The sequence below is a fragment of the Heliconius melpomene genome, chromosome 21, assembly GCF_056956725.1.
Source record: "Heliconius melpomene rosina isolate 202511_hmr_F chromosome 21, ASM5695672v1, whole genome shotgun sequence".
Taxonomy (NCBI): domain Eukaryota; kingdom Metazoa; phylum Arthropoda; class Insecta; order Lepidoptera; family Nymphalidae; genus Heliconius; species Heliconius melpomene.
This window is the reverse complement of record NC_140409.1, coordinates 12,896,526-13,473,241: the sequence shown is the minus strand read 5'-3', so window position 1 is coordinate 13,473,241 and position 576,716 is coordinate 12,896,526. Positions and strand designations below refer to the sequence as shown.

At 34.0% G+C, this 576,716-nt stretch overlaps 18 protein-coding genes and 4 long non-coding RNA genes across 32 annotated transcripts; 11 read left to right on the top strand and 11 right to left on the bottom strand.

Annotated features, from left to right (window-relative positions):
• Positions 1–87,656: 87,656 nt before the first annotated feature.
• Evi5 (ecotropic viral integration site 5) lies at positions 87,657–134,808 on the top strand. Of its 3 annotated transcripts, none has more exons than XM_085206189.1 (18): positions 87,657–87,775; positions 97,134–97,191; positions 107,456–107,580; positions 108,883–109,047; positions 116,717–116,949; positions 118,871–119,062; positions 119,404–119,568; positions 119,978–120,172; positions 120,623–120,781; positions 121,379–121,612; positions 122,414–122,632; positions 122,957–123,064; positions 124,239–124,427; positions 124,777–124,944; positions 125,511–125,606; positions 126,301–126,402; positions 128,565–128,586; positions 130,056–134,808. In XM_085206189.1, exons 3-17 carry the CDS (start codon positions 107,493–107,495, stop codon positions 128,580–128,582), a joined length of 2,331 nt encoding a protein of 776 aa, XP_085062315.1. In that variant the 5' UTR covers positions 87,657–87,775; positions 97,134–97,191; positions 107,456–107,492; the 3' UTR covers positions 128,583–128,586; positions 130,056–134,808. The 3 variants fall into 3 exon arrangements, with proteins under 3 accessions (XP_085062315.1, XP_085062314.1, XP_085062313.1); XM_085206188.1 differs by lacking the exon at positions 128,565–128,586 and adding an exon at positions 127,796–127,842; XM_085206187.1 differs by lacking the exon at positions 128,565–128,586.
• Positions 134,809–146,348: 11,540 nt separating this feature from the next.
• Positions 146,349–187,265, bottom strand: fax (failed axon connections). The gene is made up of 6 exons (XM_085206186.1): positions 186,811–187,265; positions 154,331–154,466; positions 152,685–152,887; positions 151,602–151,739; positions 149,899–150,162; positions 146,349–149,808 (listed from the first exon to the last, which is right to left on the bottom strand). Exons 1-6 carry the CDS (start codon positions 187,111–187,113, stop codon positions 149,707–149,709), a joined length of 1,146 nt encoding a protein of 381 aa, XP_085062312.1. The 5' UTR covers positions 187,114–187,265; the 3' UTR covers positions 146,349–149,706.
• A 7,078-nt stretch (positions 187,266–194,343) lies between these two features.
• MED23 (mediator complex subunit 23) lies at positions 194,344–214,259 on the bottom strand. Its single transcript, XM_085206183.1, has 17 exons — positions 214,074–214,259; positions 213,761–214,005; positions 211,980–212,112; positions 211,359–211,541; positions 209,922–210,691; positions 208,936–209,336; positions 208,140–208,314; positions 203,579–203,748; positions 201,787–201,905; positions 200,519–200,706; positions 200,044–200,224; positions 198,636–198,781; positions 197,129–197,352; positions 196,559–196,795; positions 195,568–196,012; positions 194,976–195,182; positions 194,344–194,629 (listed from the first exon to the last, which is right to left on the bottom strand). Exons 1-17 carry the CDS (start codon positions 214,113–214,115, stop codon positions 194,491–194,493), a joined length of 4,005 nt encoding a protein of 1,334 aa, XP_085062309.1. The 5' UTR covers positions 214,116–214,259; the 3' UTR covers positions 194,344–194,490.
• Positions 203,786–205,813, bottom strand: LOC146527349 (uncharacterized). Its single transcript, XM_085206235.1, has one exon. It carries the CDS (start codon positions 204,987–204,989, stop codon positions 204,123–204,125), a length of 867 nt encoding a protein of 288 aa, XP_085062361.1. The 5' UTR covers positions 204,990–205,813; the 3' UTR covers positions 203,786–204,122.
• A 305-nt stretch (positions 214,260–214,564) lies between the features above and the next one.
• On the top strand, positions 214,565–216,577 carry LOC146527347 (uncharacterized). Its single transcript, XR_014879291.1, has 2 exons — positions 214,565–214,706; positions 216,374–216,577. It is a non-coding gene; the product is annotated as an uncharacterized LOC146527347 (long non-coding RNA).
• A 636-nt stretch (positions 216,578–217,213) lies between these two features.
• Positions 217,214–236,941, bottom strand: LOC146527346 (serine/threonine-protein kinase polo-like). Of its 2 annotated transcripts, none has more exons than XM_085206184.1 (11): positions 236,696–236,941; positions 223,904–224,012; positions 223,264–223,488; positions 222,844–223,048; positions 222,197–222,389; positions 220,980–221,206; positions 220,334–220,461; positions 219,767–219,948; positions 219,456–219,589; positions 218,429–218,541; positions 217,214–218,281 (listed from the first exon to the last, which is right to left on the bottom strand). In XM_085206184.1, the coding sequence occupies exons 2-11, from the start codon at positions 224,000–224,002 to the stop codon at positions 218,096–218,098; spliced, it is 1,692 nt and encodes a 563-aa protein (XP_085062310.1). In that variant the 5' UTR covers positions 224,003–224,012; positions 236,696–236,941; the 3' UTR covers positions 217,214–218,095. The 2 variants fall into 2 exon arrangements, with proteins under 2 accessions (XP_085062310.1, XP_085062311.1); XM_085206185.1 differs by having other exon boundaries at positions 220,986–221,206.
• Positions 236,942–240,395: 3,454 nt separating this feature from the next.
• On the bottom strand, positions 240,396–243,204 carry LOC146527345 (uncharacterized). The gene is made up of 2 exons (XM_085206835.1): positions 243,070–243,204; positions 240,396–241,585 (listed from the first exon to the last, which is right to left on the bottom strand). Exon 2 carries the CDS (start codon positions 241,521–241,523, stop codon positions 240,615–240,617), a length of 909 nt encoding a protein of 302 aa, XP_085062961.1. The 5' UTR covers positions 241,524–241,585; positions 243,070–243,204; the 3' UTR covers positions 240,396–240,614.
• A 1,292-nt stretch (positions 243,205–244,496) lies between these two features.
• LOC146527344 (serine/threonine-protein kinase polo-like) lies at positions 244,497–260,006 on the bottom strand. Of its 2 annotated transcripts, none has more exons than XM_085206833.1 (11): positions 259,623–260,006; positions 251,198–251,306; positions 250,558–250,782; positions 250,138–250,342; positions 249,491–249,683; positions 248,274–248,500; positions 247,628–247,755; positions 247,061–247,242; positions 246,750–246,883; positions 245,725–245,837; positions 244,497–245,577 (listed from the first exon to the last, which is right to left on the bottom strand). In XM_085206833.1, exons 2-11 carry the CDS (start codon positions 251,294–251,296, stop codon positions 245,392–245,394), a joined length of 1,692 nt encoding a protein of 563 aa, XP_085062959.1. In that variant the 5' UTR covers positions 251,297–251,306; positions 259,623–260,006; the 3' UTR covers positions 244,497–245,391. The 2 variants fall into 2 exon arrangements, with proteins under 2 accessions (XP_085062959.1, XP_085062960.1); XM_085206834.1 differs by having other exon boundaries at positions 248,280–248,500.
• A 3,240-nt stretch (positions 260,007–263,246) lies between these two features.
• LOC146527343 (uncharacterized) lies at positions 263,247–266,196 on the bottom strand. Its single transcript, XM_085206628.1, has 2 exons — positions 265,908–266,196; positions 263,247–264,436 (listed from the first exon to the last, which is right to left on the bottom strand). The coding sequence occupies exon 2, from the start codon at positions 264,372–264,374 to the stop codon at positions 263,466–263,468; it is 909 nt and encodes a 302-aa protein (XP_085062754.1). The 5' UTR covers positions 264,375–264,436; positions 265,908–266,196; the 3' UTR covers positions 263,247–263,465.
• A 391-nt stretch (positions 266,197–266,587) lies between these two features.
• LOC146527342 (uncharacterized) lies at positions 266,588–346,963 on the top strand. Of its 2 annotated transcripts, XM_085205997.1 has the most exons (7): positions 266,588–266,876; positions 275,343–275,492; positions 276,278–277,555; positions 280,802–280,967; positions 291,699–291,897; positions 320,199–320,331; positions 346,823–346,963. In XM_085205997.1, exons 1-6 carry the CDS (start codon positions 266,748–266,750, stop codon positions 320,314–320,316), a joined length of 2,040 nt encoding a protein of 679 aa, XP_085062123.1. In that variant the 5' UTR covers positions 266,588–266,747; the 3' UTR covers positions 320,317–320,331; positions 346,823–346,963. The 2 variants fall into 2 exon arrangements, with proteins under 2 accessions (XP_085062123.1, XP_085062122.1); XM_085205996.1 differs by lacking the exon at positions 346,823–346,963 and having other exon boundaries at positions 320,199–321,425.
• A 17,336-nt stretch (positions 346,964–364,299) lies between these two features.
• LOC146527341 (photoreceptor-specific nuclear receptor-like) lies at positions 364,300–382,760 on the top strand. Of its 2 annotated transcripts, none has more exons than XM_085205994.1 (8): positions 364,300–364,914; positions 365,272–365,417; positions 369,317–369,432; positions 377,636–378,052; positions 378,272–378,427; positions 379,398–379,769; positions 381,110–381,256; positions 381,893–382,760. In XM_085205994.1, the coding sequence occupies exons 2-8, from the start codon at positions 365,275–365,277 to the stop codon at positions 382,123–382,125; spliced, it is 1,584 nt and encodes a 527-aa protein (XP_085062120.1). In that variant the 5' UTR covers positions 364,300–364,914; positions 365,272–365,274; the 3' UTR covers positions 382,126–382,760. The 2 variants fall into 2 exon arrangements, with proteins under 2 accessions (XP_085062120.1, XP_085062121.1); XM_085205995.1 differs by having other exon boundaries at positions 364,301–364,914; positions 365,272–365,390; positions 381,893–382,759.
• Positions 382,761–383,170: 410 nt separating this feature from the next.
• Positions 383,171–385,642, bottom strand: LOC146527340 (uncharacterized). 2 transcript variants are annotated; one of them, XR_014879272.1, is made up of 3 exons: positions 385,149–385,642; positions 383,562–383,919; positions 383,171–383,291 (listed from the first exon to the last, which is right to left on the bottom strand). It is a non-coding gene; the product is annotated as an uncharacterized LOC146527340 (long non-coding RNA). The 2 variants fall into 2 exon arrangements; XR_014879271.1 differs by having other exon boundaries at positions 383,177–383,291; positions 383,780–383,919; positions 385,149–385,640.
• Positions 385,643–385,977: 335 nt separating this feature from the next.
• LOC146527339 (lysosomal proton-coupled steroid conjugate and bile acid symporter SLC46A3) lies at positions 385,978–400,401 on the top strand. Its single transcript, XM_085205992.1, has 9 exons — positions 385,978–386,175; positions 386,843–387,037; positions 390,868–391,042; positions 392,169–392,354; positions 394,905–395,195; positions 396,028–396,182; positions 396,927–397,095; positions 398,100–398,259; positions 399,991–400,401. Exons 1-9 carry the CDS (start codon positions 386,140–386,142, stop codon positions 400,073–400,075), a joined length of 1,452 nt encoding a protein of 483 aa, XP_085062118.1. The 5' UTR covers positions 385,978–386,139; the 3' UTR covers positions 400,076–400,401.
• A 254-nt stretch (positions 400,402–400,655) lies between these two features.
• On the top strand, positions 400,656–402,997 carry LOC146527338 (uncharacterized). The gene is made up of 2 exons (XR_014879270.1): positions 400,656–402,097; positions 402,523–402,997. It is a non-coding gene; the product is annotated as an uncharacterized LOC146527338 (long non-coding RNA).
• A 6,279-nt stretch (positions 402,998–409,276) lies between these two features.
• On the bottom strand, positions 409,277–429,115 carry LOC146527337 (putative serine protease K12H4.7). Its single transcript, XM_085205991.1, has 9 exons — positions 428,746–429,115; positions 428,413–428,600; positions 425,912–426,147; positions 425,049–425,184; positions 423,617–423,764; positions 421,789–421,945; positions 420,371–420,503; positions 414,775–414,944; positions 409,277–414,281 (listed from the first exon to the last, which is right to left on the bottom strand). The coding sequence occupies exons 1-9, from the start codon at positions 428,941–428,943 to the stop codon at positions 414,169–414,171; spliced, it is 1,479 nt and encodes a 492-aa protein (XP_085062117.1). The 5' UTR covers positions 428,944–429,115; the 3' UTR covers positions 409,277–414,168.
• Positions 429,116–429,921: 806 nt separating this feature from the next.
• On the top strand, positions 429,922–452,552 carry kdn (citrate synthase). The gene is made up of 9 exons (XM_085206600.1): positions 429,922–430,082; positions 436,332–436,493; positions 437,459–437,688; positions 437,992–438,148; positions 439,958–440,157; positions 447,600–447,732; positions 449,940–450,085; positions 450,581–450,743; positions 451,120–452,552. The coding sequence occupies exons 1-9, from the start codon at positions 430,038–430,040 to the stop codon at positions 451,279–451,281; spliced, it is 1,398 nt and encodes a 465-aa protein (XP_085062726.1). The 5' UTR covers positions 429,922–430,037; the 3' UTR covers positions 451,282–452,552.
• Positions 452,553–454,358: 1,806 nt separating this feature from the next.
• LOC146527335 (uncharacterized) lies at positions 454,359–456,562 on the bottom strand. Its single transcript, XR_014879263.1, has 2 exons — positions 456,114–456,562; positions 454,359–455,279 (listed from the first exon to the last, which is right to left on the bottom strand). It is a non-coding gene; the product is annotated as an uncharacterized LOC146527335 (long non-coding RNA).
• A 670-nt stretch (positions 456,563–457,232) lies between these two features.
• Positions 457,233–469,152, top strand: LOC146527334 (peptidoglycan-recognition protein LE-like). Of its 2 annotated transcripts, XM_085205944.1 has the most exons (5): positions 457,240–457,736; positions 459,572–459,724; positions 460,581–460,769; positions 461,725–461,876; positions 463,598–469,152. In XM_085205944.1, exons 1-5 carry the CDS (start codon positions 457,358–457,360, stop codon positions 464,006–464,008), a joined length of 1,284 nt encoding a protein of 427 aa, XP_085062070.1. In that variant the 5' UTR covers positions 457,240–457,357; the 3' UTR covers positions 464,009–469,152. The 2 variants fall into 2 exon arrangements, with proteins under 2 accessions (XP_085062072.1, XP_085062070.1); XM_085205946.1 differs by lacking the exon at positions 460,581–460,769 and having other exon boundaries at positions 457,233–457,736.
• A 3,011-nt stretch (positions 469,153–472,163) lies between these two features.
• Positions 472,164–507,745, top strand: LOC146527333 (sodium channel protein Nach-like). Its single transcript, XM_085206160.1, has 12 exons — positions 472,164–472,438; positions 474,666–474,762; positions 478,764–478,873; positions 481,489–481,654; positions 482,940–483,091; positions 483,614–483,743; positions 485,849–486,013; positions 495,305–495,416; positions 495,850–495,903; positions 496,571–496,733; positions 499,365–499,471; positions 507,431–507,745. Exons 1-12 carry the CDS (start codon positions 472,257–472,259, stop codon positions 507,664–507,666), a joined length of 1,674 nt encoding a protein of 557 aa, XP_085062286.1. The 5' UTR covers positions 472,164–472,256; the 3' UTR covers positions 507,667–507,745.
• Positions 507,746–525,416: 17,671 nt separating this feature from the next.
• On the top strand, positions 525,417–548,349 carry LOC146527332 (sodium/potassium/calcium exchanger 4-like). Of its 3 annotated transcripts, none has more exons than XM_085205990.1 (10): positions 525,417–525,536; positions 531,041–531,160; positions 532,008–532,223; positions 533,675–533,811; positions 535,535–535,705; positions 536,942–537,164; positions 537,517–537,633; positions 539,356–539,580; positions 541,127–541,228; positions 547,529–548,349. In XM_085205990.1, the coding sequence occupies exons 2-10, from the start codon at positions 531,082–531,084 to the stop codon at positions 547,852–547,854; spliced, it is 1,596 nt and encodes a 531-aa protein (XP_085062116.1). In that variant the 5' UTR covers positions 525,417–525,536; positions 531,041–531,081; the 3' UTR covers positions 547,855–548,349. The 3 variants fall into 3 exon arrangements, with proteins under 3 accessions (XP_085062116.1, XP_085062115.1, XP_085062114.1); XM_085205989.1 differs by having other exon boundaries at positions 525,417–525,544; XM_085205988.1 differs by having other exon boundaries at positions 525,528–525,665.
• A 1,331-nt stretch (positions 548,350–549,680) lies between these two features.
• On the bottom strand, positions 549,681–558,394 carry LOC146527331 (calcitonin receptor-like). Its single transcript, XM_085206544.1, has 10 exons — positions 558,267–558,394; positions 557,658–557,748; positions 557,222–557,313; positions 556,057–556,183; positions 555,795–555,910; positions 554,959–555,032; positions 554,447–554,553; positions 553,941–554,048; positions 553,621–553,720; positions 549,681–550,026 (listed from the first exon to the last, which is right to left on the bottom strand). Exons 1-10 carry the CDS (start codon positions 558,389–558,391, stop codon positions 549,983–549,985), a joined length of 984 nt encoding a protein of 327 aa, XP_085062670.1. The 5' UTR covers positions 558,392–558,394; the 3' UTR covers positions 549,681–549,982.
• Positions 558,395–567,728: 9,334 nt separating this feature from the next.
• On the top strand, positions 567,729–575,788 carry LOC146527330 (calaxin-like). Its single transcript, XM_085206832.1, has 5 exons — positions 567,729–567,849; positions 568,183–568,252; positions 568,690–568,870; positions 569,095–569,205; positions 575,603–575,788. Exons 1-5 carry the CDS (start codon positions 567,729–567,731, stop codon positions 575,786–575,788), a joined length of 669 nt encoding a protein of 222 aa, XP_085062958.1.
• The last annotated feature ends 928 nt before the right edge of the window (positions 575,789–576,716 follow it).

The window sequence follows — 576,716 nt, the reverse complement described above, 5'->3', positions numbered from 1 at the left end:
GGCACAGCAACTTAACTCTCGACGTAAATAAACCTTTGAATATAAACGATTGGACATATTCTAAGACTAGTTTATAATTAATTATTTATTCATACAAGTACATTTTCTATAAGCTTAAGTTTATAGTACTGTAAGTGTATAAAGAGATCCTTATACTTGATAGGGCAGAGGGAAACTGGGGATAGGGAAAATTCTCCGTTCCCCATTTTCTTCAGAATCCTGCAGGCTTTCGCATGTTTAGTATTGGAACTCTACGTCGCGCTTTACCTCGTTGTCAGAGCGAGGAAATGAAATGATATTAAATATTTCAATTCCTCAAGTGGAAATTGAACCCACAACCTGTCGCCTTTACAATCACTCGCTTGTGCCTCTGCGCCACAAATGTCTAAAAAGATCTTATAAGGTTTTTTTTTAGGTTTCTTTTAGCTACATCCTTTATCCCTAACGGGGTACGTCTAACCTGAAGATTCTCCGCTCTCCACGTCCCACCTATATTGAGACATTGCCTGTTGAGTGTTGGAACTAAACGCCGCGGTTTGCCTAGTCACCAGAGCGAGGAAATGAAAATATTAAATAATTTTTCTAATTATTTGTACCACACAGAGTGAAAAAGATGCGTGAAAATATAAACTTTGAATGATTAAATATCAGGTAAATTATAGCGCAATAGCGTTAAACGTTTTTAATTTTGCCTTGTCACGCGATATTATATGTATTTAGAGAATGTTAAAATTAAAAAAAAAAAACTTTTTCAGAATCTTCAGAAGATTGCTTGTGATGGCATCAATTTGAATTTGTTTTTTTTTTCAGCTTCGACCTATACGGCGTATAGCAGAACATCCAAAGGGTATCTAGTGTTACGACACTCTTTCATCACTTTACACTGAATTTTCGAAATTTCTCGTGTTGACTGGCAGATCTCAACGCCACGCTTTGCCAAAGCGACGCAATACGAGTGTCGCGTTTGCAGCCAGATACTGCGGATGCACCGCTGTGCCATTTAGCATTTTGAAATTAACTTAAAATTAAATTCGATTAATAAATAAAATTTAACATTTTATTTTTAACTCAAGAAAATATATGTATATAAATATTATTATCAAATACTTCATATAAGCCCAGCGTTAAGTTACGTCCCTAAATACACGAAGGCTCAAGTAAGGGCAGAAAGGGGACAGAGTATTTTGACGTTTATCACTCTCTAACCCTGGTGTGCGGGATACAGCGTGAAGCAAAAGCAAATCTTAACCGCAACTCTATTTATCTGAACCAAATGCATTCTCCACATCCACTTGTGGTTGCGGAAAATTGAACTGTACATAACCTTGGCCCGCTGTCATCGGGGGTTTATTCAGTTAATATCGATCAGTTAGAAATAGATGTTAGAATTATACATGAATAACTTCAAAGACAAGTCTCTTGGAAGAAGGGTGGGACAGTTGTACAGCAACTGAGGGTTCGAATTCCATTCAAAAGAATAGAATAGAATTTTGTTTTTATTCTCATTTGCATTGTTTTTAAACTCATTTTGTTATTTTCTCAAAGAAATGAAACACTAAATTTAAATATTTCCTTTCCTCGAGTGGGGTTCGAACCCACAACCAGTCGATTTTGCAGCACACTTTGTGCCCCTGCGCCACGACTGGCCTCAAGTTGTTTAAAAAATATGCAGAATCTGAGAAATAAGCTGTGGTAAGTAGGGAACAAGATAATATTAACACCAAATTTAATTACTAGAAATATTTAAAACAATTTTAACTATTACTTCTCAAACAACAAACAGTAGGTAATAAAGGTTTAGTAACCCTCGGAGGAGCAGCAGTGGACATACACAAGGCGTGGACGATAAAAAGTGCCTATTACTTTCACGCTGTATCCAGCACTCAGTTCTCATTAAGTCACTTTTGTCCCTGACGTGTTAGACGCCTATTAATTTTGATCTAAAAATTAAATACTTTTATAACATCTCAACACGCAATCCTTTAAATATTTGCAGAAGGAGGAGAACGGAGTGTCTTAAAATTAAGTTCTCTATGCCGAACCCGCTGTATGCGGGATGCAGCGTGAAGCTAACAAAGTACCTTTTTTTTTTCTACGAAAATACAAAAATAGTGCCGCGAGATATGCAACCGTATCCGGCGACCTGATCTACAGACAGAGCACTTATACCAAATTAAACATTACAAAAATACTCACCAAGCACTCAGGTGCTACCAAAACTAAAGAGTTACGAATAAATAAATTTAAAAAGGCATACAAATATAGAAATGTATGTGTGTATATTGTAAATCGAATGTACGTCTGCCAAAACCGCAAACCTCCGGAACTACTTCTGTGATTACTTTGAAATTTTGATATCAAAGGAGGACATCGTGGCGCAGTTGTAAAATTTGAGTGTATGTACAGTGGTTGATGGTTCGATCGTCTTTTCTATATGCTTATACTTTTTTCATATTTGGTTTGGATAATTACCTTAACAAGGTACCTGTAAAGTGGAGTAAAAGTAAGCAATAAAACAAGTTGATTTTAGCACTAGTTTCTAGTATTTTACGCTCACCGCCAATTGAAGAAAATACTTTAAAAAAAAATTTAATTATCAATTCAAATTACGTTGTAATAATTAGCTTCACACTGTATCTCGCACATAGCAGGGTAGGCAGAGGAAACCTAGTACGAAGCGTGGCATTGAGTTCAGCCAGAGCCAAGAAAATGAAAATAATAAATACTTTATTTCCTCGAGTGGCAATCGAACCCACAACCTATCTCAGTCTCACACCTGCGCCACGACTGGCCTAAATTTTATATTTATAAATACTAAAGCTGCCGATCTAAGCTTCAGAACATTATACGAAAATTAACGTAGATACAGGCACAGCAGTAGGAGACGCAAAGTATAAATTAAATATTCAAATTGGAATAGGATTGATGTAAGTCAGAGAATAACAAATTTAGGCAGAGCTTTTAACAATACAATCTCGTTGGCTGTTTAAATTTGTTTTGTTTTAATTTTGTATAGATGTATGAGGACAAAGTTTTTAAAATCCTGTTTTATTCTGTATCTAAATTTAAGGCAGTCCGTTCCAATTAAGACACTTCTATTTTCCACTTTGCATCATTCCATCTTTCAAGATATTGCCTGTTGATTGGCGGTTCTCAACACTTTCGCCCTCAAATGAATATAGTGGGAACTAAACCCATAACCGTCGCGTTTACAATCAGACATTTGTGTCATTTGGCAGATTTGTGGCGTACCACAAACCTGCCTCAACCAGAGAGATAAAATAAAAATTATCCTAAATAAGAATCGAACCCATAACCGTCGTATACAATCGTTCAAAAGCTATAGCTGAATAATATACTGTTTTACTTTTGTATTAACTTATTCAGATGTCCTCGTACTTGCGGCGAAGTGACAAAATTGCCGACGTACGAATTGTTTGATCTTCTTGTACGAGTATGTCGCGAAAACAGTCTAAAACCAATAGAATAAACCCTTACTATTACTATTCAATAGTAGGTTGGCTTATTTTATAAATTTATATTTACTTCTTTTAAATAAAATCTTTATTTTGGATCTTTGGTTTATAGAGCCATAGAGGGTAAAAAGGGTGTGTGGATATTAGTTTTACTACAATCTTTGTGAGGCTGACTAATATTGATCAATGGAACAGTAATAAGTTTAAGATGTTTTTACTTAGGCAAAGTGCGGCGTTGAGTTCCGCTTTTCAACACATAATATCATGAACGTTGTCGTTTCATATTTTTTTATATTTTTAATATGTTATTCCACACTTAGGGAACAAAAATAGTTATTTAGAAAACATACGAAGAATACAAAGACTTTAACTATTTAGGAAACTCAAGGCTGCGCTTCATATTGTTCCCACAGAAAATAAAATACTTATTTCCCCTTAATAGAAATCGATCCCAATACCGTCGCCTTTACAATCAAACGCAGAACCGTTCCCACTATTATAGGTTATACAAAATATCCTTTTCGTGTCATTGTTGTAACATTTTTAATTGTCTCATATAAAAGCGGGAAAATTATGTTCGTGGCCCACGCTATACAATTAAACTATCTAATCTAAATAACTTTTACCCAACTTATAGTTTAGCATAACATTACCTTTGTTTAGGAACACCTAATAAAATTGTTGGGGTTATATGGAAATGTAATGGATATTTTGTGAATATGCCACTCATGAGAAAATAAAATATTTAATTTCCCGGCTTTGGAGGCAAAGTGTGGTGTTAAATTGCAATCAACATGCAAAGCCTTCACCATTCGGTGGGAAGTGAGAAATGGATGTATTTGTATATTCCTTGTACCTACCATGCTAGTCGAGAAAAAAAGGGGGAGCTGCTTTTATTTAAATGACTCCAATTTTCTTCCCGAAACAAAATTTAGTGTAAACATAAACATTTACATAATAATATTTAATCATAGAGCATTTATTGCTGAAACTTCTCTACCGAAGTTTCTACTTTGGCAAGTGTCGTTACAGCAATTCACGCCATCGTGAAAGTAAATTTGACAACCGTTGAAGCATGAATATATTATAATATAATACTTATTTAGTTTACTGAATGTGATTTTTATGGTGGCGGGTTTGATTCTCAGGGGAAATCAATCATTTTTATTTATTCGCTCTAGTAACAAAATGCAGCGCGGCGTTAAGTTCCGCCACTCTATTAAAGTGTCAAAGTGAAAGTCTGTCAAAGTGAAATCAAATTTCTTAGAACAATTTTAAGTCATGAAAAACAAACATTTCACAACTACGTCCTCTTTTATTCCTTATTCATACTTTTTTACTACTTTTTTATTCTTCTTTCTACTACATATATTACGTTTGTTTTTATACACTTACAGTTTCAACTATATCTATATATATAAAAGGACTTGTCCTCACTGACTGAGGTAAGACGCACGCACAGCCGTAACCGCTGTGCGTAGAAACGTGGAATTTGGACAGATGTTTACTTTTGTAATCTGGACATCCACTAAGAAGGGATTTTGAAAAATTTTAACCCTAAAGGGGTGAAATAGGGGTTCAAAGTTTGTATGGAAAAAAATTTAAATCGGCACCGATTTTTATAAAATTTGAAATTTAGATTTTTAAAAGTATTTAATTGAATACGTGTTTCATCGTTTTCTAGAATTCTCCCCCTATGGGTGCAAATAAGGGGTTGAAAGTTTGTATAGGTTTTTTTTAAATCGTCACCAATTTTTATAAAATTTGAAATTCAGACTCTTAAACGTATATAATTAAAAACATGTTTCATGGTTTTCTAGAATTCACCTCCTAGGGGTGCAAATAAGGGGTTGAAAGTTTGTATGGGAAAATTCTTAAGTGGCCACCGATTTTTATAAAACTTTAAATTTAGACTCTTAAAAATATTTCATTGAACACATGTTTCATGGGTTATTAGATTATTCACCCTTAAATACGCAAGCGAAGCTGCGCGCGTCCGCTAGTTTTTCATATACTCTTAGCCGAAATACTTTTATATAGATTTAAAGAAAGTAACGTCAAACGGTTCGTAGAAACTTAAGGTGTTCTGCGGATACTTGAACTAGGGTACAAAAGAGAAATAGCATACTTGAGTCCTGCCAGAGCAAACACGGTGATAGTTTACTCCTTCAAATGGGAATCAAACCCATAATTATAGGGCAGACAGAGGGAACCTAAGTTTAAGGTACTCACACAGAGGTTCCCCACTCAACCACGTTCTTCAGTTTCCCCTAAATTTGGGAGCCTTTGCCCCTCGAATGGCTGAATTAATGAAAATATTAATAAATAATAATTCAATCCCCCTTGTGAAAATCAAACCCACAATCGTCGCCTATAAAGTCACGCTTGTACCATTGCTCCAGTATATTACATACCATTTTATTTCTTCCACAAATTTTTACAGAGGAAAAATATTTTTAGCTTTTAAAATATTTTATTTTCTCCTGCGAATTTTTATTAAGCACCTCATAAATGTCGAGTTGATTGTGTAATTAGATAACTCTTTTCAACGCTTTCTCCTTATTAATATTGTTTGTATAAGATTTAATATAAGTACCCGTGAAATTTTAAATGTACGTTTTTATGAAAATAAATATTATCAACAATGTAATTTAGAATATTTAATATAGATATATATATATATTCTTTGGTTTAACTAATAAGATACTAAGTAAAGTATGTGTGTACATATACACACACGGCCACTATATATATATATCTATATAGAGAGGCCGTCTGTGTCCGTGATGTAGTGGCAAAAGTGTGTGAATATAAACACGACGGTTGTGGGTTCGGTTCTCACTCGGAGGAACAAAATATTTAATATCTCATTGTCTCGTTCTGGCAACTAGGCAAAGCGCAGTATTGAGTTCCGCCGCTCAACACGCATTGTCTCAAGAATTCACTGTAAAATATAGAATGGACACTACTAGGAACACTAGGTTGCCTCTTCCTATACAATCCTATATAAATAAACCTTTTACGTTACTAAGTGACTGTCAGACAACAAGTAAGGATCTCTCACAATTCCCAAGGGAAATGGAAAAAACAGTATTTTTATATTTTATATCTTAAAGTCCACAGAAACAAAGTTGTCTTCACCGAGTCACAATTTTCAAAAAAATCGAATTGAAGAAACCGAAAGAGGTCATCTTTCGGTTTCTTCGTCAGTGAAAAATATTTTCATAATAAACAGTGAGAAAAGGTACATTCAACATGCATAATATAGTATATATGTAGGTAAGTACGCTAAATTGTAGTGAGATGCATATCTCAGGTGAATTTGAATTTTTCTTTCATTTTATATGCAACCGGAAACGCAAAGGAAGTAATCTTAGAAAGTGTTTTAGACTGTGTATAATGTAAATATATATTTAAAGCTGTCGTGGCGCAGAGGCCCAAGCGTGTGTCTGTGAACGCGACAATTGCGGGTTCGATTCCCACTTAGTCATAAAATATTTAATATTTTCAATTCCTTGCTTTGGTAATGACGTAAAGGACGGCGGTGGGTTTCGCCACTCAACGCGCAGTGCAATGGAAAGTAGGGAAGGAAGTATTTTAATAATATTATATTTTTTTAATCTTATCACTAGGTTCCTGCTATGAGCGGGTACAGCGTGGAGCTAAAAAAATTTGTGTATATTCGTCAATCTGGTAAGTATTTACGCTAAGTTACGTTTTTAATATTACCCTAATCCTCCGATCCAAATCGCACCTATAACTGTCGCCTTCACAGAAGAAATATTTTAAAGATACGTCATATATCTGCGTGTACACGTCATACAGGGTGAAGCTATCTATTTATTAATTAAATAACAAAACAATTCGCTTTAAACATGATCATTTAAAATATTTACACTGTCACAACTCACCTACCGTACTATACTTACGAGTAATACGATTTCATAGACGCAAGTATGAAATTCACACTGTTCAAACAACTTAAGTAAATATGAACACGAAGAAGGGGTAAGTAATTTACTGACGCGATACTAACTTTGGCAAGACGAATATATTATATACAAGTTACCTTGACACTGTCGTAGAATGGGGCTTTGATTATATTGGCTAGTTGTAGGTTCGATTTAGGGAGGTGGATATACTTAAAAAAGCTATTATTTTTTTCATCTAGCTTGATAGAGAGCTGTGTTACGTGATTAACACATAATATTTTTGAATTTCTAAAATTGCCGGAGTTTAGCGCCGTAACTTTTAAGTGAAAATCAAGCCAATTCATTTCCCAGAGCTTAGAATCGAACCTACTATCGTTTACAGTCAATCGCTCTCCGTAGTCTATTTTAATCTAATTAAAGTAAGTCACCAAGTAACAATATACTGAAATATATATTTTAACTTGTGGTTGTAACGAAACTATCGTTACAACATTGCTTAAGTAACACTTGTAACTAGCTAATGTGGTTATAAAAATATTATTTTTTTCTTATCTCTTCACGCAGTATGCCGCTCATGGCTGGGAACCTGGTACTTAGATGCTTGCCATTATGCCATATCCATTTCCCACTTTCCAACGAAATTTGAAGTCTTTGCCTCGTTACCAGGAAATGAAAATGAAAGTGGGAATAAAACCTATCGTTAAAGTCATCCTTATGTTAAACCTCTCCGTTATCCTTTCTTTACCTATTTTATGAAACATGACGGAAAGGAAATGGGAAAAATAAAAAAAAAAATTACGCTTGCACCACATTCAACGCAAAAAACTACTGAACTAATTTAGATGAAACGTTATCATAATATAGGTTATTAAATGGAATAACACATGCTACAATTTATGTAAAAAACGTTGTATAATTTGGCTACAATATAAATAAGAACAAGTTTAAGCGGGCGAAGCCGCGTGATCAATGTAAACATATCCTCGAGAGATCGAATTCACATACACTGTTAGACACCTAACCACAATTCCACAATAGATCTAAAATATAATACAAATTTTATAGAAATCTCATTTGGCCAATTTAATTTAATGTTAAAACAAGCTAACCATTTCGTTTTAACCGAGTGAGTAAACACTACTGGAGCTAGCGAAAGGATTACTGTTTTATATTATCTAAAGGGTAAATTTAAATAACATGAACGAGATTTTATTTATTTATTTTTCGCATATTATATGTGACAGTTAGAATTTGGTTTAATGTTTTGAAAATAAAATAAATAAATCAGCTTCACACTGTATCCCGCACACAACAGGGTAGGCAGACGTTACCTAGTGTTAAGACACTCCGTTCCCCAGTTTCTGCTGAATTCTGTTGGCATTGCGTGTTGAGTGGCAGAACTCAACGCCGCGCTCTACTTCGACACCAGGTATTTTTATTTTTTTTTATTTTTAAAAAACTACATCCACGGGCGCATAGTTGCCCGTGCCTTTTTTATTTTAAGAAAGTTCTTTTAATGTGGCGTACTTAATTTTGGGACAATTTAAACTGTACTTATATCTAGAGCTTATACTAGAGGGGTTGAATGAGACCCCTACCGACAATTTTTTTTTTTTTTTTACATATATTATTATATAATTATTATGTATATAGGTGTGGAATTTTAGATTTGGCCTGGCTTTTGCAGAACGCCTTCCTTAAGTTTTTGGATCAGTGCCTCTATCACCCTATCGTCTCTTTGTGACATTCGACACCAGGTATTATAAACGTAAATAAATATTTCACTTCTTCGAGTGGGGATCGAACCCACAATCACACACCCTTGTGCCGCTGCGCCACTACGGCCTCAGTGTTTTAATATATATTTTTGTGTATTACATATTTATTATGGTTACCTTAGTTGTTACCTTGTTTTAAGTTCAGTTTGATAAAAAGCGGCGTTAGGTTATACTATCTAGTAAAGCATTGTATGCCTGAATAATTAAATAATAATTGAAAGAATGATTCACGCTGTATCCCGCACATGGCAAAGTAGGCAAAGAGAATCTGGGGACCTTGTGGTAAGACTCTCCGTTATCATTAAGACATTTCCATCCCCCATTTCCTGGCGAAATCTGTACGCATTTCGTGTTGAGTGGTGGAACTCAACACTTGTGTAACAGAGCGAGGAGATGATAACATTAAATATTTAATTTTCTCGAGTGGGAACCGAACCCATAACCTAGCGTTTCTGGTCGTATGCTTGTGCCTTTGTGCTCTATCGGCCTCAAATAATAAAAACTAATTTCCTTAAATAAGTTTTTCCGTTACAACAAAGGCATTATATAGATAATACTTTTATCTATTATTTCTTGTTAGCATTTTTTAATTTGAAACGAAACAACAAACATTTGTAATATTAAACTTCGTATTCAAAGGAAAACTTTCAGCGGCACTCAGAGTGACCGATTAGCATAACACTGATATTAAATCTTAATGTTTACTTTTATAGTAATTTAATGTCAATTAAACAGTACTTGATGTGTTATATTAACTTCTATTATATTAATTTCTTAAATAATAAACAAGATTATATCTATAATAATATTAAAAAGTGCAAGAGTTCGTTTAGTTGAACGAGCTAATCTCAGAAACTACTGGTTTCAATTGTAACATATTTTTTGTTTTGGATAGTAATTGATGGATTGGAAAAGTATAGAAAAAAATTAAATAAGAAAAACTTGTTTTGTAATATTTTTGTATTGTACCACTGGCAGTATCTTTCATTCCATTTCGATATAATAATCATGTACCTATTACACAAATAAGCCATACTTTTGAATTACTCTATTCGTGAAAACTACATTAAAATATATTCAGTTATATCATTGAGCCGTACTTTGTTTTATACTATATTAGCGGCCCGCTCGCGGTTTCACCCGCGTGAACTATGTTATTATTAATTTCTGTCTCCATGGCTACGTCCTAGTGACGTCTATGCAAAATTTGTGACTTCTAGCATTTGTAGTAACGAAGTTTCATACAAACTTTCGACCCCAAAAACAACCCCTCAGAAATTGAATATTGCAAATTCCCGTCTTAGCGCGCACCTACGTCCTATAAGTGACTCCTATGCAAAATTTGAGAATCCTAGCACTTGTAGTTTGTGAGATTTCGTGATGAGTGAGTGACCTTTCGATTTTATATATATAGATAAAGGATTCATGTGAGGTCAGTCGTGGAGCACAGGGATCGGCAGGGTTGGGTTCTATTCCCATTCGAGGAAATAATTTATTATTTCAATTTCTTCGCTCTAATGTCGAGGCAAAGTTTTGTTTAAAATAACTAAAAATATAAATATATTAGGTATTATAAACAACATTTTTGTCTTTACTAGATTTGAATCTACTATCTATCTTGTACTGCTCTACAGTTAATTTTCTCATGAAATGTAATATATTTGTTCATTAATTTTATTCATATCTCATTTCCCATTTTTGAAGTTACATTAGCAAGGGAATATTTTCTTTTATGATAATGTTGACTTTTGTTTCGGTCAGGTTTATGTAACACGTTGCTTCACTCGTTTTCCTGCAAACACGCTCAAAAGGAAGCTAGATTTAAGAAAATTTTGAGACATTGCATGTTGAGTGTTGAGATTTTTCCAGAGGTGGAAAATGATAATATACACATAATGCTTCTCAAAAATGTTATATATTTTGTTATTTTAGTTGATAATTTGAATTACGATGTTTTTTTATTTTAAGTAATTTATTTTTGGAACGAAGTTCCTTACGGCAGGCTTGGAAGGGATAGGGATTTCGCTGCGTGACCGAACTAAAAAAAATGTGATAGTAAAACCGTAAGAAAAATGCGTGGAATAAAACCGTTAAATGAGACGTGCGCAGGCGCGACAGTCGCATACACAGACGAGTAGTGTATAATACCTTTCTCTTTCTCCCTCTTTCTATATATTTATTATTTCCTAAAATACTGAATTTCCTAAATACTTTCTTGTACTTAAATAAAAACTAATCAGCAAAATTTAAGAGAAAAATCAAGAAAACCTACATAAAATTGAGCACGAGTTTTTTTGCAATTTGTGTCGATTCTACATTAGCCGAAGGAACTTCGTTCCTACCTGGTGTCCCACGACACCACATTTTAATATTTTTTTTATTAAATTGATTACATACCTTTATCAATTATCTAATTTTAACAATTACTTAATTTATCGATTATTATTTATGACTAAATTTGTTTATTGGAAGTACATCGGAATGACGACATTAATACAGATTTTTTTCATGATTCACCTTAGTGATTATTCACCAAGGTGCCTTTTCTCAACGCCACTTTTAGATGCGGCGTTGAGTTCTGCAATTCAACATGGAATGTTTCAAAAATAAAACGGAGAATCTTAACACTATGTTTAATTTGTACCTGCCCTGCTATATGCGGAAAAAAAATAAAATAGTAAAAAAAAACTAATTTTATTTAATGTTGAAGTAACATTTCTAGATTTGTTTCCCTGGAACGGACGCTACGTTCGTACTCTGCGGTATATTACGTAGTACAGGATGCGGAGGAAATAATAAATAGCGTTGAAATTTTACTTTCACCTTTTATTTAGAGAAGTGCTTGTTTACGAGATAAGTGTATGTACGTACCTACATTGTAATTCAAATGATTTTTGTAGTTTGTAGGGACATTTTTTTATAGTAAGCGGCGAGGATAATGATAATATAATTTTTGTTTAAGTAAATTATATAATGTTATAGCTATCCATTATTAAAGAGGCTGTCGGTCCGTTTAGGACAGCGTCTGGATGTAAACGCGATAGTAAGTTTATGTAAAGTGAGAAACAACACTAGGTTCCCTTTGATCATCACATCATATGGTTCCCGCGTAGCAAAGGGAAATCGATGAGGTTGCTTTTTGTATTATTATAGTAGGTACGATTAGAAATAAGATTGTTGAACATCGGATAACTGTTAAGTTATCCGATGTTCAACAACCGTACTTCCAGCTCATAGCTATATTAACAGAATAATTAGACATACACAAAATTATATATTTCAAATCAATATATTTTCTTTTTTTATTATTCATAGGAATTAATAACGAATATTCGGATAACGCGTATAATTTATACCAGATTCCCAAAATTTTGAAGTAATCCATAATCAATTATCATTTAGGGGAAGGTTGACCAGCCAAATATTTCGAAAACTAAGCACGTTAGAACATGTCGAGTAGTTTCGTAGGCATCGATTTTGAATCGGGTGAGTGTTTCTCAAACCTCAATAACGTCGAGCCGCTTGCCGTTTGTGTGACAATACAAACATCTAAGTAAGTATTGTAATATTTTTGATTAATGAAAATTAAAAAAAAAATCTATATAAAGTGTCTATGCTTTTCGGAAAACGCTATTCACGATCTTCATCTGTGGGTAATGCCACAGATGGTCTATCCAAAACGGGTGTCTAGTTTATGAGTTCATAGTAAATGATGAAGAAACCAGATCTTGTTGCCAAAGCGAGAAAAAGTAAATACTAAATATGTATTTCAAAGAAAATACTAAATTCCTCAAATGAGAATCGAACCCCAAATCTATCACGATGAGCCTGACGAAGCTTTTGGACTTTTTATTTAACATTGACAACAAAACGACCGCCATTTCAAATCAATGTCCAAATATAAACTAAGGGACTAAATTCAACCATCTCTTCGACCCAAAGTGAGAATCCAAGTTAGTATTTCTCGGCATTTACCAGCTCGGACGGTTGATTTGCATGCTGTCCCCCGACCTAATATTATTACTGACGGCGTGAACTAAATTCAAAAGCTCTTTGGTATTGGAGTATTCAGAAATGTTTGACATTTTTATTATTGGATATCTCTTTTTTTTTATAAGTTTTAATTCCTTATAAAAATACGGCTGTGGTCATTTTATCTTTTAATTTTTTAAATGGACAACTGAGTGCCTTAACACTAATTGTTCTCTGTGTGCCCTATTTGCAGAATACAATGTGAAGCGTAAAATCACTTATAACACTTTGTTTACTTTAATTTACGTAAGAAAATCAAAATCTAAATATATTTCATTCAAATAAGGCGTTTACAAGCACTTCTGTTCAAGAGAGCCGAAATTAAAATATAATTTACAACACTCATTAGCTTCCCGAATGAACATCAACAGCACTTATATAAATTTTATAAAAAAAAGCGCGGCGTTGAGTTCCGCCACATAGCACACGGGATACAACGTGAAACTAAATAATTTAATAAGTCATTGTTTTTAATTTTATATAAATCTATATTTATTAGAGACTGTCGTTAGGCAGCGGTACGGTGACTGATTGTAAACGCGTCAATTTTCGATTTTTCAGTAAAAAAAGACGGCGTTAAGTTCCGCCATTCAACACGGAATGTATCGAAAATTGGATATAAAGTGGAGTAAGCCTGCTTGCTCTACATTATCCTTTATAATATAACGCCTATTGAAATTACAATATTCCCTCAATAGTATTCGAATCTGCTACCACTTTTTTCATCATTCTATGACCAAATCGAACTAAAATAGCCTTAATAATAGTTTCTTTTCAACATCTAAAGGCGCCGAGTTCTAAGTAAGTCTAAATTTTCTATTTTTATCCTTTGTACGAGTAAAATCTGAGTGTAAAGAATGAAAGTAATAGTCCATTTATGTAGGTTCTGCTTCAAGGTGAACTCTTTTATGTTAAGAAAGTTACAGGCTATTATATGGAATCTATTATATATCTATTATTGTTATATGTATTCATATATCCGTAGACCTAACTAGATGGTTAAGACTTTTTTTAGTTTCACGCATTATCCTGCATTTAGCAGAACAGGCGGGGAGCCTAGTGTTGAGACTCTCCGCTCTTCACTTTCCACCGAATTTTCGAGGTATTGCTGGTTGAGTGGCAGAACTCGACGTTGCGTTTTGCCTCGATATGTGAGCGAAGAAATGAAAAATATTAAATATTTCATTTCCTCGAGTGGGAATCGAACCCACAACCAATCGCGATTACAGTCACACTCTTACTACCATACTGTACGCGGGAAAAAGCGTGAAGCTCTCAAAATAAAATATCTGAATAATAACAGCAGTTGTATGTCATTTGAAGAATGAAACTAAAAAACGAAAATGTGATTCATACATTTTTTAAATAAAATATCGCATGGATATTTGCAACATAAAAAAAATGGTCTATATATTTTTATAGTGACAATACAATTCTCACCTGGGTGAAAAAAACTCTTGAAGTCGTACTAATACCGAGTAATATTTTTTTATAACTATATATATCTGTTTTCAGCTTCACGCTGTATCCCGCATAAAGCAGGGTAGGGAGAGGGAATTTAGTGTAAAGACATTGTCACCACTTCTGAATTTTTGAGACATTGCGTGATTAATTTCCTTGAACGGAATCGAACCCACGATCTTCGCGTTCACAGTTACGGCCTAATATAGCAGTATCAATATCTAATGAATGTTATACTAGCCGATGTTAGAAAAGATAAAAGGATGGACCCTTTCATACTAAAGTACCTACCAATTGAACCCTTGTCAATTAAATACCTGTTTTAGCAGAAGATAAACAATGCTTTTAATCTTCAGTATGTCTTGTTTACTTTTCATTATTTTTTCAATTGTGCCGAGATCGGTTTTTTTTTATATTTTTTAGCCTTCCGCTCCACATATAGCAGGTTAGGCAGAGGGAGACTAGTGTTAAGGTACTCCGTTCCTTTTTCACCGACTTTTCGAACCATTACAAGTTGAGTGGCGAAACTCAACGCCACTGTTGTGTTATTATCACAGTGAGAAAATGAAAATATCCAATGATTGAAAATATTATATTTTATAAAGATTTTTTTAATACTTTTATCTCATGTAAAATAAAATTCAGATCGACTAATATACACAAAATATATAAAAGAAAAATAAGTATTGGCACAGATTTTTTGTATTTAAAATTGAAATTTAAAACTGCAATTGTCATGTTTAAAGTTAAGTAATGCTGCATCTTCCTTTATAAATTTGATAAAATGCAATATACTTATGTAACTCTGCGTTTATTTGCGTTTTTAGTTTCACGATATAGCAGAATAGGCAAAGGGAACACTCCGTTCTCCACTTTTCGCCGAATTTTCGAGGCGTTTGAGGGGCCGCACTCAACGCCGCACTTGGCCTTATTACCAGAAGGAGTGGAAATAAATTATTCTCTCAACAATCGAACCCGTAACCCTCATGCTTACAGTCACACTCTGTACCACTACGCCATGACGGTGTTATGTTTATTATTCTTACAATATTCCCAATGTGTACTGGAAACACTTTGTTTATCTGAGTGCCATAATTAAGTTTTCCTTCAAGTTAGATGGCGAAAGGTCAAATTGTATTAAGAGTACAGTTCAATTTAAACTTATTTGAGCTTCCCAATTTTTTTATCTAATTATATAGATTACCTTTTTTAGGGTCCCATAGGCAAAGGGCGGACCCTACTAAGATTTCGCTGTCTGTCTGTCCATCTGTCATTAGGCTGTATCTCATGAACCGTGATTTTTTTGCAATTGTTACAAAAATTTAAAAAACAGAATAAAACAAATATTAAAGTGATTCTGGTAAAACAAATGTGATTATTTTGGCGGTTTTTTATATAACGTACGGAACACTTCGTGCGGGAGTCCGACTCACGTTTATTCAGTTTTTGAAACATATTATTTAGCAATACACAAGTTATAAAGTTATTGAAGAAAAAAGTCTTGTAAAATGTATGTAGGACAAACTCCAAATAAAAATTAATCACATTTACATTGATTTTCTTTTTGATACTTTTTATTTTCATTTATACATAATATTCCAAATCAAAAAAGAATTTTGCAAAAATAATAACATTTAAGGACATTGTGTATTCTGATATAGGAATTGTTAGCAGTTTGTTTTTTTTTATCTGCTGCGCAACAGAATTTGATTTATATTTTACAAATGTTATAAAAATTTAAAACTGGACGAGGCGAAAGTGGTATGTAGAGACCGTAGCGTTGGGCACTCCGTTCTTTCTGACTACCCCGCTAGGGATAAAGCGTGAAGTTAAGTTTATTTAAAAGTGAGGGAAAACTACATAAAAATATACAAAATTCGCTATACATATATAGTAAATTTAACAAAACAATTATCACATTAAATTTGAACAGGTTATTTACAAAGAAAAATTTAAAATAAATCAATTAAAATTTTTTTAAGAAAAAATAAATGAAAATGCCTTAAAAGTAACATAATCAAACCTAGGGATTACCAACTAACGCCCAGCAGCAACGCTCTTACAACAACCGAAAAACTTCGCAAAATTTTTGCCATCAGAAAACTAAATCGCCCCGGCAATTGTATTAAAAAAAACTACTCACCATTTATTAATCAACAAACACATTTCGCACTTTTATCATTGAAATATTTTATAGCGTTTATAAACTTTCAAAGGCATTTTACTCAACGCGAAACAGGTCTTGCCGGCAGGACGGCTGAACCGATACTGGCAGTACTTCCCATCGTTCGGTCGCTTGAACTACAGTACCCCTTGCTGTGGGTCCAACCCTCTGTAGGGGTAATATCAAGGGGTAAGGGGTAAGGGCGAAAGGGCCCTGCATAGGGGGTCTAAATGCAGTTTTGCAATGACAAAATTTGAACTCTGTACCACCGTGGCTTTGGAGTGGTTATCAATTGAATGGTTTATCCTCTCGTAATATTTCTAGTGTATGTATATTGATATGGAGTTAAAAAGTAACTAGTTGTAACATGTTGGACATTTTACTACAGCCTGTCTCTTGCATCCGTTTTAATTTTTAGCGTGGGCCTTGTTTAATTAATATGATTGATAGGAGAGGTCTAGCTAGCTTTTTGGTTGATTTTTTTATAAAAATAAGTAATTTCCTGCTTAGTGTTAATTTTGTGTTAGAAAATGCGTAATTATATGTTTATTTTAATTTTATAGATAATATAATGCTTCTTTATTTGAAACTTATAAAGAACTCGTTTAATTCTTTTCTTTGAATATGTATAATATTATTTAAATATGAATGCCTTTATGCGTTTACTGTTTAACGCGATAGTTGTGGGTTCAATTTTCATTCGCGGTAATAAAATATGATAATTTCTAAGAAGAAAAAGTGCGGCGTTGAGGTCTGCCACTTTTCGACAGTGTGGCAGTTCGTGGAGAATGAAGACTAGGTTCTCTCCACCTGTTTTGTTATACCGCATAAAATTATTATTTTTTGTTCTATACTGTATCCTGCACATAGCTGGTAAGACAGTAGGGGACCTGGGAACCTAGTGCTAAGCGCGCTTTGCCTCGTTACCAGACCGACTAAATGAAAATATTAAATACTTAATTTCCTCAAATGGGAATCGAACCCTGAACCTGTCGTGTTTATAGTCCCACGATTGTGCCCCTGCTCCTCTCATCAAATATTTCGATTATCTCCATAATATACCTTAAATTTAAACGAAACCTTCACTTCAACGATTTTGTCAAAGTAATAGCTGTAAAAGACAGAAGTAATTTACTTTTTAATAACAATCTCTAACTAACTTGTCGTCAACATTGGGTGAAAACAATCATGGACGAAACAAGTTATCTTTATAAATTTAAGTAAAACAATTAAAATATAATAAATATGTATTCGTTGTTTTATATATTAAAAAAAGCCAATGATTTGAGCGGCACTCGAGGGGACGAATTATTTGAAATACCTCGTGAAAGAACTAAAGAACAAAAGACAAAGCGTGGCGTTAAGTTTCGCCACTCTACATGCAATGTCTTCAAAAAGTAGTTGGGAGGTACGTAACGGAGTGTCATAACACTAGATTTCTTTTGCCTATTTACATATATGTGAGATACATGCGCCTTGTCTGTCAGTTTCAGTTGTCAGCACGGTTTATAATTAATGCTAAAAAATACTTTTGGGTGTTCGTGTTCCGCATACAGCGGCGTAGGCAGGGGGAACTAGGGAACCTAGTATTAAGATTCCATTTTCTATTTACCGCTCAATTTTCGAGGCGTGTTAAGTGGCGTAGCTAAACGCTGCGCTCTAGAGAAACCAAACGAAATTAGATTATCCCTCTAGGTGGAATTCGAACTGGTTCACATTTTCACTGTGCCACTGAAAATTATAAATTAAATATCTAAATATTTTCTATCTAAGAATTTTCCACACTCATATAACATATCGTTTATGAGAATATTTTTCTTAAACTTCAAACGCGAGATGAAATTCAAACAGTTGGCTCACTTTAAAAAACTTAGAGCTTTGATTCGTAAAATTCTCAAGCACCCACTCGAGAGTGAGTGAAGTTAAATTTAACTAAATATTTCATATGAGAACTCTGCTTTTACTTTCATTTGTGACTTATAATCTTGCGATTTGCTTATAATATAGGATATATATAGAGACCAGTCTGTCTGGTGTGCCTATTAACGCGACTGGTTGTGGGTTCAATCCCCACTAAGAGAAAATGAAATATTTATTTAAATTTATATTTCCATTTCTTTGCTCTGGTGTCGAGACAAAGCGCGGCGTTCAGTTCCGCCACTCAGTCAATTCGGCGGAAATGCTGTGTGCGGGGTACTATGTGAAGCTAAAAAAAGATTATTTTAATACCAGTGAATATTATAACTTTCTTATAAATCAATAGGGATATATAACGGGATATAGGTAAAAAATATTTAAGTTTGATAAGCGTTCGGTGCTGTCGGCGCTATTGATATAATGGAGTATTAAAATAATTAATCATCTTACTATTATTATTTATTATATTTTATACATAAATAACAATAATCAATTGACATATTTCACTATAAATTAATATTTCCGAGCTATACCGGTTTTTTTATTACAATATATTCTTTATATTGATTCCTCACTCGGGGAATTGAACTAATTTTATTAACTTCTGTTATTTTTAGTGATCTTTGAATACGGCGTTCTAAGTGTCCCACATGAGCACAAATCACTTCGCTAATTTTAATTTTCTTTCCTAATAACATAACAAACCGCGGCGTTCCATTCTGACCTATACTGGATGTGAACTCGAGACATAGTGATGTTCCGACAGCACACTTGTTAGCTGCGTTTTGTTTTGCTAGAGCGGGGGAATTAAAATAAACAATTAACACGAGTGGGAATTGAACTTACTATCATCGTGTATATAAATCTCTACTGATCCACTGCGCCACGGTGTAATATAATTCTAAGTCAGTTTATCCTATCCTATAAAACAAAGTATCTTATAAAACAAAGTCGCTTTTCGTGTCTGTCTGTTGTTTCTAACTCTTCTTCTTCTAAACCACCCAATGGATTTTGATGCGGTCTTCGCCATTAAGTCGGGTGTAGAAGGTTTATATATAGTTTATTATTTGTAGATTCTTATGTAAATTAACATAAACACGATAAATGTGTATAAAGTCCTACCCGTTGAGACACTTACGCGCATGCGCTGCTCTAATGGTAAGTAGTACATGAAAAAAATGTACTGGAGTATTGTTCCTTTTAATAAGATCTACAAAAAAGTCCGCGAGAGCATATTCGTATCTTTTAAGAATAACGTGTAGTGACCATTTTTCTGTCTAAAAATAATAATTTCAATATATTTTTTATTGTGAGGGATATTTTTCCATAATGGTATTAATCCTTATCCTTTAAAATACTTTATTAAATTTCTACGTTAAACGAAGATAAAATTAGCTTTTTACAATATTTCGAAATTGCGAATAGATTTACAGAAAAACGCATTTAATTGTTGACTCATCCCGCCGTTGACACATCAGCTGTATGTTACTCAAGTTTCACTTATCCCTTACTCTCAGCATATAAATAAGTACATTAGTTACGTTGGCCATTTAATGTAGATCAAAACTGTCTTTTACGGTTTTTCATTTTAATAAGTACTTTAGAAGTTGTTACAACATCAAAAAAAATCCTTGCTGCGAAACGGCTCGCCACTCGCCATGCGTCCGCCGCGCCCGCCTGCCTTACACGCATCGGTGGTTCAGTGGTAGAATGCTCGCCTGCCACGCGGGCGGCCCGGGTTCGATTCCCAGCCCATGCATTCTATTTAATTTTCCTCACAGGCAGCCACGTAGTGCTTGCTTTTCATCAGGGACAGAATACCCCCTTCAGCTTTAACCACAAGCTCGAAAAAAAAACCCGCCTGCCTTTATAGCAACGAAAATTTAGTTAGATGCTTTTGCACGTATTGGATAATTGGAGTTGAATGTACTATTTAAGCGCGATATATTTGGTTTCACATTTTTTGTAGTATTTATTAGTAGGTAGGTTTTTGTTTATAATTTCTTCCGTTAAAATAGTCATTTAACTATCTAAAAATAGTCATTAAAATATATTTTAATAAGTACTTGAAAAGATTAGTAGCACAGATTTAAAATTACGGTACCTACTAAAAATTCCTTGCTGTGTAAAACAATTGGAAAATCCTTATTGAGACTACAAAAATGCGGTTTGCATTAGGGTTTAATTAATTTTCACATTATCTTAAGTGCTTTGCAAACATACATTACATGAATAATCCAGTAGTTAAAGCGGGCGAAGCCGCAAGAGGGTCGCTAGTTAAAGTATAAAGTAATTTGTCAATTTTGAATTTACAAATAAATAAAAATATAAAATAAATTTAAATATATGAATTTTTTAATTGCATTTTTAATATGGCACAGATTTTAATTGTGAAAAATAATAATTTTAATGAAAGAATAAAATAACCATTTCAATTTTAAATATGATAACTCATATACTAATGGAAAGCGGATAACGGAGTGTCTTAGCACCAGGTTCCCAGGTTCCCTCTGCCTACCCTGTTATGTGCGGAATATAGCATGAAGCAAAAAAACAACGTAGTTGTATACATACACATATACACTGAAAACTTTGTAATAACGTTACTAAATACGCTTCACTTTCAACTAACAGTTGTCCTGTTCCAGATACTAACTTTAGTTACAATAAAATTATGAAGTCCTTGTTCCTGATATTTCTAATTAGTTTTCTTAGCCAGTGTCACGGCACTCCGTTTCTTACTAGCCGTCTTATTGAGTGGAGGAATTCAAAACCACGCTTTGTCGACCAAAGCAGCAAATTAGATTATGTATAATCAATCCTAATATTAAATATTTACATTTCCTCGCTTTGGCAATTCCTCTAGAATTCAGCGGAAATTGGGAAACGAAAGTTTTTTTTACTTCACGCTGCATCTATGGTAGGTGGAAAGAGCACTTAAAAGGAACCTAAAGTTAAGACATTGTTGAGCGTTGCGGGCGTTGATTGTTGAGCAGCGAATTTTAACGCCGCGCTTTGCCTCATTACGAAAGCTTGGCAATGGAAATATTAAATATTTCATTTCCTCGAGTAGGAATCGAACACCTATTGCGTTTACAGTAGCACACGTGTCCTCCCTTCGCTAGGTGGCCTCATTGTCATACAATAACTTTCATATATTTTATTACTAAAAAATAAAATAGTAACTCATTCGTCCACAACTATACCTACAGACAACGTTAAATTTTGTTTGTATATTCCAAAAACAATCACTCGATGGCACCTATTCTAGACATCCAATCTTTACCTCCCAAAGCTCCCTAGAAACTTCCAAAAGCTGTATTCAGTTTTGAATGAAATAATAACGTTCAATTAATATTTAACCTAGACCCATTAGTTTTACGAAACTAGATTTAAAACGGTTTCGAACTAAAGTTATAATAACTAACGAGGTCTCGCTCCGAACTGATTGGGTCGAAAATTAATGTTGAAAACTACTATTTTTTAAAGTTTTTTGGCGATTTTGCATTGCATTTTGTATGAAATGAGAACGATAATTGGAAGTTGTAATCAATTTATTAAATGAGATACAATTTGTTCATTGCAGTTTTCGTCGTTTAAATATCTGAATGTAATACATTCATTATTTTATTACTTAAAAAAATATTTAATTATTAAGAATGCTTATGTAAAACCAACGGTTGTGGATTCATTTTTAATATTTCGTCGCTCTGGTAACGAGGCTTAGCGAAGCGTTGAATTCCGTCACTCAATACGCAATGCCTGAATTTTACAGAAAGTGGGGAACAGAAGTGATTAAATGAAAACCGAATGTCTTAACTTTAGGTTCCCAGGTTCCCTCTGCCTATTCTGATATACAGAATACAGCGTGAAGCTAAAACAAGTAACATACTCCATATTTCAAAATCCTATTCAAAACATAATCTCCTTATGTAATATGACTTATATTATCGTTAGATTCTTTTACTATAGCTTCGCAAGCTCTACCGTGGATCGAATGATTGGTCACAGAAATCCGTGGACATTGGGCTCTCCTATTGTGGCCACTGTTAATAGAATTGTAGTACATTTCATGGCCATTGTTAGAATATTAGTCAGAGATATTCGTATCTTGTAGATAAGTGCAGAAAATTATAATAAAATTTTGCATATAAAAGCCAGTTTGAGATACAAGTTGTGCGGTGTTAAGTTCCGCAACACGCTCTAGGCTGGACAGTATGATTGGTCACAGTAATCCGTTTACTAATACACTCTACGTCTCGCCTACTGGGGCCTCTGTTAATAGAACATTTCATGTCAATTCTTCGAATATTAGTAAGAAATATATATATGTACTCGTATAAATAAGTATTTTATAAGTAAGTTCAGAGATTTACAATCAATTTTTCCATATAAGAGCTGTAGTAGCCTGTTTGAGATAGAAGTTGTTTTATTTAAGTTGTATGCCTGACTAAACTTAAATTACCAACTTCCCATACCCTATTTTATTCTAAGTCTTTTACTATGAAATCTGCAATTCTTTGGAATGAACTTCCTACAGAAGTTCGACATTCCAAATCTCTATACAGTTTTAAAAATCGTCTAAAAGAGTACTTATTTAATTTAGTATAATAGTTTATCTTTATTTTATTTTTTTTTTATATTATGTATATATTTTTGAACACGCTTTATGTATGTATGTATGTATGTATGTGTAAAGTATATAAACATTAAACACATTTTATGTAAGTTTATTTTATATTATTGACTTAGTTTATTATATATTATATAATATTTAATTATATTTTATAAAATTTGCACTGAGACGTTGTCCCCTTTCTCCTTCCTCATTACAATTTATCCGTAATGTTTCAAAGGTTGTCTGGTGGAGATTGCTTAAAGCAATAAGACCGCCTTTGCATACGTGTTTTTCTTTAAATTTTATTTGTGTTGTTCTTTCTATATATTTCTTTTATGTGTGCAATAAAGTATATTCTATTCTATTCTATTCTATTCTATTCTAAACTGACGTATAAAGAAATACAGGGCGGCGTTAAGTTCCACTACTCTAATCACGTCTTATTTAACCATAAATACAGAAAGTGAAGAATAAAGTGTTTTAAAACTATATTTTCTCTATCCAATAGCAACAAATACGTGAAATATAGTATTGGTTATTGTGCCAATTAATTTTTGTAATTATTTAATTTTGTGTATATTTTCATAAGTTTCAATATAAAATTCGGAATCGAGCTCGGGGAATCATTTATTTTTATTTTGTCACCTTTACAAAAAAAGAAGCGACGTGGGATAGAACACATAGAATTTAAAAATGATACTTTCCTAGGCAGAGGAAACCTGACAACCTAATGTTAAGAAGACATTCCGTTCCCATTGAGACACTTTCGTTCCCCACTTACCGCTGAATTACAAAGGTGTGTTAAGTTAAGTAATCATAATATCTATAATTCATACAAAAAACGTAAAAGAGCTGCACTGTGTCACCAGACAGGCAATGCGATACTCCCTCATTATATATTAACGAATGTACGAGTATAGTGGAAATGCAAAACTACTGTAGTCTCAGTTCATTCTTAGAAAATAGAAACGTTATTTCCGTGACATTTTAACAGAAATTTTTATATTTTTTTTTAACTTTATATTTTATCCCTATGGAACTATTCGCTGGTTTAAATTTTAAATAATAATAATAATATAAGGTATGAGCGAAAGTGTCTGAAAACCTGTCTACTTGAAGAGTTTTTGCCTTTTTTAGTATATATTTTTATATCTTTCCTTATTATAGTATAGTTAAATAAATAAACCAATACATGTGATTGTATTTTTAAACAAATCTTTTGGACATCTTTAACTTTTGGCACAAACCAACATTCTTTCTAAAATAAAGACAACTGGAAAAGGAGGCCTTATAACACTAGATCGCCCTCCACTTCTCCCTCTGATAAAATAATATTATTTTTCTATCTGAATCAAATATATGTCTTTTTAAAGACATACTACTATACAAATTTGTAAGAACTGCCCCGAAGGAATTCTTTGAATAAAAGGCAAGATGAATGGTGAGCGTCCTCTGGAGTAATAATTGTATGAACCTCGATCTAAATCCATGCAATAGGTTTTACAAACTAAAAAGTCTTCCGTTCTATTCAATTTTTTGGATCAAATTGAATACTAAAAAAATCATTTGTATTTCCCTGCTATGCTGGGAGGCATGAAGTATAGGCTGTATAAGATATCTAATGTTAATACGCTCCTTTTCTCATTTTCCGCCCAATTTTAAATATATAGCTACCGAAAGAGGGAAAAGAAAATAATTTAAATATAATCATTCCCCCGAGCGAGCATCGAACCCAAATCCATCGCGATTACGGCCAGACACTGTCTCACTACAGCGCTGGCCTCAAAAATTGAATAAGTTAAGACACGTCGTTGCTCTTGAGACATTCTTTCTTCACATCGATAGAGCCTCGAGGCTTTGCGTGTTGATTGGCAGAACTCAAACTCACTCGGCGCCGAATATTGGGTGGTGATTACGAAACGGAGTATCTAAACATACGGTCGCCTAAATAGCTTGAACCTCAAAAAATTAAAATGTAAAATTTCTAATGCATAATTCGTGAAAACAAAAAAAAATCACCATTTTCTTTTTAAATCATTCTCTTCTTATCCATGTTTTTTGACAAAACCATGGCTCACACAAGGCTGAAACAAAACTATTATAAAAAATAATAAAATATAGATTTCACGTTTCCCGGGCACCGGCACCGGTCGTAGACAGTGTAATTGGATACGTCGTTAGAGTCGAGGAGTTAGATTGGTTGAAATATAGTTATTTACAACTAGAACTAGCATGCAAAACGTTGTGAAACAAAGTTTGTACTTTTTTGTTTTTTAACTTCATGGTGTATGTCGTATATAGCAGGGTTGGCAGAGGGAACCTAATATTAAGGTACTTCTGTTCCCCACTTTTCACTGAATCCTTAAGGAATTGCGTGTGAATTGTCGGAACTCACTAGAGAGAAGGAATGAAAACATTAAATATTTAATTTCCTCGATTGGGAATTAAATACACAACCGTCGAATCCGTCTGTGGCCCTCCGTGGCGGTAAACGTAAGCGTGTGACTGTAAACACAACAGATTGTGGGTACGATTCCAATCTAGGAAATGAATTATTTAATATTATCATTTCTTCAGACTGGTGTCAAGGTAAAAGCACGGCGTTAAGTTCCACCACTCAACACGCAATGCCTTCAGTATTCGGCGGAAAGTGGGGAGTGGAGTGTCGTAACACTAGGTTCCATTGTGAAGCGTAAACCTAAACAAAAATTGTTATTGTATTAAAAAACTTACCATAAATGTGGTTTATAAAAAATGAAATCAAATCAGCTTCACGCTGTATCCCGCTCACAGCAGGATATGCAGAAGGAACCTAGTGTTAAGACACTCCGTTCCCCACTTTCTACAGAAATCTGGAGGCATTGCGTGTTGAGTGGCAGCACTCAACGCCGCGCTATACCTCGACATCAGAGCTAAGAATTGGAAATATAAAAAACGTAAATTAATATTTCACTTCCTCGAGTGGAGATTTAACCCACAACCGTCGCGTTACAGCCACACCCTAGAGCCGCTGCGCCAGGACGGCCTCGGATTTTATATAATTTCAATAATCTAAATATATTTTTCTGGCTTTACTCTGTACGCCGCACGTAGCAGAGTAGGCTTATGGAACCTTATATTATGTGGTGGCATGGGGAATGAAATGTCACTTCATTCAGTCACTTCATTCTATACAAGCCTAATTTTTGATACATTACAGTTCAGTGGCAAAACTCAACACTACTATAAAATTTCACGCCAACAAATTAAACCAAAGTGCAGACTTTACCAGTCCTTTTACAGTCTTGCAGTAGAAATTTAAGGATTTTCTCGCTATGCACTTAGAAACTTATAAAATATTTGAAACTAACAAAAATCCAATGTAATAATTAAGAAATAGAAAATGGACACTAACTCAATGTTCCCAATCGGGTAAGGCAACTATCTCAGAAATCACTTTGAAACAGTCTCCACCATATACTCGTATGTAGTAACGTAAAGCTAAACACGGCGAAGGTGTTCAACATACAGAACTTTGTGACCAAACTTTGTTGGGTATTTGTTCTGAAATGAGGGCAACTGTGTTCGAAGCAATAGAATAAGCTACGTATCTACATACGTATCTACATACGTATCTACACACGTATCTACATACATATGTATGTATGGGCAATAGTCAATACTTGTCTTGAGAAGCCTGTGTGTGAGATTGTTTCTGAATTTCAGTTTGCGTTGAATGTGGTTTCATTTTTGTTTTGCAATAAAACTTAGTTTAAAAACACGCCATTCTTCCCCATTTTATACAGAATGGTATAGGAACTGCCCGTTGGGTGGCGGAACTCAACGCCGTGATTTGAATCGACTCCAGAGCGAAGAAATGAAAATAAGAAATTTTGTTAAATTGATCATTTCAATTCACTAGAACTATTTTCTCCACAATTGGTTCTGAAAATCCAAATATATTGTAGAATATATTCCTCTATGAAACGTTTCACTTTTTATATCCAAGGAACCTTCGAAAACTAAATATAATTTACTTTTAGCGGAAAGAGGCTGTATCACGTCGATCGGAAATTGAGAAGCACTCCAATTACCTAAGTTTCAAGCGCCAAGATAAACGAAGTAAGGTATAAATAGCACTTCTGAAAAAAAAGTAAAAGAATATCAAGGAAATCTTGTTTGGTTCCTTTTTTAGCTTTACGCACCTTTCGATTTTAGCAGGGTAATTTTTGAGGGCGCGTGTGCTGAGACACTGTCACTGTCTGTCACTGTCATGTTAAGACACTTCTTTCCCTAATTTCCACTATTCTATAATTGTGTATATTTATCTTTTTTATTACCGGTCAATTTCCTTCGTGTGTTTTCCATACAACGTGACATTGGCGAAATGAATTGTGCTCAACTGGCACGCTCGAAACGCCATATATCGAGAAATCAATCAATCAATCTAATTTCCACCCAATTTTCAACACATTTCGTATTGAGTGGTGGAACACAAAGCTTAATTTTGTCTTGTAACCAAAACGATATAATAATAAAAATGCATCACCCCGAATGGGAGTAGAACCCAGAACCTTTGCGTTTACTGTTAATTAACTTATATTCATGTAAATTGACAAAATGATGATGTACAAAAAGAAATATAATAAATATGGTTTTCACATCATTTAAAAAAAGAAAACTATATAGCAAAGAAACCAGAGAAAACCTAGTGTTAAGACACTTCGTTCCTCAAGGACCGCCCAAATATTTTAAATATTAACTATTAAGGGGCGGAACTTAACGCCGCGCTTCATGCCAAATATTACATGAACAAAATATTCTAAAGCGCCGACATTTCTATAGTTCTTTTACAGAAGGATGTTTACTAATGCATCACTGAAAGTGCCGACGTACATGTAGTTGAGTTTTACGTTGAAATTAGTTAAAGCTCTGGGAACTAAAAACGGACGATTGCTTGTTCTTATATAATAAAGATGTCTGTAAAAGAAGCTTAAGGCGATGTCTACTCGTTTCTTATTTTATTTCAATAAATATTTCTTCCAATATAATAATAAACGTTATTAAAAACTGATTGAGGCTATAGTGGCGCAGCGTAACGGCATTTGGTTATAAACGATGGTGGTGGGTTCGAATCCAACTCGCAACTTGAATGAATAATTGGACTAGTATGGACATACATAAAGAGTCATATAAGTCTAGTGTAAAGTAAAGACTTAAGTAATTATATACGTCGTAGATTATGTTATTAAAAGCACTTAACCTAGCAGGAAAGAAACCTAATGTTAAATCACTCCGTTCCACTTTTTTAGTTCTTAAAACGGAGAAATGTGAATAATTCATCCCTTCCAATGGAAATCGAATCTACATCCGTCACATTTACTATAAGATGCTGTGACAGAACGAGGTCAGCCTATAACTTAATATAATATAATAATTCTCCGCCCAAAAATCATTAAAAATATTACACACCTTAACCAAAAGACCATAAAAATCAATGGATTCCATATAAGAAAATCCAAGGAAAGCCATAAAACAAACAATATACTGTGAGAACAACCTGTATTTATTTTTCATTCATTCCTATACCGACCCCTACAGCTCAATGGTCATTGTTTATTTAAGTTCCAAGGGCTGTTACTACAGAAATCACCGCTGCTATTTGATATCCAATAAAAAAAGTTACTTATGTATCTGTCGACTTTTATTAGTTATAATTTTCGTTTATCTTTTTTTCCTATACTTTTAATATTTTAGTTGAAGTTTTTAGTCGTCGTGGTGAAGTGGGATATTATCTGATGGCTGTGGGTTCGATCCCCACGCGGAGACATGTTTATATTTCTATTATTTTAATTTAGCCGCTCCGGTAGACAAAACGTAGCGTAAAGCTCCGTTATTCAACATACAATGTCTCAAAAAAATAGACGATAAGTGGGGAACCTAATGTTTTATCAGTAGGCTCCTTCTAATTTAGGTAGATAGACCTTAAAGCGGGGCAGGCACAGATAAATTAATAAAAAAAAATTAGCTTTCCTCGAATATCTAAAAAATCAAGACGTTAGACGCAGCAGAGAGCAGAGAAAAGAAAATATTGAACTTTTCGGAATGATAATCGAACTCACAACAGTCAATCAATAATATAACCATAGTTTAGTTACCATACCATCATACAATGCGGTTATTCCTAGCGTGAATTTTGTATGGAAACCATTTATTAGAGCGGATCACGTCACTATATCTGCGATATAGTTAATGAAAGTGTATCACGAATAGCATTTAACTATTGTCGTACTTTGATTCGATTTTAATTATAGTATTTTATATCGATACTTACTAATGTAAAACAATTAAGAGTTTGTTCATTTAGCCTTTCTTCGGGCTATAAGCTATATTACACGGCTTTAATCGTTTCCACCTATAGTATATCAGCTTTCTGCTGCTGTACCTCATATAGTAGAGTAGGCATTGGGATCCTAGTGTCAAGACACTCCTTTAACTTTAAGTTTAACTTGGTGCCAGAGCGAAGAAATTAAAATATAAAAATATTAAAATGTGGTGTCGTGGGACACCAGGTAGGAACGAAGTTCCTTCGGCTAATGTAGAATCGACACAAATTGCAAAAAAATGTCGTGCTCAATTTTATGTAGGTTTTCTTGATTTTTCTCTTAAATTTTGCTGATTAGTTTTTATTTAAGTACAAGAAAGTATTTAGGAAATTCAGTATTTTAGGAAATAATAAATTACTTAAAATAAAAAAACATCGTAATTCAAATTATCAACTAAAATAACAAAATTATAAGCAAAAAATCATTTTTAGAAAAAGCTTTTATTTAAACGCTTTAAAAAGGAGAAAATAAAATTTGTCTTTTAAATTTTAACTATCAACTCATAACCTCATTGTACACAATTTATATGATCATAAAAGCTTGTCGCGCTATTTACTTGTGTAAATTAACTAGTACTAATTTAATTATGTAAAATCTGCTAAGTTTTAATTTTTAAGGTTTCAATTTAATTAAATATTGATTAACGCGACAAGCTTTTATAATCATATAAATTGTGTACAATGAGGTTATGAGTTGATAGTTAAAATTTAAAAGACAAATTTTATTTTCTCCTTTTTAAAGCGTTTAAATAAAAGCTTTTTCTAAAAATGATTTTTTGCTTATAATTTATTTTTTACTTTTTAGTAACCACTGGCTGGGTTTCTCACACTAGAGACATGTACCACGATTCCGCTTCTATGGTTAGGAATGCTGTTGGCGACACTAGACCCTTCCCGATTACAGTGGGGGTTCACCAGGGCTCGACTCTTAGTCCGTTCTTATTCAATGTAGTGCAGCCTCCATGGCTGATGATGTATGCCGACGACATAGCACTCATTGACGAGAACCGACTGACACTGGAGCGTAAAGTGAACCTCTGGAAGGGTACGCTTGAGAGCGGCAGTCTTAAACTAAATGTGTCGAAGACCGAGTACATGGCTTGCGGGAGCCCGTACTTGAGCACGATCCTTATAGGTCTGATATACAAGAGCATCATACGACCGGTTCTTTTATACGGCAGCGAATGTTGGCCAGCACTATCTCGGCACACTCAGGAGCTTCACGTCACGGAAATGAAGATGCTGAGGTGGATGTGCGGCGTAACGCGGTCTGACCGCATACGCAACACATTCGTTCGAGGTAGTCTTGGGGTCCGTGACGTAGCGGATAAGCTCCAAGAGCGCCGCCTGAGATGGTTTGGCCACGTTACGCGCCGGTCTAAGAACTATGTTGGATGCAAGTGCCTTGCTATATCAGTTCCTGGAGTGAGACCTGGACGCCCAAGGAAGCGCAGGTTGGATGTCGTGATGCCGGATATGAGAGCCAATAGTCTAACCACCGACGACTTAAAAGACCGCGCAAAGTGGAGTAGGTTGAGTAGGAAGGCAGACCCTGGCAATAACCGGGATTAATGCCAGGAGGAAGAAGGTTTCTCACACTAGATGTCATTATTTTTCTAATTATTCTCGGCAAGCCCTTTCATTTGATACCCGTATTGCAGATGTGCATAAATAATAACTATTCCGCCATCTTAGATGTTCCGCCATATTGGATTTAGAAAAACGTCACATTTTTCGAGTTACTCTCAATGAGCCCTTTCAATAGATATCCATATTGTAGAAGTAGACTAAAATTAACTATTCGGCTATCTTGGATGGTCCGCCATATTGGATTTAGAATGACGTTAGATTATTTTTCGAGTTGCTCTCAATGAGCCCTTTCATTTGATATCCATGTTGCAGAATTGCAAAAATAATAACTATTCGTTCATCTTGGATGGTCCCCCATATTGGATTTAGAATGATGTCACATTATTTCCCAAATTGCTCTTAAGAAGCCCTTTCATTTGGTACCCATATTATAGAAGTGCATTAAATATAACTATTCCGCCATCATGGATGATCCGCTTTATTAGATTTAGAATGACGTCACATCATTTTTCAAGTTGCTCTTAAGAAGCCCTTTCATTTGATACCCGTAATGTATAAATGCATCAAAAATAACTATTCTGTTACTTTGGATGGTTCGCTATATTGGATTTAGAATGACGTTACACTATTTTTCCAGTTACTCTCAACAAGCCCTTTCATTTGATACCCATATTATAGAAATTCATGAAATATAACTATTCCGCCATCCTGGATGGTTCGCCATATTATATTTAGAATAAAGTCACGAACCTTATCGTGCATTGTCATCCAAACCAAACGTGTATACAAAATTTCAGCTCAATCGTACGAACATACCTTTCACTATATGAAAGCACAAAAAACTTCAATCGTGTCAATTCTATTGGATTTCAAGTGATGTCACATTATTTTTCTAATTGTTCTCGGCAAGATCTTTCATTTAATACCCATATTGCAGAAGTGCATAAATAATAACTATTCCGCCATCTTAGATGTTCCGCCATATTGGATTTAGTATAACGTCACATTATTTTTAGAGTTACGGTCAACGACTCATTTCATTTAATATCTATATTGTAGAAGTAGACCAAATAGATACTCGGCTATCTTCAATATCCTTCTTATGGGATTTAGAGTGACGTCACATTATTTTTCGAGTTGCTCTCAACGAGTCCTTTCATTTGATACCCATATTGTAGAAGTACTTTAAAAAAAACCATTCCGCCATCTTGCACGGTCCGCCATATTACATTTAGAATGACGTCACATATTTTATCGTGCATTGTCATCCAAAGTAAACGTGTATACAAAATTTCAGCTCAATCGGTTGAAGATATCTACTTCAAAATTGAGCTCTAAGATTTCACCCGAACCCACATACATACATTGCAAGTTAAATAAAAGCTTTTAAAATATGTTTCTTTATTTTTGTTTGACAACATAAAATTACATAGAAATAGAATAGAAAAATAGAAATAAAAATAATTTTAACTCTCATCCCTTCTCTTTCTATTACCACTCCACCCCAAAAGAAAGAGGGAGACAGAGAAAGGTATTATACACTACTCGTCTGTGTATGAGACTGTCGCGCCTGCGCACGTCTCATTTAACGGTTTTATTCCACGCATTTTCCTTACGGTTTTACTATCACATTTTTTTCAGTTCGGTCACGCAGCGAAATCCCTATCCCTTCCAAGCCTGCCGTAAGGAACTTCGTTCCAATAAGTATATTATATAAATAAATATATTATATAATATTGAATAAATTATATAATAATAATTATAATAATTATTATTATTATAATTATATAATTCATTACCACGAGTGGGGACCTACAACCACGCCACTATGACCACAAATTTTCCCCCTTAACAATACTAAAATAAACTTTAAATGATATTTTAAGTTTAATTTCTATCTTTCATCTTTATTTCAGGTAACATGACCTCCACAGTGCCTCGCCTAAGGCGCTCGAAGTAGTTCTGCTAGACTCGACTCGCTAAGTTTTGATTAAATAAAAATATATTATACTTCATCTTGAGCTTGTTTTATTCGATTTAATATTACGCATATATTCTTTTTTACAAAAAAAACAACTTTGTTAGGTGTTTACTTCACTACATTATTTTCTCCGCGTTTGTGGCGGAATTAAACACCGTATGTTTTTAGCGGGAAATGAAAATAAATAATTCCCCCGAGTAAGAATCGAACTCGCAATGATCCCACACAGTATCCCACTTTGTCATAATGACCTATTAAAAATATTAACATCCTTATAGATAAATTAGTCTAAGTTTGTTAAAAATTAGTTAACTAATTAGGTTTCGTTGCCATACCAACCATTAAAAAAAGCGGTTCGTGTATTGTTTTATTGGCTTCCACGCTTTATCGCTCATATTACGGTGAAAGCAGATAGAATTTATGGTACACACTGTTCACAGTTTGAATTCAAGATTTTTTTATATAATCACGTTGTATCCTTCATAGCAGGGTAGACAGAGGGATCCAGGGAATCTAGTGTTAAGATACTCCATTTTCATCAATATTTGTTTCACTTTCCGCCGAATTGCGTATTAGGTGCTTTCAACTCCTCCTCCTCCAAAATTTATCGGAAACTGGGGAAAAGAAGTGTCTCCATGGAAACACAGTGTCTTACCTAACCTAGTATAGTAACCTAGCTAAAAAAATATCTTAGCAATCCATATCAATGTCTCAGTAAATCCACAATGAATTCTACAATAACATTACAATATTCCAGCAACAGTCCGTAAAGAATATACGATATAAATAAATCCTAAAGTCCTTTATCCTTTTGAGAAAACTGTACCTCGTGTATTTTATTTCATAAGAAAATGGATTTGCTTTAGTATATTAAGTCTTCTTGTTATAGATATTTTTGTATAGATACATAAGTACAATTTCAATTAAGTAATTTATTTCACCTAGGCTTGGTACACAGTACTAGCGTGTGACTGTAAACGCAACAGGTAATGGGTTCGATTCCCACTCGAGAAAATGAAATATTTAATATTTTAATTTTTTCGCTCTGGTCGAGTCGAGGTAAAGCGCGGCGTCGAGTTCCGCTACTCAACAATCAACTCCACCAGACTTCGGCACGAAATGGGAAACGGAGTGTGCTAATACTCTGCTGTGTGTATCCCGTAAACAAAAAAAAAACAAAAACAAAATGCTATAAATGAAATAAAAATTATTATTTTAACAAGAATAGGAAAGTAAAGTTTAAAAAAAGTTTAAAATGATTCATTTACTAGCTCGAGTTTCCCGAAACTCAACTCGTCTCGAAAACTGAGCAATGACTGGGGACCAGAGTGTTTTAACACTAAACTCCTATTGTCTACTCCGTTATTATACGTAGGATATCAAAAAAGCAAAATCAATATATTCTTTATTCAATTAAGGTATTACAACCACTTTTGAATCATCAAGTTTCATAGAAATACTAGAAGTGTCAGACCTACAGTACCACCTGCTTCCACCTGGGTACCACCTGCTCGGAAGACAGTTCTGCTAAGAAGAGTACAGAGTGAAGCTACCATTAAATAAATACAAACTTTGGTTACAGGAAAGAAACAAAGGGTCAACTATAAAATATAAGAAAAAATAACCAAATACAATGAAGTTATTAAGGAAATAACCTCACCGAGTTTTCAATATTCAATATACCTTCTATATACATATAAACGGAATGGACTTCGATAATAACGTTCCAACGGATCCACAGGGAAGCTTATTAATTGAGTAGCTTTTTGTAATGTTGCTACAATACTATTTTCTTACGAATAAAATTTATTACTGACTTTTATTCGTTGTGTCGAGTCCTTTTTTTGTTTTCTATGTTAATTGTGTTTGTAGTTTACTGCTAACTGGCAGTGTGTGTAAGTTTGGTCGGTTGGATGATTGTTTTTAGGGTTCTGTATCTTTTAAGGAAACCTTATACGATCACTTTGTTGTCCGTCCGTGCGTCTGTCTATCAAGAGCCTTTATTTCAAGAACGCTTAGAGATATCTAGTTGAAATTCAAATCATATACTCAGATCTACAGTATCACTTTATAAAACAAAAAACGCGTACTTCGACACTATAAAGGGAATCAAAATTAATAGAATTATTAAAAATTTTACAAATAATATCTTTAAGAGGAAAAAAAAAATTGGTATTAAAGCCGCTAGTTCAAGAGAGGTATCATACGAAAGGGCTCTGGCTAAACTATGCGTGAATTTCAGAAAAAACTTGAGACCTCCAATTTTAATGCGGAACCCTCAGTGAGCGAACCCTACTCACGCTTGTCCGATTTTTTTTCCGCGTATTGGCAGAGAAGACAGGGAACCTAAAAGTGTTGAAATAGTCCGATTGCCACGCACCGAAAAATTGTCGGGACATTGCATGTTCTTCATGCTTTTCTTTATTACTATAGCGTGTAAATAAAAATAATTAATTGCCTCAAGTAGGAATCGAACCCATAGGATCCATAGGAAGGCAGTCATTGATCTATATATTCCCCACTTTGCCTGTTGAATGGCGTAACTCAACGCTTCGCTTTTCATAGATAAACTACATTTTGACTTGCATTTTGTGTGGATAAAGAGATTGTCTCCTCAAAATTATATATTTTAACAGGAATTTAAACGTGGAGAGATAACTACAAGATTTTATTTTAAATTCTCAATCTGATCATCTTAAAGCTGCAACATTTCTTTAGAACAGCGAGTTATTTGTTAAGCAACATAAGCTTCTTTCACAAGCACGTAATCCGTGAATGAAAAGAACTTTTCCTCAACTATTTTTAAAATATTAGTATTTACTTTAATATAGTGGCATATACTAAGATGAAAACAGTGTAAATGAATGAAAAATTAAAACTGAGGCCAGTCGTGGTACAGTGGCACAAGCGTGACTGTACACGCGTCAGATTGTGGGTTCGATCCCCACTCGATGATAAATATATTTAGTTATATGTAGTTACAATTTTTTAAAAAAGTAAGTTTAAATATTTAATATTATCATTTCTTCGCTCTGATATCGACGTAAAACACGGCGTTGAGTTTCGCCACTCAACACGCAATGCCTTCAGAATTATCTGCCTATATATATATATATATATATATATATATATATATATATATATATATATATTGATATAATTGAATTGTATTAACAGCATTGAGTTTCGCCATTCAACACACAATATCTCGATTCGTCGGAATATCGGGATCGGAAGTTTCTTAATGGGAACGTCCTAATATAAAGTTCCTAGGTTCCATCTATCTACCCTACTATGACATATAGGGTGAAGCTAAAACAAAAAAATACTAAAATAAAGCAATAAAAGCAAGTCTATATAGAAAAATCTCTCCACTTTACAGTCTATTATCTATAGTAAGAAAGTAAAAAGTTTACCACAATCTTCCACCAATAAAGACAACAGAAACCTTTTAGTAAAATAATTCCTTAAAAGCCTCCAATTCAGTTCAGTCTCGGAGATTGTAGCTCTAAAATAACTAGATACCTAGATCAATAACTAACTAGATCTATTCAAAGATATAGGACATAAACTATTCAGAGACACTTGCCTGGTTAATTATTTTCACAAGCATTCCTCGACATCACCGTAATTTGATTTAAGTTTAAAAATGACATGTTTTTTTTAAAGTTTTAATAGTATAGTACTATAGCAGAGTCAAGAGAGACGGGTTGGAGTTCGAGAACATAGTATGGATAAACGTGGAATCGCTGACATAGTATCATCCATACTGGACGGTCAAGACATCAAGCATGAGAAAGAGGAAGATATTCGACATCCTACTTAAAGATTATATGGTGAAGGAGTGCGGAAATGTATTATTTTTTGTTAATTAGTATATACTGAAAATTGCTTTAAAACCTACACTTCTACATGCTTGACAATATTCACTTTGTATAAAGTGGCAACGCGTTTTGTACAAATTAATTCGTTTTCTAATAACTAATAATAGTTACATATAGCAGTAGCGATCTACACGCGGTTTTGCCCGCTTAAATTCTTTTTATATAGTAGCTAAATTATACAAAATACTGTCATGATTGCAGCCAGTGTATTCTTGTGAAGTTTCATATAAATCAGCAGTTTTTGTTTGAAAGTGAAACAAACATCCATCCTCACAAACTTTTACATTTATAATACTAGTAGGAAACATTTAAAATATCCGATACTTTAGTATAGAATAAAAATGTCGACTAAAAGTTCCTGCCTACACTAAATCACGGACGGTATCAGGAAAGCTCAATTACATATCAAATGTACAAAAAGGTTGAAATGCGGTAGAAATAAAAGGTAAAAGGTGGACCCTTCCGTTTCTACCACTGACGTCTTATTCCTAAATGTGGGTGTGAAATATAACTTTTACAAGTTTTAGATATTTTTACGATATTGCGACGTCGAGTTCCCCCCCTCAACACGTAATGACTCCAGATTTAAATAGAAAGCGGAGAATGGAAGTGTGTTAATGGGAACGGAGTGTTTTAATACTCTGCCTACCTTGCAGTATGCGGGGTACAGGGTAAAGCTCAAAAATAAATATTTTTACAAGAAATTCAGTACTCTTTGCTTATCTTTCATTATATATATCTAAGTAATGGCTTGACTATCTTCGCCGATAAAGCGACGTGTGTTCTTTAAATTTACACCATCGAAGACCACTTATGTGATTAGTGATTAACTGATGATGGTTGTAAGTTTGCGCCGGTTCTTCTGAGGCACTTTAGTGAACTGGTGGTAGATTGTTTGGCGTTAAAAAATGAAGCATGTAAGTTCTTTTATTTCACTTTGACTTTACAATCATACCGCCCGTACCTTTGCTCCACGACTGGCCACAATATGAACAATATGAGTAGATAATTTTCTTAATCGCATTTTATGAAATGATCACTCCAAATTGAGCAATCAGAGGAAAGTAATATCAAAATCAAAAAATCACAAGCTGCAATTACACTTATTGCCTATAGGGATATCAAAAGTAGGTTTTTAGGTTAAGCAGGTATAGGTACCTACTTCATGTTTTTTTTTTTGTTGGTCCATAATGGATTTTCCTAGTAACCTCTCGATTTCATGAGGTACCCTCAATATCCTGCAATACTTAGGGCTGACGTTAAGTACATATTGGCTGTATCGTCTTTCATAAGTTTCGGTGATATTTATCAATACTTTTAAAGCAATATCGAGGATCGATAGAATTTAATTAAGAGGATCGAGGTGCAGTGGAAAGTCATCCATTGTGAAAGATTAAAATTTTATTGTTTTTATTTCCTCGGTCGAGTACATATCAGATACGGCGTTCAGCTCCACCACTTAGAATAGAGTGCCTTTTTTTTAGTTCTTTATTGCACAACATTTAATACTTTAAAAAAATATAATAAGTGTGGCTAATGCTAAAAAGTGCCCTAAAATTAAATTCTAAAATTAAAAAAGAATAAAAAAATTCTAGTAGTTTTCACCTGCGGCGTTGCCTCGCGATCAAATAAAAGTGACGGAGAGTTATATATGACAAATTCTAAGTATCCGACATAACAAAAAACGATTTAGGTTATGTAATATAGCCTATAGAGCCTTCTTCGGTAAATATACTATCCACAAAAGAAGAATTTTTGAGTTTGCACCCGTAGTTTCTGAGATTTGTGTATTCAACTAAACAAACTAGGACGGGCGAAGCAAGTGATGAGTGAAAAAGCGCGTGAACCATATTTTAACAAAATGAAATATTACTGTCATCATTCAACGGCTGTTGGCCAATATAAGTTAACTGTGTTAAATGAAATAATATGAAATAATAACTGAATCAAACCAAAAACTTTACATTATAATAAATAGTACTACTATAGAATTTCGAAGAAAACACTCGTCATGACGCAATTGGGAAATGCTTTTCTCTACAGGTTGGTTAGGAGTTCAAATTTTACTTGAAAGAAGCTTAGTATCAAGTTTTATGATAATAAGTGATCTAATAAAAAAAACTTGTAAAAAATAAATAGTGACCCATAAAGCTCATCAAGCAATCAAGCTTAAGACACTCCGCTCCCCACTTTCCTCACAAATTTGGATTTATGTCTAAATTCATCACCGCGTCCGGCGTTGAGTTCCGCCATAAGGCATAACAAGGCATATTACATAAGATATAGTAAATTTTAATTTTTCAAAACTTATGTAATAATCGTTTAGAAGAGCACAGTTCTTGTTTGGACTTCATTTTATGTTAGTTTCAAAGTGCTTTGGTGTCAATAAAATAGTTTATTCCAGCGGATATCTCTTACGGTCTGTGTACAGTTTTGGAATTATACAATATGGAATTTGTATGTACTACTTTCATTTTATAGCATGCGATGAAGAAATTTATAGTGTTTACTCTATCTTTGCTTTCCTCAGACATATCTCTTACGTTTTTTAATGACTGAATAGGACATGGTGATAAGGTTCTCTCTACCTGCTATGAAGCTTGAAGCTAATCAAAGTGTAAGCTCGAATAGTAGAGGTGAGAGGAATGCACAATTAAAGGCATCCTTTAAACTTACATTTCCTCATCTTGAAACGCTATGGGCATTCGCACAGTAAATCTATGTCTCTTTTTATTCTCATTCTCCTTATACAACATATCAACTTTGAAGCATATAAAACAAAACTCTAATTATGATCATTTTTAGGCAACCGTATATTAAGAGAGAAGAGAATTCCTATTCCTCAGACTCGTCTAAATGCTTACATTTTCTCTCCACTTATTATATAAAAGCAACTTTACGCTTTTCCCCGTATAACAAGAAATCTAGAAGGAAGCTAGTGTTAAGACATTTTATTTCCCACGCACCACAAAATGTTCGAGAAATTGCTTCGAGCACATTCATAAATGTAGAAAAGAGTGTTATAGTTTTTTTTTTGTCTTATTTTACATTAGACTTAGCCGGTTATTATACTTAGCCGGTGACCGGGTGACCGCTATCCCGCAAAGCAAGGTAGGATACTTATTGTCAAGACACACCCTTCTACTCTTCAATCACTCATCACATTGTCTGCTTTAAATCAGATTCGAACCTGTTAGCCAGATCTAATTGTTATACAAAGCATTTCCACGACTACTGAGTATGAACAGTTTTATCGTTTCTACATATTGACTGACTGAAGTAAGTGCAAGCAACTTAGAAATTTGAAATTTAACCATATAAATAGATTAGGCCGCTGGTTCGATCCCTATTCGAGGAAAAGAACTCAACACGCAATGCCTACAGAAGTTGGCGGAAAATGAGGAACGGAGTGTCTTAACCATGGACACAACCCATGGTTAAGACCTACGCATCAGTGTGCAGGATACAGCGTGAGGGTTTCTTAAAATTCCTGCGGCATCGGGAAGAACGGGTTATACATTTTACATGTAATTAAAAATACGAATCTTTCATATTATATTTTACTATGTGAAAACGAAAGTTCTTTAAAATGACACCTGATTTTTTTAGAATATTTTTAGCACACACAATTATGCATTGAAGCTTTTCAAGTGAACAAAATGTCAACGAACGAAAGAACTGTTCAAAAATTGTATAGAATTTATTTGATGTAAGTATTTTAAAATTTATTTGAGGCTGTCATGGCGCAGTGGATGAAAGTGCGATGGTTGTAGTTTCGATTCCCATTTGGAAATATGAATTACTTTAACTTCTTACTTTCAAAAAAGACAAAGCGTGGCTTTGACGCTATGTTTCAAAAACTAAGTTTATTTAAACTTTTCGATCATTTAAAGACATTGTAAACTTAACTGCTTTTCTTGCAATTTCTTATACATATCAAGTAAAAATAAAAAATAATAAATAAAAGTAGAATTTTGTAGCCACAAAAACTTTTATCTAAAAGAAACCAGCGCGAAAGATAATAAAAATATTTCCAACACAAAATTCATAAAGAATTTCCATAAAAATATTATATTCAAGAGGGAACTGATAATGCAATTAGTTTTCCAATAAGTATGAAAATTGAATAGAGTGAGCTCTTTAATGAAGTTGTCATCTAGATTTTAATAGTTTTACTTGTTAGTGCTGTCGATGTTCGTTCGAGCGAACATTAATTATACAAAAATATTCTTCGAGACCAGTCGGTGCGTCCAGCGTATGGTGAAGAAATTAAATATTTAATATCTCCATTTTCTTCGCTCTGGTGTCGAGGCAAAGTGCGGCGTTAAGTTCCGCCGTGAGGCCTGCAGTTAAGGCCGTCGTGGCCCAGGGGCACAACTGTGTGACTGTAACGCGGCGGTTGTTGGTACGATCCCCACTCGAGGAAATGAAATATTTATCTAAATGTATATTTCCATTTCTTCGCTCTAGTTTCGAGGCAAAGAGTTCCACAACTCAAGGAGTATCTTAACACTAGGTTCCCTTTACCCTGCTGTGTGCGGGATATAGCGTGAAGCTGATTCGAGTGATTAATATCTTGATTAAACACTACCTAGTTCTTCCACTTGCCTTCTACACAGCCCTGTATAATATAAGGAATGATTTTTATGTTTTATTTTCCGAAAAAAAATGAATTTTATTCTTTTACTTTTTGTTAACTTCACGCTGTATCCCGCATATAGATCAGAGGATACACAGAGAACTAAGTGTTCAGATACTCCACTCCCTACACATATTTTAATTTTTCGAATAATTGTAAGTTAAGCGATGAAGCTCAACGCAGAGCTTTGTCTTCTTATCAGAGTCTCCCAAGGGTGGGAATCGTACCCACAACCACCACATTTACAAATTGTACGCGTTCTCACTGCACCACGACGGCCCCAAACGTATGATAAAAACAAATCGTCATACACAAGATAGAAATCCAGCACATAGCGTTAGCAGACTTGTGTAGAAATCCTTTAAAACACAACAAAGGCTATTCCTGGATCATAGGTGACTATAAAAAACGCAGTCAAAAGCTTTTACGCATTACTACCCATGTTGGTATTCCGATATCTGGTTTACGGGTTATCACGTAAATGGAATAGAACCTGTGTCCCTCTGTCATCTATAGAGAGTCGATAAAGGAAAACTGCCTTTGATGTAGCCTGTATAGTGGAAATTATGTCTGCAGAGTTTTAGGAATGAATGGGGGAGTCAATGTGGAAATATAAAATTAAGAATTGTTTTAAAGTAAAAATTATAATTATTGATTAAAAATACGTTTTAAGGCGTAAATTAAATTTATAACAATATATTGTTGTAGGTTCAATTGATACCTGAGCGAGGAAGTTTTGTCTATTGCCTCAAGTAAGAATCGAATTCACAACCGTTATTTTCATTTCCTTCCTCTGGTGTCACTTAACACGCAATGCCTCCAGAATTCAGCGAAAAGTGGGTAACGGAAGTGTCTTAACACTAGGTTCCCAGATTTCCTCTGCCTACCGTCTATAAACGGGAAAGCTGCTAATTCAAGTGAGGTATCAGATGAAAGGGTTTGGTGTGCATATTCCAATACATATTTTATTAATGGTTTATGATGCACTAATTGTACGGGCCCGGACTGGACCCTATGTGAGCGAGCCCGACTCGCGCTTGTCCGGTTTTTTCTCCTCTTATTGAGGAGCGGGCGAATTATTATAAATTTTTATTATATTACATGTTGTATGGTAAAATTTAACGCCGCGTTTTGTCTTACAAGACCGAAGAAATGGTTCTTTTTAATAAATGGTTAATCTCCGCTTTCCGCCCTAATTCGCGTGATTTGCGTCTATCGAGAATTCTGAAAGAAATCGAACCCACCACCTTAATCTACATATGAACAATCAAACGTATTCCCACAGGTTTTCAATGGCTTAAAAAATTTTGTATTATTAAAAATCTAGATACATTTAGGGTGCCTACCGTTTGTTACTGATACACTCGTATACAAAAGAATGAAGGGTGATATTGACCTTGGACTTGCAACGGGAATTAAACCTGGGGCCCTCGTTGGAGGGTCCTTTTTATAACCTATAAACATGTGCAGCTTGTTCAGTGTGTTGTCATAGATTATAAATAATACAGATTATGTATTTTTAAAAAGTTTTTTTAGTATTCTACTAATATTATACATAGAAAGGATGATTGGTTTTTTTTTCCACATTCAGGCAAAAACTAAGGACTATATGACTATGGATTATATGAATCTATACAGTAATATAGCTTATATATAAGAATGACACAAATGCTACAATTTAAGTTAAGATTTTATCATATTTATAATTTGACAAGGCGCTGTTTGGTCGCTACATTTTAATAATTTTAATGGACATATTTAAATAATTTAATTGATCAACTCATGTATTTTTGAGATACACGTTCAAATCTCGATAGGTACATATTGTATATTTTTACAAAGGTTTTTGCAGATTTTTGAATATTTTAAATTCTATTTAGAAGGAATAGTTCCTTCTAAATGCAACGTGTTGTGGCCTCGACTCCCACCGTGAGAAACGAACTACTGCCATTACCTTGCTGGTAATTAGACAAAGGGATGGAGTGTCTTAACACTACACTAATATGGGGAATGCAGCGTGAGCCTATATTTTTTATGATTTTTCTTTATTCTTTGAAAAAAATATCAAAATAAGCTTATTTTGACAAAGATAAAATTGTACTTTAACCCAGCCATTATTCCAATTGTGACCAAAAATTTAAATAGGCTGGCTATAGGCATTGAACAATAACCCCTTTATTTGACTGTGAATACAGTACGGTCGAAAAGTCGTGGACGCCCTGAAGTTAGTTTTAGAGCAAAAGGAAGTAAGAAAAAATTAAAAATTTACCAATAAGTAGGTTTCATTTTAATTTTTTTCTTACTCTTAAATCCTTTTTTCAAGATTGAACGATGCCCAAAAGTTCTGAAAACTTAACTTCTGGGTGGCCACGACTCCTCAACCCTACTGTATCAATGGAAGACCTTGAAATACTTGTTTTAGGGTTTAACTTGACAGGATTCAGATTTCATATAATGTAATAGTATATAAATTGTAGTGCTTTTGATAAAGTTACACGTGTATGTCGAATTTTGTATGGAAATTAACCGTTTGTATGGGAGAGATTTTTCTTTTTATTGCTTTATATTGTGTTATCGTTAGTATATAAATCCATGTGTGGATCTAAATACTATAGAATAATAGGGTAAGGTCTGGGTTTTATTGATCAAATGACCTAGGGTCCTTTTGTTATGGTACCTTATATGTATGGTATCTATATAGGTATTATACGTGGGGATTGTCGATACCTTTGTTTTGATTTGGTTTGTTTCTTAATGACACACCGTTACAACGCAAAGGTTGTGAGTTCGATGCCCAGTAGAGGAAAATAATTATTTTCATTTTTTACTCGTTCTGGTAACGAGTAAGAAAGAAAGTGCGGCGTTGAGTTTCGCCTTTAAAAACGTAATGTCGTGGAAGTTGAGAGAAAAGTGCAAACTTTACACAAGATTCCCTTTGCCTACCTTCTGTTATATGCGGGATCTTATCTTTAGCATGATATTCTTGATTTTTTATACATTATTGCTTTAACTATACTAATTAATATTACGTTTACATATGAAGTAGAGTAAAATTTTTTAATTAATAATTATTACTTTTACTTAAAAACCAATAAAATTGACGTACAGTACCTAGTCCTTTGAAGTACAAAGAGCGACCCGTGTCGTTGGCTTTAGTGTGAATATTGGCTCTAGAGGGGTTGAACATGAAAGGAATGTTTTTAGAAAATGAATAAAAATTTAAACGTAGCGGGACTCGAACTTGTCCCTTTTGAAATGTTTGTTTTTTATTGCATTTCCAACGTAAGCTAGGTAGGAAACCCAATGTCAAGACACTCCGTTCTCCGCTTTACGTCGGGAGGAGAACGGAATAATTTACTATTACCAATAAAATCAACAAACGGTTTTCTGTATGTACCTACTGATTAGACGGCACTTATATTATTGCATGCAAGTAAAGTAATATTATACAAAAAACTAGCGACCCCCTTGCGGCTTCGCCCGCTTTTACTACTGGATTATTCATATAATGTATGTTTGCAAAGCACTTAAGATAGTGTGAAAATTAATTAAACTAATGCAACCCGCATTTTCGTAGTTTCAATAAGGATTTTCCAATTGTTTTACACAGCAAGGATTTTTTAGTAGGTACCGTAATTTTAAATCTGTGCTACTAATCTTTTTAAGTACTTATTAAAATATATTTAAACTAGCGGACGCGCGCAACTTCGCTTGCGTATTTAGGGGTGAATTCTAAAAAACCACGAAACATGTGTTCAATGAAATATTTTTAAGTCTAAATTTCAAATTTTATAAAAATCGGTGGCGATTTTTAAGATTTCTCCATACAAACTTTCAAACCCTTATTTGCACCCTTAGGGGGTGAATTCTAAAAAACCATGAAACATGTGTTTAATTATATACGTTTAAGAGTCTGAATTTCAAATTTTATAAAAATTGGTGACGATTTAAAAAAAACCTATACTAACTTTCAACCCCTTATTTGCACCCGTAGGGGGAGAATTCTAGAAAACGATGAAACACGTGTTCAATTAAATACTTTTAAAAATCTAAATTTCAAATCTTTTAAAAATCCGTGCCGATTTAATTTTTTTTCCATACAAACTTTCAACCCCTATCTCACCCCTTTAGGGTTAAAATTTTTCAAAATCCCTTCTTAGTGGATGTCCAGATTAAGAAAGTAAACATCTGGCCAAATTTCACGTTTCTACGCATAGCGGTTACAGCTGTGCGCGCGTCTTACCTCAGTCAGTGAGGACAAGTCCTTTTATATATATAGATGACTATTTTTAGATAGTTAAATGACTATTTTTAAACGGAAGAAATTATAAACAAAAGCCTACCTACTAATAACTACAACAAAAAATATAAAACCAAATATATCGCGCTGAAATAATACATTCAACTCCAATTATCCAATACGTGCAAACGCATTTAAATCTTTGTTGCTATGTCCCTATAGCGGGCGGTTTTTTTTTCGAGCTTGTGGTTAATGTTGAAGAGGGTATTCTGTCCCTGATGAAAAGCAAGCACTACGTGGCTGCCTGTGAGGAAAATTAAATAGAATGCATTGGCCGGGAATCGAACCCGGGCTGCCCGCGTGGCAGGCGAGCATTCTACCACTGAACCACCGATGACTGCTCATGACTCGCTTCTATAAGCATAACGTCGCGAGGCGCGTTTCGCAGCAAGGATGTTTTGATATTGTAACAACTTCTAAAGTACTTATTAAAATGAAAAAACAGTAAAAGACAGTTTTGATCTACATAAAATGGCCAACGTAACTAACATACTTATTTATATGTTGAGAGTAAAGGATAAGTGAAACTTGAGTAACATACAGCTGATGTGTCAACGGCGGGATGTGTCAACAATTAAATGCGTTTTTCTCTAAAACTATTCGCAATTTCGAAATAGTGTAAAAAGCAAATTTTATCTTCATTTACCGTAGAAAATTAATAAAGTATTTTAAAGGATAAGGATTAATACCATTATGGAAAAATATCCCTCACAATAAAAAATATATTGAAATTACTATTTTTAGACCGAAATATGATCACTACACGTTATCCTTAAAAGATAAAAATATGCTGTCGCGGACTTTTTTGTAGATCTTTTTAAGAGGAATAATACTCCAGTACATTATTTTCATGTAGTACTTGCCATTAAAGCAGCGCATGCGCGAAAGTGTCTCAACGGGTAGGACTTTATACACATTTATCGTATTTATGTTAATTTACATAAGAATATACAAATATTAAACTATATATAAACCTTCCCTGAGAAATACTCGACCTAATGGTGAAAACCGCATAAAAATCCGTTGAGTGGTTTAGAAGAAGAAGAGTTAGAAAGTTCAGACAGACACGAAAAGCGACTTTGTTTTATAAGATATAGGATAGGATATTAGAATTACGATTTTATTTTATTTTTAGAGTTCATTGGTAGAGACGTTAAAAATAACGTATAAAAGAAAATAATAAAATTAAAACCGATTTCAAAACTATACTAACGAGTAAGTATGTGCAAACTTACTGTACTTAATTATTTCATAGTGAAGGAAATTGAAAAACATTAAATAAAATCACTGATACATTTACTATTTAAAATAATAACCTTCTAGTTTTTGGAGTCTAAAAAAAAAAAGGTCTACTAGACAAACAAGCACAACTAATATTTAATATTTTTATATGCTTTTGATCTATGTATTTAATAGTTATCTCTTAATGTTATTTTTTTTTGGCTTGATAACAATGGTTAAAAAATTATTTAGATTTACAACCCGTCACGACCAGGCAACTCACATTGAATGTTTTTAACGATACAGAGTTGACAGTTTTCCAATTTTTTCTAACTTTCAATTTGTATCGTCAAAATATGTCAATAGTAAAATTTTTACAAATTAAAAGTTTTTACAATTCTAGTAAAAAAATAAATCAAAGGCAGTCTAGTGCTAAGACACTACTTTCCCCATTTTCCGCCGAATTTTTCAAGGTATTGTGAGTTAAGTGGCAGAACTCCACGCCGGGCTTTACCTTGGTACCAGAGCGAAGAAATGAAAATATTAACAAATAATAATTCATTCTCTTGAGTGGTGATCGAACCCACAACCGCCGTGTTACACCCTTGTGACCCTACGTTACGACGGCCTCATTGTCTACATTTTTCTTTAGTAATTTATATCAAAGTAATCACCTTAGTTTAAATTCAAATCATTTGATTAGAAGTTCACTAGAGTTACTGCCTCAGATTTAAGGAGAATCAGCGCAAAAAACTCGGAACTTTATTTAAAAACAATTATTAAGTATCAAATAATATAATAGAGTGGGTGTATCACACTTATTTATTAGTGATAATGATACCTTTGATTTCGTTCCCTAGCTCTGTGAACATTTATAAAGTCATTAATGATAGCAGTAACAGGGTAGTAGCGCCTATACAAAAAAGGAAAATTAAAACTAAAAAAAACTTAAATGACTCAAATTAATGTAATTTTATATTGCTGTTAATATTTCCTTTAATTATAATATTTATCTATGTTTTATTTTATAATACCTTTCATAGAATTATTCTTTTGAGCGACCATTAAAATCATTTTTATTGAATAAGCCAATCATAATTTAATTAATTTACATATATTTTTAAAGTACCACTTTTTAATTATAGTAATTTATTTACAGTGTTTTAGTACTAATGATTTTTGATAAGGTAAAAAATGGAAAGGGTTAAATAAAAAATCTATTCAGCTCTACAAAATTTTATTGACTAAAAGCAAAATTCATGGAAATGAGCAATCGAAATGTGAAATTGTACCAGAGGGTAATATTTAATTAAATGTTTGATGTACTTTGTTTATTTGTAGTTTAGCGAATAAGAAGACTAGAAGATTAAATTTAAACTGATTTATATATGAATTTGCAAATTAATAAATAAATTTATATATCTAGTCTTCATATGAAATATAAATCTATGATTCAAAGTCTTAGCTGTGGTGGATGAATTCTTAGAATTAATGAATAAACGCGATTAAATGCGACTAAATACGATTAAATGTGATTAAATGCGATTAAATAAGAAGATACAAAAAGGTCCAAAGTGTTCGAATAGAATAGTATAAGGTGTAAGTTATACGTTCAAAATGGTGTCATATTTAGGTAGTGACTAAATCTAGGTAGTATCTTAAATATAGGCAATATTGTTAATTTTAACAATCTAAAGTATATGAATCTTAAGTTAGCTTTAAATCTAAATACAATTTTTTTCCTCAGAAATGTCAGAAGATGTTACAGAGAAGATTACAATAAATTAATGGTTAAATTTTCAAACATTTTGTGAAATTAGTAACAGAATTACATAGCAAGACAGAAAGTCCCAAGAAAGTAACGACAATTATTCAAAATTTTCAGGTCAATTCGCTGTTACAATTGATTAAAGTATCACTGACACTAGACTACGTAAGAAATTTCGCTGAGCGCCGCCGAGCACACTTGGACTGGAATACAGGTATCAGTCATGACGATCTTGATTTTACCTCATATTTCGTTTTTCTGAGGAAGCCTGTCTGGAAACAGTCGGAAGTCTGAATGAAATTCTTTTGCTGTCCCTTTATAGATGCTGTTTTCATGGTTGATTTAATGTGATATAAGATTAGCTTCGGTATTTCTATTTTTCATGGTTCGATTGTATTGATGACCAATTCTTTGAGATTTTCATAAATTTTGGAATCCTGGCTGTTATTGTCGTTTCACCCGACGTTTCTCAATTTCTTGGCGATGTATACGCTGCTTATCAGTTGATGTCTGATGTAGTGGATCTTCCATCGAGAAGGGGCCGTGGCAGCCATTGTCCAGGTAAACCGTCCTGCCACGGCCCCAACGTGCAATCTTGGTGGATGTCGACGATAGAATGAGACGTAACACAACAAATCGCCCTTTTATACTGTCTACCAGCTGCGTATTCACCACCCCTATTCAACCCCCTACCCATCGTCCCCAACTGAAACCTAGCAACACCCTAGGTACAGGGACCCAGACAAATTGGTCCAGACATTCTCGGTGCGTTGTTTACATAATATCTATATTCTAACGTGGGCCCCCCCACTTAGTACTTTGATGATATTATTTAGAGATTAATTCGGACTATATAGACAAGTTATATAAGGGTGGTGCCAAATACTAGTCCTTCAAAGAGAGTTATGTTTATAGAGGGATCTATAATTAAATCTGTCAGGTACACTTCGGATCCAATACAGTCCGAAATAGAATATTTCGTACGGCATATAACTACAACCCAACCGATAATTATTATGTGTTTAATGATTTTATCGTATGTATATTATTGCGGTTACATTAGAAGGGTCGGTGTGGATTCTAACTAAAAATACCTTTGCAAAGTGCTTTTCGAATATATTGTATGTAATAATAATTTTATTCAGCTGTTTATACATCTCGATGTGTTCACTAAGTCAATAGACTTATATAAAGCTTCACTGTGTAGGGGCACATAGTAGGGTAGGCAGAGAGAACCTAGTGTTAATACACTCACTCCCCATTTTCCACCGAATTCTCGAGGTATTACTTGTTCAGTGGTGGAACTTAACGCCGTGCTTTATACTTATTAGAACCTCTTACTAAAACAAATGAAAGCTTTCCACAAATAAGCTTTGTCAAGCTATATAAAACAAATTATCTTTCTATATTTATTATAAAAAAAATGTTTATTATAAAAAATAGTTAGTTTTTATGGGATACCGTCAAAGGAATATGCGCTAAAAGTTAAAGCCATTATAAAACTGTTGTTTCATCAGTACGCATCTGTTGTCCTCTTATATTATTCATACGTTTCATTAAAACTAACCAGCATTTTACACTTAATGTAAGTTAAATTGGATTTTAAATTGTACTGAAAAGTTTGTGGGTTGAAAACGCTTGGAACATCGAATTTTGTTTCATAATAAAGGAAAGGATGACAATTATATAGAATACTCTCTATTAAAGTAACAAGATTTGTAAATATAAAATAAAATTTCTTTTATTTTTCAGCTTTATGCTGCATCCAACTTTCACATCGAACCTGAGACAATGCGTGTTATGTGGTGAAACTCAACGCCGCATTCTGTCTTGACAGAGCGGGGGGGGGGGATATTAAATTATCCCCCCTCCCCCTCCCCTTTTCGTTAGGAATCTATGAAGTTAAATTGAAGTTGTTTAAACTAAAAAGGATTATGTTAAACTAAAAGCATACAAAAGTACAATACTTATATTCAAAATAACATATAAGGGTTCTATCTACTCTTCGAAATGTTGTTGAAATGTTTGTATGTAAAGTAATTTTCAAATACATCTTTTTTAACTTCAAATGTTTATATATATGCCGCATATAGCATGATAGAGGGAACGTAGTGTTAAAATATTCCGTTCCCCACGCACCATCATATTTTTGAGACTGCGCGTTCAGTAGTGGAACTACAAGCATTCAATTCAAATTCTTTCGTTCGTTTTATATATATTATATATAAAAAAATTAATGTACAAATTAAATAACCTATATTTTTATCCCAGAGGTTAGGCAGTGTGAACCTGGGAACCTAGCTCTAAGATACCGAATTCTTAAGTCAATAGCGGAAATTAACACATCCTGCCCTTGTTACTAGAGCGAGGAAATAAAAATATTTAATATTTCCAAAGTGGGAATCGAATCCACAACCGACGCACGCTTGTGCCCTTTTGAAAATGTAATGACTCTTAAAATTCATGTTTTATTAATAAATTAAATTGATCTAAGTTATAGTTATAATTATTTTTTCTTGTTAGGTATTGATTTTTGTTTTTTTTTTTTCGAGTTAAACGCCATTATATGCACTATTCTACTTTGTAATTTCAATTATATTGGAACTCCTGGGGCGTGTCTAGATTTTTATTCTCTGAAGTTTAGCTTCACAATAAAGCCCTCGATTCAAAGAGTAGAAGTGATTGACAGACGTCTCATTAAATATTACGGTTGACGTAAAATTGTTCGCTATTATGAACTGATACACTTATCTATTTTTCTTAAATATAATAAATTATTTTTTTTAGATAAGAAAATATATATATATAACTAGAGATTGAGGATTAAAAATTAATTAGTTCCTTTGTTATATAACAAGGGTGGGAAAAACTAGTGATAAATTTTCCGTTCTCCTGGAGTACTGATGGACTACTAATATGAGTCCATTCATTGATGTTTAATTAAATTTTTAATAAATTACTAGCGACCCTCTTGCGGCTTCGCCCGCTTTTACTACTGGATTATTCATGTAATGTATGTTTTTTGCAATGCACTTAAGATAATGCGAAAATTAATTAAACCCTAATGCAACCCGCATTTTCGTAGTTTCAATAAGGATTTTCCAATTGTTTTACACAGCAAGGATTTTTTAGTAAGTACCGTAATTTTAAATCTGTGCTACTAATCTTTTCAAGTACTTATTAAAATATATTTAAGTAACTATTTTTAGATAGTTAAATGACTATTTTTAAACGGAAGAAATTATAAACAAAAACCTACCTACTAATAACTACTATAAAAAATATGAAACCAAATATATCGCGCTGAAATAATACATTCAACTCCAATTATCCAATACGTGCAAACGCATCTAAATCTTCGTTGCTATAAAGGCAAGTGGGTTTTTTTTTCGAGCTTGAGGGTATTCTATCCCTGATGAAAAGCAAGCAGTACGTGGCTGCCTGTGAGGACAATTAAATAGAATGCATCGGCCGGGAATCGAACCCGGGCCGCCCGCGTGGCAGGCGAGCATTCTACCACTGAACCACCGATGCGTGTAAGGCAGGCAGGCACGGCGGGCGCATGGCGAGTGGCGAGACGTTTCGCAGCAAGGATTTTTTGATATTGTAACAACTTCTAAAGTACTTATTAAAATGAAAAACAGAAAAGACAGTTTTGATCTACATTAAATGGCCAACGTAACTAATATACTTATTTATATGCTGAGAGTAAGGGATAAGTGAAACTTGAGTAACATACAGCTGATGTGTGTGTGTATGACTTTAGACACATTTATCGTATTTATGTTAATTTACATAAGAATGTACAAATAATAAACTATATATAAACCTTCTACGAAAAACACCCGACTTAATGGTGAAGACCGCATCAAAATCCGTTGGGTGGTTTAGAAGAAGAAGAGTTAGAAAGTTCAGACAGACACAAAAAGCGACTTTGTTTTATAAGATATAGGATAGGATAGGATAATTAGATCAGTTATTATATGATTAAAAAAATGTTATAAAAAAAGCTTCACGTTGCATCCCCCTCGCTGTATACACTTCGGATTCGCGATAATGAAATATTTAGTACTTTCGATTTATTCGCTCTGTTAACCAGATAAAGCGAGTCGCTGAAGTGAGGAACGGAAGTGTCTTAATGGGAACGGAGTGTCTTAACACTAAGTTTCCTTGTACATAGTAGGATTCACGCTGTATCCCGCACATAGCTCTACTATGTGAAGCTAAAAAAAGAATCTTTATTTTTTATTAGATAAACTTATTTTTGATTCAAAAGCTAATTGAAGCAAAGCTAATTCCTAATCCCTATGGTTAATATCTCACACGTGGTTGATACGCCACACGTGGCTTGCAAACCTATAGAATGAATCTTTAAAAACATTCGGGTTTTCAATTGAAACGAGTTTTAACAACGATTTGAACTGGTTACCCGTAAGTGCGCATATGTAGTTTTAATTTATGAAATTCATTTTTTATCCCGCATATAGCAGGATACGCAGTAAGAAAAAAAGTCGAGATACTTTGTTTAAAGTTTTTATTTGTTATTCCAATCGTGTTTTATTTTATTTGTGTTACAATAAGAAAATATATCCACTCTATCAAAGACGGACTGTCTTCGCCTTTTCTCCGTCCAAATTTCGAGGGGTTGATTTATTAGTTTGTTACTAGAGTAAGGAAACGAAAATAATTAATTCTCATGTATAGGAATCGAATCCTGAACCGTCGCGTGAGAACAGAGGCACAGTGAACTTCAACAACAACAAACTCTGTTACGTTTCACAATTACATTAACACACCACCGACTGTGTTTTATAATTGAAGAGGGGACTACCTTAGGCATAGACTATATACTACAGGCTAGTACAGTACGGCCGACGAATCTTGGCTACTCTAAGATTAGACTTTCTGAACTATGCGCATTGTTCACTCGTGAAAATGATAATCAAAAGTAGGAAATATCCTAAAAATTAATTTTCGTAGTTATCAACAGCATATTTCAAGGCGGCCACGACTTGCTGACCGGACTATATAGGCTACATGATTTTTGTTTTATTACATTTTCTAATATGGGCGCGTATACCCGCGGGGCACAAATTTACTACGCAATACCTACCAATATATTTTTGCAATATTTATTCAAATGTCCCCTTACATTTGAAAGAAACGTATATTCTTTTATTTTATTTTTTTTAGCTTCACGCTGTATTCAGCGCATAGCAGAGGGAACCTAGGAACCTAATGTTAAGACAGTGTGTTAATCAATGTTAAGGCAGAAAATGGGAAAGGAAGTGTCCTTGCCCATTTTCTGCTAAACTTAAACTTAACGCCCTGCCTCATTACCGAAGCGAGGAAATGAAAGTATTAAATATTTCATTTTCTCGAGTTGGAATCGAACCCACAACAGCGTCGTGTTAACAGTCGTGCGCTTGTACCCCTGCGCCACGACTGGCCTTCAATTAAGATATAAAAATATTACCTGCTTACATTTAATAGCGTACTTACTTTTAAAATTTGAAACTATATCAAAATTTTATTATATTTTTTATAGCTTTACGTTGTAGCTCGCACAGTGTAGGGTAGGCAAAGGGAACATAGTGTTAAAACACTCTCCATTTCCCGCCATATTATATTGAATTTATTATTAACTATCTCTCTAAGCTATTAATTAATATTTCAAGGTTCAAGCTAAGCTAGCTATTAATTAATTATTTACAGGACCATTCTAATCATGAAACTAAAATACAACAGCTTACAAAGATATTCTAAAAGAATTTGTGTCTCTCTTAAGTACTTAGTATAATCAAGTATTAATAACAATATTTATTAAGAAAACGTATAAAAATTTGAAGGTAGCTCTTTGGAAACCGTCCAAGAGGCACGAGTTAAAATCTCGCTTTCTTATTAAGAATTTTTCTTTCCTAAGTGTAATCTAGAATAACACTTTAAAAATGTTAAAAAAAAAAGATTTTCCGTTAAAAAAAAATAGTTTAAAAGGGTCCAAGAGCACGCAGCTCCACATCTGGCTACATACAAAGATGTAAAATTACAATACTTAATAAATACCGTGGTATCACCACAAATGTTTCTGGTAAGCTATATTCAAAAGATATAAAAAAATCACGTTTTTTATATATAATAATTCATTATGCTCTCCTTATCAAATCCAAGTCCAAGGCCGCCTATTTGGACTTTAGAGGGGATCTTTGAATTAACAAACAAAAATACTCGTTATTATTAAAAGTCATGACAGCCGTGGCCTGGCAGTAAACACGATGGTTGTAGGTTCCGATCCGATTCCAGGGAATTATTTACATTTTACTCTGGTAATATATCAAATAAATAGCGGACAGTGAGCTACGGTGTGTATTTACGAGTACTATAGTTTTTCTCTGCCTTTCCTGCTATGTGCGGGATACAAAGTTCCAAGGCCGCTTAGCTTATTCTCAGGGGGGATTAAAACATGAATTATACAAAAAAATATACAAGTTATGAAAAGATTTCATCGTATAATATAAACATAATGTAATTAAATAGGTCACTTTTTATATGAAACCAGTTGCTTTGACCATGTGAGGGTATTTATAAATACTGTAGGGGGCACGGTACTGGATGTCGCATTAGTAAGTTTATAAGTACTTGGATGTTTCTATGTATTCTGTATATGAAAGAGATCGTGGCGGCGTAGTACTGTAAACCCTACGGTCGTGGGTTTGATTTTCACTCAAGGGATTCAATTATTTTCATTTCATAGCTGTCGTAACGACACAAGGCGTCGCATTGGGCAATATCTCGAAAATTGGGTGATGTGTTCGGAGTGAGTGAGAACGGAGTGTCCGAGCACTAGTGTACTTGCTTTTAAAAAATATTATAATACACACAATTTAACTTTGTTTTTAAGCTTCTGTTAATTAAATCAATCTATAAACAAATACATTGTAATAGTTTACACCTTTTTAACTTCGCGTCGATTCGATTCGCTTAACCTAAAATGTTAATCCAACAGTATATTTTCAACAATCAAAACAATATGAAAATGCACAGTGAAACTCCATTTAGCGCTCACAAACAAAACCAGTAAAAATCTCTTGCAATTTGATGACAGTCAATCATATTTTTTCTCTATTAAAGTCCACAGTGCTCGGCCGCCCAGCAGTCCGCGATTGCTTTCGGCGATTCGATGGACACTACACACGAATAACTATGAAAATTCTATACACCGGTATATATTTGTAACAACGTTTCAGTTTCACTTTATCGAGTACTCGTTCAATTATGTAATTTGAGCCTGAGGCGTTAAAAGCGTCGATTTGCTATGGACAGGCCCGAAGCAAATGGTCCATCGAATTTCGGCGTTCTTATAAATTAAATTGTACCTGTATTTCTTTTTCTCCTTTTAGCTTCACGCTGTATCTCGCTAACAGAAGAGAAGGCAGAAGGAACCTGCATATTATTAAGATATTCCGTTCCCATTAAAACACTTCCTTTCTCCACTTTCTGCCGGTTTCTGGAGGCATTGCGTGTTGAGAGACGATGTTCATTGCCGCACTTAAATTCATTCAGGCACAACGGTGCCCCTGGGCTACGTACCTGCTTTTATAAGCTTAATTGATGTCAGCATCCCCTAATTGGTATATATTCCATTACGGACTAGTCCACCCTCTAAAATTGATCTTCTGTGTGCATACAGTTTGCATGATAATTAGCTTTTCCCTTGTTAATGCCGGTTTGATCTTTAATCTTCTCTCCCAGTCTGATACGTACGTGGTGATAAATGATAATTTGTAAAACATACTAATATTATAAATGTGTATGTAAGCTTGTCTGTTACCCTTTACCTTTACTTAACCGATTATCAAAAAATATATTAATTACCCTTTGGTTGTAATATAAAAATAAGTTGAAGCAAACGAAGTTTGTGTTTGTGTATGTAGTATAGAATAATTCTTCAGAATCTTTTGCTTGTTAAACTAATAATAATCATAGATATTATTAAAATAAGTACTTTATCTATATATATATATATATATATATATATATATATATATATATATATACTAGCGGACGCGCGCAGCTTCGCTTGAGTTTTTAGGGGTGAATTCTAAAGAACCACGAAACATGTGTTCAATTAAATATTTTTAAAAGTGTAAATTTCAAATTTTATAATTTTTTTTCCATACAAACTTTCAACCCCTATCTCATCCCTATCATCTTTAGGGTTAAAATTTTTCAAAATTCCTTCTTAGTGGATGTCCAGATAACGAAAGTAAACATCTGTCCAAATTTCACGTTTCTACGCACAGCGGTTACGGCTGTGCGTGCGTCTTACCTCAGTCAGTGAGGACAAGTCCTTTTATATATATAGATAAAAGGACAATCTCCCACTGACTGAGGTAAGACGTACGCAAAGCCGTAGCCGCTGACGATAGAAACGTGAAATTTGGACATATGTTTCTTTTTGTAATCTGGACATCCATTAAGAAGGAAGATATTTTGAAAAAATAAATTTAGACTCTTAAAATTATTTGATTGAACGCTTGTTTCATGGTTTTTTTAGAATTCAGCCCTAACGGTGCAAATAAGCATGCGAAGCTGCGCGTGTCCACTAGTTTAGTTATAAATCTTTCTGATTATGTTTAAGATAAAGATTCACGATCTATAAGTAACAACTGTATAACGTATTTTATTTTATTTAAGAGAAGAAATTCCTATTTTTTAATTTATACGATAGGCCATGCAAAAATGTATAATATATTTTATCTAAAAGCATAACTATCTTTTTCGATAATAAAATATAACGTTTAATTATCACTCTTAACGTGCCTTAAAAGAGGAGGCTATCAGCTTGACATATATGTCATTGATAATGTTGGAATCGGACAATATTTGAGTATGATAGTAAATTTAAGCTATAGTAATTTTTAAATACTTGTACTTAATTTCATAATAGTATCTATATATGTCTGTATATTCGTACGTTTGTTCACAATTTGTCAGATAAAAAAATTCATGTCGACATTATCATTTAAGGGAACACTTCCGTTTGAAGTATGAGTATGTTCTTACTTCTAATAGGGATATATACGAATACATAAACAAAAAAAATAGATATTTGGTTACTTGACAAGCGTTCAAAGTTTATATATATATATATATATATATATATTTTATTTAACAAATAATATAAGCTTATAAAACAACACCCTTACACCACCAGGACAAAACATAAATGAATACAGCCTATCGGCTGTCCTGCACCGCCCTGCACCGCCCTCGGTCTCTTCAAAGGATCTAAGCTAAATTGAATATGTGAATGCGAGTCACATGAAATTCTAATACAGCTTGTGAATACTGGCCCACCCTGTAGTTGTACTTAGCCGTAACCGCTGTGCGTAGAAACGTGAAATTTGGACAGATGTTTACTATCGTAATCTGGACATCCACTAAGAAGGGATTTTGAAAAACTTTAACTCTAAAGGGGTGAAACAAATATTTCATGGAATACATATTTCGTGGTTTATTTTATTTCATCCCCTAAGGGTGCAAATAAGGGTTTGAAATTTTGTATGGAAAAATGTTTAAATCGCCACCAATTTTTTTTAAATTTGAAATTTAGACTCTTAAGACTATTTCATTGATCACATGTTTCATGGTTTATTAGAATTCATAAAAAGAGTAAAGGTGTATAAGCATGCGAAGCAGCACGCGTCCGCTAGTAGTAGTATAAGATTAGTTCCGCCACTCATAAGCAATGTCTCGAAAATTCAGTGGAAAGTGGGCAACGGAGTTTCAGGACATTAGATTCCCTCAACATACGGTAGAGGGGCGTTTTTGTTTTACTTCCAGTGAAAAAGAAATATATTTTAATCTCATGTTGGGCTCCATTATCTGTTGATGAGCTTTTAAAATTTTAAGCTTAAGAATATGCTTTTATAGACTACATGCAATATAATATACGTACATATTTTTTTTCTTCACTTCCTTATTTATGTAGATAACCAGAACGAAACAAGTTAAAACAACTCCTTTCTCACTTCCCATCCATTAAACTTTTATAGTGAGGCCCCATTACGTAAAAATTGTAAGCACTATCAGAAGTTTTCAAATTTAAAGTATACAGTTTTCTAGAAAACCAACAAAAAAGGAGGTAGTGTCTTGACACTATCTTATCTATGTGGAGAATCTTGATACTCCGTTCTCCGCTTTCCATCGAAATTTGTGATATTGCGTATCAAGTGCTGAAATTTAAGCGTTTTGTCTCTCTAGAGTAAGAAAATTAAAATTATTCATCTCCCCAAGCGAATCCGTAATCTTCGTGTATACGATAGCTTGATTAATTATACGAGGCTGTAGTGGCAAAGGGGCACAAGCATTCGACGGTAAACGTAACGGATATGGGTTCAATTCCCGGTTAGGGAAAAAAACTATTACTATTTAATATTTTCGCTTTCTCTACCAACAAGGCAAAGCGCGACATTTAACATGTCTTGTGGTATTGACAAGATTTCAACGGAAAATGGGGATTGGAAGCGTTGATGGGAACATAATGTCCTATGTTTTAACATTAGGTTCCCAGGTTCCTTCTTCCTACCCTGCTATGTACAGCGTGAAGCTAGCTAGCTAGCTAGCTAAAAATTACAAGATAAATAATAGATAGATCCTACATATGTAATTAAAGATCTTAATATATGAAAAAACGCACATACATTTTCCGACATACATATGTCTTATACCAATGGAAGCTTAAATAGGCTACGAAGCTTTTACGAAGAGACTTTTGGTTGAAAAGCGAAATGTGACTGAAAAACTTAATAATAGTTGCATTTTAGGCCAGAGAACGTTGTCCGTTTCTCATAAAATTATTACCATTTCTATTTTAATTTGTGATATTTCTATTTTAGCTCGCATATATTGATTGGAGGAGGGAATCTAGTGTTTTGACTCTCCGTTGTGCAATTTGCACTATTTTCGAAACATTGCGCAATGAATAATGGAACTCTACGCTGCACTTTATTTACCATAACGGGAAAATGTAATTTGGAAATCCTACCTGCTTCTATCCTCCTTATTTACTTTAAAAAAGTGTTTATATTTGACAACGTTACAAAACTAAATCAATATTTGTTGCTTGTAGCATCCCAGACCACAGGCCACACGTTCACGCTTCGATTAAAATTACAAAACGAAAAAAATCTTGTCTGTCCAGCTCATGCTAAAGCAATTTTAGTGAGCAAATTATAACCCTTGTGGTTCAGTAGAATGTTTGATTGTATGCACATTAATTGTAGGTTCGATTCTCACTTTACCAATGTTTCCTAAAATGTTTTATTTTCTGAGAGGATGAATTATTTTTGTTTCCACGCTTTTAAAAAGCAATGTGCGGCGTTGAGTTTCACCGTTCAACACTGCCTTATCACTGCCTTACCCAGCTTAACTATATAAAGCTTGAAAATGGAAAATATATCTATATTCTATAATTTATAAGTGCAACGTTTAGTTTCGCCTAAATATCATATTTTAGCACTCAACCAGTGATCACACTGTCAAATCCTAGATCTATATAGATAAATGAGATTTATTGATTCTATCTATTAAATGCTTCACTGGACCGACTAATAAAAGTTTTCATATAATCCTAGACAGGGTTCATTTTAGATGCAATTTTTTCAATCTGTCTCCTGCAATCCATTTATTTTGTAGACATCGATACTAATATTATAGAGCTGAGGAGTTTGTTCTATTGAATGCGTTCATCTCAGAAACTACTGATTTAGAAAAAATATATTTGTGTTGGGTAGTCAAATTACTTAGGAAGGCGGGTCTAAAAATGGTAAAACAATTTCTCATATTTTTATATATAAACCATTGGATAGATAGAGTTGATAGTAGTTGCTCAGTTGTTGATATTTTACACGAATGAATTTCTCCAAGTGATCTTTGAAACAAAATATTTTAATATTTTTAGATGTCGATATAAATATTCTTTTATTAGATAGTAAAGACTCAGGAACGGAATGTTTCAAAACTAGGATCTACATTTAGGCGGAATGTCCTGAAAATAGCCCCTATATAGTGTTGAGTGTCGGAACTCAACACCGTGCTTTGTCTTAATAAAATAGCGAGAAAATGAAAATAATTTGTTCTCCGAAGTGGGAGTCGAACCCGCATCCGCCGTGTCACACGCTAGGCAGCAAGGCAAAACAATTATGAAAACTGCCTTTCACTAAACAGACGAGCGCTGGAAGCTCCAGTATTTTGCATTATATACCACAAAGATCCACTGAATAATATTTACAGCACGATCTCGTCTGATGCATTGGTTTATATCTATTTATAAAGATAAAGAATTATTTATTTAAAAATCTCCTTAGGGCGTTATTCGGTTTGTGGGAAATTAAGAATTTTGTTTATGTTTGGGGGTATCATTAGGAATGTTTTTTAATGAACTTGCTAGAGCAATAAGACTTAAGTCTTATGCGGCGTTTAGTTCTGCTGCTCAGCACACAACTTCTAAATGTTGCGGAATATGGGGAACAAAGTGCCTTAGAACTAGGTTAACCGACTTCAAAAAAAGTAAGTAATCATTCTGTTGGAAAAATTTATTAGGGCTTTCTAGTTTAATTATATATTTATAATATTTTTATGTTTGTATATTTGTCCACAATCTTCTCAAAAATTAAAAGTTATATCGAGTTGAACATACAATATCCCAGAACCTGCAAGTTTATGGTTAGGCGCGGTCCCAGTGTGCCATGACAGCCTCAATTATAGTTGAGAACAACTGAGGCCAATCGTAGCGGCTGTATACGGTGGTTGTGGCTTCGATCCCCATTCGCGGAGATGAAATATTGAATATTTTCATTTATTCGCTGCGGTGTCGTGGCAAAGCACGGCGTTGAGTTGCGCAACTCAACACGCAATGCCATCAGAATTCGATGGAAACCGGGGAACAAAATGTGTACTACTAGTGTCTTTCCAGTTCCCCTCTGCCTAACCATCTGTGTGCAGGATACACCGTGAAATTACAATATGATTCAACAAATATGAACATTATATGACTGATTAGCAACAAACATAGAATATAGCAACATCCTGTATATATTCATCAAACATTGTAACGAACGTAAACTAATAATTACAAACTTATTATACAAATATATCTACTGTTAGTTAATGAACGGGTAATCAGATACTGAAACTGGATTATATTAGATTTAATATATTATTTAAATAAAGGCAGATCTACATTATATTTTTAGGATTCACTCGGTGTATATAGCAGGGTAAACATAGTGAACCTAGTGCTGAGACACTCCGTTCCCGACTTTCAGCCAAATTTTCCAGTCGCAGAACTCAACGCCGTCCGCCATATACCGCATATACAACCCTACAAAAAAAATTATAATATCACTACACTTCCAAATCCTAACAACCAAAGATCAATAGAGTTGTTATCTAATACTAAGAAAATAAACGTGACAGATACCCGTTTCCTCTCATCCTATAAACACAAAGTGTTGAACACCAACGGATTATTGTAAAGTAACGGGATATTATTTAAACAAAATCATGATCTGGTCAGATCTGGTCGAGGACACGGAGGGCTGGAGTATTGGGTATTATATACTAAGAATGAAAGGGCACGTTGTGAATATTTCGAATTATTTTTTTTTTGTAATTCATGCGAATAGAATGGTGTAAGTATTGGTGTCTTTAATTGGTAAGGTGAGCATTTGATTAATTTCTTAAATTGTTTTTGATACGTTTTTATTAGGTCGAGGTGTAAATGTGTAATAAAATGTAAAAACCAGATTTTGAACCACATTTTGTAACCAGAATTTGAATATTAAAACTCTTGAAAGGTTACTAGTAAGTTAGTAATTAATCGAGTTAGGCTCATACAATTTAAAGCTCCTACATCCTATCCTGCCACATGCAGGATACAGCGTAAAACTAAAACGAAAAATATTGATGAATGCTTATTTAAGATTAAAAATACATTACGATATTTTGTTAAAAAGTTGAAAGCAGGAATCGAATCCAAAACATCTTATTGAAAACCAGACGCCGCGCTGCTACGCCATGACGCCTCACCACTTTTTGTTTTAATATATTATTCAAGCTAGCTCCCTTTAGTAAGTGTCAGCACCGAGTGACTTCACAAATCATTGGCACCACACTACAGTTACACTAAAATGGAGGAGGAGGAATTTGTCAGTGAGGGACACCAAGCCTGTATATATTTTAAAACATATAATTACATTGAAAGGCAGTTTCGGACGTAAATAAAAAAAAAACATCTTGGTGAAATGGAACAACCATTGAATATAAACGCAATGGTTATGTATTCAATCTTCATTTGGGGGAACAAGCTATTTTCATTTTCTTACTATGGCAAAACATAACGGAGTTAAGTTCCACCCCTTAACATGCAATATCTAGGATTGAAACTTAATGTCATACATTTTACTTAATAGTAAGTGAAGATTGGAGACATTTAAAAATTAAATAACCATATCTACCTACGCAGTCTTTCTTATTTCTTTTTTAAGCTTGACCCTTTTTTCCCACAGGATAGACAGAAAAAATTTAGAATTTAAACACTCCGTTACCACTTTCCGTCGAATTTTCGGGACATTGTGCGATGAGTCGCGGAATTTGACGACTCTCTTTGCCTACCAGAGCGGAAAATTTAAAATAAATTGAATATACTATCTCGAGTGTGGATCGAACCTACTACCGCCCCGTTTAGACGGTGTCCCACACCACGGCGCCTTACCTACCTACACAGATAAGTAGTTATAAGTATACTTATAGCACAAATATTGAGTATATTTGTTTACCTATAATATGCGGAAATGTAAATTGTTATAACAAGCATATTATCGTAATTGTTAATAGTAATGTAACCGCTGTCGCATTCGCTGCAACGCTATAGTTAGTTTATTAGGTCAAATATATACGTAACTAACAAGGTATCTCTATACTAGCGTACCCGCCTGGCTTCGCCCGCTTGAGTTATTTATTTTTTTACATTTTTAAGTGTTACTAATTAAAATATTTTTAAGTGGCGAGATTTGAACCCGCGCTTGTTACTTACGTTTTATAAAAAAGTATTATTAGTATATACCTATGTATATATAGTAGAAGAGGATTATTTATTTAATAATCTGAATTCCTGTCCTAATAATATATTTAGGTGTCGAGGCAAAGCGCGGCGTTGAGTTTTGCCACTCAACACGCAATGCCTCCAGAAATCGGCAGGAAGTTGGGAACGGAATGTCTTTACACTAGGTTCCCTGCTGTGTGCGGGATACAGCGTGTAGCTGAATAATTTATTTTTTAAAAATAAACAATACAACTAAATTACCTTATTTCGGGGTCTATACGACATGGGTATACCAAAAAGTGTACCTACTTCGACCATAAAGCAGGTAGTATGCCTCCTCAACGAAACCTAGTTCCTCTGGTGTCACACGGGCTACTGTGTGGTATATGGTATTGCCATCAGGTTATCCGTCCACTTGTCCTATTTTTTCCATAAGAATAATAAATATATTCTTTAGAGTTTGTGACAATGGCAGTTTATATTTTACTAGGCTAAAATTTGATATACCAGAAATACGTCGTATAATATTAAATGTCAATTAGGTGATTGAATTGTAATTTTGGATTTTTTTTTTCTGGATCCTCAAAAAAGGAAGCTAGAATAAAGGCACTCCGGTCCCCACGCATCGCATGTTGAGACATTATTCAAAACAGCGGTAGTTGTGGGTTCTATTTCCACTCGAGATAATGAACTTTATAATTTCGCCAATATGATAATGTTATTGCGGCTCTGACTTCTCGCCATGCAATATGAATTATCTAGATTTCATATGAAAAGTGTTCTAAGACTAGTTTCCGTCTTCCTACCCTGCCTGAAAGATTACAGATAAGCTAGGAAACGGAAGTGTCTTGAGAACAGGGTATCTTAAAGCTAAGTTCCTAGGTTCACTTGGCCTACCGTGCTGTAAACGGAATAAATCATAACAGGTTACAGATAAACTGGGGGGTTTTTTATCAGTAGGTTGCAGTGCGGGATACAGCGTGATTGATACCTTTACGAAGGAAAGATTACACATATATAAGCTACAGATAGCACCAAAACAGATGCTATACAGGAAATACATTGTATATCTATTATATCGAATGTAAATTAGGATATTCCAATTTTGAATGTTACCAAGGTACCTACTTAGTAGTTTAGTTTATAACTTTAGTTCTTTATTTTTAAGCTTCACGTCTTATCTCGTACTCTCTCTCTCGCTCTCTACGTTATAATAGCAGACAGAGAGATCGTCGAAAACACGTCTGAAAAAACATAGAATTTTATAAGAAACAAGCAATACAACTTAACATTTAATCAACAATTACAATATTATTTTGGGATTGCATCTTCGCATTTAGACATTTTTTACACGACGATTGTGGGTTCGATTCCTACATGGGAGCATGAATTATTTTCATTCGCTTGTCCTGGTAACAAGATAAACCGCGACGTTAATTTCTGCCACATAACACGATATCTTGAAAATTAGCGGGTACGAGGGGAACGGAGTGTCTTAACTAGGTTCCCAATGCCTACCCTGCTGTATCGGGAATATAAAAAAAAAATATTTTACTAAATTATAATACTAGCGTCAACCCTATGACTCGCTCGCTACACCGGGAATTGCATTGAATAATACCTAATATCAATAAAGACAATGTAAATTTGATTGTTCTCATTAAGTTTGTATATTAATTATCTGTTTATTTTCTAATGTTAGGAAAAAGAGCAGAGTGTCTTGTTATTTGGCTCTTATACGCCTTTGTTAAGATGAAATAAAAAAAAAATGGTTATTTATAAAATTAAGCAAGCCTGAGGCCGTCGTGTTGCATCCGTATGGCGTCTGACTGTAAACACGGCGGTTGGGAATTCGAGTCCTACTAGGGGAGTTATTTATTTTTGTTTAAATCTGATAACGAAATAAAGAGCGGCTTATATGTGTGAAGGACCACTCAATTAAATTAGGAAACGGAATGTTATCTATATATATAAAAGGACTTGTCCTCACTGACTGAGGTAAGACGCACGCACAGCCGTAACCGCTGTGCGTAGAAACCTGAAATTTGGACAGATGTTTACTTTTGTAATCTGGACATCCACTAAGAAGGGATTTTGAAAAATTTTAACCCTAAAGGGGTGAGATAGGGGTTGAAAGTTTGTATGGAAAAAAAATTAAATCTTAATCTAAAATTAATAGATTTTTATAAAATTTGAAACTTATATTTTTAAAAGTATTTAATTGAACACGTGTTTCATCGTTTTCTAGAATTCTCCCCCTAAGGGTGCAAATAAGGGGTTGAAAGTTTGTATGGAAAAATCTTTAAAACGCCACGGATTATTATAAAATGTTAAATTTAGACTCTTAAAAATATTTAATTGAACATGTGTTTCATGGTTTGCTAGAATTCACCCCCTAAGGGTGCAAATAAGGGGTTGAAAGTTTGTATGGAAAAATCTTTAAATCGCCACCGATTTTTATAAAATTTGAAATATAGACTCTTAAAAATATTTCATTGAACACATGTTTCGTGGTTTTTTAGAATTCACCCCTAAATACGCAAGCGAAGCTGCGCGCGTCCGCTAGTCTTAAATACAGATCCTCTTTAACTATGTTATGTGCAAGCTACGTGGTGAAAAAATATATTTTTTTTTTTGAGCTATACGCTGTATCCCGCACACAGCAGGGTAGGCAGAGGGAACCTAATATTAAAACACGCCGTCCCCCACTTTCCACCCAATTCTGGAGGCGTTTCGTCTGAACGCATTGCTCGACACCTGACTGAAGAAATAAAAAGATTTAAATATTTCATTTCATCGAGGGGAAATCCATCCGATCGAAATAAACGCCTATTTAAAAAAAAAAATATGTTGAATATAGATAAAGATAAGATAAGTTGTAGATAAGATAATAATAAGAGAAACACGGCTCCATCACGGGAAGCATCACTCCACCGGAAATGCATATAGTAATACCAAACACCAATTAAGTGGATGTGACAGTAGGTAGGTACAGTTGTGTATAAATTACTGGGGTTTGCCTTCGACTGAGGAACATGTCGACATTTTCATTAAATTTGGAATTTTCAGAAATTTAAACCATAAAATGATAGTACTCAAATATTGATGTTAGTCACCCACGCGCCAGCTTGGCTACATGCATGTGAGTGTAAACGTGATAAATTGTGGGTTCAAATATATAATATTTTCATTTTCACGCTCTGGTAACGAAGCCCGCGGCGGTAAGCTCCGCCACCCAACTTCCAATGCCTCCAGAATTCAGCGGAAAGCGGAGGACTAGTAAGGAAATGTCTCAATGAAAACGGAGTGTCTTACAGTCTCTAATACTAAGTTCCCAGGTCCCACCGGCCTACCCTGCTATGTGCGGGATACCGCGTGAAGCTGAAAAAATTGACTATAGGTACGTCGTTTTAGTTGGATTCCCATAGAGAGGTAAGAGTTCTTTTTCCCCAGTCCTACTAGAACAAAGCTCGCCATGTAGAAGGAAATGTCTTCACACAAAATTACATTAAGTTACAATTAACAACTAGTAATTTATAAATACGCAGTTTTTATTACTTTAGAAATCTAAAGAGATCTAGTAATATTTATATAACTAGTCCCCCAATTTAAAACCCAATCTAACCAACCCTTCCGGCTACGAGCGTCTTACCAGAAAATATTGAGTTTCCCTTAAAAAAGCCAAACCTGCACTAACTTCCTTACATTCAAATTATCTACCCATTATAAATTCAAATAACCGTCAGGCTCATCCCGTAACTACACATCTGTCAGTTCAAATCTGAATAATCTACCAATTAACATATAACGCAATTCAATAAGCGTGTAATTCATTCTTGTGAGCATTTCAATTTGGTAGCATTATTTTGATATTACTATAATTTGATGTTTGGGTTGAACGTGCTGAGAATTATTATTGGAAATCTTCTGGAGTAGAATTATAAATATGGTGTAAGTGCGTTGACTTAGCAGTTATATTTTGTTCTATCCTCTGAGGAACTGTAAACTGTAGTATTTCATATTAATTTCAGCTTGCCACTTCTCCAGACAGACAAATAAATAAGTGAAACTACAAGGTTTTCTTTCTTTTCAAGTACGGAACCCTAAGAATAAAAATAATTGATTTATTTGTAAAAAAAAGTTAATTTTAATATTTATTATATATTTATAAAAACAACATAATTTTCTACTCTGTTGAGTCAAGGTTTTTTTTCTTCATCTTATTTTTTATAGAAAACTAGTTGAGTCCATTATGGCATAGAGCGACATAGTCTGACGATTAATGAATATATAACGAATACGAAGTGTTTTAACACTATACTCCCTCCACCTACGTTACTATCCACGAGAAAATGCGGGAAAATGCATGATATGCATGCGCTAAAGAACCTAACCTCTTGTAGTAATATTATTTATTACTATCACTTCTACCTTCACCATTTATGCTTATCAAATTTCCAGACTTCAGAGAATGTTTCGTGAAGCAACTCGGAGGAAATGTTAATTTCCCCTTCGTTAGTTTCAAAGCCACGAACGAGCTCTTAGACCGATGTTAGAAGTGAAGGAATATATTAACAAAATTACTTATGTACTTAACAATTTCCTTATAAATATACTACAACAACAACTACAAATACTGAATATTCAGTAATGTTTGAAATGAAAATTACTACTATTAATTTGGAGGGCCCTCGTGGCGCGTTCGGACAGGGTCGTGACTGTAAACGTTATGGTTCTAGGTTCGATTCCTCAGGTGTGACTATGATATCATTATTTTCATTTCCTTGCTCCGTTGGGTCAAATGTGATGTTCAATTCCACCACTCGATATAGAGTATCTGGAATTTTAACGGAAAGCGAAGAATGTAGCGTCTTCACTCTAGGTTCTCTATGCCTTCTCTGCTAAATACATATTCAAATATAAATTAAATATATACTTAAATATGAAGTAATGTCAGCTTCACACTGCATTCCGCATATAGCAGAGAACTTAGTGTTATGACACTCCCTCCCTCACTTTCCAACGAATTGCCAAATCGTTGCGTGTTGAGTGGCGGAACTCAAAACCACGCTATGTTTTTTTACCAGAGTGAATAAACGAAAATATTCATAATTAATAATTCATTTCTCTGAGTAGGAATCGAACCCACAACCTTCGAAGTTACCACTGAATCACGATGGCCCCAATTTTTAATAAGAATTACTATCGATGTTCCTAGTTTCCCATATATCAATACTACAGTAGTATGAAATGAATTGTTTATACCTGTGCGTCAGCATGTTACCTAATATCTCATAGAATGCATTCGTAACAAAGCATTCAGATAGTATTGAAATGTATTTTGACTTGTGAATGCAGTAATCTTATTATTGAAATATCTAATATCTAGATTTATACCTATATGGAATAGATAGATACTAATTATTTTCTCTGTATTTAGCAGCTTCACGATATTTCCCAAATAGTAAGGTCCGTAGAGGGAACCTAATGTTCAGACATTCCTTTAATCACATTCCAAAGTGGGGAACGGAGTGTCTTAACACTAAGTTCCCTCTGCCTACCCTGTTGTGAGCGGGATACAGCGTGAAGCTGATTTAATTAAAAATTAAAAATTGATATAAATATGCCCTAGACTAAAATATTTCTACAATTTCATATATAGCAAAATCTATAATCGGTGAACGGAAACGAAACAAGTGACATTCTATTTTCAAAGGTTTTCGCACGTCGCAGTGAAACGTCACTCATTGTCGGCTGCCGAGTACAGCAGAAAATATTGTTTATACGAAAAAAACATACTGCTCTGAAAACAATCGCCAAAGCATGGAAAATGGCAGGTACAAAATTGGTTTAAAATACCGCTTTTGTAGATACGTTTGTACATATATAATAGAGTTCCTTTACTGAGCTGTGTTCTGTACTGAGTAAACAGAGTTCCTATTAACACACTACACTTAGCGAAGAACTCTCAAGGCATTGTATGTTCACTATTATATTTAATACTAAAAGTTATTCCAAAAAAGATTAAATTTAGGTAATAATATCACTGAAGCTGCTCATCTATTGAAATCTTCTACTACAAGTACTTGTTTGGGTTCCGCAACAAAATATGGAACTCTTATAGATTTATCATACATTTTATATTTGCCAAAGCATTTAAAGATAACAGTTTAATAATTCCAACGGTAATAAAAACCTTAATTCCTTACAACACTAGTACGGAGCGGGGTTGAAATTTGAACTTTTAAAGCTCAATAATAATTAAAACTTAGTTCAGTAAAGCTTTTTAAACAATGGAAGTAAAACAACGTCTAGTAAAGTAATTCACACAGCACAATAGAATAGAAGTCTCGAGACTACTTCAGAGTATTTCAAGAAGGCTTTATTTAGTATTTGATGGTACGAATTGCGTTTTGTAGTATATGTTTATTTTGTTTGTATTTTTAGCTTTTCACTGTTTTCCGCACATAGCAGGGTAGGCAGAGGGAACCTGGGTACCTAATGTAGAGCGCTCCGTTCCCATTAAGACACTTCTGTTCACTACTTTTCGCCGGATTGTCTGAGTGGCGGAATTTAACTTAATTGCCTCGTCACCAGAACGAACCATATATAAAATATTAAATATTTCACTTTTCCAGGTGGAATTTGAACCCACAGCCTCCTCTATTATATATCTGTTATATTTAAATATCTCTTACAGCCTAGTCTATACTGATAGTACGTACATGAAATGATCAGTAAATCAACTTCTAATGTTAACGAGATGGTTGGCGCTTGTTACTAGCTCAAAGTAAAAAAATATTTTCATTCATCACTCTGGTGACACCTGCTGCTGTACTGTGTTGAGTGTTGCCACTCCCATAATCTCTTGGATTGGGGCGGAGAGTGAAGAACGGAATATCTTAACACTAGGATCTCCTGCTTTCTACAATTCAAAAAATGTTATGGCACAATTAAAATAAATTAATTTTTAACAAAAACAAAAACCGACTTCTAACAACGAACTAAAAAGTGAAAAATAATTTTACAAAGATTTTATAATTTTGAAGTCGGTGTCGAGCTAATGCTACAACACCTTAACTACAATATCTAATTACTAAGCCTGTTTGTTCTACTAAGCACCGACTTCAAAATTATAAAATCTTTGTAAAATTATTTTTCACTTTTTAGTTCGTTGTTAGAAGTCGGTTTTTGTTTTTGTTAAAAATTAATTTATTTTACGATTTTAAGTGATGGGTAGATCTTAAAATGATGCTTCTTGAACGAGTGGTGATGGTGGTGGTAGTGGATGTCAACGAGTGGTTGTGGTTGTCCCATGTAAAACTTCATTTAATTAGGTATTATTTTTGCGCAAAGTAACATTTTGGTATATTGACAAGAACATACATAAAAAGTATTCGGGCGAATTGGGAATCTCTCTTTTTTGAAGTTGGTTGAAAATGAGAACATCCTCTTTTTTGAGGTTGGTTGAAAAGAAATGTAACGATCAGGAATCTCACTTCTGGCATCGAGTTAAAAAGTTTTTGCTTGTAACTATTACAGTATAATCAATTTTTTATCAAAAAAAACAAACTTTCTCAATTTCCACCGGATTCCATAATCGGAACCTAGTTAAACTTTCACCAAATTATCCTTGAAGTATATCCTTTCAAATAAAAAAAGAATCATCAAAATCGGTTGGCGCAACATTGAGTTATTCGGCTATTAGACACGCACATGCCTAATGTAAATTTAAGATTTATGTGATTTTCTCATGGATACCATTGTCAGATATGGACCAAAAAAAAATGGGACCATTCGGGAAGCTTCACCTTTCAAATAAAAAAAAAAATATCAAAATCGGTTCACCCAGTCAAAAGTTATGAGGTAACAAACATAAAAAAAAAAAAAAAAAAAAAATACAGTCGAATTGATAACCTCCTTTTCTTACAGAAGTCGGTTAAAAAAAGCGCTCTTTATCCTACATCACATACCAGTAATATCTTCAATGAGAACATATTGACATTTTTCTTATAAAAATAGATATTATCTCCATATTATTATTTATTGAGGAGGACACGATATTAAGTTAATTTCCTGTTCCTTGTTACGCCGAATGTGGGGGGAGAGGATAGTGTATCACTTATTTATATTAAATTCCTTGGATGTTTTCTATATGATGAAACTGTTTGTCTGTCTGAGATGTAATAACATCTTAATTACATATTTATTATTATTATAAGAAAAATAATAATTATATGCGTTTTTTATGTTACGGTCTCTAAGAATAGAATCTTATATATATTTTGTGTACTTCACTAGAATAGGATAAAAATGATTGTATTAAATATTAAATATTTCATATCTTCGATTCGGAATGGAATCCACAACCTGTCTGTCGTGTTCAACAATCGCACAGTCCCCATACGCCACGCCTCAGGCGTACTTTATGCCTTTCAGTTTTTTGTTGGTGATTTTTATAAAAAAATTGAAAGTCCATTTATTTTTAAAATTATTTTGTTTAATATGCATTTATTATACATATAGAAACATAATAAATGCATATTAAACAGAGAGCTTAGAGAAATACTGATTGAAATATATTGCGTATTTTTAAGCACTAAACAGCATGTTAGTGGGAATTAAGACACTCCGCACTTCACTTTCCGCCCGCACTGCCGTAGTGAGGAAATGAAAATAAATATAATCATTTAATGGGTGTGAAGCGATTTTATTTTATAAACACATAAAAACACTTTGTTTATTCTTTTGAATATAAATTAATTGTACTTATTCTACATGAACGGCCATAATTAAGCCTTAGTGACTGAGGGAAGGGGTGACGCTTGTGCGAAAATGAGGAGAACGTTTTAATTAAGATTTTTCGTAATGTTTATTTAAATGGTTTGTTACTTTGATTATAAAAAAAATAAAAAGTAAAAATTTTATATTTTTTTATATTTATAAAATTATAAAATATATAACGACCCTCCTAATAGTCAATTGGTAACGGCCATCTTGTTGAATATCTGTCAAATTAGTCACCATTCATTTAGCCTGTTCTGCTTACACCATGAATCACACCCATAGCCATGATTGGATTTGCCAGAACCCTCAGTGGGCGATTCCGACTCACACTTGACTTTAATTGTATTATGTACCGAAGGAAACCCTCTATCCAACGCCTTATTTTTTCATGGGAGTACAGGAGTATACTCCAATGAAAAAACAAAGAGTGATATGCCATCTTATTTGGTACTTTGATACCACAACGGAAAGCACAACTTAAAAAAGTTAACAGATGTAAGTCCGCTGGCGTAAGCATTCGTTTTGTATGAATTTAGGAACTATAAATATTAGTTTGAAATGATTTTTTAAGATATACATGAAAAATATGTTTTTGGAATTTTTTCCATTGTTTGTATTGTAAGTAGTAGAGATCCAATCCATGGTCCGCTCAATTTTTATATAAATGATATTGACAAAAGAACAAAAAAGTGATGCTAAAACGGTTGCTTTTTCCCTTTGGGATACCTAAAAAATACAAAACCTAATTAATTTTTAACAAAAAGAAGAACCGACTTCTAACAACGAACTAAAAAGTGAAAAATAATTTTACAAAGATTTTATAATTTTGAAGTCGGTGTCAAACTAATGCTACAATACCTTTACTACAATATCTAATAACTAAGCCTGTTTGTTCTACTGAGCACCGACTTCAAAATTATAAAATCTTTGTAAAATTATTTTTCACTTTTTAGTTTGTTGTTAGAAGTCGGTTTTTCTTTTTGTTAAAAATTAATTTATTTTATGATTTTAAGTGATGGGTAGATCTTAAAATGATGCTTCTTAAACGAGTGGTGATGGTGGTGGTAGTGGCTCTCAACGAGTGGTTGTGATTGTCCTATGTAAAACTTCATTTAATTAGGTATTATTTTTGTGCAAAGTTACATTTTGGTATATTAACAAGAACATACATAAAGTATTCGGGCGAATTGGGAATCACCCTTCTTTGAAGTTGGTTGAAAATGAGAACATCCTCTTTTTTGAGTTTGGTTGAAAAGAAATGCAACCATCAGGAATCTCACTTCTGACATCAATTTAAAAAGATTTTGCTTGTAACTATTACAGTATAATCAATTTTTTACCAAAAAAAACAAACTTTCTCAATTTTCTCCGGATTTCATAATCGAAACCTAACCAAACTTTCACCAAATTATCCTTGAAGTGTATCCTTTCAAATAATAAAAGAATCATCAAAATCCGTTGGCGCGACACTGACTTATTCGGCTATTAGTCGCGCACATGCCTAATGCAAATTTAAGACTTATGTGATTTTCTCATGGATACCATTGTCAGACATGGACCAAAAAAAAATGGGACCATTCGGGAAGCTGTACCTTTCAAATAAAAAAAAAATATCAAAATCGGTTCACCCAGTTAAAAGTTATGAGGTAACAAACATAAAAAAAAAATTAAAAAAAAAAATACAGTCGAATTGATAACCTCCTTTTCTTACAGAAGTCGGTTAAAAAATGAACAAAACCACAAAAACATTGAAAATTGCTAATTCCATTTAGCTAAAAGTTCAAAATTCGTCATACTAAAATCCAACATAAAAAGCGCGAGTGGCTCAGACATTGAGTGACTTCAACGAGGGCGGTAATTAAGGACACGAAGACGGTAGAGAGTTTACAATTTGCATCCAGCTCAATGGACGTCACGCGGGACAAAGGAATGTACTAGGACCTAATGTATACTACTAATATTATAAATGTGCAAGTTTGTGAGGATGGATGTTTGTTTGAATTTCACACAAAACCTACCGAACGTATTTGGATGTTATTTTGCGTATTCATCAGACAAACAAATCGACTATAATTTAAGGAAAAATTTTGCATAATTTGGCTATAAAATAACAATAAGTTTAAGTATATATTACTAGCGACCCGTGCGGAGCTTCACTATGCCATTATTGTAAAAAGATGTTTTTATTGTAAAGTTTTACCTAAATCCGTTCAGTAGTTTTTGATGAACGAACATCAAACATTCATCCTCACAAACTCTGAGAACATGATAGCGTAGAGCCGTAATAATGTCGTACTTTGTCTTGTTACAAGAGCGAGGAAATAAACGTAATTCATTACCCCGAGTGAGAATCGAACCCGCAACCGTCATGTTTAGTTTCTGACTCAAAATAAGTAGGAAACGGAGAATACAGTGATTGTTTTTTTCTTGCAAAATATGTAAAAACTAAAGTTTTAACTACAATAAATCCCAAAACAGACAAACTGTTAGTAAATTTAATATTATTATCCATCCACAATATTTCATAAACTAACAAATGTACTTTACATTAATATATTCAGAAATAATATAACAGTTACATTATGGTTAATAGATATTACTGCAAATATTTAAATTATCCTTTGTGTAGATGAAATGGTTATGATACAGACGTGAATGGCTAACAGATAATTATTAAATGTAAAGCAATAATGGACGATCGAATTTGGATTACAATAATATATTTATGTACTTTTGAATAGGAAGAAACTAGTGTCAAGACACTACGTCTCCATTTTGGCATGGATGAACTTAAAGATTAATTTGAAAAAATATCCTGCTGAGTTTCTTGCGTCGCTTCTTCTCAGGTCTGAGGCAGAGTAACTTTAGTGAGCTTGTAGTAAATTTTTTGACTTAAACGCTGCTCTTTGTCTTCAGAATGAAAATATTGACTGCCTCGTGTGGTACCTCCAACTACTACCTTTATAGTCAGAAATCAGTTTACAGTCAGAATTGAAGATTTTCGCCGCATTTACGTGACCGCCTTAATAGATCAAAAAAAATCAGCTCCACGCTGTAGCCCGCACACAACAGGATAGGAAGAGGGAACCTAGTGTTAAGACACTCCGTTCCCCACTTTCCGCCGATGTCTGGACGCATTGCGAAATGAGTGGTGGAACTCAACGCCGCCCTTTGCCTCGACACCAGAGAGTGAAATGGAAAAATAAATTTTAAATAAATATTTTTTCCTCGAGTGGAGATCGGACTCACAACCAGTTGGTTTACAGTCACACTTTGTTCATCTTCGCCACGACTGGCCTTAATAGATAGATACATATACTCGTATATTTGTTATATCTCTACAGCGTCACCAAGTTTAGTGCGGGGCCGAGCTCGAGCCGAGGAAGAACCTTGACTTGGTCACCTTTTAACGAGTGCCAATAAGGAATTTCTATATAGATACAAGGTCGTCTTCTGTCGCAAGACAGGAGCCTCTTCATGCGTACTTCGTTCGTAAGGGAGGGCTTTCTTCGCTCAAGCGGAACTCAACATACCGGGTAGGACTGTGGAAACCCTGTCGGAAAATAGGGTTTCCACTCTCCCGCTTGGCCACGCCTAGGCACGCTTGGCCTGTAGCTGGAACGTCTTCTTCACCGGTATTAGAACTGCAGGTATACTGGGTTACACTGAAACGCTATTCGTGATAATATAGCTTGTAGCCTTTCTCGATAAATGGACTATTCAACAATTGGAACCATTAGTTCCTGATATTAGCATGTCCAACCAAACAACAGGTCTACTTAAAATTTTACCTTACTAAGCTAAAAGTTTAAGTTTGTACAGATATAGATTATATTGACATCTAAAATAATTATTCTAAATCATTTTTCAAAAGGACCTAAGCAACCATAATAACCATACCCAAGAAGATATTTAACCAAACCGCATAGAGCCTCCAAAAAGACAAAAGTTACATGAAAATGTTAAAAGTAAACAATGATACGCCCTCAAAGATATCGCTAATTAAAGAGAGGGCGCTAACGAGTGACGGAATGAAAGTCGATTCCTAATTTGCATTCGAATTGGAAGTTTCGTTGAGTGCATTTTTGACGGAAGATATTTTTTTAAATGTGGAATTGTGGAAAGATTGGAATGGAAGTATTATCATTTGTTTAGTTTTACGCTGTATCTCGCATGTCACTGAGTAGGGAGGGGGAAGGTAGTGTTAAGACACTCCCTGCCCAGAGGCCACAGAGAGAGAGCCATTGGGCGAAATGAGGGCAGACCCTCATTTCGCCCAATTTTAACCCTAGTTCAGAGTGGCGGCACTCCACGCCGCACTTTATCATGTTTTGAGAACAAAGAAGATTCTTTATTTCTTTCTTATAGATCGTTTATTTATTTCTCCAAATGGGAATCGAACTTACAACTTACAAAGGAGGTCTTGAAACTTATAGTTTTTTTAGATTCACGCTGTATCCCGTATATAGCAGGCTAGGCAGAGGGATTGTTAAGATACTTCGTTTCTCAATAAGACACTTCCGTTCCCCATTCTTCGCCGAACTCTGGGGACATTGCGTGTTGAGTGGCAGAACTCGTTACCAGAGCGAGGAAATAAAAATATTAAATAATCATTCCTCCAAGCAAGATTCGAACTTGCAACCATCGCCGTCTGCACTACTAAGGCCTCAAATTTTCTAGTCAATCCATTTCAACCAGATTGAATGTTAAATTTATATCAAAATATTTTCTATTCGATTTCACGCTTGCATGCATCGAATGCTTAAATTACTAAACTCTCTGATCTTTTCAGTGGCATTGCTTCAAAAGCTCCTTTGAACTAAACTATTACTATACAGCCATAGAAGGAGTTGCTAAAACTTATAGAACTGTCCTTACGTCTTTTATGGGAAACGTGTGAAATAAAATTATTTAAATTGATTTATTTTTTCTTTCCTTTTTTTTCGACTTTCCACTGAATTCTGGAGGTTTTGTGTGTTGAGTGGCGGAACTCAACGCTGCGATTTGCCTCGACATCAGAGCGAAGAAATGGAAATATAAATTTATATAAATATTTCAGTTCCTCGAGTGCGGATCGAACCCACAACCAATCGCGTTTACAGTCACACTGCCCCTGCACCACGACTAGACTCAATAAATCCTCTTTAAATTATTCATTGAATATTATAGTACTTTATACATAGTGAGCTATAACCCATCACTTCGTTTGGATTTTAAGATTATACTGTATTCATTTCTATTTTGTTCTAGTATCGACTGTAATATTTAGAATCCTGGCCTTGTCGGTTCCCTTAAGAATATGTTCTCAAGAAATATATTCCAAGTACTTCTCGGTGCTTCTCAAGGAACGTACATACTTACTAAATTCTTACATTTTAGGTCCAATTCCATTCCCAAAGTCCATTTTTTTTAACTCTACACTTTTACATAGCAGGCGGCTAGGTAGAGCGAATCTAGGAACCTAGTATTAAGACATTCCGTTCCTATTAAAACATTTCCGTTCCTCAGTTTCCACTTAATTCTGGAGGCATTGCGTTTAGAGTAGCGGAACTCAATGCCGTGCTTAGCCTCGTTAAGAGCAAGGAAATGAAACACACAATATCTGGAAAATTGTGCAGAAAGTCAGGAATGATTGACACTAGGTTCCTTTTGCATATACTGACATATGCATAAGCATAAAAACTTAAAACTGTTTTCTTAATACCTGAATAATCTCACAATTGTGTCTAAATACAATATTTTGATCTTATATATATTATAAATATTAATACAAGTAATTACCATACAGATTAGTTATGTTATAACATACCTAAATATATCGATGTCCACACGATTGCACATGAATTTCTTAATCATCTAATAAATAAACATGAACTTTGATCTCAAATTTGTTTTCATACATGGTTTCCCAAAGTCCCAAAGAGGCTTGGTCGAATAGAAATGGATGGTAAAATCCCTAGGAATCCTAGAAAGCTATTCTATATACCTGGAATACCGGGAAAATGCAGCGGAGATACTTCACTGAATTCTTTGTGGACCTCACAATCAATGTGTACCTACTAGATAAGACATTTTCTCAAATATATTATATAACCTCGTTCGAGCGTTCCGTACGAATTGGTTAATGGAGGATTTTGTTGAATATATATTTTGAAGTTGGTTTCCCTTTTTTTTTATTCGTTTTTTTTGTAAGTATATTGGATTTTTGAGTTGTTACGTTTATTTTCGTTATCAGAATTTGGCATAGGTTAATTTAGACGAATATTTGAGATTTTTGTCAATAAGAAATAAGTAAATTCTACAAGAAAAATTAAATAATTTTTACTTCCTCGCTCTATCAAAGTAGGGCTTTAAAATCCGAAACAAACTGTTTCGAAAATTAGGCACTACATGAGGAACTGAGTGTTTTATCACTAATACTGTGGGTATCCTGCTATTTGCGGAATACAGTTGAAGTTAAAAAAAAAATAGATATATTTATTATATGTAAATAATAGAAATACGTATACGCGAACAAAATAAAATAAAATGCGAACCTTTCATAATGCAGCATTTTACAGTACACTACAGTCTACAGGTAGCAAACCCGTGTTTTAAGAATGAAGTCTACTTTTATTTCAGTATTCTGCAACAAATATTTTAGCGCGAAGCTCTGTTCCACGGTTGTATTTAATATGAAATAAATAAAAATATATTGTAGGTAGATTTGATTTTTGAAATGAAAATTTATATTTTTGAAAAGTCGCTAATTTTTAAGAAATAGTCGTATAAATTAACCTATTATTTTTTTTTAGCTTTTATGATTATCTTGTCATTATAATCTAAATAAAACTGTTCCTTACTGGACTTAGAAAGTGTAATGTTGGTATGTAGTAAGGCTAATAAGAATTGTAGCGGAGCGCTAAGAGAGAATTCCTCGAAATTCCTACCAGAACTAGATAAATGAGATTTTTCATCTTCCAAGTCAACGCAAACAAAGTTCCAACAAACAAGCCGACTAGTACAATATACTATTTACCCATTTATATCAATTCGAATATTGAAAAAAAAGTACTTCCGCAAATTATTAGTATGTATTTTGCAAAGCGCGGCGTTGAGCTCCGCCACTCAATGCTTTAAGAATCTTAACACTAGATTGGCAGGTTCCCTCTGTCTACTCTGCTGGTTACAGCGTGAAGTTAATTTTAATAATAGTAATTTTATTAGTAGTTAATAATATTCTGGACTGCATTATGATAATAAGTTCAATACTTTCAATCCGATTAATATTCAAGTCGATGTACTTTACTATCTATAAATATGACTAAAGAGCTCTAGAATATTTATATTAGAAAAAATATATCGACAACTGTCTTACGTCCCACAGTTTTTAAGCGAAGCAAGAGAATTATTTTTCATTTAATTATTTCTAGATAGATACCTCTCACGGTAAAAGGATTACGTAGAAAAATGTTAAGAGTCAAGAAAGTTTGTCTTTTAAAATCTGCTTAAAGTATCCTTTTTCATTTTATAGTAACAAGGACTTTACATTTACTTATAATCTGAATAATATATATTTTTTTTTTCAAAACGGCTAAAATCCTGATCACCTAGAATGGTCTCCAAAGCGTCACTGGGCGGGAAACCTGCATAAAATTTCGATAGCTATATTTATTCTTAAAATAGAACCTTTAGAAAATGTATGTTTAAATTTTTATTACAACACGTGCCTTCCATCCCTCATCCTCTTAGTAAAGATGAAGAAGAGATCCTGTCGAATATTGTTAAATTATGCCTAAAGTTCAAACAAAACAATGGCCCGTCTCTTCGGCCGTCGTTTTCCTGAGACCTCGCTCGTTCCTTGTAGAAGTGAATTGAAATCTCTGAAATTCAATAGTAGTATGGTATCTATGGATCGCGCCGCAAATGCAGGTAGCGCAGAGTTGTGGAATAAATGTATTTTATTTATTTTTTTAGCTTGTATGTTATTTCCTGCACGTAGCACGTGTATCACGCACGAGTAGGCAGAGGGAACCTGGGGTCACCTGTGGGGACAACCTGTGTCAAAAGACAGTTCTTCACTCTTTGGCCGAATACAGATATTGTATGATAATTGGCGTAATTCGACGTCACGCGTTGGCATAGGCACGCTTTTTATTTGTACCCACCACAACTATCACTAAGAGGGGAAACATATCTACATCACATGTGCAGAGTCATCGAAGAAGTTAATTACAATTACCAAAATTAAACTTGTCTCCATTACCTTGCATTGCATTAATCAATGCATTCTCTGAAAATATAATTAATGAATGTTAAATATGAACTCGTTAATAATTAAATTTAAATGATCTCTTTGTGTTTCGTCCTCCTGCCATTTCAATTGTACCAACAGTTCTTGTCGTAAATCTTCGTAAATCTTTAACGGATGAATAATAGCAAGAAAATATTGTTATATGAAAATCAATTAATCCCCGAAGCGGATTTCGAACCCGCAACCGTCGCATTTACAATCACGCTCAATCACGCTGTGCCATAATAGCTTAAAGTTATTTAAACGTGAACGTGAGACAATACTGTCTTTCAAAACTATTTAAATGCTTAGTGTGTCTTCAAGGCACTGTGGAACGCATTACGATGCGGTCTAAGGAAATTCTTGGCATAGTAACTATTATATTACTTTCAAGATATATGTATGTAGATGTTTACGCTGGGTAGGTAGAGGGAGGTAGTGATAAGACACTCCCCACTTCACGCCGAATTCACGTTGGAGGCATTGTATGCCATCACCAGAGGGAGCAAATGAAAATAATTAGTTCGATCGATAATGAGTTCGATTCCCACTCGAAGTAATAGAATATTTGATTCTTATTATCTCGCTCTGGTAACGAGACAAAGCGTTGAGCGACGTGCAATGTCTCCAGAATTAGGCGGAAAAATAGGAACAGAGGAGTTAGGTTCTCAGGTTCCCACTGCTTACTCTCTAAAAATTAACAAGACACCAATCAAAGAAATTTGAAGTCATTTTTATTTCACAGTTTTCAATTGTAATCCCACACTTATTAAGAAACGTAAATCTAATAATCTAAATTTTTAAATAAATTAATATTCTTATTCTTACATTCTTATTTCATGGAAAGCGTCCAACATATATAAGTGTTTAAGAATTTCGACGTGGTCAGTTTCCAACAGGCAATAATAATATTTACTATCTATACTAATATAATAAAGCGGAAGAGTTTGTTTGTTTGTTTGTTTGTTTGTTTGTTTGTTTGTTTGTTTGTTTGTTTGTTTGTTTGTTTGTTTGTTTGTTTGATTGTTTGTTTGTTTGTTTGTTTGTTTGTTTGTTTGAACGCTAAGATCTCTGGATCTACTGGTCCGATTTTCATTGTTTTTGTTTTGTATGAAAGCTGCATTCTTCAGAAGTGCTATAGGCTATATAACATTACATTACACATATAAACTAATATATTTTAAAGTACTTTCTAATTTGACATGCAATTTATTCTGCCATGTTAATAACAACCGTCGCGTCGCTACGCAACCGTTACCGCGACATTTTGATATTCATCCTTATGAAAATAAATATAATAGTCACTATTAACATTTTATCTAGATTGAAATTATAGTTTACTGTACAACATTGTAATAAATAATTAAGGAGATGTCACTGATTCGAAATGACCTAGCCACCTAGCGGGCGGCACAGTATGACCGACGCGAACCGGCAGATGACGTTGACGGTTTTATAAATTTTCATACATTTTCGAACTATTGTAAATGTTTATGTAATTATTTGCTGTTTATAATTAATTTAAGCTACACTTTGGTTCTCTTCTTATTTTATTTGATATTGCCCGCTAAAATTATCCTGCTTAATAGAGAGAAATGTTTAGTTATTTCATAGAGTCGATATCTATGTACGCACGCAAGGAAAACTTTAGGTACTTTTTCTAATATTAAGAATATCTATCCTTTAGTTACTTTTAATCCTTTTGTTGGTTAATTTCAGTAACTCAGATATTTTTTTCTAATAATGTGTATCTACTTATTATTCTTTTTGATTATTTAAGCTTATATTTTCTTACTAATTCTATTGAAAATTGAAAATAATTTAATGAATATATTTAATAAATATTCTTATAGTTGAAGCAGGCGTAGCCGCGTCCGGGTCCACTAGTAATTATAATATTATAATATTTACGGGAATATGAATTTCAAACCCGCGGGATAATGCAAATAAATCAATGAATTAACCAATATAGCTCCATGGCAGAAGTAAAACATTTAACAATTAATTCATAGAGTATTTTTTTTTCTTTATGAATCAAAGGTAAAGTAAGATATAAATTACATTTCAAAACATTTTTATTAGCGTGCTTCCCGCAAATCCGACCGATCCCCGAACCTTAATCCCGCAACTCACTTCCTTTGAAAAATGGTAAGGGGAATACCGAGATACGTTCTGAGATTGGAAGCACAGGTTCAAATCCCGCTACGATCAAATTTTCTAAACGTTTTTTTTTTAAAATGTTCAACCCAAGTTCATCCACAAAACAAAGTCCGAACCTCCAATAAAATCGGTGTTTGTACAAAAATGTATAGTAATTGCGACGTTGGCAGTCGCAAGCGGAATCGCCGAGTGAATATAAATCAAAATTTAACGCTTTGCTGATAAACCAGGCCCAGTCGACTGTATCCTAACACCCTGATGACCTGGTCTTAGCTTTTCAGTTCTGGATATTAAAACCATTTTTGGTACAAATCTCTCACTATAATATTCAACGGTTAGCGTATTACAGTGAATTTAAATTAAACTTTAATTATTTAGGAGATTTCGTGAAGCGTTGCTGGGGTTTTTGATTGTTTATTTTTATTTTTCGTTGGCAATCTGGGTTGGGGTGTAAAAAATTTAAGATGTTATTTAATATTTGCGGCATAGTTTATTTTATAGCTTTTATTTTAATACTAGCTTTTGCCCGTGGCTTCGGCTTTGGTTTGTGGATATATTAAAAAAAAAGTAAAAAAAAAATTTTAAGTTAAACGGTTTTATATTGCAGATAAATGTACTAAAAGATAAAAAATAATTTCATGGAAATTATGATTACTAAAATAAAATCGTGAAATTGTTACGGAACCTTCGGTGGAGAGTCCCACTCGCACTTGACCGGTATTTAATATAAAAATTGAAAAAAAAAAAACAGAAAAATGCCTTAAATAAAATAATTATAAGAAACGAAGAGAAAACAAGCTCAACACCACCTCCATCACGTCGCACAGTCGGTTAAAAATAAGAAATAATTAGAAGAAAAAGAAACGATATAAAACCACAAGCACATCTCAACGTTTTACCTACACAGTATAAAAACTTAATAAAATAATAACGCAGCTAGAATAAGACCTCGTTACGGTAAGATCAAGCTCAGTGGAGCTTTCTTCTTTTAAAAGTAAATGGCTCGTTAAAAATATTTAACCATTAACGTTGGAAACTTTTAAAATATTTATTGCAGTGAATGTCCGTTGAAATACGAGTATAGGTGGGTATTTAGAAAGAATGAAAGACCGTCGTGGCGTAGAGGCACAACCGTGTAGCTGTAAATGCGGCGGTTATAGGTTCAATTTCCATTCGGGAGAGTGAAATATTTAATATTTTCATATTCTCACTCTGGTAAGGAGGCAAACCGCGGCGTTTGTCCACTGAACACACAATGCTTCAAGCATTCGGCGGAAAGTGCGAAATGGAAGTATTGTAATGGGAACTCTCTGGATGGAGTCTCTTAATACTTGGTTCCCAGGTTCCCTCTGCCTACCCTTTTAGCTTCACGCTGTACCTCGCACATAGCAATATGTGCATCACAAAGTGAACCTAAAAATTAAAAAAATATTAAATTATAGGAAATATAAAATAAATTATTTTAAAGATAATCATTTTTACTTTATGTCATGTTTTTGTAAATTTCACGCAGCATTAAGCGTTTAGGGTAAGTAGAGGGAACCTAATATTAAGATACTTCGTTCTGGTCACACCGTATTTTTTGAACGGCACAATCTAAAGCAGGGCTTTGTCTTGTCACCATAGAAAATGAAAATAGTTTTTTTCTTCACGCACCACCCATTTCGAGTATGATAATTATAACACTACGGATTATTTAACTATGCCTAATATATATTTTATGCCTCAACCTCTGTCCCGCATATAGAGGGTGGGCAGAGAGAACCTAGCGTAAATACTCCAGTCTCCGTTTTCCACCCAAGCTCAAGACGCTGTGAATTGAGTGGCAGAATCCAGCACACTTATTCTCGTGTAAATGGAAACTATTCATTCCAAATTGGAATCAAACCCACTAACATCGCAAGCAACACATTGTCCCAATACACCAGGAAGACCACTAATTGACAGACAAATCAAAACTCGAAGACCATCAACAGATATCAAAGTAGTTTAAATAATCACAAGTATACAAGTTTGGCCATCTTGACCGGAGATAAAGCTTAATTAATTTACATGTTCATAAACTAACTAACTGGCGCTGTGTAATTAAGTTGCCGACTTGCCTACTATCGGTCGTCGCTTCGGTCGGTTTCGGGGTAAACTTGTCGTCAACTTGACAAAATTAATGGCACTTATCTTAAATTGACTTGTTCATCCCCTAAATGTGGTGGGATGGGAAAAAATTGAATTGGAATTTGAATAAAGTGATGTCGGGTGTGGGTTTGATTTCTTCGGGGAATTACCCTGTACAGTTCTAGCCAAAAGGTATTAATAAGGATCTATACTAGATAGTTGATACTTTTACGGAACAAGAATTTTCGATTAACGCATTTCTTTTATTTCACATGATAAACAAAAAGATTTTATGGCAGGTACATTAGTTTGTCCTTAAGTTAATACTTATAACCCTTTTATAGTAGGTACACAGTACTATCGCGATTTATTTAAAAAAGCCAAGATAAAGAACTTTAATATAAACCATAATTTGTAATAGCTATTAGCCTATTATATTTTTTCCTTTAGCTTTAAGCTGTGTGCTGCAGAATAGGACAACCAGAATAAACTAAGTGTTAAAACACTATTCTCCACTTCTTGCCCGAGTTTGAGATATTGCATATTGAGTGGCGGTACCAATGCTGCGTTTTGTCTGTGAAGAACCCATAATTTTGTTTAATATGACCATATTATATGAAAAAAAAATTACGTAATATTTCATAAATAAATATAAATATTATATTGTATTTGTAATGGCAGTAAATAGTAATTTAATTCATTTCAAAATACGCGTTTGAGGTTGACATGCTTCAAATTTCAATGTACGATTGTCCTTTGTTTATAAAATAATTATATCATTGTATTAAAATAACAATTTATTATAGTGCTGTTAATAAATAAGCTGTAATAAAATAATATTAAATATTTACACTTTTGGAAATTATTTTTTTTTGCTTTACATTGGGAGAACCTGAACCTGAACATAAGCTAACCAAGTTAAAATACTCCTTACCTATTATCCCACTTCCGTTTCCCCTATCCGCCGAGTTCTGGAGTCAGTGCCTGTTGAGTGGTAGAACTTAACTTCCGCGCTTTGTCTCGTTACCAGAGGAAAGAAAAGAAAATGTTAAATATTTAATTTCCGCAAGCCACGACCTACAGTCCCCCATTTCAAATCGCACGCTTGTTCCCACGAGCACGACTGACGTGTTGCCTGCGTCTTTAAAATATAATTTATGATAACAAAACTTATATTTATTTCGTTGAGTTCCGAAACTCAATGCCTCCAGCATTTAGCAGAAAGTGGGGAACGGAAGTGAACACTAGATTCCCAAGTTCCCTCTGCCTACCCTGTTATGTGTGGAATACAGCGTGATATTAAAAATATTTTAAAATAAAAAGAACATCCAAACCATTGCTTGTTAAATGTTACAATACAAAGCTTCAACGTGCTCTAATTACTATAGTTTAAAAATACACGAATTTTGATTGCTAAATATTTGTCGTTTATAACACCACCGACTGATAGTATTCTGTGCAATCACTATTTGTGACATGACATTGTTGTACCTAGAATAAATAAAATGAAATATTTAATAAAAAATGTATTTTCTTATATAAATATAATTTAATTTTTTATTCTCATTGAAATTATAGTAGGCAAGAGTATTAGATCTTCGTCTTCATTTTAACATTAAATGTATGTGGTATATATTATATTTATAGTCTTTGTGTAGTTTACATCTTTTAATACTAATTAAGAAAAAAAATACTTTAAAAGTAAAGAAACAATAAAATAAAATTTATTTTATTGTTAAATTATATTAGTTAGAATAATCGCTAGATTTTAATAACGTTAAAAAATTATACTGCTAGCGCCACCTGTGGAAGAGATTACTACTCACATGATGTCTAATACTTAACAAATATGTAAAGGAAGTCTTTGCTTCACTAGATGCCGCTTTAAAGTTAGTCGATTTGCAACATAATAAGTAAATACTTAATTTAATTTATCTTTTCATTAACAAATCAATACAAAATATTTAAGAGCATAGAAAATTTCATATATTTTAAAATAATTATTTTACCATCAAAATATCTTTTATATCCAAATTATATTTCTAAACGAAAATGCACTTTATAAAATGTCATTGTATAATCTGTGCCTGTTTTCTGGCTGTGACTTGTGTTCACAAATCTGCCAGCTGGGCGGTTCCGATTTTCATTATTTATGTTATTATAATTGTACAAAAACAAATAATTCTTGCCCTTGTGTGCCTAAGGAACAAAATGTAAGTATGCTTATTATAATTATTTCTTTCTACATTTTTTCTATTGGCCAATCTCTTATATTATTCCAATATGAACTTTGTTGAGAAAGTAACAGTACTAAATAGAAATTCCGACGCTTATATTTATTGTAACGTTATGTTCTACAAAACAAACAATAAAAAATACTTAATTTATTTGCGTTCTCGCAGTCATTTTCTATATTTTTATTAATATTTTTAGTGAACTAAACCGAAATATTTATAAGGTAGTTATGAATGTTGTTATTATTTTTTTTTAATTAATTGCTTCGATAACTCGTAAAAATGCTGGTAACATATATTTGTTTTTTACATTTTCTAATTGGCTTCCAAATTAAATATATATATTAAACTAAAAATTAACAATGTGTAAGTTAAAATTTTTTTAATTGAATTTTTACCTGTCACTTCACTCAGTAAGTGTACATTTAAGCATATCTATTAACAACTATATGTAATGACATTTTTGATGTTCTTGCATAATTAATTGGTTATTTTATAATATAACAAATGTCAAATAAATATTATCTGGATTATAATACTTGTTCGAAAGTTACAGGAATAATTATTAAAACAGGATGTAATTTTCCAAATATTTACATAAATGAAGATTCCTTTATTTGTTTTGCCGTAAATGTTACTATGGTGTGCTTAAGAAAGAACAATTTTCATTTCCTTTCTGTGTGAAAAGACAAAGTACCACATTAAGTTCTTTCATTGAACAACCAATATGTAGAAAATTAGCAGAGTGCATTTACACAAGATTTTCTCAGTGTACAGTGTATATCCAAGATGTGGTGTAAAGATAAAAAAATAGTATAATTCATAACCTCCATTAAGTATCTCCTTAGCATGCAATATTGTAATTTAACAATTTATAGCCAAAGTTATATATTCTCAAGCTAGTTTTTTTTCTCCGTAATGATTTCCTGCTCTGGTAACAACATCAAATCTTGGCATTGAGTTTTGTCACTCAGTACACATTGTCTCGATATTGTACAGTATGTAGGGATCAGAGTGTCAACACTATTTTACCTTTACTTACCCTGCTACTTGTGGGATATAGCATGAAGTGAATTAAAACATGTATGTAAATGTCGGCTAACTAATGTTATTAACTTTTGTTGTTATTTATAACAGATATAGCTTTATGTATGAAGTTAATTAATTTATATAGTTCTTATCTGTTTTCTTATAAGTTATCATAATTATGTTTTTAATGCCTAGACTATTCGGCAGAAGGTGGAGTATGGAAGTGTCTTAATGGGATGGGAAGGGACTTGTTTTGATTAGGTTTCCAAGTTCTCTGTGTCTCCCTGCTATGTGTGGATCCCTGCATTATGAATCTAAAAAGAAAATATTGATACTAAAATAATAGTAAAATACAAACTCCCTAATTCATCAGTATTAAAGATTTGAGGGTGCTGATTGTTTTGAATGTTCAGATAATAGGATTGGGTAGTAAATAAAGTGTTTCATAAAAAAAATCATGTTAATATAAAGATCTTTATTTGAAAAAAAATATATAATAATAATAATATTTAAATTACTCTAAATTAGTTTATTCTTTCTTATTTTATAACTTCACAAAATTGAACTTGTAAGAGTATGGGAAAGTTTTAGTTTTTATTTCATAATAACAGTTGTAATAACAACTATGTAGTGTGACAAATATATCTCTTAAGATAAATATATTAAGAATCAGGAGGCCAATTGATAAAGAAACACTTTATTTATATGTATTTTGTTTTGGCCTTTAGCCTTTTCTTTACTAATATTTATCTTAAAACATCTTCCCTTATTTATCGCTTAAATAGTTAATCAAGTCACATATTATCAGTGCATTATCCACTTATCACCCATTTAGAGACAGTGCTAGGTTGCCAAACTTAATGTGCGTAGCAAAATAACTTCTTCTAATGTTAAGACATTCCTTTCTCCGTTGTCCGTCCAATTTAGAGACATTGTGTGTTGAGTTGCGGAATTTAACGCCGTGTAAAACAAACAAATGGTTGTACAGCCATATAGCTGTTGTTCAAATTATCTCCCTTTATGAGACGGTTTTCGGTTCTCCTCACCTGGTATTAAGACATGATATTCTCTTTTTAACCGACTTCTGTAAGAAAAGGAGGTTATCAATTCGACTGTATTTTTTTTTTTATTTATTTTTTATTTTTATTTTTTTTTTATGTTTGTTACCTCATAACTTTTAACTTGGTGGACCGATTTTGTTATTTGAAAGGATACACTTCAAGGATAATTTGGTGAAAGTTTGGTTAGGTTTCGATTATGGAATCCGGAGAAAATTGAGAATGTTTGTTTTTTTTGGTCAAAAATTAATTATACTGTAATAGTTACAAGCAAAAACTTTTTAAATTGATGTCAGAAGTGAGATTCCTGATCGTTGCATTTCTTTTCAACCAATCTCAAAAAAGAGGATGTTCTCATTTTCAACCAACTTCAAAAAAGGGAGATTCCGAATTCACCCGAATACTTTTTATGTTTGTTCTTGTCAATATACCAAAATGTAACTTTGCACAAAAATAATAGCTAATTAAATGAAGTTTTACATAGAACAATCACAACCACTCGTTGACAACCACTACCACCACCATCACCACTCGTTCAAGAAGCATCATTTTAAGATCTACCCATCACTAAAAATCGTAAAATAAATTAATTTTTAACAAAAACAAAAACCGACTTCTAACAACGAACTAAAAAGTGAAAAATAATTATATAAAGATTTTATAATTTTGAAGTCGGTGTCAAACTAATGCTACAACACCTTTACTACAATATCTAATTACTAAGCCTGTTTGTTTTACTTGGCACCGACTTCAAAATTATAAAATCTTTATATAATTATTTTTCACTTTTTAGTTCGTTGTTAGAAGTCGGTTTTTGTTTTTGTTAAAAATTAATTGCGGCCAAATTTCGAGATATTTCGTTCGGAGTTGCGGAACTAAACGCCGCGTAACACAAATAGCTCCACGGCAATATAATGTCGTTATTCATATAAAGAAATTGTTGCGTGTTCACCAACGAATAGCAGAATCAGGCGTGCGGAAATACGTATCAAAGAAAAAGCTGCGAAAAATTAATTGGTTAGAAGGGGACGGTAGATGGGTTCGGTGGGTGTGTGCGGGCGAGACGGCATGCGGGTCGACGTCCTCCCGTCGACTGCGATCTCTATAACTAATCGAGATGTGGCGGTAACTTGGTGATAATTAAGGCATTATGTTGTTTAACTTGTTGTTTTACTATTGAAATTAAGCTTAGATATGTTCAGGAGGACGCGAGGGATGGCAGTTCATATCCTTTTTGAGGGAATGTTCATTTTTATATACTAGCAGCATTTACCTGCAGCTTCGCCCACATGGTCGTAGGGTCTACGTGTTAATGTACATGACACATTCTAGGAGCCTAAAGTAATTTTAATTGCACTTCTGGTTAACTTGAAATGATAAATGCGATATAATAAAGCCTATTCTGAAAGATATCCTTCCCCGATAAATGGAATATCCAAAGCGAAAAGTTATTTCTGATTCGAACTAATAGTTCCTGAGATCAGCGTGTTCATCCAAACCAACTAGTTCAGCTTTCTAATATCATTTTCAGTCTAGTTTGGTAAATACGGACTTTGCTAAAATTTTATCATTTTGGACTGCATTATATATTTAAATATAGAGGTCGTTTCTTACTTTTTATTTATTTAGAATATTTTATAAATAGATATGTCAAATTTAACTAATTTTATAGCTTGATTTAGACTGACTTATTTGTTTATATTTATTTTAAACATATAAGTATTACTGATAAACGGAAAATATTATGCATGTACATGTCTTATCGCACTGCGAATGTAATTATTTCATAATAATGCGATTTTTATGTAGCGTACATTTGTTTGAAAAATGTTATACTATGTTATAGTGTTATCATTTAAAAATAATTTGTTTTAAAAGCATAGTAAAATATAATTATTTTATATTTTACTATGCTTCTACAAGCTTCTCATTATCCTATGTATAGCATTGTATAGGATTGGCGGAGGGTTCTTAGTGAAAAGATTTCGTTCTCCACTCGCCGCCCGATTTTCGCGATATTCCTTGTAAAAACACATAAATAATTCCTCCGATTAGGATCGAACTCAAACACCTGTAAAATACGGGGTAAAACGTGAAGCTGAATAATATCACTTTGTATAAGATCAAAAATCTTAATTATAAACTTTACTTGTAAAAGACATGGGCAAAGTAAAGAAATAAACTAATTAGCCGACATACTAATATATTAAATGAATTACATTAAACATAAGAACTTACTTAAAATAGAAACATACGCAATCTCTTATGAGAAATCCTATTTGAATGAAGAAGCCTGGTTTAGACGGTGTTACCTAAATGTCTTCCATATATTATAATAATAATATATGTAATAATATAGTGAAGATGTGATACAGGACCTCTCGTGACGTGTGCTGGAAAAGCGATGGCTATGGGTTTGATTCCTACTGAGTGGAATGAAATACTTATATTTTCGTTTCCTCGATGTGGTAACGTGGCTAAGTGCGGTGTTAAACCCCGCCATTCACAACAGTGCCTCGAGAATTTGGCGGATAGTGAGAACGGAGCGTCTTAATGGAAAAAAAAAACAACACTAGGTCATTTCTTTTTTGAGAATTGAGATGTTTATATTTGAAATATTTTTACATCAGGTTAACTAAATTAGGTTGGTTAAGCAACGCTAGATTCCGCCATTTCAACACGTAATATCAGTATGGTTAATTTTTTTTACTTGTAACTTTCGAGCGTGCCAGTTAGCGGTTATAGATTGCTTTATATATAATGTCCTGTTATATTATAGAGAACGTGAAAGAGATTGGTTGTTAACACGTAATGTACCTATGTACATATAAAGTGCTCAAGAAATGAAGAATCTTGAATCTCTATTAAATGTGCTTGCGAATTTTTTTTATATAAAGCAATTTTTTATTTTAATATATTTTGGAAAATAATTTTTATTCCTACATATCTTTCATAATGAGCTTACCTCAGTAGACAGGAATGATATTGACTCCGTTACTGATTTTCTGAGCTTTTTTAAGCTATTGCTTGTCCTAATAAGTGCGGCATTATTATTACCGTTCTTCATTCGTTACAAATAGCTGTTAACTGTTATCTAAAGAAAATTAAAATATAAATATTTACCCGAAGTTGGCATCGAAACCACAACCATCGCACACACTCATTCTTTGACATTCTGAAAGAGTGCTGTAACTGCGTCACCATGACGTCTGTTAGTTCTCTTTATCACAGTAAATATCTGTTTACAAACTACAATGGCATGTGCATTTCGATAATAAAAGTATTTCTTTGTTGTTTTTTAGTTTCTCGCTGTAACTTAGTGTTAAGTCATTCCGTTTTCCGTCCAATTTTCGCGTGTGTATTTACGAAGCTCAACCGAAATTATCTAGTCACCAGGGCGAAATGAAAATAATCCGACTGGGAATCGAACCCATAACTGTCGCATATATAGCCACGTCAACATAATACTTACCGTTGACTATGACTCAGTGCATAGTCGGTGTCGGATAACCCGTTTTGTTCGTGTAATACATTCAGTATGCATCATCGTAGTGACATGACTCTGAACGGCTCCCCTGCAGTTGAAATTGAGGTGGAATTTTAATTCAATTGTCGTTTGAAATTCAGATTTGTCTGGTTTTTGTATGGGGGTGTTTTACGTCTTTGGTATTTGTATCTTTTGGGCTTCACGCTTTATCCCGCTATGCAAATAGGTACTAATGTCAAACACTGCATTATTCTCTTTTCGTCTCAATTCGAGACATTGCTGGTTGAGAGGCGGAACCAATTGAATGTTGAACGGACTCTGTCTGCCCCAGTACTAATTTTGATACTTTATTTAATTTATCATTAATTAATTTGTAATATATAAAAAGAATTAAGTACAAATAAAAAATCAAAAGTATTATTTTAATTGCAATCATTTATATTGAATAAATACAAAAATTATTGCTAAAAATTCAGATTTCAAAATTGCATTTTAACTCGAGGATCACTTTTTTCATACAAATTTAAGTAATAAAATCATATTTTTTATTATTTTTTACCTATATTATATTTTTTCACTAATTATAGAATAGTGCGGGTATGACCCCTGCTACGTTCCAATTTTTATACGTTTATAAAAAAAACATATCTAAAAATTTGTTCGTCTCTGAAATACAACTTAAATGTAAAAGGCTTCAAGTAAAATTAGTTTGGCAATTTGCCTTTTAAATGTAACGGACGGACAGTATTGCTTTCGACATAATAATAGCGTGGACTAGATTTCGCGCTCTACAATTCAATCTCAGCTATGTTATACTTTATACTTGCATTAATATGTATATACCTACATGTTTTTTACATGTTTATATTTTTCACTCTACGCTCTATCCCGTATCCCGAGAGGGAGCCTAGTGTTAACACTTCGCTCCCCACTTTTCCCCAGGAAACTCAACGCCGCCAAAATAAAATACAATCAGTTATCCTCCCAACGTGTCTAAACCAATTAAGCACGTTTTCTATCTTCTCTGCAATATAAAAATATATGTTTTACATTTTAAATATTTAATTTCCTCGAAAAGCAATCGAACTCACAACCTGTCGCGGTTAGTCTCACATTGAGTTACGCCATTCAACTCGCAATGCCTCCAGAATTTGGTGGAAAATGGGGAACGGAAGTGTCTTAATGAGATCGGAGTGTCTTAACACTAGGTTCCCAGACTTAAAAAAAATATATATATAAAACTTGAAACTTGTCTTGTATTGCACATTTAGTTTACCTTGTGACCTTCGTCTCTCTATTCGTGTCCGTCCAACTTGTATACGAGGTATAAAGTTAGTCAACAAAAGCAGTTTTAATAAAATATTTAATGCTTAATGTAGCTAACGAAGGTCACTTTAAACGTATAGTACATATAATAGGCGTGTACTGAAGAAAAGTAGGATCAGTAGTTGGAGGTGTTTGAGGGTTCAAATCATGTACGGTGGTCTTTTTATTATTAACTAGCGGACGCGCGCAGCTTCGCTTGCGTATTTAAGGGTGAATTCTAACAACCCATGAAACATGTGTTTAATGAAATATTTTTAAGAGTCTAAATTTCAAATTTTATTAAAATCGGTGCCGATTTAAATTTTTTTCCATACAAACTTTGAACCCCTATTTCACCCCTTTAGGGTTAAAATTTTTCAAAATCCCTTCTTAGTGGATGTCCAGATTACGAAAGTAAACATCTGTCCAAATTCCACGTTTCTACGCACAGCGGTTACGGCTGTGCGTGCGTCTTACCTCAGTCAGTGAGGACAAGTCCTTTTATATATATAGATAGATAAGAGTTAAAATGATTATAGCTTACTCTTGTTTAAAGGGTCCTAGTCAGAGAGAATAGAGAACGATCCCTACATACATCTTTTGCCTCGTCTACTGGGTGTCCTCATGCTTTTAACGTGGTCTTCCTCCAGTATCACTGACACAGTGTTCTGGAAGGTCCACCCAGGCTTCCTCTTACCTCTCTTACTCTTGCATCATATATCTTTATTACTATTCTTTCATCATTCATCCTCTCAACGTGTGTAAACCACCTGAGCACGTTCTTCTATCTTTCAATATAAAAAATGCATTTTATATTAAAAATAATACATCGAGGTTATCGTGGCGCAGTGAAACAGCGTCTAACTGTAATAACGACGGCTCTGGATTCGATTTCCACACATAGAATGAATTATTTTCTTTTGTCAAAGTCAATGTTGGGTTCAATCACTTAAACTTCTATGTCTCTTCTATAACTGAGCAAAAAGTAGGAACGGGAGCGCCTTAAACCTTAACGCTAGGTTCCTTCTGCTTACCCTACTGTGGGATAAGGCATGAAGCTGTTTTTTTTTAAATATAATATGTTGAATTGGACCTCAAGGCAATCTAGTGCATATATTTATTAAGTACGAACATTTTGTACCGTATATAAGAAAACTAGTTAGTGAGTGACTCACTCTACCCACGTGGTGTGTCCTCGACTCCAAAGACACATTGGCTTATAGTCAGCCGGCCTCTAGTCTTTTTTTTTAATTCAAGTGTTTTTTCTATCGGTTTTATTTTATTTTTGATGTTGGTAGTCAAGTTAGTTTTTTTTTCTAGTCGTAAGTTAGATTCTCTAGAGTCTGGAATATTGGGTGGGAAGTATAGAATGGAGTGTCATAACACTAGAATCTCTCTGCCTACGGTAGTAGTACGGTACGTTACGCGTAGTACCTGTAGCGGTTTAATACAAATATTTTGTTAAAAATTAATACTTTACTTTTTTTTTTCAAAAAGTTTTAAAGCGTAATTATATCGTGATTGTCTCTTATGCATAGCAAATACCCATGATTTCGCTCCATGAATAGGCATTATGAATGGCACAGATGACGATCTTTACTCACCGTAGACGGGATGTTTGACGTTAAAAATGTCGCTCTAGTGCCTAATATTTATGTTTGAAGGTCTTAAAAATAAAATGTATAAAAATGATGAGTTTTTGTTTTTTTTTTACTTAACGCGTTAGCTGTAGGTAGTCTAATGTAAATCCTATACCGATTCGACTCGAGATCGACTTCGATACTTTTTACTTTGTCGATTTGATTTAACAACGTCCAGTGATGTGTTCCGTCGCCTGATACACGTAATGTCTCAAACATATTAGCATACTTCGTCCCGCATTTTACAGAGTAAGCAGAAAGAACCTAGTCTTAATATTAAGGCTATACGTTCTCCTATTTCCGTTCAATTTTCAAGACATTATTTGTTGAATGGCGAAACTCAACGCACCGATTTGTCATGACATTCTCTTCCCGCTCCCTGTCCGTATACGAGATATTGCTTGTAGAATTTTGACATAAATACATCACCTAAATAGAATTAAATTTGAATTTGCGACTGTCGTGCAGCAAAGGTATTGTGGGCTATATTAAAATTATTAACATTATGTAAAAAAACTTAACTTCACGCTGTATCCCGCACACAGCAGGGTAGCAACATTATGTAACCTAGCCTTCTTCAGTAAATAAACTATCCAATAACCCATCAAATATCCAATACCATTTTTTTTTTAATTTCAACATAAATAAAATAAAATCAATATTTTTTTTAAATTATTTCATTATTTTTTGAAAATATCAATATTTTCAAAATAAATAAAATAAATAAACTGTTCAGCCCTATAATATTAGTAAATATAGTATATATATATAACTATGTACAAATGCAAAATAAAATATTTATATGTATTTTGTTCCAGTTAATGTTCGAGCCAGCGGTAACCGTGACGTGTGCATCGCATTTTACAGTAATTAAAGGTAATGCCTTTGAAACATATCACATTCATTAAAACTTTTGTATTGCGTTTTTTTTAATATGTAGTTATAGTACGGTCGTCGAGCCGTGGCCGGTCTGAGGTTAGATGGTGAAGATGGCTGCGCGTATATGTTTTTCGGATTTTTCTTTTTACTTTTCATTATTTTCTTCTCGAGTCAATAATACGCAAAAGTTCAGAAAGCTTACCGTCAGAGCGGTCACAACTCGTTGACCGTACTATACATATTAACTGGGTAAACGATATATTAACTACTATTATAAAGTACTTCTTTTAAGTGTTTTTTTTTAATCTTACTTTGATTTTTTAAGTTAGTTATTTTTGAAAAGAAAGTTACTTAAAAAAAGTTTTTAATTTGCGTGAGTTGCCAGCATTCACAAATCGCTTTGTTGGTGTTTGTGTTTGATTTTCTTTTTTGTGTATTTACGCTTTTATATTGAATTGAATTTGAATTTTGATTTTACTCATCTAACATATACCATTGCTGAACGTCATAAAAATGACACATGAAGTTTTTGTACTTAAGAAACCTGTGAACTTGACATAAAATCGACCAAAACCTAATCTGTCTTCAATTTCATTAAGAATAGAAGTAATAATACCTTTGCCACTCATAAGCGGTGGATATTTCGATTTCTCGCTAGATTTATAACTTTCTTTTAGTGTTCCAATGCAGGCAGATGGACACTCTGCCATGCTTCAGGAATTCAGCGGAAACTGGGGATCGGAAGTGTCTTAACACTATGTTCCCAGGTTCCCTCTGCCTACCTTGTTGTGTGTTTACAGCGAGAAGCTAATAAAGTTATGACAGAATAATAAAAATAGGTGTTAATATTAGTAGGGATAGCGATAAGTCACGGAGTCTTAGGGCAGCCGTAAGCGGCTAACTATAAAAAAAATCTAATTTAATTAAATTCCTCCGATGTGGTCAAGCAAAACGGAGAACGGAGACACTAGGTTTTATGTATTCTCTGCTATATATATATAAACTCAATATGTGTACATTTATAAAATATAGTATTTTCACCCAATATAGACATCAAGTAGTTTCGAATAAGGAACAAGAAACCTTCTAAAAGCAATGGTATTATATCGGGAGCACTCAAGAATATTCGTTTAAGACGTTTCTAAAATAACCTTTTTGACACGAGTGTATTGAATCATTTATGAACACTTTTGGACTTGGTATTTGACTTGATATATTTAGGTACCTAAGATTCTAACGGTTATCAACTATAGTAGTTGCTATAAATACTTAGTATTAGTAGGTAATTCTGAATATTATATTAAATCCATAAATATATGTATTTATAAATCTCTTTCGTTACTTAAGTGACTGACAGACAACGTAAAGCCAAAGCTTAGGCTACGCAGCCGTTGCCATTGCCAAAACAGCTTTCCAACAAAACAATATAAACCAATGTTATTATCAATATCACGGGATATCTTATAGACAAAATTGATTATACACACTTGTAGAAAAAAATATTATCTATATTAATATAATAAAGCGGAAGAGTTTGTTTGTTTGTTTGTTTGAACGCTAAGATCTCTGGATCTACTGGTCCGATTTACTTTGTTTTTGTTTTGTATGAAAGCTGCATTCTTCAGAAGTGCTATAGGCTATATAACATTACATTACACATATAAACTAATATATCTTAAAGTACTTTCTAATTTGACATGCAATTTATTCTGCCATGTTAATAACAACCGTCGCGTCGCTACGCAACCGTTACCGCGGCATTTTGATATTCATCCTTATGAAAATAAATATTATAGTCACTTTTAGCATTTTATCTAGATTGAAATTATAGCTTACTGTATAACATACTAATAAATAATTAAGGAGATGTCACTGATTCAAAATGACCTAGCCTTCGGGCGGCATAGTGTGAGTATGACCGACGCGAAAATATTCTTATAGTTCAAGCAGGCGTAGCCGCGTCCGGGTCCACTAGTTATTCTATAAACGTAATTAAATGAATCATAGCAACTTCAAGTTGTATTTTCCATGAATATTCCTCTTAAGACGTCATTTACTTGTGGTAGCTTAGATGATGTTCCGATATGTTGGGCATGTCGCTGCTAATTCTAATTGTTTCATTTTAATTTATTTATTTGTTCTCCAAGGCATACCTTGGTACTTAGGCTTAAGACGTTAGCCACATTCCGCCGAGATCTTGTGACATAGAGTGATGAAACTCAACACCGCGCTTTGCCTCGTTACCAGGGCGAGGAAATGAAAATATTAACTATTTCGTTATTCCGAGTGGGAATCTAACTCACAACCATCGTCTCAGAAGAACTCATTTCCCATATACTGTTCACAACTCGTCTCTGATGAATCAAAGTGCGGCATTGAGTTTCTGGGACCACTGTCATCGACCAGGGGTCCTCATGCTTTTCACATGACCTTCCTATCGATACCGCGTTCTCGAAGGTCAACCGAGTTCTCCACCTGCCTCCCTCAGCTGTATGGGGAAAAAAAAATCCAAAAGCCACTTATCTAATTCAAAATATTTAGGCCACAAAATTTAACTCTGGTCTCTATAGTCCTCGAGACTAGCCGGACGTGCTCGCGAATATTTTATGCATAGAGAATGCAACGATAAAAACTCGGCACGTTTTTTCAACAGTAATATAATCACTACTCTACAGAACGTTTTCAGCTATATAATTATTTCAAGAGACTTTTCACTTCGCGGAGGTTTTTGTTTTGAAATATTTAGTTTTACTGTAGAGGTCAGTCGCGGCGCAGGGTGTGACTGTAAACGCGACTGGTTGTAGGTTCGATCCTCACTCGAGGAATTGAAATATTTGTTTAAATTTGTATTTTCTTTTCTTCGTTCTGTGGAAAGCGCGGCGTGGAATTCCTCCACTCCACACGCAATACCTCCAGAATTCGGTGGAAAATGGGAACAGAATCTCTTAACAATAGGTTCTCTGTCTACTCTTCTGTGTGTGGTATACAAAAACTATACGTGAAACTGTTTTGTTTTTGTTACTGTAATAGGTAGGTGTACAGTGTATATAGAATGCTAGATGTGATGTGGTTTGGTTCGATGTTTGAATCACCTGTAAGTTTTAAAAGACGGCAAGTTTAATTTACAGCATGCGTTATGGATTCAATTCCTCCTCGGAAGTTTGATGTAATGATGCCTAATTAAAATTGTAATACAGCTAATGAGTTAGTAGGTTGAACGCCCTAATCTCAGGAACAACCGATTCAAATGTAAAATAATGGTCATGTTGGATGGTCCATCATTGGCTTATAGGCTATAACTACGTCAAGTTAATCTTTTCGATCGTAATCCATTATGCTGCGGTCAGATACACCCAGGGTACATATCGTATGTCAAACAACACAAGTAGTTACTTCTCTTTGACCACGTTAGCAGCAGTAGGTAAAAGCTAGTGTGTCATAAAAGTATTTTTTTAGCTTCACCTGTATCCCGGACATAGTAGGCTAGCTGAAGGAACCTGAGAACCTATTGTTAAGATTCTTTTTTCGCATTAAGACACTTCCGTTTTCCACTTTCCACCGGTTCTAGAGTTCTGGAGGCTTTGCGTGTTGAGGGGCAGAACTCAACACTGCGTTTTGCCGAGTTATCAGAGGGAGGAAAATGAAGATATTAAATATTTCATTCCCTCGTAGAAATCGAACCCACGGGATTGTGTCACAGCGTCACGACGTACTATTGAAGGAACACAATATCTTCAGACTTGTCGCTTCTTTGCGAAATCAGTTCTCTCAAAAGACACAATTTTCCAAGAGGCGACTTACAAATTGACATCGTCATAGGAAATATCTATAGTGTAGAGAGTGTAGACTGTAGACGTTTTAGATCGATTTTACTCTTTTGCTGATAACGAATACAATATTGTTGTGCGGTATAAAATTGAAATCAATTCATATTTTAGCTTTCTAATAGAAAAATAACGACCGGCCCAGTCATGGGCCAGGGGCACAAAGTGTGACTGTAAACGCGATTGTGGGTTCGATTCCCGCTCGTGGAAATTAAATATTTTTCGCGTTTACTGTCACGCGCTTTAGCCACGACGCCCTCTAATATTATTTGAAATAATTTTAAATCATCTAGAATATAAAGTAAATTTAGTATTTGTCTATAGTTCTTATATACCTAAAATATAGAATGCTATGACTAAGAGCATAATGAGTAGAGCGTGTTATAATTTCAGGTCAAATCGATTTTTACGTTCCTTCAATGATTAACGTTGCTTATAATTTACTTTGTGATTTCAAGGTATTTACGTATATATATAAATCTTACATATATTAGTGAATTAGCTTTCACTTTCGGCTTCGCCCGCGTGGTTAAATGGAAATGCTTAGGATTGTATATGGGTTTATTCAAAGATATGTGATGTATGAATGAAAACGGCACCTCAAGAAAGATCGGTTTATAAATACGGGCCTAAATTCCCGAGGTAACTCTGACCGCAGGCATTATATTATAGAATGAAGTGTCTAAGCACTATGTTCTTACTGACTATCACAAAAATGTGTTTATACATCTTTTCCGATGAAAAGTTCCTCAATTTGAACTTGCAGTCTGTTTACTTACTATTTTTTTATTTTTACTGAGACCTTAGGAGTTTTCTATTGAGATTTGTCCTTTTACCTTTTTTTTATTTGTTTTTCTTTCGTGAAACCTACTAAAACACCACACAGTTCTCGAAGTTTCGTCAATATAAAGAGTCACTACGTATTGGATAGCGAAACCTAACTTATACTATGCCTAGAAAACGAATGTTTTTTAAATGTAAACGTTTTTCTTAGAGTTATTTAAACCTATTTTTTATTTTAACATTTTACCTTATTTAGACCGTCGTGGCGCAGCGGGTGGTGTGACTGTAACGCGACGGTCGTGGGTTCGATCCCCACTAGAGGAAATGAAATATTTATTAACGTTTATATTTCCATATCTTCGCTCTGGTGTCGAGGCAAAGCGCGGCGTTGAGTTCTGCCACTTAACACGCAATGCCTCCAAAATTCGGCAGAAAGTGGGGTACGAAGTGTTTTAACACTAGGTTCCCTCTGCCTACCCTACTGTGTGCGGGATACGGCGTGAAGCTGATTTATTTATTTTCATCTTATTTATATTGAGGCTGTCCTGCGTCTGACGTTGTTGATTCGATTCCCACTCGAAGGAATTACTTATTTTCATTTCGTTGTTCTTATAACAAGACAAAGTTATATGTTTTTTATGTAAACAAACGCAAAGTAATTAAATAAAAAATGCATATTCATTAAATACGAAATTAAAACCCTAACTTTCTATAAAACAAGTATTCCTACTATGTATTAATTATTTAAATTAACTACCAAAACATTTCAACCAGTACCAAAACTTAACAAGACTCGACACAAATTAATTAGAGTAGAAAATTATTTATCATTTCAACCTAGTTTAGTAGAACTGACCGAAATAATGTCTAATAAATAAAAGTTTACTGCGCCCCGTGTCGCGCCCACCCGGGCGGTATACGGTAATCCTAATGTGACCAGACGTCAAGTCTTGCACGAGACCGTCCCGTCGCTAGGGTGTCGCGGTGTCTCCAAAGACGATAAAATATGGTTGAAATGCCCCATTTTTGGTAATGACACGAAAATTTGGTAGGTCGAAAAGAAAGCACCCAAATTTTTTGCTACTAAAGCTATATATTTCTGCTGCTAGTCACTTCTATAAAATATGAAAGCACTAAGTGAAAACAGCTGAAAATTAAATACAAGTACAAACACAATTACCTTTAAAAACACGAAAGCCGAACAAACAAAAACACACATAAAAAAACGTAAGCAACCAAAAAAATTACTCTACATGTTTTTTTAATACAATTAATTTAATAAGATGTCCCGTTTTCAGTCGAAAAAAGAATGGTCACGTTAGGTATACCCAACCCATAATGAGTATTGACGTCAGTCGATTTCTGAACTGAAATGGAAAGGAAACAAAGGAATCTAAGCGTTGTATAGTCGCTTTTATAGCTTTTCTAGTTTTTCTTTTTGGGAAGTAATTGCAGTCAATAGAAGGTTATATCGACAAACTTACGACAAATCATATCTAAACCTGATTATATTTTTTTAAAAAGACAGCTTCACGGTTTTTCTCACATATAGCACGAAAGGCCGCAGGAACGTAGTGTTAAGACACTCGCTTCCCTACAATCTATCTGTATTTTACCAAGTGTCACATACAATTGTTACCAGCATAAAAAAACAATCGATGAATCAGACTGAAGGGAACGTTAATATATTGTCCAATATCTCTATCACGTAATGTAATCTTCGAATTTATAAGAGTGTCAAAGCGGCAATGACAAGTCCCCCCACTAACGCAATGTCTCTAAGAAAATAAAAATCCTAAGGAATTACTATCACCTATCACTAGATTTATCTAATTCAGAAAATTTAAAAAATCATAAATAAATTTCAGTATCACATCAACCGTAAATTTCCACGTCTGTGCGTGCGCCCATCACTAGAATTTGAGCACCCCTTCAAAATACACCAATCTGTCCAATCCATAGAATCTGTGACTATCATCTACAGTCGTTTCTCTGCTACTAGGATATAGCGTAAATAAATTGAAAAACTAGAGAAAAGAGTGTCTTAACACTAGATTCTCTTTTATTGTGGGTAAATTAAGTATAGGTAATACGTGAATTAAGAGATACTATAGGTAAATTAAGTATAGGTAATACTTAAGTTACCTACAGTTGAAATATACGAGAGCAATATTTTTTTCTGTTTAAAATTCAAGTACGTATACTTCACTCATCCCGACTGCAAATAAACCAACTTAAATCAATTAAGAGCTACTTTTCATCTCGATGCGCATATGTTTTTGTATCTCAAGTAGGTATGAAATGTATGCATGCTTATGCTTGTATAGACGTATGAGAGATTTCACTTTATTTGAGATTTTTTTATATTTAAATATATAACATTTTTTGTATATAGCTTATTTTCATTTATTTTTGTTGTTTAAGTAAATTGATACAGGAAATAGTAATTGTGGAAGCTATTATTTTTGTTTTATTAAACGGCGATAAAATTATGGTTGGCGTGAGGCGAATGCTACGGTTGTAGGTTTGGTGCCCACTCGTAGCAATTATTTTTTCTTCGCTTTGGTAACAAGAGCAAGCACGCCCTTTATGTTCTGCCACTCAGTTCGACCTGCAATATGCGAAATAGGTACATTGTGAGGCCAAAAAAGAGAACATGGATTTTATAAGTAATTTAAATGCCGGCGTGACACAATTGAAAGATTGAAAATTCCACTATCCAAGGTTTCTAAAATTGGCGGAAAGTGGAGAATTACAGTAGGTACTTAATATTGATGATATAGGTCCTACCTACTACATGGAGCAAGCTCCTCTGCCTCTGCCTCTGCTACTCCACCTGACTGAGACGCGTGAAATTTTACAATTAATATAATTAATATTTTAATTGAACACGTCAATTAACCACAATAAATGTATAAATATAAACCAACGATATGGCTATTAACGCGAATTTTCATTATTATATCATTTGGATAATGCGCGCGCTTCGGACTACGCGGCATATACTGTTTGATATTTGGAGACGGCTTTTTTATTGTTAAAAATATAATATTGTTATATATATTTTTTTATCTTTGCTTTTATAGTTATAGTAATCTTATTGATTATCATTTTGATGATCAAACAATATTTTTTATCTTTAATACGATATACAGATAAAAATAAAAAATTGCACATCCTCTTAGAATTTATTTACTAGCCGTTTCGTGTCATCGTTTTCGTGAACTATAAAACATAAAATCTCGTTTTTTCCCGTTTCCATGAAAATTACGAGAAATCATCTTAGTGCTTAGCTGCACTCTCTAAGAAATTGTACTAGTCCAAGTACATATCAAATATCAGCGTTCTACGCCGCGTAATTTTGGCTATGCGATGTCTGTTAGTCACATTATAAAGGGTCGATATAAAAACAGGAACACAGATTATCCTGTAAAATTTTTGGTAATTTTTTTCTTGTCTTGTCTTGTGAATTTTGGTCTTCCAATTCAAGGCCGCCGTGGTGCAGAGGTACAAGGGTGTGACTGTAACGCGACGGTTGTGGGTTCGATCCCCACTCGAGGACATGAAATATTAATTTACGTTTATATTTCCATATCTTCGCTCTGGTGTCGTGCCTCCAGAATTCGGCAGAAAGTGGGGAACGGAATGTCTTAACACTAGGTTCCCTCTGCTTACCTGCTGTAACTGGGACACGGTGTGAAGCAGATTTTTTATTTAAGAAAATTATTATAGCTATTATCATTGTTTTTATTTTATTTAAAAAAAAAAAAAATGCTTTGCCGAAAAATGCTTTACTGTCGTCTGGTAACCATTTGTTTGACAATCACAAAATAGCCTAAAGATTACTTAGCTAATGAACGAATGAAAGTCAAATAGAACATATTCCTTCTATCTAAAGCTCATTCATTAGCGATTTTGTCAATTTACCTTGACAACTTCCAAGTTTTTTATTAAATAAGCATTTAAATCAACAAGTGAAACCATCGTGGCGCAGCAATATAGCGTCTGCCTTTAAAGGCGACGGTTGTGGATTCGACTTCCACTCGGGGTAAAATTTATTTTCTTTTCATCAAACGTCACACTGGTAACAACGCAAAGCGCTGCGATGAGTTCCTCCACTCTACATGCGATATCTCAACAATTTTGCGGAAATTGGAGAATCGAATTTCTTAATTATCTACCTATCCTTTTACGGGATACAGCGTGAAGCGTAAAAAATATATGATACAGATAAAATCAGCTTTAAATAAAAAATATAGTAGTCACCCTACTGGTGACGGACCAGCGGCCTTCATGCTTAGTGGTTGGCCGACCGCCGCGCGTATCACAAACTTTCACCTACGCGACTTGTCAAAACTAATGCGATATTATATTCTATTCTATAGATATATCCATTCTTTTCTATCGTAGTTACGATTACTTCAAAGATTATTGGTTTTTGGGTGTTTTGTGGTTTTTTTAGTGTTGGTGTTAAGAAAGGAAAAATTTCCATACATACAGTTAAATATTAGTTGCAGTAATTTCTACATTTCATTTGTAATTCAGTATAATTAACTACATTCAAGATAATATATTTAAAATTGTGAAAAAAGTGAAAAAGATACGTTTGGATACTATATGCGCGGCTTTAAAATTACCTAATTTCCCCAAAGGCGTGGCTTAATTAGACCCCACTTTAGCTCTCAGTGAGTACTTAGAATTTTATACGCGTAGTTTTTAATTTTTCTTTGTTTTTGTAAATAATAATGGGATTATTTTCCCATGACGAATAGAACAACCGCCATGGTATTCTATTACGCATATATTATTGCGAGTTCAGTTGTTTTGAAACAAAAAAAAACATGTTACGCATACATAATATATCTAAGGTGGAAGTGCATCCGGAGTCCTGCATTCGATTCCCATGTGCATGTATGTATACACTGCCTGTTTCATATCGGTCATGCAGGATTGGATTCATTCATATAAATGTTTTAAAAATTTATTGAATCACTGTGGTATCTACTTTTGTATTAATATAATTTTATGAATAACTTTGGCATGTCTTATTTTCTTTCATTAATTAAATATTTAGTATATCGACACTGAAAAATCATGGGTCATTTGTGTACATTCATTCATTCATCAGGTATATTGTTAGACATGTCTAAATAAAAGCATACTTTTAAATGTAATTTGTTTTTTCTACACACAGTTAAAATACGCTTTTCTAAATCAAGTGCAATAGAATAAATTCGGAGCTATATGACATATGTACATTAAATGATTTTTAAGTCAAATAGTTTACTGGTAACCTCTAAAGAATTCCACTACTTAGGACCTGGCTCCATCAGGCCAGCTCGATGATATCATATAGTATTGTCACCTATGCTACTTTAAACTGCCAAATTTCATGATACAATTATTACAAGTAGTTTCAATTCAATTTCTTAACCGCGAAACTTCAACATATTATATTTATATCGAGATAGGCCTAAACTTAATGATTTTAAGTAAAAAAACACTTTTAGTAAGAATTCATCACATGTGATAATACAATTTTTACAAATCAGTCATATTTAACTTCTTAAATCTTATATATAAGATGGTTAGAAGCTACAATCTGATAAAAGCGTGTTCCTCCACAACTCACCCACGATTTACCCACGGCACAGAGAGGACTCCCACCACCCGTTCTATGGCCAACTCAAAATGAAAGTGGACGTCGACGCGAGGGAAGCAGCCTGCAGTGCTACACCGTTAACTAGTAATACAGAATCGCCCGTCTCGTTCCTTGACGGTTTGTTTTGACATTTAACTAGACTAAACACGTGAGGATTTCCGTCTGTTGGTGCTGCTTGAAGATGGTCAGTTAGTTGAAATTTACATTATTGAAATGAAGTTTGCCTGGTAGAAGTTAGTTAGTTGAGTTCAGATGATTGAAATGGATTATCTGATTTTCAATTTGACATATTCTGATAATGAAATTGGATTTTTTTAAAGAGTTTTGATTGTAGTAAGCTTTAAAGGATAGGATTTGTATGCGGGAAATATATATTTTAAAATACATTACATAATTTTTGCATTAGATTTTGATCTAGACTTAGCCCAGTTCCACAGCAGACAGAAATCCTCAAATACCATAATGCACTGAACATGTCTACATCGCACTGTCTAACCCTACACAGCTTCGATTGCACTCACTAACATCACATATAAGTAATAATACGGAAGTTTACCTTTTTTTATATGTTAACATGAAATTATTAATATCGGTCCTTATATGGATACCTAAAGTATATAACATAGTTGTATAAATTAAACGAAAATGTTATAATAACATAATTTTATTATGTTTTATTGTTATTTGTCTTCTTCAGCACAACATCTTGGTACAGCTTCAATATTTTTAAACAAAAACGAAAACTTTCAACAAAAAGAAAACCCGACTTCTAACAACGAAATAAAAAGTCAAAAATAATTTCACAAACATTTTATAATTTTGATTGAATTTTTTCGATGTCAAGCTAATGCTACAACAACCTTTCTACAATATCAAATTAATAAGCCTGCTTGTTTTACTTGTCTTTTAAATTGGGAACCTCTCCCTTTTTTGAAGTCGGTTGAGAGTTGAGAATATCCCCTTTTTTGATATTCGATTTCCGGCACTCAATATTCAATAGAACATTAAGTGAACATTGAGTTTCTCTAAAATTGAGAATAGAGTGTTTTAACACTAGGCTCTAAATGTTTCTTCAACATATTTTAAAATTCTAAGTTCTAAAATTTAAACTAACTATACGAACAATGTTAATTAGTAAAACTTATTACTCTATCTAAGAATATTTAAACTTTATTAAATGTATGAAATTAATATTATGTAGGTACATATTTTATTTTAATTCACGATATCTACCCTTGGGTTGAATAATAAAATTTTATACACAATGGCTCCAGAATTCAGTGGAAAATAGGATACAGAAGAATCTTAATAGGAACCGAGTGCCTTGTCACTGGGTTCCCGGGTTCCCTGCCCACCGTGCTTTATGCGGGATACAGCGTCAACCTCAAATATTAAAAAGAAATATTTCTCTATTTCCAGATTGCGGAGTAACCACCTCAGACGCGATCCCGACGCCCCAGCGGGCTCTGCTCGCCAAGCTGGAGGAGGAAAACAGGAGGATCGAGGCGGACGCCAAGACCGCCTCGCTGACCATAGTGCACAGCAGGAAGAGTTCGGACACGTCCCAAATATCCTTGGCTTCCGGTGAGTTGTGGGATTTTGTAAAAAATTTGTTCATTTCTATATCTTATACTATATTAGAAACTTTATTATTTATATTTATTAAACGTCGTTCAAAAGTCGTCGTTCCAGTACGATTTAGGGAATTCTTTTCTACGGACGGACGACAAGTTTTATATATTGAAATTACTTTATAATACTTTTTTTCATTATTAATACTAAAAAAGTACCTATAATACTAAAAATATTTGTGTAAAATGTGAGTGTTCAATTTGTTTAAAATTACTATTTTTTGTGTGATTTAATTATTTAAGTCACTTCTCTTTAACTCGGTTGTAAATTGACACCAAGATATGACTTGTTCAGTATAAATCTCTCAACATGATAGAACATGTTAAATTTACTATTTTATGATATCACCCTTATTACTCATAGGATGTAGTATGTATTTAAATACATATACGGTTTTAATTGGCGTTAACGGTGAAGAAAGTTAACGCTCGCGTTCATCATCATCAAAAATATTCATCTCTATTATTTTTAAAAAATAAGAATCTTTAAATTACATTACTAGCGTTTAGGGAAGTGAGCATAAAAACCTAGTGTTAAGACACTCCGTGGAATATTATATCAGAGGACATAAAGTCCAGAAGTCGCCAATATAGGCATACAGAACGGATTGAGGTGTCGTCATAGCATGTCAGTCAGTTCCGTAGGGGAAGTGACGTGACTATAAATATCTACTAAATAGACCAGCTTCAACTGACACATTAAGGATACTTCATATTTTCACTTATGTTATATAAGCTACTATTTGTATTCTGGAACTTCGAATTTTTTCCCATTTTCCTAAGAATTTTCGGAAATGATGTCTCTTAGTGCTCCTATACACTCGCTAATGGAACCTACGAAATTACAGATGTATTTTGTCTGTTTTTATAACTTCGTGTTTTATGATGGTACTTAACGCCGCGCTCTGTCTTGCCTTACAGTCAGACTTTGTGTACCATAGATAGATCTTCTAATATAAATAGATAGATTTTAGATAGTCGCGTGTCTTAACACTATGTTATCCCTGGCTACTCTAAATATAGCAGTAGAATAATTAATTAAAAGATTGCATTTAGTTTTTTCTGAAAGGTATTTGAACTCGCAACTACCGGATTAACATACATTACTCGTAGGTAACTTGTATGTACTCTTTTAAACATGTTTAAAATAATACATACAATACTTAAAAACAGCAGCAGTTCCGCACAGTAGGGTTGTCAGAGGGAACCTAGTGTTGAAACTCTACGTTCCCCACTTTCAGCACGTTTTTCATTGAATAGTGGAACTCGACAGCGAATTGGTGCCGCATCGAGTAAAAAAAAATGATTCAATTTAACCATTCCCCCGAACGCGAATCGAACCCACAACCACCACGCGATCTCAATTATACGCTGCCCTGCAATATATGTACCTACATTGTAATATTATAGTGTAATTCTTGCGTCATACATGCCGTTGATTTACGTTTACTTATGCGCAATTTTAGTTGCACCGCTTACGACACATCGATTTCAAGTGACTTTAGAATCTACTTTGCTTTGGCCGTTATCTGTTATCTTGTGTAATCACTGATAACGTAAATATAAAATGACAGTTCCCCTAACTTCAGTTATTTAGATGATTTTGTGGGATGTGTGAGAAAAGTGAACCTTGCAATAGTGTAGTTGAGTTTTATATATCGTCTTTCATTCAGCATGTACTAAGTAGGTGTATCAATGGTCGAAATTATAGTGTGGTCGACGAATCGTGGTCTCTGGAGTTAGGCTTTCCAAATTGTCGCACATTGTCCTAGAATACAATTTATGCAACCATCTACAGCTAACGACAGGCTGGCCACCGTTAATTGACTGTACTGTAATTTTCTCGTTAATAGGAATTAAGTATACACCTACATACCGCAATTGAATAAAATTAAATAAATAAATCAGCTTCACGCTGTATCCCGCACACATCAGGGTAGACAGAGGGAACCCAAGTGTTAAGATAAGACACTCCGTTCCCCACTTTCCGCCGAATATTTCGAGGCAATGCGTGTTGAGTGGCGGAATTCAAGAAATGGAAATATTCATTAATACACCCGAGTTAAGAACGAACCCAGAACCGTCGCGTTACAGTCTTATGGGTGCGCCGAGACGGCACAATTGGTTAAACTTTAAGTTTTAATGTAACGGGATTTGAACGCTCACCTCTTGCGATAACTCCAATTAATAACTACGTGGATGCAGGAGAGTTGATTAATTTGTGAATAGTACATTAAAATGTCAATAGCACATACACTCCACGATCAATCCCATGTTATATGGACGGGGAATGACGATTTTAATTATTATTTCGTAGAACAAGTAATTATAATAACAATTTAAAATTATAATTTTGCGTTCAATTAATTTTCAACGCGATTTACTCTCATGCATATGACAGGTAATTAACGCCTATATGACAAGGTACGTGTCATATGTCACCTTTATAACTTTTACTATAATAGACGTTACTTACACAGATAGATATCAGTTTTGTTTTAATTGTTTATTTTTTATATATATAGTATTTACAGACGGACCACAGTGTGATCGTATAATGATTCCCCTTTTCCCTTTTGAGATACGGAACCTCTTAAATCATTTAAATATATGAAATGTCTAAGTATGCAGAATGTTTGTATAATGTTTGTAAGTGCAAATACGTCATTGTTGCGCCGAATAAGTGAATTCGCCATGAGGTATTGTCTAGGTTTCTAATTTAATTATTTAAAAATTTTCCACTATTTTTAATTTTAAAATTGTTTAATAGATAATATATATGTTTATTTTTTGTTTGTATTCAAAATTATTTCAATGGCATGCGAAAGTTAGTTATACCTAAATAAAAATAAAACTATAATATAAATTTATTTCATTATTTTGGTGCTGTCTAAGTATTTATATCTATACTAGAGACTATTGCGACTTTGCTCGCCTAATTTATTTTTATGTTATAGCCAAAGGATAAAGATTTAATAATATATATTGTTTTTAAATCAAATTACTTATGTAATTGGATGTGAAACGTCAAACTACAAACTTACATTCACATTTACAATATAAATATGACCATTTTACCTACCTATTAAGTAATAGCTTATAAGATGTGTGCCTTTATGATTATACATGTGCCTTATGTGTGATATGTGCCTTTAATATTTAAGGTTGGTATGTCGACCTCGATGCAGATTTCACTAGATGCATTTCGTTGAATCCACTTTTAAAATATTTATATTTGTTAACATCTCTGCTCTCGTAAGGGTCGTGGGTTCGATTCCCACTCGGTAGATTTATTATTTTCATTTCTTCGTTCGTATCTAGACAAAACGTGGTAATCTCTTGAAAATTTTGCTGTGCGTGGGGAATGACGTATCTTAACACTAGGGTCCCTCTACTTACCGTGCTATGTACCGAATATAGCGACAATAGTGACAGAGGGTATCATTAAAGCCTGTGGTTTGAAATCTCGATCAGAAATATTTTTTGTATATATATTTTTTTATAGATTTAATTTTATTCGTAGCTTATTCTGTCAACAATGTATTTTTTAAACAGACCCAAAAATATTAAGAAAGCAGAGGCTAAAAAAATATAAAAGTAAATTAATGATGATTGATGATGAAGTAATTCTTACAAAATTATTAGGTCATTTGAAATATGTATTTTATTATATTATGCGAAATGTTAATTATAATTAATTTAAACAATGTATTATATAAAGTCATTGCGAGTTTTGTTATTATGTTAAGGCTATTTGAAATGTTCAAAGCGAATGTTTTATGCACATGCGAGTTTTTTTTTTATATATATATACTAGCGGACCCGGACGCGGCTACGCCTGCTTGAAATATAAGAATATAATTTCAATCTAGATGAAATGCTAACAGTGACTATTATATTTATTTTCATAAGGATGAATATCAAAATGACGCGGTAACGAACGCGGTCGCGTAGCGACGACGGTTGTTATTAACATGGCAGAATAAATTCATGGCATGTCAAATTAGAAAGTATTTTAATTTATTAGTATATATGTGTAATGTAATATTATATAGCCTATAGCACTTCTGAAGAATGCAGCTTTCATACAAAACAAAAACAATGTAAATCGATCCAGTAGATCCAGAGATCTTAGCGTTCAAACAAACAAACAAACAAACAAACTCTTCCGCTTTATTATATTAGTATAGATAAGTAACTAGCGTCCCGCTCGCGGTTTCACCCGCGTCAACTATGTTATTATTAATTTCTGTCTTCATGACTACGACCTAGTGACGTCTATGCAAAATTTGAGTCGCATTTGTAGTAACGAAGTTTCATACAAACTTTCAACCCCCAAAACAACCCCTTAGAAGTCGAATATTACAAATTCCCGTCTTAGCGAGCACCTACGTCCTATAAATAACTCCTATACAAAATTTCAGATTCCTAGCACATGAAGTTTCTGAGATTTCGTGATGAGTGAGTGACCTTTCGATTATATATATATAGATTATGTATTTTTCTGTTCTTTAAAAAGGTTATTTGGATTTTTTGGTTATTTCTTTTGGATTTTGCCACACAACTGGCATTGCGTATCCCTCAAAATTTTATAACTAAATATGTGCTCTTGCGATTATTTGGCAATTTTACGATTCTTGTAGCGATGTTTTTTTTTGAAATTTTACGATTTTTCTATTATTATTTAGAAATATGTCGAATGATGCCATTATGTTAGCCGCTGTTTTAATAACGGGTTCGAATCCTAGTTTCCTTGTTAAGTCGAAATGTTGCTATGACCCACCAAGCAGCATTGTTTACTAGAGCAGGAAAATATAAGAATAATTTAAATATTAATATCATTCCCCGAAATGGAAATCGAACCCACAACCTTCGCTGATAACTCGGACACTATCTAAAATAAGAAAAATATGTTTCTTTTTGTTGTATTGATAAAAAAATTATAATATTCATTATTTTGCAAAAAAATATTTTGGCGAAAATATCTCGAGATTTTGTTACATGTTTGTATTTGCAATAATAACACCTGATTTTCTTACTGTTTTTGATGTTTATGCTTGCGTCTTAAGTAAAAAAAATAGGTCAATGCTTTTTTTTAAATTATAAACTGAACAGATAAATAATATTGTAAATAAAATTAGTGAAAGTGATGAATTGTAATAGGTCTGTGTCATAGGCGATTCTATTTGGAAAATTAATTATTTTCATTTTCCCGCCCTGTTAATAAGATAAAGCGTTGAGCCCTGAACACACAGTCTCGAAGTTGGGCGGAAAGTAGCAAAACGGAGAATCTATCATTTCGTTCAGAGTGAGTTCGTAGCAGAGGTGCTTACTCTGCTCAATGAGGAATAAGCGTGAAGCTAAAAATGTTCGGTCCCACCTCCGTACTTGCAGAATATGTAAAATGGTCCGCAAAAAGGAACTAGCTACTCTACCTCTATATACGGGCTACAGAGCGAACCGAGCGAAGAGGTCGCCATGGCCATCCGTGTTTTTTTCGCGTGGGCTTTGAGACGGCATAATGGAAGGGAGAAATCCTTTAATAATTTCCCCTTACACTCCCTAAAGATCTCATATGCCAAATTTCACCTTTCTAAGTCCAGTAGTTCCGTTTGTGTCTTTCAGTCACTCAGTACCAGAAGAGTTTTATATTTATACACTTTAGTAATAATTTTAATATATTGTTAGAAGTAACGTATATAAGTTTATGAAAATTTAAATGTAGTAAAATTCATAGGTTAAAAGAAAATTCATGCAAGCAGGTCAACTTTTAGCTTTAAATTGGGTTAAGATGTAATAAGAGTATGAGTATTTAACATTTTTCATATTTGAAAGGTTTTAATGAGATTTTAGAAAAGCATACAGTAATAATTTGTTTTTTTTTTATTTTTTAACTTTACGCTCTATATAGCAGGGTAGGAAGGGAACCTAGTGTCAAGAACGTTCCGTTCTACACGTTCCGGCCAATGTAAAACGTGGAGTTGATGAATTTACCGCCGTCTTTTGTTATGCCGGAGCGGAGTAATGAAAATAATTTATTGTCCCAAGTGGGAATGGAACCCACAATAGTCGCGATTACAGTCAGACCCTGTGAAGATGAGCCACGATGGCCTTAGTCATGGTGCCTGAACTCGTTACGGTTCTTACCCAATTGGCTTAAATTTTTACTTAATGTAAATTTAATTTTATGAACTGACGAGTAGGTACGAAAGAGTTATCGAACATATGCTACTTTAAAATTATTATTTTGTTTCTCCATTTAAAAATATCTTTATCAACCGTAAACATATTTAGGATAAAATGGTAATAATAAATAAATGTTGAAAATTTTGGATGTTATTTTTTGATGCAAAACCACTTTTCACCTTTCACTTAAACTTGAAAAAGTGTTTTTGTGAAAAGTGTATGGAATGACACTAAAAATATTAAAGCTGTTTTATAAATAGCATTCTCTCACCAAATGATAAATCTATGTAATTTCGCTATGGATAGCGGGGATTTAAAAAAATCTCCCTATACAGATAATAACAACGTAAATAAACTGTTAGTGTCGTTCAAATTTTGATGCGTTTTCTTAAAAAGTTATGCTGAAAATTATTATTTTTATTTAAATAACGAATAATTGATAATTCACTAGAAATAAGAGTGTCTATTTCTCTTTTTAAACAGAAATAATAAATAATTGTACTAAATCTAATTTAGAAGTCTTTCTTACTTTTTCTTATTTATTCATTTACTTAAGTAACGAGCCGATGTGATGTACCCAGAGCTAGACCTCGGACCTTACTTTACTTACAATCACTTAAATAATGTACATTATGTTGCTAAGGTCATGGGGGTATTGGCTCAGCGTCTAATTGTAAACACGGGGTTGTGGGTTCGATTCCCACTCGGCAAAAATATTTTTTTTCTTCGCTGTAATGACAAGACAAAAGCGCAGCGTTGAGTTCTGTTACGCAAAGGCTAATATTAAAAATTGGACGGAGCGGGGGGAACGGAGTATATAGACACTAGATTCTCCTCTGCCTACTCTGCTTTATACAGTGTGAAGCTAAGAAAAAACATTGACATTCTACTAGTATTTTCTTTGTAAATTTTAGTAGGTTATATATAATAGAAATTAAAAGAAAAATAAGACTTGTAATGTAATGGAGTTATTGACAAGTTTTTTGTTATTCTATTTTGTAAATTTAGAATAATCAAAAACTAAAACCAGCATTTTTGAAGACAAATAAAAAACTACTTAAGGCCGTCATGGCGCAGCCTCACAAGTGACTGTAACGTGAGGATTATGAGTTCGATCCCCACTCGAGGAAGTGAAATATTTATTTACGTTTATATTTCCATCTCTTCGCTCTGGTGTAGAGGCGAAGCGCGGCGTTGAGTTCTGCCACTCAACACGCAATGCATCCAGAATTCGGCAGAAAGTGGAGAACCGAGTGTCTTAACACTAGGTTCCCACTGCCTACCCTGCTGTGTGCGGGATACAGCGTAAACAATAGTACTGTAACAGTTAAAGTTTATCACATTATATATTTTTTTCTTTTGTGTTTTCTGCATCACACTATAAATTAAATAAATGAGCCCACCAATAAACTAACTTCAAAAATCATTCCAACCAGCAACCAGCTCAAGCTATGACGAATCAAGAACAGGGACGAACGGGGAGGAAGACCTATGGGGTCTGTGGGGCAGACTGGTCAGCAATTGGGAGATGGAGTGGCGCAAGCGCAACCAGTTCGTGCGTGATCTCGTTAGGCAGGGCGTGCCCCATCATTTCAGGGGCATAGTGTGGCAGCTACTCGCTGGGGTTGATTCGTCGCCCGATAAGAAGTTATACGCATCGTATATTAAGGTGAGAAATTAGTACTGGGGCATTCTAATATTAATAATTGTTTTAAACCTGTGACCGTCTTAGCAGCGCTAAGTTCCGCCATTCAACATACAATAAATTACATACAAATGTTGGCTTTGCGTTGGAAACGGAGTACCTTAACAATAGATTCTCTCTGTCTGCCTGTTACGTTGGTAAAAGAATGAACCTGCTGAATCTTAGTTTTAGCCATCGTCGTCGCCATCTTAATTGAGACATGATGGCACAAATACTGGAGCTATAAATGCTACATCTACTATCCTATATCTTATAAAACAAAGTCGCTTTTCGTGGCTGTCTGTTGTTTCTAACTCTTCTTCTTCTAAACCACCCAACGGATTTTTATGCGGTTTTCACCATTAGGTCGAGTATTTTTCGTAGAAGGTTTATATATAGTTTATTATTTGTACATTCTTATGTAAATTAACATAAATACGATAAATGTGTAGAAAGTCCAACCCGTTGAGACACTTTCGCGCATGCGCTGCTCTAATGGTAAGTACTACATGAAAATAATGTACTGGAGTATTATGTGTCTTAATAAGATCTACAAAAAAGTCCGCGAGAGCATATTCGTATCTTTTAAGAATAACGTGTAGTTATTAATAATATTAATATTTCTGTCTAAAAATAATAATTTATATATATTTTTTATTGTGAGCGATATTTTTCCATGATGGTATTAATCCTTATCCTTTAAAATACTTTATTAAATTTCTACGTTAAACGAAGATAAAATTTGCTTTTTACACTATTTCGAAATTGCGAATAGTTTTACAGAAAAACGCATTTAATTGTTGACACATCCCGCCGTTGACACATCAGCTGTATGTTACTCAAGTTTCACTTATCCCTTACTCTCAGCATATAAATAAGTATATTAGTTACGTTGGCCATTTAATGTAGACCAAAACTGTCTTTTACTGTTTTTCATTTTAATAAGTACTTTAGAAGTTGTTACATTATCAAAAAATCCTTGCTGCGAAACGGCTCGCCACTCGCCATGCATCCGCCGTGCCCGCCTGCCTTACAAGCATCGGTGGTTCAGTGGTAGAATACTCGCCTGCCACGCAGGCGGCCCGGGTTCGATTCCCGGCCGATGCATTCTATTTAATTTTCCTCACAGGCAGCCACGTAGTGCTTGCTTTTCATCAGGGACAGAATACCCTCTTCAGCATTAACCACAAGCTCGAAAAACAAAACCCGCCTGCCTTTATTTAATTTAGATGCGTTTGCACTAATTATATTGGATATAATAATTAATATATTGGATAATTCGAGTTAAATGTATTATTTAATGTCATTTAACTATCTAAAAATAGTAATTTAAATATATTTTAATAAGTACCTACTTGAAAAGATTAGTAGCACGGATTTAAAATTACGGTACCTACTAAAAAATCCTTGCTGTGTAAAACAATTGGAAAATCCTTATTGAAACTACGAAAATGCGGGTTGCATTAGGGTTTAATTAATTTTCACATTATCTTAAGTGCTTTGCAAACATACATTATATGAATAATCCAGTAGTAAAAGCGGGCGAAGCCGCAAGAGGGTCGCTAGTTTTCATATAAATTCAAAGTGGTTGCTAGGTATAGGAAAGCTCAATATTTCTGTAATTAGATAGAAATTACAGAATATGGTCATTATTTATTGTCTTGGTTCCCTCATAAAATGGCTCTGTGGCTTGTCTTTCTTAGCCCTCACATGATTCTCTCTTGCTTCTGTAGCACAAGTGGTACATGGAAATCTCTAAATTAAATTATTACCAAAAGGCATACTAATTATCTATCTAACAACCCAAATGGGTTGTTAGATAGATAATTAGTATGCCTTTTGGTTAAGAATTAGAGAAAGTTAAGTTAAGTAGTTAAGTTAGAGAATAATTATTTAATTATTCCAGGCTAAATCAGCATGTGAGAAAGTGATACGACGCGACATAGCACGAACTTACCCTGAACACGACTTCTTCAAGGAGAAGGATGGTCTCGGTCAAGAGTCTTTGTTTAACGTGATGAAGGCGTACTCCCTACATGATAGAGAAGTCGGGTACTGCCAGGGTTCTGGTTTTATAGTTGGACTGCTTTTGATGCAGGTGAGATAAAAAGAGATATATGTATATAAAACGCTAGACGCTTAAGCCGTCCCGACTCGAGGGAATCAATAATTTTCTTTTTCCTGCTCTGATATGAGAAAACACGACATCAGGATGTTCCATTTAACTTACTTACTACATGTCTTACCATGATAAGTCATTTAGTAGAGAATGTCACACTGGGATTCATCTGCCTCACCTGCTATATGCGGGATATAGCGTGAAGGTAGAAAAGATAAAATTATTTAAATACAAGCGACTCGCTACAACAGGGGACTCACCGCTACTACATTGAGATCGGTTAAGCCGTTTTTGAGATTAGCGTGTTTCTCGATTTCCAGATGCCAGAAGAAGAAGCTTTCGCGGTACTCCTCAAAATAATGCAACACCACCGCATGAGGGACATGTTCAAACCAAGTATGGCGGAACTAGGACTTTGTATGTTTCAACTAGAGAACTTAGTGCAGGAACTGTTACCGGACTTACATGTTCACTTCCAATCACAGGTAAGCCTTGGAAGATTTGGTAGATGACTGGTTATTGTTTAGTGTTTATTTGTATTAGTAGATTATTTAAAAATAATGGCTCTTTTTCATGCTGAATTGATACTAAATTTAATAAAAGATCTCTTTTTATTTTTTATACATCACCCTGAATTATAAGAATTGTGTAAAATACTGAATAAGCTTGATTTTATATCCAAATTCCTGTTGATGGAATGTTTACAAATTTATTTTAATTGTCAAAATTAGATTCTTTATAAAAACTAATCTTTATACTTATAGACAAAAAAATATTGCTATATCCTCTCTGCCTGTATACTTTCTTTAATAGTGACCCAACTTTCCATACCAATAACCAATAGTGATCTACCTGTTAAATGTTAAAATCTATCTCTCTTGTTATCTAAAACAGAGCTTCAGCACATCAATATACGCCAGCAGCTGGTTTTTAACTCTATTCACGACCACACTCTCGCTGCCGTTAGCCTGTCGCATTATGGACGTGTTTCTCTCTGAAGGAATCGAGATTGTGTTCAAAGTCGCTTTGGCGTTACTCACTTTGGGCAAAGATGATTTGTTGTCGTTGGATATGGAAAGTATTTTGAAGGTATGTTTGGGTTATTTTTTATGGTACCTTGTTTTTTTTTTTAATTTTTGTTCGTTGGAAAAGCGTGAAGATAAAACAAAATTTTATATTTATATTGTTAATTTTTTTATTTAGTTAATACTGTAGTGTCGGTTGCAGTTTAATATTTTTATTCATTCAAAATGAATGTGTTTCTCTGAAAGCAGATTACTTTAAACAAAATAATAATAATAACACTTATTATTGGACTACCTATTACCTATTGATAATTGTAACCAGGGCCGGATTTAAAACGGGCAAGCCTTCACAATGCATTAAAAAATAATAATTTGTCATCTAGTCGAGATTGGATAACAGCGTCCACGTGTCTAAATCCGGCCCTGACCACTAATTACACTCAATAATAAATTAGAAATTATCAATGAATCATAATCATATTATCAATTATTTCTTATCATTTTCTGATAACAGTACATGCAAAAAAAATTACCGGCCAAAGCGGAGGCCGATCAGGACGCGTTCATGAACTTGGCTTACACTGTCAAAGTTAATCCGAAAAAAATGAAAAAATTCGAAAAGGAATATACTGTTATAAAGACGAAGGAGCAAGGGGATATTGCTGTGTTGAGAGTAAGTTGTCTTTTCTTTTATAGTTTTTTTAGGTTATTGTTTTTGTGATGTTGTGCGCGATTTTGGTATATTTGGTGTGATCGTACCGCACATAGAAAGGTAGGCTGAGGGAACCAGGGAACCTAGTGTTAAGACACTCCGTTCCCAATAAGACACTTGCGTTCTTCACTTTCCGCGGAATTTTGGAGACATTGCGTTTTAAATGGTAAACCTCAATGCCGCTCTTAGCCTCATTACTGGAGCGAGGAAATGAAAATATTAATATTTTACTTTCCTGAGTGGGAATCAAATCCACAAACTGTAGCGCTTACCGTCGCACGCTTTATTGACCTCAATCGTTATCTTAATCTATTTTATTTAGCAGTTTAATTATGAAGTTGTTTTTACATAACAAAAACGAACGTGAGCGTCAATTATAAATTGCACATAATTATTTTTCTTGTAATACTTTATTTTATATATTTATATTTAGAAATAAAAATTATTGTCTTAATGTGCGACGATCGCTTCTACAGTCTCCAAGAGATGCGGGTTCTATTCTCCCCTTGTTAGAATTTAACATGTTTCAAAATAATTTCACAACCAATCTTTTCCCAGTGTCTCCGCCAAGAGAACCGTCTCCTCAAACAGAGAGTGGAACTGTTAGAAAAAGAGAGTTCAGCCCTCGCAGAACGCCTAGTTAAAGGACAGGTGGATAGGGCTGAAGGTGAAGAGGAGACCTTCGCCTTAGCGAGGGAAGTCCAAGCGTTGAGACGAGCCAATATGGACGCTCAGCAGAGGCTGGCGGTCGCTCAAGATGAGATCAGGAGTTTGGAGATGACTATTGCTGAGGTATTTTGTCTTCCTTTTTTCTTTTTTTTTGGGTATTGTTTTATAAACAATATTATTGGGTACTGTTTAAAAATGCGTGGAAATGAAAAAGTCAAAGGCACAGTTCGGTTAAAGAGCTGGTGGATTGTATATCGGTAACTATAGTATTAGTAGTATTTAAAAGGCAAAACTTTTGAAAAGAAATCTTATTTGTATATTTTCTTTTTATTTTATACATTAAAGTGTGATTGATTTTGATCAGTTAAATTAAATGTCGGAGAGCTCCGGAATGATAGGAGAATCGTTTCATCATTACACATTTTAAAACGACTGAAGAAAGTGTAAACATTAGATTAACGACAGGTAAACACGTTAAGGTGTTTTCCTTTGAATTTGAAATGTATCCAGTCTATCTATATCTTTGAATTTGAAATTTATGCCTTTGGAATGTATCCAGAATGCTCTAACTTAAGTAATAATAGGGATTTATCTCAAAATGTATTTGACTTTTACCACTCAATATGGAAAGTGAATGGAGAAGTGTGTTAATACTAGGTTCTCTTTGCCAATCTTACTGCGCAGAAAAAGCGTAAATCTAAAAAACCAAAACTACTTGGTAACCACCAATTGTCTGTATTACACTAAATCTGCCTTTAGCTTTCCAAGTGTGTTTAAATTCAAAAATTGTATTTTAATATTAAAACAAATATCTGTCAATTAATTCAAGTTTATTTTTTAACTAAATGAAGGAGCCCGTAACCCCGATTCAAGTGTAATATATATCAGGATTTGAAAAATAAACTTCGATACAATTAATTCCAGAACAATTCCCGCCAATCATCCCTAGAGGGTATGGAGAATAACAACACAAAAGGCGAAGAATTGGCTCGTTGCCTACAGAGAGAGTTAGTTAGAGCTCGTCTCGATGCGGCGGAGAAAGAGGCCACTGAGAGGGAGCTGAATGCGAGAATAGCTGAACTGGAGAACGAGAACAAAATGCTGAGAAAACAGCGGGTTGATAATAATGTCGCTCATTTGCAGGTTGGTGTGGGTTCCCTTTTTAATATTCGAGTGATACTTTTATGTTCATTCGATTCAGTAATGCTTGCAAACGTCTATTTCAATTTATATATATCTGTTATACCATTATAAACTTTTTTATAATGATCATACTTTGTTCGTTTGACAAGATATGAAAAAATCGAAATTTGCAATTTATGTTTTCCGATACATTAACATATTTAATCAGATATTTAAAATAACGTTGGATTGTGTCACTGTTGCACCACATTAGCGATATTTTATGTTTTCATAAAAACTCTAAATGTTTGAGTATAAACACTATTTTTTTGTTGAAATTAATAGGATGAACTAATAGCAGTAAAACTAAGGGAGGCTGAAGCAAATCTGTCGTTGAAAGATTTAAGACAACGTGTGGCGGACTTGTCTGAGGCTTGGCAGAAACATTTGCAGGTATTTTTTTATAAAATCGAAAATTTCATTAAATCAGCTTCACGCTGTATCCATCACGCAGCAGGATAGGCAGAGGGTACCTAGTATTAAGAAACTCCGTTCCCCACTATCTGCCTAATTCTGGAGGCATTGCGTGTTGAGTGGCAGAACTCAACTGTCGTGACGCAGGGGGTACACGGGTGTCGTTTCTATTCGTCGGCTACACAAGAAGATTGTGGGTTCGTTGCCGCTTATTAGAATAAAATATTTAATATTTTTATTACCTTGCTCTGCCAACAAGGCTAATTAAATAAAGAATATTTGAAATTAAACTGGTGGTCACACAGGTTCTCAGACAGGTTCAAATTTAGACATTTTTTACACAGGTGTTTATCTTTGGGAATCTATTACCTCAAAATGTAATGTAATGGTTTCGTATCTGTACATATACTATAACTGTGACTCATCGCTGTCTGTACGTGAAAGATATTTTAAAAAAGTGAAATGTAAATGTATTATTAGGGGCATTCATTAATGTCTTAGAACTGGGGGTCTAAGACTTTTTTCTTACATTTTATCTGTCTGTCGGTTTGTCTTTTTGGGTGTGCGTCTGTTACACTAATCTCAGAAACTTAACAAATTTAAATGCAGTTTTTACTTTTGTATTTTGAAAAACTTCCCTTAAAAAATAATGTTTATTTTATTTCAAGCGGTTCATAATAAAAAAAATATATTAAAATAAAGAATTGCATGGAACAATATTGCTACAAAATAAATGTTTTATTGAACTGACTGAAACTTTAGCTATCAATATGTATATGATAATATTTTCAAATATTGTTCGCAAAATATTGTTCCAGAATTCGGCAGAAAGTGGGGAACGGAGTGTCTTAACACTAGGTTCCCTCTAACTACCCTGCTGTGTGCGGGATACAGCGTGAAGCGTGATTTTTTAGACTTTTTTACAAATGTTTTTAAATTTATTAAATCACCAATTAAATTTGAATTACTCAAATGAGAAAATAAATTATTTTTTTAGAAAACATAAAAATTTGTATGTAGTAAAATTGGAAGCTCTAGGAAACGATCCAAGGCCTCTGACTACTAAGGCAGTCGTTCATATCAAGCTAGGGAAGTAGTAGAAATTTTGATATAATTGATATATTGATTACAGTTTTATTTATTCCAAACATAGGAGCACAGACAAGAAACGCCTCCCCCAACACAATCTAACGTAGTGTCAGATATAATGGCGACCCCAAAGAAGTTGTTACGAGCGTGGGAAGGCAGATCGACGGACATGCAGAAATTGGAAGAGGAACTGATGACCATTAAAATTAAAGAGGCGGAGGCTGTCACTGAGCTGAAGGAGTTGAGGCTTAAGGTTAGTTTTGCTTATAAAAATAACAATCTCAATAAACCCCAATTGACGTCTATTTATATTTTTCCGAGATATTTCGTGGTGGATGGCAAAATTCAGCGTCGTAGTTTGTCTATCAGAGCGGAAAAATGAAAATAATTTATATATAACCACTCCCTCTGTTGGGAATCCAACCCACCACAGCCATAGCGTCGACAGACGATGTCCCACTGTGTCTGTGATCTTATCAATTTTATCAATTTATTTTATTTATTTAAACTAAATTAAACTAAAATTGTAAATTAATCAATTATATGAAATTCTCTAATACACATAAAACTCCAATTAACCATTTAATCGTAATTAACTAAAGGAAATGGAACTCAGCACACGGGTGCAAGTGTCAACCAATCAACTGCGGAGACAGGATGAGGACTTGAGACAATTGAGGGATGCAATAGACGCGGCGTTACAGAGAGAAAGGATACTACAGACCAGGCAGAGGGAGTTCCAACATAAGTACTCAGATTTGGAGAGCAAGGTCAGTATTGGTGGTAACGGGTTCATTTTAATTGTATCGTACAATTCTTCGTGGCGTAGTGGCACTTACGCGTACATACGCAATCTGGTAACGAGGCCAAGTCCGTCGTTGAGTTCCGCCCTCAACGCACAATATCTCGAGTATTCCTCTGTGTACTCAATACATGCGGGGTACAGCGTGAAGGTAGAAAAAAATTGTTTAATTCTTAAATGATAATATTGAGAAATGAAGGAAAGAAATGCAGTTCCTTTATTATACGCGTTATGTATACTGTGAAATATTCTAGCTTATGATATTTATTAATCAAGGCTACGCGAATATTTAACACTGCAGAAACTTAAGAATCAATAAAATTCTTATTTACTCGTATTTATTGGTAACATCCTGAACGACTGACATTTTTATATAACATAACAATTCAATAATGTTTTTAAACGCCTAATTGAATTAAGAATATTAATGTTTTGAATCAAAAGAAAATCATAATTACGTTTGTTATTTTATTTACCAAATAAATTTTCTTCTCCTTTCCTTTATCTTCTTTTTGTTTTTCTTTATAATTACAGGCTAAGTATGAATCGATGCAAGCGAATATAAGAAACATGGAAGTCGCCCAGAGAATAGCCGAATTAGAGACTGAAGTGTCCGAATATAAATTAAAAGTAAGTATTTATTTAATGTTATTTATAAAATTCATGATATATCCTGCATATAGAAGTGTAGGCAGACGTAACTCAATATTAAGAAACATCGTTCCCTACACACCACAAAATTATCGAAATATTTATTGCATTATTGCCCCGAATGGGAACTCACAACTATCAAATTTAACCACTGCCTCTATCTTATATTTATTAGCAACGTATTTATAAATCGCCCTCAACTGTGAGATTTATCTTGAGATCGCCATTTTCATTCACAAATTATTTAAAAAAAAATTAAAAGTATATATAATGTGTTAAAAGGTTGCTTATTAATCTCTTTATTATAATGAATCTAAATTTCCTTATAAATCTCTTTATTATAATCAATATATCTATAATTAACATGTTGCGTCGGAAATTGGGCAACGGAGTGTCTTAACACTAGGTTCCCTCTCCCTACCCTACTATGTGCGTATACACAATGAATAATGTTTAAAACATTATCTTTGTTAGACATAACAATTTTTTTTAGATATTTAATATTCACATTTCTTCGCTCCGCTAACGAAGCTAAGCGAGACGAAAAGTGGGATATGAATATGCTTTAACTTACTTAGGTTCCCTCTATCTATGCTGTTACGTGCAATATACAGCGTGAAGCTAAACAAATCTTTTATATGTTTGCTATTTGATTCTTAAAAACTAATTCCAGAACGAAGTAATGGCGACCGAGGGTGAATTAAGAAGTAATAGTATGGAGGATTCCGATCGAAATCGCGAGCTACAAGAGCAAGTCGCCGAATTAAAAGCGGAGGTAAATTTGATTCTATTATTTAATTGTATTTAAATATTTAAATGCAATTAAGTTTATATAAAAATATTCTTTATTCGAATATACAACTCAACACGCAATTTCTTGCACTACGTTGTCTCATATAAAAGATAATATTTTTTATACAAGAAATTGTTTAATATAATATTTATTTTACGCATAAATTCTAAATTATTGTTTATAATTTTTATGGACTTGTAAAGAAATAAAAATTAAAGATTTTTTTTTTAGATTATTCCATTATTATTAGGTTTCCATATTTATATAATACAATACAGATAATAACAATACAAGTTATAATTGTATATATTTTTCTCTCAATAAATACGTTTTCTTTTTATTCAAAAAAATAACGTAACTAAACTATTTATCGTTCAGCACTTGCTTATTTAAATAAAAATAAATACCAAAAACCGTCAAAATGCAACACGCCATCGCACATAACATATGAAACGACATGAAACTAACATTGTGCATCTTGCTTTGCTTATTATTTACTAAACTAAAATGTTAATCATAAATATTATTGTGCAAATAATTAATTTAGAAATAGTATTGTATATAAATATAAAATACAAGTTTAAAATTATTGCTCAAAATTCTTTTTATTGTGCAATAATTTAAGCGTGTATTTAATTTGTAAAATTAACAAAGATATTCTTCACAGTCCTTTGGTTTACTTTCCAATGTTTTTCATTGTTCGTATGTTTTTTCTTTTCTTTTTTCTTTTGTTTTGTCATAAAAATATATTTGAATATAATATAGAATATATGAAATTTTATGCTATTATGTCAACATACGTGCCGATTGTGGTTCGATCCCCATTCGAGGCAATGAATATTTCTGTCTCAAAATTAAGGTGGAAAGATGATAATATAGATAATGCAGCATAGGTGAGTTATGTTTGTTTAATAGGCGCACGTAAAGGTGAAATAAAAATTAAAAAAATGTAAAATATATTTGTAAATGTTTATAATAAAAGATTAGATTTCATAATTTTTGTACAAAATTTCACATTTTTAAGGTAATTGAAACTATATACCTTAAGTAATAAAAAGAAAAAAAGAAAATTTATATAAAATGCCTTAATAAAAATCGTTAATATTTTAAATGATTAAAACCGTTGTCGCGCAGTGGCTTAGCGTCTGACTGTAGTCACAACAGTCGTGGGTTCGATCACCACTCGGGGCAATGAATCATTTTGATTTCTTCGCTCGCGCAATGTTTAGAATATTCGATGGTGCGTGAGGAAAAAGTTTCCTACCACTAGGTTCCCACTGCCTAACCTGCTATGCACGAGATGCAGCGTTAAGATAAAAGAAACATTTAAATATCCATTTATACATTTGTACATAAGTATATGTATATCACGCAGTATCCAACACCGAACACTACGCCGGACGTCAACAGCACGTGGAAATGGTTGGGGAGAATTCTCAATTATCTACATTATGTATTTCATATTACGCAGCACATTTTTGTTGTTGACAGTGTGTTGACCTCTTAGTATGCGTCTCTATGTGTGACCTTTGACCTCGTGGGCATTCCTGCCTTGACCTTTGTGGGACATTGTTGGTTTATTTTGAACTTGGGTTAGCTTTTTGTTTTTAAGAATGTGTTTTGTAGATGTAAATGGGCTAAAGCAATGATGTCTGCAGTATTGTTTGGGTAAGTGTTAGCGTTCACGAGTGATACTTTATTTAACTTTTAATGATAATTTAAAACTGATATATCTATCTATATCAATAAATATTACAAATATAACAATATCATCAATAATAATCAATATTTTATGAGCAAGTTACAAGTGCTCATTGCTGACAGGTGTGTAAATAATTATAAATTTTTATACTTATAATTAACGAAAACAACTTATTTTTAGAAGACAATAATTTTATTTAAAAACATTAATTTAAAATTTAGATGACTAGACTAATTTTACCTGTGACGTGTCTAATTTTAGACAAATACTCCAACTCTGACTAAAGTCAATAAAATTATTTAAAACTTGCAACTTATAAAATTTGTACAAAAAAATAATAAAGAGGTCAACACACTTTTAGACATTCGCAATGTTTTCTGTCGCGTGTTTATTTTTTGGTTTTCAATTTAGTTTTTTTTTATGCCTCTTCTATCAACTGAAGGGGAACAAATACAGTTAATACCGTACGTATTGTGTTAGCTTAGTTCGGAAATGTTCTATTGGCTGTGCTGAACTACGCTTAATGTCTAAATTTAACCTAAAAAATATTATTTGACGATGTTTTTCATTATATTAATGATGCCTTTTTATTTATTTATCCCTTTCTTGATTTATTTTCTTTATATTGCTCCCATTATTACATTCATAAAATAAAATTAAATGATAAAACTTTATGTATAAAATATAAAACATAAAATTTTTAGTTTAACACAGTCATTGGACAGTAGTTTATGAGTTATTTTGCTTGCTTTCTCATACACATACATATATACATACTAAATTATATATCATATCGTATTTGCATGCATTTCATGAATAAATTGAATGGTTGTTGTATTAATAATATTACTCTGCACGTGCTTTTAACACTAATTTGATTTAAGATTTTTTAGGTAACTTGTAGAGATGGTGGTAGGTTCAAATCTCAAAGTAGTTAAACGATCTTGTTACTTAATTATGTAGTTCTGACATAGTGTTTGATATTATTTTAGAATTTTTTATATAATACTTAGCGTGATGTGGTTATCTATAATGCAAGTACAATCAACAAAATACGTTGTTTTTGTTCATGAAGGAGTACTGCTGGAAGAATAAGAGTTTTTTTTTTAATATATACTTTTTCATTTTATTTTCTCTTTGTCTAGTTGTTAGTCTTTAAAGTACTCTAGAATGTACTTGCAATAAGTGTTAAGTATTTAGGTATTTGTATGTGAATTTTATTCGTATTTCCCTTTGTATTACTAGTTAGAATATTATTTCCACATATTGTATGTGTTTGACAGTGAATGTGAAGTTTATAGAATTATACAATTTTATTTTCAAGTTCAATATGCTATATATTTCTTCATGTTTCCAATTCTTAATACCAGTTATTTATTACTAATAATTTGTGTAATTTGTATAATATGGTACCATCTCGCAATCAAATGAAATTCGCTGTCAAATTCATATAATATGAGTTATTGGATTAATTTTAAAAGTGTCTAATAACTTTTAATTAACATAGACAAAAATATATTGCCATCCTTTCTTCAATTACGATTAATAAAAAGAAATACCAGTATAAATGTTTATTAAGTAAATCTATATAGCTATTTATCTTTATTATTAATTATTATATATTAAGCATATTAAATGAATACGTATAATTCCATCCTTTTCTATAACAAGGTACAAGGTACTATGTATTTCTAGTATACTATCTCTTTCTAGTTATTGTTATTGTAAAGAGATAGCAATATAAGGTTGTATAAAAAGGTTAGTTACGTTTTAAAGATATTTGCATTACGGTGGACGGGTCATGACCGCCCTGAACGTAGCTGCAGATAGTCCGAGTGAACAATGCGCAAATGCACAGAACACACTTCACGGCGGTCACTGACTATACTCATATATTATATGATTTTTATATTGTTTATTTTATAATAACTAGGTCGTGAGATTAGAAGCCTGGAAGGCGAGAATATTGGGCCGTTCTGTAAGTAGGACGGTCTCGTCCGAGGACGATTTAGAAGAGGATGACAAACTAAAGTGAATACTGCGAAGGGAATCGTCAGCGTCATTGGACTTTAATAGGAAAACATAGCAATAGCGCTTTTGTATGTATCATTATTTATAATTAATATGTTTTCTAGTATGTATTATTATTAATAATTATTATTTAAATGTTTCGTTTTTGTGTTTCTATCTCGCTCACATGCTGCGTTTGTAGATTATGTGTGTAAGAAATAGTTGTCTGGTAACTATCTGTGTCACTATACTACTACTACTACTATACTACAACTATCACTTAACTAGCTTCTTTTCTTTAAAATTATTTTAATTTCTTACATTTTCAACATATTTTATATGTGAGAAAATATGAAGATCACATTTTTTCACATATAAAATATCTCATCTATCTACATACATATTTTTTTCTTGTTTGATTCTGTTTAGTACTAATTTAACTTTAATTAGTGTATATATATTTTAAATATCACATTTTTACTATAATATTGAAAAAACAGTAGTTTCTGAGTTATTTTTTTATTATTAAACAAGCGGCCTGCCCGCGGCTTTGCCCGAGGATTTATGTTGTACTAATGTATTAGAATGTTTAAAAGTCCTGACGAAATTAATTCAACAGTATGTTTTAAGCGTTATCAAGATTACATGTTGACAATAGATAGCGTTACATGTGTCTATTTCTACTATCACATATATGAACTTCTTAAAATCTTTTGACAGAGTGAAGCGATTACAATGAAATAAGAACTAAAACCTTCTCTGAGTTACTTATAATTTTTATGTATAAAAGTTGCTTAAATTTGTTGTGTACTTTTTACGTGATACGTGTTCACATAAACAGACAAAAATTTCAAAAATGCTGGAAATGGATTCTGTTAGTTATCCCTTAACACCCTGGCTCAATTTTTTTTTAATATTTTCAATATACAGAAACGACTTTTCTACAGATCTATTACAAGTATATAGACCATAAAATACTTTTCTTATACGGATCTGCACAAAATATTGCGGTTTCATATAAAAGTTAATAAATTATTAATTAGACGTATCTCACTAGACATTAATATTATTAGATTTAGACATTTGATAATAAATTAAAAATAATAGTCCTCAGTCTTAGTGTTTAAATTTCCAATAGTGATGTCAGATGCCAATTTTTCGAATACTCTCTCTCATAGACCCAAATTAAATAGTTAATATAGATTTATATTCTGTACTGTATACTATGGATAGTTGTAGATGGTATGACTATAGACATTTTTCTTATATTTTACTTTGTAGTAAAATATATTAAATTAGTACGATATAGCGTACGATGTAGTCATTGATTCGATATTTTTTTTCAGTTGCTATGTATGTTTAAGTGAAAAGGGGTATAAGTAAAACAATATATTGCTTGGATTTCTTTATTTGTCAATCCAAAAGATATTTAGAATTCACTGATTGAATTTAGTAAATAGTATTTTTCAATTTTTCTTTACATTTCTTCATAAATATTGTTATTTTTCACTTTTATACCTCTTCTCACTGCACCGAGTACTTAGGACTGTCATAAAACTATCAAAATATATGAATATAGCAGTAACTATAAGGATTAAACGAAAATTAAATTAAATAAAATTCGAGCCGGCCTTGTCAATTTAACATAATTAAATGTCGATTACATATTTACATGTTACATAAATTATTTATTTATTGAGAATAATCATTCCTTTACAACTTTCTGTTTTTGTTTTTTCTTTTGTATTTACGCGTTGTCCTTAAATTAAAATATTACAAAGATTTATTACGTGGTTGATAACGGTATTAAGAGATTATATTTTCTTTATTTTTCTGCTTTTACCCTTCTGAATATCCAAATTGTCTTGAAAAATTTTGATATTGCATGATTTTATTCAGAATTTCGATACGATCATGTTTCATTTCTTTTTTTTTATTTTGTAAAATTTATCAAATTGTTATTATTCAATAAAAATTTAGATACCAGACCATTTACTTTGGCATGTATAAGCGATATGGCAATTGTGTGACACGATTCTAACTAAAAATTTTATTATATATTATATGTTTATTAGTTAATGTGTTGATATATCTTCCTCACAGTATTAATTTTAACGACTTCATAGTATTCCATTGTTTTATTGTGGAATGTTTAGTTTAAAAATGACCTCTCTTTAGATAACATTCCATTTTGTGTAAGTTATCTTTGTATTTGTATGAAAAAATATTTTTTTTGTACGTATAACGCTTTTTTAATTAACTTTGCCACAGGCACTTGAACTGAAATAAATATTATTTTCTTTTTTGTTTTAGATTTTTTTTTATTTTATTAATAACAATTTTTAATTCAATTAACGGAAAAGATAATGTACTTAGCTATTTTAAAGATATTCAAAATATATTTTGTAGTTTTATTATAATACTCATTCGATTTTCCTAAAAAACCTTTTTTTTAATCGAACCTTTGTTTATATTTATTTACAATATATTAATGAACTTTCACATAATCAGAATCGTTTATTTTTTTGTTAAGCTAATATTTTTTAAGATAAAATAATCATTTATTTATATTTTTCATAATATAATTCCAAAATTAAAAAAAAAACAATAATTGTCAATTAATACGCGGAAAGGCTCTTTATAGCGTACATGTATTACTAATGTTAAATGGACATATTATTTCATCCAAACAATAAAATTTTATATTTATCATATTATTATATTCTCTTATTTCGAATTTTATTATTTAAGTGCGAATATTTTAATAATTATTAAGTACTAAAGATTTATTATTTACTTGTTAGTTGTAATAATGAGAATTTAAATAGTTTTTTTATACTGGCAGCTTTGAGAAATTTATAACTCGCTTTAAAAGATAACTTAATATGTTTTTTTTTTAATTTAAATTAAATAATTCGTATTTATTAAAACAAGCAGCTTAATTATATTATTTTATAGTTGTATATACATATGAATGTTGTTAGAGATTTTATGTCAAATTTTGTATTGACGCTACCGAGAAATAATATGGCAGTGATAAAGCTTATTACTTTCTTTTATTTTACTACTTAAAATCTTAAGTTTATTGTATTGCATCACTTTTTTTCATAATTACAGTATACAATATTTCTGACAAATCATTTACTATATTATAGCTTGATAGCGTTCATATAAAAATAGATAAATAGAAGATAACATGCACGTGCAATAGAAATCTCAATTAAATATTAATAATAATAATTAATTTCATTGTATTTCGAATAATCTTATAAAAACTATATGCCAAATATTATTATTGAACTACACTGGAAATGTCATCATTTGAACTAAATAAATAACCAGTGACTAAAATATTGTTATTATTATAATTATACTACTAATATATTATGATTATAATTATAATAATGATATAATAACTTATAGTAATAAGTCTAAGTTAGAATGTAACGGTGATACCTTCGGTTTTGTAATTTTATATTAAACATTTGTATGAAAAAATGTAGAATTTTTATAATTATAAGCTGTATATGATTATGACCTGTTTTTTTAGAATAAATAATTGACAATTCCTGAATATTATATAATGTTATTTGAATTTGTTTATTATATATTTAATTGTTTTTTTTTAACTTTATATATGTATTGTACATCGTGTTTTTTACATATGCATACTAAAAAAACCTGTTCATAGCCAATGCAATGTAAAATATACATTTGATATGATATTGGTTCTCAAATGTGCCTAAATAACTAAATGATACTTAATTCAACCTTCTAAAATTATTTTATTAATAAATTATTGATTTTGTTTGCAAATAATGAAAATCGACTGAAATTGTACGGGAATTGAGGTTTTTTTATAAATCTATACATTTTAGCAATATACAGGTCATAATTACTATCATTTATTTTTCAATCGATATATTTTGTACTGACAGTCGTGTATAGCATATTTGTTTGTTTATCTGATATATTCGTGTAGGGAACTAACGCCATTGTCAGTTAGAAATGGTCTGACTTTTTATTGAAAATGTGGAGAATAAAGTGTCTTAACATTAATTTTCTCTGCTGATCTTGTTATATGAAAATATCTAACAAATATGCTATAAAATTGGCGGTATATATAAAATTTTAGGCTTGTTTTGTTCACTATGACAAGTCCATTTCATAGTCAATTTATCCTACTCATCATTGCTAACTCTTTCTGGATACAAAACGAAGTTCCACTCACTCATTGCGCGTTGAGTTGCGAAACTCAACGCCGCTTTCTACTTAACACAAAAAGAAAGAGGTAGCAAATGTCCGTTAAGTTGACGGGAACTTATCACTTGGACTGGAACAATCGAAGGTAAATTTTTGGGACCGAATGTTTTTATATATTTGTTTCTCTCGTCATTCAGTTTAAAAAATCTTATAATTTTATTATTTTTTATGTATTGTATCGTCTACATGATAATTTTGTCAATTAAAAATTGATAAAATATGGCATCATTGTGTAAATTATACAATTTGATTATTAAGATTTCATTTGAGTTTATATTTAATTTTATTTATATTTAAGTCATGTCGACGATATAATATTGTTTTAAATGGTGACGTATAGTATTTTGATATTAATTGGTAATAGTAGATTCAAACTGTAACCTTGTGTATTTTAAATAAATTGCTGTTTAATATTATTTTGTTTTTTTTACTTTTCGTTCCTTTTCACCTGCACATTTGATTTTCTAAATTTGAAATTATTAAAAATTATTATAAATTATTTTTATTTTAATATCCAATTCCTCCAGAAAGTAAAATAATAAATTTAAAATTATTGTCGTGTATTCTTTTTAATTAAATTTCGAGTTTCAAGTTGTAAATTATTGTATATTAAAATGAAATGTTCAGTTTTACCTAGCTATTTAATATTGATGTTTGGAAGAAATATAAATTAATAATACAGTTTTTCTAAGTAGTAACAAATATATTTTTTTTAAATGGTAATACATATTATACCACTATACTTGTATTCAGAAATATGCTTAAACCAGTTGATCTCTAGATCTGATTTTCTTGTCATTTGAAATTCGAATAACAAAGACAAATACTTACAATGAACATAATTTTTGACTTACCTAAGTTTCAAATGCGGGATGTCTGAAAAATGTAGTGTTTTTAAATAATCTGGTCTTATAAAATGTAGGGTATTGATTGATTAGATTCTCTTTTCCTACCCTGTTACATGGAGATACGATATTCAAATTTTCACCATAAATTTAAGAAGTTTCACCAAGACGAGAAACCTCTTCCAAAATTTGTCACAAATAGTGACCATGCTCATTAAGGCACTTGTGGTTGGCAGTGGATACTGCTGAACCTTCTTGAATCTCTTTCCTCCAGCGCCATGGCGCTGGGAAACGGCAGCTGGGCGGATGCCCTCTCGCCGTGGTTTCTGGCGGCGGCCATTACTATGACCGCGTCATTGTGATGGGCACTAGGCCCGGTGGAGTTGTGTCTGCCAGGGCAGGCACAGTGCAGAGGAGGCAGGAAGAGGGGGGATGAGCATATGCCACCTGGGCGGTCAACCCAGCCAGGTGAGACTCGCGGTTACCCGCGAGAGGCCCAGCTTAGGCGACCAGCGACCGAGGTGACTGCTCAGGAATCAGAACGGGGGGAGAGGGGGGGATAATATCCCTCGGCAGGCGTCTTCTCTCGTCTGGCGGTCGGGTGTGGAGTGGCGCGATGCTACGAAGATGCAGATGGTCCGATGCATCGGCACGGCGGAATGCGTTAGACGCAAGCCGGCCGATGTGAGCCTCCAGGCTTTCCATTTTGAGGTCTTTGTGGAGCGTTGAGTTGCGAACATAATATGGTGCCTGGGTCACTCGCCGTAGGGCGAGGTTCTGGACCACCTGCAGGATTCTTCTTTGGTTCTCGCTGACGAGGGCGTACCACGCCGGGCTAGCGTACGTCAAGTGAGGCCTGACATACGCCTTGTACAACGACAACTTTGTTCTTAATGGCAATCTTGATTGGAATAGCGGGCGCAACAGGATCAGCGCGGTTTTCGCTGCGGCGGCCGCTTTCTTGACATGCCCTGTCATGTTGAGTCTCCTGTCTATCACAACCCCCAGGTAGGTTGCTCGGTTGCTCCAGGGGACCTGCTGGCCCTGCAGGATCAGCGGAGGAGGCTGTCTCCGGGTACCAAAGCTGATCGCTTGGGTTTTCGCGATGTTCAGCTCTAGCCTCCACTCCGCCAGCCAGTCCGGCAGCAGGTCGAGGGCGCGCTGTAGCTTCACGGCTGCATGTTTGGGGTTGAGCGACTTCGTAAACAGGGCGATGTCGTCGGCATAAAGTGCCAGCGTTGTGTCCTGTTGGATGGGGATGTCGTCGGTGTACAAGGCGTAGAGGGCTGGTGAAAGAATGCTGCCCTGTGGAACTCCGGCGGCTATTGGGTGGCTGGATGACCTCACACTCTCCACCCTTACCCTGAAGGTCCTGCCGTGGAGATAATCGGCCAGGATCTGCGCGACGTAGTGGGGGATGCCCGCGTTCAGCACTTTGTACAGCAGCCCCGGATGCCACACGCGATCAAACGCGCGCGACACATCGAGGAAGGCTGCTGTGGCACTCTCCTTCCTGTTGAACGTTGTGGTCGCGTAATGCACCACTCTGGCTACCTGGAGAGTGGTGGAGTGCCCGCTACGGAAGCCAAACTGTTTGTTGCGCGGGTGGAAGTGCGCCTGGAGAAGCGGTAGTAGCAGCTTCTCGAACAGTTTGGCCACCGCACTGAGGAGGGTTATGGGCCGGTAGCTGTCTGGGATGCGGGGGTTCTTCCTTGCCTTGGGCAGCATAATGACCAAGCCCTCTTTCCACGCCCGGGGGAAGTATCCCAGGCGAAGAATGGCGTTAAAGAGCCTGGTCAGGGCGGCGATAAACTTGCGGGGTAAGTGGCGTAGAGCGCTGTTTGTAACGCCATCCAAGCCTGGGACCTTCTTCAGCTTCAGCTTCTTCACCGTTTTCATGACGAGCTCAGGCGTGAAGAACGGAGGTGCAGGGAGTGGTCGCTCTGGGTTGGCCAAAGTGCGGGCGACGTCGGCCACCATCCGCGCATGGTGGGCGGGTCGTTTGCTGGCGTTTGGTTGGAACGTGGCTGCCAAGTGTTCCACCAATATTTTTGCTCTCTCCTCCGCGGAGTACCGGAGAGAGCCGTCTGGGTGCACCAAGGGATGAGTAGCAGGCTTCTTCTTGGTGAGTTGGCGACACAGACGGTTGAGGGAGGGCTGGTCCTCATCAGCCTCCTCAATCCGGCGCTCCCACGCGTCGGCACCGACGTCGACGAGCGCTTTGCGCACGCGCTCTACGAGGCGGTTGAGCCGGGTTTTCACTGCTGGGTCCCTGGTTTGTTGCCACTCAGAGTGTACCTTCCTCTTCCGCTCGATGAGGGCGCGGAGGCGTGCAGGGATGGGCGGCAGAGTACGAGGGGTGGCGGGCGTTGAGGCTTCCTCCATCGCTTGTTGTATGGTCCCGGTGAGCCTGGCCTCGAGCCGGTCGATGTCCGCAGAGTCAACGATTGGCTCAGAGATGGGAGGCGTTAGGTGCTGAAGCTGCTCTTCCATGTTGACTTCGAACCGCACCCAGGAGATCCGCCGTCCGGGTGGTGGGCCGCTGGCCAATGTCAGCCTGCCCCTAAGTGTAACTAGGACAGGCTGGTGGTCGGACCCGAAGGCATCTGGGAGGGTTTCAATGTCCATCGCGTCGAGCCCTCTGTGCACTACCAGGTCAATGGTGGTGGGCTGGTGGGTGCTGGCGTGGGAGTAGTGTGTCGGCTCGTCGGGACCCACCACTTCGTAGCGATGGCGGATGGAGTCTTGGTGCAGGCGGCGTCCGGCGGTGCAGGTCGTCCAGCACCTCCATGCGGGGTGCTTGGCGTTCCAATCCCCGGCCGCGAGTGTGGGGATGGAACTACCGAGCAACTGGTGCACCTCGCTGACTCGTAGGCAGTTGTTTCCGCCGGGGCGGTAAATGGCGTACATCCGTATGGCTTTGGAGCCGATGTGCACCTCGACGCCCAGAGACTGGAACGACTGGGCGTCGAGGTTGGGCAGCTGGTGGAACACGAGGTTGCGGCGGACGGCTACCAGCAGCCCGCGCCATGGATTTTCTGCCGGCGCATCCAACCGCAGGACGTGATACCCCGGCAAGTTGGAGGGGAGCGCTGGGTGGAGATGCGTCTCGTTGATCAACGCGACGTCAACGCTGTTGTCGCGTAGAAGGTGTCGGAGAAAGGGCAGGCGACGGCGGAGTCCTGCGGCGTTCCAATAGAGTACGCGGGGGGCCTCAGGCGTGAAGGAGAAGGTTGCTCATCCCGCTTAGCACGCATTGGACAGGGTCACGACCCTCCTGCAAGGCAATGAGAACTTCCTTGAGGGTGTCGATGGCCCTGACGATGATAGCGTGCGTCGGCTGGCGGGTTGTGGCCGATGTGGTTCTAGGCGCGGCATCAGGGGCCGCGGCTGCAGTCTTCAAGGGGGCAGCGAGGGGAGGGAGGGGTTCGCTGGCCTTTTGTCTCTTTGTCCTCTTCCCTCCCCTTTTCTTGAGTCTTCTGCCACCCTTCTCCGTAGCGGGATTGGCGGGGGCCATGAGAGTGGCGGCTGCATTCTCCGCTCCGACCGTGTTGGAGGAGACTAAGGGAGCTGAGGTCCTGGGTTTGCGGGTGGAATCTTCTTTTGTGAGGGCGACTGTGCCAGCCCTCTTGTTCTGGAGCTCCCTCTTGTATTGGGGGCGGGCTGAGTAGTTGGCGGGATGGGCGCCGCCACAGTTGGCGCACGTGGCGGGAACATCGAGGGCCCTCGGGCAATCGCGCGCGAGGTGCTCTTCGCCGCACCTCACGCAAGCCAGCCGCCGGTGGCACCCGTGGCTGGAGTGCCGGAATGCCTGGCAGCGGTGACACTGCGCCGGGCCCCTCTTGCTCCTCCAGGCTTCTATTTTGATACCTGGCATGAATAACAACTCCGTCACGCTGTAGATGCCAGGTATCAGGTCCGGGGTGTTCTTCAGGATGGCGAGGAAGATGCACCCGGGCCTCCCCTTCCTCGCTTTAATTGGACGCACGTATTCGGCAGTGAAGCCGAGATCCGCCAGGGCATCGGTTATTTCTTCCGGGGTAGTAGTGACGGGTAGCCCCCTGATGGCTACCTTCTTGCTTTTCTCCGCCGGGAGGGCATAGGAGAACCAGGATATGGCCTCGCTCTTCTCGAGCTCGGAGAGGTACCGCTGTATTACGCGGTACTCATTCTCCGAGCTGGGTGTAAAACGCACCCCTCTACCGAAGGGGCGCGCGTTAGGTGCTTGTCCCAATTTGTTGTGGAGCGACCGGAAATGAATCGCCCAATTTGGCATATTCTCCACTATCAGCGGGGGAAAGCGCGGCTTGGGTGTTACAGAGGTCGCAGTGGTTGGCGCATCCTGTGTCGCCCGGCTTGGGCCATGTGCCCGGAGCGCGTCGGCGAACGTTGAGCTCGAAGTGGTGGTCGCTGTGGTTACGGTACCCGTTGCCTGGTCCGACGTGGAAGCAACTGTAGTTGGAGGAACGAGGAGTGGCATGTCCTTGCCGACCCTGCCTCCCTCTGGGCGTTTTCTTGATTCAGGCCGGCTGGCCTGGATGGTCACCGGGCAGTGGCGCTTTCCAGTGCCTGGGGTTTCGTACTCTGCAGTGCGCTGACGGCGCACCGGTGTCAGGTACATGGGCTGCGACTGCGTCTGGTCCAACGCTCGAGCACGGTCGTTTAGGAACACGGCCATGTGTTCCATCAGCTCCCGACTCAGCGCGCCATTGTGCTTGAGTTCTGCCAAAACTACCATGTCCCTGTTCAGTGAAGACTGCGGGGACATGGTATTGTCCAGCACCCTGGAGGGCGCGGAGGGGGAGCGCTTCTTCAGCTCCTGGTGTCGGTGGGCGCTGCGTGAGGCCCTGGGTGCCTGGCCTGGGGAAGGCGAGGCGGCTGGTGCGGGCGTCGATCCCGCGAGTCCGACGTGGTCCCATGGTCCATTGCCTGCACGGGTACGCCGTACAGCGCAGTGGAGCGCGGGGGCCGGGTGCCGCTGGTTGCGGCGGTGTCTGCGGCCGCAGTAGGGGACGCTTGTGTCCCCGCACGCGGCGGCTGGTGGGTGCTCATTCCTATGAGCACGGGAGGCGGCAGCAGTTGACTGTCCTCACAACCCTTCTGGCCATCTCGGTCGGGGCAGGGAGTCCAAGGGGAAGGGGTTCCCCTCCGCACAGGCCAGTGCGGGCGAAGTTCCTCCTTATTTGGTCACAAATAAGGTGAGAGCTTCTTGGTGTGGTCCTCGGGTTCGGGTGAGCTTGCTTCGGTCCGGTCTTCTTCTGGTAGTGATGAGTACTTGATCCTAAGCAGGTAACAGTCAGGCTGATCCCTGCTGAACCTTCTTTGTACCCTCACCCTTAGAAGCCTGTGACCGCAATGTTCATAGCGCGATTCAACTTCAATCAACGCCATCTATTTTGGGGGAATTTTGACTTTTTGTGTTTTTTATAAGAAAGAAGTGATTGGCTAATGGAATAAGATATCTTGTCGATATTGTTTCACTTCATGTACTAATAAGTGGCAAGAATTTAAGTTAAACTTCTTTAAACGAAACGATGCCAGGTTAGATTAGTTAACACCATCTAGTGTATGTTCTTAAGACTGTTTTGAAGTATTTATGTTAGGTACTATTTAAAGTATGAGAGCCATACTTTTATTCTAATCAAACTAAATTCAATTGCATGAAGGAAATATGTTGACAATCGTTCTTAACCTGCTCAAAGGGATAATGTATGCAGCTGAAAAAGAGGCTGGGTGCCAATTCCATGTATTGTAAACATCGTTGTACTTGTATCTAAGAGATATTATAAATAAAAATCCAGTGAGAATATGTTTGTCCATTTTATATATTCACACTGTACCCGGTGTCCCGCATATAATAGGTTAAGGTACGGACAGGCACTCATTTTTAACTTTCTGCCCAATATGCAAATTCAACGCCACGCGTCTTGTTACCAGAGCGGCAAAATCAAAATAATTCAATTGCCCGAGTGGTATACTGACCCCTCAACCGACGTGCTTACCGTCAGGGCACGTCCCAGTAGTAATACACTTTTTATTTATTTCTTTAAAAAAGTAGTTCAAGTAGATAAGAATATTTGATGAAGAGATATCACTTATTAGAATACTTTTCAGCACCATCATTATTGCTAAAATGGTAGTGTAAGGGACAGAAACTAAACTAGAAACTCATTTAAAGATCACATCCAACAGCTTTAGAAGAAGATATTTTGAATTTCCATATATAATTGATATAGTAGCAACTAAAAATGAGATCGACTTTATCATGACGAATAGGAGGTATATATTCAAAGACGTCTCAGTGATCAACAGGTTTAATACCGGAAGTGATCACCGACTTGTACGAGGGACTTTGAATATAGACTTCCGACTCGAAAGAAATCGTCTGATAAAGTCTACGCTCCGACCGTCACAACGCCATATCGTTGCTAAATCCGATGAGTTCCAGCTGGAACTCCAAAACCGATTCCAATTGCTGGAAACTACGGAGGATGTTGACCAATGTACCAATCGGTTTGCGACGGTCATCCGAGAAGTGGGAGAGGCTTTTTGCCAACAAAGTCAGAGGAGTAAATCATCCAAGTTCTCGGCCGAAACAGTGGATCTGATGAGACAGAGACGGGAGACGTCTACGGATTCGCCAAATTTCCATCTTCTCAATAAACGTGTAAAACATCAAATACGATTCGACCTCCGCCAAAGCAATCTTAGAGCAATCGAAGATGCTATAGAGCGAAATAGAGGCTCGAAAGTATTCGCTAAACAATTGGGAAGGAGTCATTTGGCGAAGCTGACGACATCTGATGGTCGAGTCATTACATCGAAACCAGATCTACTCCTAGAAGCCGAATCATTTTATGGAGGACTGTACTCCTCACATGCACCTAAACCCACCATTGAAAACTCGAATGACCAACGTGCCAAGTTAACCCGTCACTTCACGGACGAGCTACCGGACATAGAGATTGCCGAAATTGGGATGGCTCTTGAGCAGCTCAAAAACAACAAGGCACCTGGGGAGGATGGTATTACCACGGAACTCTTAAGAGCTGGTGGGCGTATTGTCTTGGAGGAGCTCCGAAAGATCTTTAATACCGTCTTAAACAAAGGCACAACGCCGGAAGCATGGTCTAGAAGTGTGGTCATATTGTTCTTCAAAAAAGGAGATAAAACGCGCCTCAAGAACTACAGACCGATAGCACTTCTAAGCCATGTCTATAAGTTGTTCTCAGGGGTCATATCAAACCGGCTTGCCCGAAGATTTGACGATTTCCAGCCTCCTGAACAGGCCGGATTTCGAAAAGGCTACAGTACCGTAGACCACATCCACACACTACGACAGGTTATACAAAAGACCGAGGAATATAATCGCCCTCTGTGTCTCGCGTTTGTGGACTACGAAAAAGCCTTCGACTCCATCGAAACCTGGGCTGTTCTCGATTCTCTGCAGCGATGTCAAGTCGATTGGCGGTATATCGAGGTGTTGAAATGTATATATAAATCCGCTTCGATGACTGTCCAAATTCAGGATGTCCAGACAAGACCAATCCCTCTGAAGCGCGGAGTAAGACAGGGAGATGTAATATCTCCGAAACTGTTTACTAACGCTTTAGAGGATGTCTTCAAAACACTGGACTGGAGTGGGCAGGGTATTAATATCAACGGAGAATACATTTCACACCTTCGATTTGCTGACGACATAGTTATAATGGCCGAATCGCTGCATGAGTTAACGGAGATGCTGCAAAGCCTGAGTGTTTCTTCCAGACGGGTGGGTCTGGGAATGAACTTGGATAAGACTAAGGTCATGTTCAATTCATTCGCAGATCCAAGGCCAGTTATCGTCGATAATGTTAGCATCGAAGTTGTTCAGGAATACATCTACCTAGGTCAGACTATACAACTTGGTAGGAACAACTTCGACAAAGAGGCTGACAGAAGAATACGATTGGGCTGGGCAGCGTACGGAAAACTTCGTCAAATCTTCGACTCGCCACTACCTCAATGCCTGAAATCTCGGGCATTCGACCAGTGCGTTCTTCCGGTCATGACGTATGGGACGGAGACATGGACTCTAACGAAAGGCCTCGTCCACAAATTTCAAGTCGCTCAGCGCGCCATGGAGCGGGCTATGCTCGGTGTATCTCTTAAGGATAAAATCCGAAACGAGGAAATCCGTAGGAGAACCAAGGTTACCGACATAGCCCAAAGAATTGGTAAGCTGAAGTGGCAATGGGCGGGGCATATCTGTCGTAGAGCCGACGGCCACTGGGGCAGACGTCTCGTAGAATGGAGACCCCGTACAAAACGACCGGTGGGACGACCTCCTGCCAGATGGGCCAACGACATAAAGAGGTTGGCGGGAAGCGGATGGGTCCGAAAAGCTGAGGATCGAGTGTGGTGGCGAGAATTGGGGAAGGCCTATGTCCAACAGTGGACAAAAGATGGCTGTTGATGATGATGATGATGATAGTAGCAATAAGAAAAATGTGTGATATTTCTCAAGCTTCAAACGATAGTACAGGCAGTTACATGGATGTATCTGAAGATATTTTCTTAGGGAAAATTTCTGAGGTGAACACAACAGTATGTAGTACCTTTGTTTATGTAGTATAGCTTTATAACCTTCCATGACAATCCATTATTAAAAAAACATAAAACACTCCATTCCCCATTAAGACACTACCGTTTCCCACTTTTCGCCGAATCTTAGACGCATTCCGTATTTGATGGCGAAATTTTTCTGCCTCGTTACCAGAATGCAAATATTTCATATCATCAATTGAGAATCGATTCCCCTACCTGTCGTGCTTAGCCCCTGCACCACGACTGCCCAAGCTATCTCTTAATGTTTGTAATATTTTAGGTAAAGATATAGATTTCGACTGAATGCACAGTATAAAATTCATTTACAACCCAATTTATAATGAGAATTCATCATAAATCCAATCTCATTCAAAGCGACTTTGCGCAGTTCCAAAGTTTTTCCTTTGATATCATTATCTTCTGTTCTTATTAATTTTCTTCTCCCGAAGCTAATTGGTCGCGCAGACAGCGACTAGCTAGTCTCTAGATAATAACGGAAATTAAGTTTTCACCGTTTTGCTCAAGTTTATTGTCTAGAAAATCAAATTAGCTTCACGCTGTTTCCCGCACACAGCAGGGTAGGCAGAGAGAACCTAGTGTTAAGACACTTATAGCATTTAAATTGCCAAAATACATATGTAAATACTGTTACTGCTGTATCGTTTCATTATATTTGACAGAAAAAGTTCGTGTCGATTTAGAAAAATTGTCCTTCTTAAAAAGTAACCCTTATGCGTCCAGTAAGGGTTGATTCTATAATGTAATATCATTCTGTGGTCTGTCTGTAGACCTGTCTGTATTGGACTTTAGGTGCTCCTATATATTTTGATATTAATTTCACCATGTCACAATTTATAAGAAAAATCCAATTCCGTTTTTTTGTGCAAGGGTAGTGGGTTCGATTCGCACTTGAAGGAATGATTTATTTTATTTCCCTACTCTGAAGTGTCACTCAACAAGTAATGTATGGGATTCGAATGGAAAGCGAACGGAATGTCTCAACACCGCCTATCCTGATAATGTGGGGTAAAGCGTGAAGCACAACATCATTAAATGACATAATTTGTATATATATATAGATACATATATTCCATGTACCTATTTGCCACACATACATCGCAAAATCAATCAGAACTCATACAAATTACGTAACAATTGATTCTCCATTACATTTTACTATGTAATAAATAACCATTTCGACGCGAGTCACTGCCCCGCAATCAATATAGCCATTTCCCGGGACTAGTCATTTAATGTTCAGACGCGAGTACAAAATCGCTGTCAAGCGCTTCACAAATGAAGCTTTGCTTAAGAGCAATTAGTTGCTTTTTTTATTTCACATTGTATTCTACACGTAGCGGGGTAGACAGAGGGGGAACTGGGAACCTGACACTGACACTCCGTTCCCGTTAAGACATATATGTTGAAGGACGCATTGCGTGTTGATTGGCGAAACTCAACGCCGCGCTTTGACACAACCTAGACATAAGAGCGAAGAAATAAAAATACCCAATATTTCTTCCTACAGTGGGAATCGAACCCACAACCAGTCGCGTTTGCAGTCGCAAGCTTCCGCCTCTGTTATTCTTTGTTGTTATTATAATGTCCAGTAACCGTGCTGCAGTGTAATAGTGTTTTACTATAAAGGTGAGGATTTTGGGTTCGATTAACGACGATAATTATTTCCGTTTTTCAGTTCTGCTAAGCAGTAATCTACCGACTAGCTAGTCTAGTAAAATTACTAACATTATGTATTTAATTAATGAGACCCAATTAATTTAATTTCAAAACTTTTAAAATAGATTTAAAAACACGAATTAACTTTATTATTAAGGATAAAAAAATATTTATAAAACTATTACAAAATACGGCAAGCCATGATAATATCATATTATGCTGGACGTCAGTCAGAGCTATTTACGTCACGCCTCGGTAAGCAAATGAATTGACATTTTGTACCATATTACTTACTAGCAACCGCCAGCGGCTTCGCCCGGCTTTATATATTCAATATACTGAATTACCACCTACATCCCATAAATAACTATTATGTAAAATTTGAGATTCCTAGCACTCCTAGTTTCTGAGATTTCGTGATGAGTGAATGACCTTTCGATTATATATATTACATATATAGATTATTGTAAAAGTATTGACTATGACACCTCTTTTAGTGTGATTTTGAAACTTATAAATTATAATTTATTTTTTAATACTAAAAAATCTTTACTTCTGTACAAATACGATTTACGAGTATGTTGTAATTATAATATATATTTTTAAAAACAGAAACTGTTCTATAACAAATTCTCAAAATCAGTCGTCAGGCATATTCCATTCTGTTTTACATAAATTGTCCTATTTCAAGTATTTAAATCCTTTTGAACATATACATTTATATAAACAAGGATATAGATAGGGGTTGGTTTAAATGAAATAATCGCTGCGCAGCGCTATAACGAGATTTACACAGCTTTAGAATAGGCCTGGCATTGTCTCGCTATAGCACCGACAGTTTGCAATTATTAGATATATACTTTAATGTCCATAGAATGTTACACAGAAATTCTTAAAGAGAATTGATTCCACTGAAAGCTCAGTTAAGTTGTATAATTATATTAAACGGTACTATTATGGCGAACCATTAGTATCTAACGAATATTACTTACAATTACATATTGACACAATAATTGAAAAAACCACATTTCATTATATAAAAAAAAATAAAAAACGTAAACATGATTATTATAAAGTAATTTCAATAAAATCGTCTCCTACGAATCTACATACATTATAAACACAGAGCAGACCTATAATTAGATTACGAATAATTTGTATAGCACTAACTTACAACACAAATTGAGTCATTTCATAAAGTCGAGTTGATTTTGATTATAATTTATCCTAATAAGTGAGACAATAAAGAGAAACTTTCGCGTTTCGACCACTTCCGCAGGAGACGCTACTCGGTTACTTGCAATCTTTGACTTCTTTAGTGCCCCAACTTAGTGTCTTAGTGATCAACGGCTTTAATAGCGTCAATATAGTTATATAATTATGTCTAATTTTCTAGAACTATGTTACGGCCTGAAGTCAGCTCTCGTCGCGCTCACGAGCCATGAGTGCAGTGCGTTGTGTACACTGGGTTGCCTTCGCTATGATTTGGTGAGACTAACTGCTTAGGTTGATGAAACGTGGAACAGACATACATAGTGTATGTCTAAAAATAGGGTTTTCCTATGTTTTGCTATGATAAGGATGTGAGCGAGGCAACCCGCGCCAATGGGATTGAGGTGAGCTCAGCGTGGAGGTGGTGTAAGGTGGTGATGAGCCAGGTGGCACTGAAACAGGCTCCGGCTGCAGTAGTGTGATGTTAGCCTCAATAAAACACCTAAGTTCTATGGTACGCTAGAGTGAGCGACGACCAATCCTATACTAACTTCCCTAATCTTAACTCTTACTCCGAGGCTAATGGCAGTGATGGTCAGCAGTTGTCGGGAGGGACAGAAAGTCGACCATGCCCAAAGAATTTAAACTCAAAAGTTTACTTCAAATCAAAATCCAGAACTTATCCACTTGTAGTTCGGCCCCTAGCGAGCGAGGCCGGAGCGGGCCGGGGCTTACAGCGGCGGCGAGGCGGGCGGCCGCGGCTATCTAAGTTACACTAACACCTATATCTAATATCATTTAGTGAACCGCGCTCGTGTCGGCGTCTCGAGTTCACTTAGTATGATATCTACTCTTTATGAACATCATTGATCATCTGTCAAATATACATTATTCTACTATCCTAACATTAATTATAAAGGTTCGAGATTAGATGTGGAACTACAGAGTCGCACCTAGCGAACGACCGCACTATGAGACGGGGACGAAGCGTGAGACCAGGACCGCGATCGTAGTCTCAGATGTCGGGGGCATTTGACTGACGACTGACAGTACTGTCAGTGGCGTCACTCTCCAATGCTGAATGTTGAAGCAACCAGGACTGGACATTATCGTCCATTGCGTTCCGAACTGTGTCAAATACCCCACATTGCGGGGATACAAAAAAGTAAAAAGTCGCCCGTGACCAAAGTTTGCAACGCCGCCTCTGAACTGCAGATCCTTTATGTAATCACGACAGTTATTTCAAGCCGGCGTCCAAACTTGACGTTGGACGTCGGTGAAAACGTTTCTACACCCCGAAACTGCTATACAGGTCTGACGACTGCTCCAACTAAAGGACCCTATCAATAAACGAGTTACTGTGTATGCTTGTACGTCTTGCATGTGAAACATTCTCATCCCGCTGCGAGGCGGGTTCGTAAACAATTGACATTCTCTCATCTTCAACAGAAGAAGCCGGTACGCGTTTATTGATAAGGCAAAAAATGGGTGAAGACCGAGAACGGGGACCTCTATCATTATCTACATAATATTTTACATGTTAAGCCTGTTTCAGTGATAAATAATTATAATATTATACAGTTGATTCGAGACATCGTGATATTAGTTGATACTTAACAACAGATGTCTTACAAGTGTCTTCCGAATTTGATGAAGAAGGGGACGACTTTAACGATGGTTGTGAATACCATGACGATAATGAGGAGAACCAATATGGTGACGATGGTGTTGTTGATGAGGTGGACTGTGTGCAATGTGTGCAGGTGCGGGCGGGGCGCAAGATGGTGGTGGGGGGCGGCTGGGTCGTAATGGTAGTGCAAGTGCAGCACCTGCGCGTGCCCCCCACCGCCCGCAGGGTCCGACAGTTCCACATGCAGCACGTGCGGCCCGGGTAGTACCGGGGGTACGTGGGATATGGAGGGTACGCGCAACGATTCCAGCGGGTCGAGCACACTGGGGCGATCCACCAGGTGAATGGGGAAGGGGGATGGGAATAACTCCGTGGGGGGTTCGCTGGAGGCGCGACGACGGCGATAATGCATAGTATATAAGGACGACATAATTATCAAAATCCAATACGGCTTAAACCTTAACAATTAATACAATATCAAAATGTTACCGACTATGAATACACAATAACATGAAAAAACAGTCTTCCAGGCGTTTTCGATTTTTCTTTTTTTTTATCAAAAATTTGTAAATTGTAAATTTAATTTTTTTGTAAAAAACCAATAGAGTACAAGAATCTCAAAACAGTGTAAACACACGCCGGCGTTACCTTTCGCACTTTTAATAAAACACTCCACTAATTCGTTCAATAATAGTCAGCCAATTTTTGGTATCAATTACACTAATAGCAGTTAAATATAAACCTCATAAATTTAACTGTCCTATTTGAAATGTCAATTTTACTAGAACAACAAACAAATCGAGTATATATATTCTCATAGATAAATAAGGAGAGTATTGTCCGCTCCCAAGATGGCCGTTACATGCGGATAATGAACGCTTACATTAAATATATCCTAGAATATTATTTGATTAAGTGTTTACCTACTCCTGTAAGTACCTTAACAATCAATTTACTTGCTATTATTTTTAATTACCAAAATAAATGAACAAAGCAATATAATTATTATATAATCGATAACTATAAGCGTTAAACATCAATACAATAAATTTGGATAACACCAACCAATGACAAATATGGTGTAAAGCGAATTTAATCAATAATTTATATAAGAGCGAGCCGTTACGACGATATTCCAGTACAATTCTCCTCCCTCCAATGACACCAGGTGTTAATCACTTTACGTCATAGACTCAAAAAAAGCGCAATTCATAATAATAACGGACTCGCGTCTCCAAATGATAATACGGGAAAGACAAATGGATTTACGCTTACAATATACAGATTGTAATAACGAGTCTGACTCTTAAATGTACCAACTTGTGTAAGTAATGATAGTGGGAATAACGTCCACTCTAAATTTACTTCTCCTTCTCTTTTTCCTTTTCTTTTTCTTTCTCCTTCTCCTTCTCTTTCTCCTTCTCCTCAGGTTCCTTTTCTAATTCCTTTTCTTTTTCGTCACCCTGTAATTATTAATATCATTAGAATCTGATTACAATTTCAAGTTTTTGTTTCATGGATGAATTGATTCATTTATTAATATTATTGCTTACCTTTCCCTTTTCAGGTTCATCTGGTAGCGGCTGTTTTTCGTTAGGTCCGGTGCCCTCTTTGGTCTCTTTCTCCTTCTTGGCTGGAGGCGGAGGCACTTCAGGCGCGCAGATCTCCTCCCAGTCCGGGAAGGCGCGCTCCTTGAGGCGTGACACGAGGCCCACCAGGTTGGGGAATGAGTCGTCTAGTGCATCGCGTAGTGCATGCTGCACTTCTTTATCGATGAAGTGGAGTTGGGCAAGGTTCGCGAACGCAACCACGTCCAGCTGTTTGTGATAAAAAATGGAGTAGGAATTAAAAATTTATATTTTATTTTGCAACATCTAAGCTAAGGTAAAATCTTAATAAACGTGAGAAAGTTTCGAATGTCTGATATGAATCAACGATACATGACTAAAAGTTAAAGTAAAACAATAATAAAAAAAAACAAGTTCGAAAAGTTGCAGAAACTCTAAATATAATAAGATGCGACTCAAAGAGACAAATTTCAAATCAGCTATTTCATTATGACTCAAACCAAACTAACATATCCAACCAATGTTTGATACAAAATTATTGACTGGCTGCGTTCGTATGTAAATCAATAAATCTGGGTCCGCGTCGAGCTCCAGTTCTATTTAGGTAGGTTTCAGGCTCCCGACACCCGCGGGGGAGTAGGCATCCTGGGCGAGAGGTCATGACCTAGGCCATTCCCGGGCTAGCTTGCGGCTACCTGCCCCACCCACTTGAAAATCGATGACCGTGTTACATAAAGATATATATATATTAATATGTATGAATTGGGTATTTGTGATGTATGGCGAAAAATATATTAAAAAACGGTAATTTAGAAACTAATCGCGGTTACATGTCAAGTTATTTTCAAATGTTATTTATACTAGAATTATTTTTAAACAGGTTTTAAATCTTAGCGTTAACAAATTCTTATATTTACAACAAGAGTAGACAAAGCTTTCTGGGATTTTGCTTTAATTACGTAAAAAAATGTTTGTATCATTAACTTAATCGATTTCTTGGATGAGTTAATATTTAAGGTAGTCGGATCGGATTTTACGTTTTACGTATGAGTCACATTCTTGGAGGTTCAGAAATACCGAATGAAATATTAATACAATGATTACGATTATCGATTTGTGTGCTCTACCAGAAAACATGACAACAAAAATAATAAAGATTAGAGCTGAGAGAACAAAATGGCAAATCGTCACAATGAAGTAAAGTGTATATATAGATAGCAGCAATAGTCTAGGGGATGCTTGGATCTATTTTTAACCTGATAAGGGAGATCGGTTATCGCACTCTGTCCCCCTGTGACCCCGCGACCCCCTGCCACCCCCACAGCCCGCCGCAAAGTTGCATCAATGAATATCGTCGAACGAATAAAGAAATCTTTCAAGAACTTTTTTAGCTATTACATTAATTGATTATGATTCGAGCTTTAAGAATTTACATAATAAAATAAAATGTTACTTTTATTTTTGTGTTAAATTAAAATCAATACCAAACAATTAAAATTTACAATTAATCATTAACTCTGTGATAAAACTTGAACATGAGGTATAAGTGGGTCCAAATTTTCGCCAACACCTTCGATTCTGACATTTAAAAGGGAGAGACCACGTACTAACCTTTTCCAGAGGAAGGCAGAGTGTTGGTACACTGGCACTCTATAAATGGAGAAAAGGGTTAATAAAAAAAATCTTACAAGTGTTGGCTCATCTCCGAAGAAGAACGGCTTATCGGAGAGCAGGTCAGAGAGCACGCGAAGGTCGTTTTTGCCGAACTCTATGATCTCCTCCTGGCTGTGCACACCGATACCGTGAGCTTTCGCTTTCTTCATACCCTATAAACAAATACGTACGTATATGAGTTACGTCATCAACAAAACTACAAACAAAATATGAGAAAACTGAGAAATTACCTAAAATTTTTAGCTAATCGTGTTGATTGTTCACAATCCAATGCACACGTGCACTGATATTGAAATCTAACAGTTATGGTTTATTTAATAGCACTGCAATGTTCTTCCCACTATCACAGCTCGCCATCAACTAGGTGAAGTTCAACAGGTGCCTGGATATTTAACTACTCCTGGCAGCAATATGGCGACTGCAGCGGTATGGGAAGGGGGGTAGATGCGTAGTGCACTAGTTGCGCTAAAGAGAACGTCGAACCTGCAGGCAGAAGGCACTCCCCCCTACACAGCCACCCCGCTGCATGGGGGATGCACCAATAATAAAAATTTCTATCCCAGACAGAGTAGGCGGTGTTCGATGAACTCGCAAAATGGCGGAATCAATTTAAAATGGCGGACCGGGAGCCATTTTAAGATGTCACTCTATAGCGTATGAAATAAATATGTGTGTGATCACTTCAATCTATACCTACATATTGATGTGCGAGAATATTTTACGTACACCCTTGTACGTTATGTAAATTAAAAAAAAATATTATTAAACTACATGATTTGATTACGATACCAGACAAACAACCATTACGTATTCTATTTATAGACGACACAAAATAACAGATGACATACGATTGAAAACAAAGAAGTCTTATAAGAAACCGACCGATTATTATGAATGAACCTAGCAATTTACATTCACAATTTAGTTCAAGAAGTTGAAATCTAAGTCACCCTCAGCGATCGAACTTATCAATGAGAGATTGAATGGTTATTTTTAGAATGTTATTGTTTGCGCCGAAGTCGCCCAATGTGGGTACACCGAAAGTCACCGAAAACAAATTACAAGAAAACGTCCGAAAAGAAAACAAATGGTCTCACCTTGCGTCCAGATGTGAATTTGTAGCAGAAGTTCAATATCGGGTTAGGCAGGCGGGTGTTGAGCGCGTTCTGGAGATTCACTTGGTAGCCCTTGATGACACTGTCCGGGTACTTGGCGCGCCACCAGAGGATCACCCAGGAGAGATGGTTCTCTATCATGGAGACCATGGCGTGGGTCACTACCCGCTGGTCAGGCGTCAGACCTGCGAGAGACGAACAACGGAATGTTCCATGACATTTGACAACACAGTGGGATGCGCTGAATGCACATGCGCGTCAACCCACATGACCTAACTGGGATTTCGGGTCGCCCGGTCGTTGCTTCTGGTCAACACACAACCTAGATATTACCATTGATTTATATAAGACAGGTCAGCATATCTAGGGAATATGTGTTCACGTATTTTTTTTTATTTAGAAATTAATATTAAATAATAAAAAATAAATAAAATAATAGAATAATATAAAATAATAGAAATATTTTATTTGAATCATAAACATTTACAAGAGAGGTCAAAGATTATTGAAATTATGATCTCTGAGATACGATAAGATACCCTAAAGGAACAGTAGGCTCCTTTTGCCTGCCCTGCTACATGCAGTATACAACGTAGAGCTAAAAAGAAAGAAAGTTATTGAATAACACTAAATTAACTCACACACTTAATTTTGTTCGCTTAAATTATCGTAATCGATTAATTAAAAAGATAACATATAACTTTTTTATAAAGTCCGCTTTGTTGACATTTCAATATTTTTTTTAGCTTCACGCTTAAGCCTGGTGGGCCGAATTCGAGACACTTGCGTATCAATCAATAGATTGGCGGTGATCACCGCCGCAGTAATTATAATATATGATTATAAATAGAAAGGTGGAAACAGAGTTAATTGTTATAAACTTTTTCTATCAATATTGATTTTACAGAATCATATAATTACGCGCAAAAAAAAATTATAGTGGGGAACTGAATGTGTTGAGGTTCTCACTGTTTTTACTCTGTTACAGGCGGGATATAGCACTTTGCGGGATGAGAAGCTGAAATAAAAGTAAATACTAATTTTAAATCAAAGAGCTAAATAATAAAAGTCTGATCGTAACATGAATCTCTTTGCATCTCCAAGGTATCCATTAATAAAGGTTTTAATTTTTGAATTAATTTAATCGTTGTAGTTATATTACATCGCTTATTAAAATTATAATCAACAAAATCTCCTTAGAAACAACAATATTATAAAAAGTCTACCTACATAAATTATAAGAGTTACGGCACTCCGTTTTCAACAATAAGTAATTTTTGGACACAATTTCGTTTTGCTAAGCATATTTATTTATATAGTTTATTTAACCGCATATTTACATTTCGTAGAACAGAGTAGGCAGAGGGAACCTAGAGTTAAGTCGGTCCCCTAATTTTTGCCCAATTTCACTCTATACCACGTCTTGTCTTGTTGTCAGAGCGAGAAAATAGAAAATAATTCATTGTTCCATAAGGGAATCAAACCAACAAGTAGTGTTTCAGTCAAACACTCACATATCACAGCCACTGCGCCATTTAAAATATAAATCGATATACATATACAAATATACAAAATATTTTTTTACTAAACAAAAATTAAACGCCTGATATATTAAGATAGCAACCAACCTGCATCTAGGTCTTTGTTATATTTCTCCGACAGCTCCTTTATGATGAAGGCGCTGTCCGCGATCTCCTCGCCGTTGAGCTCGACGAACGGCAGTTGGCCCTTCTTGGAGCGGAACTTGGTTTTGTGATCGACGTTCTAGAAACAAAATTATTTTACAATGTTAAATTCAATCGATTAACAATTAAAGAAATAAATTGGCTAATTGGCAGAGACAATCAAATGTTAAAACACTCCGCGGAATACAAATCGCTTAATTTTCAAAATGCTAATTTTTTTTCTTAGTTTTATTTTACCTTTGTAATGTTTTATGGGATACTGTTATGGGGTACTTATTCTTACTAGCTGTTTAAAAACCCTTCCAGATGCCATACGTACACAAATATTAATAACTAAAGAAAATAAAAAACTCGGAGGCAAAAAATAGCACAGCAACACTACTGGTACATTCGCAGAAGCTAAATTGCATTTCTTTTAATACAAATTCCTTTAGAGACGGTCTTTCCCACGATTGACACCAGCTATTAGATACACAAAAGGCTTCTAATAAAAGGCTGACAATTTCGCATGACTTTCTTAGACATACTTTTGTTAACAATAATGTACTATAGTAGTGGTTCTGATGTTCATTTATAGAGGGGAATTTAATTTTTGAACTATTTGTGTTTTTTTACTTGAGTCTTGAATTTTACTACTCGATACGCAACAGATCGAAAATGGAGCGAAAATCTGGGAACCTAGTGTCTTAACTCTCTACTTATCCTGCAACGTCGTATAAAATGAAAAATTGTAATGAAGAATCAATTCCTAATCTATTTTTGGCCATTTGCATTAGATGTTGAGTGGTGGTGCACATCGCTGTCTACCAACGATTTAACATAACATCTTTTAAAGTTTTTTTATCGATATTGTAAAACCTTTTAAAGAAAATCCTTTATTTTTGATTGAAATATCTTAAAGTATATTTGAAAATGCGGAAAGTGGGGAACGGAAGTGAAGTCTTTACGGAGACGAAATTTTTTTTTATACCATTTTTAATTTAGAGATATAAAAACTATGATCAACCAATTTATTCAAATATTTTCCTATCCTTAAAGTATCCCTGCACTTACAAACGAACACAAAAAATTAAAAATATACTTTTTATAATCATAAATAAATAACCAAAATAATTTTAAAAAATAATTAATCTAAAACAAAGGCAGGCCCAGTTAAGGTGATCTATATTCAGGCTAGCAACAGGCGGTCCCGGGACCGAGCTCACTGGGCATGCGTGGAACCCTCGACTCGCCATAGAGCGCAGAGCATAGAACCGTTCTCGGGAATATCAATCAATATGGACAAGATGCAGTTGATATAGATAGGTTGATTTAGATGTGCCAGTTCGATTTTACAGTTAAAAGACAAATAATAGCTGACAAATAAAATATAGTAAGAAGTAACAGTGGGTTCCATCATAAATGTAATATTTTTTTACTTTCGAGTAGGAATCGAACCCACAACCGTAGAGCTGTGCCGCTGATATTGATGCCAGAGATGATTTTGTGCTAGGGCACTCTTACTTCTCTATTTTAAGTACTCTTACTTTACTACTAAAATTAATTTACAAGCATTACTTCTTGAATTGTGGAACTTAAGCACAAGCTGTAGCTTAAACCTACACCCATTATGTAAGTTAAGCATTTTTCAACGCTACGCCACTATAGAGTTAACTTTGCCAGATGACGTTGATAGATAGATAAGTAGAGTTTTGAGATGCACAATGCATGTAATGTATTTAAATGAGCGTAGAACGTACAAGTACCTATTTATAATTTATACTTTAATTTCACATTTAAAAAATATAATTAATTTATAATTAAAAACATAAACAAAGTCGATAAAGAAGAGAAAGTTGTGATTCTCTTCTTTATCGACTAGGAAAAGAGAACTCGTCACGTTAATATTCCCTATAATAAGAAAACGAAATAGCGTACAATAAAATAATAAACTTTTCAATATAAGTTAACAAAGCTAAAAGAATATCACAGAGTGTGTCACCTCAGGAGCACGTGGCGACCAACAGGTAGGTGCAATGAGCCAATTAATAGTTAACTAAGTTTGTGGGGCGGCCGTCGTAGCGCAGCGGCACATTGTCGGAGTTAAACGCGACCGGACTGGGGTTCGACTACCACACTAGCAAATGATTCATTTCTTTGCTCTGGAAACAAGACAAAACGCGGTGTTGAACTCCGTCACTTGAAATGCAATGTCACGGGTTCCCTCTGCCTACCACTATACAGCTTAAACCTATTTTGTTTAATTTCATTTTTGGGCTGGCGTAGGTTTGCCCGGGCACCGCGGGGGCGGGGTGCGAGCGAGCGTCGCCATATATAGTCACAACGAAATCACATACTGGCTCTATAAAATCATTCAAAATGCACATTTCTACGTATTCAGATGCAAAATTATATGTATTGAAATAAGTAATACCTTAAAAGGCAGCATTGTGAGCCTTTGAATGAAAGGGAATAATTTTTTAAATTATCATTTGATCATATCTTTTTAACTATAAAATATTATAATAAAATTGACCTAGGTACCATTTAAACTCATATTCCGATTTAACCAGTATAAAGAATTATTAAATCCATACGTCCCAAGTAACTCCTATACGTTACACAGAAAACGCCACCAACAAAAAAAAGGATGGGAAGTAATATTAAAGTCGTAAATCCGCAACCCGCAGGTAAACAACGAGCTTAACGGTCTCATACAGTGTGTGTCCGCCCATGTGTGCGTGTACAATGTATACAGTATACACACAAGCAGCCCTCTACAAGTGTGAGGGTTGCCGTACGAGTGTGCGTGTACAGTTCTCTGCTCTCTCGTCTGGTAACCATGGTAACGGGGCGCAGGTCTGGGCGGGGTGCCGGCAGCTGTATCGATCTGTACAGAGTTCGTCGTCCGCGCCACCCTTCCCTCCCACCCCCCGACTCCCCATCCCTACGATTATCTGGGGCGACTGTGTACACACAAAAATATGTGATAAACGAATATTCCGTTTAGATATGATAATGGACAGGAAATACACTAAACTGAATATTTGTAGCGACTACAGAGTATAGATAGATATTAGAAAGTATTTGACTTTGGATATATTTATTTTTTGTTTTTTTTTTTCAATATCAGGATCGTAAGTTAACAGGAAAAACATGTTATAAAAGTTAACAAATTTAAGTTGTATCCATTTTACATGAATTGAACCACAATAATAAGTTTGTAATTATTTTTTTCTGTTAAATACTATATACAGTATTTAACAGAAAAAATTGAACTTTTCAGATATTTTCTATTATTTATACCGTAAGTTCTCACTTCGTGCCAAATTTCATAACTGAAGATCCCCAGAAATCCTGGATAATGGGATCTTATAAGGGTTCCGTTTTATTCTGCTATGGTTCGGAAAAAATGACAATATTCATTAAAAATATAAGAACATATTGAATGCATAAATAAATAAACCTATTCTATGTCTAAAATACAAAATCATACCAACATCATAAGTAAAAAAAAAACATATGAAAACAAAAGAATACCCAAACTAAACTTGTTCCAAACTCCCGATTGAGCTTAATAGGCCTCATTATGGTAAACTTTTTAGGCTTACAAAATTGGAGAGAAGTAATGACTTACAAAAATTATAAACGAATCGAAGTATAGTATTTAAGTTATTATTGTTAGATTATTTTTAACTTCACGCTGTATCCCGCACATAGGGGGGGAAGGCAAAGGGAACCAGGGAGCTTAGTATTAAGACCTCCACATCATCCTCACTTTCTAACGAATTATGGAAGCATTTTTTAAATTTTTCCAGGACATTTTTTGGTAAAAATAAGTAACAATTTTATCTATCTTATCAAGAATTGTATGTATGTATAAGCTATCTTAACTTTGGACACAAATGTACAAACAACGGCAAAGTAGCAATAAGCTTTTATTGAATTAAGAAATATTATGTATTGAAAAGCTGCGATGGTGTACACGAGTTGTGGGTTCGATTCTCACTTGGGTCTATAAAATTCATTTCCTCGGTCTGGTAACAAGATAAACAGCGGTGTTTAGTTCTACCACTTAAAACTGGACGGTGAATGAGGAACGCAGTGTCTTAACACTACGTTCCCTCTGCCTTTCCTGCGATATCCAAGAGAAGCGTAAGGCGAAAAGAAAACAAATACAAACTAATAATAATCTCAGTTAAGGGTATATGAGCGTACGACTTTGAATACCATCCCACGTGCACGTACTAATGTCCTGCGATACCGGTTTTCGTTGGAAAGCTAAGATTTTTTCTATTCAAGAATTAATGGTATTTGTACGAAACACAGTTATAATATACATATATTTTACTTTTAATAATTCGATTTCTCTCATTTAAAATGTATATTGTATAATTGTATAAATCTTTTTTTTTTAGCTTCACGCTGTATCCCGCACAGAGCAGGGTAGGAGAGGGAAAATGCAATTCTAGTGTTAAGATACTCCATTCTTATTAAGACACTTCCGTTCCAAATTTCCACCGAATTGTGGAGGCATTGCGCGTTGAGTGGCAGTGGAACTCAACCAGAGCAAGAAAAAAAATTGAAATATTTTATTTCCTTGAATGGAAATCGAATCGAACAACCTGTCGTGTTTACAGTCGCACGCTTGTACCACTGCACCACGACTGACCTCGCTTAATGCGAACGCTATTATGTTAATTTTACTAGAAATTTTAATGTTAATAATCTAAAATATAGTTTATTTGTGCCACAAAAACGTCTAACTGTAGGCGCACGTTATAATCATTAACTTAATTGTCTCACTCCAGAAAATGTTTATAGGATTTTTTTTATTTTAAATATACTTACAAAAGAAGAAAGATAAATGCCGTGGAGATGCTTCGTTGGATATGCGGAGTCAGCTTAGCTGATCGAATCCGCAATGAAGAGATACACAGAATGGCAGGTACTAGTGAGAATGTCACGGTGAGAATGAAGAAGAACGTGCTCAGCTGGTTTGGGCACGTCGAACGAACGAGTGATGAAAGAATGACAAAAAAGATCTATGATTGGAAAAGTGAGCGGTCGGAGGTAGGGGGAGACCTCGGTTAACCTTCGAAAACATAGTATCAAAGATACTGGAGGAAGGTCACGTAAAAAGCATGAGGATAACCCGGAGAGCATGTATGAAGAGGTTGACGACAGTGGACGAGTCGAAAGAGGTACGTAGAGACCATGGCGTTTGGCGCCCCGTTCTCTCTGACTAGCCCGCTAGGGATAAAGCGTGAAGCTTTGTTGTTGTTATAAGTTAAGTGCAAGAATGAGTCATTGTAAATTCTTGAAAATGGCGCTATTAATCTGTTTTTTTTTTACGTAAAATAATTACAAAAATGTTTGATTACAACACATATCTTTTTAAAACTATTTAAAAATTTCACAACAGCTGGAAAAACATCTTGTTATATGTATCATTATATAGCAAGGTATTTTTCTCTCAACCGTTGTGGCTTAATAGCAAAGCTAGGGAAGGTTTGTTCAACATACGGAGGTATGAAAATTTTTCAATTCCCCTTTCTAGAAGACACTAGACAGTATCCAGAGTTTCGCTCCAATTCGCAGTGCCTCAATCTTGGGCCGAAGACAGACTACGAAGACTACACTAGATTATTTCACTAAATTATGCAGGACTCTCTTTCAAGTATTAAAATAGAAAAGCTATAGATATACAATAGCACAAAGTACCTTACAACGGTTAAGCAAACGTTATTACAAACATCTCTAAATAGAAACGACTAAGCGCGATTTAGTTCAGAAATGAGGGTTCAGTTGATTATCTATTTTTAGAGATATATAGATGATATTTAAATTTTAACAAATTATTAGTACTAAAATATTTGAAATATTTATAATACTATTTATGATATAATTTGTATGAATTATTTATTATAGTTATATAATAAATAATTATATAGTTACTAGCGACCCCCTTGCGGCTTCGCCCGCTTTTACTACTGGATTATTCATATAATGTATGTTTGCAAAGCACTTAAGATAATGTGAAAATTAATTAAACCCTAATGCAACCCGCATTTTCGTAGTTTCAATAAGGATTTTCCAATTGTTTTACACAGCAAGGATTTTTTAGTAGGTACCGTAAGTTTAAATCTGTGCTACTAATCTTTTCAAGTACTTATTAAAATATATTTAAATGACTATTTTTAAACGGAAGAAATTATAAACAAAAGCCTACCTACTAATAACTACTACAAAAAATATGAAACCAAATATATCGCGCTGAAATAATACATTCAACTCCAATTATCCAATACGTGCAAACGCATCTAAATCTTCGTTGCTATAAAGGCAGGCGGGTTTTTTTTTCGATCTTGTGGTTAATGCTGAAGAGGGTATTCTGTCCCTGATGAAAAGCAAGCACTACGTGGCTGCCTGTGAGGAAAATGAAATAGAATGCATCGGCCGGGAATCGAACCCGAGCTGCCCGCGTGGCAGGCGAGCATTCTACCACTGAACCACCGATGCGTGTAAGGCAGGCGGGCGCGGCGGACGCATGGCGAGTGGCGAGCCGTTTCACAGCAAGGATTTTTTGATATTGTAACAACTTCTAAAGTACTTATTAAAATGAAAAACAGTAAAAGACACTTTTGATCTACATTAAATGACCAACGTAACTAATATACTTATTTATATGCTGAGAGTAAGGGATAAGTAAAACTTGACTCGATACAGCTGATGTGTAAACGGCGTGATGTGTTAACAATTAAATGCGTTTTTCTCTAAAACTATTCGCAATTTCGAAAAAGTGTAAAAAGCAAATTTTATCTTCGTTTAACGTAGAAAATTAATAAAGTATTTTAAAGGATAAGGATTAATACTATTATGGAAAAATATCCCTCACAATAAAAAATATATTGAAATTACTATTTTTAGACAGAAATATGATCACTACACGCTATCCTTAAAAGATAAAAATATGCTCTCGCGGACTTTTTTGTAGATCTTATTAAGAGGAACAATACTCCAGTACATTTTTTTCATGTAGTACTTACCATTAAAGCAGCGCATGCGCGAAAGTGTCTCAACGGGTAGGACTTTATACACATTTATCGTATTTATGTTAATTTACATAAGAATGTACAAATATAAACTATATATAAACCTTCCCTGAGAAATACTCGACCTAATGGTGAAAACCGCATTAAAATCCGTTGGGTGGTTTAGAAGAAGAAGAGTTAGAAAGTTCAGACAGACACGAAAAGCGACTTTGTTTTATAAGATATAGGATGTAATAAGTAATAGATTTTTTTTTTTCATATGTTTTGTATATATTTTTGATCTACAGGCAAAAAATTAAGAATTTCAGGTTAAATGCATGAAAATATGTCGATTAAAAATAAAATCATAGTAATTATGAGTATAAAAATAGTTTTTTTTAAATATTTCAACGCTATAATAAAATAAATATGATTCTGTACAGACGAATATTTAAATTATCATAATGAATAGGCCGAGCTGGCCTGACCTACTTTCATCACCGCAAGAGGGTTACCAAAGAGAACGACTATAAATGAACGGGATGCCAGGTATATTATAAAAGGAAGCTCTTTCCCTGTATAAAAAGGTAGGCAAACAGAATCTAGTGTTAAGGCACTTCTTTGTCTAATTTCCGTCCCTTTGACTTAGAAAATAACACAAATACACAATCATTCCCCCGAGTAGAACTCGAATCCACAACCATCTCGTTGCCAATCACACGCTGGCCCACTGCGCCATAGTGGCCTCTAAAAAGACATAAAATAAATGTATAACCGTTGATTCCCATAGACCGAGGGTGTGGCGACTTTTACTACCCTATTGGCTTCGTAGGGCGCTATAAAAAGTTTATTTTCGTTTACACTCGCCCGCTTTCTATTTAGAAGGAGAATGATTTTCAACTGTGACGTCGTTTGGATAATAAACGTGGGAAACGTTCAGTGGTTATTATATTTTTATTTGTTTAAGTATTAAATGAAAAATTTAAAGTTTTAAAATTATATATAAACTATAATAAATTTAATCCGGGGTTGGGGATAAGGATTTTAAAATAAACTTTGTAGGCATAACGATTGCAATAAAGTTTATCATCAATAAATAATGACAGTCGGGGTAAGATGAGCCGCTCTGGGGAACAAATTTAAAATATTTTCTTTTTCTTCACTCTACGACAAGGTCACTAAAAACGTAATTTCCATTCGTTTCGACAATTAATTTCAATGTGCGTCGTAACACTAGGTTCCAACAGCCTACTCTTGTGTGAACGAGTACGTAAGTGTGTTGAATGAAATTGTTTGGACACCTACCAGATTTTAAACCTCGTCGTTTACATCTCGTCTATGATTCGCCATTACAGCTTGCGTGAGTGCCGTGTCTATCCAGCACCATGCTATGGTGGAATGGATGCCCCAATAGATTGGGAATATTAAAATAAACTTTTAAGCAGGCCCGATTGCTGGTTAATTTTGTCGTACTTTCAAATAAATTCATACAAGTAAATTGAATACTGCCCATCTATCCAGAACAAAAAATCTTAACAACAGGATAGATCAATTAAAAGTTTTAGAGTATAGGCTTAGTGCTGATCTAAAAGTAATAAAAGAGACTTTTTAATGAAGAACTAAAGTTAATTTCTTCTTAAGATAGATCTCAAGAACTTTTAAAGCAATCTATATCTAGTTACAGGTTGTCAGTAAGAGCCTCCATAGAATCAACTTCCTCGGCGGCAAGCAACTTCCTGTCAGCTTCAATAACACGTTATACGACCTATATAAAAGTGTATCACACAGGAAGACGCCGCACGTAGTTGTATCCGATAGCTTTTGCAGTAGAACTTCGCATCTAATGCGCTGCAAGCATACTTTATCTTGAAAATGAGATTTTTAAAGTTTTTGAAGTAATGTTAACGAAGATGTCTTCGCATATCTTACAGAAGTCTAACTACCGTATATTATGCTTTATACTTGAATTATTATGATGAATATATAATTAATTAGCTGCACTCAAAACCGGGGTTTTTGCGTTGGTGCCAAAGCGAAGAAATGAGAATATTAATAAATAACAATTCATTCCTTCGATTGGGGATCGACCCCACAACCGCCGCGTTTCAGTCACACCCTTATGCCACTGGGCCGCGAAGGCCTCTATTATATTTAAATAAGTACATTATCGTGTACGACACACACATACGACACGTACTAAGTGGCTGAATTGACTGTAGCCTGAGGTGGTACGGTTTGGGTTACATCGATACGACAAATAAAGAAAAGGGCCCGTCGTGGCGCAGAGGCACAAACGTACGACTGTAAACGCGAAAGGATGTGCATTCGATGCCCACTCCAGGAAAATAGAAACGCTATGGTAACGAGGCGTGACGTTGAGCACCGCCACTGACCACCGCCACGGAATGCCTCTCGGCGGAAAGTAGAGAATAGCAAATCGAAGTGAGTTAACAATAGATTCCCTCTGTGTAACTTGCTATGTGCGCGAGCACAGCACAGCGTAAATCTAAAAAAATATTAATTGAACATCAATTTAGCGCATCATCCAAACAAACTCATCAGCTGTTTTCTTCAGATTTTCCAATATTTAATATCGGAAGCGGAATGAATGTGGTTTCTATGCTTTCCAGGTAAATTGCATTCATTCACCAATAAATTGAATTTAGAATTCGTCCACTCAAATTTCATTCAAGATGATAAGAATATAAAATATAGCAAGGCCATGAGTGAGGCGAAATATAAATATTTCGTAGATTTTTCTTATAAATATTTAGGTAAAGGTAGGCTAGGGATCAAATTTTATAATTTTTCCAGCTCAAATTATTAAAAAACACTAGATAAGACCGTTCGTTATCAGATTGTCTATTCAATTCAAAAGAAATCATCTAGTACATGTATTATAACGTGTGGGATTTGAATCCAGTCATTGTGATCACTACACACGCCTTAAGTGCCTAACAATGGCAGTAATTTACATATAATATAATTATATATATATAATGTTTTTTAGCTTTACAGTATATCTCGCAATTAGCAGGGTATGCAGAGAGAACCTACTTCTAAAACATTTCGTTTCCCACGCACCGCCTAATTGGCACACCGCCTAAATGTTTTCAGTGGCGGGACTCATTTCCCCAGGTGGAAATAGAACCCACAACTGCCGCGTTAATTTACATTAAAATTATTATTTACATTACGTATAAATAAACGTTAAAATTAAGTATCAATAAATCAAAAATACAAAATAAATATCAAAAGATTCAATACAAAAATCTCTTATCAAAAAATAGCAAACCAAACAAAACTGTAAACCGCCCAATCTTATAACTAAGGTGCCACGCCCTTCCCCCCGCTACCTATAGGTACCTATTCTACCTACAAGTGTACCTAGATGGATACCTAGAAAGATACCTAGATATATAGTTTCGCAGACAGACGAAGGTCCCGGGCGTCCCTGGTCGATGGCCGGGCCGCGCAGGCGCTGTGAGCAGGTCGTAGCACTCACGGTTGCCGACCCCCGACGCCCACGCTACGCCTATCCTTATATCTATCTATAAAGTAACTATCTACTTTACTTTATTGTATGGAATATATTGTATGATATATTGACACCTTATTTGTACTTGAATTGTACAGTGCTATCAACGACCAGTGGCCGCGTTGCAGTTTCAGCTGCAAATGGCTGTGCAGATTTGATTTTAATTTTTCGTCTTACTTTTGATAATTTTCTTCCCAAGCGAAAAGTAAAAAAAAATAACTAGGGCGGCCACAACTCACATAAGATTATTATAAGAATTGACTTGAATCCACTGAAGCGTAGTTGAGAAATTTAAGTTGTAGGTACATGTGGCAATTCATTTATTTAATTTTATTTTAATTTTTTATTTTGGTTAGATAAGGCATGTTTTTATTTTATTAGATTAAACTTATATGAGCTGAAATATATGATAATAAGTCCAGTCAGTAGTTTCGTTGGTATAGTGTTTTTTAGATTGATCACACTGTAGGCAGAGGGAACCTTCCCGTTCCGATTAAGATACTTGCCTTCCCCACGTTCCGCCAAATTCTTGATGCATTACATGTTGATAGACGGAAGACATAGCCGCGCTTTGCCTTTGCCTAAAATATTAATTTCTTCTATGTTGTGTTAATATTTCATTATTTCTAGGGAATCGAAACGACTAGTAAAATAAATTTAATACTTTATAAATTAATTCAGTGCAGATTTAGACATGTATAACACCTAACTTTAGTTCTTTATTAAGATCTCCGTAACAATTCTGAGATATCCTAAAAACGGAGAACGAAGTTTGTCAACACTAGGTTCTCTCCACTCGAAACTGCTGAAATAATTTCTAAGCAAATTATCATAAATTCTAAGCAAATTCGAACTTATTATAACTTGGTTTATTCTAACGTATTAAAATACATACTGTCACCCTCGCTGAGCCGTTAGTAGCTTTCGAAGTGTTACGATGGGGGAGGACGCATTCATCTTTCGTTTCATTGTAGACCCTACTTCCCCAACAGAAATAGTATATGTTATTATTATAAATGTTATTTTATTATGAAATAGATATGTAGTTTGTTTTTTTTTTTTAGTTTCGACTATTGTTTTTTTAATATAATGTAATATAACTAACGCCAATATTCTCCCGAGCGGGCATCGAACAGACAACCAGATCCTTTAAAGCGAACAGAAATCCAGTCAATTATTGGTACACCTACAATCGTGCTAACGGAAGTTGGCGAGACAATTAAATTCGAACGAGACTTTCAAAGATAATTAATAACATCCGCCATAAAAATTGCTACATTTTCTTCTATCTATGTTTAAAGACATAATTATATTGATACTGCCATGACACAGTTGGTATGTAAGTTGTTAAGAGTGGATTGAGGAGAAATAGTACGTTACGACTAGTACGCTACGACTACCTCCTTCTGTTCGGTAAGGACATAGAATGGAGTGAACTGCTACTAGATCCGCCCTACAACTTGTTTTAAAACCCTCAAATAAACATAAAAGAATACAACAAGCCACAATCAAAATCCCCGAAATAGTTATCATTCATTAATATCTAACAATCGCGAACAAACAAACATACATACACGCCAAACTTCGCATCTATTTTTTCAAGTCAGTCAAAATTCCAATCACAACAAATTATATCATATTGTATAATAGTATAAGCAAGTTCACTGACCCCGCTATCAGTATTCACAGTGGCTGTGTTAGAGTAACTTTACTAATTACTTATATACTAGATATGTATATATGTATATATGTACAAACATACATACTCTCCTCCATACTCGTAGACTATAATATAACATAACAACGGGTTCAATCGAGTGATAAGTGTAAACATTGTATAACAATGGAATGATGGTACAACTATACAGGTTGTTTCAGCGAAATATATTAATTATTATAGATATAACTATTGATAGGAATTTCTTTCTTTATTAAGAGTTTTCCTCCATAAATGGACAATTTTATTTATGCAAAAAGGTTTTTATTAGTAGTTCCTGAGTGCGTTAGTGCGTTTAACCATATATATATACTCTTCAGCTACTCTGCCATGCGAGAAATAATTTGACCCGGTTTTTATTAATTTTGATGTAACTGCATTACTGAAAGGGTAGCTTTGCTAACAAAATCGAAATTAGCTATACTTACTTAGAATTATCTTATAGTATACTTATAAAAATATTTGTTCTACTTAAAGTTAAAACCCTAAATCAATAATAAAAATTATACATAAATATACACAAGAAACACAATGTAATACATTTATAATATAAGCTTATTCAGAACATCAAAAACTTGTGTCTTAACACTCTCTGCCACCCTACTATGTATATGTGGGAGATGCGCAAAGCAACAAAACCTTCCTTTTTATAAAATCGGTTAAAATCTCGTTCAACAACATTCGGGGAACAATACAAATGCAAATTAACAATACTAACAATGACTAATGTGTTTCGAATTCCATTGAAATAGATAATAGTAAAAAAACAGTGCAGTCGATTTAAAGAGACTTATTAAACAGAAATCATATTTACTCGTACAAATGAATCGGGTATAATTTGTTAACAAAAGTGAACTTAACAATATGTATGTGTATATCTCTATTTATTTCATTTTTTGTTTAGTATAGAGCTGGTTGGGGGGTATCCCACCAGGAAAAGTAAGAAACAGTATGAGGAATGAAAAAGCCAGCTGGTAACAGACAAAGAGAGAAGAATATATGAGAAACTCAGATAAGGTCTCCTTTATCCAAGATGTAAGTTTATAGTATTAATTAAAAAAAACCGGACAAGCAATCGGTCTCGCCCACCGAACCTCCGTCGTAAGGCTATTTTTTTAGCATTTAACCACAAATGTGAACTAGTTCTACCTGTAGATGCTAGCTGAAAAAATCATAATTTAATAATCAACCAGAGGTACTCTATTAATTTTGATTCCCTTTATAATGTCGAAGTATGGATTTTTTCCGATATAAACGGCCATATCTTTTTTTAAGTAAATGTAATATAAAAATACGTTTTTCTTATCAGCAAATGAAGAGATTGTAGATTTGAAAATATGGTTTGAATTTCAACTCGATATCTTTAAGCGTTCTTGACATATAAGCTTTTGACAGACATACAGAATGGACAATAAAGTAATCTTGAGGGTTGCTTTTTTCCTTTAAAAGTACCAAACTCTAACGATGCGTACGTGAAGCAAGAACAGCATATATATATGTATGTGATATAACCCAACAAGTAATGCTATTTATCTTCACTGGTTACCAGAATGGGGAAACTTCCTAGTGGGAATCGAACCTACAACACAACCATCTCTCCTACCTTACAGTCTCACCTACAGTCGCTAAAATTAAGCATAATTACATTTTAAAAAAAATTAAAACTTGAAAAGCAAAGCAATCATTCACATATGACGATCTCAGAGAAGTTTGACTGATATTAAACCGGTACCAATGAACATATTAATATCAATTTTATGTCAATTAAATGCTAATTAATGTCTGTAAGTGTAAATATTATTATTTAATATAAAAACTGCGGTATTTAATAATAAATCCTGAGTCATTATAGTAAGTGATAAGTTATAAGTTAAGGCAAATGTTTTTCTTCAACAATTAAAAACTCAAATTCGTGAACATAATTATTTAATTTAAGAAATATTTAATTAATACTTTATATATTCACATATTTATCGTATATTTAAAGTATTGGCCCAGCCCAGAAATTTAAGTAACACAAAAAATTGCCCCCCTAGAAAATATTTCCAGATACGCCCATGCCAACATGCCATAACTTTCTAAGTCCAGCAGCATCGTCTGTCATCAGTCAGTCAACAGCACGGAAAGAGTTTTATATGATAATTCCTTTAACTCAACACACAAAACTCACTGCGACAAGCAACGACATACAAAAAGAAAACCAAATCACCAAATAAAAGTATGCAACTGTATATCCCCATTGTGCACCACAAATCGAGGGAAGGACCAAATTAGAATCAATTGCTTTCTAATAGCCCTAATGGAATGATTGTCCCTTTAAAGTATCAAAGAAAGCTTCGCTCCTACTCTGTCCGCTGGCACATTGTTTAAGTGACGTGAATGAAAGGATGTTGGTATCGTGTTACGAATATCTCCGTAATGCGTGTAAAGTAGCGCGCTGGAATGCTATTTGTTCAATAGTTTACTCTTTATGTACTCTTGATGTGTTTCTAAGAACGTGGATTAAGTATTTGAGCTGATGGCATTATTGTTTTAAAGACAATATAAAATTTACAATTTTACTATACAAATTAAAAAAGATGGATACAGCCAATGCAATAAAAAAATTAGTAGTAGGTATAAAAAATATTATTTCGTCGAAGAAAAATAACTTTACGTAGATTTTTATTTATGAACCGATGGATTGAACCGGCTCAGCCTCGCTCGCTTGAATTAAGTTGGTCAAGCCATTTTTAAGTATACTCAGAGAAAAACAAAAAAAAATCATTGTTTTGGGTTCTATTGGTAAACGGTTCCAATAATGGAATTCCAATTTTTCTCATATATCTTCCACGTACAGACAGTGTTCAGTTACAATATATAAAAACGTCTTTTAAAAATCTAATAAAAAATATTAAAAGATTTAAAATATTTTTTATCTCAAAAATCCAAACAAATGAATAGACAACCTTAAATCTTAAAACTACAACCTATATTCTTGATCAAGAAAATCTTTCAAGCATTGTAAATTATGAAAATTAGACGAATCTACGCCTGTGGTGTTAGCATGTATTATTTTTAATTAAATCTAATGAACAATGGCTTAGTGTAGGCTATTAGCGAGGAGCTCCCAACCTTAACGCGATACGTATGAGTACATCCTAAGTTCCTAATATTACTAAGAGTTTGTATGGTTGAGCAATTAATCTCAGGAACTAAAAAATGATTTGATTTAGGCTATTAGCGAGGAGACTCACAAGGCAATTAGGATTAGTTTAGGAACTATTTTTTTGCTGCATTGTCCATTTTCGAGGGCTAATAGGCTAACCAACTATACTTATGCTTAGAGTTACCTCGGGCACTTAGGATGTGTCTGATATCACCCTTTAAATCTTAGTAGCTAGTAAAGAATAATACAAATTTCAAATTGGTATACCAATATTTATCTAAATACACAAACCGATAACAGGTTCGAATCACACACGGGGTCATGTTTATGTTCGTAACATTTAAATATATTCCAAATACGATACGCGAAACGCAGCGTTAAGTTCCGCCACCCATCAAAAACTTCAAAACGTCCATAAAATAGAGATTATAGTGTTTAAAATCCTATATTATTGACGAAAAATAGAGTACAAAGTAACTTTTACAAAAAGACAGAATTAATTTAAAAATAAACTGGCCAGGTCAATTTTAAATTCATATACCATATCGATTGTCCCTCGCTGTCGACACTTGCCGCTTCTCGATCTTTCCATTTTAAATTCATGTTTTTTCCATTATTTCTTGCTTTATTCTTTTATAACCGACAACGTTTTGTATCGATACGATTGATTGTTAGTCGTTTCTCTTTTACTTTTTGTTTATATTTGAAGAAACTTAATTCAGAATTATTTATGTTATGTCTCTCAGATATGTCAATTAGCATTTAACTGGCGTTATGGCAATATAAATACACTTAAACTAGAATAATGTAGAATAATTAAATTATGCGTTAACTTTAACAAAATTCGTAGTTAATTTATTAAAATATTTATATTTCTATTTATATCTCTTTATTATATTTCTTATATCTATATGGCAAATACAAAGTAATGTTCCACCAGTCTCTTCTCGAACTTCAACTGGTGGAGCAAAACTATGCATCACTATGTTCCCTCTGCCTACCTATCGCCTACCTATCATACAGGTAGAGGTGTAAAAACAAGCAAAATTATTTTTTTTAACAAATATTAAAACTAAATAAACAGATATGTATTATTAAAAACAACAAAATTCTAACAGAACGTTCACCCGAAGCGAGCTTTCTATCTTTCCAACAAAAAAAAAGATAGCGGCCGCGTTTACTGTCCCTTTGTAACGTAACACCGAGGGCCCTTATCCGAAGTAATGACTACTGGCTGCTATAATATATATATTTGTATTTACTTGTTCGAATGATGTACAGAAGAAAATATTGACTATTTTCAACATCATCAGGTTCTCGCTGTATCCCTCACACAGCAAGGGAGGAGGAGGCTGGAGGATATTATACAAATAGAATTTGAAATACCTCCATACCACGTAAATTTCATCAACGGGGACTTTAAAATATACAAACAAATTATAACAAATATTAATAGTCTTAGTTTCAAAACATCAGATTCCCATACAAAAAACCAAGCTTCAACTATATCTTCATACAAATCTACCTTAATCTCGTATTCCTCCAATCATCACAACATACTTATCAACTCCACTAAACCATTTTCATGTCATAGAACTACTTGTGCTCATTTAGAAGAAGTAAGTTCCCTACTATTATTATAATAGTGAGGTATTTATCTTTTCTATTAGTGTTCAATTTTCAAATTGTTCCTATAACATCCACTATTAAGATGGACGTATGAAGGTTGATGCAACTGAAAGGTAGAATAAGCATTTCCTTCCTTTTATCTAAAATATGCATGGTCTACACAATCTGGATGCGTTTGGTCTCGTATGATGCGTGGTGGGAAACGGGAGTTCAGTCAGGTGTCTTATTGGTGTTTATTTTACGTAAATTTGCGAAACGTAAATTGAGTGGTGGGTGAAAGAACCTACGTTATTTGTGGTCTGTCGAATTCTGAGACGAAAATATATTTTTTTTGTTAGATTCACACTGTATCATGTGCACCGCAGGGTAGGCAGAGGGAACCTAGTGTTAAGACACTCCGTTACCTGTTTTCCGCCGAATTTTGAAGGCATTGTGTGTTGAGTGGCGAAACTCTAAACCGCATTTTGCCTCAACTTCATTTCCTCGAATGGAAATCAAACCTACAACTTGTCGCGTTTACTATCACACGCTTGTACTCCTGTGCCATGACTGGCCAAAAAAAAATGTATATGACCTTTCATTATAACAAACCCAAATCATAAAATACACTATCAAACAAAACAAAAACCAGAACAGCTACCACGACAGCACTTCAAAAGTTCAAACACAAGTGGTCCATTGTACCTATATATTTTTTACCATATCTTTTCTAACAGCCACAACTATCTTTATCTATAAAGAACTCAATGTAAAATAAAAGATTTCCAATACCTTCCTAGCAATGGGCGTGGACTATTAATGTTTTTTTTCACAGACTTGAGAAAGTGCAGCCGGCATGTAGTGGCGTGACTTCATAGCTCAGTGGCCAATCCGCTCGGATTTCTCGTATACCAGATACCTACTGTACGTGTGCACGTGGTGGTTGCTGGTCTGTTGAAGTCTTGTGTGATATATTATATTCTTGTATTAGAAAATTATTTAAAAAGTTGCTCTACATTCAAGTCAATATAAATAATAATTTATATTTTCGTTTGTTCGCACTTATTTATATTATTTATTTACTATTGTTACTTTTAAAACATTTTAGTAAGTTATGATAAAGGGCCATATGAGGCTTGGAAGTTTTTTTGGTAGAACAAAATTTTTAAGGTAGATTATTTCTTTTATATTAAAATATATATTTTTATAAAGTTAATAAATCATTTTTTATACGGTTAAATATATATAAAATAAAATAAATGCAGCTTTTTAGCACTTTTTCTTTTTAAGCCTTTCTGACTAAATGTGGAAGTTAGTACAACATAAGTATTTGTATGCTATAAATAGGAGCAATTGTCTTTGTATTAAGACTGGCAGTTTCATAACTGGAGCAAAATAATTTATATATTATTGAATTATTACCCTGCGCAGTTACTTTAAAATGAAGATCCGTTTGACGCTTTAACCGGCATGTAGCACACGTAGGCACAGATAATCTAATTTCAAAATACTTCATCCTCACTTTATACCCGAAGTCGAGGAAGCAGAGGAAGAACCTTGGGAATTTAGTTTTAAGACACTCCGTTCCCATAAAGACATTTCCTCTCCCCACTTTCCGCCGAAATCTCCAGGCACTGTGTGTTGAGTGATGGGATTCAATACCGTGATTTCCGTTGTTAACAGAACAAAGTAATGAAAATTGGAATTGAATCCACATCCAATGCGTTTACAATCGCACGCTTGAACCCCTGCGCCAATTTAACTACTAAGCTACTTACTTATTCCATTTACATAAGCCACCACTACCCCCCGGGACAGTTAGGCAACTCAACAATTACGTCTGACACACCAGAGTATTGACAAACCTCACCTACAAATATCTCAACAATATAATAATTTAGCAACATCGATAATAATAGATTGCACATATCGCATATGTTTCGTGACTGGGTTTTAAATATAATTAATACAAACATTTTTTTTTATCACTTTCACGCTGTATCCCACACAGAGGGGTAGACAGAGGAAACCTAGTGTTAAGACACTCCGTTGCCAAGTTTCCACCGAATTCTTTAGGCGACACCAGAGCGAGGAAATTAAAATATTAAATATTTCATGTCCTCGATTGGCAATCGAACCCACAACCTGTCACACTTACAATCATATACATGTGGCGCTACGCCACGGCCTCAAATTATTATTTAAAAACGCAAAAAAAAAAAAACAATATTCAGAAGTCAAGTAGTCCCATCAAGGCGAACGAAGCATTACTTATTCTCATCGAGATAATATACAAGCGTATTTGGCGGTGGAATGCGACCGTGCGGCCTCACTCGCCCGCCCGAGTCCTTGGGCCGGAAGTCTCGTCCCCACATCTGTATTCAACGGTGCACTCCATAAAATAAACTGACGTACGCCGTTATGCATTTTAATATGAATAATGCAATGGCAACCAGATTAGCTCAACTCTAGTTGGTTCAGGGACACTGGTTGTGCGTTCGATCCTCACTCGAGGAGTATCTCTGGTGTTTAGGCAAAGCGCAGCTTTGAATTATGCCACTTCCGGCTCCAGATTTCGTGTTGCGTGTGCCCATCATGTTGCAGGATGAGGAGCTCGGGGTAGAGCCCCAGTGGAGGCTTATGGTATTTCTACACTGTCTGAACTGCTCACATAAAGTAATATGTCAATTTCTTTTAGGTTAGCATGAATCAATCAAGTACTGCGAACGCGGTTAGTATGGTTTGTTTAAATTAAAAGAGTTTTATATGCACTTAAATTACTAGACACATGAATCACAAAGAGTACAATAAGAATATCATTTAATCTTTTAAATAAACAACAACATAAAAATGAGGTCGTCGTAGCGCATTGGCACAGAGTGTGACGGTATACACTGGTTGCAGGTTCGAGTCGCAATTGGAAGACTGAGATTACTTTCATTTCCTAACTCCGATCTAGATCCGACTAGGTTCCCCTACCTACCTTACTATATCTATATATATAAAATCGAAAGGTCACTCACTCATCACGAATTCTCAGAAACTACATGTGCTAGGAATCTGAAATTTTGCATACGAGTTACTTATAGGACGTAGGTGCTCGCTAAGACGGGAATTTGCAATATTCGACTTCTAAGGGGTTGTTTTTGGGGTTGAAAGTTTGTATGAAACTTCGTTACTACATGTGCTAGGAGTCTCAAATTTTGCATAGACGTCACTAGGACGTAGCCATGGAGACAGAAATTAATAATAACATAGTTCACGCGGGTGTAACCGCGAGCGGGCCGCTAGTATTGTATATATGTATTATATATAGTTTGTATTTATAAATTTAGTGTATATGTATCTATTTATGTATTTGGATATGTATTTACTCTTTTTTGTGATTATTTTTTTTTTATTTAAATTCTTAGTGATTTTTCTCCTTTGATAACTGCACTGTACTCTCTTCCCGCTATTTGACAGTCACCCACTTCCATTGGTTGGCTGGAAGAGATTTCTTTTAGAAATAAGCCCACCTTTGCTAACTAAACTTTTAATTTTGTATTTCCTATGTGTTTTTATGTGCAATAAAGAATATATAATAATTACTATAAACAGCATAAAGCGTGAAGCTTGAAACAAATACAGCCGTTTAATATTTCCAAATGGACAATACCAATAATTCACATCAAAAGTTCGAAAAACCGAGCCCCTGACATTGGTGACATCGGTGACATAGATGGCTTAATGGAATTTGGACACGCATACAATTATATATACCTAGTTCTATAATCGAGTTCCGTTAATTAATTATGATTATAGGCGCGAGTCCGTCGCGTGACGACCCGCCTAGCTCTTAAGTATCATCTAGTTAGGGCGACACCCAAATTTATACTCTCTAAGGGCGAGTATGGAACACGCGATTGAATTTACAAAATTTGAAAGTGTCTCTACTAATTAATAAAATTTGGATAATTATGTTGTAAAACTAGTCTTGTTTTGCGAGTTTACTTAAAAAGTTCCCTATATATAAGTTTTATCTTTGCTTTCGTTTTTCTTTTAGATTTAATAGAGGGAGGGGGGAACTTGGGAACCCAGTGTTGAGACAGTCCGTTTCCATTAAGACATTTCTGTTTCCCACTTTCCGCCGAATTCTCGGAACAATGGCATTTTAAAATGTATCTTAGCTTTGTGTCCCCCATATAGCAGGGAAGGCAGAGAAACCTAGTGTTAAGTTAGTGCCGTTTCCCTCTCAACCATGGATTAGCTAGTCACTAGCGTGTGACAGGTTGTGGGTTCGATTCTCACTCGAGAAAATTAAACATTTTCATTTTTTCGTTCTGGTGTTGAAGCGCGGTTTGAGTTACACCACTCCAGAACTCTGTGAAAAGTAGGGAGTGGAGTAACTTAGCACTAGAACGTGAAGCTAAAAAAATCATAGTATTATACATTTTCGGGAACCCAACGACCGACCACTATTAGTTTACAGCAACACCCAACTGTCGTAGAAAGGCACAGTGATCTACAAACCGCTATAGGTTTCTACGGCTGCGCACGCGCACGGCTTTCTCATACGTACTGGGTAAGTGGATGAAAGTGTGCCGCAAATGGTCGCACTTCCCGACGTATTATATGTATGTATGATGTATACATACTGTAAGTAGTACCTACTTGGGCGAAAGCTCCTTCCATATTATAGTGTGCTGGATACAAATACTTTCTACCTTTTTTAGCTTTAGTTGTTAATAATATACGTTATAGTATTTTTTTGCTTTGTATATAATTTGTTAGGTTATTTACAAACTAAAGGATATCGTTTGTACGGTTGTAGGTTCGATTCCTGCTCGGGAGAAGGATTTTATTTAATTATTTTTATTTCACCGCTCAGTCAAATAGACACCACCACCACCACCACACGTAATATCTCGAAAATTAAGCGTGAAGTGGGAAACGGTATGTCTTAACTTTAGGTTTCCTCTGCCCACGATACTTTAAGCAGCATAGAGTGTTAAACTACAAAAAAAATCAATAAATATATGATCTATTCATTTATTCCAGTCACTCGCCAGTTTAATACGTATCAATAGTAGAATTAAAACATATCATTGTTATGAGTAACTCTATGTTATTGTAAGTAAATGCTATTTTTATAACAGAGTCAGTCATAGAGCAACTTAGTCGAGTATATCTATTATTTAGTCATGCATATAGTAGAGTAGGCCGAGGAAATTCACTTTAGTGTGACATTTTTTTACTCTTTACGAAATTTCCAGACATTACGTGCTGAGAAACGGAACACAACGCTGCCTTTTATCTTACCACAGAGAAAACTTCATTATAAGAACACATCCATCTATACTAATATTCTCAAATATTTTATTAGAACACCCCAACAATGCCTCTAGCCAAAGTAAAATAAACTAAACTCATTGACTGACTGAGTCCAACATTCCAAGCATACCTATTCAACTCTGTATATGCGCGAGCGTGCGAGACAATCGACACGAAGGAAAAATAATGAATATTTTATTAGCCGCGACGAGCAAAATTCTTAGCTGCTTTTTTAGCTGGTATGGACAGAAAAAAATATTGAAATAAAAGTGAAAACTAAATTGGCCTGTAGCCTTACCTTACCTTACACTACAGGCCAATTTAGTTTTCATTTTTATTTTCAATTTATATGCATTTGCATTTTTGCATTTATACGCATTAGCATGCATTATTGGATTTTTTTCTAACAATAAGCACGTGCCGAAATGATTCAGTAATAATTTCGGCACGTACATTATTTATTAATCATTTCGGCACGTACTTGTGTGTTCGCAAAAAAATGCATTCTCTAAACTTAAAGACACAAGACATTCCTTTCATTACTATCCAATCAATTTTCGAAACATTGTATATTAAGTGGCGGAACCCAACGCTGCTTTCTGTCTATTAGAGGGGAAACGGAAATAGGGAAATGAAACCATTCCTCCGAGTGAGGAGGGGAAACCATGACCGTCGCGTTAACAGTATACCCTGAAATTGTACTACGATAGACGATAGCCTCAGCTGTTTGTAATAAAATCAGTTTGACGTTGCATTTCGCATACAACAGGGTAGGCAGAGAGATACTAGTGTTGAGACACTCCGTTCACCACTCGACTTTTCGAAGCATTGCATGTTGAGTGGCGGAACTCAAGGTCAGGCTTAGGCTTTGGTGCCAGGGCGAAGAGAAGAGCGAAATGAAAATATTAATAATTAAGAATTCATTCCCTCGAATGGCGATCGAACCCACGACCGTCGCGTAACAACATTGTGTCACGGCGGCTTCAAAAAAACAAAAGTGTTTCAATTAATTCCTCTCACGCCAGTGTTACGGGAAAACGTAATTTCGATATGGAATATAAAACGTCGATTTATTGTTTGCTTGAGTAAATAGCCTGTCCATTGCTTTATTAGCTGTGAACTGAGAGTGGTCGTGGTCATGGTATACCTAAATACCTACATATAAAAATAATGTAACTAAAACGATTAGATTAACATTAAGACTTAATTGCCAACTGTGGGACTTTGATATTATTGATGATATTATTATTAGAATATAATATTTTTTTAGTTTCACTGTATCCCCCACCTAGCATGGTAGGACGAGGGAACCTGGAAAGTCGAATTCTGAAAGCATTGCGTGATGATTTGCGGGACTTAACGCCGCGCTTAGCCTCGTTATCAGACCGAGAAAAATCAAATTATTCTTCTATTGAGAATCGAACTCACAACCTGTCTCAATTACTCGCACGCTTGTGCCGCTGCGCCACAACTAGATTTTTATTTATATCGGCAAAAATCTCAGATATTTATTAGATACAAACTAGGACCGGTTTTGAAATATTCACATCGGCCGCGATATAACTTGCAACCTTTAGAGTAGATAATGATAGCGGTACATTGAACATTTCATGTCTACATAGAGATATTTCAATATTTCTAGCTCAGTTTGTCGGTCTGCTAGTGACAAGCCCGCCACTTGAGAAAATTAATAATTTTAAATGTATGAGAACGTATGGAAGCAGTTCCACGTTTTTTCCTGTTTTTAACCTAAAATTTATCGAGACATAATGACAGAACTCAAGGCTGCGTTTTCTTTGCCTAATTTAGTTGAAATAATAGCTTAACTTCTTCATGCGGCTTCGTCTGTTTAAACCAGTCAAAAAGCAGCCAAAACCGAATCGATCGGCACGAAAAGCCAAGCTCCAAGCTATCACTATACAAAAATCTCATCAAAATTATCCATCCATTTGCTATTACTTCCTATTTCATTACAAAATATATACTTCCAAACGAACCCCTATAACAAATATACAAATGTTTGCCATCTGATGGTTTCCATATATTACTATTGTAATAGTATGTAGAGGGGACGAGATGAGGCATTATTTTTTTCCATTACAAGTACTTCCATACAATGTAAGGGTGACGAAGTGACATGTGTGAATAATTAAAATAATAGTTGTAATAAAACTTCATAGCCAGGCCCAGTGCCAGGGTGGCCAGCCTTTGAAAACATAAAATCGGGATAAAATGAGGTCAGTCGCGGCGCAGAGGCACAAGTGTGGTTGTTAACGCGACTGGGTGTGTGTTCGATCCCCATTAGAGGAAGAAGTGAAATATTTTTATGGTCGCTCTGGTGTTGAGGCAGAATTTCTTAAATTATTAAAAACAGAGTATCTTAAATTATCCCTGTGCCTACCCTGCTGAAGCTGAAGAAAATACCTGGACAGTCAGAAAATGTATTGAGCAAAAAGAGACATTTTTTTCTTTCTAAACGATTTATTTTATTTTTGATTAACCATATTTTTTGTCACATTATTAAAAATAATAAACTATCAGGATTATATTATGATGAACTTCAACACTGTCCTAGCTCTGTAGGCTCTCTTTGTCTCAGGACGTGTGGCCACCCTCCTCGGTCAGCGTGGGTTAACGACCGACGCTAAAACGCCTCTAATTAATTACAACGCACAATTAAGAATACTTGTACGCACACTAGCTGTGGCTAAGTAACTGGTTATTTCACTTCAATTTGATATACCTACATAATGTAAAAATTCTATGAACTTTGAAATATATTATAAAATATATCGACTATAAAAGATAAAACAAAAAAAATGATTTAGTTCCTAATAAGTTATTAAAAATCTTATTATTATTATTTTGTTATGTCTTTTAATTAAAATAATATGTTAATATATATAAAAGCTATTGAAATAACAAGCTACATAAGAGATTTCTGTTCTATTTATTTTACGAGAGAAAAATATAAATGTGATTTATTTTCAATTCTGATAAACGACATAATAATTAATAACCTAAATGTCTAATTTTAGGGCACGCTCTTCCCTACAGACTCTTCAACGAGTTAATATAAGAATTTCACAGCCTAATAACTGTATTGTATTGTATTTTTTAATAACTTTTAAATACTGAAATGGCTACAAATGTTTATTATATTAATATAATAAAATATTATATTATACTTATTTTAAATATTTACATTTTATATAGCTTTATACTTTTTCTTGCATAGAAACGTCACAATTAGTTTTGCCAGACAGAGGAACTAAATATAATTTATTACCTCGAATGGGGAATGAACCCACAACGATCACGTTGACAGTATGACGTTGTCCCACTGTGTTACTTATATATTGTTTTAGCTCCACGCAGCTATCCCGCATATATCAGGGTAGAGGCAGAGGGAACCTGGGTACCTAATGATAATAAAACACTTCCGTTCTCCATTCTATACCTTTACCATTCACGTATTTCATATTAAAATATGCATTTCGCAGTAATCCAACACGCCGAACGAGCTAACGCCGCCATGTTTTATAATTGTGTACAAACAATTTGCAAATGACCTGATTACTGTTACAAGACAGCAGTGCGAAACGAAAACTTCGCGTTCTTTGACTGTAGATATAACGTTTACTTTACTGTATGTCATGTATGTTTCTATGTAGATATCCGTAGCCAGGGGATTGCGTGTTGAGTGGTGGAAGAAGTTACCAAATGGAAGAAATGAAAATATTAATAAACAATAATTAATTTCCCCGCGAACCCACGTAACAAGATAAAGAAGGCGTTGAGTTCTATAACTCAATGTACATGTCTCGAAAATTAGGTGGAATGTGTGTAACAGTGTGTATCAACCCTCCTATATTAAAAAATAAACCTATATATTTTTGTAAAAAACATCAAAATATCTTGTTTTTAACAGAACAAGAAGGGAGACCGTAGAATAAACGGTTCATATAAAAAAAAAACATTTAAAACGCAACGTCGCGTTTTTGTTTAACAATACTATGAAAACAAAAAAAAAATGTTAAATAAGATAATATTTTCTAAATTGGAATCGAACTTACAACCACTTACAACCGTCGCCTGTACAGCTAGACACTTACCCACTGTGTAAAATATATCGTCATAAATTTATAGGTGACATATGATACATTATTTTATTGCTTGATATACTTGTTATTGTTTTGTTATTTATTTATTAATAATACATTGTTATTTTTAGTCTAACACTAAAATGTATATTACAGCGATTATTGAATATTCAATTGTTAGCATTTTTGATACAAAAACGTGATTTCGATAGCGGTCTTGTCTAATTGAGTGTGATCGTTACACGTTCACGTCCAAATCGGTTCTTCTTTGACTGAGCATTTTTAGACATCTCTAAATTATCAGTGGGCAGAAGGAATGTAGAATCACTCCGTCCCTAATAAGACACTTCCGTTCCTCACTTTCCTCTAAATTCTTAATGCAATACGTATAGAGTATATAGGAACTTAACGCCGAGCTATGCCCTTGTTACCAGAACGATGAAATGTAAATATTTAAAATAATTAATCTCCCCGAGTGGGAATCCACCACAACCAAGCCACGACGGCCTCAATCTATCTATAAACTGTATAATTCTATCTATATCTATCTATGTACACCCAAAGATAACCCAATCAAAATAATTTCTCATCTACCCACACTTAATTCCAACTATAGTGACTTCACTATAGTGTTAGATAGCGCGCAAGGTTAGCGAGGGCGATGGCCTGAGCCCCTCTTGACACATGGGAGCTCGCCGCTGTATAATATTCAATATGTAAGTTTGTCTGTGGACCACGCTGTTATGTTATAACTGTTTATTATAATAGTACAGGTATTTGCTTTTCATTTTAGATTGGATGAAAGTGAAATAAATTGTTTTTTTTAGGTTATTTAAGTTAAGGCGTAGGTTAAGTTGGGGAACGCTTATATTTGTAATAAAAATCAGCTTCACGCTATATCCCGCGTATAGCAGAATGTAGTGTTTTTTTTTAAATATCGAGTGGCGGAACTCAACGCCGCAGTTTCTTAGCGTAGCGAAAAAAAATTAATAACTAATTCTCTTGAACGGTTATCGAATTCACAATCGTCACGTCTACAATCATATCATACCCCCCCTCCCCCCTAACAGAACAAGAGTGTCTTAACCTATTGTTAAGACACTCTTGTTCTGTTCCCCACTGAATGACTTCTGGAGGCATTGCGTGATGAGTGGCAGAACTCAACGACACCAAAGCAAAGAAATGGAAATATAAACGTAAATAAATATTTCACTTCCTTGAGTGGGGATCGAACCCACAAGCGTCGCGTTACAGTCACACCCTTGTGCCGCTGCGCCGCGACGGCCTTAAGAACTTAATAAAAGTTAATTTTAAAATATTCCAATATAGAAACCCACTATTTCCTTCAAAACGAACAACCAAAAACCGGTTGTATCCCAATTTCATACCCTCCAATGAGCATACATTTCGTAGTATTGAATTACAATAGCCCCTTTTTTAGTGACGCAACGCTGCAACGAACGTCAGAACAAACTATTGTTTTAAATTTTGTTTTGTTTTTGTTAGTATCCCGCACTTAACACGGTAGGAGGAAAAAGAAGTGAAAAGCTAAAAAAGCTTTAAAGCTAATCCTCCCAAAACAAAACACAAACAGTAGTCTATACAAATATTTATTTCATACATTACTCATGCTATTGACAGCATGAAGAATTTTAAGCTGTAAAACATTTCCTTTTGTTTTTAGTGGTAATCGAACCTATAGTGACCACGTTCAATAAGACGGTTAGATGGGACCGGCCTAAGAAATATTTATTATTTTAAAAAGATCATTAATATTTTTGAGTTTTGAGTTTCCAAATGTTGAATTTAATTCCGTAACTAAATAATTTTATTTTAATTCAACGCCCGGCGCTCAACAACCAATGCTTTCAGAATTCAGGAACATAGTGTCCTAATATTAGGTTCCCAGATTCCCTCTGCCCTCTGAATGAGCTTTCAACTTAATTCTCCCAACAATCTTTCTCGACATTTCCGCGGAACACAAATAATAGTCTACGCAAAGATTTATCTCATCCCATCAACAGCATCCACTGTCTTAGAGGCGAAGTCGTTTAACCGTCGCGTCGTCGTCGTGTCGGCGTCGTGTGGCGTAAAGCGATTCGAGTAATTAGGCCTCAGTAACTGGATCTTGGTCAAGTCTCGAACGAATATATTTCACTTTTAATTGCATGTCTTTGAGAAACTAGCGTTTTCTCTGCTTTTAATGGTAATGTTTATTATAATTTTCTAGAATATAAGTTATAGCGAACGTAGAGTCGATCAGTGTGGGTACGATTCTCATTTGGAGATAAAAAAATCTTTTTTAAGTCAACCGGTTTGATAAGATATAAAGCGGCGTTAACACGAAAGAGCAGAGATGCTCATTATGAGTCATAGAGTAAGGAGAAGGAAGATAGCTTTAAGACACTTAGTGCCGCGGTTCGTCTTATTACCAAAGCGGGGAAAATTAACTAATGCAGTCCCCCGAGTGGGAATCGAAACCACAACCACGCGCTGTGCCGCTGCGCTACGACGGCTTAAAATAAACTTTTCGTTAATTTACAGTTTTAAGCTCAGTAGGTTTTAAATAATAAGAGAATGATCAACATCTGGCGACCAAACAAAGTGTTCTGAAATTGCCTTTTTTTATTTCCGAGTAAGCTAGTTTTGTTATTGGTTCACTTTGGAGGTGTCAATCTTTTTGTTTAATAGCAAACAAGCATTTCCTGTTTCTTATTTAAATGTGCAATGTTTTATAATTATATCGAACCTTCCCTCTGCCTACTCAGCTTTGTAGCGTGAAGCTAAAAAAAATAAAAGAAAACACCGTCGTGGCTTAGTGGGACAGCGTCTGACTGTAAACGCGATGGTTATTGTTTCGGTCCCCACTCAGGGTAATTATTATTGTTATAGCGTAGTATGCAGGGACAACTTTATGTTAGAAAACTCCATTTCCCACCCACCACCCAATATTTGCGCGCTTTGCCTTCTTTAAGCATTAATAAATATTTTAATTACCGGAGTGGGAATCGAACCTTCAACCGTCGCGTTTACAATCGCACGCATGTGCCCCTGCACCAGCCATGACACTCTCTCTACAAATACAGTCAAAAAATTAAAAATATAAATGGTTTGTCTCAATATCAAATATGTCCTTTATTAGACTTCAACTAGCTACAGTCTATACTGATGTTATAAAGTTGAAGAGTTCCTTTCGTTGAACGCTCTGATATCAGAATATCAGAAACCACTGGAATACGAATTGAAAAGTCCTATCATCAGAAGTCAATATACCCTGGAACAGGCAGGCCATATTATATCTCTATAATCGTTTAGAAGGACGAAGCCGCGCTAAAAGCTAACTTTTTTTATTTGAATTTCTAATATTTGAGGTCAGTTGTGGCGCAGGGGTAAAAGCTTGCGACGGTAAACACGACAGTTAGTGGATTCGATTCCCACTTAAAGAAATGAAATATTTAATATTTTCATATCCTTGCTCCGGTGACGAAATCAAGCGCGGCGTTAAGTACCACCACGCAATACGCCTCGAGAATTAGGTGGAAAGTGAAGGACGGACTTGTGCTAATGGGTTCGGAGTGTCTTAACATTAGGTTCCCTGTGCCAACCTGGCTGTGCCCTAATATTTAACTCACGAAATTCTTCTTTTAAGCCCAGTGTAAAGGTGAAGCGTCTTTGGAGCGTGAAAACGAGGCATAATATTAATGTCTCCGAGGTATAATGAAGATTACGAGACCGTGAAAAGGTAACTTTCCTTTTTATAATCAAAGTAAATTATTTTTATTATGAAAATGAAAGCTATTTCTGTATTAATACAGAAATAAGCATAATAATAATAAAACAAATTTAACATGCTTTTAATATAAACAATAAACAAAAGATGATTACACACTAGCAAGTAGCTTCCTGCGCTATTGTTTATATTACGAGTAGGTACGACAAATATTTGAGGGCGGACCATATCTGAAGCGACGCGTTTTAAATATGCAACTAGTTTGTAATAAGGGGGTGTTCACACTGTAGTGCCGGTCGCGGTTCGTACTTGGTAAGAGATAGTAGGAGAAAAAAAATATGTGTTGATGGACTGGAACTTGACAGGAAATATATGAATGCTCTGATTATTTCTCATATAAGAATATTTTTAACCAACCGATATCGGATTGAGAACGAACTATAGTTGTCAGTATAGTGTGAATCCGCCCTATCTATTGCGTTTCAATATGTTGTTATCTTTGGATCTGTACAGGAAGTTATTGATGTATTTATTAATGGTTAAGCTGTTTTTTTATTGTCTATTTTTTTTTAAGATTTCGTCTTTTTTTCTTTAGCCTCATCTCTCATCTCTGTATCCCGCATATAAAATGGTACGCAGAAGGAACTACTACTTTTGTGCAATTAGTCAATATTATTATTTATTTTACATCACAGAAGGTTCTGTAAAAGTGAATACTTTCAAAAAAATATTAAAAATATCATTAATTAATTAATAATTAGTTTATTTAAACAATACAATGCCGATTGCTAACGGCCTCGCATCATGAATAGAATCCCTATGGGATAGACCGTGATTGCACCTACCAGTACAATCATGACAAAGATCTTAAATAGGGAGCCTACGGCGCATGCGTTGAATTCATTATAGAAATATTATTAATAATTATTATTGAGCTTTTATTATTTATTGAAATCTAATATTTTAGCTTCTTTGTTTTATTATTATTATTATATATGTGGACTTTATTTTCATTAAATAGGTGACATTTTAATTTTCGTAATGGCGGATATGCGCGAGTTTAAGAATTTCATAGAAACATATTAGTTTTTTGTGATTTGATATATATTTTACAAATGATATAATTATTATATAAAAATTATTAATTATGTATTTTCCAAATATTTTTGGAAGTTAAGATAAAATAATCGTTTTTGCTAAGCTAATAAAATTAAATCAATTCCAATAATAATAAAGTCATATTCTGATGAATATGTTTATTATATAATTATTATAAAATAGTTTTATTTAAAAATTGTCAAGTATTTTTTTTGTAAGATAATATTGAAAGGGTCCATTGGTTTAAGCTAGCGTCGTAGAGTTGGAGCATGCGCTGTACATCATGTATAGTACAGTCGACGAGTCTTGGCCGCCCTAAAATTAGACTTTCTGGACTATCGCTCATTGCTCACTCTGGAGGAATATTATGAAAAGTGTAAAAAAGTATGAAATCAAATCTGCGCAGCCCTCTACAGCTCTTTAGCCTCTGCATCAAGGAGGCCAAAACTCGACGAACGTACTATACACGCCGCGCCATAATGCCTGTTTCTATCTATTATAGATTTTTTTGAATTGTACAAGTTTTTAACTAAATTATTGTTGGAATATGCTGATAAATAGTATTATAGTAATACAGCTTGAGTCATGCCTGCTCGGATCGTGATGAATGAAGAAAAATAAAAAAATATGTTTTAAAAGATTATATTTTTGATTTTCATTTGTATTAATTTCGACATTATTTTTAATATATGTCGTTATAAATTTAAATTTCATAATTTACCTAGAAAATATTATTTAAAATGTAATTATACATGTAAATTTTTAAAGTCTTAGAAAAAAAAAGGGATAGACATGATTAAAATATGAAAAGATAAGCATTTATTTAAAAAAATAATCTACATTTACTTCGCAATGCCGGATTTCGCTGCGGCGCGCAGCAGTCTACTTACATCAGTTAAAAAAAATGAAAAAACAAACCTGTGTGCAAATACAATTTTTAAGAGAAATTAAATAAACATAATAAATATGAAAATTAATGATAAATTCATTCATTAACTTTTATTTTAATAAAAAATAGACATAAAATGATTAGAGACGTTTATCGTTAATTCAAACAAGGTACGATTGATCGATGCGCAAGCAATGAAAGTTGGTTAAATAAATGTTAAAAAAGGGGTTTAGGCGTTTCAGTGCATCCATATAAAGCGACCTTACCTCATATTTGATGCCGGCGAGCCGCAGCCATGTCTCCACCTTCAAGCAGTACGGCGAAGTCGACGGCAACAAAGGAGTTCTCGAGAACTGGTACAAATATACAACGTCTTTTTCGAAATTAATCTTGTGGACATTCGGCTTGGGCGGGGCCGGCTCCACTTTTTTCTCCTCCGGCACCTTCACCTCGGTTTTTTCGGATGACGGCGGCTCCTCTTTTGTCTGCTCATTGTCTGGCGCGTCCTCCTTCAATTCCTTCTCTTTCTCAGTATTCTCCGGCACGGTGTTTATAACTTCTGTGGCCATTGTGAGGACGGGGTGTTGAGCACGAGTCCTTTATTCACACACAAGAGTTTTTTTGTCTAATATATAATTCGTTCACTACCGCCAGCGGGGTGCGTTAGCTGCGTGGCGAGGACTGACTACCGCAAAGCCGCACAACAGATAGTCAACTGACTGAATAACTGGTTGCCAGGCAACGCTATTCAATATTCACGCCGCACTGGATTACAAAATGGCCGCTCCCGCAATGTTGCGGATATGTCAAATTATCGCTTTTTTATAATAAATAGTTGTAATGACAAGTTTTGAAGAAAACAAAGAATGAATATTGTTATAATTATATTTAAAATCTTAAATATATACAAACATATTATGTAAATAAGTCTTAAAAGTAAAGAATTGTATTTAGGCGCGAAATATAAAATATTTGACAATACAAAAATATTTTCTTTTGAAATAATGTTATAAAAGGAAAACCGTATATTAAGTAATATCACAGCTTTATCTTATACTTCCGTGAATATTAATCTTCCTTTACAATGGAGGAGAGAGAAAAAAAAATTCTTATGAAAGAGGATTACAAGCTTTCCTCGATTGCACTCACATTGGTATTAACTTTTCGCGACAAGACTTGTACAATAGTTAAAACCTTCCAAACAATTATAAAACTTTGCATTACTTCAAACGTTTTTTAGCTTTACGGCAAAAAAATCTTTCATTCGCCACTTCATTTTTTTTTATGGTGAGTGACAATTACATTTGATTCAATTTAATAAAATGAGTATCCTTTTATATAAAACATATTATAAGTATTTTATGATTAAGACTTTATTCACAAAATTCTTATGAAGCAAGTTAAATAAAAAAAAATATAGACAGGCTGGACCTTATATTTTTATTTTTCTATAAAGTAATTTGAATGAATCCAGAAGTAGGTGTCTCGGTTTATTCTTTTTTCATCTTCAAGTTTATTGTATTCTAAGTTAGCATAAAAACTTTTGCGTTATACAATTAGAGATGAGAGAATTTTGTATCGGCTAAATCATAACATGGATTTGTATTTAAGGCCACCGGGAAGTACGTACGTGAAAATTATAAAGTAATATATTTTAACTATTGAAAAGGGGAATATCAAAATAAGAAATAACAATAACTAATGTAGCTATACTAATACTAATATTGAAAGAAATATAAATAATATGTTTATAAATTTACTAATAAATATAATGCGTACCTATTAACGCACAAGCTTGTTATTATTACGTAAAAGTACTTAATCAACTTTTCAAACTTATAGGAAATAACCTTAAGTTTAACATAAATAACAAAATATCATTGATACAACGTTGTTTTTGATTATATAAGGGTAAAATTCATTTTTAAATCAAACGACATATAAGAAAAGAAAACATATATAAGACGAAAGAAAAAAATTAAGAGGATAATTTCCAGCGTATTTTTATGTAGAATTTTTTTTATTGATTTCTTATTATGAGTGAGAAAATTATTTATAAACTTTTTTTGTCTGTATTTCGATAATTACTCATATAAGTGCAAAGCTCAGCTAAAGCCTCGCTAACCATATTTGTGAGTTCTTAAATCTTAGATTCCTAATAATTTCTCCATTATCTTTTAAGTTTTCTACCTTTTCTACCTTTTCCTTCATATTACTTCAATAATTCTAGGTAATACAATAATTCTTGAATATGGCTTTAGACCTGGAAGAGGGTCTATGGATCACAGCTTTTCTCTCCGCATGATCACGGAAGAGTTTTACAGAGTTGTGAGAGCGAAATTATAGGAGATACTACCCCGGTACAATATGAGCGGATCCTTGCTGCAGGCTGTAGTCTCTTTACAGAGATCAGAGAGTTATTATATTTTGCCTTGCACTTCATATAATAAATAATTTTCAATGGCAACACCATCAACATTAAAATATTATTACAAATTGATTTAAAAGAATTTGTATAAATAATATTTATTACAGTTTCACTTCATATAGCAAAGTAGACAGAGGGGACCTAGTATTAACCACCACCACCCGCCTAATTTTAGAAACATTGCGCGATGAGTGGCTGGTCATAGCGCTGGGCTTCCTTTTGGTAAAAGAGAGAACAAAATAATATTCACCGAGTGGGAATCTAACCTATAAGTCTCGACACTAGATTAGACACTACCACTGCACTACGACGGCTCGAGTTAGTATAATAATAACTTATTATTTACACTAATTCTTGCTTTTATACTACTTTAGCTATCTTTATTTATATATTAGCTAGTTCCATTGACAGTGAGTATATTGTTCAGAATGATTCAATATGAGTCATCGTCTCATAAATAAAAACAAAACAATGTTTTTCAATGGTGTACTTTTTTCCTTTGATTATTTGTTTAATGATTCGTTATTTAATTGTTATTTTTATTTATATGTCAAACATCTTTTCGGATAGTGTAAGACGATTAAGATTCAGTTAAAATATAACATAAAATATATGAAGAGGATTGGAATAAAAAAATAACAAAACATAGTTTCAAAAAATATTTATATTCAACATAGCACTTAACTACAATTATTTACTACCTATTACTAGTTTTACAGTACACGCCTGTTCGTTTAAACATAACAAACAATGAGAAAAAGATAAGCTTGTATATTAAGAACAATATTTAACTAGTAAGTTATTATTGCTCTTTCGCATATTCTCTATAAAACGCCTCATACGCGCCTGTGTTTCTAAATAATATTTTATAAAATATACCTCTATACATATAAATACATGTATATTGGAATAGACTCCCTATATGTAAATCGCCCAATAAGTTTCGTTTTTTTAAACTACTTTTTCGTTTCCTTAAAGCTGCGTTTACAATACAAAATGTGTAAAATAAGCTAATATTTTTATTTTATTACTTATTCTAAGCCACTGTTAAGTTAAATGCACATGATGATTACGTTGATTAAAATATTAATTAATTAAAAGTTTTTTTCTGTCGTTCTGTATTATTATTATTATTTCTTTTAATACAGTATAATAAAAAAGTAGGAAAATATCTAGATAATGTTTTCTTTTCGTTGTATTTGATCATATAACCTTTTTAATTTTTATAAGAAAAAGGTTATACTGTTTAAGACAAACATAGCAATTTTTTTGTTTAAACATAATCATCAAAAACACGGCAATTTTATAACAAAGTATGTCAAAATATATATTAAAATTTAACTTATAAAAACACTATTTGGTTTTTTACGTTTAATTTTTTTTGTCACTATAATTATAACTAAGTCATTGTCAAACACTAGAACGTACACTATGTCTAAAAACTCACAATATGTCTAATAACTTACGTAGGTTACATTTGTTACACTAATTCACCTAATTTAGTGATTATGCGTAAGTATTGCATTTTCTTTATGGTGTGCGATATTTTTTGATATCTAAGAGCTTGCTCCTTGATGTATAACTGTGTGAAAAATTATAAAAAACATAAATATATTTTTTTGTTATATTATTTAAGATTATTTATTTACGTTTTATGCTTTATTTGTTTTACTGTATACATTCGAGTATATGAGCGAATGTAACCAAAATTTTAGTATTCTTAATTTCTTCGCTAGGACGAACAGAATAAAGAAAAACAAAATGCTTAATGCTATTTATTAACTTTTTAAAACTATTTTGCACTATTCAATTCAATTTAAAGTGCTAAAACTGTCCCAAAAATAATACATTAACAGACCACCTCTTCTTGTACCTACCTAAATACAAAAATGTATGGATTGTATTAATAATAAAACTTACATTTTTTTTGTTTATTCACTCCAAAGGCAATGCAATCTCGCTAGTTTCGATGATTATTCGAATATCCTATTAATAAGTAACAATAATTTCTCAAAATTGCTAGATGTATATACTAAATAAGAGAACAATAACATATATATAAATTATTATATGTGAAATTATTAATAAAAAAGTGTTGTATTTCCGTCATTTACTAGTTATTAATAGCGACAAAACGATAAATAATGAAACATATGAATGTTACGCAGATAAATAATACTTTAAGGCACACTGACAATTACATTAAAGACACTGAATTAAGCTTAATCTGAGTTAATGTATGGCGTTTTTTACTGGTTTTTGAATCACGCTGTAAACATAAAATAAGGTATAAGTCTCGATTGTATACAGTTATGCAAAATGTCTCCATAAATTATGAAACATAAACCATTGTTTTACCAAAAACATTGTTTTTGTATATACATTATTTATGTATAATATACATATATACTATATGTATTAATTTAGCATTATTTATTAAATAATCGTTTCTGGAAAATGTGTGGTCTGCGAATAACGACATTCGAGTGAAAAACATTATTCTGGCAAAACAACGAAGTATTGTTGATGCTGATTGATTGATTGTTGATGTTGATTGAGCTCTTTTACTAATAAAATAAATATTTTAATAGACTTGTAATTTTTCTTGAATCAAAATTGCATAACCAAATACAATATAACAATGTGATGTTACTATCAGCGTATTTCACATGAAAAGTGGTTTTTCAAATGGTTTCAAGATTAATTTTAGATGTTGTATGCCCATCTATAATATGTATAGTATCACAATACACTCAGATGTTATAACACATTTCTTGAACCACTCTTCGGGAACAATGTACAAAACAAAATATACATCTACTTATATTGTCATCAAAATTATCTGCCATATTGTTTATTATATAAAAACCATTTAAAAACGTAAACATACATCATATATGTAAATACAACTAATATTTGAAGACACGAATGAATGGAAGTGACGCGTCGCATTTTCAAATGAATGAAGTTTTTAGCGGCATTTAAATAATTATAGACCTTAAATTTAGTATGTTCTGTTATATTGATATGAAATACAGTTAGTTGCCTTTAAATTACCTTCATTCATTCAAATCATCAACATAGCCGTATTCAGCTACATATATCCAAAAATATATTTTCTACTTTTTGATTGTCACACGATGTCTAACGCGTCAAAAGACTTGTATAGTATAGAATAGTATAGAAGATTGTACGTTTATTATATTGCTTTTACTTATTCAGTTTGGCGCTACTATGTTATTTTTACTAGTCGCTTTGTACTAATTAGTGACTAACTTAGTCTTATATTATTCAATTAGTTTAGTCGTCTGGTTGTCATAGAACTTTTATAACATTTCAAAACATAAATATAGTATGCATATTAAAATAAGATAAGATTTGATTGAGTGAGGTGAGTGAGAGACAATGAATAACAGAGTTACTAACAGGTAGATTCTAATATGCTTATTTACAATCTCACACGGCATACCAGTTACAATATTACAATTCTAAATAAAAAACTAAATACAACGAGAAGATTCTTCTCCACAATGTCCTAAAAAATAATTTAAGACATCCTTGCTCATAATTGCTATATAATGTATATATAATATGTAACGAGACTTGCCGTGGCGCAGTGGAACAAAAGCGCGACTGTACACGCAACGGGCCGGGAGTTTGATACCTACTTTAGGAAATTAAATATTTAATTATATTTGATTTTTATTTCCTCGATATGCTAACGAAGCAAACGAGCGTTGAGTTCCACTACTCTACACGCAATATCTCAAAATAAGACGAAAAGTAGGGAAAAAAAATATCTTAACACGAACGGAATATCTCAACACTAGTTGGTTCACACAACACTGGTTGGTGGTTCCCGCTGTCTACCCTGCATTGTGTAGGATACAGAAAAAATCTATACATGTAAGTATTTATGAAAATTAAAGTAATCTATATCAACCAGACTAGCATGTTATTAAAAACAAGCCAACTACTGGAAAATCTTACAATTATATCAAATGTTAGCGATCTAACATATCTTTAAATTTAAATATTTTTAATATATACATTTCATTTGTGCTGTAATTTTGGTCAAAAATCCATGTTATTTTCACCAAAATATAGGAATTAAATGGCAGTTATGTCAGTAATATACCAAATTATTTATAAAACTTATGAAATTTTCAAATATTTAATACATAATTTGCTATAAAAATGCATTTTATTGTGCATCTTGTTTGGTAATATGAATAATGTTAACCATTTTAGTAATTTTAAGTTAGATTTTATTATTAGAATTTATTGATTCAAATAAAATTTTCTAATTTTTAAGACAATTTACTAAATTTAAATGATAAATAGACGTGACTGAGAATTGACGTTAACGGTATTAATAATTCCGCTTTTAATATAATTATTATCGCTTGATTAAAAATATTTCGTTAACAAGTAAAATAAAATTTAAGTTATGATAAAACAATATGTAATGAATGATATCAAGTATTGCTTAGTTATTGTTATTTAGAATGCAATATTAGTTAAAATATGTAACTATAAAAATGAATATAAGTTTTTGCTTATTTAATTATATACATTTTTGTTAAATATAACTAAAATGTACTGTGTAATGTTAATATGACACTTGTCGCAAGGACGCAAGGCGACGGTTGTTGGTTCGATTCCTACTTTGTGTCATAAGGCAGAGCGGCGTTGAGTTTCGCTAGTCAATTCGCTTCAATGTGGGACGGAAGTGTCTTAATAGGAACAGAATGTCTTAACAATAGGTTCCCGAGGATCCCTTGTCCTACCTTGCTATATGCGGGATACAAAACATTTCAAATAATACATGCAAGTGTACGTAAACAATTATTCGCAATAAATAGAATTAAGCGATAATATATAGTTATATGTATATCTAAAATATTATATTCAGTCAATCTAGTCTATCAGACTACGCACAGCGTTAAATTCCGACATTTTACATGAAAAACATCTTAAAATAAAAATAACTTGACATAAAAAGATTAACAGTAACGTGCCATATCTTTAGAAAGACAAAATCAAGACCGATAGTGATGCACCACCATTTCCTTTATAAAGGCCAACAATATTGATATACTACAAATTCTTCACAGTGACCCAAAATGAAGGCCACTAAAGACATTTAGTGGTGTGCCACTCTGTTTTTAACTGCTACAGTCTCTCCGAATCAGAACTCAAGCTGGAGCTGGGGTGTTATAAGTAGTAGTAGTGGTTTGTGATAAAACAATTGTTCAATTGCGTTGTAATATGGCTTTAAAAAAGCGACTTGCGATAATGATATACCACCATATCTTCAAATAGACATAAAATCAAGTTATGTCTTTGTACAAACGATAGTGATGTACCACCTTATATTTCCATACACACATACAACAAACTCCAATAGTTTATCAACTTCTACTAATAATTAGTGACGTATCACTCTGTTACCTACTACAGTCTACTCCGAACTCGAGCTAGAGCTGGAAGGCGTGTAGCTGTAGTAGTCCTGCTGCTATGCGGTGTGTATCTGTTCAACGTTGAGGTGCGTGATGAAGCGGAGACGCATTTGTAGGGCGGGACGCAGTTTACGTATGACGGTTTCCACTTCGTTCTTCATAGTGTCACCCACGAACATGTATTTTATGTGATAGCTGAGCTTTTTGTTAAAGAAATTTAAGTCGTGGTGATATAAATTGGAAAAAAGTTTAATGTATGATTTTTACTTTAATAACAAAAATAACGAAATTTGCATATCAATTAGTAAATTATATTGTACAAATGTCCTCGTGATGTTTGCGATTACGGTAATTATAAAGGTAATTCGCAAAAAAATCTGTTAAACGAACTGCATACCATAATATTGAGTTCAAATCCCAATAAACAAATATATTTAAAACGAAAATCATAGAAATATGTACTAACAACTAATAAAAGCTTACTCATAAAAAATACCAAATAAAACTTACAAAAACCACAAAGTTATATAAAAAAGGATACAGCAAGTCGCATATCGGGTCTATATACTGCAGATGCGGCTGAGTTTTATCTATATGTGCTAAAAGCTCATACAAAGCTATAGTGATATCCATTACAGCTCTCGAAAGATCTGAATTAAAACGCTGCAAGTATGGCCCCACTAGATGACATAGGAATATCAATTGCACTTCTGTACGAATTTCCGGCGATATTTTCTCTTTTACGAATCTGCAATTGAGAAATAATTGTTATTAAAAAAAAGGTTCACACTGTATCGCGCAAATAGCAATTTGGGCGTGAAGTGAGGGAAATCAACGATGTGGTCCAATTTGTTACCAAGGCGACGAAATTAACACCATTCATTTGCCAGAGTAGATATCGAACCCACAACTGTGGCGTTTATAGCAAAAATATTTGATTAGTTTAATGAATTCAATAAAAATAACCAAATATTAAAATTGTTGCAATACCAAATTTTGGAAAATACCATTATAATATTTGGACATATCAACATATTAAACAACACCTAAAAACACAAAAAAAACACCATTTACCATAAAACAACCATAGTTTTTCACATATAACATACCAATACTAAAAAAATCGCACTCACATAGGTATCTGCATAATCTGTCCAGCACCAGCATGATACCATATCGCATGGGCCAAAGCCAACGTCAAACTATACTTGTTCTCCAACAAAGCGTCACACGTCGTCTTCATACTGAAGAGCTGGAACGGCGTATACTCGTAGGACCACTCCGCCATATCCTTATCAGTTATCAAAGACAATAGCCTATCATGGATTACCGTCCAATAAGCATCTGGGAGAGACGCCATTATAATACCTATAGCATTTATCCAAAGCTGTATTTTAGTCGCCGGAATGACAATAAAACCTTTTGTTATCACATCTAATAGGTTGTTGGCGATTGTGTTGGGGGTTATTGGAAGAGACATGAGCTCCACGCAGGTTATGTAGAGACAGTGCGCCGAAGGGTTTGGGTATTCGTTGAAACGCCAGTCGGTGTTTGGGAAATGAGATGTGCCTGTCATAGCTGAGATTTTGTTTAGAAAATTGTTTTTTTTTTTATCAAGCTGTATGAGACACAACTGTAGGCCCAATTTTCGAAATATTGCGTGTTGAGCAGCAGAATTAAACGCCACGCTTTGTTTTATCACCATAGCGGGGAAATGCAATTAATTTATTTCCCGGAGTAGGAATGGTTATAATTTGCCTTTATAATAAGACTCGGTTCCGCTGTGCCACTACGGCTTCCAAAAATATTGCATAATCAGCATCTAATATCTATAATTGTATATATAACGTATTGAAATTAATCTTTTTTGCATGAATAAATATTAAAAATAAGTAATTAATTTCCCTAGTTTCGTATTTATTAATAAACTTTGTTTTTTGATTTTGTGAGTTTGTTTGAAAGACATATATAAAACGGACAACTATTGATCTGGACAACGCCTGTCTTTCTAAAATTATAGAAATCCTACTAAAAAAAATAATTCTTTTTCATTCATTTACACATATAAAATCCCAAATTCAATATCCACCACCAACAAGTAAAAATATAATAATAAAAGGATACTATCAACCATACGGTTAATCAAACCCAAATAATAATTCAAATCGGGCGTCCATATTGCCTCCAAGTCTGTTTTCGATAGATATCCTTGAAACGCTTCAGTAGTAGCCCATCCGTTAGGTCTGACTTCCTTTAGGGAACCTAAAACTGCATTGACTAACTTCCTTTTTAATAAAGGCTTATCGCGTAATTTAGATTCGTAATAATGGAGAGTGTTGTAGAGGAATGTAACTGGACGATCTGGAATTAAATGAAGTATAAAAATATTAAAATTATTAACAAAATTTATGTGCAAAGAAAGCAGACATTAGAGTCCGTCGTGGTGCGGTGGTACAGGGTAGGACCGTAAACGCAACGATTGTGCGTTTGAGTCTCACTCGGCGGAATTAATTATTTAATATTTTCCTTTTTCGATCTGGTAACAAGATAAAGCGCGGCGCTGATTTTTGCCAGTCAACACAAGTGTCTTAGCACTAAGTTCCCTCTGCCTACTCTGCTATATACGGGGTACAACGTGAATTTACAAATATATCTAAAACTATAATTTATTCAATACAAACGAGAAGGGCTCACCATGAAACTTATACAAATAACCCAAATGTTCCAGCAGTTGTTCTAAATTCTTGCTAACCTGGGGTATCTCTAAATATCTGTGAACAACTATGTCCATTACCGGTATAAATCTTAAACACACGTTGGATAAATATACGGGTATTGTACCGCCGTAGGTACTACTAGTCTCTTCTGGAGCAAACTTTTCTGGGTATTTACGGTGGAATGCTGAGTGGCGTTCATACCTGGAAATTGTTAAGAGAGAACTTATCTTTATTTTAATTATATTCTTTATTGCACAAAACAAAATACAGAAATTTAAAGAAGAAACATTTTGTTGACAAGGGTGGGCTTATTTCTAAAAGAAATCTCTTCCAGCCTACCAGTGGAAGTGGATATCTGTGAAACAGCGGGGAGAGTATAGTGCATAACAGAAAAATATTATATTTGAATCTATAAATATATAAATACCATAATATATATATAAACTACATATACATATATACACACACTACATATATATTTTATAAAAAGAAAAAAAAAATACATAAATATAAATACTATATAGATACACAAATATTATATTCTTATTAATAAATTAATATTATAATTTATAAATTTTATTTAATTTATTATTTATTAATTTTGTCTTCTCTTTTATTATAATTTATAAATGTGAAAGTTTGTAAGGGTAGATGTTTGTTCCAGATTCACGCAAAAACTACTGGACGGATTTAGATGAAGTATACGTTCATCTGAGGGACCTAGAATTGTTCGTATTTAAAACTTTTTTGAGTTGTATAGTTCATTTGTTGAGGTGGGCTATGTTGCATGGCTTCAATAGCTTCGAAGTTATCCACTGTATGTGCTGCCAAAATACTTCTTGCGAATTTGTTAATTGTCAAAACTCAGTTATTCTATATATATAAAATCGAAAGGTCACTCACTCATCACGAAATCTCAGAAACTACAAGTGCTAGGAATCTCAAATTTTGCATAGGAGTTACTTATAGGACGTAGGTGCTCGCTAAGACGGGAATTTGCAATATTCGTCTTCTAACGGTTACGGTACGGTTGTTTTTGGGGTCGAAAGTTTGTATGAAACTCCGTTACTACAAATGCTAGGAGTCTCAAATTTTGCATAGACGTCACTAGGACGTAGTCATGGCGACAGAAATTAATAATAACATAGTTCACGCGGGTGAAACCGCGAGTGGGCCGCTAGTTATCTATATATTATTGATGTTATACAAAAACTTTCTACCCCTTTTTACGAAAATTATGCGGACGGAACTTTATAGTTTATATTGAAAAGGAGTACAGAATGCTAAAATGCTGCTTTTTTAATTAATGCACAAAAAATACAATATGAAAATAAATATAACGCACGTTTGATAATATATATATCCCTTTATATAAAGTACACAGCGTGAAGCTGATTTATATAGTGTCATACACGTATTGTACTATTCCTAGCCTATTCTTTCTCTAGCATTTTATAATATTCTTAAAAAAACAAAACTCTCACCAATTGTTCTGTTTCCAGTGCTCTGGAGAATTTTCCTTGACGAAGTCCTGAGCTCTGTTCCTCAATTCCGAACCTTTCAATAATAACAATTGTATAATATAAAGACACACTTGACTTTCATTGCCATCTGGGTTTGGACGGAGCACCTGAAATTATTATGGAAAACATACTTTATTTATGAAAATAGAGGTTTAGTGACGTATCACTACGTTAATTTAGTATCTATTAAACAAGTGTATCAGGACCAATGCCATGTTAAAATAAGCAAAATATACAATTTTTTATGGAAGGTGATTTGAATTATTTATTTATATATATAAATATCCATACATAAATTCGCTTGTCCTAATTCGCACCAAGGGTGTGACTGTAACACGACGGTTATGGGTTCGATCCCGACTCGAGGAAGTGAAATATTTATTAACGTTTATATTTCCATTTCTTCGCTCTGGTGTCGAGGTAAGCGCGGCGTTAAGTTCTGCCACTGCCACACGCAATGCCTCCAGAATTCTGCAGAAAGTGGGGAACGGAATGACTTAACACTAGGTTCCCTCTGCCTACCCTGCGATGTGCGGGATACAGCGTGAAGCTGATTTTTATTTTTTTGTATATAAATAGGTTGAAACACGATAGCTGTGGGTTCGATTTCCACTGGAGGAAATGAAATTTTAGATTTTCTAGCTGTAGTAATGAGCCGACGCGCGGCGTTGCGTTTCGCAACTCAACACGCAAAGCCTCCAGAATTCGGAGGAAAGTGGGACACGGACGTGTTTTAATGGGGACGGGGTCTTAGGTCTTAAGTTTCCAGGTTCCCTTAGTTTACCCTGCTACGTGTGGGATCCAGTGTGAGATTTATGTGCTGAGCTACACATAAATAATTAAATTTTTATTACTTCAAAAAGTTAAACAACGCAAATATTTTTCAAACTCAATTTTTTAAAACTAGTAATCTCATTAACGATACTAACAAAATGCATTATTTTAACTATTTTTAGTTTATAAACTCAATTTTTTACAATAAGTCGCAAATTCAAAAATTTATAATTTGGTGCAGTTTTTTAAAAAACTTATTTAAAAAGGCGATTTGTTTTGATGTTGATTTTTCCCATTTTCTTTTTTATTAATATAATATTCTTTTTTATAATATACATAAACATTACTCAAAGAATTATATTAATATTACACAAAAAAACTTTAAAATTATTATTTTCAATAAACGAAATAAGCATTTTACAAATTTTTTTTATAACGCAATCCAATTATAACATATAGACAAGCTACAAATACATTTATTTACAAAATTTTTATAAAAACCAAAAAAGCCCAAAACCAAATTCGAACAGACAACCATCGCAATGCTTCCAAAAGGCACACTACACAAAAAAGTAAACAATCATTACATACTCACAAGACATAAAACCAATCTGTCGATAGTGACAATATTGTATTTCCATATGATATCGTTGATGGCGTCCACGCATTTGTTGATATGAGGACCTCCGGCGGGATTGGTCACTTCGAACACTAAATAGTCGCAGAATTTCCGTAAGTGGGCTGACAGAGCTCGGGCCCCTATACGTTCTAGAATCCTGTGAAAGAAAAAGAAAAAAATAAAGTTTCTACATAATATTTAGTTTGTTAAAAATCAGTTTCATTGAAGAAAATTTGCCTAAAAGACAAGGTAAACTCAAATATATGTAATAAAAAAGGTTCCTTGAGTGGAAATTGAACCCACACTTTATATGGCAACAATATAACAAAGCATAAATGGAAAAAGATTATTTTTATCATGATTTATAAATCTCTAGCAATTATTAGACTGCCATACAAAAAATTCAAATAAATTACTAAAAAAAGCAATATAAAAAACATTTTAAACTTACTTAAAAGCGATAGGATTGATCCTGTTCGTCTCGAATATCATTTTCCATAGTAGACACAAGAACAACGGCGTTCCCGGTACCGAGAAGTGCGATATGATGTCATTGTCGTTGGCCATTGACGTCCACTTTCTGTATTCTTCTTCTACTGATTTCTTTAGTAGTTGTTTGTTCTCTTTTGGTGCTAGATTCTTTAAGAATTAAAGAAAAACATAATTATTGTATGTATAAAGCGTATAACGCTTATTATATATATTTGTATAACTTTCGGGAGGAAAAGGAAAAAATTGAGGCATTTCGAGGCCTCCATGATACAGTGGAACACCGTCTGCCCCTAAATGCGTGGCGATGGTTGTGGAAGAAAGAATTATTTTCATTTCTTGGCGCAAGACAAAACGCGGCGTTGAGTTTCACACACATAACATCAAGGATTCGGCCTTCACTGACACTTGGTTTTCTCTACCTACCTTGCTGGGATTTATATTTGAAAAAGCGTGACCTCATTGTTTGAAATTTTGGAATGAAAAAGAAATATATAAATGGGATAAAATATTTCTCTTATCACCTTTCGCTCATTTGGTTTTGCTCATTTCATGTATGAATAGTGAAGTCATAATTTTATTACACACATTCAATACTATTCTAAGATTTCTTATAGTTGTAATTCTTTCTATTTCTAACTTAATATTTTTATACTTTTATCATACAAGAGTATAAATTTTACAATTTAAATATAAGTTATTATAAAAAAAATACATTTAAAAATATAAAAAAAAACACTCTTCCGAGGGCGGGACAAGGGTCCAAGCCATCGGAGGCTAGGGCTCTAGAGAGGAACCTCCTCACAATACGCGCCGTCTCAAGTAATAGTGCCTTCTGCATCCGGTTCTTGATCCAACAACCAAGCGATAGCCTCTTAAGGTGTTGGTCGAGGCTCTTCGCTATTAAACCGTTCCCACATGGCGGTTATCTCATGGGCTGGTCCAAATATTTAGATAATTTTTCTTTTTCGGCTTTGTTTTTTCAGATTGTCATCATGTGGGATAGTAATGTCAACAATCACTGTGCGGCGCGCCACTCGGTCTACTAGTACTATATCAGGTCTATTGGCAACAATATATCTGTCAGTAATAATAGACCGATCCCAGTAGAACAATAATAATAATATTTATAAAATAATATTTAATATTTTATTGTTACTTATTTAACATTTATTTAAATTATGATTCTATATTAATTATTACTTTAAATAAAAAAAGAACACTATATACCTGTGAGAAAAATTCAACAAGCACTGGCGGGAAACACTGTAACGTATGTTGAGACCACAAATGAGGTGTATTCGTCATAATAGTTGTCAAAAGTTCCTTTACTGCAGCTCCATCGTTACCTGTAACGTATTTCAGCATTTAAAATAAATAATTAAAATTTAAATAAATAAATAAAGTTATTGAGATTATTATGTTTACACTGTCTCGTGCATATAGCATGCAGGGGGAATTAAAGGTTAAGACATTCCGTTCCCCATGCACTACCCAATTTCTGATTTGTTCAAAAATATAAGATCTTTCTTGAAAAACAATTATATCATAATTTAGAAATGAGAAAATCATAATTAATTAGAGAAACAAAATTATATACAAACTAGCGACCCCCTTGCGGCTTCGCCCGCTTTTACTACTGGATTATTCATATAATGTATATTTGCAAAGCACTTAAAATAATGTGAAAATTAATTAAACCCTAATGCAACCCGCATTTTCGTAGTTTCAATAAGGATTTTCCAATTGTTTTACACAGCAAGGATTTTTTAGTAGGTACCGTAATTTTAAATATGTGCTACTAATCTTTTCAAGTACTTATTAAAATATAATTAAATGACTAATTTTAGATAGTTAAATTACTATTTTTAAACGGAAGAAATTATAAACAAAAACCTGCCTACTAATGACTACTACAAAAAATATGAAACCAAATATATATATCGCGCTGATATAATACATTCAACTCCATTTATCCAATACGTGCAAACGCATCTAAATCTTCGCTGCTATAGAGGCAGGCGGGGTTTTTTTTCGAGCTTGTGATTAATGCTGAAGAGGGTGTTCTGTCCCTGATGAAAAGCAAGCACGACATGGCTGCCTGTGAGGAAAATTAAATAGAATGCATCGGGCGGGAAACGAACCCGGGCCGCCCGCGTGGCAGGCGAGCATTCTACCACTGAACCACCGATGCGTGTAAGGCAGGCGGACGCGGCGGACGCATGGCGAGTGGCGAGCCGTTTCGCAGCAAGGATTTGTTGATATTGTAACAACTTCTAAAGTACTTATTAAAATGAAAAACAGTAAAAGACAGTTTTGATCTACATTAAATGGCCAACGTAACTAAAGTACTTATTTATATGCTGAGAGTAAGGGATAAGTAAAACTTGAGTCGATACAGCTGAAGTGTCAACGGCGTGATGTGTCAACAATTAAATGCGTTTTTCTCCAAAACTATTCGCAATTTCGAAATTGTGTGAAAAGCAAATTTTTTCTTCCTTTAACGTAGAAATTTAATAAAGTATTTTAAAGGATAAGGATTAATACCATTATAGAAAAATATCCCTCACAATAAAAAATATATTGAAATTATTATTTTTAGACAGAAATATGATCACTACACGTTATTCTTAAAAGATACGAATATGCTGTCGCGGACTTTTTTGTAGATCTTATTAAGAGGAACAATACTCCAGTACATTTTTTTCATGTAGTACTTACCATCAAAGCAGCGCATGCGCGAAAGTCTCTCAACGGGTAGGACTTTATACATATTTATCGTATTTATGTTAATTTACATAAGAATGTACAAATAATACTACTACTACTACTAACTATATATAAACCTTCTACGAAAAATACTCGACCTAATGGAGAAAACCGCATAAAAATCCGTTGGGTGGTTTAGAAGAAGAAGAGTTAGAAACAACAGACAGACACGAAAAGCGACTTTGTTTTATAAGATAGATAGGATAATAAATGTCTTCATATACATATACTACTAGTATAAAAGTAAACTTACCAGCCCCAGTCATATAAATGCCTCTAGCTAGAGTGAGTACAAGCACTCTATTCAACTCTTCGCTCTCGCTGGACACTAAAGACTTAGGCTCGGACACTACCCGAGACATTTGCAACTGGACACCGGAACTTCCCAAACTAGTTATAAGTCGGAGCGCAGTGCTTTCAAAACTGAAATGAAATAGTTTATTTCGTAAAAAAGAGTTAGCGTTATTTTATTATTTTTCTCCCAAATTTAAAGGTATAGTAAGACACATTAACTTTGAAATAATTTTTATTTGATTGTAATTACAAAGATATATAAATTGTAATTTCGATAAAATAAGTGACTTAACTCTAACACTTGTATCGTTTGATTATAACTTAGATTCTAACACTTGTAATGCTTATTAGTTTTATTCTGTTAATATACACCGCTGTAATAATAAGGAATGAATAGGACAAGAACTAAAGCAAAGAAGTACCTATACTCTAAAAAAAATATTAGTTTTAACTTTTTTTTTTTTTAGTTTATAAGTGATCTTCTTAGGAATTATTTTCCCGAATCATTTCTCGGTGAAACTAGATTTCACTTCAACCACGGGTACTAAATTACCAGATATATTAACTTCACTATCATCGGGCTCGCACACAATACTCGACTCTGTGCCTAAACTGGATTTGTAGGGCAACAAGATTTTCAAATTGGACTGTTCAATCGACCAAAAACTTTCTTGCAAATCAAGCATTTCGGGCAAAATTCTGACATCCTGAAATCCTTTTAAATCAGCTTGTTGTTTAACTTCCGTTATAATGAGTCCGTTGACAGCTTTAACTGTTATATTTAAATTGTTCTCATTTGGGAGTGGATATATTATAATATAGGCGTCTGTACCGTGTAATATTTTTGGAGAAATTTGAGTATTCTGTTTGCAGAACTTCTGAAGGGATGACTTAGCGGTGGAGTATTTTCTCTTGATTGTGTTAATAGCAACGCTTATAGACGCAACCCTATCGTCGTGGCCGTCATGGTTGCAGTCACAGTCGTCGTCGAAGTGGTGACTCAAAGACTGGCCGATAGTGTAGCCGATTGGATAACCCAAGAAGGTGCTGATGGGGTAGCTGTAGGGGTAGCTGAAGGGGTAGCTGAAGGGTTGTCCGAAGGGTTGTCCAAAGGGTTTGCTGAAGTGGTAGTTACCGTAGTGGTGAAAGCCGTGATCAGAGCGACGAAAATCAATGAATTGCTGAGTAAATAATACTAATCCGAAGAATACGAGAGTAAAAAGTATACGCGACATTATTGTTACAAGCGCGGAACTGAACACTGTGCAATTGATTATGGTACCAAACGATAAGCTGTTTATATATAATTTTAATAGAAATGAGTAATGAACATATCGATAGGTCTGGTGGTAAAGAGATCTAATCCACATATTACAAGTTTCGTGAACTACAAAACTACATTGTCTGTAAATCAAAAAGTAACAGACAATGGAAAGACAAAGCTACTGGACTTAAAAAGCAAGAGACGATTTCTTGAAACTGCGGAAACAGACAAAAACAAAATTTTACATTTTGCGATTTAACGTCCACTCAAACAAAGTTGTAACAAAAAATATATATTTCGACAAAAAAATGTGATGAAAAAGTAATTATAATTTAAAAATTATAAATTATAAAGTTATTTCAGAACCTAGTGTTAAGAAACTCCATTCCCCACTTTCTGCCGAATTCTCTCCGGAATTGCCTCCGCATTGCGTGTTGAGTGGCAGAACTCTACGCCGCGCTTTGCCTCGACACCAGAGCGAAGAAAAGGAAATATAAATTTAAATAAATATTTCATCTCCTAGAGTGGGTTTTACAGTCACACTTTGTGCCCCTGCTCTATGACTGACCTTATTATTTGTAGCCTGAAAGAAGTCATCTAAATATTGATATTCGTTATCTTTTATCTCGTTATTACTAACAAAGATCCTGTTCTTTTTTCTTCACTCGACAGGCCTGTGACAAGGCGTCTTCTCAAGCTGCGGAGCTAAGCTTTGGGCTTAGTCTAAGATAGTTTATAAGTAAACTTTAATAATGCTCACTAGTCTCTACCGGCAACTTCAGCATCATTCTTCCTCTAAAAGTTAATTTTTCCAAAGTCGATTACAATACAGAGGCCACCAAAGAATATTTTCTCTTATAGAAGAACTTTGAAGAGTAAAATTTAAAATCGGCCATGGATTTTTTACGCGTCTTCCTGCGTAAGTATGATCTGCTAATCAGTCGAGACATTGAGTCTTTTAAAATTATTGAACGTATTTCCAAAAACGGTGATTTTATTGTGTGAATTCTGTTACGTGAGCGTCATTAACAATCTTTGAATATATACAGATCAGTATAACACCTTAGTAGTCCTTGGAGTTGCTACTAAATTACATGTTATTCTTAAAGTACATAAATGTTTTAGTTTTGGCATAACCAGCAGTCCTATAACCGTGCCATATCTTATAACACATTAAATTTCTGCAGCAGTACTATTCATGTTGATACGATGGGATATTTGTGCAAAAAGCAATTTTTGCAACAAAATTAGCAAACATATTAATTTTAAAATATTGTATTAATGTCAGAAATGGTGCTGGAGGTCTTCTAAGTGGTAGTGAGGTGTGTGACAAACAATGTCTAAAATATGTTTAATGCTGCCGAATTACCAACCTGTCTTTAGAAATATTATTCGTCGAAGATGACGGTGGATGATGCGGCTCATAATCAAACGTATCCCAGTATTTTTTTCTATTGCGCCTTCATCCACACCAGGATTTGTACTTTATAATCGGGAATATATAATGCTATTAAAATATCTTAAAGGGCAAGGTTAGAGAAGCCTGGACTCACTAAAAGTGAGCGATGTAATTTTCCATAGTACTCAAAGTATAAGGTCAACATTTCTTATGATTTTCGCACAAAGATAAAATTTACAATACTATAAAGCACAGCAAAATAAAATAGGGAACTTAACAAATAAATAACAGAAGTTATCTAATTTGAAATTTCTTTCCAATTATTAGTTACCTTTACGTGAAGTGACTACGTCGAAAATTTTAAATTTGCTAAAAACAACGGTCCAAAAAATCTAAAGCAATCCCTTTAAATTACTAAGAATTGTAATATTATGTTGCTAGATTTTTAATTGCTTAATGAAACGTAAAAATATTAACAAATTTTAAGTGATAGTGCAGCTATGAAGTAGTTAATGCATGTTTCAAATGTGATACTTAGGGCGCCAGAGGGATATGAGTATGTTTAGCTTAACTTTACGTTACATCCCGCACATAGTAGGATTGGCAGGAAATATAGTGTTAAGATTTTACGATCTCCATGCACCGCCTAATTTTCGGAAATCTTGTGTGTTAAGTGGTGGAGTTCAACGCCGCACTTTGCTTTGTTACCAGAGGGAGGAAATGAAAATAATTCATTCCCACATTAATTATCGCAAAAATTGTAATTTATGGCTTAACTCCTTTTACCACCGATACCAAGCTTTATTAATTATTCCAAGTAAAACCCAATAATTTTGCCTTTATTGGTTTTTCTTATGTGGGTTTTGTCAGTTCACCACCTTTTTAACCTTTAACATATCCTTCTAGAAAATGAGCGTTTGAACGGCAAGAGATACGAGTGTTCGTTATTATCATATAGCTAAATAAATTATAAGCAAAAAATCATTTTTAGAAAAAGCTTTCATTTAAATGCTCTAAAAAGGACAAAATAAAATTTGTCTTTTAAATTTTAACTATCAATTCATAACCTCATTGTACACAATTTATATGATCATAAAAGCTTGTCGCGCGATTTACTTTTGTAAATTTAACTAGTACTAATTTAATTATGTAAAATCTGCTAAGTTTAAATTTTTAAAGCTTCAATTTAATTAAATATTTATTAACGCGACAAGCTTTTATGATCATATAAATTGTGTACAGTGAGGTTGTGAGTAAAAAAATCTCTAGATAAAGCCAATCCAAGTCTTAGATTCCTTACTGCGATTTTCTATCAATGTAGTTAAATTTTATGTGACCGACCGTTGAACATTCTTTCCCAAAAATTACATATTGATTGTATATGTCGAAGCGTATATTAAAATCCGCTTCATATTTTAAAAAAAGCGCTTTTATATAACGTGCCTTCTCATTTGTTAGACAGAAGCAATGTAAGGTGACTATAAATTCACAGACAGATTCAACGGTTTTAACACTTTAAAACTGCACTCAGTTTAGGTGATGTACTTTTTAAAAAACATAAGTTGACCTAGACTAGCACATATGTAACGTCACTCAAGTGTGGTTGTACCACAACCGTGACACTTACAGTCAGAAGTCATTAACAATTATTTAAAACAAATATAAAAGTTTGTGAGAATCGATGAACGTTTGGACTACTTTTACTCAAAAACTACTGAACGGATTTAGATGAAACTTTGCAGTAATATACCTCAAACATCAGAAAAATACATAGTAACAAAACAAGCTACAATTTGTTTTAAGATGTTGTATAACTTGGCTGTAATATAATAAGATTTATCGGTAAATAAAACTTACCACAATTGTAATTGCGTTTGATTCGCCTGAGGGTAAGCAGCCAAGGAGTGTATATTCGATAACAAAGTCACTCTGTAGTGGGGTTGTATATGATGTATTCTGTATGAGAACATGTCTAGGAGGTTATGTAGTATACCCCACGCGTGGGATTTGAACACGTTGGGCAAAAGTTGATCTGAAATTGAAGTACAGATTTTAGAGTTTATTTTGTGTAACTAGTGAGTGAGAAAACGAGAATATTTTGGAATAAGAACAAGAAACTAAATGTGTGATTACATTTTCAAATATAATATCTGGAATTTTTAATGTAATTTTATTTAATTAATATAAACATTGTCTCGATTTGTGATAGACCGTTTTCCATGCACTATCGGGACAGTGGAACTTAACGCCGCGCTGTTTTGTTAGCATAGCGTGGAAATCAAAATTTATCCATTCTGCCACATGGGAATCGAATTCACAATCATAATGATTACAACCAGACGCAGTGCCACTGGTAATTTACATATTAAGATTTTAAACTAATATCAAAATCAAATTAGAATCAATATAAAAAATTATGAAACACAAAACAGAGCTTTTGTTTGCGGTCATCGCGACGCAGGGGCACAAGCGACTGTACACACGACGGTTTTGGGTTCGATTTCGATACTTAAAAGAAAATCTCTTTGAATGAAATATTACACATTTTCATTTCCGTGCTCCGGTAACGAGGCAAACCGCGGTGATGAGATTCGACACCCAACACAGAATGCTTAAAAAATTCGACAAAAAAAGTTAATAAAATAATACATACTTATAAACCCTTTAATACCCAACGACTCAATCTCAGTGTAAACCAATAAACGGCTATACGTTTCAAGCAACGCCGGCGCCATCATATTACTACCAGGTAAATTACTTTTATTCTGTGCTAATTTAGCTACATGAGTCACTATCGAATGAATCAAAGACATTTTGCAGTGCAAAGTTAAGCTGTCCAATAGGCACATAGATAACGGAACAGTGGGCAACGGGGTCGCTGGGTTCCCGTTAGGCATCGGGTTCTGACTTCCGAATAGGGTTTCTATGATAATTCCCATGGGCCGTGGATAGTATTCTTGGTTGGTGGAATATGCGTTGCACAGAAGTGCTATTCTGTAATCGGAGCCCATTAAAGTTGGTGTGTTGTTAGACGTCATCAAGTGTTGGAGGAGTCTGGAAAAAATGTTGTTGTTAATATATTTCTTTTTCGTAGATTAACGCTGTATACCGCATGCAGCAGGATGTGCAGATGAAATGTACTTTCCCACGCACTGTCTCATTTGCCTCGTTACCAGATCGAGGAAATATAAATATAAAATACTTCCCCGCGCGCGAATAGTTCCCGAAACCGCCGCGTTTAGTCATACTGTTGTGTCACTGCGCCTAGTCGACCTCAAGTGGTCAATTTTTAATCATATCAAATCTAAACAATTTTATGCCTTGATCATTTTATATCCTAATTCATTTATAATATATAAAATTATTCTAGAAGGTTTTTTTTACTATTCAGGGTCATCGCGGAAATGTGACAGCATATTGTGGGTTCAATTCTCACTTGGGATATAAATAATTTTCATTTCCACGATCTGGTAACTGGAAGATAAGGCTTCATTGAATTGAATCGCAATTCAACATGCAGTCTCTAATATTGTGCGTGAAATGTGGATCATACCACTAGGTTCCCTCTGCCTACCCTGATATCAGGGAAAAGCGTGACGCTATAAAAAGAAAATTACTTATATTTCAAAAGTAACTCACTCATATTGAACTTTAAGATTTTGCGGCATCGTCATAGTCTTGTGCTCCGACTCGGCTTTCTTGAGCAGATGCATCCAAATACAAACGACAGCCATTTGGTGCGTACAATGAGCCTTGGTCCAATCGGGGACGGGCAAGGGTTCCTTCTCAGGGTACAACAACTCATGTAATTTACTGATAGGCAAAAAATTTGACAGAGGATTCCTCTGTATACTGCCAGACACAAATTGCAACAGCACCCACATCAAATGATCCCTTCCCTTCTTTAAGTCGTGCCCAATCAATTTATTATGTAAACCCATCACTATATTGGGAAACGAGGCGAAACCTATTAATATTAGATATATTACTTGAGAAGACAAATGGAGCCAACACCAGTGTGTTGATGACATTTCGTCATCATCATTATCCTCACTTTTTTCCATGGGTAAAATCATTAATTCGACTAATTGATCTTCAAGTGCTATACAGCGTTGTTTATGTTGTTTCTGTAAACCTAACATCGAACACATCATATCTCGGGAATAAGGCTGTTGTAGGACATGTCTCAATAAATTAATTTGAGGTTTTAGCAGTTCGTCGTCGTAGGGTAAATAGCCTTTTAATGAAAATTTCAGGGTAGTGGGATCCAATCTCCATGGGTTTACCAGGTGGTCAGCGTACCCTGAGAATTCTACCACTGGTAACATTTGAGAATGACCTATTATGGACACCATTTGGGCGCAGGGTTTGAAACTTTCGACGAATGATGTTAAAAGTTTTGCTAGTTGCTGTAACAAATAAAATAATGGTTAAAATTTTGTGAGGTTTTTAAAGTATTGGGAAAAAAAAAGATACTTTTTAGAAAATATATCAAAATTTAGAGGTAGCGGGAGTCTTGGAAACAGTTAAAATGCTTAGTCAATAAGCTATACTTATGTTCTCATTTGTCTAAGTCAGAAATTACTTTAAAATAAATAATCATTTTTAAGTAATTTCTGACATTTGTTTTATTATAAGTTATTTACAGAAAAGTCGCCCAGTTAATATGAAAGTATGAAATCTGTAAGTAAATAAATATTCAAGTTAAATAAAAACAAAATATATGTTAACTAAATAGAATGGCTGTATATTCAACAGTCATGCGAGTAAATATTTATACTGTATTAAATAAAGAGATAAAAATGACTGTATATTTTTTTTAAAGTGTTTTTTAATAATTATATATTTTATAAATATATAATTATTAAAAAACATTTCAAAATATTTGATAAAATTTTGTAATTTTTCTGTTTTTGAATATAAATAGAGAATAAATTAAAACATTTCATAATGCATGTGGCAGGTAGAGGCAACCAAGTTATAAGAAACTCCTTTCCCTCCAACCCTTTGAGAGAGTGCTGTTAGCACTCTAGCAATATTTTTTTTTATATTTGTACCTACATAAGTTATACATACCCAATGAGGCCAATGATGATTATCCGGATAGTCTTTCTGTATCTCAGTAACTATGAAGTAAGCAGGCAACAGCGAAGCATTGCGGTCAAATATATATTCAATAACATTGTATAGAGCTTTCATTTGAGGCATTGTACTAGAATTGAGTCTCACTGGTAGTGTTTGTGATTTCTCTCTACATCCCTATTTAAATAAAATAATATATATTAGTCAAATAAAATATGTCTTACTTTTCAATGGTAAAAAAAAAAGTTTTTTTTATGTTTGTTAATAAATATGCCAATATGCTTCAAATTATAAGTAACATTTAAAAGACTGTTTTTTTTAATATAATAAAATTTTTAAGACAGATTCTAGGGTGTTAAAAACAAAATGCAAGATAATTAAAGTTTAAAACTTTACTGAAATGAAAACATGTTCATCTCTTGGAAAATATATATAATAAATTATATTTCTTATAGTTTTAACAGACCAGTGTAAATAAAAATAATTTACATATATAGAATGACAAATCTTATTTCAGTTTTTAAAATAATCAAAGCAGTTATTATATTATTTATATTATAAGAGTTCTAAATATTTATATATTATACATCTGTAGAAAGAGAAATATTTTATTACCTTCATAATTTCCCTAACACCTTTATAGTCAACACCACCAATAATTCTTCTTATCAAATTGAAGCATTCAATCCAAAAGTCACTGTTTTTGTACACCAGCTTCTCACTTGTTAATATACAGTCGCATAACATTCTGAAACAAAATTTAATTTATAGTCTCTTTACGTTGGATGTTTAAGTTGATATCTACATTGTGAACCCAGAATGATCACATTTAAAACTAGTATAAATAGTATACTTTAGAATTTGTTTTGTACAACAAAAAATAAAAGTTCTCTGCACATTGTTGGTCTAACAAAAACAATGCATACTCACACTATTGATATAATGTTTAATACTTATGGATGTTTGTTATACTAATGTTTGTTGGCAATTATTGTGTGATAAAGCAAATTCAAATTCAAAATATTCTTTATTCAAATAAACTTTATAAGCACTTTTGAATCGTTGAATGTACATGTCAACAAAAAGCTACCACCGGTTCGGAAGGCAGTTCTGCTGAGAAGAGCCGGCAAGAAACTCAACAGTTGCTCTTTTTAAAGTCAATGGTATATTTTACTATTACATTAGCTGGCAGCTATCCTGCCCGACATTCAATAGACATTAATTCCATACATCTTTATCCTCTAAATATTCTTGAACAGTGTAATAAGCTTTACTTGTTAGAATTTTTTTTACAGATATTTTAAATTTTGGTAGTGGCAAATTAAGAATACACTGCGGAATTTTGTTATATACAAGCATACTCAGACCCATAAAGGATTTATTAACTTTTTGGAGGCGAAAACTTGGTGTAACAAGCTTATCTTTATTTCTCGTTTCTATCGTATGACTATCGCTATTTTTTCTATGACAATGTATATTTTGTCGGACAAAGAGAATATTATAGTATAGAAATTGGGAAGCAACTGTAATAATATCTGCATCTTTGAAAACATCTCGCAGAGAATCTCGAGCTCTTAGATTATAAATATATCTTACGGCTCTTTTTTGGAGAATAAATATTGAATTGATATCTGAAGCACTGCCCCATAGCAGCATTCCATAAGATAAAATACTATGGAAATAGCTAAAGTAGACTAGTCGGGCAGTTTCAACGTCCGTCATTTGTCTTATTTTCTTAATTGCGAACGCGGCAGAGCTGAGTTTATCTGCAAGTGCTTCCAGATGAGCGTTCCACTGGAGTTTGGAATCTATAGTAACACCTAAGAAAATAGCTGATTCCGACACATTAAGAGGTTCTCCTTCAATTATTACATTAAAATTATGTTTTTTAACATTTGGTAAGGCAAAGTGCTTTAGGAGTGCGGCACCCGCATTCGTAGTGGACCTTTGGTGAAACCATATTGCTCACTATGGAAACAATTGTTAATATTTAAGAAAATTGTGAGCTGGTTGAACATTATTTTTTCAAATATTTTACTTAAGGATGGCAAAACAGAAATCGGTCTGTAATTTCCAGGCTCAGATCTATCTCCACTTTTGTAAAGCGGCATTATTTTGCTATATTTCATTAAATCAGGAAAAGTACCGGATTCTACACAATTGTTAAAAATTAAAGCAAATCTAAATAAAACCAAAAAGCATATTCCTTAATTTATTATTTATCAAAAGAGACTAACACAAAAGAGAATGAGAGACAAAATCTAAATTATATTATTAACACTGTACAGTAGTATATCAATGTAGTATGAATGCTATGTTTAACCAACTTTAGATAGGAGGAGACTATCAATTCGTTATGTGTTTTTTTAAATATTCTTCATAATTTGCTTGCTTACCGTGCCTGAAGAACATTAGTATTAACTAAATTTTCTAAGAGACCCAGTAGTTGTTTCATTTTATATCTATTTGTAAGTACCGCCGTGAGAGTCAAATATTGGCGAACTGCAGATTCCTGGACATCTGCATTAGGTGTACTCATAACGGCACATAATTTCTTTTGGTATATAGATAACCTCTCATTTTCCTGTTCTGGCTTGTGTACTAAAAAACAGCTAAATGCTTCTTCCACTGTCTCAACTCGCTGAAAATTGTTATTTAGTTTTAATTTATTTAGAAACAGACAAATTTGGGCTATAAAACAATACTTACCAAAATTTCGTTAACAATGTTAGCGACTTGGGAATCTGCCATTATAATTAAATTTATATTTTTCTTCTATAAAATAATCATATTTTAAAAAGAACTCAATATATTAATGAAACAATATATATGTTAATTGTACGAGAACGACAAAGTAATTTTAATTTAACACACCAACCAAATAACAAACTAGTGTTGCCGATCGATAGTGGCATATCGATAGTTGTCCGATACAAGGACTATCGATAGTACAATCGATAGTATCGATTAAATAGATAGTATCGAAATTATAGATAGTTCAAAAGGATGCAATACTATCGGACACATGCAATACTATCGATATTATCGCATATCCCAGTCAGAAAGGTATGGATACTGTCAAAAGTATCGATACTATTGAATTTCTAGGAAACGATAGTATCGAAGGTATCGATAGTATCGATTCTATAAATTGTTGTGAACTATTGATCGCATGCTAAGTGGCGATAGTATTGTTTACTATTTTCATGTGTAGTAATCAATCATCATAGTATTAGAAACATCTTAGTTGAAGTATCTTCCTTATTTCTATTTTAGTCTCAGTTGTTAGAAAAAGAAAAAAAAAATTAATACATAGTTACTCACCTTGATACTCCATATTAAGTAAGTATTTCTTCTTTTCTGCAAAATATCAAACAAAAGAAATGTAACAAAAATGTTTTTTTTTCTTTTCATTTCATCTTGTAACTACTTATGCTTAAAAATCATACTCAATACTATCGCGAATTAGCATACAATCCATAGTCCAAAATAACATAACATAATATTACATAACATTAGGCTATATAACATTACATTACACATCTATACTATCTATACTAATACTAATATCTATACTAATATAATAAAGCGAAAGAGTTTGTTTGTTTGTTTTAACGCTAAGATCTCTGGATCTACTGGTCCGATTTTCTTTGTTTTTGTTTTATATGAAAGCTGCATTCTTCAGAAGTGCTATAGGCTATATAACATTACATTACACATATAAACTAATATATTTTAAGGTACTTTCTAATTTGACAGGCAATTTATTCTGCCATGTTAATAACAACCGTCGCGTCGTTACGCAACCGTTACCGCGACATTTTGATATTCATCCTTATGAAAATAAATATATTAGTCACTTTCAGCATTTCATCTAGATTGAAATTATAATTTACTGTATAACATTCTAATAAATAATTAAGATGTCACTGATTCAAAATGACCTAGCCTTCAGGCGGCATAGTATGAGTATGACCGACGCGAACGCGCAGATGACGTTGATGGTTTTATAAATTTTCATACATTTTCAAACTTTATTTGCTGTTTATAATTAATTCAAAATACACTTTGGTTCTCTTTTTATTTTATTTGATATTGCTGACAAAAAATATCCTTTTATATACAATAATAATGAAAGTTAATAAACAAATACAAAATCGAATATTATTAGTTATAGTTTTTCATTACTCTCTACTTTAAGACACATACATACTCATGTATTCATCCATTTCATTAACACGTTAAGAAAAGTTATTGAAACGCGTTATTTTATTTCTATTTTAGGTTCTACTGTAATAGAAACTAGTATGCTTGTAAATCATTCATATGATAGTCTTTAGATAATCTTTATACTTAGTTCAATGTGCAATACAGTAAGTTTTAATGAATCCTTCACTTTTAAAAGCTTCATTTTGTGGAATGACTTACCATCCTGTATCCAACACTGTAAATCGCTTCACGTTTTTTAAAAATCCTTGAAGCATTAAGTACTATTTGGCAAAACAAAATAACAGTTAGTACATTTTTAGTTTTTTTTTTTTTAAAAGTATCTATATATGCATATATATTTATTTTTCTATATAATATATATATATATGATTATATATTATATGTATTTGTATTATATGTAAATTATATCACATTTGTAATGTTGTATGTTTATTTTATCATTCGCTATTATTGTAATTATTAACAAACTTTTTATGCACCACACAGTTCTTTTTTCTTTACATTACTATTTTTCTTTCTTTTTTTTGTAAATGTTTACGCCCAAGGTTACCTGTAAGAGATCACTAATAGTGATAAGGTCGCCCTTGCATGCTAGTTACATTACTATAGCTATCGGTTTTTTTTTATTGTACTTATAGTTTGTGTATGCAATAAAGAATTTTATCTATCTATCTTTATCAATCATCAACAATATAAATAATAGTATCTTTAATTCAATAAATTTAGGATATATACATCTTCAAAAAAACTTGGACTAATCTAATTCTAATTCTTAATAGATTGTCGGAAATGGAGCCAATGGTGTCAAGGGCAGCAAATTTTACAGCACCGTTTGCGCGCTGTGTGCTCTCTCTCCACGCGACGCTTAACTCCACAAATGGAACCCCAGCGCATGCCCTGCAACAGCTTACCACTGATTGTCTTAGGTACAGATATTGGATTAAAATGCATTTAATTAATTACAGGCTATATATATATTGAAATTTGATATTTTTAACCTATAAAAATAACCAAAGAATTTGACTAGGCTTTTAAATATCTCTAAGCTTTTTAATATCGCTAAAGATATTATCCTAAAATAAACAGTTCCCCACATTTAATCAATTTATATAGAAGCATTAAGTATTAACATTCTTACATATGAACTGATCCCACAATCAGATTCGACTATAGCTGCGCCATTTTATGTTGCTATACTTTAAACTCCCAATTAATTAAACGGAAGAGATTGCAGTGTCTTAGCACTAGGTTTCGTCTGGTGTTCTGCTAAATGCGGGAAGCTGCTAAATACAGCGCAAAGCTAAAAACAAGTAAAAGGTGTCCAAAAGCAACATATCGAATATAAAGCTGTCTCATCTCATCTTCGGCGTCGTGGCGTACACAGAGTGTGACTATAAACGGGACTCTGAGGAAATGAAATATTTATTTCTTTTTTTTGCTCTGGTGTCGACGCAAATCGCGGCGTTGGCTTCCGTCACTCAACACGCAGTGCCTGCCACTGCCTCAGAATATGGTGAAAAGTGTGGAACGTAGTGTTTGTTCTTCTATTTGTATAACCCCACATTTTTAAATATCTAAAATAACAATAAGGATTAAGACCATGATTGAAAATAATTGAATTTGTATTAAAATTTTATTGCCAAATGTCACATGAAATGATAAGTAAAATGTTACAAATTTTGCAGTGCTTCAAGAGCATCAAATTTATAATATATAATACTGACAAAGATTTTTTTAGTAAATATAGGATTAGATATTTTGCATTGTAGTATTTCATTATAGATACTTTTTAAATAATAATAGATTAAAAGAATAATAGATAATAATAGATTATAAAATGTAGCTGTAACAGAAGAAAAGAAATGGAATAAAATCTTTTATGCCAGTTATGTTTTTGTTCTAATTTAACGATGCTACTGAAGCACGAAAATAATGTTTAAAAATATCTCTAAAACTAAATAAAAAGATAGAAAATAATCAGTTGCTAGCACCTGGCCGCTGAGTCATAGTACTACTCTTTGCAATGGTCAAACAAGAAACCAAATAAAATATTGAAATATAAAATTCTAAGTACGATAATTAATTGCAAGTAAATATTCTATTCAAATATTGACATTATTATACATTATATTATTACAGTCAGATTTTTTTTCAGCCATATCATAATTGGTCTGTTCTTAATTTCTTCTTTCTTAATAATCAATTGTACCACATATTCATCACATTTTGTACAATTTATTATGTAATTTGATAGACATTGTACGTAAATGAATGACTTTGTAACAAACAGAACTCGAGTCATCCATTAGGATATAGTGCATTTGGTTGATTTAAATAGAGATGTTGGTAATGAATCCAATACAATGCAAAATGATTAGAATACATATAAGAGTGCACAAAATAGACAAAATTATGCTTTTTATTTATATTTGTGCAAATCAATTCATTTAATCATATTCATACATGCTGAGTCAGTCATAATTTATAATAGGTAGCTACCATCATTTATTTACCAGAAAACTATTAATTTTCGTAAGTGCGTATGTCAAGTTGGTGTACAATTTTTTATCACAGCCATACTTCTCAATTGTTTTGAAACGGAATGTTCGGAAGTTATCAACATCAATATACGTAACGGCTTGCATCAATGGACATAAAATGATTTTCGTGTGATCTTGGAAGTTAAACTGAAAATATAAACACATTTTTGTATAACTCGTATTCTCTAAAATATTATTAAAAATAAAAATTGATATTAATCAGTTATCGGTATTAGTCTTGAATTGAATCCAAACAAAAAATGTTTTATTGTATAAGTTTATTAGTCAGTTTACCTGTAAAGTTCCATTACTCAGGTACATAATAATAGACAATCTGGCCCTGAACCACTGCTGTAAGTGCGGCACCCGAGACAAACCGTCACTCTCTCTCAATTGCACTGATGCACCTAGTAAAGTAAAGAACATATTTTATATACAAAAAAATAAACAGTTTATACATACAACTTTTATTATTAAAGATAATTAAAAATCATATGAACTCCCCGTTTCTTTTGAGCTGCATTAATTTCAGATGCCCGCGAAGATTTATGCGTAATCCATTACTATTTAATACACCCGTTAATAGAAGCCAGCACGCACAAAATATCTTATATATATATATATTTGAAATTAATAAATTGAATAATTTTTTTTTTAATGTAACTTGTAATTTAATAGTATTTTTTATCTTGTGTTTATTGTTTGTATCTATAAATTTATGGAAACTTAATTGTATTGTGTGTCATCTTTTAAATTTGTAATGTTTGTGTATTTTGTATTCTGTTTGTTTCCCTAATAAAAATATAAATACATAAATAATATATAACAGCATAACACTTTTCTAGTGTCAAGCCACTGTGTTCTCTGTCTTGTCAGAGCAAGTAACTAAAACAAATTCATTGCCCAAGTAGGGGTCGAACCCATTACTAATATATATATATATACTAGCAGCCCGCTCGCGGTTTCACCCGCGTTTATTAATTTCTGTCTCCATGACTACGTCCTAGTGACGTTTATGCAAAAATTGTGACTTCTAGCATTTGTAGTAACAAAGTTTCATACAAACTTTCGACCCCAAAAACAACCCCTTAGAAGTCGAATGTGGCAAATTCCCGTCTTAGCGAGCACCTACGTCCTATAAGTAAGTCCTATGCAAAATTTCAGATTCCTAGCACCTGTAGTTTCTGAGATTTCATGATGAGTGAGTGACCTTTCGATTATATATATATATATATATATATATATATATATATATATATATATATATATATTTATATATTTATATATATACATATATTTTAATATAAATTTGAGTACTAACCAGCTTTCATTAAATTTTCTGTCATATAACGTCCAAAGATTTCCAGAAGCTTCACCTTCTTGGTCAACTCTTGTGGATATTCATTCATTGTCATATACTGCTCCTGGCCCTGGCAGTTGATGTAATGCACATTTCTGCAAATATAAAAGAATATAATTTTTAATACAATAGTGTGTTAAAAAATGAATGAATAGTATGAACAACAAACAATGTCGATAAAAAAGGAACAAAAAAACTTATTATTTGTTACGTTACTGCAAATGCACGTGAGTAAAACCGGTGGCAAAACTTAATATTTATTTACTACTTACACTCCATTCGACAGCATTATTATAATCGTTTTATCATTGAACATTACTCCGACGCTGTCGTCGCACAGCTGGTAACCGTACCCGTACATGTCGGTGTAGTCCATCCACTTGCTCACCCATACTAGCGGCTGAGCGGCGGGATCGCACATATTATCTTTCAGGGACTCGTTACGGGATTGAATCTGGAAATTGTTTAAAAAATATTTACTCTAGGTTTTATATTTAATGCTTTAAGATATACAAAAAATATATATACTTTCATATAAGGCCTTCGCCAAAAGACAGTTATATTCAGATGTTTTTAATTAAATCTATATTGTCTCAAGGTAATCTCACTACAGAAAGAAAGATAAGCGTATAGTTCTTCTTCTTGGCCTAACGCCTCTGAAGACGCTCTTGAACTTTTATATTATAACTGACGACATCAATATTATACTCAATAACAACTATATACAAGCAACAATAAAATTGATAAATAAGGTTTTATTAAATTACCATTATTAATGAAAATACCCAAACGGTGTGGTGTAAGTAACACCTGTATACCTAAAATATACTGCAATTTACCTTATTAATAAGCAACGCAGATAGCTGATCGCGCAACGCGACGAGATTCTGTGTGCGGGATGTGGATTCAACCGCTCGCAACTCGGCGGCGGGCGCGCGTTTTACTGATGGACCCGCCGCCATTGCATCTGTTGGTTTAAGACAAATATTAGAAACTGTACTAGACGTAAACTAATTATGTAAACTAAATTCTTAAAATAAAAATGATTCATTTATTTTACAGCTTCACGCTATTTTATTTTTCCTATTTCACAGAGAAAATATAGTATGAAGAAGACACGCCGTTCCCTACTTCGTGTTTAAACTGCGAGACATGTGTCGAATGGTGGAGCTCAACATTGCGATGAAAATAATTAACTCCTTCCTCTGAATGGGACTCGAACCTACAACCGTCGCTTTTACAGTTGGAAGTTGTGGCGCTGTACCACAACGGCCATATTCGTGGGGCGGGTTCCCACAGTACCGCTCGTCCGTAAGGCATTTGCCTTTCGTGTGGGCGGTCTAAAGATATTAAAATAGCCCCTTTTCGGCTATTTCAAAGATATTACATGATGCCCATCATAAAGAATTATGGAAAGCCAACGCAAGAGAAATAATAACATTTCCATAGGGTAAATATTTCGAGTGCAAAAAAAGATAAACCAACTATTACTATTAATTTCAAGCAGCGGCTGTCTATGCACCGACGGGCACTCAAGCTGATCAGTCCTAGGCTCTGTGGTAAGACAGGACAGCGGCAACGCTGCAGGCATGATGCCCGCAGTGAAGAACTCATGCTGGAGCAGCTCGTCTACGGACGAACGGCTCATCGGGTTTGGTTGGAGTTGAAGAAAAATCATCGTCTTGGCCGGCTTAGAGACTGTTGATGGTATTCTGCACATACAATAAAAAAATATAGTGCTTATTATTCTAATTAAGAATTAAAAACTTAAAATTAAAAAACACATGATTATTGCCCTGTGTACAAAAACACGTGATGTGACAATAATTATTGTCATATACAATAGGATTGCATAATATGATATTATAGTAAACACTAATTGAACAAAGAAAACCAAAATTATCAGCGAAAAGTGTAGTCATCTAACAAGCACAGTAATTTTTTTACAAGATTTAAACTGAACTTTATAATAATTAATAACAATAAGAAACAAATAATATTGGCTCTGAATTTTAAAAGAATCAAATGCATTTAATGGTTTATATATAAATAAGGGAAAAATTAATGAACACATGTTAACATCACAAAAAAATGTATGTATGTCCATCACCACAGCACATTTGTAACGTGTAACGGTGTTTGATTGTATTGTTGTTGATAACAGCCTGTGCATATCGAGAACGAATAGCTTGCCATGGCCCAGCAAAACATGCATGCAAAGCTAGATTTATCCCCGCACTGGGAAATTGAAACAATTTAACCTTCTATATTTACATTTATTATTATATTAACATAATATAAATTCTCAAATTATATATTAAATGTCTGTATGGCAGTCTTTAACTGTAAATGAGAGTTGTTAGTGTGATTCTCATTTGGAGGAATTAAGTATATTCATTACTCTCGTAATAAGATAAAGTGCAGCATTGAGTTCTGCCACTTAATAAGCTAATATTCCGAAATTAATTAATAATAATTGGTAATGTTGTATCTTAACCATAGGTTCCCAATACCCCTTTACTAATCTGCTTTATGCAATAAGCATGTAAGTTAAATAATAAAAAAAACTTATTGGTTTCTAATTTTATACTTAAATTCTATTGCTTTATTTTTGAAGTATTCCAAATCATATGAGAAGTTAAATTAATTACAATTTTTAAGTTAATTTAATTATAAAACAACTATTACAGTATTTTACACACCTGTATTCACATTGCTTGATCCTTTCATATGTGTCTTTGAGTGTTGGACTCTTAAATGGGGGCTTGCCAACGAGCAGTGTGTACATGATGCAACCCAAGCTCCAGATGTCCACTTCAAATGAGTGGCCCTTTTTTGTCAAGATTTCTGGTGCCATGTAATTTGCTGTGCCACATACAGACAGCTTTTTCTGTCCTGTAAATAAATTAAATTTTTACATTTCACGAATAATTATAATGGATTTTTAGATTTGTTAGTATTTTGTATTTTCTTTAATTGGGTAAAATAATAAATGTTTTAAAGTTAGGATTCACTATATATTTCTTAAAAAATTTTTATTGTGCGTCTAATAAAAAATTATGCAAGTTGAATGTAGCAGGTATTATGTCAACTTATGTTGACAAATATACATTTTAAGAATGAACAAATGAGTAAATCAATGGATCTGTTTTGCTACCTAAATCGACTATTATTTTTAACAATTCACTCCTGACAACAATTCTAAAGTTATTGATTGCAAATCGCTTATCAACCTTCTTCCACTGGGTACAGATATTCTTGTTGTATTTACATAAGTTAAAAGAAATCAATAAAACATTATCCTACAAATTCTACTTAAATTTAAGTAATTGAATCAAACTCTTATTACCTTCAAATTCAATTTTAGTTGCTAAGCCAAAGTCCCCAATCTTAACATGTAAATCATCATCTAGAAATAGATTTCCTAACTTGAGATCCCTATGTATGATTCTCTTGCTATGCAAGTACTGCACTCCAAGGAGAATTTGGTGCATCCAGAAACGTGTTTCAGGCTCTGTAATAACTTTCCTACGACTGTACAACTCTTTCATCGACTGTTATAACATAAAAAATAGTGTTAGATAGAATCTATGTTACTAATATCTATGTCATAGATATTAGTAACAATGAAACCAATTAATAAAATAAAAACCAGTTTTTGTATTATGATTTGTATGATAATTGTTCGCATTAATCAAATTAAAAGTGATAATTAGAATTATAAATGTTTTATTTAGGACTATAGATATAATAACATATGAATACTTACTCTTCTTTGGCAAAGTTCCAATATAATATAATTGTTCAAAGAGTCTTCAAAAAAGCTGTGAAAGCCGACAACATGTTTGTGCACCAGGGATCGGTGAATAACAACTTCTTGTACTAAATTTTGTTTTAGATTTGGTATCAGCACACGTTGTTTCGATACTATTTTGCCAGCATAAATTTTTTTTGTAGCTATGTCTTGTATTTCGTAGCACTTTGCAAAACCACCCTTAAATTTCAAGTTTGGTTAAAAACATATTAAGGATATACTAATTTATGACCTATTATATATTTAGCAAAATAGATTACTCGATTACTCGACGACCTTACAAAGACAGCGGCAATCCGCTGGATTCAAGGGGCGCAGGACCGGACGGAGTGGCGAGAATAAGGGGAAGCCTATGTCCAGCAGTGGACGTTAAAAGGCTGATGGAAGGATGGATATAACAAAAATTATGCTTGAGAATAATTAAAATTAATTAAAGTGTATTACTAAAACTGCAACACATGAAGCCGTTAATACTTATGAAAGAATCAATCTTAATATTTTAGAGACCTTTATGTCGAAAAACCATTTCATTTGCAATAAAACTAATTGCATAATATATTCATTTTATAGGCTGATATTAAAAACTTTAACCAACCTTTCCGAAGAACCTTAATCTTTGATAATTGCTGTTTGTTTTTGGATTGTGTATAATCTCAGGAATTTCTTCCTTTTCATCTTCTTTAATGGACGTCATTTTGAGTTAGCTTAAAATGTAAATAATATAAAATATAACAATTAACAATTACAAACAAAAGCATAAACGATTAACGATTCTCAAAGATTTCAAGCAAATCAAACGGCAAAACGTTTGAATATGTTAAGCTATATTTAACGGTATGTTATTTCGCCCAATAGAAATTGTTTCTCGTAAAAATGTTGCTATTTTGTAAATATTATTTAAGAACTTTGACCATAGAATAGTATGCCACAACACAGATAATAACATTTCGTGGTTATAAAATAACAGTTAAATATTTAAATAAACGCTTAAAAACATCTGTAAACTTTATTATCATTAACAAAACTAAAACAGGTTTAATACATAAAATCATTATTTAGTATATTATACAGTACCATTTCAGATTAATTATCATATCTTTAAATTTATATTTGTAAATGTACTAACTGTTCATAAAAAAATAAGTAAATCTAAAGTATACGTGAATTCCAAGTTGTTTTATAACTTACAGAACGGTATGTAATATGTATAGTAAATATTTTGTTTTTGCGCAATAGACAATAAAGAAAAATAGAACAAATTTACAAAGTGATCTTAACTGTAATTATATATTGGTATTTTTTTTCTCTTATTTGGTAATAAAAAGAAATAAAATGCCAAATTGATTTTGCAAGCAGAAAGCCTCAATTTTACGAGTCAACACCGCAGCTGGCAATATAGCTGATGAACAGTTCTTTTGTATAAAATGAAATTAATTAAAAAGAATAAAAAATGTTAATAAAATGTTATTATATTAGTATGTCTTGGGGATATTTATTGATATAAAAAAAGCTTTCGATACAGTCAGCCATACCCTTCTTATAAAAAAATTAGAAACTTTAAAAATTACTGGAATTGCCTTAAATATGTTTAAGTCTTTTTTAGATAATAGATTTCAAGTGATGAAAATGGGCAATAACAAATATCAAACTAGTATTGTTCATGTAAATTAAAGAGTTCCACAAGGCTCAATGGGGGCCCACCCACTGCTCTTTTTAATCTATATAAATAATATCACCGAAATTGGGTTAAATGGGCATCTCACTCTATATGCCGATGACACCTGTCTATTTTATTTTGGATCATCTATGGCCACTATCATTGCACAAGGTCAAGAAGACTTAAACAAGCTATATACGTGGTTCCAATACAATCTTCTAATTATAAATATCTCCAAAACATGTTACATAATTTTTAAAGCTAAAAATAAGCCTATTTCCTTACACAAACCGTTCGTTATTAATAATCTCCCAATTGAGCAAAGAACCAGTGAAAAATACCTCGGAATAATTATGGATTGTCTTGGAACGCACATTTTAATCACATATTAAACAAACTCTTGGCGCTCCTGGGATGACTATGTAACATTGTAAGGTGTATACCGTGTAAAATGCGCTACGTCATTTATAATACGCTAGTCAAGCCCCATTTGCTGTATCTGGTTGAGGTTTGGGGTAGTGCCGCCAAAACTAAATTATCAAACATACAAAGAGCTCAAAACAAATGCATTAAACTGATATTTAATTATCCACGATTAGCATCAACAACAAAAATTTATGAAAACACAAAAATAATGACAATTCGCCAACTGCACGTCTACAACATCTGTATCTATATACGAAAAATACTTAATAAAACCGTACATAGTAATATATCCTTTACTAAAATACAAGATGTTAGTGGACGCTCAGTTCGTGAATGCCGAGCTAGTTTATTGGTGCTGCCCGGAACAAGGACCAATTGCGGGTAAAAAAATGATAACTTTCGAAGGAGCGCAATTTTACAATAAAGTACCATTAGTAATAAAAAATGTTATCTCATTTAACACATTTAAATTTTAATTGACTAAATATGTTCGCGATAATTATTAACAATGTGTTAAGTAAGTACAAAATTTACTATTTTTGTCACAGCAACTGAATCTTAAATTATTATAAGCTACATTTGTAAATGTAAGTGTAACAATTGACAACGACAACTTAACTATTGTGTTAAAGTATCGTTCTCAAGTAAGTGGCTTAGGTCTTATTGAGAATAAATGTCTATAAACTGAAACTGGAAATGAACTGAAATGAAAAAATAAAATAAAAATAAAAAAATAAAATAAAATAAATTAACTCAAATAAGAAATATAACAAATTAATAAATAATAAAAGCTTGCTACGTTTTGATAGCAAGAGGAAAAATCAAAAATCAAAATGTAACACACTTTTATTCCCGACTGCTAAGGGTGGAAGGGTTATGTTTTCGCGCGTATCTTGTACATATGTATGTATGTATATAATATTTTTTATTACCTTATCTTTAGAATCGCTGAACGGATTTACATACATTGCAGCAGCCCAAGTGTTCTTAGATAGATGACGATAAAAAATAATAATTATGGCGGCTGTGAGACGCCATTGGACTTAGTGAAAAAACTTTTTTTGAATACCACAATGTGGGCAACAAATTCAAGAGCCACAACATACCACAATTTGGGTATCAATTCAGATATTATGATTATCATTACAATGAGAAAGTTGAAAAATATTCGTAGAATTCGTTCATTGCCAAAAATTACTTAACAATTTTCTTCACTTTAAATAATGGAGAATAAACACTAAATTTAAATTCTAGCTCATCGTATTGTCTTTTAAAAACGAAAAATACGTGTGGAAGAATTATTTTGATACGTCTATTAGTTTTTGAGATATTGTCCTTTAAAGTAAGCGCGCGACGCGAGATTCCGTTGGGCCGCGTGACGTCACTGGTCTGACAGAATTAGCTCGCTCAGTTCGTCTTCATTCACGCGCATTTCGCGCTCTTCTGTAGCTTCGTTAATTTAGTTTCGTTTAATAAATAATATATAGGTATATTTTTAATTTTTTTTTTCACGTACATAATGTAATAGCGAGCATTGTATTTTAAGATATTGAAGTTTTGATATTACTTTGTCAAAAAAACAGTTCTATCCTGCTCGGTTTCATGGCACAACACAAACTCTTTAGCTGATTATTTTTATTGTAGCATCAATACCATAAAGCTTGAATTTTTTCCAACAACACTTGGTTTGGTTTGGGCGTTACCACAAATTTAATCAGTACTTTAATGGAGAAACTACTCAGAACTTTGATGGAGGCAGACAGGAAAAAAAAGGAGAGCTCTGCATTTTCACGCGTGAGCGCGTCGCCACGTCGGACGTGTTCGAGCGCTCATCTCTCGCATCGAATATACGCAAATATTTTTCTTTTATACAAAAAGAAATATCGTTTCTATTGTAGTCAGTGTTGTGATATCGTGCTGAGTGCTTTGTGGAATCTCTTCTCTTGAACCCAGAATTTTTTGTTGTGCCGTCAATAATGGCATCAAACAGAATTTGGAATTGTTGTGAAGACAAGAATGGAGATGACGACTTTATGTGCTGCACAACATGTAAAAAGGCGTATCACAATAAGTGTTTGTTTTCATACGGCTATACAGACCTAACGGGGATATCAAGTGCGACTGGAGAGTGGGTCTGTCCTGCGTGTACGTCTAAACCATTACGTGGAAATAATGAGAACACTCCTATCCGCAGAACGGATACAAAATCAAAGCATGATCAAAACATTACTAAGAGGTCGAATAAAAGAGTGGCTCTTTCGTCGCCACCTGAAATATCACCGATGCATTCCCTGGGACAGAGTGAATACCGCGCGATGGTAAAGGATATAATTAAGACTGAATTAAATGAGATGCTTGCAGAAATGAAGCTATCGATGAAAAAATTACTCTGTGAGGAATTAAAAGATATTAAGCAGGAAATGACTGAAATGAGAAGCTCGATTTCTTTCATTAGTAAGCAATACGACGATATCGTTGTCAAACATCGAACCAATACGAAATGTTTAAGTGAATTAAGGGAAAATAATATCAAGATGGAAACTAATATACACTCTATAAATATAAGAATAAATGAACTAGAGCAACGTTCAAGAGCAAGCAATCTTGAGTTACAATGTGTTCCTGAAAATGCCAACGAGAATTTTATAACCGTTATCAAACAATTAGGGCATGTTGTAGGATTAGAGATGCCACAAGAAAAAATTCTGAACTGTACGAGAGTTGCTAAAGCTAATCGTTCGAGTCCACGGCCAAGGTCCATTGTGGTTCAATTTAATTCTCCTCTTACCAGAGATACCTTTTTGGCGTCGGTTATTAAGTTTAATAAGAACAATCAGACTGATAAATTAAATACTGCTCACTTAGGCTTAGGTGGAGAAAAAAAAACAATTTTTATTATGGAACATTTATCGCCCTCAAATAAAGCCCTTCACGCTGCAGCAAGGTTAAAGGCGAAAGAAAAAAAATACAAATATGTGTATGTTGGGTTGTGTATGTTGGGTTAGGAACGGTCGAATCTTAATGAGAAAAGATGATAACTCCGATTCAATAATAGTCAGAAACATAGGACACCTAAGTAATCTGATATAGTGATGTGTTAACCTCAGTATGTTGCATGAATAGTAGTAGTTCGAGTATATAAAATTCTCTTCGTTAAATATATTTTATCAGAATGTTCGTGGCCTTAGAACAAAAACTCACGAACTTTTCAAAAACATTTTAATTAATACTTATGATATTGTTATACTAACAGGAACCTGGTTAAATGACTCAATTCTTAACAGTGAATTATTAATATAACAGGTATAATGTATATAGAAGAGACCGGAGCACTTGTAAACTTAGTAATAAAATGGATGGTGGAGGAGTCCTAGTGGCAGTATTAAAAACTATTAAATCTAGTAGAATTTTACACTGGGAAAGTGACTGCGAGGACATTCGGGTTATTATTGAGGTGCCATACTTGAAATCGTTTCGGCAATTTGTTCTATGTGCAGTATATCTTCCACCGCCCATAAATAAAAAATTGTTGGATCATTTTATAAGTAACTGTAACAGAGTATCTAAACATAATATGTATAGTTTTATTGTTGGCGATTTTAATTTGGGTAGCAACGAGTGGAATCTAGTAAATAACAATATTCCATTAGAGAATAATTCCCCATTTTCGCAAGCAATGCTAGATTTTGTATTGGAAAGCGGATTAAGGCAACATAATTTGGTTCTTAATAATAAGCAAAGGATTTTAGATCTTGTCTTGGCAGATTTCCCTGTTTGTTCTGTCATAAGGTCACAGGCATCTTTATGCAATATTGACCCTTTGCATCCACCGCTAGAAATTTCTGTTCCAAATTTTAAGCCTTGCCGACTTAAAAAAAACGCTCTAAATACAAGATTTAATTTTTACATAGCCAATTACGCTAGTATAGTAGAATATTTAAACGGTATAGATTGGTATAAGTTATTGTTGATTGATGATGATCTAGATAAAATGGTTGAAAATTTTTATGATATATTAAAGAAGGCTATCAATACATTTGTACCACGTATAAAACAGAAGTCACATAAATATCCGCCTTGGATTAGTGAACACATTAAGAGAACTTAGGGAGAAACATAAATTGTTGAATAAAGTAAAATTATATAAAAATCCTATGGATGAAATTTCTTTGAAACTGATTAGTGATCGCTGTGACAAACTGACTATGACGCTTATAACAAATACAACACATTTATGGAAGATAGAATACAGGAAAATCCAAAGCTTTTCTGGACCTTTTTTAATAGCAAAAGAAGTACTAAAGACTTCTATCCAGCAACAATGACAAACGGGACCGACGTAACATCAAATGGTACTGATATTTGTAATATGTTTGCCGAATATTTTGCATCTGTATATGCTAATTCTATTCAATTAAATAATTTTGATTCTTCACAGTTTGCTATGAATTTAGAATCTACCTATAAAAACAGTGAGAACTTTTCTTCACTGCATCTCGATTTAGGAGTAATCACGCGAATGCTTCGGAATTTAAATATATCTAAGAGTACTGGACCAGATAACATTCCACCCATTTTCATAAAAAACTGTGCATCCTGCTTGGCCGTACCACCGTTCATTATATATAATAAGTCACTCTCTAAGGGTTATTTCCCAACTGTATGGAAGCAAGCCAGGGTTGTGCCAATATATAAAAGTGATGACAAAAGCCTTATTCAGAATTACCGACCGATATCGATTCTGAGTGTTTTTGCAAAGGTGTTTGAAGCGCTGATCTGTCCGTTCGTACAATTACATTTTAAACCTTTTATTTCTGATTCTCAACACGGTTTTTGGAAAGGCAGGTCAACGACTTCCAATCTAGTTAGTTTTGTTAATGATATAGGTGAAGCAATCGACAATAATAAACAAACAGATACAATATATACAGACTTTAAAAAGGCGTTTGATAGGGTTCCACACGATATCTTGCTCCAAAAATTGGCAGTATATGGATTTTCCGGTTCTATGTTAAATTGGCTTAAATCCTATTTAAAAGATCGAGTATATTACGTAGTTCTGGAGGGGTTTCAATCGGATAAACGCACAAGTTTGTCTGGCGTTCCACAGGGTTCTCATCTCGGTCCAATACTCTTTAACATTTTTATAAATGACCTAACGACTTGTTTTAAATATTCGACGCCATACTTGTATGCGGATGACTTGAAGTTCAGGCGTGTAGTGCTATCTCCCGATGATTGTCGCCGCCTTCAAAACGATCTCAATAGTGTTGTTCAATGGTGTAAAATAAATGGAATAGAGCTTCACTATAACAAATGTCACCATATCAAATTTAGTAGAAAGATTAACGTCGTTGAAACACAATATTCGTTACTGGGACAAAAACTAAACGAGGTAAAAATTATCAAAGATTTGGGTGTGGTTCTGGATTCTAAGCTTACTTTTCAAAGTCAAATTGAAGAAAGAATAGCTAAAGCTACTAAAATGTTAAGCTTTGTTTTTAGAAATAGCAAAATATTTAAACGTAGTAAAACTAAAATAGCTCTGTATAACTCTCTTGTTCGTAGTCAGCTAGAATACTGTAGTATCGTGTGGAGGCCGCACTATGCTACTCATTCCTTAAGGCTCGAGCGTGACAAAAGAGGTTTTCATGGTATCTTTCACACCAAGCTGACATTACTAAATCTGCTATCTCCTACAAAGACAGATTAAAATATTTTAATATGATCTCCTTGGGGCAAAGAAGAGACTTGCTGGATATTATGTTTCTTTATAAACTGCTACGGAACAAAATAGATTGCCCGAATCTATTAGCTAAAATTAATTTTAGGATACCATATCGATACCCTAGAAAGCCTATCTCTTTATTGGTACCATCATTTAAAAAATCTGTTTTTGGAGCTAACACAGTTATTCCCCGTCTATGTAATTTGTATAATAAAAATTGCGACTCAATGGATATCAATACGGATACGCTTACTTCCTTTAGGACCTCAGTGATTAATCATATAATCAATCAGCAATAATTTGTTACTGAATGTAAAGGTTCTCTGTTGGTAATTACTAGCTGTATTTCCTGTCATCATTTATATAACTCATGTAAGGACGTAACAATATTTTGCAAAGTTTTATCATAGTTTTTGTTTATTATGATTATTGTGTAAAAGGTTTTCTGTTCTCCTTTTTCGTTTTGTAATTTATGTTTATGTTATTATATATATTGTATCTTTTATAATTAGTGTATAAATTCAAATAGTTGTAAAGCCGGACACGATATACGCATGCGGTGTTTGCTTTCAAACGGCTATACATTATTGTTACTGTATTGTGCTCGTAATATTACTTATTCAAAATGTAATAGTCACTAGCAAACCAAATCAAATAAATAAAATAAATTTGCGGCCTTTTTAGGTTTGCAGAAGGCCTTTAACTGTGTGCCTCGTCAATGTATTTGGAGGGCATAGCGATCCAAAGGGATCCCTGAGGCCTATATTGAGATTATCAGAGATATGTACCAAGATCCCGTTTTGCGATTCGCGGTGGTTAGGACTGCTGTTGGCGACACCAAACCCTTTAGATCACAGTAGGGGGTTCACCAAGCCTCGGCTCTTAGTTTGTTCTTATTTAATGTAGTGTACTGTCACGACTCCCATCCAGGACCAGCCTCCATAGCTGATGATGTATGCCGATGACATTGCACTCATTGAAGAGAACCAACTGATGCTGGAGCGTAAAGTGAACCTCTGGAAGGGTGCCCTTGAGAACGGCGGTCTTAAACAAAATGTGTCGAAGACCGAATACATAGCCTGAAGGAGCCCGGACTCGAGCACTGTCCTTATAGGTCCTGAGCCAGCCGTTAAGTTGGAAAAGTTTCAAGTCTAAGTTTCAAGGTCCGTTATGCATGAGTCTGGAGGCATCGATCACGATGTCCATGGCTGGATAAGCGCTGGCCCAAATGGTGGGAGGTTACTGGTGTGGTCTGCGACCGCAGAATACCATCCAAGCGCAAGGGGCTGATATAGGGCTGAGCATCATCTGACTGGTTCTATTATACGGCAGCGAATGTTGGCCAGCACTATCTCTGCACGCTGAGGAGCTTCACGTCACGGAAATGAAGATGCTGGGGTTGGGGTGAATGTGCGGCGTAACGCGGTCTGACGCATACGTAACACATTCATTCGAGGTTGTCTTGGGGTCCATGACGTAGCGGATAAGCTCCAAGAGCGTAGCGTTCGAGTAATTAGGCCTCAGTAACTGGATCTTGGTCTTGTCTCGAACGAATATATTTCACTTTTAATTGCATGTCTTTGAGAAACTAGCGTTTTCTCTGCTTTTAATGGTAATGTTTATTATAATTTTCTAGAATATAAGTTATAGCGAACGTAGAGTTCAGAAATCAGTGTGGGTACGATTCTTATCTGAAGATAAAAAAATCTTTTTTAAGTCAACCGGTTTGATAAGATATAAAGCGGCGTTAACACGAAAGAGCAGAGATGCTCATTATGAGTCATAGAGTAAGGAGAAGGAAGATAGCTTTAAGACACTTAGTGCCGCGGTTCGTCTTATTACCAAAGCGGGGAAAATTAACTAATGCAGTCCCCCGAGTGGGAATCGAAACCACAACCACGCGCTGTGCCGCTGCGCTACGACGGCTTAAAATAAACTTTTCGTTAATTTACAGTTTTAAGCTCAGTAGGTTTTAAATAATAAGAGAATGATCAACATCTGGCGACCAAACAAAGTGTTCTGAAATTGCCTTTTTTTATTTCCGAGTAAGCTAGTTTTGTTATTGGTTCACTTTGGAGGTGTCAATCTTTTTGTTTAATAGCAAACAAGCATTTCCTGTTTCTTATTTAAATGTGCAATTTTTTATAATTATATCGAACCTTTCCTCTGCCTACTCAGCTTTGTAGCGTGAAGCTAAAAAAATAAAAGAAAACACCGTCGTGGCTTAGTGGGAGAGCGTCTGACTGTAAACGCGATGGTTATTGTTTCGGTCCCCACTCAGGGTAATTATTATTGTTATAGCGTAGTATGCAGGGACAACTTAATGTGAGAAAACTCCATTTCCCACCCACCACCCAATTCTCGAGGCATAACATTAATGTCTTCGAGGTATAATGAAGATTACGAGACCGTGAAAAGGTATTTTTCCTTTTTATAATCAAAGCAAATTATTTTTATTATGAAAATGAAAGCTATTTCTGTATTAATACAGAAATAAGCATAATAATAATGAAACAAATTTAACAAGCTTTTGATATAAAAATAAGCGCACATATCTCCAGAAATATAAATAAACAATAAACAAATGTTTCCTGCGCTATTGTTTATATTACGAGTAGGTACGACAAATATTTGAGGTCGGACCATATCTGAAGCGACGCGTTTTAAATATGCAACTAGTTTGTAATAAGGGGGTGTTCACACTGTAGTGCCGGTCGCGGTTCGTACTTGGTAAGAGATAGTAGGAGAAAAAAAATATGTGTTGATGGACTGGAACTTGACAGGAAATATATGAATGCTCTGATTATTTCTCATATAAGAATATTTTTAACCAACCGATATCGGATTGAGAACGAACTATAGTTGTCAGTATAGTGTGAATCCGCCCTAAAAGTACTTGCAGTATAGATATCTACTGCGTTTCAATATATTGTTATCTTTGGATCTGTACAGGAAGTTATTGATGTATTTATTAATGGTTAGGCTGTTTTTTTATTGTCCATTTTTTTTTAAGATTTCGTCTTTTTTTCTTTAGCCTCATCTCTCATCTCTGTGTCCCGCATATAAAATGGTACGCAGAAGGAACTACTACTTTTGTGCAATTAGTCAATATTATTATTCATTTTACATCACAGAAGGTTCTGTAAAAGTGAATACTTTCAAAAAATATTTAAAATATCATTAATTAATTAATAATTAGTTTATTTAAACAATACAATGCCGATTGCTAACGGCCTCGCATCATGAATAGAATCCTTATGGGATAGACCGTGATTGCACCTACCAGTACAATCATGACAAAGATCTTAAATAGGGAGCATACGGCGCATGCGTTGAATTCATTATAGAAATATTATTAATAATTATTATTGAGCTTTTATTATTTATTGAAATTTAATATTTTAGCTTCTTTGTTTTATTATTATTATTATATATGTAGACTTTTTTATTTTCATTAAATAGGTGACATTTTAATTTTCGCAATGCCGGATTTCGCTGCGGCGCGCAGCAGTCTACTTACATCAGTTAAAAAAAATTAAAAAAACAAACCTGTGTGCAAATACAATTAAGTGAAATTAAATAAACGTAATAAATATGAACATTAATGATAATTTCATATGATCAATCGATCGATCGAATCGAAAGCTGGTTAACCCATATTTTCATTTTGCAGAGTATACTATACATACAACTTTATGAAAATGTACGATCGCTATAAAATAATTTTTAACTTAGTTTTATTAAACATATGATAATTTTAGACATTTATTTATACTTCAAAAATAAAAATAGTAGTTTATCTATGATAGTTTTAAAAAAATTGTCAAAAATAACCGTCAAGATGCGCTGCTCAGATTTATCTAAGGTAAGTTTTATTTTATTTTTACGTTTGTACTCCTAAATATGTATGTTTATTATAAAATACACATGCCTAAAGGTATGTTCTTACACATTTTGATATATATGCTGTTGTCGCTATGTGAATTAGTATGTTTTTGTCGTGTTTATTAATAACGATTATTATACTATACATTGCCGCAGTTGCACGTTTACCTTTCGTTGCGTGCGTTTACCTTTCGTTGGTGGTGTATAGAATAATATACATTGCCAACTTCACAGATCAATATTTTTTGGAACTTTACTATAAAATGTAAATTTCAAGTATGTCTGTCTTATACACTAAACCAATTTTATTATAATTTAAAAGACAATTGTACTGATGTTTGACTGCCGCCTCGATATAGTGGTTCTAGAAAGCTACACACAAAGTTGTGGGTTCGATTCCCATAAAAAATACCACTATTATTATTACTGCATGACTACCTAACTATATAAAGGAACAAATAATATTACATTCATTATTTACCTATTTATAATACAAGTTTTTATAATACATGTTTTTTGCATGTTTCTTTTGCTTTTTTTTTAGACTCTACGGGTGATAGAGCTAGGCGCATTTTCTTCTTAGTGCCTAAAGAGAATACAGACTCTGTCATAAGTGACGGAGCTAGTAACAGTGATGAAGTTGGAATGATTGGATCAACAGAAAGTTCTCCAGCGCCATCGATAAATTCAAATTTCGAAAGGTTAAACCTCCTACAAATTTCTGATTATGAGATAGGAAAGTATGCAGCTGATATTTATGCCGATACCACCGCAGTGCCTCTTTCACCTCATTCATTCATTCATTCATTACACGAAAGAATGAAGAAAACAGAAAATCGACGTCAATATAAACCAAATTAGACTTGTAAATGGAGTTTCAAGAATGAAATTAGAGCCGGTGTGTGACATCATATATGACTTCTTGCTCTACATAAGAGATGACACTTTTACGGGCATTATTACTGAAGAAGAAGAAGAGACTACGGGTGTTGGAAGTAAAATAGTTTTAGCTTTATATACGACTATTAAGTCGAAACATTTCAGTGAAAAATTTACACGATTTCCCGCCAAGCAAAAATAAAAAACCGGTATCTTAATGACCATGCGATGATATTCGCTATGACAAATATTACCATTGGCCACAAATAACCACATATCAAATGTGCAAGTACTGCAAAGATGACCAGGCACGTACCATGTGCATAAAATGTAAGGTTCACCTTTGTTGTGTGAAGAATCGAAAGTGTTTTTTGTAGTACCACCCGCAAGCAATAGGATCTCTGAATTATTATTTTGAAACAAAAAACTTTGTTTGAGAAATATTTTTTTAATTAAACATTTTTACTTCACCAATATAGTTGTTTTTATTTAAAATCATGTTATTTACAATAATGTTTTAGTATATCTTAAAAGCTACCAATAACATTTCCACTCTCCCCAAGCATCGCAATGTATAGTATAATATACATTCTTAGAAATGCGATAATCACTGTACATGTAGCAATGTATAGTATAGTACATCGTGTTTTTCCGAAATTTCCATATTATGATTTTTTTATTTATTTTTTTTTGTTTTTTAGAGCCCAAAGAAGCTACCAGTACACATTTTTTTTTATTTTCTTAAAAAAAATTGCGAATATAAGAGTTAAATAAATGTTATAAAGGGGTTCATCCATATAAAGCGACCTTACCTCATACTTGATGCCGGCGAGCCGCAGCCATGTCTCCACCTTCAAGGAGTACGGCGAAATCGACGGCAACAAAGGAGTTCTCGAGAACTGGTAAAATATACAACGTCTTTTTCGAAATTAATCTTGTGGACATTCGGCTTGGGCGGGGCCGACTCTACTTTTTTCTCCTTCGGCACCTTCACCTCGGTTTTTTCGGATGCCGGTGGCTCCTCTTTTGTCTGCTCATTGTCTGGCGCTTCCTCCTTCGATTCCTTCTCTTTCTCCGTTGTCTCCGGCACAGTGTTTATAACTTCTGTGGCCATTGTGAGGACGAGGTGTTAAGCACGAGTCCTTTATTCACACACAAGGCAACGCTATTCAACATTCACGCCGCACTAGATTACAAAATGGCCGCTCCCGCAATGTTGCGGATATGTCAAATTATCGCTTTTTTATAATAAATAGTTGTAATGACAAGTTTTGAAGAAAACAAAGAATTAATATTGTTATAATTATATTTAAGATCTTAAATATATACGAAATCGATCTTAAATATTTCGAATCTTAAGTATCGAAATTATTGATAGTTCAAAAGGATGCAATACTATCGGACACTTGCAAAACTATCGATATTGTCGTATATCCCGGTCAGAAAGGTATGGATACTGTCGATAGTATCGATACTATTGAATTTCTAGGAAACGATAGTATCGAAGATATCGATAGTATCGATTCTATAAATTGTTGTGAACTATTGATCGCATGCTAAGTGGCGATAGTATTGTTTACTATTTTCATGTGTAGTAATCAATCATCATAGTATTAGAAACATCTTAGTTGAAGTATCTTCCTTATTTCTATTTTAGTCTCGGTTGTTAGAAAAATAGAAATAAAATTTAGTACATAGTTACTCACCTTGATACTCCACATTAAGTATTTCTTCTTTTCAGCGAAATATCAAACAAAAGAAATGTAGCAAGAATGTTTTTTGTTCTTTTCATTACATCTTGTAACTATGCTTAAGAATCATACTCAATACGATTGCGAATTAGCATACAATCCATAGTCTTTCTTCTAGATTCTATCGATACTATTGTTTCCTAGGCATTCAATAGTACCGATACTATCGATTGTATTGACTTTTTTCTGATTAGGAGATACGATACTATAGATAGTATCGATAGTATTGCACTTAGCCGATTCTATTGTATCGCTGATTGATTGTATTGATTGTATAACTATCGATAGAATCGATAGTATCGATAAAATCGATACAACCGATCGTTGTATCGATCGCATGGGCTTTTTTAGTTTAAAAAGATATCGATAGTTTTGCAACACTATAACAAACCAAATGACATATATAAATGTTTTCTGTGTAACATATGCAGTATATACATATAAATATACTGCATATGTTACACAGAAAACATTTAGTCAAAGAATGTTCACTTCATACAAAAAAAATGGTGACAAAACGATGCTACTGCCATCTAATGTATGCCCACCAAAAACACAATTTGCGAGAAATTTAAAATTTATCTTTAAATCGATTTTTATTATAAGCCAGCCAGAATAATTATGTCTCTTTCAAAATCATTTGGATGTATTATTATTTAAATTATGTAATAATTATGTAATATTATTATAATAATTATGGGAGCCTAAACGCTAAAAAAGGACATCCCAAGCAAGAAGAATATCGAATCACAAAGCCATTTGGATATGGAACAAGAAACACAAGAGGACAGAGATTGGTAGATTTTGCCGTTGACAACAAACTTAAAATTTTAAATACTTATTTTAAGAAAAAAACTAATAAAAAATGGACCTGGCAATCACCAGATGGCAAATACAAAAACAAAATCGACTACATACTATCAAACATACCACAAATATTTGAAAATGTAGAAGTTCTGAATATAAATTACCCAACTTACCACAGGGCAGTTAGAGGTACAATAAAGTACAATAAAGTTAAAATACGTAAAAAAGAGTCGAAATCAATACAAAAGTCAATGTGCCGCCTTAAAAAACGAAAATGAGATAAAAAAATATAAAGAGAGACTCATGTCTTACAAATCTCACTATCGTGTAGATTTACAAAAAGATCCACCTATACAAACATATTATGAGAACTTACTAAATATAATCACTACTAAGCTTTTGCTTACATGCCGCAGGAAATACTCACAAAATAGCCGGTTTCAAACCAAAAATTATGTCAGAACGTACGTTAACTTTACTAAAAAGAAGACAAGAGCTTCAAAAAACAAAATATATAACCTGAGCAATGAAAAACAAACTTGCAGCTCTCAAGATTATACCGACTACAGATATAACACTATCTACAAACATCTAAAGCAAACAGGAAGCACAAAAAAGCTTACAAAGAGCTTAGGACGAACAAAACCTGGATTGATGGTCTAAATCGTAAGGGTACTAGGTCATACAATCGTAGAGACATACTTAATCTCAATTGCTACTGATTTCTATAAAAGCCTGTATCGTGCACGAGCGCATTTCCATGATAATATCTATTTAGACAATAATTCCGTAATGGCCAACACAAATGATATACCAAGAATCGAAGTGAGTGAAGTCGAAAGTACGTTGCTACATCTAAAAAAAGGTAAAAGCCCCAGATTGGATTACATTACAAATAAAGCATTAAAAATAGGCTCCAAAACGTCTGCTTTACCACTGACGGATCTTTTCAATAGTATTTTAAAATCTGGGGTAACTCCCACTCAGTGGTCAGAATCAGATATTATTGTATAAAAAAGGCGATCCAAAAGACGTAGGAAATTATAGACCAATTAGCATGTTACCAAGTATTTACAAGCTGTTCTCCTTATTAATAAATCAGAGAATCAGCAAGACATTGGATGCAAGTCAATCGGTAGCACAGGTAGGGTTCAGAAAAGGCTATTCCACAATCGACCATATCCACACTCTAGAGCTACTAATACAAAAGTATCAAGAAAAGAGAAATCTACTCTACATTATATAGACTACCAGAAGGCTTTCGATACAGTTTCTTACGACAGTTATATGGCGTTCACTGACAGCACAGAAGGTGGAAGATAAATATATTAAAGTTATGAAAAGCATATATGGTAAATGCAAGAGCAGAATAAAATGAGAAGCAATATGGCCTTGGTTCCCAGTCGAAAGAGTGAGACAAGGAGACCCACTGTCACCAAAGCTATTCATAGCAATATTAGAGTCGATTATAAACCAACTCGACTGGGAAAAATGCGGTTTAAAAATTAGAAACTAATAATTTAGGCCCTTACGATTTGCAGACGATCTTATCCTGTTTTCAGAGTGAGGCTCAGAACTACAAAGCATGATAAAATCACTCAACGATGCAAGCAAAAAAATTGGTCTGGAAATGAATAAAACTAAAACCAAGTTAATGACAAACAGCACAGAAATAGATATAACAGTAGAAGGAATACCGCTTAAATATACAGAACAGTATATATATCTTGGGCAAACCAATTGGTTTCTAGCGAATAAGTAATGACATCTTTGGAGGAGGCCTACTATATATATATATATATAATAACAAGAACTGAGAAAGTAAATAATACTCATGGAAAAAGAAACTAATCAATAATCTACTAACTTCAATACTAACATCTACTGAAGAATTTTGTATTTTTTATTTTATGAAATGTACTACTAACTAAAGAAGCAAGAAATAAAAAGCTACTTATTTTTATTTTTATTTATTATGCAATAATACTTTCAAATGATTTTGGAAGTCTCAACAATTTATGGTTCTTTCATGGTAAACTATGGATAATTTTCGTAATTTATTTACTATGGCTTAGTTTTATAATTATTTTTATTAATATTTCTTGAATCATTTGAAAATTTTTGGGTCTTATTTCTTTTTGCCTTAGATTTACTATTTGCACTTCTGTTTTGTTTAGCGTCTCAGTTTGTGGATCGATTTTGTTAATTTCATCTGTAATACCCAACTTAGGGAGGGGGTTCTATAATTTTCTATTAAATTATTAATTAAATTGTCTAGTAAAGCAGCTTCACATGGATCGTCAGCCTGTCCACGTACTTGTTCTTTTTCCACGATCAGAGCTGGCAAAGAGCTTTCAGAATCCTGATCGCTATATATTTCAATGATAGTGTCCATTTCCGCTTCCTTTATAACTGGTTCTACTTCATTTATATTATACCGTGGTTCTTCTTTCACTAGAGAAGTATTTAGCACTTCTGCTACAGTATCTCTCATACACTGGTCTTCTAAATTTTGTCTAGATTTCAAACCTATTTTTTTTGTGTTTGCCCTAGTCCTACCAGTTTTAGGTTTGGAATTGTTCTTATTAACATTTTCAGTTCCACTATTGTTGACTTTATTTAGTCTTTTGTTACGTGGAGTTCCTCGACGTTTAATTGATTTTTCGCTACCCAAAGTAATTTTGCTAGACTTTTTTACACGTTTTTCTAACTTGAAATTTTCTACTGTATCTTCACTATCACTGGAAATATTGTACTCCAGAAATTTTTTACTCCTAGTTTTTCTATCAGCCAGCATAATTTTCTCTTGGCCATCCTCACTTTTTTTTAGATTATCAAATATGTCGTCCATTTTCTTAGTTCTTGCTAAAATACTTTTTTTCAATAGTCTTTTGTTCCTCAGAGTCCGTTGTGAATCTTTGCGTATTATATCTATTTCTGTATACGAAGTTGCTAGAGACTTAGGAGTTTTATCATAGACTTTAAAAGCGGGCGGGACTGTATCTTCTTCTTCATTTACTTTAGTATCATCTTTAAGCTGGAGGTTAACTTTTTTATCAACTTCCTTGAAATTGGATTCCATGTCGATGTTCGTAATTGGAAAATCGAAGGGTCACTCGATTTTGAATTTTTTTCATAAATTTTCTGAAATGAATTATTAAAAAATATATATTTTTATTAAGCTGGCTAGAGCAATAACAGCTATTTTAGCTATAATTATTTACATAAAATGTAAATTTCTTTAAGTAATTTCTTTAAGTAGTTTTTTTGCTAGTAATAAACTGTATTTTTCAATTCGAAAGACTAAATAAATAATTAAATATAAATAGTGATATACTTTCAAGATTTTGTGCGTAAGTAAATATGAAATTCTATCGATTAATTTTGTTCAATGATGAGTACTGCACGCAGTCAAAGGCTTTGGACAAATCACAGAAAATGCCAAGAGCATATTGCGATCCCTTCCAAGCCTCATATCTTTATAAGACCTATACCAGCGTCTATAGTTGAACGACATTTAGTAAATTGATACTGTTTATCGTGCATAAGATTATGTAAAATTCCAGAGTGAATAAATGCAAATATTAATTATTTTATTTCCTAGAGTGGAAATCGAATGCACAACCTGTCACATTTACAGCCAGACGCTTGGGCCACTTCTTCACGACTGGTTCAGCCTCTTGTCGTCTGGCATACGAGGATGATAAATTCCTATGCAAGTTTGTTATACGCGTGCACGTACTAAAGAGGTTTTTTTTTATTTTGAGATATGTTCCACTACTTAGATTCTTTTGTAACTTATAGCATAGATAGCTAACTAATATGTGCACAACGTATATAATTTTGGTAGGTGTCAATTCTCGGAGTGTTATATAAAAGCGCCCACAAAAAATAAACTTCTAATTTTTCTAAACTTAGAATTACTCAAAAATTGGGAAAAAATATATAATAATAGCCTTATACATAGCCACTTTGAATTTAAATTTCATGAAGATATCTTCACTAGATCCCGAAAAAATAAACATTGACGCTAAGGGTTGTTTCCTCTCGAGTTTGGTATGGGGCGCTCATCATAAAGAAGAATAATCATAATGTAAATTTAAATTGTGTTATATGGACGCATTGAATAAGAACACTAATATTAGTTTGTCACAAGATTGAAAATTTAAATAAAAGCGAATAAACTCGTTCCCCTAGACTAGTGATATTAACTTGATTTGGTTTAATGAGTACTTACACAAATTCACAAATTACGATTTAATGCTAATAAATCTTAAAACAAAATGGTGATACGACATAAGTAACATTATAAATCGCGCTTCTAAACTTATTATAAATTCTTTATTTGTAATTTGAAAAATAGATTAATAAAAAATACGGGGCAAAACTAAATATGGATAAATGATATTTAATTAAATTATTACACAATAGGTTTAATGAATTTAAAGAAGAAAATAAGAAAATTCTAAAGGAACGCGGGAACGCGCGCTCGCGCCAGTTTTTAAATAATGGAACATATTACCTAATATATACATTAAAACATATTTTAACAAAAACTATTGATCACATGTGCTTAGAAGAACATTAATTATTATTAATTATAATAATAAAGAAAAAAAATTACTTACTTTGCAGTTTTGCTTGCAGTTTTGCTTTCAGTTTTACCGCCACGAGATATTATCCAGGAGTGAGAGAGGGCCATAGATAATATACATTTATAAGCATCTCTCTTTTTTTTTTAGTCACTCACATGTTTGGGAAATGGGTATGTCTCATAAGTTTCTAGGTTAATAAGTGATGCATAGGATAAAATTTAGTTTGTAAATATACATAAAATATTAAAACACACTCCGTGTTATTAATAAACTAAGATTAGCTTTACTCCAAGACCAAATAATAGTACCAAATATAGTAATGTGTAAATGTGTTCTGTGTACAAGACTAACCCAAAGATTAGGCAATATTATTTTAGCAAGTATAATTATTAGGAGAAAGGACTGAATTGAATATAATATCAAGTATCAACTTAATAGATTCCACAGATTAAAAAAATATTTGATATACTACTTGTAGCAACTTATTATTAAAGAGCAAATTTTAAATATGGTAAATATAATGAAAATATAACTCATACAGTAAATCGAGTATAGTTTTGGTATTTATATGTTTTAAGTCCCTTTTTTAAATATAAATATTGAAAATAATGTCGTCGCTTTATATGTAACTTTTTCAAAGAGCGAAAAGCCAAGATTCTACGCTCAGAAAAAAAACAAGCTCCATGAAGACAGCGATAGTGAGCGAGCGAGACAGCTAACACATAGTCATATTTTAGCTGTACACCTTTAGTGTTGAATGTTGTAACAATTTTTTGTATATTTCGTAATTTTTATGGAGCTTATAATATTTACGCTAGTTTTATGTTTTAAACAAAACTTTTATACAAATTGAGTGATTCTGGAGGAAATGGAGTCACCGCCGTCTTTCTCTACGCACTCTGAGGGGCCTCCGCTTAGCGAAGGCAGTGGTCTGCTGATTACAAGTGGCTCGTTTTCTAGCGATTCGAAGTATTCTTACATATGAACTGATCCCGCAATCAGATTCGACTATAGCTGCGCCATTTTGTGTTGCTATACTTTAAACTCCCAATTAATTAAACGGAAGAGATTGCAGTGTCTTAGCACTAGGTTTCGTCTGGTGTTCTGCTAAATGCGGGAAGCTGCTAAATACAGCGCAAAGCTAAAAACAAGTAAAAGGTGTCCAAAAGCAACATATCGAATATAAAGCTGTCTCATCTCATCTTCGGCGTCGTGGCGTACACAGAGTGTGACTATAAACGGGACTCTGAGGAAATGAAATATTTATTTCTTTTCTTTGCTCTGGTGTCGACGCAAATCGCGGCGTTGGCTTCCGTCACTCAACACGCAGTGCCTGCCACTGCCTCAGAATATGGTGAAAAGTGTGGAACGTAGTGTTTGTTCTTCTATTTGTATAACCCCACATTTTTAAATATCTAAAATAACAATAAGGATTAAGACCATGATTGAAAATAATTGAATTTGTATTAAAATTTTATTGCCAAATGTCACATGAAATGATAAGTAAAATGTTACAAATTTTGCAGTGCTTCAAGAGCATCAAATTTATAATATATAATACTGACAAAGATTTTTTTAGTAAATATAGGATTAGATATTTTGCATTGTAGTATTTCATTATAGATACTTTTTAAATAATAATAGATTAAAAGAATAATAGATAATAATAGATTATAAAATGTAGCTGTAACAGAAGAAAAGAAATGGAATAAAATCTTTTATGCCAGTTATGTTTTTGTTCTAATTTAACGATGCTACTGAAGCACGAAAATAATGTTTAAAAATATCTCTAAAACTAAATAAAAAGATAGAAAATAATCAGTTGCTAGCACCTGGCCGCTGAGTCATAGTACTACTCTTTGCAACTACTCTTTGCAATGGTCAAACAAGAAACCAAATAAAATATTGAAATATAAAATTCTAAGTACGATAATTAATTGCAAGTAAATATTCTATTCAAATATTGACATTATTATACATTATATTATTACAGTCAGATTTTTTTTCAGCCATATCATAATTGGTCTGTTCTTAATTTCTTCTTTCTTAATAATCAATTGTACCACATATTCATCACATTTTGTACAATTTATTATGTAATTTGATAGACATTGTACGTAAATGAATGACTTTGTAACAAACAGAACTCGAGTCATCCATTAGGATATAGTGCATTTGGTTGATTTAAATAGAGATGTTGGTAATGAATCCAATACAATGCAAAATGATTAGAATACATATAAGAGTGCACAAAATAGACAAAATTATGCTTTTTATTTATATTTGTGCAAATCAATTCATTTCATCATATTCATACATGCTGAGTCAGTCATAATTTATAATAGGTAGCTACCATCATTTATTTACCAGAAAACTATTAATTTTCGTAAGTGCGTATGTCAAGTTGGTGTACAATTTTTTATCACAGCCATACTTCTCAATTGTTTTGAAACGGAATGTTCGGAAGTTATCAACATCAATATACGTAACGGCTTGCATCAATGGACATAAAATGATTTTCGTGTGATCTTGGAAGTTAAACTGAAAATATAAACACATTTTTGTATAACTCGTATTCTCTAAAATATTATTAAAAATAAAAATTGATATTAATCAGTTATCGGTATTAGTCTTGAATTGAATCCAAACAAAAAATGTTTTATTGTATAAGTTTATTAGTCAGTTTACCTGTAAAGTTCCATTACTCAGGTACATAATAATAGACAATCTGGCCCTGAACCACTGCTGTAAGTGCGGCACCCGAGACAAACCGTCACTCTCTCTCAATTGCACTGATGCACCTAGTAAAGTAAAGAACATATTTTATATACAAAAAAATAAACAGTTTATACATACAACTTTTATTATTAAAGATAATTAAAAATCATATGAACTCCCCGTTTCTTTTGAGCTGCATTAATTTCAGATGCCCGCGAAGATTTATGCGTAATCCATTACTATTTAATACACCCGTTAATAGAAGCCAGCACGCACAAAATATCTTATATATATATATATTTGAAATTAATAAATTGAATAATTTTTTTTTTAATGTAACTTGTAATTTAATAGTATTTTTTATCTTGTGTTTATTGTTTGTATCTATAAATTTATGGAAACTTAATTGTATTGTGTGTCATCTTTTAAATTTGTAATGTTTGTGTATTTTGTATTCTGTTTGCTTCCCTAATAAAAATATAAATACATAAATAATATATAACAGCATAACACTTTTCTAGTGTCAAGCCACTGTGTTCTCTGTCTTGTCAGAGCAAGTAACTAAAACAAATTCATTGCCCAAGTAGGGGTCGAACCCATTACTAATATATATATATATACTAGCAGCCCGCTCGCGGTTTCACCCGCGTTTATTAATTTCTGTCTCCATGACTACGTCCTAGTGACGTTTATGCAAAAATTGTGACTTCTAGCATTTGTAGTAACAAAGTTTCATACAAACTTTCGACCCCAAAAACAACCCCTTAGAAGTCGAATGTGGCAAATTCCCGTCTTAGCGAGCACCTACGTCCTATAAGTAAGTCCTATGCAAAATTTCAGATTCCTAGCACCTGTAGTTTCTGAGATTTCATGATGAGTGAGTGACCTTTCGATTATATATATATATATATATATATATTTATATATATATATATATATATATATATATATATTTATATATATACATATATTTTAATATAAATTTGAGTACTAACCAGCTTTCATTAAATTTTCTGTCATATAACGTCCAAAGATTTCCAGAAGCTTCACCTTCTTGGTCAACTCTTGTGGATATTCATTCATTGTCATATACTGCTCCTGGCCCTGGCAGTTGATGTAATGCACATTTCTGCAAATATAAAAGAATATAATTTTTAATACAATAGTGTGTTAAAAAATGAATGAATAGTATGAACAACAAACAATGTCGATAAAAAAGGAACAAAAAAACTTATTATTTGTTACGTTACTGCAAATGCACGTGAGTAAAACCGGTGGCAAAACTTAATATTTATTTACTACTTACACTCCATTCGACAGCATTATTATAATCGTTTTATCATTGAACATTACTCCGACGCTGTCGTCGCACAGCTGGTAACCGTACCCGTACATGTCGGTGTAGTCCACCCACTTGCTCACCCATACTAGCGGCTGAGCGGCGGGATCGCACATATTATCTTTCAGGGACTCGTTACGGGATTGAATCTGGAAATTGTTTAAAAAATATTTACTCTAGGTTTTATATTTAATGCTTTAAGATATACAAAAAATATATATACTTTCATATAAGGCCTTCGCCAAAAGACAGTTATATTCAGATGTTTTTAATTAAATCTATATTGTCTCAAGGTAATCTCACTACAGAAAGAAAGATAAGCGTATAGTTCTTCTTCTTGGCCTAACGCCTCTGAAGACGCTCTTGAACTTTTATATTATAACTGACGACATCAATATTATACTCAATAACAACTATATACAAGCAACAATAAAATTGATAAATAAGGTTTTATTAAATTACCATTATTAATGAAAATACCCAAACGGTGTGGTGTAAGTAACACCTGTATACCTAAAATATACTGCAATTTACCTTATTAATAAGCAACGCAGATAGCTGATCGCGCAACGCGACGAGATTCTGTGTGCGGGATGTGGATTCAACCGCTCGCAACTCGGCGGCGGGCGCGCGTTTTACTGATGGACCCGCCGCCATTGCATCTGTTGGTTTAAGACAAATATTAGAAACTGTACTAGACGTAAACTAATTATGTAAACTAAATTCTTAAAATAAAAATGATTCATTTATTTTACAGCTTCACGCTATTTTATTTTTCCTATTTCACAGAGAAAATATAGTATGAAGAAGACACGCCGTTCCCTACTTCGTGTTTAAACTGCGAGACATGTGTCGAATGGTGGAGCTCAACATTGCGATGAAAATAATTAACTCCTTCCTCTGAATGGGACTCGAACCTACAACCGTCGCTTTTACAGTTGGAAGCTGTGGCGCTGTACCACAACGGCCATATTCGTGGGGCGGGTTCCCACAGTACCGCTCGTCCGTAAGGCATTTGCCTTTCGTGTGGGCGGTCTAAAGATATTAAAATAGCCCCTTTTCGGCTATTTCAAAGATATTACATGATGCCCATCATAAAGAATTATGGAAAGCCAACGCAAGAGAAATAATAACATTTCCATAGGGTAAATATTTCGAGTGCAAAAAAAGATAAACCAACTATTACTATTAATTTCAAGCAGCGGCTGTCTATGCACCGACGGGCACTCAAGCTGATCAGTCCTAGGCTCTGTGGTAAGACAGGACAGCGGCAACGCTGCAGGCATGATGCCCGCAGTGAAGAACTCATGCTGGAGCAGCTCGTCTACGGACGAACGGCTCATCGGGTTTGGTTGGAGTTGAAGAAAAATCATCGTCTTGGCCGGCTTAGAGACTGTTGATGGTATTCTGCACATACAATAAAAAAATATAGTGCTTATTATTCTAATTAAGAATTAAAAACTTAAAATTAAAAAACACATGATTATTGCCCTGTGTACAAAAACACGTGATGTGACAATAATTATTGTCATATACAATAGGATTGCATAATATGATATTATAGTAAACACTAATTGAACAAAGAAAACCAAAATTATCAGCGAAAAGTGTAGTCATCTAACAAGCACAGTAATTTTTTTACAAGATTTAAACTGAACTTTATAATAATTAATAACAATAAGAAACAAATAATATTGGCTCTGAATTTTAAAAGAATCAAATGCATTTAATGGTTTATATATAAATAAGGGAAAAATTAATGAACACATGTTAACATCACAAAAAAATGTATGTATGTCCATCACCACAGCACATTTGTAACGTGTAACGGTGTTTGATTGTATTGTTGTTGATAACAGCCTGTGCATATCGAGAACGAATAGCTTGCCATGGCCCAGCAAAACATGCATGCAAAGCTAGATTTATCCCCGCACTGGGAAATTGAAACAATTTAACCTTCTATATTTACATTTATTATTATATTAACATAATATAAATTCTCAAATTATATATTAAATGTCTGTATGGCAGTCTTTAACTGTAAATGAGAGTTGTTAGTGTGATTCTCATTTGGAGGAATTAAGTATATTCATTACTCTCGTAATAAGATAAAGTGCAGCATTGAGTTCTGCCACTTAATAAGCTAATATTCCGAAATTAATTAATAATAATTGGTAATGTTGTATCTTAACCATAGGTTCCCAATACCCCTTTACTAATCTGCTTTATGCAATAAGCATGTAAGTTAAATAATAAAAAAAACTTATTGGTTTCTAATTTTATACTTAAATTCTATTGCTTTATTTTTGAAGTATTCCAAATCATATGAGAAGTTAAATTAATTACAATTTTTAAGTTAATTTAATTATAAAACAACTATTACAGTATTTTACACACCTGTATTCACATTGCTTGATCCTTTCATATGTGTCTTTGAGTGTTGGACTCTTAAATGGGGGCTTGCCAACGAGCAGTGTGTACATGATGCAACCCAAGCTCCAGATGTCCACTTCAAATGAGTGGCCCTTTTTTGTCAAGATTTCTGGTGCCATGTAATTTGCTGTGCCACATACAGACAGCTTTTTCTGTCCTGTAAATAAATTAAATTTTTACATTTCACGAATAATTATAATGGATTTTTAGATTTGTTAGTATTTTGTATTTTCTTTGATTGGGTAAAATAATAAATGTTTTAAAGTTAGGATTCACTATATATTTCTTAAAAAATTTTTATTGTGCGTCTAATAAAAAATTATGCAAGTTGAATGTAGCAGGTATTATGTCAACTTATGTTGACAAATATACATTTTAAGAATGAACAAATGAGTAAATCAATGGATCTGTTTTGCTACCTAAATCGACTATTATTTTTAACAATTCACTCCTGACAACAATTCTAAAGTTATTGATTGCAAATCGCTTATCAACCTTCTTCCACTGGGTACAGATATTCTTGTTGTATTTACATAAGTTAAAAGAAATCAATAAAACATTATCCTACAAATTCTACTTAAATTTAAGTAATTGAATCAAACTCTTATTACCTTCAAATTCAATTTTAGTTGCTAAGCCAAAGTCCCCAATCTTAACATGTAAATCATCATCTAGAAATAGATTTCCTAACTTGAGATCCCTATGTATGATTCTCTTGCTATGCAAGTACTGCACTCCAAGGAGAATTTGGTGCATCCAGAAACGTGTTTCAGGCTCTGTAATAACTTTCCTACGACTGTACAACTCTTTCATCGACTGTTATAACATAAAAAATAGTGTTAGATAGAATCTATGTTACTAATATCTATGTCATAGATATTAGTAACAATGAAACCAATTAATAAAATAAAAACCAGTTTTTGTATTATGATTTGTATGATAATTGTTCGCATTAATCAAATTAAAAGTGATAATTAGAATTATAAATGTTTTATTTAGGACTATAGATATAATAACATATGAATACTTACTCTTCTTTGGCAAAGTTCCAATATAATATAATTGTTCAAAGAGTCTTCAAAAAAGCTGTGAAAGCCGACAACATGTTTGTGCACCAGGGATCGGTGAATAACAACTTCTTGTACTAAATTTTGTTTTAGATTTGGTATCAGCACACGTTGTTTCGATACTATTTTGCCAGCATAAATTTTTTTTGTAGCTATGTCTTGTATTTCGTAGCACTTTGCAAAACCACCCTTAAATTTCAAGTTTGGTTAAAAACATATTAAGGATATACTAATTTATGACCTATTATATATTTAGCAAAATAGATTACTCGATTACTCGACGACCTTACAAAGACAGCGGCAATCCGCTGGATTCAAGGGGCGCAGGACCGGACGGAGTGGCGAGAATAAGGGGAAGCCTATGTCCAGCAGTGGACGTTAAAAGGCTGATGGAAGGATGGATATAACAAAAATTATGCTTGAGAATAATTAAAATTAATTAAAGTGTATTACTAAAACTGCAACACATGAAGCCGTTAATACTTATGAAAGAATCAATCTTAATATTTTAGAGACCTTTATGTCGAAAAACCATTTCATTTGCAATAAAACTAATTGCATAATATATTCATTTTATAGGCTGATATTAAAAACTTTAACCAACCTTTCCGAAGAACCTTAATCTTTGATAATTGCTGTTTGTTTTTGGATTGTGTATAATCTCAGGAATTTCTTCCTTTTCATCTTCTTTAATGGACGTCATTTTGAGTTAGCTTAAAATGTAAATAATATAAAATATAACAATTAACAATTACAAACAAAAGCATAAACGATTAACGATTCTCAAAGATTTCAAGCAAATCAAACGGCAAAACGTTTGAATATGTTAAGCTATATTTAACGGTATGTTATTTCGCCCAATAGAAATTGTTTCTCGTAAAAATGTTGCTATTTTGTAAATATTATTTAAGAACTTTGACCATAGAATAGTATGCCACAACACAGATAATAACATTTCGTGGTTATAAAATAACAGTTAAATATTTAAATAAACGCTTAAAAACATCTGTAAACTTTATTATCATTAACAAAACTAAAACAGGTTTAATACATAAAATCATTATTTAGTATATTATACAGTACCATTTCAGATTAATTATCATATCTTTAAATTTATATTTGTAAATGTACTAACTGTTCATAAAAAAATAAGTAAATCTAAAGTATACGTGAATTCCAAGTTGTTTTATAACTTACAGAACGGTATGTAATATGTATAGTAAATATTTTGTTTTTGCGCAATAGACAATAAAGAAAAATAGAACAAATTTACAAAGTGATCTTAACTGTAATTATATATTGGTATTTTTTTTCTCTTATTTGGTAATAAAAAGAAATAAAATGCCAAATTGATTTTGCAAGCAGAAAGCCTCAATTTTACGAGTCAACACCGCAGCTGGCAATATAGCTGATGAACAGTTCTTTTGTATAAAATGAAATTAATTAAAAAGAATAAAAAATGTTAATAAAATGTTATTATATTAGTATGTCTTGGGGATATTTATTGATATAAAAAAAGCTTTCGATACAGTCAGCCATACCCTTCTTATAAAAAAATTAGAAACTTTAAAAATTACTGGAATTGCCTTAAATATGTTTAAGTCTTTTTTAGATAATAGATTTCAAGTGATGAAAATGGGCAATAACAAATATCAAACTAGTATTGTTCATGTAAATTAAAGAGTTCCACAAGGCTCAATGGGGGCCCACCCACTGCTCTTTTTAATCTATATAAATAATATCACCGAAATTGGGTTAAATGGGCATCTCACTCTATATGCCGATGACACCTGTCTATTTTATTTTGGATCATCTATGGCCACTATCATTGCACAAGGTCAAGAAGACTTAAACAAGCTATATACGTGGTTCCAATACAATCTTCTAATTATAAATATCTCCAAAACATGTTACATAATTTTTAAAGCTAAAAATAAGCCTATTTCCTTACACAAACCGTTCGTTATTAATAATCTCCCAATTGAGCAAAGAACCAGTGAAAAATACCTCGGAATAATTATGGATTGTCTTGGAACGCACATTTTAATCACATATTAAACAAACTCTTGGCGCTCCTGGGATGACTATGTAACATTGTAAGGTGTATACCGTGTAAAATGCGCTACGTCATTTATAATACGCTAGTCAAGCCCCATTTGCTGTATCTGGTTGAGGTTTGGGGTAGTGCCGCCAAAACTAAATTATCAAACATACAAAGAGCTCAAAACAAATGCATTAAACTGATATTTAATTATCCACGATTAGCATCAACAACAAAAATTTATGAAAACACAAAAATAATGACAATTCGCCAACTGCACGTCTACAACATCTGTATCTATATACGAAAAATACTTAATAAAACCGTACATAGTAATATATCCTTTACTAAAATACAAGATGTTAGTGGACGCTCAGTTCGTGAATGCCGAGCTAGTTTATTGGTGCTGCCCGGAACAAGGACCAATTGCGGGTAAAAAAATGATAACTTTCGAAGGAGCGCAATTTTACAATAAAGTACCATTAGTAATAAAAAATGTTATCTCATTTAACACATTTAAATTTTAATTGACTAAATATGTTCGCGATAATTATTAACAATGTGTTAAGTAAGTACAAAATTTACTATTTTTGTCACAGCAACTGAATCTTAAATTATTATAAGCTACATTTGTAAATGTAAGTGTAACAATTGACAACGACAACTTAACTATTGTGTTAAAGTATCGTTCTCAAGTAAGTGGCTTAGGTCTTATTGAGAATAAATGTCTATAAACTGAAATGAAAAAATAAAATAAAAAAAAAAAAAAAAATAAAATAAATTAACTCAAATAAGAAATATAACAAATTAATAAATAATAAAAGCTTGCTACGTTTTGATAGCAAGAGGAAAAGGTGCTGAATATTCTTAAAATTATACCATCAAAATGTAACACACTTTTATTCCCGACTGCTAAGGGTGGAAGGGTTATGTTTTCGCGCGTATCTTGTACATATGTATGTATGTATATAATATTTTTTATTACCTCATATCTTTAGAATCGCTGAACGGATTTACATACATTGCAGCAGCCCAAGTGTTCTTAGATAGATGACGATAAAAAATAATAAATATGGCGGCTGTGGGACGCCATTGGACTTAGTGAAAAAAACTTTTTTTTGAATACCACAATGTGGGTAACAAATTCAAGAGCCACAATATACCACAATTTGGGTATCAATTCAGATATTATGATTATCATTACAATGAGAAAGTTGAAAAATATTTGTAGAATTCGTTCATTACCAAAAATTACTTAACAATTTTCTTCGCTTTAAATAATGGAGAATAAACACTAAATTTAAATTCTAGCTCATCGTATTGTCTTTTAAAAACGAAAAATACGTGTGGAAGAATTATTTTGATACGTCTATTAGTTTTTGAGATATTGTCCTTTAAAGTAAGCGCGCGACGCGAGATTCCGTCGGGCCGTAACCCGCGTGACGTCACAGGTCTGACAGAACTAGCTCGCTCAGTTCGTCTTCATTCACGCGCATTTCGCGCTCTTCTGTAGCTGGCGTTTCACTACGAATTTAGTTTCGTTTAATAAATAATATATAGATATATTTTTAATTTTTTTTTTCACGTACATAATGTAATAGCGAGCATTGTATTTTAAGATATTGAAGTTTTGATATTACTTTGTCAAAAAAACAGTTCTATCCTGCTCGGTTTCATGGCACAACACAAAGTCTTTAGCTGATTATTTTTATTGTAGCATCAATACCATAAAGCTTGAATTTTTTCCAACAACACTTGGTTTGGCTTGGGCGTTACCACAAACTTAATCAGTACTTTAATGGAGAAACTACTCAGAACTTTGATGGAGACATACAGGTAAAAAAAAGGAGAGCTCTGGAGAGGAGAGATCCAAAGGGATCCCTGAGGCCTATATTGAGATTATCAGAGATATGTACCAAGATCCCGTTTTGCGATTCGCGGTGGTTAGGACTGCTGTTGGCGACACCAAACCCTTTAGATCACAGTAGGGGGTTCACCAAGCCTCGGCTCTTAGTTTGTTCTTATTTAATGTAGTGTACTGTCACGGCTCCCATCCAGGACTAGCCTCCATGGCTGATGATGTATGCCGATGATATTGCACTCATTGAAGAGAACCAAATGATGCTGGAGCGTAAAGTGAACCTCTGGAAGGGTGCCCTTGAGAACGGCGGTCTTAAACAAAATGTGTCGAAGACCGAATACATAGCCTGAAGGAGCCCGGACTCGAGCACTGTCCTTATAGGTCCTGAGCCTGCCGTTAAGTTGGAAAAGTTTCAAGTCTAAGTTTCAAGGTCCGTTATGCATGAGTCTGGAGGCATCGATCACGATGTCCATGGCTGGATAAGCGCAGGCCAAAATGGTGGGAGGTTACTGGTGTGGTCTGCGACCGCAGAATGCCATCCAAGCGCAAGGGGCTGATATAGGGTTGAGCATCATCTGGCTGGTTCTATTATACGGCAGCGAATGTTGGCCAGCACTATCTCTGCACGCTGAGGAGCTTCACGTCACGGAAATGAAGATGCTGGGGTTGCGGTGAAAGTGCGGCTTAACGCGGTCTGACGCATACGTAACACATTCATTCGAGGTAGTCTTGGGGTCCATGACGTAGCGGATAAGCTCCAAGAGCGTAGCGTTCGAGTAATTAGGCCTCAGTAACTGGATCTTGGTCAAGTCTCGAACGAATATATTTCACTTTTAATTGCATGTCTTTGAGAAACTAGCGTTTTCTCTGCTTTTAATGGTAATGTTTATTATAATTTTCTAGAATATAAGTTATAGCGAACGTAGAGTCGATCAGTGTGGGTACGATTCTTATCTGAAGATAAAAAAATCTTTTTTAAGTCAACCGGTTTGATAAGATATAAAGCGGCGTTAACACGAAAGAGCAGAGATGCTCATTATGAGTCATAGAGTAAGGAGAAGGAAGATAGCTTTAAGACACTTAGTGCCGCGGATCGTCTTATTACCGAAGCGGGGAAAATTAACTAATGCAGTCCCCCGAGTGGGAATCGACACCACAACCACGCGCTGTGCCGCTGCGCTACGACGGCTTAAAATAAACTTTTCGTTAATTTACAGTTTTAAGCTCAGTAGGTTTTAAATAATAAGAGAATGATCAACATCTGGCGACCAAACAAAGTGTTCTGAAATTGCCTTCCCAAATACCTTCCCTCTGCCTACTCAGCTGTGTAGCGTGAAGCTAAAAAAAATAAAAGAAAACACCGTCGTGGCTTAGTGGGAGAGCGTCTGACTGTAAACGCGATGGTTATTGTTTCGGTCCCCACTCAGGGTAATTATTATTGTTATAGCGTAGTATGCAGGGACAGCTTTATGTTAGAAGACCAGCCACCACCCAATTCTCGAGGCATAACATTAATATCTTCGAAGTATAATGAAGATTACGAGACCGTGAAAAGGTATTTTTCCTTTTTATAATCAAAGCAAATTATTTTTATTATGAAAATGAAAGCTATTTCTGTATTAATACAGAAATAAGCATAATAATTATGAAACAAATTTAACAAGCTTTTGATATAAAAATAAGCGCACATATCTCCAGAAATATAAATAAACAATAAACAAAAGATGATTATACACTAGCAAGTAGCTTCCTGCGCTATCTATACTAATATAATAAAGCGGAAGAGTTTGTTTGTTTGTTTGTTTGAACGCTAAGATCTCTGGATCTACTGGATCGATGTACTTTGTTTTTGTTTTGGATGAAAGCTGCATTCTTCAGAAGTGCTATAGGCTATATAATATTACATTACACGTATATACTAATAAATTAAAATACTTTCTAATTTGACATGCAATTTATTCTGCCATGTTAATAACAACCGTCGTCGCTACGCGACCGCGTTCGTTACCGCGTCATTTTGATATTCATCCTTATGAAAATAAATATAATAGTCACTTTTAGCATTTCATCTAGATTGAAATTATATTAGTATAGAAATTATATTCTTATATTTCAAGCAGGCGTAGCCGCGTCCGGGTCCGCTAGTTGTTTATATTACGAGTAGGTACGACAAATATTTGAGGTGGGACCATATCTGAAGCGACGCGTTTTAAATATGCAACTAGTTTGTAATAAGGGGGTGTTCACACTGTAGTGCCGGTCGCGGTTCGTACTTGGTAAGAGATAGTAGGAGAAAAAAAATATATGTGTTAATGGACTGGAACTTGACAGGAAATATATGAATGCTCTGATTATTTCTCATATAAGAATATTTTTACCAACCGATATCGGATTGAGAACGAACTATAGTTGTCAGTATAGTGTGAATCCGCCCTATCTACTGCGTTTCAATATGTTGTTATCTTTGGATCTGTACAGGAAGTTATTGATGTATTTATTAATGGTTCGGCTGTTTTTTATTGTCCATTTTTTTTAAGATTTCGTCTTTTTTTCTTTAGCCTCATCTCTCATCTCTGTATCCCGCATATAAAATGGTACGCAGAAGGAACTACTACTTTTGTGCAATTAGTCAATATTATTATTCATTTTACATCACAGAAGGTTCTGTAAAAGTGAATACTTTCAAAAAATATTTAAAATATCATTAATTAATTAATAATTAGTTTATTTAAACAATACAATGCCGATTGCTAACGGCCTCGCATCATGAATAGAATCCTTATGGGATAGACCGTGATTGCACCTACCAGTACAATCATGACAAAGATCTTAAATAGGGAGCATACGGCGCATGCGTTGAATTCATTATAGAAATATTATTAATAATTATTATTGAGCTTTTATTATTTATTGAAATTTAATATTTTAGCTTCTTTGTTTTATTATTATTATTATATATGTAGACTTTTTTATTTTCATTAAATAGGTGACATTTTAATTTTCGCAATGCCGGATTTCGCTGCGGCGCGCAGCAGTCTACTTACATCAGTTAAAAAAAATTAAAAAAACAAACCTGTGTGCAAATACAATTAAGTGAAATTAAATAAACGTAATAAATATGAACATTAATGATAATTTCATATGATCAATCGATCGATCGAATCGAAAGCTGGTTAACCCATATTTTCATTTTGCAGAGTATACTATACATACAACTTTATGAAAATGTACGATCGCTATAAAATAATTTTTAACTTAGTTTTATTAAACATATGATAATTTTAGACATTTATTTATACTTCAAAAATAAAAATAGTAGTTTATCTATGATAGTTTTAAAAAAATTGTCAAAAATAACCGTCAAGATGCGCTGCTCAGATTTATCTAAGGTAAGTTTTATTTTATTTTTACGTTTGTACTCCTAAATATGTATGTTTATTATAAAATACACATGCCTAAAGGTATGTTCTTACACATTTTGATATATATGCTGTTGTCGCTATGTGAATTAGTATGTTTTTGTCGTGTTTATTAATAACGATTATTATACTATACATTGCCGCAGTTGCACGTTTACCTTTCGTTGCGTGCGTTTACCTTTCGTTGGTGGTGTATAGAATAATATACATTGCCAACTTCACAGATCAATATTTTTTGGAACTTTACTATAAAATGTAGATTTCAAGTATGTCTGTCTTATACACTAAACCAATTTTATTATAATTTAAAAGACAATTGTACTGATGTTTGACTGCCGCCTCGATATAGTGGTTCTAGAAAGCTACACACAAAGTTGTGGGTTCGATTCCCATAAAAAATACCACTATTATTATTACTGCATGACTACCTAACTATATAAAGGAACAAATAATATTACATTCATTATTTACCTATTTATAATACAAGTTTTTATAATACATGTTTTTTGCATGTTTCTTTTGCTTTGGTTTTAGACTCTACGGGTGATAGAGCTAGGCGCATTTTCTTCTTAGTGCCTAAAGAGAATACAGACTTTGTCATAAGTGACGGAGCTAGTAACAGTGATGAAGTTGGAATGATTGGATCAACAGAAAGTTCTCCAGCGCCATCGATAAATTCAAATTTCGAAAGGTTAAACCTCCTACAAATTTCTGATTATGAGATAGGAAAGTATGCAGCTGATATTTATGCCGATACCACCGCAGTGCCTCTTTCACCTCATTCATTCATTCATTACACGAAAGAATGAAGAAAACAGAAAATCGACGTCAATATAAACCAAATAAGCCTTGTAAATGGAGTTTCAAGAATGAAATTAGAGCCGGTGTGTGACATCATATATGACTTCTTGCTCTACATAAGAGATGACACTTTTACGGGCATTATTACTGAAGAAGAAGAAGAAGAGACTATGGGTGTTGGAAGTAAAATAGTTTTAGCTTTATATACGACTATTAAGTCGAAACATTTCAGTGAAAAATTTACACGATTTCCCGCCAAGCAAAAATAAAAAACCGGTATCTTAATGACCATGCGATGATATTCGCTATGACAAATATTACCATTGGCCGCAAATAACCGCATATCAAATGTGCAAGTACTGCAAAGATGACCAGGCACGTACCATGTGCATAAAATGTAAGGTTCACCTTTGTTGTGTGAAGAATCGAAAGTGTTTTTTGGAGTAACACCGCAAGCAATCCTATTGCTTGCGGTGGTACTCCAAATTATTATTTCTACTCTCTGAATTATTATTTTGAAACAAAAAACTTTGTTTGAGAAATATTTTTTTAATTAAACATTTTTACTTCACCAATATAGTTGTTTTTATTTAAAATCATGTTATTTACAATAATCTTTTAGTATATCTTAAAAGCTACCAATAATATCTCCCCAAGCATCGCAATGTATAGTATAATATACATTCTTAGAAATGCGATAATCACTGTACATGTAGCAATGTATAATATAGTACATCGTGTTTTTCCGAAATTTCCATATTATGATTTTTTTATTTATTTTTTTTTTGTTTTTTAGAGCCCAAAGAAGCTACCAGTACACATTTTTTTTTATTTTCTTAAAAAAAATTGCGAATATAAGAATTAAATAAATGTTATAAAGGGGTTAATCCATATAAAGCGACCTTACCTCATACTTGATGCCGGCGAGCCGCAGCCATGTCTCCACCTTCAAGCAGTACGGCGAAGTCGACGGCAACAAAGGAGTTCTCGAGAACTGGTAAAATGTACGTCTTTTTCGAAATTAATCTTGTGGACATTCGGCTTGGGCGGGGCCGGCTCTACTTTTTTCTCCTCCGGCACCTTCACCTCGGTTTTTTCGGATGCCGGTGGCTCCTCTTTTGTCTGCTCATTGTCTGGCGCTTCCTCCTTCGATTCCTTCTCTTTCTCCGTTTTCTCCGGCACAGTGTTTATAACTTCTGTGGCCATTGTGAGGACGAGGTGTTGAGCACGAGTCCTTTATTCACACACAAGGCAACGCTATTCAACATTCACGCCGCACTAGATTACAAAATGGCCGCTCCCGCAATGTTGCGGATATGTCAAATTATCGCTTTTTTATAATAAATAGTTGTAATGACAAGTTTTGAAGAAAACAAAGAATTAATATTGTTATAATTATATTTAAGATCTTAAATATATACGAAATCGATCTTAAATATTTTGAATCTTAAGTATCGAAATTATTGATAGTTCAAAAGGATGCAATACTATCGGACACTTGCAAAACTATCGATATTGTCGTATATCCCGGTCAGAAAGGTATGGATACTGTCGATAGTATCGATACTATTGAATTTCTAGGAAACGATAGTATCGAAGATATCGATAGTATCGATTCTATAAATTGTTGTGAACTATCGATCGCATGCTAAGTGGCGATAGTATTGTTTACTATTGTCATGTGTAGTAATCAATCACCATAGTATTAGAAACATCTTAGTTGAAGTATCTTCCTTATTTCTATTTTAGTCTCGGTTGTTAGAAAAATAGGAATAAAATTTAGTACATAGTTACTCACCTTGATACTCCACATTAAGTATTTCTTCTTTTCAGCGAAATATCAAACAAAAGAAATGTAACAAGAATGTTTTTTGTTCTTTTCATTACATCTTGGTACTATGCTTAAGAATCATACTCAATACGATTGCGAATTAGCATACAATCCATAGTCTTTCTTCTAGATTCTATCGATACTATTGTTTCCTAGGCATTCAATAGTATCGATAGTATTGCACTTAGCCGATTGTATTGTATCCCTGATTGATTGTATTGATTGTATAACTATCGATAGAATCGATAGTATCGATAAAATCGATACAACCGATCGTTGTATCGATCGCATGGGCTTTTTTAGTTTAAAAAGATATCGATAGTTTTGCAACACTATAACAAACCAAATGACATATATAAATGTTTTCTGTGTAACATATGCAGTATATACATATAAATATACTTCATACAAAAGAATGTTCACTTCATACAAAAAAATTGGTGACAAAACGATGCTACTGCCATCTAATGTATGCCCACCAAAAACACAATTTGCGAGAAATTTAAAATTTGGCTTTAAATCGATTTTTATTATAAGCCAGCCAGAATAATTATGTCTCTTTCAAAATCATTTGGATGTATTATTATTTAAATTATGTAATAATTATGTAATATTATTATAATAATTATGGGAGCCTAAACGCTAAAATAGGACATCCCAAGCAAGAAGAATATCTAATCACAAAACCATTTGGATATGGAACAAGAAACACAAGAGGACAGAGATTGGTAGATTTTGCCGTTGACAACAAACTTAAAATTTTAAATACTTATTTTAAGAAAAAAACTAATAAAAAATGGACCTGGCAATCACCAGATGGCAAATACAAAAACAAAATCGACTACATACTATCAAACATACCACAAATATTTGAAAATGTAGAAGTTCTGAATATAAATTACCCAACTTACCACAGGGCAGTTAGAGGTACAATAAAGTACAATAAAGTTAAAATACGTAAAAAAGAGTCGAAATCAATACAAAAGTCAATGTGCCGCCTTAAAAAATATGAGATAAAAAAATATAAAGAGAGTCTCATGTCTTACAAATCTCACTATCGTCTAGATTTACAAAAAGATCCATCTATACAAACATATTATGACAACTTACTAAATATAATCACTACTAAGCTTTTGCTTACATGCCGCAGGAAATACTCACAAAATACCCGGTTCCAAACCAAAAATTATGTCAGAACGTACGTTAACTTTACTAAAAAGAAGACAAGAGCTTCAAAAAACAAAATATATAACCTGAGCAATGAAAAACAAACTTGCAGCTCTCAAGATTATACCGACTACAGATATAACACTATCGACAAACATCTAAAGCAAACAGGAAGCACAAAAAAGCTTACAAAGAGCTTAGGACGAACAAAACCTGGATTGATGGTCTAAATCGTAAGGGTACTAGGTCATACAATCGTAGAGACATACTTAATCTCAATTGCTACTGATTTCTATAAAAGCCTGTATCGTGCACGAGCGCATTTCCATGATAATATCTATTTAGACAATAATTCCGTAATGGCCAACACAAATGATATACCAAGAATCGAAGTGAGTGAAGTCGAAAGTACGTTGCTACATCTAAAAAAAGGTAAAAGCCCCAGATTGGATTACATTACAAATAAAGCATTAAAAATAGGCTCCAAAACGTCTGCTTTACCACTGACGGATCTTTTCAATAGTATTTTAAAATCTGGGGTAACTCCCACTCAGTGGTCAGAATCAGATATTATTGTATAAAAAAGGCGATCCAAAAGACGTAGGAAATTATAGACCAATTAGCATGTTACCAAGTATTTACAAGCTGTTCTCCTTATTAATAAATCAGAGAATCAGCAAGACATTGGATGCAAGTCAATCGGTAGCACAGGTAGGGTTCAGAAAAGGCTATTCCACAATCGACCATATCCACACTCTAGAGCTACTAATACAAAAGTATCAAGAAAAGAGAAATCTACTCTACATTGCCTATATAGACTACCAGAAGGCTTTCGATACAGTTTCTTATGACAGTTATATGGCGTTCACTGACAGCACAGAAGGTGGAAGATAAATATATTAAAGTTATGAAGAGCATATATGGTAAATGCAAGAGCAGAATAAAATGAGAAGCAGTATGGCCTTGGTTCCCAGTCGAAAGAGTGAGACAAGGAGACCCACTGTCACCAAAGCTATTCATAGCAATATTAGAGTCGATTATAAACCAACTCGACTGGGAAAAATGCGGTTTAAAAATTAGAAACTAATACTTTAGGCCCTTACGATTTGCAGACGATCTTATCCTGTTTTCAGAGTGAGGCTCAGAACTACAAAGCATGATAAAATCACTCAACGATGCAAGCAAAAAAATTGGTCTGGAAATGAATAAAACTAAAACCAAGTTAATGACAAACAGCACAGAAATAGATATAACAGTAGAAGGAATACCGCTTAAATATACAGAACAGTTATATATACTGTTACTGTCTTGGGCAAACCAATTGGTTTCTAGGGAATAAGTAATGACATCTTTGGAGGAGGCCTACTATATATATATATATAATAACAAGAACTGAGAAAGTAAATAATACTCATGGAAAAAGAAACTAATCAATAATCTACTAACTTCAATACTAACATCTACTGAAGAATTTTGTATTTTTTATTTTATGAAATGTACTACTAACTAAAGAAGCAAGAAATAAAAAGCTACTTATTTTTATTTTTATTTATTATGCAATAATACTTTCAAATGATTTTGGAAGTCTCAACAATTTATGGTTCTTTCATGGTAAACTATGGATAATTTTCGTAATTTATTTACTATGGCTTAGTTTTATAATTATTTTTATTAATATTTCTTGAATCATTTGAAAATTTTTGGGTCTTATTTCTTTTTGCCTTAGATTTACTATTTGCACTTCTGTTTTGTTTAGCGTCTCAGTTTGTGGATCGATTTTGTTAATTTCATCTGTAATACCCAACTTAGGGAGGGGGTTCTATAATTTTCTATTAAATTATTAATTAAATTGTCTAGTAAAGCAGCTTCACATGGATCGTCAGCCTGTCCACGTACTTGTTCTTTTTCCACGATCAGAGCTGGCAAAGAGCTTTCAGAATCCTGATCGCTATATATTTCAATGATAGTGTCCATTTCCGCTTCCTTTATAACTGGTTCTACTTCATTTATATTATACCGTGGTTCTTCTTTCACTAGAGAAGTATTTAGCACTTCTGCTACAGTATCTCTCATACACTGGTCTTCTAAATTTTGTCTAGATTTCAAACCTATTTTTTTTGTGTTTGCCCTAGTCCTACCAGTTTTAGGTTTGGAATTGTTCTTATTAACATTTTCAGTTCCACTATTGTTGACTTTATTTAGTCTTTTGTTACGTGGAGTTCCTCGACGTTTAATTGATTTTTCGCTACCCAAAGTAATTTTGCTAGACTTTTTTACACGTTTTTCTAACTTGAAATTTTCTACTGTATCTTCACTATCACTGGAAATATTGTACTCCAGAAATTTTTTACTCCTAGTTTTTCTATCAGCCAGCATAATTTTCTCTTGGCCATCCTCACTTTTTTTTAGATTATCAAATATGTCGTCCATTTTCTTAGTTCTTGCTAAAATACTTTTTTTCAATAGTCTTTTGTTCCTCAGAGTCCGTTGTGAATCTTTGCGTATTATATCTATTTCTGTATACGAAGTTGCTAGAGACTTAGGAGTTTTATCATAGACTTTAAAAGCGGGCGGGACTGTATCTTCTTCTTCATTTACTTTAGTATCATCTTTAAGCTGGAGGTTAACTTTTTTATCAACTTCCTTGAAATTGGATTCCATGTCGATGTTCGTAATTGGAAAATCGAAGGGTCACTCGATTTTGAATTTTTTTCATAAATTTTCTGAAATGAATTATTAAAATATATATATATTTTTATTAAGCTGGCTAGAGCAATAACAGCTATTTTAGCTATAATTATTTACATAAAATGTAATTTTCTTTAAGTTTTAGTAGTTAGCTAGTAATAAACTGTATTTTTCAATTCGAAAGACTAAATAAATAATTAAATATAAATAGTGATATACTTTCAAGATTTTGTGCGTAAGTAAATATGAAATTCTATCGATTAATTTTGTTCAATGTTGAGTACTGCACGCAGTCAAAGGCTTTGGACAAATCACAGAAAATGCCAAGAGCATATTGCGATCCCTTCCAAGCCTCATATCTTTATAAGACCTATACCAGCGCCTATACTTGAACGACATTTAGTAAATTGATACTGTTTATCGTGCATAAGATTATGTAAAATTCCAGAGTGAATAAATGCAAATATTAATTATTTTATTTCCTAGAATGGAAATCGAATGCACAACCTGTCGCATTTACAGTCAGACGCTTGGGCCACTTCTTCACGACTGGTTTAGCCTCTTGTCGTCTGGCATACGAGGATGATAAATTCCTATGCAAGTTTGTTATACGCGTGCACGTACTAAAGAGGTTTTTTTTTATTTTGAGATATGTTCCACTACTTAGATTCTTTTGTAACTTATAGCATAGATAGCTAACTAATATGTGCACAACGTATATAATTTTGGTAGGTGTCAATTCTCGGAGTGTTATATAAAAGCGCCCACAAAAAATAAACTTCTAATTTTTCTAAACTTAGAATTACTCAAAAATTCGGAAAAAATATATAATAATAGCCTTATACATAGCCACTTTGAATTTAAATTTCATGAAGATATCTTCACTAGATCCCGAAAAAATAAACATTGACGCTAAGGGTTGTTTCCTCTCGAGTTTGGTATGGGGCGCTCATCATAAAGAAGAATAATCATAATGTAAATTTAAATAGTGTTATATGGACGCATTGAATAAGAACACTAATATTAGTTTGTCACAAGATTGAAAATTGAAATAAAAGCGAATAAACTCGTTCCCCTAGACTAGTGATATTAACTTGATTTGGTTTAATGAGTACTTACACAAATTCACAAATTACGATTTAATGCTAATAAATCTTAAAACAAAATGGTGATACGACATAAGTAACATTATAAATCGCGCTTGTAAACTTATTATAAATTCTTTATTTGTAATTTGAAAAATAGATTAATAAAAAATACGGGGCAAAACTAAATATGGATAAATGATATTTAATTAAATTATTACACAATAGGTTTAATGAATTTAAAGAAGAAAATAAGAAAATTCTAAAGGAACGCGGGAACGCGCGCTCGCGCCAGTTTTTAAATAATGGAACATATTACCCAATATGTACATTAAAACATATTTTAACAAAAACTATTGATCACATGTGCTTAGAAGAACATTAATTATTATTAATTATAATAATAAAGAAAAAAAATTACTTGCTTTGCAGTTTTGCTTGCAGTTTTGCTTTCAGTTTTACCGCCACGAGAGAGATATTATCCAGGAGTGAGAGAGGGCCATAGATAATATACATTTATAAGCATTTCTCTTTTTTTTTTAGTCACTCACATGTTTGGGAAATGGGTATGTCTCATAAGTTTCTAGGTTAATAAGTGATGCATAGGATAAAATTTAGTTTGTAAATATACATAAAATATTAAAACACACTCCGTGTTATTAATAAACTAAGATTAGCTTTACTCCAAGACCAAATAATAGTACCAAATATAGTAATGAGTAAATGTGTTCTGTGTACAAGACTAACCCAAAGATTAGGCAATATTATTTTAGCAAGTATAATTATTACGAGAAAGGACTGAATTGAATATATCAAGTATCAACTTAATAGATTTCACAGATTAAAAAAATATTTGATATACTACTTGTAGCGACTTATTATTAAAGAGCAAATTTTAAATATGGTAAATATAATGAAAATATAACTCATACAGTAAATCGAGTATAGTTTTGGTATTTATATGTTTTAAGTCCTTTTTTTAAATATAAATATTGAAAATAATGTCATCGCTTTATATGTAACTTTTTCAAAGAGCGAAAAGCCAAGATTCTACGCTCAGAAAAAAAACAAGGTCCATGAAGACAGCGATAGTGAGCGAGCGAGACAGCTAACACATAGTCATATTTTAGCTGTACACCTTTAGTGTTGAATGTTGTAACAATTTTTTGTATATTTCGTAATTTTTATGGAGCTTATAATATTTACGCTAGTTTTATGTTTTAAACAAAACTTTTATACAAGTTGAGTGATTCTGAAGGAAATGGAGTCACCGCCGTCTTTCTCTACGCACTCTGAGGGGCCTCCGCTTAGCGAAGACAGTGGTCTGCTGATTACAAGTGGCTCGTTTTCTAGCGATTCAGCGAGTGGATGGCATCATATTGCATCTGAGGTAAATTTTATAACTTTTGTCTTATAACACTGTGTTAAACACTTGCCGCTATATTTTAGTTATAGGCCTTCTTAATAGTTTTTTGCATAATTTAAAAACAAAGACAATTATTACCATTACATCTTAGATGTGTTTAAGACTGTTTTAGTTGCTTTGCTTATTTTGGATTCTATATATTGCACTGTAACGTAGTTTACATAATTCTGTATTTAGGTTATAAATAAACCCACATGGATAGGACAGATAGTTTCAAACAAAAACTTAAAACTTTTTTAAAGTTGTAGAATTTATTATTTTGATATATATGATGTCTTATACATATTGTTATATTAATTTCACTTGCATTATGTTACACATGTGTGATGCTTGGTATTTGCTTTTATTTAAATTTCTTTTATAATTGTATACAAAATAAATGTCATAGCATGGCATAGAAATAAGTACAAAATTACTTAATTGATTACATTGTTTATAATATGATTTATCTTACTCCACAAATAGTTTCTTATTATTGCATTCTTCTTCTTCTTTGTATTCTTCTTAGTATCTTAAGTCTCTATTACACAGTTGATATACATTGAGACCTAAATTCTGTTACTGCTGAGCATTTTTTGTATAAAATAATTTATTTTATATAAACTATAAAATACCTACCTTATAAAGTTACTAACTTAATACCTTATAAAGAGTCATTTGAATACTAATATATCATAATATTATTCCCAAACAATCATGATAACTTTTCTTTAAAAACCACTTGCTTATTAATTGAAGATTAATTCACTGTCTTCAATATTAAATAAAGAGATGAGATGATGAATGAGATAACACATTATATTTAATGCAGAGCATAAATATCAACATAAACTTCACAATTCCTTGTTTAAATAGCTTCTGATAGTTTACTTGCATCTGTGAATTATTTATATGCAAAGCCAGTGTGTCTATTTGTTATTGAATACATGATCCTACAAGCCTTGTCGAATGAACTTACAACCTATTTCATGTATAGGATTTCCTGAAATGATATTAGTTTAATAAGTGTTTTTTAGTGCTTGAAGCGATTGAATTTTATCTAATTTTGCTTACATAATATGAGTTATATGAAAAACATAGGAAAAGAATGTATAATTACACTTTGTTTTCGTAATTGTAAAGTAAATAATTCAATTAAGACCAGTGATAGTGCAGGGGCACAAGTGTGTGACTTAATAGGTTGTGGGTTCGATTCCCTGGTTCCCTATGGAAAAAATGTGAAACTACAAAAACATGTAAATGATAAAAATGCGAAAAATGCTGTAATGTAGATGATGCTATAACCGCTTAGAAATTTAATATAAAGCTGGCGATTTGGGGCGCAGCCGGGGGTTTGATTCCCTGTCCAGGGAATGAAATATTTTATTTTATCGCTCTGGTAACGAGATAAAGAGCTGCTTTGAGTTCCGACAACACACAATGGGTCCAAAATTTGGTAGTGCGTGAAAAACGGAGTGTCTTAACCCTCTGCCAATCATACTATATGCGAGATAGGTACAGCTAGAAATGAAAGTAAACCCAAACTGGCAGTGCAATGTAGAAACTTAACATAAAATATGTTTTTATTCTCTTATAATATTCATAATAGACTATTGGTATTTAAAACAAACACAAAAACTGCAAATGTAAATTAAAATGTTAATGCAACATATTTTCCCATAATATAATTAGATAAAAGAAAATCTAAATATACATATACTTGTATTATTATGTCATGATAATAATATTTAAGCTTTAGAAACATAATATATATCTTAAATAGTTATATAATATACTAGCGGCCCGCCCGCGGCTTCGCCCGCTTGAACTACATAATTATTTATTCAATATACTGAATTACTTTATGTTATAATATTTCATGTTTGCAGCGCACTTAGTGATTTCTAATATGAACATTTCAATAACTTTGGTACCATATTAGCGTAATTGTTATAAGAAAATGGTTTAAAAGAATGCAACCTCCATTACCTACTATTTAAGATCGGTTATAAGTATTTTTTTGTAAATACATATATATATTAAAGATTTTTTTAGAGCGCTTTGCAATATGGTAATTTTACTTTCACCATATGTTAAAAAAATTCTTTTTATAAGTATTAATTTGAACTATTCAAATAATTTACAATTGCATAAACAGACTTAAAGATGAAATAACTGGCCTTGACAGGGATTCATTCCTGATAGGGCTCTTATCACTTTTATGTAATTTTTTGGTATAGAGCATTATTAATTTATACAAAAAAAAAATTATTCTCATATACTCCCAGTATCAACATGTTGGGCCTTAACGTTTCGACTAAATATCAGTAGTATCGCGATCATACGGAAAGCAAGACCAAGTTGGTATCAAAGACACTGGGAGTCACCGGCAGAGCGAGACATTACTTTACGTCAAGACACCGATTGGTAATGTAAAGATCTCAAGATCGGCCTCATATGAAGTACTGTTCTCATCTCGAGGCACGCGCCCCAGTATCATTTGGAACCATATGTTTGCATACAACTTAGAATCATTTGAATCGGTGAGGATCCAATATTCTGTAAAAGACTTGACACTTTGGTTTTGCCAGCATCCATCATACCAGTCATTTTTGCATGATTCGCAATCGGAGACAAAAGTAGTTTTAAGCCTCTATTATCGATATATAAATGGACCTAATTCTTAAGTTTTTATATCTTTATAATCAACTTCACGCTGTATTCAGCGCACAGTGGGGTGGGCCTAAGGAATCTAGACTTAAGATACTCCGTTCCACATTTTCCGCCCATTTCTGGAGGCATTGCGTATTAAGTGATGGAACTCAACGTCACGCTTTGCCTCGACACCAGAGCGAAGAAATGAAAATATAAATTTAAATAAATATTTCATTTCCTCGAGTAGACATAAAACCTACAACCAGTCGCATTTACTATAACACTTTTGTGCTTCTGCACCACGACTGGCCTCTTTATCTTTCCTTTTTCAGCCACACACTGTATCCCGCACAGAGTATAGGCAAAGGGAACCGAGCGTTGAGACACTCCTTTCCCCACTTTCCACTAAATTTTTCGAGGCATTGCGTGTTGGGTGGCCGAACTTCACGCCTGGCTTTTGAATTGCTGCTAGAGCGAAAAAATAAAAATATTAATGTAAAATAATGCATTATTACCTTAAGTGGAAATCGAACCCACACCCTTGTGCCCCTGCGCCACGAAGGCCTATATTTTTCATGTGCAGATTTCGCTTTTATATCCTGTAATTATGTGTAGAATATGAAATACATTATATAGTTAATAGATGTTATAACTTATATCCCGAAAAAAACACCCTTAGGGGTCGAATTTAAAAAAAAAACTTGTTTCAAAATCCATGTCAAAATTCCATCTAGGGTAGCAAGTAGACACTAAAATAATTCGTATGTAAAATTTGAGACTTTTGACCAGCATTTGTAATTACGAAATTGCATATACAATATCAACCCCAAAACTACATGCTTAGGTATCAAATTTAGCAAAATCTCGTCTTAGTTAACAACTACTTCCTATAAGTAACGCTCATGCAAAATTTAAGACTCATCATTTAAGACTCCTAGCGCTTATAGTAACGAAGTTTCATGCAAACTACCAACCCTAAAAACAACCCTTTAGGGGTGGAATATTGGAAATTCCCGTCTCCGTGTGTACTTATGTCCTATAAGTGACGTCCATAGAACATTTAAGACTCCTAGCGCTTATAGTAACGAAGTTTCATGCAAACAATCAACCCTAAAAACAACCCTTTAGGGGTGGAATATTGGAAATTCCTGTCTCCGTGTGTACTTACGTCCTATAAGTGACGTCCATAGAAAAATTAAGACTCCTAGCGTTTATAGTAACGAAGTTTCATGCAAGCAATCAACCTTAAAAACAACCCTTTAGGGGTGGAATATTGGAAATTCCCATCTCAGTGTGTACTTACGTCCTATAAGTGACGTCCATAGAACATTTAAGACTCCTAGCGCTTATAGTAACGAAGTTTCATGCAAGCAATCAACCCTAAAAACAACCCTTTAGGGGTGGAATATTGGAAATTCCCGTCTCCGTGTGTACTTACATCTTATAAGTGATGTCCATGCAAAATTTGAGACTCCTAGCATTTGTAGTAAAGAAGTTTCATACAAACTTTCAACCCTAAAAACAACCCCTTAGAAGTCGAATATTACAAATTCCCGTCTTAGCGAGCACCTACGTCCTATAAGTAACTCCAATGCAAAATTTCAGATTCCTAGCACATGTAGTTTCTGAGATTTCGTGATGAGTGAGTGACCTTTCGATTTTATATATATAGATATCATATATAGTATAATTACTTAAACAATATATACATTGCTTAAGTTATTTTTTCTTAGTACCTACCAACAGCAAATATTTATCACCAAAACCCCAAGTAATGTAACCACAATAATGTGCATATGAAATAAAATGAAAATGTCTCAAAATATTGAGGCCAGTTGTGGTGCAGGGGAACAAGCGTGTAACTGTTAACGCGACAGATTGTGGATTCGATTCCCACTTGAAGAAATGAAATATTTAATATTTCCATTTCCTCGCTTTAGTAATGAGGCAAAGTGCGGAATTGAGCTGTACCACTCAACACGCCCCCAGAAATCGGCACAAAGTGGGAAATGGACGCGTCTTAATGAGAACGGAGTGTCTTAATATTACGTTCCCAGGTTCCCTCTGCTCACCCAGCTATGTGAGGGAAACAGCGTGAAGCTAAAAAAATAAAAATTAAAACAAACAGCTTAAACGTGAAATTTGGGCAGATGTTTACTTTCGTAATCTGGACATCCACTAAGAAGGGATTTTGAAAAGTTTTAACCCTAAAGGGGTGAAATAGGGGTTGAAATTTTGTATGGAAAAAAAATTAAATCAGAATCGATTTTTATAAAATTGTAAATTCAGACTCTTAAAAATATTTAATTGAATACGTGTTTCATGGTTTTTTAGAATTTACCCCCTGAGGGTGCCAATAAGGGGTTGAAAGTTTGTATGGAAAAATCTTTAAATCGCCGCCGATTTTTATAAAATTTGTAATTTAGACTCTTAAAAATATTTCATTGAACACATGTTTCGTGGTTTATTTTAATTCATCCCCTAGGAGTGCAAACAAGGGGTTGAAAGTTTGTATGGAAAAATCTTTAAATCGCCACCGATTTTTATAAGATAAAAAATAGAGACTCTTAAAAGTATTTCATTGAACACGTGTTTCATGGTTTATTATTATAATAAACACACCCCTAAGGATCTTAAAGCAATGAAAAGCATGCGAAGCTGCGCGCGTCCGCTAGTAACATAATAAGTGTTGGCGATGAAATCTATTTTTTTTTATATTGAATAGGCTTGCGTTTGAATTATCGAAAATAATCTCGCAAACACAATAATTAATCTTAATAGCTTAATTAATTAACTCCTAGATGGCCAAGCACCTCATTTTGAACGCGTTTACATTATATTATAAATTATAAACTTTTCTTGTGGCAACACTACGACAGAAACTTCTTAAAAACTTCTCCCGTAAAATTTATTTAAATTTTATTAGTATAACTTAATAGTAATTTGTGAAATAGTCTCTAATATAGACATTTGTACTGTTAGTATTATATTCAATACATTTGTGACTTAAAAGTGTTTGTGCTGTGTTTTGTTCGTCATCTATCATCGCACAGGTAACGAAGTACATTTTAAATTTTAATATTATACTTCCTTGCTTATTGCATTCCCTTTACTTTCTAACACATATAAACATTTGTAAACTAACAACACAAGTTCGTACTGCTCTAACCTGCATTTCTAAACATACTATTGCATAAATAATATAAATAAAAACGATGACCCATGTTACCAAGGCCCGTCAGGCAGAGGATAAGCTCCAGCTGACGCTCCAAGAACTAAAGTTATATAAGATGCAGTGGGAACAACTTTAAAAAAAAGGGAGATTTTGGACAAACACAAAAATCCTAACGATTTGTCTAAATTTACTTACAATACTCAGAAATACTAGAGCAAAATAATAATCTGCAGAAAATAGTAAATTAATGTACAATATATAATTTTTATGAAAATATGTTAAATCAAAAGTTATTAAATGAAGCTGAGGTGAGTTCATTACAGTTGGAGATTGCCACATTGCATAATAATATAAAAACCATTTCTGATAATTATGAATGTGCTCGGAGACAAATTGCAGAGCAGATATCTTTTATGGATGAGCTCTTTAAGATCTGTAGTCATCATTTAGAGCGCTTTGAGTCACTCACTAAAAATCGTGTCTGTGAGTTTCAAGCGCTCACGCAGAGCCATCCAGGGAAGATGTCAGAAATATTTTCCCAATCCCGGGCTGATGGCTCAGCCCAGCTGTACATAGATCAAAAAGTCATAACCCATACTCACACAAAATCAAAGTAATATTGTAGTATATAGTGACAATCTGGGGAAAAATATGGGAGTGATTTTACTCACTCTCCTAATACAATTTTAATTATTTTGATGGGAGAAAAAGAAATGTAAATAAAAAAGAACTATAAGACTACTATTTACAACTGATGTTATGATTACATTTCCTTATGTGAGGAAGTTGCCACAAGAAAATGATATTAGATTTAATTTAAATAATATGTTACATACATTAATTAATGGCAATTATGTAACAACATTAATAATGTAATTAATATAAAAAATAATAATTTGACATGTGTTAGGCTACACCCATCTTATTTTTACAGAAGACAGATAGCAAGTATGCTATCATATTATTTACAAACTAGCGGACGCGCGCAGCTTCGCTTACGTATTTAGGGGTGAATTCCAAAAAAACCACGAAACATGTGTTCAATGAAATATTTTTAAGAGTCTAAATTTCAAATTTTATAATAATCGGTGGCGATTTAATGATTTTTCCATACAAACTTTCAACCCCTTATTTGCACCCTGAGGGGGTGAATTCTAGAAAACCATGAAACACATGTTCAAATTAATATTTTTAAGAGTCTGAATTCCAAATTTTATAAAAATTGGTGCCGATTTAAAAAAAAGTCTATACAAACTTTCAACCCCTTATTTGTACCCTTAGGGGGAGAATTCTAGAAAACGATGAAACATGTGTTCAATTAAATACTTTTAAAAATCTAAATTTCAAATTTTATAAAAATCGGTGCCGATTTAAATTTTTTTCCATACAAACTTTCAACCCTTATTTCACCCCTTTAGGGTTAAAATTTTTCAAAATCCCTTCTTAGTGGATGTCCAGATTACGAAAGTAAACATCTGTCTAAATTCCACGTTTCTACGCACAGCGGTTACGGCTGTGCGTGCGTCTTACCTCAGTCAGTGAGGACAAGTCCTTTTATATATATAGATTACCTTAGCCAATACTGTGGCTATAAAGACCACTGTACCTCTTTGACTTGCTTGGAATCCGTTCAAAATAATTTAAATTAGATAATAAGACAATAGAGGCTATCTCTGACAAAATATTACACACTAATAAAAATAGAACTAAGAATAATGTAAAAATAAATACTATTTGACGTGGAAACGGCTCTGAACGGCTGGAAACTTGTTTACTTTAGCTACTTCCACAGTATTATGTCCTATGGGATTTAATCTGGGGTAATGCAGCCGGTATCCAACCAATATTTGCCTTGCAGAAGCGAGTTATTCGCTAGCTAGCAATCTTTAACTTAGGCCCTAAAGACTCCTTTAGTTAAAAGAAATCAATATATTGACAGTTGCATCTCAGAACATTAATGATTTTACCAAAATTGGGGATGTACATACTTAATATTAATACTGGTGATAGGCTTAAACTTAGTGCACCTGTGACTCGATTGGGACAACGTGTACGCTTTTACTAAAGGATCCCAGAAAACGTCAGTGAATTGAGAGAAATTGTGATAAGACATTTGTGTGTTAAATGTTATTACCAAATTAATGATTTTATAAATGATAACGCGCCTTGGGAATGAAATGCTCGCTCAAGTCTGTTTCAAAGGTATCATTGTCACAAATAATTAAATATGTATTTGTTTAAAACTTAAAAAAAAAAACAGTCCCGCTGAGTTCCTTGCGCCGGTTCTTCTCAGGTCTGAGGCACTAACTTTTGTGAACTAGTGGTAAATCATTCGACGTTCAAAAAATAAAGCTTGTAACTTTTTATTTTGAATAAATATATTAGATTTTTTTTTAATTCTAATATAAATCATTGACACGAAAAAAAACTCTTCTTTTTTTTCATTTAATAAGTTGAATTTGATAGAAATTATTCGGAACGCCATGTTTCTGTTTGCTGCTGATAGTATACCATGTATAACAACACATTACTACATATAAATATTGTGTATGAACGTCTGTGTATGCATGTGTGTGTAGGTACGTATGTATATATATACACCGCTGCCCTTTAATGTGCAGTTGCAAGAGAGCGATTTCGATGAGCGGTCGCTGTCGCTCTGCGAGTCGACAGAAACCTCCGAGCGTATGTGCGGTGATTTCTTTAACACGGTGAAGAAGGGTCCGGCCAAAGTGATTGTCACTGCCATCGAACCTCCCCCTGAATTTCAGGTAGGTTTTTTTGGATGTTTCTTTCTTTTTTATTTTTATTAGAGTTTGGTCTTTATTAGTAAAGTTTTGGGTGTTTGGAAATTGCATTTGTATTCAAATTATTTTTTTACTATTATAGATTTTTTTTCGTAGGTACTATTAACTTATGCAATATGAAATTAATTAAGTTAAAGAATTTTAAAGGTGGTTAGAATTCTTTTTTTCAATTTTTCTATCCATATTTTTCAGTTGACAATAGTTGAAGAAAAGGAAAAAGAAAAGAAAGCGGAGTGAGATTAATTGACGAGTTAATTTATAAAATAAATTTTAAATAGTTTTTCTTAAAATTCGGAAAAAATAAAAATAAGGAAATCACTTAATAGCTTCTTTTAAGCTAAATTCTGTACACCGAATATAGCAGGGTAAGCAGAGAGAAACTGCGAATCTAATGTTAAGACACTCCGTTGCAATTAAGACACTTCCGTTCCTAACTTCCCGCCGAATCTTGGAGTTATTGCGTGTTGAGTGGCGAAGGCAATGCCGCGCTTTGCCTCGACATCAGACCCAGAAAATGACAATATTAAATATTCTATTTAGAAATAAAAATTAGGAAATGTAAGAAAAGTAGTTTTTGTACTAAAGTTTACTTCTTATTAGTGTCATTGTAAAATTGGGTGTAGAGCTTTTAATGAACATACATTTTATACAAATAATATTTGAGATAAGTCATTATTCGCATTGTATGAATCAAACATAATTCGCTTCTATTTCCGTACAAGTCAATAACAAGGAAAACATTGTTGCAGGATAACCCACTCCCCACAAGTGTAGACTGTGTGTCCGCCTTCGTGGGCTCACCTAGTAAATGTTTGGCTGTGTGTGTGCCTCCATCAGTTGTTTTAACCAGTGATAATATTAATAAATCTAAAACATCGAGCTTAGAAATAATAATGGCGGCGAGACACGTCTCCCCGTTGTACCCGAGGAAGTTGAAGACCGAGTCCCTCTACGAACGTCGGCAATGTCTCAACCATAGATTCGCGAGCCCGAGACTTTTACATCTCAGCCCGTGCCGGGGGACACGGCCGTCGTCGAGGAACTCCCTGTCTTCCCGCCTCTCCAGTAGTCATAATTCCCTCGTAACCCAGTTCCAAACGGACGACTCGAGCTTTATAACCCAGGCTATATCACATGATACCCTCTCTGCCAAAACCTCGGACATTACGGACATGTACAACGTGCCGTTCGATAGCGACATTTATGCGGTCCCCATCGACATGGTTCGACCTAGTCACAGCAGCGGAAGGGGCAAACCCAAAAAGAGGAATAACCGAAGACGAGCTAAGAGCAGCTCTCAGAACATCGTCGTCACTGCCGCTCCTGATAGAGGATATAAAATTAAGGAAACCAGGCATAAAGATACTAAAACCAAAAGACATAGCTTGCCAAGTTCCTCATGCAAGAAGAACGTTACCGATTCCGATACGGATTCGCTCCATCTGACTTTGCGCGAAATGAGAAAATATCTGCATACGCTGTATTCGAGCTCGAGCGATTCAGAGTGCAGGAATACAATCAACAAGAAAGGTAATACTATAGTAACCAACGTCGGCATCCACATGCGACACAGCAATAAGGAGACGAACGCACCTGTGTACTTAAAAGAGAGCAACGATATATCCAGATCGGTGGAAACGAACAATAATCATAAAAAAGCTAACAAGAATACACTTAGCATGAGTACTAAAATTAAGAAGCATAAAGAGGCTACTCCAAAAGAAATAAGTGTGGTCGAGGAGAGTAAAGAGAAAGGAAAGAAGACTAGTCAGGGTGGTAAAGTGAAGATGTCGCCAGTACGAATCCTGTCGATGAATTTGAAGCAGAGTTTTTGCAATCTGTTCCGGTGGCGAAGGTCCAGTGATTGTGAGAGTGTGGAGAGGATCGGCCGGGAGTCCCCCCCGGCGGCGGTCCGCAGGGCTCTGCCTCCGTTACCGCAGTCCCCTCACCCGTCGAACTCCAGAAGATCGGCCAACGAGGAAGATACGATCATGGACTTTGCCACTTCTATCCAGAAAGTGAAAGATGTAAGTATTTTTTTTTTCGGTTTCTCGTTGTATCCCGTATAAAGCAGGGAAGACAGAGAGAACCTAGGTTTAAGACACTCAGTTCCCCGCTTTTCGCTGATCTTTCGAGACATTGCCTGATGAATGGCGGAACTCAAAGTCGCACTTTTTCTTGTTACCAGAAGAAATTGAAAATTTTGCATTTTTAATTAAGTTGATGACTGACAAAGAATTATTAGACAATAAATTATTTGTCTAATAATCCTTTAATAATCATATTTACTTCAGATGCAAAGCTCAATACAGCCACCGTCTAGAATGTTATCATATTTACAATATTTTTAAAATGTTGAATAACTTAAATTGTTGGGTTTTCTATATATTAACATTTAAAGAGCAATAAGTTTTACTCTCGAAAACACGGTATCAAAGATACTGGAGGAAGGTCACGTCAAACGCATTAGGTTCCCCCGGGGGGCTTGTATGAATGGGTTGTTGACAGTGGACGAGGCGAAAGAGGTATGTAGAGACCGTAGCGTTTGGCGCTCCGTTCTCTCTGACTACCTCGCTAGGGATAAAGCGTGAATCTCTCGAAATCTGAAGTGAAGTTTATTCGGCAATTCGGTTTTGTCTTGAATAAACGTTATACTATTTTTTTATTATTATTTAGTTAGAACCGTATAGAAAATAAATTATCCTCCGGTTTCAGTTTCAGTTTTCAAGAATCGCGGGTTCTAGTCCTGCGTGATTTTATCGAGACTGTAAAAAAGGAGGTTATCAATTCGACTGTATTTTTTTTAATAAAATTAAAAAATGAAATTCAAGTTGTATCCCACACACAGTAAGTTAGGCAGGGATAACCTAGAGTTAAATAACTCCGTTCCCCACTTTCCACCGAAATCTGGAGTGCGTGTTGAATGGCGGAACTCTACATCGCGTTTTGTCTCGACACCAGACCGAAGAAATGAAAATGCAATTTTAAAGTTTAATTGGAATTTGACTTTAAAAGATATTAAATGAAAAATATTTTCAGAAACTACTAGTTCGAATTGATTTAAGCACAGTGGGTTATTTGATCATCTGTGACACTAAAATGTGTCATGTGTTGTACATCTCGATTTGATTCGCGGTCAAATTCAAACGTAGGGCAAAACTAGAAATAATAAGATTAATACTTTTTTTAGAAAACGTAAAAAATGAACGTAGCGGGTTTGAAATTGAATAAAGCTTTGAATAATGCTTTAAAAGGTTTCATTCACACCCGCTAAGATCCATACCATATTATATGGTAGAGAGAACATGGGGACCTAGTGTTCAAACACTCCGTTTCCATTAAGATACTACCGTCCCTAAAACTTCGCAGAATTTTAGGACGGCGGAACTCAACTTCGCGCTTTGCCTAGTCGTTAGAGCGAGGATAGTGAAAATATTAAATATTTAATTTCCTTGGGTGCGAATCGAACCCACAACCTATCGCGTTTACACTGGGCCACGGCTGGCTTCTGGTATGACGGTATGAATACAAAAAAAACAAGCTCTCAAAGGAAATAAAAAGATTATAAGAGTAAAATCGGATCGATCCACTCTTATCTGATATAATCGGATTGAAGGGCATCACTAACAAAGCTTACAGTGAACTTTGTTCGGTCTGAATATTCGTTATTCTTGCTTCCTATATACAGGTAAGTAACAAAGTAGTTTATATACAGGTATTTTGCGAGTATTTATTTTGAGACCACCGTGACCGAGTCAGACGGCTTCTCTTTATGGTCGTGTGTTTGATTCTTGTTCAATGTTCTGCAGTACTATAAGCAATACTGCACGGTATGCAACCACAAAGCCCAATTATAATTAGCTTTATTAATTGAATCAATAATTCAACATTTAAGACTGTTTCTGAACGAGTAAATTAAATTATTCATTGACACGAACACATTTGGCTGTCAGTCACTTCTGTTTATTCGCGGGCGGGCCGCTAGTCTATCTATAAAAACTCATCTCAATATCAATCGGGGGATGAAATATATCTATAAAATAAATATAATTTAAAGTTATAATAAACCTCTACAAAATCGTCTAATTTGTTTCGTTACCAGAGCCAAAAATGCAAATATAAAATATTTCATTTCCTCGAGTGGGGATCGAACCTACAACCTGTCGCACACACTTACAGTTGCACGCTAGTGCCCCTACGCCACAACTGGCGTAACAATTAAATAAAACTTATTGGTACTTAAGGGAAAAATGCGATATTCCAATAAGACTCTTACCATTACTGACAATACGATTAACGACGACGAATCCGTTATTTGCAGTATTTCAAAGGGAATAATGAATTGCAAATTATAAGATCGGTAAGGATTTTGTACCCATTTGTGTCTCTTGTAGGATGAGAAGCTCAGATTTTCTATAATTTTTTTGGTACTATACTAATAAGAATTGTTTACTATAGAGAGACTTTGGGTATATTTGAATCTTTTTATTTTTGGTAGTTGCTACTTCAAATATCAATGAAATATACTTGTATAGTATTAAACTATTATCTGGTCTAATCTATACTCTGTTACTGAGTGACTGACTGACGATTCACAGACGAAACTAGTAGGTGTAGGGGAGTGTAGAGAAGCACAAAAATATTTCCAGAAATACGTCAGGAACGTAAAAAAACGAGGATTCGAATAAAAAAATCCACGCAACCAAAGTTGAAGGCGCCGACTAGTTAAACATAAGATGTAATTAGGTTCAACTATCTAGATCTTTTTTTAATAAATTGAGAGTTAAGAATGTAAGTCATGCTTTATCTATATATATAAAATCGAAAGGTCACTCACTCATCACGAAATCTCAGAAACTACAAGTGCTAGGAAACTCAAATTTTGCATGGACGTCACTAGGACATAGTCATGGAGACAGATATTAATAATAACATATGTAATTCACGCGGGTGTAACCGCGAACGGGCCGCTAGTAAAAATATAGATATATAAAAAGAACATATAAATATATTTGTATATTAAAAAGGCGGTTGTAGCGCAGGAGCACAAGCGAACGACCGTAAACACGACGATCGTGGCTTTGATTCCTACTTGGGGGATGACATATTTAATATTTTATTTCCTCACTCACGCAACGAGACAAAACGCGGCGTTAAATGCCTTAAGGTTCCCCCGAAAACCTCTGCCGACCATGCTATGTGCAAGATACAACGTGAGGCTAAAACAAGCTATATTATAATCATTTTTTTAATAATAAAAATAATGTTTTTAGTACGGCTGGTACTGGGGCCCGATATCCGTCGAGGCTGCTGAGAAGATCCTCTCAAACGAACCGGATGGCTCCTTCATAGTGCGAGATAGTAGCGACGATCATTATATCTTCACTTTGACCTTCAAATTGAATGGACTGAGGCACGTCAGAATAGAACATGACCAGGGTAAGTTGTTGCTATATAATTGTTTTTTAATTATTTTTAAGATCTAAGATGATAAAAAATATATATTATAAATAAATTGAACCCACAACGGTCGTGTCAGTTAAGTGTAATATTTAATTTCTTATATTTTGAAGTGTTATTTAAAGCTAAAACAATATAGTTTAACAAGCCAGAGTCCGGATGTATTCGGAGGAAGCCAAGTTCAAATCTGAATACTCTTAGCTATATTCTGTCTAATTAAAAAAAACGTATTTTAAAAAACATATTTTTAACGATAATAATTGTAAAGTAATGCTTAACAATTTATATATCCTAATTAAAAAAGAATATCGGAAAATAATATTAAATGTTTTCTTTTTTTAATGTTATTTACAAACATTGAAATAAAATTTATAGTTTAAGCTCATTAACCTAAATTTTAATTGATAATAACGTAGGTAGCTAGCTGACTTACACCATAGTACAGTTTCAGACTTAAAAGTGATTTATAAATACGAGTCTTAGTGACTCAAGTCAGGTCAGGTACAGCCGGAGCTACGCGGCGGTATAGAACGCCCAATTTTCGCATGTAAAGTCCGGTTTAGCGGTTGATAGTAAGGCGGAAACGACCCCTTTCCTGCCAGTTTACTCTTACGAGTTCAACGTAGTCCTTAATGAGCCCGCTCTGCTTGGGGATAGGCGGAAACCAGGCTTAAATTGGAGTGTGTTGTGTTCCCTACAGCCCTATGGAAACGGGATTTTTTTACTATCTGGTTCGTTCTCCTCTATCTGAAAATCCACACAAACAAGGGTGCGGGCGACGTCTAGTATATGAATATATGTATGTATATATTGCCAGACGTGCCAAGTTAAAACAAAAACAAAAAAATATATTTAATTTTATAGAACTCAACGTTGACATTCCTTTTTATTTGCCACCGTAAATAACTAGCACCCATTGAATAGTTGTAATTTATATTTACTAACTACACTTCGAATGTGTTTTAATTAATGCTAGCACTATCTTAAGAAAATGTTGGTTATTTTACATGGCTCTTTTATGATTGTTTATTATTAAATATCTTATAGTAGACGTGATTGAATTATACTTGTGGGGCAAGACCACCGGCGTGATAAGTTGTCGGTTCGATTCCTACTCCAAGAAATAGAATATTAAATGTTTTCATATGCCTTCAGAATTCACTGGAAAGTGGGAAATAGAAGTGTCTATAATGGGAAACGTCTTTAAAACTAGGTTAAAAAATTATAAGTTTTCAAATATAATATCAAAGTAAAGTTTACATTCAAAATCAAATAAATTGAAAACTCTTGTCTTTCAATTTTTACTAACAAAATAAAAGCACAAAAATAAATTTCATACATATTTGGATAAATCAATGATAAATAAAAATTTACAGTACTATCGGATGGTGTCAGTTGTAATGAAATTTTAAATTCATACATAAGTTTTCGCACTGCAATAGATAATTTAAAAAAACTTCTATTAAACGTGAGGTATATAATACCTATGTTAGGTTTTTTAACATACTTAGAACATTTTATGATTAAAGGCTCGTTCTTCATCCTGGGAAATTATTATATTTAAATTATGATCATATTATCTCTGCTAGCTCTGTTGATGACGTAGTGCTGCGTTGACCTCTGCCACGCAGCCATGAAATTCTAGAATTCGGATACGGAAACGATATTTAAACAAGTCACCCTTGTAGAGGCTTTCTTTAAGTGAATAAAGAGAAGGGAGAGTTTTTGCTCTATGTTTTCTCTGCGAGTCCTAGTAGAATGCGGAATATCAAAGATTTTGTTTTCTATTCTGATTTCGTTTTATAATATCTAACTAATGTCTAGGTCGAATCTCTTTTCATATCACCAGTTTTCTTGATCCCCGTTTTAAACAGACTCACATCGGAAGGAAGACGTTATTTTCCTTCATGAATTTGAATTGTTGCATCTTAGAGATTCTTTCTCGTTGACACTTACTCGTTGACACTCGAGTTTCATAATATTTCTTTATTGCAAAGATAGAATCATTAAACTGTACAAATTAACCAGCCATTTTCACAAACTAATAGTAGTTGCTTATAGGACAGACATAACTAACATTTTTATACTACTTGCTCATTTCAAAGTGTAAATTAAATAATATTAAATATATTATCATCGATATCAATTAGGGGAGATTGATTAATATATTATAGATTTTAAAGATGGGTTAATTATATTACATGAAGTATATGTAATTACTTTAAACCCAATTAATGTAGGATTCACAATCCACCGCATTTACTTACGAGTGAATGATTTTGAAATTTAACTCTGGGTTCATATATTACATTTACGCCCTTTTATCGACGGATTGCGAGATGGCGCGATGGTGGCTAGATGGCGCAACTCAACCCCGCGCTTTATCTTCTCTCTCTCACCAAAGCTGGAAAGGAAAAAGAAAATGAAAACAATTCTTTTCCCCAATGAGAATCGAACACACAACCGTCCCTGCACCAAACGGCATCTATTAATATAACTTTAAAAGTCACAAACTGCCGTTTCGTCTTATTTATATATATACGGGACATGTACAAAACGGTTAATTAATTTCACATTCAGAGAAATGCGCCGGCGGAGTTTTGTCGTCGATTGCATTTACGTTTGAGCCGTGTTTTATTCAAACAGAAATACGTATCTATCTACAGTCCAAGCGCTTTTATTAAAAGCCGCGCGGCTATAAATCCTTCTGGTATTATTAACTCAACTCAAATATTGAGTTATTTTATATTATATAACTTTGGCTCTCGTGTCTTGTTTTCGTGGTCGTGCTCATGTCGAATTTAGCGTGGTCAAAGACTTAGTTGTGTCACACGTTCTAAGTGTCCGTGGTTATTCTGATTGGCGTGATACAATACAAAAATAATACTTCAATTCTAACATTTAGTTGCTGAGATAAGCTCGTTCAACCATACAAACTTTTATATAATATAAGAAGAGATATAATATCGTATACGGAAATAATTCTATACTTTTGTACTGTGAATAATATTATTTAAATAAATTTAAAAAAAACTTTCATAAAGTGGAAGCCAACTCGCTCAATAAAAAACGAAAAATATCAATTTATCGCAAGTGTCAAGTTTTTAATTATAATTTTCCATTAGAAGTTTACAGTGCTCTATTAGCTCGACGGAAAAGTGGACATTTTTAATATTTTATTAGTGTAATGATGTTTTTTTTCCTATGTATTTTGTGGAAGTCTAAATATAATACAATTATGTAAACATTGAATTCTGGTGTTACGGGGTAACTTAAAGTTATTTGTTAAGAAAATTATGCAATACAAAGATTATAAAAGTGAAACGTCTTAGCGCATGGGCACTAGCATCTGAATATAAACGCGACGGTTGTCAGTCCGATTCCAAATCGGAGATAAATAAAATATTTAGTAGTGTCTTCACTTAGACACTCTTATAACACTAGGTTTCCGAGCAGGGAGGCCGGGAGGGTAAAACAAATATAATAAAAATGTAGCTGATTGTTACCTGCCGGTATATAGGATGGATGGTAATATATGAAAAAAATATATTTTTAAATTTTTTGTGTGTTTAACCGATTGAAATTTAATTTTCACTATCATACATTAACAAACTTCCCTTAACATTTAGTGTTTGTTATAATTTCAATAGGTTAATAATCAAAAGTAAGTACTTACTTACTTTTTTATTATGAACTTGTTGAAATTACCTATATGGAGCTCTTTCGGAATAAATGGCAAATTATTTTTAATAGTTACTTAACTAGTAAGGTAGGTCGCAAAATATAGTCCATCAGAATCAGTCCAGTAAATTCAAGTGGAACTCGGTGATGCGTATGATTCATACATGTATCTCACTATAGGATTGGGAAGCCACATTGTAGACTTGTTAATTGGACCCCGCCCTAACACAAAGGCTACCACAAATCAAATAATTTGATAGAAAGGTTTAGTTTTGGTTTTGATGCACCTACCTACCTGCCTACTTACTTGCCTACCTTCCTGCATGCCTCTCTGCCTCCCTGCCTCCCTGCCGGCAAATGGAGCTTGATTAGGCAATGCACGAGAGCTGAACATTTTGCGGGTTTCGGTACGAGGTGACCGTTTAGTAGGCTGTTTGGAGTTAGGATATACTAGATTTTAGCTGTGGCTCGGTTTCGTGGTTAAATTTAAATAAATGAGGATTGTGTGGTAGAGACCAGTCGTGGCACAGTGGCAGAAGCATGTGGCTGTAAAAAAGACAAGTTGTGGATTCAATTACGACTCGAGGAAATTAGATATTTAATTTTTTCATATTACCACTCTAGTAACGAGGCAAAGCGTGCGTTAAGGTTGGGGTACTCAACACGCAATGCCTTCGAATTCGGCGGAAAGTGAGGAAAGGAAATGTCTTAATGGGAACAGAATACAGTGTGAAGTTTAAAAAGGAGATTTGTATGACACATGCCACATTTTAAATGTCTGAGTTAACTCTGACCGCAGATATAATAAGTTACATCGAAACGAATAATAATGTGATATCATGCATATAGCCTTTTTTTTTATCTTATTTCTCGATAAATGGATATATTCAACACAATTTCGATCTTGATATATTCAACACAATTTTCCCGAGTCAACACAATCTTTCGAGTAGTTCCTGAGCTAAGCGCCCTTAATCAAATAAACTCTAGCTTTATAATATTAGTAGATACAAATAAAATGTGCATTGTACGTCACGCGCACGTTTCAATTTCATGTTACGCAGTTAGTGAGTGGTGCTTTTGATATTATATATTTATCGTTATTCGTTAGTTGTAGCATGTTGTCTTTCTGCTTCACGGTCGGCAGAGGGAACCTCGGAACTTAGTGTGAAGATATTTTCGTTCACTTTCGTCGAATTCTGAAGGCATATAGTTGAATGTCGGAACTCAACGCGAGCTTTGCCTCGTTACCAGAACTTTTCTATATCAAACCCACAGCTTGTCACGACAAGTCACACAGTCGCACGCATGTGCCCTTGTGCCACGACTGGCTTCAGCAGTTATACTTTCTGCCGAATTTTGGAGGCATTACGTGTTGAGTGGCAGAACTCAACGCCGCGCTTTGCTTCGACACCAAAGCGAAGAAATGGAAATATAAACGTAAATAAATATTTCACTTCCTCGAGTGGGGATCGAACCCACAAGCGTCGCATTACAGTTTGTGCCGCTGCGCCGCTGCCACGACGGCCTCACAAGGGTTAATATATTAATAATATTTACGTACTTTATATTTATTTGGAGAAGTTAGTGTAATATCACTTTCTTCTCCGCTTTCCGCTCATTTTGGATAGTTAAGTGTTTATTTTTTCTTCTTGTAATAAGTTATATAGAAATGGATGTTTATTTCCGTTGTGGTCCTCTCGTGGTATTAAACCAAAGTTCGGCGTTCAGTTTCGCCAATTAAAATGCAATAGCGTGAAAATTCGTATGAAGCAGAGTGTCTTAACACTAGGTTTTCTTTGACTATTTATTCCTTATTCCTCCACGAATTAGCTTGCACTTAGACATTTCTCTTTAATGCTCGTAATACAGTAAGCGCATGCGTTTTTGGCGACGGTTAACAAATTGTGCGCACAAGTTATTTGTAGTAGGGGCAAAGCGCGGCGTTGAGCTCCACTACTCAACATGCAAGGCCGCCAGAATTAAGTAGAAAGTGGGGAACAGAAGTGCCTTAAAGGGAACGAAGTTTTTTAACATTTAGTTTTTCAAATGCGTACGCTATATTTCCTAAATATTTCTGTATGTTTATCATTAGGTGACTCGAAAAATAAGAAAAATCCTAAATTAACTTCATCAAAATGAATCCACTGGTTTTTGAAGTATTTAACTCCATATTTGGGGACTCGTATAAAGTATTACTTAGATAATTTGCTAACTAACACATCGAATATGACAATAGCTGTCTCCTTTAAAAATATATCTAAATGTAACAAGGCCTGAAACCTTACCTGAAATATCGACCTAACCAAAACTATTCGTAGAATGTAGGACGCCCTCGAAACTTTGAAGACTATCACTTATTTAATAGTTACAAGTAATATAAATAGATTTATAAGTATAAACTATTATATAATATAAAAGTAACTGCTTTTTAGGATTTCAAGGACAGGGAGGTTTGACAGGGAGGTTTCCCAGGACGGTTAACACATTTATCTCAAGATTGCGTGAAAGTATCGAGCTGAAATTAATATCATATGTTAAGATCTCTTGTAATCCCTTGTAGCATAGTAAAAATCAAACATCAAAATCGTCGCAGTTAAAAGACCTTCACTAGTTCGAGAGGCACGTTTAGAAGAAGAAGAATCAAAAGATACGAGTATTTTCCATGAAATTCGCTGCGTAATCAAGACCTATAGGATATAGACCTATAGGATATATCCCGTTTTCTAAATAGAAAAATAAACGTAATCGTACGTATATGAATTTTGACGCAGCCGGATAAGAACCTGTGACTTAGCGATAAGAGTGCTGGTTAAAAGAGATGCGGTTTCAAATCCCGCTTAGTTCAGATACCGTTTATCGTAGAGTTAATAATAAAAACTGTTGTAATTTTTATTTTTCCATTTTATTAGCAGCACGAAAAATGCCGACAAATAAATAATAAATATTTAGTATTTATTAAACAATTATTAAAACAAAATTTTTGTAAATTTGAACTGTCTGCCATCGGAACAGTGAAATCTATCACTATTAAATAATCTATATATATAAAAGGACTTGTCCTCACTGACTGAGGTAAGACGCACGCACAGCCGTAACCGCTGTGCGTAGAAACGTGGAATTTGGACAGATGTTTCCTTTTGTAATCTGGACATCCACTAAGAAGGGATTTTGAAAAATTTTAACCTTAAAGGGGGTTAAATAGGGGTTCAAAGTTTGTATGGAAAAAAAATTTAAATCGGCACCGATTTTTATAAAATTTGAAATTTAGATTTTTAAAAGTATTTAATTGAATACGTGTTTCACCGTTTTCTAGAATTCTCCCCCTAAGGGTGCAAATAATGGGGTTGAAATTTTGTATAGGTTTTTTTTAAATCGTTACCAATTTTTATAAAATTTGAAATTCAGACTCTTAAACGTATATAATTAAAGACATGTTTCATGGTTTTCTAGAATTCACCCCCTAAGGGTGCAAATAAGGGGTTGAAAGTTTGTATGGGAAAATTCTTAAATCGCCACCGATTTTTATAAAATTTGATATTTATACTCTTAAAAATATTTAATTGAACATATGTCTCATGGTTTTCTAGAATTTACCCCCTAAGGGTGCAAATAAGGAGTTGAAAGTTTGTATGGATTTTTATAAAATTTGAAATTTAGACTTAAAAATATTTCATTGAACACATGTTTCATGAGTTATTAGAATTCACACTTAAATATGTAAGCGAAGCTGCGCGCGTCCGCTAGTAAATTATAAAATTGTATTGTAAAATTTAAACAGCGTCATCGTTTGTGCTGATATACAACACAAACTTTGAGTTGAGAGTTTAAGCTTTACTTTGTACGTTGTGAAATATAAATGCTTAGTTGAAATTAACAAATAGTGTTTAGCTATAAGTGGGTATGTAAGTAAGCTAAATACGTGTATTTAGGGTAACAAGCGAACAATATACTTTTAAATAAGATTTTACCTAATTTTTATTTTTTGTTTTACGTTGTATACTATACATAGCAGGGGTCAGTAAGGAAGTATCTGCAAATTTAATATTAAGACACTCCGTTCCCATTAAGACACTCCCGCTCCTCAATTTCCGCGGAATTTTCGAGGTATTACACGTTGAATGGCGGAGTTAAACCCTGCCTTCAGTTTGATTATACCATTTAAAATTATGTAAATTAATAGTTCTCTTTAATTTATTTATCTCCATAAAGTATTATGCGATTACTCAATATTAATAGTTTTTTTTATAATTAGTGCTAAAATAAAGATATTATAGCTGTTTTTGGGATATCGTCTGGCTGTAAGCGCGATGGTTGTGGTTTCCATTCTTATCCTAATGAGCAGGGTGGAAATGGCTATGTTTATTTTCGTTTCCCCGCTCCTCTGGTAAACAAAGAGTAACGTTGTGTTACGCGAATCAATAGGCAATGTCTTAAAAATTGAACAGAAAGTGGAACTGACCATCTGAACACTTCTTCCTTCATCTTCCTTCAGCCTAACCTGCTATGCGGGAAAAAACGTCAATCTACCTTTTTTTATAAACATATATAATCCATTTAGTTTTATCTGTGGTTTTTGTGGTTTGGTAAAAATACCAATCCCAATTTAAAATACATAACCACCTATTTTAAGCATACACAGGCCATAGCCACGTACCTAATCCAGCTATTAATTATCTTCCATAATTCAACCAGCTAGCATATAGACGTCGTCTCATATCCGCTGACGGGAAAACCGATCAAGCGTTTCTATTAAGCTTTATCCGCAATGGGATTGACACTGGGTGTACTGGAAATAATACCATTTTCTTACAAGAGTACTATATGGTTATAGTTGTTTGAAATTAAACTTGTTCCTTATAAACGTATTATTAGATGGAAATTATTTTTATTTTATCATAAATATGGTACGAGCTACGGAGTTGCCATATATGTGAACTGTTGGGCGCCCCCCAAATAATCTTCCTAATTACCTAAATGCCATGTTAAATAAAAAAAGTAAGAAGATTTCGGAAGACGTAAACATAAAAAACGGTGTTTATTATTTAACGTTTTTAACTAGCAAGCAAGGTACAGGCGACTACTAGTGTAATATGGTAACTACTAGATGCCGTTATAAAATTATAATAATTCCACAAAGAAGCAATTTACTAAAGGCAAGATATAATAACATCCATTTCAATTAAGAGACGAGATAGAAAATATATATTTCTTTAATATTAAAACTATCCCAATCCGCAACTACAAAGGAATACAAAAATATTAATTTCTACTTAAGTGAAAAATTAGAAAATCAAAAGTCGCGGAAACAATGCCCTCCCGCGGGATAGCAGATGGGAAGTTATTATGATATTCCTTTGGAACGTGCAATTTATTTCCTAAAGTTTTAGCATATTTGACATTGATTAAAACGTGGCTGTGGGGAACTTGTGGGGTAAAAGACGAAGTATTTTTATTTGAGTAAATTTATATATATATTTTTAATTGGAATTGCTCTAAAGCAGCTTTACGCATTTTTTTCGACTAGATAGAGAGGACTTAAGAGTGTTAATACACTGCTCTTCGGTTTCCGCCTGGATTCGAGATATTATCAAGTGGCTGGACTTAACCGACAACTTCGCGTAGTATAGCGGAAAATAATTAATAATTACATATCTTACCATCTAAGACACCGCCTACTTAAAAATATTAATGCTTAAGAAGCTAATTCACAATATTTTCATTCTAACCTTTGATGTGAAAGAAAAATAAATTTGAAAAAAATAAAAATAAGCAGACAATTTTAAAGTCTACTTTTCGCTTATCTTAATTCCATATATTAATTTTACACGGCTTCGGTTTCAGAATGCAACTTTAACGGCCGCCCGTTTCGTTATTCGTTACGCGAAAATAGCAACGCCGCTACGGCTACCGAGCTACGGAGCTGCGGTGTGTCTACGGTATGGCGTAGCACAGCCTTGAATATAATCCGGGGGGTGTAAGACGAGGTCTTAGTGATAGGACGTGTGAACTAAAGCTTACATAATAGTATTTTATTTTTGTCTGTCAACTGGTGACATGAATGGTGAAATGTATTTAGCCTCTGTAGACGGAGAGAATCGGGTGTAATAATTGTCTCCACTTAACCTATTCTGAACCATATATTTTGAACTATTTTGAACCATCTTAGCTTTATGTCGAGTTATACAAATTATAACATGTAACTTATCTGTGGTTTAAACATATATTTATTCTATAACATTTTGACATTTGATTAAAAATAAATGTAAACGCGGATAAGTGAAGAAAAAAAAAGATGGCGTCTCGAGTGATGGCGAATCGTATTGTGATGGATTGTAAAGCTATTTTAATTATTTTCTTAAAGTGTGAAGTTTTAAGTATAAAACAATATTGTGATATAAATATACATACGATAAATACGTACAACGTATAATTGAATCATACAAATTGATTGGAGGATGGCGGATGCGCTTGGCGTGGTGCCGGGGGCGTGTTACTTTAACTTTTAATAAGTGGCGTCGTTTTTGTGCGAAACTGAATTAGTTATCAAAAAGGATAATATATTTTGCTTGGAAGTGGAGGTCTACGCGACACGGTGTCGCGGGCTTGGAAGTAGCGTATAAGGCCAGGTTTTGTTTTCAACTTCGAACTGCTCCATAGTAGAAGTGATTGTAAAAAATTTTCTTTTCTATTAATATTTATATAATCCGTATATAAATGTGTATTGGTGATATAAAGGTGAAAGAGACCCCAGAGTGGATAAGTGTTGTAGGATTAACATTTTTAATTATAATAAATAGGTTTAATTATTGTTTGTATTTAAAGTTTAAGTTTAATTCTTTTCATTTGCTATGTACTAAACACCTATTGTAATTAGTATGCGAACCCTTATTTTTTTAATATATTAACTTTGTTTTGTATGTATATGGTGTTTTATTAAATATCATATTATTATATATTGTTTAAACAATTAGAATTGTTACAAACTATTAAAATAAGTATTATAAAAATACCTTCTTTGTTACACAGGTAATTTCTGTTTCGGCGGCTGCACGATGTTCAAAGCGCAGACCATAGTGGAGTTCATCGAGAACGCGGTAGAGACGTCTCGTAGTGGCCGCTACCTCTTCTTCTTGAACTTGCGACCTGTTCTCGGTCCCGTTAGAGTGCAACTGCTCTATCCGGTATCGAGGTTCAAGCGGGTTCAAAGTTTGCAACATATGTGCAGGTAAGATTTTGTTATTTACTAGTTATTTATTTTATGTTTTTATACTTTAAAATAAAATGGAGATGAACAGCGTCCTCTTTATTATTTTGCACTACATATATCGGATAAAATTAAAAAATATATAGTAATAGATTTATTTTTCCGTGTCCGTATTCGTAAGATGCGTGAAAATAAAAAATGTTCATTTTTCTGAAGTGGCAATTAACGAAAAAAACATAAATATCGAAAAAGAAAAGTATCGTTACGTTACTGATAAATTGTTGAAATATTGATTTTTTGAACTCGAGTGTGGATTATACATTTGTCTGAGTTATCAAAAATAATAAATGATGTTCCCCATATGCATATATAAACATCTTTTGTTACACGGTTTTTAGTGTCGCCTGTGAGTTTTGTTTATCACGTCTTACGTTACATAATAACTTACGCAAAGGCGAAATTTTTAGACTTTGCAAGATGAAACTTCACATGTAGGTAGATTATAGAGTGTAGAAAGGCACTAAGAGAACATTTCTTTTCTGTGGAAACGGGGAAAACGATATACTATTACTTCGTAAAAACGCAATCAAAGTTGCGGGCTGCGACTAGGCTTCAATAACATATTATAAGTTACAGAAGTATTTCTTGGTTTTCGATTGAGCTCAAATTTTGTTGAATGGTTAGTTATGACATGAAATACCTAGTGCATAATCAATATAACATATTGTTGCTTATTTTTTGTTCAATTCCTTTGCCACTGTGGCGATCAAGTAAAAGAATACAACACATGATAAAAAAGGTCTAATACAAGATTGCACGACAAGTACGTTTATATAAATGTTTTTAAAAAAACTAATAAACACCCTTTTCTACGCCAAATGCTATTTAGAATGTGCTTAGAGCTATGAGTTATAAGATCCTAAACTCGATCCCCACTTGAGGAAACGAAATATTAAATATTTTATATTTCTTTGCTCTGGTGTAGAGGCCACCACGCAATGCCTCCTCAGCGAAAAGTGGGGAGCGGAGTGTCTTAACACTAGGCTCCCTCTGCGAACCCTGCTACATGTGGGATACAGGGTGTAGCTTAAAAAAAAAACCCATTTAAATGTTAACAAAATTGTATAGTTAAGACCACAGTGCAACGGTCTAAGTTAATTAGTTTCGTGGAAGCCAATTCAATTTGAGTAGCTATTATTGTAGCCGGCTTGAAGGACCGTCCTAGGAAACTTTACCGTCTTTCCGGACTATGCATTTAGTTTAAACATTTAAGCTTGCCTTCCCATTGTGATATCCTGAAATAAGTTAGCGGAGTTAAGTCTATGGAGGGATGATATTTTGTTCTTTGAATTTACGTATTTTTTTCTTTTTTTCTAATATGTATAAGTTACTCCTGTATAAGTTGCCTACTTCAACTAATTGAACTGTATATTCATATAGAATAACATTCTAATATCTTTGTTGTTTGGCATCTTTTTGTGTTATTTAGTTAGAACCAAATATTTTTTTCAGCTTTTATTTATATTATTAAAAATGAGTTTTCTTAATAAAAAATATAAGTTTTAAATTTCTATTATTTTTCTTTCTATTATTTCAAACATGTGATAATATTTAAATAAGCGATAGCGAACCCCCTACATTATTCGTCTTAACTATTCTCCAAACGTATTACATACTATCAAAAGTTACATTAAAAATAAAGATATTTTAAAAAAATTCTCTCATATTTTATGGATATACAATATTGTATCACGTCGCATCTCGACAAGTACACAAAAAATATTAAAATTGTTCTCACATATAAGTACTATATTAAACACCTCCTTTGTCACTTTGTACGTTGTACGATAAAAGTTTAAATGCGCAAAATTCTTCAATTGTACTATTTTTTTTAACGCCACGCTATTCCTTCATTTCGCTCCTTTAATATCATATTCCGTTTTATCTTCCTTTGTAATCTTATTTCCTTCTAGCTATACTGAAGACAAACTAATAAACAAATTCGAAGTAAGAACTTTTTACTAAAAGAAGTGAAAAGTTATTATTATCAAAAGGAATTCAAAAAAGTTACAAAAAACTAAGCATTTTAGTTCCACTCTTTATACCTAGCGGGTAACAAAAAAAAGGAGTTCTAGTAACAGTCTCTAGTATATCTCGACACATACAAGTCCTCCAAGGGCCCTTTTAACGTGATCTTCCTCCAGTTTCATTGATACTGTGGCGTCGGAAGGTCAACCGACGTCTCCCGTATTATATGAAATACTCAAAATAATAAAGAACTTTGATTTCTAAAAAAATAATATTTGATAAATTATTAATTTGATTTTCTTCGCGAATCTTCGTCATTTTTTGCAAGTACGACGACGAAAACTAAATGTTGCCCATTCTGAATTTCCTTGAGTGAGCATCGAACCGACTACTATCCTAAGTGGAAATAGCACTACAAATTATTACGAAATATTCAAATATATATTGGCTACACAGAAAATACCATTGCCATTACTCGATGCGTATGAAATGAGGATCGTCAGCTAATCACATTTTTGGTAGCCCCGCTATGTCGGATCGAAGCGGATGTCGTGTTGGTATGATTTCGTTTTCACTGTACTCTAATTACGTCCATATCTACAAATTCCTTTAGGTTTTCAAACGTTTTAATTAAATTTCTATTATTTCAACCTAATTTTGTGTCTTAATTAATCAAGTTCGTGCTTAGATTCTATGAGATAGAGTTAAATTAAATAACTGTACTGTAAATACGGTAAGTTTCAATAATATACGTTCCATTTTATGTTAAATAATTTATAAGTTTAAATTTAAAATAAACATGATGTATTTTTTCCGATAAATAATACATTCCCAAGTAATTGTTTGATTGAAATGCTGTTAATAGTTCATGCATCTACGGCGGGCTACGGTGGTGTTTTATTCGCATATCGTATGTCATACAAATTAATTTATTAAATTTATTCGACGTTATTTTCATTGGGAATAATAGATTATTTATTTGAGTACTTGGAAATGAAAAATAATGGAATATTCTTAAATTCTTTAAATAATTTTTAATATATTATATTGATATTATTTACCTATCTAAAGCCTTTACTCGGCTGCCATGTCTGATAAGTTTCCGTTAACTTACCCGACAGATATTTGCGAGACTGCCTATTTCCCGTTAACAAGAACAAGATATGACAGCACCGCAGATATCTATTCGGTGGATCGACAGGGTGTTATAGGTAAAATTATTGTGAAATGTTCGTGTATTTTCAACTGGTAATTTGTATTTGAGATCTTGCAAAAACTATTTTAGAAAATTTTCGACCATTATATTTAAATTAGTGGGTTCATCGTGGAGCAGGGTCACAAGCGTGCAACTGTAAATGCGATAGTTGTAGGTTCGATTCCCACTCTAGAAATTCCCATTCTAGAAATTCCCATTCTTCCCACAATGAAATATTTAATATTTTCGTTTCCGCTCTCTTTTCCACGAGGAGAAAGCGCGACGTTAAATTCCGCCTCTCAACACACCAAAATTTGGCAGAAAATTAGAAGTGGAATAGCTTAATGATAAACGGAATGTCTTAACTTTAACTTCAAGGTTAACAGTTTAATTATTTCCGTTTCCTCCCTCTGGTCGATAAAACTGCGGAGTCAAGTTCCGCCACTCAACACTTAATGTCCCAAAAATTGGACGGATGAACCACCACGAAGATCTTTAAAAAAGTTCTCAATGGTGATTTCTCTTTATTATTCCATATTATTCTCTTTATTATTGTCTCTATAAAGTAATGGTTGATTATTAATTAATATATATATATATTTTTAACTTAAATTCAATAATCGATTACGCAGTATTTCGTCATAAACACGCATTAGCGTTCATACACCGTTCTACCCCCGTACCCTATAGCTATAGCTATACGGTACAGAGTTGTGAAGCTAACTCAATTTGTCATTTATAGCTAGCCTGCGGTTCTAAGCATTACACATTAGCTATATCCCTATTCTAGCTATATAGGTATAGGTATGCGTTAAGCAAGCTCATTCTGGGTGAAGTTTTCTTAAAACAACCTACTTTGCCAGCCGTCGCTTAGCAACGGTCGCGTATCGACTCTTGTTATTAACATGGTGGAATAAATTGCATGTCAAATTAATAAATGTTTTAATATATTGGTATATATCGACAATATTATAAATATGAGGAAAAAAGTATCCTATGTTCATCCCGAGAAAATTACCCCGATACTTGAGGGAAGTATCTCTATATGAGTATTTTATCACAATTAAATTAGCGGTTTGGCCCTGATTGCGTAAAAGACAGACAGACAGACAGAGTTACTTTCGAATCTATATATATAAAATCGAAAGGTCACTCACTCATCACGAAACCTCAGAAACTACAAGTGCTAGGAATCTCAAATTTTGCATAGGAGTTACTTATAGGACGTAGGTGCTCGCTAAGACGGGAATTTGCAATATTCGACTTCTAAGGGGTTGCTTTTGGGGTAGAAAGTTTGTATGAAACTTCGTTACTACAAATGCTAGGAGTTTCAAATTTTGCATAGACGTCACTAGGACGTAGCCATGGAGACAGAAATTAATAATAACATAGTTCACGCGGGTGAAACCGCGAGTGGGCCGCTAGTTTATAATATAGGTATGGATATGTATGACATGTTATAATGAAATGTTTTTATATATTCTTTTTTAATTAGAAGCCTGTCGTGGCCCAGGTGCATAAGCGTATGGGATTTGAACCCACAACCGTCGCGTTAACAATTGTACGCTTGTACCCCACAAGAACACGGCGGCCTCATTTTAAATATTGAATATAAATAAATTTGATGGATTAGGTGTTTTTCTAGCCACTTTTTGGTGGACATCTGTTAAGCTAAAAATAAGAGGAAGTTAATAAGAAAGGTTCACTGAATGATAAACTTATTATTATAACAAATCGTATATTTTTTTGCGAATGACGCATATCGTTTGGTGAATCAATGGTAAATTATTTGAGCGTACAAAAGGTGTGTAATTTGTTATTTCTAATCAAATAATTAGACTATGATTTTATTGTTATTAAGTTTAGCGACACTGTTAAAAGACACTGATTAAAATTTCTGATATGTCCGATTTTAGAAAACGTATATTCCTGTAATTTTACCCAAACAAAAGTTGAAAATATTACAATATAACAATTCACTAGGTTTATCTAGCAATATTCGCTAGACCACTAAACCACTGTTGTTTATTTGTACACCACGCAATATCTGGGCGATAAAATACGATTACATTTTGTCAGTCACTGTGTATAAAATAAAATAAAAAAAAAACATTTAAATCCATGAGCCTTTTAGAAACGATTGACGTCAACAGAACTAAAACTTCTAATAGGCGCAAGAGGAATTTTTGTAGCTTCTCGCTATATTCCGCACGTAGCGTGGTAGGCGGCGGGAAGCTGATAACTTAGTGTTAAGACACTCCGTTCCAATTAAGACACTTCCGTTTTCTACTTTTCGCTGAATTCTGCACGTATTGTGTGTTGAGTGGCGGTACACAACGCCACGCTATGCCTCGTTACCAGGAAATATAAATATTTCATTTCTTCGAGAGGAAATCGAACCCACAAGTGGTCGCGTTTAGATTCGCACGATTGTACCTCTGGTCTCAACTTCAGGAGCTGCATTTAATGTTTCTATTAATCGTTGAAACCAAAGAACTTCACATACACAGCGAACTAATCGAATTAGCAATAATGTTCATAGGTGTTCTGGATAGCGTTGCCAAACTATCGATTGTTCCGCAATCGATAGTTTTAATCTAAAAAAGCCTATGCGATCGATAGGACAATCGATAGTATCGATCTTTTCGATAGTATCGATACTATCGATTGTTTTTGACTATCGATTGTATGCTAATCCGCGATAGTATTGAATATGATTCTTAAGCATAGCTACAAGATGAAATGAAAAGAACAAGAAACATTTTTGTTACATTTCTTTTGTTTTTTCATATTTTGGTGAAGAGAAAGATACTATTGTAACTTAGCATGCGATCGATAGTTCACAATAATCGATAGGTCGATACTATCGATACTATCGATACTATCGTTTCCTAGAAATTCAATAGTATCGATACTATCGATACTATCGAAAATATCGATACTATCTATTTAAATATCGATAGTCCTACTATCGGACAACTATCGATAGAATATCGATAGCCTATCGATAGTCGACTATCGATCGGCAACACTAGTTCTGGATAACGCTAGGTATATACCAGCAGTGTTAATTACATTGTAGGTATATGCTTAAATGTAACTTAAACTTATTATTTTATATCCGCACTCTGGTAACGTAGGTAAAGCGTGGCGTTGAGTTCCGCCAATCAACGTTATGTCTCCAGAATTCAGCGGAAAGTGAGGACTGACAGAGTTTTAATGTTTTAATACTAGGTTAACAGCTTTTTTTTCTCCCTACCCCCTGATATGTGCGCGATAATTACGGCGTCAACCTAATATACTTGTATGTCGAAACGTTAATTCAATAATATATTTCAATTATTTGTACTAATAATTTAAAATTAGAAAGTTTTTTTTAGTTGAACGCGATAATCTCAGGAACTATCGGGGTAAATACAAAAATTGTTTTCTTCTTAAATTTATTATCATCATTATTCAGACAAGGAAGCTTCCTTGCGTAATACGCTCACGTTAATGATTTCTATCTAACCCGTTGTAGTTATGACAGAAGTACCTCGGAAAATAAGAAATGTTATGTACAAAACTTTAGTTATTTCCATTCGAATACAGAGGACGAAACCGCGCGTAAAAGTTTATTGTAAACAATTTCTTATAAAGTATTCTTTCTGTATCGCCATATTTATCATGGTTTTTAATTTTCTAGAGTAAATTTTGATAATACTCTATACCTGTATGTTATTAAAGACAATATTAAAAAAAAATCAAGATTCTTTGTAGATATAAAAAAATACACGTCATTTTAGGAGGGGCGGAGCTAGTTTCAAACCTTACCATATATCAATCTTAGCAATTTAAAAATTCCCTCCCCTTTGAAAAAAAAAGAACGAAAATCTTCTATCTATCAAAATGTGTATACAATCTTCAATACGCTGGGTCCACGCTAACTGGGGCCATCAAATCATTTTGCGGACAAACGCAGAATTCGCGTGGGCAATACCGGCAATACCAGCAATTTGGCCGAACTGCGCGGCGGACCCATCACTCTCTCTATCTGTCTCTATTGTTGTGCGATACATGCTATCGGGGCCAGCTAAGCCGCTGTGGTTTAGTAAAGTTATGCGATTCAATTGTTTTTGACGATTGGTTTTTTTTTGTTTTTTTTTTTTTTGCTGTCAGTTATTAGTAATGGAGGGTAGTTGTTGTTTTTTTTTGTGTAAGTAATGTGGTATTGACGATGACTTTTGATGTTTGTGTCACTTTGACTCAAATACTACTGAACGGATTTAGATGAAAATTAACAGTAAAATAGTTTACACATCAGAACAACGCATAGCCTACAATTTATGTAAACTTTTTTTTTATTTTGCCTGTCATGTTATATGATAAGTTTAAGCGGGCGAAGCCACACACGCGGTTTCGCCCGCTAGATATATAGGTAACAAAGGATATACTAATAAAAAATGATGCCAATTTTGCATTTTGAAGATTTCAAATGGAAAATAGTTTTTATGATATTTAATTCGGTCAGTTATGTAAATATTTTGGTACCTGATTCAAATCCTGCTACGTTAATTTTTTTATAGATTTACTAAATAAATAGTTATAAATGTAGCTCGACTCGTCTCACCGATTAAAATGCAATACATAATTAAAATGAACTTAGCCTATGTGTATAACGTAGCTACGATATCCAGTACAAAAAGAGACGATGCGATGCGGATGGTTGATAAACGAATTGTTTCTGTTCGAGGGGTAGACTGAGTGTCTGCAGATGGGGCGACTCTGCATATGTAGGTATAGTATATAAGTGTATATGCTACCCGCCTGAGGCTTCGCCCGCTTGAATTTCATATAGATTTTTTTATTAATCTAAATTACTTCCGTGCTCTATAAACATTAACATTTTAAAGGCAATATCCATACATTGGAAACTAAAGTTTCATCATTAAATAAAACAGTTATTTAGTTTAACAGAATTTTTATTACCAAAATACAATTGTGAAAATTGCTATTATTATATACATTTAAATCGGTTAATCCGTTTTTGTGATAAACGTGCACAAACGCACAGACAAACAGAGAAGTTGACAAATTTTAAAATATAAGTTTTGGGTTCTACTTCATTTCTTTAAGATATGAATGACCCAAGAATAGCATCAAAATATTAACAAAAAAAATTTTTGGCCCTCTGTCGCAGGGGCACAAAGTGTGGCTGTAATCGCGACAGGTTGTGAGTTCGATTCCAACTCGAGAAAATGAAACATTTCATATTTTCATTTCTCTCTGGTGTCGAGGCAAGAGTTGAAAATAAATATAATAAAATGAATCCACTGTCATCCTATACCGTATTGAAGATGCATAGTGAATGGAGTCTTATAACGGCAACGCCTCTTTGTCGAGAAACGATATAGATATAATCCGGTAAACATTCTATAAAGTATTCTAGGATATTGCTATTCACGTTATGTGCAATTGAAAGCGTCCTTTCAGAAATAGATATAATTGCGGGCTTTCTATATTCAAATATAATATAGAATCTTATTTTTTGTATATAGAAGAGAAGGCAGAGGGAGCGTAGTGTTCAGACACTCCGTTTCCCTCCGTTTCCCGTTTCCACATTGCACGTTGAGTAAAGAGTGGCGGTAGAGAAAATAGTGGCGATACCACCACTAATTATATACATAAATGTATGATTTAATTAACGATATAACGCTAAAAAGGTTGTTTGATTAAACCCGCTATTCTCAGGAACTACTGGTTCGATATCTTTTTTCGTTTTGGAAAGCACTTAGATTATGTCATGTCATCATGTTTCATACATAATCCTTCAATGACCATGGCGGGCGAAGCCGCAGGTAAATGCTAGTAAGGATATAAACTTAATAATCAGCTTCACGCTGTATCCTGCACACAGCATAATATACAGAGGGAACCTAGTTTTAAAGGTGGGAACGGAGGTAAAGAACTCATTGCCGCGTTTGCTTCGACACCAGAGCGAAGGAATGAAAATATCAAATATTTAAAATAAAATGAAATAAAATTGTTAATAAACATAAAATTCATAGACCCTCGGCACCCACTCTATGGCTACACCGCACCTCGTGCCCGCTTGAAAAGTCGCCACAGTTTTATTCAAGCTACCAAAGCTCTGGATTGCATTCCGAGTCGCGCTAGGGTACGGTTATGGCAGACAATCTACCCACCCAAAACCCAAAGAGTGCCTACCTGCAGGTTACAACTTGCAGTGGCCTACATGGAGGTCACTTAATCGCTTACGGAGCCAGGTTGGCCGAAGCAATGAGCTTCTCGTGAGATGGGGGTACGAACTGAGTGATAAGTCACCCTGTGACTGTGGCGCCGACCCACAAACGATGGCACACTTACTCTCCTGCCCGAAATGTCCATTCACCTGCTCACATGACGATCTGATGGAGGCAACAGACGCCGCAGTCGACGTGGCTAAATACTGGCAAAATATGATATGAATTCTCCAATCATTGACACGAAGAAGAAGAACATAAAATATATTGTAAATAAACATAAAATATATTTTTGGACAATCGAATGATATTACCAAGAGATTATCACACGTAGATACTATTAAAACGACAGATTATGATAAGACTCTGAATGTTGAAATGTAATTAATGTAAGAGGCTTCGAAGTTTAATTTTATGATGCCTTTATAATGGAGAAGATAAAATATTTATTTTGAAATATTGAGATAAAAGAATAATTTTGCAGTAAAATAAATATATAAGTATATTTTTAGCTTCACGCTGTATCTCCAGGATAGGCAGAGAGAATCTACTATAAAAGCACTCGGATGTCCACGCGTCGTCCAATTTTTGAGACGTCGTGTGTTGAGTTGCAGATTTCTACCCTGCACTTGGTCTCGTTAACAGAGCTACGAAAAAAGAATAATCAATTGCCCCGAATGAGAATCAAACCCACATCCGTCGCGTTTATAGTTTATATAATCTATATATATAAAAGGACTTGTCCTCACTGACTGAGGTAAGACGCACGCACAGCCGTAACCGCTGTGCGTAGAAACGTAAAATTTAGACAGATGTTTACTTTCGTTATCTGGACATCCACTAAGAAGGGATTTTGAAAAATTTTAACCCAAAAGGGGTGAAATAGGGGTTCAAAGTTTGTATGGAAAAAACATTAAATCGGCACCGATCTTTATAAAATTTGAAATTTAGATTTTTAAAAGTATTTAATTGAACACGTGTTTCATCGTTTTCTAAAATTCTCCCCCTAAGGGTACAAATAAGGGGTTGAAAATTTGTATGGAAAAATCTTTAAATCGCCACCGATTGGCTCAGGCGAAGCTGCGCGCATCCGCTAGTACAGTATAATTATAAACCAGCTAACTAAATTATAATATTCAGTCTATTTGCAACATATTATCTAGAGACGTTGCTCTGACATCTCAAAGGATATTGACGCGGTGCTTTATCTTAGTAAATGAGGAAACCTAATATCTAATAAGGTATAATGTCTGAAGTGAGACTCAAGTCAAAAACTTACATAATTAATTAACAATAAAATAAAAAAGATATAAATATATTGATAAATTTTAATAATTCAGTTGATTTATTCATATTTAAGTCGATTATTAAGTAAAGTTAGTCGTTTATAATTAATTTTTAAACAAAAAACAAACTGTTATAATTTAAATTTTTTGTTTATATTTCTATTTCTTCGCTGTGGTGACGAGGCAAAGCGCGGCGTTGAGATCCGCCACTCACGCCGCCAAAATTTGGCGGAAAGCGGGGAATAGAGTGTCTTAACACAGCTTACAGCGTGAAGCTGATTGATTATATTTTTTAAAAACTAAAGTTATAGAGCCTCTCGTGTTACAGCGGGACAGACTCTAGCAGGAAACGCGATCATTGTGGGTTGGATCCCCTCTCGGGAGGATGATTGCAAATATTTCCATTTCCCCACTCTGGTAGACTAAACGCGGTATTGAGTTTCGCCACTTATCAAGCATGTTTAAAAACTGGGTGATGCGTGGGAATCGGAGTGTCTTAACACTTACTTCCGTTTGCTCCTACCTTACTATGCGAGACAACCCCTGGGGATGTAGGTATATGTGTTAACAAATTTTCAATATCCACCCGCGACCGCTGTTTAGCGGTCAAAATAACCACTGAATCACCAGGAAAATTGAATAAATTCTACAAAATACTTCGTTACACATAGCATTCAGCATGTTTTGATTTAATTTTTTGCTCAAAAATGTTTGCAATTACCGCGTTTTGTTTGTCAGACCCTTATTTGGTATAAACTGTTACCCGCATTTAACATGATAGTCAGAGGGAACCTAAAGTTAAGGCGCTCCGTTCTCCACGAACCTACCAATTCTTCAAATATAATTTTCTAAAATAACATTAGAAAATTAGGTCCAACCACAAGTACCACGACAAAACTTATTCGTCCAATATTATAGTAAAACGTTATTTAACTCTAGCATCTCATATCGGGTGCGAGTACATGCAAGTTACAGCGATAAGCTCAAACGTGCTTTTGGTATAGTGCTCAGTATTTGTTGGGAACGGCGCCCGTCAAAGGACCCGCTCGGCTACGAAATCTATTATGGATCTATCATCAAGTTATGGCAAGCGGTTACGGGGTGTGGAATAGGAATATGGTAGTAGGGTTAAACGCAGAGATGGCTTCACGCTGTATCCTTCTTACAGCAGGGTAGGTAGAGGGAATCCAGTGTTAAGACACTCCGTTCTCTATGCATCGCTAAATTTTCGAGATATTACACGTCCAGTGGCTGGTGAGGCCAGTTGTGGCGCAGGGGCTCAAAGTGTGACTCTTAAATCGACTGGTTGTGGGTTCGATCCCCACTCGAGGAAATTAAATATTTATTTAAATTTATATTTTCATTTCTTCGCACTGGTGTCGAGGCGAAGCGCGGCGTTGAGTACCGCCACTCAACACGTAATGCCTCCTCCGTTTCCTGAACGGGGAGGGACGTTGACTCATTATGTAACTCTTCTTCTTCTTCTTGGCATTAATCCCGGCTATTACCAGGGTCTGCCTTCCTACTTAACCTACTCCACTTTGCACGATCTTTTGCGTCCTCGGTGGTTAGACCATTGGCTCTCATGTCCTGCATCACGACATCCAACCAGCGCTTCCTTGGGCGTCCGGGAGGTCGCGCCCCAGGAACTAGTATAGCAAGGCACTTGCGTCCGACATAGTTCTTAGGCCGGCGCGTAACGTGGCCAAACCACCTCAAGCGACGCTCTTGGAGCTTATCCGCTACGTCACGGACCCCAAGACTACCTCGAATGAATGTGTTGCGTATGCGGTCAGACCGCGTTACGCCGCACATCCACCTCAGCATCTTCATTTCCGTGACGTGAAGCTCCTGAGTGTGCCGAGATAGTGCTGGCCAACATTCGCTGCCGTATAAAAGAACCGGTCGGACGATGCTCTTGTATATCAGCCCCTTGAGCTTGGGCGGTATTCTGCGGTCGCAGACCACACCAGTGACCTCCCGCCATTTGGCCCAGGCAGCGCTTATCCGGCCATGGACATCGTGGTCGATGCCTCCAGACTCGTGCATAATGGATCCAAGGTACCTGAACTTCTCCGACTTAACGGCTGGCTCAGGACCTATAAGGATGGTGCTCGAGTCCCGGCTCCCGCAGGCCATGTACTCTGTCTTCGACACATTTAGTTTAAGACCGCCGTTCTCAAGCGTACCCTTCCAGAGGTTCACTTTACGCTCCAGCGTCAGTCGGTTCTCGGCAATGAGTGCTATGTCGTCGGCATACATCATCAGCCATGGAGGCTGGTCCTGGATGTGAGCCGAGACAGTATCGAGCACTACGTTGAACAGGAACGGACTAAGAGCCGAGCCCTGGTGAACCCCCACTGTAATCGGGAAGGGTCTAGTGTCGCCAACAGCAGTCCTAACTATAGAAGCGGAATCGTGGTACATGCCTCTGATAATCTCAATATAGGCCTCAGGGATCCCTTTGGATCGCAATGCCCACCAGATACACTGACGAGGCACACAGTCAAAGGCCTTCTGCAGATCTAAAAAGGCCACGTGCAGAGCTCTCCTTTTTTCCCTGTATGCCTCCATCAAAGTTCTGAGGGCGAAAATGGCGTCCATGGTGCCCGATCCTGGCTGAAATCCATATTGAGACTCAGAGACAGTACACTCTCGGCGGAGCCTGAGGTCGATCATGCGCTCGAAGAGCTTCATGGTATGACTCATAAGCTTAATGCCCCTATAACTACCACAATCTTGAACACTGCCCCTTCCCTTGTAAATAGGGGTAATAAAGCTAAGCCGCCACTGATGCGGCATCTTACCAGTGTTCAAGATATGGTTAAAAAGGTCAGTAAGCAGGAGCACACCAAGAGAGCCCAACGATTTCCACGCTTCGATAGGAATGTCGTCAGGTCCCACCGCTTTTCCGTTCTTCATGCGTCGAAGGCAATTACGTGTTTCGTCAAGGGTTATTGGGGCAATAAGTCCAAGGTTAGGCGGGGGGTCGTGATGAAGACTGCATGGGTGCTGAGTATTCAGCAACTCCTGGAAGTAGCTTCTCCACCTCTCCTTCACAGAGTCATGATTACAGAGCAGCGTGCCCTGGGTATCTCTGACGCAAAGACATTTTGCGATATCTTGCGTCACTTTATCCCGGGAACGTGCCAGTTTGTAAATGAGCTTCTGCCCCTCCACAGTTTCAAGTTTATAACTCTCACTGCGGGCTCTGGCTACAGCTCTTTTACTGGCACGTTTAGCTACTGTGTACTCCAGTCTGTCTTCAGGAGAGTTGGAATCCTGCCACTTCTTAAAGGCAGCCTTCTTTTCACGAGTCACCTCCTGGACCTCGTCATTCCACCACCATGTCTCCCTGTCGATGACACGTCCTCCCCTAGAAACGCCAAGAACTCGCCTGCCTGCCGCAATGATTGCCGACTGAGCCCGATCCCAAGCATCCTGAGCAGTCTCGGTGTCAGTCGAAAGATTATGACTTTTCACCTCTGCCAGGAAGTCGGTCTGCATCGGTCCATTCAGCAACCACCACTTGATCCGAGGCCTACGTTTCTCGGCTACTTTCTTCTTCGGAGTGACGTTAAAGTCCATGACAAGAAGACGATGTTGGGCCGTTAGGCTTTCGCCTGGAATGACCTTACAGTTAGTTACCCTGCCCATATGACACCGTCTGGTCAATAAGTAGTCTATTTGAGTTGAGTGGGACCCGCACTTATACGTGATAAGGTGCTGAGAATTCTTTTGGAAGAACGTATTCACGACGGCCAGATCAGACGCAATACAGGTTCTCAGAATGTTTTCTCCCTCTGCATTGCGAAGACCGTGCCCAAAACCCCCGTGAACACGTTCATACGGCTCAGCAGCCCTACCGACGTGCCCGTTCAAGTCCCCCCCAACTAAGACCACTTCGGTACACGGCACAGCAAGTAGCACCCCTTCATACTGCTCCCAGAATGTTTCCTTTTCGGCCGCGCTACATCCCGCCTGGGGAGCATAGGCGCTGATTAAGTTTGTGATAACGCCCTCAATCAGTACCCTCACTCGCATCAAGCGGTCGGAGCGACGGTCAACTTCAAGGAGCCCATTCTGAAGCTCTTCAGAAAGCACTACCGCTACACCGTTTCTACCCGAAGGTGACCCAGTGTATATAAGCCGGTAACCCTGTCCGATGTTACGGGACTTATTGCCCTTCCAGCGTGTTTCCTGGAGGAAGGCACACTTGACTGTTGACTCATTATGTAACTATAGCGTAAAAAATACTTTGATTTTTTTACTTTGCATGTTAAAAAAAGAACCAGAGAAGGCTATCTCCTCATTTATAACATTACTATCTTTTACCTACAGTTTCTGTGTGGTCAAATGGAATTTACCTGTCATGACAGTGTATGACACATGACAGATCCTAAGTGCCCGATATTACTTTGACCGAAGATATCCAACAATAATAAATTTTCAATTTGGACTAACCTTTTGGTTCCTGAGATAAGCGCATTCAACAAAACAAAATCTTCAGCTTTATGATATTAGTATAGTATAAAAGCATTTGAAGTATAAACCTACACACTCCACTTACATTACAGAATGTTACAGAACATTTGTGAGATATTGAATCTGTAACTTCATATTACAAACTTCATTTTCAACTTCATTTTCGGTTCTACTCCCCTGTATTCGGCGATGTCTTCAAATGTCGGGCCTCGTTAAAATTTTCCGTCAGGACAGTATTTCCTATAAAGCGATAACTAAGTAGTGAAATTATAGTCTATTGATGTAGCGACGGGCGGCCATCCTTTAATTACATGTTTTTAGTGCAATAAGACTAGCTTAAGGTGGTCTTTTTTAAATTTATTACTGAAAATTTTTCTTTAATAATTTTATTTAAACTTCACGTATTCTATATCTATAGTTATAATAAAATTGTAAGGCATCGGTGTCTGAACGTTATACAGATAAGTAAATTCATAATTATGTATTTCAAGCGGGCGAAGCTGCGAAAGGGTTGCTTCTTGGCTAGTCTTAGTAAAAAGTTATGTGCAAATTATTGACAGTTGATTTATGAGGCCATCGTGGCGCAGTTTCCGATCGTACGCACGCAGGTTTGGGATTCAATTTTATTAAATTTATCACTAGGTATTCTCAGTTAAACCTAAACAATTATGGAAGATAGAAAAGTTCAAATACCAATACTAATATTTAGGTGAGATTTACTATATTTTAGATAGTTTATGCCCATATATAAAGTGTATTTTATTACAATTAAAGTCATGTCCTAGATAGATGGACGAAAAGTCTAAGAAAGGGAATCTTCAAGCAAAATAAGAAACTATTCCGAGTGAAAATCGTACCTAAAACCATCGCGGTACCTCTAAATAATTGCCTCTGAGCGACGAATGACATATCTATCGTGTAAATTAATAAATCTACATGTAAAATAACATAATAATGTTGGCATCGCCTACGAGATACACAACAAGCATATACTAGACCGTTCAAGTACTCTTCACAATTATCTGAAGCAGAAAACGATAAACATTTGTTATTAAATTGTATTTTTCAGCTCTTGAACTATAAAATATTGTTTTCTAATATATAATGAGCTTACAAGGAAAGATTTAGTTTTATTTTGCACTAGCGACCCGCTGCCGGCTTCGCCCGCTGGTACTACACAATTACTTATTTACTAACCTGAATTCATCTTGATAACATTGTCATTTTAATCAATTATCATTTCAAACTTTACTAAAAGTCCCCAATTTTATTTATTATTAACCGACTTCTATAAAAGGAGGAGGTTATAAATTTAATTGTATTTTTTTATGTTTGTTACTTCAGAACTTTTGACTACACGAACCGATTTTGATGATTCTTTTTTTATTTAATGGACCACGGCAAGCTAGTGCCAAAGTGGTCCAATAAATAAAAAAAGTGTGATTATCTAGTACTAAAAAGAAAAGATGTATGTTCTTATAATATTATTATTCATATGTGATAAAGATATATAAATATGTATGTTTATATTAAATCGGACTGCGCGAGTCACGTTGTTTGGCAAGTGCATAGTAAACATCTGGTACAGTATTATTAGATGTGCTTGAATTATTATATAAAAAAACCTTGGATATTTAAAATAATTTAGTTATTATAATTAATGCATGTACTGAACTGTATACGCGACGGTTGTGGGTTCGATTTCAACTCAGGGAAATGAATTATTTCATTCCGACATTGGAGTGTCTTTTCACTAGGTTCTCTCTGCCTACATTGTTATATACAGGATGCAGTATGAAACTTTAAAAGAAAAACATAGATAATTCTTAATAGAAACACGTAGCAACACTTACATTAATTCTAGGTATACTAAGTTCAGAAATATTTCAAACCTAAGTTTGTAAAACTTCGTATTATTGTATAACGAGTCTTCCTAATTAATTTTAAGGACATAGCTCTATATTATTTTCTAAAGACGTCATTATACATGTACATACTCATATATGGAATAATTAAGTTTTTTTTTTTTACATAATTCATACTTTATACGGACACATATATACCTACTGACGTCGACTGAGGCACAAGCGTGTGACTGGAATCGCCACAGGGTGTGGGTTCGATTTCGACTTAAGATAGAAATCTATATATATAAAATCGAAAGGTCACTCACTCATCACGAAATCTCAGAAACTACATGTGCTAGGAATCTGAAATTTTGCATAGGAGTTACTTATAGGACGTAGGTACTCGCTAAGACGGGAATTTGTAATATTCGACTCCTAAGGGGATGAAATAGGGGTTGAAAATTTGTATGTTTTTTTTTTAAATAGCCACCGATTTTTATAAGATTTGAAATTTAAACTCTTAAAATTATTTCATTGGACACGTGTTTCATGGTTTATTAGGATTCACCCCTAAAAGTGAAAATAAGCGGGCGAAGCTGCGCGCGTCTGCTAGTATTTAGAAAAATTTATTAGAAATTTATCACGCTAAAAAGAATATTAAAATATAGATACCTCCCTGTCTGTACCATCCACCGCAACTAGAACATTGTTAGCGACGTCCTTTACATGTTCGTATGTTCGATTACAGTATAACTCGTTAATTATGTTATGTCAGTATCTGAAGACTGATATGCACGTATCGTTTTTTAATTAAATTCCACTCCCACTTTTTTTGAACTTCACTTTCCCCCATATAGCAGGGTAGATAGAGGGAACCAAATGTTAAGACACTCCGTTCCTCACTACTCGCCGAATTTTAACCTAGTGGGAATCAAACCCACAGACCCACAGAAGTCTCGTACAATATGACGGCGATCGATTACGATATGGTTCGCTAATCACCATAGATCAGCACCTGAAGAGGGATACGCTTTGAAAAGCCGGTCGGCTATATAAACGGTTTTTTATTAAATTCTTCTTTTAATTGGTCCATTTTAACGCTGAACGAATTCGATGTATTTCACGAATTTATCTCGTGATTTTTCATCAAAGCAAATATGTAGGTAGCTTGCCGTGTAGGATTTAGCTTTGGTACGTTTAGATGCAAATATATTAATATATTTTATTTTTATAATGTTATTCCACACTTAAGAAAAAAAAATACTTTTTTAGAAAATATTTAACGTAGCGGGATTTCAACCCGTGCCTCCTTGGAAACCGCCCAACTGCTCTGACCCAACTAAGGCATATGTGAGTCAATAGTATGACTGATTTCTAATAATTACAAATACAGATCTCGTTTTCAATGTATTATATTGAATCTACATGAAAGCTGTTCGTAGAATTTTCGATAATAATATTCCAGTTTCAAATGTAACAAAGGATGTGAATACATATATTATGTAGTTACTATACGAACTATTATTCCAATAAAGGTAAATAATTATTGCAATATTATTCGAGACTAATTATTATTTGGATGCCTGACAGGTATAGCAAAATAGAAAATAGTTTTGTCTCTAATGTTACAATATTTATTTTCTCGATAATTCGATGGTGAATGGTTAACGAAGTGTCTTGACACTATGTTTCTCTTGGGTACTTATATATACTTGTGATATACTCTATACGAAACTAAAAAAATATATAAAACATTAATATATATTTTTAGCCCAGTCGTGGCGTAGGGGGGGTGATAGGGGGGGTCCAGATTGTGGGTTCGATTGCCACTCGAGAATGATATATTTTATATTTTATTTTTTTTTGTTTCTCGCTCTGGTGGCGAAGTAAAGTATGGCATTGAGTTCTTCACTAGCACCACACAACAGCGTCTTAACACTAGGTTCCCTCTGCCTAACTTGCTGTGCATACAGCGTGAAGCTGATTTATTTATTTTATATAATAATATTTTTAAAAATTTAAGCGGGCGAAGCTACGTTTGGGAATCAAAAACACTATAATAGGTACGATCTTAGGTTACAGAATAGTCGGTAGTCAAGGGAACTAGTGCCATTTCCCACGGGGCGTGAAGAAATGTACTTTTTCTTATACAAGTTTTAAAATGATTATAGCATTATTATTGTTTTATTAACACGACTTCTAAGTTTGTAGCTAGCTATGTAATAAAATGTAAGGAATTCAATTTGACACAATTACAAATCCGCGCTTTGCCACGACACCAGAGCGAACAGATGGAAATATAAACGTAAATAAATATTTCACTTCCTCGAGTGGGGATCGAACCCACGACCGTCGCGTTACAGTCACTACAATACACTACAATATTGTTATATTTTAGCCGAATTATGCGTATTTTAATATATTCTATTACTCTCCGTTATCTCATTCTAATGAAGCTATTATAATAACTTAAAAATCCATCTAAATCCATTCAGTGAATTTCGCTTGAAAATGGAACAAGCATTCATTCTCACGAACATTCACATTTATAATATTATTGGAATGCTATATTCAAATCATAATACAATATAAACGTAAACTAACCCAGCAATTGCCGTCGATGACGCAGTTAAACCCCGACGGGCTGATCCGGCAGGTTTATTGGGGATTTAGTAACAGGAAGAGTTCAAATAGAGGAGCGAGTGGATACGCACGAACTGTTGTTTGTACGGACAGAACATCTGTTTAATAGTGTTGTCTGTTTCGCGTTTAGTATTTGTTATTGTCCATACATATGAAGATCTCCACTAGCTAGGTGGAATATTTATATTGTTACTGTTAATATATGTTATATTTTTCTTTTTTTGGGGTTTCGTTTAAAAAAGGGGAAGCTAATTTGGTGGTTGGCTGGTGGTTTTGCAAATTATCTCGCAATTAGCGGGGTAGGCATGAGGATCATGGGAACCTAGTGAAAAAGACACTCCGTTCCCCACTTTCCGTCGAATTCTTGAGGCATTGCAATCTACAACATCAACAGTCAGTTCCCCACTAGTGAGTGAGATGCGATGGATGAGTGGCGTAACTCATCGCTCACGGAGAAATAAACATAACTTAAACGTAATGTTACTTTACGTCAACATGACTTCAGTATAAATAATAGGATTCGATTAAAAGCTGCTATACCTATTTCATTCAATTAATCAAAAGTGTAAATGCAAAATCAATTATTAGGCTTGTACTAAAAAAGAAAGATTTTTATAGAAATTGCTACATGCAATTGTTATTTTTAGAATAACTCTATATGCCTCATATAACATTGTAGGTAGAGGGAACCTAGTGTTAAGACACTCCGTTCCTGTTCCCCACTTTCCGTCGAATTCTAAAGGCATTGTGAGTTGAGTTTCAGAAAACTCTGGGAAACTGGCTCGAGACCAGAGCGAAAAACTGAAAATATGAAATATTTAATTTCCTCGAGTGGGAATCGAACACACAATCTATTGCATTTACAGTTTACACGTTTGTGCCACTGCGCCACGACTGGCCTCAGTGCGTATGTAGCGATTGTTTTCATAAAACGAGTAAATTAATAGTAAAACGTGTAAACGATTATTCAAATGGATTGGAAAATCCGTTGTGTTCAACTGAAATGCTACAAATGTATGCTCTCGTGGATTTATTTGGGCAATATATAAAATATTATATGTGTGTTTGTATGGTGAGAAGTAATAAACTAAAAAGCTGAAATTATTATCGATTATTTTTTAACTTTCAGTTAGTCGGTTTTAGGTTCGATATCCGCTCGGGGTTATGATTATTAAATTCAAAGTTTTACAAAGGGAAACGAAGTAGGTATTTTAACATTACGTTACTTCCTAACCACTTGTGGGAAAAGATCTAATAAATGACTATCAACATACAATACCTCGAAAAATTCGGCGGAAAGTGGATAACGGAGTGTTTTAACTAGGTTCTCTATGCCAATAAAAAACAAGACTAAGATAAAAAATATTATAATACACAAAATAGTCGCGTCGCAGGCAACATACAAATTTCATTATCGTGGTTAATTATTTAATTAATGTTACGTTACCCACATCGCTATCGTCACCATAATCGTTGCTTGTGTTATTTAAATTGTTTTACTATTTTATATGCCGTACTGAAAATAAAATAGGTTTAAATTTTATATAAAAATGCCGATGAAACTTTAAATTAAATTTATTTTTATAGTTTAATATGAAATTTAAAAATGACGCGTTCAATTAACAATGTGAGTCGTAAAAAAAGAATAGTAAGAAAACTCTGGCGCCTCAGGTAAAAAGACCAAGCATCTGCCAAAATATCGAAAATGGAGGAAGAGCGAGGAGCGGAGTGTTTTGACACTGGCTTCCCTCTGTCTGAAGTGAAGCCGAATACAGGGTAATGCTAAAAAACAAATATAATTAAAAACGTTATGAGACCATAACATCGTGAGCATCCAAGTGTACAGACAAACAAACGGAACGACAAAATCATGAACAACAATTTTCTTTGATAAATAAATATGAAAACTTTCTACGAGATATTATTTAACAGTTCTGTTTAGAGAGTCAAGTGGATATAAACTCATAAAACGGCAAGTTAAACATTCCCTCTTTTCCGAGTTTCACAAATTAAAAATATTCCTATATTAATATCATATTTTTATGTCGTTTTTGTGGGTGAGTTTAAATTTTATGCATATTCCTAGTGCTCTGTCGCTGTCGTCAAATATTACTCCAATATTGTATATTGTATATTTGTATATTGGAGTAATATTTGACGACAGCGAGGCTGGCACGTGGTGGGCACGTGGTGGGCACGTGGTGGGCGGTGCGCCATAGGCACTGTAAAAACATTAAAAAGCAGCTTATGTGTGATTGAATATGTTGAAAACATTTCACTTGGTTTCACTTTCAAATTTTTTTTATTTTATATAACACTAGCGGCCCGCTCGCGGTTTCACCCGCGTGAACTATGTTATTATTAATTTCTGTCTCCATGACTACGTCCTAGTGACGTCTATGCAAAATTTGAGACTCCTAGCATTTAGTAACGAATGACAAAGACAAATGTCATTAGTAGCGAAGTTTCATACAAACTTTCAACCTCAAAAACAACCCCTTAAAAGTCGAATATTACAAATTCCCGTCTTAGCGAGCATCTACGTCCTATAAGTAACTTCTATGCAAAATTTCAGATTCCTAGCACTTGTAGTTTCTGAGATTTCGTGATGAGTGAGTGACGTTTCGATTTTATATATATAGATTAATTTAGGAGTAGTAAGTTTGTTTGGGAAAATCCTGAGCCAATTTTTGTTGTGATTGAGAGTGTGCACTGTACTTCTGCACTGTAGCTATACTGTCTGGAGCTGTACCGTATACGAACTTGATGTTCCACCTGGTGCTATAAATATTCAATAGGTTTTATTCCGGGAGACCTCGGGGAACTTGGACGGCGCTTCCATTACGACGGAAATGTTCAAATCTATTTTGGTTCCTAGTTCAAATGTTTATTTGTTCACAATCACCTCTGCCCACTCCAAAACCTACTATATATATAACATGGCTTATGCATATAACATATGAGCTAAGAGTATTCTGTTGAAAAGTAGACATAGGGAAAAAATCAGGGTCGCGGTGTTCCCGCACACAACCTGATAGGCTGAGGGAACCTAGTGTCAATAAATTGCGTTCCATACTATCGTCTGAATCTTTCGTGGCATTGCATCTTGAGTGCCGAAACTCAAGGCTGCCAAGCTTTCTCCTTGATACCAGAGCGATGAAATGAACATATTAATAAATAATAATTCATTCGTTTCAATTCATCAAAAAACATTAATAACAGAGTTTTAGTACAAAAGTAAATACAGTGTATGAAACTATTGTGAATATGAGACATCGTACACAGTAGCACCTTGTTTCAATGTAAACTTGCAGTTGTTGCCGACAGACGTGACGCCGGCCATCCGGCGGACGGCCTACTTGTCACTTATTTTATTTTATAGAGCGAAACTTGGTTATTATGGGCAAAGGGTGTAGGCAGTAGTATAGCAGGGTGTATAGTGGGAACCTGGGGTCTTATTGTTAAGATACTCCGTTCTTATTAAATGTTCTGTTCTCCACTTTCCACCGAATACAGATGAGACATAGTAAAAAACAATATTGCTAAATATATCTGAGAAACTATATTATTTAATTGTGATTAATATATCACAAAAAAATATGTAAGCATATATTAAAAAAACATAGAGGACCCTCCCGAAGGGCATATGTGGAAACTAGTCTCCGCTGTACTTACTTACACGTATAATACGTGTTTTATCCTTTTATAATATAAAGTATTGATAGAGATATATTTAAAGGATTTAATTTTAGGTGGTCCTTTACCATGAACAAGACGCGTAGCGTTTTCTATCGCCATTCAATATCTCAAAAATAAGGCGGTTAGCAGGTAACGGATTTTTTTACCACTAGGTTCCTAGGTTCCCTATGCCTACCCTGCTGTGTGCAGGATTCAGCATCAAGCCAAAAATAGTTTGTAAACAGTAAATCAAATTATTAATTAACTACAAGTGAAAAGAATATCAAATTAACAATGCATAAAAATTATCTACTCGTACAATAAAATGTCGACCACATCCTATACATACCTATACTGATCGTCAACTTTTAGTTGGTAAAATTATTAGATTGTAATTAGATTTTTTTATTATTTAAATATTGTTATTGCTCTGTTTCCTTTGAGCGCATTCCGTCTTTACTGTTAAGAATAATTCTATTTCCTCAGTTGCTAGTTATTTATAGAACATCAACAATGCGGCAAGTACAATTATTACTTTATTAATTGACGACGATAATGATTGAACAGTGAAGGCTAAATTAATTAATTATAATTATGCAGAAAATATAACTTTGATAAATAACAAAGGAAAAGATATGTTTTTCTGAGAATAAGAAATAGAATTATCTATCTATATAGTATGTAATCCAAGTTGTGCAAATTAGGGCATCCATATTATATACAAATTATGAGGCCATCATGGCTCGGTGGTACAACGTCTGACAGTATGGTAATGGTTGTGGATTCGAGTCCTTTCGGGGATGAATTAGTTTCATTTCCTCCTCCTGCAGCTGATGGTAATACTATATTAAGAACGACCAACTAACGACTTAGTGGTACGTCATGCACGATATTCATTTAAAAAATTTGCAACACAAAACTTTTTTATAAAATCGAAAGATTATGTTAGTTGACCTTAAAAAAATCTGTACTACTGTTTTATATTTTAACCTAAATATATGAAAATAATCCTTGTCATACAAAATACAGATGATTTAGTAATTCCAATGATAGTTACAACTCGAATCTCTTAACTTGTACCTACGTACATACAATTATACATACAAAGAATCAAAGTTCCCAGATTATATCAGTAAGGCAGATTTAAATTGTTGTAATTTTATTCCCCCACTAGAAACTGGTAGACTCCATACAATTATGAACTCTACTAGATAGTAGGTAAAATACAAAAAAATCTTTCAAACCTAACGCCGTTACACCGTTATCGATTTACGGCGTTAAACGTATTAATCGAACTAAATTAACGTCGTCGGCATCGCACAAAAATTAAGTTTTCGTATGACAGCGTTGCTTGCAGTCTACCTAAACTCAAAGGGCAGGAAATGATTTTACCTCTACGTATTAAATTAGATGTTCTAGATATTATACCATCGTATAATCTTATAAACTTGGGCAGGAACTTTAGCAAAAACTTTAGTATCTTAAAAAAGAAATATTTAAAAAAAATAAATAAAAAAAAATAGTTTTTTTTAGCTTCTATGTTTCACGTATAGCAGAATAGGCAGAAGGAACGTAGTGATAACACTCCGTTCCCCATTTTCTGCCGATTTTCGAGGTATTGCGTGGAAGAATTCATGGGATTAGTGAAGTGGCGGAACTCGGCGCCGCTTTTTCAGACAAAGCTATTATAAAATATTGGAAGTTTAATATAAACAAAAAGGAAACGACTTTACCACTCATAAGGGGCTATCGCTTATAATAATTGAACGACTAATGCGGGTATTAATAACGGATATAGATATGGACTGTGAGATTGCTTGATAATACCATCACGCTATATGCACTCACTCATACACAACGCATTGTATGTTATGTGTCATCTAGTTGATATGATAAGCCTGGTGCTACACCATTCTGGTCATTGCGTTGAACGAGCGAACAAAAGCGCGATTTAAGCGAATTTTGATAGGAGGAAAGTTGACTACTTACCCGAGATGGCTATAGTAGTTTTGAGCAAGTCGAGAATTATCTCAGCTTGCTCAAAAATATGTGGGCATCAGAGTGCAGTCGCACAGCGTCTGACTGTGAATGCCACGGTTGTGGATTCGATTCATACTCGAGGAATTGATCTAGTTCTGGTAACAACATAAAGCGCGACGTTGCATTCCGCTTCAAATAAATATTCGTGTAGTGCAAACGGGCGAAGCCGCCTAGGTTGGCTAGTAATATATATACGTACCTATACATTAAGAACCCTATTTAAGTTAATTAACTATAGGGCTGCATAAATCTTTATTTCCCAACAACTCTACATATTTTACATTATTGGAAAAAAAATTGCTTCTCGCGGGACACTGCTTTAATAATTTTTGTTTTGAAAACTCCGCGTAAAACAAACCAATAACATTTTTATGGTACGTACGTCAACTGGCTCGCTCCCTTTTACGTTTTTTATTTAGTTCGCAACATTCGCGCGGTGGACGTGGACGAATTTTTTATACTTGAAATTATAAAATGGCGTAGTAATAATTACGAGACAGATTGTAGTTGTTATTATACTAATCTATATATATAAAAGGACTTGTCCTCACTGACTGTGGTAAGACGCACGCACAGCCGTAACCGCTGTGCGTAGAAACGTCAAATTTGGAGAGATGTTTACTTTCGTAATCTGGACATCCACTAAGAAGGGATTTTGAAAAATTTTTACCTTAAGGGGGTGAAATAGGGGATGAAAGTTTGTATGGAAAAAAAATTAAATCGGCACCGATTTTTATAAAATTTTAAATTTAGATTTTTAAAAGTATTTAATTGAACATGAGTTTCATCGTTTTCTAGAATTCACCCCCTAAGGGTGCAAATAAGGGGTTGGAAGTTTGTATGGAAAAATCTTTAAACCGCCACCGATTTTAATAAACTTTTAAATTTAGACTCTTAAAAATATTTCATTGAACACATGTTTCGTGGTTTATTAGAATTCACCCCTAAATAAGTAAGCGAAGCTGCGCGCGTCCGCTAGTATTAGATATGTGGATGTAGGTTTGTTTGTAACGTTCTCACGCCGAAACTACTCCACCGATTATCATGACATTTTGTATACGTATTCTTAGATATACTGGATAGGACATAGGCATATGCCTATGTCCTTTCCAGACCTTCGTTTATTTTTTCGGCAAACGAAAATGCTAACCATGTGACTAATTAATCCTAAGACGCCAAAAGCCTCATCAAAATTCGCGCAGTAATTTTTGCGTAACAGACGAACCACTGAAGGAAAACCACTGGAGGAAATGAAATATTTAATACTTTCATTTCTTCGCTCTGGTAAACGGAAATCAAACCCACGGCCAGATAACTATTTGGACTCGTCATCATTCACGTCACCAGCTCCTCTATACTGACAATATAAATAACAAAGGCTTACAGACGTAGAATCCAGGAGTGTGATTCGATCACAGTCGTCACTACCGTTTGTGGAGTACACACAACGAAAATTTAATAAACAGATCTGCCAGACCGGCCGTCGATTTTTTTTTAAGTTCCCGTTACATGCCTTTTGAAAGGATATATCAAATCTCGCGTATTTACGTACTATTGTAATATTCAACTTCTTTTGTGTACGAGTGTTTCTCTTTCTATTTTTTTATTTTCATTTTTGTAAGAGTTTTAAGTTCTCTTTAGACATTTAGCGGTTGTCAGCGGAGGTCGAAGTCAGTTTTGTATGAGCAAGCTGGGATAACTCATTGTTTATATTCTTAATTCTAATAATCATACTCTTTATTTTAATTTGTAACTCTGAGAATATACCTGAGCAGCTAATGGAATGACTCGGCAGTTTTGATGACGTAACTAGCTTTAGCTTTTAAATATTTTTTTATTTATATTTACCCTTAATGGAAAAAAATATAGGCTTTTTATTATTTAAAAGGGTTACAATTTTTCCGTTCGATAACATAGAAGCTTTCCAGTAACTTGCTTAACAGAGGAAACTCAATTATAACAAGCTACCATGTAAAAGTGATTCCAGCGACGGCTATACGATGTACGATATGTGATATCCTTGTTTTTTACCCTGTTTTGTATCAGATATTGCATGTCTGCTTGCGGTACTTAACGCCGCAATATGTTTTATTATTGATTACATTATACATCTGTATCGATAATACGCATCGAATAACGTTATCTCAGATAGGAAATTATCCATTAACTCCAACCGGGAGTGCTTAATTAAATTATCCTTAATTGGTGTTGGTTTACGCTACGTGTATATTTAGTATGTTAATTATATATCTTTAGGTTTTAAATGTTGTTTGATGATTGATTGATATGTTACATACTTACTTACTTAATTCTATACCTAGCGGGGTAGTCAGGGAGAAAGGAGCGCCAAACGTTACGGTCTCTACACACCTCTTTCGCCTCGTCCACTGTCATCAACCTCTTCATACATGCCCTCCGGGGTATCCTCATGTTTTTTACGTGACCTTCCTCCAGTATCTTTGATACTGTGTTTTCGAAGGTTACTGAGGTCTCCCCTAGCTCTCTTAACACTCACTTTTCCATCATAGATCTTTTTTGCCATTCTTTCATCACTCATTCGTTCGATGTGCCCAAACCAGCTGAGCACGTTCTACTTCATTCTCACCGTGACGTCCTCGCTAGGACCTGCCATTCTGAGTATCTCTTCATTGCGGATTCGATCTAGCTGATCGAGCTGACTCCGCATATGGATTTGATATGTTATTATTAATATTATTTTATCTATTTTTTTTTGCGTAGTCTCTTAAGGTATTTAAGTATGGAAAATTGAGAACTTTAGTTCAAGTTATTTAGGTATAGACTGAATTATTATTTTTATTAACGTAGTGCTAAGACACTCCACTATTTTATATAAATATGTATTTTTCATTTGTTTCAGATTTGTCATACTGAAGTACGTGAGGCGGGATTTGATCAGTAGCCTGCCTCTGCCGCGACGGCTCCTCGACTACCTGAGCGCCACTCATTACTACTCGGAACTATTGGCCGAAATCTAAACGGTCATTTCGAATGTAAGGTTATGTTATATTGTTTTAGCTTATTTCGAAGGATATTTATTTTTTCTCTGTTTTTCGTGTATTCTTGCAAGGTTTTTTCGTATTGAAAATGTGTAAATTAAACATTGTTTTCATACTTCTAAAAGATTACCTTGCGATTTTTGTATAGAGAAATGAAATTTAAAGTTTGAAATGCCTCCGAGCACTTTCTCCTAGTATACATTGAAACTTTTATTGCACTTAATAATTTATATGCTTAAGTTTAATAATTACCTTCCTAATTTTAAATAACAAACTAACTTGTCTTTAAATACGAGTGTTAAATTTCGATTCCTTGAAGATTCCTTGCTTTTACAGTTTGGACGTATTACCAAACTTTTTTCTACTATTCCGTTGTTTATCCGTTTACCAATGTGTTTAGTGTACGCAAATGTAACCTCATGGTGCACGCATACGATACGATACGCATACGATAGCACAAATCCCTTAAGGCGATATATAAAAAAAATACAAATTCAAAAGGAACCTACAACTGGGATAGCGAACCAATTTTTATGGCACGCACAAAAACGAAAGGATTTTTTTTTATAAGTGATCTTATTTGATAAAAATGAATTAAAAATTATAATTAATCTACACTTAAACTTCACCTGACTGTTAAAATTAGCTCAATATGAACCAGATACTAAATCTTTATCATCCTGTGTCAAATTAATCATATTAAAAAGAATTTTAGCCTTGTATCCACTCTGGTACTGGTGATGTCGTAAGAGGCGACTAAAGTGCGTGTGGAAATGGACGACACATATGGGCAGAGTCGACCGGATCATCCGGACCACCAAAACCAGCGTTAGGTAGAGGCTTTATGCCACTGCGTTTCGCATTAGGTAATGCCTGGCTCCGGTGTCTAACCCCCACCCCTTCCTGGAATATGGCAGCGGCACTTAGAGACAAACCAGCACCTCTGGTGCTTGAGAATCAGTTGAGTGATCACTTACCATCAGGTTACGCGTACGCTCGTTTGCGTTGTCTTTTTCCATAAAAAAAATAACGTGTATTTTCTTTTTTTGTAAAATATTGATTAATAAACATAAGAATTGTTTAAAGAAGAATCGCTTTTATTTGTATAATTATACATCAAAAAAGGTTCGCCATCCCTGACCTAGAACATTGGTTTGCTGTAACAGCAAAAAGTTTCTAATGAGGCATGACTGTTAAATTTTTGTGTTTTGAAAGGAAAATGATCGGAATTTTGATTTTTTATTTTTTTTACATATCGTCCCTTCTTTAAAGTCTACCTTTTTATATAATTTAAATCTCTCTCTCTCTCTTAATCTGCATATTATTTAACCCTGGCTGTGCGAAATAAGCAGTATTATATTGTTATCTGTATCGATATATCTTTGACGTTTGAGCAATATTAATTGTAATATATTTTTTAATTTAATTTAATGATATTTGTCCTATGTAATTAATGTTTTATTTAATGATTTCAAACATAACTCAAGAAGATTTTTTTTAAAATTATCATTGTTTTAATTAATCAAATTGTTATACACATTTTATTTATTAAAAATATATATAATCGAAATGATTTTAATGAAACTATAGTCGTGATAATACATTTATTCTATAGGTAGGTAGTTTTCTACTTTAAAAAAATATTAATTTTTAAATATAATTAAACAAAATATAAACAGTAGAATAATATTTTTAGTGAAATTGTAATAGCTGAATCAATACAAAAAAAAACACATTATTTTACCATGAATATTTAAAATATCCATTACATACTGTGCCTACAAATAGAAATATTAAAGGTGACGATAGAAACGAAGTGAATGTTGGAACGAAATATATAAAATTAAAGTTGACTTTTTGTAACAAAAATTTCTATGAGTTCTCTTATTTAATAATATTGTATGAATACAACCATGGCTGGGTGTCGCGAATGTGTTTGGTTTCTTATAGTGTCATTCGAGATAGTGATTTTGTAAGGAAGTTAATTATTTTACGACTTTTTATTATTGTCGGGATATATATTAAAGGACGATGGTTGTGGATTCATATACTATTGTACAATCGGCGTTGCGGGGCCCGCTAGCGTCTATGTATTTATACGTTGCTACAACGGGAATGTATAAAAAACTGCAAATTTTCTCCAAACATATGTCTATTTGTAGGGCGTTTTATTTGATATTTTAATAAAAAAAATACCACTTGTATATTAACTGTTGTAATAGTTTCAATGTTTTCTTTATATCGTAGTGAACTCATTTAAAAATGTACTAAAGCGCACCACTCATTTTTTTTGTCTTAATGCATAACAATATATTATGAATATATTTTTTTGTAAATAATTTGTAAACATTGTGAATTGATAAATATTTCATAAAATTAGGTTGTTTCGTGTAATTGTATAGAGGATTTGTCTAAAATGTGGTTAAGTCTAGTGTATTTGTGATTTTTTTTGTAATAATGGCTCATTTTAAACGTAAACGTATGTTATGTAATATTATTTATTTAAACATCACCAAAGATTAGGTATGATTTTGTAATATTATTGTATTAAATTTATAACGTAGGGTTCAGTGGGAAACGAGATTTTTTATAGACTTTTATATGGAATTACTCGTAGGTTTTTTTTAAATACTACCACTTTCCTACAGGATATTCTGTATATAATTTTATAACGCAATTCTCATATTTCACAAAGTAGATGAAAAGAAAACTATTGTGAAATCACTCTGTTCTCCTTTTTTCAATTATTGAAGGAAACAACATGCTTCGTAATTTATTTATTTTATTTATTTACTAAGGTTTGCTAGTGGCTATTACATTGTTAAAGTTATTATGCGAAAGTCTAGCACTTATGCATAGCCGGTTTAAAGCAAACACTACGTGCATTTGCTGTGTTCGGCTTCACAACAAATATAATTAAACCATCATTTAAAAAAAATAAAAATCCCCAACAATAAATTTATACACGTCATGTTGATCAAAAACTCTTACAATTACCTATAAAGAGTTCTAATATATTTCTATTTATGGGTGGTGGTTGTGGTGGTTGGCACCTCAATTATAAGCCAAATATCTTCACAATCACTTTCCCAATCTTTAATTCTACGAAAATTAATACTTTTTACTACCGCTACTAAGAGTCCTCCATCATCCATCTTATTACTGGAGTTACAACTGCTCCGATGTTGCTCTTCTATAAACATGATACCTTGTATCAAACAATTCATTACTAAAAATTGAATCATTTAACCTGGTTTCTGTTAAAATTATTATATCATAATTATTAAATGAAACGTTTCGTAAGATTTCATGATCATTTTGTTCTAAGACCACGAACATTTTGATAAAATATATTTAAACAAGCGAATTTTATATAAACAAAACATTATACATGCAATTACCACGCCACTATATCAACTCACTAAGATGGTTCATGTTTACTGTTATACTACTGCTTGGAGCAGTGCCGTGGACTTGTGACCACATCTGTAGGCTTAAGGGTCCCTTTACAGTACTAACACTCGCCTTTCACTACTCCAGCCCAGTATAATTGCAAATAGGTCTTAACCACATTTGTAATTGAAGTAGTCGAGGTTGGCCAGCGGTGGAGCACGAGTAGTGCTCCGAGCCGTGGTAGAGTCTCGACTGAGCGTACGTCATCATCGAGGTCTTCTCACTCCCCCGCTAGGAGAAGGAGGAAACGGTTTTGGAGCATTGCCTCCTGCCAGCGGTTGCAGCCGTCGCCCACAACTATGGGCTAGTTACTGGGAGGTCTCCTGAAAACCTGTGTATCCTCTTTAGGGAGCCACTCGCTACTCGTGCGATCCGCCCAGCCAGGTGAGACCCTCAGTTGCCCTGAGGCCCAGCTGAGACGCTCAGCGACCGAGTAGCGGCTCTAGCTTCACATTGGGGACGAGTTGAGGATATCCCGAGGAAACTTCTTACGGTCCGGTGGGCGAGCACGCCATGGGGCGATGGTACGGAGGTGAAGCGAGAGACAAAGTCGTCCAGGGTCTCTATGCCAAGATCCCGGCGAATTGTCTCGTTTCGGACGTAGCATGGGGCGTCGGTGAGTAAACGTAGGGCTTTTGTCTGCTGGGTGCAGAGCTTCTTCCTAACGTGAAGGAACGGAGCGTACGTCAGTGCGGTTGGTTTTATGTGATTGTCATCGATCGGTGTCACGTCAGAGTGACAGGCAACGCCATCTGGTTTTGACAACTGGCAACTTAAATAATCTGCTTCCCCGATATACTAATAAATTACTGTAACTATTAAAGGATCGGATTGATCATCTTTCCTCATTAAAATTTCCTAATCCACACGTATTTATACATTTTTTCTTTCGCCTTTATTCTTGGTGCTGCGTGAAGCGTCTTATTCGAGGGCTATAGATGTTCCATCACGAAAATTGGTTTTTTATCCCCGCTCATACTTAAGTGCGTAGTATTCAGTTTGTCATTTTGATTTTTCTAATTAAACTTAATTACTGATGACAAGAATGTATCTCTCGTAAGTAGTGAGTTAAATTGCACTACAATTGGCCTAGGTCGCGGACTGGAACTCTTGTACAGTTGACGATTTTTCCTTGCGGAATCTCAAAGCTTACAGCATGCCCCAATTGCTTTATGACTGATATTAAATTCTCTTTGTTATTGAAATTGAGGGACACACTATAATTCAAGATTAAATGCTCTTGAACGTTGTTCAAGGTCGTTTATTCTAGTATTTAAAGAATTTATACGAGTTTCATCGTGATGTTTTATTAGTTCCATGTTCAATAATAATATCATCGTATTGTTTGCTAATAAAGGAAATTGAATTCCTCATTTCTATTATTTCTCGCTTAATACGTCGAACGTAGGTCCGCCGTCTTGTATTTGCGTGCCGCCATTTTGTGTTGATTGTGTTTTTGTTGTGTTAACTTCCTTTTGCTTTTTCCCGCGCTTTACCAAAACCAATCCACCAAAGTGCTTCACGCTACCGCCATTTTGTTTCACTTGGCCGCCATCTTGTTTAGGTAATTCGATGCTTCGATGTTTCGTGTGATGGCTCCACAGAGATTCAATAATTGTTTCACAGCATATTTTTGTTCTGCATTTTCTGTTACATTAACTTTCATTCCGTTGAAATAAAATTTTGATTCGAAATTCTTTTTTTAATATCCAAATTTCGTTTAGATGTACTTAAAATATTTTGGGAAACATCTTGACTAGTACTATTCTGATTTAAACATACACAGTCACAGACAGTTACAAATTAAACTATTACTAATCTTTTGTAGCGATTTAGTAACTATTATGTCATTTTCAAACATTTGAGTCAATATTCTCTCAGGACTATTGCATTTTTGACACATTATTATAGGATTTTTGCTTTTATTTGTATTTCCAGCGTTGGTAGTAGATTCGATGCAGGACCCGAGTAAAATGTGTGTAGTTCCCATTCCACCCATATGTGAAATTTAAGTCGTGCCTCTCTATGCTGGTCTGCGACATACCTATTCCACCCTGCTATATAACCTCTCTTTCTGGGACACTTGCTGCGATACATTACTGATGCAGCATCGGCTAGTATGCATATTACAGTGTTATATACTCGGTCAACGATAGCCGTATAGTCGAGATTGTGACAATAGCAAATAGGTCTTAACCACATTTGTAATTGAAGTAGTCGAGGTTGGCCAGCGGTGGAGCACGAGTAGTGCTCCGAGCCGTGGTAGAGTCTCGACTGAGCGTACGTCATCATCGAGGTCTTCTCACTCCCCCGCTAGGAGAAGGAGGAAACGGTTTTGGAGCATTGCCTCCTGCCAGCGGTTGCAGCCGTCGCCCACAACTATGGGCTAGTTACTGGGAGGTCTCCTGAAAACCTGTGTATCCTCTTTAGGGAGCCACTCGCTACTCGTGCGATCCGCCCAGCCAGGTGAGACCCTCAGTTGCCCTGAGGCCCAGCTGAGACGCTCAGCGACCGAGTAGCGGCTCTAGCTTCACATTGGGGACGAGTTGAGGATATCCCGAGGAAACTTCTTACGGTCCGGTGGGCGAGCACGCCATGGGGCGATGGTACGGAGGTGAAGCGAGAGACAAAGTCGTCCAGGGTCTCTATGCCAAGATCCCGGCGAATTGTCTCGTTTCGGACGTAGCATGGGGCGTCGGTGAGTAAACGTAGGGCTTTTGTCTGCTGGGTGCAGAGCTTCTTCCTAACGTGAAGGAACGGAGCGTACGTCAGTGCGGTTGGTTTTATGTGATTGTCATCGATCGGTGTCACGTCAGAGTGACAGGCAACGCCATCTGGTTTTGACAACTGGCAACTTAAATAATCTGCTTCCCCGATATACTAATAAATTACTGTAACTATTAAAGGATCGGATTGATCATCTTTCCTCATTAAAATTTCCTAATCCACACGTATTTATACATTTTTTCTTTCGCCTTTATTCTTGGTGCTGCGTGAAGCGTCTTATTCGAGGGCTATAGATGTTCCATCACGAAAATTGGTTTTTTATCCCCGCTCATACTTAAGTGCGTAGTATTCAGTTTGTCATTTTGATTTTTCTAATTAAACTTAATTACTGATGACAAGAATGTATCTCTCGTAAGTAGTGAGTTAAATTGCACTACAATTGGCCTAGGTCGCGGACTGGAACTCTTGTACAGTTGACGATTTTTCCTTGCGGAATCTCAAAGCTTACAGCATGCCCCAATTGCTTTATGACTGATATTAAATTCTCTTTGTTATTGAAATTGAGGGACACACTATAATTCAAGATTAAATGCTCTTGAACGTTGTTCAAGGTGGTTTATTCTAGTATTTAAAGAATTTATACGAGTTTCATCGTGATGTTTTATTAGTTCCATGTTCAATAATAATATCATCGTATTGTTTGCTAATAAAGGAAATTGAATTCCTCATTTCTATTATTTCTCGCTTAATACGTCGAACGTAGGTCCGCCGTCTTGTATTTGCGTGCCGCCATTTTGTGTTGATTGTGTTTTTGTTGTGTTAACTTCCTTTTGCTTTTTCCCGCGCTTTACCAAAACCAATCCACCAAAGTGCTTCACGCTACCGCCATTTTGTTTCACTTGGCCGCCATCTTGTTTAGGTAATTCGATGTTTCGATGTTTCGTGTGATGGCTCCACAGAGATTCAAAAATTGTTTCACAGCATATTTTTGTTCTGCATTTTCTGTTACATTAACTTTCATTCCGTTGAAATAAAATTTTGATTCGAAATTCTTTTTTTAATATCCAAATTTCGTTTAGATGTACTTAAAATATTTTGGGAAACATCTTGACTAGTACTATTCTGATTTAAACATACACAGTCACAGACAGTTACAAATTAAACTATTACTAATCTTTTGTAGCGATTTAGTAACTATTATGTCATTTTCAAACATTTGAGTCAATATTCTCTCAGGACTATTGCATTTTTGACACATTATTATAGGATTTTTGCTTTTATTTGTATTTCCAGCGTTGGTAGTAGATTCGATGCAGGACCCGAGTAAAATGTGTGTAGTTCCCATTCCACCCATATGTGAAATTTAAGTCGTGCCTCTCTATGCTGGTCTGCGACATACCTATTCCACCCTGCTATATAACCTCTCTTTCTGGGACACTTGCTGCGATACATTACTGATGCAGCATCGGCTAGTATGCATATTACAGTGTTATATACTCGGTCAACGATAGCCGTATAGTCGAGATTGTGACAATAGCAAATAGGTCTTAACCACATTTGTAATTGAAGTAGTCGAGGTTGGCCAGCGGTGGAGCACGAGTAGTGCTCCGAGCCGTGGTAGAGTCTCGACTGAGCGTACGTCATCATCGAGGTCTTCTCACTCCCCCGCTAGGAGAAGGAGGAAACGGTTTTGGAGCATTGCCTCCTGCCAGCGGTTGCAGCCGTCGCCCACAACTATGGGCTAGTTACTGGGAGGTCTCCTGAAAACCTGTGTATCCTCTTTAGGGAGCCACTCGCTACTCGTGCGATCCGCCCAGCCAGGTGAGACCCTCAGTTGCCCTGAGGCCCAGCTGAGACGCTCAGCGACCGAGTAGCGGCTCTAGCTTCACATTGGGGACGAGTTGAGGATATCCCGAGGAAACTTCTTACGGTCCGGTGGGCGAGCACGCCATGGGGCGATGGTACGGAGGTGAAGCGAGAGACAAAGTCGTCCAGGGTCTCTATGCCAAGATCCCGGCGAATTGTCTCGTTTCGGACGTAGCATGGGGCGTCGGTGAGTAAACGTAGGGCTTTTGTCTGCTGGGTGCAGAGCTTCTTCCTAACGTGAAGGAACGGAGCGTACGTCAGTGCGGTTGGTTTTATGTGATTGTCATCGATCGGTGTCACGTCAGAGTGACAGGCAACGCCATCTGGTTTTGACAACTGGCAACTTAAATAATCTGCTTCCCCGATATACTAATAAATTACTGTAACTATTAAAGGATCGGATTGATCATCTTTCCTCATTAAAATTTCCTAATCCACACGTATTTATACATTTTTTCTTTCGCCTTTATTCTTGGTGCTGCGTGAAGCGTCTTATTCGAGGGCTATAGATGTTCCATCACGAAAATTGGTTTTTTATCCCCGCTCATACTTAAGTGCGTAGTATTCAGTTTGTCATTTTGATTTTTCTAATTAAACTTAATTACTGATGACAAGAATGTATCTCTCGTAAGTAGTGAGTTAAATTGCACTACAATTGGCCTAGGTCGCGGACTGGAACTCTTGTACAGTTGACGATTTTTCCTTGCGGAATCTCAAAGCTTACAGCATGCCCCAATTGCTTTATGACTGATATTAAATTCTCTTTGTTATTGAAATTGAGGGACACACTATAATTCAAGATTAAATGCTCTTGAACGTTGTTCAAGGTCGTTTATTCTAGTATTTAAAGAATTTATACGAGTTTCATCGTGATGTTTTATTAGTTCCATGTTCAATAATAATATCATCGTATTGTTTGCTAATAAAGGAAATTGAATTCCTCATTTCTATTATTTCTCGCTTAATACGTCGAACGTAGGTCCGCCGTCTTGTATTTGCGTGCCGCCATTTTGTGTTGATTGTGTTTTTGTTGTGTTAACTTCCTTTTGCTTTTTCCCGCGCTTTACCAAAACCAATCCACCAAAGTGCTTCACGCTACCGCCATTTTGTTTCACTTGGCCGCCATCTTGTTTAGGTAATTCGATGTTTCGATGTTTCGTGTGATGGCTCCACAGAGATTCAATAATTGTTTCACAGCATATTTTTGTTCTGCATTTTCTGTTACATTAACTTTCATTCCGTTGAAATAAAATTTTGATTCGAAATTCTTTTTTTAATATCCAAATTTCGTTTAGATGTACTTAAAATATTTTGGGAAACATCTTGACTAGTACTATTCTGATTTAAACATACACAGTCACAGACAGTTACAAATTAAACTATTACTAATCTTTTGTAGCGATTTAGTAACTATTATGTCATTTTCAAACATTTGAGTCAATATTCTCTCAGGACTATTGCATTTTTGACACATTATTATAGGATTTTTGCTTTTATTTGTATTTCCAGCGTTGGTAGTAGATTCGATGCAGGACCCGAGTAAAATGTGTGTAGTTCCCATTCCACCCATATGTGAAATTTAAGTCGTGCCTCTCTATGCTGGTCTGCGACATACCTATTCCACCCTGCTATATAACCTCTCTTTCTGGGACACTTGCTGCGATACATTACTGATGCAGCATCGGCTAGTATGCATATTACAGTGTTATATACTCGGTCAACGATAGCCGTATAGTCGAGATTGTGACAATAGCAAATAGGTCTTAACCACATTTGTAATTGAAGTAGTCGAGGTTGGCCAGCGGTGGAGCACGAGTAGTGCTCCGAGCCGTGGTAGAGTCTCGACTGAGCGTACGTCATCATCGAGGTCTTCTCACTCCCCCGCAAGGAGAAGGAGGAAACGGTTTTGGAGCATTGCCTCCTGCCAGCGGTTGCAGCCGTCGCCCACAACTATGGGCTAGTTACTGGGAGGTCTCCTGAAAACCTGTGTATCCTCTTTAGGGAGCCACTCGCTACTCGTGCGATCCGCCCAACCAGGTGAGACCCTCAGTTGCCCTGAGGCCCAGCTGAGACGCTCAGCGACCGAGTAGCGGCTCTAGCTTCACATTGGGGACGAGTTGAGGATATCCCGAGGAAACTTCTTACGGTCCGGTGGGCGAGCACGCTATGGGGCGATGGTACGGAGGTGAAGCGAGAGACAAAGTCGTCCAGGGTCTCTATGCCAAGATCCCGGCGAATTGTCTCGTTTCGGACGTAGCGTGGGGCGTCGGTGAGTAAACGTAGGGCTTTTGTCTGCTGGGTGCAGAGCTTCTTCCTAACGTGAAGGAACGGAGCGTACGTCCGTGCGGTTGGTTTTATGTGATTGTCATCGATCGGTGTCACGTCAGAGTGACAGGCAACGCCATCTGGTTTTGACAACTGGCAACTTAAATAATCTGCTTCCCCGATATACTAATAAATTACTGTAACTATTAAAGGATCGGATTGATCATCTTTCCTCATTAAAATTTCCTAATCCACACGTATTTATACATTTTTTCTTTCGCCTTTATTCTTGGTGCTGCGTGAAGCGTCTTATTCGAGGGCTATAGATGTTCCATCACGAAAATTGGTTTTTTATCCCCGCTCATACTTAAGTGCGTAGTATTCAGTTTGTCATTTTGATTTTTCTAATTAAACTTAATTACTGATGACAAGAATGTATCTCTCGTAAGTAGTGAGTTAAATTGCACTACAATTGGCCTAGGTCGCGGACTGGAACTCTTGTACAGTTGACGATTTTTCCTTGCGGAATCTCAAAGCTTACAGCATGCCGCAATTGCTTTATGACTGATATTAAATTCTCTTTGTTATTGAAATTGAGGGACACACTATAATTCAAGATTAAATGCTCTTGAACGTTGTTCAAGGTGGTTTATTCTAGTAGTTAAAGAATTTATACGAGTTTCATCGTGATGTTTTATTAGTTCCATGTTCAATAATAATATCATCGTATTGTTTGCTAATAAAGGAAATTGAATTCCTCATTCCTATTATTTCTCGCTTAATACGTCGAACGTAGGTCCGCCGTCTTGTATTTGCGTGTCGCCATTTTGTGTTGATTGTGTTTTTGTTGTGTTAACTTCCTTTTGCTTTTTCCCGCGCTTTACCAAAACCGAAAAACCTTTTCGAAATTCGAAACATCGAATTACCTAAACAAGATGGCGGCCAAGTGAAACAAAATGGCGGTAGCGTGAAGCACTTTGGTGGATTGGTTTTGGTAAAGCGCGGGAAAAAGCAAAAGGAAGTAAACACAACAAAAACACAATCAACACAAAATGGCGGCACGCAAATACAAGACGGCGGACCTACGTTCGACGTATTAAGCGAGAAATAATAGAAATGAGGAATTCAATTTCCTTTATTAGCAAACAATACGATGATATTATTATTGAACATGGAACTAATACAAACATCACGATGAAACTCGTATAAATTCTTTAAATACTAGAATAAACGACCTTGAACAACATTCAAGAGCATTTAATCTTGAATTATAGTGTGTCCCTCAATTTCAATAACAAAGAGAATTTAATATCAGTTATAAAGCAATTGGGGCATGCTGTATGCTTTGAGATTCATCGTGATGTTTGATGGCTCCGCAGAGATTCAATAATTGATTCACAGCATATTTTTGTTTTGCATTTTCTGATACATTAACTTTCATTCCGTTGAAATAATATTTTTATTCGAAATTCTTTTTTTCATATCCAAATTTCGTTTAGATGTACTTAAAATATTTTGGGAAACATCTTGACTAGTACTATTCTGATTTAAACACACACAGTCACAGACAGTTACAAATTAAACTATTACTAATCTTATGTAGCGATTTAGTAACTATAATGTCATTTTCAAACATTTGAGTCAGTATTTTCTCAGGACTCTTGCATTTTTGACACATTATTATAGGATTTTTGCTTTTATTTGTATTTCCAGCGTTGGTAGTAGATTCGATGCAGGACCCGAGTAAAATGTGTGTAGTTCCCATTCCACCCATATGTGAAATTTAAGTCGTGCCTCTCTATGCTGGTCTGCGACATACCTATTCCACCCTGCTATATAACCTTTCTTTCTGGGACACTTGTTGCGATACGTTACTGATGCAGCATCGGCTAGTATGCATATTACAGTATTATATACTCGGTCAACAATAGCCGTATGGTCGAGATTGTGACAATAGCCATCACAACATTTGTTCATTTCTGCCGGAAAATCTATTTCCCTAAGGTGGGAATGACAGATTTCACTATATTTTTGTATTTGAGAAATATGTCTTTCACCCCATATCACTCTAATCTGATCATTAGTATGCGTACAAGTAGATACTATAGTCATAGGTTTTACATTAAATAAATTACATTCAAGCACAAGTGGAAAATGGTCCGACCAGTATACGTCATATTTTACATACAAATTACTTATTGTCTCACTTGCTGATACTGTAAATAGACAATCGTCCAACCACCTTACATCCCCGTGAACGTCGCTTATAAATGTATACATAATCGAATCTATTCCTAGATTGTCTACATCCACGCACAACCATTTTTGCTCAACACAAAAATTAATCATTTCCTTATAAAATCACTCGTTAGGGTGAGCGTTAAAATCTCCTAAAATATAAAAGGATTCGACACCCAAGTTCTCCCCTATTTCCATTATTGATCTTATTGCACTTCGACAGTCGGTAAAAACCGGTAAATTTTCCTGACAAGTCGGCATATAGACACTAAATACCACAGACAGTGTCTATAACTCTTAATTTAGCTAGATGTAGAGGCGTACACGCATGGCCTTGGCGAAGTCTACAAATAGTAGATGTTACAGATCTATATTTTGGTTAATACTGTGGCGTTTTCTGAAACTTGAATTTGGAGATGAAAGATCGGGATCAGGAGTGTAACAAATTTCGCCCGGATCAGGTGGATCCGGTTCTGGCCTTATATCCATTCCTCCTGTCAAATATGACACATAAGGGGAAACATATAATATAAGAATATAATTAACCTCAACTATTATTTACAATACACTAAAAACTAATACTAATAATTATGAAACAAAATTAACTTATACAAAACAAAATACAATTGATAACCAATAGCAGAGAGTATATTCTGTGTTTTCGTATGTATAACTTTACTGTATTTCGATTTATTTTTATAATTAGCAGTGATTTTTTTTGTATAATTTCTAAAAAAATCTCGTTTCCTCTTTACACATCTATATATATAAAATCGAAAGGTCACTCACTCATCATGAAATCTCTGAAACTATGTGTGCTAGGAATCTGAAATTTTTCATATCAGTTATTTAGAGGACGTAGGTGCTCGCTATGACGGGAATTTGCAATATTCGACTCCTAAGGGGATGAAATGGGGGTTGAAAGTTTGTATGGTTTTTTTTAAATCGCCACCATTTTCTATAAGATTTGAAATTTAGACTCTTAAAAATATTTCATTGAACACGTGGTTCATGGTTTATTAGGGTTCACCCTCCAAACTGATAATATTTTCATAAATACATTTAATAAATGTCCGTATAGTTCAAGCAGGCGAATCCGCCCAAGTTGGCTAATATAGTATATGTGTGATGTGTTTAATAAATAAAGTACGGCAGTTATACGCAAGCGAGAGACGATTATTAGAAACGACTGGTTTGAGCTCTTAAACAAGTGTTTGCCACACCACCCACCACAAGAGACTGTCAAGGGCGATAATAATCGGGAAACTGAACAATTCTGTTTGAGCGAGTTCACCTTAAGCCATCTTGAATGGAAGGATTGGAAGAAAAATCAGGATTGGATTTAGGAGTAGGCGTGGAAATAGGATTGGGAGAAGGATCAGGCAGTACGTAGGCTGGTTTGATGCGTTCTACTGATACTGTCACACTTTTTCCCTTTATGGATATTTTAAATATTTTATCACCACGATCTAGAACTTCGTAGGGGCCGGTGTAAGGTGGTTGTAAAGCATATTAAATATATATGTTGCTACCTTTGGAGTAGATGAGGCTGACTTCGCCTTTCATTCTATCTGCTAAATCCGCCAAGTTTTCGAGTGAAGCTGTGCTGGCTTGTCCAGCTAAAACTTTTTGTATACCATGTGGTAGACAACTTATCCATATCGTTCTAAAGAAATCGTCGGGAACATTCAATCCTGCCAGACTTTGCAGATGTCGCAGAAACTGGGAAGGTGTTCGGCCACCAAGCTCTTCGTACATTAATAATTGCTTAATTTTATTTTCTTTCGAGGCACTCAATCTTTTAATTAATTCACATTTTAATTTTTCTTACTTTTCTGTCGGTGGTGGGTTTAATTACAGATATCGCAAATTGTCCTACCTTGAGCAAACCATATATCTGGCTCTTCTGTCCAAAATGGTGGCACTTTGATACCAACACGAAACACATCGACATTTTCTATCGACCGTGTCCCAACACTGGTTGCAGGGCGTGGTCTGGTTGTGCTTTTCACTGTTTTCTCAACGGACATTGTCCAACTCGGGGTCACCAGTATAGTATATATGTGATGTGTTAATAAATAAAGCACGTGGCGGCAGCAATACGCAAGCGTTTGACCTCTGCGTGAGCGCACGTCGAGTCTTCAACAAGTGTTAGCCACACACACATACGAAGCTATATTCAAAATTGTTACTTAGTTAGTTACTATCATTATCTTTATAATTACAAAGAACGAATAATTATGACAGAACGAAAAGTATTATTAAAGAAAATAATAAGATAAAAAATGAAACAACGTATCTTCTTGCTGTTTTGTGGATCTCATCAGTTTTAGTGTAAAATAAAGACTTCTTGTCATTATTAATAAATAAAATACATATCACCTTATTCTAAGAAGTAAGCTTATTATAAATATATTAATGAAAATTGATGTAATGGAATTATTGTAATGTAAATGTTTGGGTCGTTCATGTATTGCTTGTTTGTTTCTATGTATGTATGGAATGTAGGCCTCATATGGAAAACTATACGTGTGTGGTCATTAAAAATTGTACTTCGGAAAAATGGATAATTATGCAATGTTTGCATTATTTTGCAAATCTATTTTTTTTTCATTTATTTGAAATACACATATGAAAAATAATGAAATTTAATATTGTTATTTTATATTTATTAACAATTTGTTTAAGGGCTAACACTTTACACTACTTTTTTAATCATGTCACTCAAGGTTGATTCAAGTATATTTTCATATTTTATTTATATAGGTTATTTGTATTTGCTTGCCTTGGATTGAGTATAAACGTACAAGTAGTTTTTACAGTTAATATTATGGGAAAGTCCTCTAACGATCCATATTTATAATATGCGATTTGGAGGCAAGTATTCGTTGAAAGCGTAGAACATTGGCGCGCTAAAGCTACGCTATACGCTAAAGTCAAGTAACATTATGACTTTGTACGTCGTAAAGTGCGATTCAATATAAATGTAACAGAAAAAATGTGCTTTATTCACACAATAATAGTTAGTTTACGAAGTATATACCCATTTTGGACTAGACAGGAATTGACTTTGATAATATTCAAGTAACTCAGCTTATCTCTACGCACTATACGCACAGGAGTACAAATAGAAATCTTGCCAAAGTAGCTTAAAATATGAATGTAAAGTATGTATGTAGGTGCGTCGATGTAGATTTCTCGTTTCACTTTTAGGTTAAATTGCACGATTTTCTTTCGTATAGTATGTAAGTTTTATTCGGACAACTGCAATGGTATGGTAGAGGTAGCAGGTTGAAGCGCTTGTAACTTGTTCACGAAATATCTGTTGTAAAATTGATTAAATGGAGGCTAATACCGCACACAGCAGGGTAGGTAGACGGAACCGTCGTAAAGTGTTAAGACACTCCAACCCATATTTTCAGCAAAATTATAGAGGCATTGTGTGTTGAGTGGCGGAACTAAACGCGCTTTGCCTCGACACCACAGCGAAGAAGTGAAAATATTAAGAATCTCTTCCTTGATTGGAAAATAAACCCATAAACCCGTATACAATCACACTTTGGGCCCCTGCGCCACGCTTGTTCTCAGTAATTGGAGTTAGAATAAGAATATCATTTCATGTTTTTATCAGTGACATGAATGTGAATTTAAAATTAATATTGAAGTTTGGATTTATGGAAGAATTATTTAATATTAATATTTTAATTATTCAATCGCACAGAATATTCAAAGTTAAAAAGCTATAAGCGCATTTTTCTAACATATAAAATAGAATCGTGTATATATAATAAGTAAAGAACAGATTTTTATGGGTCTGTCATTGTATATATTAGATGTGGTTCTGACTGACAGTGACCTTGTCTTACTATTGCAGTTTTTTGAACACCATTTATATATGTTGTCACATTATTCAAATATAGCCTTAAAGTAAACAATATTTGATGTGACTGTGGCTTTAAACGTAAACTAACGCTGAATCGGTAACGTTCTAAAGTGATTGTACCTTCTTTATAAAGGATTTTAGTAGGCTCTTGTAGGTAATAGAATAGCGTGTATACTAAGTAATCGTTCTTGATTTTTTCGCTTAATACTTTGATTCTTGGGTCCGTAACTCTGAGATGGATTTTGAGATACCGTTTTCATTAGTAAATTATATATCTATGGATGAAAAGGAAAACGGCATCTTAAGATCGATCTCAGGATTGAATGATTTATAAATACGGGCCTTAGTGTACTGAATATTGAAATGGACATAACACCAATTAGATTGTATCTAAAGAGCAATAAAGACGAGTCACCTCTGGTACAAATTCAATTTTCTATACATATATACGTACATGTTATATAAATATTCTTGTTTTATGTTTTAATACTACTTAATCAACAAAATTTTTCAATTCGTCGTCGATGTTAATGTTGTAATTTTTTTTTTTGTATTTAGATGTTTTAACAACGAAAATAAATTATGTTTTATTTCAAGACTGTCAACTACTGTATGTTTCAATGAGATGTCAAATAATATTTTCCTTTTTGTGATATATTAGGAAAAACTCAGTATGTTTTTAAAACTATTTTAGATATCTTTCGTGTTTGTGAAACAGTCATACAGTGAGACAGCGGACTGTAGACGCGATATTTTTCATTGTTTAACTTCACGCTGTATCCCGCATATAGCAAAGTTGGTGTGCAAACCTGGGAGCCTATTGTTAAGACAATCCGTTCCCCACTTTCGGTTGAATTCTTGAGGCATTGTTTATTGACTATTAAGCGGCGTTACCAAAGCGACTAAATGTAAATATAAAATATTTCATTCCCCAAGTGGGCCTAATAATGAGGCCTAATAATAGGTTCCCTCAGTCTACCTGCAATGCGAGAAAAAACGTGAAGCCTCTTTTTTCTCTTAAAATGTCTAATTCGAAAATTTGTTTTCGAACAGTTTTGAAATAAGATTATCACATAATATGGCTTAGTTGTTACGTAAAAGCCTAATTCGTATTTTGCATATTTTGAATATAAGTCACGCCTTCTCTGCGTACAATTATATGTAGACTAAAAAAAAAATCTATATTTTTGCGTTGTGTTGTTGAACGTGAATAATCGACAAACCATTCTAAATTATTTTTAGTAAAAATATCGTGAATTAGTAATTTTTAAACGTTATTTGTAATTTCGGTACAATAATATAGTAAAAAATTGTTAGTCGATATTTTTTGTATTATAACAATCTTTATAGTGTCATATTAATGTATGGCTTTGTCCTCGAGATAAAATTATTGATAGTGCTGTATAATTATAACTTAACATTGGTTAAAACTGCCAAATATTTAATTTAACTTCTATATAGAATTGAAATTTACAAATTCTGTTCCGAGATCATGGAGAACGAATAAACGAACGAATAACGATAGGTTAGGAATCATTTTTTTTTCTGACTTATTTAAATTATAAAGGTTGAATTTAATCGTCAAATAATGATTGGAGGTCTAAAACACTTGTAGGCCTGTAGGTTTCTTACATCTAAAAGTTCACGCAAACAAAGATACAGACGATGAACAGTAAAATATAACGTAGTACAAAGACAGTTTTCGTACGAAGTTATACTTATGGCTTGTCGAACAGGAAACGTTGCAATTTCCGCGTTATTAGCAGTTCGATCGGTCAATAATGATTTTAATTTTGATGTGACTCCAAATGTATTTTATGCTGATGTTTATGAATTTGGAAATGAGAACTTTTTCTGGAGAACGTTAGTTCTCCGGATCATCAGATAGTGTTCCGACCATCAGAGCCCTTTAGTGTAACACTATCGGATGATCCAGAGAACTAATGTTCCGTTGACTGTTGATAATTTCTTAATAGAAAACAGAACACTAATGTGGTACGATCAATTGATTGGTTGAGACCTTTCGGCCTAGACCTAGACCTTTCGATGTAGATATAGACAATGCAATATCAACTATTCCCAATTGTTAGTTGTCTCTGTCTCTTTTTCACTCAATGTCACTTGAATTTGCAAAATAAACATCGTGATACATATTATATTTAGATTGCTTTACTTAAGGCGTAAACAATATTTTTTCATAGTGCTAAGTTAGATAGTAGGTTGTTAACTGCCAATAATGTTTGTAGTTATAACTTTTATGGTCAATTGTAATCGTGGTAACGGAAAAATCGACATAGATTGGTCTAAAAACATGGGCCTAGAAATAGGGGGGTCGGTCAGTCTGCGCCCACCACAGAATAGTATGGTGCCCACCCCAGAAATTATACTAACAAAAAATTACAGAAACACGAACATATTTGTTCAATGTTGAAGTTCAGGCCCCCTTGAAAATATCTCTGGACACGCCCATGTCTAAAGTCATCCAAAAGAGCACTGCCTCGCCAGTTTAAGATTTGGTAATTTAACACCAAGGCAAGCTATGTTGAGTAGAATCTTCTTATGATAATGCCTTTAGTAGTGTAATAAACTTTACAATGATCAATGTCATTAATTTTTGTACTAACATTTATAATATTAGATACCCCATGCGGCCAACATCGATTGTAATCCGCCGCTGGAAACGCTAATGTTTAAATCAAATTTAGTTTGTAATATTAATGAAAAGCTCAAATCTCAATCGATGTCATTATAATATTACCTATAGCGTGTAGACCTAGTGTTGTTAGTAAGCGCGTCGCGCGCACGACTGAGTAGTGTCGTTAGTCTTACAGAGCCTCGTATCCTATAGACAAGGTATGGTACAATCACTTGCTGATTTGCTTAAATGAAACAAAAATGTATATGTCTAGCCGAATTTAGTATTATTCATAAATTTCTTAGTAATTCGTATAGCGGTGCCAATTTGTTAAGTTGAAACGATAGGAAATTTTGTAGTATACGTCATGATTCTATACATGAATAGTAATTATTGGATTAATTGATTTTTTTAATTAATCCACCTCTCTGCGTACGGCGCCGTTATCATTTAAAATTGTTTGTCTGTATGTATGTTAAAATTATCTCTTCATTATATTTAATATCACGTGCTGTACAAATGATTAACGTTTAGAGACTTTGCAATTAATTGTTATGATAAAATTAAAGTACAATATTATTATATCGACATCTACGAATATGATATATCTGTTTATTATTATTGGTCGGTCGTCTTTAGGGATGTTTGTTTATATCAATATTTTATATATCGACATATGAATACGTGGTGTTCGATACAATGGAACTTATGGAAATATCTGTTTCTTTGATATCAGGCAAGCAAATAAACCTAGGTGGAGTCGAAATTACGAAAATGGCGTGTTAAAATGGCAGAAGCCTTTTAAATAAAATAAGTTTTCATTCTCATAACTAAGAATTTTGTATTTTGTAAAACAAAGAATCGCGAATTCAAATTTGCTTTCGCTGCCTTTGACGTGTCATTTTAATAATATCGCCTGGTAAATCGGACGCCTTCAACTTAAACATATTTAAAATAAAAATAATGTAATTGCGTGTAGCGTTAACGACATTATCTGTTATAATATAGAATAACTTCAATATATTTCATTTTAAACATAGTGTATAATTATTTATTATTATTATTATTAATCTGTTATTTTTTATACAATGTTATTTTTTCCTGTGTATAATTGTCTAATTGTGTAATGTTAAGTCGGTAGCGATATTTATTTATTTACTAAAGTTAATAGCGGTCTGTTAAATTATACATTATACATATATTATATGTATAATAAAGGTTGCATCGTAAAGCATGTAATGCACTCTCGTAACACTAAACATAAGTTAGACATTCTGTTTTATAAAAATTGGAATCGGAAATAAATAGATTCTGAAATTATGTTGTTTTATTTCTTACTGGCACTCTGCTCGCGGCTTCGCCCGCTAGAATTACACAATTGTTTATTGACTAATCTGAATTACTTTAGTTAATAACATTATTATTTTAAAGACAATTTCCATATATTGAAAGATAATTTTTAACTAAATTCAATAACATCCAATATTATTTTGTCGATCCAAATAGGTACTTTGTATTGATAAGTATCTAATACAATATATTTTGAAAAGATTTAAACAAAGCAAATACTTAATGTCAAGGAAAGTTTGCCTAAATACAATAGTGAAAACTGCACTTAAATCGATTAAACCGATTCTGAGATTAGCGTGAATACAGAGAAAAATAATAAAAGTCATTGGTTTGGTTTCTGTTACATCGATAAATTACAATAATAGATTTTCTCATATATTTTCCGTTCATGAACTCCTGAGTTGACACCAGCGCTAACACGCCTGTTTCGGCACTCTTACTCAATAATCTGGGAAAGGCTTGAATCTTTGGTTTTGCGTAGAGACGTCTCCTTGTGCCTTCTTGTGCGATCTCTACGCATTTAACCAAATCTAGTCTCTTCAGCTTTATTAAATTAGTAGGTATACTCTTTTTTTGTGTATGTTGTCTTGGAGGTTGAGATAGATAAGCAGGCCTTCTATGAGGTAGACCTATCAGCTGATCAAGGTTGCGGAAGCACTGGATATGGGCAATGCAGGAACCATCGGCGTGAAGATACTTGGATGCCTTTGTCCAGCAAGGAGCGTCATAAGGTAGGAAACGATAATGATGAACTAGCTAGTTTGCGAGAAGTGGCCCTTTAACATCCCGACTCGCATTAGAAAAATACGGTATAATAAGTAGGTTCTCAAATGAGAGCTACTGGGCGGAACGAACAATGCGCAATGGCTCCAGAATTCAGCGGAAAGTGGAAAACAGAGTTTTCAACACAAGGTTACCTAGGAAGTGAAAATATTATTAAATTATTCATTTCCCCGAGTGAAAATCGAGCCCACTACCGTCGCATTTACAGTCATACGCTTGTGCCAATGCCACGACGAAAGAAATTTGAGAAAATTCACATCTAAAAAGTAAATTATTGTTTGAAAGCTTGTACGACATAGCGTAATAGTTTAACTCTCTGTTTATTTATCAATGTAAATACCACGTATTTAATATTTACAGTGAAATACAATTTTGATGGCAACATCGCCCAATTTTAGCTTTTCAAAGTTAGTTTTAGATGACCTTTTGAATGCGTGCATGTGAATAGCTATATTAGAAGTTTGTGTAAATAATTGGGTGAACATTAAACATTAATTTGACCATTTCATAGCTGAAATATTTATTATAGCTACTTAATAAAGTAAAATAAATAAAAAAATATTATTTATACTATAAAGAAGTAAAATATATATTACAAATTGAGTACAGATGTTAAGCAATTGATACTTTCCATTTGGTGAATTAAAAATTTATAACACGCTTTACGATATCTGAAATCGTTTTTAACCGAATTCTGTAAAATGAGGAGATTTTCGACTGTATTTTTTAATTTTTGCTACCTCAGAACTTTCGACTGGGTGAACCGTGTTTGATGATTCTTTTTCTTTTTGAAATGTGGTGTTTTTGGTGTAGTCCCATTTTTACTTGGCCCAGTTCTAAAATCACCACAAACAGAAGAAAACAAAGTTACAAATTACATCTAGTACTTATATGCTAATAACACAGTGCCAAGATATTGGTTGTTAAGTGGCGGAACTAAACGCCATACTTTACCTAACTAACGAGGAGAATTAAAAATAATTTATTTTCACGAGTAGAATCCAATAACCTACAATACTACATTTATATACAGTCGTCGCATTACACTGACGCAGACCGCTCGTGTGCGCGTGCGGCGTCTAACGTGTATAGTAAATTGTAACTAAATAAACGTGATAATATGAAACAAGTGCACTTCAAAAAAAAGGCTTTTACTTGCATCTCTTAAGTGAATACAACAATAAGTGCGATGTCGTGTACGATTAAATGTAACAGTTGCAATATTGTGATAGACGAACTGCTATCGTATTTACAAAATAAAATATCGATAGCTGACGAAGAAACCTTAGTGAAGATATGTGCTTCGACGTTCTCCAATGAACAAATAAGTAGGTCAAAGGAGTTACTTTTTGAGTCAGTTCCAACCGATCAACGTAAAACGATTAGAAAAGGCAAGGGAAAAGGGAATCGTGCTTTATTTGATATAATCAGCTTTTTCAAAGTAACTGATCCTGACCTACTCCCAGTATTCGTAGCAAGAGAATTGGAAAAACTACCTCCTATTTTGTTTGATCACCTGGATACATCCAAGCTCCTAAAGGATTTGGCGCTGGTTCGTAGCGAGATTGACATTATTAAGTCCTCTTATGTATCTATCGATCATTTGGAAGCTGTAAAAAGGGATATTTTGGAGTTACAATGTGCGTCACCCCGCGTTTCTACTGCCAATGTCAACCTTAAAAGGGGCGCGTGCCGGGATAGCGGTCCTATAGGCTTAATAAATGTGGATGAATCGCCTATAAGCTGTAACGAAAACGAAAATCTCAATTTCAAAAGATTAAATAATATAACCGCGGGAGGTAGTAATAAAACAATTATCAACAAAAGTGTATTAGTGCGATCGGTAAGCGATGAGTCACTTGACGACAAAGACTGTCAGCTGAATGAATGCGATAAGACAGTGCAAAATAAGTCTTATGCTATAGTCACAAAGTCGCAAGCGAAACCCAACTCGAATGAGGGGTGGAAACTAGTTCATAAAAAAGGACGGAAAAGAAGGAATCATATTGAAGGGAAAACTGGGAGCGTGGTAGTTGATGCAGAGGAAAAATTCAGAGCGGCAGAGCGGTATACACCCCTGTTTATTACCAATGTTCATAAAAATACTTCAGAATCGGATATTACTACGTACATACATAAGAAAACTCAGGAAACCGTTAAACTTGAGAGAATATCTATAAGACGTGAATGTGAATATAGTGCATATAATTTTTTTGTATTACAAAGTAAAATTTCTTTATTCTTGGATGAAAGTTTGTGGCCTAAAGGGGTTATTTTTCGCCGCTTTATTAATTTTAAAGTGTCACAGAGTAAAAATATCGGCCCTAGTATAAAATCACAAAATGGATAAAAATAATAATAATAATATTTATAAGTTAAATGTAACTGTAAGAACGTGAAAAGATCTATAGATAGTATCCGTGATTTATGCAAAACAGCTGATGTAGTGGCTCTCCAGGAGACATGGCTGTTGCCAGATGAAATACCTTATCTCAATACCATCAGTGACGAGTTCAGCTGTACAGGCGTGTCAGCTGTTGAAGCCTCGGTGGGAATCCTGCGTGGTAGACCTTATGGCGGTGTTGCCCTACTGTGGAGGCGTAAGATTTTTCAAAATGTAACCATTGTGCAGTGTAATAATTCACGTGTGTGTGCAGTGAAAATGGTGTTAAATCAAAGGACAATATTAATATTGAGTTTATATATGCCAACGAATTCACTGATTAATTTAACGGAATTTACGGATATTTTGAGCTCGGTAAGTGCAATAATAGACAATTGTAATGTGGACTGTGCTTACATTTTTGGTGACTATAACGCTCACCCTGTTGAGCGATTTTATGATGAGCTTATGGCCTTTTGTAATGAACAAAAATGGTTATGCATAGACTTTGAAATGTTAAAATCAGTTTCTAATACCTACACGTTTATTAGTGAAGCTCATGGCTCTAAGCGATGGCTCGACCATTGCGTGGTGACCAAAGCAGCCGCTCAAACAGTTAAAAAGGTGTATGTAAACTATGATATGACGTGGTCGGATCACTTTCCATTAATTGTTGAATGTAATTTGAATGTTATTCCAATAGTAAAAATGCAATCTAATTTAAAATGCAATAAAGTTGTGTGGGGTGACAGGCACCCGCAACAAATCAAAACTTACCTAAAGGAATGTAATAAAAAGTTGAGTCTCATTGATTTCCCACATGAACTTCGTAAATGTGGCGACATTATGTGCTATGATCCGAGTCACAGAACTATCATAAATAACTTTTACGCAAATATTGTAGCGGCTTTAAGTGAATCTGCTATTATAAGCTGTGTACGCAGGAGGGGTGGCAGGCGGGTAGTACCAGGCTGGAATAAACATGTCGCTGATGCTCACACGGATGCCAGGCTACAATTTGAGCTATGGTCGTTGCAGGGAAGACCGTCAAATGGTTCTTGTTATCAGAGAATGTGTGAGGCTAGGAGAAAATTTAAATCGCATCTAAAATGGTGCCAAGACCATGCGGAAGAAATTAAAATGGATATATTAGCGTCACATCATATAAATAAAGATTTTCGTTCCTTTTGGAAGCAAAGCAACAGATTGCAACCGAAGCCGGGTATCCCTGTGAGCATCAGCGGTTTCACTGATCCTGAGCAGATTGCTAATCTTTTTGTAGATCATTTTTCAGTGAAGTCACCACTTGGTAGTTCGAATCATATGCAGGATGATGAGGCCGGAGTGAACAGGTTGACAATAATAACAACTAAAAGTATTGCTGAAACTATAATGTCAATGACCAGAGGCAAGTCACCTGGTCATGATGGTCTTAGCATTGAGCACTTACAGTTGGCTGGTCCTCATTTAGGCCGTGTTTTGTGTATATTATTTAACTTATGTCTAAGTCATAGTTATATGCCGGATGATATGATGCGTACAGTAGTGGTCCCTATAGTCAAAAATAAAACGGGTGACAACGCTGATAAGAATAACTACAGGCCAATCTCGTTGGCAACCGTAATCTCAAAAGTATTTGATAGCATTCTTAATACACAGCTTAATTCGTACGTCCAACTGCACGACAATCAGTTTAGTTTTAAACCGGGTCTATTAACAGAAACTGCAGTGTTGTGTCTAAAGAGTGCTGTCACTTACTACCTAAAGAGAGAAACGCCAATCGTTGCTTGTTTCCTTGATCTTTCTAAGGCTTTCGACCTGGTTTCATACAATATTTTATGGAAGAAACTTCAGAAAAGCGGCTTACCTATGGAGCTCATTAACATTTTTAAGTATTGGTATGGAAACCAGGTCAACAATGTACGATGGGAGGGAGTGTTGTCTCGCCCGTACGGCTTGGAGTGTGGCGTGAGACAAGGGGGTTTGACTTCGCCAACTCTTTTTAACATTTATGTGAATGAATTGATAGCTGAACTCAGCAGCACCAGAGTTGGCTGTCATATAGAAGATGTATGTGTTAACAATATTAGCTATGCTGACGATATGGTGCTGCTGAGTGCATCTGTCTGTGGCATAAGAAAATTAGTATCTTTATGTGAGTCGTATGCCAAGTCACATAGACTAATGTATAATGTAAATAAGAGTCAAATAATGATGTTCAATGTCAGAGGCAAGTGTAGGAGAGAACTACCACCAGTTTTTCTAAATAATTGTAGCTTAGGTAGGGTGGATAGTTTTAAATATCTTGGCCACTACTTGACCTCTGATTTAAAAGACGATACTGATATTGAACGGGAGCGGAGAGCGTTGTCGGTGAAGGCGAATATGCTTGCTCGTAGGTTTGCACGTAGTTCACCCAATGTTAAAATAACATTATTTAGAGCATATTGTACATCTTTTTACACGTGCAGCCTGTGGGCAGGATATACTCAAAAATCCTATAGCGCTCTCCGCATTCAGTACAATAACGCGTTCAGGGTGCTGTTGGGGCTACCTCGATACTGCAGTGCCTGTGTTGATTGTTTTTACGCCCTCATGAGAAAAAGCGGGTCTCTGGGTCTCTGGTGCGTAGGGTACGGGGTAGTGCCAACAAAATACTAAACATGACATCCAGTAGACTGGATTGTATATACATGAATCATTGCTGTTCCGTTGCGAACGGGACGGTACACGGTGCAGCGATGATACATGTGTATTGTAACATTTGTTTAAAATATAATTATAATTGTAACTAACCTAATCTGTAAGAAGTATTGTTTACTAACCATTATGAGTCTCTGGTCACTTAAATAAATGAAGTATGTTATTATTATTATTATTATTATATTTACTTTTTTTTCAGCTTCACGCTGTGTCTCGCACACAGCAGAGTAGGCAAAGGGAACCTCGTGTTAAGGCACTCCTTTCTCCACTTTCCGCTGAATTCTATAGACGTGGCGTGTTGAGTGGCAGAACTCGATACCAGAGCGAAAAGAAAGAAAATATAAATTTATTACATCAAATAAGACTATCCATAACAGACACTGGAGAAAAGAAGAGAACAACAACAACAACTTAAATTGGAAAGAGATAAAGGAAACAGCTGAAATCAAATATTATATTGTATTGTATGGAAAAATATTTCTAAGCGTAAATTACCTACATCACTTGAAAATGCTACTATAACCAATATAGAAAAAAATATACAAATAAATAAAAAGAACAAAATACCTATTAGATTATGGGGGTTACTAATTAAAAAGATTACTTGGGAACACTTATTTAATCACCTCGAGTTATTCAGAACAGCCATTTTTCAAGAACACTTAGACAAAAATTATAGACCAATGCCATAGATGATTTTGCTATAAAATATACTTAATATATAATATATATAATAATTATAATATGTTGATATGCTGTATGTATATCAAAATTAATTTAGTTATATCTCAGTGTATTGAATTATATAGCTAACTAATTTAACAAGAGAACTTTTTCGCCTATTTCAGGCATCGCGTGGTAGGGACGGAGCCCTGCACTTATTTAACTTAACAATCAAAATCAACACAATTCTAATACTAGCATGCTCTAAATATAAATCAAACTCGTAACTACCAAATAGATTGCGTTATTTCCTCTCTGTGCGAAGAGGGATCGAGGTTCCCGTTATCTCTAAATAATAACCATATGTACATTCAAAGCGACTTAGGTTGAGCCTTTAAAAGGCACGCTAAGATGCAGCAGTATTCTACCTCAAAACGTTAAGTCTGAATATATGTATGTACGTTTCTCTGTTTATTTTTTTAAATGTATTTTTTGGTATAATTCGTTAAAAATATCTTTATTTTTAAGATTGAGGACAGAAAAGATAGATTGAAATAGGTTAAAAATTAATACTTAGAACTCATTTGGCTTTAAATATTTGAATTTGAAAGTATTTCAATATATACAGCATATACTTTTATTAAATTAGCGAATTATTTTTACATTTTTAAATATAAATTATTATAAAAAAAAAAAAAAGATACATTTAAAAATATAAAAAAACCACTCTTCCGAGGGCGGGACAAGGGTCCAAGCCATCGGTGGCTAGGGCTCCAGAGAGAGGAACCTCCGCACAATACGTGCCGTCTCAAGTAATACTGCCTTCTGTATCCGGTTCTTGATCCAACAGCTAAGCGATAGCCTCTTAAGGTGTTGGTCGAGGCTTTTCGCTATTAAACCGTTAACCGAAACCACTATCGGCACAATGATTTTAATCAATATATTATTGTTATTTTCCCATTATTCTCAATTCGCGTGGTGGTGGTGTTTACAGTGAAAAATGAAGAACATAGGTACTATAATATAAACAAAAATATACAAATAAAAGTAACCTTATAGACATGTTTTTGTATGTTTTTATCATGTCGACTGGTAACTATACAATCAAATACGTGTAATATATATTATTCATAATCTTATCTTAGAACTTAATAATTATGTAGCTGGTCTGATGATGGAGCCAGAAGGTGAGAGAAGTGATGCCTGGGATACTATGTTTGACTTTTAATATCTAATATTTTCATTTCCTCGCTTTGGTAATAAAGCAAAGCTGTGGACTGAGTTCTGCTACTCAAGACGCAATGCTTAATAATACAACAGAAGTGTCCTAATGAGAAGCGGAGTATCCTAATACTAGGTTCATCCTGCCTACAAAGCGTGAAACCGAAAAAATAAAGTTTGGATTTAGGCGTTTCTCGTAATGATCTGACGCTTCAAGGGAAATCTGGAATCTTGGAATGCACACTGGTAAGACCATCCAGCAAGGTTCTAATTTTTCGTGACATCCTTCTTAACCATGCTACGACTTTATAAAAAAATAAAATACTTAAGAATATATATTTCAATATTTTTTTTCGTTTCACGCTGAATCCCGCATATGGCACGGTAGACAAACGGAACCTAGAAGCCTAATGTTCAGACATTTCATTACCATTAAGACACTTCCGTTCCCCATTTTCCGTATAGTTCCCTATTAAATGGAGGAACACAACGCCGCAATTAATAAATTTAATCTTAATTTATAAAATCGCTAACATTACCTTATACGACTTTAATCCTAATTCCATTTGTAGTACACAATATATATATATATATACTACATACAAGAAATGGTCCAGTAAATATTCGATATTCTCCCTATGGAGTACATCTATGGTCCTGTTCAGAATATTCAGAATATCCTGTACCTGCAAGCAGTGCGGACAGCTAGTAGGTAAGTCTTTTAAATTATTAATAAAATTATGAAAATTAATAAATTGATTTATTTTTACGTTAGCTTCACGCTTTATCCCGCATCTACCAGTCTATCTAGGAAGTGTTAAGACACTCCGATACCCATTTAAGTGCACAACATTGCCTGTTAATTGGCGGAACTCTACGTCGTGCGTGCGTGCGTGCGTGCGTGCGTGCTTTGTATTTTTATCAGAGAGGGAGAACATGAAAATATTCTTCTCGAGTGATTATTGAACCCAGAACCGTCGTATTTACAGTCAGATGCTGTGCGGCTGCGCCGAATCAGGGTAGCAGGTAAATAATTAAAATTAGGTGTAAGCTCACATCTTTTCTTTCTCTTCAACTAAGAGACATCGTGTATTGGCCTTTGTGTTGTCGAAATGTTTAGAATAGAACTTCATGGTTCAACTTGCCTTAACAATAGGTTCCTAGGTTCCCTCTGCCTACCCTGCTTTGTGCAGGATTAAGCTTGATGCTAAAAAATGTATTATATATTATAACTCAAAAACAATTAAAGATAAAATAATAAGTAATACGTTATAATATTTTAATATTAGTTTAAAATGAAATAAAATAAATTTTGATCCAAAACAACACCCCATTTCACGATGTAAAATTTCATAGAATGTAAATAATAATAAAAAAACAACGTCTCTCTCACGCACGGCCCGCAAAGAAGCCTTTGACATGTCGAAATATAAAGAGTATAAAATCAAATAACCAACCTATTTGCGTTTCATTCGCTCGCGAAAAAACCTTTAAACAAAATTGTACTGAACTGTGCCGAAATACTAGCGGGTTTGTTAAATGCACTGTTTATTGAAATTGTCGGGAAAAAAATTAAAAAAAAAATGTTCGGATAAAATGCATAACACATTGTAGGTACAATATTTTATTCATGAAATTGTTATCTGTATTTTATGCTAGCGGCGTCCGCGCGGCTTCGTCCGCTTGGAATATATATTTTTTTATTTAATATCTATTATTTAAGTGTATTTAGGGACAATTGGTTGGTTATTTTAGTATGATTATCTGTACTGTTATACGGTTAATAAATCGTAATTTAAATATATTGGTAAGGTTGTATAAAAGGTTGCAAATTTATCGTAATTAATTGAAAAATGTTTATTTTGCATGAGCAAAATACCTGGATTATTATGAAATAATCCCGGATAAAAAGTAGGCCGTATGTTGCTCTATAACTGCCTCAATCTTTCAGTGAAAATCAGAAAAAAATATAGGTATAATTGTTTGATTGTGTATATCCATGTGAAAAAGCAAGGTTATTTTAAAATAACAGACAGACACTTTATTTTTATTTATATGTGTATATAATATGTACAAGATTGAAATGTATGCTATTCTACCTTTTTTTAAGGCTGGATCTGTCGAGATAGCCTATTTTTTATAGTCTTGAGGTTTATTCTGTTAGCCCCATTGGACTTTACAGCAGCACCGGTCTGATAGGCAAGGGGGGACTCTGCTTCTGAAAAAGTACAATCGCTACGTGTTAAGAGGAAGGTCGTTGTCGTTGACGAGGTTGGTAGCTTAGTATTTTACACTTTTATATATACGGAATGTAACAAAACCCAAAATTTCTCAGTGAAGACAAGTGCTTTAACACAACGTTTTTTTACCTGCCCTGAATAAACTAAAAAGACAATACAAACAATATTTTATAAAGATTAACAGTCAAGACATATTTATTCTTCAGTCAATTAAATATTTTGAAGTAATTATACCTTTAAAATTAAAAAGGTAGCATGTCTAACAGTTTGTGTATGTATACATAACCTGTTAGACATGCTACTTTGTACAATTGTTTTAATAAAGTAAATTATTTGCCCCCAGTGGCTCTAACCACTAAGCTTAAAATATTAAATCAATTATCTTTATGGAAGTTCAGAAATTAACTAAATGTTTATTTTTCATTGGCTTCACGCTGCGTTCCATATATCTATAGGAGAGTAGGCACAGGGTACGTAGTGTCACAGGGTAAGTAGTGTCACGTGTACACTCCGTTCCTCATAATTTTTGTTTTGAAGTATTGAAGCCAGTAACACAGCTTAAAGTTTCATGAAGTTGTGAGGAAGTCAAACACCACATTTAATATGTATTTTAAGAAATAACGCAATTATTAAGTGTAAGAGGATTTGAGAATTTTGATGACAGTCGTAGCGCAGGGGCACGAGCGGTGTGACTGTAAACGCGACTATGGTGAAATATAGGTATAATATTTTCATTTCTTCTCTCTGGTAACTCTCACTTAACATGCAATGCGTTCAGAATTCGGTGAAAAATGGTGAATATAAGTGTCTTAATGGGAACAGATTGTCTCCTAACTTTAGGTGTCCAGGTTAAAAAAATTGTATAGGGCGGCACGCTATAGCCTCAACTTTTAGCTTTTTTCTGCATGTCAGGAAAGGCGGAGGGAACCTAGTGTTGTGACGCTCCATTCCCGCTAAACCCTGTAGCAGCTCTGGTGTTACATGGGATCATGGGCGGCTGTGATCATTTACCATCCTATAACTGATACGCTCATTTGCCCCGGTTTTTAGAAAAAAAAATGATCCGTACATTTGGGTGAGTTGCGTATCTGAACTTTGTATAAGCGGGAAAATGAAAATAATTTAAAAATAGTCATGTGTCCGAGTATTGAACGGGAATCGAACCCACAACAACACTGCGATATGACTGCCTTTAAGTCTTACTAATTCAAATATTTATATTAGGTACCTTTTATTTCAATATGTACCTTTACAATAGCGTCTTCTTAAAATTGAAATTTAAAACTTGGAATTTTCAATTATTTATATTCTTAGTAAGCAAATTGATTTTTACCAATAAAATACATGCTTAGAATAGAAAAGAATAGAAGAGTTTCTCCACTAGTTATAGACTATAGTAATAAGCCGTCAGTTGTACCTGCCAAGTGAAGGTATGAAACGCGCGTGTCGGATTGTCTGATTGTCTCGTAACTAGGTTCAAAGCGTGAAATTAAAACAAACAAATAAATTTATGATAAAATACAAAAAAATATATTTTTTAAAAAGATTTAAATTTTCACATACATATATAGGGTAGGTGCCCTATATATTTTGCAAATAAATAAAAACACTTACTGTAAGCTGAAGACTGAATGTTTGTTTATAAAAAAACTAGTGGACCGGAACGCGGCTACGCCCGCTTGAACTATACGAATATTTATTAAATTATTTTCAGTTTTCAATAGAGAGATGTGTTAAGCAAGCTCATTTTGGGTGACGTTTTCTAACAACAAACTTTGCAAATCGTTGCTTAGCAACGCGACGGTTGTTATTAACATGGCGGAATAAATAGCATGTCAATTTAATAAGTATTTTAAATTAAAATATATATGGGTATATATCGAAAATATTACAAATATGAGAACAAAAAGTATCCTATGTTCATCCCGAGACCCTCAAGTATCTCTATATGAGTATTTTATCACAATTAAATTAGCGGTTTGGCCCTGATTGCGTAAAAGACAGACAGACAGACAGACAGAGTTACTTTCGAATTTATAATATAGGTATGGATATGTGAATATACATAATAAAATATAAATGCAAAAATATTTTCAACCGGCTCGGCGCCAGATTGAGAGATAGCCGCGGTAATTAATTGAATTGCGTCGAAATACCATAAAGGCATTAAAATGTTCATCAACAGTCGATCGAGTTGTACTGAACTCTGATATTGGCCACGACCGTCGTTTTGCTAGTAAAAATGTAAATACTGACGGTAATTTATATATTTTATTACATTTCTGTTGCGACAACACAACAGATTGTGGGTTCGATTTCCACTCGAGGAAACTACATATTTATTAAATATACAATTGATATTTTTTTGTCTCATATTTCGAAGATTTATATTTAAAACCAGGATAAGATTAATATTTTGTATTGCTAAATAACTTATAATATAATAGTTGAAAGTACTTATCATTTTTATTTTCCAGCCCGATCGACGGCTGGCCCTTGCCGCCGTCAACATCCTCTGAAGCAGCCACTTAGTGCTTGCAATTTCTTAGGGCCAGAGTACCCTCTTCCTTCCCCAACTGGTGTCGCTGTAAAAGCCAATAGGACTAATAGTATTAATCAAAAACACATCAATGTCACGTCAACACGGAATGTCTCGAATTCGTTAGAACGGAACGAGCGCGGAGTCCCGTAACCTCTAGTTAGCGGAAAATAATTTAAATATAATCATTCCCCGAAATGAGAATCGAACTCACAACTACCTCATATAGCCAAATGTTGTTCTGAAAGATGACCTCAAAACCTCAAAACAAAATTATAGTAAGCCAATAATCTAATCCATTAGAGTATCTATATAATATAATCCATTAGAGCCCTACCAACATAAATGCATTTGAACTTATTCAACCGATTTTGATGAACATCAACACAATCGTACATCTCAAAGGCACACGCACGTTGTTTCCAAGTGCCAATTCGGACTTTACAACGCTATGCAGTGTTTACACGGTCTGATGAATACATTTAAACCTGCAACGTATTGCGTAGGCTGATTGTGAAAGCGGGTTCGGTACCTGTCTTAAAGCCAGGTCTTCACCGTGAAACAGAAATAACCGGGTAATAGTTAGGTGGAAGGGACTCTTTTTAAATAAAATAGGTTTACATAACCACCAATAAAGAGTTATGTATTTTGTACTTACTTCGCTCCGCTCCATAGAACACACCGCACATTGCAGGATAGGTAAAGGGAACCTAGTGTTACGACACTGCGTTCCCCATTTTCCGCTGAATTCTGGAGGCATTGCGTGTTGAGTGGCTGTACTGAACGCCGCTCTATTCCTCGACGTCAGAGCGAAGAAAAAAAAATATTAAATATCTCATTTCCTAGAGTGGGATGCCAACCCACAATCAGTCGCGTTTTGCAGTCACACTGCACCACGACTGACCTCATGTTTAATGGTTTACTCTTGCGAATTGAACGTAGTCATTAATGGGCCCGCTCCGCTCTCAGTGGAAACCAGGCTTTAGGTGAAATGCTATTAGTTAAGCGGATCAATGTGGAATACTGTAGCCTCACCGTAGCTATTTACAGTATAGTTATACATTTTGGGATGTGTGCTTGTGCTCTAAGTATACTCGTATTATAAACAGTAAAAATATTATTTATTTATTATTATTTTATTTTCTATTTATTTTCAGCTTTCAAGCTGAATCTCGCACACTGCAGGTTAGGCAAAGGGAACCTAGTGTTAACTCTTCGGTTTATATTATTATTTAGCTTCACTCTACCGCACATAGTAGGGTGGGCATAGAGGTCCTGAGAAACTAGCCTTAAAATTCTCCGTTGCAATTAAGACACCTCCGTTCTACACTTTCCGCCGAATTCTAGAGACATGGAGTATTAAGTGGCAGGACTTAACGCCGCTCTTTTCCTCGACTAGAGCGAGGAAATGGGAATTATAAAATTACTTTTAAAAATATACAAGATTGCACTGTATTTCTTCAGGTAGATGATCATTTTCACGAAGAAAATTGCAATGATTGCATTTACAAGGCCCTACACTGACGCCGATGATTTGGGGGAAATGTTATTACATATAGGACTATTCTGTTACTGACTGATTGACAGATGTTTTAGCGAAACTACTATACTTGGAAAGTTAAATAATAATTACATTTATTATTAATTTAGAATGTATAAGGAACATCCTCTTAAGGAGGTTTTCTCGAAACTTCGACGAGAACAGGAAAACAATAGGTTTCTCCATTTTAGAAAATGAATAAAACACAAACAATTAAGGTTTTTAAAATTGACAAATTGAAGTAATCGTCACCCTGTTAATGCGATTTTTTTTTGTCATTGTTTGCAATTTAGAAGTTATTTTTATGCACTTTTAGTTTTAGTTTTAAGGTAAATGTTATTTATCCATTATAATTTGTTTTGTTATTAATCTTTTTCTCACATAATGTATTTGCATGTGGTATTTATCGTCACAAACACACCCCATTAGCCTATAGTTCTGTAATTTTTTAAAAGTATAAATGTGCCAATTTTACAATGCTTAACAAATAAATAAATAAAATTTACTTGCAACCCAATAAATAAATAAATAAATAAATAAAATTTAAATATAGGTTTTTTTTTAATTGTCCCTGTTATGCATGATATACATTTAATTTTTTTTTTATTTTAACTTAATAACGTATCTAATATTTTCATTTCTTGGCTCTGGTGTCCACACAAAGTGTGTTTTGTATTCTTTAAATTAATAAAAAACAAAATAAAAATCTTTGAATGCCAACGAGGTACTTATAGTTTTTTCTTTGCACTTACCGTCAATGGTGCTTCTTAATATCTTAATTCTTGATTTCACACTGCTCACAAAAAATGTATATAATTGATATATTTATTTGTTTATTTATATCTTAATTTAATTGAATTATGCACTTTTATTTAGGTAATTAGTGCCAAAATGCGTTACACTGAAAAATAAAATACACTCCTTTATACTAACGTTGTATTATTACTTTAATTTACTAACATTGCAGAACATTACTAAAAAAAACATAACACTTTAGAAAAAAAAACACAACAACACGTAAATATGAAAATGACAATATTAATAGGATTTTATCATATTAATATTTTTTTCTATCTATTATTTCTTCACGTTCTCGGTACAAAAAATGAGAAAATATTACTAGATTTATAACAATAATAAAAATTTTAAGAGCATTTTTTCCGTCAATTGCTTAACCTTACTGTAAGCACGCACTGAAACATATTTTATAATAATATTTGACGTAAGCTCCCGCCCTATTGCGGTCGTCCAATCGAAGTCTTAAAGGGGGCCAAGTGTCGCCCCGCCTTAGACGGGGACGCCGCCCATGCGAGTCACTTGCGGTGAATAAAGCTTAGAGACCGGGTGAATTGAGGTGAGTTACGTTTGTTTTTTTTTTATTTGTAGGTTACGCTTTTTTTTTTGTTTTTTGTAGTTTTTTTTTTGGGTTTTTGTGTGTTAAGTTCTTTTGTTTGATGTAGCAAGGTGGGTATTTTTGAGTTTTTTTTTTCAAATGAAACGTTAAATATTTGTTCATATGAACTTGAAATATAAGATATCTTATTACTAAGTAATAGTAAGATCATTATCATTATATATCATTTACTACTTTAATTAATTTTATTAAAAATATATAATACAATTTTTATTATGCTACTTTTAGCAGATAAATACTATCTACCATAAGTAACACGCACACCCAATAGATATATCTATAAATTAAAGCGGCATCTCAAGACCGATCTCGGAATTGAGAGCGGCTTAGAGATACGGACTTTAAATTCTATGAGCGGCCTAGAGGCCGCTCATAGAATTTAAAGTCCGTATATAGATATACGAAAGATTCAAAACAAACTCACATATTAATAAACAAAGTAAGCTAATATTTTATTCTCTAGGAAAATAATAAAAAAAATCTATATGAATTAAAATTTAAACCAAAACCTAAAATATATCGTCAGGATAATAATAAAAATATTCTAGTCCTCGTTTATTTTAGCGCTAATACAATTTTGCAGTAACAACGCGCCCATTTTGCATTTAAATCATGATATCGACGTTTCTATTTTCACAATTCTGGTTCTGATGGACAATGGAACTAGATTTTGCTTTTCGAAACAATTTTTACACTAAACTACGGCATGTCATATTGAAAATCTGTACAAAGCAGCCAAGGGCGTAACCGTAGTAAAAAAACAGTAAATATTATACTGTTAGATAACTTTTCGCTCGTTATGTGCGCGGAACTTAGGATTTGTTTTAGTATTCGAAATGTGAGGCCAGTCAAAGTAATTGCGACAACTCTACAGCTCGGAGATTCGATTCTAGCTCGAGGAAATTAAATGTACAATATTTTTATTTTTTTCGCTCTCAAAACGAGGCAAACCTCGGTGTTGAATTTCGCCAGTCAACAGGCATTGCCTCCCGAATTTGGCGGAAAATGAGGAACACTAGGTTCACAATTTCTGCCTGCCTCTCCTGTTATTTGCGGAATAGGACAGTGTAAAGCTAAAAATATAAAAAATCGAATATAACAAATCCTCATAACAAATGCTAACTTATCTGAAGTAGAACTATGTGATTACAACATCATAATACCTCCATACAATTACGGTAATATTTTTTTACGTTGAGCTAGCCAGTTCAATAAGTTATCTTTAGGTACTCTAATGATATAGAAACGAGGAAATCTATTACTTTTTGGTTCCACAAGTGCTCTTCTCGCCCAATTAACAGATTCCCTACGAATATCATAAAATTGAAGAGCTTGTTTGATTGGACACACTGATCTCAGGAACTATTGGTTCTCATTGAAAACAAATTGCGTTGAATAGTTCATTCATTTGAATTTGAAACGTTGAATAGTTATACACAATTTTTAGTCCTATCCTAATAACGTTATAAATATTTAAAGTGTGTGATGAATGCATGATTGTTCCTTTTCCACGCAAAAACTACTGAATGGACTTAGATAAAACTATAAGTTATATATATATATATATATATATATATATATACATTTTAAGTTTGTCTTTAATATAGTAATAAGTTTACGCGGGCGAATCCGTTAACGGTTCGCTTGTGCTCAGATATCTTAGATGTTTGACTACAAGGGCGACTTTATCCCTTGCGGGATAGTCAGAGGGAATGGAGCGCGAAACGGTCTCTACATACCTCTTTCGCCTCGTCCACTGTCATCAACCTCTTCATACATGCTCTCTCTCCCTCACTTACCTCTCTTACACATTACATTTACCTAATAATTTAAAGAAAAGAAATTTACACGATAGACATATCTCAAGATCGATCTCAGAGTTGTTTACGGGCCTTAAATTCTATGAGCCACCTTCATGTACGAACGATTCAGAAATCGCATATTAATAAACAAAGTTAATTAACATTTCTTTCTTTTAGAAAATAATAAAAAAAATCTATTATGACTTAAAATTTAAACTAAAACCTAAAACCGGACTTGAAAAATAATTTTAAATTGAAATGTGTAACAGTGTATAACATTTGTATTTGTTTTAATTAATTATTCGCTTTGTAAATATGTAGCTCTAGAATTTTGTACCTTTTCATATTATTTTATTATTTACTAATATTATTAGGAAAATTAGATTTTTGAAAAGTCTGAAAATGTTAATTTTCTTTTTTCAGTAGGTAGCGTTAACAGAGAGTGGAATGTCTTGCCACCTACCTGGTCCGTTATTTGCGAAGTAAAGTGCAAAGCTAAAAACCCATATCAACACGCAATGCCTCGAGAATTCGGTGGAGAGTGGGTAGAAGTGTCTTATGAGAACGGAGCACCTTGCTATGTGCGAGGTTACAGCGTAGAAACTTACCTGTTTATCTAAAAATGTGGTTTAATTCATATTAATATTGAAAGGTTGACAGACTTATAACCGACATTTATTAAAATTAAGAAGTAATTTTTGACTTCCAAATTCAAATTTAATTCGAATCTACTGTGTGTAATACTAATAATATACTAAAAAATATAATATATAAAAGTCTTAATGAGTAAATTACAGAATACACAGTTCATCTGTGTACTGGACTTACAACGTTGAAATTTGGCAGTTGGGTAGATTTCGAAAAAGATTGGCAAAAAAAATATGTTTTCCAAATGATATTCGACGACGACACCCAAACAAAGTTACGGCCAATGACTAGTTTATTATATTGTAATTTATTATATGGTAGTTTATTATAGGAAATAGCTAATATTAAGACACCGTTCCCCATTTTTCACCTAATTTCCGAGACATTGCGTGATGAATAGAGCCACGAACGAATGAACTTCAACGCCACGATTTCCCACCAAAACGAGAACATCAAAATATTCATTCACTCCTTCCCCCGAGCGGGAATAGAACTTGCTATCGTCGTGCAATATCCTAATAATCAAACAATAATAACGACGGTCTTATTATCAAATAATTATTTCAATATGTTTGTATTCGTGCCGCGCGTTAAATATTGCAGGGGTTAGGGGTTAGGGGCCAAATGTCAGCACGCGCCGCTAGAGTAGGTAAGGGATGCAAACCAAATGTTATAGCACTTAATGGTACACAGGTTAAAGTGTTTAGTGGTTTCTCCTTATTTTTTTTTATTTTTGCTGTATTTTTGCAGTGAAAGTATTTTTGATATTTTTTAAATATTTTTTTTAAATTGGTATACCTTTTAACTTTTGCTCGCAGCTCGGAGGCCTTACGTCATAATATAATACTTATTTGAGGCCTATGAGCGTACGACTGTACACGCGACAGGTTGTGGGTTTGATTTCCACTCGAGGAAATGATTTTTTTTCTAATTTACATCTCCTCGCTCTGGTAATGAGGGGTAAACACGAAAAATTTTTAAATTTTAAATTAAATCATTCTAATCTCCAATTTTTTTTTATCTTCACGCTGTATCCCGCACATAGCACGGTAGGCAGATGGAATCTAAGAATCGAGTGTTAAGATTCACACTTCCGTTCCCCGCTTTCCGCCAAATTTTGGAAGCATTACGTGTTAGGACTTGAGTAGCAGTAGCAGTACGCTGCGCTTTACCTCAACGCTTTACCATAACGAAGAAATAAAAATATTAAATATTTTAATTTCCTCGAGTCGAATCGAACCTACGACCTGTCGCGTTTTACGGCTGTACACACTGTTTACAACCGACCGCATATACTTTTAAATTTTAAATATATTATAGGTACTTACTTAATAACAGAAAGACTAAACACTGATTTTTTTAAAAAATAAAAAAGATGCAATGTCAAAATAATAAGCTCGTTTCAATCATTTCAAGCGGCGGCTTCGCCTGCTTAATCTTATTGTTATAATAAAGCCAAATTATACAAAACCTGAATTGTATGCCTGTAAAAAATCGTAGGGAGGTAGTGGGAGTTCCGAGAAAATAGTAACCTATGTATTATTTTGATATATAAACTATATGAAACTGAAAGATAGTTTCATCTTAAATAGTTCATAGTTTCTACCTAAAACTGGAAGAAGCATCCATCCTCACAAGCATTCGCCTAGTTAGCGCCTTCACGCGCTTTAATTTATTTTTATACTAGCGACCCTATTGCGGCTTCGCCCGCTTTTACTACTGGATTATTCATATAATGTATGTTTGCAAAGCACTTAAGATAATGTGAAAATTAATTAAACCCTAATGCAACCCGCATTTTCGTAGTGTCAATAAGGATTTTCCAATTGTTTTACACAGCAAGGATTTTTTAGTAGGTACCGTAATTTTAAATCTGTGCTACTGATCTTTTCAAGTACTTATTAAAATATATTTAAATTACTATTTTTAGATAGTTAAATGACATTAAATAATACATTCAACTCGAATTATCCAATACGTGCAAACGCATCTAAATCTTCGTTGCTATAAAGGCAGGCGGGTTTTTTTTTTCGAGCTTGTGGTTAATGCTGAAGAGGGTATTCTGTCCCTGATGAAAAGCAAGCACTACGTGGCTGCCTGTGACGAATATTAAATAGAATGCATCGGCCGGGAATTGAACCCGGGCTGCCCGCGTGGCAGGCGAGCATTCTACCACTGAACCACCGATGCGTGTAAGGCAGGCGGGCGCGGCGGAATCGCTTGTATAAGCATAACGTCGCGAGGCGCGTTTCGCAGCAAGGATTTTTTGATATTGTAACAACTTCTAAAGTACTTATTAAAATGAAAAACAGAAAAGACAGTTTTGATCTACATTAAATGGCCAACGTAACTAATATACTTATTTATATGCTGAGAGTAAGGGATAAGTGAAACTTGACTCGATACAGTTGATGTGTGAACGGCGTGATGTGTCAATAATTAAATGCGTTTTTCTCTAAAACTATTCGCAATTTCGAAATAGTTTAAAAAGCAAATTTTATCTTCGTTTAACGTAGAAATTTAATAAAGTATTTTAAAGGATAAGGATTAATACCATTATGGAAAAATATCCCTCACAATAAAAAATATATTGAAATTACTATTTTTAGACAGAAATATGATCACTACACGTTATTCTTAAAAGATATGAATATGCCATCGCGGACTTTTTTCTAGATCTTATTAAGAGGAACAATACTCCAGTACATTTTTTTCATGTAGTATTTACCATTAAAGCAGCGCATGCGCGAAAGTGTCACAACGTGTAGGACTTTATACACATTTATCGTATTTATGTTAATTTACATAAGAATGTACAAATAATAAACTATATATAAACCTTCCCTGAGAAATACTCGACCTAATGGTGAAAACCGCATCCAAATCCGTTGGGTGGTTTAGAAGAAGAAGAGTTAGAAAGTTCAGACAGACACAAAAAGCGACTTTGTTTTATAAGATATAGGATTACTTATAGCCAAAGGTAAAATATTTTTTAATGATAAAATATTCTAAGAGTATGTGGACAATGTTTCATGATAACTTAACAAACAAAAAAAATATTATTTTATTAACAAAAACATGATTTCTCAGTTCAATAATTTTGGCACAATAAATAAACTTACATTCACATTTACATAATATTAATATGATTATAAGTTAATTAATATTAATTAATTGGCAGGATAAATTATAAATAATATAATAATATACCTAAACATAAAACGTATAAAATCTTTTCTATTTTCGTACTCCAAAGGACCCTTTGTTAAGTCATACGTCAATTTTCAACTAACCGCGTTTGTGAATTTTGTCATATGTCAGACTTGTAAACTACTGACTTATGATTACAACTGTATTTCAATTCTAAAGTTTTGCATATGGCTCACTTCATTTCGTAGTAATTGGGAATCTACTAAAGTTTACTTTTGAAGTTGAAGGTTATTGTTTCATAATAAATAAGCTATAAGCAATTTTTTGAACTACGTGATTTTTTTGTTACACATATTAGAATAAACGCGACTGTTGTCGGTTTAGTTCTCGTTAGCGAGCTACTTTTAATTGTTGCTTGCTTGCTTGCTTGTAGCTCTCGACTTTAGGTGGAGCTGTTCTGTTTAAATACAAAAGAGAATATAAGAATAAGAGCATAATACAACTTATACTGAACAGATAAATATCCCAAATATCTCTACAGCGATATGATGACATTACACGCAGCGCGCAGGCTATTTCCCCATTCCTAACTTCATTTCCTCAAAACACGTTTTCGCTTAAACGTACAATTTGGAGATTTAAAATCATTTCTCTTCACGCTTAATCTCGCATATAGCAGGATAGGTAAAGAAAGAGATGCTAGTCTCGAGACACCTTACTCCTCCCAATGTGAGTGTGCCCGATGTGAGTGCCTAAAATATCTTATTTCTCCGGGTAGGAATCAAACCTACAACCGTCACGTCAATAGTCAATGGTCCTTAAACATAATTAAATATCAATTAAAGCCTATTCTATCATTAATAAATACAAAATTTCTATCGAGGGTGTCTCGTATTCAACATACGGTGTAATTGTAAGTCAGAAAGTTGTGCCACAAATTATGAAAACATGTTGGCCGTTTTGCATTTGACTTATAAATATTATACACGCGTACTACCCACTACCCAGCTATCAGATATATCGAAGGGCTGGGATTTGAACACGTGACCCTCATTATGGTTCGGATTTTGAGGTTAGTTAGCTTTGGGGGACAGTTTTTTAAGGGTTAGATCGATTATGATAATACTTTGTTTATTTTAGCTTAAGACTTTGAGGAGTAGATTTTTGTAAGTTAACATTTAGGTTTCAATTTTTTAAATATCTACCATAGGGTTTAAAACCGCGTTTGAAATTGATTGGTGATTTTTAAGTCTAGATCTGAAATAACATGTTTTCTTTCATCAATATTTTTATAGCGTCATTATTCATTACATTCATAATTTTCATAGCGTGAAGTAAAAAAATCTGTTTTTCTTTCCTTCCTATAGCATAATAACACTTGTTAGAGGCCAGTCGTGGCGCAGGGACACAAAGTGTGAAGCGGAGTGTCTTAACCCTCTGCCTATCCTGCTCCATCCGTATGTAGCAGGGTAGGGTCACTGAAAAAAAAAACCAATTAAACAATGTATAATAAGGGGATCTTATATGTATGTCTAGTTCAAAAATGTCACTTGTCTATAATATGACGATTAGTAACTTTAAAATGGACGTTTAATAGAAACATATCACAAAGGTGTTAAATAATAGCTTCAGAACTAAAATGGCTTCAAGAGTATAACTTTAAATCATCACATAGAATTACATGTACGTAACTACATCTCTATAGTAGCCTTTCGTAAGTCAAATCACCCTGTTGTGGGAACCTGTGCATATGTTCCACTGGGTTTCCATATTTCTTAGGTATAAGGTTCAAATTCATTTATATACCACTAATGATAAACTAGTATAGCAATAAAGGAAATTATACAGGTAGTGAAGTGAAAAGTTAGGTAGGTTTATATAATAACGATGACGATTGGTTGTTTGATACCTCTACCGCTAAATACAAAAATATCCATCCACACGTGAAGGCTTAACTATGTAATTTAGTTCATGGAATTATTTATAAAAGTACGCTTTATCGTGGACATGATCAGTTTTTTATTACAAATCAATAGAAATAGATTTTCTATTTTTTCCTTTTTGGTTTTTACACAATGTACAATCGATTTTCTCTCTCTATAAAGTCGAAATCTCTCTACTTTCGTTGGTTTAGCTTGTTTTCAATGCAATCTATATAACATCAAAATCAATTAGCCTTAACTATCTATGTCTTTATGAAAAATATCTACTAAGAAATGGTTCGTTGGTTTTCATATATGTATTACCTTTAAGAAATTTTTCATTTGTCAATTCAAGTCGAGAATTTGCAAAATTGATACTTGAAATAGTAGGTAGGTACTTTTCCTCTATCTTTTTAACAATATAGAAAAACGCTGTTTCTTTAGTGTCACGCTGTATCCCGCATACAGCAGAGTAGACAGAGGGAACTTAGTGTTATGACACTTCGTTTCCGACTTCCCGCCGGATTTTAGAAGCATTGCTTATTGATTAGCGGAACTCTATCCCGCGCTTTGTTTTGAAACCAGAGAAAAGAAATGGAAATATAAATTCGACGCTTGTTTAGTTTTTGCCATCAAGTCAAAAACTCAAGACAAACTGTGGCGTTGAACTCCGCCGCTCAACGTATAATGTCACGCATGCGGAGTACAGAGAGTCCCTTCACTAGATTTATGCTGCTTACCCAGCTAAAACCCAGCAACCGAATGAAATACGAAAGTAAAATTTATTTAAATTAAAAAATAAGCCTATTATAATAAATAATTTATTCTACATAAAATATATATTATACGTCGTAAGCCGTATGTCACCCGATCCCTTTCAGGCCACCGATGTATTATTAATGCAGCGAAACCGATGATGCGACAAATTTCTTTCAAAGTTGCAGAACTTGCGAGACTCTGACGAGAAATTGATTGGCCTATTGTATAAAAAATATTTAAAATGCACATATTTTTAAATTTTGTACGTTTTTTTTTTTGTAAGTTTTGTAGATAGTCGATTCTTTTTGGGGACAAGTGTTTGATAAAAATTTAATGTGAATAGAATATATCAGAATTTTATAAAAGAATAGAATAGACATTTGTATTAAGCGGGTAAGCGAGTGTTTGTAATATTTGTATAACTTTTTCCGATTACGAATCCTTGTGTTATAAGTTAAGTCGTTTTCATTATTATTTTTTTTATACTTCTCACGAGACAAGCGTGGATCCATCGTTGTGGGCATATTCATATCACATTTTTGGCGACACAGCTTTACGGTTTATTGAAGTTGTATGATAATCATAACTGTGTCCATACCCCGACTCGCACTTGACTGATTTAAGGTGCCCAAACCTTTCTCGAGGACTCGATTTCCATATACATATTAGTAATAACTCAAAAAACAACAAATATCGCCCATTCCAAAATAAATTTCCATCCATAAATCCCAATACTATTCATCTTTCCAGGAGATGGACGGCAAACCAGAAGCGCTGTGTCGAGTATGCGGTGACAAGGCGTCTGGCAAGCACTACGGAGTGCCCTCCTGCGACGGATGTAGGGGGTTCTTCAAACGCAGCATCCGCCGGTATAGTGTTGATGCTGACCATTTCCGGTTATTTTTTTGCTCTTCATGTGTGTGTGTGTGTTTTTTATTATTTTTAATACTTTATTGCACTAAAAAAACAAAGAATCAGTAGAGTAGCAATAATTACAGAAAGACAGAATACAAAGTGCAATGGCGGCCTTATCACTAAAAGCGATTTTTTTATTTTTTATTTTATTTATAGTTTTTTTTGTTGTTTTTTTAATGTTCTTAATTGTCTTGTCTTGTAAGTTTTGTGGAAAGTTCAAGCGCTATATAGTTGGTTTAATTCCTTGCACTCACAGTAATTAAGATTTTAATAGACTGTATCAGTTATATATTTCAGTTAAGATCCGTTCAAAATTTGTTTTTTTTTGTATTAGTTGCATTTCATGTAATTCTTTATTTTATTTGATTTTTTTTATGTTTTGCGTTACATTTGTAGTTGTTAATTTTGTGGAAAATTAAAGTGCTTTGATTTAGTTACATACAGGTTAAATTTTTAATGTTTTATTTTTTTTAGGTAAGTTTTTACAAAGTTTAATACTCATAGATCAATATTAACAATAATTAACTGTCTGCTCTACTGGGATCGGTCTATTATTACTGACAGGTATATTGTTGCCAATAGACCTGATATAGTACTAGTAGACCGAGTGGCGCGCCGCGCAGTGATTGTTGACGTTACTATCCCACATGATGAGAATCTCGTGAAGGCCGAAAAAGAAAAACAATCTAAATATTTGGACCTAGCCCATGAGATTACCGCCATGTGGGATGTCAATGCGACTATCATTGTGCCGATAGTGGTTTCGGTTAACGGTCTAATAGCGAAAAGCCTCGACCAACACCTTAAGAGGCTATCGCTTAGCTGTTGGATCAAGAACCGGATACAGAAGGCAGTATTACTTGAGACGGCACGTATTGTGCGGAGGTTCCTCTCTCTGGAGCCCTAGCCACCGATGGCTTGGGCCCTCGGAAGAGTGGTTTTTTATATTTTTAAATGTATCTTTTTTATAATAATTTATATTTAAAAATGTAAAATTGATTCACTAATTTAATAAAAGTATATTCTATTAACTGTGAACTCTTTGACTAGAGACATCATTTAAACATTATATCCATTTTATGCAATAATTTATAATTAAGTATATGAATCTTCAATAGTATTTTTTAGTAATATTTTGGAGCCAAAGAGTTTGTTATGCTTTAACGCGAGAACTGCTGCTGGTGGTTCAATTGAAAAAATATTTTTGTGTGACATAGTCTATTTATTGAAGAACCCTATTATACATACGTTCAGAGTTACCTTGGACACTTATAATTTGTCCTGAGGCATAGCAGGGGGCACTGCTGCGATTCAAGTAGTGAAGCGGCACGACCTTATCATGCTTTAGCAGCAGCATATCAGCAGCTCGAAGCAGTTCAAGCCATTTTCATAGATAGAAGCCTCAGATACAGAATATCATTAGTGTTTAATGTATAAATCAAGGAAAAATATTAATTATTTTGCAGTTTCAGTTGAATTTTCTAGATACATTAACTAACATTGAAATCAAATTAGCTTTTCCAAACAAAGAGTCCATCGTATGAAAATACAATGTATCTCAAAAGTAATACATATTATATTAAATTAGATGGTTTAGTGCTTGCGTTTCAGTCCCGCCGAAAATGAGGAACGGATGTCTTAATTGGTACAGAGTGTCTCAACACTAGGTCACCAAGTTCCCATGCCTACGCTGCTAAATGCGGAACACAGCGGGCATCTAAAAAAACATTTTTTTCGTACCGTACCACCATGGGGATAAAGGCATAGGTAGAAGCAAGTGCTTAAATACAATTCATAACATATCATTCAAAGTCATAACAGACAATGAAATTTATTAAATCAATTATTAGAAAAACCATCAGTAATCCTAAAGATATCGATTTATATTGTTTGAGTTAAAATAAATAAAATAAATCAGCTTCACGCTGAACATAGTTAATGTTAAGATAGTTAGTGTTTAGATACCCCGTTCCCCACTTTCCGCCGAATTCTGGAGGCATTGCGAGTTGAATGGCGGCACTCAACGCCGCGCTTTGTCTCGACACCAGACTAAAGAAATGAAAATATTAAATATTTCAATTCCTCGAGTGAGACTCAAACCCACAACCTATAGAATTTACAATCACATGCTTGTGCCTGTACGCCACGATAGTACCTGGAGGGATAAAAGAAAAGTATTAATAATAATTACGTCGAAATAATTACGTCTAATAATAAACTGTTAGTTCTTCATTATTATTATTAATAGTTATTTCACATTTGACGGACAACAATGCATGTAATTCACAATTTGCGCTTTACAAATTCATTAGAATAATAATTGAATGCCATTTTGATTGAACTCCAATTAAGGATTGATTGATTGAGAAATGGCAGAATTAGCGAAGTAAATCATTATTATGCAAATTTTACAGAATTATGTTAAAATTAGTAACTAATTTCTGCCAAAATTTGGTACTATAACAGTGTTTTTTTTTATAAAAAAAAAGTTTTCATATGTTAATATAATTTTCGTAATAAAATAGCTATAAGATAGAAGCCGTCGTGGATATCGTCTCTCTAGTAACAAGACAAAGTGCGAATATGAGCAATACCACTAAACTCGGAATGTCACGAAAATTGCGTTAACGATTACGTTAATTGACGATTACGTTAACACTAGGTTCACTAGATTCCAAAAGTAAAATAAAAAAATTAAAAGGTTATTACTAACTTAATTAAATACTCAAATTTTATTAATTACTGAGATATTTACATTAATAATATAAAAGAAATTGATGATATACGGTGTTAATATATACAATTAGTATGGATAATTACTTTTTAGTCAGAATATAGCAATATGCACATGAACCTAAAAATAATGCTATTTTATGCAAAATAGTTAAAAATTCCAAAAAGCGTAAAATGGCGCATATCGCACCAACTGAAAGCCGTGAACGTTTATCTTCACGCATCTCCCGCATTATGGGGGATTGGCAGAGCAAGCCTGGAGATAAGTCATTCTGTTCATTTTCTACCTAACTATATACTTTATATTAATAGTATTATTATTTTATATTAGATATTTTAATTCCTCGCTCTGGTAACGAGGAATAGCTCTGCTTTGAATTTCGCCACTCGACACGTAATGCCTCCAGAATTCGTCGAGAGACAGAGTGTTTTAACTCTAAATGAAACACACCCTAAAGGGGTGAAATAGGGGTTGAAAGTATGTATGGAAAAAAATTTAAATCGGCACTAATTTTTATAAAATTTGAAATTCAGACTCTTAAAAGTATTTAATTGAACACATATTTCATGGTATTCTAGAATTCTTCCTCTAAGGGTGCAAATAAGGGGTTGAAAGTTTGTATGGAAAAATCTTTAAAACGCCACCGATTATTATAAAAGTTGAAATTTAGACTCTTAAAAATATTTAATTTAGAACATGTTTCGTGGTATTAGATTATTGGTATTAGAGTTCACCCCTAAATAAGCAATCGAAGCTGCGCGCGTCCGCTAGTATTTATTTAAATGTAAATTTACCTCAATAATTGCAAAACATAAGAATAGCATGAAGCAATCATGACTTAGTGGGATAGCGTGTTACTGAAAGCACAATAGTTCTGAATTCGATCTCCATTCGCGGAGAATAATAACATTGAAATATCGCGCTTTGGCAGACAAAGTGTAGTACAAGTGTTCACTTCCTCACTCTACGCAATATCTCGAAAATCAGACAGAGAGTGGGCAGTAGAGTGTCTTAACACTATGTTCCCTTGCTCTACCTTACTATCTTCAGGGATATGTCAATACAAATTTTCGTTTCATTTCTTTCCAATTATGTTTACTTTTCTTTAATCAAAATTTTAGTTTAAAATATAAAAATTATAATTAGGAACTTGGACTACGTGTGCAAAGAGAATGGGCGGTGCGTGGTCGATGTCAGTCGTCGGAATCAATGTCAGGCTTGTCGGTTTTCCAAGTGCCTGCGCGTCAACATGAAAAAGGATGGTAAGTGCACCAACTTATATGTAGAGTTAAAAGGTCAGCTTTTTGATATTTACACAATATTTTTTAAGATTGTTTATTTAAATTTAAAAAATCGTGGTCAGTAGTGGCGCAGGGGCACAATGTGTGATTGTAAACGCGACTGGTTGTGGGTTCGATTGCCATTCGAGGAAATGAAATATTGAATATTTTAATTTCCTCGCTCTATGATGAGACAAAGGGGGCGTTGGGTTTCGCCATTTAACACGAAATGCCTCAGGAATTCGGCGGAAAGTGGGGAATTGAATTGTTTTAATATAAACGGAGTGTTTTAACACTAGGTTCCCAGATTCCCTCTATCTATCCCTGCTATGTGCAGAATACAGTATGATGATTTAAAAAGCGTCCATTTTTTTCAAAATGTAGAGGTATCAAGCTGAAATTGGAGCAGTCTCTCGCATTGGACCACAAGAAAAAAAAATAAACTTCTGAACCAACGTAATCAAAAATTCATTCAAATTCACTAATTCATCAATTCTATTAATTCAGCACTTCCCATAGGCAAAACCCACAAGTATAAATTTGAATTAATAAACTATAAAAGTGATAACTTATCGTATATCAGAGAAAAAAAAACCACTATTAATATATATTTGTGCCGTTGAATTTTAATACTGGATTTGATACGGAACCCTCATTGACCGGGGTAATTCTCGCCCTTAACCGGATTTTTTTTTTACACCACTACTTAAAATGAATAGTATGGCTAGCCGCAAAGGTCATAAAGTCCACGTAAACAAAATTAATGAAATTAAATTAAATTTGATCATTTTGAGGTCAGTCGTGGCTCAGCTGGCTGTGGTAATGACGAAAAGTGCGGCGATAAGTTACGCCACTCAACACGCAATGCCTCCAAAATACTGCGAAAATTAAAAGAAAGGGATTGTCTTAATGAGAATAAAGAGACTTAACATTAGATTCCCAGATTGCTTTGCGTACCGTGCTATGTGCGGGATACAGCGTGAAGCTAAAAAAATTATATTATTTTCGCATTACAAAAATAATCTTAATGTTCAAATAATTACAAATTCAACCCTCGATTATTGGTTAAAAATTCAGTCGATGAAGCTTAATAGCGGTTAACAGTTTATACAAAACGATAACTGTGTATCAGTTGAGTTTACACTATTTATTACTTATTACTAGTATTACATCCTGACTTCTTGTTTTTTACTGGACAGTGAGAGCGCAGTGGTAAGACACTCCGTTCTACACTTTCTGTCTATTTTATAGATGTAGATAAATACAGCAGAGCGTCTGTTGAACGATTCCCATTCAGACAATTGCTTTGATCTACCATGTAAGCCTTGTTAAGACAGAATTTCAGTTCAGTTCTGAAGACAGTTCAGTTTCACTACTTAAGAGCTGTCTCGAAAATTAAAAAGAATGTGAGGAATGGATTCTCTTAATACTACATTCCTTCTGCCCACCGTTCTATACGGCGAGAAAATTATTTTAGATGATGCATATCGAACAACATTGCCAGATTTTTCCTTGGAGAAAAGCGGGATTTTAAGTGTTTTAAGCAAAATTGCAATATGCAATAGTCTTTCGCCATAGCGAGACAGAAAAAATATAAATATCAGTACTTTTTATTTCTTATCTGTCTATAATGTGACAGATAGCAATGTACATTTAAAGGAACCAATTTAAATAGTAATATACTTTATATATCAGAATAAGACATAGGCTCTCATTTATATAAACATTTTGTATAATTTGGCTATAACTATAACATCTATAACGCCGGCTTCAAACTGTTGTTGTACAACACGTTTAAGCCGGCGAAGCCGCTCTTGGGTCGCTAATAATCTGTAAATAAAAAAACAAAATTTCCAATAGTTTTGTAAATAATAGTAGCAACAGAAAAAAAACTAGGGAAAAATATTTAAATGTATCGAATTGATGTAACAGAGTGTCGTTGACACAAGAGTGGATTGAAGAACAATTTTCCACTACGGGAAATTGAATTTATAAAGTATCTGTGGTACGTACGAATGCGGATGTATATTGTATTTTATTACCAAACTTTTTACAATACTAACAGAAAAGCCAATATATTTTTAATTGATATTAAACTTGTGCAAATATGAACATCTAAAACACTTTTTTTTTAGCCTCACCCTTTTACTTGCATATAGAGAGAACATAGTGTTGATACACTCCATCAAGTAGCAAACATATCGTTTACGATCATGACCTTATGAGTTAATATCAATTAAAAGTTAATTGACCTCTTTAAGTACATCTGTAGGAGTTGCCAGCAACTCAGATTTCGCATATTTCGCAATCACAGTTCATGTAGAATTTAGTAGGTATACCTAATCATGTGTCAGTTTTGTAATAATATATGTCGGTCGCTCTGTTAACAAAACCAAATTAATTCTACGAGGAAATGAATGATGGATGAATTGTGAATTTATTTTTATTGAAAATAGTTTCATTTCTCTAATTGTCAATGGAACCCATAGCCGCCGCTGCCGCTAGGCTGCCTATGACGGCCTCAAAGTAATTACCTACTTGTTCTGTAACAAGGCAAAGATTCGGCGGAAAGTCGAGAACGCAGTGTCAATACTAGGTTCCCTCTGCTTACTCTACTATATGCGTGACACAACGTAAAGTAGAAAAAAAAATCATGAATGTTAATTTGATATTCAAATCTATAATATTACGCCAAAATCAAATCTAAATCGTCCGTTTGAAACTAACCACTAAACTTACCCTTATAGACAGACATACTTATATATATAACAAACAAGAAAAATGATCGCAAAAATTCTCGCGACAAACACCCACTCGCCTATCAAATAAAGTATTTATCCAGGCCTCCGATCTCTAGCATGTATTTTCCATTAGGAGACACTTGAAGTATTTGCGGGAACAGAAGTGTTAGAGTGGGGAAAAAAATTGTAAAGGAAGATCGGGGAAGGGCAGAGAAGGCAAGTGGATGTTTGATTTACACCGCAGCCCGCGATTTCTCACGAACCGCCTTGTTCTAAACATTATATTATGATCAATTTCCATTAGATTTTGTAAAGATGTCGCCATATCATATTCCTTTAGTCTTTTTATGACGTAATTTTATAGCTGTGACAGTGCATGTTGTTTAATTTAATAGATTGGTAGGGGAGTTTGTTTTTTTTAGGTAAATGTAAATGATATTCACTTTGTTCGTATGGTGTTTGTATTTAGTGTTTTTTTTAAGATTCATCCATTTTGGAAATAAGTTAAATTCTTTTTCTTTATCAATTTTATTTTACAGAGGTGTTGTGTGGTGGTTGTAGGTTCTGTTCCCATTAGGGGAAGTGATTATATTTATTTATTTTTTCATATCCTTGCTCTGGTAGACAAAAAGCGTCGATATGTGTCGAATGTCTTAATACTAGATCCCCTAGAAAGCAGGCAGGTGCACCTCTATCTACTCCAGTATAAATTATCTTTAAACAGACGGAAAATCGAAAAATTTCTTCTCCCGCTTCACCTATCCGAATATTTATTTAAGTGTATTTAAGAATAATCTATATCTATATATATAATAAAACTGTAAAGGGGGTAAAATCTGTACATTGAATATAAACTAAAAAAAACACTTCAGGGGGACTCAATACAACTAATAGAAGGTAAAAATATGATTTTTGGAATTCTTGTCTGTCTGTCTGTCTGTTGTGACTCTTTAACTCAAAAACTACTGGACAGATTTAAATGAAACTTCTTTTGTTGCATAGCTATTAGTCTTCGGCAACATATAGGCTATAATTTATTTTGATAGTCCGAATACCTGATGTGAGACCCTAGCAGCCCGCCTAATCTATAAGAGATATCAATACAACGAATTAGGAAAAGTTATTCAACGTGATGAGCATTTTCTGTTGACATAAAAAAAAATTGAATCCAATGTGGAACCCCAGTCACCCAGCTAAACTTTACATATAATTCGTCAGTCGTCTTAAAATAAATTATTCTACGTAATAAACATTTGTTTTGACGTTTACGTAATACCATAATTATTATTTAAAATGGTTCAACACCAAATGATATAAATTTAAGTAAATATTTTTAATGAATATATACAAATTAAATAAAATTTAAAAAGAAAATCCATAAATCGGTAACATATATGTGTATCATAAGTAGGCACAAGCACCGGACTGTATACACGACAGGTTCTGAGTTCGATTCCTACTTGAAGAAATGAAATATTTAATATTTTCATTACCTCACTCTGGAAGGAGGCAAAAGTAATTTTATAATATCAAAACGAGAGTAGCTGAACCGATTTCGGTAATTCTTTTTTTATAATATTCCTTGAAATACGAGGATGGTTCTAACGGGCAGAAAAAAATTAAAATTTACCAGAAAAGGTCCAGAAACATGACTTTTCTATATTACCATACAAAAGATTCGTGTTAATATCTACTTAAAAGTCAATTTGGACTTTAATACACTACTATAAAGTTTAAATGTTAGTAGCTGGATTCCTGGAAGGCAAAACAATTGAGTGACGTTAGTATCGTATAAATATTATAGCCCAAGAACCCAGAGCTGCCAGACCGACGTCATTTTAGCAAAGGTGAAATTTTGAGGACTATTAGTCTTACATGTAGTTAAGACAGTATGCTTACTCACTAACTTGAAAATGGGATCCTTTCAGAGGTAGAGAAAAATAACCGTATATCTCTTTTTGGAAAAATGATAAAGCCATCGGATTGATCTGGTTGCTTAGGGTCTGGGGCTAGAGGGGTCTTGAAATAGTCCGTAAATAATATATTACAAATTTTAAATTTACTTTAATGTAATTTGCCCCAATTTTGAAGAACCTTTATGACGTCTGGCAGAAGTAAAGGTCCACGTGAAAGAATGTGAAATATACATTTTTTACTTTAAAACATATATAAAAACTCTCTTCCTTACTTAAGGGAGCGTTTTCAATTAACACTTCCAAGTGAAAGACCTGTACGCTCATGTGTAACTCTAAGAAAGCTTGAGTGTCCTATATTTAATACCTCTTTCTATGAAAAATCCTTCACAGTTCAAGCAGTGCGCTTATGGAACTCACTACCTAACTCTATATTGTCGGGCAATCCATCTCTAAATACTATTAAAATCAAATTAAAACAACATTTCTTAATCTCAATTAGAATCTTTAGTAGTCGCTTTGTCTTTTTTTTATTAATTTTCTTTTTTTGTTTCAACTCTTTTATGTCATTGTATATATTTATGTAGGTATAGTAATATTGATTAATATTATGTATTTTTGTATGTAGGTTTATTATTATTATTAACATTATATTAAAATACCGCCCCGCACCCGAATCATTTCTTTTAACATCCGCTACATTCAAGGGTTTCTGGTTGAGATCTCTATTAGAGATAAGTTATCCATTGTACACATTTTTTCTGTTATCATAAGTTTTCTGTACTTTCTTTATTGTGTGGTACATAAATAAATGAGAAAAAAAAGAGACTTTCTTCTTTAACGCAACTGGAAGTGTGCTTTAAGTTGGCACTATCTCAGAGATAGTGTTTTTTTAAGTTAGAGAGTCTTAAGTACATATTAGACTATCAATCCTTAAAATTTCAGCTTTGTTAAAATGATGTAGGTCTGGGGGCCCTGGGATCTCAGTCTGTTAATGTCAATATTTGTCAATATTTCTATGGTAAGATGTCAATTGAAATGTAAACGTCTCATTGTGCGTCTATATTACTAAATCTAAAAGCCACAAATTTTATAAAATTAATAAAGTGTTGTGTATTTGTGACTTACAAAAAATGCCTTTTATAAGGCGGTGGACAAATTTAGCCAGAAGAATCTAATCTAAAAAATCTAAAACGTGACCACGATAGTTGACTGATAATGTTGCAAATTTGAATCGAGCTGCTTTTTGTTACGATATATCTATATATACGATATAGATCTTTACTGGCTGCCAAACACACTGATGTAAATGAATTAAATATAAATTTTCAAGATGGCATTCCTGGCAAAATAAGGACACATAAGTCAGTTGATACGGCAACTAATGAACATGATGTCGTGAACTATCCACCGGAATTTTTAAATTCACTTGATTTTCCAGGATTGCCGCCTCACAACCTTCAATTAAAGCTTGAATGTGTAATTATAATGTTGCGAAATATTAACCAACTGAAACTTTGTAACGGCACACGATTAGCGATAAAAAATAATGAATAACGTAATAGAAGCAATCATATTAAAAGGAAAGTATAAAGGAGAAGACTTTTTGATGATGCGGGGCATCCCAATGATTTCGACTGACATACCATTCGAGCTTAAAAGACTACAGTTTCCAGTACGGCTTGCTTTCGCAATGACTATAAACAAATCCCAGGGGCAGTCATTAAGTGTTTGTGGTATTAATATAGCATGGTTTGTTGTATGTTGTCTGTTCCCGTGTTGGAAAACCATCTGCTCTGTTTGTTTACGCGCCAGATAACCAAACAAAAAATAACGAGTACCATAAAGTACTACAATGAAAATGACACTGAATTTAGAATAAGTAAAAATAAAATAAAATATAATAAGTAGGCATCATAATAAGATATCGGAAATTGTTATTTTTATTATAATTTTTAATGAATATTATAAGAATTAAAAATGATTTAAGTTTTTATTTTTTTTATCTTACTAGCTGACCCGGTGTCGCTAATAGCAGAATAAAAAAAAATCGACTGTTAGGCGATACGAAGTTCGCGGGTCTGCTAGTTAAATATAAATTATTTTAGTGTTATACTCTAACTAAACCGTAATTTAAATCTTTTGGGATTTTATTTGATTTTACTCGCAAAATATGTCTTATTTATAGAAAAATATATAGTTATTTCACATTTTTCTCAATAAAAGGTAGCCTATATGTTGCTCCTCAACACTTTCTATCTTGCAGTGTTAGTCTTACAACCAAGATTGCCCAGACAAACAGAAAGATAGAACCAGAGACAATATTTTTTAAATCATTTGTTTTACTATCGTGTCCATAGCACTTGGAAAAACACGGTTATTTTAAGAACACAAACAGATTTTTAATATTTATTAATATGTATATTTACGAGCCAATATTTTTAACATGTTATACATACATACAATACATAGATAGCCTTTTGTTACCACGTCCTTTCAACAATGGGTGACGATAGGCAGGCGTCGATACGCTGGTAGCCCGCAAGCTTACAAATGACATGTGACGTCACGCCACTTAGCACTGTTCAATATACTATATTGTTAAAGTGGCACTAGAGTGAAACTGGAAAGGCAACGGTTGTGGGTTCGATCCCCACTCGAGAAAGTGAAATATTTATTTACGTTTATTTTTCCATTTCTTCGCTCTGGTGACGATGCAAACAGCGGTGTTGAGTTCTGCCACTCAACATTAATAAATAATAATGCCACTGCGCCATGACGGCCCCACTTATTATTATATATGTTATTATTATATTATTTTTAGATAAAAGATCTTCATAGTCAGTACATCTACATACCCAAAATAATACCTACTAAAATACTTACCTACACACATTTCAAGCCCAGAAGAGTCTCTCAATACGTCGTTCACACGAGCATAGAATACGTCATGCACAAAACCTACGCAATGTTTACTTTCGTTCATAATCGTGTAACATGTCAACACCTATTGCCCCCCTTACTTATCTATATATATAAAATCGAAAGGTCACTCACTCATCACGAAATCTCAGAAACTACATGTCCTAGGAATCTCAAATTTTGCATAGGAGTTACTTATAGCACGTAGGTGCTCGCTAAGACGGGAATTTGCAATATTCGATTTCTAAGGGGTTGTTTTTGGGGTCGAAAGTTTGTATGAAACTTCGTTACTACAAATGCTAGGCGTCTCAAATTTTACATAGACGTCACTAGGACGTAGTCATGGAGACAGAAATTGATAATAACATAGTTCACGCGGGTGAAACCGCGAGCGGGCCGCTAGTATTATATAAGCGAACCGCCCTTCTTTTAAATTGATATTAATATATTGTGTACGCAAAGCGTTAAGTTCATTTAAGATATAATAATGTCTCAAAAACTAAGGGGAATTTGGATAACGGAATGTCATAATACTAAGTTCCCCCCGACTACCCTACTACATGCGGAATACAGAGTGAAAATTTTATTATAAAATGTTTTTTTTTCCAGCTGTTCAACACGAACGAGCACCGAGACAAATAACGAACCAACACCAGCTAGCTCTACAAAAGCTGAGCTACAGCTTGGCTCGACCTTCATTCTTCCCCACCCCCACTCCTATAGGCCTTCCTAATTTCCCCCACTACCAATACAGTTCATTGTCAGATCGCACACACAACTTTTTAGAGAATCCAACATTCCAGGCTTTCCCGCGATCTCCTGACCCTCTGTCAATGGATATTACCAACTTGGGACCTCTTTTCAATAGTCCTAACCCATTAAATCCATTAAATCCATTCAAGATTCCTCTCTTCCCGGCGCCGATGCACTATTCTGTTCCGCACCCGAGATATTTAAGCACAAACATTTTCTACCCGCCCATATTATCGCCGGAAAACAATTCACCTTTATGCATGGACGGTCAAAGTAAATATTCTCTCCTTATTTTATTTATTAGTAAAATGTAAAAGTATATTGAAATGCAGAATAAAATTATTTTTTTTTATATTACACTTTTGGAGTTCTATACGTCAGTCCTCTGTCATATTTTGATAGTCAAATTTCCTTTAACTAAAAAATTGTTTAAAATACAGATTTTTCTCTGTTGATCTCTGTCTTTTATTAACAAGTTTACTTGCGTTTAAGGTGCATTAACCAATAATTTGTGCTCAAACAAATATCATGGGGCTTTTGGTAATGATATATCAGAAAAACCCGATTCACAATTTAATGACAAAATAAAGGAAGATGAAGTGTCCAGTTCAGAGGAGGCTTGCAAAACTGAATCTAATGTTGAGAGTAGTGAGTATTTGTAAAAGCGTCTATTATTTTATGCGGAAATTTGATATTATAGGATTGGAGAAGTCTTTAAGGTAAGTTATTTGGCACAAAAAAAAAATATTACATTTCATCACTATTTATTTCAGGCTACCCGTGGCGCAGGGTCACAGACGTGTGACTGTAAACGGACAGGTTATGGGTTCGATACCAACTTGAGGAAATTAAATATTTAATATTTTCATTTCTTCACTCTGATGTCGAGGCAAAACGCAGTGTTAACTTCAAGCCACACAATATTTCCAGAATACACCAAAAAATGATGAGCGGAGTGTCTTAACACTAAAGCCAGCCTACCCTCTGCCTACTTACTGTTAAATAAATAAATAAATATTATTTATTATATACTAAAGTAAATAACTCAACGGGCCATAGCGAATTTTAACGGCGAGCATTGCGATTAAACTGCCCCGCATTCTGCGCACCGCGACACCGTTAACGCGATATTTGATGAATTCTATGATTTGATAGCGAAATTTAACGCCTATTGTTCCCATTCCGCTACACTAAGCGCGTATAATGCATGTCGTAGTCATTGTATAGTTTATGTTAATCAATCTCACTCTCACTCTCACCTCCCATATCGCCTGCCTTGTCTTGCAGCCTGGATAATGGCAGCACATACAGTGGTAATAAAAATACATTTAACGCGTAATAAGTCATGTTTTCTGATGGCTTATTTTTACCTTGTTTTTAAATTGATTAAAGGCAATTTTGGGCTTCTTAATAACCACCCTTCTCCCTGAAAAATATCTGTAGAACGTATCTACAGATATTTTTCAGGGAAAAGGGTGGGCTTGAGATTTGAATAGATTTTGTTCGTATTATTTTTAAACTTTTCAGGTTATTTTTTTTGTTGGTAAAATTTCTGGGGTGGACACATGGCCCACCTTATTCCTATGTCCATATTAACAACAATACACTATTTCCACAGAAAATATTCAAAACTCAAGTAAATACGAACCACCCGTTCATTACGTAGCAAGAAACGAGAAGCAACATTTTGGTACGACATTACAAAAGAACGACCTAACCCTCATAGACACATCTAGAACGTTCCAAGCGGAAACCACTACACAAGGCGTCGACGAAACCGGAAGTAAAATAAAGGTTCACAGTCCACTGCTCACCGACATGGAGATGTACGATCCGGCGGCCAAAGTATTGGTAGCGACAGTGAAGTGGTTACACAGTGTGCCACCGTTTGTACAGATCACCCAAAGTGAACAAACAAGCTTGCTGCAGAGCAACTGGAAAGAGCTCTTTATAATGCACGCGGCCCAATACTCCTTCTATTTCGATGAAGGTATCTCTATTGGTATTTATATCAAGTATATAGGATATATTATGAGGCCTTCGTGGCGCAGCGGCACAAGGGTGTGACTGTAACGCGACGCTTGTGGGTTCGATCCCCACTCGAGGAAGTGAAATATTTATTTACGTTTATATTTCCGTTTCTTCGCTCTGGTGTCAAACAAAGCACGGCGTTGAGTTCTGCCACTAAGCACGCAATGCCTCCAGAATTCGGCGGAAAGTGGGGAACGGAATGTCGTAACATTAGGTTCCCTCTGCCTACCCTGCTGTGTGCGGGATACAGCGTGAAGCGTGATTTAATTTGATTTTTTTATAGGATATATACATACGTACACTATAAATAGTGTTAGAGTAGGTAGGTACTATATAGAGTAGGTATGTATAACAGATTGTCATTGTTGTTAAAAAGATTTTTTTAGCTTCACTAAGCTGCATGCTGCATTCCATATATAACAAGGTAAATAGAGAGAACCTAATGTTCGTCACTCCGTTCTCTACTTTCTGCCAAATTCTGGAGGCATTGTGTGTTGAGTGGCAGAACTCAACGCCGCAATCAAACTCCGTGCCGCTGCGCTACGACTTCTGCAAATACTTTTTTTTGCCTCAATATATAATAAATATGATATACGTTACTTCTCTTACATATTATAAATAATTATCATGCAAAACATAAAAGAAAAACAATTTATTCAAGAGTATTTTTGTCCAAAAAACGTAATTGCTATAAAATAAGATATTGAAAGATCATAGTTAGTTATTTAAGAAGATTGTATAGAAAGCTCATCAATCACCCAGTGATGTCACATCAAGCTAGAGCTTCACCAATAATTAGTTGAGAGCCTCTCTCTAGCATACGTTTATGTTTGTGATATACGAGTACGTACGACCAACGAGTCCGTCGTTTGACAAAATGTGGCACTAGGTCTGTAAACATTGCCTTAACTACAACGGAATGAACGGAAATTTAAATATACCAATATATTATAAGCCTATATATCAAAATAAATTAAATTCTGTCTTAAGTAAATACTAATGTTAGAAAGTGTATTATTCTCAGAACAATTGCTATGGATTCAAATTGAATTATATTAAAAATATTTAAAATTCTTTTCGTCATCATTTTAGTTCCGCCAATCAACACGCATCGTAAGGACTGAAAGTGCGGAACAGAGTACATTACTCGTAGATTAACGTGAAGCTATTTCAAAGCATAGTAAAATACTAATATTTTTTAAACTTAACTTCACGCTTTATCCCTAGCGGGGTCTCTACAATATTTTATATTTTTTATTTTAATACTAATATATTTTTATTAAAACAAATAATTTCCAGATTACGTGTCATCAGTTATCGCATCGAAGCGGCCCAGTATCAAGGAGGAGCTCAGGAAATTGACAGCTCTTCTAAAGAGGATAGCGCAGTGTAGATTAGATAAAACCGAATACGAATGCTTGAAAACATCACTATTGTTTCGGACAGGTAATTTTCCTTATTGATAAAGAAAATAATTTAAAAAAATCTTGTATGTAAAATATTTTTTTTCAATATATTTTTACGACTTTATTTTCTTTTTTTAGCTTCATGTACCGGAATTTAATATATACAGTCCTAATTTTTTTTTAAAACGTCATATGCCTACGCCTATATATACAATTGTCATATAATCAACAACAATATCTTATATCTACATACATATGTCGCAATTCTACAATTAAATAAACGAAATTAAAGAATAGCTATGCTAGAGTCTGTTATAGGTCCTTTTACTTTAATGAGACTTTTTACTAATATTAAATTTTAATAAATTTTTCGTTTGGGCGGCGTAATTCAGCACCGCACTTAGCGGCAATATGAAAACAATTCATTTCCCCGAATAGAGATCGAACTGACTACTACTACTGACTCACGTGTACATTTTATATAAAATGTAATTAAAACACATGCAATGCAATGCAAACACATTTAATCCCGGCGTTAGGTTCCGCCACTCAACACGCTACGTTTCGGTTGTTTGGCCGGGCGTGGGAACCGAGTGTCTTAAACACTAGTGACTCGGTCGGAACACAGTGTGAACCGTTTTAAGTCCTATATCATAAAAATATGACATCCCAACAGATTGTCTGGACATATCAACTACACAAATGGAGATGACCCAAGAAAAGATATTAGTGCAGTTAGAGCGACACTGTTCCGGAAAGGAGTTAAGATTCGCAAGACTCATGCTAGTATTGCCCAGCATCTGTTGTCTTGCTAACACTGATCTCTTGGAACATCTTCTGTTTTCTACTTCCTCTAATGAAGATATTAATGCGATACTTTGTAGAATATTAGCATATACTGTGGCTTAATTTTATTATAAAAAAGGTGTCCGAAGTTTTTTTTTATTAAATCAAATATTATTGCGGAATTGTACATATCTTTGTATAGATTTAAGTAAAGTTATTTTTCGGGAGATTGTTTTTTTCCAATGTTTATTAATAATAAAATAACGTATTGGGTACTTATTATATTTTTTTAAATATAAATTTATGGACTGTAAAAGAATAGAAATGATAAAACTTATTTTGGGAATCCCCTAAATCTTCTACAAAAAGTTGTAACTATATTTTTAGTCTGTGTATAAAATATAAGTTTACAAATTAAGTTATCATAAGTAATTAAATTACATTTTTGATAAATTTATCGTAACAAAATATTAAATATTCTAGTCAATGTCAGTAGTCATTTTCAATTATTTAATTAATACTATAGTTCTAAGATTAATAATAATGTATATAAAAAATGTAAATAAATAAATATGTGCTCCAAAATTTTTTTGTACATATAATTAACTCGTCCGAAATCTGTTATTATGCTACAATACGTTCAACAAATAATTAGTACACAATCTTTTTACAATCAAACGAGAATTTCATATTGAAATTTGTGAACAATATTAATTTTGTATCATATTATTATTTTTTGTAAATTAATTTACTTCATAATTTAATAAATATAATATGTTTTATTATTTCAATTCATAATTTATTTTAAAATTTGCATTACTCGAAATAAAGTAACTATAAATGTTTTATATTATTTTATGTTAATAATGTCGCAACGCAGATATATTTAAAGTCAAATCAAATTTATGAAGCCAATAAAAAGGTATAAATATATTAGTTAGGGAGGCGAAGCAGCAAACTCGGGATTTACTCGAGCGTCTTTGAGACCTATTGTGTTGCGAAGCTTAGATGATAACAAGAAAAAAATGTCATATAATACATATCGTTTGACCGGTGGGGTGAGAGGCTATACATTTTCAAAAATGTAACCGAAAGTCCCTTCTTCGCCGCCCCTACTATATCTAGGTTCAGAAACTTGATGTCACGCTTTCCCTAGTGGAGTGCCAAATGCATATCTCTTTCTCCTCTTCCTCCTACTCTCCTCATCTCCTATCTTCACCTCTGGGTTCTTATGATTTTTACATGACCTTCCTCCATTGTCATCCATCATGTGTTCTCAAAAATGTTAGCTAGAGGTGGAAAACGAATTGATTTAGGTGTCAATTGAACTACACAGATACATTATACGACAAGATTATTTTTATTTACAGAAATAAATAAGGAAACTAGTCAAAGATTCAATTCATCATTATGGTACAATGTGACTGGGTGCGGACCTACATGGGAATCACAAAGTTTGTTGTCTAATTAAAATGCTTTCACAACAATATTAGGTGGTCTGTGCATCTCTCAGTCTAGTATTACTATAAACATATTTTTATATAAATATATCTTTTTACCTTTGTAATATTACTTTAGAAGTATAGATAATAAATTGTATGCTATCTTATTGACATGTATATCTCTCAAACCATTAGAGATATGTCGAGAGAATATGCTAGTAGGTAACCTTCGCTATTTCTGCTCATTTCTAGAAGAAAGAAGAGAGAAGGAACGCTGCTCTAATCAAGCCTATATAATTTGTTGTTAATAAACGTCATGTTTCCAGTGCTCTTACTAAGCCGAACTTTCGAGGCATTACGTGTTGAGTTTCGCTACTCGCAGTGTCTCGGATATTCGGCGAAAAGTGGGTATCGGTATGACTTAACACAAGATAACCCTCTGTCTACCCTGCTATTCACGGGATACAGCGTGAAGCTGAAAAAAAATAACGTACACCAGTAAGAAAATCTTAAGTATATAATAAAAAATCTATAAAGAATTAACATCAGTATATAATAAGTTCCATTTAAATTGAATGAAACCTAATCCTTATATAGGTATTTGAATATAAAATAAGTTACACAGTTAAATTTGAATTTACGCCAAAATTATAACAATCGTATGAATGCTTCTTCTAAAACCGTTTATTACAGGAAATATTAATAAATAAAAAAATATCCAATAAAAAACTGTTAAAAAGAAAAAAACTATTCCAAATATTAAATCATCGTGAATAATTAATATAACACTGATATATGAAATAACAATCAGATCTACCATACTGAATAAAATAACAGTCCACTGATACAATAAAATTAACGACTCATTATGACTTATAGCAGCAATAAGCAATATAAGGTACACTGAGAACATTAAAATACCTGCTACAGTATAAATATGAACTACTACCTGTGTTGATACACGACTAAAGCCGATTTTGAGTAACATCTCTTCGCCGATGAAATAAATATATATATAACATAAACTTATAAACAAGCCGCAAATAGATATAATGATAGTGGCCGTTCTAGGTAAGATGCAAAAACAGCAAATTTGCGTTGACAGACAATATTTGTTAAATATACTGGCGCCGAAATTATTCTGGAAGTTTAAGTCGGGTAAAGTAAAAAAATATTTTTTGTTATTATTGTAAGAATAAGTTATTTATATTGTAATATTATAGTTGTGAAATTGCACTACCGTGCCAAATATTTATATAATTATTACAAATCGTGGAGTGGATCGCAAAGCAATCAGATTTGTAGGCTAAAATATACATATTAATATTATATCCTTATACATTAACTTCTCAATTGAAATCTAAATTTCATTTTATACTATAAGAATTATTTATATAACAAAAACTAAACAATAAACATATAAACAAACCGGTTTAGTATTCAAAGTATATTTTTTTTTAGCCGGAGGCATATTATTGGTATAACATATAATATATTCGAGGTTTATTCTTTGATTGACAAATGTCAAAATATTCTTAAATATTGTCTTCTATCAGAATTATGTGATAGCATTTATTAGATTTTTAAAAGAAATATAAATTATATGCAAACCTGCTGTATATATTTGAAATATAATGTAAAGGAAAAAACGCTGATAAAAGTTAACTCTTAATTACAAAATGTATTGCACGTTGAGATTATTACCTCAGAGAGTTTATTTGCAATTCTGACTTCTGTTATTCTGTAAATAAAAAACTAATATTTCCCGCCAATATCTCCATAATGAAGTTGTTTCGATACAATTAGATGCAGTGCACACTGGACAGTGTTCAAAATAGTGTAAGTATTTATATAGTTAGGAGACTTCTGTGCTACAAATGTCAACTGTCAAATATAGTACTGCAATGTGTCAATGTCACTGTCAATGTCTTCCGCTCCCGCTCTTTTCATTTTGTTATTAAGTTACTAATTTAAGCGGGAAGACATATTTGGCCCTCATATACTTGAGGTTACACGTGTTGTAGTCGATGTGATTTGTTACTAGGTTGTTAATAGATCATTATTAGCAAGTTATAAAGTAATTTAAATGTTTTAATTAATAAATAATATGAATTGGTTAAAAGAGCTGCTATAATTAACACTGAGTAAATACCTATATGTGTTTTCGAATGTTGTTAGTGTTTTATATAAGTTTCTAGTTATTTATACTTCATTTTATAGTTATTTAGATTTTTAATAAATAAGATTGTATTTGTAACATTAGTGTTGTATAGTTTTATTTTCATATTTCACTTCTGAAACCTAATTATATTATAATGACTGTATTTTAATGCCTATATACATTATTTTAAATAATTTACTTCTTAATAAAATTTAATTTTTACTACAAAATAATGGCAATTTACAATAGCGTGTTTAAAATATTACGATGTTAAATATTGTATTTTGAATAATTTTTCAACAAACTATTTTTTATCTGTATATACACATTTGACATTTGGTCGTGCGCAAATATTATATTATATAATCTACATTTGTCAATAGGCGGCAATTATTATGCCCGTACTGCAATGTTTACAATGTTGTTTTTTAAACGTGCCGCGACAGTGTGGTTGTGTAATTTGTGATATAAAACAAATCTGTTAGTGATTATAACAAGATATTTGTTAATATATTAAGTATAATAAATTTATAAATGAATGCAAAGGAGTCTGAACAAACATGTTACTTGGTTAGTGTTCAACTTTTATTTTATTAAGAAAACATTAAGATAACCTTCGATATATTTTTTATGTTAACTAATAATTATCGTTTAATCGTTATTATATATATTTATTTAAATAGTAACATTGTACTTATTAAACTATCGAAAATTATCCTCAACTTTTCAGACCCGCATAAAATTGTGATGAAATTATTAAGGAACAAAATATTTCTTATGACTTAAAGAAAAAACAAAAACTAAGAAACAAACCATATATAGCTGGATAAAGAGATTTGGTTAATGATCATTACTCAAAATTTAATTTGAAAAATATTTATTAGTATTTGCTTATTAAATAATTACATGTTTACAGAAAACCAAACTAGTCTGTTATCTAGTTCCTTACTATTATAAGAATTGTGTACAGTAATACCATTAAAATTAATTAAATATCTGTAATTAATTTCAAATCATATTTATAATCAGTCAATCATTGAGGGCATTGTGGTGCAATGGCAGTGTCTGACTGAACAATTGACTGTTGTGGGTTCAATTCCCTCTTGACAAGACTATTTTCTGTTTCACGCTCACTTACTCTAGTAAGAAGAAAAAGTGCAGCACAATTCTGCCACTCAACACACAATTTAAAACAAACAATTATAATCAAATATTTCACTTTATTATTATATTTTAGGAAGACAAAAGAAAACCATGGTACAAATACATAACAGTGGAACCTGTCATGTTTTTTTACATGATGGCATACATGATAACAAATGTTATAGAACAAACATTCTATGGATTCCAAGCATGTACTGTAAACCATGGTTATAGCGCTAATGTCTGCTACTCTATTAACGAATATGAAGATATTAATAAGGAGGTACAGGTAAGTAATACTTTTTGTCTTAATTTTAAGCCCTCAGATAAAAAGACTGTAAAATGAAATAGATTGTAAAGTAAAAATAAAATTGTTTTGTGCTATTATCAACATAGAAATTAAAGGTTTTAATACTTTCAATGATGTAACTTAGGATAATATATACATATACAGGCTGCTCATCTTAATTATAAATTATTGTTATTTTTCTTTTACTCAACATGCCCCAAAATTCAGTAGAAAGTAGGGAACCAAAGTATCTTATTGGGAACCGAGTATCCTAACATGAGATTCCCCGGTTCCTTGTTCACTAATACTAACTAATGGCTGAATGAAGCTTATATTATGTATAGATTATATGCATATTATATAAAAGTAAAGCCAGAGTTACATAAGAATATTTCTCAAAAAACACATTTTTATATTGGAAGTGCTGGCTAAGCCTTAGTAGATAAATCAAAGTAATTTTAAATTATTAGGAAATTGTATAAATATTCATATATTATCATCAACCATCTACAAAAAAGTCTGCAACAGCATAACAGCATACATATATTTTCCTTATAGCATATTTATGGTTTGCTATGAATGATTATTATATGAACTCTCAACCCTGTATTGTCTTCATTAATACAAATTAGTACAGAAAGGATTTTCTTAACTTAGGTTCCCTCTGCCTAACCTGCTATACCTGAAACAGCATAAAGCTGTCCTTTTAGTAATTGTCTGTATAAATCTGTTGGATATTTTGTGTTGCATATTCCTTTTACCAAGGAAGGTTGTAAGCCATATTACATGAGGTTAATCGTTTCCACGTAAACCACTGCACGTGCGGTCAGTTTCTAGGATACTTAGAATGCGTCATATACATTGGTATTCTATTTCGATTTGTCTTCGCAGAAATATATGCAAAATTTGCAAAATTAAAATACTTATACATACGCTACTTAAGAATTGTAATATTAGATAATAAAATAAATCAGTTTCACGCTCTGTATTCTGCTCATCGGAGGGTAGGCAAAGGGAACCTAATGCTAAGAATCCGTTCCCCATTTTCGGCGAATTCTGTAGGCATTGTGTTGAATGGCAGAACTCAACGCCGCGCTTTGTCTCGACACCAGAGAGAAGAAATAAAAATATTAAATATTTCATTTCTCAAGTGGGCATCAAACCCACAACCAGTCACGTCTACAGTCATACAATTGTGAAACTGCGCCACGCCGGGTCTCAATAAATAATAGTTTATTATTCTATAATAACTTATTTTTCCGTATAAATTAAAAATAATATGTCTATTGTATTCGTTTTGCACACGTTGTGTTATTCTGTTAATTTTATTTTCTTTTGTCAGCGTTACTGGAATTGCAACATGAAGCTAAAAAATGTTAAGGAGTAAGACGATATGTTGTTGATTTATAGATAAACTTATTTTACTTCGAATTTATGTATATCTATGTAAATATTATAAAGCTGAAGTGTTTGTTTGTTTAATGCGCCAATCTTAGGAACTACTTGGTCGATTGGATATTACTTTTATGGAAAACGTTACTCCTTTAACACGTTAATCCTTTCGATCGATTTTCAACGAGTTACCGTTGTGTCTTTGGTCACTTGCTTTTGTCAATTAGAATGTGTCATGACTCACGTGTCATACACAATATTTAGTTATTTCCATTTGACGACGCGAACAAAGCCGTAGGTAAAAACAAATATACCTAACCGATATTGTCTTTAAAACGGTATTGTTATTAGAACATAAAAAATTAATTAAGATTAGTAAATAAATTATAGTGTAGTTAAAGCGGGCGAATCCGCGTGTGTGGGTCGCTAGTAACTAATAAGAATTAATAAAATATAATATGTAGATAGGTATGATGTATTTTCCTACTTTTTTTATTATCCCGAGACACTTGCGTTATATTGCGTGTTGAGTGATGGAAACCAACGCCGCGCTTTCTGGTGGAGAATGTAGAACGAAGTGTCTTGACACTGTTCTCTCCACCTATCCTGCTATACGCGGAATAAAGTGTGAAGCTCAAAGTGAGTTTTGATTTCCCGCACTTAAGCTCCATAACTGTGTTATACCTGCCATTTTCCCTTTTTTCTGCATGTATGTCCATTATTAAGGCCTCTGCCCTACCACACAAATGACTACCTCTACAATCTATGATTTATTTGGTTATATTGGTGCCCTTGGACACAATTTAATTAGGGCCTCCGTATGTCCATATGATATATAGGTACCACATCTTTTTATTTTTACTTATTTCAATTATTTTGCCCAATATCCCATTTTTTTTGGTGTTAGATAGTGCATTAATCAATGATGAGTATCGGTGTCTGTATTTGGAAGAGGTAACCTGGAAACGTAGTGCTAGTTCCCATTTAAATTCCTCCGTTCCTCACTTCCTGCCGAATTCTCGGGGAAATGCGAGTGATAGAACTCAACTTCGCACTTTGCCTCGTAACCAGAGCGAGGAAATGAAAATATTAAATACTAGCGGCCCACCCGCGGCTTCGCCTGCGTGAACTACGGTATTATTAATTTCTGTCTCCATGTGTCGTCCATGCAAAATTTGAGACTTTTGCGCATTTATAGTAACGAAGTTTCATACAAACTTTCAACCCCAAAAACAACCCTTTAGAAGTCGAATATTGCAAATTCCCGTCTTAGCGAGCACCTACGTCTTATAAATAACCTCCGTGCAAAATTTGAAACTCCTGGCTCTGGTAGTTTTTGAGATTTCGTGATGAGTGGGCGCGACACGACGGCGTCAGTTGAAACTTAAACACTTAAATAATTTATATATAGTTAGTAAATTGGATATTGAGCTATTTCGTCATTAAATTACAATTTGACGAAATAAAATTTCCCTATTTTTTATTTTTATATAAATATAAGAAGTGTCGTAAATTAAATTTAACCAAAAAGTAGTATATTGTCGAAGTTGGTCGTGGTGGAAGGGGCACAAGCACGGCACAAGTACTGGTTGCGGGTTCGATCCCCTCTAGATGAAATGAAACATATATTTATATTTAACGTTCTCAACAGCCTCCGAAATTCGGCGCAAAGTGGAGAACGGTCTTAATACTAGGTCTGCCTACCATACTGCTGTGTGCTGAGTGCAGTACAGAGTGATGCTGATATCATTTACATTTTTAAATAATCTATTGTTAATTTATCTTTAACCCTAATATTTGCATCACGCGGGTATAGAAGTAGTACCGACAATTTAAAAAAAACTACAAATTCCCTCTGTGTATTCCCTGGGAACGTTAAATCCTCGCGAAATAAACTTTATTTACTGAAACGCTTTACACAAACGCAATTAATAGGTGGTTGATGGAAGAAAATAATTAAAAGTGTGGAACGTAGAGTCCAAATGGAGAGATTCGTGTAAATAAATTGGAGTAATAAAGAGTTTTTATATGGCTTTTTTTTCCTTTTTTCGCTGATTTTTTATATCAGCTTCACGCTGTATCCGAAAAGTGTTAAGACACTCCGTTTTCCACTTTCCGCCTAATTTTCTTTATTGAGTGAACCCCAACGTCGCACTTTGTCTTGTTTATTAAAAGAGTCGGTAAATAAAAAGAATTCCTTCCATCCAGCAGGGATCGAAACCACAACCGTCGCTTATACAGTCAGTAACTTCCTAAGTGTATTACGCGCGGAGTTCAATTCCGCCACTTTACACGCAATGTTTCAAATTCGGGCGGAAAATGAAGGACGGAGTGTTTTAACATTAGGTTCTCAGTACTTACATGGAACTACCTTTACTCTACCCTAAATGCAGAAAGTTCACGAAAAAGACCATGACCATCCATTAATTTCTTTTTAGGTAACAGTATCCACTTTCCACCAATGGAATGGCATAGCCAGTCACGTTGTGCCCCTCTTACTGGCGTTCTTCTTGGGCGCCTATAGTGATAAAAGAGGTCGTAAGGTACTGCTTCTCGGCGGCCTCTTGGGAAAACTTTATTTTTCTTTCGTCATTACTATTAATACTATGATGGGTGAGTTATTATTATTATATTATGATTATTTATGGATTTTTTTTTGAATAATACATGAGTTAGTCGTTTAGTGTGTGTAAAAAATTTGTTAATTTTAAGATTTTTTACTTATTGTTGTTAATATTAATTGAGTTGAAAGTTTAAAAAATTGTTATTTCATTGCTCTTGTGTCAGACACTTAGTTCTCCGATTTCCGTTTTCTTTTTAAGATATTGCTAGTCGAGTGACAAATTCAACGCCGCCTTTTATCTACCAGAGGTAAGTGGTAGGTAGGCTAGGGTTAAATGAAAATAATTCATTCTTTCTGTGATAATCGCACTCACGCCTATCGTGTTTTCAGTCGTATAGCGCCTCTATGGCCCCAAGTATTAGATATTTGTATTTAAATTTATTTATTATGTTTCTCTACTATGATAAGACATCAGCCTTGCGTTGAATTATTTATCTAACATACCAACATAGTTTAAAATGGTAAAATATCTAAATTCTGGGTTTTTTATGTACCTGCTGGCTTTTTTTACCTATTACTTTCTACTTTAATAATAAATCTATAATTCTATAATAATCTTGAGGCCTTCTTGACCTAGTGGCACAATGACTCAAAATTGTTACTTATAAACGAAATTAAAAATCAAATCAAGTTAAATCACCTACACGCTGTATCCCGCACACAGCAGGGTAGCCAGAGGGAACCTAGTTTTAAGACACTCCGTTCCCTACTTTCTGCCTAATTCTGAAAGCTTTGCGTGTTGAGTGGCAGAACTTAACGCCGCGCTTTGCCGCAACACCAGAGCGAAGAAATGGAAATATACACGTAAATAAATATTTCCATTCCTCGAGTGAGAATCGAACACACAGCCGTCGAGTTACAGTCACACCATTGGACCGCTGCGTCACGACGCCCTCAATGAAAATTAATTTTATTCCTCAAATTAAATGAAATAAATTATTAAACATATTTATATTCCCCCTCTGATGACAAGGAAAAGCGCGACGTTGGTTTCTGCCAATCGACAGTCGGCGGGAAGTGGACAACAGAGTGTATTAACACTAGGTTCCCCCTAGAACCCATTCTATATGCGGAATACATCGAAAAAAATATATCTAGCCAATAAATAATTTTCAGCCTGGCCTGTAGAATACATTATATATACCGCGGCGTTTCCTAGTGCCTTAACGGGATCTGACCTCGCGATATTCGCTGGTTGTTTCGCCTATATAGCCGACGTATCGTCCATAAAGACTCGAACTTTAAGAGTCGGTATATTAGATGTTGTGTATTTGAGTACAATGCCTACAGGAGTAGCTATTGGTGAGTTTCTTTTTTATTTTTTTTAATAGATTGTTTGTGTTTTTCGCCTTATTTTCAGTTTGTTTTCGATTGTTTTTTTGAGTTGGTTCAGAAACTCATAAACTCAACTTTTATAATAATTTATATATAATAATGGTATATAATTATGGTAAGTTATAATGATATGTATAGTATTTTTTTATATTTTTCAAGTGTTATTCCACACTAGTAAAAATACTCTTTTTTTGGAAAACGTCCAAGCACCCAAACTAACTAATCCATACATTCTCATTGGGCTATATCGAACTTCTTAAATGCTTGTTACAACTTATTTATGTTGCTTGCTTCGGGTTCAAATCCCGTTACGTTTAAATTTTTATGTTTTCTAAAAAAAGTAGCTAGGTAAGTAATTTCTACAGTATTTTCTAAATATTATTCGTACATTTACATAACGCTCCCTGTATTAACCGTGACGTTCTTATCGCTTATCAATAAATTCAAACAGTTGCTTTAGTCTCCTCAATAATCACGATTGTAAGTAACATTGTATGGTATATTTGAGATAAAATGGTGACTTTATGTGTGGATAAAAATAAAAAATATAAAAAAATATACATTAATTGATTTTTTTTAACTTCACGCTCTATTATACGCGTACAACAAGAAAGGCAGACGAAACCTTGTGCTAAGATAATGCGTTCCACATCTTCCGCTGTGCGCGGGGAAATAAAAATGATTCATACACCTGAGTGGGAATCGAAACTACTACCGTCGTGTTTTCAGTCAGGCGACGTTCCTTTGCGGCGCAGTGTACCTGTAACGCGACGGTTGTGGGTTCGATCCCACTCGAGGAAGTGAAATATTTATTTACGTTTATATTTCCATTTCTTCGCTCTGGTGTCGAAGCAAAGCGAGGCGTTGACTTCTGCCACACCACGTAATGCCTCCAGAATTCGGCAGAAAGTGGGGAATGAAGTTTCTTAACACTAGGTTCCCTCTGCCTATCCTGTTGTGTGCGGGATACAGCGTGAAGCTAAAAAAGAATAAAGTTTTATATGTATTATTTTTCAATATAAAGTACCTACAGTGTGACGGCTTGAATGTCGTGTAGTCGTGTACCTATGCTCAAGCTCTGTCGTGAATACTATAAATATATAATACCTAATAAAAAAAATATGCATAATTTAATTTTTGTAGTATTACAGTGAAAAGGCTTTTTGATATACATACGTATATATCTTTAAGAGTTTATGATATGGATCAGTAACATACTTATCTCGGGCAAATCTACGCTTATTATGGCATTTATCACGAACGAACAAAAATATATTTATCATGATTCTAAGCGAAACAGTTTTCTATACCTAGCAATGCACAGTACGTCGAAATCGCCCTGGAGTTATGCTTTCCGAATAAGAAGCATAACAAGCAAGCCAGTTAAGCATTGTTCGCTCCAGATGGAGAAAAGATCCTAAACAGTCTCAGTGCCTTCAGGGCGGCCGCAACTCCTGGACCGTGCTATGTTTTAAATTAGTATTTTTATTGAGCTATGATAATAGACCGTCAGGTACCACCTGAATGCTTATGTATTATTTTCTATAAAAAAAAATGTAGTAGGATTTCATAGCGCAGGGTAGGAACCAGAGAACATAGTGTTAAGACACTCTGTTCTCGTTAGGACGTGAAACATTGGACGATTTTCGTAACTAACATCCTAAATTAAATATTTAGAAGTGTTTTCGTTTATATTTATCGGACAAAATTAAAATAATAGGGCTCAAATATAATATAAACTAATTTCCTATTGGAATACAGAGATAGATATCAAAGGTTAAAAGTCGTAGCCTATATAAATAATATATAGATCACGATCAACTACGATACTATTAAATTACGTATTTATACCTATAAGCTTGTATAATGTACAAAAAATAATAGATAAAAATAAAAAATGTCGTTGTCCTAAAAATTTATTTGATACCAAATAAACGGACTTAACCAATTTTCTTAATATTACTCTTAATTAGATATTAAGGAAAGAAAAATTTGGATAGCTTCTTTTTGTTTAATTGCCCAGAGCGCCAGAACGAGGAAAATATAAATTTCTCATATTAAAACTATTTATGATTGTATTTCATAATTTAGCTTCTTCAATAGGTATATTGCACAACGTTAACGCTAATACTTATATGATTAATGCGATATGTTTTATATTTCCATTACTATGTAAATTGTTGTTAATTAGCCTAGTTTTATGCATTATTTCTTAGAGATCTTCTATTCCAGAACCATCTGTCGTTACATACATTATATGGTAGGAAAAATCTGTTGTTAAATTTTTTTTTGGCTCTACGCCTCACAGAAGCAGAAGCACCAGCAGTGTTGAGATGTCAACATTCGATTATAATCATTTTCCCAAGTAGGAATTAAATCCACAACGATCGCCTTCGCCTCCACACACTGTACCACTACGAAACAATAACCTCTGCTACATTTGAATCATTTACCCTAGTGGGAATCAAACTCACAACCGAAGAGTTACTTATTTAATCTTTTCCATTCGAATTCCAGGTAACCTTCTGTACAATAAAGTTGTGAACAAATCGTTTACAGCCATGTTTACAATAAACACTGGTCTAATGGTGGTAGCCACGTTGTATTGTTTGGTTTTTCTCAAATGGCAGACAAGGCCCGAGCAGATGTCCCTAAGGGAGGCGGGAGTAATCAATCCTATCAAAGATTTCTTCGATCTGCAAAATATTAGACAAACTATAAGAACTTTGACCAAAAGGAGAGCTCAAAAACGAAGGCTTTTCCTTTGGTTTTTGTTGATTTGTATGGCGTTTTATACATTCCAGAGAGGTGAGTGCTTTGGTTTTTCTTTTTCACGGTGTATCCCACGTATCTCCGATGCACCCTTTTTTCAAAATATTGTGTGCTAAGTGATGGATCTCAAAGATGCATTTCGTCTAGTTGCCTGAGCGAAGAAATGTAAATAATTTATTACCCAGGGTGAGAATCGAACCCACAACGATGCGCCGTGACTTTAGATTTATTAGTTTAGATAGACATTTAGATTTATTGTGGTGAATATGGATTTATGAATTATGATAGTATTATGAAATCAAAACATTTTTTTGTAAGTGTTTAAATTTTACAACATTTTAATAACTAATCCGTTGATAATAATATTTTTTTGTAATAGTTTGATATATATTCTGTACAATAATTGATAATGTAATTAATTCTTATTTATTACCGAAAATAACGACCTCTAGTGTAAAATTATGGTATTGAAATATGCTGAACTTTGATTCAGTTCTGTTAGTTCGTGTCAATGCTATTCATAAACCGCCATCTTGTAAATGAATAAAGTATCTTTTTCGTAAAGAAAAATATTGTACATACCCATTTCATATACTATATTATATATCGTTGCCTATTAACGATCTACTAAGCCGTTATTCATATCAATACTTGCATATTTTTTTAATATCATAGTAATACCGAAACTAATTTTAGAAAGACAAATGAATATGACCAATTAATTTTTATTGTAGATCTTCCCGCTTTTTCCCGCACGACGGGGTAGACAGAGGGAACCCGTGTCAGACGAGTGGAACCTAACGCGCACTTTGTCTACCAGAGCGAATAGTTACAGAGTGTTTTAAATTATTAAATTGTTGATTTACAGATGAAAGACCAGTAATGTATCTTTACACTTCGAAAGTTTTTAAATGGGATGCAACGGATTTTAGTAATTTTAGGACATATTTGAGTACAGCTTACGTTGTTGTGATGCTATTTGGAATACCTCTGATGACTAAAGTGCTTAATTGGAGAGATACAGTAAGTATCTCCTTTTTAGCTTCCCCCGCCCCCGCATATAGAGTGAGAAGTGTAGAGAGGGAAAATAGTGTTAGGAACAAACATTTCGAACAACCAAACTTTCTGCTCAATTTTTGAGATATTATGTGTCGGCGGAAATCTATTTTATGTTTTTAAAAGTATCTTTGTTGCCTTTTATCATATCTTTCCTATATAATTATTATTGCGGAAAAGAATGAAAACAGCGCTACATTTCTCTTACCGCGTTATTATATTTGTTAATTTATTATTACCAACTTTTTAATATTAAATTAAAATTAAATATTATTTTCTAGTTTTGTATGTAAAATGATAATTATTGTTTTTTTTTGTTATCTGTATTACTAGTGTATTTCTTCTTTTTTTCTGTGTGCAATAAAGTATATTCTTATCTATTCTAACTCTTTTAAACTTGAAACCGTCATGGCTCAGGGGGACAAGGGTGTGACTGTAACGCGACGGTTGTGAGTTCGCTGAGAGGGGATATTTTTATTTCTTCGCTCTGGCACCATGGCATAAGCCTGGCGTTAAGTTCCGCCAATCAACACGCAATGACATGCAAAATTCGGCGGAAAGTGGAGAACGGATTGTCTTAACTCGAGGTTCCCTCTGCCTACACTGCTATGCGCGGAATACAGTGTGAAAAATATTTTTAAATTTAAATTTATATTAGTCGGCTGTGATTGACAGATACATTTGAAGTTATATACGATCATTTTTTTTTAGGTTATAGTAATGGCGGGTGCCACAGCCCATATGGCCGGCCATTTTATATATGCACATGCGAAGTCTGATATAACAATGTATTTGGGAGCCACCGCGGCCGCTTTGGGGCCGTGTGTCGCCCCACTTATACGGTCCATGACTTCCAAATTACTTGCACCTGCTGAGAGAGGTAAGAAAATTGTATAAAAAAACCGCTTGACTGTGGATCCGTATGAATTTTCCGTTCAAATTTGATTATTGTAGGCTAACGGGATGTATAAATTATAAAAGTAGACAAACTTAAGTTTGCGGGCGTACGCGCCCATTTACTTAGCAAAATTATATTTATAGTTCATTTCAAACAAAATGAGTGCAACTACTCAAACTACAAATTACCGATTTTCGGTAAAAAAAAATTCCCCTTAGCTGAAAATCTCGAAATGCTTGAAATTTGAGATGAAAGACACCACATTATTTGAAGTGTATTTGGTTAGATCAGTACAAATTGGATATTCCTGCTTACACCGCTTTACTTAGTACTAACTGTCTACATGCATTTACTACATAAAGAAATGTGGTGATGTCTCAAATATTTATAAATTGTAATTTTTTTTATTTATTTTCTTTATTCGTAGAATAAGTTCGTATTTTTCGTCAAATTTCATAATTAAAGGAAACACCCTAAATGTTTTGATTATGCGATTAATTAAAGAAAGTATTTCTAAAGATTATTTATTTAGATACAAGACAAAACAAATGAGAAATGGTGTAAAGGCGCCCTTATCACCTCAGGTGATCTCTTCCAAACAACGCTTACCATAAAAAGATTAGTGCGTTCAGTCAAACTGACTCTATTCACTGACTTTATAATAATCAAGAAAGATATGGAGTGTGATCATACGCATACTTTAGCATAAATTTGATCACAGTAGTTATGGATTCAATGTTCATATAAAAATATACCTAATAATGAATGAATATAATATATGTTAATAAACCAGCGTCAGGCTGCGATTGATTATTTTCATTTCTTCGCTCTGCTAAAAAAAGACTTGATTTCCGACTTGGTGTCTCGAAGATTTGCTGTGCTGGAGAAACGGAATGTCTTACTACTAGGTTCCCTCTGCCTACCCCACTATATGCGAGATACAGTGTGAAGCTAAAAATTAATGTTTTTTTTTTATTAAATTCCAGGCGTAGCTTTCGCTTTTTTATCGGTAATGGAGAATGCAGTGGCGATGTTCGCCTCAGTTATATATTCCCAGCTTTATAAAGCCACTCTCGATACTCCATATATTAATGCAATTTTTTACCTCACGATGTCCACACAAGCTGTGGTTTTTATTCTTACTATGTAAGTACTTGATTTTTTTTTTTACTATTTTTCAATTTAGTGTATGTTATATCTTTTTCAGCGATGTGGTTTAGTAAGCTCTGTGAACGCGACCGTTGTGCGTTCGATCTCTGCTCATGGGTGATTTTTGAACTATTTTTAGTAAGCCAACTTATCAAGACAAAGTATGTTATTGCTTTACTCCATATAAAAATTATCTAATGTTAATACTGTGACACTGGGTCTTCAAAATCTCCTCTCCAAATCGCTCTTCTCAGTATTTCCCCTCTACGTTTAGATAAGAGTAGCTAGAGAACTTATTTTAATTAAGCGAGTAGTCGAGGAGTACTCAGAAGTTAGAGGAACTATCCACCCGTTGACATCGTCCGATTATTCTTCCAAGTCTTCCAATTCTCCCTAATATTCGTACAACTAGTAGGTACTAATTGCTTACCCAACTAATCCTCGCCCATCAATTCTCCCGACATTTTAGCCAAATATTCTTCCTACCACTTACCTTTTTACTCTCTTAATTATGAACCTATTTGATTGATTTCATTCAATATTCTATTCTCCCGACTTGTCGTCCGATTACTCGCCAAAGCACTCTTTCATATTTTACTCTCTCGGTGGTATGGTTCTTTTATTACGGCGGATTTACTCTTTTAATTACTAGCCAAATTGCTCTTCGGATCACTTGTCCGTCTACAGTAACTACGGTCGAAGAGTCGTTGCCCCCAGTGGCGTAGCTAGGGTATTTGCTGCCCGGTGCGGCTCGGGGGACTTGATGCCCCTGTTCTGTTGATGAATTCTAAAAAAAAAGGTAATCGTCGACGTTGACTTCTAAAAAAAACGTGATCGTGGACGTTGAGTTCTAAAAAAAACAAAGTGATCGTCGACTTTGATGCCCCTTTCCTTTTGATGCCCGGTGCGGCTTAGTGGACTTGATGCCCTTTAAAATGGTATAAGGTCTAAAAAACAAAGAAAAAACACACCAATCGTCGACTTTGATGCCCTTTTCCTGTTGATGCCCGGTGCTACGCCACTGGTTGCCCCGAAGTGAGTTTTTTTATTTTTGCACTTTGTACGAGTATAGTTGGGAAGAAATCAAAAGTAACAAAAATCTTGTAAATCAAGCGCGCAGCCATCTATCTACAACTGAGTTTAGGTAGGCTACGACTCGTATACTCCTATCGTCATACGGTATATCTATCTCTCAATATAGCCGTATTTCTATATTTGTGTGACGGTTTCACGGTTGTGGGTTCGATACCCACTTGAGGAAATTAAATATTTGTTTACATGTATATTTTCATTTCTTCGCTCTGCGGAAGGCAAAGAGCGGCGTTGACTTCCGCCACTCAACGCGAAATGCCTCCAGAATTCGGCGGAAGGTGGGGAACGGAGAGTATTAACCACTATCACACGGTCCCCCTATTGTACCTTGTGGTACCTTATGGTCCGTACCTTCTGTCATCTTATACATTTCTTTCAATATATATTTTTTCCTTACATATTACCTAAAACTAGACTTATGTTAATATATACTTATATTTCTATATTTATACAATATCTAGTTAATAAATTATTGTACATGTTAATACTATATCTACAATTTATTTTATTGTTAATTGTTATTACCTGTATTTTATGTAGTGCATACCAAAATCACTTTAGCTTCTATAATTAGTTTGTTTTTATTTTATATTAATTATGTTTTTTGGTTGTGAGTAAATAAATATCATCTTTTAGGACCATGGAGATCATGTTAAAAGGGAGAAGACTGGAACCGGAGCAAATACAGCCTGATACAAGTGTGTCGGAGGGTTCCCAGTGATATAAATAAAACAAATTTTTAATTCCTGACTTATATTACAATGTTTTAAAATGAATATCAATAGGCATTTACTCTTTGATTAAAATGTTTCTCTTTTATTTTTTGTTATTTATTGATATTTTTTTCGTTTATATAAACATTGGTGCTAAATTATTAATTTTTATTGTAATCATGAATTTTTATTTATGAGTAAATGCCTACTGTACAAAAGTCGATAAATATGAAGTAATTGGAGTGGAGATTGATGGAGCCTATATACGAATTATATTGATATTTTTTATTGTTAAGCTGAAACAAAGGTTATAATAAAATAAAATAAGTTACAAGACATAGTTTTATTTCAATAAAACCAAAACCACGAACGGAACTCGAAGATAAGATAAGAAAAAAGTCTTTATTGCATATTTACAAGGATTACAACGATTTTTAGGACATAAAATAAAATGCACAAAGGTGTTGTCACTAAAAATTATCCCTTCCAGGCAACCAATCCAAGAATAGGATACATCTAAAAGTAAGGGCAGGATGTGGCGTGTGAGTATGAATAAACTTAATATATACATAATACATACATATATATATATATATATATATATATTTTATTTTATATATATGTCATTAGTACTTGGAGCATTGAACACACTATCCCAATCTATCTGGCTTAAGTTTTTCAGGAAACTCTCGTTATTAAAATTTTTGAAGATTCTACGCATGATAACCGTGGGCTTGATTTTTGGTGTGCGAATCTTATAGGTTAAGTATATGAGATCATGATAAGAAAAGGATTCAGCACACAATTGGCCGAAAGTGACGACTCGTTCATGGGAAGAATCGACACGATCATTAAGTCGAGTTGTGAAGGAATAGTGTTTGGGAAAAAATGGATAGCACTGGTAGGAAGAAGGTTGAGGTTTGCACTATTAACTATATTTTTAACGTTAGTCATTTTTAATTATGCAGGTATTAAAATCACCCATAATAATTGAGTGGTCGACATTCGGTACATACTTGTCTAGCAAGTTTTCAATGTTATGAAATAATTTATGTGAAGCGATGGGCTGTAGAATACTCCTAATAAAAGGTTTAAGGTACCGTAAATGACTTCAATAAGAATATGTTCATAAGTATTTGAGTACAGTGTAAGGGATTTGTCAAGGATAGAAAAGGGTATGTGGCTACGTAGATAAATGGCTACTCGACCACCACCTTTCCCTGTTCGATCATTGCTAATTAAATGGAAGCCAGGTAGTGCATAGGATGTTGATGGTAAGCAAAAGCATGGTTTAAGGAACATTTCAGAGACTAAGATCGCATGAACGTTTTTAACATCGAAGGAAGCCAAACGATTCGGATAGTGGGCGGGAATGCTTTGTGCATTTATATGTACCACATTGAAGTGTTTGTTAGAATTAAGAAATGTCGTGTCTAATTTAGTATTGAGTCGGGAGAAAGTGCTGTGAAAACAATCATTAGACGATATAGATAAACATTGACAAAATATATCGTCATCTGAGCTGTTACCATTTAAATTTGCGTAAAAATAAAAGAAATATAAATAAATTTAAATTTAATAAATAAATATAGTAAATATTTTAATAAATAAATTTAATATTAGAGCTATAAATATATTTAAGAAAATAAATAGATAATATAAATTAAGAATTAATAATAAATTTTTGAACAATATTAATTATAATAATTTGACAAAGTTATAATAGAATTAATAAATTTGCATCACGCCCATGCCAGCATTCACTTACAATTAAAAAATAGTAAAAAAACTTATATACAGAAAAAAAATAACAAACAAATACAAGTTAATCAATTCCATATGTGATAAATTTTATTTATCACAGAATTTATCACTTAAGACAGCGTCGAAGACCATCTGTGACATAAACCACAGCTAATAATAGGCTACTCCAGCCATTGACAATAACAAGTTAGACGTCAGTAAGTCGTCAAAACGTCAGCGAAATAAAGTATACATTACAATATTAGTGATTATCAGGTTGTAAAATAGTGGGTAAAATACTATTTTAAAGAAATAATAGTGGTTTTAAACGATACTAGCACTTAAACTATTGTACATAAAGATTAAAACATTATTATAACAATAATTGAGACAAAATAAGACCTTCAAAACTACTTTTAGGTTACTTTTTAACGATTCTCTTCGCTCGTGTAAGTGGCTTTGTCCTGGAATCACTAGCAATTGAGCTTGCAGCAGGAGCTTTAAGAGTAGGTTGAGCCTCAGCCGCGTCATGAATGTTATCCAGCTCAGTGCATGTAGAAATAGTATGACGCTTCCCATCAGGCCCAATAATAATGATATAGCCCTCCTTGGTCCAGCATTTGTTTATGCCAAAACGTTTCCGGGCTGCCATAAAGGTCTCATGTCTGGATGTGGTGAGGAATTCTGAAAGAGCAAAACCTGTGTTTTTCAGGTTGGTTTTTGCACTGCATCAGCAGCAGAATCACTAAAGTTTCTGTCCGATGACACACCATGCCTCAACAGTATCTTTTTTCTACTCCTCATGTCAAGAAGGTCATACTGTTTTGACAGAATATTTATCTGCAATTGTAAACCCTCCAGTGCACTTTACACAAAAGACCGGAATGCACTGAACTGAACTGCAATATGTGAAGTGGGGCTTGCCGCAGGGATAGCAGAACTTAAATTTTGTTGAAATTCACCCATTTGTGATTGAAAGTGCTGTGACAATTCCTGTATGAACTGTTTAATAGCGTCCATAGTGATTCAGTTGAGCTTAAAGGCACTACCAATTATGGAGAACTGTATATAGGTTTTAGTATAGGTAGGTTGGTGACTACTAATACATAACTTATTTGTATATACTTTCACTTATACTTTCCATAAACTATTTTTAAAATAAATTTATTTAAGAACAACTTAAAAAACGCATTTACTTTTTGACACCAACCCCTGAAAAGTCCACGAAGGGTATTGAAATTTGAGAATCCATTTACAGTCATTCAATCCTATTGCTGTTGTCCCCTAAATCCTATTCAAATTTAAGAAAAAAAATACTTAAGCAGATTGTCAAAGGGATCTAAGATTAAGAGAAACATATAATTGATTTAACTACTATTAGGTATTCGATGTATAATTATCTGGAGGATACTTCAAGGTGTTCTGTGATATGGAGAATATCATAACTTATTAATGGTTTTGAATGGAAAAGATGGCAATTTATAATTATATTACACTTAATTCATGGTTCCTCACTGTAAATATAAAACAACATGCATATACTCAATAAGTTAATAAGTAGGTACATATTTTATAGGACCTGCGAATTTATCTCTAACTGATAAGTGTTCGTAAAAGTTACATTTTCTAAATTTTTACAGTGTTTGTTCCCACCAAGGCTTATCCTTTGTCTATAACAAAAAATAAATAAATTGTTTTTGTTTTCGATGGCAAGATGATGCTTCTTGTTATATTAACATAGTTTATATTTATATCTGGAACATAAATACAAAATGTACATATGTACGTACATAAAATATGTACTTAATAGGTTCTAAATAATGGCATAAAAGAAAACGTAAAAAAAACATCTAAGAAGTAAAATAAACTTTATTTAATAAAGTCTGTACTAATATAAAATTTTACCTATTTTATATTTTTATTTAAATAACAAATTACAAATGAATAATCTAACATTTTAGTGTAACAAAAATTAAAGTGTATGATATACAAGTACTACCTAGTAATTACTATTTTAGTTCTTATCAAAATGTATTAGAGCATAATTTAGAATGTTAAAAATGTTCTCTAATTATGTCTTAGGATCCTTACATACAAAGGATTCAAAAATAGAAAGAGTGTATCTGAGCGAGACCACACTATATGTATTACCTGTTTGAGTGAGAGGTCTCAAGAATTTCAAATGATAATTTTTTTCCTTTAACCTAGACGGCCGTATATATGGAGCTCATATTTGGTAGAAGTACATAACCGAGTACAAGGAATCCCCAGTATATTAATCTGCTGCGCTCGAGTAAATCCCGAAAGTCCTCTCTTCGGGTTTCGTACTATAAAGTTCTTAATTTGAATATGATCTTTCAAATAGATTTAAAACTTCATGCACAAATATATCTAGTATTAAGTCAAAATGTAACAAATGCACGCGCATTGAATGGCCTAAGTAAGTAATCAATGATGAAGTAATATAAAAAAGATAAATAAAAAAGAGCTTGAAATTCAATATATTTATTAACTAAAATAATAATATGATAGAAAAACATAAAATTCAACAACATAGAGAAAGAGAAAGAGAATAAATGTGCATAGATCATACAAAAAAACTTTAAGCAAGTGTTTTTATAATAATTTCTTTAAAGCAAGCACATCAACATTGTGTTTAAAGCAAGTGGAAAATAAAGTTATTATTTAACAATTATAAATGGAAAAATATTAATAATGAAATTGAAATATTAATAAAATTTCATATTAGATTACATATTAATAAAAAAAATCATACAAACTCATATTTTTTTCATAAATTGCAAGTGTAATAAGATATAAAATTAAGGACATATTTAAATTTGAAAATGATAGTTTCAGTATTGTGATTACAATTATTATCTATAAAAATATCTCTCAAAACCCTTTCATCTTTGCTTGGTAACATTACATTAACCATATTATCACTACTGTTTAACAGAATATTTTCATTATTTACATGTGTTAACTTATTTGTTAAATTAATTATTATTATTAAATTAATTATTATATATTATTTCTAGGTTATTAATAATTTCTTCAACATCATACTTTTTTAACAATCCTGAATTTTGCAGTTTTATCATTTTCATTTTGTTGTATGTATACATTTGAATGAATTATTGAATGTTATTACATTTAAAGGTTATGTCATAGAGATTCTTGTTTGGATTTTATTCTGTTCTTTAATTTCTAATCTTATTTCTTGTTTATTATGGTTGGCACTTGTGACAGCTACAAGCTGCTTTTATTGAGCATAATGTCACTTTGCAATTCTATATTACTGTTATTATTTATTTCTAAAGGTTGTTCATTTTCTTTCACATCATTATTTCCTGTAACTTCACTGACCAACTTGTTTGGGGTTTGGGGTGTTTGTTTTACTGATTTTAATATAGGTTGTTGGTAAATAAGCTCTGGAATGGCAGTTTTTTCCTTGCTTATAATAGATATTTCTTCTTGAATTTGTAGTAAATCTTCTTCTAAATCATAATTGATACGAACAAAATCTTTAAGTTGGGAAGAATTGCATTCTTTGTTTTTATTGACCTTGACTGGTGTCGAGGTTGAAGGTGTACGTGGTATATCTGAGTCTTTCCTAGGAAGGTTTAATGAATTTAAACCCTGACTCAAATGTTCCTCAGGTGTTGCTCTTAAAAAGAATTTGAATACATTTGTTAAACCTGTAAGGACCCACAGCATAGCACGCCCTGCACTCCATTTTGTTGGTGATAATGCTTTGGGTGTGTGCACCGAAGATGATAAAGTGCTTTGAAATGATAAATTTTCATCAATATTGTGAGATCCAATAAGTTTTATTGTATTGTTAGCATCTGTGTCAATTGCCATTGAAGAACTCAAAGCATTATTTAAAAATTGATTATTTGACATTATGTTTAAATTACAATTTTCATCAGTATTACTATACATACTATCATCCTGGTTCACATTTGTGTTTTGTTCATGATTTCTGGTATAGCTTTTAGACATAGGCGATGATGCTGGTGTGATTGAGTACCCTACGTTCATATTAAGCTCGGATACGTCCAGCTCTTCATATCCTTTTTCTGTGCAAGGTGTTCTTGGTAACACATTGCTATTATGTATAGATTTCTCTCTATCATCAAAATCACTTCCAATATGGTCCATTGATACAAATATGCTATTTTTCAAGCCTGAGGGAACCTCCCAAAAAATAATTTACGTTTTTAGAAAGTTCGAATGGAAAATGCACCGGTCAACTATTAACCCGCCTGAATGTTTGAATTTACTTCAACTGTCGTCTGCAGTGTTGCCAACCTCAGAGAGGCCAAAAACACCATATGGAACTTAAAAAAACAGTAGAAAACAGTGAAATACAAGAAATTCATTAAAAATAATACAAGTACTCTTATATTTGTAAAGAAAATCAAGTTAAAATGCAAATATCTAACCAAAATGTTATAAATTTTATTAAAATGATTAATTTTATCAATATTTCCAATTTCGACGCTCTGAACGTCATTCACATAGTAAATTTTTTAGAGTTACATATAAAAACGAAAATGACTGTTATTTTTGTATGACAAAAACTACGACGTTTCATTACAAATAAGCATAAAATTCAGTATGCAAACATTCCATCAATCTTAAAATCAATAGCACATTCAGAAACCCTGCCTCATACCGTATGTCCAGGTGTGTGAACAAGACAGTGAAAATTTATTCATGGATGATGAAAATGATGAAAAACAAAATGAATTGAATAACCTTGTACGAGATATGCAACTATCAAGATCTAAAGCAGAGTTCGATTTCTTGCTTTTCGACTACAACAGTGGAACTTATTAGCACCAAATATCAAAGTGACTTACTACCGTAACCGAAACCAATTTTTTGGGACTTATTTCACCAAAAATGATTATTGCTTTTGCTATGGTATTCCTGGGCTTTATGTTATATAAGATAAATTTCCTTCACTCACACCTAGACTTTTTACCTGAAAACTTAGGTGCCTTAAGTGACGAACAGGGTGAGCATTTCCATCAAGACTTCAAGATATTTGAAGACAGACACTAAAGTTTTTTTAATGTAGGTATATTAAGGGACTATTACTGATGCTCGAGTGCATTAGGTTTTATTCATAGCTTTGTATGTAAAGATATAGTAAAATTATATACAACCTTCTATTCTAGAGGCCGTCATGGCGCAGGAGCACGTGGCAAGCAAGCGTGTGGCTATAATGTGGCGGTTGTGGTTTCAATTTTCACTCGTGAGAGTGAGTTATTATTTATTAATATTTCCATTTGTTTGCTTGCGCTGGTACCAATGCAAAAAGTGCGGCGTTGAAAAAACAAGTGGCAGAACAAGCGACGCACCTCCTCGCACATGGAATACCGTCATTCAATATACAATCTTTGGAATCTCTGAAAGTACCCACGCCCTTCAAATATAATAAATTAGAATAAGTTCTTCTTTTCTGTCTATTTAAAAGAATTACTTAAGTAATGTTTTTTTAGTAAATTCATTTCTGCTGTATTATTTTTATTTAGATAGTAAACATCTAGAAATAAATTTAAATACTTATGAAGGAATAATTGATTTTAAAATATATATAAACTATTCCCTAAATGGGATGGTTTTATCACATCTACTTAATTTGTTATTGTTGTTGTTTTTTATATATGGCATTCATTTATTTCATGGCATTCGTGGCATGTAGGTAATTTCTCGAAAATTGAGAAATGGAGTGTCTTACATAATATGTTCCTTGGTATCTTAGCTTCTTTATCTACTATGCTATACTGTAGGTAAGTGTCTATATAGACTCAAAAAGAATCATGACTAAAACTAGCAGTGCTAAAACCGGCACTACCAGCGCCCTGGGCGAAGTTATTTCGGCACCCCCTAACTACAATTCAATTACATACAAAAAATGGAATGGTTACAATAAAATTTTAAAAATATATATTTAAAAACTAATAAAATTTCACATTTCGAGCCTTTCTAGATTTCGAGATTGTCGATCGCAGATATGTTCTTATTAGCTTCAGTTTGAAAAACCCTCCTTGTTTATTGAACAAAAGATAAGGCAAACGAGTGTACCGGTTACCTGATGGTAAATGTTCACCACCGCCCACGACTCGTGTGACCTCGGCGGGTTACAGGTGCGAAGGTACCCATGTCGTGTCAACCTGGAGACACTGCTATAGATAGACCATTCCACAGTGGCGTAGCGTGTAGAAGGAAGTTCCAGATGATGTGGATGATACTTGAGTTTGCGACGTACTGTCGGTTAAGTAGAAAATTCGGCGGCAGGTAACAGGGCAAACAGTTCTCCAGAACACTCCCCATAATAAATGCGGTAAATAATGCACAGCGAGCAGATATCTTTACGCAAAGCCAATGTGTCAAGCCTTTTACACATCATTGAGATGAGAGCCCTATACAGGGCCAATCGGTGCTTTGGCGTGTAGTACTGTCGAGTTGTTGCACTGCTGTTTCTTTGAGGCCAACTTGGCCTTGCCTTCCAGATGATAGCGATACTGACTGTCACTTGAAACGCTAAGGCCCAATGTGCTGATACTGGGCGCTATAAGCGCTATAAGGAGTGTTTTGGAAGACTGATCACACGAGAAATGGGGTTTAATTTGTTTTAATTTAATGGGCTATAGTGGTTAAAGCGCAAATTTGTGTCTTTGGGGTTGAATTGAATCAAATTCCTTTCACCCCATGAGGAAACATGTCATTAATCCATCGGTGATCCTTCAGATAAACCAAGAGCTAGCTATTTATAAGCTCGCCATCACTTTCGAGAGCAGGGAGGTGATAGCTATAGGCCTGTAGTGGATCGGAACCTTTGAGATCGGGTGGATAAGAGCGCTCTAGCACGAATCTAGGACTACGCCGACTGAGTAAGAGTGCCGAAAAAACGCCTTAGCGCCGCTGTCAGCTCAGGAGCACATGAACGAAACTTCTAAAGGAGAGATGCCATCTGGCCCGCTCGCCCTGTGAATGTCCAAAGCAGACAGAGCTCGCCTAATAGCTTTTTGGTTGAACTTAACTTTAGACATTGAGGTCTGGTACCGCGGCATTGTTGTCCGGTCACCCAAAGCCAAGTTCGTGGCAAAGAGACCAAGATGTCATTTAATGTACGTATCGCATCCCAATCCCCATTCCCCAATAGCAACCATTACATACATTTGATAACAGTTCTTGTAAGTTACGATCTTTAATAAAATTCAAAGCATAAACTGGACATAAACGGGCGTCTGCGCAACCTCAAATTATTGCTTTGTAAAAAAGTCAGTCAAATAATTTTATTCATAATAAAGAGTTTTATACTTCATTTTTTGAACGTCAAATAATCTCCACCAGTTCACTAAACAGCCCTGAGAAGAACCGGCGCAAGAAACAGCGGGATTTTTCCAAAAAAAAAATACCAATTATCGCCCAATATTAATAATGTATCTCCTATCTCCAGTTAACGTCTATCTCGTACTGTCCGACATATCTATCCAATCACTAACCTGCATGCCTACCTCCATCTCTGTCTATTTCAATCTATGGTAGCAATTTTTGGATTAGGATTGGTTATTAACATTGGGCGTATAAACATTTTAACATTTCTGACAATGATACTTTGAAACAGACTAGGGAGAGCACTTCATTCCCAAAGCATGTCATCATTCATGTTATCATTAATTTGGTAATAACCTTTAACACACAAACGTCTTTTCACAATTTTTTGAAATCTTGATCGTATCGTAAATATATTCAATATACCTACAGACGTGCCATTTTTATTTTCTTTTATATGTATAGATATAACCTTTTACACTGAATATGGTGCGGAAATGGTTATGATATGATTTATTTGTCAACTGTACATCTATTTAATATAATCAAGGAATTTGAATTTAAAAATGAGTATTTTTGGGGAGTTGCAATAAAACGACATTTTTTCTAATAAGCTATATTTCGATATTCTTAAATGCATATGAGCAGGCATTTATTCAGTTTTATTAATGAATGTTTCCAAGCTTTTTTTAACTGTTGAAATTGTGCTTATGTGCTTATTCTTCTTTATGATCTTTAGATGTGAATATATGCCTACTCTACAGGAGTTGATTAAATATGAAGATTAAACTTTCTTATCAAGTCTATTTAATAACTATCGATTATTAAGGAGTTGGATGAGAATGGGAAAAGTGAAATAAAATAAATAATTGTTTAGAGAAATAAATTCCTTTTAAAAATAATGGACAACAGCCACAAATCAGTAAGTATCTAGAAACAATCTCACTTGATATTGTAAAAAAATTGAATAAATATCCAAGTAAAGAAAAGAATTCAGTGATGGAAAGAGACTGACAAATCAAAGTCACACGAAGATTAGATATGATCTGTATCGAATAAATAGGTGTATTTAATATAATATATATAGTTTAACTAGATATGACAAGTAGAGTAATTATCAATATGCTCGCGATGTGTTGTGTCACGCCACTCGGAAGTCGCCCGCCCCGCCTCGTTCCCAAGTTCCAACACCGGAAGCCTGTCACTCCGAATCTACTTCCAATGACTTCGTGATTATTTACGTTCATTTACGTGTCTCCTACACTCCGCCCTGCTGCACAGTGACCGACCTTAAACGTTTAAGGCAGCAGACAGTACAGTCGGTCGCTGATACAAAGAGCTAAGTAATGCCCTGAAAAATATTCCTTTCGAAAATCTAACTCTTTAGCACTAGCGAGACACAACACTGACGCGGCTTACGTTACATGGATTAAATATCCGCGATAATGTGAATATCCAATAATCATAGATCAATGTAGGAAAAATGACTTCTTTCTCTCATGTTCCAATCCTTTAAATGCAACAATGGAATATCTAACAATGTCGTAAGCGAAAAATATGAGATGTAGGTAAGTTATAACAATCATATTGGCTTGATATTCCAGTGTTACTCACAATATAAATAACGTTATATCTGAACTATTAAGTATAAAGAAACAAACAATAACCATTTTAAAATAAATCTGACATAAGTAATTTGGAGGTGAACATTAATGATTTCTGTCGGACATTATTCTTTCTTTACTGCGATTTTAAAATAAACATACATATTTTTGTTATTAGTTGCCTTTTTACGTTAGTTTCCTTTAAAATTAAAGTAGAATTCATGATAACAGCTTAATGGTCTGTCAATTGTTTGTAAAACTGCGTCAACAGATGGGGGGCGCCATCGCGTGATCTGAATTTGTAAAGCAAGCTGATCCTGGAGTTCTCGAAAAAGACCGCTTCCCCTTCGGCCGTGGTTTTTAAAATAAATCAAGAAAATAACTCCAAGAGCAGTTTTAAATAAAACCCAAAGCATAAAACTATACTCGAATGAAGTTTGCCCCAGAAGAAGAAAATACGAAAACAAATAACATTCCTTCCCAATTTTTACTCTCAGCATATAGTATGAACTTACGTTAACTAATCGACAATCTTTTGGGTGAAGGATTGCAGATCTTAATTTGTATTATTGTACTCCGCGAGATTCGTCGAATTTACTAACTTAAGTAACATCTAAGATGTGAATTGAATTTAATGAATGATATATATCATTTGCTTTCGAATTCAACCGTTTAGTACAGGGGTACGTTCTCCATCGTGACACGGTTACGCTTAAGATAGAAGAAACGGTATGAGTAAACCTCATGTACCTCGTGTCACTCAGGAGATCTTACAACATCAGATGGTAAACAGCAACTCTTTTGCACTTCACTGACAGAGAAAATAAATATAACGTCATGTCCGGGCGTTCGTCATATCCAATGTCCACTTGGTTTGGACAACTGATCCACTTAGACAACCACAATTTTCGCTCTATTATATACTAGCGATCGCATCTCGCCTGAGTCCAAACGCAGGTGCAGATGAATAACGTTAGTTTAAAATAAAAAAGAATACTACTTCTAGCATTATGAAAACATAAGCCTCATCTGTCGTGTTTTTGCCACAAGCGTTTGTACATCGGCAAGGCCTGCATGCATGCATGTCATGTCGGCGGTAATATTTCTCTTATGTCTAAATCAGGTAAGGCACAGTCATTCGGCAAGTATGCGCGGCGACGCCGGCACTTAAGCTACAAAGGCTGTGCAGCCGTTGTTACTCCTGTGCATTATCGCTGTGTAGGTGTGCTGGTGAATTGATAAATGAGCTTTCGTATCAAGCTACACGCGAGACCGGCGTCGTATGGAAGAGATTATGTCGAAAAACTCGCGGAATTATTGCTTTAGTTGAGGTCATAACACCTAACATTACTAGCGTGACGATTCATCACACAACTCTTGCCACCTTAGCCACGCTCTGAGCGATTTGCTTGTAAACCGCAGTACTGACTATCCGCTATGAAAATTATTCTTAAGTACATCGAGGTCCAAAGACAGCCTTGAGGCAAAGTTTTTCGAGAGGGTGAGCAAGGTGAGTTCTTGAGTCGCTCGAGGTAGCCTTCGGAAGCCGATCGTAGCACCATGAGGTAGGTTTCCGTGGTTGAAATGACACAAAACTCGTTAAATGATAAACTAAGTACACCAAAACGTTATTGCTTCAAAGAGGTCACGAGTTGTCGCTTTGTTCAGTATGGTATCCCGCCAAAGCGCTTGGCATGTTAGTGTGGAAGGGATGCAACGATCCCCAGCGACGGCGCGCCGTCCGCTGTCGGCAGTGCACCATGACGCAAGCGCTCAATACTTTCCCTTATTTTGAACCTCCTCAAATGTCGTGTAAATATGTCTAGTAAACATTTATATATAAATTTATAATGCGCTTGTCCATGAACTATTTCAAATCTTCGCGGCTGCTGTGGTCCATGAACAAACATCCAAAAATATACATATGCACAAACACACAAATATAAATAGATATATAAAAAAAATGCGAAATTTGTGGTCGTCTCTATTCTAGTGCATACAATCCAAGGTTTCTGTGCATAAGCATACATCGACAACATACAGGATGTGTGATCTATGCTCTTGCAGGAAACCGAGAAAATTGTTCAGTGGATTCATTATACTTATAACTAAGTCACAATTATGGAGTCACGGAATCGGTAGGTAGGTTCTCTCTCTGTCGTTTGTCTGTATTTTATTTAAGTCAGGGAGGTGGAGTATTTATCCAAAGTTCAAATCCAAATTCAAATTATAAATATAAAGTACAGGTTGACGCAATTTTTGTAGCTTTCTGGGTGTCACCGAGCGTGTTATCCTTTGAAAAGGCAAAAATAATATCCGACAAATATTATTACAGTTCGAAATAGCAAAATTAAGTATTTCTTCAATAAGAGTAAACCTTTTCAAAGACTGTCCTTTCCCTAATGAAGCAAGAAACATACAGAACAGAAGCATCGTAGAAAGATTTTCACTATTGCTTAGAAATCATTTTTGTGTTCACGGAGCCGCTTTATTCCATTACTTTAGTTTTCTTACTTTATTTGTTGTTAGAAGTGTACGAGTATGTAACTTTCGCACGATGCTTCCGTGTGAAGAAGCTAAGACGACTACATCCTAAGAGATAATACAAATAGTATCGTTGTTTATGCCATTTCTTGTATAATCCACTCCTAAGAAACAAGACAACGATAGTTAACACTACTTCGCACTAACATCGTAAGTGCGCATTTATATTACTCATATTACCTTGCTGTCATATTCTTTTATATTAACCTTTCTCACATGTTACTGCGTGTGTCTTCATATAAGTATTTAAGAAATTGGTATTTTACTTCTAATAAAATACATTTCTTTAAAAAAACATATAAAGTGCTATGTGATGAAGTCAGGCGCAGAACTATAAGAGTCCCAGAAACTATGGGCTCTACCACTACAGCGCGGTTTTACTAATTTTAAATCTAATCTTATTACTCTTCCTTCTTCTGTAGATAGCCAAAAGTATGCTTACCTAACCTTTGTCTAGATCTTAAATTTCGTTATTTCCACCTGGCAAACTTTTTCGCGACAGTAAGCAAGATAACGATTCCCAAAATAAATAAATAACTTTTGGATTCTTTAAAATAAACAAGAGTCCCGCGCCGGAGTGCATCACGAAGCCGAGACACCATGGGACTACACGCATGTCCAAACATAACAATAAGCGCGCGCCTACAAAGATTTAAAATAAATCTGAAAAGTTAAGATAATTTAAAAACTTTAAGATCTAACCAATTATTAAAAACTAAAATAAACTAAAAAGAGGAGACCGCAAACCGCTGAACCAAGTCGCGAAGAAAATCTTTTGAGAGTAGCTTTTATTTAATTCTTCTTTTCTTCCACATTCCGAGACCTTTGACTCAGAATGTCATATTGGCTGTGGGTCAGGGAAGGTTGATCCAGGCGTCTAGGTACTGTTTGATGTCCAAGCGCGCCGCCACCAAGTTGGGGTTGTCAGAATCGGCGGCGGGATACATATTCGCGCAATGCGCCGTCCCTGTATTAATAAATAAACATGTTCCAAATCAAACTGTTTCCCAACTTCTCTCTAAAAGAATACCTAACTAATACTAGTTCAATAAAATCCAAAACAGAATGAAGAATGTTCAAATAGGTAGCCAAAGAACTTATTAATTTAAAAGTAGTAGTTTTAAAATTTAAAAACATATTATAGGGCACAAATAGAAAAGAGAACGACTACTACGGAGAAGCGAAGACGACATAAAAGCATCAGTGGGAGCAACATGGACGAGGAAAGCATGCGATCGTCAAGTGTGGAAGAGTCTGAGGGTGGCCTATGCTGAAAAGCAAAACCAACAAGTTATCGATGTCTAGATATAAGTACCTTATTGTATATTGTAAAACATTTAAGTTTGTTAATAAAGGCTATTTCTATTCTATTCTATTCTATTATAGGGGCATACAATAAATGCTAATCATAAGCTTTTAAATGCATCATTTAGATCAACATATATTTGTAATTTTTTTACCTTTAATAAATATTGCTGGTGAATCCAATTCCTCGGTATTAATCATCCCTAGGGCGTGCCACGGATCTATTGACCCATGGACATACACCACTCGGTTGGTCGGTATTTTCAAACCACCGTAAGCGTTATTCGTCCAAGCCGCCACGTCGTCCACAAAACTTTTAACAAATCTGAAAAAAACAAAATATCATAACAATTAATAGGAATTAGCTATTTATTTTAGATACTGTAGAGATAGAGAGACGTGGACAACTACACGTCCATTTTCTAACGTCATATGACATAAGCTGTTTGACATTTAAGTATACATTATGTCAATGGTCTCAAAATCTCGGTCAAAGCACGGTCTATAGGGGAGCACTTCCCATGATCCTCACAGCGCATATGCAGCTTGCACGTTTGGGCAAGTTGCAAAGTGCGTTAGGGGTTGAGGAAAAGCAGACAAAATCTTCATATTTTTATTTACATTCGTATTTTTATTAACTCCTCAAACGAGGTTGACTTTAACATTTACATTGTTTCGTCAACATAATTTGATAAAATAACAACAAATAATATTAGAGACACAGCGTGACCTTAGATTATAAGTAGAAAACACGGCTCGACTCAGTGGATTATCATGATGTACTGGTGCAATTAAAACCTTCAGTGCGGTGTGCAAAATTCCCATTGCAAATATGCAATCAATATAATGTGCAATAGTTGTGGGGGGCAGTAGATAAGACCAGCGCACGCATATATACAGACGTTCTCAAGAAGAGTAAATTCAAATTATTATAATGCTTTGAATTGAAAGAGAAAAGAGAAAGAGGAAGTCACCTGAAGTGGTTAAGAAGAAATATTTGTGTAGAGCACTGTATACACAACAAACACAAAATCTTCAGCGCGCATGTGCATCATGTACTTTGCCATTAAGCAATCAATAAAGTGCAAAAGGGGTGGGGGGCGGCGCAGTAGGCAAAATCTACGCGCGCACTTATATTATGTCCATAAAAAGGCGTTAGACGCAAATTCAAATTGTTACAATGCATTTAATTAGAAGATGCTAGTTACCTGAAGTGATATAAAATAAATATTTGTGTAGGGCACTTGATTCCCAACATTCGCGAATATTTTTAAAAATTGTCAAAACTTAAACGCATGTGCAACATGCTCATTGCAAATATGCAATCAATATTAATGACAAAAGGGGTGGGGAAATGCAGTCAGAACCTGCACGCGTCGCAATTTAAAAGATGCAATAATCACTTACGATAATTAATATTCTTTAATTCTTTAAGTAGTTTAAAAGAAATTTTAGTGTTATAAGTAAAACATGACTCGATTCAGCGGTAACTAGGGCAGTGTCGATCGTGAGCGGCCTGCGAAAATGCAATCAATATTAATTGCAACAAGAATGAGAAAAAGCAGACAAAACCTGCGCGCTTAGTTATATTACGTCCTTACAAGGGCGGTCGCTTTACTCTTTACATTTTTGTCAAAATTAATGAAATAAAATAGTTATTAGAGATTATTTATACTTCCTTAAATTTTAATTATTAGGTATACTTCTTTGAATTTAACGTTAGTTACCTGAAGTGGTTATAGAAGAAATATTTGCGTAGGGCACTAGATTCAAAACAGTCACGAATACTATTAAAAATTGTCAAAACAAACAGAAAACCCGACTCGATTCAGCAGTTTATTACGGTCTACTGGGGCGTTTAAAATCTTCAGAGCGCATGTGCATTATCCCCATTGCAAATAAGCAATCAATATAATGTGCAATAGAGGTGGGAGGTAGTAGAGAAGACCAGCGCGCGCATATATAATACGTTCTCAACAGAGCACTACTCTAATGTTTCATTTTTTTACAAATTAATTACATAAAATAGTAAATGTAAATTATTATAATGCTTTAAACTGAAAGACGGTAGTCACGTGAAGTGGTTAATGGGTTTATGTTATATTTTTGACAAATTAAATACAATAGTAAATTCAAAATTATAAATATATATATAATGTATTAAATTTTAAAATGCTGTTTACCTTAAGGTTTTTAAGAAATATTTGTGTAGAGCACTAGATTATCAACGGTCACGAACACTTTTTAAATTTTTCCAAAAAAAAAACAGAAAACACGACTCGATTCAGCGGTTTATCACGGTCTACTGGGGCGGTGTAGATTGCAAGCGCGCATGTGCAACGTGCCCATTGCAAAAATGCAATCAATATTAATTACAAAAGAGGTGGGGGCAAGCAGACAAAACCTGCGCACTTAGTTATATTACGTCCTCACAAGGACGGTGCTAGGTACTAGGGGCCTTACCATTAACATATTTGTCTAATTAATTAGATAAAATAGTAATTGCTTATCATCTATTATTATAATTCTTTAAATTTGAATATGATAGTTATCTGTAGTGATTTACAAGAAATATTTGTGTAGAGATTTCCAACGGTCACGAATACATTTACAGACAGACGACTCAATTTAGCGATTTATCACGATCTATTGCGACGGCGCTGATGGTCAGCGCACATATGCAACAAGTACATTGCAAATATATAACATCATTTGGATTAATTTGAATTTTAGACTCTTATCACCTTTAATGTTGTAGATGTGCCGCTATTGGGTACCGACAAAGTAGTGTGGTCTGAGTCTAAAGAAACTTCTAAAGCCCAACGAAATCAGGGAAGACTCATTCGAAGTCAAACTCGATATTGCAAAACACATAAGATCGAAATACAACACCAACGTTTACAGATTAAGTTATGCGAGAAATCGCCTTCGCCGAAAACGTGTGTGGAGAGATTGTTATATACATATACTACTACTACTGACCTGGACGCGGCTACGCCTGCTTGAAATATAAGAATATAATTTCTATAGAAATATAATTTCAATTTAGATGAAATGCTAAAAGTGACTATTATATTTATTTTCATAAGGATGAGTATCAAAATGACGCGGTAACGAACGCGGTCGCATAGCGACGACGGTTGTTATTAACATGGCAGAATAAATTGCATGTCAAATTAGAAAGTATTTTAATTTATTAGTATATATGTGTAATGTAATATTATATAGCCTATAGCACTTCTGAAGAATGCAGCTTTCATACAAAACAAAAACAAAGTAAATCGATCCAGTAGATCCAGAGATCTTAGAGTTCAAACAAACAAACAAACAAACAAACTCTTCCGCTTTATTATATTAGTATAGATGTTAACAAATATGTATTTGTTTTTTTTTTCAGTAAAAATATTAAAAGAAAAGACGAGATGTTATAGATGTCGACTTAAAAAAATCTTTATTATTGTGTATAATGTAATCTCAGTTGTCACTTTCTACGTTATGATCTGCTGTTAAGATGAAACCCAAGTATTTATTTTTTTCACTGCGGGAAGGGTATTCATCCTTATTCCTTGTTGTAATTATCTTTATTTCAGCAAATAAATATATTAAACCAATCATTGTCAGTTTTTTTTTTGTATTTGTGTAGAAAAAGTATGTTAACTTTTAGTTTGTCAGCTGAAGACACGTTGAATCTTTGTCTTTATTAGCAACGAAATCTAATATTTTCGTACTGCCTAAATATTAGAATATATTTAGCGATTTCATCTCGCCCCACCTAAAGGACGACACAAGGCACTCGACGCAATATACTCTCTATTATTCCTGCTGGGAATACCATATACTCTACAAGCTTTGATTGTCCTAAATTGACAATGCTCCAAATGTCTTCCACTTTTAGTGTGTTCTCAAAACTATCCTGTAAGTTGACACATCGACAAACTGGCTTATGTTTGAATTGTTTTATATTTAGATTTTATTTGTATAATTCGCAGTAGCCTTTTTAATCAAAAAGGCTGTATAATATAATCAATGATAGCATATTATTCAGGAATTAATCGCACTATTTGTAACAGAAGGCCACTGTTAGTAAACGACAACAACAACAGTAACGTTGTACAATTCAGTAATATAAGGCATTTCAAAGAGGTTTCTCTTACATCTCTACATACATTTTTATATTCGCATGGCTAAGCAAAAAGTATTATATTTCGCATAATATTTTTTAAATTTATTTTTGGAATTGTTTTGTAAAATTTCTGTCGTTAATAATTAAAACACAGTTTTTAACTAAAGTACAGAAAGGTCATTATCGAACTTAAACTTTATGTATCACTCTTTTTCTGGCTAGGAATTTCGTAATATATATGATTATACATCTTATATTTCTTAACATTTTGTCTTGGGCCTTGATAATAGATTTCATACGGGGACAGCAAGCTGTACTACTAAATTTTGTACGTAATCAGTTGGTTCGTACTTCGTAACACTTTTTTTACACATGTTTTAATAAAAACATAAGAAAGTAAAGTATGTATTTATCAATTGACAGTTCAAGGGTGGCCCACGGGTGCCGGTACTTCAATGCTTATCCATTTAAACCTCATATATGTATGTTTAGCAATTTTTAGCTATTCAGCAAATAAAAGAAGAATAATTTGATATTTTTTAATGTAGGACAGCAAGCGTATATACTCTTCAGTTCGGTTTGGCAATGACATAAGTAAAGTGGCTGGCAGTTTGGAATTGAAGAACCAAGGATTGAGCTTAGTTATTATATTACAAAATAATAATTACCTTATCCTTTTCAATCTTCGCAACATTCACTTTCCAAAGGAGTGAAGTACGTAAAATAGAACAAAGGATAAGACTAAATTTAAAAAACGTTTGAAAAGAATATAATTTACACTAATGAAAAAACAACTTTTCCCGACGGATCGGCAAAATAATCTAAAGATATTGTAAACCAATTAAAGAATGAAAAGACACGGCGGGAACGCGGCACCTTCGGAGGTACGCGGACGTCGTACGGTTGACATACCGCCGCCAGGTTGCTATAGTCAGAAGAATACGACATGCCTATGAGAAATCACTTAAAATAATGACTCAATATTCGAAGATTGAATTTAAAATACAGTGCGCATGTCCTTTAGTATTGATTAAAAACTTAACCGTCAAAACTTGAACAGGTCATTCTACTTACTGCACTTTAACACAAAGCAATAGTTAAAGCGCATGCGAATTACTCGTATGCAGATAAATGATCATACTGGCATAAAATAGATCTTATTTCATATATATATAAGGGGAGGCCCAATGCGCGTGCCATAGACTGCAGCAAATAACTGCATTTTGATTGGTTTCATTATGATTTCAAAGAGATTGGTTGCATTCGAGACGATCAATAATGCGACAAGCGCAGCGCACCCTAAACTGGATCGGTTTCTGAGCGCATGCGACTTGCTGGTATGCAGATATTGCTGCAATTTTATTGGTGCATCTGCATCTGATGATATTCGCATATATCTTACTATATGTCAACAAGGCATAAATGTAAAGTTCGAAAAAAGTGTCCCGCTTTTTTTCGTGCTGCATGAAGCTTAAGCTAGTCCGCGTTTTCTGCCAGAATGGGGAAATGAGAAAAATTTATTACTCCGAGTGCAGATCGAACCCATAATAATCTCATGGAAGTTAGCTAAAAAAGTTATCTGTCTTGTTTAACATATTCATAATTATTAATAGAAATAAAAACCTTACTTGGGCCCAAAGACGTCTTGGCATTGCTGGATGAAGAAATTCAGAGGAAAGTGGTTGCCGAAGACTTCTACAGCACCCGAGGATGTTTGATAAAAACCAAATTCCGTACACGTTTGGTACATCCATTGACGACCTGAAATGATAATGTATTTCAAATTTGTAAATAACATAATTAAATAAAGAATGAATTTCCAAAAATATATTTATTGCCGACATCGCTATGATGTAAAGGAAAAATCTAACAGAATATTTATATTTTATTATTATTGTTCCAGTTAGATAAACAACGGAGTTAGGTTTCAAATCCAATGCCTCTAAAATGGGCTGTAGGTGAGGATAGGATTACAGGAGTATCTTAACACTACGTATGTTCATAAATGTTTTATAGATGAAAATAAAAATTCGTTAATTAAAGAATCTCTTCTTTAAAACATCTAACAATAACGTCTTGGACTATGTGAGCATTTAGGCTAATATATTCATCACGTTTCAAACTTTGCAATAAATAATGTAGTTTACATACAATAAAAAAATAGAAACAGGAGAAACTGCATAGAAAGAGAGTCCAGACTCTAGTTTAGCGTGTAAAGCGTAAAGCACAATTACATACAGCAATTGATATGAACAATAAATAACATCCTGACAAAATATCGGTGACCTTTAGATACAATCCATATTTTTTAAAGAATCACTTAGCTAGACTGATAAATGCGATACTGTCATTAAGGAATAATTAGCACAAACTCATTATTAATTTGAACAATTTTAAAAAGCATGTACAAAAATCATAATTCTTTGACGTCTGAATTTTTCTTGTGATGCCCGAAACTCCTACATATAACTATTGCGTATGAGAAAGAGATGTTATTAATTTAGCTAACATTAGAGACAAGTTCAGTGTAATTAAATGTATATATAATAAAACATTAAGTCTCTACTCAGTTTAGTTGGATGGGTCTTTTGATGACGGTCATCATTTATGGTCAATCCAAGAAGGTATCAAGAAGGAATAATAATAAATATCTTGAATAGCCAATCTTTACACGAATATAAAACTGTTGGTAGCGAGGAATTAAACGCAATATTTATTTTAAAGGTAATTTTACAGTTCCCTCTATTTAAAGACTTAATTAAAATACTTATAAAATTTTTCAAGTTACTCAGAGATAATTTTTACATAACAACCATTAAAGAGTATTACCCACATTGTGGCGCAACTCAACGCCGCACTTTGGATCATTACCAGGGTGAGGAAATAAAAATAAAAAATATTTCATTTCCTTGAGTCGGAATCCACAACTTGTCGGGTTAGGATCCGTCCATAAAATCATAGAAACGACATATCGAGAGGCTTGTAGTGTAAAATTGTTAAATCCGTTTTTGCCTGCTAAATTAGGAATTGTAAAAAACCCACATACCTCCATCCGATCCCCACGTGTCGTTTCTTAAATCTCTTATCATATTGTCGTAGCTATAATCTAAGCAAGATTGGTTAGATTTCTCCAATACGATAGAATTGAATTCCGCTAATTTTCTATACGCCGGAGTGTTCGTACTTGTTAGCATTTCACATACCTAATGAATTATATATTTTTTATATAAAGGGAAATTAGAATGCATGTAATTGACGGTAAGTGAGGGTTAGAATGCTTATTGTTAATATTGGTGCATAGCTGTATGATTCATATTTAAGTTGCTGATTTTTTTATCGAATTATAACATATGCAAACACGTTTGGTATGTATATGTATTCTCATACATACTAAATTTATAAATACCAGACTCTTATCAACTTCATTATAACCGGCCATTAACATTATCAACTTTCACCTGAGTAAATAAAATCCATTGAAATCATAATAACACAAAGAAGTTTATTGTAAAACAGTCTTGACTCATTGGATAGTTATTTCTCATCACTTAGGTATAGTTATATATGTATCATAATTTTTTTGACTCTATTTAACCATATTTTTTTCTTCTATAGCTTCACGCTGAATCCCGCACGTAGCAGTTAGGCAGAGGTAGCTTGCGGGCCAAGTTTTAAGACACTTCGTTCCCTACTAAGACTTCACTTCCCATCGAATTCCTGAGGCATTGCATGTTGAGCTCCGGAACTCTACGCCGCGCTTACCCGCTCCCTCTCCCTCGTTACCAGAGCGGAGAAATGAAAATATTAAATATTTCACTCCCCGAGTGAGAAGCAATCTCAATTTTTTAATAAATTTATAAAATATATACAATTGGAGATACAATTCATATTTCATAACACTGTTTTAAAAACGTAGCAATATATATTATATACCATCGTAAGAATAATAGTAGAGGCCGTCGTAGAGCAGGGGACAAGGGTTTGTTTGACTAACGCGACGGTTGTGGGTTTGATCCCCACTCGAGAAAAAAAAATATTTTTTTATACTATTATTTATTATATATTTTCACAGACGGTAGCTAAAAAACATGGACATGTCAGCGGCCATAACAATGATTCAACATATGATATGTGTCAAAATCAAAAAGGCGACAGCTTTTATCATAAACTTAGCTAAATATTTTAATCTGGCTATTCTTTCAAAAATTAACTATACAATATCAAATAGCTATTGTATTTAGTTCAAATCGTACCTGGGAATGTTTTAATTTAAAATATAGGCAAATAAAATGGAGAATAGTTAGACATATCTCGAAATACTATTTACCTAATAAAAATATTATAAAAAAAATTCCGTAATCGTTTAAATTATTTGTTAATTTTGGTATAGTTATGTTCTATATCTGCCTAGCCTTTTCTTTATTTAACCTATTAACAAAGAAACAACTCAGAATATTTAGTAAACCGCAGCCTTATAATAACAGAAATGTATGTATCCAATTCGCGGCATAAGAGCCAGATGTACGTATCTACATTGACTAAATTTTAAAGGAGAACAAAAATACTGTGAATAATCACCAACTCAAATTATTATACTACCTCTGTTAATAGAGATAGTAGAATATACTACCTCCATTAATAAGTCGGTAAATAAAATAATATAAAATAAGAAAAAGCCAAAAATTCGAAATTAAAAAAAAACCATTTGCGTCGCATAAACATCTGTATGAATTTTAAAGATTAGATTAAAAGAAAGATATAATTAAATATACCTTATACATACGATTTACGTAGATTATTCAGTAGATTTAAAATGTTAAAAAAAACATAACTACATATAAAATAATATTAAATAAAATATAGTACCTACTTACCGTATTAATAGTGATATTTTTATACTTGGGATCGGCACTCATTCTATTATCCTCATTGTATTGAACCAAATCCGCAAAATCATCCGCTATTGAGTTGTAAAAGTTTTTAATATCATTCTCAGTTGCTTTGGAAAAAGGTTTGCAAACCCTGGAAAAAAATATATGCTTTATTTAATAAATATCTACGTACTACAAATATACCGGTCTAAAAAAACGGTAAAACTTTTTTATTTTTAGCTTTATTCCATGTCCCGCAAATAGCAAAGTAAGCAGAGGAAAACTTGGTCTCTAGTGTTAAGATATTCCGTGTCAATCGTATTAAATATTTCATTTCCTCCGGTGGGAATCGAACCCACAACCTGTCGCGTTTACAGTCACACATTGGTGCCCCTGCGACTGGCCTCTTAAACTTTTGTTAATTCCCATTTATCAATGTAATACGACCCAAAACAATTATATTTACTGTTTTTATGTTTCTCTGTGTCTTCGTGCACGCCAACCTCAGAAACGGCTTACCAAGTTTTCACGATTCAATTTTAGTAAGGTTCGCTTAATTATTTCGCTTAAATTTATTTTAACCAGTTAATAAATAAAAAAGTTATAACCAAATTCAAATATATTTTTGTAAAAATACAAAATATATGCAAGCAACGTTTATGAGCACAAAAATCGCATTTTCATTGACAAAACAAGGAATGAATCAAGTATAATTTATATGAATGTGTTATATGTATTGTTGAAGAGAACAAAGTGACTCTACACTAGTTTTAAATAAATATATTGAGAAATAAAAACCAACATATAATAAAATTGTAACTCATTGGTGATTGATACATTGAAAATGTGTTGTTTACATACATATGTATGTAAACAACACATTTTCAACACATTTTTTGTATGTACATAGCTTCATGCTTTATCCCTAGCGGGGTAGTCAGAGAGAACGGAGCGCTAAACGCTACGGTCTCTACATACCTCTTTCGCCTCGTCCACTGTCATAAACCTCTTCATACATACCCTCCGGGGGATCCTCATGCTTTTTCCGCGACCTTCCTCCAGTATCTTTGATACTGTGTTTTCGAAGGTCAACCGAGGTCTCCCCCCCAGATTGTATTGTTTCAGATTAAAAAATTTTTCAGATTGACCGTATAAAATAATTGTATATTTCGAGACGGCTGTCAGCGAGGCGCCTAGTTGTTAATGTATATAATAACTTTGTTTCGGAAATGAAGTATTACAAAATTATGAGATTTTAAATTCATTATATCTTTTTTTGCACCTTTACGCTATCCTGTATCCTGCAGAGTGAACATTTTGTTGACATGTGTTGAATGGCGGGATTGAACGCCGGGTTAATTCCCCCGAATGGAAATCGAAATCACAAATATCGTTTAGTCAGATTTTAGTTAATTGTAGTATTTAAAAAACTTACTTAAATTCCTTTTCAATAATTTTCGGATCAGTTTTCATTTTCTCCTCAATCTGTTGGTGTGCCATTTTCACTTCATCTACACATCTTGTATCACCTGTTTTTTCTTCTAACGCATTCACTACTACTTGAAAATATTCTACAAAAAGAAAATTATAAGATTATTTCAAAATCTATACTAATATTGTAAAAGCTGAAATTTTTGTTTGGTTGAACGCAGTAATCTCAGTAACTACTGGTTAATTAGTTTAATAATGTGCAAAATTATTACTAAATGAGCAAAATCAAGTGATTGTTAACACAAATTGAGAACCACTTACATTATACATTCTGAGTGTTTGTGACTATAATAGGTATTCCATTAAAAACAAAACAGACAATTAAAAACAAATAAATTGAAATTATTCGTCTTAATAATATATTTTTAAGAATTTGTTAATAAACTTTGGAATTTGTCATTGACATCAGTCATGCATACCATACTATAAAAATTAATAAATCAATATATTGTATGTATAACACTTCAAATATGTACATATATTCTACAGTTTTCCATTGTTTTAGTTAATTTGTAATCATATTTTAAACAATTGTATTTAACAACAATCAAGGCAAAAGATTTTACATTTCGTTAATTATACTTATTTATTAGGTTTCTGATAATACGTTTTTTAGATAGAAAATAATTTGTAGTTTTTTTTAGCTTACTTGTGATATTTTATAATATACAGATTACATACAAAACATATTGAGAAAAAAAATCCTTATGTACAAACTGAGGCAAATGGTACACACTCTTTTTTATTAACTATGTCATATTATAATATGGGTATATTACTAAAAAAAAGAAATAAAAAATATCATACCCATAAAATTTACTTTGGCAACCAATGGACCACTCGAAGACACAGCGGCATGCACCAAATGTGGATATTTGAGTCTCAGCCATGCGGCCAAAGAGCCTGGGTACGAACCTCCAAAAGCCACCCATTTAACTTCTCTATTAAACTTGTATTTATTATTCATTGCATTTATGAAATAAGCTAAATCGGCAAGAGCTTGATTTGAAGATAGATATTGTAAATTCTTTGTACTTGTATCCCTGTAATTAAAAATATAAATTATTGTGTATTGTTTTTTGCACACATACAGATAAGCAGACGAACAGACATTAATATAATTAAATAATAAGATATTCAGGCTTTTCTTTGATTAATAATTATTCTTATTTTATGTAATTTTGTTTTATTTAAATAGTATTCTTAAATATTGTATAAGTATCGAGAAGATTTACACAATCTCTACGTAAAATATAGGAGTTGCAAAAACAGCAATATCCTATCTGATTTAAAGTAAAAGCAACAACATATTGGTGGCAAAAACAGCATTATCCAAAATGAATTATTATTTTATGGAAAGTGCACTACTCTAGTATCATTTTTTATGATACATTTAATGATATAGAGTTATTTATCATTTTAAAATATAGAAAAGCTGAGCATTTTAATCATAGTAATAATTTAATTAAAAAAAACCGCTACTGTAAATTTGTGTAAAGTAAACTGTAAAGATGGATGCTGCTGCTTTTGCTTCTATATAACTGATATCTCAAACACAATCAATCTCAAAGGCAAAGAAGATTTAATATTAACTCTCTCTTTTTAATTTTCTCTTCCAGTTTTGTTTTGTCAAACTGGGTAAATAGTTTAAATATAATCATCCCCCCAAGTTGGAATTCAACTAGCAACCACTGTGTGTTTTAACTATTATAGCATTATTAAAAAAACATATCTCTATCTACTAAGAGCATTTGTATATTTTACTAGTGGACCCGGACGCGGCTACGCCTGCTTCAACTATAAGAATATTTATTAAATATATTCATTAAATTATTTTCAATTTTCAATAGAATTAGTAAGAAAATATAAGTTTAATAATCAAAAAGAATAATAAGTAGATACACATTATTAGAAAAAAATATCTGAGTTATTGAAATTAACCAACAAAAGGATTAAAAGTAACTAAAGGAAAGATATTCTTAATATTAGAAAAAGTTCTCTACGAAATAACTAAACATTTCTCTTTATTAAGCAGGATAATTTTAGCGGGCAATATCAAATAAAATAAGAAGAGAACCAAAGTGTAGATTAAATTAATTATAAACAGCAAATAATTACATATACATTTACAATAGTTCGAAAATGTATGAAAATTTATAAAACCGTCAACGTCATCTGCCCGTTCGCGTCGGTCATACTGTGCCGCCCGTAGGCTAGGTCATTTGGAATCAGTGACATCTCCTTAATTATTTATTAGAATGTTACACAGTAAACTATAATTTCAATCTGGATAAAATGTTAATAGTGACTATTATATTTATTTTCATAAGGATGTATATCAAAATGTCGCGGTAACGGTTGCGTAGCGACGCGACGGTTGTTATTAACATGGCAGAATAAATTGCATGTCAAATTAGAATGTACTTTAAAATATATTAGTATATATGTGTAATGTAATGTTATATAGCCTATAGCACTTCTGAAGAATGCAGCTTTCATACAAAACAAAAACAATGAAAATCGGACCAGTATATCCAGAGATCTTAGCGTTCAAACAAACAAACAAACAAACAAACTCTTCCGCTTTATTATATTAGTAAAGATTAATAAACAACAGAGAGTTATGCCTTTAAGTTCTATTATTGTTTATATTAATTTGTATTTTATTAATTCATTTAGATATCACAACAGAAAGTGACCTTTATAACACATATTTAACCCAGCATGATAACCAATACATATTGACAGAGTAGTTTATCTAAAGTCACTAAAGGGCATTTGTTATAATTTTTTTACCAACTTAAAAAAAGAGGATGTATTAGTTTAGAAGTTAATGCCAGTCAAAAGAAATAATCATCAATAGATGACGCCTAAGCTCACTCCAAATAAAATAAGTTTAAAAAATTTTACTAAAATGGTATTTTATTGTATTTTTTATTTATCATTTTATGGTATTTTACTAAAATCACTAACAGTAACAATAACAGATTTTAATTAAATATATAAATATCAATAAATTAGTCACTTTTTTTAGTGTAAAAACTTAAGTAAAAATCTAATATACCTATTCAATATGTGTATTTATTTATAATATTAACATAAAACATGTACTTTATATTGATTGATGATTTTTTATTTGCGCGCAAGGAAATATAAATTTTAAATATTTCTTTTCACAAGGGGTAGACCCACAATCTGTGGTATTTAGTGAGACAGTTGTGGAATTATATCACAATTGGCTTACTTTCAATTCTTCATTATTAGAAAAAAAATTGTGCTCTATGTTTTTTTATAAAAAGGAAACTTACTTAGTAGGATGACTTTCCCCATAGTAACGGTGTTCTAATTGGATACACAATGCATTAAATTCTTTTGCATATTCAATCCAAGTACCTTTGACCATCCATTTTGGACTTGCTGCGCCCTCTCCACCAATCATTAGGAAAACCGGACCAGGATTATTAAAATTGTAAAAGCTTTCATTAACAAAGTAACGCTAAAATAGTAAAATCTTATTTATTTTTTATAATAGTATATGAAATATGTCTAATATTTTTTTAAAAATATATTAATTTATAATACTCAAAGTTTATTGGTAAGAATTTAAAAATATAATAAAAGAGTAGAAATAATAATCTTACTTGTTCCCAAGTTCTCTTATCAGTAGGTCTATAATGGTCCAATTTCTGGGTAAACCAGAGTGCTGGTGGTAAATTTTCATCTTTAACATCTACAGGCTCTCCTAAATTGCCCCCTTTACTACGGCCTAATCGAAAATGTTTACCGCAATCCACTAATATTACTAAAGAAAAAAAAATAGCAGATAATAATCGAATCATTTTGAAATGTACACAGAATATTTGTATTTATTTAAAGTAATATTTGGTAAGTCTAAGAAACAACTATTATCTAGAAGGATACCATCGCTTGTAATGATTTTGGTAGCAACAAAACAATTTAAACAATAACTTAACAATGACAATTGACAATAACGTCTTTTAAATATTCTGTACGTCAACAATGATATGTCACCGCAGCTTTGTTTTGCAGCCGCATTCCAAGATGCACAGATTAAAAATTAATTTTGAAGTCTTTTAGAGGTCTTCATTATTGTTGAATTTGGATTTAAAAATGTCTTCGATCTCTTTTTTATAATTGTATAGCACAGTTAAGTGTTATAATTAAAATATTATCCATGTTTTGCTATTCATTAAATAAAATTTTCTTATAATACCTTTCAATATATAACAACTATGACAGAAATAAGTGACAATAGTTTAAAAATGCGTAATATCACGTATATAATGTAGATAAATTTATTTTTAATGATTAGTTACCACTGTATACTGTATTCTTAATACATAAATTTCAAGTTGATTAAAAAAAGAAATAAACCAAAAAATATATAATTTTAGCACTACAGTGCTAGTACAAGTGACGCTGTTTAATATTCATTTTTTAAAACATTTAAAAATTTTAGAAGTTTTGTTCTAAATATTCCCTTTCGCTTAAATTACTAATTTAGTTAATATTCTTAATATGGCAACACTTAACCATATCAATTAACAGACAATAAAAAAAATCATAAGCTTACAAGCAATGTATGTTGATTTATTCTTAGAAAGCTAATTTCAAGATTAAAATTAAACATTTATTTTTCGTGTAACATAAATATTCTTAATTTAAGCACAACAAATTTAATTTATTTATTATTTTATTTATTTTTAATAGAGTAATTAATCTTAGTGCCATCTAGTACATTAGGCGTGACAACATTTTTAGTGCCATTTGATGCGTAACCAAACGTTTCACCTCGCCACCGTCCAAGTTGGCCAACATTTTAAAAATTAAATTTCCAGTTTCCACTCGCGAATACGATCGATAGCGAGGTGTACTCTAATTGTGTGTTGGTTAGCGCTCGGTGGGTTTAAAAATGGCTCTATTCAGGATCACCTCTACAAAATTGATCGATATACAGGTAACATTTTATTTTTTATAAATATATAATAATTTAAAAAATATAAAATCAGTCATATAACGTTCTATATAAAATTTATACATAACCTTACCACATTTTGATTTCGAAGTTATGTAATGTGAATGAAACTATTTTGGGATTAAGGGCACAAATATAGGTATATTTTGGATGTCATGTTCCTTTTAAAATTGCGCATATGCCGATATTTTATAATGTGTTATATAAATTCACGACGGGCTATTAAAGGATCCGCGCGTATCACTTTATAGTTGACTCATAGAGATTTTGCACACTAATATTATATTTATGAAATAAATACCTATCTATTATTAAAAATAAAAGATTTTTATATGTACTAAGATTATAAATTTTATTAATTAAACTGTTAAAAATCTTAATCCTTACAATAAATGTACATAATGCTTAATCTTCTAGTACTAATGGATCAGTTGTTAATTTCTTTTGCACCTGTCGAATGCATAGAATACATTTAAGTATAGACTGAAAATATTGTTACATAATGAGATCTATAAAACTTATTCAAGAAGCGATTTATTTTTTACTTCAAGCTTAAATACCAAATAACTTCAATTTAATGTCAAATACATATGAAGTAAAAATTGTATTTATCTAAAATTGTATGTTAAGTTAAAAATGCAAATATTTTTTAAGTAATACTTTTTGAGCTTGCATTTTTAATTTTGCAACAAAAACTCATTCTTAAAGCTTTTTCTTTGACTTGCTCATATTAAATGTAAAATGTGCCGGCACATGGTTAATAAATTCTCTTGTGTCGTAACGGTATTTTGTTCAAATATCCCCAATTCGAAGGCATGCTTGCTGCCAATTTTTTTTAGAGTGTTAAACTCCCGTCTATACGCAAAACAAAAGATGAAACCAAAAAAGTTTATTTCTCAACTTCTTAGTTTTAATACTATAACCATAGAATAATTCGAATATTAGTATTTTTTATAGTATAAAGTATTTTTTTTATTCTGACTTTGACTATGTCCGCAACCTCTAAGATAACCGGGGTCGTAGGTTATAAATGCGCGCCAAAATGTGATGTATCTACGATAATTGCATCTAGTATCATAAATAATAATATTCTAATACATCTATACAGTGTCTATTATGGCATTGTAGACATTCAAATATATTTAACGCATAATTTGAATAAGTATACCTTTTTCACGGAGTAAACGAAGGTCAACTTAAACAATTCAATTAAAATACTGTGGAAAATTTCCAGTTGCTGATGTTATCTTTAAATACATAAGGTTTTTCTGAAGAAAACAAATTCGTAAGTAAGTACGAATTGTACGAAAGATAGAAATTGCTATTTAAACATTATATATATATATCCATAGGTGAGAGAGAAATCATAATCTATCTTTGAGAATCTAAAGTGAACTTGTTTGTTCAGGGTCGTTTATAGCTACGGCTTCTTAAGGCCGAGCCTAATGCCTATGAAACCTTTTAAGATATATTCTAACTGGCACCAATTCTTAACGGATGTTCTGCGTAAGTGTTTAAAACGACTATATTCCTATGGTTCTATAGTTACGAAAATCTTTTAAACTCATACATATTATTTGTAAGAATATTTATTGTTTCAATTTCAGTCTCATTTACAGCATCTTAACAGATTTTTTCACGTGACTCTTGACATTGAATTCACCTACAATTTATTATCAGATTCTTCTATCTTATCACTTGGATGTTCTAGATCGTACCAGGCTGAAAGATTTATTGTCTTATCTTCAAAATGTACTTGCCAAATATTGTTTTTTATTTTCCAACGATCTCAACAAAATTCTATTAATTAAAATTTTGATATAAAAAAAAACAAATTTGTATTTGTTCTATTGTAAAAATACTATATAATTACTAAAAACCCAATAAATAGCGTAGCAAAAGTTCAAAATCCTATATTTTATAGCAACACAAAGTACATCCAAATTGTTTTAATTAGGCTACCCGGCTCTTAGATAAGCGGGCACGGGCGTTAAGCATCGCGCCGTGTTTCGCGATTAACCGAACTCAGTTACGCAATGATGCGAAGGCTATTCTAGTTTCAATGTCGTTGCACGTATTTTGGCGTCCAATTTCTATGACGTCATTGTTTTTACGCATGTACACATGCAAATATGATTGTGTTATGTATGCACATATGTGTATTATAAGCTTTTTGGGTACGTCTTTGCTCCGGATGTCTCATGAAAAAAAAATAAGAGTTGTCTTCTGTATTAGTATGACACAAGATACAATTAAAGTGTCTGATTGACTCCCAGACCAGACTTAAGGAGGTGTAAAATTAAACTTAGGGAGTATTTTTTGTTTACTGTTTAATTGAACAGTTGACAGAAAATACTTCTTAATTTAATTTTAATCTAATATTAATTTAATTTTCATTTAAATTATAAGTAAAGAGACTCGACTCTATTTATTGTTAAATGGTACTAATGAAAAAAAAATCAAAACGACCAAAGTGACGTAATGCCTTCCTCTAATAAGGAACCATCAGTTCCTGAGATTAGCACGTTAGAACAGCACGAATACATTTGATTATTAAACTATTAGAATAAAACAAATCATACATAAATAACGACGTCAAATCTTCCAAGGTACTGGCTAAGGTGAACAACGTCGCGAGCCAAACAATTTTAGTAAATTTCCGTACTTCTGGCCTCGTTGAAGGGTTTTTTTACGATTGCTGTTTCCTCGAGGAAAACGCATTTGGGTATTTGCTTACGATTCGTTTGCCTACTATCTGTTTTCCCTCTATAGCGGCTGCGCTATGACCTCTTTAGACCGACCTGAATAGGTATTTTTTTGTAGTTACATAATTTTTATATGAATATGTATTTAGAAATTCTGTTTAAAAAATTATAAAAATCGTAAGTTAGTTGCTCGAGTCTTTACGTCCTGTGTGAAATCAGATTAAACCATATAATGATAATTGGTTACATCTGTGGGGGATTTTTATATATCAATAATTCTTAAATTTTAAGTATTTACCCACTTTTAAATCCATACACATATGATAAAGCACCTTTCCCGGAGTACACTTAACGGTCTTAGCATTTACGTCATATTACACACTTGTCCCACTTCATGTTTGTTATATGGCATTTTGACCAAACGCAGTTTATTTTGCTTCTAAGAAGTAACTGCTTTGTTTCAAGCAATCATAAATTTTCGCAATATATGTTACTAGTCGTTGCCTGCAACTTTGTTTGGGTGGACTTCGAAAAGTTCCGTTTTGGGTACGGGTACGTTCCCATAGCAAATTCGAGAAATCCTCTTATAGTGCTCGCTTATACTTCCTAACCTATTTCGAAACCAAACTTCAAATTTCATGTGTTTTGTCGTAAGTTCATCATAATGTATGCCGAACGAATAAAACAATAAAAAATGGGTAAAACACTTTTCACCCAGAAAATGGATGAGCATGTTAAAATTGAACCTACAACCATCACGTGAGCAGTAAAACAATTCTATCAACCTTATCATATATATTTGATAACTAAATACTTGTAGCCTTGAACACACGTTGACTTTGATTCAAACGTGGATTTAAAAATGATTAATCAACCGGTTTTATCGAATTACCACATGTTTCTTCCGTTTGTTTGTGAGAAATAAAAAAAAAATCCATACGTAGTCCGTTGAAAAAATATATATATCATAACTTAAATCTTTAATGTGCCACAGCAAACTGTAATGATGGTTGTGGGTTCGATTCCCACTCAAAGAAAGAAATCATTTTTTTCTCCGCTCGCCACTCAACACAAAATCTCGGAAATTGGTTGAAAAGTTATGTGTTTGTAAGTGTGTCTTCAATGGTGGTTGCAGCTTGAAGTAAAAAAGTCTACAATATTATATTAGATCTCCAAATAAATGTTCTTGAGATTTATATATTAAGACGACAAAATAAAAATAAGTTGTTATAACACTTATTTTAATTTTAGTCTTTATCCTCAAAAAGTTAATTATATTCATACATAAGTAGGTACGTTACAAAGTATATTCACGTAAATGTAATAAAATTTCACGATCAACTTTACTACTTTAACATTTTAATACTAAATAAAAAACAACACACTATACGTAGGTCGTGGCGCAGCGGCACAAGGATGTGACTGTAACGCGACGATTGTGGGTTCGATCCCCACTCGAGGAAGTGAAATATTTATTTACGTTTATATTTTCATTTCCTCGCTCTGGTGTCGAGGCAAAGCGCGGCATAGAGTTCTGCCGTCTGTCTTAACACTAGGTTCCCTCTGCCTAACCTGCTGTGTGCGTGAAGCAGAAAAAAAATCTATACGTATCATATATATTTTCATTTTTTATATTCAAGCCACTTGTAGTAATGTTATTTCTATAATGTATTACCTTTTAATACTCACACGGAAAATTATAAAAATACGATTATACGACGATTATAAATTACACTAGCGATCCGCTCGCGGCTTCTCCCGCAAAATCACGAAAGGATTCGTGCGTTTTTACATATATTATAGACTCTAATGTGGCTTCGCTCGCTTAAACTTATTTTGATATTATAGCCAAAGGATATTTTTTAAAATAAAAAGTACTCTATGTGTTTTTTAATACCTCTAAGAATAAGTGTACGAAGTTATCGGTTGAGTAGTTTTGGCGTGAAAGCATAACAAACAAACTTACATTCACATTTATAATATTAGATGATAAACAACCGTTTGTTTCAATTATCCTTGTCTTATAGACTGAGTTCTCAGGGTCTTCAGACCTACGTCATTTTAGCAAAGCTGAAATTTTGAGGATTAAGAATCTAATATGTCGTTAAGACTGTATGCGTGCTTACTAACTTGAACATCTTTGTCATCCTGTGGTCTTATATAAGGGTATCAGAACTCTAATTAAAAAATAATTAAGATTTTGTTATAATTTAGAGAGAAATAATAGTTTTTTTGGATTTTAATCGATATTTCTCTAACAGATTAATCAAAGTTTTACATCGGTGTACTCACTAACAATATCAATAGCATTAAACTCTGGCCCATCCTGACCCAAGATCAGCATTGATTAACCGTTAACCGGCGATTGTTCCATTGAATTGACGTTGCCTTTTAATTTGTCTGCCTTTTATTTGTTGAAGAAAGTGTCTATGAGCGTATCTTTACATTATATTTATCTGTACATAATATTATGAAAAAAAAAAAATAGTTAACTTCACGCTTTATCTCTAGCGGGGTAGTCAGAGAGAACGGAGAGCCAAACGCCACGGTTTCTACATACATCTTTCATAAAAAAAAAATGATATAATTTATTTTGACAAAAATAAATATTAGATCTAATAATGTTTTTAAGGAGGGATGATCCTATTTGTAGTATATACCATTATTCTTTTTCTATTAAAAATGTATAATATAAGATGAAAAGTAAAACAACGGTGGTTTATATCTGTCTGTACCAAAGAATAATAAGAATTGCGTACTGTAGGATCTGAAACGGTAATGAAAATGTCATTTACAGTGTGCTGTAGGTTATTTATATAAATTTGGTGTTCGTAACGTCTACCAGGTATATATCTATATATATACGAGTAACACATATCGTAAGCTTATAGTGTAAATTAGCTCAATCCGTTTTTCGTACTTTTCTTAATCTATATTTTTATAGTATTCAAAAGCTTAAAAAATACAAACTTCACCTTTATTTTATTTCATATAGTTGAGAATACAAATTAATTTTCGTTACTATGAGTACATAGTTATTTAAAAATGTTTTTGTCTCTCCTGATAAGATGCTTAATAAGCTATTATTAAGATTGATATGAATTATTGATTACATGCTAATAATGTGTATCAGAATTTCATGGTAAATGTCATTATTTATATGCGCGTTGCCCTTTTCTTTGATAGTGCTAGTGGTACTGCGGGGACACCCTACGAGTCATACTGATTCACTTTCTCTCCGAATAGGGAATCTAACATTTCTAATCGGGTGACAATATTTAATTATTTGTAATTTTTAACATACATTTTTATGTACGTAATAATACTGAGAAAAGAGGACATAAAACACGTTGTGCTTTGATTTGTTATAATTAAGAAATCATAAGAAATCCTTGTTTTGCCCAGGAAAAGAATATAATGTGAGATATTTATAATATGTTTCTAACTACAATATAATACATTAATTTACTTTCTATTTAGATATCTTATTTATTTTCTCATCTTTATTATTTACATTTCTTTACAGAAAGCATGTCCAACGGCAACTATTCTGTTAAGAAATTTGAGCGCGGAGCAAACCAACCTGAAGAGCGTACTTCAGGAGAAAATCCCCAAAGAACAGGAGAAGATCAAGGAATTCCGGAAGAAGCATGGCAACGACAAAGTCGGCGAAGTCACCGTTGACATGGTGAGTTTGTGTAAAACTAACTTCTACCTCTACCTCTAACCTCTAACTAACAATACAAAAATAATTCTCTGATTCGGATCGCTAGTTCATTATCATCATCATCATCAAACTGTCGTCGTCCACTGCTGGACATAGGTCTCTCCAATGGCACGCCACTGAGCTCGATCTTCGCATCCAGCCGTCACACCATCTAGCGTCCTACATTACTTAATATTTAATTAATATCAATTATTGACTATTTTTTAGGTATTAGTTTTACCAATTTAGATATTAGTTTTTTCAATAAAATTAATTAGCCATTTATGGAAATATATAACTCGTAATACTTACCTGCTTTAATTTACTGGAAATTAGATGATTACCAATAATTTGAATATGCTATCATTGAAATTATCGTAAAATTACTTGTGACCTTAAAGCATCCTAATTACATAGTTATTTACAAGGAAAATGGAGTTTTATGTTGATACAACACTAATTCTATCACTATTCACTTCACATTCAACTCATTTATTATATACTAGCGGCCCTCCCGCGGCTTCGCCCGCATGAAATACATGATTATTCATTTAATAAACAAAATTGACTGACAGTTATATACAGACAGTTATATACAGACAGTTATATACAGACAGTTATATACTAGACAGTTATATATAGACAACAGACTATTGGTGTCAATGAATAATTTAATTTATAATATTCTTTGTAAAATAACTGTAATGATTGCAGATTAAAATCGAATCTTTAATCTTTGAATTCTCATTAGCAACACTCCTTACATATGCTCCTTTATCCGCTGCTTAAAAGTTTGATCATTTTGAACTGGGGAAGACAATATTCTTATAGTATAAACCTGATGACTCGTATATATACATATTCATCTTTTTTTTTAATTACTCATGATAAGACAATCAGGACAAGGTGTAATATTAACATTTTAATGGTGTTTTTTTTTACCGTAGATGTACGGTGGTATGCGTGGTATCAAAGGTCTAGTATGGGAAACCTCAGTGTTGGACGCCGATGAAGGGATCAGATTCCGTGGTCTCTCAATCCCGGAGTGTCAACAACAGTTGCCCAAAGCGAAGGGAGGGGAAGAACCTTTACCTGAGGGTCTCTTCTGGCTTCTAGTTACTGGGGAAATACCCACCGAGGCTCAAGTGAAGGCTTTGTCTAAGGAATGGGCGCAAAGGTTGGTGTTGTTGTGTAGAATTGATAATGTGTATTTTTTTTATTCTACGGTCTTCGGTTTTTATTATTATACACTTACACTGTTTTGCTTGACTGTAATTGAAAAATAGTTTATGACAATACTTACGAATTTGACTACTTAAAAAAAAATGTATGTATACACATTTTTATTTATATTCTAAGCAAATAAAAAGCTGAACTCATAGTTTACTTAACAGAAAATCCTTTAATTGAATAGATTCAAAAAGTGTTCTCCTTTGTTCTATATTTTTTACGAATGTCTAAAATGTATTCTTCCATACAGGGCCGAGCTCCCAGCCCATGTTGTAACAATGCTAAACAACATGCCAAGTAAACTGCACCCAATGTCTCAGTTCTCGGCAGCAGTAACAGCACTTAACAGTGAGAGCAAGTTCGTTCAGGCCTACTCTGAAGGAGTACACAAGTCTAAGTATTGGGAGGTGAGATTTTTTTATTTGTATGTGTTTTAATAGTGTTTTAGGGTAGGGTATGCGATTACACTACTTCTAGTGCACTATGTATGATATACATAGGGAATATATAGGGTAGAGAAGGTATGTAGAGTTCAGAGAGAGAGTTTAAGTTGGATGGGGTCTCACTGTATGTGCGATGGTTGTGGTACCCATAATTTATAATGAAGTACGTCAATATGAAATCAATTTGTATTATTCCCAAGCAATCTTCGTTAATATAAAAATTTATAGGAAATAGGTTTTTTATAGTTCTAAACGAGCTGTGACAAGGTCGCGTTATATAATAAAAAAATAAAGGCCGCTTTACATTTTCTTTGAAATCGAAGATTATTGTTTGTGGAATAAGGAAAATCGATTTTTAAGTAAAGCCCTTGAGTAATTATTCAGTTTAGTTCTAGTATTTGATGAAAATATAAAATGCTTAATAATTAACTTTTTATCGACATATCTCATTAATACCTAAGTAAAAAGTAACAAAACGGGTAATATATCTTTTTTTTCATTAATTTATTTAAATGAAATCGATGTTTTTATAAAGGTGCGTTAAAAAAAATGATAATTGATGCGACTACCAATAAAAAGTGTTAGACTTTGCCCAATAATGTAACAAGCGTATCTATGTTCGAGAATGTTCTAAAGTAAATATAATATGTCATTACGTCATAACGTTATTAGTTTTTAAATGTATTTTAATAATCGCCATATTGGATCTGTTATTTACCTAATTGGTTTTGCTGGACAGTTTTGGGTTCAAATCCCATTTAAATGTGTATTTATTTTAAGTGTCTTTTTCACCAGTTCTGACAGTGTCATATGATTCCGTCACTACAATTCTTCTAAATAGCCGAAAAATGAAATATAGAGTCAAATACGGAGTTACGAGTCGAATTAATAACTTTAAATTCATATATTACATATTTTGTTATAGTTTTAAATATTCTAAATTATAATTTAACTTAAAAACAAAGTCCAAGGGCGTTTGCCGTTTACCATTGCCCATTGTTTTGTGAGACACGTCCTGGCGTTTAACTTTTCACGGCCACCGGTATCTAATAATCGTGTATAGCTATTTATAACTTTACACATGCTTACAGTTGTGATGTTATTACGTTTTGGTTGTGGGTTCGATTCCCGAGTGATTTTTTACTTTTAGAAAGATTTAAAGGGAATTAAGCACCTCTTTAGGTACATAATTAATGTATCTACGTTTTTTTAATTTTACTTTTAGAAGCATTTTTAGTATAAGTATATAGTATATATAGTATAGTATAAGAAAGAATATGTACGAAATGATTAAAAAAAATTTTTTAAGTAATTGAAAATGACAATAATTGTACAGCGTACAACTTATGGTTTAACTTTAAAGTAAAATTTTCTTACTTTATTTATATTTAAAGTCACTTTTAAGAAATGAGATCGAGGAAACGATCACGTCCAGATAGCAAGTGGGTGAAGATTCTATTCTTGTTCAAATTAATGTAGTTTAGACAAAATATAACATACACTGTCGACACTATGATTTTTAATGTAAGTAAAGCCAAATGTTGATTCATATAAAAACTGTCAAAGCAATGATAGTCGAGAAGGACTGGTTCACCAACCACTGTAAACAAAGATCGAATAACACCTAACTCGTAATTGTTCGTTCATTCACAAAACACGGTGTTGAGTTCCGCCAACACATAATATTATTATATTACATACTAAAATTGCGGCGTTAAATTACTCTACCCAAACACACAACATACAATTAAAACAAAAAACAATCCTCAACAGTACGTCTACGAGGATTCCATGAACCTGATCGCCAAACTACCCGTCATAGCCGCCACCATATACCGCAATACCTACCGCGACGGCAAAGGTATAGGCGCTATCGACGACAACAAGGACTGGTCAGCCAACTACTGCAACATGCTGGGCTTCGATGATCCTCAGTTCACTGAGCTGATGAGACTGTATCTTACTATTCATAGGTATGTGATATTTTGTTTTTTTTCTTTTTGCAGGTTTTGTTTGAGTTGTGGGTTCCCCACCCACTTCGTTGGTATATACTAGGCCTCTCTGTTCTAACTAATAAATACTAGGTCCCCCTGTTTTGCTATAGGGATAAAAGCTTAAAAAACATGGGGATAAAAACTTATTTTATCAAATATTTTAATTTTAATATTTTTCTAATCGTAAAAACCCACCCCGTGATGGGTTCGATACCCACTCGGGAAAATTTAATATTTTCATTTACTATCTCGGGTAATAAGGCGAAGCGCGGCGTGGAGATCCGCCACTCAACAAGTAAATTATTTGGATATGAGGGAAAAAAATTGAAGCTTGCTATGAGATAAAATAACATTTTAATACCAGTCCATAAAGCTTAATATAATTTAGTTAGACAGTGTAAAGATGAGTTTCGAGACCTGAGCTGCAATATCTAATTAATACAAAATTAAAAACATAGTGATTGCTCACTAGATTCTTCATTTTTCTTTTGCATGATGCGGGTAATATACTAAGATGAAAAATAAAAAAAATAACGAAATGTTAAAAAAGATATGATAATATTCGATTAGAATGTACCTATCTTATTTACTTTCTTCACTTTATAACAATAATATGGTATAATAATTTAAAATTGATCACTTTTCATATTTCATTGTTACTACAAGAGAACAATGAAACGCGTATATTATTATCTCTATGACGTAACTGAAAATAAAATGTATTGAACGATGTATATACTATAGGTGAATACATACTATCAGTAAATGATATTATATAATATTATAATTTAATGATAAATAATTTGCTTAAACATTATTATGATTCTTATATATATATATTTAAATTTCAAATAATATTCCTTAATTTTTTAAGTTACCAAATAAAAAACTAAATAAACTACTTTTTTATGTCAATGTTCTTTGAATGTTTTTTTTATTGTCAATATAGAAGAATACATGATCTTAAATAGTATTAAATACAATATTGCTTTTGTCATCTATGAGCAATGTAGAAGCAAACATTGCTTTTACTAAACAATACTTTAATAGATATAGAAGTATAAATAAATTTAATAATGATAAATAATAAAAGAAATGTTCTTTTTTTGTTAGAAAGATTGACTTAAATATTAATTTATAATGCGAAAGAATAAAATTTCCATTTTCCTAAATCTGTATTAACTACACATTACTGCTTTGACTTATCGTAAATAAATATAATATTCATAGCCAGTAGGTTCTTTATTTTAATTGAAAATTTACTTATTTATTACTAATATTAAAAAATATATATAAAAAATGAAATGGCAACCATCAAGAAGTCCACGCAGACTAAGCTTGTTTGCTAAGTGGGCAACAACTTATTTTAATTGTAATAGAAATTAAACCTCAAAACAAATTACAATTGTTATAATATTATTAATATATAAAAAAATAAGAAAGAACCTTCTAGAATTTAAACGTGTCCTTGTGTGTTTACTAAGTTAATAAGACATTAAGAATAAACACTAGAGTATTCTAACTATTTATCGCGCTACATATAATTGCTTGCAATGTCGTCGAACAACACCTTCGACTCTGTATGGAATAAAACGTTTCTTTATACAAATAATATTTAGAAAAGTATTAAAATGGATTACTTTCTGTATCTGTATTTGTGTTATTTGTTGTATAGTGGCACAGTTGCTATACGGTAAACATATGTACTGGTCAATGGTTAGGAGTTCGAACCCCATTTGTGGTGGTTTTAAATTTTATTAAACATGTATTTGAGGCCAGCCGTGGCGCAGGGCAATCAACTCTGCCATGAAATGTCCAATGTTTCTAGTTTAGTAATATATCACCTAGGTCTCTACATCTACATCATAAACTCTACGAAATAGTTAATAATTTAAAAAAAAATCATTTATTTATTTAATTATTTATTTCAACACTTTATTACACCATAACAAAATAAAATTAATGAACTAAAACACAAAACGAAGAACAAACATTGTTTATTGCTTTGCGACATTTATAATACTTGTTACATGAACAAAATACTAACTTGTAATTGCATACAATATAATATCACTGCACTTGCGAATGTATCCATACATATTCATTTAAATACATTTCTCTAAGTGAATCTAGAAGAAATAAAGTATTGTGACGTCATTATGTCCTATCATATACATGAGTGTGTTTTCCTTATAGGTATGTGTGTGTGCGATTGTGTGTAAACATTATAAAGTGTTAACACTTACCCTTTAGAAATACGATCGTAAAGTAATATATACCTTCGTATTTCTTTGCTTTAGCAACAACGATTTGTCGCGCAATTAAACATGTGCGGTAACTTTTGCTCGTATTTATAAACCGCTCTCAGCTCTGAGATTTATCTTGAGACGCTAATTTAATATTATATGAATGAAAAGGGCATATCAAGATCGCTCTCAACATTGTTCTCAGAATTGAGAGCGACTATAGATGCGTGTTTTGTTATTTAAACTAACTTCTTTTATGTTTGATTTTGTTTATTGTTTCAGATAACGATAACTATAGAAAATATGTAGTTTACTTTTTTAATATAACGTTTATATAATATGTGACCTCACATTGTTTTGTTAATCCAACGTAATATAATAAAACATAACCCTTCAAATAAAACATTTTAACAGACTTAACTGATTGAATGCTAAAAGTATAGAACGAACTTTTTTTCCACTTTAATATTTCCAATACAGACTTCAATTGAATTCAATCACTTAAGTGCATATGTTGTCGATCAATTTTAAAGTCAGGGGTGACTTATGATATCATGTCATACACATGCACGTTCTTCTTTTTTTTAGCTTCACGCTATATCCCGCATGTAGCAGGATAGGCAGAGATACCCTGTGTCCCGCACAATTAAAGAGACATTGCAAGTTGATTGAAGGAACTCAGCGCTGCGAAGTTACCGGAGCGAGGAATTAAAAACAGTTTATACCCCTTGAATGGAAATCGAACCCATAACAGTAGCGTTTACAGTCCACAGTGCCACGACCGTCTCACGGCACGTTTCTCATTTGTACTAATATTGAATGAACGACCATTGGTTTTGTTAACCAAATTGAATGCTATTCTGCCTACGTATACTGCTTAGCGAATATTACATATAATGCAACTGGCCTTGAGACGTCTTTATAATGAAAATTGCTTTTTAAATTTGTTGTGTAATTTTTTTATGAGTCATGGAACACTTGTTCGTGTTGAGTTTAGTAGTTATGTTTGTTTAAGTGTCAGTCAGTGCTATATGTTTTGAGGTTGTTGTTGTTTAGGAGGAGGGCTTAACTATTTAGATTGATCTAAGCTTGCGGATTTCTATTTATTCTTCAAGCATTAAATTAAAACAGAATAGAAGTTTTTTCTTAACATTTTACAATAATTTTTGTATATTTATCATATTGGGATGAAATGAGAACGTTGGGTACTATCGTAGTGTATAAATTTATCGTTTTAATAATAAAAACATGAAATGAACAATAGGCATTTGACAACAATTATTACTTCGATATATTAAGCGTGGAATGGAAAATCAAGAATTTCACGCTCTCTTACTTTCGCAATACAAAAAACAGCTTCACGTTTTTTCCGGCATAGCATGTTAGGCAAAGACAAGTGGTAAGACACTCCGCTCCTCACTCACGTGTGAGACACCTAATTTCGAGACATTGAGTGTTAAGTGGCGGGACTCAACGCCGCGTTCTGTCTACCAGAGCGACGAAACAAAGATAAATATGATCATGTCTTCGAATGAGGATCGAATCGGTCGGCCTCAAAATCTAAATAGAATTATTAATATTGATATATAATAAGCTATTTTTAAGATATTTTTCATTTCTAATTATACAACTCAACACATGCATTACATAACATTATACTAAATAAAAGAATAAACACTACAACAATTGAATACACTATTATCTCTTATTATAGGATTTACTTTATCACGTATCTTCATGAAATATCAGCATAAACATTATCAGTTCCATTGATAATTGGTGATAACACCATCAAAATGGATGCTACGCTTTTTATCGCCATTCAAGACTGTTTGCGAGTGATATCGCGTTGTTGTAACGTAATTTAAACCAGACGTACAGACCGCATTGCGATGTTTTAAATTTTAAATATTGCGTCATAGATGTATTGTGAAAGTTTTAGGGATGTATTTATAAATCGCTCTTAAGTCTGAGATCGATCTTGAGATGCCGTTCTTATTCATAGATAGATTATAGATAGAGATTCAGAGCGAAGAAATGAAAATATTTAATATTTCATTCCCCCTAGTGGCAATCCAAACCCATCGCGATTATAGTCGCACAACTACGCCACGACGGGATCGACGTTCTCAGTTTTCTATATGAATATAAAAAAAAAATCTGACAGCGATAGAAGTTAATAAATAATAGCTTAATAAATAATAGTCTGATACAATTAAACTCATTTACTATATATAAAATCTTGTCAAATTGAATTGAATGATTATATAATATCTATAAAACCTCTATATACTGGCCGTCGTGGAGCAGCGGCGCAAGGGTGTGACTGTAACGCGTAATTCTATTTCTTCGCTCTGGTGTCGAGGCAAAGCGCGGCGTTGAGTTCTGCCACTCAACACGCAATTCCTCCAGAATGCGCCAGATAGTTGGGAACGGAGTGTCTTAATACTAGGTTCCCTCTGTGTGCGGGATAAAGCGTGAAACTGTTTTTTTTATTCTCTATATATCAATCTGCTTACTTGTTACTTGTGAGTTGAACGCCGCAGATGAAAAACAAATTTGTAACTACTGAGAAACAGATACAACGATTGGTTACATAATTATATTACGAGTAAATGTTGATTTAATTCAAAGTCAAGTAAATAAAAGATATACGCACCAAATATATGTAGGTATATGATGTGATCCCATTCTAAGGAGTATTATGTAGATAAGGCTTATCGTTTTAGCAATAGCGATTAAGTAATAAAATGTACGTGTAATATATAAAAGATATATTAAAAAGGTATATAGAAAAAATAGAGCCATGTAATTTTATGTACGTGTCACTAGAAATGCGATCTCTTCATAGGATATGCGGAGTTAGCTTAGCTGATCGAATCCGCAATGAAGAGATACACAGAATGGCAGGTACTAGCGAGGACGTCACGGTGAGAATGAAGTAGAACGTGCTCAGCTGGTTTGGGCACGTCCAACGAATGAGTGATGAAAGAATGGCAAAAAATATCTATGATGGAAAAGTGAGTGGTAAGAGAGATAGCGGAGACTTCAGTGACCTTCGAAAACACAGTATCAAAGATACTGGAGGAAGGTCACGTAAAAAGCATGAGGATCCCCCGGAGGTCATGTATGAAGAGGTTGATGACAGTGGACGAGGCGAAAGAGGCATGTAGAGACTAGCGTTTGGCGCTCCGTTCTCTCTGACTACCCCGCTAGGGATAAAGCGTGAAGCTATGTATGTATGTATGTACGTCTCACTGTATTGCGACAGTTGTGGGTTCGATCCCCACTCAAACGAATCAATTATAAGCATTATGTTTATTATAATTATAAAAACACGGTGCTAATTTTCGTAAATAGACACGTAATGGCTTTAGGACAATTCTAAATTTTCTGGTGGTGCGTGCGGAACGGATTATCTTTAACACTAGTTTCTCTATGGGGAGGGGTACAGCGAGAATCTGAAAAAAAAAAGAAAATTTATGTTTGTAAATTTATATTCATGGGTTCAGATTCAGTAAATTAATTAACAATATTTGTATCTGTTTAAACAATCTTTAGTAAAATCACTCTGGCTTTCTAATATTAAACTAGTACTACAGGGTGGAATTGTCTGCACCACTTTAAATGAAACCACAATTTTCACTACTCTATAAAAGCCTCATATAATTCGGAAAAAAAATAATTCCCAAAAATGAAAAAGTTATTTTTTCAAACAAAATAAATAATAAAATTTTCGTTTCAAAATAAAACGCCATTTGTAAAGTATAACATAGGCACGCACACACTTACCTGTCAAAGCGGCAACGTCGCATACGTATGTGTGCGTGACACGAAATACAGGTATGGATAAAAATCGTGAAATGAAAAAAAAATCCTACGTCTAGACTGTTGAGGTACCTTGATTAATTTTTTTTAATTCTGGGTTGGAAATATTTTAGCCTACCCTCTTCCACCCAGTATAATGATATAGTGACATATATTTAAGAAAACATTATCTGTACATACCTGCATTTGAAATCGAACCCACACCTTTCTGCTTTACTAAACTCAACTAAAATAACCAAGAAAACTGCATTATTTTTCATACATTTTCCCACCAGCTAAGTCAACGCCCTTTAGAACCAAGTTATATAAGTGCCGGGCGTTTTCGGACGTCTTAAGACGGGACATTGTAGGATGGTTTCATAAAAAACGGAATATTTATAATGTGGCATGTTTCGCGACACCGGGACACACAAGCGAAAAACGGGACAGTCCCGTTCAAAACGGGACGTCTGGTCACGTTATGCATGCGTAATGCGTACGTTGATGTAATGCCATTTTTGTTTTTTTGTTATTCGAAAATGATTTTGTTAGAGTTAAAAATTTTAAATATATCTATAATTATTATTGTTTTTTATTTTGATTATTAAATATTGACATTTTTTAGTCTAACGAAAGAAATTATGTTGCAAAAGTATGGTCTAGCTTTTTATGCACATACATTGTATGAATTGAATTTTCATGCTTTTCACACCATAGTTTAACTTGTTTTGAACAATTTATGTAATGCAATAAAAAAATCCAAAATGGAAAAACTAGAAGAAATTACTTAGTTTCCTTTTAAATTTAGCCCGATTGAATTAAACATTACGGTTATTATAAATATTAGTCATTTGGTTAATTAATATAAAATAGCTTTACAATGTAGTATTACAAAACTAATAAAGAAAGATAACTAAAGTGGGCTAAGTACGGTACTTAACCATCGTTGATAATATTTTATATTTGTTACGTGTTCGTGAACGGTTTTAATATAAATAATGTATTATTAATAGGAGTATAAATGTAAAAATACTTTGTATATAAATATTCGGTTAATTTATAATAGTTGTTTCATTTAAACATTAATGATTGTACAATAAAATAGAAACATAAATGTATGAAATATTTCAATCAACTCCTGCATCATGTATTCACTAGACTAAGAGACACATCACTATTCTCCCCATTTAACGCTCGACACCGCAGCAAAGAAATGAAAATATTAAATATATCATTTCCTCGAATGGGAATTGAACCCACAACCGTCCGGTTGAGTCACCACTTTTGTGGCACTACGCCACGACGTCTTCAAATAAAATTAATAAAATTTATATGATATAATATTAATAAACTAATATTATTTTCCAGTGACCACGAGGGAGGCAATGTATCAGCTCACACCACTCACTTGGTAGGATCAGCTCTTAGCGATCCTTACTTATCTTTCGCCGCTGGACTCAACGGCCTCGCTGGTCCTCTGCACGGTCTGGCTAACCAAGAAGTAAGTTATTTGTATATATAATAAAACATTTAGTACCGATTTACGTAAAACCACCAATTTCTTAGTTTTAAACCAGCTTAACATCTAAAGTTTGTTTCATCAAAATCGGTTCATTAAAGAAAAAATATAGTCATTTGAATGAATTCAAGGCATGAGTAAATATATAGCAAATATATAGCAATCCATATCTTATCTATACTTATACTTATAATAATTTTGTATTTGTTTGTAATTAATCTGTATTTTAAACCGACTTTCAAGACGAGGAGGTTGTCAATTAATTATTTTCGATTCGATATTCGATTAATTTATTTATTTTGGATTCGATTTCGATATTGAATTATTCGATTCGATTTGAAAGAAAGAATATTATAAATCCTTCCCCAAATCAATAATTCAACATTTAAGGCTGTTTCTGAACGAGTAAATTAAATTATTTATTGACATCAACACATTCGACTGTCAGTCAATTCTGTTTATTAAATTAATCATGTATTTCAAGCGGGCGAAGCCGGGGGGAAGGCCGCTAATTAGTTTAAAATATAAATTATTTGTTGTTTCTTTAAAGAAATAAGAGTGTAAACATTTTCTTTTTGCTTTTTCTCATTATTTTATTTAAATAAGTAATATGATAGCCAACCCTAGCTAGCTAGGAAAGGAACCCACAACTATCACATATACAATCAGATATCCTCACTGCGTCACTATGCGTCAATGCGTCAATGCGTCGAAAGTGCGCAATTTTTTGATAATGGCCAAAATGTTATCTGAATCTTTAAATTTTACAGATGATAACAAGTTACATAATAGACTCTTTATCGCAAACCATTTTATATGGGACTATATCTATGCGTTCAATTTTATTGTCAAAAAAAGATGTTCTATTGTTAAAATACATATATCGTGGAGTAGTGTTTGTGGGTTCGATTCCCGTGCGTGAAAATGAATTATTTTTAAAATGCGAGTTCATTCTGCGCAATCTACTATCGACTGGAAAATATTACAATTTTAATGGATGTCTTTATATAATACTAGCGGCCCGCGCGCGGCTTCGCCTGCGTAAAATACGTTATTATTAATTTCTGTCTCCACGAGTACCTACGTCCTATAAGTGACGTCCATGCAAAATTTGTGAATCCAAGCATTTGTAGTAACGAAGTTTCATACAAACTTTCAACCCCAAAAACAACCCCTTAGAAGTCGAATATTGCAAATTCGCGTCTTAGCGAGCACCTACTTCCTATAAGTAACTCCTATGCAAAATTTCAGATTCCTAGCACATGTAGTTTCTGAGATTTCGTGATGAGTGAGTGACCTTTCGATTTTATATATATAGAAGATAAAGACATGAATTTATTTATTTTCTTCTTATTCATTTTTTTATCAAATCTCGAATTGTATTATATAACACTGTTACTCAGTATAAGTAATCTTATACAATCGTAATTTTCATAATATTTCTACATATAAGTAGAAATAAATAAAGGGAAACATCTTTTAGAACAAAGGATACTTACTATTACAATGTTAATGACGTGTTGAATACACAAACGACTGCTTGTTAGCTTACATATTGAATCTCGAAACTCATTTACTTTGAAAGTACTTTGTCAAATATGATGTGTTTTTTATAATTACTTCTGTAAATCATAGTTTTATTATATTTTTTTTGGCTGTTACAAGTGCCGTCCTAAGTCCTAAGTGAACTACGTGAAGCCAAGAAGACATGTAACTTCAAACAAAAGGACAAAGACATTCTTAAAATTAAATAAATCTGTTTCACGCTGTATCCCGCACACGGCAGGGTAGGCAGAGGGAATCTAGTGTTAAGATACTCCTTTTGCCTCGACACCACAGCGAGGACATGAAAATATAAATTTAAATGAATATTTCATTTCCTCGACTGGAGATCGAACCTACCTACCAGTCGATTTTGCAGTCACACTTTCTGCATTTGCGCCACGATTGGCGCTCATTAAAATAATTATTCTTAAAATATAGTACATAAACATATAATACATTTAGAATACTAATACTTAGTGCGTAGGGTTTCCAACGTTTTAAACACTTTGCAGTAGTCCGTGGTAACGGTCGTCTATTTGTTGAGTTTCCGAAAATGGTTAATATTTTGTACATAATTTTTAATTATTTTACGTGTAAGAAAATATTCAATACAAATAAGAACACTTTTCCTTGTTTACTCTTAGGTACTGATTTGGTTAGAGAAATTGCGTAAGCAAGTAGGCGATGACTTCACAGAGGAGGGACTCAAGGAGTTCATCTGGAAGACACTCAAATCTGGACAAGTTGTGCCTGGATACGGTCACGCTGTACTCAGGAAGACTGATCCTAGGTAATTATAATACTTTATGTTAGAAAATATTTTAAATTTAATATTAAATTTTAATAATATTTTAAAATATTCATAAAAACCTGAATTTTTAAATTTTAGTACCTATATATAGGAGATGCATTTTGAAAGATTAGTTGCATTCGAATATGGAAATTTTGTGAAAGGTATAATATAATTGAATTTGGTTTTTGTGAACCCCTCTAAAAAATTCAGTTTCTATATGAATTATTAAATAATAACAATAATTCATATAAAATCCTATCTTGCCAGCATGCAGTGGAAAAAAGTGTCACATAGACATACGCAACAAAACCAAGTTTAAGTATTCTCTGCAACATGCCATGACACTAATTTGGAGGTGGGCCGGCCACCTTGGAAACAAAAAGTGCCCCACTGGGAAAAGACAAAGGGGACGATCAACATTATCATATAAACACTACTTACTGTAGAAATGAATTGGTAATAATAATAATATATAAATATTTATTAATCCAGATACACCTGCCAGCGGGAGTTCGCCCTTAAGCACTTACCAAACGACCCACTGTTCAAGCTAGTAGCGGCCATATACAAAGTAGTACCACCAATTCTAACTGAGCTCGGCAAAGTAAAGAACCCATGGCCCAATGTGGACTCCCACTCTGGTGTACTTTTGCAGGTATGTATTTTTATATACAATTTATAGGCAAAAACGGTGTTGGGTTCCGTCAGTTAACAAGCAATGTTAATTAAAGATGGAAAATAGAGAATGGAGTGTATTAACTGCAATTTCGCTTGGAATAAGCGTGAAATTAAAAAAAATATATGCATTATTTTTCTATACTATTATGGTATCAAAAAGACGACCTGCTATATAATCACGAATTTACAAATATATATATATATAACTTCTTATTCTTCTTCTTATTACTTATAACATCTTATTATGAACAAAAATATGTGACTCTTCCTTATTAGACAGCTTGACAAATAAAATATGAACCCGCGACTGTCGCTTAAAGAAATTATTAAATAATTAAACACTCTCTCCACAGTATTACGGCCTCAAGGAAATGAACTACTACACAGTAATGTTTGGAGTGTCGCGCGCCCTAGGCGTCCTCGCGCAACTCATATGGTCCAGAGCCCTAGGTCTTCCCATAGAGCGGCCCAAGTCTCTGAGCACTGAGCTACTTATTAAACAGCTCGGCAAGTAAATTTTACTTTTGTAAATAGGTCTTGAAATTTGGCTTTTGTTTCATTGTATTTTTTTTCTATTGGTTGGCATGGGCGTAGTAATAAGGGGAGGAGGGGGGCGTGCCCACCCCAGAAATTTTACTAATAAAAAATTGTCCTGTAAAATTAAAAGCTGTTCAAAACTAGAGCCCATTCCCCAAAAAAAAACAAGCTTCATACGCCCATGTTCATTGGTATGTAATATTATGTTGGACTTATGTAGGAAATTGGTATATTACTGTACTTATTTGATATATTTTTGTCGTTCTAATAAATTTGAATTAGAAATGAGAACTAAAATTTGAACTGTAGTTTAGAAAGGTAAGCTAGAGTAAAGCTGTAGATGACAAATACAATGGAAAGGCCAAATTGGCTTTGGTCTGACAAAAAATTGGTAAAATATGTTCACATTTATCACAGTAATTTAAACGTGACATACAAATAATGTTTTTTTACAACTATTTAATTCCATACTGACAGTCAGTCATTATTTGAATGTCACGCACAACAGCGTCACACACAAAACCATAAGTCAATTTTCTTTTAATAATTGAATTTAACTGATAAATCAAACTTATATTTTTTCTTTAAATCCTTTTTTTTGTATTAGATTGTAAGTGAATGTTTTTTTGATTGTTATATTTATATTAATTAATGTTGTTGCTATACTGTACTGTACTTTGTACTTATCTGTGATCGTATATTGTTTATATTTTGAATGCTTTTTGAAATGAACTAAAAAAAAAACAATGATTTATTTTTAATTATGGCGTTAAATTGACTAGGTCGTGTGACAGCTGTTATTTTAGCTACGTAGTACGATTTTAGGGTTCCGTAGCGAAATGGTCAAGCTATTGGACATTCTTGTAGAGAAAATAAAGGAAAGAGAAAAAAATCACTCAGTATTTTCACTTAAAAGTAATTCTAATTGCTTTAACAGTTCCTTTATTTATTCACCATACTCCGAAAAAACATAGTTTTACTCTAATATTATGTAAAGTTACCAAAGTATTGATGTATTTGTAATTTATTTGCGAACCACTATAGAACATGTTTGTTATATTTAAGTTTACTAGATATTATTACACATAATTATGTTTGTTGATACGTCTGTACGTTGGTAATAAAAATTGTATTCAATTCAATATGTATACATGGCTGTCGTGATGTTAGTATGAAATTATGAATATTTTGACATGGCGATAAACCATAAATTGACAATATTTAAAATAAAGTGGTATGGTGTAGTGTATTTTGTGTGTTTTATTATGCAATTCTGAATGTTCCAAATCAAATCCCCATTGCAACAAGTAAGAAAATATGGTTTACGTTTATATTTCCATTTCTTTGCTCTGGTGTCGAGGCAAAGCGCGGCGTTGAGTTTTGCCAGTCAATAAGCAATGCCTCCAGAATTCGGCAGAAAGTGGGGAACGACACAGTGTCTTAACACTAGGTTCCCTCTGCCTACCCTGCTGTGTGCGGGATACAGCGTGAAGCTGATTTTTTAAATTTAATTTAAATATGTATATACAGGGTGAGTCATATTGAACTTTCCGATTTCAATAAGGTGTGTATTAAAAACAAAGCGACATGCAGTAAAAATTATTTTATTGTTTGAAAGCACATAACATGCAGTTTTAATTTAGTTGGTTTTAAAAATGATATCCTGTAAATGTCTACCTCCATTGACCACACACTGCTGAAGCCTTTCCCGGAAGTTGTCCATTACTCGTCGAGTCATATTCAGCGGAATAGCATTGATTTCTTCCGTGATTGCAGCCTTCAGTTCATCGATGGTTCGGGGACGATGCGTGTACACCTTTTCCTTCAGGTAACCCCAGAGAAAGAAATCGCAGGGGGTTAAATCAGGTGATCTCGGCGGCCACCCAACGTCACCTCGCAAAGAAATGAGATGACCGGGAAACATTTGTCGCAGGATTTCCATTGAACGCCTGGATGTATGGGCTGTAGCACCATCTTGTTGGAACCAGATGTTATCGTTGTCATGATTCTGCGTTAATTCCTCCAATTTCGGTTTCAGAAAAGTTTCAAGCATGTCGCAATACCGAGCAGAGGTAACTGTGACGACTTGACCATCTTCTTCAAAAAAATAGGGACCCCACACACCAAACTCTGCAATAGCGCTCTCTGCTCTCTGTCACTCGAGGGCTGTGAAGTGGTCGTTCGTGTAGGTTTCGTCGGTTATTCTCAGCCCAGTATCGTCGACCAATAGCAAAATGTAAACGGAACGCACGCTGTGTTGTGATCACGGAGCCGCCATTTTTAATAAACTCTTCAACTACGAACGCACGATGTTGTCCCGACCAAGCCATTGCTCACACTAAAACTGCATGTCATGGCGCGTCTAATGACACCATCCCCACCCTTCTACTCCTTCCCTTCTTCGTGCAACGTCCTTCCAAAACCGGAAAGTTCAATATGACTCACCCTGTATTTGTTAAAGTACTTTATCGACTAAAATTTTGATTTATTAATTATATTTATTCTAAACAGATCCAGAAATAAAGAAATGTGTAGAAAGTGAAAAAGGGAAAAACAATTAGACAAACACTTTAATTTTGGAAAGAAGAATGTTTTTTAAATAAAGTGAAATCTGAGTTTTATTGAGTACTTAATTAGTGTAGTAGTAATATTGTGTTCGGCGGAAAGTGGGAAACAAAATGTTTTAACACTAGGTTCCCTCTGACTACAATGCTATGAGCAGGATGCTGCTTATAGCTGATTTAAGAACGTAAGTTGTTTATGTAATAAGTATGGAAATTACTATGTGATACAATAATTAAATATAAAGGCTGTGGTGGCAAAGTGGAATCGCTTATGGCTGTAATCGCGACGGTTTTAGGTTCATTTTCCCCTTGGGGGAATTATATATTTAAAAAGAGTACTCCTATATATAGTAGTACTCCTTAACGATCCCTTAGTCAGTTAAGGTCCTAAAAGCTGATTCTACTTTTACAAATGTTTGATATTAAAAGCGATGATTGTAATTACTGATTTTTATAAAAAAAATAAAGGGAACGGAAAATTAGTGAAACACTTTCTTTTCAACACAATTACTATTGGAATGTATTTATTCAAAAAAATATACTACAATCAATTATTTTTTTTACATATAATAATACAAAAAAATCATAAAATGTGAAAATAACATTTATCTGTTATAAATACTTTTAAATTTTAGTTATTATAATTAAAACATGTCACATTAATATAAAAAATGACTAAAAACCGTTTTTATATAAAATTTAAAGAACAAATTAATTTAAAGCGTATATTAGAGAAACAAACATTTTTTTTAAACAATCCATTTCTTTTTCTTTCTTCCGCCTACCAATTACATAAAGCGCGGTGTTAAGCACCGGAATGGTGAGTCGGTGTTGGCCTCATTGTAACATTAATATTTTGTATAATTTTAAACTTACATTAATTAATCAATCAAACAATAGAGAATAAACATTTTTTCAATTCATGACTTTCTCTACCTTTAAATTTAAAAATATACAATACTAGCGGCACGCTCGCAGTTTCACCCGCGTGAACTATGTTATTATTAATTTCTGTCTCTATGCAAAACGACGTGACGTCTATGCAAAATTTGAGACTCCTAGCATTTAGTAACGAATGACAAAGACAAATGTCATTAGTAACGAAGTTTCATACAAACCTTCAACCCTAAAAACAACCCCTTAGAAGTCTAATATTACAAATTCCCGTCTTAGCGAGCACCTACGTCCTATAAGTAACTACTATGCAAAATTTGAGATTCCTAGCAGTTGTAGTTTATGAGATTTCGTGATGAGTGACCTTTCGATTTTATATATATATAGATTTAACAATGGAATACATACAGTTTTATTTACATTTTTAACATTTTTTATATACTAACATTTAAAAATATACTGAGGTACTTGTGATTCTCCATTCGTCGGCGATAAGTAACGTTTATTTAAATTCCAACCTGTAATTATATGAAAAAAATATATAATAATAAATTGTTGCCGTCGTGGTGCAGTGGGATATCGTTTAACGGTAAGCGCAACGGTTATTGGTTTGTATCCAATATGGATGAATTTAATTCATGTCATGTCTTCGTTCTGAGAGTGTCTTAACACTACCTATTATTTAACAAAGCAAAGTACCTACATTTAAATCTACATAACAATCTTTGACTTTATATATGACAATACCCTTTACGTATTCTGCCACATGCGGAATACAACGTGAAGTACTAACCTAACATAGGCGTGTCGTGTATATACTGACCTAACGTAGGCGTGTCGAGCTCCCACAAGTTCAATGGTGGAAGAACCATATTAACAAGAGACGGATCTAATATCAATTGTTTTTTTTTTAAAAACATCTCAATAACTTCCAAATATCTTGTTTCATTGAAAGTTTTCTAGCAAAAAGAACGTACTGTTACATGTAATTAGAGAATATGTGAAATATTATCATTGATAAGAAAACCAATGCAGGAAAACTGTAACAAAGGAAGTCTGTATTTTTATTCTCTCTCTCTCTCTGTATTGTTATACGTTTTTAATAATAATTTTCAAATTTTATGCAATTTCCCGCTTTGGCAGTACCAAATACGGTGCTGAGTTCCGCCACAAAATATCTAATAACAATATCTCGAAACTTTGGCAATACTTACGTAAGCAACAGAGTGTTTTAACTAGATTCTAGAGATGCAAAAAAGTACCTACTAAAGTTAAGTATATTATTACAAAATTAATGATGACTGTATGATAAGTTAACTTTTACTGTTTTATAAAAATAATTTAGTACATACCTGTTAAAACTATGAAATATTGTTAAAATAATAACAATTAAATATAATTGGAAATAAACAATTCACCAAATATACATAGTTTTACTTTAAATCACAAATTAATGTAATAGGCAAATAGCAATAACAGTGACCGGAATGACAGATGAGTAATGTGATGAATCTTACAAAACCAGAGGGTAGTAAAATAAATTTAAAAACATTCATGTCACCAATTTGCATATGTGGCAAGCAAACCTTTTAGTAATCTTTCCTTTGTTAGGAATACTGTAAAATTATTTATTGCTTAGAGATATATAAGCAACATTTTGTTTCTAAAATGTCTAAAAACAAGGATGTAATAGTATCGAGCTCTTCTGGTGAAGAAGCTACACCTACTCCAAACAAAGTGAGTAAAAAAAATTATTAAAAAAAAACTTATAGTTATAACGCGCTCACTAACGTGTATACAGAGTATCTATTATCTAAGCATTTGTGAAGGCTTAGGTATAGCGCGCACTAGTGATTTTTGTCACCGTGACTGTTGCGTCACTGTCACCGTGTACATTGCACTAAATGAAGGTGCGCGCATTTGGATACGTGACAATTGGGTGACTTTTTGTCCGCGGAGGCCGGCAACACGCCGGTGACGCAACTGTCACCGCGTCCATAGATTTGTATGCCCGTGCGCGCATTAGCAACTAAATGTCACCTCCCCCTTGCGGTTTCCATACTAGTCGTCTTCCGCATAAACATGAAACAGCAGCGTATTGCATTGCAGCACCGAATTTTTATTTCAAGAATGGCGTCAAGTTCATCACCAAGGCAAAACGTGTGTTTTCATGAAGATGAAATAGACAATGACAATACTGATTATATTGCTGCTATTGCTCTATGACAAATGTATGTAAATATTTTTTTTCTATTTCTTAATATAAGTGCACAAACAACCATCTCTTCGAAATTCATTTTATCAAGTGTAAAAAATTTCGTCACTGTCATCGCAAGTGCGCGCAGTGGCGAAAAGTATGGTGACATGTCAGTGACAAAAAGTTTATTGTCACCGTGACAAAAGTCACCAGTGCGCGCTAAGGGTTAGGGTTTGTAAGCGTTTGCCAAGCAATCACAAAAATTAATTTTAAAAATTAATATTTAATCTGTGCTCATTTATAGATTTAGATAATATTTTATCTATATTTCATGAAAACAAAAGTGCTATATAGTATATACCTATTACATTATTTAAAATGTAAGAAAACAATAATAAAATGGCATCAAAATTAGAGGAACTTAGTGCAAACAACAATATTGGTATTAAAATCGAAGGTGATTTGGGCGATCTACAAGTAATCGAAGAAAGTGACAGCGAAGACGATGAATCATTTCAAAATCAAAAAGTTTTACAGACGTTCAATAACAAAACTTGTCTTCCTCCAAATTTAATTCAGAATCATGTACCAGTTTTTGAGAAAGTCAACGTAGAGAACTCTGAGCATGTACAATTTGGCAATAACACTTATTTTAATGGACCTGTTACTATTAAACAAGTGGTGCACAGCAAATCTGGTAAAGATAACTCAAGCTACGTTCAAGATAAAGACGATGTTTGTGATCATCACTGTCAGCAAGAAGAAAAAAATATCGAGAGTAAGTTACTTTTGTAGTCTATTTTTTTACCTAGGAGACATTAAGTCTAACTCACACTCTCTTTATAGCATATCTTAGAACTGAACTGTAACAATTTCGTGCAGTTGATAGTTGCAGTTTTATATACAGATGTTAAAAACTTGCCAAATTTATAATTTAATGCATCGAATTCGCTTTTACATTACAATTTATTTTCATATGGAAATGACTAAGAGTTGCATATGATATAACACATAAGTGCCTGTATGCAGATATAGACTAAAATGGGTTACATCAAACTATTAAAATGATGAAGTAATTTAGAATATAGCCTACTCTGCAAAATTACTATTCAATACAGAAATTGTTCTTTAATATAAATCAGTAGTTCTTGGGACTAGTATGTTCAAAATTGTTCTATTATTCTCATGGTATAATATAAATACATTCCTTTCACACCAAATCATTAACTTATTTGGCCTTTTTAACTGGGATGATGCTTACTAGCATAGCATAGTATATTATACATATTTTTATATACAATTGAAATTCCATTATCTGGCCCTCAGTTATACAGTTTCACAATTATCCAGACTATTTATATTATTTTACAACTTACTACAATGAAACCTAAGAAAATTTATATGTTTGTATAAGCTGTGTGTTGGAAAATGTTAATAATTTCTTAATATACTTAGATTTTTTTTCTTTGATATGTACATGTTGCTTTTAATATTTTTTCTTTAACCAGCTTTTCTTTATACATTTGATTATTTGGATTTTCATTTATCCAAATGACTAACAACAACAATTAGTCTGGTTGATCGAGTTTCTACTGTATCTAATATCCTAATTAGTTAGATTTGATAATTCTTTTTTCATAGAAGCAGACTTCCCATACATTGATAAAAAAAAAACTCAACTCACAGTGCTTCCAGAATTTGGCCGAAAGTGGAGAATGGAAGTGTCTTAATGGTAGTGGAGTGTCTTAACACTAGATTCCCAGGTTCTCTCTGCCTAATCCGCCATGTGTGGGAGCAGGGGAACAAAAAAATTAAAAAAGCCAATTATAATAATAAAAAATAATTATTTAATTGTTCATTTACTGCTTTACATGTAAGACAATGCTCAAATTTTTACAAAGTTAAATGAATTTGATATAGTTAAGCATACAAATATAGTTGTTTTCTTTTACCTTCTTTGTTAAGCTCAATAACTTTTTTACTTTGAGTCAGTTTTGTACATAATGTGGCCTATGATGAACAAGTTATTTTTACAACACCATTTCTCTATTGATAATATTACCAGTTAATTTCAAATTAACCACAGTAATTAAACTTTAAAGATTTATATTTAACCAACTGCAATAAAATTGAATTGCTTTTTTATAGTCAATTACATGATTTTTTTGCTTCACACTGCATTCTACAGATAGCAAAGTAGGCAGGGGGAACCTGGGAATCTAATGTTAAAAGGCAGGCAGAGGGAACCCAGTGTTAAGGCACTCCGTTCTCCACTTACAGCCGAATTCTGGAGGCATTGTGTGTTGAGTAGCAGAACTAAGCGCCGCGCTTGGCCTTGACACCAGAGCGAAGAAATGGAAATATAAACGTAATAAATATTTGACTTCATCGAGCCACCCATTATTGAACCCACAAAATTATGAATATGAAACTTAAAAATGGTAAATTTGGTGTGTTGAGTAGGATGAATTTAAAATTTAAAGAGACGAATTTAATGCGTCAATGGGATTTTAAATCCTATATACATACTTAATATAAAGACAATATATTTCTTATATGTTTATTATAATTTGCCTTTGCATTAGCATTAATGAACGTAAATCAATTTTCCAGCAAGAAAAAAATTATCAATATTACTATGGCATAAAATCACATTTTCCACAATTTGTATAGCCATAATTGGAAGTATAATTGCTATTGTACTTCTTATACCTTATAAAAGCGATCAACATGACTCTCAAACAGATTTCGAGACATTCATTAGTGGTGAGTAGTTTTTCTTTTTAAAGTTAAGCAAAATTATATGAATAAATTATTATTTGAATTATGAAATAAATTATACCTTACCTAGCTTACCTTGCACCACTTTACTGTACCTTGTGTACAGCAGGGTAGGTAGATTGAACATAGTGTTAAGACACTCTGTTTCCAACAATTAGATATATTAAATAAACTTGTGATGATAATTATTTAAATTAAAATAAATGTTTATACATATAATTTATTCATGAACTACATATCATTTAATACTAACTAAAGAATATGTCTCCTTTTTTACTTTTTATTCAATTTCATGCTGTATCCCACATATTGCATTTGTCATTTAAACTTACTTTTTTATATTTTTGTATTATATTATATTTAGATTTTCACTCACTCACTGAAATTAGTTTTAAATAGTACTTTTTTTTAAATATATCAATCATTGCCTAAAGAAAATATTGTTACAGTATATTATACATTTTATTATTGTTACACATTTTTTTACTATTTATATAGAAATATACAAGAAAAACATAGCTTAAGTAATTAAAACTAGTCAAATAAAAATCACAAATACTTTTATATGTAATTAACTTATACAGAAGGTATTAAGTGATAAATTTCTCCGTTCTTTACCAATCTCATAAGATGAGGAGATAAGGAAAGAAAGGAAATTCAGCTGCATGCTGTATCCAGCATATGACAGGGCACCCTGTAGGGAACCTTGTGTTAAGGAAGTGTACAGAACGAGAAAATGAATATATGTACTAGTTTTCCGAAATGGGAATCAAATTTACTGATAATGTCACAATGCACCACAATGGCCTCTATAACACAAAAAATATATTATTTATTTCAGCTAATACAACGGTGGTGGGCTATTGTATTCTGAATTTTCAACCGCTCATCATGTCAGGGATATTTATCGTTCTAATATTGATATTATATACCTCATTACTAACAAACGAAAGTATTGGTAAATGTATGGTGTGTGTTAGAGCTAACAAGAAGGGAGCTGCGAATTATGATGTATCTAAATACGGTGAAGGTATGGTATATGAATACTTCAAAGTATATTAATTTTAGTTAAATTAAAGTTTTAACTTTTAATTGTACTTGATAAGTTCAGCTTCACGCTGTATCCCGCACACAGCAGGATAGGCAAAGGGAACATAGTGTTAACATACTCCGTTCCCCCTTTCCCCCTAATTCTGGAGGCATTGCATTGTTTAGTGGCGGATCTCAACGCGGCGCTATTGTCTCGATACCAGAGCGAAGAAACGGAAATATAGATTTAAGTAAATATTTCGTTTCCTCGAGTAGGCATTGAACCCACAACCATCGCAGCTTGTGCCCCGACTTGTAACTTGATAGAAAATATACTATCAACAGATTGTTTCTTAGTAAAATCTTAGTATTACACTGTTCAAGAATATTTAGAGGATAAGCATGTATGGAATTAATGTCTATTGAATGTCGGGCAGGATAGCTGCCAGCTAATGTAATAGTAAAATATACCATTGACTTTAAAAAGAGCAACTGTTGAGTTTCTTGCCGGCTCTTCTCATCAGAACTGCCTTCCGAACCGGTGGTAGCTTTTTGTTCATATGTTCATTCGACGATTCAAAAGTGCTTATAATAATTGCCTATTTGAATAAAGAATATTCTGAATTTGAAAAAAATTTGAATTTAGAAATTTGAAATAAATAAAACCTACCTAAATCTGCCTGCCCTGCTGTGTGCGGGAATGGAAACGTAAAGCTGATTTATTTATTTATTATTATTTTTTTATTTATTTTTAGAATGATAGTAATAGATATTATTATTATTTTATTTAAATAATATTGAATAGAGTTATAAAACTGATTTAGATGAATCTTTAAAGTAATATAACTTATACATGAAAATAGCGCATAGGCTACAATTCATGTAAAGTTTTTGTATAATTTGGCTATCGGGTCGCTTTTCATTTATATTTATAAATGCCAATGATAAAATTTCAGATGATCCATTATTAGTATCGTCAAATAATGTAAGGATAGTGCCACGATCGGATTGGTTAGCTCAACCCCCCACGGGGTCTTTGAGTAAACTGAAGGTACCGGCACCCTGGGTTGTTATAGCCCACACAGCAACTGAGAGCTGCTTTACACAGGTAGGTTATTATTATTTTAGAAACATGTGTAATTTTTTAATAGTGACATTTGAACCTGCTCCTCTTGGAAACCAGGTCATTTCTGGTTTGACATAATTAAATATTGTGCTAGACATATCATAGTAGTAGGATAGTGTCTATATATTATATTGCTGAGAAGGCATCGTGTCGCAATGGTACATCGTCCGACTATAACGCGATGGTTGTAGGTTCAATCCCCACTTGGGGTACAGAATTACTGTATTGGCAAACGAAAAACGTTAGGTTACTTTATTCAACTTATCATATCTAAAATTCGCCGGAAAGTGGGGAATGGAGTGTCTTAACACTAGTTTTCTCTGTCTACCCTGTTGTGTAGGAAAGTTTATTTTTTTCCCCGATCTGGTAGACAGTGCAGCATTGACTTACGATATTAATCTTTAACTCGAATTCAGGCAGTTCAGTTTATTAACACCAAGTTGTCATGTCCACGCTGCACTGCGGGATAAAGCGTGAAGGTAACAAACAAGAGAGGTTACTCACTACAAATAAAAATCATTGTTAATATCTTATTGTCTATCCTAATAATAATTTATTTTACTTGTTTATTATTATGTATTTCTGTCCTTATGTCATATTGTTTTATTATTATTGTAGTCTGGTTGTGAAAAGTGCGGTGTTATTTTCCGTCATTTAGCACATCATGTCTATAAAATCACTGGGGCAATTAAGTAATGTGTTCTTTTTTAATATAGAGATCACAATACTCACACATACACAAGACATTCGTTCCAAACCACTATTCTACAAATTGTTTTTTTTTTTAGTTTAATAGTATAATATAAACATATATTTCTTTAGACCTTACTAAAAACTAGACTTATGTAGTAGGTATTATATAGTATTATTTAAGTACAGTTTCTATATTGATATTTATATCCAAAGAGTAAAAAGTCGCGGCGTTGAGGTCCGCCACTCAACACGTGACACGTCCAGAATCCGGCGGAAATGGGGGAGCGGAGTGTTTTAACACCAATCTCCCTATGCCTACCCCGCTACATGCGTGATACATCGTGAAAAAGGAAAAAAATATATTTATAATATTTAACATTTCTGGACATTAAATGGATACTTTATAAAAACCTTCGCTGTCAATGATACTTTGTTGTGCTGTTACTTTTTAAATGTGCGGGATGTATGTATTTAGCACAATGTGTTATCTGAAGAATCTGAAGTGTGATAAGAATTGACGAACTGCTGGCTTACTAAGAGCTCGTAGAATTACTCATATCTATATTATTTGCTTACATCTTATATATAAGCAGATAAAAAAGGATTCATTGTGGATGGTTTATTTTTATTGTTCTTGGAATCATGGTGGATTCGTTAATATAGTTCACATATTGGATAGATTATTAAATATATTTTTTTTAATTTCACGCTGTATCCCGTACAGGTAGGCAGGGGGTAGGCAGAGGGAACCTAGTGTTAAGACACTCCGTTTACCACTTTCGGACGAATTCTGGAGGTATTGCGTGTTGACTGGCGGAGCTCAACGCTTCGCTTTGCCTCGTTACCAGAGCGAGGAAAATGTTAATATTTAATTTATGTTCCATTAAATATATGTGCAAATTGATACGAGGACGAGGGTGGCGGTGCGGAGCGGGAACAATATTCTATTTCTATTTTTGTCTCTAAATTTAATACTATGTAATATTTATACAAGTTTCTCCCTATTTCAGAGTCAATGCGTCTACCGGGTGCGTCTAATACAGATGTTTCACATAGAATCTCGAGGTTGGTTCGACATTGCTTACAATTTCTTAATAGGCGGCGATGGCTCAGTCTACTATGGCAGGGGGTGGGACTACCAGGGCGCCCATACGAAGTTCTATAACAAATATAGTATAGGTATAGCGTTCATAGGAACGTTCAATACTGAGGTGCCCAATCCTAGACAATTGGACGCCTGTCGAAAATTAATCAATCTAGGTGTCGAGCTGGGGAAGTTGTCGAAGGATTATAAACTTTTTGCGCACAGACAGCTAATGCCGACTCTGAGTCCTGGTGACAGAATATATAATATAATCAAAAATTGGCCCCATTTCGTGCACAATGCGACCGATTTGGATGCCTTGATACATAGTACTTAGACTCTTTAAGTTTTGTTTTTTTTTTAAATATTATTGTTATTGTATCGTATATAATTTAATTTGATAAATATTACATTAGGATTATTATCGTAAGCTTACAATTTGTGCTCCTTTATTATAAATGATGTATTACGCGTTAAGAATATATATAAAATCATTGGTTGATGTTTACGTATTTTAAATGAAACTCTAACCTGATTAAACAATTGTATTTAGAAATACACATTCATGGAATTGTTTTGAAGATATTTCAGTGTCCGTGGTCATTGGTACACTATCGGAATATAGTTTTAAATTAATCCGGTTAAAGTGTTTAATTTAAAACCATTAAAAAAGTTTAATTCATTTATTTTGTAACGGTTGACTAAGTCATCGTTCCGTTTTGCACATTCCGTTTGCATGTAATATGATAACGGAAATTATATCAGAAAATATTCATTTAAGTGTTTGAATTTCAACCTACACTCATGCACTGAAACTACTTATTTGTCTTATTATTTTTCATTTATTTTTCTGTACTAAATGTACATAATATGTATTTACATGTAAAAAGTTCCCATACCATAACCAATAATCGATAGTAACTATTATTAATAATATTATTAATAACTGTATATTTTAAATGAATTATAAATTATATAACATATAATTTAAAAACCGCAAAAAATATATATCTTATTATAATTTATATTATAAATGTGTATTTTTGTGATGATGATGTGGTCTACGCGTATTGTGGCGCAGGCTAAGCTTCGTTTTGTTCGCTAGTTCCTTTTATATGTTTTTGAATAATATATATTCCATTAAAAATATCTTAATGTATATTTTAATTAGTACTTAAATATTTTTTATTATTATTGACACAGATTTTGTACACAACATAATATGTGTATTACAACATATTTAGTTTAATTTTGTATAGTATAGTATTTAAATTATAGTTAGTAATGTGATTGATTGTATTTGAATACTACAAGTCATTATTGCAACTTATATGAATAAATATGTGATTAGGAAGTGTGTTCAGAGAAATACTTATGGTCATATGGTTTTTAGGGTTCCGTGCTGAAAGGGTAAATCGGGAATCTATTTCTATGACTCCGCTGTCTCTTTTTTTCTCTTTTTCGCTTTATCTGTCCGTCTGTCTCATGAACTATAATAGTTAGACAGTTGAATTGTTCATAGATCATTTATTTCTGTTCCCGCTATAACAAAAAATATTAAAAGACAAAATAAAACAAATATTTAAGGGGCTCTCATATAAAAAACGTGTTTCTCTTTGCCGTTTTTATAGATAATGGTATGGAACGATTCATGCAGCTTACAGCCAATCACAACATTTTTTACTATTTTATATACAGTTATTATCACGAATGAAAGTGTTCGAATTCGTAATGGCACTTGTCCAAATATTTTTACCGATATTATTAATACTTTTGAACACTTAAAAGTAAATTCCAAACTAATTTCAATAGAATACCTAAAGGACTAATAAAATCGATTTGCGCATGCGTCTTATATGCAAATGTCAAATTATTAATTAAACTACCGCCAGTATAGTGCAAAGTAAGGCTTAGTAGGTCAAATCGATACAACGAAAACCGCGCGTCGATCATAGTTATATAGATATAGCTTTTTGAACAACGTATAGACAAGATGTGTGATTATTTTTTTATATGTTAATACTCTTTGTTTTTTGTTGTAGTTGAAAATTACTTGATGAAAACTTTTTTATTCTGGTATAAACGTAACAATAAAATTAGTAAAAAATTTTATTAAAAATAAGTCATTAAAATATATACTGTTATACGTGAATGAATTAAACAAAATCAATAAAATCATGTAAATATTACTAATTTAAAAAAAAAATAAGTCATGTGTCCTAATCATATTAATTTATGCTAGAAAGAGAAAAGTTGCCTGTTGCCTTTCTTATAAAGCTATTCAAAGTATTAATAACTAATTTACCGATAATTCACATAACTGAATAGGTGTATTTTTTCAAAATTCTTAAATAAATGTAATATTATGTCTTTATTCATATATGACGATTTTGTAACTATTGTATTTGATTGGTAATAATAGTTTTAGTATGGAACTATCGAGCTTAGTTAAATAATAGATTGTAAATTGAAAACATACATATAATATAGTGTACCGTTATTTTGTTTGCATTGTATGTATGTAAATATATATAGTTCATCCATAGAAATGTTGACGTTATTTTGTAATAAAAATTAAAATGATTTTGAAATTGTTTAAGAATTTAAATACTAATATAAAGTGGTTGTGAGATAAGGATAGTACGGCTAAGGAACCCTAATTACCTGAATAGGTATTTCATATATACAATAGGAGGAAAACAACATTTCAATACCGGTGTTCTAAATTGAAGAACATAATTACTTTATCATTTCAATGTATCGACGACATTATAGAAAAAATGGATAATAACATAAAATGAACATGTCCTTGATTCGATGTCCACGTGTATTCGTGGACGTATTTGAATACCTACTTATTATAGATTCTTGTTTATTGCAACTTTTTATGATTTTCAAATTATTTTATTATATCTCCTTTGTCTCCTTATCAGTGAAGTGATTATAAAACAATATTTAAAAAATTATTAATTAATTTATTATTAATTTGTAAAGTTGTATAACTTTGATATGTTGCCCAAATGCATTGACTTGTTGAACCGATGTGAAAAATCAGCTTGAAGCTTTTTCCCGCATTAGTTAGCTGGGGAGAGGGAGCCTAGTCTTAAAACGCCTTCTTTTCTTGTTCAATGTTTCTCGAAATATCATTTGTTAAATGGCAGAATTACAATTCCGCGCTTTGTATATTAGAGCAGCAGCAGAGGAAATCAAAGTAATTTAAATATAAACATTTCTGATTGCATTGGAGATCGAACCCACGATTGTTACGTTATCCCATTGCCCTTCGAAGGCCTCACTCAACCTAAGAGATTGTCTTTACACAAATAATTTTCTAACCGAATTTTCTAACCGCACAGCACGTCACAAACTTAAATATCATCCACACCATCTGGGTACGTGGCACTCCACTACTGTGCGGTTTCGTACAAATTTCCTTCCACGCGACGAACTGTGGAACAGTCTACCCGCGGCAATGTTTCCAGGTCGGTACGATATGGGTACCTTTAAAAAGCGCGTCTATCTCCACCTCAAAGGCCGACAACGCACCTGTAGCTCCTCTGGTGCTGCACGGGGTCGTGGGCGGCGGTGATCACCATCAGGTGACCCTAACGCTCGTTTGCCTTGTCCTTTTTTTTCTACCATAAAAAAATATATATATTAGTCTTCTAGCAACATAGTGGCCTGATTTCCGTTAGCTTATGACATTTAGAAAAAAATATCTATTAATACGTGAACAAATAGACTATTAACAATTTGTTGTTTTTTTGAGGAATTTAGGAAATTACAAAACGAAAATTTACTTAGTTCTATATATTTTTATTGTTTATGCCAAATGACATTGTAATTGTTTTAATGTTATAAGATCTTTTTTAGTTATATCTATCTTCTTTAGAGATATTAAATTTCAATTTGTACATGTTTTGTAAGCTCTTTTAGAATGTTAGAAATAATCATGGATAGTGTGATATGTTCTATCTACATACAAGTTTTTAGTTTCGCGCTATAGATGAAGAAAATCTATTCTTAATCCCTTCCGTTCTTTATTTTCCACCCGTTCTTGAAACGTTCCGTAAACAAACGCCGAGTTTTGTTTTTCACGGCAATCATTTTCTTGTAATTAGCTCCTTTTAATAATTTACCCAATTGATATCGAACCCATGACCATCGCGTCTATAGTCACACACGGTCACACTGCGCCACAATGTCTACGAAGCCATATTAAATACAGTATTGCATGTTCTACGAACTGGCGATGTTGCTTGAACGTATGTTCCTCAATGATTGACGATCTGTCCGTGGATTTACTTTTAATTAAGTTCTTAGTGTAAGTGGAGTTTTGCTGAAATTAAACGAGAAAATGATATCGTTTGAACAATGTATACTAGGTAAGCTTTAGTTTTTGGTTATTTTTTTTAAAAGATAGATTTTTTTATATTTTTTGTAGTTAACCTTTGAACTTTAGGTTACTTAATGAAAGGATATTTAGGAAGACCGATCAAAATTAACTATTTAATGCTGTAATGTTCTATTTTTCTAGAAAAATATAAAATATTTGTTTTCATCTCATATCTTTTACAACAAAGGTTTTTTTTAGTTTTAAAGAGTCTAAAATAATATATTTTTTGTTATTTTTCTTCTACAGTATGTTACAGATTTATTAAATCTTTCAACTTAAAACCTAATTTTCAATTAATAATAAATAATTGTTATAAAAAGACTGATAATAATGTTTTCATAACAATTAATTATACATGATTTCCACTTCTTGTATTATTTACATAGTATTATTGTAATATAGTGCATTTACTTGTATAGTATATAGGTCACAATGCTTATCATAAGAAAAAAAATATATTTTATTTACAAATTTAGATTCAAGTAAATTTAGTTTTCTATCTATCAAAACTCATCGTATTCGATATATATATAGTTTTATAATGTATTCTATTATTAGTTGCCTTTTTTAGAATGTTATAAAATTTATTCAATTGTTATTATTGTGGTTTTGGTTAATTACAATTTATGTAGTTGAAGTAAGCTTAGTAACCTAATGTTACCATAGTGCCTTGAATAATGTTCAGAAATCTTTATACGGTGCTATTTTTTTATAACTATGTAATGTTAAAATGCTCATATGAATATCTTTTTTCTATAACCGATTAAAACTGTATATAAAATAATGTTGAAAGAAACAACCACATGTAATTATAGTGTTATATTAGTATTGAAATTGTAAAACATCCTTTTGTACAAATATTTTATAAAACAATGTGTTCTGATACAACCAAATACCAAATAAAATATAATAGATATAATATACATAAAACTTAACGCCACGCATTGTCGAAGCGCAACGAGATGTCTGATAAAATTATGAGACACTGATGTGTCTCTCAACTACGCTACACAGGTAGCGTTATACGAATACGATTTTTCTCCATTTGTTATGCTTTTCAATAATATAACAATTTGTAAAAAGTATACATTGCATTTATTGTTATGTTTTTTTTTATGTATATTAAATAAAAATATGCCACAAGATAATAAGTCTTTTTATATTATTTTTTCCATTTTTTATTTAACAAAATTTTAATTTGTAGTCCGATATTCCGCTTCAGAAATGTGCAGGTGTCTGTTATATAATGAAACTTTTGATTTTTTTTAGGAATGATTCAGAGTAGTAGAATTTATTACACCATGGTTGGCTTGCCAAATTATTGCCAATAACCTTTAATTAAATTTGTAGTGATTAGTTTTTGTTAATAAATTATAGGTACATGTTTTTTAGTGGACCTAAAAATTTTAAAAAGAATAATGAAAGGAAAAAAAAATGGTTGCCGGATCTCAGTCAGCGGTAAACATGGGTTGTGTAATGCACACGTGTTTTATTGTTGAATATTTGCAATTATATGTTTTTAAGTGATCAATTTAAAGTTTATTCTTTTAACAACACTAACTTATGATTGTTTGTAGAATAAGAGCTGCAAGCTGACGCTGCCTTCATTTAGATTCTGGGTGACTGTGACCAAAGGAGACGAAATGGTCGTGCTGCTTTGAGTAATACAAATATTTTTTTTTAGTTAATTATGTAATGAAAAGTTCTATTGTATTATTTACAGAAACAGTTCACTTAAAAATATATTATTCATACAAAAATAGTTAAAGAACATCTGTTTAACATTTTATTATTAAAAAAAATATTATTAAAAAACAGATACCTTCAGATTTCAGCAGTAAATGTTGTTAACTTTACTTAAAATTATTTAATAATAATAGAATTAGAGCAAGGAAATTGCAAAGCATTAGTGAATTTTAAATAAATATATTAAATACAATAATTTTGCACAATAAATTTTAGAAAATACTCACTTAAAGTGAATATAAGTACAGACAAAGTCATTAAAGAGACATTCGTCTTTTTTTTTCTAAATAGGTCCAAAAACAAATATAGAAAGAACTCTACGTTACGATGTAGAATAAAAAATGACGTCATGAACTCATGAGGTCGTCGTAGTGCAGGGGCACAAACATGCATTATAAACACGATGGTCGTGGGGTCGATTGCCACTCGGAGGAATGAATTATTAAATATTTTTATTTTTAGGCCAAGCGCGGCGTTGAGTTCCTACACTCCACACACAATGCCTTGAGAAATCGGCAGGAAGTGGGAGACGGAAGTGTCTTAATAGAAACGGAGCGTAACATTAGGTTCCCAGGCCCTCTGCCTATCCTGCTACGTACGGCATACAACGTGAAGCGTGAAAGGAAAATAAATAAAAAAAAAAAAAACTATTCAGTAATGTAGAATTCTTTTATAAATATTTTTTATGGCAATATTCAAATTTTATTAATATCGAATGTTTTATTAATTCTTTTCTGGAAAATAATGAATACAGATAATATGTAAGGTTTAAATTAAATTACATTTAATTTGATAATATAAAAATACTTCACTCAGTATAGTATCTAATATTCATATTATAGTATAGTTACAATTTCAGTCCATTTCTGTGTGGTTGATGATATTACCACTAGATTATTCTTTGGCCTTACTACATGGGATCTAACCGGTTGTACGGCCTTCTCTCTTTGATTCACAAGCTCTATATTCATAATGAACCAGTAGCAGATTGAACGTAGTTGTGCTTTTCACAAAAACTTTTTAGTGCAAGCTTTTATTTATTACATATGTAGGTATGTATATGTTATTTTATTGCATTTAAAATAAGCTAGTGGTTTGTTACTTAATTCTTCCTTAGTCGCCACCTTAAGACATTGCAGCGGAACTGAACGACGCGTTCTGTCTTACCATACTTTCATATCTTTGAAATTCGTAGGGATATATCGCAAATGGAATTTATATCCACAATCGTTGTAGTTGACTACAGAAAAATATAAACCTATGTATAAATAAGGCACAATTCAACTAGGCCGTGACGGCGTTGTATATCTAAGCAATTTCAGCGTCAGGCTTTTACAAGCACAGCAGGAAAGACAGAATGTAGATAGTGTTAACTCACTCCGTTTCCCATTTTTCTCTCAATTGATTTGATACATTACTTGCTTAGTAAGAAAACTCGACGCACAACTTCATTTATGACAGTGGTTTTTTTTTAGTGTCACGCTGTAACTCGTATGAAGCAGAGTAGGGTGAGGAAGCCTACTGTTAATACACTTCACACCCCACTGTCAATGAAAATAATTTAAATATTACATTTTTTTCGAGTTGGAATCGAACCCACAATTAGTTGTTTAACTGTAAGCTCGACTTAAAACTATCCCATAAAGATGATTGTCGGACGGTTGAAATTAATCATAGTCTATTTATTAAACATATTATTTCGACATTCACCGTGAAATTTGAACGATTGTCGATTCTATGATATTTCATAGAATAACGTGTTTTTTTTATGAATAATTAATATATTCAGCTTACCATTTTTTTATTTTAATTATACGTTTTCATGAATAAAAGATTGATAGCAACTGTAAATATTGTTAGCGATACGAAATTAATTGAGTACGTGGTGATGTTAGCAAGATTTTCTTTTTCAAAATAGTATGGTATTATTTATTAATTTATTTTGTGAAAACATTCATAAAATATATAATAATAATGATAGTTATATCTTAGGAAATTGTCTTCTTAAAATCGATAGGTACCACGTACATATTATATTTTTTCTGATATTTAATTATATTAATAAAATCTATTTTCTTTACGTAATTGTGTTTTGTCAGAGTTGAGCTTAGATATAAAGATATTTAAACATTCGCCGAATGGGATTCGAACCTTTTAAAACGAACCTTTTTATAAAAATTAATATTATAAAAACAGACACAGCTAAAATATTTTTTTTATATAAATCTGTTTCAATAATTCAGGTAATGTTTTCATGACTCCCATTCCACACTCGACTCCTTATCTAGTCGATCAAAGCAATATAATTACCGACACACTCGTATGTCCGTATGACATATTATACCTATTTTTCATTCTGAATAGACATTCATAATTTTTCATTTTAAACAGAATTCCCATTGGTTATAAGTTAAGGTTACTTTTTATAATTCTGAAAACCACAATGGTTCATTACAGAGAGCCTAAGATGACTAAAGTGAGGAATAATAAGAGAGAGAGATTAGAGAGACCAGCGAGATTGTCCCGTTGGAAGTATTGTACGACGAAGTTCTTTCAGTTCTGTAAGAGAACTGATTTGCACGGCTTTAAGTATATTGCTATGGAGAATCTTAGTGTGACTGAAAGGTTTGTATCCTATATCTTATAAAACAAAGTCGCTTTTCCTGTCTGTCTGTTGTTTCTAACTATTCTTCTTCTAAACCACCCAACGGATTTTGATGCGGTCTTCACCATTAAGTAGAGTGTTTTTCGTAGAAGGTTTATATATAGTTTATTATTTGTACATTCTTATGTAAATAAACATAAATACGATAAATGTGTATACCCTCCTACCCGTTGAGACACTTTCGCGCATGCGCTGCTCTAATGGTAAGTACTACATGAAAAAATGTACTAGAGTATTGTTCCTCTTAATAAGATCTACAAAAAAGTCCGCGAGAGCATATTCGTATCTTTTAAGAATAACGTGTAGTGATAATTTTTCTGTCTAAAAATAATAATTTCAATATATGTTTTATTGTGAGGGATATTTTTCCATAATGGTATTAATCCTTATCCTTTAAAATACTTTATTAATTTTCTACGTTAAACGAAGATAAAATTTGCTTTTTACAATATTCCGAAATTGCGAATAGTTTTACAGAAAAACGCATTTAATTGTTGACACATCCCGCCGTTGACACATCAGCTGTATGTTACTCAAGTTTCACTTATCCCTTACTCACAGCATATAAATAAGTACATTAGTTACGTTGGCCATTTAATGTAGATCAAAACTGTCTTTTACTGTTTTTCATTTTCATAAGTACTTTAGAAGTTGTTACAATATCAAAAAAAATCCTTGCTGCGAAACGGCTCGCCACTCGCCATGCGTTCGCCGTGCCCGCTTGCCTTACACGCATCGGTGGTTCAGTGGTAGAATGCTCGCCTGCCACGCGGGCGGCCCGGGTTCGATTCCCGGCCGATGCATTCTATTTAATTTTCCTCACAGGCAGCCACGTCGTGCTTGCTTTTCATCAGGGACAGAATACCCCCTGGTGTTCTGTCCCTGATGAAAAGCATTAACCACAATCTCGGAAAAAAAAACCCGGCTGCCTCTATAGCAACGATTTAGTTAGATGCGTTTGCACGTATTGGATAATTGGAGTTGAATGTATTATTTAAGCGCGATATATTTGGTTTCACATTTTTTGTAGTAGTTATTAGTAGGTAGGTTTTTGCTTATAATTTCTTCCGTTTAAAAATTGTCATTTAACTATCTAAAAATAGTCATTTAAATATATTTTAATAAGTAATTGAAAAGATTAGTAGCACAAATTTAAAATAACGGCAAACAAATCCTTGCTGTGTGAAACAATTAGAAAATCCTTATTGAAACTACAAAAATGCGGGTTGAATTAGGGTTTAATTAATTTTCACATTATCTTTAGTGCTTTGCAAAAATACATTATATGAATAATCCAGTAGTTAAAGCGGGCGAAGCCGCAAGAGGGTCGCTAGTTTTAATATAAAACGTAAAACCCTTTTTCCCGTTCTAGTTGTAATTTCTGAAAATCATCTCGAAGATATTGTTGGGATCAGTGGTGGCACAAGCGTTCGCCTGTAAACGCGACTTGTTGTGGATTCGATTTCCATTCGGGGTAATCAAATATTTAACATTTTCATTTCCACGCTCTTCACGTTAAGTTCCTCCACTACTCACGCAACGCGTCCAGAATTATTACAATGGAAAAGTGTTAATGGAAACAGAGTGTTAATACTATCTTCCCTCTGCTTGCTCTGCTAGGTGCTAGGTAGTTTCGGTTGGTAACAGAATGCGTTACCAACGTGCGTCATAAAATATATTAAATCTACCCTCCTACTATTTACTTACGATATAAAATTCAGTGAATTTTGTTTTCAGCGGGGAATAGACCTTCCCTATCTTCTCCAAACTTCTTCTGCTTCTTAACTAAGTGAATTATGTTAATAATAAAAAATATTAGGTTTGTTCGAATAGAACAAAATGCTTACACAATCTCTTTTTGTTTGATAATATATTTCAGACCTTAAAATTGTGATGTTTTATTAGTTATTATTCACGCTGCATGAAATACATAGTAGGATAGGCAGAGGGAACCTGGGAACCTAGGCTTAAGACATTCCGTTCGCATTAAGATATTTCTGTACCCAACTTTGCACCGAATTTTAAGCTTAACGACGTTATCAGAGCGAGAAAATGAAAATGTTAAATATTTAATTTTCCTGAGTGAGAATCGAACCCATAATCGCTGCGTTTACAGCCGCATGCCTGTGCCCCTGCCCCACGATATATTTTTTGTATATAAATTGTATTTTGTATTATCTTTATTAGAAGCGTGTGGGGTGTAGCGGTGATAGTCAGCGTGGTCTGTGCGACTTTTTTCGTCATCACAGCGTACAAGTGGTACGCCAGAAATCCTATAGTTACGGTAAGTATTTTTTTATATTTATTAATATTACTGAGGCCATTATAGGTATTAGACTGAGGCCAGTCGAGGCCACAAGCGTGCAGGAACAGTTGTATGCTGGTACAACTCGAGTAGCAATCAAACCCACGCGCTATGGTTTTGGGTTCGATTCCCACTCGATTTTTTTTTCATTTCATCGCTCTGGTAGCCCAGCATAGCATGGCAATGAATTCCGCGGCTAATGCCTAAATGGGAACAGAATGGCTAAAAACTAAGTTCCTAGTTGGCCAGTGGAACAGTGTCCGAATGTGAAAGTGATGGTCGTGGATATCGATCGCCACTCTAAATATGAATGGACCACAACGAAAACGCGGCGTTAAGCTCCGCTTTTTATTATACAGTAGCGATCTCTCGTGACCTAACAATTTTTAATAATACTGGTTTAATAATACTCTTTTGGATAATCTCATGAGTTTCCTAGTGCAGTTGTTGTAGTTGTAGAATAATATTTGTTTGTTCGATTTAAACCTAAATTAATTTGGTAGTCCTTCGAGAGATGGCGTATGAAGCGATGAAGCAATTAATAAACGTTTCTAATAGATGGCGTAGCTTGACTAATTCGTGTCGAAGAAACTATAATTTTATATTGAACTACCGAACGGGCGCAGCTTTACACTGTATCCTACGCACAAAGCAGAGTAGGCAGAGGGAAACTAGTGTTAAGACACTCCCCAGTTTCTGCCGAAGTCTGGAGGCATTGCGTGATGAGTGGCAGAACTCAACGCCGCACTTTGCCTCGACACCAGAGCGAAGAAATTGGAAATATAAACATAAATAAATATTTCATTTCTTCGAGTGGAAATCGAACCCTTCACCGTCGCGTTATAGTCACACCCTTGTGCCTCTATTTTAATACATAATTAAGAATACTCAAAATTCTTTGTCTGAATTAACATAGCCACTAAATAAAAATAACTCAACACTAGATGGCGTTACTTGATACATACATTCATATTTCATTATTTTATGCAAAAGTAATAATTTGGAATATTTAAAATAATTTATTTTATGTTCATAAGTATTGAAAAAGTGAGAATAATGTCCCGCACAAAGCAGGGTAGGCAGAGGGAACCTAGTGTTAAGACACTCCGTTCCCATGGAGATCCTTTCGTTCCCCACTTTCCGTCGGATTCTGGAAACTTTGCATGTTGAGAGGACTCAACGCAGCACCTCGTTATCAGAGCGAGGAAATGAAAATGTCAAAATTTCATTTTCCTCGCGTGGGAATCGAATCCACAACCGGTCACGTTTACATGCTTATCATGATTGGCATCATATTATTATGATTGGCTTCATATTCGTATATACTTATCTGATAATAATCTATAACTGTCACCTAATTACGATACCTAGCGGATATAACAACTCACTCCAGTACCAAATCAGACAAATATAGGATTGTGATTTCTTTGGAAAATTATTTATAACTTCAATAATGAACATTTAAAACGTCATATAAAGTTTTCGCGTGGGCTATAGAGGTGCGGGATTTGAGCGGGGGCGTCCCCTCTGTGGACACTTGGTTATTATGACTCTTGATTGAGATAAAGGTGACGGAGACATGGAGAAGGCTTTGCAATTTCTATCCACGCTGAAGATATAAACAACAAATTTTTAGTAATGCAACGAGAAGGTAAAGCGTTCCTTGATTAATAAATACATATTTACCTTGATAAATACGTTGGAAAACAAACTCAATGACTTGGACAGAAAGTCTAAATTAGCGATTGTCGAGTTTCGAAATGTATCGATAACGAAGAGCAATTAAGACCGGTGTCACAAGAAGATCTATGTAATTTTATTGTTACAATTTGCGATAAATTGATGTGATTCCTTAGCACCATTTACAAAATTGAAAACAAATCTGGTAGCTCCACTGTGATCACCGATTTTACATCTGTAATAAAAAAAATAAAAAATAAATGGTGCTAAGGAATTCAATAGGACAAATTTCAAAAATAAATTATCATCAGAAACTATTGGTTTGCAAGGACCACCTCACCCATCTTCAACGAGGGTTTCACCAATAAAGACTTCAAACTTTTTTCTATGGCCCGTGACAAACGTAAAACCTTTGAATATAAATACTGCTGGACAAATGAAGGCCGCATTTTCTTTACTTTAATTCATTATTACTGCATGTACATTTTTCCTCGCAGCGCACACAGACTTAGTTTGCCTATGGGACTGTTATATTTTTTCCTACCCACTATTTGTTTAATTCTTTTATGCTATTGCATTACACTGACATTGTTATGCCTGCTTACTACACAAAAAATTCTAACACTATATTACACCTTATTTACATTCAAATTAGTCACAATTTCAATTGTATTATACTTATTATATGTACTGACTTGCGGATGCGCGCAGCTTCACTTGCGTATTTAGGGGTGAGTTCTAATAAACCACGAAACATGTGTTCAATTAATGTCTTTTTAAGAGTCTAAAAGAGTCGGTGGCGATTTATAGATTTTTCCATACAAACTTCCAACCCCCCATTTGCACCCTTAGGGGGTGAATTCTAGAAAACCATGAAACACATTTTCAATTAAATATTTTTATGAGTTTAAGTTTCAAATTTTATAATAATCGCTGGCGTTTTAAAGATGTTTCCATACAAACTTTCAACCACTTATATGCACCCATACAGGAGTAATTCTAAAAAACGATGAAACACGTGTTCAATTAAATACGTTTAAGAGTCTGAATTTCAATTTTTATAAAAATTGGTGCCGATTAAATTTTTTTTCCACACAAATTTTCTACCTCTATTTCTCCCCTTTAGGGTCTAAATTTTTCAAAATCCCTTCTTAGTGGATGTCCAGATTACGAAAGGAAACATCTGTTTAAATTCCACGTTTCTACGCACAGCGGTTACGGCTGTGCGTGCGTCTTACCTCAGTCAGTGAGGACAAGTCCTTTTATATATATAGATATTGCTTCTCATACTTCGACCAATTATACACTAAATAAAGGATTGCATACAAATACGGCTTAATAGTATGACACCAGTCAATATAAACAGGAATTCAAAATTTTATTACACACAGACTTATGACATAAGATCATTTCAATAAAATCCAACCTTATAACATTGTGTGAAGGCTTAGTTTGGTATAGCGCGAATAAGAACGATTTCAAAAAGATTTTTTTTGTCGTTTTTTAGACTGTAATCCTTCATCTAGGGTATAACTGATTGAAGTTCTCACAAGTTACCTTCTAACAATTTATTTCTTGGTGATTGGAATTTGGAATGAATATTTGGAAGGTTTGCGTGGGGATATAGGTCCAACACGTAGAAGCCTCTAAGAGAATATACAAAAGTTAGCCTGTGACGCATTAAACGGAATCCATCTCTGGGCAAACATAGGTAATTGCCCAGAGATGGTCGCCGATTAATCCGTAGAAACTATGGAAAATGTGTAAATCTAAATTAGGGCTATGGAATGGAAATTGGATGGACTGGCTATTGAATGAGATTAACTTTACAATAGTCTCAAATTGAATGGTTGGCGGACGGTGACTCGCCTCCCACTAGATGGGCCCCCACAAAGCGGCGTAGTGCCTCGGGTGCAACATCAGCGTGGTCGGCTAAGAGGCTGGATTGAGCCCTTCCACCCTTTCGAGCATATAGCTCTGGCGCTCCACACTGCCGGCCAATAAAGGCAAGTCAGAGCCAAGCCAAGCCAAAACAATTGTACCTGCAATGATTATAATTTTATTTTTATAACATCAAGAAACTTATTTCTCCACTTTTCACCATTAATCTAGACATCGCGTATCAACTGGCGTAACTCAGCGCCACTCTACGGATTATCAAAGCCTTGCCCGCTCTGAAAATAAATCATTCCCCTAGTGAGAATCGAACTCACAACCTGGTTTGGTTTACAGTATAAAGAGATGTTTTTTTTTTATTTTTAAGCTATTTTTTAATTTGCCTAATAGTATATTTGTTCCAGGTGGTGGAAAGCACTCAAGGAGCTATCTGGGATATTCCATTCCCAGCCGTGACAGTCTGTGATTTAAATGTCATATCTAAAAGTGCGGCAAAAGCATTCTCGACCAACCTGTTAGTATTAAAATGTAACTAAATATGCACTGCGAATGTAAATTATTTATTTTTTTATTTTTTTATTGTTGGAAATTTATTTTCAATTCAACGCTCTTTCGTGGACAGAGTGCGGCGTTATGTACCGCCACTAGATATGATCCACAATTTGGAAGGGGGATTTGAAGGGGACAGAGTGTTTAAAATTTTAACTTAGGTCTCTCCTGGATATCTTAAAAAGTCGATGAGAATGTAAAAGGAATCATTTGTCAAGTTGAAGTTTCAGGTACAAATTTTACACATAGTGTTTTTCAAATTTGATATAATATTGATTGAATTTGCTATATACTACTTTGAGCAATCCGAAGAAATAGGTCATCGTAGCACAGTAGAATGACTATGAACGCGGTGGTTGTAGATTTGTTAAATGCTGGGGTAGTGTCTTTGTTTTCTTTTTGTCCTTATAACGGAAAGTTATTAAGTCCGTCATGTCTTGAAAAACGGAATCTTTTTTTTAAAGTAGGTTTTTTGCTTTGCCTTATTCTCCACATATCAGGCAGAGGGAACTTGGCAACCTAGTGATAAGACACTCCATTTGGCGCTTTCCGCCGAATTCTTGAGCCATTGCGTGGCGGAACTTAACTCCGCTCTTTCCCTCGTTACCAAAGCGTGGAAAAGAGAATATTCACAATTTTTCTTTCAACCCTAATAATAAATTCAAAATCTGTCCAGGCTCTTAATTATTAGTAATATTTTGTGAATACACCGCAATGAGCGCTCGCCATACATTTACAAACACATACGTGCGAATACTACCGATGTTATACAATGGTGGTCATAAATGTAAATATTTATGGTCGTATTTATAGATTAATTGAAATAAATTAATAAATAAATAAGGTCACACATGGCCCAGAGGCACAAAGTGTGAATGTGAATGCGACTGGTTGTGTGTTCGATCCCCAATCGATGTAATTAAATATTTATTTAAATCTATATTTACGTTTCTTCGCTCTGGTGTCGAGGCAAAGCGCGGCGTTGAGTTCCGCCACTCTGCTCGTTATACCTCCAGAATTCGGCAGAAAGTGGGGAACGGAGGGTCTTAACACTATGTTCAATCTGCCCACCCAGTTGTGTGCGTGAAGTTGCTTATTAATTAAAAGTCACTGGCCAGAACTTTTTTAAATACCTAATACAAATCCCATGTCATTAATATCATTCGATATAGTAAGATCTTTGATTTTCATGATTATTAAATCAAATTTTAAAATCCCTATTTTATAATCCGTGTATTGCGTACATAGGGCAGACAGGGGGAACCTGGGGGCCTAGTGTTGAGACAGTTTGCGATTTAATACTCTTTTTACTCCGTACCCTTAAGACTGCAGGGCAGATAGAGCGAACCTGGGGGCCTAGTGTTGAGATACTCCGTACCCTTAAGACGCTACCTTCCAGAAACCACCAGTAGGTCCAGACCTACCAGTTAGAGATTAAGAGAGGATTACTCTATATAAACAGCATTTCCCTAAACGGGTTTCCCTCCTACGGGAACGGAACAAAGGGACGTTAAAACGGTAAAACGGGAGTTTCGGGATAAAATTGCGCGCGACGACAAGGCGATACCGTGTAAAGCTAGAAGAAAATAAAAATTGTTTTAGATTTAAATAAAGTTCGTAATGAGAACGGAATGTGTTAACTCTCCTTTTTCTCTGTGTATTTCACGATCTCTTTAATATTTACAAGTAAAAAAAAAGGATTGAAACATACAAACTTTGATATTTATTATATTGATAAAATAACCGTTATATCGACAGTTATTTGTTCTACAATCCTCAATTCTCAGAATTTCCCTCTATGGATTGTTGCAATAACACAAGTTACTTATTTCTTTGCTCTTCATTCACCGGAATGGTTTCTGGGTAGTGGGTAGAAAGTTATTTAAAAGTAAAATAATTTCTGACTTTCCTTTGAGTGTTTTTAATTAATATACAATTCTCCATTTTCATCGACATATAGACTTCTATTGTCGGTCTGAGAATATTCAAATATATTAATATAGTAATTATATACTTTTGTTGAGTTTGTGTGGAATGGGGGACGGAGTGTCTTATCATTAGGTTCCCAGGTTCCCTCTGCCTACCCTGATATGTGCGGGATACAGCGTCGTACATTGTATTTTGTTAAATTAAAAATCTCTTTATTTTGAATTTCTTTACATATCTATAACTAATATAAGAAATCTAGAGTTTGTTTGTCTGAACTCGCTAATTTCAAGGATTACTGGTTCGAATCGAAAATTATTTTTGTGTTGAATAGTCTATTTATCGAGAAAGGCTATAGGTTATATAACGTCATTAATATTTTTGTTCTAACCCACTGAAACTGCGATTGGAGTTTTTTAAGGAGGAGACAAGGCGAACTCGCATACGGGTCACCTGATGGTAAGTGACCACCGTCACCCGCAATCTCGTGCACCTCCAGAGGAGCTATAGGTGCGTTGCCGGCCGCCAAGGTGGAGACAGAAAGTTACCTCCCACGCTTAGAATATGTTATACCTTTGCCTTTTACATGCGACTATGCGTCGTTTAAATTATGAATTAATTTATATTTAATGTTTAAATTTAATTTATTGACAGAACACTACCAGAGAATATAACGTCAGATTTTATATTTGAAACGTTAAAAATTACACCTCTGCTACATTCTACGACTGTCACGGATCCAGATGAGAAGAGAGGTCTGCATAAGCTGCAAGACGTTTTGGACCTTAATAATATACCTATCGAGTCTCTTTTTCGACAGGTAAGTTTTTAGTTACACAGGCTACCTCGCTCTGGTAACGGGGCGAAGTGCGGCGTTGGGTTCCGCACCTTAACGATTCTAGAATTAGTGTTTTAATAGGAATGGAGTGTCTTAACGCTAGTTTCTCAGTTTCCCTCTGTCTACCTTGTTATGAGCGGGATAGAGCGTGAAGCCACATTAAGTGCGGCCTTGTATTTCGCCACATGTCATCCTTGTATTTCGCCACATGTCATCCTTGGATTTCGCCACATGTCATCCTTGGATTTCGCCACATGTCATCCTTGGATTTCGCCACATGTCATCCTTGGATTTCGCCACATGTCATCCTTGGATTTCGCCACATGTCATCCTTGGATTTCGCCACATGCCATCCTTGGATTTCGCCACATGTCATCCTTGGATTTCGCCACATGTCATCTAAGATGACTTAATGAACGAAAAATACAAAAGAGTGACTTGTAACTAGTAAGTGCTTACTTTACTTTTTCCCTGTACTGGCAAAACAATGTTTATACTACATTGTTTGTATTTACTTAACACATCCAACTATAATAAACTTTTATAATTGCAGCTTAAGTAACACTATGATGTTTACCTTTAAATATACTTAAGTTCTAACAACGTGTGGAATTTCTAGTTCTATTTGTATTGTTAAAAATTCTAATTGAGATAATGTTTATATTAGAATAAAATTGAGTATTTAAAATGTGGCGTTAAGTTCCGCCATATGTTCTCTAGTAACACTTAAAGAACGGGAAGTGGGGACCAAAATAAAATATAATGTTAAAAAACGAGGCCATCTTGGCGGAGTTGGAATTCATCAAGTTATAGGTTCAAAGTTTCAATGAAAATTTTCACTTAGAGATTTACTTTTATTTTTCCTTTGTATCTCGCACATAGAAGGCAGAGGTAACCCGGGGACTTAGTGTTAATACACTCTGTTCGCATTAGGATGCTTCATGCATTGCATTTTGAGTGGCGGAATGCAACGTCGCGTTTTGCCTCGACACCAGGGCCATTAAAATATAGATATAAATATTTCATTCCTAGGAGTGCAAATCTAATTCAGAACTGTCGCGTTTACAGTCCAGTAGTACAACTGTTCCGTTTTAGAATGGCAAAACACAGCGTTGAGTTTCGCCGATCAACTTGTATTGTATCGAATTCGTGCAGAGTCAATAACGTCTTCCAATAATTGCACCTTGCCTACCATTCTAGGTAGGAAGAACCGGGTGCTGCAAAAATAAATAGTTAGTTTATTTTTAATAATAAATTACTATTTCAGCTTTCACCGGCGTTCAGTTGCGCAAAATTGGTAGAGCGATGTATGTGGAAGAACACATTGTATAGATGTGAACAATTGTTCCAACATATTTTCACTGGAATCAATTTGTGTTGCACTTTCAACTATTACGCTGTCGATGATAATACTGATGAGTGAGTTTTTATTTTATATTGTAGTTTATAAGTGTTAAGCGATGGTGGTGGGTTCGACTGTTTTTTAGAGGAATGTTTGTGTTTAAATAATATTTTTAAATAAATAATGAATACCTGCAAAAAAAAGCGGAAAAAGATAATAAATTCTCATTTTATACAAGGAGTTAGTTAGTCTAGATTCTAAGTTAAAAAACTGTTGTCTCTACATGCTATTCAAATTCAACATATTGTGTGTTGAAAGGCGGTTGAAAGGCGAAGGAATGGTTCTTGTAGGGCAGCCATTAGGAATTTTATAAATTATCTAGTTAAACAAAATATCCCTTTAAGGGTAAGAAAAGGGAGCCTTGTGTAAAACATTCCATTCCCCACATTCCACCACTGGAGGCATTGCGTGTTGAGCGGCGGAACCCAACGCCGCGATTTGTCCTGTTGAACCCTCAATTCTATTCCTTACATTACTATCTACAGTTCAATAAAGGTATGCAAATGTAAATTCGTATATTTTCCCCATTTTCCTTTCAGAATGCGTTTGTTTCGTTTCCCAACACCGCGTCGTGTCGCGTCTTGCGGCTATCAGACGGCTTTGACCGTGATTGTAAGGACTGATCCCGATGACTATTATAGTACTGGATTTGCATCCCGAGGGTCTTTGGTATGTATCATTTTTTTAACTTCACGTTGTATTCCGGCAGAGGGAACCTAGTGGCTCTTTTAGCTCTCTGGTCATAGGTTGAGGGGAACTGTTGTTTCTTTTAGCTCTCCTGTAAATACAAAAGTAAACTGTACGGAATCAGAACTAGACTTGTGGGTTCAATTTGGGAATCGATATAGATTGCGATACTATAAATATCTTACTATCTTGAATAGTATTTACATGGTTCTTGCGGAAATATTATTCTTAATATATATTTTTTCAATTATTCAAATAGTCTATTAGATAAACAATTAATAGCAAGTAAAAGTTACGAGTTAGCCTAGCCTGCTTGGTGTTTAATATCTGTACATGTTATAAATTTGGAAAACATAATTAAAGTGCTTATGTTTTGAAATAAATCTTTTATGGGTCTGAGTGTATACTATATATAATAAATATTCGTAACGTGTATATAATAAAATTCCACAGTGTATTCTAAATTTGCCACTTCCAAAATTTAAAATATCAGTAAAAAAAATTCTAACAAGTAAAGCTTATTACACTGTTCAAGAATACTTAGAGGACAAACATGTATGGAATTAATGTCTATTGAATGTAATGCAGGATAGCTGCCAGCTAATGTAATAGATTGTACCATTGATTTTGAAAAGAGCAACTGTTGAGTTTCTTGCCGGCTCTTCTCAGCAGAACTGCCTTCCGAACCGGTGGTAGCTTTTTGTTCATATGTTCATTCGACGATTCAAAAGTGCTTATTATAAGTTTATTTGAATAAAGAATATTTTGAATTTGAATTTGAATTTAAATATAATAATACATAATACAATGTACTCATATTCCAAACAAAGCTTAATTCCATAGGGTAAATATATAATAATAACATTTTAAATTTTCCTTTGTCCCCTTACTCTGTCACGTACATGGACAGGTTTCCGCGAAAAATGTATATACACAAAATTTTCATGCAAGCTTAACGCGTAGTCAAAAGCTCACCGAGGGGTCGCTGGTAGTGGGAAGAACCTACAAAAAAGGCACTTTGTACGGTTTTTTTTCTATTTTTGTAAAAATTTTTGATTGACATTTCATTGTGTTGGTAAATTATAGTGGGACCAGTGCTTAAAAATATATGTATACGCTATGGTTCTAGGTTCGATTTTAGCTCAAAAATGTATTTGTATATGAAAATATTTCCGTTTTGCTAGTCGATTTAGGTACAACGCGGTGTTTAGTTACGTTACCTAGCGAGCTATGTCTTAAAATTAGGCGGAAAGTTCAAAATTAAGTGTTAAGTCACTACGTTTTCAAAGTTCAGAAATAATTATATCGCAGTCTATTGCAGTTACGTCTGTATAGTTACTGCTAACAATCGCGACAGTTTTATTCGTCTTCTTCTTCTCTTCTCGTATCATCGTTTTTTTTAAATAATTATTTAAAAAAAAAACATAAATAAAGGTTTACGCTTAGCCACTAGCTACCCGACGAGTTTTAATTATAGTGGACATCATACGAACGCTTGGATAAATCAAACAGCACTAGCCCTCTGACGGCCTCCATATTTAGCAGAGCTGACATCGTGTCAGAGAAAATATTGGGAGACTTTAATAACAGTCAATACCGTTACTAATTTATAATTGAAATTATGTTTTTTTTTTTAAATATTTGTTTATCTTTTTAGCTTCACGCTTATCCCGCACATAGCAGGATAGACATAGCAAGTCTGGGAACCTAGCTGTTTGGAAATACGAAAATACAGTTCTGATTGCACAAAATGATATTATGTCTTGACATGTCTCGATAGCCAAAACGGCGTTATATTCCGCATCCCAATAGAAAATATCTCAAAAATTAAGAAAAAGAAGCAGTGACGTATCTATCTCACATGCTGCTATAAATGCGTTACGATTTTTCCCACATAACAGGCAAAAGGAATTTAGTTAGTGTTAAGACACTTCGTTTTCAAGTTTCCTCCCAATTTACGAGACATTGCGTGTTGTTAACGATAATGATAATAATAACTGCTATGCGTTGATATAAATATTATAGCAGGAATTTAAACTCCGTTAACACAAAAAAAAAAAATTTACAAATTTTATCATTTTCCACAGGTATTCATAGACAATGCGTACAATGTGCCCGATTTGGATTCTCCCGTGCGTTTGGTCAACCCGGGATCTGAAGTCCTTATAGCCGTCTCACCGGAGAGGACCTACGCCACGCCTGGCATTAAAAGTTTTCCACCTAACGAAAGACAATGCTATTATAGTGACGAGGTAAGTTTTACGTGTAAGACAAAATACAGAAAGAACTGTTTACGATCAGAGGGTGCAAACTTTTTATTAATGATTTGCAGGTTTTTTTATATCGGCATAAAAAATATACAGACATCCTGGTAAAAGATCACATGTGTAGACTAAACTTATCTATTAGTAAATCAGGTGTTTTAATAACTTATCTTAAAAAGACAAATTACGATTAATTAATGTAATTATATAATTGGTAGCCTGTGTATTAAAAGTTTGGTAATTTGAGTGACGTAACTCAACGCCGCGTTTTTCTTCGTTACCCGAGCGAGAACATGAAAATATTTATTTCGTTGAGTGGGATTTGAATCGACAGTCTTGCACACTTACAGTCTTACAGCTGGCCTTAGAGATTAACAGCCAAACAGAGTTTCTCTGAATTCTCTTTGTCTAAAGTAAAGAAAATAAAATAAATAAATTTTCAACATCACTGATAACATATTTAGTCAGCAAATTGTTTACTTCTTATAATTTTATATGTTACTTAAAAGATTTCTATCATCGTGTATTGAGTGCGTAAGTAATTTTGTTTATCATAGATCTTGTAATGATTAATAATAATAATCAATATATACAACAAAAAACACAACACCATTGTTTTGAATAAATTTCTAAATCAGCTTCCTGGGTAGGCAGTGGGAACCTAGTGTAAAGACATTCCGTTCCCCATTTTCCGCCGAATTCTGAAGGCGTTGCATGTTGAGGAGCGGAATTCAACCGCGCTTTGCCTCGACACCAGAGCGAAGAAATGGAAATATAAACGTAAATAAATATTTAACTTCCTCGAGTGGGGATCGAACCCACAACCGTCGCGTTACAGTCACACCCTTGTGCCGCTGCGCCATCACGGCCTCGATTAGAGTTTCGATGATGATAATAACACAATATTATCACAGTATGAATATGACCACGGTCTTCGTGCTAGAATAACGAATTTTATGCTTTTGCACTCCGAGCGGCAAAAATAGTAGGATAGGTCGGTACCTGGAACCTAGTGGAAGTATTGATTGTTTTCTTTTCATTATTAAAACAAAAATTTACGTGTTAAAAATATATTTTTTTAATTTATTGATTTTATATATATTATTATTCTTAGCACATCTTATGCACGTAGATTCCATTTAATCTAAACGATATAAAGATATCGACTTAAGTTTAATGCGCAAAATGTTTTTCTTTATGAACTGAATTTTGATAAATTTATTAGATAATTTGTCTGTCGCGCATTTCGCGCGGTAGCGGAATGTTCGTCGAAGGTCATCAATTCGATTTCCTTAACCGATAAATTTTATGTTTTGATATTTTAAGCAAGATACCAAGTTACACGAGGGCTTCGTGGTGCACCACACGCCCCACTCACTCGAATTATTTTCCTCTGCTCAAATGTAGACAAAGTCGGGCGTTGTGTTCCGTCACTTCACAGTTTTTTGTTAAAACTTAAAAAGGATGAAGGAAATGGTGGAATGGATTGAACATAACTCCCTTAATTCAACAAATTGAATGGAGATTATAAATATTCTATGGAGAAAATTTATGTCAACTGATATGGATGAAATAAGCTGCAATAGGGATTACAGAAATTAGCCCCAGCATCGTGGCTCGAGGCCGTCATGGTACAGGGGCACAAGGGTGTAACGCGAAGGTTGTGAGTTCGATCCTCACTCGGGGGAATCAACTATTATTTATTACCAAGGCCAAAGTCCGGCGTTGATATCCACCACTAAACTCGCAATGGCTCGAAAAATTCGAAGAAAACGGAAACGGAGTGCCTTAACACTAGGTTCACTCTTCCTAACCTGCTGTGTGCGGGATAACAGAAGTAACAGACAAATTGTCGTGCCTACGGGTAATGAGACACTCACGTCCGTATCTAAAGATATTTTTTTTGGAGGCTTGCCTTCAACTTTAAATATAATTTTTTTGGGGTGGGCACCAGACGATTCTGTGATGGGCACGGACTTCCTCCCCCCTTCTTACACCCATAGTGACACCCTAAAACAGATTACTATTGTGGATCAACGCTATTAAATAATAGTTCTAAACAACACCTTTTTTATAGAACATTGGTTATTAATAATTGAATATAATATGCATTTGTGTTCATACATTGTTATGTATATATTACATAGTTACAAGTTGACGGCCATTATCTATCTTTTATCTGGACAGTGTTTTTGAATGCAATAAAGCGATATAAATTATATTGTCATATACCTACAACAATCAGTCACGTGCAAATAATTATAATTATTATAATACAAACTATTTTTGTCTAAAGATAATAATATTATAATATTTGTTGATTTTTTTTACTTTAGCGTAGCTACTTCTTTGAAGTCTTTTGTTCTGTACGTTTTCTTATTTTTTCCTTTCTTTTAGCTTTATGAGTGTGTTCTTTAAGGCCGTCGCGGTTCAGTGGCACAACCATGTGACTATAAACGTGACGGTAGTGGGTTCGGTTGCTACTCGGGGGAATGTATTATTATTTGTGAATATTTTTAATTCTTCGTTCTGGTAACAAGGTAAAGCGCGGTGTTACGCAATGGCGCGAAAATTCGGCGGAAAGACTCTCTGCCTATCCTACTATAAGCGGGATAGCGCAGCTTTTTTCATAAAAAGCTATAAAAAAGAATATGTTTTATTCTGAAGGGCGGGATAACCGGATGAATTAGTGTCTAACCATTCGAATTCAAGAAATTGCGTGTTGAATGACGGAACGTGGTCAACGTCCCCTCATCTCTCTCATTTCTCCAATGAATTTAACCTCGAAGGTCATACGTCATCATCATCATCATCAGCCTGTCTTCGTCCACTACTGGACATAGGCCTCTCCACGTATAGGTCATACGTAGTAAATCAAATTTCTGCTGTGTCCAAAAACTGCTTTGAGAACCTGAAAGAGCAATAGCAGCCGAAATAATACTTTTAAAATGATTCTTTATGAAGACAAAGAATCACTTTAAAAATATTATTTCGATTTAAATGTATGTTTTTCGCCCGACGCTTAAAAAGCACTAAATGTTATTGGATGCGGATTTCCCAGATTAAATATAATATTGTAGAAGTACAATAAAAATAACAATTCCGCCATCTTGCATGGTCCTCCATATTAGATTTAGAATGATGTCACATATTTTGTCGTACATTACCATCCAAACTAAACGTGTAAATAAAATTTCACCTCAATCGGTTGAAGATATCTACTTCAAAATTGAGCTCGAAGAATTCACCCGAACCCACATATATACATTGCAAGTTAAATAAAAGCTTTTAAAATATGTTATATTTATAAAGGATTTTAAATGATTATTAATTAATTAGTGTGGATATTTAAGTTTGGGGATCTATATCGCTCAATCACGAGGAATTGGCTGAACTAAATTTTCGATAAAATTTGACAGACGGATTATTTATAACCCGGATTATGTACCCGATGATTTTTTTTTATATATTTATTGTGTTTTTATATTTTATGTATATATAAAGTAAATGAATGTAATTATGTATGTATGTGTATTTTCATTTTTATTAAGGTGCAATAAAGTATATTTTTTTATTATTTCACTTTAAATATTCACGGGTTCAACAATACCCGGTCCTTTGGAATGTTTGCATGGGGACACAGGTCCAACACGTAGAGGCCCCTAAGAGAATAGTATGGCAAAAGGCCAGGCGTGGAGCAGGGGCACAAAGTGTGACTATAAAACCGACTGGTTGTGGGTTCGATCCCCACTCTAGGAGATGAAATATTTATTTCAATTTACATTCTTCGCTCTGGTGTCGAGGCAAAAGTGCGACGTTGAGTTCTTCCAGTCAACATGTAATGCCTCCAGAAATGACTCCGGGTTGCAGTTTGGCTTGCAGAAAGTGGGGAACGGAGTTTCTTAACACTAGGTTCCCTCTGCCTACCCTACTATGTGCGGGATACAGCGTGAAGCTGATTTATTTATTTATTTTTTATTTTACCGACGACTGGTACAAGACATCTAATGACATACACCAATGTTAGTTCGCATTAATCTGATGGATTACTGATACATTTTGACTGGATTTTAATTAGTTTTGTCTAAACATTGATAGTAAAAGAAGGAAGAACAGTATCTTAACATTTACTGCTCTCCTTATTTGCTATTTGCTTGAGATATATAACTATAGCACTCTAGGTAGTTAAAGCTAGGTGTCTCATTTTTAAGATATCTTTTGATAGGTACCTAAAAGCCTAGGTACCTATTCTCTTTCAAGTAAAATGAAAAAAATGGACTTTCTCCAAATAGGATTAAGATTACAATTAATGCGAGAATTTTTCACTATCTTTTAAAAATATTATTATTAATATTGATAATGAACAATCCATTATGCGTAAAAGTATGTATAATCCGTAGATAAGCGATTTCTTATCATACAACAGAGTTTTGCCAATATCGATTTTGCTCATTTAATGTCATTGTCGAAATTATTTAAATAAAATTTTAATCTATATATATAAAATCGAAAGGTCACTCACTCATCACGATATCTCAGAAACTACAAGTGCTAGGAATCTCAAATTTTGCATAGGAGCTACTTATAGGACGTAGGTGCTCGCTAAGACGGGAATTTGCAATATTCTATTTCTAAGGGGTTGTTTTTGGGGTCGAAAGTTTGTATGAAACTTCGTTACTACAAATGCTAAGAGTCTCAAATTTTGCATAAACGTCACTAGGACGTTAGTCATGAAGACAGAAATTAATAATAACATAGTTCATGCGGGCGAAGCCGCGGGCGGGCCGCTAGTTTTTATATATATATGCCTCAATAAACCCTTCCATATTCCATATTTTACTATGGAAAGGAATTATTATTAGAGTATTTCTCATACAAGAATATGCGATCGGACTGAAAACTAAAGGTAACCAGCTTTATAGTGTGTATCCTCCCTTATTTTCTCGCTCTGATATAGCAAAGGGCGGCGTTGAGTAGCGTCACTCATTAAACATATCTTTAAATAGGGTAAGGAATGTGGAGGATGGGGTGCCTGGACTCTCTCCACGTGAATGAGAGATACTACGCTTTGCGGGATAAAGCGTGAAGCTAAAAACTTTCAAAAGCATTGTGATTGCGTCAATAAAAGAATAACAATACTTTTTTAAAGTAAAGTATAACCTTCTAGTTGAAATCTTGGATTTGGTATCTCTTTACTGCCTTAAATTAATAATTTAATCATCCTTTATATATATATAATCTTAATTATGAATAATACAATTAAGTACAAAACAGACGTCATAATTAATTTTTTTTTAGCCTCACGCTGTATCTCGCATAGTACAGAGAGACCCTGAGAACCTAGTGTTAAGACACTCCGTTCCCATTAATACACATCCATTCATAATGAGCAAACAATAATCAATTATTTAAAAGAAGAAAATGGCAATTTTATAATTTTTATATCTCTAAATTCTCCTTTACGTAAGTGATAACCCGTTTATCATAATTATTTTCTAATCATATTAATATGATTGGCAGATTTTACCTCCTTTGTGACATGTTTAACTAAATAAAAGAAAACAAATAAATAAAAGTAATTCAAATTATATAAGTAAGTGTCGAGGCAAATGGCGGCATTGAGTTCCGCTACTCAACAGGCAATTCCTCCAAAATTATACACTAGGTTCCCTGTCTTAACACTAGGTTCCCTCTGTCTACCGTGCCGTGTGTGGGAGACAGCGTGAAAAAAAAATTGCCCCGAATGGTGATCGAACCCACAACCGTCTATCCATTGTGCCACGATGACCTCTACACGTCCAAAACGATCAATATTTAAAACAATATCAACATTGCTAATAAAATTTTGTTCTTAAAACAACGGGAAGTCGAGAGGAAATCTCATTGCTTACATTTAATATCGTTTCAACAAGTGATGCTCGAACGTAGATAAATAAACGTGTTATTGCACGAGCTTATGAAATATTCAGTATATTTTTAGGGTTCCGCACCTCAAACGTGAAAAGGAACCCTTATAAGATCTCTTTGTTGTCCATCCGTCAATAGCATTATCTCGGAATCGCATTGATGTATCAATGTGAAATTAATAAAATATTAATTAATATCTACATTGTCATGAAACATTGAAATAATGAAACTTCTAAAGGCCGCGCCCGCGTATTGTATGAAATTCGCCATGTAATTAAAACCTATAAGATACTCCCCGTGTTATGAAATTTGGCACGAACATATCTTACAATTTAAATAAAGGAGAATATCGGAAAAGAAATAAATTTATAGGTATTTTACAGAAAATAAATATTACAAACTTATGTTGGTAGTTCATTTCATACAAAATGAGTGCATATGACCGCAAACTTAAGTGTGTTAACTTTTATACGCTTTAATGTTTTATAAAATCGTGGTGGAACGGTGGCATAGAGGTGACTTTAAACGTGACATTAATATGATTTACAATTAAATAAATAAAAAAAAACGAAACGCGGCTTCCTTTGTTGTGGGTCCGTCTATCTATCTATTTGCATGTCAAGATAAAATCCTCCAAAACAAAATTAAATGAAAAACCAATCAATTACAATTCCGACTCGCACTTGACCGATATACCATAGTATTCCATAGCTTAATCAATGAGATCTCGTACAAAAATAACGACGAATGATGAACTATAAATTAATGGACTGTAGCTTTGAATAGATATGTGGGGGGGGGGGGGGGGTGGTCTCGGCCCACTCGGCCCTCTTTTGCCTACGCCTTTGCATATATTTATAACGCGGAGAGATTTAAAAAATAAAATAAAACTTGAGTGTTGGTATTTGACTGATTATATTTTTGTGCGATAGACGACTATTGGGTTTTCTCAAACTGGGCTTAACATGTAAGGTGAACAGTAGGAAACATGGATATTAACACTAGTTTGCCTGCTCTGCTATGCGGGAATCAGCGTGAAGTTAAAAAAACACTTGAAAATATCATTATGATCGATATTATTATTGGGCTTCAAATTGTATAAGAATTAATTGTGTTTTGTAATTACAACCGTAGTCTCTCATCTTCATCTACCATCTTTTTGCTTATCATCTATCATCTTTTTACCTTTTCCTTCTCCGTGGGTCCGATTTTTCTCGTAAAAAGCTTCAAGCTTTTTACGAGAAAAATCGATACTGTAGTCTCGATCAACCGAGGTCCCCTTTACCTCTCTTACCACACTAACACTTTGGACGGACCCAAACCACCAAATCATATTTTTTTTTATTCTAACTTTAATATAAAAAAATACAATAAGATAGCATAATTTTAAAAAAGTTATGTTAATAAACATACAAACATATATAGGTACATAGTAATACATTATAATTGAATGAAAATCTGACAAGCCATGTACGTAATTGGAGTATTCTATCTCCGCATTATATCTTAAAACGGGGTATTGACGCAAAATGTTCAACGATAGCAAGTATCGAGAGCCGCTAATCTTCATATCTTGAGGACCTATCGAAATGTGACCGTAATCATACAATATATTATATTATATTATTTTAATAAGTGGAATTATTTTTATGTTAAAAACAAAAAACATATTTTTTTTACTCTATAATTTATTAGTATTACAATGTGTTCGATGTTTATGAATAAAAAGCTTTGGCTTTGCGCAGGAACAATGAAATATGCAGATATTCGGATCCTGCATCTAGCCGATACATGGTCATCCCGAAGCATCAGCGACGTCAACCGCAATAGATATCATCCATCCATCCATCCATCAGCCTTTCAACGTCCTCTGCCGGACCTAGGCCTCCCCTAATTCTCGCCACTCCGTCCGGTCCTGCGCCCTTTGAATCCAGCGGATTCCCGCTGTCTTCTTAAGATAGATATCATACAAGCTGAAAATGCATTTCCAGGATACATACTTCTTGAACCATTTTCGGCCATTTCGGCCATTTTTCAAAAATTTTTTTATCTATCACAATTATCAATGGCCATGAAGCGCTTCAAAGATTTTAAGATTTAAGAATTTCAACACTAGTTGCGGATACGAACGTGTCGATAGGTAAATTAATGGATTGATAGGTAAATGGTATTTTTACGGGAGTTTTTTCGTTCGTTTTTATGAGGCACCATTTTTCTCTGCATTCCATATCAGTAGTGAGCAGCTTAAAGCAGATTTAATTTCCAAATATAATCTTTGGGAATTAAAAAGTCTTGTAGGAGTCTTGTAGGTACTTGTTGATACATTTGACAGTTATTGATATGGTTCTCTTCATTTATTTTCATTATCAAATAGCTGCTTTTTAATTAATTTATTTTTATTTTCACTAACGAATGTGAATGATTAGCGGGACAAGACAGAGGAATTTAGTGTTAAGATACTTTGTTCTTCATGTCCATATCCTTTCTAATAACGTTGGAGATTAATTAAAAATGATGTCAATTTTTAAAATAATAATGAAAAAAAGGCACGTGCGTTTTGCACCATGGACCTGAGAAATTGCTTTTATGAAAAAAAGGCAACAATGTTAGAGATATTGCTTGTTAGATTGCGGAACTTTTCCCTTATCCTACTAATATTTTACTAATACTAATATTTTCTCATATATATATATATATATATATTTTCTAATAATAAAATAATACTAATATTTTCTCCGAATAAGAATTGTACCCACAGCTATGGTCTAAAGTCTAACACTGCAAGTGCGGCACAATGTGTTATGTTAAATTTTAATGTTAGTTTATCTAAGCTTGGCGATCGATGAAACGATAAACAGATACAGATATATCTATCTAGATAATTTTAATACCTAGATCTAAGAATTATGTTTGTGACGTAAATACATTTTTGTTAAAACCTAATATTAAGGTGTTTCACATTTTTAGAAATACTATATGTTGGCAAGACGAAAAGCCGGGTTTTGTGTAGCAAATAAGAGAAAGAAAAAAGCGATTATAGTAAATAGGCAAAAGGAGCTTAGTGTTAAAATACTCCGTTCTCCATTTTTCGATCTTTTCATTTTGGTTAGTTTAAGTAAAGAATATTTAAAAGAATTTAAAAAAAGAATCGCTCTACGTTTTTTATCGTATAATCGTAGCTATATTCAACACCGTGCTTTGTCAAAGCTGGGAAATATAAGTAATTTGAATATAAAAATTACCTCGAGTGAGAATCGAACACATAACCACAAAAACATTTTCCGTTTTCAGGATATAAATACCATATCCGTTCTGTACATGTTTTTGATATTTTTTTAAGTCTTTTATTAAAATATAATTATTGGATTTCAGGTAAAAATATCGAATTTTCACCAATACTCATTTCATAATTGCATGGCTTTGAAGAAGACACAAATATTAATAAACGAATGCGACTGTATACCTTTCTATTTTCCACAAACAGGTCAGTTTTTTTTTAATTTCTTAGCCCACGAGAGTAGGAACAAGTAGAGTTCCAGGAAGAGTAGGCAGCGGGAACCTGGAAACTTACTATTAAAACACTCTGTTCACATTAAGATACATTGGTTCCCCACTTTCAGCTGAATTATGAGGCATTGGATGTTGAGGAACCCAAAGCCGCCCCTGCCTCGTTACCATAGCGAGAAAACGAAAATATTCAATTTCTTATCCCGCGTAGGAATCGAATCCATAACCACTTTGTTTACAATCACACTCTCCTCGTATATTAATAAATATAATGCATTAGTTGAACATAGAACCATCAGCGTCAAACGCAATACTGCTTTTCAGTGAAAAAAGAATTATAAAGCTGGGGCTCATACAGCATCAGTTATAACTTACTCTACTGTAGTTTGTGATCGTTTGTTCTGTTTCAGATTACTACAGAATATGCAATTTTCGTGATATTGAATGTTTGGAGAGAATTATTAGTAAGTAAAAAAATGTTTGTGTTTCTTATTTAATTTCGTTTTTTTTTTCGCAATGGTTGTGGGTTCGATTCTAACTTGCAAAAGTAAATTATTAGAGCGAGGCGCTACGAGTTCCGCTCAACATGCAATGTCTCTAAAAATTGGGGAACGGAGTGTGTTAACACTAGTTTACGTTTAAAGCTAAAAAAGGACAGACATGGTGAAGTTGAAATTATATGTGAAGAAAACAAAACGAATGGGATTCGAACCCACTGTGATTTCGAATCCCATTCGTTTTCTTTTTCTAATTGAGCTTTAACTTTTTTGAGTACTTGCAGGTTTGATCGGGACCTCGGCGCTCGGGAGATTGAAAAATTTAATATTTTCATTTCTTCGCTCTGGTAACGAGGTACCGCGTAGCTTTGAGTCCCGCCACTCATCATACAATGCCTCCAGAATTCGGCGGAAAATGGGATTACGTAGTGTCTTACACTAAGTTTCCAGCTTCTTTGTTCCTACCTTGCTGTGTACGAGATACAGCGGGAAGCTGTAAGCTGAAAAGATTGCTTACTTAAGTTTTCAAATATGAAAATAATGTTAAAATTACTTTGCACTTCTAATCTGTTTTGATTTCACGATAAATATGAAAAATAAGAATAATTGAAATATTTTTTTTATTCAATCCCAGGTCCCAATATAATAGCGGAGAGTGAAGAGAATGACACTATGCACACGGATGTAAACGTCAAGTTGATACAGTGCATGCCCGAGTGCGAACACTTCGACTATCCTTTAGAAGTCGCTATGGGGAAGCTGGCCACCGGCGTGCCAGTCAGCGGGACTGCATTCTTGTGAGATTTTTACCGCCATGTTTTCTTTTCCGCTTTTTCACGTTCATTTTCAGAATCTTCACATTGACAGCGCCATTTGAGTGTTGAATGTTGGAATTTAACGCCGCCCTTACTTACTAAAGTGGAGAAATGTATATATTTTTTTCTTTTTTTTTTTTTTCTGTAACATTTTTCATTCAAACAGTAACATTTTTGAGAATTACAACACAATACACATACTTATTTAATTTAATAGTAATATTTGATTTTTCCTTATAATTTGTAGATCTGTCTGCCAATCGGCAAAGGCCTCCTCCCATCTTTTCCATACAGTTCTTTCCAGGGCCACTCTATTCCACATTACTCCACCAACTTTTCTAATGTCGTCGTCCCATCTTTTCTGGGGACTGCCTCTTTTCCTTCTACCCTCCCTGGGGTACCATCCTGTTACTTCTGGAGGAATAAAAATAATTCAATAATATAAAATGTCAATACTAAAATTGAGGAAATTAAATATTTATTTTAAATGAAATTAAATTAAAAAGGAAGTAGGTATCCCAAATAGAAGAGCTTTAACCTGCATACTAAAAAGTATTCGTTTCGTTTCGGTGGAACTCAACACTAGGCTTTACATTAGCAAAATAATTTTCCCGAGAATAACTATTCTCCCGAGCGGATATCGAACCCGCACACACAAATGTGCCCACGCCACGACTGGCCTCTTTATTAATAATGATTTCTCAAAAATTTCAATTTAAGTTATGTTATTATGAAAGTGCAATTTCATTCATTTGCTAAATAACTAAGGCACTGACAAACCAAAGCAAGTAGCTCTCTTATCAAAAGTAATTAGTAAATACAGGTAGTTGCCGTTCTGAAGCTGTAGGCGGCTGTGCAGACTTGATTTTAGATTTTTTTCTTTTATTTTGTTTTAAGGCTGTCATGGTTCAGGGGCACAACCGTGTGACTGTACCACTACGGTTGTAGGTACGATTCCCGTTCAGGGGAATTAATTATTGTTTATTAATCATTAATTTTTTTTCGCTCTGGTACCAACGCAAAAGTGCATCGTCGACTTTCACTCAGCACGCAATGTCTCGAATATTCGTCGGAAAGTGGGGAACAGGGTGTTTTAATTCTGGATACTCTCTGCCTACCTTGTAATATGATATACATATAGAAAAAGCCAAGAGAAAGAAAACATTGACTCAAAAATTCAGAAAATCTATCTTCAAGGCGGCCATGACACGTTGACCGTTGTTGTTGAAGTTGAACAACAACGTTGAAGTTGACGTTGAAGTTCCCTGTATTACTAACTCCAGGTATTCCATATTCGCTCGTATTTATGTGATGTGATATTTGCTTCACCATTCAACGTTCCTTGCGAGACAGTTTATACTTCGTATCGATCTTCGAGGACGTTTTTAGTTAACTTTGACGAGTGACTAGTGATATTTAAATTCGAAATGAATTTGCAATTATATTTGATTTCTTCTTTTCTTTTTTTTTTTTTGCTTTTTTACCCTGTATTTCGTGTATAGCAGGGTAGGCAGAGGGAACCTTGTGTGGAGAACTTGTGTCAATTTCAATTTAAGGGTTCACGTGCGATGACCAATTTCGCGCTTTATCCTGTCCTCAGAGCGAGGAAATAAAAATATTAAATTCATAATTCCCCCATGAGTGAATCGAACACACAACTATCGCATTTCACTCACACGCTGTGCCACTGCTCCACGATTAACTCGATTAATCTTATTAATATTTTTCTTGTACTAAGACAAGGAATGAGTTCACTCAATATTCAATATCTCAAAAATCTAGGTTCCCTGGGTCTTAACACTAGGTTCCCTGTGCCAACCCTGCTATATGCGCAATACAGCGTGAACCTAAAAGCTTAATGATAAACGACAAAGGGAAGCCAGTACGACATATTATTTTTTGCTTCAATAAGCCTTTTCACTGTTTCTAACACTTCTCAGAATAATCATAATTAAATTTCTCAACTATTATATTTTATTCTGGTATGTTCTCAATTGGATAATGCCTTATATTAAATTTACTGCATATAAGAAGATGTTTTTCTACTAAAAATGCATTATAAAGCATTCATACAAGAGATTTTGTTTTGAATTTGGGCGATGTTAATATAAGTTTTGTCTAAGACGTACGACGTTTGTACGTAGACTGTTTTAGTTTTAGTATAATTTTGTGCAAGTTGTTTACTTTTGATTTTGGCTCAAAATGGATAATCTACGCCGATTTATAAGGTTTTCATATACAGTCCTTACATAAGAAATTTTGTAAAAAAAGGGACAATTAACTTACTTTAAAAATAATCTTCTAATTTTTAAATCGCCTTAAAAATATTTTAATTAGATAATCTAGTCAGCCTCTGAAAACTACTCAATTTGTATTGTTTGTATTTTTAAAGGAAAAGAGGAAAGCTAAGATACTCTCCTTCTTCATGCATGATACGATTTTTAAGAAATTGCGTGTTGAGTAACAGATCAACGTCTGCTCTCTGTACCAAAACAGAGAAACAAATATAATAAATCCCTCGAATAAGAATAGAACCTGCAACCATTACATTTACAGTCATAAGCTGTGCAAGCAAAGAATGAAAACATAATAATAATGATATTTTTTTTCTAGTGACGCAATAAATCTGGAGAACCGTTCCGTGATCAACATTTTCTTCAACGACCTAGTAGCGACGAGGTACAGGAGAGATGCGTATTTTAACTGGCAGAATATTTTAGGTAAGCATTATTGTAATACAGGTAATAAATAGTATTTGATATCAGAAGAACGTAGAGAATTTTCTTTATTCACTCATCCATTCAACAAGTTGCGGAAGGATAAAGTCATATATTTCTTTTATAAAATTATATGATTAGTTGACAAAAGTGAGCTTATTCTGGAAAGAAAGCTCCTTCAGCCGCCATTGGAGGTGGATACTAGAGAAGTGCCAAACAACAACATAAAAGAGAAAGTTAAAAAAAGATTCTTTTCGTCTACAGAACTGTATGATCTTTTTCAGCTATTTTTTTTTATGTAATAGGCTTACGTTTGACCGCATCAAGTCTTATCCAACCTAATGTCTCAAGAAATTCCTTTCACCCGATTCTGTTCGAATTCGAGACATTGCGTGTATCTTAAAGCACTCAATGACGGATCTCAACACCATATTTTATCCTGTCAGAAAGGGGACATGTAAATAATAATAAGAAAGATATTACAGACTTAAACATTTTGTGGCGATAGTGAATGACGTTTTTAAAAAAAGGAATTTGGTTACTTTTCTTGAATGGAACAGAACTGACAATTCTCCCACAATTATGATAACACGAATATCATTTTATGTTAGAAATATATCAAAGGAACAGATTTTTGGCTTCCACGCTGCCATGTTGAGTTCACTAAAGGCTTTTAGGCTTAAAATTTAAAAATGCGCTTTTCCGCGTAACGGTAGCGTCAATTTTGGTGGAGCCAATGCCATTGCGTCGAAAAACTAATAGATGTGTCCTAGGTTTACAATTTCTGAGAACTGAAATATATTTAAATTGTAATTCTGACGGCAAAGAGTACTTACGCTTTTTATAGGAATTAATTATTGATATTTTTTAAGGTTCACGCGTTTATTTTTATTTAAAATATGGGATAATGGCGAAAATCTAAAATTTTATTAGGTTATAAATGTAACGGCTGTCTGGTCTACTGGAATATCATTAGTATAGAGGCCAGTCGTGGCGCAGGGCCACAAAGTATAACTATAAACGCGACTGGTTGTGGGTTCGATTCCCACTAGAGGAAATTAAATATAATATTTTTCATTTCTTCGCTCTGGTGTCGAGGCAAAGCTCGGCGTTGTGAAGATTCGGCGGAAAGTAGGCAACGGAGTGTCTTAATACTAGGTTCCCTCTGCCTACCCTGCTGTGTGCGGGATACAGCGTGAAATAGATAATTCAAATTATAATTCAAATTAGCAAATAAATAATAGTATAGTTCAAGCGGGCGAAGCCGCGAGTGGGTTGCTAGTCACTAATATGAGCTTAGGGTGGTGTGAGATTTACTCAATATCGATCCTCATTCCGCACTGTACTGCACTGTAGTGTGTAGTACTCGAAACTAATGCGATCATCAAACACTCGGTTCTGAGAAACGACGATTTTAGATGCATCCCACTTTCAATAGTTCCTTTTAGAGGTCCTTACAGTTGGAATGGTGTGTAATTGGCTTTTAATTAATTAATGGAACTAGTTTTAAGTTAAGATAAATTAATATTTTTATAGGTCGTCGTGGCACAGGGGAACAAGGGTGTGACTGTAACGGGGTGGTTATGGGTTCGGTCTCCATTCGAGGGAATTAATTTTTATTTATTAATATTTTCATTTCTTCGTTCCGGCACCAAAGCAAAAGGCCGGCGTTGAGATTCGCCACTCAAAATTTCAGCGGAAAATAGGGAACGGAGTGTCTTAGCACTAGGTTCCCTATGCCTACCCTGCTGTATGCGCGCTGTGCCTCAACACCAGAACGAAGAAATGAAATAAAATCAATATTGAATTTAATATCAACGTGTTCATATAAATATTATTAAACGACAATTGTCAACTTCACTTCGCGGAACGCAAATCGTTTGTATAGAGGCTTCATACTTTATGTTCTTGTTCTTATATATTAATATTTAAGTGAAAATTCTATAAAATGAAGCCGTAGAGGCGCATTTTTTTATTTTAATTCTTACTTACATTTCAGACAGTACCTTATGGTACCTTGTGGTCCGTACCTTTTGTCATCTTATATATTTCTTTTAATATATTTCTCCTTTAGATATTACCTAGAACTACACTTATGTTATTATATACATATACTAGTGGACCCGGACGCGGCTACGCCTGCTTGAACTATAAGAATATTTATTAAATATTATATAATATATTTATTATTATAAGGATGAATATCAAAATATAAGTTCATTTTGGGTGACGTTTTCTTAAAACAACAAACAATGTGATGGTGGGGTCTGCTTTCCTCGTCTTTTGTCTCCACTTCGCTCGACTGGCCCCATCGTGAGCAGAAACGTTGCAGGCGTTCATGACTCTCTTAATGATATCTGCCCATCTCATCTTCCTCTTTTTCCGTTGTCACTTCCTAACTTAACTATAACACTGTAATCTAATGCAGGCGCATTGGAACAGTGTCTGACTAAGCGCGATGTCGTTGAATGCCTATATAGTGGGTTCGATTCTTTCGGGAAAAGGGTTATAATTAAATCGTTAGCATTACCTTGTTCGGATAAAATGCGGCGTTGATTTCTACAACTCAACGTGCAATGTCTCAAAAATTGGGGAACGGAGTGTCTTAAAGCCAGGTTCCATGATATGCGGGAAAAAACATGACGCTGTAAAGTTACTCTGGAATAAGTATTTAAAAAGTACGTATAAGTCTATTTTGCAGTTTAATAATTAAGTGGTAAATATGTTTTTAAAATTTATTATGATTTTGGCTATAATTGGTCACTCCGTTCTCTCCGTTCGTAAGCATTCTTTTCCTATTATAAAGTTAAACATTTATTCAACTAGCATTGAAACCGTTTGAACTTAGGAAAATCCCACATGCGTCATGATAACACAGTTTTTCAATAAACATCTTAAAAATATATGTATTTACGAAAATAATACACCTATTTATATCGATAAAAAAATATTTTTATTGACTCATTGTTTGCGTAAATTTTCATAAGATATGAGTTAGTATGACGGCAGCGATGTTTCAGATTTTAGAATGATTTGTATCTAAAATCCACTTTGATGTAGTTAATTGATAAGAAAAATGGCCAAGTGCGAGTCGGACACGCTTATATGGAGGGTTCCGTAGAGTAGTAAGCACAGACAGCAGCAGTACCGATTTACGCCCTAACCAAAATAGTACTATAATTTTTTGCTAACAATAAATAACTTGGTTTTCCATAGTGTCTGTATAAGTGACAAAGTTGTATTTGCGATTTTGACGATTTTGACAAATAGACATGACACATTTAGAAGGGTTCCGTTTTATGCCATTGGCCTACGGAACCCTAAAAGAGGTAAACAACATGTAAAGTTATATCTTAAATGTGATATCGACACTTTTGTACGCATTCATAAAACTATTCTATAATAGATGTGATAACAAAACAAACAGAGCGGATGTTTATTATAATATGTTACTCTTTATATCTTGACATTTGCTTACGTTTTTTAAAATTTGATAATTAAATAATATCGGGTTCAATCCACATATAGGGGGTGAAATATTTTCATTTATTTACTCTTTGAATGGAACCCACAATCGTAGCGTAGCTGCGTCACGTCCGCTTCAATTAAAAAAAAAATTGTAAAAGCTTTAAATATCCATTTATAATAGATTTGTCGCAACAATAACTAGGAATGGTAATAAACTATGATTACCTCAACTATACTTAAATAAATCTTGAAATAAATAAGTATTATATACTTACTTATTTCTTATTCAGAGGCCATGAAGACTCTGTGGACTGGTGGAATGTAAATTATTTTCATTTTTGCGCTCCTAACTCTGTAAGATAAGAGAAAGCACGGCGTTTAGTTCCGCTACTAAGTCACTCTAACCAAACTAACCAGCCAATTGGGCGGAAAGTAGGGAATGGGGTTCTTAACATTTTCTCAGCCTATCCTGCTATATGCGGAATGTAGCATCAAACAAGCTATTTGTTATTCAGAAGAAAAATAATATACACTATAAATAAAAGTTCATATTATATATTTTTTTAAGGGAATTAAATATTTATATTTTTTTGCTCTAACATGATGATACGCGGTACTGTGTTCCGAGTGGGCGGAAGTGAAGAAAGGAGGGTCTAGTTTACTCCCGCTAGTTTACTTCTCTACATTTTAGATAGGATGCAAGTTCACAGAGATATTGGAACCAGTGGACATATCGACTTGCTCTCTAATATTCGTATTAGAACGCCCATTAAGTACTTTTATGGTTGCGATCATTTATTACGACTTCGTTGGAAGGAAAGATTGTGAGCCTTTTTACCTTAACTTTTAAATCTTGATTTTTTATTTTTTTATTTTATTAGTACCAATTAAAAATACATAAAAAGTTAGTCTGTGTTCTGCAAAACTCTTTGTAAGTTTGACTGCAGGATCTCGAGTCTCTTTACTTATAATTAAAATTAATATTAACAAAAAAGAATTAATATTAACAAAAGAAGTATTTTCTATCAACTGTTCCAATTTAACAGTTGACAAAAAATACTCCCTAAGTTTAATTTTAAACTCTGTACTCTTACTTAGGTAATGACCGGATTTTAAAAAAATTCTAGAAAATTATATTAACATGAATAATTATATATATATTAAATTAACTTTCATTCAAAAACTACTGAGTGGATTGTTGCCCTTCAAGGATTTCCAAGGCGATCGGTTCTGTGCGGTCCGAGTGACTTTCCGCAACCTTGACCATATCGGCTTACCATGTGAGGGCCCTACTTACCCTCTCAGCATAATATTTGTATTCTTATTAATAAATACAAACTGTTTTTTTTCGCATAACCCACGAAGAGATCGTATCTCCAGAGAATTATTAAGCTTTCTTTAATTCTTCTTCTGCAAGACCCATTTTGTACGACCTCTCTGCGTCGTCTCATCAATGTAGCTAAGGCACCATTAAGTTCGTTACCTGTAGCAATAGACTTTTCCACATTCGTTGTCTTTCCTTGCTCTTATTTCTTTCCATTTAAATTGATCTTCATTGACTTCCGTGCTTTTTTTCACGTATTAATTTAATAAAATTAAAAAAAAATCAGCTTCACTCTGATAATAATGATACAATTCACGTTTTTCCGTGAAATTATCTATAGTTAACTCCAAGTTAATGAAAGTTACCAGCGATTAATTTTCGCTGAAACTGTAAAATAATAATTTTGCAGAATTATAATGTATTCCGTGAAACGGCGCGGCGGTCGCTTGCTGCGTTGTGAAGACAGTTTTACATTATATTATGTAGACCCAGTATTTATTAAATAAAAAAATAAATAAATAAATCAGCTTCACGCTGTTTCCCGCACACAGCAGGGTAGGCCTAGGGTACCTAGTGTTAAGACACTCACCGTTCCCCATTTTCTGCCGAATTCTGGAGGCATTGCGTGTTGAGTGGCAGAACTCAATAACAGTACCAATTTGTCTCGATACCAGAGCGAAGAAATGGAAATATACACGTAAATTAATATTTCACTTCCTCGAGTTGATGGTGATCGAACTCACAACCGTGCGTTGCAGTCACACCTTCAGCCGACCCCAGACCGCCTACAGTATATATTAATAATAATAGTAAATAATTTGGTTGTTTTTCTTAACTTACCCTGCCGTATGCAAAATACAACGAAGAGCAAAAAAAAAAGTTTTCTGCCATTAAAATATTTAAGACATAATTAAAATCTTTCCATATATAAATGTTAACGAATAACATACTCGATCGATTATAAACAATGCCTGATCGAAGTTCAAGCTTGCACGTAGTTATGACATCAGAAGTGCTTCAGTAAATTAACATTTAGTTAGACACCATCATAGTTATTCGAGTACGACTTCTGTGAACTTCAATTCACTTCATTGAAGTGAAATTAGATAATCTAGTAGTTAATGCCTAGATTAGTAATCAATAATAACTATAATATTTTCAAGAGCTAAACGTAATAATTTTTTAACGTATTTTTTTTTCCTTGAGACTAAATACTTCTTTAACGAATACCTTAGAATCATTTTGTTGTTTGTCTCTATGCCAAGATCGTATTTTTTCGGTCATGCCCGAATGTAGTGTACTCAAAGAATATGTAGAGAATTCTAATGTGCTATTTATTGAAACCTAACGCCGCGCTTAGTCTAATCCTCCCTGAAAATATTTCTCAAATGCAACTTCCCTCTTTTCAGCTTCAGCTTGTACCCCGTATATAGCAACGTGTGCATAGAGCTTAGTGTCAAGACACTCCATTCTCAGCTTTCAACCAGAATTCGAGTGGTATAACTCAACACCACACTTAGACAGATGTTTTTCAACTGCGCTTTTATTGCCAGCATATAATTTCATTAAAATCATACAAGTGTACACTACCCTTTACTAAAATGATTGAGCCTTATTGTAATTAACAAGTCTTTGTACTTCTAATTATAGAAGATACACAATTATTTTATAAATTGCATTTCACTATAATTACATTGTCGAGAATATCGACAGGTTATAGTGGTATTAAAGCAATATCAGCAATGTTTTTTTAGTTATAATAAGGTAGGCTAGAGGCACAGAGGCACAAGCATGTGAACGCTACGTTTGTGGGTTCGATTCTTCAATTCCCACTCGCTCACGAGTTGTTAACTAGGAAAAGCGTGATGTTGAGTTCGTCGTTTCACCAAAATTCGGCGGAAAGTGGAGAGCGGGAATGTCTTAATGGGGAAATCGAATGTCTTAACACAGTTTAGGTTCCTAGATTTCCTCCGCCTGTCTTGCTGTGTGAGGCATACAATGTGATACCAAGAAAATAAAATATTATTTTTATTTATATCCGTTCATTAATCGATTTTAGGCATTTTGTGAATTTTTGGAAATCTGTGTTGTTCTTTGTTTTGTCATACCGAGGAAGATACTTTTTAATCGTACCCACAACAAAAATTAAATTAAAGTAAAGTTCAAAATAAAAGTATTTTGAATACAAATCGTTTATAGAATTTTTGTTAAAATATTCTATATAAATACAAAAATATAAATAGTATACACATGTAATTAAATTCCATTTAAATCGCAAACTACGTAGCATGGGATTGTAAAATATTTCATAAAATTTTAAAGTACTACCCACTGCCAGGATTACAGGTTATATGTATTGTTTCGGAATTCGGGATTACCGTTGCATTTTAAACTCTTTTGATAAAAATGTATTTTATATTATGAATACTTTTTTTTGTTGTTTTTTTATCCTCAAGCACATAGCGGGGTAGGCAGAGGAAACCTGGGAACGTAGTGTTAAACCATATTTCATTTCCTCGATTGAGTATCTAACCTACAAACTGCCGCGCTTACAGTCGCACTCTTGTACGCGCCATTACTGGCCTGGCACTTAAATTTGGTCTATTAATTAAAACGGCTCAAGATCTCGTTCTCAGAGTTGAGGAGTTGAAGGGGATCTACAAACACGGGAAGTCCCCTCTGCCTACTTTACCATGATTTCAATAAAACATATAATAATAGTTCTAAGTATATTAGTAAATATCCATGAAGACGCTACCTTTGTGAAGTATACGAGTTGAGAGCGCAATAAATATAATACTGTTTACATTACCTGTTAGTTAAGGAAAATTATTCTTATTTTAACGAATGTTTGTAAATGTATTGCTGTGTATTGAAGTAATTATTATCAAACATAATTATGAAATATATACTTATATATATTTTTATATTTTAAGCTAAGAAGATCATTTGCGGCGCAGAGTTTCGCTTCGCTCTTGGAAGTGTTTTAATGGGAACGGAGTTTCTCGTTCCCCACTTTCCTCCGAATTTTCGAGGCATTGTTGTTGTATGTTGAGTGGTGGAAAGCAATGAAAATATTAATAAATAAAAATTAATTTCCCCGAGTGGAAATCGAACCTATAATCATTTTTTTCTTTCTTTTAACCATTATCGTTTTTTTTTCTTTCCAGCCGCTTTCGGTGGACTATTAAGCCTTATGTTGGGATTCACACTAATATCAGGATTTGATTTCTTCGTTTTCTTCAGTTTAAGAGTACTTTATGATTCGACTTCAAGGTTCTTTATAGATGACAGTTCCAAGGAACCTAATGGGTTTATAATAAACGTGGAGGAACACAAAAATGAAAAATGGATGAGACATGCAAAGGAAAGTCAAAGTGATCGACATGTGAAAATTCGGTATTAATTTTAATGTTCGGTTAATTTGAAATTAAGTTAATTGAGTTAATACTTCACTTATAACTTATACAAATAAAGAGAGGATTAAAAAATGTTTTTTTTTTAACCTATAATTTAAATATGTAATATATTTAAGTTTCTAACGTCTTATGAAAATATATATCCATAATATTAATAGTAATAAATATAATTCTTCTTCTTCTTCCTCCTGGCATTAATCCCGGCTATTGCCAGGGTCTGCCCTCCTACTCAACCTACTCCACTTTGCACGGTCTTTTGCGTCCTCGGTGGTTAGACCATTGGCTCTCATGTCCTGCATCACGACATCCAGCCAGCGCTTCCTTGGGCGTCCAGGAGGTCTCACTCCAGGAACTGATATAGCAAGGCACTTGCATCCGACATAGTTCTTAGGCCGGCGCGTAACGTGGCCAAACCATCTCAGACGACGCTCTTGGAGCTTATCCGCTACGTCACGGACCCCAAGACTACTTCGAATGAATGTGTTGCGTATGCGGTCAGACCGCGTTACGCCGCACATCCACCTCAGCATCTTCATTTCCGTGACGTGAAGCTCCTGAGTGTGCCGAGATAGTGCCGGCCAACATTCGCTGCCGTATAAAAGAACCGGTCGGATGATGCTCTTGTATATCAGCCCCTTGAGCTTGGGCGGTATTCTGCGGTCGCAGACCACACCAGTGACCTCCCACCATTTGGCCCAGGCAGCGCTTATCCGCCCTTGGACATCGTGATCGATGCCTCCAGACTCGTGCATAACGGATCCAACGTACCTGAACTTCTCCGACTTAACGGCTGGCTCAGGACCTATAAGGATGGTGCTCGAGTCCCGGCTCCCGCAGGCCATGTACTCTGTCTTCGACACATTTAGTTTAAGACCGCCGTTCTCAAGCGTACCCTTCCAGAGGTTCACTTTACGCTCCAGCGTCAGTCGGTTCTCGGCAATGAGTGCTATGTCGTCGGCATACATCATCAGCCATGGAGGCTGGTCCTGGATGTGAGCCGAGACAGTATCGAGCACTACATTGAATAAGAACGGACTAAGAGCCGAGCCCTGGTGAACCCCCACTGTAATCGGGAAGGGTCTAGTGTCGCCAACAGCAGTCCTAACCATAGAAGCGGAATCGTGGTACATGTCTCTGATAATCTCAATATAGGCCTCAGGGATCCCTTTGGATCGCAATGCCCACCAGATACACTGACGAGGCACACAGTCAAAGGCCTTCTGCAGATCTAAAAAGGCCACATGCAGAGCTCTCCTTTTTTCCCTGTATGCCTCCATCAAAGTTCTGAGGGCGAAAATGGCGTCCATGGTGCCCGATCCTGGCTGAAATCCATATTGAGACTCAGAGATAGTACACTCTCGGCGGAGCCTGAGGTCGATCATGCGCTCGAAGAGCTTCATGGTATGACTCATAAGCTTAATGCCCCTATAACTACCACAATCTTGAACACTGCCCCTTCCTTTGTAAATAGGGGTAATGAAGCTAAGCCGCCACTGATGCGGCATCTTACCAGTGTTCAAGATATGGTTAAAAAGGTCAGTAAGCATGAGCACACCAAGAGAGCCCAACGATTTCCACGCTTCGATCGGAATGTCGTCAGGTCCCACCGCTTTTCCGTTCTTCATGCGTCGAAGGCAATTACGTGTTTCGTCAAGGGTTATCGGGGCAATAAGTCCGAGGTTAGGCGGTGGGTCGTGATGAAGACTGCATGGGTGCTGAGTATTCAGCAACTCCTGGAAGTAGCTTCTCCACCTCTCCTTCACAGAGGCATGACTACAGAGCAGCGTGCCCTGGGAATCTTTGACGCAAAGACATTTTGCGATATCTTGCGTCACTTTATCCCGGGAACGTGCCAGTTTGTAAATGAGCTTCTGCCCCTCCACAGTTTCAAGTTTATCATACAATGGTGACAAACTTTCACTGCGGGCTCTGGCTACAGCTCTTTTACAGGCACGTTTAGCTACTGTGTACTCCAGTCTGTCTTCAGGAGAGTTGGATTCCTGCCACTTCTTAAAGGCAGCCTTCTTTTCACGAGTCACCTCCTGCACCTCGTCATTCCACCACCATGTTTCCTTGTCGATGACACGTCCTCCCCTAGAAAGGCCAAGAACTCGCCTGCCCGCCGCAATAATTGCCGACTGAGCCCGATCCCAAGCATCCTGAGCAGTCTCGGTGTTAGTCGAAATATCGTGACTTTTCACCTCTGCCAGGAAGTCGGTCTGCATCGGTCCATTCAGCAACCACCACTTGATCCGAGGCCTACGTTTCTCGGCTACTTTCTTCTTCGGAGTGACGTTAAAGTCCATGACAAGAAGACGATGTTGGGCCGTTAGGCTTTCGCCTGGAATGACCTTACAGTTACTTACCCTGCCCATATGACACCGTCTGGTCAATAAGTAGTCTATTTGAGTTGAGTGGGACCCGCTCTTATACGTGATAAGGTGCTGAGAATTCTTTTGGAAGAACGTATTCACGACGGCCAGATCAGACGCAATACAGGTTCTCAGAATGTTTTCTCCCTCAGCATTGCGAAGACCGTGCCCAAAACCCCCGTGAACACGTTCATACGGCGTACGTACGGCGACGTATCAATCCCCCCCAACTAAGACCACTTCGGTAGACGGCACAGCAAGTAGCACCCCTTCATACTGCTCCCAGAATGTGTCCTTTTCGGCCGCGCTACATCCCGCCTGGGGAGCATAGGCACTGATTAAGTTTGTGATAACGCCCTCAATCAGCACCCTCACTCGCATCAAGCGGTCGGAGCGACGGTCAACTTCAAGGAGCCCATTCTGAAGCTCTTCAGAAAGCACTACCGCTACACCGTTTCTACCCGAAGGTGACCCAGTGTATATAAGCCGGTAACCCTGTCCGATGTTACGGGACTTATTGCCCTTCCAGCGTGTTTCCTGGAGGAAAGCACACTGGACCCGACGTCTCATGAGTACATCTGCGAGTTCCCTGCATCGTCCGGTTAGAGAGCCAATATTCCACGTTGCAAAGCGAAGTTTTCGTCTGGGTACTTGCGTCTTTAACCGTGCCCGTACTTGACACGGTAGCCCTTGCCCACTTGTCGCAGGTGTAGGGCGATGTGCCTGCGCGTCGTTATGCGGCGACGCCCTAGCCGTACCCAGTCTGTTGTTGGTTCGTTCCATGTTGTGGCTGTTTGTGGTTTTCCTGGAGCGACTGCCGTCTGACCTCCAAAAACCCCTTTGTGGGGAAAAACCGAGGGAAGAGGAAAATAGAGGGGGGTAGGATAGGAAAGGAGGAGGAGAGGGGGGGGGGGAGGACACCATTCTTACGGACTGGATGAGGATATAAGAGTGGCGGCTCGAGGATCCGGGGTCGCGTACCCGTATGCCCATAAACCAATATCGGACAGGTATTAGTCTGGACACCCTCTGGATTAAAAGTAATAAATATAATTATATCATATAAATATGGATCATTTTCGGAATAATTTTATACGTATATTATGTTTTTTAAGTTATATTAAATCGCCTAGTAAAGACAAAAATAATAATAATATGATTTACACATAAGAGCCTAACTTGACTAACAACTATTTTAGTTTCTCTTTACTTATATTAAAGACAAAAAAAATGTATTGATAAACCTTAAATTATAAGAAAAAAAATATTGAGGTCGTTATGGCTCAATGTCTGACTGTAAACACGACTATTCTGGGTTCGACTCCTACTTATGGGATATTTTATTTTCATATATATCATCGTTCTGGTAAAAAAACAAACAACGGCGTTGAATTTGACTTAAAACGAATCTGTGAACGGAGTGTCTCAACACTAACTATCCTGATATATGCAAAATACAGGTCAATTTGAAGAAAAAAAAAACAACTTCCACTGTCGTCAACCCTTGACCCAACCGTCATCCTATATGCCTTTCTAGTATATTAATCAAAACTAATATCGACAAAGTACAACCGAGGTCTAAATATTTGCCATTGTGAAATGACCCAGTTAATAGCATTCTATTATTATATGAAATACTAGTGGACCCGGACGCGGCTACGCCTGCTTAATCTATTAGAATATTTTCGCGTCGGTCATACTCATACTATGCCGCCCGTAAGCTAGGTCATTTCGAATCAGTGACATCTCCTTAATTATTTATTAGTATGTTATACAGTAAACTATAATTTCAATCTAGATGAAATGCTAAAAGTGACTATTATATTTATTTTCGTAAGGATGAATATCAAAATGTCGCGGTAGCGGTCGCGTAGCGACGACGGTTGTTATTAACATGGCAGAATAAATTGCATGTCAAATTAGAAAGTACTTTAAAATATATTACTTTATATATGTAATGTAATGTTATATAGCCTATAGCACTTCTGAAGAATGCAGCTTTCATACAAAACAAAAACAAAGTAAATCGGACCAGTAGATCCAGAGATCTTAGCGTTCAAACAAACAAACAAACAAACAAACAAACAAACAAACTCTTCCGCTTTATTATATTAGTATAGATTTCTTTAAGCGTGCAACTATAAACGGGATAGGTTATGGGTTCGATCTCTACTCGAAGAAATTAAATATTTATTTAAATTTATATTTTCATTTCTTCGCCCTGGAGCCGAGGCAAAGCGCGGTGTTGAGTTCTTTCACTCAACACGCAATGCCTTCAGAATTCGGTGGAAAGTGGGAAACTTCCCTCTGCCTATCCTGCTGTGAGCGGGATGCTGAAGCTGATTTAATTTTTTAAAATAATATTCTAAATGTTAGTGTTTCTAAAGTTTACAGCAGATTTTAAAAAATGTACCGCACTTTGTGTTAATATTTGTACATTTATTTTCTTTGGCTTTCCTTCAAATGGCCTTAAGGTAATCTTTATGCATTTACGTTTGAGCTTTACAGAACTATAGATCGGAAGATTTATTTTTGTTTCTATTTTTGCGAAAAATAAAGAATATTGAGGGCGCCTTGATGCATTAGTACAGTGTCTGACTGTTGCAATAGTTGTGGGTTCGATTCCCACTTGGAGAATGATCATATCTAAAATTATTTTCACTTCTACGATCTGGTAGACAAAACGTGGCGTTGTGCTCCGCCGCTGAATAGGGAATTACTCGAAATAATTGGGAGTATTTTGGGGAATGGAGTATCTAAACACTTTTTTCAATATAGACGAAAAAATGTGTCTATATGTGGTTGTGAATCTAACACGAGTTTTTAGAGCTTATTTGTGAACTATTAGAATAAGCTGGAGTATATCAATTTCCAGTGATGGAGCAAACTAGTCTATTTCGGTATTAGAAACTGAAATACCCAATCGACCTAATGCAGTTTGTTGCTTATTCGTTATTGCGTATCACTTACATCGCTATTTATATACCTATTAAAGATAAACGATAATAGAAAGATAAAAAAAGAGAGATTTAATTTTATTAGAAATATAATAATAATAATCGTCATCATCATCAGCCATCCATTACGATATATAATTAATATATCCAAGATATATAAAAGATAACATTTTAGGCAAAATTATTAAAAGATAATTGCATTTTCTACAGAATTATTCAAGCGTCATACATAATCCTCATCGAGAATCTGCCTCATTATTGTATAGAGTTTTGATTTGAGTTTTTGACATTTGAAATTGATTGTATTCTTTTCATTTTTTTTATGGTAAAAGGACAAGGCAAACGAGCGTTCGGGTCACCTGATGGTGATCACCGCCACCCACGACCCCGTGCAACACCAGAGGAGCTACAGGTGTGTTGCCGGCCTTTGAGGTGGAGATAGACGCGCTTTTTTAAGGTACCTATATCGTACCGACCTGGAAACACTGCCGTGGGTGACCGTTCCACAGTTCGGTGGCACGTGGGAGGGAGGAAATTTCTACGAAATCGCATTTTATATGATACTAGCGGGCTTCGCCCGCTGGAACGTGTCAAATTATTTCCAGTTGTCGATAGGATTAGTAAGAAAATATAAGCCTAAGTGATCAAAAAAGCCGAAAAAGAATAATAAGTAGAAAAAGAAGAGTAAAGGAAATAAAGTCTTTATATTAGAAAAAATACCTGAGTAAAAAAATATATATGTATGAATACTATGTTCTGCCCTTGGCATCCGTAGCCCCGGACAATAGGAGGTCCGTGAGGAGGAGGAGTACCGTCAGGTTTTATTGGGTATTTTAAATGGCCTACCCGTCAATCCATGAGTCCCATAATTATAAACTGATAGAGTACCCACTCGGTTTAAAGAGTTAAAAGAGTTAAGCTAAAATTCTGTATATCAAAATATAAAATGTTTAAAAATTTAAGGTTTCGAGGCCGATCGTGGCGCAGATATTGATGAATATTTTCAGTTCTTCGCTCTGGTACCAATGAAAATGCCACGTTGCACCAAAATTTGGCGGAAAGTGGGGAATGGAAAGTCTTAACACTAGGTTTGTATCGTTCAGGCGTGCGAAGCCACGAGCGGGTTGCTAGTATATGATATATGGACAGTATGGTAGACTTCGATATGTCGATTTTCCTGCTCGAAACAGCACACAAGTTGAAATGCTAAAATTAAACTGTTATTCTGAAATACAGAAGTTATATGAAATACGCTAATTAAAGTGTACTTTATAGCATACGATTGTAAACACAACGAATGTGAATTCGAATCCCACTAAGAGGTTTGATTTGTTTTCAATTTTTCCCTCTGATACCTAGACAAACTGCGGCGTTGAGTCTCCCGTGTATCAATATAATACTGTTCTAGATTTTATTTATTTTGGCTTTCAAACTGTCGTGACATTAAGTTAGTAGGTGTGATTCCTAATCGGAAGAACCTACAAAGATATTAGATATGCCTGATATTATCACTGATACGATGATCATTGGTTAGATATTCATTCGCGGGAATTAGTTAATTTTTTCGTCTGCTCTGGCAAGATAAAACGCTGCGTTGAACTTCGCCACTCAACACAAATTGTCTCGATTCAGACCGAATGCGGAGAATGGAGTACCTTGACACTATTCTCATACTTATACACTACAATTTTGTTTTCTCAATATTTAGTTGAGGCCGCCGTGACACAGTAAAGCAACGTTTGACTGTAAACGCGATGGCTATGAGTTCTTCTTTACTCGGAAAATGAAATATTTAATATTTTCATTCCGTAGCTCTGGTAACGAGGAAAAACACGGCGTAGAATAAAATACATACAACAACATTGAGGTCCAATATCAATCCAATCAACTGCATGTGAATATTCCAGATACATGCCGGCATGGGCGCAGGACCATGCCCACCCCAGAATACCTTAGTGTCTACCCAGAAATGTTACTAGCAAAAAATTTATTTGCCCCGAAAAATGATCCCCTTTTTCTTGTCAGAGAGTCTGTGTGACTGTAAAATTTACTGATTGTGAGTTCGATCTCGAAATTTATATTTTCATTTCTTCGCTCTGGTGTCGAGGCGTCGCGAGGCGTTGAGTCCCGCCACTCACCACGCTTTGCCTGCAGAATTTGGTGGATAGTGGGAAAAGGAGTGTCTTTCACCAGGTTCTTAGGTTTCCTCTGCTTACCCTGCTACGTGCTAGCGTGAAGCTATTTATTTTCATTTTCTCGACTTTGTCTACCGGAAGTCAACGGACTTCCGCCACTTTATAGACAACTAGTGGACCAGAACGCGGCTACGCCCGCTTGAACTATACACATATTTATGAAATAATTTCCAATTTTTAATAGAGATGCGTTAACAAGCTCATTTTGGGTGACGTTTTCTAACAACAAACTTTGCAAATCGTCGCCTAGCAACGACAGTTGTTATTAACATGGCGGAATAAATTGTATGTCAAATTAATAAGTATTTTAATATATATATCGATTAGGTATATATCGAAAATATTACTAATATGAGAAAAAAAAGTATCCTATGTTCATCCCGAGACCCTCAAGTATCTCTATATGAGTATTTCATCACAATTAAATCAGCGGTTTGGGCTTGATTGCGTAAAAGACAGACAAGCAGACAGACAGACAGAGATGCTTTCGAATTTATAATATAGATATGGATGTGTCGAAATGGGAGTGGGAAGTAAGGACTTACTTGTGTCTACGTGTCACTAGGTTCCCTCCGTTTACCGTACTAACCGTGAAAATGCGTCTTTCTATTTGCTTAGTTATGCAACAAGACAATGTTACTTTCAATATTTAATTGCATGTGTTTAGAGAATACTATTACTATTTCTACTAATTACTACAGATAACACCGTGATTAGACCATTACCGCAATTTTACTTCATGGTATTATTACGTTCCATACTTTGTTTTTCTGTTTTATAAACGAACTAAATCTTAGCAGCGTCACGTTTTTTTCCGTACAGCAGGCAGAAAAAAAACAAAGGTGCAGAGTACGGAGACTGCGTGAAAATAAATAATTGAAATATAATCTTTCCCCCGAATTGAAAACGAATCCACGACCATTGGGCCTTATGGGACCTTATGAAGCTGTATCGCTACGCCACAACGGCTACGATCAAACTCGCGGCATTGAGTTACGCTACAAAGTATGCAATCGAGAACTAGGCAGAAAAAGGAAAACGAAATTACTTAAGTTTTGGTTTGTTCCCTGAGCCAACTTCGCTTTATGCTGGATGAGTGTAAAGTTAAAGAAATCTCTCCTTCTGTCGCATACATTGCAATATGAACAGTCTGTGTAAAAAAGAAGAAAAAAACAATATTTATACGAAATATGAAAAATTTAAATAACGTTTAATAAATGATTTTAAAACTGTGATGAAAAATTATATAATACATAGACTTAAGCTTTGTGAAACTAGTATTTGTAAAACGGCGTGGAAACTAGTTTAAAAACTACCTATATATTAATGTTATGAGTTTTTTTTAATGAAAAGACATTACAAAACAGTCACCTGTTGGTAAGTGGTTACTGCCGCCCATGACCCCGTTAGAGCCAGCACAGAAGCTACAGGTGTGTTGCCGGCCGCCAAGGTGAAAATAGACGCGCTTTTTGAAGGTATCCAGGTCGCATCCACATTTGCGTGGCATGTGGAAGGAAGTTCCTACTAAACGGCGCAGTAGTGGATTTCCACATATCCAGGTGGTGTGTGGCTGATATTTGATATTATGTGACCATGTTAAAATTCTCATCATGTACCTGAATAAGCTGAGAGAGCTTAGCGTTATGATTCTCTGTTCTCTGCTTTCCAATCGAGTTTGAGACGAAACATGCTGAGTAGCGAAGCTCAAGGTAGTCAATTATGAACCAAATCCACAACCATGAGCGTAGCTAGAGATATTTTACAGCATGGGCTTTGTTTTTGGTTTTGAATTGATCGTTTTGAGTATATGTTTGAAATGAAAACAATTAATTTCCCTGAATGTGAATCAAACCCACGACCATCGTGTATACCGTTAGACTCCAGACTCCACGACGGAGTGTGATTTTACAAAATCTTAAATAATTTAAATTTTCTGTTTACCTTAACCAAACGATTGAAATTGTTTTAGTATATTCCAGCATAGGGAATGCTTAATTCCAGAAAATTATAAATCCGATATAATTATATCACACAATGTTCGTAACATTTCTATCTATTATAATTATAATAGATAGAAATTTTACGAACATTGTGTTGTTAATGAAACACGTTATGTGGATTTTAATTAAGATTTCAATCATTATTGTTTAAAATAATGTATAATGTGTATAAAGGCATTTCATGGCAACATGTTTAAAATTTACTTTGATCTGAGTTAATAATTATAAACGATTTAGTGGAATTAGTAAATAATTAGTTATTATTTATAATAATTAGTTGTGGCCCGTGTTGTGCATGGGGCACAAAGTGTTACTGTAAATGCACTGGTTTTGGGTTCGATCCCCACTCAAGGAAATAAAATGTTTAATATTCTCATTTCTACGCTCTGGTGTTGAGGCAAAGCGCGACATTGACCACTCAACACGCAATGCAGAACTCGGCGGAAAGTGGAAAACGTAGTGTCTTAACACTAGGTTCCCTCTGCCCACTGCTGCTACTGCTGTGTGCGGATAACATACGTCAAGCTGATTTAATTGTTTTTTTTTAATAACAGAGAGAGAGATTGTAAATAACGACTATTCTGTGCTGGATCCACACGCGGACTTAATTTCCTCAAGTGGGGGTCGAACCTACAACCAGTCGATTTCACAGTCACACTTTGTGCCTCGTCCGCCACGACTGGCCTATCATATTATTAATTAAATGTTTTTTCTATTTTATAAGGTGAAGTGAGGTTTGGCTATCGGGGTACAGTACATAAGTGTGTGTAAGCTTGATAGTTATGGGTTCGATGCTCAATCGGGGTTAATTACCCCGATTGAGATTATTTTAATTTCCCTGCAAGAGAAGCCAATAGGGCGAAATGTGAATAACGGAATTAAAATCTCTCTGTCTACCCTAGCCTACTGTATGAGGGATGGCGTGAAGACATCGACTCGTTTCTTATTGTGAAAGATGAGAAACAAAACAACTGGTTATTTATTATATTTATATGCGCATGCGCACTCGATCGTGATCATAACATCAAAACGTATATTATTATTGTGCATAACTTATGTAATACTACGCTAGCCTCTCAACGTAACTAACTTGTATAACTAATTATCTTTTCATATTTATTTGTCTTTATTTTGTTTATGTGATCTTTCCGCGAAGGCCGTCGTGGCGCAGCGGCACAAGGGTGTGACTGTAAAGCGAAGGTTGTGAGTTCGATCCCCACTCGAGGAAGTGAAATATTTATTTACGTTTATATTTCCATTTCTTCGCTCTGGTGTCGAGGCTAAGCGCAGCGTTGAGTTCTGACACTCAACACGCAATTCGGCAGAAAGTGGGGAGTGTCTTAGCACTGGGTTCCCTCTGCCTACCCTGCTGTGTGCGGGATACAGCGTAAAGCTGATTTATGTGGTCTTTCATTTTAATACTTGAGTCTGTTATGACACGGTCAAGCATCTGAGTGCAAACACGATATTACGTTAGACCCCTATTCGAAAGAATAAATTATATAAATTTAATATTTTTTTCGATACAATAGGAGTAATTGTTTTATTGAATTGGTTGAAACATTATTTTCGGTTTTTTTAATTATTATGATATTAGAACAAGAAAACAATCCATATTAATAAATCAATAACTGTGTAGTCCAAGCGGGCGAAGCCGCTAGCGGATCGCAAATATTACGGCACTAATGTCTTAACTCATGAGTTAAGACATTAGTGCCGTAATATGAATATGCTTAAGAAAGAAGCATGTAATTTATTGAAGAATTTACTCACTCAAATGCAAAGCTCGGCTGAAGCTAAACGAACTGTAAATACCACCATGCCAGTTCCACTATATAAGCCCAATATTTTTTCACACTTCTTCTTCATATATATAATTATGAAAGAGAGAGATAGAAAATGGAGAAATTAGTCATTTGTCCGTTCTTCGTAATGAGAATATAACTATAGCTTCTAAAGTTCCTTTACTAATACTCTTAAGAAGCTTAACATTTTTAATAGAGCAAGATGCTTTAATCTTCGTCTATATAAGAAATGGTATTAGTGTAATATAAGAAACTAGCGGACGCGCGCAGCTTCGCTTGCGTAATTAGGGGTGAATTCTAATAAACCACGAAACATGTGTTCAATGAAATATTTTTAAGAGTCTAAATTAAAAAAAATATAATAATCGGTGGCGTTTTAAAGATTTTTCCATACAAACTTTCAACCCCTTATTTGCACCCTTTGAATTCTAGAAAACGATGAAACACGTGTTCAATTAAATACTTTTAAAAATCTAAATTTAAAATTTTATAAAAATCGGTGCCGATTGAATTTTTTTTCCATACAAACTTTGATCCCCTATTTCACCCCTTTAGGGTAAAAATTTTTCAAAATCCCTTCTTAATGGATGTCCAGATTACGAAAGTAAACATCTGTGCAAATTTCACGTTTCTACCATCAGCGGTTAGGGCTGTGCGTGCGTCTTACCTCAGTCAGTGAGGACAAGTCCTTTTATATATATAGAAGATGGTAATAGATCTCCTTTATTACTAAAGATACAAAATATACAATAAACTGGGTTAGTTTTAATTTATTCTATAGCCATTTCACTCGAGGGATTAAATTATTTTTAGAATGAACGGAATATATTTATAATATTAGGATGTCACCTTGGACGCCTATGTGTTATTAATATTGATTGATGATATTATCTAAATATGTATATAAAAAATTACATGTTATAACATTTCACATTTTAAAGTTAATTTAACAGCATATATATAATTAATGGAAATATAAATTTAAATAAATATTTAATTTCCTCGAATGGGGATCGAACCCACAGGCGTCGCGTTGCAGTCACACCCTTGTGCCCTTGGGTCACGACTGGCCTTATTTGATATATTTATATATACTTCTACGTTTCTGGTCCATTAAAGTGCAGCACAAAGACTGATGTGACATTTTAATTAACTCATTCTATAATTGCAAGGTAGCTCAAAATGAAAATTATATATTTGTTTTTGTTATTAATTGTGTTGATTTTCCGGAAATATCCGGTGTGCGTAGTGTTTTGGATACGCAGCCCTAATATCTACCAAACTGACGAAACAATATAGCAAAAGACGTTTCAAAATATATTTTACAATAAAATCATATCTCTGAACTTAGTTAGATCGAACCCGCAACCATTACGCTCAACGACAATATAACAATTAGTTATTGTTATTATTAGTTACAATTATGAACAACTTACATTGTTGAAAATCCCTTGTCTATGCTGTTTACACGTGGAAATTGTCGTGGAAATTGAATAAAACGCCATGATATGTTGTAGTTAGGCGGGCGGGGCGCGGCGGGGCGCGGCGTGGGCGGGCGGCTAAATCTATTAACTAATACGAAGGCCAGGGCTACCGTTTACCAGATAATTGCATTTAAGAGCGTTTAATCTGAAAAATATCTACTGAAATATGAGATACCGATATATTTTATGTTATTTTAATTAAACAACAGTATCGGCTCGCACACAGAGGGAACGTAGTGTTAAGAGACCCCGTTCCCCAGTTTCTGCCGAATTCTAGAAATATTGCGGAACTCAACGCCGTGCTTTGCCTCGACACTAGAGCTAAGAAATGGAAATATACATTTAAATAAATATTTCATTTCCGCGAGTGGAATTATATCTCTGAACGGACAAATGTGACAACAAAGCTGTCATCACAAAAGTTGTTCCTACGGAAATAACCTATCTATAAAGACATACATCTTATTACTATTGGAGGATGGTCTTACGTTTATAAATATTAAATATTGAGGACCTCGTGGTGCAGTGGGACAGTTTTTGCCTGTAAACGTAACGGTCGTGGATTCGATCCCAAATCAGAAGAATTATATTTAATTTATTGATCCGCCCGCCAACCTCCCGCAGTTTCATTTGCGTGACCTTTAATTACCTTTACAACTTTTGTCATGCTGCTTTTATTTATCACCCGTTGAGCGTAAGTATTTCCAAACAAAACAATGATGCTTTTAAACTAATAAAAAATTGTTTCACGCTGTAATCACAATAGCAGTATAAGCAGAGGAAATCTGGAAATCTAGTAATAAGGCACTCCGTTAGACAATTCAGACAGACACAAAAAGCGACTTTGTTTTATAAGATAGGAATATGGATTAGGATAGGAAGTCGCTTTTCGTGTCTGTCTGAACTTTCTAACTCTTCTTCTTCTAAACCACCCAACAGATTTGGATGCGGTTTTCACCATTAGGTCGAGTATTTCTCAGGGAAGGTTTATATATAGTTTATTTTTTGTACATTCTTATGTAAATTTACATAAATACGATAAATGTGTATAAAGTTCTACCCGCTGAGACACTTTGGCGCATGCGCTGCTTTAATGGTAAATACTACATGAAAAAAATGTACTGGAGTATTGTTCCTCTTAATAAGATCTACAAAAAAGTCCGCGATGGCATATTCGTATCTTTTAAGAATAACGTGTAGTGATCATATTTCTGTCTAAAAATAGTAATTTCAATATATTTTTTATTGTGAGGGATATTTCTCCATAATGGTATTAATCCTTATCCTTTAAAATACTTTATTAAATTTCTACGTTAAACGAAGATAAAATTTGCTTTTTAAACTATTTCGAAATTGCGAATAGTTTTAGAGAAAAACGCATTTAATTATTGACACATCCCGCCGTTCACACATCAACTGTATCGAGTCAAGTTTCACTTATCCCTTACTCTCAGCATATAAATAAGTATATTAGTTACGTTGGCCATTTAATGTAGATCAAAACTGTCTTTTCTGTTTTTCATTTTAATAAGTACTTTAGAAGTTGTTACAATATCAAAAAATCCTTGCTGCGAAACGCGCCTCGCGACGTTATGCTTATACAAGCGAGTCCGCCGCGCCCGCCTGCCTTACACGCATCGGTGGTTCAGTGGTAGAATGCTCGCCTGCCACGCGGGCAGCCCGGGTTCAATTCCCGGCCGATGCATTCTATTTAATTTTCGTCACAGGCAGCCACGTAGTGCTTGCTTTTCATCAGGGACAGAATACCCTCTTCAGCATTGACCACAAGCTCGAAAAAAAATCCCGCCTGCCTTTATAGCAACGAAGATTTAGATGCGTTTGCACGTATTGGATAATTCGAGTTGAATGTATTATTTAATGTCATTTAACTATCTAAAAATAGTAATTTAAATATATTTTAATAAGTACTTGAAAAGATTAGTATCACAGATATAAAATTACGGTACCTACTAAAAAATCCTTGCTGTGTAAAACAATTGGAAAATCCTTATTGAAACTACGAAAATGCGGGTTGCATTAGGGTTTAATTAATTTTCACATTATCTTAAGTGCTTTGCAAACCTACATTATATGAATAATCCAGTAGTAAAAGCGGGCGAAGCCGCAAGAGGGTCGCTAGTAATATATATACAGGATGGAAGCGACTGCGCTCCTTTTAAGGCGTAACATATAGGGCATATATATATATAAAATAAAATTTACGCAATATTTATCGCTATGATATGACCTTTGCTCCTGTAAATTAATCCACTCGATGCTACCCACTATCCAGAGGTTCTAGAGCTATTTCATACTTTTTCAGTTATTTACCTGCCTAGTGCACCAACAAAGCGATGGCTCCATCCATTTGATCTTTTCACGGATAAATCCTGGTCCACGTTTGGCCTTCATCAGACCGAAAATACCTTTGTACGTTCCTATATTGAACTTTCCTTCAATTTCGAATTTTTGGAAAATAAATTTAATTAAAATGTTATTGTACTAATTTTTAAGCCTAGTCCGATTTATGATATTTTATTATAGTAGAGAAACTTTAATGTGTCAGCCGGCAGCGTTAAGTTCCGCCACGTAACATAAATGTCCATGTCAAAATGCGAATATTGTTTTTTCAACAAGGATATTATACAAGCACTTCGTCAAGTTACATAGAAATGTTAGTAGTGGCAGTTCCTCAATAATGAAAGAAAAAGAGATCGTTTTCTCTTTTTCTATATGATAATAATTTGATGCCATAACTAACGCATTATAAGCTATTTCACCTATGTATATAAATATACATACTTGTTGTTTATGTTACGTTACATATCTGTTTATTGTTTACATTGTAAAATATGCGATTTTTCTTTCACTTGTTGCATTTTTACTCTCTTTTTGTCGCTAGATGGAGCTATATAGGTCCCCTATATAAAAATCCCAGTAGTAGCGTATTTAAATTGATTTAATGAGATTTCCTTAAAAAAAAAAACAATAGCTAGTAACATAAAAAACAATAACAGAAAAATGACGAAAATATAGTGTGTATTTCATTGAATTCTCTTAAAAAAAGTACTAACAAAATTATATTAAATATATTCAACAACAAATATAAAATAGGTGTTATTAATAATGTTATAGTTTTGTTTGCATGAGCTATTTGAAGTATATAGTAAAATCGTGATTAAATACAATAGGGTATGGTTTGTGCTCGTAAGGCCACTTTGAATACAGGAAAATTGATTGTACAGAAATTCCTATTTCCTTTAGTAATATTCAAATACTGCTTATGATTATCACTTGAAACATTTTTTTTTCAGTGACTAAACGCGAGAGGTGGTGGGTTCGCTTCCCACTCGAGGAAATTAAACATTTAATATTTTCATTTCTTCCCTCTGGTGGCCAGGCAAAGTGTGACTTACAGAATTTAGTGGAAAAATGGGGATGTAATGTCTTAACACTAGGTTCCCTACCCTTCTGTGAGCAGAATACATGAAGCTACAATATAATTAATATATAATTCTTCATTTACTTAAAATATTTTACTGTAACAATAATAATAAAATAATAGTGAGCTTCACGCTGTATCCCGCACATAGGAGGGTAGGCAGAGGGAACCTAGTGTTAAGACACTCCGTTCCCCAATTTCTGCCGAATTTTGGAGGCATTGCGTGTTAAGTGGCAGAACTCAACGAAGCGCTTTGCCTCGACACCAGAGCGAAGATATGGAAATATAACCGTAAATAAATATTCCACTTCCTCGAGTGGGGATCGAACTCACAACAGTCGCGTTACATCTACACCTTTGTGCCGCTGCGCCACGATGACCTCTGTCACAGTATTTTTTTATAGATATAAAGTTGTCCGTCAGATCGATAGACAAACAGGAGACAGGAGAAGCATTTTTAATAAATTTCACCTTAAAACATGTTATAACACGTTATTTTTCTTAAATCACGCTTTTTCCTGTATAGAGCAGGCAGAGATATCTTAGTGTGAAGTCACTCCGTTATTCGACTTCCGTACTTGAGATATTTCTTGTTGGTGGATGTTGGAACACAGCGTTGAGTTTTGTTTTGTTTTACTGGGGCGGGGAAATTAAAATAATTATTTTTCTGAGTGGGTATCGAACCCATAAACATCGCGTTTATGTCAGGCGCAATCCCAATAGTAGAACACGATGGCCGATACTTTTTCGTTCTTTTCTAGCTTCACCAGCACATAGCAGGGTAAGCAAAGGGAACTTGGGACTCTAGTATGAACGCACTCTATCCCTCATTAATACATACATCTCCACCTTTTCGCCGAATTGTTAATACAATTTTAATGTTTATAATTAAATATCACCTATTTATACGACTAGGTAATTAAATATTACCTATACTAACATATATATACAGATAATGTAAGATTACCTGTATCATTAGGTAGTAATGATTGTTCTTTACCTTACCTCCATCCATTTGTTAGAGAAAATTATTTTTTATCAAGGAAAATGTAAATACACCAATTTCGCTAAATTATTCCAATATTTTTTTTCTTATATAATTGTTAATAATTACTTTAATTCACCTTCCCAGAGGTTACTTTTGAAGGTAAGGTCCAACGTTTTAAAAAATCAGAGGTTAGTTAGTATGTTTTTTGTATGGCAACGTGTTTTTTCCGAGGAACTTAATGTTAGAACATTCTGTTCCTAATTTTCGTCTCAATTTTCTAAATATTGCGTGTTGCTAAAACTAGGTTCCCTACCCTGCAGTGTGCAGGGTTAAGCACTGCTAGAAGCTGAATTAAATACATTCAATAATTAAATATACAATAGATATATATATATGTTATAATACGTAATTGTAAGTACTAATCGGTGACAACGTGTTATCAATTAAGATTATCTCTTTAAAAACGGCAAGCATTCATATCATTGAAACAGTGTTCAGAATGGAATCTATGCAGTGCCGAGCGCCTGCCACTGTTTAAATTTGTATGGACGACAATGTTTCTTATATATATATATATATAAATAAATAGTTTGTCCTTTCTGTGTGTCCCCTTAGTACTGTAGTAAGTATTTAGTGTTGTGATTTTGTAGTAGTGGGTTCTATAAAAAATAGTTTTTTTTTTGTAAATTTGCTAGTTTCACTGTGCGTTTGGTGTATTTTCATTGAGATATTTGATTTGGATTGTAAGTAGAATCTTTTTCTTAATTTTTTTTATAACGTTATCGTTAATTTACCTTTGTGTTTTTTTTGAGGCAAAGGTATTTTTTTTTGCATTAAATTATTTCAATTTGCGTTGGTTTGTTCGTCTTTCATATTTTTTTTATTATATTATTTATTATATAGAGTTTATCTATATAGAATCTTATATAGCCTCCTTTGTGTAAACAGCCATCTAATGTAGAAAGTGAATGCAATGTGTAGACAAATGACAGTTTTATAGTGGCTTATAATTATGTTTCTATGCGATATTTTCTATTTACATAAATATCTATATGTAGTTTATACTTTTGCACATTATTTATTAACTTGTAAATACATATAATAGTTAAATTATTAAAAAATGATTTTTTATAAAAGTTATTAAAACATTGTATCGGAGTTATAATTTCCATAATATATATATTTTATTTTATTAATTACTATTATACTATTATTAAATAAAATCTATTATCAGTTTTAACTCAGTAGCTTCTGTCTTGTCTTGACAGACGCTACAGACGCCTGTAGCGTTTGAGTGTAAACACGATGGGTGTGGTTTCGAAATTCCTCCCCAGTATATTTATTTTGTTTAACTTCACGCTGTATCCCGCACAAAGCAGAGTAGGCAGGGGGAATTTGAAAACCTAGGGCTAGGGCACTGCGTTCCCACTAAAACACCTAATAAAGAGGCAAGTGAAGAGCGAGAAGTTAAAAATATTAATTATTTCATTTCCCCGAGTGGGACTCGAGCCCAGAACCATCGCATTTACAGACAAACCCTTGTGCCACCGGGCCACAATGGCCTCATTTCATAATATATTTAAGTTATTTTTATGTACGGCAAATGACAAAGTTAAGTTCTGCCACTTAATTCTCAATTTCGGACGGAAATTTGCCAGTAGAGTGTCTTAGCGTTAGGTTTACACTAATCTAAAGAGCATGAAGCTAGTTTTTCCCTTTTTAAATATATTATACTGAGAATCATAAAGTCGTCTATAGTAATATGATAAAAAAACCGTTTAAAAACGAATCAGTGAAACTATTGGACTTAGAAATATGAAATTTCGCATGTAGGTAGGTTAGGGAGTATATAAATGAAATCTATGAATGAAAACAGCATCTCGAGATTGATCTCAGAGTTAAGAGCGATTTACTAATATGTTCTTGTTGAAAATCTTGGACAAAACGAGACTTCACGTCTTAAAGTCTACGCAAACAACTAGTTTATTATAAAGATACATTTTATATTAAAATTTAACTTTATAATAATTATAAATTTAAAAATAATTTTAATTTAAATTTTTTATCCACATCGGGTATTCCATAAACGAAGGATTAAAATACCTATTATATTTATTAATAAATATTCATATGTGAGCCAAACGTAATTAATATTTCTCTTTGCGGATTTGATATGTTTTATAATATAGGTATGTGTATATAAATCCACGTTTGACAATTTCAATTTTATTATGATACTAACGGCCCGAACGCGGCTTCGCCCGTATTCTCGTACCATCATAAATATTTTTATTATGCTGCATTTTTCAATCATTTTTCATAATTTTAAGAAAGTGCAAGCACTACGTGGCTGGTTTGAATGATGAAATCGGTGGCAAGGGCGTCCCCCGCGGGATTCGAGCCTGGCCTTGCGTCCGTAAACAGAGGGTTGAATTATTTTAATTTTTCATATTCTCGAAATGTATAAGTCCAATTAACATGCTATAAAAGCCAAAGCTTATCTTCATAACATTTTCTTGAAAATGAAATAGCTTTCGCTCTTAAGTTTCAATATATTTGCCAAATAAAAAACGTAGAAATATTACTATGCAATTTTCAATTATTTTTTATCACAAAAATAAGTCACAATTAGACAGCTAATTGTGACTTATTTTTAACAGACATATAAAGGTTGTCGCGGACTTTATTTTAGAATTAATGAAACTGAATGTTTTTGTAGTACAATGTATTATGTACTTACATATATTTAACTACTAATTATTGTTATTTCATTATTTAAGGCTAACTAAAAATTAAACAATAATCTATATAGCCTATAGCACTCCTGAAGAATGCAGCTTTCATACAAAATAAACCAAAAGTAAATCCGACCAGTAGTTCCAGAGATCTGAGCGTTTAATCAAACAAACAATCTCCTCCGCTTTATTATATTAGTATAGATATAAACAAAGAAAATATTAATTAATCGTCTGACATTAAATACGATGCCTGTGGGTTCGATTCCCACTTGGAGGATTTAATCATATTCTTTTGCTTCCTCTGGTAAAAAGACGAAGCGTTTGGTCTATATAAGTAATGTCTATAAAATTGGTTGAAAAGTGGAATGTGGAACAAGGAAATGAAAGTATTCGAGAAAATAACGAGCATAGAGTAGAGTACAGTCTTGTAAAATATCTTCAAAGTTTGTTTGTTTTTCTCTTTTCACCTATTTTTTCGTATTTTCTTATTACTAACTAAAAATCGAAAATTTTAACAATTTTTTATATTTATCTAAAATTATTTTTTTCAAGTTATCAAAAATATTGCTATTGTAATCATTTAAGGGTTTAGTTAAGCTGTTTTTATGTTTTAACTCTTAAATATACGAAATAATATTTATGGTATGGAGGTCTTTACCTACATACCATAAATATTACCTCCAAACCATAAATATTATCTTTATCTTTATAAACGAGATCTAAATCAGATTTTTGTTAAATAAATATACTTTAGCTCTACGTTGACTATTAATCAATAAAAAAAAAATATTAGTTATTTGCTCTGGTACCGAGACGAAAGGGCGGCGTTAAGTTCCGCCACTCAACACGCAATGCTTTGAAAATTCGGCTGAAAGTGAGAAATGTACTGACATTAGGTTGCCTCTGCTATCCAGCTATAGCTGCTTCTTTTTAAAAAAGCCAATTATTTTACATAAATACTTTTTTATTATTAATCTGTTATCAATAAACTTTTTTTGTTTGATGTCATCGTAGGTAAAGAGATGCCATCATAGATTGAGTTCTAGTAATTAATAGGGAAATGAAAAGAAAACAACCTCACTTTTTCCCACATAGCAAGGTAGATAGAGAGAACATAATGATAACACACTCCGTTCCCCACTTGCCACTCAGCCTTCATGACATTCCATGTTGGTGGCATAGCAAATTAGACTAATTTAAATGTAATCCCTGCATGAGGATTGAATCCATTGCCATCTCGTTTATATTATTAGATACTGTGCCACTGTACCACAACGGCAACAACGACGTACGATTTGACTTATAATTTAGCTCACAGAATGCTCGATTAATAACCGAATAAAAAGTCAAAATTAAAATAAATGTTTAAAATACAAATTTTACTATTTTCTCTCGAAGCCTCTATCCATCCAATGCAACGGGGTCTGCTAGGGATTTTCACATTTCCTCTCAGAAATATTTTCAATTTCTTTAATATTGAAAATGAGTGAAGTGGCAATTTCCACCCGGATTCGATACATTATGTGTCAGTTGACAGAGTTCAACGCCGCGATTTGTTTTACCACGGAAACGAAGGGCGGAATAAGAATAAGTTTAATTTAACAATTCTCCTGAAAAGCAACCAGGTTCCCCCTAACGGTCAACCGCCATTCCATTGCGCCACAATGGTCTCGATTGGTGAAGGAAAAGGATTTTTTTATCGTTCCGGTCAAGTGCGAGTCGGAATCGCTCAACAAGGATTCCGTAATTTTATTTTTGTAGGTCAACGGAAAGAACAACTTGTAAATGTTGACAAACTTAAGATTGCGAGCGCATTCAGTCACAATTGTAAGTTTGTACGCGTTTTTATCTGCAATTATAAATAGCATTTTTTCCTTAATTTGCACCGAAAGTTACTTTCTTTTTGTATTAAATGAACTACAAATATGAATTTGTACAGACATATAAATTATCACTTTTCGGATTTTTTCCTTTATTTGTATTGTAAGTTCGTGCTTCATGCCAAATGTCATAACTGTGGATCCAAGGGAAGTACAGTCAGTAGTCACACATATTGTGTTAAAAACGTTGACTTAGAAGCTTGATTTGTGCTCCACTTTGTGGGACCTTAAGCTTGTATATGTGTTATTCATTTCATCTTGATACCTCCGCGCGATCTCGAGAAGCATGATCTTGACGGACGGAGAGACGGATGGACACACAGAGAACAAAGTCATCCTATAAGGGTTTTTATTATTGAAATACGGATCCCTAAAAACAAAATATCAGTAAAATCTATATTAAATTTTTATAGCAATTCATTTTGTTTCAATTGTTGAAAAATATCTGTATATGTACTTATACTGTGTATTTCTTGAATGTAAAATAAAATAAATATATAATAAAACCTACATATAATATAAAACTCGTCTGTTAAAGAGTGACCGACAGACATAATTGATCATAGTGGACTTAAAAAAAAAAAAATTTACATGTATTTAGGTTATTGTATATAGGGGAGGACTAAGAGAACATTTCTCTAAATTTTTACGGCAACGGGAAAGAACGGGATTTTCCATATTACGTTTTAAAGTCCACGGAAACAGAGTTCATAATTTTTTTTTAATTTTATCCTTAACATTGCACCTTAGCTGTATTAAAATAGGTTACGACACTCTCGGGGTTTTTCAAATAAATATTGAGAATATATTATATATAGGGATAAAATAAGCATTATTTAATTATTATAGTTGTTAACATGTTTACACATTTGCACTTATTTATAGTAAAGTAGTACTATTGTACTTACCGAGTCTATTCAAGAAATATATAAGATTTTTGTTTTGTACTTATTTCTTATTTATTTTAACGTTTTGGTCTGGTTATATTTTTTTTTTCTCCAAATGAACCATCCGTTGACGCTATCGTGGTGTAGTGGTACTGTATGTAACTGTAATATGATGATTTAGGGTTCGATCTTCGAAAATTAATAGCTTTAATTTTCCGGTTTTAACGAGAAAAGGTGAAGCGTTGACATCCACCACTCAAATGTGGCCTTCTTCATCTTATTGGGGAACGGAGTGTCTGAACACTAGGTTCTCCCTGCTTACATTGCTATACGGGCTACAGCGTAAAGCTGAAATACAAAAAATAGAAAACGTAACAGTAACAATTTTTTTCTTATAAAGCCACTTCTTATTAATTCTCACAACCACATAATCTACACGTCATCAAAAAACCCTAATAACAAAACTAATTAATATTTAGATATTTTTTTAACGAAATATACCTACCTATACAAGATATCTAAATTATTATACTAAGAAAGTAATCATACCTTTATCAACAGTAAAATGAATATTTTATATCTAAATAATTAAAATCCAATTAACTATCAACAGGTAACTCTAACGGTTTTTTAAATTAAGAAGAAATTTTGGAAATGTTGCCGTCTAAGTCGTTACTTGTGGGTGTAACGATATGGATCTCCATTTCGTATTCACTGGCCTTAGAGGATTTTAGTGAGTATATTTGATTATTAATTTAAATAAAAATGGTGGTACTTGAGGCCCTTCTGACAAAGCACGGCGTTGTCTTCCACCGCATTCACGCAATGTCTGTGTATGGGGCACGGAGGGTCTTATTGTTAAGGTACAACGTAAACCTAAAAATGTATATGAAAATGTTTGTGTTGTCTATTTAGTATAGTGTAGATTCAATTCCCATTTTGTGAATGTTAATATAAATATAATATATAAGGTTGATTTGGTTAGATAGTTAATATAGGGTTAGGTGTGTTAGCGCAATGTATGTAGAATAAGTGACCAAGTCAAAAACGCAGTGATTTCTCACTTTTTCTCATGTTTATCCCACACTAAATAAAAAAAAATAACGCATAAGTAGAAAAAAAAATGTATTTACTATAAGTTTTTTGTTGACCTGTCACATCCCTCATCATCGTGCGAGAAAATCCCTATATTAATATACTTTTGCCAATTTTGTTACTAAAACCGTATGTAAATTAATTTCTGTACGAACACGTTATCACTCGATATTAGTGGATAAAAAGTGATAAATGCCCTATAATTTGAAAATCGATCCAGCACTTTATTCTTCAGCTACTAGTATCATTAGAATCGCGTTTTGTTTGTCTATATTATATAAATATTAGTATTTTAATACTAATTTTTCCGCTTTTATCCTTTAGTGCAGTCGTAGCGCGTCTATTGAACTGGCAAGTCTATTTTAATTGCATGGATTATTCTTTGATTATTACTTCGTATTAAAAAAATAATAAAAATATCAGTATTGGTGTTTTTCGACAATTATATCAAAGATTAAGTGCAAGTGTAGTGTAAATTATTCCAGATGTGACAGATGACGGATATATAGAAGTGTTAAACGATAATGGTGACAAAGTGTATATAACGAAAGAGCTCATGAAGAGGCTGACTGAGGAGTCTGAGACATGGCACTGGAGGCCCTGGCTGAGGACCAAAACGGAAGTCGTGGGGAATATAATACAGGAAGTCGAGAGGTCGTCTGGGGATTCGGTTAATAGTTTTCCTGAAGGAATCTTTGATGGTAAGTTTTATATTACAATTGAAATTTAATTATAATGATGAAATAAATATTTATTTTGGGGCTACATATTACAATTTTAATTCATATGAGGACCAGTCGTGGTGTTGGGGCACAAGCGTGTAACTGTAAACGTGACAAGTTGTGGGTTCGATCCCCACTCGAGGAAATGAAAAATATAATAATTTCATTTCTTCACTCTAAAGTTGGGGCAAAGTGCGGCGTTGAGTTCCGCCACTCCACACGCAATGCCTTCAGAATTCGGCGGCAAATAGGGTACAGAGAGTCTTAACACTAGGTTCTCTCTGCCTATCCTGCTGTGTGCTAATACAGCATGATGCTAAAAAAATGACATGATCATGATCAACATATCATGACGGAGTTGATGTACTTTGTACATGCAATGATTGTAGGGATGATCCCTATTTTTTGCAAAAAGATGAGATCAGAGGATCTTGCCACTACAGATAAAATTTATCTGCCTTCCATGAATATGCGAAAGATAGCGTACAGAAGTAAGTAAATAAAAAATAGAGTTTATAGAGAGTATTAAAATATCAAAAATGTTCTACTTTTATTCATTACAAACTTAATGTTATCGATGAGTAAATTTAATATACTTTATTTACCATTACGCGATTCCATTAACTTTGAATATTGCACACTTAAAAGCTTCGGTCACCTATAAAATAGTATTTTAATGAGCTTTACTTGTTAAATGTATTAAGAATTTGATTGAGAGAGCTTGACATTGAGAATTGAGGCCAGTCCTGGCGCAGAGACACAAGCGTGTGACTAAAGACGCGACGTGTTGTGGATTCGATTACCATTCGAGGAAATTAAATATTTAATATTTTCATTTTCAAAATTCAGCGGATAGTGGGGAACGGAGTGTCTCAACTTAATTAGGGTTCCTGCTGAAGCTGTTAAGTTTGTAATTATATGGGAAATGCGTGAGTAGCCCGGTTTCCGCTGCTAAAGAGAAATGGGCGGGTAATGCCGGCATTAATATACTTTGGCAATATATATTTTAAATAAAATGTTTCGTATATTCTTAAAAAAATCCTTGTTTTAAAGCTATAAATATTGTATTACTTGTGATTTTTACATAAATTGAATGTCTTAACACTACGTTCTTTCTGTATTCTCTATTAATTTTCATTGTTCACAAATCTTTAACGATTTCGATTCTCCGAACTTGGGTTAAATCGTTATTGATGCCGTAATCGTTGTGGGTTGCATCCTGGCTTGGGAGAAGGACATTTGAATTATTTATACTATGATCTATTGTACTGTACTCTGCTACTATTCTACCTTCTATTGTATTGTACTCTTATAAACAAAGCACAGCGTTGAGCTCCGTCATTCTATACGCAATGTCTTCCTGGGCCTCCCTAGTATACGGAGAAAAGCGTGAAGCTACTTTTTTAGTATCAATTATTTATTATTTTCAGAGACTCAACTAAGGGAGGGGGCGTTTGTACTATATGTTATATTCGGTATTTATACCTTCACTCTACTAGCAATAGTGTGTAATGATTATTTCATTCCGTGCGTGGAAATTATATGCGAGGACCTAAAGATACCGCAGGTTAGTAAAAAATTATAATAAATACTTAATTATTGGTAGTTTGTTAAATAACGTATAAAATTTTGAACGTAGCGTGATTTGAACCTGCTCCTCTTGGAAAATTTTCTTTTATAAGAAATATTTCTACATGTATGTGTGACTCTTTATAAATATATTTTATGAAACTCATTAATATGCTAGTTTCTATTTAAGAATAACTTTTCTCGATAATTATACTATACAATATAAAAATATGTTTTATTGTTGAATAGAATAGAGTAGTTCCTGAGATTATCGAGATCAATCAAACAAACCCTTCAGCTAGATAATAATACAGTTTCGACAAAATTTTACCTTCCTTTTATCCTTTCTGAATCAAAGGAAATTATATATAATTATATATATATTTCATATACCTAACCATTTTTTTTGGTATTAGTTATCTATATATATAAAATCGAAAGGTCACTCACTCATCACGAAATCTCGGAAACTACATGTGCTAGGAATTTCAAATTTTGCATAGGAGTTACTTATAGGACGTAGGTGCTCGCTAAGACGGGAATTTGCAATATTCGATTTCTAAGGGGTTGTTTTTGGGGTTGAAAGTTTGTATGAAACTTTACGTTACTACAAACGCTAGGAGTCTCAAATTTTGCATAGACGTCACTAGGACGTAGTCATGGAGACAGAAATTAATAATAACATAGTTCACGCGGGTGAAACCGCGAGCGGGCCGCTAGTTATAAATAATTTGCAATGGATTTGACGACGAGGATTCTTTTCATATAATTTCATATCAAAGTAAATTTTATGCGAAATCCCTTTTCAAACGAATATCTCGGTTTTACCTAACGTAAAATGATATAGTACACAAACAACTAAAATTAGAAGTGCTCTTACACTAAAACTCTAGAACAATATACTCGTACCTAATTATCTGAATTCCTCTCGAAACGAACTGAGCTTTCTGAACAATCTCTGAATGTATCGTATAATCCTTTTCGAACGCTTATGCATAATATGTATGAGGAGAAGAGTGGATAGGATTGTAGCTCTATTAAATTGTTTTAACAAGTGTTAGTATTATAATTTTATTATTAAAGTTTACTGAGGTGTCAAGTTTACTATGATATTGATGAGTATATTTAGTTCCGAAAGGAGCTGAACCGCAGATACAGTGGGTTCGAAGCAATCAACGGGGTGAACTATAACCTATAGGCTTGCTCGGTAAATGGATTATTAAATAGAAGAATTTTCCAAATCGCATCTTTGTTTGTATTTGCATTGTCAAGGTCGTCGTGGCGCAGGTGCACAAGGGCGTGGCTGTAACGCAACAGCTACACTCCTGTGGGTTCGATCCCCACTCGGAAGAATGAATTGCACCAAGGCAAAAGCTCGGCGTTGACTTCCGCCAGTCAACACACAATTCGCTGAAAAATTCGGCGGAAAGTGGAGAACGGAGTGTCTACAACAACACTAGGTCTCCTCTACCTCTCCTGCTATGTGCGGGATACATCGTGAAGTTGCATCTATTATTTTTGATGATACCGCGTTCAACCAAACAAACAAAGGCTTAAGAATAATATGATGCAGAAGTAAAATATAAGACTAAATGCAATTATGGTGGATTGGAATTGCTTTGGTTAGAAGAGAAAATGATGGAATTCCGCAACTCAAAACTACATACAAAATGAAAAACATATATGGAAAAACGGGAAATAAAAAATAAACTTTTTTTTAGAACGTGGCAGCGGCTACGTTTATGTCGGTGGCCACGTCGTGTCCAGAATTCTTCGTGAACGTGATCTCCACGTTCCTCACTCAATCTGACATGGGCATCGGAACTATAGTGGGCTCTGCCATCTTCAATGTACTGGGAGTGGCTGCCGTCGGGGGACTTGCTGCGATTGCGGTAAGTTAATTTAGGTTTCAATAAGAATTTAGATTTCAATTAATTTAAATAAGTAATAATATAGTCTGTTTTCTAATAGAATAGAGTATGGATAATATTTTGAATTATAAATATCGATGCTATAGTAACGGGCTCAAATCGTAATCGTGGGATTGTCGTTTATATGATGTAATAATATTTATCGTCAGCGAACAATGTTTGAAGTTGAGTAACGCCAAAATTTAACTTCAAGTATGAAAATCTTATGTAAATGATGATAATAGATTTTTTTTCAACTCCTCCAGGAGAATGGAATATTTGACATTTTCATTTTCTCGCTGTGGTAACCTGGCAAAGTGTGGCATAAAGTTCCACCATTCAACACGCAAGACCTTAAGTATTCAGTGGAAAGTGGTGAACGGAAAGGTCTTATTGGAAACAAAATGTCATAACACTAGGTTCCCAGGTCTGTACTTCCCTTGGGCGCAGTGAGACAACGTCTGTTAACAAACGCGATGGTTGTGGTTTCGATTCGTATTTAGGAAAACGTTATATAAAATTATTTTCATTTCTCCGCGCTAGGCGCGGCAAGCGCAGTGTTCTTTTAATTGTTGACTCCATCGAGTCGTAATATCTCGAATTCAGGCGAATACTGTTTGAATAGAAAAATAATTGAATAATTATTTTGTGAAAGCCTTCCTTTACGTATTTACTTTTTATTGTTGACTTGATATACATATTAAAATTTCATATTTTACAAAATATAACCAAATATTATGCTTCAATTTTCAACATTTATTTAATGAACATAAAATTTCCGTTCCTTTGAAACGTGAATAACAATATCGTATTTATCATTTTTAAATTATATATAAAAATAAATTAATTGAAAATTTCTGTGTAAAACATCGTATGACAAAATGAGTTACACAATAACTCTTCGATTGAACTGGTCGATACAATCACATTTCGATCCCAAATTTTAAGTCAATTTTCGAGACATTGCGTGTTGTTTGGTGGAACTCCACGTAGTTTGTCCTGCTATGTCTTGCTAAATATTTTCCTAAAGCTGATTTGTACTTGTATTATATCCACCTATCGTACAGAACGTAGTAATCATTATCACTAAATACTTAATATGTACATAATATGAGAGGGAAATACCATATTTTAATATCTTTTCAAAATGCTATTCAAATAGCTATAATAAAAACAAATATATATACAAAAAATATATTTTTTTATATTTCCTTCCAGCCAATCGCCATAGACCGAGGTCCGGTTACGCGAGATGTCATAATTTATATGATAAACGTTGGTGTGCTAGTCGCAATTGTATGGGACGGCTTGGTGGTCTGGTACGAGGCCATGGTTCTGGGTATACTCTATATATGCTACTTCATCATCATGTTCAACAGTATGAAGATATTTGCGTTGTTCAACAAAATGTTCGCGGGATGCCGTAAAGGTCATTCTGAGTGTAAATTTTTTTCTTTTTGTTTTTTTAGTTTCACGCTCTATCCCGCATGTAGCAGGGTGGACATAGTGAATCTAGTACTAAAATATTGTCTCCGCTTTCCATCGATTTTTTTTGTATGTTGAGTGGCGGAAATGAAAGAAGCGTTTTGTTTTGTTAGCAGAGCGAGTTAATTAAAATAATTCATTTCTCTGAGTGGGAATCGACCCCACAATCGTCGGGCTTACAGGCAGATGTTGTGCTGCTGCGCCACGGTGGTCTCATTTTCCATTATTCCTTGCGCCATGACTGGCCTGGTCTTAAATATAATTATAGTAATATTTATATATTGAAATCAATATTATTTTATGTACAGATATAGTTTCTAACGATACCAAAGTCATAGAAGAAGGTCTCGATAACAGTGGCTTCAACAACAGCGAAACGCAAATCAGCAATAATTCAAATGAAAAATTGGCAGTTGAGGAAAAAGGTATTAAATATAATAATATTATATAATCATATAATCATATTATATTACAACTAAGAGTAGAGTAATTCTGACCGCAAGTACAAGTGGTTACATCGAAACGAACCACGTGACTTTATTAAATCAAGGTTAATTAAGGTCCTCTTGAGCCTATGGTTTTCCTCGAAAAGTGGTATAGCTTCACGCTGTATCCCTTACATGGTAGGTAGAGGGAACTTGGGAACCTAATGTTAAGACATTCCGTTCCGATTAAGACATTTCAGTTGAGTGGCAGAATTTGAGTGGCAGCTCGCTTTGTCTCACCGGAAATTGTGAATAATTCATTCCCCCAAGTTTGGATCGAATCTACGACCATTCCGGTGACGTTTACAACGGTAAATGAAAATAAAAAAGACAAAAGAAATAAATAAGTATAATTAGAGGCAATAAACAGTAAGAGTGAAGGTCTTTTCTAGTGACCACACCACATTGCTTCACACTTTAAATTTAGTGGATGTTAACTTTGTAAAGTGATACCTGCAATTTAATATTTATGTGTAGTAGAAACTCGATTATCCGGCCCTCAGTTATACGGATTCGCGATATCCGAACTATTAACCCCAATAATTATTCTATACAACCTACTACAATGAAATCCAAGAAAATTTATACATACATATTTACGTACATAAATCGTATATGTTGGAAATTATTAATTTCTTAATATACGTTGATTTTCGTTGCTGTGTTTGTTGCTTTTAATAGACATATAACAATTTTGTGCTACATATGTACAAAACCTTATTTTCTTAATAAATTCGATTATCCGGATCCGGTTAATCGAGTTTTTACTGTATTAGCCTTTTTGTTCTAATTGTAAACGCAAAAGGTTGTAAGTTCGATTGCCACTCGAGCAAATAAAATATTTACTATTTTCATTTTCTCGCTCTGGTAGCGAAAGCAAAGCGCGGTGTCCGCTATTCTACACGCATTGCCTTCAAAAAAAAAACTGTCTTTACGCACTTAAACTTGTACACAATAAACGCTACAGAATTTAATCATTTTCCAATTGGTTTATCAAATAGGTATTTCATAATTTTAGTGATAATAGGAAGAATAATAACGACTTTTTAATATTAAGTAACGAAGTGGTTCTCTTATCACATTATCTATGGTCATTTGAAATCAGCTTAAAAGTAATTTTGACAAGCTACCTTATTTTTTTATTAATAAAACTTACCTTATGAACGATAGTAGATTTTAATATATTATTATATATTTTATTAATAATATATGTGTTAAATATATACTTGTATATACTTACATATAAGAAAATAGTGTACCGGAAAGACGGGCAAAAATAGATTTCTTAAGATATTTCATAATAAATATTTGACTTTGTCTTAGCTGGGTAGCCAGAGAGAATGGAGCCCCAAACTCTAATTTCATCTAATATAATATAAATATTTATGATACATATAAACCTAGCCTTTGAATCATTCTGTCTAGTAGTGAAAATCGTATCAAAATCATTGTATTGTTTTAAACATAGGAGCGAAAATCGATGGAAAACCCTTTTTATACTACAAGGTGTCTCAAAAGAAATTTTATATTTATAAATATCATAAAAAAAAACGAAGTAGTTTATTAGTAAGATGTTTATTTATTTCTAAAATACAGTATAATAAAGCTATTTTTTATTCAAAATTTGTTCCATTATAAAAAAAATTATAATTTTTTTTCTAGTTGAAATAAAAGAGAAGCCAAAGAAGAGTGTGTGGAGGTTCCCGAAAGAGAACTCCTTGGTATACAGAATTTGGTGGATTTATACGTGGCCTTTGAAATTTTTACTCAGCTTAACTGTGCCTTCACCTATTACGTGTAGAAGATTTTATCCTCTATCCTTCGTCATGTGCATAGTTTGGATTGGAGTCAATTCATATTTTGTGTCCTGGAGTATGACTGTTTTGGGTAAGAATAATATTAATCATCATTCATATATACTTTTATTTAATTAGTGAATAAATTTTACATTTTTAGATATAAATTATAATAAAAAAATAAATTTAAAAATGTAAAAATATATATTATATTATTACTTTTCGCATATTTCCGCATTCAGGAGGCATTGCGTGCTGAGTGGCGGGACACAATGCGGTTTTGGGTTCTATTCCAACTCGAGAAAATGAAATTTGTAATATTTTAATTTAGAACTACAAAAATAACAATTTCGTAGCTACAATTTACACAATTTCTATGTTATCTTTTAATAATTTAATAAGCACTTCATACAAATGGGTTGGCTAATAACAATAATTAAGTGTATTTATTTTGTTGCATGCTTACTTGTAGGTTCGTCCGTATACAGATTAAGAGGCGTATAAACACTTGTTGATTGTTGAGAAATGACAATGACCTAGATGTAACTAGATCATATTTAAAAATATATTTAGTTTTTTTTAAGTATTTGGTGTGAAACGCACTCGTTTTTGCTTTTTTTTTTAAACAAAGTCCGGCGTTGAGTTGTGCCGTTCAATGTCTTAAATTAACATGAAAAGCGGAAAGCAGAATGTCTTAATAATATATTTTGTTCCTGTCCTGTAATGTTTGTTGAACTGTGAAGCTAAAGAAACATACATAGATCCATATTAATACTAATTAATGCGAATCGAATCTACAACCATAGTGCGTATAGAAAAAATGCATAGATTTTTCATATGCATAAATTCTCAAACCGGAAATACTGAAAAATATATATATATATATATATATGATAAATGGGATTTGAATGCATAGCCATCATTTTAAATATTTTTTTTTGTGTATTATACCTACAATAATACCGCCTATTTATAATTACTTTATATATTTTTTCCTTTTATGAAAGGATGAATTTAATGAGACTATTAAAAGAAATTATTTCATGGCAACGATAGTACTATTGTTGTTAATAGTTTGCATTTTTTTTTATTAAAATCTGCCATCGCCTGGGCGCGCTGCGTGGGTTCGATCCCCATGGTGGGGAATATATTTGAATAATTTTCATCTTTCGGCTCTGTAAAGATAAAATACGGAGAGTTTATACCTCCTCGTATATGTGATATGCATAATATCGCGAAATTTTACTTAAGATGGATAATAGTTTTTGTTTTTTTTTGTATAATAGTTTTTTGTTTTGTTCATATTGTATTCGTCTTTTACTTATATAATAACTAAGTTCTTACTTACGGGTTCTTCCCCGTTATCAAATGATGCTGATTTATGGATTACGTATGACACATGACGACATGTCGTTTATATTAAATATTCAACGTAAACTCCATGGTCTTCTGCAAATTCAAAGTTATATGTTTTTTTTTGAAAGTCAAACAACCAGTTCACTAAAGTTTAATTAATGAAATATAAAAAAACAAATGATTTCCTGCGATTGGCATGCTCAAGCAAACATATTCTTACGCTTTATAATATTTTAATAGTAAAGAAGTTTCAGCATTGACATTGTTCTCTTTCACTTCAGGCCATACATTTTTCATACCCGAGTCCGTGATGGGCATGACCTTCCTCGCCTTCGGCGGCTGTCTGCCGGAAGCGTGCTCTATATTCATCATGTCCAGACGAGGTAAGTTCACTTTAAGTTTTAACATAATATGTTTTTTTTTCAGTTTCACGCTGTTTCCCGCATGTAGCAGGGTAGGCAATGGAAGCCTTGTGTTAAGATACTCTGTCCCCCACTTACCGCCAAATTCTCTAGAATCGAACCCATAACCTATCGCATAAATAAATATGTGAAGTACTTGTCGACGCCCGCAACTTGTGTCTGCGTGGACTTAAAAAAAAAAGAGAAAAATGCTTTCTAAATCCAGTAGAAGTTGTCATTTTCTCAGTAACGGAAAAGTTTGATATCACTATTGGTGGGAATAAAAAATTGGTTATTATTCCTTAAATAATTATTAACTGTTAGTTTACTATTAAGCTAGTAATAAACTTTGTAAACACATTATTATTTATAATGATCACATATACTTTAGTAACTATAGTTCAATACAATACGATACAATACGTTTTTTTAGCTTAGCGAGAAAATATTAAATATCTAATAATTTCCTTGAATGGGAATCAAACCTATCACGTGACTGTAATTGAGACTGAATATAAATGTGATGGCTTTAGATTCGATTCCCTCACAAGGGAACGATTTTATTTATTAAATAATTTACATTTCCCTAACATGTTCGAGCGGGAAGTTCTCTCTATACTGCTATGCGTGACAAAGCGTGATACTTATGAAAAAAAACCAATTATTTCACCAAAACGTGCAAAATCAATCATTATCTTTGCTTTTGGCGATAGCGATGTTCTATTTGCGTATATTAAAATAACATTATTATTATTTATATGTCTTATCAGGTATTTGCTTTGCGAATGTTTCTTGTTATCATTTAAAACTGATTTGCTGACGCATTGCTCGCGATAACGTTTGTAATATGGCTAGTGTTGTTATAATAATTGTTTTTCTTAATAAAATATAAATAAATATAAACTAGTGTTAAGATACTCAGTTCCTTACTTTCTGTTGTTTTCAGAGCTAGGGAATGAAAATATTAAATATCTTATTCCCTCGAGTAAGAATCGAAACCACAACCGTTGCGCTTGCAGTTACACGCTTGTGCTGCTGCGCCACAAGTAATTAAAAAATAAACACTAAATTTAATAATTTGAAAGTAAAAATTATCTATACTTAAATTATTTTTTAATCATGTATACGAATTTACTATGAAATTTATGATATTTGTTTTGTTCACCATATTTATTTTAGTAATGATTTATTAAGGCTATATTTGCTTTGTTTTGGATTTTGGGCCATCAATTACGTTTATGAGACCGAGAAATAATCATGTAATAAACAACAAAGAATACTTACCGTTGAATTGATAACCTCTATATTGTTATCTGTTAAAAAAAAGCAATATTTTGTTGAATTTCTAAAAATCAAATCCAGTTTGTCCCCAGAACAAGAAAATATAAATAGCTAATGATACATTTATTACATTATTTATCGGGAAAAAGTATCCAAATGGGAATCGAAGCTACAACTATTGCGTTAACATCCGAAAAATTAGTATATATAAATTACGATCTTCTAAATTTTGTCTGTAGTCGCCCTTACAATTTAACACGTAAAGGACTTTATAAATCCCGCTACGTTACGTCGAGCATGAAGAACTCGAGTGTTTGAAACTCTTGCTTGTCGATAGTTTAGAAATGAATTCAAAGGAATTCCTCGTATCAATATGTAATATTGAAATATGATAAATTATAATATTGACGCCGTTCTGGCGCAGTGCTACAAGCGACTGTCGATTGCGATGTTCGATTCCCATGTGGTATCCCAATATTTAATATTTTTATTACCCTGCTCTGGTTACGAAATATTTTTACCCCAGTTTCCAAGGTTCCGCCTCCAAGAGAATGTGTGAATGGCTAAAATAGTGTCTAAACTCTAGCTGTATCACCTTCCTTGAAAATAATAAATATACTATCTATATTTATTATTTTAAGATAAGTGATATAGCTATATTTAAGAAGCTCTAGTTGAGGAGTTGACATATTGCATGTAGATAGATGGCTGAATGTAACATTGCGCTTTGTCTAACCAAAAAGAGAAAATGTAAATATTTTTGCATACAATTCCCGCGAGTGGGAATCGAACCTACAATCATCGTGTACACTCCATAATTAGTTCTCTGTCGCCAGTTTTCATTATTTGATTAATTTCTTTAGTGCAAATGCTTTCCTTTTACGCTTAGAGAGTAAAATGAATATAGTATTAATCTTAAAATTCTTTTCACAAGCGATCGAGAGTCCTTTTGACAGAAAAGTAAACTATTATTATCAAAGTTTCTTGTTTTAATGTTTATATTTATATTAGTTAACTAGCGGCCCGCTCGCGGTTACACCCGCGTGAACTATGTTATTATTAATTTCTGTCTCTATGACTACGTCCTAGTGACGTCTATGCAAAATTTGAGACTCCTAGCATTTGTAGTAACGAAGTTTCATACAAACTTTCGACCCCAAAAACAACCCCTTAGAAGTCGAATATTGCAAATTCCCGTCTTAGCGAGCATCTACGTCCTATAAGTAACTCCTATGCAAAATTTGAGATTCCTAGCACATGTAGTTTCTGAGATTTAGTGATGAGTGAGTGACCTTTCGATTTTATATATATAGATTAGTCAGACAATAAAATATACTTCACTAAAGTTAGTAATATACTTTTTAATAAGGTTTAAAAATAATATAATATGTATATTTATTAATTTTAATAAGATTCTAAATTGTAATTTATATACATTTTTTAATTACACAAATACCCTACCTACTTTGACAAAACCTAAGTATAGCAGGGTAGGCAATGAGAACCTAGTGTCAAGACTCTCCTCTTTCCGTCATCCGTCTAAATTTGAGATATTGCGTTTTGAGTTGTGGAAATTAACACCGCACTCATTAGTGCGGGGAATAATATATTTCATTACCTCGAGTGGAATCGAACACACTACCTACTTACCTACCGGAATTCGATAATATTGCATCTTTATTATTTATATAAATCATTGTAATATTTATACGAAATGGAAAATACTATGTAATAATGTGTTAGGTTTTCCCTAATTGTATCTATATGTTAATGTTAGTTACAATAATAAATCAGTTGTAATAAATAATTGGATATCATCAACTATTACTTTTTTAGCTTCACGCTGCATCCCGCACACAGCAGGGTAGGCAGAGAGGGCCTGGTTAAGACATTCCGCTCCCCCCCTACCGTCAAATTCTGGAAGCATTGGCTTGATACCAGAGCAAAGAAATTAAAATAATTAATATTTCATTTCCTCGAATGGGATCGAACCCAGAACCTCTCGTGTTTACAGTCGTATGCCAATTACTTTGTTTGAAAAATAATATCATTACGATTCGTTCACTATAACCAACATAAAGATTAACTCGACGACAAGAATATTAAGACCTAGTGTTAAAACGCTCCGTTCTCAACTTTACATTCATTTTATCAATAAAGCGTAAAGCTGAAAAAAGTAATATCAAAATCTGTACACAGCAGGGTAGGCAGAGGGAACCTCGTGTTAAACCACTCCCGATAAAAGTAATATTTGATAAAAATTTAAGTTTTAATAGAAAATAAAAAATAGTGTCACTGCAATCTCATCATCTGATAAGAAACCCAAGGAAACTTCTTTTTAAATTAATATAAGGGAAAAAATCTTATTCTTAGAATCGACATCAACATGCACTTGTAGTTCTACGGTATTTAATAATGTTGGAAATACGCCCACTTCAAACTTTATATTTGACGATTTAATATCTACATTTCAATGTTAAAGTGTATTAATTAGAAATAAGGATAAAATTATAGTATCCAAGAGAGAGAGAGAGAGAGAGAGACAGAGAGAGAGAGAGAGAGACAGAGAGAGAGAGAGAGAGAGAGACAGAGAGAGACTGCAACGCGGCTGTTGTGAGTTCGATTCCCACTCGGTAAAATGTGGTAATATTGAAATATGATAAATGATAATATGAGGAAGTCGGCGGAAAGTGGGGAACGCAGGGTTTTAACACTAGGTTACCTCTGCCTACCCTTCTATATGCGGGATACACCGTGAAAAAAAATATATAAATATAAGACTAATTTTTTTGTTCTTGAAATGTAAATATTTTTTTGTTTTCACGATTTATCCCGCAGAGATAGGCTCATAGGCGGAGGGAACCTGCGATGTAACGAACACTCCGTTCCTTATTTAAATATTTCCGTTCACCTCTTTCCACGAATTTCTAGAGTTGGCGCCGCGATCTGCCTCGCTAATGGAGCGAAGAGATAAGATAGAAAATATAAATGAATACATTGCCCCGAGTGGGAATCGAAGCCACAACCGTCGTTTATAGTCGCACTCTTGTATTCCCTTTCCACGACGTCTTCAAATATTAATTATTAATGTTCAATACTTATAATAACTTTTGCTTGCGTTTAATAAAATCACGATATCATATATCAGTATTGCCATTCATTTTGTTGTGCCTTTTTCGATTTAATATTTAAACTTTACAATACTTCTGTAAGTTCTATAAGTACGGAAAATTTTCTTAGAAAAATTATCGTTCAAACCTTGCAGTCTTTCTATTTTTAACTTTTTCTTATAACTCCCTTGTTAGGTATATTTTAGTTAAGACATAAATATTGATTAAGATTTGAATATGCAACTTAAGCGTTTTATCAATCTTATATTAACTCAGGATTCCCTTTTGAGTAGAACTATTTTCATTTCCCCTCTTTGGTTAGACATAGCGAGGTTAAGTACCGCCACTCTACACCCAAATATAAATATTTCAATTTAGAAAGTGAAGAACCGAGGGTCTGGTCACTAGGTTATCCCTATCTATCCTGATTTCCATGGAAAATTATGTTCTATGCACAGTTCTATACTTTTATTGTTATGCTGATAACTTTCACGTGCGTAAACACAATTACATTACATTTTTATCGTTAGATAAAAAATTAACAATCATTAAGAAACAATTAACTTTTTTTATCTAATTCATTAGAATGATAAAATACCCATATGTCTGAAGACGATTAATGACAAATGTGATTGTAATCATTAAATGACTTCATATGAGATACCGTTCAATTATTTAGTAATAAACAAGTTTTTCTTTTTCCCACAATAAAATGACTCAGAGTCAATAACAGTATTAAATAATTGAAGTTAATGGGAGGATTTAATTATATATTTGTGATACATATATCTTATATTACTAATGAAATTTATATTTTATTATATTATATTGTAAATCAAATTAAATTAAATCAGCTTCACGCACACAACAGGGTAGTCAGTGGGAACCAAGTGTTAAGACACTTTCTGCCAAATTCGGGAGGCATTGTATGTTGAGTAGCGGAGCTCAACGCCGCAATTATATTGTTCTAAACAATAAATTTTAATTATCAGATTAGATTACCTCTTAGATTAAGTCTCCTGTAATATTTCAAAAGGTGTAAATACGTCATATTAAATATTTCATTTGCCTCGACCGAGAATCGAAATTAACGACTGGCTTTTAACATGTTAAATAATCAAATAATAATTATGTTGAAATAATATCATAATAGCCTTTATTAAGTGAAAATTTCAATTTTATAACCTTATTAAAGTTAATTAGTTAATATAAATTATATGTTTGAAAATTGAAATGGATTACTCACTTGTATTTCAATAATTGATTTGTTTGCTAATGGCTTGCTAATTGTTGGTTTGACGTTTATCAAATAAAATCAATACATATACCTATTGAGGCCAGTCGTGGCGCTGGCGCTGGGCCACAAGCGTGACTATAAACACGAGTTTGTGGGCTCGATTCCCACTCGAGGACATAAAATATTCAATATTTCATTTCTTCGCTGTGCTGCCGTGGCGTCAAGTTCAGCCTCTCAACACGCAGTAGGCCAGAATTCGGTGGAAAGTGAGGAGAGGAGTGTTTTAAGACTAAGGTCCCTCTGCCTACCTTTCTACACACGAAATGTTGAAGAAAATTCTTCGATTCTTCGTTCGATTAGCAACCACTAACACCATTTTACTATACTAGATTTTTTTATTTCTGTAAAGACGATATCATTGGATTTATTCCCTGCTTGAATGAATTATTATATATAAACTATATATATTTACCCAATCTGGTGAAAAATATGCTGCGTTCAGTTTTGTCACTTAACGCAGAATATCTCGAATGTCGAGCGATGCGTGGGGTAGGGAGTGTTTTAACACTGGGTTCCTTTCTACTCTGCTTTCTTCGAAGCAGCATAAAGCTGAATAAACAATATATGTTCTAAAATCACTTTCTCTTGTTACAGGCGAAGGCGGCATCGGAGTATCAAATGCATTGGGTGCCAACTCTTTAGCCATACTATTTGCTTTGGGTCTACCTTGGCTCATCAAGACACTCATATTGCTAGTCGAAGGTTCTGATACGGCTGTTAAAATTAATTCTGTGGGCATCGACTTCGTCGTGGGCTCTCTCCTGGTTGCCACGTCTTTGCTCTGGCTCACTTTATTCATAGGAAAATTCAAACTAAGAAAATCTCTAGGTGGAGTGTTCTTGGTGTTATACGCGATCTTCATCACGTTCGCCATTCTTGTAGAGATGGGCATAATTTTAGATAGAGAAATTGCTTTTTAATATAGTAATCCGTTTAGTCTTGGAAAGGACAGTGATACATACTAGCCGTTGGTTGTGTAGTGAGATTTAGACTTGCCAGTACTTATTGTGCACGTATTGTATATTTCTGTGATGAATGTTTTTTTTTTTGTTTTTAAATTCTAATTGGAAAGATATTTTTTTTGACATTATATTAGCAGGTCGTCGTGGCATAATGGGGCGATGATTGTGGGTTCGATGCTCACTCGGGTAAATGATTATGTTTCAATTATTTTCATTTCCTCGCTCTGATAATCAAACAGCGGCGTTTAGCTCTACCACTCAATACGCAATGTCTCGAAAATTACGAAGAAAATGGAAAACAGAGTGTCTTAACACCATCCTTCCTCTGCCTACCTTGCTGTGCGGGAAAAAAGCGTGAAGATACTTACGCAGGTATGAGAGTAGCAGATCTGATTAATAAATATGAAAATGACAAAATGTGAAATGTGTTAAATTATAAATGTTTTCATCGTTTATTTTGTTTTATTTTTTTTCCTATTTTAGTTGTATCCTATTACTATAATTCTATCTAAATATGAAATAATATCAGTACAGTAAATGTGAACTAAAGACTTTTCTTCCATGGTTTGCAAGGACTGGTTGATTACAAGCTACTGGGTTAGGTTAGGGTTGAAATGAAATACGTTGTGCCCTAAACTACGATGACTATTTTATTACTTCACTAAAACTCTTATAATATATGGTTTATAATTCTAAATATACTTATCATTAATGACACATTAATTAATTATTAATTACACATTTATTATAGACAAAATTTGACATTAAACTAATTATTATCTATTATAAGAAATACATACAAAGATATTATACCATCTTATAGTGTATCTATCAGAGTGGGGATCAAACCCACAACCATCACATTCAGATGATATCCCACTGCGCCCCGATGGCCATCTAATCTAAATTGTATCTATTGATTGACACCGCACAGAATTCAGAGTTACGTCCTTAATACTACATTCTTAAATATAAATATGATTATAAGTTTAAATTTAGACAATTAAGAATATTGATTTAAGTTTGATAATAAAATACACATATTACTATGTGATTTTATATATATATTTTTTATTTTATTTTGTATTTTTTTTTATTTTATCTGAATTTTAAATCACTACTTGAATCTTAAATCTATTAAATTCAAATTACATCTAAAAAACATTTAAAGTTTTTTTTTTAATTTAATACTATTTTTAATACATTGATAGATATTATGTGATTTTATAAATTATTTTTTTATTTTATTTTATATATTTTTTATTTTTTTTTATTTTGTCTGAATTTTAAATCACTACTTGAATCTTAAATCTATTAAATTCAAATTACATCTAAAAAACATTTAAAGTTTTTTTTTTAAATTTAATACTATTTTTAAAACATTGATAGATATTATGTGATTTTATAAATTATGTTTTTATTTTATTTTATATATTTTTTATTTTTTTTTTATTTTATGTGAATTTTAAATCACTACTTGAATCTTAAATCTATTAAATTCAAATTACATCTAAAAACATTTAAAGATTTTTTTTAAATTTAATACTATTTTTAAAACATTGATAGATATTATGTGATTTTATAAATAATTTTTTTATTTTATTTTATATATTTTTTATTTTTTTTTATTTTATCTGAATTTTAAATCACTACTTGGATCTTAAATCTATTAAATTCAAATTACATCTAAAAAACATTTAAGGGTTTTTTTTTTATTTAATACTATTTTTAAAACATTGATAGATATTATGTGATTTTATAAATTATTTTTTTATTTTATTTTATATATTTTTTATTTTTTTTTATTTTATCTGAATTTTAAATCACTACTTGAATCTTAAATCTATTAAATTCAAATTACATCTAAAAAACATTTAAAGTTTTTTTATTTTAATTTAATACTATTTTTAAAACATAGATATCACACATTGATGTCACAGTTACTAGTATATAAATGCAGAGTAATAAGAATTGTAAAAGTGAAGTTGCTAAAATTTTTTTTTTTAAGAATTTGATCATAAAATATATGCGTTTTTTCAGATATTCCATATTCTCATCGCCTTTTAAAATGCTTCTTCAATATACTTTAATTTATGTGTTCACGTTCGGGGAAACCATAGTCGCATACGCCTGAAAATATGAAAGCATATTATAACCCGCTCTTGTAAAAATCGGATCGTCATATTAAAAATATTTGTCACATCCCGAATTCCGCGGTGTAGAACGCTGAAATCGGCAATAGCTTTCTGAGTATAGGGGAGCACTAAGAGAGGATCTATCTAAATTCCTATGGATTATATTTTAAATTTAATAAAATTTTTCTCTATTCAATTAGGTCATTACAAAACACGTTGAAATTGCAAAGTTATCAGTACTAAAGAAAATAAGAAGAGCATTCTGAGAAGAGCCGGTGGGAATCTCAACAGTTGGTCTTTTAAGATATAATTTGCAGCAAATGTACCCATCTATAACCAATGGGTATTATCTTTCTGAGTAAGCATCAATAACGTCCAACCCCAGATATTTATCACTAAGGTCATTTTCTCATTTAATTCCTATTTTTTTTAAATAGAAATAATATTGTAGATAAGACTTTTTTAAGAGAGTAGTATATGCTCAAGTTGATTTGAGTAAATAGCAAATGTCGTTATGTGACAAATAAGACCTAATCTAAGATAGGGATATAATAGATCTCAAGACCGTAATCTTAAAAAATAATAGCTTTAAATAGAAAGAATTAGTGTTAAAATCTTAGGGAGTCTTGTCAAGTATATGAGTTGCTCTATTTCTAAGTTAAAATTGTTAATTGTAATTTGTAACAAATATTGGCAGTTAAAAAGAGTGGCCATGAGTTTCTTCTGTATCTTCTCATGAGCTCAACCATTTGAACGGGCTTTTTTCAAGTCAAAATTGCACATTTTTTTTTTGGTTATTTTGTTTTGCATTTTTTTCTACTTTTATGACATGTCCAAGTAAATGTTAAGCATTTTTATGGAATAAAGATATTTTGACTTTGACTATAGTCTAGTCTAGTCTTTAGGGGGGATATGCCCGATAGAGAGATGTACTAACTTTGATGATGATGATGATGATGATTTATATATTTTTTTCTTCCGAATTAACAAGACTACCGGACGTCGAGGGGGCTTGGATTTATAAAAAAATAATATACCATTTATATTATTACGACTCAATATTAAATAATTTAAGAATGGCGCAAACAATCAACCATCAAAATATTTTTTTTTCTTACATTTACATAGAATCAAATCTCTTTGAATACATCGTAGAGCAAAACGACTTTCATTGACTATATTCAACAAGTGCTCGTGATTGAGTGAACGAGACTACAATATGAGTTGGGGTAGGTCAGTGGCTAGTACGCCCTGAGCGGCTGAAAGGGATGGGTGTATGTAGATTATTCTGTACAAAATTCAAACAAATACAATTATTTTTTAGTTTTCTTCATAAAAGACGACTTAAATAAAGTTTAAGCTTCATTATAAGGGGATTTTAAAGTAAAATTTTGTATAAAAGATGTTTTTTTAATAAATTTGTGTATGTACCGTAATTTCAGTTGAACGAACCCTCGTATATGGGTCAGTGTGCCTCGAGAGGCTGTAGAGGGTAGACGTGTATCGCTCTTTATAAACGAGTGTTGAAATGTATACGTATTTGCTTATTTTTTTATATTGAAAATTATTTGACATCTTAGGGTACAATAATATACAGGTGTCACAGAAATCGATACTAAGCCGAAAATGGATTATAGACCAAGTCGTGACAGTTATAAGAAAAATATAAAAAATAACTTTGTTCATGTACTTTTCTTTTTATATTGATTTAAATAAATAACTGACGTCCTGTGATTATCTTTCAAGCCCTAAGACTACAAATATTACTGTTTCTTCATTTTTTTTCTGTAATGTAATCATGACTAACCCTTCTGTAAATTAAAAGATAAGATTGAAGTTAATAGTCATAAAAAAAATCTATCTTTTTGCCATTTAAATATATGAATATGAATGAACGATATGAATTTACGAATTTCCGGATGTTTTAAAGTTCCTGAAACAGTTTTTTTAAATAACTAGTTATTACTCACTTGTTACCATTCTACACACTTGCCATCATTAACCTTGCTATTTATTACCTGCAGAAAGTGTATAAACGAAACAACTGGACTAAGAAAGTCGAAACTCGGCATGAAGGCAGGTTAAGGAGAGTAGAGAAGAAAATATATGGCAGATTGAGGAGTGTAGAACGAGATATTTCAAATTTTCCACGAGATCGGGAAAACGCAGGATATTCAGGATGTTATTCCTAAAGTAAGCGAAAACAAAGTTGTTGATGACGGCTATTACATAGCTAGAACTAATTTCGCACTCTTATAAAAGAAATACAAAATATTTTAGTTCACAACTCCTACCATTTAACACGTGAAATTCATTTAGGAAGCTCTCAAACTTTCCATTGGTTTAATATTTGAAAGCTCATGTGTCTATTTCTGCAACGATTTGGTGTATATTGTTTGTTTCGTACATATACATGTTATTTACATAGAGGTTGCTATATTCAAATAATTTTATACAGGGTGTCCCAGGAGTCAAGAGTTATATTTGTAGTCCTGGGACGTGAAAAACCATCACAGGGTGTCGGTTTTTCCGATATTTTTTAAAATCAATATAATATGAAAAATACATGACACAGATTTTTTTAAATATTTTTCTCATAACTGTCACGACTTGGTCTATCACCTGTTTTCGTTTTATCGTTGACTCCTGGGACACCCTGTATAATTACTACGGTATATATAAACATAGGCCGACGTGGCGCAGCGGCAAAAGGGTGTGACTGTAACGCGACGGTTGTGGGTTCGATTCCCACTCGGGGAAGTGTAATATTTATCTAAATTTATATTTCCATTTCTTCGCTCTGGTTTCGAAGCAGAGTGGCGGTGACGCGGCGACCACCACTCAACATGCAATGCCTCCAAAATTCGACGAAAAGTGGGGAACGGAGCTTAACTCTACGTTCCCTCTGCCTACCCTGATGTGTGAGGGATACAGCGTGAAGCTGATTTGATTTGTGTATATAAACATCACCTTTACACATAGCATAATGAAAAAATACTCATACAAATTTTGGATTCAATCTCTGGAACTAGTAATTGTTAGGTTTTTTTTAAAGTCCTTATTATATTATTACCAGCGACCCAACAGCGGCTTCGCCCGCTTTTGCTACCAAATTAGTTATTTAATACACATAATTACATTCCCGTTTTAATATAGGTATAATAACACACTTAAGATTATTAAAAAAACTTTAGTTTGCACTTTCGTAGATATTCAATTGTTTTCTGTTCTAATCAAGTTTAGTAAATAAATAATTTAATAGTTATTGAAGCGGGCGAAGACGCGAGGGAGTCGCTAGTGTTCATATAAACGATTTAATTGTATTATTTTACTTTTATTTTGTAACATTCGGAAAATTGAATGAATGAATTAATTAAACGTAGTGTGAAAACGCTCCGTCCCTCAGTTTCCGCCGGATTTTTTGAGGCATTACGTATTGAGTGGCGAAACTCACTGCCGAGCTTTTTGCTTTTATGTCAAAGCGAGGAAATGACGAAGATGTTACATTCACATCCTTGAGCCTCTGCATCACGAGGGCCTCAAATTTACTACTGTATAAATAGATATAAATATAAGATAAAAATCTAACCTTCCCTCGGATATATATAGTGGAAACGATGGTAGCGGGTCATTCGGTAACGAATAGCGATTGTAAGACTGTTGTACATGAGGAACGTTACACAGGTTCTCTAGAAAAAAACCACATATTTACAATAATTATAGAATAAGTGCTCGCTGAATGGTGCTAGACAAATTTTCATAATTTTTCCTATTTATTGTTTAAAAATATCGACATTAATATAAAACTGTTCAGTAATGTTAATAATTTAAAATAACGAAGTAACCTTTACTTAGCTTATTAAATGTATTTTATGAGAAAATCCTAGATATAATGAAATTTATACTTACTAGGAATGAAAGTACCATGGACATGAACCTTTTCCAATATTTATACAGGACGTTGGTTTCCGGCGGATTGAAGGGGACGAGTAGGAAATGCATTCCGCATATGGGTATCTAAGAAAAAATTTAAATATACCTTACCTAAATATTTCTTGGTTAATTTTCAAAGGTAAAATGCAACAAATCATATAGACGAGTCTGCAAGAGAGTCCGGTGTTTGACAGTCTACATTATATTTCAGAATAGATTAAAATATGTAAGATTTAACTGAAATTCTTATTATTAGCAGCTTATTTACAATCTTATGTTATAACTTAACCTGGTTATTAAAATGACAATAGATATATATATATATTTTACTTTTGTTTTTCCTCCATATGGCAGGGTAGATAATGGGAACCTAACGTTAACATACGCAGTTCCCAAATCATAAAATCTACAACTGCATTTTATGAAATTAGGAAACATTGTGTTATATAAAAAGTGCATATATGTATCTATCTACAACTTACCAAAACTAAAGGAGCTTTCATCACATATAAAAAGTCTACTATATAGCTTTCGTCTGGTAACCCGATAACCTTAGCCGCAACCACGGTGACGAAGTGAACCAGTGCAACTGTTATTTATAACAAAAAATATAATATTTACATGTGAGTATAAATCGCAATCTCGCCATTAAACAACCTAACACAAAAAAAAATTAAAAATACAAAAATTGTAATACAATACATAAAATTCCCTGCACTATCTTGTCTTTCCCGCTACTTTGCACTTATCCACTTCCACGGGTTGACTGGAAGAGATCTCTTCTAGAGATAAGTCCACCGTTGTGTATGCCCTTTCTTAATGTATGTTTTATTATGTGTTAATTTAGTGCAATAAATAATCTTATATACATAAATTACAGCATTTATTTGAAAAGTTAGGATTACGTTAAAAAATAATATGAAATAATATGTAAGTAGTTCCAGTATATATATAACAAATATAACTATGAAACATTTATCAACTATGTACTTACAAAATGCTAGATATGTCGCGATAATGATCGGCATTGTGTACATCCAGTGTTTGCCAGATGGAGTCATCCATAACCTATATATTATAATATAAAATATTTTAAAAACCTATTTACTTAAAATAAAATATTAATAAATTAGCTTCTTTTCACGCTTAGCAGGATATTTCCGACAGTTAAATGCTACCACCAGTGCTCTTTAACGATTTTTTTAATAACTCTCACTGTAGACGCAATTGGTTGTAAAGTCAATCTCCACTCGAGGAAATGCGTTCATTTCTTAGCTCTAGTCTCGAGGCAAAGCTCGGCGTTGAGCTCCGCCACACAATGCCTCCAGAATTCGGCGAAAAATGGGAAAAGGACTAACACTAGGATTAACACTAGGTTATTCCTGACTATCCTACTGTGTACGGGATACTTTTCTCTTTTTTTCGAAATGGTTATACTGCTATTGACCTATGATGGTCTGAAGAAAAAATACGAGCTTTGATTTACAGTCGAGAAAGGGGTAGCGATCATAGGGGAATGCCCTGCATACGCAGGTGGATTTTGACCATTGGGCCCTGTCGCACCAAGGTGCGGACGTGCCATGAGTTAGGACTGGCCTCGTCGCCTCTTACGGTAGCGGAGGAGTATATATGGCCAAGATATGGGAGCTGCTTACTATCAATGAGTCTCAGGGATTAACTTCTGTCTGTCATCATTCAAACAAAGTCCATCAAGGGTGCCAGCCATGAGAGCATATCACACGCTGTCGCTCACGAAGCAATCGGCAGAGTAGATATTAAAAACTATAAGTTCAATATCTCTTATCAGGGCTAAGAGTAATAAGTACTTACGGATAATTCCGTCCCTCCTTGTTACGGCCCGCGGCGCGGACGGCAATGAAGAACGTGGTCGTTAGCCAACCGAGCACGCATAACCATTTACTCACAATGTCTGGCCTCGCCATGACCTGATCGGAATTATTGATAAAAATTATTAATATTAAATAAAATATTCATTATTAAATCAAAATACATAAGGATCCTGGCCTAAATCTAAAATATCTGAACATGAAAATGAAAAGAAATCGATATTATACATACCAGTAATACTTACCATTTTATGCAACCTGACTTCCGAGTTCACGACGACTATATTATACCAAGCAACAAAAAAGAAGTTGTCAGTTAATAGTGCGAGAAGAAGTTGATAGTGGAGTTTAACTTTAAGGTGCTTTATAAATCTGAAAAATACCTTACAGTTTAATTACTTATTAAATTGTTAAAAAATATTGTATGTATTTTTTTAAAGATTTTTTTCGTTATCAAATTCCAACATTTTGTACGTTTTCACAGGATGGCTCTTTAAAAAATTGAAAAAACAACTGTATATGACATAAATTAAAATTTTAAGCCCTTCATTTGCAGTTGTTTAGGTATTATTTCTATATAAATATATATAGAAAATAGAAAGGTTGCTGGGCCTCCAAGCCAGAACGTAAACGCGGCAGTTATGGGTTTGTTTCTCATTCGGGGTAATCAGTTATTGTCACTTCCTCGTTCCGATCAAAAAGAAAAAGATTGCGCGTTGATAACCGCCACTCAACACGTGTCTCGTGAGGCTAAAAAAGGAACAGAACCAGAACATGGTAGTATGTACATTTAACATTCGCAGCCTTGGTATATATTTAGTACTTGATATGTCCATTTCGCAAAGTACAAATGTACTCGTATGCTACAATTCGCTTTGCAGTCGAATTTTTTGCAAGTATTTGAAAATATATATTTTTTTATACTTTTATATTATTGATTGCTTGGATTGCGTGGATTAGCTATTTGTAGAATAGTCGCAATGAGGAGATACGCAGAAAGGAATGTACTAGCGAGGATGTCACGGGGAGAATGAAGAACGCGCTCAGCTGGTTTGGGCACGTCGAACGAGTGAGTGATGAAAGAATATCTATGACGGAAAAGTGAGCGAAAAGTGACCTTCGAAATCACAGTATCAAAGATAGTGGAGGAAGGTAACATAAAAAGCATGAGAACTCCCCGGAGGGCATGAATGAAGGGGTTGAAGACAGTGGACGAGGAGAAAGAGGTATGCAGATACCGTTTGGCTCTCCGTACTCTCTGACTAACCCGCTAGGGATACAATGTGAAGCTAGTTTAGTTTTTAAAATTTAGAATGGATTAATATTTTATTTTGTTTCTGAGCTCTCTTGTGAAAATCCTGCAATAAATGACTTTGAAAAACGGAACTAGCAAAGTATTAAGTTACTTACCTCAATGTAACCAATATCACGATGGTCATTATTAGACAAATGAGTGCTGTAATCATACCAGTATAAAAAATGTCTTTTACTAGAGTGTTGAACTGAAAAAAAAAGTGTTTCTAATTAAATAAATACCGGTATATAGGTTTGATCAAGCATAGAAATATTCTAAATGTTGCTACTATATGCTATTTCAATAATATAAAAATATTCAGATTATTAGCGGTGTTAAGTTACGCCATTCGCAAATGCAAACTTCTCGTTAAATATTTATCATAACTGAGTTTATAGAAGAATATCGTTTGTAGGTGGAAAATAGAGAAAAGTTACTTATAGTTTTGATATGTTCTCTTCGAAATATTATCCATATCAATCCAAAAATTGATATTAATTTCATTTTATGTAGTAAACTTAAATTATCGAGTATTAATTTATTTATGCTTACTTCTTCGTCATCTGGTGAAAAACATTCTAAGTACGAGGCCCATGGCCTCATCTCTCCGATTTTTGTAAACCAGTATCCATCTTCCAGGCATCTAAATTAAAATAATTTTGATCAATAGACAAATGAACGAATAACAAAATGCACGAATATCCTTCTCCATATTTATTTCAGTTTCACATTTTTTTAGCCGTATGTGAAGTACTTAGTAGTATTAGAAAAGGATTAACAGAAAAATTAACAGAAAAGGCTTATGCATGAATAATGATCACTTTTATTGATACGGCTATATTTATTTATGTATGCTTTGTATGTGTTATTATGGTAAATATATTCTTATTTATTTTATACCCTTAATTATATTTTTTTGCACCTTACCCCTATCTTAATTTGCTATGTCCTCTGCCTTAAGGTTGCCTGGCAGAAATTGCTATTAAGCAATAAGGCCGCCTTTTGTACATTTATATAATGTTATTGTATTTTTTGTGTCTTTTCTTGGGTGTACAATAAAGAGTTATTATTATTATTATTAGTAGCTTGTGTAAGGAGGCCTCGTTAACTGAAGTGACATATATATATATATATATATATTTTCACTAAGAGAATGCTTACTTTTTGGTAACATTTTTGACTACACCAGGTCCGACTAAATATTCAGGGCACGGTTGGGAAGCAACAGCCCCTGCTGGAATGGCATCCCAACACAACCTCCCATCGAAATTGGCTGGACAGTACATCGTGTCTTCTAAAAAAAGTAACTTCTCAGATAAGATTCCGATAATACAACAGAAAAGGCTTATGCATGAATAATGGTCACTTTTATACAAAGCAAATATATAAAAAAAATAGTTATCTAATATATAAAAAAGCAACAATTAAGTTCTTTGAGACATTTAAAGAAAATAATTAAGAATGACAATGTATTACGGTGATAATATGTATATGGTTAATAATGGCAGTAATCTATTTTCATTCGATGTTTATAGTATACAACCTTAGTTCTTTTCACAGCCTTATTGTACGATAGTTAATATGTTAATCAAAAACTTAAAGGTGATTATTTTATTTCAAAAAAGCTGCCTAGGTATAAAATGATTAAAAGACTAATAGAAAGTTTAGAAAGACAATAACACAGACAGAATACAGAAGTTTCTTTAATTTATTAGAGATTTCATTATCTCAAAAGTCATAGCACAAGCCTATTCTAGCTTGTTGAAATAACTGAACTTATAAAAATTCAAATTCAAAATATTCTTTATTCAAATAGACTATTATAATAAGCACTTTTGAATCGTCGAATGAACATATGAACAAAAAGCTACACCACCGGTTCGGAAGGCAGTTCTGCTGAGACGAGCCGGCAAGAAACTCAACAGTTGCTCTTAACAATATATGACAGATGCCTGAAGTAACTATTGAAATATCTAAAAAGAGTAATCACAGAAACAAAAAGAACGGCCAGCTTTGCTAATAAATTAGTATAATTATTTAAAATTTCAAATTCAGACTTACCGTCTTTATTCATATTGGGGTTATCAAAAATAATGTTCATTTTAGTATTATTTGAAGTGAAACATGAATCACGAATTTTTACCATTTCTATGTACTGCTCATTTTCTTCCTTTTTAGCGTCATCCCGCTTTTCAATATTAAATATATATTTTTTCATCATGGTCCTGTTAAGCGGACAGAAAAATAAATTATGATTAACAAATCAGATAATAATATTCATTTTTGTTTTACAAAAAAATCAAATCAAATCAGCTTCACGCTGTATCCCGCACATAGCAGGGTAGGCAGGGGGAACCTGGTGTTAAAACACTCCGTTCCCCACTTTCTGTCGAAGTCTTTCGAAGTCTGGAGAACTCAACGCCGCGCTTTTCCTAGACACCAGAGCGAATAAATGGAAATATAAACGTAACCAAATATTTCACTTCCCCGAGTTGGGATCGAACCCAGAACCGTCGCGTTACAGCCCTGTGCCGCTGCGCCCCTACAGCCTCGGTCATTTTTGTTTTATGGCTTTTATAATCATTTGAATCATGTGAAATTATTATAATAAAAAAATGAACCGTACTCAACCGTACTAACGGATGGCTCAGTTAGTTTAAAAATATTTATTTTTGTTTCAATATGTCGTTTAGGTAAATAGTAATTGCTTATTAAATAAAAACCTTTTTGCAATACAAACATATTTATTAAATATATTTTACATTTTATTGAACTCATGTATAGTAAATATTATGATTTTAACGAATATATAAATTTAATACTTAAAATCGTGGTACAGTTAGGAGGTGTCTAAGTAGAATGGTCAGGATTTCAAATTCTACTTACAAATTTTAATATGAGCAGAAGTAGAAGCTGAAGAAGAAAGATATGTTATGTATGGTATAAATGTATGTATGGCAATAAATGAGAAAATTCTCTGTTAATAAAATCTGGCTAAACATTCTCAAAAACCCTTTACGATTTCTCTGATTTAGTAGTAGTATGTGTTTTCACTAGTTATTAAATATAAATTTTATGTATAGATATTTTAAATGTAAATATTTGTTAAAATAATAATCGTATACGTAAGCGGAAGAAGAAGAAAAGAAATGATTAAATTGAAAAATATCAAACTTCTTATGTGTTTTCTCCGTAAGGTACGAATTATGATAACATAATCAAAATTGGCTTATTAAAATACGAAATAAAATTTATTTTAAAATTATAAAATAAAATGACATTTTCTGCTGTATAAATTATTATAACAAAAAAAATGTTATTGCAAAATTTACTAACTGTACTTTTTAAAATTTTAATTTATTATAAATCGATGTACTATTGTATTTTCCTTTAAAAAATAAATATAAACTATTCTAAAGTATGGTCAACCAAACAAAATAAGTCGAATCATGAAAGTCGAATTGAAAACTTCCTGTTTTTCTTTTTCAAAGAGATTCAATTTAATATAAGCAGGCTCTGTTTTATTAAAGAAAAAGATAATTAAAAAAGCGATGCATGTATGAAAATGTAAGCGACAGTTGTGAGTTGGAATTCCGCTATGGAGGATTTTCCTTGACACATGTAGAATGAGAGGTAAATGGAAGATGAATTGACTTACCACTAGCTTCTCTTTGCCAAACTCACATGATGCAGTGGATGCGTGAAGGTAAAATAATGTATGAAAATAGATATAAAACAACAACTTTATATAGTAATTTGCATTAAATATGTATATAATTTTGACTGTGTAATGATCAAACGTTACATCAAATTTTGGCGGAACTGTTTCACGTAATGAACTCTTAGTTCCTGCCCTGATGAACCTCAAAGGAGTCTTACAGAGAGGTCTCTGAATACATTTAAGCAATGGTGACTTTCGTATGTAAATATGTTTTTGAAGTAAAATTTCTTTACGGACGTTTGACTTGGGTGAATGTGTGACGAGAGCGTTACGAAAAATGTGATCGGGCGAAGCGAACGAAAGTTGAGAGGGAGATATAAGTTAGTGAACAAAGAAAGAGAGATAATCACTTCGTATACTGTGGGGACAAGAGAAAGACAGGTGCGAGTGCACATTTTCATTCTCTCCTTCTCTGATAGCCAGTTACGTTTTGTCATACGAAATGGAATTAAATATAGATGGACCTATATAAATTCTACTTCAGCCGTGAGTTCTAACGAACACGTTTCATTTCTAAATGAAGAAATAAGTGTTTTAAAATTACGAATTAAAATTTAAGTAAAAGGAGATCACCGTAACGCAGTGGTGGAGCGTCTGACTATAAACACATTGGTTGTGGATAATATATCTCTACTCGGGCCAATGGATTATTTGCATTTCACCATCCTGGTATGTGTGAAGCGATTTGCTCTGTATACCTCAGAAAAAGTACTGCACTTTAACTTTATAATATCTTAATTTTTACCATAAAAATTTAGCTATGTTTAAAAAAAATCATAAAATGCATGAAGCGTGACAAATGTTGCCAAATAAAAACACCTTATTTCTTCTTATTCTTGTTTATAATATCTTATGTATTTTTTATTTCATTTTTAGTGCCTAATCTAATCTTATCTTAACGCAAATATTCTGAAATCCCTCTGTAAAATCCTATTTTGAAAGATTTCTAGTCAATAATTGTACCTACTTAATTTTTATTTATATTATATAATATCTAACACTTTCACACAATAACATCTTTCAATATTTATAATGAAGAGTATTTTACTATTACAATAAAATTGTAGTAATATAATTATTTTTATAGTGGTTTCTTCTTTATTTATTTTTTGTAAGCATTTTAATGTGTTATATATTTTATATATATAATATAATATATATATACATATATAATATAATTTCTAAATTAATAAATAGAAAGTAATAACTATAAAAATAAATAGATTATTAGATTAATAAAACACATTAAGTACCCAGAAATTCTATTAAACATCTCTTTACTTACATATAAAAAAAGTTTTTAATTACGTCCAATAATGTCTTGAAATTATAATGATTTTAAAAAAATAAACAAATAATTTAGTGTCGAAACTTACGGCAAAGTACAGAATAATTAAAATTTAAAAGTACAGGATAATTAAATAACTACATTTCAACAGTTTTCATCCATTTTCCTAGAAACCAGGTCAAATATTTTTTCTTTCATTGATTTATTTATCATTCGTGATTTTCATTATAGTTTCATCGATTTTTATGTTTTTATCGATTTTCACCATTGTTTCATTTATTTTCATCATTATGAAGTTACGGTAAGATAATGATAAAAATTACAAGGTGAATTATTGAATTTAACTTTAATATTACTTGCGTTGCCGCGATAATTTTAAAGTATCCTTTTTTTTTTAAAAATAATAAATAAGTATCTACTTATGTGAATAATATAGTAATAGAATTTCAGTTCAAGCTCATTACAAAGAAGCTTTATCAAAACCTACGTAATATTGAAGGTAATTCAAAAAGTCAAAACTCAATGTCGGTCCAATGAGCCTTAGTCTACATCGTATTCAGGCTCGGAGTCACCCAAATTTAATACCGGCTCAGAATCAGAAGAAGATTCTACATCAGAACCCATAAGTGAACTCACATTCCAAGATTTTGATAAATTGACAGTCCAAATTGGAAGAATATCATAACCTGGATTCCAAGCTGAATTTGAAGTTGGATTTCGAATCATATTATAGACAATATTGAAACTAGGTTTCAAGTTTAAATTAAAACCATTTGAAATATGCCAAGTCAAGCCCCAAGTCATGTTCCAGTGAGGGAACATACTTGGAATCCAAGTCAAGTACCACGTCAGAGACCAGGATGAAGTATAACTTATATAAAACGATATAGTACAAGTTAATTTCCAAGGCATAGTTAGTTATGTCGAAGTACAAAAAGTCCGATGATTAATTCCAATGAAATGCCAATAAAAATTTTGTTTGATAGTAAATTTAATTTCGCGGGGCCTTCTTGAACTGGTATGGCTTTCGCGAGTGACGGCAGCAACAAGTGGTCAATCCGTAGACGGCGATTTGAAGTTGTACCTGTAGTTGATAGCAGGCAATAGCTGTAGTAATATATTCGCAGGTGCCGGTGCAGGTACTCCATAATTTACTATGTTATTATTATATTTCTATGACGCTTAGCATATTAAATTGAACAATACAAATATCTCTCAAAATATTGATATAACTAGCATTGCAGCTAAAAATATTTTTAAAAATTATAAAAAAAATAAAGAAATTGAAAAAAATACTTACTGATTTTCGATCACACACAGGGATTGAGCGGAATACGATACTCTGGATCCTACACCATCGCCAAAACAGTATTATTTTTTTTTTGAAAATCAGTAATTTCGACTGAATAAAATACGAATAAACAATTAATATAATAATTATTATATTATAATAAAAATGTAAAAACCATAAAACAATTTTAATAAAACAGATTTTTAGTAAACAACATTAATATAAAAAAAAAAAATTAAACACGTCAAAACGAGACAATACCTTATTTTATTGCATGTAAAAAAAAAGTATAATAAGACTTTTCCTTGTTTTTGCAACTTTCAAAAAACTTTATATATTGAGAATAATTTTTAAGCACATATATGTGGAAGGTGAAACTTTTTCCCGCCTAGTTTTTGGCACACCCTCTGGACAGGGCGGTCAGGTGCTGACTGAACTAGGAAACTGCAGCCGACTGCAACAAGCGTTGGCCTATGATAGACTGCGCAGGTTTTATTGTTAATGGAAAGCTCGAAGGCACTGGAAATACCTTTATACTATTCGATTTCAGCAACGATTTATCTTTTGTTAATTAATTATTTTTTTTTATTCAGATGGCCTTGATAATATATCAAGTCATCATCAGACTGTAAACCCAATGCTTGTGAAATTGATTCTTCCTCGGGGATTATTATCTTGTGGGCAGCTATGAACACTTACAACCAGGTGACCCGTACACTCGTTCGCCTTGTTTTTTTCCATTAAAAATTAAAAAATAAATAAATTAGCTATACGTTGTATCCCGCATGCAGAAGGGTCGGCAGAGGGATTCTCGTGTTAAGATAGTACGTTCCTCATTTTATGCCAAATTCTGGAGGCATTGCGTGTTGAGTGGCAAATCTCATGCCACGCTTTGCCTAGACACCAGAGCGAAGAAATGAAAATATACATTTAAATAAATATTTCCTTTCCTCGAGTGACGATCGAATCAAAATTTACTATTTTCAGCACACTTTGTACCCTGCACCACAACTGGCCTCCTTTACCATTAAAAATAATAAAATATAATAGTTGCGCAGCTTTGGGAGAACAAAGTGCAGTGTTAAGTTTCGCCAATTAATACAAGGTTCCAAATTCGGGCGGACAGCCAATAACAGAGACTTTATATTAGGTTTTAATTGTTCAGCCTAGTATACTATTAGTATTTTTTTTGCCAAATTATTGAAATGAAAATTGTCTTTTTTTAATTACCTAAAGTTGTTTTTGTTGGATAATAAGTTAGAAAAGAAAAGGGTGACGCGTGATATTAACATCCACAGTTCTACGCGCCCCCACGTAGAAGCTCTACGAAATGCAAGTAAGCTGTCAATCTAAAAAGATTTTTCTCAAAAGAATATAATAAATATAGAATATATTTAAAATATTTATAGGTTTTTAAAACCTTTAACCATTTTCTCGGCGTAATCTCGGCGTCCTACTCAAAGTACTCCGCTTCACGCGACCTTTATCTTCTCCCATATCCTGTTAAAAGACATAAAGCTATACCTGTGCGTCCGAGGGGTCTAATAACACTAGGGACAGCTACAACAAGACACTTCCAAAAGACATAAGCGTGTTATGTCCTTATAAATATTTAATATTATCATTTCAAAGCTCTGGTAACGAGACAAAGCGCGGCGTTGAATTCCGCCACACAGCTCTAAAATTCGGCGGAAAGTTGGAAATGGAAGTGACTTAATGTTAAATAAGTGTTTTAACCTGTTCCAGGTTCCCTCTTCCTACCCAGCTATATGCGGGATACAGCGTGAAGCTATAAAAATATATATTGGAAAACATGCTCTATATTACACATTCATCCTTAAAAATATTTAATATGGAACGGACGACACTCATCGCATAGTGTAAACAGCCGCGTACATGCAACAGGTTCAACAAGCGATCAACAAATGTTACACACAAGGGTGTATGAAATTTTCCTTTAAAGTCAATACAGGAGTATTTTTTAAATATTGAACTTACTATACTTTTATTTTTATTATATTGAATTTACATAATATATTTATATTAATGTTTTTGAAATGAGTTGAGTTTTTATTATCTGAAAATAGTGTTAATAAAATAAACAAACAATCCTTTAGGATTGCTAGGCCTTTGGGCCGTCGTAGCAACCGTCGTGGTTGTCGATTCGATGTCATCTCGGGGAAATGAATTAATTTATTTCTTTGCTCAGGTAAAAAGGGAAAGCATGTCGTTGGATTCAGCTATTCAGTCTCGAAAATTGGTAAACGGAGAGTTTCAACACTAGGTTTTCCTACCTACTCTGATTTATGCAGGATACAGTTTGAAACTAAAAGCATAGAAGAAAGAAACCTAAAAATATATTTTTAATAAATACTTAAAAAAATATTCATTATATTTTGTTTTGACTGTTACATTCAAAGTTATTTAATAGATTGAAGCTATAAAAGTAAAACTCATTTTATACGTCCTACGTAAAAGTATCAATTTTAAATGAAATAAAGTAAATTATAAAATTCTTGCTTTATACCCTTATATTGATAATAACTAATGGCCGCCTGCAGCTTCGATTGCGTGGACTTTATGGCCAATGCCTACATGTTACTTTCTTTTAAGAAATGAAAATCATGTAAACACGTCATCAGGCCTATGTGACTATAAGCACAACGGTGGTGGGTTCGATTCTCACTGGGTGGAGTTCATTATTTTCAATTCCTCGATTTGGTACGAGAAAGTGCTACACGCTATATCTAAAAAAATAGGCGATGCGTAGGGAATGAAATGTCTTAACATTAGCTCTCCTCTGTCTACCCTCCTATTAGAGGAATGCGGTAGAAAAGTATCTTATGAAAATAAACTTATTTTATTATTTGAAAAAAAATAATGTAATGAGGCCGGCGTAGCGCAGTGGCACAAGGGTGTGACTGTAACGCGAAGATTTTGGCTTCGATCCCCATTCAAGGAAGTGAAATATTTACGTTTATATTCCTATTTCGTCGCTCTGGTGCCAAGGCAGAGCGCGGCGTTAAGTTCCGCCACACAACATGCAATGCCTCCAGAATTCGGCGGAAAGTGGGGAACGGAGTGTCTCAACACGAGTCTTCCTCTCTTGTGTGGGATACAGCGTGAACTGATTTTTGTTAACATTTTTACATTTTGAATGTTCTTTAACCATAAAGAATTCCGCAACCATTTTTGAATCGTTAATTGAAGATACAACCACCAACGGTTTAGTACTGATGAGAAGAGTCGGCAAGAATAGTATCTGCTCTTTTCTATTTAAAAGTCAATTAACATTCAAAGTTAGTATTCAATAATAGTTTAGATGAAAACTATAATCACAAGGTAGTTGAAATCAGTACATAATAATATTTAATTTTAACCTTCACGCTGTATACATTATATAGCAGGGTAGGCAGAGGATTTCATTTCCTTAGTGGAGAATTGAACCCGCGCCACGACTGGCCTCTGGCTGACGGTACAATAACTAACAAGATTTATAGGTCCCACAAACAGGAATGCGTGTACATAAAGATTTTTCATGAATTTTCATTCGAGGCTAAATCCTAAAAGCATTCCATTCCATTGCTCAAAAAATTGAATATGATTTTATCTGAAAGGGAGTCCACGTATATATATGCAAAATATAATACTTTTTATTAAAAAAAGTATATAATTATATTATTTTTAAATTCATGTACTGTCGTCATGTGACTTTGAGATAATTTTCTTGTAATAACATCTTTTTTGTTACCTTTTTTTCATTCATGATATGACATAATGTTTGACAACATAAATCTAGAGTGCTTTATTGTATTTTTTTAAAACAATTATTTAAAAGTACTAAAAATGAATAAGAGCTAATAATATTTATATAATCGTCATCAATTTAATGTATGTTTGTGAATTATTTTAATGTCTAAATTGTTGTATTTCTTAAAATATGGCGACTTTTAGTTGAGAATCCTATACATAGTAGGGTAAGCAGAGGAAATTTAGTATCAACACACTTCGTTTTCTCCTTTCCGTTAAATTTTCAAGACAAGATTTTTTTCTTGTTGAGAGGCGAAACTATAACGATAACGATTTGATACATTCATAATAATTATAAAAGTGGTTTCAAAATTATGAGTAGAAAAGTGTTTTAGTCAATTGACAACATTAAAATATTCTTATAAGTGTTTTAGTCAAAGCCTACCATCATTTACAACTTTCTTACAAATACAAGTCTGCTAATTTTTATCAAAATTTTCAGAATATTTTATATTTGCTAACGAAAAATCAAGAATTTAATCTAACATCTAAGGAAGTAATTAAAATAAAACAATGTCGGCATCTCTCGACTCAGCTTTGGATCCTATGGAGGAGATCCGATTCCGAAAGAAACACGGTTCTATGTGGATGGAAATACAGAAAGATACCCATTTTACTTTCGATGAATTGGAACGTTAGTACTTTATATTGTAAGATTTACCATTTTCCGAGTATGTTTTTTCAGTTTAGTCTATAAAGCGCAGTGTTGAGTTCTGGCACTTGGAAATTGGCTGGAAAGTAGAGAACGGAGTGTCTTAACGCTAGGATTCCCTATCCAGTTATGCTGGAAAAGGCTTTGTTTGCTAACAGAGGCTTATTAGCGGCCTCTAGCGTTTAATAGATTAGATATATTTCCTTAGAGCTATGTCACGATTTTTGAAGTATAATCTAAAATTTATCAGAAATAAAAGCTTTTAAGGTATATAATATGTCGATTTTAAGATTTAATTTTATTTGTTGATTGCAGAGGTCATGATAATATTTTTTAAGATACAAAAACGGGACGAGAAACCTGCTGCGTCTGATTTAATATCTAGGTGAGTTGAATTGCAAATATAGTCCACCTTAAGGCACTCCGTTGAGACCCTCCCATTTTCCACCGATTTCTCGATTTCATTGCGTGTTGAGTGGTGGATCACAACGTCACGGCTTGCTTCGTTATTAGAGCGAGGAAATTAAAATATTAAATATTTCATTCCCTCGACCAGAAACGGGCCCACAACCATCGTGTTTAAAGTCGAACGTTTGCACTCATGTCATGTGTTTGCACAGATTCAAAAATAATGATATTAAAGTAACAATTATCTTATTAAAAGCTATATGGTACGCGCAGCTGGACGCTACGCGATGTAGAACGCTGAAAATTAGCATGTATTTATGTCCTTGGCGACGGTACTAGATCCCTAAAAGAGAATTTTTCCAAAATTCCTATGGAAATTACTAGTTCGACTTCTATACTAGTATAATTGTTCAGGGCCCACTTCCGCGACGTCCTCCACACCGGCCTCGGCATGACTGACTCGTACATGATGGAGCGCGTCATGGTCGCCCTCGACAGGGGCACCTCGCCGTACGTCACCATGGAAACGTTCGCTAAGGCGATGTCTCTGTATCTACATGGAACTTTGGAAGAAAGGATTTCTTATGCATTTACCGTTAGATTGCTTTGTTTTTTGTTCATATTTTAAATGTTCCGCGGAATTTGTATTTAAAATGCGGCGTTGAGTTACGTTCCGGATGGAAAATGCAAATTTAAGTGATTTTGTATTAGGTTCCCTGTGCAAAGTATAGAGAATGTCTATACTATTATCCTTTTGGAGTAGTTGCACTTGCTACGGAATACTATTAAAGACATGTGATGTTTCACTTTTATTTCCAGTGTTATGATTTATTAGGCGAAGGACATCTAAGAAGAGAGACAATGTACCAACTAATGAAGAAGAGTTTGGCGAAAGCGTCTCGAGATGACGATGTCGAAGAAGCAGTTAAGGTATATTTCGTTTTAATAGTAAAAAAAGTTTGCTTCATGCTGTACCACACACCGCAGAGTAAACATAGTGCTAAGACACTCTGTTTCCTATTTTCAGCCGAATTTTTCAAGGTATTGCGCGTTGTTGTATATGTTTTTTTTTACATTATTGTAATATCTATAAGGATTTTATCATTTATTTGCATGCACCACAGGTGTTAATGCAGCCAATTTTGCTTAGAAATAATATTATTAGAGTCTAAATTTATTTTAATTATTTTTAAAGATAATGTTCTCTTCATCTTTTTGGTTATATATTTTAATGCTATAATATTATTTATTTCTAATAATTTTAGTAACTAATGAAAAAAAATAACATAACATATAAAATTACATATAATTGAAGCCTGTCATGGCGCAGGGGCATAAGGTGTGAGTGTAAAATTCTATCCCTCCCCTGGAGGAAATGAAATATTTATTTAAATTTATATTTTCATTTCTTCACTCTGGTCAAGGCAAAGCGTGGAGGTGAGGAGAATTTGGCGGTAAGTGGGGAACGGAGTGTTTTAACACTAGGTTCCCTCTGCCTACCCTGTGTGTGTGTGAGGGTTACAGCGTGAAGCTGATTTGATTTTATTTTATAACTAATGTATGCCCCTTAAAAGTTTTCATACATACGCCATCTATATAAATTCTTCTAAAGTATATTGAGACGAAAGCTCATAGACTGTCATGGGAAGCTTTTCCTCATAAACGTGCAAAATGTATATCATTAACAGATGGCGGTAAACGACGGCTTCTTAAGTCTTATATGGACCCCAAATATAATTTAATTTTACTATTGGTTTCATTAAGAGTAATTGTGTAATTTTTAATATTTTTGAACTATTGACTAAAGTTTTACTTCAATAGGGCGTCGCGGTGTAGCGGCACTGTACCTGCCTGTAGGCGTGATAGTTTTGGCTTCAATTTCCATTCTAGGGAGTGAACTTTTTTCTTTTCGTAGCCTTGGTAACAAGAGGAAGCGCAGCCTTGAAATATGCTTACTAACACCCAGTATCTCGAGAGTTGTGCGTGGGCAACGAAACCCTCTGTCTTACCTGCTATCCGCGACATATAGCGTGAAACTATAAAAAATATCTGCTTTTAGTGTGATGATCTCTTAAGAATAATTCATTTAGTACATTATTTACTATCCTTCTACCTTACAAGAGATTATTTTTTCTGCTCTCTTATATTTTAAATAAGTTTCAACATTCTCTTTTGATAAAAATTAATAAAATAAATCAGCTTCACTGCTTCCGCATCACACACCAGGGTAGCCAGAGGGAACCTAGTGTTAAGACACTAGTTAATTCCCTTTAGATTCCTTCACATATACAATTGAACAACATTTTTATGCAATTACATTTCGCTTGCGGATAATTCAATAGAAATTTATCTTTTTTTTAGCTTCACACTGTATCTCGCACACACCATGGTAGAGGGAACCTAGTGTTAAAACACTCCGTTCTTCGTTCCAAGTCTATCTACACTACATATTTTTCTATTTATTTATAAATACGTACATGTAAATGAAGATACAAAAATGTTGTATCTATCATGTACGTTTCTTTATACAACTTGGCAATAGTCGTAAGTATGTGAACTCAGACTGAAATAATATTTCAATTTGTTGTTTATTTATTGTAAAGAAATTGCGTATTTGAGTGGGAGGAGTACCCCCACATTGCTATTCTTCTTATCAAAGCGAGAATATTGATAAAAATTTAAGTATAATCTCATTCATAATTAAATTAAACAATATTTAATAATATCGGCAATCGTTGCACAGCCCAGCTCATGATTGTAAACAAGAAAATTGTCAGTTCGATTTCTACTCATTAGAATGAATTATTAAATATTTACATTTTGTACGCTCCGATAACAAGATAAAGTGCGGCGTTAAGTTCCGCCAGTCAACAGGCCACTTTGGGCGTAAAGCGAAGGACGACAGATTTAACAATATGTATTATTATCTTTACCTACCCTGCTATATGCGGGATACAGCGTGCAATTATCATCATATTTAATTAAACAAATATAAAGCATAAATCCTTGAAATCAAATAGTCCGACAAGTTGTGCAACTATTCGTTATTTATGAGACCTCTCAATGTAAATTGAGTGGAATAATTTTCAAGGTCGAGCTTGTAATGTGCAGTAATTTTATCTCTTGGAAGAAAGTTATAGAAATTGACTTAAATCAAATCAAATAAAATCAGCTTCACGCTGTATCCCGCATACCGCAGGCTAGGCAGAGGGAAACTAGTGTTAAGACACTCCGTTGCCCACTTTCTGCAAGATTCTGGAGGCATTGCGTGTTGAGTGGCAACGCCGCGCTTAGTCTCGACACCGAAGGAATGGAAATATAAACGTAAATAAATTAACTTTATTAGTTTATTAATAAGCCACAACTTATACCACTGTGAACACGACGGTTGTGGGTTCGATTCCCAATCGGGAGACGGAAGTATTTTAATTTTCTAGCTCTGGTAACGGAGAAGCGCGGCGTTGAGTTCTGTCACTCCACACACAGTGTCTCGAAGTCTCAAAGATAGGGTGAAAAATGGGGAAGCCTGCTATAAGCGGGATAGAGCGTGAACCTAAATTACTTATTACCTTTATTAGTTGTAACCAAGTTGATTAATAAAATTGTCGTTGTTTCTTTGGAACCATCGCTTCTTCAAGTATTTTTTTACTGCTCTGTGTAATTTATATACGAGAAAAGCTGCATAAAATATTAAATCCATTTTGTCCCCTATCCCATGAGGTTTTCGATAAATACTTTTTTAGATTCCTCTACACTCCCCAGGGAACTTACTTGTCAAATTTCAGCTTTCCACGCGCTCGTTCTAGTTTCGGCTGTGCGTTGTCTCTAAATCACTCAGATATATAACATCTGTGTATATTAAAATCATCAATAAATCTTTATTTATGAGGCCTTCGTGGTGCTGTGTCACAGTTTCTAGTTGCAAACAGGACGGGTATTGATTCGATTCCCACGCGGGGCAATCAATTATTTTCATCTGCCCTCACTGCCAAGAAAAAAAGCTAGTATGACAGTTGTTACCGCCCTAAGAACTGTCATTTAATATGCATATCTGGAAATCGGTATAAAGCGTGAAACTGAAAAACATTATAGTATATGAATATATATTGTTAAATAAATAGATATGATGAGATGGTTTGGCCACGTTACGCGCCGGCCTAAGAACTATGTCGGACGCAAGTGCCTTGCTATACCAGTTCCTGGGGCGCAACCTCCCGGACGCCCAAGGAAGCGCTGGTTGGATGTCATGATGACAGGACATGAGAGCCAATGGTCTAACCACCGAGGACGGAAAAGATCGTGCAAAGTCGAGTAGGTTGAGTAGGAAGGCAGACCCTGGTAATAGCCGGGATGAATGCCAGGAAAAGAAGAAGAAACAGATATATCATATTTTTCATGTCTTTATCCCGCATATAGTAGAATAGGCAGAGGGAACTTAGTCTTTAGACACTCGTAAGATATTGCGTGTTGAGTGGCGGAACGCAACGCTGCGCTTTGTCTTGTTACCAAAGCGAGGAAACGAAAATATTTCATTTCTCTGAGTGGACATGAAACCCACAAACATCGCTTTAACATTCAAACTCTGTCAATCTTCGTCACGACGACGTCCAAAATATATCGCTGTATCCCGTTCACATCAGGTAAGGCAGAGGGTACATAGTGTTAATACACTCCGTTCCCCACTTTTCGTCGAATTCTGGAGGCAATGAGAAAAAAACGCGTCTTGAGTGGCGAAACTCAAAAGCCCCGATACCAGAGCGAAGAAACGGAAATATAAATTTAAGTAAATATATAAATATAGATAGTACATAAATATAGAAATATTAAATCACAATAAATCTCCATCACGTTCTCAATTGGTCTCTAGTGATCTCTTCTATTAGTGCGGTCTGCCCGGCGGGCTTTGTGCATCGGCATTATGCAGTTGACAGACGTTTAAAAGGCCGTCTAATAGGTTTCCCTTTTTCATATTGTTTCGTTATACAAATATAAATATCTATGTTTTACCGTCTTGTCCCAGTGGGATATAGTGTGTTTGAACTAAACTGATGGTTCTGAGTTCGATTATCACTCATGTAAAAGATTATTAAATTGTTAAATTACATTACATAGTTTGTGAGTAATGAAGTTATTTCTTTATTACTTTATTTTTTAGCATCATGTTATATCTCCCTTATACTTACAGTCGGTTAGCCAATGGGAAGTTAGTGTTAAGACACTCCGAACCCCACTTTTCAAAGAATTTATGGCACATTGCGGGTTACGAACTGAACGCTGTTCTGTGGCTTTGTTTGCGAGAAAATGATAGTAAATTATTTCCCTGAATGGAAATTGAACCCAGAACCATCGCATTTACAGTTAAACATTGCGCCGCTCGCTGCGACGTTCACGTTCTTAAGTCTTTGAAGGATTATTATAATTTCGTCATAGTTTTTTTGTTTTTGCTATTTTTATTTCTGATACAACCAATAATAAGAAATAATAAGTCATTGGCTGTGGCACACGCAGTGGTTGTGGATTGGATTCCCACTCGCGGGAATGAAATATTAAATATATCTATTTCTCCGTCCAATAACCAGGCAAAGTTAACACTAGATTACCTCTCTCTGCTTTCTCTGATATATGCAGGATATGCGTTATGAAGCTGGATCAAATAATAATAAAAATATAATGAAATTTGGCGGAATTCATAATCGGAAAATAATCAATTCGACCGAGTAGGAATCGAAACCACAACCCGCTGATGCACTACGGCGATCGGGAACTAAACAATAATACTAAAACAATATGTAGCCCAAAATATTATCAACTGCGAAAATGAAAAATATTTTAAAAAAATATATCCTTTATATGAATGTTATAATAAAAAATTGGAGATAGTTTTATATCAGCAAAAGCTTACTGGTACTTTTATCTTAAGTAACCTTTGCAGTTTCAATTTCCGAGTAAATATCTTTACATTTTACCTGAAATATTTATATGACGACCAGATTTACCTGACTTTAATCTTTTGTAGTTTGTATGACGAATAGATATTATCTTTTTATTGCATAATATAAAGATGTCAATTATTATTTATTCTTTTTTTATCTTATTTTAATGCTCTGGAAAGACAATTCGAGGCGATAATGTCTCCCACTCACTGCAATGTCTCGATTTCCGGTCGAAAAAGGTGAACGGAGTATTTTGACACTAGGTTTCATCTTCCTACCCTGCTAAATGCCAGATAAAAATAGTACCTAAGCAAAACATTTAGAAAAAATGTATGCGGAGTATCGGAACACTACTCCGCGTATCCTGTTCACACTGTTTGATCGGAGAAATGAGAACTATTCCAATAAAATCATTCTCTCCGGTGGAACCGAATCTTCATTAATCGCGTGCACTTTCATTTTATCTATAACTTTTATATTTTTAATGACATTTCTTTCTAAATAAGCAAAGTAGTTAGTTCAACTTGAGTGAAAGGTTTCAAGAAGTAGTTTCAGGGACACAAATCAATAATAATTCAATGTTATTTCATTCAAACTCATTTCTTTATTAATTGCGTTAATAGTACGACTTTGCAAAGAAATAATTTATTTCATTTTCAATATAAAATATATTTTGTTTACACGTGCCTTCAGAGCTTTAAGCTATAGGCAGTCATACATTTGTAGAACGTTCAGCTCTTATTTTTTTTCTTATAGTGTCGCTACACTATGTTTTTAGTGGCGGGCTCTAACAAATATTTGTATTTTAAAGATTTGATTGACTTAAACATATTATGTTGCTTTTTGTGGTCTACAAATTAACGATATTACTATTTTTAGGAATAAGAAAATATTATTTATCAGGGTAGGCAGCCAGAGAGAACTTAATGTTAAGACACTCCGTTCTCCACTTCCCGCTTTATTTTGAAATCATCAAATATTGGATAGCGGAATTAAATCGGGAATCGATCTCCCAACCTCTTACTTACACTCAAAGGCTGTTCCAGTGCGCCACGACGACTCACGGCACGGCGTTAAGTTGCGTCACCCAATACGCGTATTTTTGGATTTTTGGCGGAAAACGAAGGTCGGAATGTTTTAACGCTAGTATCTGGCAAGCTTACCTTGGTATTCAGCTTTAGAACTGAAAATAATCTAGCGGGCACACCGCAGTGTTAAGTCCTGCTATTCAGCACGTGATATCTAGAAAATTCAGCGGGAACCTTGGGGAACGAAGTGTGCCTCTCCTTCGCTACTTGGGGAACAAGGTTCCGGTGGCTGTCCTGCTATTTTATATAGTTATTATTTAAAAATAACTACCATAAAATGTTAATACTCTAAAAAATATTTTTCAGGAGTTTGTCGACATTATGTTGAAACGCATGGATGTGGACTTGGACGGCGTTATAAACTTTCAGGATTTTCACACGTCAGTTACGAAAACTCCTTCGCTACTCGAGAGCTTAGGTTACTGTCTGCCCGAGAGGCCAGCTGTGTACTCGTTCCTGGCCACTTGGTGCCCGGCCTGGGGCACAATGTGATCAAATTATTATATGTATTTTATATTTATTGTAATTGTATAATATAATTAATACAAATTTGCTTAATTTTTTTAATAACGTTTATAAAATTGTAATCTGTGTATATGTTTAAAATCTATAATACTAATTTACATGATAAATTAAATAAAATTATACTTTTGTTTTTTTTTTTAATGCTAGAGCATCTAATATATTTTTAATAAAAAATATCGTATTTCCATTTTGACACATCTAAGAATATATTTATAAAGTTTCATGATAATCGGTTGAGTAGTATTGGCGTGAAAGCGGAACAAACAAATGTACAATTATTAGTATGATTATGTAGTTTTTGTATATTATTACGTCATCTTCGTCTAATCCTTTACATGAGGCCGTCGTAGCCCAGTGGCACTAGCGTATGACTGTAACGCGACTGTTTTAGGTTCGATTCCCACTCGGGGGAATGAATACTTATTTATTATTATTTTCATTTCTTCGCTCTGATACCAAGGAAAAAGCGCAGCGTTCAGTTCCGCTTTTCAACTTGCAATGTTAAAATCGGAGTGTCTTAACACTAGGTTCCCTCTGCCTGCTATATGCGGGATACAGCGTGAAGCTGAAAAATATTTTTTTTGTATTGGGCTAAAATTCCACAGTACGGTGGCATTACGTCATGTCAAAATAAAATGGATGGTTCGTAAGTGCACCTAAAAATATAGACGTGAAAGTACTCAAGTCCTGTCGAAAATTTCATATCATACCATATAGCGAAGTGAAGTGCTATTGGATGGAGTATTGAAATTGCAACATTAATTTTGTTCTATTCTGTTGAACTTAGTGTTGAGACACTATGATTCCATTAAGTCACTTATGTTCTCCACTTTCTTATGAATTCCAGAGGCATGTAAAGCGATGAAATTAAAATATTAAATATTTCTCTACAATA

Bases quoted from the DNA above. Each gene is read 5' to 3' on its own strand.
- Evi5 (XM_085206187.1), top strand. From the start codon at position 107,493: ATGAAAGTGGACGTCGACGCGAGGGAAGCAGCCTGCAGTGCTACACCG. The intron at 107,581-108,882 runs GTTTGTTTTGAC...CTCTATTTCCAG, and splicing joins GCCCGTCTCGTTCCTTGACG to ATTGCGGAGTAACCACCTCA. The intron at 119,569-119,977 runs GTAAGCCTTGGA...TATCTAAAACAG, and splicing joins ATGTTCACTTCCAATCACAG to AGCTTCAGCACATCAATATA.
- fax (XM_085206186.1), bottom strand. From the start codon at position 187,113: ATGGCCACAGAAGTTATAAACACCGTGCCGGAGAATACTGAGAAAGAG. The intron at 152,888-154,330 runs GTTGGTTGCTAT...CGTCTCTCGCAG, and splicing joins TAACAAAGACCTAGATGCAG to GTCTGACGCCTGACCAGCGG. The intron at 150,163-151,601 runs GTAAGATTTTTT...TATCACAAACAG, and splicing joins TCGGAGATGAGCCAACACTT to CTGGACGTGGTTGCGTTCGC.
- LOC146527349 (XM_085206235.1), bottom strand. From the start codon at position 204,989: ATGTGGATTAGATCTCTTTACCACCAGACCTATCGATATGTTCATTAC.
- MED23 (XM_085206183.1), bottom strand. From the start codon at position 214,115: ATGGCAGATTCCCAAGTCGCTAACATTGTTAACGAAATTTTG. The intron at 208,315-208,935 runs GTATGTATTATT...CTTCAATTTCAG, and splicing joins GGGTATTAAAGGGTTTATAA to ATCAACTTTTGCCCAACGTG. The intron at 194,630-194,975 runs GTATCCTTTTTT...CAAAAAGCTCAG, and splicing joins GACCCGATATGCGACTTGCT to CTATCACATAAAATACATGT.
- LOC146527346 (XM_085206184.1), bottom strand. From the start codon at position 224,002: ATGACGTCCATTAAAGAAGATGAAAAGGAAGAAATTCCTGAGATTATA. The intron at 221,207-222,196 runs GTGTGTAAAATA...TTGTATGTGCAG, and splicing joins ATCAAGCAATGTGAATACAG to AATACCATCAACAGTCTCTA. The intron at 218,542-219,455 runs GTTAGTACTCAA...TTACTTTACTAG, and splicing joins AGAAAATTTAATGAAAGCTG to GTGCATCAGTGCAATTGAGA.
- LOC146527345 (XM_085206835.1), bottom strand. From the start codon at position 241,523: ATGGAATCCAATTTCAAGGAAGTTGATAAAAAAGTTAACCTCCAGCTT.
- LOC146527344 (XM_085206833.1), bottom strand. From the start codon at position 251,296: ATGACGTCCATTAAAGAAGATGAAAAGGAAGAAATTCCTGAGATTATA. The intron at 250,783-251,197 runs GTTGGTTAAAGT...TTGAAATTTAAG, and splicing joins GATTAAGGTTCTTCGGAAAG to GGTGGTTTTGCAAAGTGCTA. The intron at 249,684-250,137 runs GTAATAAGAGTT...ATTTATTTACAG, and splicing joins AACTAAAATTGAATTTGAAG to GACAGAAAAAGCTGTCTGTA.
- LOC146527343 (XM_085206628.1), bottom strand. From the start codon at position 264,374: ATGGAATCCAATTTCAAGGAAGTTGATAAAAAAGTTAACCTCCAGCTT.
- LOC146527342 (XM_085205997.1), top strand. From the start codon at position 266,748: ATGGAGTCACCGCCGTCTTTCTCTACGCACTCTGAGGGGCCTCCGCTT. The intron at 277,556-280,801 runs GTAAGTATTTTT...TAATGTTTTTAG, and splicing joins CTATCCAGAAAGTGAAAGAT to TACGGCTGGTACTGGGGCCC. The intron at 280,968-291,698 runs GTAAGTTGTTGC...TTTGTTACACAG, and splicing joins CAGAATAGAACATGACCAGG to GTAATTTCTGTTTCGGCGGC.
- LOC146527341 (XM_085205994.1), top strand. From the start codon at position 365,275: ATGGACGGCAAACCAGAAGCGCTGTGTCGAGTATGCGGTGACAAGGCG. The intron at 365,418-369,316 runs GTTATTTTTTTG...AATTATAATTAG, and splicing joins GTTGATGCTGACCATTTCCG to GAACTTGGACTACGTGTGCA. The intron at 378,428-379,397 runs GTGAGTATTTGT...CTATTTCCACAG, and splicing joins TGAATCTAATGTTGAGAGTA to AAAATATTCAAAACTCAAGT.
- LOC146527339 (XM_085205992.1), top strand. From the start codon at position 386,140: ATGAATGCAAAGGAGTCTGAACAAACATGTTACTTG. The intron at 396,183-396,926 runs GTAAGTATCTCC...ATTTTTTTTTAG, and splicing joins TGCTTAATTGGAGAGATACA to GTTATAGTAATGGCGGGTGC. The intron at 397,096-398,099 runs GTAAGAAAATTG...ATTAAATTCCAG, and splicing joins ACTTGCACCTGCTGAGAGAG to GCGTAGCTTTCGCTTTTTTA.
- LOC146527337 (XM_085205991.1), bottom strand. From the start codon at position 428,943: ATGATTCGATTATTATCTGCTATTTTTTTTTCTTTAGTAATATTAGTG. The intron at 426,148-428,412 runs GTAAGTTTCCTT...TTTTAATTACAG, and splicing joins GGGGAAAGTCATCCTACTAA to GGATACAAGTACAAAGAATT. The intron at 421,946-423,616 runs GTAAGTAGGTAC...ATAATTCATTAG, and splicing joins AAAATATCACTATTAATACG to GTATGTGAAATGCTAACAAG.
- kdn (XM_085206600.1), top strand. From the start codon at position 430,038: ATGGCTCTATTCAGGATCACCTCTACAAAATTGATCGATATACAG. The intron at 436,494-437,458 runs GTGAGTTTGTGT...TTTTTACCGTAG, and splicing joins GCGAAGTCACCGTTGACATG to ATGTACGGTGGTATGCGTGG. The intron at 438,149-439,957 runs GTGAGATTTTTT...AATCCTCAACAG, and splicing joins ACAAGTCTAAGTATTGGGAG to TACGTCTACGAGGATTCCAT.
- LOC146527334 (XM_085205944.1), top strand. From the start codon at position 457,358: ATGGCATCAAAATTAGAGGAACTTAGTGCAAACAACAATATTGGTATT. The intron at 457,737-459,571 runs GTAAGTTACTTT...TCAATTTTCCAG, and splicing joins AGAAGAAAAAAATATCGAGA to CAAGAAAAAAATTATCAATA. The intron at 459,725-460,580 runs GTGAGTAGTTTT...TATTTATTTCAG, and splicing joins TTTCGAGACATTCATTAGTG to CTAATACAACGGTGGTGGGC.
- LOC146527333 (XM_085206160.1), top strand. From the start codon at position 472,257: ATGGTTCATTACAGAGAGCCTAAGATGACTAAAGTGAGGAATAATAAG. The intron at 472,439-474,665 runs GTTTGTATCCTA...TATCTTTATTAG, and splicing joins AATCTTAGTGTGACTGAAAG to AAGCGTGTGGGGTGTAGCGG. The intron at 474,763-478,763 runs GTAAGTATTTTT...TATTTGTTCCAG, and splicing joins CCAGAAATCCTATAGTTACG to GTGGTGGAAAGCACTCAAGG.
- LOC146527332 (XM_085205990.1), top strand. From the start codon at position 531,082: ATGTTGCCGTCTAAGTCGTTACTTGTGGGTGTAACGATATGGATCTCC. The intron at 535,706-536,941 runs GTAAGTTAATTT...ATTTCCTTCCAG, and splicing joins GGGGACTTGCTGCGATTGCG to CCAATCGCCATAGACCGAGG. The intron at 537,165-537,516 runs GTAAATTTTTTT...TTTTATGTACAG, and splicing joins CCGTAAAGGTCATTCTGAGT to ATATAGTTTCTAACGATACC.
- LOC146527331 (XM_085206544.1), bottom strand. From the start codon at position 558,391: ATGTACTGTCCAGCCAATTTCGATGGGAGGTTGTGTTGGGATGCCATT. The intron at 557,749-558,266 runs GTAAGCATTCTC...ATTTTAATTTAG, and splicing joins GTCAAAAATGTTACCAAAAA to ATGCCTGGAAGATGGATACT. The intron at 555,033-555,794 runs GTAAGTACTTAT...TATAATATATAG, and splicing joins AAGGAGGGACGGAATTATCC to GTTATGGATGACTCCATCTG.
- LOC146527330 (XM_085206832.1), top strand. From the start codon at position 567,729: ATGTCGGCATCTCTCGACTCAGCTTTGGATCCTATGGAGGAGATCCGA. The intron at 567,850-568,182 runs GTTAGTACTTTA...TGTTGATTGCAG, and splicing joins TACTTTCGATGAATTGGAAC to AGGTCATGATAATATTTTTT. The intron at 569,206-575,602 runs GTATATTTCGTT...AATATTTTTCAG, and splicing joins ATGTCGAAGAAGCAGTTAAG to GAGTTTGTCGACATTATGTT.